This window comes from Crotalus tigris, unplaced genomic scaffold (assembly GCF_016545835.1).
Source record: "Crotalus tigris isolate CLP2741 ecotype Arizona unplaced genomic scaffold, ASM1654583v1 scf7180000019630.4133010339:1179603, whole genome shotgun sequence".
Classification (NCBI taxonomy): domain Eukaryota; kingdom Metazoa; phylum Chordata; class Lepidosauria; order Squamata; family Viperidae; genus Crotalus; species Crotalus tigris.
In genome coordinates this window covers 430,543-860,607 of record NW_024097627.1, presented here as the reverse complement: position 1 = coordinate 860,607, position 430,065 = coordinate 430,543, and the positions used below count along the sequence as shown (strand labels likewise).

Sequence of the window (430,065 nt, the reverse complement as noted above, 5' to 3'; positions counted from 1 at the left end):
AATTTTTCCTGGCAAGTCTTATTGTATTCAGTGAACACTGTAATACAGGTAGTCCTTATTTATTTATTTATTTATTTGTGAGACTTATATACCGCTTTAAATGCAAGCACTCTCTAAGCAGTGTACACCAGTAAGCAATGTATATATATATTTACATTGCCCCCAACAATCTGGGTCCTCATTTTACCTACCTCGGAAGGATGGAAGGCTGAGTCAACCTTAAGCCGGTGAGATTTGAACCGCTGACCTGCTGAACACAGTCAGCTAAAGTGGCCTGCAGTACTGCACTCTAACTACTGTGCCACCTCGGCTCATAAGTTGTAAGTCCTTGACTTACAACTTAGCAACCAAAGTTACAACCTACCTGAAAAAGGGGACTTACAATCCAGATCTGAAGTTCTGAAAATCGCCCTCTTAATTCATGAGGCCATACTTTGGGAACTTGGCAAGACAGCCATTTTTATATCCATTTGCAGTGTCTGGTAGTCACATGATTGGATTTTTATGACAGTGTTGCTGAAAACCAGTTCTCACTTCCAGTTTTCAGCAAAACTGTGCCATAGTGAACAATGGGTTCACTGCTTAATGACTGCTGAAAGGCAGTAATGTTCATTTAATAACCATCATAAAAATGTAAAATTGGATTGGTCATGTCTTACATGTAGCCTTTGGTAATGATATTCACCAAATGAGCAGAGAATTCTGGTTTTAAATTTGGGAGCTGCAATTTCAGATCAGCACCTCTATCCTGTCTTCCTTCATATGGATTCACACCAACATACAGAAGAGTCAAGATGGACTGTCATGACCAGATGTGGACCAGAAACAGAACAGCCTAACATCAGCAAAGATTCTACTGCATATCTTCAAAATATGCCTTGGAATTAACGCACAAACTTAATTATATGATTTAGTAAAACTGCTTAGTTTCTCTTGTTTTTCTTGAATTATGGCATGAAAATGGACACTTTATCTTAAGGAAAAGAGGACATGTTCCTTTAAAAAAAAATCCCAAAAATTGAGCCAACTTTATCATGAAATAGTGATTTGTATTGCAGACCCAAACCACTCTTTAATTTTCAAATATCAAAGGAGAGCTAATGCGGGTATCTCATGTTTTCATTCACATTCACCCCAATATTTGGGAATGATAAGAGGTGTAGTCTAGGGGGTATAAGAACACAGGCAAGCCACATCTTCTAAAATAGTTCCCACTGCTGGACCTATGAGCATCAACCAAAAAATCCTTGATTCTGAGGTGCTCCTTTATTTTGATAGAATTAATTACCACAAATTCAGCAAATATCTTACTGGCTGATATTTATCCCCTATTAAAAATATTCAGTTTGTACTACATTGCAGCAAAAACCTGGAGCATCATGGCACTTTAAAGACTAATAAATGTTTGACTTCCAGTTCCGGTTCACGGTGTCACTAGTTGCACGGGGAGACTTCTCTCCTTGTCGGCTAGATTTCCCTCCGTCGGTGGACCCTTAGACGTGTCCAAAGTCGCCCTGAAGGTGCGACTTCCGTTGAGGAGGCTGCTGTCTGGCTGAGGAGGAGGAGCGGCTCCTCCAGCTGTCCGGATGATCTCCGAGGGCCGACGGAGAAGAAAGATCGGCCAGTAAAATGGCCGATTGCCCTGCCGCTTCAGACCATAAGTCAGACAACATCTAAACTCTGAGTGCCCCCGTGGTGAATCTGGGTGAAAATTTTTCTTGTAACACTCTCTTTTCTACTTTTTTATGTTTGTGTATCTGTAAGAGCTTTTGGAATTATTTCCCTGGCTTGGAAAGGTGGCTTTTGCTTTTTTGTGGGGAAGAAAGGCGTTTTATAAATACTAAAAGACTATTTTTTACTTTTATTTGGATACTAAAAAGGAAAAAAGACGGATGATGAGGCACGACCACAAATCAGAAGCCAGACCACAGTTGCATCATTAGCCACTTTAAACCCCTCCAATCCATACATGAAGCAAACTGACACCCACCATGAAGATGAGGCACAACCACGAACGCGAAGTCAAAAAAATAGCAAGGCAGCCCACCATCTTAAATCCCCCTGCAACTCAGACTAACCTGAGCACAACAAAGCCCCCACCCAAACAGAACACTCCCCCATCCAATCAGAGCACAGCCAACCCCCCATCCAATCAGAGCACAGCCAAACCCCTAACCAATCAGAACACACCTCCACCCAATCAGAACACAGCTAAGCTCCTACCCAATCAGTTCATACCCCCACTGGCAGTTAAAAGGAAGAAACAGCTAAGACCACACATTGCTCCTCGAAGCACGAAGCTGAAAATATCAGCCTGAAGATGACGAATGGGACTTCATCGAAACATCACCAAGACACTTCCAATTTTACGCGGGAGAAAACCCGAATAACCATATATCTGGAATTGAAAAAATGCTTAGTTATGAGAATGGATTTTTGAAGTGCATAAATTGATTGGGTGATTTTTGTGTATAATAATATGATCTGATAAGGTATGATAATTAATTGGATGGAATTTGAAGTTTGTGTAATGAATTGAAAGGAATTAAGGTTTAACATTATTATTATTTTTAAATTAAGATAGTTATCATCGGAAGAAGAAATGAATGAGATTGGTGATAAAAAGAGGGTTGAGAGAGATTAAGATCTTCAATATATCTGGTAGAGATATTTGAAGTAATAATTTGTTGATGTAAAACAATATTTGATTAGGGCAGTGGTTCTAATTTGGGGTCGAACGACCATTTCCCGGGGGTCGCCAAACAACGCTGTCCGCCATTTTTCCCTCCTTTTCCTTAGCTGTGCTACTCCCTTTTATTCTATTGGCTTTTGAAAACCAATAGAATAGAGTCTAATTTTATTGGCTTTCAAAAGCCAATAGGAATTGTCCAGGCTGTCTCTGCCCTGCTGAGCCCACCAAAAGTCCCATTCTGCAAACGGTGCTGCACCAGTTGAGTAGTCCTCGATTTACGACCAGTTGGGGGTCACGGCATTAAAAAGGTTGAGAACAACTGGATTAGGGTAATTCTAAATTAATAAAGTTTTAAAACAGGTTGAATAGTAATAGAAATTTAAGCTAGAAATGGAATATATTAAATTTATTATGTTATCTGTGAGAAATAGAGAGAGGATAGTAAATGTATTAAGTTGAGCTGTTTATGTATGTTTTTTTACTTTGGAATGTTTGTGTACCCAAATACCACGGTGTGTCTTAAGTACTTTTTGTTAAAATTAAAAAATATATTTTAAAAAAAACTAATAAATGTTTTATATGAATTCCTGGATTACAGTAGTCTCTTTTATCATGTTTATATATTCCATGAAATCTTATATGGTTAAATGCCATTCTCCAGCAACTAATGTGTATCTCTAGATCAGTGGTTCTCAACCTATGGGTCACGACCCCATTTGGGGTCAATCGCCCATTTTTCGGGGGTCGCCAAAGGGGGTGATCTGCCATTTTCTCCCCTGGGGGGGCAGCGCCACGCATGCTACTGTGTGTGGGGCCGCCCCCATGCGTGCCACGCATGCGCATGTTTGTGTGACGGGGTCGCCGTCACACAAACGTTGAGAACCGCTGCTCTAGATAGCCATCTCTTAGTGAAAGTACGCATAGAATCGTGGTTTGGCTGTTTCTCCTTACTCGAAAGTGTATTCCCCCATTTGACTCTTGTGAGCGTGTCCGCCTTTGTTCCATTTGATATGAGACAGCACGCAAAAACACCAACTTTTAGCTGTTTCTAAAGAGAGCGAGAGAGGCAGAAAAGAGGAATCTTAGCTGACTCCTGTTTCAAAACTAGTTTCAAAACTACAAACGACCGCTACACGTAAGCGAAGACTCAGTATCCCTTTATTTCCGTCCAACAGTCGTCCAAATTTTTGCAGCGTTGCTCCAATAATCCTAAATTGAGCCTTTTCGGCTTCCGTAGTAGCTCCTCTCGGTCTGATAGAGAATTGGGGCGGAGCCATCTCGGCTTCCGTACTGGCGTAAGTGGACGTGGCCGCCCCTTGCCGGGAAACACCTGAGAAAAACGTTCTTCTGTTAGTTACTTCGGAGCGTTTGCTGTGATTTTCGCCATGAGCCGAAACTACAACGATGAATTGCAATATTTGGATAAACTGGATAAGAACTGCTGGCGCATCAAGAAAGGATTTGTGCCCAACATGAACGTGAGTTGATTAGAGGCGAAGGGGCGAGCAATGAATTCTTGCTGTTTTCATCGCTAGACTTCGTTCTGGAGCATGATAATAGCTAAAAGCTCCCCCGAGTGCCTTTCATTCCTTTGGGCGATCATTCTGTCAGTGCGACGAAGAGAAAATGTCGAGGGTTCACTTGCTTGGTTCTGCTCAGTTTTTAACCTACTGCAGTGCCTACGATTGCATTTTATCATTTTGTATAATTGTCAAATGATATTGGCTCAAATGATGAAAAGTTAGTTATAAATAATGCATCTAAAATTGGCAGTTTCTTGGTGGGGAAAAATTTGATCTGTAAGTGTAGCTAATCAGAGTACCAATTGTGATATTGATAATTCATCTTACAAGTGGACTATTTATTTCGTTCAAACTATTGGTTATTTAGGAAGCTACCTCTAAGCCAGAGGTCTCTAACCTCTTTGGCAACAGGGACAGGTTTTGTGGAAGACAGTTTTTCCACAGACTTGGAGGGGGGGGGGAATGGTTCACGTGGAACATAGATCCCATACATGAGCAGACAAAGCTTTGCTTGCTTGCCTGCTGCTTGTGTGGCCCGGTTCCCAACAGGCCATGGACAAATACTGCTCCACGGCCCAGAGTTTGGGGACTCCTGCTTTAAACTATTTACAACAAATCTACATCTTTACTGGAAGAATATATTTTTAAAATAACTCTAATTATGGAAGCATTCTAGTTTTCATGATACAGTTACTTAAAATTATTTGTTTGAATGGTGCATCCTACCTTTGAATATGTGGTCCTTTTTTCTAATTTTCTTCTTTTTGTCTCTAGGTGGAGGGTGTGTTTTATGTGAATGATTCATTGGAGAAGTTGATGTTTGAAGAACTAAGAAATGCATGCCGAGGTGGAGGTATGTATGAGCTTTCAATTGTCTGTTTGAATCTCCTTGTTTCCTAATGCCTCCAATATTTTTCTCCTTTAAATCTGTCACATATTCAACAAATATATCTAGAAGTCCAATACAGCTTCTTCTATGTTTAGTTATCATAAATATGTTGTGGTTAATAGGCTGCTTGGATAAAGACATTTTTAAAAAGGTCTTGATTTATGAAGATTTGTTGGTTGGGCATGAGAAAATAACCATTTGCTCTTTAGTTCTGCTTGCTTAAATGTAAAGACATGTACCCTTTAAATTCCAATTTTGAATATATATGTTTTATACCCAATTTATCTCATGTTTCACAATATTTTCATTTTCTATAGGCCTAGCACAGGGGTATCAAACTCGCAACATCACATGACGTGTTGCAATGTATCGTGACTTTTTTGCCATTGCCAATAATGGAGTGGGTGCGGTTTCACTATGATGCATTCGGCCTGCAGGCCTAGCATATGAAATATGCAAGTGGTTATAGTTATAGTCCTCTACATGCTTATCTAGGAATAAGCCTTATTTAATTCCATCATTTGTTCTTCTGAGTAAATGTTAAGAGAATAGCACTGTTCTTTATCCTTAAAATGTTAATTCTGAGTTACATGTTCATAGGAAATAGGAAATTAATTTCTACCTTTTTTTAAGGTGCTGGTGGCTTTCTTCCAGCCATGAAACAAATTGGAAATGTAGCTGCATTACCTGGTATTGTTCATGTGAGTCCTTGTTATTTTAAATCCAGAATAAAATCATTATAGGAGGACTTTGGTATGGATTCTTCTATGTAGTAAAGTGTTAGAAGAGTAGTAGAACTATTGCGTAAAATAGAAATAAGAATGCTTTCCAATAGAAAAGAATATGTATAGCTCAGAGTTGAACTGTAAAGCCCTTAGAGCAGCGGTTCTCAACCTGTGGGTCGCGACCCCATTTGGGGTCGAACGACCATTTCACGGGAGTCGCCAAACAACGCGATCCACCATTTTTTTCGTCAGCTGGCGCTGGGGGCGGCGGCGTGCATGCGCAGCGTGCAGGGGCGGCACATGGGGGCAGCGCCGCGCATGCGCGCCACACGGGGGTGCCGCCGCGCATGCGTGCCACGCGGGGGCCCACCGCGCATGCGCGCCATGCAGGGCCGCCGCCGCGCATGCGTGCCATGCAGGGGGCGCCGCCACGCATGCGTGCCACCTGCTTATGACCGTGGTCGCCGTATAAAAAGGTTGAGAACAACTGCCTTAGAGCTTCTGAAATTTGTGATTTGCTTGCAGATATTTTCTTACTCAAGTAGGTACCATTATCAGTGCAAGGATGGATGATGCTACCTAGTTGGTTAGTGAAACATCTACAAACAAACAACCAAGTTCAGAATTACAAGAACTTCGCAATAAGAATACTGTCAGACTTTCTTATCCTAACAATTTCTTAAAGTAAATTCAGATATTCATGGATATGATGGAAGTAGAGTATTTGCCGTTAATTTTTGAAATGAAATGATTTCTTTATTTTCAGTTGTCATTTTGAGTATGGTACACCCCTTGATATAAATGTTGCAATCTCTGCTTTTGGATGCTTTGCAATGGGAATATGACTGGGCTAGGATTACTTCATAGCATAGGAATATCATTCATAATTGTTATATTGATTGCCTTTCTTTTCTTTACAAAAATTGTATTTCAGCGATCTATTGGACTTCCTGATGTTCATTCAGGGTATGGCTTTGCTATTGGCAATATGGCAGCCTTTGATATGAATGACCCAGAAGCAGTAGTTTCACCAGGTATAGACAGCTATAGTTATTATTTGTGTGGAAAGAGAACTCTTAGGTACCTCTAAATACGTTTTAAATGTGTCAGGCTCCAATTCAGACAATTGTACAGAGATATTGTTAACCATTCTATGTAAGTAACAGTTGACTGGTGATATGTTCTGTAGTATGTTATATTTTCGACTGTAAGGAGGTTTTTAGTTCTAAGGCCAAAAAGACTTAATTATCCAAAGAATTTATAGTACTGATGCCATAGTTTTAATCTGGACTGATTTGAAGAAACAGGTGGATATTTTTCCAGTATATGTATGCTGGCCAAAGCAAAATGCTCTCATTGACCTTTTGAGGACAGTGTCTATATTAGATTTATCTTAAAGTAACAAGTGCTTGTACTGCAAAATTCAATGTTAAGCTGAAATAACTTTAACGAAGTGTGATGGAGGATAAATAAATGGATGATCTATGATAAAGTATAACATTTCACTATGTTTACCCTTGAACTAGTGCAGAATAGTTCTGTTCTTTCCATATAATACAAATATATTTCTTTATCAGAATATCTAGCTATATAAGGTTTACTGAATATAATTATAGCTGCGACAAAAATTGATTGCAGTGATGATTGCAGTGATGAGTTCTGAGTTTTTAAGTTCATATTCTGATAATTGAGTATTTTGAGTTCATAATATTAGCAATTGCATAAAATGACTTGTTGAGCTGAATTTTAAAAGGTATGTTCTGATTACTCATACAGGAGGTGTAGGGTTTGACATTAACTGTGGTGTTAGATTATTGCGGACCAACCTTGATGAGTGTGATGTCCAGCCAGTGAAGGAGCAGCTTGCACAATCCATGTTTGACCACATTCCTGTAGGGGTGGGATCCAAGGGTGTCATCCCCATGAATGCCAAGTAAGAACTAATTTTTTATTTTCTCAAATGTCTGTATTTTTGCTTCATTTCTGAAGAAGGCAGAAAGAAAATGAAATGTAACATCACATGCATTGCAAATCTGTTGAGTTGCAAACAAGTAAAAATGTCAGAATATTGTACAATTTTTGATACAGAGCTGTTTGAAAGCTTTGCATAGGTTAGTCATCGTATATCTAGAGGACTTTTATTTCCAGAATTCCATTCTGATTGGGAATTGTGGCAGTTTATGTCCATGCATCTGGAGGGCATCCAGATAGGTAAAAGTTATCTTAGTGTAAACTCACTTGTAATTTGGTAGTAATAGTTGCTAAGAGGCTCTATGTTTTAACCAACCACTCATACTGACAATTGTACTTATTTAAGAACCATGTTTCTTAGTCCTCAAATATTTTGGGGTATCAAGAAAAGATTTGGGATTATCACAATTGCCACAATATATTTATCTGTCTTCTTAATTGTCAGAGTAACTCCGTAGTATGCATGCAATGGTCAGCTGGTTCAGACATCTCTGAACGAACTCTCATAGGATGTCAGATCTACCATCTTCAGCTTCTACACTTTGCTGGCATCCTGCCATAAAATGCAAGGAGGGAGGGAGAGAAAAGACATGGGAATGTGGAGACAAACGATGGGAGGGGGAGACAGCCTTGATAGAAACCAGAGGTGCCAAGCCAAAGTAAACCAGTCACCAAGAACACCTGGTCTGGGAACAGAATGTGCAACTGCATCAAGTGTCGCCAAACAACCAAGTGGTTCCCAAAATATCTAAACGGCATGCTATTGGACACTGATAGACTGGTCAAAGGGGAGAGGGCCATGCAAAGAGAAAAAGTAACCTTTGCATGGGACTATTCAGATCTACCCTTACTTTCGCTACAACCACTTAACTTTAGTAAAAGAATCTATCACTTCAACCAAATGGAGTCGAGGGTCTTTCTTTCCTAAAGATCTGTGTTTGGGCAGACCTGACATAGGTAAACATCAGGGAAACTTTTTTATAGGTGGGGATTGGAACCAATTAGAACAGCCTAGTCTAATGCCACCAAAACATGCCATCATGTTTAAATTGAGACATCCCTGTTGTTTTATCTTGATGTATCATCAGTACGCGGATGATACCCAATTATATATCTCCACCCCTTGTCCTTTCAGTGAAGCAGTCGATGTGATGTGCCGGTGCCTGGAAGATGTGAGGGTCTGGATGGGGGTGAACAGGCTTAGACTCAACCCTGACAAGACCGAGTGGCTCTGGGTCTTGCCTCCCAAAGGCCAACTGGATGGTCCATCTTTAGTCCTGGGGGGGGCAAATTTACCTCCCTCAGTGCAGGCACGCAACTTGGGTGTCCTCCTGGACTCACAGCTAAATTTGGAACAACATCTATCTGCTGTGGCCAGGGGGACCTTTGCACAGGTTCGCCTAGTGCACCAGTTGCGGCCTTATTTGGACCGGGAGGCTTTACTCACAGTCACTCATGCCCTTGTCACCTCAAGACTGGATTACTGTAACGCGCTCTACATGGGGCTACCCTTGAAGGGCGTTCGGAGGCTGCAGTTGGTTCAGAACGCAGCCGCGAGAGCGATTGTGGGCGCGCCAAGGTACGCCCACGTGTCACCTATCCTCCGCGAGCTGCACTGGCTTCCTGTGGGTCTCCGGACGCAATTCAAGGTGTTGGTTATCACCTTTAAAGCCCTTCATGGCATAGGGCCAGGTTACTTACAGGACCGCATTCTGCCGCACAGTTCCCAGAGACCGGTGAGGTCCCATAGATTGGGCCTCCTTCAGGTCCCGTCGGCCAGACAATGTCGGCTGGCGGGCCCTCTGGGAAGGGCCTTTTCTGTGGTGGCTCCGACCTGGTGGAATCAACTTCCCCCCGAGGTTCGAACTACTCCCACCCTGCCGGCCTTTAAGAAAGCCATTAAAACTCTCCTGTTCCGGCAGGCCTGGGGCTGATGTCCCCGGGGGGGGCAGGATATGATCGGACTCGCGGTATGACTGTATTATTTTATTGTTTTATGATTGTTTTAACTCTGTACGCCGCCCTGAGTCCTTTGGGATTGGGCGGCATATAAATAAAATTAAGTACAAATACAATACAAATGTTCATTATTTTCTCCTATGCTGGCCAAATCTTTAAACATTTGCTGCATTGAAGTTCTTTTGCCTCTATAAGGTGAGGAGAAAGGAAACTTTCCAACCTATCTAGCTTTATTTTATTTTGTTTGCAGTGTGAGAACAATAACTGGGTTTAATCACTGTTTTCTTTATAGAGGAAAAGGAAAATGAACCTCACTTATTTGAAAGAGCATTTTATATAGTTGTCTATGTTCTAAGTGCAAATATTTGCTAATGAATGCTTGATTTAAAAGATTTGCATGGGCACCCACCTTACAGAACACAATTCTGGGTGGGTCACAATGATAAAACAAAAACAAAAAACAGAACATTAAGCACTTAATCCATCATATCAGTGCTTCAAACTATGCATCCTCAGGCTCCAACTTTACCCCATCCCAGAGTCTGGGAGAAAACTCAGCCCTTTTCAACTTTCAGGAAAGTTAAAAGTTGGGGATGGGGAGCTGCCAGATCCCAAGGGAAAGGTTCTTCCACAGGGCAGGATTTTCTATGGAAAAGGGACACTTTCTACTTCCCACTAGATGACAACACTTGAGCAATGCAGCAACGGAACTTGGAAAGTATTTATACTCGGAATGATCTGATAATTGTGAACTAAGATGTAGGAATGAATCTGTGCTAACTTTCATTCTGTAATTGTCTGTGGTCTCCTAATTGGAGTGTCTTTCATACCCAGGGACCTGGAGGAAGCTTTAGAGATGGGAGTAGACTGGTCCTTACGAGAGGGCTATGCCTGGGCTGAGGATAAAGAGCATTGTGAAGAATATGGGAGGATGTTGCAGGCAGATCCAAATAAAGTGTCAGCAAGAGCTAAGAAAAGAGGTTTACCTCAGGTAATCAGACTGTAGATATAATTTTGGATGGTCATTTAATGCTGATTTTAATTTAATGAATTTTAATTTAATTTTAATTTAATCAGGTTGATTTTAATAGCATTATAGGACATCAGAACAATGATCAGAGATTTGATTAGCTGATGTCATGGTTACAAAAGGTTACCCATTCACTTTTGGTTTTCATGTGTCATACTCTGGGTGACTCACTCAATAAGTTTCCATGGCTGAGTGTGGAATTAGACTTGGCTCTCTGCGGCTGTAGTCTAGCAGTCTGTAACTATAGCACCACACTGGTTCTTGCATTGATTAATGAGGACTTCACTTTGTTGTAATGAAATTTCACCTTTTGATTGATTAGCCTTAAATATTATCTTTTATATATGTTTGATTTGGTGATTCAGTATTATTGATTTTTCAATTTACATCTTATCTAATGTTTTGATTTTAGTCTAATATTTTTTAGGAAACATACAGTTTAAAAGAAGCTTAACAGTTCAGAAAATAAAGAGAATCTTTTCCCTTAACATCTGGAATGTGGAAAAACTCAGTGTCCATCAGTAAGACTAATGGATGTTAAATTGCATTAATTTTCCAGGGTTTCTAGTAAAAATCACAAATATTTCATTTTTCATGTTGGGAAAAGCTAAGTTCTCCTCTTCGGTTTAACAGCTGGGGACTTTGGGAGCAGGAAACCACTATGCTGAGATACAAGTTGTGGATGACATTTATAATGAATATGCAGCCCGAAAGATGGGTATAGACCATAAGGGACAAATATGTGTGATGATCCACAGTGGAAGCAGAGGCCTTGGCCACCAAGTAGCTACAGGTATTTGGCTAATGTTCTTTTTTGTTCTGGAAATGAAATGTGACTATCTAATATAATATTAGAGCTAGTTTCTACGGCACAATCTTTATGTGGGAAAAATATACCATCTTTATGCAATTAGCTTATATGTATGGAATCTAAAACTATATTTTAAATTCTAAGCCTGCTGGTCCAGATCACAATTTCTGAATTTATTTGGTCCTATTTTTCAGATGCCTTAGTAGCTATGGAAAAAGCAATGAAACGGGACAAGATTATAGTGAATGACCGCCAGTTGGCATGTGCTAGGATAGCTTCTCAGGAGGGCCAAGATTATTTGAAAGGGATGGCAGCAGCTGGAAACTATGCATGGGTCAATCGTTCCTCCATGACTTTTCTTACTAGACAGGTAAGAGGGGACAGCAATAGCTCATCGCTTCTCACTCTTTAAAAATAATCAGGTGTAACTGGCTAAGATGGGGAAATTGAGCTCTAGCTAAGATATTCTTCCCAATCTGGTGTTCTCCAGATGTGTTTTGATGGTGAATGACATGGACTTCAGTCCCAGAATAACTGGAAAGTGTGGATTCGTGAAGTTGGTCTGTGATATATCTATCTTGAAAGAAGTACAGGTAGTCCTTACTGACTGCCTTGTTTAGTGACCATTCAAAGTTATAATGGTGCCAAAAATAGCTTTGCAATCAATTCTTGCATTCACAACAATTATAGCATTTGGTGCTTTGCAACTGGTGCACATTTACAACTGTTGTGGCATCCTGCACTCACGTTATTGCCATTTGTGTGCTTCTTAACTGGCTTGTTCCAAGCAGAATACAGAAGGTAGAAGTAAAATCATAACCCACAGTTAGTTGATTCATTGCTTAGCAAACCATGTTGCTAATCCCAATTGGGACTGGTGCTACTTGTATATCATTGTATACAAACTCAGTTGTATGAATACATTTGGCTTTCTTTTCTAAACATGAAGTGTCAACTGAGTTTTTATTTAATTATAGCCCTTTTCTCCAAAACTGACTTGCCCTAAATTTGGGTCATATTGTCTAGATATTTAGGGTTGAAAGCCAATTCACTTTAGTTCATTAAGATTTTAGATATAGATTGTGCCTATTTTGTGCATGGATAGAGCAATACTTCAAATGTTTGCTCACAGTGTATATGAATAGTTTTGCATAAATAATGGCCATTTTCTGTCTTGAAGAAAGCAGACTTGGCCTGTTTTTCAAATTGAAGGAATTTACAATTTGAGCAGCAGGGCAGCGTTCAGAAAAGGTTTTGTTAATGATTCCGCTGAACTATATGTTCCATTCCAGCCATAGTCTGAAGTACATTTTACCAATAAAATTATAATTGTCTTTTCACATTCACTATCAGTCAGTTTAGAGAATGTCTCCCAAGTACGTTTACTCAAGAATTGCTGTTAAAATCTGTAGTTAGAATGTAGGAAGCTTGAGATAAACTGATCGTTGGAGGAAGAATTTAAGATAATTATAACTAAAATGCCAGTTTCTGTATATACCAATCCCCCAAAACATATTAGAATTATCTTGTGTACCTGTATTGTTTTCTAGGCATTTGCTAAAGTCTTCAACACCACTCCTGATGATCTGGACATGCATGTAATCTACGATGTGTCTCACAACATTGCAAAAGTAGAACAGCACGTGGTAGATGGCAAAGAACGGACCCTGTTGGTGCATAGGAAAGGATCAACCAGAGCATTCCCTCCTCACCACCCTCTTATAGCTGTCGATTACCAAGTAGGAACTTCTGAGATTTCTCTCTTGTTAGCATTCATGAGCTTTCATTTCCCTTTGCATCCTTGGTGGAGTTTTTCACTTAATTGGCTGCACAACCTAGTCTAATTTCTTCACAGATATATTGCATCCTCTTTTGCAAGTTAGTTTAGAGTAGACAGTGTAAATTAGCTGATTCTAATAAAAAATATATATCAACTGTATTTCATCAACATTTTTTTTATTGGTTGATAATAATTTGCAGCCATTCCAGCATAACTCTAACACTCATTGTATGTGTGTCTCCAGCTGACCGGCCAGCCAGTATTGATTGGTGGAACAATGGGAACGTGCAGTTACGTCCTTACTGGTACTAATCAAGGCATGACTGAAACCTTTGGAACCACCTGCCATGGAGCAGTGAGTAGGAGGCCACTTGCTTTATTCTAAATCATGGTGTTTTGCTTCATATTTCTGTACATCTGGATAACATACCAGCCAAAATAAAGCTTCAGTTATTCTGGCAAGAGGAATGGGGTCAGCAATCCATGATTGCTGTGGGATCAAATGAAGATGCGGAGAGATTATAGTAACTTAGAAATGTAGGCAATATAGTATTAGAATGTCCAGGATGATTTAGATAGTGTATGTATTTAACTTATTCAGTCCCAACTCTAAACTGACTCTGGATAATGTACAATAAAACCAAAGGGAGGAACAGTCTAACTACATCCACACTCTGCATAAAATCTGGCAGGGACCCCTGCTAACCTAACCAAAGGCCTGGAAGAACAGCCAGATGTACAAGTGTTTCGGAATACTATCAAGGTGTGACCCACACAAATAGCAGAGGAGATTTCATGCCAGAAGGCAGGGGAAGGTATGCTTCCTGGATCCTGATAAATGACATCATTTAATAAAGGAACCCTGAGCATGCTAATCCTCTTAGATCAAGCAAGCCAGTCTGATATCATAGAAAATAGCTGGTCCTTCATATAACCAGGCTCTGTGCCCTATTAACATTTTATAGGTCAGAGCTACTATCTTCAGTTGCACCCAGAAAAATACTGGTAACAAATACTTACAAGTATTAAATAGGCACACCAAGGCGTGCCCATAACTGCCCGGACTGCTACATTTTTGACCAGTTAAATTCCAAGTGATCTTCAAAGTCAGCCCAATGTAGAGCACATTGCAGTATTGATCCACAAAGTAACTAGAGCATGAGTGACTCAATTACAAATTGATTTCCTGGCTGTTTTAATTAGAATTCAACAATGAGGTGGCTGAAAGTAACTGCATTGAGAACCTGCCCACTTTCTCAAGATTTACTGACTCAAACTCATAATGCAACACAAGACTGAGTCCTTTCACCTTGGTTGGACCTGGCCAGTCAAAGTCCAAGATGGAACATATCTAAGGAACTGTCCTTATATGTGTGTATATTAGAAACCCTTAAGAAATTTAGGAATCTTAAACAGTCTGTTCTGTTTATTTTAATATATGGCCAAGGCCACATATAACTGCTTTCTTCATTCATGTTATTAATGTTTGCTTCAATTTGAAGACTGGTACTTAAAGAAATATATTATCCTACAGGGCCGTGCATTGTCCCGTGCCAAATCACGACGTAACTTGGATTTCCAGGATGTGTTGGACAAGTTGGCAGATATGGGGATTGCAATCCGTGTTGCATCTCCCAAACTAGTCATGGAAGAAGTGAGAGTTCTTTAATCTTTCTTTGGACAATTTTATTTCTGGGGTGGATTTCTTTTCACAGCAAAGTATTAGCATCTATTATCAGAAGAAAAAATAGAGTTGATGAGAATCTACCAAATTAAATGCTCTAATTTCTGCCTGAAAAGGGCTCCCTTTTCCTTCTCTAATTTGGGATAAATTGTTTCTCTTAACACCTCAAAGCATATCATTTCCTTTTTTAATCTCTTTTTTTCCTAGGCACCTGAATCTTATAAGAATGTGACAGATGTGGTTAACACCTGCCATGCAGCTGGCATCAGCAAGAAAGCGATTAAACTGAGGCCCATTGCAGTAATCAAAGGGTAAAGAAGCCATTCACAGAATTTGACAGAACCTCTTCTTACTCAGATTACTCATTAATTATGTTTCCATTCAGATGGAAACTCTGACAAACTGTTTGTTAGAACTCTTGGACTTAAAAAATGTGGTACAAGAAAGGATAAATCAAGATGTGTTGCTGTTTTGATTTGATGGTAAGTTGTGTGAAGCTGACAGTTTCTTTGAGAGAAAGGAGTGAAACAGTTTTTCAGACGATTATTTGATCCTAATAAACAGTCTGTTCTGACCAGTGCTAATTTAATAGCCACCTTTTTTTTCAAGAACATTGTTTTTGAAGGGGGTTTTCCCCCCTAACTTCAGTTGTTTCTGTCTAATAAACATGTAGACTCTTGAGTAATAATATATAACATGGCAAACAGGTTTTTGTTTTGACCAATACATTAAGACTGACTAAGATAGCAATCTGTAGGATGTAGGAAAATTTGGAAATATTTTTACTAGAGAAGTCCATGACTCAGCAGTTTCTGTTGCATCCCCACTACATGACAGTGGGTACTTTGGGAGCAGATGATTCTGTGTACCTCACATGCCAGTAGTATCCCTGATCTGAAGCTTTACTTGAACTTTAGTAGAGGAACAATACTACTTTCTTGAAAAGAAACCAGCTTTCCATTCAAGATCTATATAGCTTTCAGTAATGCTTTAAGCCATTCATGTCTAGAACAGACATAATAGCTATATTGATAAAGAGCCATGGTAGCACAGTGGTTAGAATGCAGTATTGCAGACTAACTGCACACTGCCAGGAGTTCAGTTCTCACCGGCTCGAGGTTGACTCAGTTTTCCATCCTTCCGAGATCAGTAAAATTGCCTCCAGATTGTTGGGGACAATATGCTGACTCCGTAAACCTCTTAGACAGAGCTGAGAAGCAGTATATAAGTCTAAGTGCTATTGCTGTTGCTATCCTCCAAACTGTCATTAAAAATACAAAAAACATGGTGTTTTGTTGCATCTTCTTACTCCCACTGGCTAAACAGAACGTGTAGAGAGAGTTTACTTCTTAAAATGGCAAACTGGAAATTATATACATTTAAATGGCTGCTTATTTACACTTTTTTGAAATTCTCCAAATCTTTTTCTTCAAGATCTTCCAGATCTTGAAACTTTCTAAATATTTAAAACTGCAAGGAAGTAATTGCAAAAGTTACCTTTCATTTAAAGATAATCAGATTTATTTGTAATTTAGGAGTAAAACAGATGTTCTGAAATACTGTGATAAGATGATATTGCTGCTACTCTGTAGTATAAGTAATTTAATTTGAACTTTACAAATAATCACTAGTTGTTTGGTGCTGCAATTCTGAATTCTGTTTGTTTGGACTAATCTTTGTTGATTTTACAGAACTCATCATGAGTTCTTCTTCTTCAGTGTAAAATGTGTACAGTGTATATCAGAGTGCCATCAGTAGAGGGCAGCTTAATAAAGATAAACTGAAAAAAATGCCACTACTAGAGAAATTTTGAAAGAAACCCTGGATAAAGAATGCAGCCTGGCCTTTATGTATTTTTTTGAAAAAGATTGGTAAATTCATACTCACTGATGTCACTAGTAGTTTGGAATTAACTTAACAAGCCTAATAAAATAAAGCTTAAACCTGGGATAAAAAAGAAAGAAAATAGTTTGTAAAAGCTACATAAAATCTACCCTTCAGTCTAATAGCATGACTTATGTCTGTTGAATCACTGTGTGTCTTTATATTGTTTTGGCACTATTGCAAACAAGATCACATGGTCATTAGTACAAAAACAGAAAGCTAATAAACGTGACATTCTAATTACTAACAAAAAAAAGTGCTCTCTTACATTTTTGTGAACTCGTTTATGTGTGCCATCAGGTATATCTAAAGACAAAATATTGATTTAGCCATCCAGTTTGCTTACCTAATACTGCATCAGAAAAGATGAATTACAGTATATGGCTTACAGTATATTAGGGGTATTTGTACCACTGAAGGAGAACTGAGTATGAATAAAGTGGGTTTTGTTAGTGAATTCACTTGGTTGTGTGTGTGTTTTACTAAAGACTATATATTCTTTCATCCCATGTTGAGACTTCATACATACTATATTCTTTTTTAAAAAAAATTTCTAACTGGAATAATGTATGATTCTGGTTCCCACATCAAAGAAAACAAAATATCATTAGCTAGTTAATACAGTTAGATAAGATAATCTTTATTGTCATTTTTTACTGGCACACATTAAATGAAATTCTGTTGCCTGCTCTCAAAAATACATACACACACAAACACATTCGGTAACAAGTCATCTGGAGAAACCTGGAAGTTATGTCAGGATGCTTTTCATTGATTATAGTTCGGCTTTTAATACTATTCTGCCAGCTATTCTTATTGAAAAGCTGACTGACTTGAAGTTTCATCCCTCTATCTGTGATTGGATTAATGACTTTCTGAGGGACCAGCTACAAACAGTGAGGGTTGGGTCTGTCTTATCCACCCCCTGAAGCTTGCACTGGCTCGCCACAGGCCTGTGTGCTTAGCCCCTACCTGTACTCATTGTACACATATGATTGTGTATCATCTGACCCATCCACTGCGATCATCAAGTTCGCAGATGACACCACTGTGGTGGGTCTCATTACAGGTGGAGATGAGACAGCGTACAGGGGTGAGGTACAAAAACTATCCTCATGGTGCCTAGAGAACAACCTGCACCTGAACATTGGCAAGATGAAGGAGATGGTGCTAGACTTCCGGAGGAAAAGAAAGGAACCTGCCCCACTTTACATCAGAAGGGACTGTGTGGAGAGAGTTTCCTCCTTCAAATTCCTGGGAGTCTACCTCTGAAGATCTTACCTGGAAAACTAATACAGCCCAGGTGGCCAGAAAGGCCCAACAGAGACTCCACTTCCTCAGGGTTTTGTGGAAGAACAGGGTAGAACGATGACCCATGACCTTCTTCTACCGGTCTACTATTGAAAGCGTTCTCACGTATTGTGGTTTGATATGTTGGCCTGACAGCCACGGACAGAAAGGTATTGCAGAGGGTGATGAACACGGCACAAGACATTGTGGGCTGTTCCCTGACCACTGGATGACATCACCAGGGCTCGTTGCCTTGGCAGAGTGAGGAAAATTCTCAGGGATGACTCACACCCTGGTTGGTACCTTTTTACTCTTCTACCATCAGGTAGGAGATACAGAAACATAGCCAGCCGTACCAACAGGCTGAAGAACAGCTTTTATCCATGGGCTGTCAGGCTTCTGAATGGGACATAACTTTATAACTTTATGCATGACACACTTGTGAGGCCGGCGCGATGTGCAATTAATTTACAGGGTGAAATAAGTTGGGGGTTTGTAGTCACCACGAGTTTGTGGTGGTGGGAGGGCACAGAGGGAGGCTCAGCCAATTTCATTGTATACACGTTATACTTTGATAATAAAGAGTTTATTATTATTTTTACACATAAATAACACACATACACATGCTACATACATATATATCTGTTCTGCTTCAGATACCACAAAGATACCACAAAGCCTCCTTCCAGAAGGCAACAAGGAAAACAGGTCGTGAAGAGGATGTGTAGTATCCCAGACAACATTGTAGACCCTGCTCAAGCATCACTTATATGCTATGTCCTGAATAGAAGGGAGTGCACTGCTGATAATCTCTGCCATCCTCACCTCTCTGCACCTCCTTCATATCTGAAGCAGTAATGCTTTCAGACCAGACTGTAATGCAATATGACAGGATGCTCTCGATCGGCCTTCTGTAGAAAGTGGTAAGGATGGGAAGGAAGATTATTTTTCTCATGCGATGCAGAAAATGCAGGTGCTGCTGTTTCTGCTTCACTAGTGTCTCACTGTTGAGTGATCAAGCTAGCCTATTCATTAGCTGCACACTCAGAAACCTGACGTTAACCACCTTGACAGGTGAATCATTAATATATAGGTGTGTGGCATTATCTCTCATTTTTCCAACATTTAAAACAAGGTTGTTTTAATTATACCAATTCACCAAACCTCTGCCTTCTTGAGGTAATCATCCTCATTGTCATTCTGAATAAGGACCACTATTGTTGTATCATCTGCATACTTCAGAATATGGTTGATGGCAAACCTAGCACAACAGTCATGGGTCAATGGTGAACAACAGCAGACTTAGGACACAGCCCTGAAGAGAACCTGTGCTCAAGAAAATGGTATTAGAAATATTAGTCCCAACTCGCACATACTGGGGCCTATCAATAAGAAAATCAAGCATCCAGTTGCACAAAGGTGTATTTAAAGCCTGAAAGGCCCAGTATGAGCTTGATGCAAATATCATGGTAACCCTTGGGGAGACGTGCTGCCTGACCCCAAAAGCAGTAAGATCATCTGGGGCATGGACGTTAACAAGAAAGAGGTCCACGGATGCTGTGTTGAGGATCCCAGAGTAAGTTTGCTAACTTCCCTTTTTGCAATAAACTCAGATCATGAATAATGGGGAAAATGGAACAACTGAGTAATGAAGTACTGAAGCTAATACTGTAATTCTAAAATTATTAATTAACATAGAGCTGGAAATCATTACTAATCTATGTGCAAACCCTCAAGCAAATCCAATGTAATGGGTTAACACAAGAAATTTCAGAAATTTGAGTTTTGTAGTATTCTCTGTATGCCTGCTACTTCTTGTTTTACCATAACTTTTGCTTGGAGAACTAAGAACTAGAATTAGTTCAAGAACGATACAGTCTCTCATAATATGGTATCTTCTAAGTCAGGGGTCTTCAAACATAGCCCTTTTATGACTTGTGGACTTCAACTCCCAGAATTCCTCAGCCAGCGTACCTGGCTGAGGAATTCTGGAAGTCCACAAGTCATAAAAGAACCAAGTTTGAAGACCCCTGTTCTAAGTGTTTCTTAACTGTAGTCCTCATAAATTCTACCGACTATACCCAACGCGCATTTAGGCCATAACAGGCAAGAATGTCCGAATCCTATATTTTTATTTTCTATTCCTATATGACCTATCCCACAACTGGTGGTTTTGTTGTTCACTTGAGTGGCAATGTATAGTCTCATACTCCATCTTGGCAAAGACAGCTGAGCTATTACCTTTGTTCTTTCTCATATAAACATGCATAACAAGCTCCCTGTTCTCTTCAAAGCAATACTCTTCGTCAAGCATGTACTGGCATGTGCATTAAACTTCAGATGGGAGCCTTCTGCTGCAGAGAGAAAAAAAGAGACCAGTTTGTAGCTGGTACTTTGCTTTGTCTCTTTCCGGTAGGGGATTATTACATGGCATGAGCCCAAAGTTGCTGACATTATTTGAAGAAACCAAAAAGTGTATGAAACAGTGCTGATCAAAATTCAGCTTCAGCATCAGTGCAGTATTAGACGATATGAATATGTATTGAAGACAAACATTAAAAAATGTTGAGTAATTGATTTAGAGGATAAATTAATTTAGAGAATAAACTCTTGAAAACTTTAAAATAAAGGTGCACACTTTATTTTAAAATAAATACACTATTTTAATCTTACATGTTACTTCTAATATGTTTGTTATTTAAAAAAGTTTGTGTGTGTGTAAAATATATAAATTGATTGTAATATAATCATGTCTGAAACATAAAAAAGGATGGAAAGCATTATTGCATTAAATGATAGTAAAAATAGTAATTGTTGTGGATAATAAGCAAACCTTGTAAAGAAATATGCAAAAGTAACATTTAAACAATCCCATGAACAAAAAAAAACTGTTTATCTCTTCCTACTGAATCCATAAAACAGTTCTACAAATTACATTCTGTAATATAATCCAAAGGGATAAGAAAATTTATTATTGGGATGATTGACCTACCTATTTTTTTTATATCTGTCTATCTGTCTACCTCATGGGTTGAGTCTGAATTCATGCCCTTCACAGTAATCTCTTCAAGAGAGTTGTGATTTTATATCCTCTTAAAATTGTGTGTTTAATGAAATGCTTTTAAGATTCTGAAGGCTTAGGAAAATCAGAATCTCAAAATTATATTGCAGACTTAAAATGGGACATTATATGCTTTTTTCCTAGTACTATGTTGTCTACTCTCTGAAACAATTTCCTACTTTGTTGGAGAAAAATGATGGATTGGAAAATTAATAGTAAAATAGATTTGCACAAATTCACACATCAAGCATGTGTCTGTTTCTTATTGAAATATAAATCCTATTCATCTTTTCAGCTGGCTTTCATCTCTGCTTTTTCCAATGAATTAAGACCAAACTTCAACTGGCCACAGTTTTCTCTTATATATAAATTTGTTGTAAGCATCAAAAGGGTCCTACATTTCAATCATACATTACCAAGAAGTATCTTGATCTATGTACATAGAAATAAAAGAGTGCCATTATTTTTTCTCCCTTTGTTCCCCTGCAAAATAAAGTCAAATATAAGTTGCCTATATTTTTATTACAAGGTTTTGCCACCCACAAACAGTACATTTTGTCTCTTCCTTGAGAGGAACATAAAAGTAATAATTTTGAATGTTATAATTGTCATTTTGAAAGCAGCATGTTACCTGCCACTGATTATTATGAAGGATTAGTTAAAGCAGCCAAACAGTTGCTTTTGGTTTTTATTGTGCAGAAAAAATGGTTTGTGCTTTCCTAAAACTGAGACGCTATAATAACATTCACAGAGAAGTCTTTTCATCCTAAAGAAATCCCTTTTCAGAAACAGGAACAGAAGGAACTTGGCTACCTTGTAATCAGTTGATCCAAAGACCCATTCAGCACATTATGTGTCATTGCTGCTTATGATTCTTCCTACTCCAGACATGGCCCTGTTCCAACTTTCTTCCTAGGGTAGTCATTGCTAGAGCCCTCTGAGCTTATATTAGATTGTATTAGTTTCCAAGTCCAAATATCAGCATCTTCCAAGATAGTGACCTCCCATATACTGGATTAAAATTTTCAGTCACATATGTCAAGGATGTTGGGATACTCAGTTCATATCTGGAATGAATACATTTGGGAAGAACTTGTCAAGATGCATATTTTTTTTAAAAAAGTAAAGGTTTCTCCTGTCCACTTCTTTCTGTCACAGTGAAAGTGGTACCTATTTATCTACTCACATTTGTATGCTTTTCCACTGCTAGGTGGGGAGGAGCTGGGGTGAGTAATGGGAGCTCATCCCGTCATGCAGCACTCAGGTCTCAAACTAGATATCTTTAACTGTTGAGCCATCACACTCCTATTTTTAAAATATTTTAAAATAACTACTGAGATACAACTAACTTTTTAAAATGACTAAGTTGTTGACCAGGTACTAGATTTTTTTTTATATCCCTGATCTTTAAACCAGATTTAGATTTGAAATTCTAGGAGCTGCGGTCCTAATGCATTTGGAAATAGTTTGGAGAAATTCTATAAACTATATGCTACCCTCAATACTGTATAATCCATTGGGTGCATCACTCTTAGTCCTGCTCTATGACTATCATACACAATCTGGAGACTATTTATAAAATTCAGTATATGCTAAAAGTAGCTGACTAATTTTAATTCTTACACCAGTAAAGCAGTAGAAAGGGAGGGGGAATACAATTATTGATGATAAACAAAGGTAGATCAGGACCATAATGTTCACTGCAACTTGAGATTCAGATAAGTAAGTGTAGATCAAGGAAGTTGGAAGATTGAAGAGCTGAAAAGCCCTTGATCAGAGATCAGAGCAAAAATGACTCTGATCCCATTACAGCCTGAACTGGATTAGAATTATTTTCAATTGTTTTCTGGTTTCAGAAAACATCAAATAAAGTTAAGGCAGAAGTCAAAGCATTCATGTTTTGAAAACATACATCATTTTGTGAATCCTCAGGCTGGAGCCAAAGCTCTTCCACTAATGTTACCAGAGAAGAAAAAAGTCAGATCTTTATCAACAAGCACATGGCCTGTCTTCTCTGGAAAAAAACAACATAATATATACACGATCATCTAAGGCAAGCAAAGGACTATCTGATAACTCAACAGTAACAAAAGTTGTAAAAAAAAAACTCTTTCTAGAAAAAAATTTTTTTGATAGGAAAGCCTTATTAGTCCAGAGCTTAAATAAGTTTATTAAAAAACTTATTCTGAAAACATGTAACCAAAGCAGAAGGACTAAATGGGAAGCTGATTTCAGTGAAGTAAAACACATGGCTGGCCCATCCTAGCTTTAAATGCTTAAAAGTTCATTTATTTTCAACCAAGGCCTAAACTGGCATTGATTTTCAAATAAGATGAAGAGTCTATCATCTTAACTGCTAATGGCTGAAATTAGAGTAGCCTCACAACAATGAATCAGTAATCTATTGACTGCAGCCTGGCACAACATGCCCATGGAAACGAATTTCATCTTTTTACTAAATTAGTCTTGTCACTCGGTTTTTTATTTTGTTATTTTTTCCAGAGGAACTTTCTATTTGAATTTGAAAACTTCTGTTTTCTGAGTATAGTATTGTGCTGGGCAAGTAAACTGTCTTTCCAATTTTAATCAGAGGAAAATTGATCTTTGCTGATTACAGATACAATTTATAGGGAAAAAGCATATGAGGCATAGACATAGATCCCATTTAATTTTTTAAAAAAATTTAATTTGGAAGTGAGGAACAGTTAATGAAACTATACAGTTACTACAATAGTCCTCAATTTACAACCATTTGTTTAACAATCATTCAAAGTTAAAATGGCACTTTTAAAAATGACTTCTGACCGATCCTCACCCTTACAATGTCACAGCATCCCCACAGTTACATAATCAAAATTTGGGCATTCAGCAACTGGAATGTATTTATGAAAGTTGCCACACTTAAATTAGAGTCAGATCTTGTTCGTAATAAGGATGGAAAACTTGCGTCCTTAGCAGGAGTCCTGTCCTTCTAGTCAGATTTCCAAATCAACAACCAGTCAGACTTTAACAATAAGCTTATACTTAAGAAACATCAAGATGCACTTCCTGGATTCCAGAAAATCACTCTTGTCCTCTTGAATAAAATTAATTTTTCATGTAAGAAGATGAAATTGTGAGGCCTTAGTAATTGCACACAAGATCTGGCATGATTTCAAGTGAGACTTGGAAAATTCCCAATTCTGCTGTAGGCAAGAGTTTCTTTCCAATCTGCAGTAGTGTGCACAAACTGATTCCAGCAAACTGTATATATTTCAGTAAACCAGCACTCAGTAAAAGCATCTATCTACTTTTGAATTTGCAATTCTGTCAAAATTATTTGCCCGCTTGCAGATTTTCTAAATGTTACCATATCTATGCCACATAAATTTGCCATGAACCAATTTGCACAAAGATTCTACTGATACATAAAGGAATTCTGAGTGCATCAATCTGAAAAAGTTTGAGGCTGATTGTGTTTATTTTATAAATAAATAACCCTTCTCATTGTGCTTGTGTGAAAAAAGTAATCAATCCCCTAATTCAGTGAATTCAATTGAAAGATAACTAAGACCAGTTATGTAAGCATTTCTTTAAACAATCAGGGCTGATTTGGCTCAGCTCTGTTTGAGGCTCATAAACTTTAGCTTCTCAGATTCTAGAAGATACCGCATTCAAAATTAATTTCTAAAGATCTCTGTAGAAAAGTAATTGATCCTAGGCAAGTTCAAAAAGGTCTGTAAACCTTTGGGGCCTCACAGATCTGGAGATACAGTTTTGAAGTGAAGATTTTGGACAAGGCTGAATTTTCTCTAATGGGCTACTATAAAATTCAATCCACCAACACAGCATAAAATCATTCATGAAGTTACAAAGAACTGCAGAACCATCCCAGGAACCTTCAGACTTCTCTTGCTTTGGCTGAAGTCAATATTCATGATCCCACCATTAGGAAAGCACTGGAGAAAATGTGTTTCATGGGAGAATAGCAAGGCAGAAGCCATGGCTTACTAAGAAATATGTCAACATTTATCTCAAGTTTGCCAAAAAGCACCTGGATGACTCTCCAGCTTCTCATGCCATATTCTGTGACAATGAGTCAAAAGTTTGTTTTTTTGAAGCTATCTGCAAGTTGTTATGACTGGCTGAAATCAAACACTGCATTCCACAAGAAAACCTCTTAACAACTGTCAAGCACCAAGGTTGAAATACACAATTGGAGTTTGCTTTGGTGTTTTAGGATTAAGAGAATTGCAATCAAAGGAAGCCTGACTTCTGTTTCGTATCAATAAACTATGCAGGTTACTTGTCTGTCGCCTAAAACTAAAGTGTGTCTGCATGGTGTAACAAGGCAATGATGTCTACAAGAGACTGAATGATGAAGAAGAAATCCAATGTTTTGAATCAATCAAGTCAAGATCCAGATATCTAAAAATGTGGCAGGACCTGAAATCAGCAGTTTGTGCAAGAAATTGCTCCAACCTTATTGAGCTGAAGCAGTTCACCATGGAGGAATTGGCCAGAATTTCTCCACTGCAATATAAGAGACTGAGAAATAATTACAAGAAGTCTTTAGCGGTATTAAAAGGCAATTGCATTTATACTATGGCATATTACATGTTAATGACTTTATATAATAAACTAGGCAATCATCATACTTGGTGATATTTGTTCACTCAGTAGGATTCACTTGATGCGCTTACAATAATCAGTGTTAGCAATCAGCAAAAATTCAAGGAATACAAAAACAGACAAATATTTTATAAAATTCATATGTTTGGTCATCTCCTTCCTATTCAATAATACAAAATGGAGCACACTATAAACTCAGCTCCTGAAACCTACTCCAGCCATGATGGTTGAAATCAGTGATGTGGTTTCTCAGTTTTTCAAGTCAAGAAATACTGTGATAAACATCCTAAAGAAGCCATGTCCATTCTGAACTGTGGCAGGATATAAATAAAATAGTAAAGCAAACCTATCATTGTTTAAATATAGGAACAGGTAGTTTTCAGTAACCTATAGAAATACAGGTGATGGAGCAATAAAAACCCTAGCCCAGCTATGTTTGTAACATGGGTCCATCATTTTGTATCATCACCCCATCCTGGGGTTTATTTTTGGTTCCCTTTTTGGCTGGTATCCATTGGTCCACAGCCCCAGGATAAATGTGACTCTTGGCCTACTAAGGTATGCCCTGGTTTACTTTCTCATTACAAACATTGTTTTTAACCATCTGAGGATTAGTTTTGTATAGTGGATAAGGCCCCAGGTGAGAAAGCAGGAAACTGTCAGTTCGAATACCACCTTACAAAGTGACCTTTAGTTAATCATTCTCTCTCAGCCCTAGAAAGCAAGCAAGGACAAGCTGCTTCTGAAAATCTTGCCCAAAAAGGTCCAATTCTTTTTTTTTTCTTAACAATTTTCCTTCATCACTTATGATTATAGATAAATACATTATACTACCAATGCAGTGGCTTTTATTATCTGAAAGCCAAAAATATGAAAACTCAGGGGGGTGGGGGGGATGATTTGATGTGCTTTGGGAGAAAGACCTGCTGCTGAGTAGATACTTCACCTTTGCTTTGAGTTCTCAATAGATCAAATGGAAATTTTCTTTTTTGAAGTGAATTTTCTTTTTATCTTCCCTTCAGAAAGAAGGGGGGGGGGAAATCCCAAGAACTAAGTTCACTTTCATTTGTGTGTAAATGATCTGTTACTGTTTACTGTCTGGAGTTGGCAGAGGTTGTTCTCCACTTCTTCAAATGGTATGTTTGTGGTAGGCCACCACTGTTTTTGAACTTTTACAATGTTCTCATGATAGTTTCTAATCCAATTTAAATGCTATTTGCCTATGTTGGACTTTGCTCTTTCCCTTGCTCTCTCCTCATCATTAGTGTTTAAATTCTGTCAATGTACGCAGTCATTGGAAAAGTCCCTGATGTTGAGAAAGATTGAAGGCAAAAGGAGAAGGGGATAGTAGAGGATGAGATGATTAGATAGTGTCATTGACGCAATGGACATGAGTTTCGGCAATAGAGGACAGGGAGGCCTGATGTGCTATGGTCCTTGGGGTTGCAAAGAATCAGACACAACTTAGCAAGTGAACAACAACAATAACACAGAATGCATATGTGTCTGTGTTAGCATCAGTTTTCAGATGGTTTTAATAAATTATGACAATATGCAAATTATCTCTATTATATTGTCATTTGTTCAACAGTTTGGACACGTTGTAGGTTAGAAAAGTGCAAAATACACCATTTCAAGGATAAACTTTTTATCTGGGAAATTCTAGAATAATCTTTTTTGGAGTGTATCAATCTGGCTGTTCCATAATGGTTCCATAGTTATACGGAGATAATTTTCCCAGTATAGTAAATGGCTGTATTCCAAATGTATCTAAAGATGAGGTTGGGGGACCAAAGGACATAAGGGAAGTCTTTACAAGTAGATGCACCAAGGGTCCAGACTGGCCCAGACTGTCTTCGCTGATCATGTGTGTAAATCCCATATCATAATATTTGAGAATTCTGGTAGTTGCAAAGCCAAGAGATTTGGAGAGTGCTTCATTAGAAATAGCTGATATAAAATTAAGAGAAATAAGGAATAGTCTTCACCATGCTCCCTGACACTGTGGAAAACCAATCCTGGTTCTGAGAAGACCATATTAAGGATCACCTTTTCTTTCTCCTTTTCCAGTTTAATGCTGCTTTAGTTCAGCAACCAGAAAGCTAAAAGATTGCTAAGTTTTTGTCTGAAAATATGAAAGATAGTTAATTTGTTTGAAAACAGGGAGGCAGCAGACAAGATAAGATCCTAAAATGGAGGGACTAGTAGCTATGTTTTAGCTTTTATTCTTGTTGATCATGAGATTGAAATGAACTTTAGATAGAAATGGTTTAATAGATTTTGAAAAATACTAATTTGCTGAAACAGAAAATGCAATGATTGAGCTGCTGTGGTGATCAATGCATCAGAATTCTTGTACTATTACCAGTTGTGTACATAAGGGAATTCTCAAAATGTTTTTTTGACCCGTGAGATGATCCTTTTCAAGAAATACAGAGAAGCCTCCCTTTCAATAAATGTAATATAAGAACTTTAATTGCTTTTGCATGGTTCCAGCAACCAATGCTAAGCAGATATTTTCTCTGAATCCTCAGCTCACACTGAAGAACTCAGGTCAGTCATCTCATGGTGTGTCCAGTGAGGAATGGCTGGCTGTTTGGAGCAGCTCTATATTTGCCAAAGGCATGTTGCTAAAGCATGTGGTATACAGGAACCTTTGTTGAATAGCTGAAGGCTAGTTCCCAGTTTATGGAATTTCAAACGGATGTAATTATGACTTGGATGAGGTTCAGGTCTTAAGAGGAATTGCCAACTCTTTCATGAGGGAATAAATCCCTCCCAATGAGAAACCGTAGACAATGGGTTTGATTTTTCTCTTGTGGGCGTTGCCTCAAAATTCTCATGAGTAACACATCTCATAATGCATTATTTAACATACATCGAACAACCATCTTATCTATTTTGTTGTCATTAATAATTTGGCTAAATCAGCATTCCATCCTTCTAAAACTTTCATTCCTCCGTATATCCTAGACTATATACCTATTATTTCTGCCCATTGGCCTTATCGATTAGGATTAATGTAAGTTATAATTCAAAACAACTAGAAAGATGTATTGGAAAAGCTCACGGTAAACAGAGAAGAACAGACTGTTACAAAAAATAACATTGTGGGATAATTCTAGGCAAGTTTCAAAGGTAATAATGGACCTGATCTGGCCAAATGAAAAAAGATTTAAACTCACGTTCCAGTGTTCTTGTTATACTATCTCACTTCAATCATTGTTCCTAGCTGTTCCTACTTTAGTTTTGAAGTTTATATTGGAAATACTTTTTAAACGTTGGTTTGAGTTTGTGGTAAGCATATGAATGTATGAGAATAATGTTATTATATAATATAGTGTCTAAGTAGAGCTGGACTTGGTTATATCTGAATGAAGTTAGGGATTTCTTGATGCTATTCTGTTTTGCTTATGAAAGACAACATTTTTATTTTCTCTTGATTGTTGTGTATTCCATGTCACCATAGATATATTCTCTAAATTCCAATATAATCTCAACAAACATTTTGGTTTCATTTCTTAAAAATAGGGAAGTCCTGGTCACCATGACACAAAAAAGATGCTGAGACCCTAAAAAGAGTGTAGAGAAAAGCAACAAAGATGAGAAGGGGTGCAATGAATGGTTGAGAGAACCAGGTATGTCTTGTCTAACTAAGAAAAAGACTAGGGGTGACATGATACTAGTCTTCCAGTACTTGAGGAGCTCTCAGAAAGAAGAGTGGACCAACCTATTCTCCAAAGCACCTGAGGGCAGGACAAGAAGTAATGGGGTGAAAGATCATTAAATGTGATCCAACCTAGAACTAAGGAGAAATTTCCTGACAACGAGAACAATTAAAGAGTGAAAGGGCTTGCCTCCAGAAATTGTGAGTACTCCATCACTGGAGGTTTTCAAGAAGAGATTGGACAACCAGAATGCTATAAGGTATCATGCTTCATTAGGGGGCTAGACTAAAAGACCTCCAAGGTCCTGTCCAGCCTTGTTATTCTATGTTCTATGTTCTAAATTGAATAAATTATATCATTTCTGTTTTCTAATAGTATTTTACTTTTTATGGCTATCAAGCATACTATTGAGCATTGTGATGTTTTGTTTAATACATGATTTTTTTAAGATGGATGTTGGTTCTAAATGTTTTGTAGTACAAAATTTTCTGTAAATTGTGGCATTTGACAGTCTATGTTATACCTGCCCATTGCCCATGGCTGTTGGTTGTTTTGGCTGCATAGGAGCCATATTTAGAAAACTGATTGTTCTCTGTATAAGTAAGAGGATACCATAATCTTTCCCCTAGGGAAGTATTAATGTACAGTATATATTATTAATCTGTTCTGGTTAAGGTAATACATTTATTCTTTTTCTTGCTCTCTTGCTCAGAGTTCTGATTTAATCCTTAAATGTAAATATGTACATTTTCTTTATACCTGGGAATTTGAAGTAGTTTGTTTTTATAATTAGCCACATATTTTAAATAGCATGTTCTCAGCTATAACCTGTTATCTTTTTGATGGAAAATTGTTGTTGGGAGAAAGTTGCTCTCATGAAATTCCTGAATTACAGGAATTATGATACTTCAGATATAATATTGTGACACATTATTCGAATTGTGATGCTTCAGGACTTGTAGTTATTCAGAGACAGATGTTCCTTCCATTTTCTTGTTCCAGCCCTGGTTCCTTAATTCTAAGGAGATATCAAGTTGTGTGCAGTGGTGGGATTCAGCCAGTTTGCACCAGTTCGGCAGAACCGGTAGCTAATTTTTTGTTGCCCAGCCCCAGAACGGACTTCTGGAAGCGGCATCCACACAGAGAACCGGTTGTTCACATATTTGAATCCAACCACTGGTTTTGTGTATTTTATTATGGCTCCTTCTGTTTTTCTTTGGCCATTTATTCACATGGATTACTTTAACTTGAAAGGAACATAGTGAAGCTATTACTGGAAGGCTGGGGAAAATCAACTAAATAAGCTATTTGGAATTTCCAAACAATCATATGACTTGGATTATATATTTTAAGAGTAGTGATAGTATCAAAGTGCTTATAGATTTGTAATTTAATGGAAATTTTTCTTTGCCAATGTTTGATAAGATTAAAGCATGCAGCAAACTGATAAAATTGTTGAGCATGTATGAAAAGATATCTGTGAAGTATTTTTATGGCAATCAGTAATCATGTCTTATGGGGAGACATCTCCTAGTCTTGTATTTATTCAAACATTAATTAAAAATATGTAAGGTTGGATCATTATCTTCGCCAAAGTTTAATAATAATATACTTCACACTAAGTTGAAATAAACATTTGTCTAGACAAAAGAGAATATAGGCAAAGACTCAGAAATATATTGCTTTATTTGAAACTTGCTAACTTTGTCACCAAACAGTCACATGGTCTCGGTATCTTCCGTCATTGAAATTTTAAGTTTTTATTCAGGTTTAGTATTTCAAATAACAAAAAATAGACATATCACACAAATTAGCAATAACTAGTCAACAAACATCTGTTTGAAAATAATAGGATGGGATTTTGCCATGATTAAGTTGTAGCTGTGTTCAGTAGGTTTAAGTGATGACTCCCAATGCTATAGCAGATTCCCAAATTAGATGTGCTCCACATGTGTGGAATTCCCAGAATTTCCTAGCCAGGTTGGACCTAGCAGATAATTCTGGCATCCAGATAGAAGGGAGATAGCAATGTTTGGAAAATTTGTAACATTGTATGTGAAATTTTAGTTCCAGAAAATATTAAAATGAATCCAGAATCTTAGAATCCAGAACAAAACTTGTCCATCTTATCTTACCTTACCCATTTAAAAATTTCATTCATCTTGCCTGAATTATATAGTTTTCCATTAAGTAAGCTACGGAAGATATATTTGGGAAACATACACATTTGCCTGATATCTGTATTGGTTCTATTGTTGTCTTCTTGCTAGATGTAAATGCCTAAAAGAAAACTGAATTTCATCAGCCGCGGCACGACAGGTTTGACACCCATGTGTGAGAGGTTTCATGGTGATGGAAAAAGCACTGTGAGAGACTACAACCAAAAGTGGGTAATAATTCCATTTTTTTCATATCTTCTCTCTTTCTACCACCCTCTTTCTCTTCCAAGCGGTGGGCTGGAGGAAAATAACTAATAATTGGAGGGGGGAGATTGAAAGTATCCCTAAGGCAAAGTGCTGGTTCCACCAAACTTTAATTATTGTGTTTTAAGTTTATAGAAGGGCCAAAGAGTTAGCTTCATATGTTCAAGTACAAGTAATATAGACTGAACTCTGTGTGATATCTCCTCTTAAACTGATTTTAAAGAACATTCACAGCCATTAAAATGGATTCAGTATAAACAAGTTATATATTCTCATGGTAGCTTCACTCTGCCTCCACCTCTCCAGAGAATATGCCAAAGAGTCAGAGGTTCTGCAAATGGACTACATTATTAAATGTAAGCAAAGGGAGATCCCAGTAATTAGGTGGCTACATTATTCATTTAGCAAAGCTCTGGACCAAACAAATGCCTACACTTGTTTCAGAAGAATTCAGCTTCTGCCAAAACGATAGTCCATTCTTAATAGAATCTTTAAAATACAATGTTGGGGGGAAAGATCAAAGTAATCTGCTCTAGCTTGCTCAGTTTCACATACATAAATCTGGATCCATCTAATTATATTTAGCAGTTTGCTCTAGTCTCTTTTACTGTTAATAGTAATATATATTATAATTATACTTGTTTAAAGCTTTTTATCTTCATGGTACTTTACTACCAATTTCATTTCACAGCACTCCTGTTATGTTTCTGTATTTATATACATTAGTCAAAGATAATACTTTTTTGAACACTGCTTTTAAATGAAAAAGCAACTCATATTACACACACAAGCTTCCTGCCATGTAGACCATATTACTCTTAATAGCAACTATATAATCATGAACATAAGTAAGAATCCATCTTTGAGACATAACACATGTGGATAATGATCAACATTTATTCTAGGGTTGCTAATTAATTACTGATAAAATTAAGCATGTATCTAAGGGTATCTGTGAAGTATTTTTGTGGCAAACGGTAATCACATCATATAGGGAGACATCTTCTGCTCTTGTTTTTAATTCAAACATTAATTCAAAGAGTGTAAATTTGGATTATTATCTGTTTTCTGTAACAAGAACCCTAGTCACTTGCTACTTATTATAAGGATTAAAAATAAATCCAGCATGAAGCCTGCTGGAAATGAAGTTGGGGATTTTGCTGCAATCATTTTATGGCCGGACATTAGCCAAAATAATATTCAGTTAGCTTTCATCCTTACATGTAAAGAATCTGTGGTGGGGGTGACTGGGGGTGAAGGTGTTTTCAAAACTACTACTACTACATATGTGTCAGAAACACCTACCAAGGCAAAACATTACAATGTTACTGAAATCTACGTTTTTTTAAACTAAAAATAAAAGAGCATTTTTGCTACCACGTGGAGCTCTTTCAAAGATACTAACTATTCCAGGACTGGACAAATCACTGGAAAATATTACACAACCAGCTTAAAATGTATCAAGAATGTAAAAGCATTTTGTTCTCTTCCAAAAGCCCAAGATCAATATAAGTCGAGTTTCTGAAAATTTGAAAACCCACACATATCATAGAATGTATACTCTGTATACAAAGAACAAACTTCCAAACCACTTCACAAAATTTAGAAGGTAAATGCAACCACTTGATTTGATTTAATTTGGCACTCTTTTCTCAAAATTCCACATCACTGGAGTTAAAATTTGTTGGATCAGAATATTTTCCCTGAAAGCAAATCCATCCCTTTGAGTCATGGGTAGACAAGGAGCTGTAGCTTCATGCTCTTGGCTCCATCCCTTAGACCACACCCCTTGATAAGTCCTATTTTCAGCATGCATATAGAATGCAAGGATTTCAAAAGTTATACCTATGTGCAAGGTCTATGGAGATTCTCAGTCATCAGGTCATGGTTGTCCCAAAGGTGCTTTTTCCAAAGTCCAGTTGCTTTTTGAAAAGCACATTTTGGTAGATTTGTGTGCAAGAGACTGTTGTTCTCATGTTCATGTTTTCTTTACCAGCAGTTTGGTGGAGTATGATCCGTCCAAAGATGTGATATTAGGGCTACTCTTCCTTTAGTGTCACATAGTGTTCTATAAGCAAAGTAAGACATGAATGGGGATGGGGGAATTATCATGATAAATACAAAGACTTGATAGACTAATAATTTGGCTTATTTTAAATTAGCTTCCTTTGTTATGATGCCATTTGGCTAGGTTTGCAAAATAATTAATTCACAGTAACGGGAATCCTCCCTCCCTTTTTAAGACACACTCAGATTCTTCTCACTTAGTAAGTACAACTAAGTTTTCTGCCTGTTCACCAAATCAAATCAAACATGCTGTTTGAAATCTGGGCATAAGTGTAAACATTACCATCCAAATCTTGGTTTTTAGATTTCATTCCCTTCCTCATCACACTGAAACCATGTATCAGTAGCTTTTTTTATCCATATTTTTCATCATTTTGGCATTTTGAAGATTATCCATTATTATGTGCCTGTATTCATTTTGCTCCCTCCATTTTGACACATTAGTATGTATACACATGAAACCTACATATATACAGGTCATCACCCAAATGCCATAGTAATTGAGTTTATATGCACATATAAGTTGGTTATTAATACGCAAGAAAAAATGTATTTCATTCTTATATTAGCGCTATCTAAAATGAAATTACAGCTAAACACATTTTATTAATTTTAATTATTATCTGACACATTAAAATCACATATTGACAAAAAAAAGTTTTGTTCACATTTTTAATCCTAGCACATCCTAAATGCAAACCTTAAAATATGAAGACAGTAATCCCATTGTAAGCAGTTAAACAATTTCAGCACAATTTAGTTTAAACCCCATTAAAGTCAATATAATGGTGACTTAATCCCGTTTCAAAACTTTCCCTGGGGTGTAAATATAATTCACTTTATTTAGAGATAATCCTCTGCTAATTATTATTCATAATTACAGCATTATTGTCCAGTGTCCACTAAACCTGAGCAGAGTGTCTTAATAAGCAGAGTGTTATTACAAGAGAGGTGGAAAAACACATCTGGCTTTATTGTTGTCTTTAACTAAACCAAAACAAAACAAAGATCACAAATCAATAATGTTTCCAATTTTAGAAAAGATAGTTCAGTCATAAAATATTCAATAATATAAATAAGGAAATATTAGGAACAATGTTATATTTTTCTTACATAAACACCTGAAGATTGCCAAGAATGAATTATACTGGAAACAGTCTTCTCAATATCTTTTTCCACCCTTTTGCTAGAGATGAATTTTTGTCCTCTAGGTGATCCACCCAAAATTGGAAATTCTTTGGCTTTTTTTTTTTTTTTTTGAAAGAGATTGATGGTCTTGAGGTTGTTTCTTTCTATAGACTGTTTTCCTAACTACAAACTTCCTCAAATTCACTGTAAGGGGATGAAGCTAATGAAGTTTTAGATTCTCCATCACTGTTGCATTCTCTTCTTAAACTAGGACCAGAAACTCCTGGTGCATCTGTAGCTGGAATGGCTACCTTATTATTTGTTCCTAGAGGATGATATTCCAGCAAATTCTGAAGGTGTTTGATGTAAGTGATGGCAGCTCTCAAAGTCTCCACTTTGCTGAGACGCTTCTCAGCAAGCTCTTTGGGAAGATGGTCTCTGAGGCGTGCATAGCCTTCATTTACACAACGAACCCTCTGCCTTTCCCTCTCATTCCTTTTCCGAATGAAAGCAGGCTCAAACGAGTAGTCATAAACTCCCACATACCCAGAAAAGGGTAAATAAGAGAATCTTCCTGAATACGCATTGTAAGGTTGATGGTCCCAATATGTTTGTCCAAAAGGAAGAGGGATGCCAAATGGTTCTCTAAGTGGTAAATCATGAGAACCGGTAACATGGCTGCTTCCAAAGGATGCCTGTCCTGAACATGAGATCCTGTTCAAGAGCCCATCATCTTTCTTACTTCCCATCTTGAAGCAATTCAGAGGTCAAATTCCAGAATAGGCTTTTTGGAATTTATCCATTGAAGGAAAGGTTAAATACACCAGATGTTTTGCTCCACAATTTGTGATCAGAGAAGTAGGCATTGGCTTAAGGTCCATGGCAGTAAAAATGACCCTGAAATTCTGCTCTTCTATTCAAGTATCAGTTCTGTTCCTTAGTCTGTTATTAGTGAATCGGGATGCCTTCTAATTTATATGCAGGCTTCTAGGAGCATCACTCCACACTCTAAACCCAGGTTTTCCTCTGATCTTCATATTTCAAAAGATAATGAGAGGGTTCCTGTGTTTCTTTTCTTCAAGCTTGGATGTGTGACTATAGAGATAAAACCAAACATAAATAATCTTCTAGGCTGTAAACACTCCTCACATATTGTAATCCACAGTGCCCTTTGATATTACCTGCCTCTAAAAGGATGGATAACTTGAAAAGTTTCCAGGCATTTGCCAAGAGTTGCCAAAGCTCCACCTCTTTTTCCTCAAGAATCGAGGATCTCCTGTCAGTTGAAAAAATTAGCCAAGGGCTTTCTTTGTTGAAATCCAAAACACAGGGGCAGATTTGCATCTTCCGCTGTTTTAAAATAATGGCATCAGAAGTTTGCAGATTTAAACTGCATCTGACAAGTTGTGATGTGATGTGTATGTCCCTATGTGTGTGAATGTGTGCAGAAATGTGATATATAGAGTATTAAGGGAAAGAGTGCTCCCTTGTGGTTGAGAGTTTGACACATGAGGCATATTTGCAAACATGATTGGTAGGAATTGTCTAGCATTCTTTAAAATGCAGCAAAAGAAGGTATTTGCTAAATTCAATATATACAACTGCAATAAGGGCATCTGATTCTTCTTCCATTTACCCATTTTGCAACCCTTTTTCCCTTGTTCTCTCTGATGAATTGTAGATGTAATGAGTTTTGGAGCAATCATCTGTACTTCAAAATCTACTATATAAATTATGTGCATCATTGTCACTATTAAATCAATCATTTTGGTTCCACTATAATTATTCCTTGTTTTATATGCATCTCTTAATGCAGAGTTCTAGCCCACACTTAAAAATACATTTTTCCTATTTTTTTAAGCGATTTCATTTTTTTCAGGAAAAGAAATGAATTGTTTGAAAATGTTGTAATCTGGGAGACTTTAAAAATGGTATTGTTCATGAAACAAAAGGAAATATAAACATTTTCCACTTCAAAACAAATGTATATCACAGAATAACATATCCTATTGAGCATGTCCTGTCTTGCTTATCAAAAAGGGATAGGAATTGTTCTTCAAACTGTAATATAAAAAATATGATAAAGGTAATTGGGTTAGATACTAATCTAAGCAAGTTGACTCAGTTTCTAGGTAAGTAATTTTTCCTTTTTAAAGATATCCTTAGCTCTTTAGGTTCCCCACAAGCCATTCCTATTTTCCTTTTCTCCACATGGAAATAATATAGAACTGCAAGAAGAAATTTTTTATTTCCTTGTTTCAATGCAGCCAACACTGACTCTTGGCTCGTCACTCAGTTTTTTTAATAGATCATTCTATTTTTTTTTCTTTTTTGATGAAATTCTTGTAGTGTTTAACAAAAAAAAAAAGAGTGTCTTTTTATGAACCAAAGTGAAATTTCTGCTACTTGGATCTACAGAAGAGGCATGGTGGCCACAGAAGGTAATGGTTAAATTATCATGAAAACAGGATCTGAATAAAACATCACTGTATATGCCATCATTTTGGTGTCATCATTTTATGCAGATGTCGCTAACTACAAAGTTAATAATACTGAGTATATTTAATGTACCTTGTGGTTTCTTCTTCTCCATGTAGATTATCACTTGTCCTTTGGAATATTTGGGGTACAGCTTTATTTGCCCCAAGAAAACATTTAAAAAGTTCTTTACAATAGCATTGTGTTTCTCATTTTTATGCTCATGGATACCTTTATATTATTTACCCATTTTTCATAGTGTTTAGATATTGTCCTTTATATAAGAAGGAAACGGTAGAGCTGACCATGTTTGAAATTTGTAAACAGGTGTTGATTTCCTGAACCATCTGCTATTCAGCAGTACAGTAAAAAAAAAAATACAGTTCTACACTGGGCAGTTTACCATGAAGAACTCATGTACTTCAAAAGAAACTGATCATTTAGGAATGAAAAAAACATTGAATTTTTAAGATGAATCTCTTTGAAGGAATTGGTACCAGAATTGGTACCAGAAGTCAATGCTTGCTAGTCTCTTCCTGCAAAAACATTTTTTTCTGGCATTTGCCTTTGAAACTTCAACGACAAGCAGGACCAGATTACAATATGACAAAACCACGTTTAGGGAGAAACTGCTGTTTGATTCTGAATGAAATGTGCAGATTTTTTAAAATAAAGCATACAGCTTGTATGCATGTGAGATAATTGATCATAATACATACAAACTTAACTCCAGGAAGGCTGGCTGCCTAGTTATACATTGCTATGAGAAATCCATTATTCTTTCAGCTGTCAGAGGAGAGAGATACAGCTGTTATGTTTTATCATGCCCTCTTGTAGTGGGTTTTCTGAAACCACACTCTTCTTGAAGGAAGAAGGGAACTGTTTTTCCTTTCCTATGTGGTGATTTCAGTTCAGTGATCAAGGTAGGTAAATATACTATTGTAATCTTTGGAAAATATTTCTGCAAGAAACCATTGGGTCATGGCTTTCTGATCTGACCTTTTAGTTTGGCTGCATTCTGGATCTAAAAAGCACATTCAGCACCTGATTTTCCCAGTTCTATGTCAGAACACGGTAGCATAATAATACATATCCAATATGAATATTTTTCTGAAATGCATTACGAATGCATTTGCCTAAATGTCTTGTAAAATGCAAAAAATGGTTTTATAAAAAAATTCAATTCGTTTTAAGTTGAAGCCATCCTTTGTTATTATAATTAAAAATGGTAGAAAAACAGCAAAATTTTAAAAAGGACTCTTTTTAATTGCAATCAGCCTTTGCTCTAACAACCAACATAGCATGTAAATAAACTAAACGAAATTTAGCTAAGGTGTCTTGAGGTTTTATGTCAGAAAAATTATTCTCATTACATTATCTGTCATATAGCTAAGCCTTTCTTGTCTTAAAGTACACACCAGACTGCCGCTTTAAATCCCAGTAAACTTCAGTGGAATTTAAACCATAGTACTACATTGCGCAAATTGCATCAGAAAACGTTTTTTCTATTCTAGAAAGCGCGGAGCACGTTGAACGAAGGAGAAAACCCTGCAGAAAGTAGCCGGTCAGACGTTTACACAGAGTTCGCGCGCGCGGCGGCCGGAACGTAATGTCTGCGTTTAGACTACCAAAGGGAGGATAGGCTACTGGCGGAAAGAGCGGGAGGGGGGCTTTTTCAGGGTATGGCACAAACCGGAAGTAATCTCCGCACCGTTTTTAGCCCTGCCCCCTTCCTCTCAGAGGAGGAGCTCGTCCACTGCTGCAAAACCGCCCTTTCCAGAGGGGGGCGCCCTGCACGATTGGTGCGCCAATTCTTTCTGCTCCCCCCGCTCTCCTTTTTCCGAGGGCCGACGGGTAGTTCGTAAGGCGGTTCTGGTTGCGGCGATGGGCGGTGGCGTGTCCGGGGCCTGGGCTCAGGTGCTGCGGGAGGTGCCTGGGTCCGCCTTAGACTGATGCTGGCTTTCTTGGAGCGCGGCGGTGGAAGGTGCTGGAGGACAAAAGCTGGAAAAGGAGAACCAGATGTGGAGGACAAGACGGCTGTCGCCACTGGGGCCCTCGTAGGTCCGGCCTCGACGGCAGATGCATCCCAGGTGGGATCATTGCATGTGTGTATGGCTTCTTATAAATGATGAAATAATTCTGGGGCTTAACCCAGGAATCTCGTTCTGATGCCTGAGTTTTGGTGAGTGTCTCTGAACATATCTAGAGTTCTGTCAGGAATGACTACAGTTTAAGGGGAAACGGGAATTTATGCAGATCACAAATTATTCTGTATAGCAGAAGTTTTAAAGATAACATTGGGTAATGAAGATTAATCATGTCATTGTGGCATATGTTTTGATGAACCAGTTTTCTTCAAAGATTAAGCAGCTGCTGTTATTTTGTGAATAAATCAGAAATACTTCTGTTAAATTTTAGTAAAGTGAAAGAAGATTCCCAAATGACGTGTTATTTCAGGCTGTGGGACTTAACACTATGGGTGTTAGCATCTACTTAATTGCAAGTCAAAGTATATATATAAGCCAAAGTATATGTAAATTGAAAAGATCTGAAGTCAGTAGAAATACAGTCAGGTTTTATTGAACTGCATACAAAATGTGATTGATTAATCCTTTTTTATTATTGATATTAATGTATAAATATCTCATGAGGATATTGATAAAGACAGTGTAGTGATCCTATTCAGCGTATTAACTCTTTAAATTAACTTATTCCTATACTAGCAATGCTAAAAATGTTGTAAAAACGCATAGTTGAGATTGAGAAATATAAAATCTTAATATTCTATCTGCAAGTATTACTTTTGCACATTTACATTTAAAGCTGTAGTTGAAAGAATTAGTCACAAGCTCAGATCTAAGTGAGTTGATAAATTGGCATCTTTTCCTCAATTACATTTCTTATAGCAAAGAACATCCTTCATGTGTGGGTGGACCAAGATAGTGCCTAGTTGTCATGTCTCTTTATGACTGTGATATGGTTGCCACAAACTCTAGTTGACTGAATTTTGACATGAAGTAAGGCCATCAAGTTCTTCCCTGGTAGGAAAGGGCCTGGGATAATTGGGATTTCTCTATCATTATGGTACACAATAAGGGGCTCTTATTCACATCCGATACACAAGTAATGGCAATATTTCACAGTAATGGTCCATTTCACAGCTTAGGCCTGGGCAGAGGCTTTTTTTCTAAACTGTACCTCTTGGGGCCTATGCTTCTCTGAAAGGACAGGTCCTTTTTCAGAAAAAGAAAGGAAGGAAAGAGGAAGGGATGGATGGAGGGAAGGAAGAAGGAAAGAGGGAAGGAAGAAGGAGAGAAAGAAAAAGAAAGAAAATAATCTGTCCTGAGAGATGTGATTAATCTCGGGAACATTACGAGTGGGATCCTGCTTCTGAGAAGTTTTTTGAGTACATCTCTATTGGCTTATTGTTTGTGAGCTTTGACTGGATGAATCTACATTGCTGTATCTAATGTGGTCAAATTATACTGATTCACATTTGTTGCACAGAATTATCTGTCTTTGGAAGACATTGTTAGGAATAAAATTTTAGAATAAAAAGTAAAGGTGTTGGATAGCAGGTGTTGAATAAAGCCGTAACACGTGAAGTAATCCAAACACTCCATGAGGGTTTTAGAAGACGTGTTTCTGAAAGGTATGACTACAGGAGAGTTTTCACTGTTGGGAAACAGATAACGGCCGGATGTCTCATTTTGCAAGAAAGTTAATAGGCAAGCTCTAAGAGCAAAGGAAATTGGGAGAGGAAAGGAGCTCATTGGCTTTTGAACAGTTCCTTAAAATTACAATAATAGTTATTTGTTTGCCAGGAGAAAGTGTGAAATGAAATATCTGTATGTGAAAGTGTTTATACAAGCAGTTTGAATGGAAGTGAATGTGTGGATATGCTGATCCTGTGTGTGTGTGTGTGTGTGTGTGTGTGTGTGAATTTCTCCCCCATCCCAGACTGTGAAAGAAACAGTAAACTGAAGATTTTTTTTGTTACTGTAAAAGTGAAATGGAAAATGCATGTGAAGAGAAAACTATTTTGTTAGTGGTGAAATTGTTGCATAATTTCTTCTTTTCCTGTCTCTTTCCCCCCACCCCCAGCCGGCTGTGTTGCTTTAAGAGCGAGAAAGACAGAAAAGAAAAGGGGGGGTCTGATCTTTTTAACTTTTTTTTCTGCTTAGAATTTTGGTTTGAGGAAGGTGAGCTGGATGTGAAATTTAATATCCATTCTTGCAGTAAGAAATAAGGTTATTTTTTAAAAAAATAAATGAAATATGAGAAGAACTGGAATACACCTATATAACCATTAACCAATAGAAATGACTTTGAATTGATTTGTTTAGATTTGTAAATGATTTAACATATTTAATGGAAATTTGTTTTCATCTGAATGGAATCTGATTAAATTGGAATTTGACTAACTTTATATTAAAATCAAAGAGTTGATACTAGAGTTTGATACAAAACTATTTCAGTAACTCAGAATATTTTATTAAGCTTGTTTATTTATTTATTTTGTGGAGTTGCTTTTTGTTGTTGTTTTATTTTTTTTTATGTTTTTATCTCTGTGCAGGACACACTGATAAAAAAATAAATAATAATACCTAAGAGAATTGAAGGAATTATAATTCAACCCTTGTTTAAAATGAAGGAGTTGAGGAAAAAAAAATTTTGGGATTATAAATGAGCTATGTTGTTTTGAATAAAGATTTGTATGCAAACAAACTCAAGCAGAGTTTGGTGAGCGCTCCTTTGTTGGCTCTTTACTAAGTAATCTGTTTGTAAATACATACGGACAAAGGAATGGCTAGAGAGCGATAATTGATACTTTTCTATGATTAATATATGGTTGGTTATACAATAAGTATGATATGTAGACAAATATATAAAATGTTCTATAACATCTAATGGTGAGGTTATTTCAATGCATTCAAGTTGATTTTAAATTACCTCAAGTGGGAAATTCCACAATATGAAACTCAAATGACTTGGATAAAATGTTTACCTTTAGTATTGTTGCGAATAAGAACACAACCACAGAAAGATTTAGGATTGTCTCCTTATGAGTTGTATGGTGTGTCATTTATGCCTGGAAACATTTCCATGGACTCTTTAGTAACAAGGGATAAAGTAATAAGACATTATGTGCATAAACTGTCGCAGTATCTTGATCATTGCAGGAAACAAGGCTTGCTGATCCAAACACCCCCTTTGGAATTTCCTGTCCACAAGTTTGAGGTGGGACAGTGGATCCTGATCCGAATGTGGAAGGAGGAGAAATTGCAACCTAAGTGGGAAGAACTATTCCATGTGTTGCTGACCTCTGAAACTGCAGTTCGGATGAAAGAAAAAGGGTGGGCTCATTATACACGAGTGAAGGAACCAGTAGCTGAACCAAAAGGACAGTGGACCTGTGTTCCGGGTGACAACTCGTTTAAATTGATACTTTGAAAAATTCCTGTTTAAATATGTTGGTACTGTGCTGTAAATGCCATGTTGATTGTTGTTGTTTCCATTGTATTGACTGTGTAAGATGTACTGGATGTGAAGAATATTTTGGACCATACGATATAGTACTCATTGAAAAGAAATTGAAACCTTTTGAGGAATATACTGAGACATTGACTGGAGTGGTAAGATATACTCTAAAAGATACTCCTTCAATCCAATTAGTCCAGGAAGAACAACGAGAAGCCTTCATAAAATATCACAGTTTAGAAGAAGATTAATATAAAATATAATTAATATAAATTAATATAAAATGCGAATCCCTAGTGCTGTATATTTGTCCCTGGCTGTATACCTCTCCCTCTCTAGGGAGTGATATAGAAGAGCAACAGAAGCAGAAGGATGTGAAGCCTGCATTACCAATGCCACCAAAGGGGTGTATATTTCAATCTATATGTCAATTAAATAAAACACAATATTCAGTTTGTAAGGGAAGAGACAAAAAGATACAATGCTATGATCCATCAATGCCAACATATTTGAATTTCAGTATATATGTGGGTTTAGCTGAAGTAGGAGTGAGACTGAGACCTGAAGGTGAAGAAAGATTAATACACGTTAATTCTACTAAAATATTAGAAAAAGGGGACAGAAAAAGCTTTGATACAATTTGATGCATGCACAGTATTAAGTTTATCTTATCTCGCCACAAAGTGTGGAGACTCTAGTTGGATCTCAGCCTATAAACAAAATCATAAATATATTTGTTCCACTAATTTGAACTTTGCACATGGAAACCCCAATCAATGGTTACTTTGTGGGGGATCTATTAAATGTTCAGGGTGGAGTTGTGTGTGTGATTACACTGGAGGAGGTTATCCAGGATGTAATGGTATTACCAAATTTAAAAGAATATATGGAACTAATATGATGAAGTTGGAAATCACTAAGAACCATTTTGATATAGTAAGTTATGGATTTGGGATAGACGGAACAGGAACAGATCCATTAACTTATATCACTATAAAGAAAGAAAAGATATATTAGCTAAGGAAGGAGGGGTATGTGGGAAGTTTAATTTAACGAATTTTTGCTTACAAATAGATGAAACAGGTGCAGAAGTGAAGCAATTAAGCACTGAAATGAGACAACTTGTACATGTTCCAGTCCAGACTTGGACTGGTCTTTTAGATGAAGGCGGATTTTTGGGAGGAATCTTTCGCAATTGGAAACAAGCATTATTCATGGTGGGCATAATATTATTAGGACTAATGTGTTTGACCTGCCTAATTCCTATGATTAAAAATTTAGTCCATACAACTATAACAAATATAATGAATGGCATCAAACGGGAGGAAAAGATACAGACACTGTTAGCCTTTAAGGAAATCAACGACAACGCAGACATAATAGAGAATAAACACAAAGAAGAAATTGAAATGAATTTAAAAAGATTCTAAAATTTTATTAAGTATGAAAAGAAAAAGGGTGGATCTGTTAGGAATAAAATTTTAGAATAAAAAGTAAAGTTAAGTGACACGTACTCTGTAAAATTTCTAAACGCAGACAGAAAGATTTCTACATAAAATTTCTACACGTAGACTGCAAGATTTCTACACAATTTCTACATGTACACGTACCTTGTAAGAGTTCTGCACGTAGGCTATAGGATTTCCACACTGAGCTATAGGATTTCATGATAAAGTACATATAAGGGAATAGGTGAAGCAAAATAGTAAGGGGCAGGGATAATGTATTTTGTTTAGGCGATCCTGATAAGATTGTAACCTCAGAGGAGGGGCCAAGGCGTCGGGATAGAATGTATATAATGTGTGTTTTAGCTGTGACTAGGTGTGGCTCAAATATTTATTTGGAGTCCACCACGCTTTGCAAACCGTTGTAGCCAATAAATCTCTGTCTAATTTCAACTTGCTGTTTGGTGTTATTCAGTGGGCTAGAATTTCTACCCTAAACATTGGCCGTTTTGCCTCTGGGAATCATTGCTGTTAATTTGCTTTCTTTCAAATAGGAGGTATGCTCAAAAAAGGGACTGATTCAGAGCCTAGTTCACAGGTCGGCAACCTGCGGCTCCGGAGCCGCATGCGGCTCTTTGAGCCTTGCCCTGTGGCTCCCAGCCTCCTCTGCCTTTGCAGAGAGAGAGAGACAGAGAGAGGCAATTGCGCTTCCCTGCTTCAATCTCTCTCTGTGTGTGTGTGTGTTTGTGTTTTTTTGTGTGTGTGTGTGTATGTGTAAAAGAGAGTGCACTCACATGTTCTCGGAGGAGCTGAAAAGCTTACTGGGCAGAGCTCCTCCCTTTGCTGCGTCTCTGCAGGAAGCAGGAAGGGCAGGAGAGAGCTAGCTAGCCCAGCTAGGCTGACTCAGGAATTCTGGGAGTTGAAGTCCATGAGTCATAAAAGAGACGAGGTTGTTTACTCCTGAGCTTGTTGGACAACAGCTTGAAGCTTGCCAGGTGAGCAGCAGATAGGAGAGGGGGGGGGAGAAAGAGAGAGAGAGAAAGAGAGGGAGGGAGAGAGGAGAGAGAGAGAGAGAAAGAAAGAGAGGGGGGGAAGAGGAGTGGTAGACCAAGGGCAGATAGAGAGGGAGAGAGAGAGAGAGAGACCCTCTTGACATCTAAAATGAAGATAACACTGCATATATCCTTTTTTTAACCTGTGTGTGTATGTGTGTGTGTGTGTTGTGTGTGTGTGTGTGTGTGTATATATATATACACATACATACATACATACATACATATACATACACACACACATACACACACACAAATACCCCCCCCACACACAAACACGCACACCTATAATAAAGGTAAAAAAGGATATATGCAGTGTTATCTTCATTTTAGATATCAAAAGGGTTTTGCGGCTCCCAGTGTTTTGTTTTTGGTGGGAAACAGGTCCAAGTGGCTCTTTAAGTGTTTTGGGTTGCCTACCCCTGGCCTAGTTCTTGTGTTTCTGTTGTGTGAATCCAGGCAATGTTGATCAGAGTAAGTGTCAATTACAAAGCCTAAATGAATTAAATATTCATTAAATGAACAAAGGCAGGGAGGAAGAAACATATTCTGTATGTTTAACTCTGATTAGATAATTATCAGGGTTACAAATGTTTTGCTGACAACTAATTTGCAGTGGGTTTTAAAGCAGTGATCCTCAACCTTTCTAATGCTGTGACCCCATAATACAGTTCCCCATGTTGTGGTGACCCCCAAGTGGGTGTGGCCACCAATAAGAGGGAGTAGGACAGCTAGGAAAAAAGGAAAAAAATGGCGGACAGCATGGTTTGGCGACCCCCGTGAAATGGTCATTCGACCCCAAATGGTGTCCCGACCCACAGGTTGAGAACCACTGTTCTAAAGTGTGGCAGTAATAAGGATGAAATCCAAGAATATCTTTTCTTTCTAAAACAGTTATAGTTCCAATCAGTCTAAAAGGATTGTGACTTTTATTTGTGCTTAGTAGCTTTTTAAATAATCAAGCAATATTTTAAAGATGGCAGTTAACATGTAAGAATTATAAGCATGAAACTGCTTTTGGAACTGCTATGATCTCAATATACGCCTGCAACATTTTACAAATTGCAGATTTAATAGATCATTCAGAGGTGGAGTGTTAATTCCCAAATATCTGTTTAACTTGAACAATGTCAATCACAGTGATGTACTGTGATTTGTATGATAATATGACATGAATTATGTAAACTGTCACAATGTACGTAATGTAGATTTAAGTATGTGATCTAAACTGCTTGGATTACTGAACTTGTCTATTATGTTGAGGGCTGCCCCGATAGAAATGTCCATTGCATCCAGTGCCCAATAAATGGTTTTTCTTTAAATCGATTTATATTTAATATTGAATTTATTACTGGTACCGCTATTACTGGTACTGAATTTATTACAGTTTAGTTTTGGTAACTTTTAAGAAACACACAGAAGTATGGGAAATTAAAACATTAGCAAACTCTTAAAGATTTTAACTTACAGGAACTTCCATACTTGTCCTGATTTGGAATTCCAGATTGCTTTTATACAGTGTCAGGATATTTTAAAATCTGAGTCAGTTTTATCTTGTCCCATTGCACTTTATTTGAAATTGGAATTAAACTATTTTTTTCTTTGCAGCGTTGTAATGCTATATAGCATTTGTGTGGCAGTCTGGTTTCCCTTTGGCAAACAATCTTGAAATACCCTGCTTCTCAGTTCTTTGACTGTTTCTTTGGAGTCTTTTATTAAATGGCTGGAGGAATAGAAAAGATAAAGGGAGTGGAGGAAGAAAAGCAGAACAGCATGATCTATTTTTCTATAGCAGATGTGCATTCCCTAAAACCTCTCCAGAAATTTCCAGTGAATTTTAATTTTTAATATGATAAAAGAGATATTAAAATCATGAAATTGATATTCATATGTAGTATTGAAATAACTTATTTAAATAAATTTAGTTTTTGCCTTGATTTTCCGTGTTAGAGTGCAGCCCCTTGTCATCATTCAAAAGAAAGTGTAGTTCTCAACCTAAAGCGGTAAAACCCTGTTTGTAAAACCCTATATGTTTGTTAAATGCCAAAGTCATGTATTGTGTACATTTTAAATATCCCTTTTTTATCTAGGATGAATGAAATGAGTCTGAGCCCTGTGGGGATGGAACAGCTGGCAGCTTCTTCTGTGAGCAATGCCCTAGCTGTCGCAGGAAATCACATAGCTTTGACCTCTTCACCCACCCATAATGCTATACCAGCACCAGGTAATGTATCAAGTCAGGATAAAGAGAAATTTTGTTGATGTTTTTTATTTCTGTGCTTTTCAAATTGGGAGATGATGTGACATGTCTAAAACCAGCTTTAGGAAAGTTGATTTTGCTTTAATACTTTTTCTTCAGTATTTTGTTATTGGCTCTTAGATGCAGTTTTCAAGAATTGAGTATCTTTCCATTATTACAAAAAAAGTCAGTGTCAACTTGCAATAGAAATGTGACACAATTAGAATATTGTGAACAAAAGTAAATGTATATTTTAAGTCAAATTTACTCCATTTGAGTTGAAATAAAAATCTCTAATGACCTTTCCAGTCTTAATCTCTGTACATCCAAATGTTCTATCAGTTGTAGACTAATTATTTTGTTTTTTATTAGGGTTACCAGTTGCAATTCCAAATTTGGGGCCCTCATTACCATCTGCTTTGTCTCTGATGCTTCCAATGGGCATTGGAGATCGAGGAGTGATGTGTGGTATACCAGAGAGAAATTATACCCTACCTCCACCACCTTACCCTCATCTAGAAAGCAGCTACTTTAGACACATTCTACCTGGTATGTAGTGTGATACAATAGATTTTGTATAGAATCTTAGCATCAGTTATATGGGGCAATGGTTAACATTTTACTGTAAGTTGAAAGCCTCAATTGAATAGGCAACAGGATATACATTTTACAAGTGAATAGGGATGTGTTGAACATTCTTTTCTGGATTTCTAATTCTGTTTTATTTATTTGACAATTATTAGAATAATAGATATGATCTGGAATTGTGGAAGTGAACTTGTGCGTTTCTTTTTCTCATGCCTTAATAATTCTTTAAATTACATGGACTTTTTATTTGCAAGTCATGAGAGGTGTAAATACTGAACCGTAGGCTTATTGGATGCATTAGTGTAAACTGATTTTCCTTGTGTTCAGCAATTTCAAACTTGACTCGTTAGTATGAAACAATGTGTTTATTTTTGCCTTTCTTTCATTTCTCTTCTTCAGGTCTCATATCTTACTTAGCTGACAGACCTCCACCTCAGTGTATTCACCCCAACAATATCAGTGTTGATAGTAACTCAGCTTTATCTGTCTCCAATAATCCTTCAGACTTAGATCCCTACCAACCCAATGGATCCGTGGGTCTTGAAGCAGGCATTGTCTCCATGGATTCTCGTTCAGTGAATGCACATAACACTCAAAGTTTGCATCCCAGTGATGGCCACGATGTAGCTCTGGATACAACAATCACCATAGAAAGTGTTTCAAGAGTTACCAGTCCAATCTCTAGCGACAGAATGGCTGAAGAACTTAGGATGAGTGATGTAGGTGGAGATCATTCACAGATTGCAAATGGCAGCCGTAATCATGAGCCTTTAGCAGTGGATGGCAGTTTAACCTCAGAAACTGTAGGGCATAATGGTGTCATCCCTATCCATGGTAACAGTTTGGAACTTCCTGTTGTTATGGAGACTGACCACATTTCAGGCCGTGTCAATGGGATGCCTGACCGAACACTTGGGGATTCTATTCATACCGTGGCCATGAGCAGCAATTCTGTCAGTGTTGCGCTTTCTACCTCACATAATCTCACTTCCCTGGAATCTGTCTCATTACACGAAGTGGGTCTCAGCTTGGAGCCTGTAACAGTATCCTCCATTAACCAGGAAGTAGGCCTGGGACAAAATCATGTTGATGTCTCCTCAGACAATCTTGCTTTTGTGCCATCATCATTGCAAATGGAAGATTCCAATTCCAATAAGGAGAATATGGCTACATTGTTTACAATATGTGAGTATGTGTCAGTATGTCTTAAACAGTATTTTCCAGCTACTTCAAAAAAATTAACTTATCCTGCTTTTAAATGTATGTACTTGAGACAAAATCCAATGGAGTTATAGAAAAAGTTTACAGAAGATGCAGAAAACTGGGACTAAACTTTTAACCAATGGTTGAATTTACATAGGACTGTAAGCCATTATTTAACTCTAGTTAACGCATCCCACTTGGCATAGCTCGTTAAGCAAAAAACCAACTAACTATAATTTGGCTTAGTACACAATGAAAATTCATTCTGGACGCAAGGGGAAGGCAATGCTTCTGAATGATGGATGGATACAGATATAAAAAAAACCTAAAGAGACTGTGGATTGTTTTGCAGGGTTTCAGTCACTGAACAGATCAACTTTCACTTCTTTCTCTCCTCTCAGTTCAGAGAAATTGGCATGTGTATAAGCATCTGTTTTCCATATGTCTTGAATGCCTTTACATTTAATGTTTAATTACAATTATTCAAAATACATGAACCAATTTTCATTTGTTTACTTGTAAATCTTCCAGAGAAGGAAGATGACTTTCTCTTCATTTATGCACATCTTTCATTAGTCAATACTGCAAGTAAATGAGAGAAAACTCAACTTCCTAAGTTCTATGGTTGTAATAGATGGACTGCCGTAGTGGATTTTCCTTACTTACTTGCAAGTTGAATGTGAAGAAGAATATATTTAATAACAATACCAATAATTATTAATAATAATAAAGTTGGAAGGGATCTTGGAGGTCATCTAGTCCAACCCCCAACACTATACCATTTCAAACAAATGGCTGTCCAGTCCCTTTTTAAAAATTTCCAGTGTTGGAGCATTCACAGCTTCTGGAGGCAGGTTGTTCCACTGGTTAATTGTTGTAACTGTCAGGAAGTTTCTCCTTAGTTCTAAGTGGCTTCTCTACTTGATTAGTTTCCATCCGTTCTTTCTTGTCCTGCCTTCAGGCGCCTTGGAAAATAGCTTGACTCCCTCTCCTTTGTGGCAGCCCCTGAGATATTCCTCATGAAGGAATCCATATCTCAATTTTGCAAATAAATTTGCTTCCCATGCTCAATATATGGACTAATGGACTATACTCAATATAGTCTATAAAAATATTTAACTGGTATTATACTACGTCTCTAACCCTGTTCCCCATCAAAAGCTAATCTTTGTAAATTTTCTATATCACTTCAAGGCAAGTTTTATTTGACCCTGGCATCAAGGAAAGAAACATTTTATAAGCATAGGTCTAATAATTATTATTGTGTGGGGGGGTTTTGTACCCTCATCTTGCCTGTCTGTTATAGTAGCATTCCCTAAGCTTTCCAGCTTGGTGGACCAGCGGAGATGGTGGTGGCAGGGGAGGAGAGGGGATGGTTTCACGCACATGCATGTGCCACTTTCACAAATGCAGCTGTGCACACGTGCACACTTACCTACCACTTCTGCAGCCCGGTTCCGAATGAGTTAAAGCCAGGCAAAGGGTTGCAGACGGAGGGTTGGGAACCCCTGTGTTACAGTAACTGACAGGAGCCATTCTCTCATTCTGTGTGCTTTTTTCTTATCCACAGGGTGCACCCTGTGTGACAAGGCTTACCCATCAGATTGCCCAGATCATGGGCCAGTGACTTTTGTTTCTGACACTCCAATAGAGAGCAGGGCCAGACTTTCTCTCCCAAAACAGCTAAATATCCGCCATGCTGTCATGGGACCTGAAGATGGTAAGAAGTTGTTTATTGTTTATTGTATATTCTCATTTTGAAACATAATTTGATACAGTAGCTGGACAATAAAAATCACTATTGTACTGGGGAAAGAAATGTGAATCTGGACAGAGCTTTATTATTAAGCATACAGTACAATGCAATCTCTATGTGACAGAAGTTAAACACATATTTTTGCAAATTTGTATGCAATTACTGTTTCTTTGCAATTGTTTACACCAGGGGTTTGCAACCTTAAACACTCAAAGAGCCACTTGGACCGATTTCCCAGAGAAAAGAAAACACTGGGAGCCACAAAACTTGCATACGCACACATGAGGGGGGGGAAAGCTTGATTAAAGAGTTTAAAAAGAAATAGAGGCTGCTGTGCATAAGTTCTCTCTCCCTCTTTCATCTCCCTCTTTCTTTTTCCTCTCTTTTTCCTTTCTCTCTTTCCTCTCTTTCTTTTTCCTCTTTCTCTTTTTCCTCTCTCTCCCTCTTTCCTCTCCCTCTCTTGCCCCTTCTCTTTCTCTTTCCCTTTTTTCTCTCCCTTTCTCTTTCTCTCTCCCTCTCTCTTTCTCTTTCCTCTTCCCCCCCTCTCTTTCTCTCTCCCTCCCTCTCTTTCCTCTCCCCCCCTCTTTCTCTCTCTCTCCCCCCCCCTCCCTGTCTGCGATCTTCTGCTCACCTGGCAAGCTGGCTTCAAGCTGTTCTCCAACAAACTGACACACTTTCTATTCTGGGCTGGGTTTCTCCTGCTCTTCCTGCTTCCTGCAGAGATGCAGCAAAGGAAGAAGCCCCGCCCAATAAGCTTGTCAGCTCGTCGGAGAACACCGTGAGGCCACTCTCTTTTACAGAGAGAGAGAGAGAGAGGGAGGGGAAGGGAAGGGCAAGTGCCTCTCTCTGTCTCTGCCTCTGCAAATGGTAGAGGAGGCTGGGAGCCGCAGGAAAAGGCTCAAAGAGCCACGTGTGACTCCGGAGCCGCAGGTTGCCGACCCGTGGTTTACACATTCAGAATAAAATAGTGAATATTGCAGATGCAGACTTTTTTTTATTATTTGTAATACCTCTTTTGGTGGGAATAACACTTTCCAAACATTTTCTGTAGCCAAGTTTCCAGCTCCAAAATAATTCTTAGGTCTCTTTGCATGCACTTCAGGCTTCAGCTATTTATACAGATTTTAAGTAATATTCAAGCTTGAGGATTGTGGCTATTCCAGAATTGGTACCTTCTCTGTTAAGTACTTCATGATCTGTTTGAATATCCAATCTTTTTACAGTATTAACTCTTGCCTGACTTTAGTTTCTAGATGTGCTGATATGTAGTTAAATGCATTCTTCCTTCCACACAGTATATCTGTGCCACTTACTGCTATACAGCACTAAAGCATAATAGACCTACCTCCTCCTCAACAGTTGGCAGGTGTCTTTTTTTTTTTTTTTTTTCAAAAGTTGCACTCTTGTTTCTCAAATGAATCTTGAATGGCTGTGACCAGAGAGCACAGTTTTTACTTCTTCAGTCCAAAGGGCTGTATTCCAAAACATTCAGGATTTTCTTTTTTAATACTTTAAACAATGACTTTTATGATGAGTTTGGAGAAAAGGGGACTTTCAGATAATTCTCTCATTCAGATGATTATTGTATTACCAATGCTGTACTGTGAGCTGACAGATAACTACTCCACAATCTTTTTAGCAGATTGTAGTGGTTTTCAAGTTCTGTTTTGCAAATCTGATTAGTTTTTAGGCAATTGTAGCTAAAATTTATCTTGGTGTTCCAGATCTTGTTTTGCCTTGATCAGTTCAAACACCCAGACAGTTATTCAGATGATCTCATGGTTGTTGAAAATAGGTATTTGCATACGTGGAATTGTTTTACTCTGATTAATTATAGGGTGCAGAGATTTTACAAATGATTTTATAATAAAAAATAGTACTGAATTAACTGAGAATTCAAAGTTTTTGCCTGTTATACCCACTATTTTCTTATTTTAAGTGGTAAGCAACTGCACATAAATCATAAATATGCATTCAGATTTCCAGAAATATATTGTACTTAACTCTGTACCATGTTGAAGTTGTGGCTTTTGTTCACTTGGGAATTCAAACATAATGCTTTAATAGGAATGTCTAATCTTTGCAGGTAAATGTATATTCTTATGAAAACAGTTATTAGAGGCATAGCAGTTATGTTAAATATCCTCATAAAATTAAAAAGTCTAACTTTCTGAAAAAGATGTTTTGAAGAAGAAGGTTGAACATCTAATACTATATTATATCTCCCAATCTAATAACAAAATTTCATATGTGCAAATTGATGGTAATGAAGAATTATTGCTTTCTTTTAGGTGGGCAGTATTGTCAATTATCAACTTGTCTTGGATCTCCTTCCTTAGGTATGACTATTACCTTTACTTTGGCAATGGATCTCAGGTTAGCAGTGAATGGAAATAGGTATTCATAGAAAATAATATAGTTGTACTTGAGTTTTTATATATGCTTAATATATTATTATTATATATTATTTATATTCTATTACAGTGGTTCTCAACCTTTCTAATGCCGCGACCCCATAATACAGTTCCCCATGTTGTGGTGACCCCCAACCACTTTACATCACCAGGTGCCAGGGGCGTGGCCAAAGAAAAGGGGGAAAAAATGGTGGACAGCCTTGTTTGGCGACCCCCGTGAAATGGTCGTTCGACCCCAAATGGGGTCCCGACCCACAGGTTGAGAACCACTGTTCTATTACATTTTACTTTACTAGTCTGATTTTCAAAAATGCCCTTTCTCTTTAGCTGCTCTTATTTATTTTTTGGCTTTATTTCTATTTTTAGATGAAATTGAAATATAATGTGATTTCATTAATGCTTAATCAAACATTGTTGCTGGAGCAATATTCATGAGAAGTTTGAAACCTTTGTTTTAGTTATATATTAATTTTAAGCACTGCCCATCTCACTGTCATTTATTGAGTTTCTTGGAGCACTATTTTCTGAAGATGGGAATGTTATAACAATATTATGGAGTTCTTATTTAAAACAACTAGTAGAATTACAGACATTCATATATGCTTGCTATATTACAATCTATTTCTACAGCTGAATTATGAATTTTCTGTTTTTGCCGAAAGCAGCATGACATTTTTAATGAGTGCAAGAATTCCAGCTCTCAATATCACAGGTCATTTTAAAGTCACCTCAAATGAATTAATATTAGAATAAAGTGGATCAATGCATTATCATAAGTTTACTCACAAAAATATAATTTCTGTGATTTCCATTTTGTAGAAGCTTTCATAGATTTTTGCTTAACAGTGAAACTTACAGCATTATATTGCTTATTGTTACTAGATTTCACTCAGTGTAATCAGAGGACTATGATTTTTCTCCCAATTACTCATAGGTGTCTGGGCTCGGGAAACTATTCCTGTCCGTACCTGCTTTGGACCACTCATTGGTCAACAGAGTCACTCAGTAGAAGTAGCTGACTGGACAGATAAAGCAGCTAATCACATTTGGAAGGTCAGTTTGCATAATAATCTTTTTAAATCATTCCCAAGCAAAAATACTTGATTGCATTAGGCTCGTCTGCACATACAAAATTGGAACACTGTATTTATTTAATAAGTGATAAAAGTATTTTAATGAATAAAATGATTAATTGCCATATATGGATTTACTCTCCTGTTCCTATATTCCAAAGACACTTATCTGTTTTTTTCCAATAAATAGTGCTTGGGAAAGGAATGTTATCTTAAGCATTGCAGTCCAAAATTGGATTCACCACTATGGTCTTTGCTGTTGGTGTCTTCCTTCCATCAACTCATTATCAAGTACCAGGGTTCAGATGATGCATTTTGGAAATTGGGGCAGAAGAGAATGTATCCTGTTACAAAAGAGATAATCCCATGGCATGGAAGTTCATCCAAACGTCTATATGTATTGCTTTGATTTTTTTTAAGTCATAGTGAGTGGAGACTTGTTATATGTTTTGTGCTTATGATATTTGCCTAAAGGAAGTGATGACTAATCAAAACAACTTGCTGCAGCTGTTAAGGTGCTCTCTTCACTTTGTAGAGAGATTTTTAACCATCTGAGATGGCTCTAATTATCTTCTTTCAGATGTATCACAATAATGTTCTGGAATTCTACATCATCACAACAGATGAAAATGAATGTAATTGGATGATGTTTGTGCGGAAGGCCAGGTGAGAAAAGGATAAAACTACAACAACAAAAACCAACAACAAAGATTTCTAAGTAATTACATGATAATCCTATTATATCTCACTAGATATTTTATAATATAATACTGTCATTTTTCAAAAAAAATATAAGATTAAATATTTATTGCTCAATATTCTGGATTTGGAATAAGTGGTGTGGTGGCCTAGTGGTGAAGATGCTGACCTCCCACGTGGAAGGTTGAGAGTTCAGTCATAGACATTTCTCTTTTAGGGCGCAAAACAAAAATATCTGGTGCAAACTCCATGTAGGCATCAGGAAAGTCATCTGGCCAATAAATACTCAGCTCCATCCAGTCGCCCCCAACTTTACTCTGAATTAAGGAATTACAGGGTCATAAAAAGAAAAAAATCTGGACTTGGAATAGGATTGAGGTTTTTTTGTTTTTTTGATGCGTTCAAGTCAGCATTGACTTCTATTGACTGCCTGGAAAAGTCCCTGCAGTTTTCTAGGCAAGATTTTCAGAAGTGGTTTGGCATCCCCTGCTTCCTAGGGCTGTGAGGAAATAACTGACCCAGCTGGCTTCATGCCTAAGGTGGGAGTAGAATTCATGATCTTTCTAGCCTCATGCCTTTAACCATTACACCAAACTAGTTTTCTGGAATAGTTTAAGAAAAAAACATTTTATATTTCAACAAAATCTACTATTGCAGGATTGGATTAGTGGATCAAATGTTTTATGGGACTGATTCAGCATGTGTTTGCATTACTATTTTGTTAGATCATTAGGTAAATTGAATCTATTATAATTAGAAAAATGCATCTTCCTATGTAGTCTTCACGTATCTTAGTATCTTCATGATATTTTCTTTCTTTAGCTGCTTATCTGGAGCCATTTCAGTAGAATTCTTAGCAGCTTAGATGACTGGCTCATAGACTTATAGAATTGGAGGTCTTTTAGTCCAATGCTCTGCCCAGGATAAGAATTTTCATACTATCTCAGACAAATGGTTGCTTGAAAATCTCCAAAACCCAGAGACAATGTTTAATAACTAACTGAGTCAAGACATTCATCCTTATTTTGAATCTGTATCTGTGCAAAGCTTCAACCTATTGTTTTTCACCCTATCCTTGGGAGCCAAGGAATACAGGCATGTTCTCTTCCTTGTGACAGCCCTTGAAGTATTGGAAGATTTGAGATTTGAGAAGCATTTGAAATCTGTTTAAAGCGAAACTTGAATTTATAGATCGCTTTTTAAAAATTTGTTTAAGGTGATCTTTTAAATTTTGTCATTCTTATCTTTACCTCATATTTTGAGAAATGCTTTAGGTGCCTTTTCTAGAGAGATGGCAGATCATCTATACTGTGAGACAGAATGACTTCATCTGGAACAGGGATGTGCAGCCTTTTTTTTTTTTTTTCAAGACTGCAATTAGCCTTGGAATAGTATGCTTTGGCCTGCACTCTAAAAAGTGGGTGGAGTTAGACAAAAATGTATTTGATTTAGTGAAATAACAGTTAAACAATTTATTTATAGTTGATGTCATTGTTCCACATCCATGTAAAATATTTTCCACTCGGCCACATTAAAATTACAATTGTCAGCAATGTCTGAAGGTATTTTGAAGCTACACATGGCTCTTGGATCTTAGATTAAGATTTAAAATACAGAAAATATTTCAAAGAGCAGAAGATTTTGGTGGATTCTTTCTGTTTCTGTGAATATTTGATACTTCATGTGGAAGACATTTTAATTTTTCCTTGAAATTATGTAAACAATGCAACATGAATGCTTCAGAGAAAGAGCATGACATATATGGCATACCAAACTAAAGCATTGTTTGTTTTAGTAATAGTCTCTGGAACAAGTCTTAATATTCACATATAATACATGTGCACCCAATAAGACTAAATAACCAGTAGAGTACTTTATAAATTTAAGAACAGAGCATTTGAGCATCAGAGCATTCTATTTGGCAAAATAGAAAAAAGTAGGGGAAAAAATGAAATGCATGTCTGGTAGCTGATCAAATACTAAAATCTGCAAATTCATCATGGAGGTAAAATAAGGATGGTCTCTAGGCAGAAATTAAAAAAAAAATACCTATCATTTCAGCTTTTTGTACTTGGAATGTGGTATGATAAAATACTGTTAACTGTCCCTTCAGTTGAAAATAAATTGTTTCTGATAAGTAGATTAGTGAACCTCATTGTTCATTCGTTTAGCCCTTTTTGATTCTTTGCAACATAATGTCAGGATTCTCTTCCAGTTACTGCTGTGAATTCTTACAACCTTGTGCTTGTGTAACCAGGGATAGCCACCTTGTCTTCTTTGGGCTTCTTTTTCAGAGTCTTCTCCAATGACTCTTGCTGTCACATTATATGCCCAGAATATATTTGTTTCCGTGTTATCAGTCTGCAATATGGTTTTACTTCATCTGGTTGGTTCTTCTGGTTCAAATGTTCTCAGCAGTTTTCTCCAGCACCACAGTACATAAGTATCAGTTTAGGTTTGTTCAGTGGTGTTGCTGCAAATTGGCTTCAGTTAAGAATATTAAATAATTGAGGGATTTTTTTTTTAATTGTAAATATTTATTAAGTTTTAAAATTTTACAAAAAAACCAAAACAACTCATCCCCAAACCTCCCCAACCCTCCCATTCCCTCCCCCGACCTTCCCAGAGCTGAACATAGGCTTAATTAAAATTTCTTCAAATAATGTAAAAGAAAATATAAACCATAAATTAATCTAAATACCAAATACATTAATTAAACAAGTTATAAGATAATTAACAATAATATGTATATAAAAAAACATAACTACCAAAAGAATAATACTTGAAAGAAAAAAGAAGAAAGAGAAAAAAATAAAAAAATAAAAGAAAGTATAATAAAAATAAAAAATATTTTAAATTTTAAATATAAGTTATTGAAAAGCTAAATAATATTTTTTAACATCCAACTTGTATTGTATAAAATCTATCCATTTTTCCCATACCGCAAAATACTTCTCCTGCGATTGATCCTTCAAGAAAGCTGAAATCTTTGCCATTTCCGCCAAATAAGAAACTTTAAAAAACCACTCTTGCAAAGTAGGCAGAGATTCCTTCTTCCAACATTGCCCTACTAGCAGCCTTGCGGCTGTAATTAAATTTAACATCAATGTAGTCTCTTTAATATCACAGTCGGTAACAATACCTAATAAAAACAATTGTGGGGTAAATTTTACCCTCCTTCTGAAAATTCTTTGAATATTCCACCATATCTTAATCCAAAAGGCTTTTATATTTTTACACGACCACCAAATATGATAGTAAGTAGCATCCAAACAACCACATCTCCAACATTTAGGCTGTAAGTCAGGATACATACGAGACATTTTTTGTGGATCAAGGTGCCATCTGTAAAACATTTTATAAAAATTCTCCCTTAAATTCTGGGCTTGTGTAAATTTGACATTCCTCACCCAAATAATTTCCCAGGTATCTAGTAGAACTGGTTCACCAAAATTTTGTGCCCATTTGACCATACATTCTTTAATTAATTCTGCCTCTGAATCCAATTCTACTAGCACCCCATAAATTCTCTTAATATGAGTTCGTCTTTGATCTTTTACTTGTTTAAGAAAGTTTTCATCTTCTCTAAGTAAACCCACATTACAATCTAACTTCCATCTATCCACTATTTGTCTATACTGAAACCATGAATATGTAATATTTTCTTGTGCTAGGTTTTCCAAAGATTTTAACTGCCAGTTTTTACCATCCCATCTAAGTAATTGTGCATAAGAAACACCATCCATTTTAACTCCTCTCCTTATCCCCTCTATCGCATGCCAGGGTACAGCCCATAATGGGATTTTAAAATCACTTCTGTAATATTTCCTCCAAACCCGAAATAGGGAAATCCTTATAATATGATATTTAAAAACCCTATCAACTTTTTTATTAAAAATTAAATAGGCATGCCATCCAAAAAGTAAATCCCAACCCTCCAAGAGGAGTATTTCTACATTTGTTAAATTAACCCAATCACTAATTAATGTTAAAACCACTGCATCACAGTACAATTTCAAATTCGGTACCTTAAGTCCACCTCTCTCACGGATGTCTTGTATTATTTTAAGCTTTACTCTTGGTTTTTTCCCCACCCAAATAAACTTATTGATACCTTTCTGCCATTCATTTAAATTAATCTCATTCTTTAAAATAGGTATCATTTGAAACAGAAAAAAAAACTTTGGCAAAACATTCATTTTAATCACCGCAATTCTTCCCAAAAGGGATAATTGCAATTTCTCCCAATTTTTCAAGTCTCTTTGTATCCTGACCCATAATCTTTCATAATTATTTTTGTACAATTTTGCATTAGAAACAGATAAAATAACCCCCAAATATTTTACCTTATCAACAACCTCAAAATCTGTCAACTTAACCAAAGTCTGCTTATCCAAAATGGTCATATTTTTAGATAATATTTTAGTCTTATTGTTATTAATTTTAAAACCCGAAACCCGTCCATATTGGTATATCAATTGTAATAACTCTACTACAGAATAAGTAGGTTGGGACAGGGTGACCACCAAGTCATCTGCAAAAGCTCTTAATTTATATTCTTTTTTATTAACTTCTATTCCTTTTATTTCCTGGGATTCTCGAATTTTAATCAACAATATTTCCAAAGTTAAAACAAATAGCAGTGGTGACAATGGACATCCCTATCTAGTCCCCTTTTCTATTGTAAAGACCTCTGATAAACCCCCATTAACAATAAGTTGTGCCATTTGTTTTTGATAAATAAGACCAAGAGCTTGTAAAAATTTTTCTCCAAAATTCATTTTCTCAATTAAACTTAACATAAATTGCCAATTCAGTTGATCAAAAGCTTTTTTAGCATCTAAAAATATCAATCCTGCAGGAACTTGATTATTTTTGTCTAAGTATTCTAATAAATTAATAATTTGTCTGACATTATTCTTCATGTACCTTCCAGTTATAAAACCCGTTTGATCCTTATGTATAACCTGATGCAAAACCCTCATAAGCCTGTTAGCCAAAATTTTTGCAAAAATCTTATAATCTACATTTAAAAGATATATAGGTCTGTAATTCTTTGGTAAAGTGAGATCTTGATCTTCTTTTGGAATTAAAGATATAAAAGCTCTACCCCATGATGGGGGAATCTCTAAACCCTGTAATATATTATTAAAAAGCTCTCTTAAAGGTTGAATCATCTCTTGTACCAAAGTTTTATAATAAATAGATGTCAAACCATCCGTACCCGGTGCTTTACCTAATTTTAATTCTTTAATCACTGTCTCAATTTCCTCTCTAGTAACTAAACCATTAATTTCTTGTTTCTGATCTTCTGTTAATTTAGGGAAGTTGGCTTCATTTAAATAATTTTCTATGTCTAAAACCTGTATTTTAGTACTCTTATATAATTTTTGATAATAATCTAAAAAAGATTTCTTAATCAAATCCTTATGATATACTAATTTACCATTATAATTTATTTTATCTATAATTCTCTGTCTCTGTTTCTTTCTTAATTGATAAGCCAACCATCTCCCTGGTTTGTTAGCATTGCAAAATGTATTTTGTTTCATATACAGTAAGTTAGTTGCAGTTTGATCAGCCATCAACATATTAAATTGTGTTTTAAGCAATTTTATAGATTCTTTAACCTTTTCATCTGTGGGATTTGAAATCAAAATTTTTTCTTTTGATTTAATCTCATCTTCCAATTCCTTACGTTTCTGAATCTGCTTTTGTCTATGAGCATTATTCATTTGTATCAAAATCCCACGCATAAAAGCTTTACCTGCATCCCATACCATTGACATTGAAGTTCCCTTATACATGTTTAAAACAAAATAATCCTTTAAGTGCTCCTTTAATTTTTGAACATTCTTTTCTTGTCTAAATAAATTTTCATTCATCCTCCACGATCTCCTCTCCTCTCTTTCATCAACCAGCTCCATCCAGACTGGACTATGATCCGTCAATGTCCTAGGAAAAATTTTAACATTCTTTACCCTAAAATATAAATCAGTTGTGATAAAAAAAAGTCAATTCTTGAGAAGGATTGATGTCTATCTGAAAAGAAAGTAAAGTCTCTCTCCTCCTGATTGCGTTCACGCCAGTAGTCTCGTAGTTCCCAGTCCTCTTTCAAATCAAAAAAAGCTTTAGGTAATTTAGCCTGTTTAAAAAAAGTAGAAGATCCTTTTTTGTCTCTTTGTGTATCTAACACACCATTCCAATCACCCATTAATATCACAGATCTATAGTCCAACAAAGTTAATTTCTGATGTAACAATCTATAAAATTGTTCCTGTTGTTGGTTTGGTGCGTACAATCCCACTGTAAGTATTTTCTTACCATATAAACCAACTTCAATCATAACATATCTCCCTTGAGGATCAGATTCTACCAAACAGGCTGATAAGTTTTGCTTGACATAAATAACTACGCCCCTTTTTTCCCAGGAGCAGAAGATACAAAATGAGATCCCAAACGAGCATTGACTAAATATTTTTGATCTTTAGCTATAATATGTGTTTCCTGCAAACAAATAATATCATTATTATGTTGCTTTAAATAATGAAAGATTTTCTTTCTCTTCTGGGGGGAAATAAGGCCGTTAACATTCCAAGTCAGGAGCTTTACCATCTCCCTTAACCAGAAGCCTGGAGAAGACTGCTTGAAGATCTGCCATTGAAGAATGTGCCGCAGAACTCTTAGGTCTTGCTCCTCCCACCGGCAACGAAGCACTTTCTTGAAGAGATTCTTTAGCCTCTTTCCTCTGTTGTTCCTTCTCCTTGCGTCTATGCGCTGCACGGGTCATTCTTTGCTCTTTAATCTCTGCTTGTCGGGACCACTCCAACTGTAACTCTCCAACCGCCATCACACCTGGTCCTTCAGACTGCTGTTCAACCTCTTTACCATCCAGAACTTTCTGCATCATGGATGATGGTGAGCCTGCTCCCAGGACCGAACTGTAAAACTCCTTTGCTTTAGTGACTGTATTAAGTCTATAACGCGTCCCCGCATGGCTCAGAACAATACCCATCAGAATCTCCCATCTGAATGGCATCATTCTTTTTTTAAGTTCATTAGATAAGAAAGCAAAATCTTTTCTCTTTCTTAGAATTTTAGATGGGATCTCCTTTAAAATAATAACATCTTGAGCAGCAATATGGAATCTCTTATTATAGAAGGCTTGTATGATTTCATTGCGCAGAGATCTCTTTCCAAAATAAACCACCACATCTCTTGGTAAATTTCTCTGTTTTGCAATCCAGGAATTAACTCTAAATAATTTTTCAACCTCTCTGCGTATTTCCTCTTTCTCCCTATTCAAAATAACAGCAGTCATTTACCACAATCTCTCTCAAATCTTGCTGCATATCTTCTTTCAGACCCCTAATTCTTAAGGCATATTCCATTTCTCTGTACCGAGACATAACAATGTCATCCTGTGAAATTTCCATCTTTTTTTCCATGCCTTCAAACCTATCTTCCAAGATGTCAACCTTGTCTTCAACCTCTTCAACTCCAGAGTCAAGCTTCTCAACCACAGAAGCAAGTCCTGATAGAGCCATAACTATATCTTGCCTCAAAATAGTGTTATTCTGCTCCAACAGATTCTTCACTTCCCCTCTAATTTCAGTTTTATTCTGATCTAGAAGCTCCTTCATTTCCCCTCTGATTTGAGTTACTGCATTTCCCATTATGTCTTTCATATCTTGTACAGATATTACTGGCAAAGGAGGAGAAGATGGTGGTGTAGCTTTAGGTTGTTGTACCGGTAAGATCGCAGGAGAAGAAGCCACCTTAGGAACTGTAGAAGCTGCTTGCCTTTTTGAAGCCATTTTTTTTTAAAAAAAATTTTTTTTCTTATTTCCACTTTATAAAAAAAATACTCAAAGAATTAAAAAAAATAAAGGAGAGTTTAAAAGATATTTCAAAAACACAAAACCACTTTCAGAAAAAGAGGAAAAAGTTTTAAAAAAAAACTATATAGTCCATAACATTCCGTTTGACTCACTTTCTTTTTCTCCTGAAAAAAACTTTCAAATTGCCATTTTACTTTCACTCTCCACACAAACAAAAAAAAAACAAAAAGAAAAAGATCAACCTAAACTAAAAAGCAAATAAAACTCAATAAGTCAAATCCTTTATCCAGCTCTGTCCGCTTTATATAAAAAAAATCACTCACCCTATCCCTTTAAGCGCGGAAATGGTAGCGGCGTTTCACTTTGTTCCCAGAGGAAACAAAGACAGCTGGGAGGCGGAGGCAACCCGAACTCTGAGGGAGCTCTCTTTCTACCCCCCCAAAAAAATCCCTGGGGGGGTTGAGATGCTCTACCTCTATTTGGGTGGTTCTCTCCCCCCTCCCTTCGCCCGGGAGGGGGATTTCGAGCCGCAGAACAGCTGGTGACTGCTGTATTCCGGGGTTCTCACGCTGACCCAGGAGGACGGCTACAATGTAGCCGCCATCATCGACGCTAACCACCCGATCAATAATTGAGGGATATTTGTGATAAAAGTCATATTTACATTTTAAGATTTTCCTCTGTGAAATAGGAACCGGGAAGAACAGAATCTGGTAGCCTACCCTCATGATGGAAAGATTTACTTCTGCACTTCACGTGACATCCCTCCAGACCATGAGCTCCTTTTTTACTATAGTCGTGACTATGCCCGGCAGATTGGTAAGCAGTTAGTTTCCAAATATGGCATTCTCCAAATGTTTTAGATTTAGACTGTAGCTAAATCTAGGCCTGGAACATTGACCATACTGAAAATTATTTCTGGAAGTATGATCCAAGTGGGGAGCTTAAATATGATATGAATAAAATTTTAGCTTATGATTTATATATTCCTCTATCAGATCTGATTGGATTTAGTAATAAGCTATTCCCTTTCTTCATATTTCAACAAAATATAAGATTGAAGCTTATGCATTTTAAATTCATAATGCCTTTTGTTATATTCCTGTTATTTTGGGGGTTTGTACTTTATGCTGCATCATACACAATTACCTCTCTTAAAGGTGTTCCTGAGCATCCTGATGTGCACACTTGTCACTGCGGAAAAGAATGTGCCTCTTACGCAGAGTTTAAGGTCCATCTGAGTAGTCATCTCCACAGCCACTTCCCCAGTCAAGAACACAGCAGTACCCATGGATCAGGACACAGTAAGGAAAGGAAATGGAAATGCTCTATGTGCCCTCAAGCTTTTATATCACCTTCTAAGCTTCATGTTCACTTCATGGGACATATAGGCATGAAGCCACACAAGTGTGATTTCTGTAGCAAGGCCTTTAGTGACCCTAGCAATTTGCGTACTCATCTTAAAATCCATACAGGTAAGTGAGGAAGAACAAATTTAAAGTTCTTTTTCCAAACAAGTATTTAGAACCTCTATTGAACTATATTGTTACAGTGAAGACTGGTCATTTGTTCTTTCTTAGAATGGAAAATTGTGTTGCCTTGTTTTTAAGATTTGATCATGTGTGACATACTGTATTTCAAAGACCAATTGGATTTTGATTTTGGATGTGACCTCCCAAATTTTTAAGTGACTATCTTTAGGAAACTATTTTTCTTTTGTCCTTTTGCTAGAGATAGAGTTGAAGAAGCATAAAACTAAAAGAACCTAACAAAGAGCAGAATATCTAGAAATTTTAGAAAAGCAACTTGGAAATCTCTGAATAATTGGAGTTATGTGTAGTTTGTTGCCTATAGCACAACATAAGATTCATGCATATTACATGCTGTTAGTTACTTACACACCACTATAATCTATTGTATAGCCCTATTGTAATATTAAGCATGTTGATAACTTGGAATTTCAATTATAGTTACTGTTCTGTGAACTGGATGAAATGATCTTATGTAAAACTTTGTCTCTTCAGGTCAAAAAAACTATCGCTGTGCACTCTGTGAAAAATCTTTTACTCAGAAGGCACACCTAGAAACACATATGGTTATCCACACTGGAGAAAAAAATCTGAAATGTGATTATTGCGATAAACTATTTATGCGGCGTCAAGATCTCAAGCAGCATGTGCTCACCCATACACAGTGAGTCATTCAGGAGACATTCCAAATTATTTGTGTGTGTTTATTTGTGTGTTTAATTTATTGCCTACAAACTAAAGAGGTTCTTTTTAAAAGACTCATGATAGTAATAGGAGTGACAGTTCTCAGAAGAAACCCAGATTTATCAGAAGAAAAAAGTATTATGGTAAATAGTGTCAAAATGAAGGCTGATAAGCTGGTATTTAATTCCCTTATCAAAAAAGCATATGAAAACCCCTGATGAGTGGCAGAGATCAATGATGACCATTGTATATATAAGACTGTTATTTGGAACAGAAGAGGAGTAAATGGTAAAGGGCATGAATTAATTTGTGACACAAAATTAAAGATACATTGCGCACCTGTGAAACTGAGAAATATAAATCTCATTGGAAAATGTAGTCTTGTGGAAATAATTCATGCAAATACTTGAAAGTGTAGGTTTAATTATGAATGAAAACCTAAAACCAAGTGTATTGTAAATGCACATGAAAGTAAGAATTCATGGATTTGAGATTGTTGCATGTTACACTTCATTTAATGGTGAAAATAGAAGAACTAACGATGAGTTTTGTGAAAATTTATGCAATTAGGAAAAATGTATTTTGCTAGATAACACAAATGTGGGAATGAATATAGAAAAATGTTTGGGCTATTCTGACATGAAATGGTGGTTGGATGAGTATCTGTTTAAGTAAAAGTCTATTTTGATTATAAAATTAAGTATAAGGCTATTCATATACACGTTAAAGGAATTAATATAAAAACTATGGTAAGTTTGATTATAAAGAAATGAGAGATCTTACAAGAATGATAAGAGATTCTGAATGTGACACAAACCATTTTTGCTAGTATCAAAAGAGGATTTTGGTTGAAAATGGATATATAAGAAACAGAAACTGACTAATCTATGTCCCATAAGCCTTCAAATTCAAAAGAACTATCAAATATATAAAAAAATGTCTTCATGTTCTCATGACTAAAATGTTGTATCTCTTTTCCATACCCATTCCTGTTTAGAGAGCGTCAAATCAAATGTCCACAATGTGAGAAGCTATTTTTAAGGACAAATCACCTAAAGAAACATTTAAACTCTCACGAAGGAAAAAGGGATTATGTGTGTGAAAAGTGCTCTAAGGCTTACTTAACAAAATACCACCTTACTCGCCATCTAAAAATTTGTAAAGGACCAACCTCTACTCTCTCAGCCCAAGAAGAGGAGGAGGAAGGTTCTTCGGAGGAGGAAGAATTGATAAATTCTACAACAAATGAAAATTGCCAACTCGGAACCACCATGTATGTGACGGCTGATACACTTTCTTGTCACAAATAAAACAATTTCTAAAATTATTGTTTATTTAAACTTCCACTCAGTGGCCATAATTCTCATCTATAATGAAAACGGCTTATCTGTTTTCAGAGTGATTGCCAAGAACATTAAAATAATATAATTACCATGTTCATCTATTAAAATGGTATCAGTGGTGACTTGGATGCATGATGGATACAGCTGAAACAGCATCAGCTGTCTCTGCTAAAGATATCTTTAATGTGAAAATATGCACAAACCAAACTTTTTTCATTAAAGTGCTTTTTTATTGAAAAAAAGCTCGTAGTTTAACTTAGTTCATTAAATTGATATTTGTTGTATAACAGTGAATTTTTTGCTCATTTGTTGACAACTGAGCATTCACAGAGAATTAGAAAACAAAAATACAGTATGGGAAACAGAGTAAGGCATGCTAATGCTTGTGTTTGAAATGCAAGCTTAGTTTTAGCATGAATTTTACATACAAAGGTTATTCATATTGCTTTGTCTATACTGCATCTGATAACCACTTATTTTAAAAGGGAAATTATGCTGCTATTATATTTATGGAATGAAGCTATCGTTAAGATTTGTTTTCTTATAGAAAATTAAAATACTGCTTTTTAATGTGTGTACTCGTTATTTTTTTCCCTCCTTTCAATTTTTTCCAGTATATTAGAAATTGTTTTTTCATCATAGCATTTTTGCTTTATTAAACCATTTATTTATCTATACGTGATGAACTTCAGTCAATGTTAAGTATACTGACATTGATGGTTTTCCTAGAAGTATGTTTAAATTAATGGTCTGAATCAAAGAGATGAGAGCCATGGTATAGTAATTAAGGCATCAGATACTGGAAGACCATGAATTCTAGTCCCACTTTGGATACAAAGCCAGATGGGTGACCTTGAGCCAGTCACTTTCTCTGAGCCCTAGGAAGGAAGCAATGGCAAACTACCTCTGAAAAAACAAACAATCTCCAAGAATTGAATACAAATGGAAAGGAGGGGGGGAGAGAAAATCTCAATATTGTTAATCTTAGCCATTTTTTATGTCAGACTGGATGTTATTAATTAGCATATGCCTATACTATAAATATAATATATTTATATAAGATCAGAGAATCATGCTCTCACAAGGTATCCAGTCCTGGTTAATAATAATGCATTTAAAATCTTCCACAATGTAGAGAGCGTCCTTTAAATTCTCAGAAAACTGGCCTTTAAATAATAGCTTTTAAACCACAAACAGTGTCAAAGGAATTAAGTAGCTGTTACATACATCAGAATGCCTAAGTATATCTTAATACAAATGAATATGTTCAGAAAATTAATTTATTTTATTATATTATTGCTAGTGTTTTTGTGTTTTACATATTCCAATTTCTAGCTGGTTAACACGTCAGAAATGTTTTAAGTAACATGACCTTAAAAGCAGGTAAAAAAGTGGTTTACTTATATCTTCATAAAAAAATTATGCTTATTTCATGATTCCATTGTAGCTTCCCCATAGCTGCTACTACTATTAGCAGACTTACTTCCTTCAGAACCTGATGTGGTAACTGTTAGCCTCTGTCGAGTTCCAAAAACATCATTCACTATAATGCCAAAAAGAGAGAGAGAGAAAGGTTAAAAATTCTAATTTTAAAGAAGAAATTGACCTATTTTTTAGGATTACAAAACTAGAAAATGAGCCAGAACAGTCACCTGTAGAAATAGTACTTATGTCCCAGAGCTGTAGTCCCTGCCTTTCTCCTCCAAATGCATAGACAAATGGTAGATCTGGACAGCAAGCTGCACAAAACAGAGCACCCTGTGGGAGAAGACACATTCTCTTCTGATTTTCTGCTAACTCAACATATAGCTATCTTTTAACAAACACATTTCTAATTCAAATCAGTGAACTAAAATCAAAATTAGCAGAGGTTGCACATATCCAACGTCTTTAGACTGTATTAGAACGGGTGTCAAACTGCCGGCCCGCGGGCCTGTTGCATTATACAAAGGCCGCTCCCACTTTATTTCACGTAAATATTATACACAATATTAAGTTAGTAAATTACAATATTAATAGACCAGATCTCACCACTTTGATTCTTCACTCACTTCAAAAATTAAGGCTTTATAGGTATAACTGCAGAAAAACTGAAATTACCATTTTCATATCTCTGGAATAGACTAAAGATGGCTTATTTCCTAGGATGTCCCAAATTTTCACACATTTATCAGATGATGTTGTTACAAGACATCCTTTGATTTGGCTACTTAAGTGTAGTCCTGGAAAACATAAGCAGGTGCTTTTAGTATTAAGTCAGGAAGAAAACAGAACACTCTTGTCTATAGGCATTCTTTTAAGTTAAGGGATCTATGATTTAAAGGCACCCCACATTTATGGTGCAGCAATACCAACTGAAACGCAACTTGTTCTATTGCCATTAGAAAAGACAAAGGTACTTAAAAATTTGACAAATATATCAAAATCTAGAATAATTCATTTCATTTAAGTTATTACTGGTAGATATATATATAGCCACCCAGCTCATGAAATATAATTCTGGATACCAACATATTAAGAATTAAAACCATATAACACACACACCCCCAAAAAATTCCAAAACAAAGAATGTGGAAGAAAACAATCAGTTGACATTACATAACCATCTTGCAGGCTCATTATGGGATCCCAAAGTGAATGGAAAATTTTAAGGGCCTTCTAGAAAGTAGACAGGGATGGGGCCAATCTCATCTCAGGGAGAATGATGTTCCAGAGCAGGGGCCACAGTAGAAAAGGCACACCATCTGGGTCTTGCCAGATGGAATTTCTTAGTGATAACACTCAACGCATACCCCTCCTGCCTAACATGATGGGATTGGTGGCTATAATCAAAGAGAGGCGGTCCATCAAATAACATGATCCCGTGCAATGTAGGGCTTTAAAGATCAAAAGCAACACCTAGAATTGGACACCAAACAAACTGGCAAGCAGTGCATCTTGCAGAATAAAGATATAATGTTCATCTTGCTGGGGGGGGGGAGGAGAGTCAAGAGAGCAAGGACAGATGTACTTCTCCTGTCCTGCTGTCACTTAGAATTCAAAAGTGTGGCTAATGCCAAATCTAGGCAATGGCCAAAATCTGAATCCTGACTGTAAAGGGTCAGATAATCAGCTTTATCCAGCTGATAGAAGCTGCTGCACAACCTAGAAAAAGGAAGTTAAATACTGGATGAAAATAGTCCAGTATGGTGGGCTCCAGGAATGGCTTTGTGATGACCCAGGGCACAGCACAGAGGCAACATAGTCAGCTGGCAGTTCAAACCGCCCTTTAATTGCTCCAAATTTCCCCCAAATGCTCCCACGTTTTTGGCAAGCCCCAGAACACAGTAAGACACATACACTTTCAGCAGCTCTGGCTGCAAGTAGTTTCACAAGTTTTTAACTCTTCAGGCAGTTCCCTCCTTCTCTCCATTCTGTGCTCTAGGATCAGGAGGGGGTGGCCTTTGCTCATCACCTGAGCTCTGTCTCTCATGTTCATCCTGTCCCAATCCTGAAAGGCCCTGGCCTGCCTCAGCCTGCTCTTCCCCACATTCCTCTGAAGCCACAGAAACCTCTCTCTTGACTTCCATAGGGTCCTGTTCCAGCTCATTTTCCTCAGCAGATTCAGGCGCTGACGGGCAAGACAATGTCTCCTTAAAGGGCAGCAGAACAACCAATCTCTCAAAGAGTTAATTATTACTAGGATCCAACCAAATATCGCATGTTCTTTAGGCACTGTAAAATGGCAAATACAAATTTGCCTCAAAAATATGATATAACTATATATCTGACTAGAATGGGGTTTCCTTAGGAAATGGGGAAAATAAAGGCTTACCAGATACTTCTTCATCATGAGCTTTCATTGTGAAGACTGGTTTATGGGAACGAGCATCAAGACAATACACAAATCCATCTTCTGTGCTAGCCTACAACAAATCATTTCCAGAGATTTTAAAAATAAAATCAACAGGCAAGCCACCTTTCTCAATCTGCATGATCTTTTGGAGGTATGGACTTGAAATCCCAGAACCGAACCATCCAGCTTGAATGGCCATTGTAGAGAATTCTGGAAGCTGAAAGGGCAGTGTTGAAGTTGGGAAACACTACATAGAATAAACAGCTGGATGTTTGATGGCCAACTCTAACCATGCAGGTACTGTTATTCTTGATTTGATAACAAACCTATGGCAGAATAACTTGATATATTTGAGTAGATTTTACACTTCACTGTCAGGAACCTCTACATTACCAAAGCATCTCTTAATGAAATAAAGGTAATATAGCATTATCAAATCCCAAGCAGCAAGATTTCCATTTATTAGTGTTTTTACTATAATATACATTATTTTATGTCTTAAAATATGCTGGTTGCCTTGAAAATCTTGGATGATAGATATAATAGGACTGTGCAACACTTCAGATTCTAAAGAAAACAGATGCTTCCAAGAGTACACAGGGACACCTGTTGCTAGGGTCACTAACCTGAAACCCTTTAATCAACTTTTTCCAAAGATTGCCCTGCACTTATAGTAATAGCAATAGCACTTAGACTTATGTACCACTTCATAGTTCTTTACAGCCCTCTCTACACGATTTTCAGAGTCAGCATATTGCCTCCAACAATCTGGGTCCTCATTGTACCAACAGAAGGCTGAGTCAACCTTGAGCCAGTCAGGATCAAATTGCTAACTACGGGCAGAGTTAGCCTGCAATACTGCATTCTAACCACTGTGCCACTACAGCTCATCAGAACTTATATGATGCAGTTAGGAAAGGATGCAAATGCAATGCACCCACGCCTGATCCTGTGAAGCACTTTCTTTTTATCTTAATTACTTATTTAATAGGTTTTAGGGCTGCCTAACTTAAACAATATGACTCTGGATGGCGTACGACGAATTGAATTGAAATGCTACATAGCCTGCATAAATGCATACAATAGAATGGACAACACAAAACACAAAGAACCATCAGGTATTGTATTTACTAAGAAGTGGTGAGGTGAAAAATGATTCCAAGTCACTCTTTCAACTTGTCCACTAAATCTCCAGATTCTATGGTTGTCCTGTGGACTTCTGCAGTCATATAGAATGGCTGATCTGAAAAGTACCAATAAATATTTATTCAAATTTGGCACAAGATTTTTTTAAACATTATAAACTAAAATTAATTTACCTATGAGACACAGAAAGGTCATTTTTTCTAACAATAAAATACTTCTATTCTAGCTGAGTCATTAGTAAAAGATACAGCAATCTCACTGATTATAAAAGTAATAAACAGTGAAGGCAAACCTATTAAGTGAAATTACTGACTTCAAATGGTCTTGTTTCTAATTAAGTATGCAGAGAATGCTAATGCAACCTGATGCTAAAATCAGGGTGACCATTCCCATTAAGAATACACTTCCATAAATCATACCAAAATTCTAGTACGTGCTTTAAAAAGTCAATGTTAACAAAATATTCTGTGTCAAATAGCTTATGAAGGAAATACAGGTGGTCCTTGACTTACAACTGTAATGGAATCTACTTATTATGGTTGTAAGTCCTGATAGTTATAAAATGGGTTACTCATATAACCAATCCCATATTATATATATATATATATATATATATATATATATATATATATATATATATATATATATATATATATATATATGTGGCAGTTAAACAACAATGGAGACTGTAAACCAAACCCATTGTTTGGTATGGGACCTGAAAATGAAACGAACACCAGGTTTTGGCAAAAATGTTGTAAATTGTGGTCATGTGACTACAGGACACTGCAAATAGGCATAATACAGGTCAAGTGCTTGAAATGCTGTCACATGACCATGGGTGGGCTTGCCATCGAATGTCATAAAGTACCTTTTTCAGGTGTTGTCATAACTTCAAATGATTAGTAAGTGACCAGTTGCACGTCAAGGACTATTTATATTACATTTTATTATTAATCTCTGCCACTGTATGGTTTATATATTACCTGTACTTTTATATGTGTGATAGACGCAATAGAACAAGCTTGTTCTTACTTGTCATAAGAGCCAGAAATGAGAGTCTGTGTTTCAAATGGATGAAATTGCAATGTTTGCACCTAAAAATAACAAATATATTTGTATCAAAATGTAGTTTTACAGTGTACATGATTTTAAATAATTCTCACTATATTTTTTTCACAAACGGAGAGGAGTGTTCAATGATCTGTTTAACTGCTAATTTAAAACAGAGTAGTATACAACCATCAGCATGTAAAATTTATATTTGCTAAAACTTCATTATGTAGAACAAAAAGTGTGGAATTTTTAATTGGTTGGAACATTTATAATTAAATGTTATTTCTACAGAGCTCATTTCACTAGAATGCAAACATCTAAAGTAATAGCCATGGAAAACGAAGATCAAATTTTGTTTGAATAATGAATAATTATGTTAACTAGGAGTTGATATTAATTTCTCCCACTGGGCTGTGATTGCATAACTTCTCACAAAATTAGCCAGTTACATCTAAAATTTGAGAGTTTTTCTCTATAGATTTACTTGGCTCATCAAACTGGGAATATAATACTGCTAAACCTGTACTTAATAGGGCCAATGAATGTTAAAATACATGAGTTTTTCATAGGAAAATAAGAGCAGATGCAGTTTTCATCCCTAAAGCTGCCTATCATAATTTTTTTAATAGAATGGATAAAAAGTTCCATCCTTCTTAGCACTTGATCATTTGATCTTAGAATTCAAAAGCAATTAATATTGAGCTTTTGAACCTAGTTTTGCTTTGACTTTTTCATTATTTTCTTTTTAATGTTTAAATCCAAAATCAAATTTCCCAATTCTGTTTTAATTCTTTATTCATTTATAAATATCAAATTTAAAGACTGCATATCTCACTCATAAAGCAAATCTTTTCATAGATGCAGCAGTTAGGCTTAAACATCAGTTAAGGTGAAGTTTATTTAACTATGAAATATACAATATACAAAGCCACATTTAATAAATCTCAATAGTTAAACATTCATTAAATTAATATTTAAACACTTATAATTAAATATTATTATATTAATATTAAATATTTAAATAAAAATATTTATTATAGCAATCCCAGTGCCGTTCAATCTGTTTTTGCTTGCATTTTATCAAGTGCTGTCCAAGATCTGAAGAAGGGATTATATTTCAGGTATCCATTGGACAAGCTCGAACACATAGATGACATATGGTCATTCAAGAAACTCTTTTTGCTGATGACTGTGTGATCCTGGCACACAATGACAATGATGATCCATAGTTGATACTGAACAAATTTTCAGACACTGCTATGTTCTTCAGCCTGATTATCAGCCTGAAGAAAACTAAAGTACTTATCATCCCATTCCAAATATAAACTCTGCAGAACCAAGTATCACTGGTGATAACACCCAGCTGACAAATGTAAACAGTTTCAATACACGGGAAACATAATTTTGAATGATGGGTCTTTGGACAAAGAAATATCAGGATAAGCAAGGCCAACTGGGGTCTGGCTTGGCCGCATATTAGAGTGCTCAATCAATACAATGTCTGTATCTCTACAAACCTAAAAGTCTACAAAGCTGTGGTTATCCCTTCGCTCCTATATGGTTATGAATACTGGACTCTGATGACACACCAAACAAGAAGAAATTTCACATACATGCTGTCTGCTGCATTCTTGGCATTCGTTGGCAAGACCATGTCTCCAGACTGGAGGTTCACAAAGTCCACCAGCATTGAATTTCTGATTATCAGAGCCCAGATGTGGTGGTAGGATACATCATCAGAATGGACAAGTTACCATATGCCTCACCAATTGCTAGAGACTGAGAAGAGACATTGAGGTTGTCTACACAAGCACTACAAAGTCACTGTGAGGGAAACCCTACACTATTGTGCTAAACTTTGTACTTCCAGATTGGGATTGCACAGCTAGCTCTATGTTCACAGATGAATTGCACAACAGCATGGCAACAATTTGTTGGTTCATAAATCCTCATTTAGTAAGGCTCTAAGATACCCCACTCCTCTCTTTTTCCTAGCTTTTTAAAGAATAATGGCCATCTGAGGGGAATATAAATGTTTCTTCAAAAACTACACATACAAATAAAAAAAAACCTTAAAATAGTTTTACTTATATTGCTTACACATGGAATAGGAAGATGCTGTTCCCGAAATTAACCATGAAGTACAGAAGCTCTTCCAGGAAAAGGGTAAGAAAAATGAGAAGCTAATTTTCTAGTGGCAACTAGAATAGATACAAACTCTCTGAATGAAATTGGTTTTTCTTTTGTATTTTACCAAAAAAAAAAAACAGTATTAGAGAAAAAAAAATTGCATTTGTTGCAATACATCTGTATGATATCCTATTGTGCCAGATTTCCTTGTTATTTTGCTGCAATAGATTAATTCGGCTCTGCTTTTAGAATCAACATACCTTGTCTGTGTGAAGCGAAAGAGTTGCTGCTGTTTTGCCCTTGGACATGTCCCAAAGAATTACAGAATGGTCAGCTGAGGCACTTGCCAAGACAGATCTAAAAGAAACAAACATATTGCAAACAGTGTCAATGGCAGGTCTTAGATCAACTCATGTTTTACCTTTCTTGTCCAAATACCTATTCAGGTATTATAGACTGCTCAGTCATTTTTGTTTTAATTGAGTGGCAGATAAATTGCCCAATGAATTAAATGTATGAATAAATGTAAGGTAAATAACCAAACAGTTTCTGAAAAAGTATTTGCTCTTTTGAATTTTCTGACATTTTGCATGTTCTTGCTAGGGATTGGACCTTTAAACAGTCCTACTGAATGAAAACCTAGGTTTGATGCCTGTTTCATTCATGTCACAGATAAAATAATCCTATGGGGTATGCCGGTGTAATCCCACTGTCCCTTTCGATTCCATAATTGGTTACATGATTTTTAGCTGCAAGAACTGCAGCCAAACATTCCTGATTATCAGTATCTCAGATTGCTGTATAGGAATTTTTGCCCGATCCTTCAACTTAGTCTCCTGCTGGTTTTAGCCCCTGCCACATTTTTGTGGGATTTAGGTTTGGACTTAATTTGCAACATTTATTCTTCTGAATAATATATTCTTCATTATCCATTCTCTTGATTGTATATTTGGATTATCTTGCAATATGATCTGCTTGATTTCAACTGATACACTGATGACATGATATTGTCCTATAGAAGTCTCTCATCCAGAGCTGAATTCTCACTTGCTTCAATAATGTAACAACTTGCCTGTAGCTTGAAAAGTTTCCTTTTTGATTCATCTGCCTATAGTATATTGCTTAAGAAGCCTATAAAATCAGGTGGTTTTTTTTGTAAACTTGAGGCAAGTATCAAACTTCTTGTGAGCCACTGTTTCCATAGCTGTTCTTGAGTCAATGCTTTCACTTTGCTACACTCATTTCTATGAATCTGGATTTTCCCAAAGTACTTTCCTGGAATCATTTCCTTCAACCAAGGCAAGGAAAGCCTATAGATAAGGGCTCCCCAAGTGCAGCCTGGTACCTCTTGGGAAAATTAACTATTGCTCAAAATCTTTACTTCAAGAATATGTCTCTGACTGGCCCAACGTTTACAGCCTTTTTTTTTTTTTGCCTCAAAAGTCTCAATTATTTTTCTGTAGAGGTCTTCAAAAATTTATTTTGAGTTTGAGGCACACAATATGCTTCAAGATTCTGTGTGGCAAATATGTCACTGTGATGAGGAAAGCCAAAGTTTATGAGACTCAAAGAGCTGCGCTATCCCAAATCAACCCCGTTTAATTCCTTACATAACTGCCTGGCGATTACGCTTCACATTGGCACATCTATTATTATTATTATTATTCATTAAATAAATAAAACAAGTACCACACTTATTTCAAATCTGTACACTTGGATACTATACAATATGTGTGTTTGTGTTTGCACATGAAGTCTTGGTAACATTCAGTAGCAAAGATACTGTATGTAAGACTTTAGAAAATCCAAAAAGTAACAAGTACTTAGCAGAATTGTATTTTTGGAATATGCAATTACTGCCTTTAAGCCAAGATTGAGAAATATATAATGTATTCTATGTAAGACCAATTTTGTGGCTTCATACTGAGTAAATTAAGCCAAACAAATTAATAAACCTGCATAAGTCAAAAGCATATTTCAAAAATACATCTTCAGGAAGATGAATAAAATGATGAAATAAAGACACAATTGCAGCATCCATGGCAATTGTTCTAAAGATATCTTTAATTATGACTTACTTTGATGTAGTGGAAGTCAACTGCGCATTACTTCAATGTGTATGTGAGCTATAGAAATATTTTTACAAGCTTCCAGTTTTACGCAGTAGTGCAAGCAGCCAAGGGATTGCAGGGCTCCACACCCTACGAGCCAATTTTCTTCCTGTTAGGGGACCCTAAATGGGCCTAAAGTCGCCCCAGAGAGGCAACAAAGGAGGGGAGCCCCATCAACTGCGGAGAGACGGCGATCAATCCAGTCATTCATGGAAAGCCCTCCAGAAACCAGCAGAGTCTAGCCCAAGCTACAAGCAGCCGAAACCAAAAAGCACTAATTTAAGCTTGATCGTAAACAACATGTTTGGAACTGGGTAAGAATATTGATTCTCTCTCTTCTATTTGATAACTGATTTCCTGGGTGAAAAAACCCCCAAGAAGCAAAACTCCTCTGAAAGTGAGAAGGATGGGGACTTTTGCCCCACCTTCCCACAGAAGGAAGCAGCGAATTAAACTTTTATGGGGAACAGAATTATATTGAAATGAAATGAATATAAGACTTAAATCTGGATAAGTTTGAAATTGGTGGAATTTATTAAAATTTTCTTTTCAAAAGATTATTGATAAAAATAGAAGAAAGCAATTGCTTGTTTTAAAAACTGAAAAAATGAACTGGTGCTGACATCTAGTGGTGGATAAAAATATACAACTGTAGTTGCTCTAATACAGGAATTGGCAGAAAGCCCAGAAAAAGATAAGTTGTTTTAGTGACCTTCAATGTTTTAACTAAACAGAGAACAGCTGCAACAAAGAAAAGAAAACATTTTGGGCTACCTACAAGGCGAGAACTATAAACCTTAGAAAAAAATTGACCTTCCTGGATTATAAATACTTATTGAACTGTGACTCTAAAGCTGTTTGCAGAGAAAGGAAAACTTTGATTTTTGGCTATCATGGAACATCACAGATCTGCAGAAAGAACATATCAAGAAAAAACAAATATTTTCCAGGAGGAAATGTATGCTATGTTGCAACTAATTCAAATGATAATGATTTCAAACCACGAGGAAATTAAAAACAACTTTGAAAATATAAATGAACACATCTTCAATTTAACCTTACAACAAAACAAACTCTCAGAAAATAAAAATAGAAAGCAATCAAATAAATCAGACAACGGAACATAAATCAGAGGAAAGAAATTTACAGATGGAACCCAACAATAGAAGGAATTATGACTTAACCCAGGTGGAGAAAAACTTGCAGGAAGTATCGGACATGAAAAAGATAACCTACACTTCAAGATTGCAAAATAAGTCTGAGGACAAGAAAAAAGATTCGACAAAATGGATTATAGATCTGTCAGGAGAACTATGAGAACTTGAGAAACAAAAAAAAACGATAAGAGAAATTAAGAGAGAAAGAAAAAGATTTTCAATGAATACAAAGAGGCGAAACCCTCCCACAAAACATCTTACTGGATTTGTCTCTTGTACCTACAACAATATCTACAAACTATGGGAAGACTTTTTGGTCCAGCAGAGCATACTGATTGGGAAATATGTTTTGCAAAAAAAAAAAAAAAAAAAAAGACTAAAGTTAGAAGTAAGAAATTAGATGATGGGATTTATCAGATGGACTATCTAAAGATTGTTTGAATATGGTTAAAAAATAGAAAAATTTTGGATATAAATGTATTTTAGTTTAAGAGGGATGGGCCCCTCAAGTAACATAGTATTTTTTTATGATATGAGAAATATAAAAATGTTGGAATGGTTTATATGAGGAAAATGCTTTAGATACTTAAGTGTAATTGATCTTGAGAAAATCTCAATTGATAAACATGTTTTGAATAGATTCAAAAGATTAGATGATTGGATTTATTAGATAGAATATTTAAAGATTAAACATTTGTTTGAATACAGTTAAAAAGAATAGAAACATTCTGGATATAAATGTATCTTAGCTTAAAAGGGACATGTTTCTTAAGTAGTATACTATTTCCTTCCCTTTTTTTCTTCTCTTCTTTTTTTTTAAGATATGAGAAATCTAAAATTGTTGGGATGGCTTGTATGAGGAAAAAGACTTAAATATTTAAATATAATTAACTTTGAGAAAATCTTAACTGGTAAGAATGTTTTGAACACTGGGGAAAACAAATCTAAATAAGAACTTTGAAAACAGGATCTATGATGAGGTAATTAAGATGACCAATTAGAAAAGAAACTTTATATTGATGTGGTTTTTAAACATTAGAAAAATGTTTATATTCAATTGTTATCTATCAAAATACTAAGAAATGTACTAATTTAAGGTTGATAAAAGAGAATATTATTGGAAGAAGAGAAAATCAAAAAAAGCTGCTATATGGATTATGGAATTATAGAAATTGTTATTGTTTTTAAATATAAACCCAGTCAACATGCTATTTATCAAACATTAAGGTAACTATGTTAAAAAAATCAATAAAATATATTTTTTAAAAAAGAAATATTTTTACAAAACATCATTTATACTAATTTATCTTTAAATATATATATTTTTACCTTAGATGTTTATTCCACGAAAGATCAAGCACTGCATCAGTATGTCCCTGATGGTCTTCTTTGGATAAATTCTTTATGTAAAAAGATTAAGAACTTTTTAGAGTTTCTAAATATAATAACAAAGGATATTAATTCTATAACTCTTGCACAAGTTTCAAAACTTGAGAACCAATCCTTGCCTTTGTTCCTATAGCCTACTGATGATGATTGTTGTAAATAGTCTCAAATATATAAGATTATTCTAATTCAATATTTTCTATGATAGCTGGCAGCAACTATTCTGAGACCCAGACAAGAATCTTTACCCACGGTTTTTTAACAATTAAAATATTTCTAAATATTAAACAGAAAATGAATTTGAAAGTGTGCTATGTAAATAAAATAGGCAGTCTTTCTATCTCAGGAACCACATTGCAATGTCCAGATCCAGATTGGAGCATGCACAGGCACATGTATAGAGAAGCTTTCCTGTGCACACTTATAGTTATCACGAGAAAATTTTCATCAGTGAATGACTGTACTAGGAAAGACAGCAGGGTGGGATAAATCTCACCAACTGTTTTTCTCCAGGAAGTCTGAAACTTGGTGACCAGCAGCAGGCAACATAAAAAGTTTCCAAGAGTAACATTTGTAGCTCATGTATATATGACAAAGACTGAAAAGGCAAGCAACTTTCTTACTGAAAAAGTTTAAACTTTATTAATATGAGGTTTGTTCATACCAACCTTCTTTTGTTTCTTTTTCTTTGTTTTTGCCTTATTTCCTAGTGAAAAGATTGGCTCTAAAGAGTCCACTATGTCAAGATCCCAAATTTCAATAACAGGATTCATTGTGCCAACAGCAATATAATTTCCTAAAGAAATATCCATGTTAATAATGTATAAGTAGGTAAGGGAACTTTGGATCAGGCATGGGCACCCTTACTGTACCTGCTATTCTTAGAAGTAAATGTTAGTTTTTCATTGCTGTCATAACCATGAATGATCATTAAATGAGGCAGTTACTAAATGAAGATTACATGTATTGAGTTAAGGAGGCAGTTCAAGCATATATTTTCTCAGGCCCATGATGTTAGCATACAGGCCCAGGAAAAAATTGCTTATGCCATATCCAAAGCACTGCATACATCTACCAATGTAAATTTCTACTAGTAAATTTATCATCTGATGTCTCTTTAAAGAATGAATTTTATTTTTGTTACTTTAAGCTTTTTTTGAAATTATAGAAAAGATTTCTGTTTATTGCAAGGTTTGAGGTTGAACACATAGAAGCAAATGAATCTTGAAGGGGAGCTCATTCAGATCCATACCTGTTTAAGCTTCACTTTGGTCATTAATTTAATTATCAAAATCTGTCACAGTTTTGGAACTTGATCAGTTTTCCTTGGATTTAGATGGAAAGGAGATGAGTGCTTAAACACTGAAGCTACACATAATTTCTCCCAATAGTCTTATTATGTTACATAATATGGGACACAGTGATATCCTGAAAGACTTTACTTCCTCAGGAAAGATAAAAGACATCAGAAAACAGTGCCTGAAACCTATTTAGCCACTTGATAGGTTATCACAGCCATTGGAAAAACAATATGATCATTATCATTAATACTGGATAATAAGATTCCCTTGTCTACTGTAACATTTAATCTCTTTCCTACAATCCTAAAGGGCAATGCCTGGGAAAATCTACTTCTAAGTTACACAGTTTTAGAAGAGAAACAATCCAGAATGAAAACAGGAAACTGAGGAAAATGATTACTGAGGTAAAAATATAAATGCTCAGTGAAAAAAAAATGAAAATGAAAATATGTGATAGATAACAAGAAAAAAAACACATAAAAACAAAAAATATTTGTTCCCAACTGTCTCTCTCTGCACTTTCATATAGATGTCCCCTGCTAATTTGGGTATTATTAGAAATAAAATGGTACAACTTACCTGCAGAATCATTGGGATTAGGATCAAAGTTCATCCATTCCACACTTAAGGGGTATGCAGATAAAATAAGATCATGATGGACATAAAAGGAATCTTCTTCATGATTATAAACTGAAAGAATTAAGTAACTTCCTTTAAGTAAATAAAAAAATCATACTCCCATTATACAAATGTATAAAACAAATAATACGCTTGTTATTGAGAAAAGAATAAGATTAACATTATCATTATATAACAAATCAAAAATGAAATATGGGAAGATATTTCTGAGTTCCTTTATAGAAACTATATTTTTCATCACAAAAAGATTGTCAAGCATATGTTGTAATCTTTCCTCTCTCCTACCATTTGCAGATTTCTAGACAAACAGAACTCAAAAGGAATGCACTTTGAATAAGTCTTCCACAGGTTGACAATATCAGTACTAATCATATTAGATTTACTTATTTACACCTCTGCATTTATTAGTCTTATGCTATCCAAGAGATGATCCAATAAGCAATACAAGAAACAGCTGAGCTCAAGGACAGTAATAAAACATGCTAAGACTCCAAGGAACTGCTGGTCAAAACAAACACAATTGGACCAAATGGATAAGTAGCCTGATCTAATATAAGCAATATTTCAATGTTATGTTTCAATATTATGAAAGATATATAAATTATTCCAAAATATGGAAAAGAAACTGTGAGAAAGTGCAAGACTATAAAATTATTTTCCCACCAAATGCATTAAGAGAATATGGGGAAGCGATTTACAAGAAACAACATGATTCTATGAAATAGATTATAAACAAATACGTATAGTTTTACACAATACCAACTGATCAATCTGTAATATAAAAATATTATTCAAATTATTTGTGTTCTCATTTTTGAGAAACGGTATGAACCACCTGATCAGAATCTGTCAAAAAATCTGACAGTAACACATAATACATCAAACTCAAAATATAGGACCTCAAAACAAATAGCAATTGTGGTCTTACAGCAATCCATGTCCTGTATATAAAATCCTTTTTTGGGAGAAAGAGGGAAGAATTTAAGCATAGAGTTCACTGTTACGAATAAAGAAAATATAGGGAATCAACTTAAGTTAATGAATAAACCATCCATACCTTCCATAGTTCTTTGTTAAAAAGCCGCAACAGTTTAATACCTACCATGAACTTCTAGACTGCAGTGGTCCTTATCTACTCTGCCGCATACCACAAGATTGTCATTTGACTTGATCACAAAGTCTTCTTTTTCATATTGGTCCTAAAAGAGTGCAAGTTGAATATGATTTATTTTTAGTCCAATTTTCAAAACCTTATTTTATCATTGTACTTAACAGATGTCAAGAAACAATTTTAGGTGCATACAAATATTTGGGAATGCTTATTAGTCTTTTAAAGACTAACTGAAATCAGTTGTGTTTTGAAAGATAATTTATGTCACCTAATAAAATACTAAGAAAAACCATTTGTGCACTTCTTCCAATCCCAGACTAAGCTTTCACAAATTTGAAAATAAAAGGTATTCAAAAACAGCAAATGAAAATAACTGTATGTGAGGATACAACTAAAATAATTACAATGGAAAGATAATTGGGAACAGTACAAAATTATGACTTGAGGCATTCTTGTGCTTAAAACAGAATATTCAACATTAATATAGCCCAAATAAACATATATTAGAAAAGCAGTTTATATCAAGTATGTTGTTGAAAAAGAAACCCAGAAATACTACAGTATAAAAAAGACAGATGTTCTTTTCAAGTTGATTAATCTGAAAAATTTCTTCAAATAATGATATGCCTACCACTCCTAATATTGAATGTTATCTTTAGCCAGTATTAAAACTATGTTATTAAACAGTCTCCAGTGTTATTAAGCCATGCTTTAATACTCACAGTATCTTTAATAGTGATATATGGATCATTTTCATTAGTTCCATATACTGCAAGCCCTGCAAAAATCTCTCCAATGCCCTCTGTACCTATTATATGACAAACAGATTGTTCTTGATCAGACTCGTAATTGTGAAACAAGTAGCATCTTTTGTAAAGAGACTCGATTGCACATTCTTGAATAGAGAACCTGTTTGTGTACAGCAGGAAGGAGAGATAAATACCTGCATTTTCTTCATCATAGTTATCCAAGTCATATTCTGCCAATTCATCATTATCTAGCTTATCATTGTCTTCATCTTTGGGAGCAGAGCTAGCTTCCTCACCATCAGCAACATCCATGGCACCTGAGGTTTCTTCTTGTCCACCTCCATCATCATCATCACCATCACCATCTTCTGTCCTTCATGTAAAAAAGGAAGTTAACAATATTTTCACTAATCTTGCATAACTTAACATTAAAATGTCACTGTCTAATCTTTAGTTGTTTGTACAATTCCAAATTGTTTCTGTGCCAATAACTTTGCAGGTTCCACCTATCTCACTTTATAGCATCCCAGGTAAATATGAAGCACAGGATTGAGTTGTAAATCTGATGTTATGCACTTGGAGATAAATTTAGATCAATGACACAGTTGCAATCCCATAGAGACTTAACAATCAATTTCCTTTAACCGGAAAATGCTTATTTGTGTCAAAAACAATCACATTCCACAGCAGTCTCTTCCTCACAAAAAACAGGGTTTCAATATATTGAATGTATGTTCAATATATGTTAATACATTTATAAAACCTTATTAGACATCACTTCTAATCATATGTAATGATCTGGGGGTTTTTTCATTCCAAAATTCTATTATAGAGTATCCCTGTTTTTATTCTTTTTCTTCAAACCTGAACTGATGGTTTACTTTTGGCAGTTTGCGTCAATAGTATATTCAATCACAAAGATTTTTTCCATTACTTCTACGCTAAAAATTTCATATATTATTTTCATATATCGCTACCACAATTCCATGCTACTGGACTTATGCTATAGATCACTCAGTCTAGTTTATATATTTACATTGGACAAATGTAATTAGACACAAACTAGATTTTAACTTGACTATTATTAAATTGAAGAAATACAGATGTTTTGCTGTAAATTGACTTTTTACTGCAGACATGTCAAACACAAGGCCCGGGGGCCGGATGCGGCCCGCGAAGTAGTTTCATGTGGCCTGCGAAGCTATCCTGGAAACAGTGAGGGAACGGCCCCCACTGCCTTGGCCCTGGCCCAGGCCGGCCAGGAGCCAATGTACAATTTTGTGGTGGCCATCTATGCTGAAATGCATTCAGTCTTAGCTCCACAAGGCCGTCTGGAAAGAGCAAGGAACCTGTCGGCCCTGCCCCCTGGGTGCATGCTGGGGAGGTGTCACCCTTTGTGAGGAATGAAGAAATGCACCATCGCTTGGAAGTGGCCAGCAAATGGCCCTCGGCTACTTCATATATCCAACTTGATAGGCTCCAGCGGAGGGGTTTCAGCAGGCAGTGAGGCTCCTCCAGTGGACTATGCCTTAGCACTTGCCCCAGTCCCACCCCTTCTACCAGAGACCCAGATCTGTCCCACTCCTGCCCAGGTCTCCACAGGCACCCTTGACGCGAATGACGTAGAGCTGGCCATGCCCACCCAATAGGTCACACCCACTCTGTCCACAACCATCCAGTAGGCCAAACTCACCCGGTCTCCCCGAGGGCAACCGCAATGCTAATGCGGCCCTCAATGAAATTGAGTTTGACACCCCTGTTTTACTGAATATCAGCTTTCTCAAGCTATTGTTCAAATGCAACCCAAACATACTGCAATCTGTCTTTAGCTTCAGTAATCAAGCGCTTCAGTTCTTCCTTGTCAAGTTGTACCTGCAACATAAACATGAAAAATAAAGCCTCCTATAGTTAAATCAAGCTTGACACTTGAAAAACAAGCCATTTCTGAAATGCGTTTCATCTAACATATTTTAATTAAGATTATTATATCTATTATATCTATTTAAAATGAAATCGCAGATCTATAGTTTTTTATATTGCTTTATTACTGTCTCCTGGTTGCCCATATTCTTGGTCCTCAGGTATGACAGCTCTGTTTCAACCACAGTCCATTTCTGACAGCTTGCTTTAAAAAAATCCAGTCTGAAAAAATAAGCTGTAAAACTCTCTAGAAAGTCAAGTATTATATACAAAAAAATGTGCCCAGGAAATGTAAATGAAGACATTTAGGTGCAAGAATGACTATAGAAACAAACCAAAATGAAATAGTTAAAGTATTATGTGATAATCTCTGATACACTATAAATTAAGGGAAGGCCTTTCAACGATGATAAACTAAACAATTCTATATGAGGGACAACTATAAATGCAGAGAATTACATGTAAGTATTAGGTTAAAACCTGGGGAATTATGGATACTATGTAATACAAACAAGAACAATGGAAACAGCAATAGTTGTATTCCATGAAAACCCAAATCCAAAGTTATTGCTGTTCTATACTGTTACATTACTGAATTCGAAATTGTTTTGGTAGATTACTCTGTTCGCTACACATAATTGTAAGATATTATGAACTGGCTTCATAAACGGGGACAAAATATTATGCCTGTGGAAAATACAAGAGCTGTGTGTACTCTACCTTGCAAAGTTCAATAGTACCAGAAACTAATACCATGCAGTTTTTTGGGTTTCTGATTTTCAAAGGAAAAAGCAAAAATACAACCCCTTTTCTTAATTTAGAAGCCTTAAATTTAAATTAGCCTTAATTAAAACAAATATATACGAAATACATGCTCTTGAACTTGGTTGACTTCATTTCAGAGATCAGACACGGTGGAAATGTATACAATCATCTTCTCTTCTTTCGCTTTCCACATTGCCGTCCCTGCTGTTTTTGCATAGCAACTAATTTAGCCTAAAGCATTCACTGCTTTGCTGCCCGAAATGTCTGTAGGAGCTCTGAAATGAGGGGAGGTGGGGCTCTCTTCCGTCCTCACCTTGTCGGGCGTCTCCTTGGTAACACCTTGGGACACCCAGGCAACACAAGTTACGGGACGACTCATGGCTCTAACCGACCAGGAACCGAGCAGCTAAAAAAGGCTTCCCCGTATGCCGACACGTGCGTTGCCGACTTCCTATTCGGCCCACTGAATCTTCCTGCTGACGTCCCCATGAAGCCGAAACACCCACCGTCGCCGGTCAAGAGCGCTACAAAATACTATAGGCCTCAGGGAGTGAGGTCATCAAGAAACGACACGTGAGTCTCCGCCCCTTCACTATCAAGAAAGAGATCTCAGCAACGCCCCTCCCACCCTGCAACGTCACTGGTACACATTTGAGTGGCGGGAGGGACATCCTTTTAAGTCCAACCTGGACTGAGCGACCTTCTGCAGAGCGATTCGCGTCTTTCTCTTTGTATTATGCAAGTTTCGGCTTCTTACCAGATTGAATGTTACCCCCCCTTCTTACCCCAACCCCCAAAAGGGAATGAATTAAATAAAATTCATGGGAAATATCATGTCTAAGTTACCATTGTACTTTGGACGGATTTCCATTTTGCTTTCTGATCCATATAGAATTAGGAAAACTGTTTTTACGCTTACTTATTTTCTTATTTTAAAGTATTTAAATGGCCGCCCAACTCGAATATGACCTTCTGACAGGTGCAAACACATAACAACAGAAAATACCGTATAATGCCAACCAAAAACAGTTGCGAGAATTGATCGCTGATTAGGGACTCGGCGATCTTTGGGTATGTTTAATTTAATTTGAAGTTGCTGTTGACTCGATTCTTGATTATACGTGTACGGTACTGTAATTTTCTTGGCATGTTACATAAGAAAGTTTTGTCCCCACCGTTTCGCTAAGCTGTTTGTTTCTAATAAAGGCACTGCAGAATCTTGAATGCTGACATCTGATCTGACTTCCCTGGAGACTCCCTGTAAATGCCTTGCAACTACTGTATGTAATTCAGAAACCGAAGTGGTACAATATAGTTTATATGCAGATCATTGTTATGACAAAAACAGCAAAGGGTCTAATTTTGCAGAATGGTAGCCATGTAAATCTGTTGCAGCAAAGATGATAAATTTATGGTTAGTTAGAAATTGTGGTGAACAAGATTTCAGCTTACCACAGCATGTCTCATAGTAATATATATTGTGGTGCGAACAGATGTATAAAGTGGTTTCTAGCTTAAACTGGTATTTAGTTTAGAGTGTTCTGCAAGCTCAGCCAATTATGACACCACAAACCAAGGCTTTAAAAATGGCTATGCCTGTTCTCCTGCTTCTCTTTCTTACTTTTTCCTTATTCCTTGTGCTTTGCCATCTTTCTTATGTCTCCTTTAGTGACTTCTCATAAAAGAGTTCTGACTCACCAGAATGGGTTCCAATGACCTTGATTCATTGGGTTAGTTTATCTTTTGTTAAACTATAATTTAACCATGATATCGGGATTGACATGACACACTAAACTGAACTTATACCAGTCACAAGCCCATATAAAATGTGTTTGTAGACCCAATGAAAATGAAAGGATTTCCTGTCTTTTGTCAAACTGTAAAGTCAATAGCTAATGAATATAAGATTTTTGCCATCTGATCACACAAGACAAGTTTATCCATAAAAACATATTTTAATTCTAACAATTAATTAAAGATCATATACCATTGTTGCTCACAACAGTAATATACAATTCACACAAAACATGGCTGATCTGACAAGAATGTTTTGCAGGCTGACTATATATATGTGTGTATAGACAGATAATATGGTTAGAGATAGATATCTTTCTTAAGGAATTTAATATACCAGAAGTCATGCAAATAATTTTACAGCAGTAAACACAATAGGAGCAATCACTTGTTGACACACCCAAAATCATTCAAATACAGAAACAGTCATTTGATAAATATATACATACACTGTATTTTTGTTATTCTTTTTGTGGTCCCTTCTAAATATATATATTAAAGCATTGCTCCCGCCCTGCCAGGTCCTTATTAAAGACAAATCCAAAAATAGGATTTGGAGTATTTTCTACCAATATTGACCACCAGTATAAATTCTTGAGATATCTAACCTTAAATCCCTATTATATTTGAGGCACTTAACCATTGGTTGAGAATTGGGACAGGAAAAGCCAATACAAGTATTCATCTCCAAACAAATATTAATTCTGATCTATAATTCTGGATCATTTGAAGTCAGAAGTTGTCTTCGCCACATAAAATCTTCTCTTGGCCTGATTGCATTCATATTCAAATATGAGTTTTAATCTGTATTACAGAAAATGCCAACATTGCAGAGGAGCATGAGATACATTCTAGGGGGGCACACTCAGTTCTTGTGCAGTGTTTCACCCTCTATAAGCACGAGGCTGCTCTGTAGCTTTTGCGCTCTCTTAGAATCGTTTGCAAAGGATAAGAATTCAGAGTAAACCATCGGGTCTTGTGCAGTAAAGAAACTGATTAGAAAAGGCTCTCATCACTACAAAAGTTGAAAACCACCAACTGAGAAGCATAACTTCAAGAATCTGGATCTCCTTCAGTAGTGCACAGCACCAACAATCAGTTGAGCAGGATAGAGAATGCATATTAATACAAGCATTTTTTAAAAAATATCAAGATGCAACATATTTTACTTCTTTTATTACCCTGGTGTGTTCCTAACAAATTTTGTTCTCTTCTATCTTTTATTGCAAAATCAATATATTTAAGATCTATACAGCAATTAAGCCATCATGCTGAAACTTGAAGCCGACAAAAATTAACACTTTGAGTACAGCTATAAAAGCTTAACTCTTTTGTGCCACAAGACCATTGACATAAAACAAACAGCCAACTACTGACCTAGATATCAGTGCAATCCTTGGCAACAAACTCCATAGTTACAACTAATACATTTTTTTTACATGGGAGATTGCATTGACAGAACAACAGGTGTCACTAAAGCTATTCATTTTATGTTAACTAAAATGAAAGGAAACAAAAGTATTTGTTGTAGAAGGAAATGGATTTTCATGCTACTCTGCTACAAATAAGGTTTGAAAAAGAAACAAGTTTATATAATTCTTACATATCAATTTAAAAATTCAGTCAAGAGGTGGATCACATTCTATTATATGCCTTATCAGTGATACAATTTAGAATTTATGTTCTCTTTCATTTTCACTCACAAGTTGCATGTATTTTACATTGTTAGCTGGTCTGAATTCATTAAAAATAATTCAGGAAAAAATACCAGCTTATTCTGAATCAAGAACTATGTATATGGAGATTCTCAGTCACAAGTCACCCAGGTCATGATTGTCCCAAGGGTGCTTTGTTCACGAGGCAACTGGACTTTTCTTGTTTTCTTTGAAACGTCTTCAAAGAAAAACAAAGTCCAGTTGCCTCGTGAAAAAAACACCTTTGGGACAATCAAGCACTATATTTCTTTTAAAATCCATTATTTTAACATTCATTCCCCTCCTACAACATCTCTCTAATCTTCCACAATTGCCATTGCCCCCGTTTCGCTTTTAATAAGTAGAATGTTGATTTCTCTAAGTCAGTATTTCTCAATCTCAACAACTTTAAGATTTGTGGACTTAAATTTTCCAATTCTGATTGGGATATTCTGGGCATTAAAGTCTGGACATCCTAAAAGTTACTGTGGTTGAGAAACACTGCTCTAAGCTGTTAAAACATGCCTAAGTCTGCACTTTTACCCATCCCCAAAAAGCAATGAATAGGCTGAATGCATTAAACTGCAGGTTCTCTTAAAAGTTCTAGAAGCTTAAAACACAGTTACAGGTTAAGAAATAGAGCCCTATTTAATCTGTAACATTTATTCAGCTTCAAACCTCATTACTAATACCATGGATTTTTTTTTAATAAGTCTATTTATAGACAGAAAATGAATACAAAGTCAGAGCTTTGTGTCACCGTGATTTGCTGGACTGACTTGGCAACTCAATTTTATCTTGCTATTTCCATACCATAGTACCTAACAGAACAAAAGTCCATAAAAAATTGAGGAGAATCAGGACAATGAATCGTTCTGGGCTGTTCTGCCAAAGGAAAGGACATATTTTGCTATCTATTGCTGGTGAAGAAAAATTGTCTGGCATTATATAGCTTTAATCTATCAGTTTAAATAAAGACTATATATACTATAACAATATTTCTAAACCATCTTTTGATCATATAAATTTAGGGCAGGAGTGAATAAATTATTTTCAAGTAGTTTTTGTTGTGCTTTCTAGAGTGCAAAGGGTATGGTGATGCAAGATTTCAGCACTGGAAGTAGTGGGGAGAATATGACACATTTAGAGTTGAGGGAATTTTAATTGAAATGCATTAAATTGAGGTTTAGCATGCCTATATTATTCTTTTTGGTGTAAAAAATATAGAAAATACCAAGCAATCCCCCATCACATTTTCATAACTGCTGGAATATAATTTTATTGGTTTGGCACCATATTAATGGCCAACTGCCTAGTTTAGAACAAGGGCAATAAGACAGATGAAATATTCGCAGGATGAAAGGATAGGGTTTTTTTTCCAGAAAAGAGCAAAGTATCTCTGATAAAGGTTTTCACTGAGAGCATAATCTTGTAAATAAGTCAAATATACTTTCCAGCTCCTATTCTATTTGTTTAGTTATTTATTTGTTGGTATTGTAAACAGATTTATCTTGGAAATACACTGTAGCAATTTTAGGAGAGTCTCCCCAATCACTCAACGCATCAGAATAATGCTGTAGATCCTAAATCATATTATATATGCTTATTAATAAGGAGTTTGGATAAACATTTGCTAGATCTCAGGGGAATATAATCCTAGTTTTACTGGTTTGTTGTTTCAAGGAGCTATTTTAAAAGTTGCAAGATCCAATTTTAAAATTGGATTTTAAAATATATATTTTAAAAAAATCTATTAAAACACTATTTTAAAAGTGTTCACATTTTAGAAAAAGAAACATTCCATATTTGCTTTCAGCTTTTAACTTTAGATCAGTGGTTCTCAACCTGTGGGTAGGGACCCCATTTGGGGTCAAATGACCCTTTCACAGGGGTCACCAAATAAGGCTGTCTGCCATTTTTTCCCCTTTTCTTTGGCCACGCCCCTGGCACCCGGTGATGTATAAGTGGTTGGGGGTCACCACAACACGGGGAACTGTATTATGGGGTCGTGGCATTAGAAAGATTGAGAACCACTGCTTTAGATCATTCATTAGAATTATGCATTCCTTTTGCAGGATATTGCATGACTCATGAGTTTATTGGAATACTGGATGAGCCAACCCACTTTTATATCTTTAACATCCCAGTCTGCCTGCAAAGCAGGACAACATGCTTCCTAGTTTAAAGGGGGAAGCATTTTAGACTCATTTGAGAAAACACTGTGTTTAATGTTTCCCTTCTTCACAGATAACAAACTTTTTTTAAAAAGAGAAAGGTCATCATCTCCCGCTTGGCCTCTATCACAACATTTGAGTTTCATATGACTGCCTTATATTAATTTCATTAGCACATTATACTAAACTGTAATCTAATGTTGATTATATCAATTCAGCCAATGGTTTAGTCAAAAAAATCTTAAACAATATCTCAACAAGGTGTGTACAGCAAATTGGTAAAACAACAGACTACAGGTCCATCTATTTGGCAATCTCTATTTTAATCTCCCCAACCTGTTGCCTCTCAATGTTGAACCTGCTTCCATTAACCCCAGTCAGCATGGCCTGGGCAATACAGGAATTAGAGGGTAACATAAAGCAAGTAGTTCTCCAAAGTTTTAGTTAGGCAACTCTTTTTTACTTAGCCTCAGGAGACATTGGCAACTTCAAAGAAGAGAGCCAAGATGGCCTGCTTGACTATTCAGAATGCAAGGGTGATAGTATGTTTAACTGAACCACATCTGCTTAAGATGGACCTCTAGGTCCTTCCTTTTTTATAGAAATTCTTCAATGTCAGATCTTATTCCTTTATTTTTGCTCTACTCTAAATTTTATGGTTTGAGTTGACATTTGAATCCTAGATTAATACAGACCACTTTTGTTTCTCTGCCCTATTTTTCCAAATTTGCAGATATTCTAGGCCTGCTTCTAGTTTCTAATGGCTATGGCTGAGCTCTATGGACCTTGGGCTCAGGATCTCTGAACAATTGGCTTCAACCTCTAACACCACCCTAGCAAGATCTCACCTTCCCTTTACTTTTCCCGATCATTTGACAATTCTAACTGCCTTCTTAATTGTTTTAATTTTAACTGGTTCAAAAAATTTAAGAAAAAAACCTTACAAAACTTGCTGTGTCATTGCTCAGTCTAGGATAGGACAGAAACATAGGTGATAGTAGCCCTTTTGTTTGAATGTCAGTGAAGTTATAATGACATTCTAGAGAAATATGCTGGGTTTTTTTTTAATCCAACCAAATATAATGCTATCAGCCTGGTGCTATTTCTGCACTACTGACACATTTGGTTTTTCTATTAATGTGAAAATAAGCAAAAACAAAAATATTTTTCTCTGAATTTTTCTCTCACCCAAAAGTAAATGTGGCTTTCTAAAGGCAATCACAAAGTGTTTCTACTACAAAAAATAGAGCATTGCATAACTGTTTTCATCTTTTCCTCCATAATAGATTTTATTGATAACAGAGGATGGATGTCTTGGTAGAAAACTTTGAGGCACCTTAATAAAGGATGACATCATCAGAATCCTGTACACAGTTCAATGAGTAAGACAAGAAAATTATAGTTTTTCTGTTTCTGTCATGAATATAATTTCCATGAACTTTCAAGGGGGGGAGGGAATAACATTTCTGATATGTGTTCACAGTTTATATTCTGGAATTACATTCTAGAGCAGGCATGTCAAACTCACAACGTCACATGACGTCGCACAATGTATTGGGCCGATTTTGCCACTGCTGGCAATGGGGTGGGTGCGGCTTCCACGTGACGTGTCTGGCCCACAGGCCGGCAGTTTGACACCCCTGTTCTAGAGGACAGGTATCACAACAGAAAAAGCACACTTCCTGGTTCTGGATAAATGACACTGTTCAATTAAAGGAACCCAAAGCGTGGATCTTCTCTTCATCTCATTGGCCAGAGGCTAAACTACATCAACACATCAGTAGTTTGGGACATACCAGGTTACAATTATTGTTTGTTTCTTGTGGCACTTCTTTAATATGGTTGACTTGTGCACACTTATCAGAAAGATTGGTCCCAAATGCATTAAGTCTATCACAATTTTAATTTGAGGAAAAGGTTGTCCAGGAGAATGCAATGTACCATTATTGATAGTGGCAAAAATGGCAGAATATGTAATGCTCAATTTCATTTTGCCATAACAATTTGCAATCAGAAATTCATTTATTTGTGATTGGCCTCATTATTACAGAGCTAAGCAGAGAAAATCCCATCTAGGTCATACAAATTCCAGGATCCTAGTGCTCTCTGAGTTTGGTTGTTTTCTTCTAGACCAGTGTTTCCCAAACTTGACAATTTTAAGGCATGAGGCCTTCAACTCCTAGAATTCCACAGCCAGCAACGCTGGCTGTGGAATTCTGGGAGTTGAAGTCCACATGCCTTAAAATTGTCAAGTTTGGGAAACACTGGTCTAGACATTTCATTACCCAATTAGATAATATTATCAGTGCACTCTGTGCTCTGCAGGAAAGCAACATAGAACTAAGGAGAAATTTCCTGACAGTGAGAACAATTAACCAATGGAATGGCTTGCCTTCAGAAGTTGGAGTGCTCCATCATTGGAGGCTTTTAAGCAAAGACTGGATAGCAACTTGTCTGAAATTGAAATTCAGCAGAGGGTTGGATTGGGTCCCTTCCAATCTGTTATTCTGATCTATGTATTGTACATATAGTACATAGAATTGTACAAGTCTTATATGATAGTTTAATATTTTAGATTGCAATGTATTGGAGAAAATCTCAGCTTATTCAAAAAATATCCAAGTATCCATAGAAGAGATCTTTAGGATACTTCCTGAGCTATTGCTATAGTATATTTTTTGGAGCTTTAAGACTAGACTGTGTGTAATTTCAGAGAACAGGGACAGAAAAAATTAGGAGCAAGATCAGTTCAGTCAGCAGTTTTTAAGTATCATTATGATATTTCAAACTGTTTATTCTATTTTACTGCCAGGAAAAGGGAAAGCTTTGGATAACACAGACCTTTACCAAATTACTTCACTCTCAAAACTGTATTTTGAATGTAGCCAAAATTATATTTTGAATACAGCCACACTGAGGTTTTGAATATTCTACAGCATCATACTAAAATGTGAGACAGGAAATAGATAGAATCTTTAGTGCAGTATGATAGCTATGGCTGGAATTTGGTCTTATTTTGATTATTTTATTCTAGTCAGTTCTTTAACGATAATGAATCTTTGAAATGTGTGTCATCTCCAGTCATCTCTATTCTAACTCAGCAAAAACGGTATCTGAGAAATGTGTATGTACATGTATACAAAATATGTATGCGCATAACTGTAAATGTGTATATTGTCTGCAACGGCTGGCTAACATCAGCTTGTTAAGAAAAGAAACCAGATTATGGGGTATCCCACCATTACACATCACTTTTATTGTGAAGAAATGTCATGGGTCTTTTAAACTGCAGACATTGGTGCCATTGAAAAATCTGAATGCTGAATTTTAAAGTCTATTTATTTTGACGTGGCAGAATTTGGAGACCTATAGCCACACCAAACAGGAGTTGCATAAAATATGAAACATCCACTTCATTGTCTATCAAAAGGCAGCTCATTGGAAATAGATAAAATTAATTTAATTACATGCGGATTAAATTCCCCACCTGGAAATTAAATTTTGAAGGAAAGTGGCAGAATGAATAAATATTGTTATGACTAAAAATGGCAGTTGATAAATTTTAGGAGCTTGAACACTTAGGAAGAATTCACATGTTACTCAAAGGCAAATATAGCTTTGCTACTCAAATGTAGATACAGCTGCAAGCTTCAATTTATCCTGATACATGTGTTAAATGTTGCATGAAGAGGCACTGGGTATCAAAACTGTCCAAATGGTGGCTATGATTGTAGAAAGAAAGCTTTAGCTTTTTTTACTTGTGTCACGTGGTACAAATAATTTGATCGCACCCTTGAGGTTGTCTTGACTTTATAGGTGTATTTCATATTTTATGTGCATAGTTCAGATAGATTTAGAATGTTCCTAAATATCTGACCTTGTGAACTGGGGTTTAACTTACCAGAGGTGTTCATCACCAACTATTCATTGCTTAAGCTTTTCTTTACTTGACTGTGACTTCTGCTTTCATTTTTAAAAAATAAGTATATGCCTTTCTCCCCCCCCCAGCGCAAACTCTTTCTCAATGTGCCATATTTCTTGAAGTCCCATCTTACCCAAAAAACAGCCAAAGTGATTATTTCAGAACACAAAGGAAAGAAGCTGAATAAATGAAGCTATTTATTAGGCGTTCAGACAAACTCACTTTTTCAGTGAAAATGAGTTGATAAACTGAGTTTTCATTTGATACTGAAGTTTGTGTGCGGGAATAAAAATATATTTATGTGACTGCAAAAAGCAGCCACAGTTCTTTGTACGGGGATTCCTGTCCATTTAAGTTCTACAGTTAATTTCAAAGAAATCTGTTGCTGTTGATTGTCCCAACTCTCTATCAGATCTATTACAGATAGTGTTTGGGTTATAACCATAATTGAGCCTAAAAATTATGATTGTAAGTCATGTCATAAAACAGATAACTACTTGACCATCCCAATTTTATGACCTTTTTCACAGAGGTCGTTAAGCTAACATGATGGTTGCTAAGCAAATCATTGTCCACTATGTGCTAGCTTTTGCCAGAAACCAGAAGTAAAGCTGGTTTCTAGCAAAACTTTTGTAAATCAGAGTTAGATGTGGGCTGATTGCCAAGTGACCATGGGGGGAGGCTACATCAGAACTTGGAAGCCTGGTCGTAAGTAGATTTTGTGAGGGTCCATCATAACTTTGAATGGTCATTATATGATCAACAGTTAAGTCAAGGACTACCTGTTCTATATCAAAATATGACTATTATCCTCTCCAACTACTCTTTTATCTTGTAGTTTTGTCCCATCTCTATAGGTATGAACTTACATTTACCTCTACTTGCATTCTTAGAATAAGATGATTAATGGTAACATAAAACTGATGACTGAAAATTCAATATTGGGAATTCTTTTCTTTAGAAGGCAGTCAGAAACAAAGACAAGGTATCATGTATGGCTGGTTTGTTTGATTAATACATAATACATATCTTTTTAAAAGATACTGTACAAATGGCTTCTGTTGGAACTGTATAGCAAAAGCCTATACAACAAGAGTAACAGCAGATGTTAAATCACTATTAGTTATATAATCTAGGTTTTCTTTTTACTTATCTGGTTATTTATTTAATAATATTTATGTTGCATTGTTAGCATACTGATGGTACCAAAAGCTTGTTATTCAACACTTGAGCCTTTGCAGAATGATAGGAAGTAAAAACTTGGATGAAAACAATCTTTCAGTTAGGAGATTGCAGACACAGGAAAAGAAATGGACCAGCCACATGGTCCATTAAGATCTTATTAAATCTTGTGGTAGACCATGAGGAAGCTAACATTTGGCACAATATTATCTTAACACTAAACCAATACTATCTTTATTTTAAATCCTTCAATCAGTTTGTAACTTCAATAAAAGGTAAGTATAATCTCAATTTCAAAGAAATGTAAATATGTAAAATAGAAATTTGACACTGAAACATGACATCAGTTCTGGAACAATAACCAAAATAGTTATTATTATTAATTTGCCTTGAAAAAGAAAGAAAGATAAAAGATCACCTTCTTTCTCTCTCCTGTAGATAACCAGGAGTCCCAGATCCTAAGAATTTATGTGATAAGACAATGGCACAACTTGGAAAAGCCACAGCAGTATAAATGGACAAACCCTCAGCTAATTGTAGCTAAGCAATTTTAACTTGCGTTGTCTTATAGCATGCTCTTCCTGTCAGAAAAGGATGAAAGAATGCAATTGCTGGCATCCATGTCCGAGTAGCCCAGAAAGGATCTCAGTTGGCCCTCTTTAAACATGGCAGTGAGCCTCGGTAAATAAGAGGGGAGAGGCCATTGGCAGCCACACTGAAAAAGTAGAGAAGTACAGGTAATCCTCAACTTATGACCACAATTGATCTCACAATTTCTACTGCTAAGTGAGACAGTTTTTTTAATAAGTTTTGCCCCATTTTATGACCTTACTTGCCACAGTTGTTAAGTGAATTACTGCAGCTGTTAAGTTACAATACAGTTGTTAAATGACTCTGTATCTAATTGACCACTGACTTTGTCACAAGTTCGCAAAAAGTGATCACATCACCCTGGAACACTGCAGCTGTCATAAATGTAAGTCAGTTGCCAAGCATCTGAATGTTGGTCATGTGACCATGGGAATGCTACAACGGTGGTAAGTGTGAAAAATGGTCATAAGTCACTTTTCCAGTGTTGTTGTAATTTTGAGCAGTCACTAAATGAATTGTTGTAAGTTGAGGACTACCTGTAGCTTTCTTCCATTATATGAGAATTCAAAGATTTGTGCAACAGTCTATGTATTTCTGGATTTTTAAACTTCTTATCAAGAGGATCCATCTACAAGCTTTTTTTCTTCCCTGCCCCACTTCCTTTGGTATTTATAGGCCAGTACCGCTAAGATGGACATATGTCTTAACTGTTTTCACGAATGCCATTCCTTCTTCCTTTTAAAACAGAACAAGCCCTCAGGGTTGAACAGGCTATGCACACAGTTTAAAAACCATTTGTTTTGTTTCTTATATTCACAAATGTTACATCACAATAATTGTTTAGATTAAATTAGATTCTCGTTCCAAGATTACCTCTAAATCTGACTTCACAAAATAAATGGCAGGGTTCTTGTAACGTGCTATGCCCAAACAAACCATATTGTGGCTCATTGTGTTGGCCTGGTTCTACCATGTTGTGAGAATTGGCCTTAGAATGCATTCTTAGTTTATAAAATAATAATAATAATTATACACTTTGAGTGCTGTTATGATCCTACATCCTGAACCAAAGTTTGGCAACTTGGCAATTCATGCATACAAGGCTTTCAGATTGATGTTACAACAGCCCATCTGCTGTCTTACTTTCTAGGAAGCACAGCCATAAGGGAAAGATTTCAAGGAGGCAGCCACAAGAGTGGTCAGCTTCTTACCTCTTTAGCACTGCAACATTCAGAGAAAGAAAGAGGGTAATTACAGAACACATAGCAAAGTTGGGCAAGACTATTCAGTCACCGAACTGTGCCTCTGGAACATTAAGGTAGTTTAGGCACCTTTGCAAGTGCTGTTGCTTACAATGGTTTAAGTAGCAACTAAGGAGGATTGTCCAGAGCTTTCTTTTCTTACCTTCTATTACAAAAATTGGATTCCTGTATATATTTTTTTAAAAAATCTTTAAATGAGAAGTAGCACCTTTATAAAAGAATATAATTGTTCTTTTGCGCCATCATCATCACAAATATTTCAAAGCTTATGAACCAGCCATAATTCATTTTTTCTCAAAGGAAAGTTAGCATGATAAAAGATTCTGATGGAATCTAGTGCACCTGCAGTCCACAAAATAACAACTGATCCAATCAACATTGTCGAGTTTGTGTGACACTTATTAAGTCGTCTTAAAAATATTTGTCACTGAATAATCCAAGGCCTGGTACAGGCCTCTATAAGCATATAGTTGACTCGTTCTGAATTTATGGCAAGAAATCACTCTATAGCATATATTTAATATATAATTAAAATAAATCATCTTGATCACAACTTCTCCCTAATAACAAAATACCATCTTTTCCCTTAATATAGACCCAGGATTGACTTTTCGTATATAATTAGAAATCTTCATCTTTAAATCTCTGCTCTGTGGGAACTGTATGCATCTAGAAAATAAACCCTGAAATACAACTTCACAAATGGAATTGACAGTGAACGAACATTGCATTGTCATTTTGCTTGGAAAAATTAAGCACAAACATAACATTTCACGAGTACCATTACCATGCAAAATGCATGTTGAATTTCATTGCTGTTTTAAGTCCCAAACCACAACTAGCATGCAGATTTTCTCCCTATCCCAAATATTAAATTCTTGGTAATTGCACCTCTTTGGTGTAATCAGAACATTTGGGCAAGATTATATCAGTTTTAAAGAAAGCCAATGAACCGATCCATTTTCATATATATGTTTACACAGTGCATGTTTCACCATTAAAAACAAAAGAATAACCAAACTTAACATATTACATTCAATTTTAAATATATCTTTTGGGGAAAACAATTCAGAGCCATCCCATTTATTTAGGAAACATCTAAAAAAAAATCCCATCACTAACAAATTGTGAAAATATGTTTTCACATTTTTAACAGTTTTATCATTGTTTTTATTTTTGCTAATATGCAAGTAATCCAGTCCTATATTTCTTAAATGTGTAATACAATGGATTTTGAAAGTGGGAACTATTACAGGACTTAGCCTTTCCTCCCAAACAAGAAAATAAGAAACAAAACAGACCGTTGTGTAATAAAAACCTGATATGTTGGTTTTGTCAAAGAATTGTTCCATGGCATTCTTGTTCTTTCAGGGCTTCTGCTCTTTATCAGCACTTAGCCCATCTTCTGCTGGCATTAGCTACACAACAACACTTCTGCACCCAGAATGTGAATAACAGTTATTCACAGGACACCAATGCACCCTTGTAGTTCCAAAAATGCCCGGGAGTCACTTGTACCACAACATCTTGCCCAAAAGAAGATTCAAGTAAGTGGCAGCACCTTTGGCCCATAACTGCAATGTAATATTCCAATAGGAAAAGAATTATATATTTGCTTAAGATAATACAACAGCAACATTTCACGTGCAGCGTCTCTGATGAAACTTCAAAAACTTCCAGAACTTTATACAATGGAGCCTTTCGAGGATGATAAATGAATCGACTGGATCCGTGTTGCCAACGTCCTCTGTAAATCTTGTAGAACATTTTGGCCAGGTGAATCTCCATTTTTGTCATACAGCAACTGCTTGAAAGCTTCGTTTTCAATTAAGACCATCATATTTTTTAGAAAGTAACCCTCACAAAAAGAAGCTAGTTCTGTGACTCCAAGAAACTGAAGATGGATAATGAAGGGTAGGAAGAGAAAAAGAAACACAAATAAATATACAAACTGTAATTGCTCACTGAAGTTAATTCTTCAGCTCATGGTGCTTTAGGCTTATTCAACAGTATACAATATCTCTTGGCAATCTAAGGTACAACTACATGGGTATTACAATCTATGTGACAAATGTCTCACTTAGAACAAACAACATTGAATTTAATCTGGCCTCCTGATACTAATTTACCAGAAAAAAAAATATTTTATCTTTCCTTCTGGGTATTAAATACTTCTGGCAAGGGAGAAATTATTTTGAGGATTTAAGAAGTCCCAATACAGTAATGATAATTTGAATTAAGTTTGTGTTCAATAGATTTTGCCTGTTAAACCCAAAATCTGCTACATTAGGGTTTACAGTAGTTGTATTAACAATATTTAATGTTATATGGAATGTTAAAGGATTGGGTTTTCTTCCTAAAATTAAATAGAGCTGAATAAAAAATAGACTTAATGAAAGAAAATCTGGAAATGGCTTTGAACAGAGTGAAAAAAAATTGTATTATGGACTGACTCACAAATGTATGGAACTATCTAATGGGAAATATGAAAAAGGATTGTTTTTGGAAGTATGAAGTGAAAGAAAAAATGGATAAGAAAAATATATAAGACAATGATTGCTCAAAAAGTGAAGCTGTAAGATACTGTACTGATGGATAAATGGACATGGAATACTTGTGACATTAGCAATGTGTCCTTTGAGGGGGGGGTGCATGCATGCATACTATTATATGAAAACATTGTCATGCTGTAGGCTTAGAACCAAATGACCTATGAACACTATTAAGAAGATTGTATGAGTCAGTCTGATGTAATGGTTAAAGCAGCAGACTAGAAAGCAGGAGACTGTGAGTTCTAGTACTGCCTTAGCCACAAACCCAGCTGGGTGACTTGGGCAGGTCACTCTCTCTTAGCCCTATAAAGCAGGTAACTGCAAACATTTCTGAAATGTTGCCAAGAAAACTGCAAGGGCTAGTCCAACATTGACTCAAAGCACTAAATAATATTAATAATGCATTGAAGCTAATATACCAGGAAGGCTTACCAAGTACTGAAGATACCAAATTGGCCTACAAGAAAGACCAAATGAAGAACCTAAAAGAGGCATGGGAAGGCAAAGCATTACACGGCTAGTACATTAAAAAAATAACAGGGAAAAGAAATAATAACAAGACCTGGCAATGGCTAAGAGCAGGAAAGTTGAAGAAAGAGATAGGCAAGCTAATTCTAGCTGCACAAGACCAAGCCTTAAGAACAAATGCATACAAAGCCAGAATTGAGAAGACAGCAACAGACAGCAAGTGCCACCTTTGCAAAGAAGCTGAAGAAACAGTGGACTGTCTGTTGCAGACAGCTACTGCAAGATCAGACAGACTAACTGCAGACAATGGCACGACTAAGTAGCACCACTGGGAATTGGAAGATCTGCAAGAAATACCATTCGCCTGCAAGCAAGAACTGGTGGGATTGTAAAATAGCAATCATCATAGAAAATGAACAAGCTGTCAGACAAATTATTAATTTATTAGAATATTTAGATAAAAATAATCAAGTTTCTGCAGGATTGATATTTTTAGATGCTGAAAAAGCTTTTGACCAATTGAATTGGCAATTTATGTTAAGACTAATTGAGAAAATGAATTTTGGAGAAAAAATTTTACAAGCTCTTGGTATTATTTACCAAAAACAAACGGCACAACTTATAGTTAATGGGGGTTTATCAGAGGTGTTTACAATAGAGAAGGGGACTAGACAGGGTTGTCCACTGTCACCGTTGCTGTTTGTTTTAACTTTGGAAATATTGCTGATTAAAATTCGAGAATCACAGCAAATAAAAGGGATAGAAGTTAATAAAAAAGAATATAAATTAAGGGCCTTCGCGGATGACTTGGTGGTTACCTTATCCCAACCTATTTATTCTGTAATAGAACTACTACAATTGATACATCAATACGGACGGGTTTCGGGTTTTAAAATTAATAATAATAAGACTAAAATATTGCCCAGAAATATGACTAATCTGGATAAGCAGATTTTGGTTAACCTGACAGATTTTGAGGTTGTTAATAAGGTGAGATACTTGGGGGTTATTTTATCTGTTTCTAATGCAAAATTGTATAAAAATAATTATGAAAGGTTGTAGGTCAATATACAAAGAGATTTGAAAAATTGGGAGAAGTTGCAATTATCTCTTTTGGGAAGAATTGAGGCGATTAAAATGAATGTTTTGCCAAAGTTTCTTTTTTTATTTCAAATGATACCTATTTTAAAGAATGAGGTTAATTTAGATGAATGGCAGAAAGGTATTAATAAATTTATCTGGGCGGGGAAAAAACCAAGAGTAAAACTTAAAATTATACAAGATATTCGCGAGAGAGGTGGACTCAAGGTACCGAATTTGAAATTGTATTATGAGGCTGTGGTTTTAACATTAATAAGTGATTGGGTTAATTTAACAAATGTAGAAATACTCCTCTTGGAGGGTTGGGATTTACTTTTTGGATGGCATGCCTATTTAATTTTTAATAAAAAGGTCGATAGGGTTTTTAAATCTCATATTATAAGGATTTCTTTACTTCGGGTTTGGAGGAAATATTATAGAAGTGATTTTAAAATTCCATTATGGGCTATACCATGGCATGCGATAGAAGGGATAAGGAGAGGAGTTAAGATGGATAGTGTTTCTTACGCACAATTACTTAGATGGGATGGTAAAAATTGGCAGTTAAAATCTTTGGAAGATTTAACACAAGAAAATATTATTTACTCATGGTTTCAGTATAGACAAATAGTGGATAGGTGGAAGATAGATCGTAATGTGGGCTTGCTTAGAGAAGATGAAAACTTGTTAAAACAAATAAAAGATCAAAGACGAACTCACATTAAGAGAATTTATGGGGTGTTAGTAGAATTGGATTCAGAAGCAGAATTAGTCAAAGAATGTATGATTAAATGGGCATAAAATTTTGGTGAACCAGTTCTACTAGATACCTGGGAAATTATTTGGGTGAGGAATGTCAAATTTACACAAGCCCAAAACTTAAGGGAGAATTTTTACAAAATGTTTTATAGATGGCACCTTGATCCACAAAAAATGTCTCGCATGTACCATGACTTACAGCCTAAATGTTGGAGATGCGGATGTTTGGATGCTACTTATTATCATATCTGGTGGTCGTATAAAAATATAAAAGCTTTTTGGATTAAGATATGGTGGAATATTCAAAGAATTTTTAGAAGGAGGGTAAAATTTACCCCACAATTGTTCTTGTTAGGTATTATTATTGATTGTGATACTAAAGAGACCATGTTGATGTTAAATTTAATTACAGCCGCAAGGTTGTTAGTAGAGCAATGTTGGAAGAAGGAATCTTTGCCTACTTTGCAAGAGTGGTTTTTTAAAGTTTCTTATTTGGAGGAAATGGCAAAGATTTCGGCTTTTTTGAAGGATCAATCGCAAGAGAAGTACCTTTTGGTATGGAAAAGATGGATAAATTTTATACAATATAAGTTGGATATAAAAAAATATTATTTAGTTTTTCAATAACTTATATTTAAAATTTAAAATATTTTATAGACTTTATTCTTTTTTATTTTTATTTTTTATTTTTATTATATTTTCTTTTATATTTTTCTTTTTTCTTTTTTTATTAAAAGCATTTTTCTTTTGGTATTTATGTTTTTCTATATATATATATATTATTGTTAATTATTTTATAATTTGTTCAATTAATGTATTTAGATTTATTTATGGTTTATATCTTTTTAAAGATTTTTTGAAGAAATTTCAATTAAGCCTGTATTCAGCTCTGGGAAGGTCGGGGGAGGGACTGGGAGGGTTGGGGAAGGTTTGTTTTGTTTTTGTAAAATTCTAAAAAAATTTCAATAAAAAAAAATAAAATAAATAAATAAATAAAAAAAGAAAATGAACAAGCTAAAGTGTTCCGGGACTTTAGAATTCAAACAGATAGGCACCTGCCATATAACATCGCATACTTAATTGTCAAAAAAGTATTTGTTGCATCATTTGGATAGGGGACTGGCAGAACCTGAAGCCAGAATAGAAGAGAAAGAACTGGAGAAGATAACAAAATACAAAGCCTGAAAATAAAAATAATACAATTGTGGCAAAAGAAAGCAAAGATAGTACTAATAGTGATAGCATCTTGGGTGCAATCGCAAAACAAGTAGAGCACTATTTGAACATCATTGGCATTGACAATTAGTTGCAAAAGTCAACTTTGTTTGGAACAGCTTACATCCTGGGACAATACCGCTAACACAGGGGTGTTAAACTGCCAGCCCATGGGCCGGTTTCATCATACCAAAGCTGCGCCCACCACATTGCCGGCAATGCAAAAAGAGTCACGATATGTCGCAACTCATCACGTGATGTGGCGAGTTTGACACCCGTGCTCTAACATTATCAAGTATCAACATTTGCATATCCCAGGTCTTTGGAAACAACTCAATAGATAGATTAAAAACAGCAGATCCAGTCTGAACATCTAGTTGATTGTGTAACAACTACAATAATAATGATGAAAATGATGCAACAAAAAGCACAAACCTTGTTTAGCAGAGAAAATGGACAATTGCCACATATAGATACAGTAAATAATGTTTTATCAAAAATCTGTATAGTTTTCAATTGGCATACCTTGACAGAAACTTTACTAAAGCAGGGAAAATGGAAAAACATTAAGATGAACATTGCTAGAAAAATAGTGGGTAGTATCTAGTCTGTTTGATCGAAGCAACAATATCTCTGTAGAGGAGCATGTTACTGTCAAACTGTCTTATATGAAAATGAAAATAAGAGTGTCCTGGGGAAAAGAAAATAGCAATAGCGCTTAGATTTATATACCGCTTCACAGTGATTTACAGCAAGGATCCCCAACCCCTGGTGCTGGTGGCATGCCAGAAACCGGGCCACGCAAACAAGCAAAGCCCCATCCACAGGATGCAGGTAGCACAGGAAACCATGCTCCCGCCGGTCCACAAAAAAACCTCTCTCCACAGAACCAGTCACTGGTGCCCAAAAGGTTGGGGGCTGCTGTTTTACAGCCCTCTCTAAGTAAGTACAAATGGATTACTGAAGAAGAGATATGGAATTAAGAACAAATGAAACCAAATTGATAGACTAGTATGAAAATAGTACCCTAAGGTTGTTTGATCATGTGAAGAAAATGAATGAGGACAGAACCGTAAAATAAATATATAAGGGTTGAGAGAAAGGGGAAGACTGAATTAGTTGATGAGATGCTTAAAAAGGGGAAGATGAGTAGTTTAAAGAAAAGGCAATATATGACCAGGTGTATCAATATGGTGAAAACACAATCGTTTGCTTCCTATCAGAATGTGAGTGGTGGTGTTCTATACTTGATTTAACAATATTTCTTTTTTTAAAAAAAATCATGTATTTTATTTCTTTGGTTTAATAAGTGTTAACACTTGTAGAGGTGTTCTGGAGTTTGTTTGTTAGAGGGATAGGAGTCAGCTAGTTGAGATACTAAGTTTTAATTTTTTTGTTCTATATGTGTTCAAGGGTTATGGGTAATCTGATCATTAGTGTCACTACACAAGTTCAATCCTTATATCACTGATCAAAATGGGCAGTTCTTTCCATTAGAAATACTGCCATTGTATTAGTGGATCAATGCTATCTTGTTATCTGTCTAGAATCTTATCCCTTTTGCTCTCTTTTTTTGTGGGAAAGTGTATAAAACGCTGTTTGTAATTTTAGCATCACTGTGTTTTTATTTTTCCTGATGCCGATTGTCTCTGCATATAAATGCCTAAAGTTATGAATGTTTTATGTTTCTTTTTTCCTTATGTTTAATTGATTTTTGACTTGTGAAATTATTTAATTCTTCAAAGAAGCAGGGACTGTTTTTTCTAGTCACAAACTTGAAAACTAAAACAGATAGGAAGTGGCCCTATAGAATTCCTTTTTATCATCTTTTGTTCCTGCTCTTTGCTTGAAGGCAAGATATCTGTTTTACAGATTGGGATTAGGAGGGCACCAGATAAAGGCATTCCCCAAGGGAGACAGGTGGTGGCAGTGGTAAACTACAACAGGCTGGTAGAAGGTGGGCCACACACAGTGTATAAATCCAAGGTTTTCTGGGAGATGGGCTTTGAAGTTACACCCTTTCACTCTATAGATTCAACCCTGCCACTCACTACTATACCTCAAAAAGAATAGTGCAATGGACATGCAGTTTGATAGTTACATTGTTTGTTTCCCAATTTTAGTGTTACTTTTCAAAGAGCAATCACAACTGCATAAAGTCAGCAGCAAGCTTATCTGTACAGAATACTAATCCTAACTGTAATCGTAGCCCTGTATTTCTTCAGGATTAAACAGGCTAAATTCCTATGCATTATGATATACACAATATTAATAGCCATGTCATATATAGCTAGAGTGAGTCTTGTCCTACTGCTATTTTTTTCCAATAATTCCCCATCTGTGTAAGCCCCACTATCATTATCAATTGTCCAGGAGAACACCTTTGGGAAGGATGGGAAGAATTTTTACAACTGGACCTGCCAATGCAATTTCTCACTGTAATGGCACAGGAAGATGCAACAAAGCAGCGGCAAAAATTAGGCCAGGATTGCAACAATTAGATTTTGACATCTGTCCAAGGATATTTTCTGCTGAGGCTGAGCGTGGATACTTGCACCAATGAATATATATGAGCAATAATATTGGGTTACCTTGGCATGATTATAAATATCCACACAATTTTCTGTGTTGATACTTTTTGCACAGATGATCTCACAGTGACGTTGCAATGCTTCAAGCTGGAAAAATTTAGCAGCAGATAGGAGCTGAAAAATGAGAAAAAGATTATTACAGGTTTGGGGAGGGTAACCATTTTTGTGGGCACCGAAAGGAATATTTCTTTTTCATCTTCTTGGTCTGTCTTTGTACATATTGTAGTATTTCAAATAGTATCTAATGAAACTGAAAACTATGGGTGCTATTTTATTCATTTTTTTCTTTTCTCCAGGGAATGTAATTGCATGCTTTTACAGCACTTTACAAATAAAAAAAATCTATGGGTCAAAAAAATTCCACATGCAGGAAAGATTTTTATTAATTTATTGATCACATTTACACGGATGCCCACTTCATCAAACTCCAGGCAGCTAAATCAATTCAATTAATTTATCATTGATGTCAGTTCCAAATATTTTCATTCAGCCAAATCTAGTAATTTAGCATATGCAATAATAATAGCAGTTTTTAATATAAGATGCCCCTTACCTCCATCACTTCATTGTTTTTAATGAGAAGAGACTCTGAACCTCCACAATAGAGATACTGCATAATAAGCTGAAACCACAAAAAAAAATCCATAAATTACAAAAATACATTTGTTTTTGACGTTGTTGAACACTAAGAGAAAAATGATAAAGCAATGTTATTCCAAAATGGAAAACAGAAAAGAATGAAATAGTATTAATACATTCTAGGATATATTGAAAAGACAGCCCTTATCTCTTTATGCCTGGTGAGTAGTTCTTGTTTCTGTTATTTTCACTCAGGGATTCTTGATAAAGAAAACTACTGGCTGCAACTATGGAATTAACAACTAATTTTCCTCTTAAGAGAGCTCATATTCTCTATTTAGCAGCAGTTTTGTGGGAAGAAATTTGATATGTAAAAGCAGGGCAAGAAAAAAATTCACTATAGTATGCAAATGCAACACAAGGGAAGCCTTCACCTGGTAAATCTCTGCCAGTCATGCTCCTACCAAAGGCAAGCTAAACCTGGCAACTTTTCTTTAAGACACCTCTTTCAAAATAATTAAGGAACACTTAATTATTCATACTGCTGAAACCTCAATATAAGAAATTAAAAAAGAAATGTGTAATATCAGTAATTGAAGGAGCTCACTTCTGACATAAAATGTTCATTTGATTGATTTATTACTGCTAAAGGCAGCCAAACAAATTTAAAAAGCAAAATATAAAAACTAAAAACATAAATTGAAATAAACACTAGAAGTGGCATAAAATCAATCAAGAATTAAACGTCTGTGAAAGAGTTGTATCTTTATATGGTTTTGAACTACTGGCTGAGTGAGAACCAAATGCAGCTTATGAGAGAAGGCCTGAAAGCAATAGGGAAAAAGGTAGAAGATATGTTCAAAAGAGCCTTTCTTGGGTTTCTTAACATTCAGATATATTCCTGATGGGATAGATGGACCCCCAGATACTTAAGAAATTCTTTAGAAGCATTTATGGTGGACAGCAGTTTGGTGTAGAGTTTAAGCTGTTGGTGTAGAAACTAGGAGAGTGTCAGTTCTAGTCTTGCCTTAGGCATGAAACAATGGCTGGATGACTTTGGGTTAGTCACTCTCTCTTAGCCTAACCCACCTCACAAGATTGTTTTTGTGGGGGAAATAGGAGGACAATGAAGAGGTGTTGTGTAAGTTCCCTGCCTTGAGCTATTTGCAAAATAATTAAGGTCTGATAAAAGTCAAACAATCAAAGAAACAAAATTTATCTAACTGACCTCAGATTTCAAACTTTGCTAATAATCTCACCGGCTCAAGGTTGACTCAGCCTTCCATCCTTCCGGGGTAGGTAAAATGAGGACCCAGATTGTTGGGAGCAATGTAAATATATATATACATTGCTTACTGGTGTACACCGCTTAGAGAGTGCTTGCACTTAAAGTGGTATATAAGTCTCATAAATAAATAAATTTCACTTTTTAAACCTGATTACCATTCTATATAAATGTTAAAATATTTAATTCTATGACCAGGCCATAAAGTAGATCAATGTCATTCGTATGTAGTTTGGTTCCAATTAATAACAAAGCTGAAAACAGTAATTAGAGTCCATATTTCAGGAAATTTCTCTTGTTCTATTATTTATATTGAGATTTCTTCACATTACCTGGAAAATGGGATACTTCACATAGCTGATCTCAATGAAAGTGCTATCAGATGCGGGTTTGCTGGACAACAAGGCTTTAAACCTACACAGAAACATCCAAATATATTTGCTATTTCAAGAGAATTTGTAAATTTGTAAAAAAATATACCAACCCAAAGAAAAGGAAAAAAAAAGTTTTGAGGTAAAAACTAGCCTTTGCAATCGCATGGTATAAAGTTCACATACAAGGACAATACTTCTATTGAAGACTCATTTACTCTACATTTTTTAATGTAGAAAAGACATGCTCCAGGGTCTGTCAGTAGCAGCCAAAGCTATGAACTGCTGAATTTCGGAATGCCAGATCACCAGTTCTACTAGCCAACCTTGTTCAAATAGTCAGTTTTTGTGCTAAGTAGTAATTCTGGCATCTCATTTTGAAGGCAGAAGACTCAGAAAGGCTAAATTAGATATTAAAGAAATATCTAATTTCTTCACTTCCACCACCCTTTTTAAGAAGAAGAACTGAAGTGTTTCAGAGAAGGGTAAGAGAACAGTAATTAGCAATAGCTTCTTGAGGTCATCTCAAGTGTCTTCAGCAACAGCCAACCCACCTTTCCACTTTAGAGAAGAAAAGGCCTTGGCAAAGAGGAAACATTATGTTTGGCTCCCAATACCTTATATAATTGTAAAAAAAATGATATTATTCTTCCAGTTGTGATGGGGATTGCTGGAGTACTGTCCAGGAAGGTCTACCTTTATTCAGCTTCAAAGCTAGTAGGAAAACTAGTGTCTAATCATACATACCACAATGACTCTACATTCATAATGGCAAACATATTTCTCCAACTTTAATCTGGAGATGTATTGTTAATAGTGACTTTTAGAGTAAGACTTTAGCATTAGAGCAGAAATATATTTTTGACTGATGAATACAGTCCTGATTGAGTTTGTATTCTTTCTCCTTATGCTTTTCATGTCTCTTTCTGGATTCTACCACACTTTTCAGCCAGCAATTTCTTCAGCGAATGAAGAAATATAAACTTAATTGCAAATTCCTCTTGGGTAACTCATAAATCTGCCTGCCTTTTGTAATCCAAAATGCTAAAACCAAATTTATGCCATATTCATCTATAATATGTATAATTATTTATACCATATTCATCTATAATATGTATAAATACCTAGGGGATGCAGTAAATAGTAATACTCTGTGTGCATAAAATGGTCTTCCTTCCACAAGGAATGTAACATCTGACATCTCTTTATTGTTGAGAAAATGAGGATCTGAAATGACAAAAAAACACAGATTAATTTAAAAAAAAAACCCACTCCAAAGAAAAAAGCAAACAAAAAACAAGAGAAAGACATTTTAATTGGAGTAAATTAAAACACCAATATATTTGGTCCTCATTATAAAAGAGTGTAATTTAAGATGAGTACACTCTTGAAGTTATTTTGAAGAACATAGAACATAAAATAATAGGGTCGGAAGGGACTTGGAGGTTTTCTAGTCCAACCCCCTGCTCAAGCAGGAAGTTTTTCATAGGGCATATACTGAAATATTGTCATCCAAAATGCATCCCCAGCCACTGAGAGAGATTCTAAAACTATTTTTAAAGGTAACAGACATGCTTCAGAGCAATCTAAGATACTTGTGCTGCCTAAGACAGAAGGAGAAATGATGCCCCATTTCCAAGTCCATCTGTAGCACCCCAATTAATCAAATTATTGTACTATCTTGGGAAGACAATCCCACAAGCATCTTTCCTAGGAAATAAAAATATAAAAATAATTGTTTGCTATCTTTATAGGACATCCAAGGCCAGTATTAAGAAAACAATTTCTTGCTTCCGGTTAGGCATCATGGTGTGACGGTGCAGGAAAACGGGGCTCCCATGTTCGATTTCGCCCCGCTGGGGACCCTAAAAAGGGTCAAAGTCGCCCCAGAGAGACAGCAAAGAAAGAGGGGACCCTCGTCGATCACGTGGGGGGGGCGGCCCTTTTGCTGGATCTGAGGAAGCCCTCCAAACTGGGGGGAGAAAGACTGGTTACATTTATGTGGCCAGTCAGAAGCTGCTGACAACCAAAGATAAGCACTAACTAGCAATTTTTGAGCAATGTGGATGGAACTGGGTGAGTTTTTATGACCTTAATACTACTCTCCTGGAAAAAAGAATGCCCAAAGCAAAGAATCCTCCCCAATGAGAGTGAGAAGGGAAGTTTTTGCCCCGCTCCCTCAGGAAAAGAAAAGCAGCAAATTAATTGTTTTGGGGGGAAATAGAGAAAACTATCAATTTGGAATTAATACAGATATATGGCTTTTAAATTTGGGGACTAAAAATACCTTTGAGACTTTTTTTAAAAAGATATTTGAAAGTCTGTAAAATAGGCTTGAATTTGGAAAGCTGGAAGACAGTGTCAATGACATCTAGTGGTGAATCATGGTACTACAATTTATTATGCTTAAAGGAAACTTGGCTGGAAGCCCAGACTTAGATAAGACTCTTTGTTGTTCCTGGAAACTTTCACTTTTGCAGACTGCAGCTGGGAAAAGGAAAAAAAAAACCTTTTGGGCTGCTTATCTGTATTGGGGACCCTAGTGGACTATAAAGACTACATACAAAAACAAAATGGGTATTTCATACTTAGCCTCAAATGGTAAAAAAACTTTAATACTTGTCTCCAAAGCCCCCAGCTTGATATACCAACTAGAAAATGTTAATGAGTCTCATAAAGACATTCTTTTTATGTTGAAATCAATCCAAGAGACAATTGTTTTATTTCATGATGAGACTAAAAATAATGCAAATGAGATAAAAGAACAATTTCCTAACCTAAACTTACAAATCCAGACAATGACTACAAAGAAGGAACTAGTAACCCAGAAAACAGAAGGAAAATTAGAAAAAACGGATCCAATGATGGAGAACCTAAAGGAATGAATTAACAGACAGATATAGACAAATGAAAAATTAGAAGGTGCAGTGATAACACCAGAAATGGAAAAGATATCTTACTTGTCAAGATATTTGAGGATAAGGAAGAAAATCTGATTTGAATGGATGATAAAGCTGTTAGGAGAAATGCTGAATATCGACAAACAAGAAATGAAAAGAAAAGCTGAAGGAGAAGGACAGAGGCTATTTAATGAATATAAATGGGTTGAGCGTTCTTCCAAAAATACTTCAATCAAATTTTCTTCCTCATTCCAAACAATATATACAAAAACAGAGGAAGAATTACTTGATGATTCAAATGCACTGACTTTGAAAATTAATTGGCAAAGGAAGAAAGCTAGAGTAAGACTGAAGAAAATAGAGGTTTTGACCCATTAGATGGGATATTATACTATTAAACAGATGTTTGAATATGGTTAAGAAAATAGATAACTTTTAGAAATAAAAGTATTATTATAATTAGAAGGATAGGATTTGTAATTAGAATATTATATTTTGTTATGAGATGGGAAATATGAAAATGCTAAAAGGGTTTGAATAAGGGAATCTTTTGGTTACCCAAATATAATTTATTATGAGAAAATTATAAGCGATAGAGATATTTTGAACATTGATGGAAAATTAAAATTTTTAAAAAGTGGGAAAAACAGGATATTGATTGAACAAATGGATTTTAAGTGCAAATGCAATTGAGATATGTTCTGGCTAGAAAAGATATAATAAACTGACACTATCGATATGTATAATACCAGGAAAATGTAATGAAGATGTCTATATTTAATTGTATACGTATTAACAATAACAAGAATTATATTTGCCCAGTGTGGAAAAATACATACCACTGGAAAAAGAAAGGACCAAGGAAGCACTGGATGGTGTAGTATTGGAACTAGACTGAAAAAGTTAGTATGTACCACTGAATTACTAATAAACCCAGACAACACATTAGCTGGTGCGTGACATCCGCTGCCTCGTCGGTCTGCTAGTGAGCAGCCAAGGCAGCTCTAAACCCCCAGCTGCCCCTCCACCTCCTGCTTCCTAGACAACACATTGTTTATTAAGTACTTATGATTGTAAAATTAGAAAATTAATAAAATATGTATTTTAAAAAATAAAACAATTTATTTGCTTTGTCTAAAGGCTCAAATGGACAGTTGCACTTTGCAACATTTTTGAGTACAGTGATAAATTTTGGAGTACTGTATTTTTATATTCAAGGTTGCCATATGCTAAATAATAAAATTGAATGTTATATATTATTTTATTTTTCTTGCAAGAAGGATTATGAACTGCCAAAGTCTGGGGAAAGGAGTTGGGTGGGGTTATATATTTTACATCAATATATAAGCCACGGTTTATTTTTTTATTTGTCAGTATTCTTGTTTATATCTAAACACCAGATCTCTTTTAATACAATTTGTTTCCAGCTTCAATAACAGTGATCATGCTGGTCTTGGCTTATAGAAGATACAAAGTTAGAGAAATTAATAATAATAAAACAATAAATCTGGAAAATGCAGATAGTCCTTGATTTATGAACACAATTGAGCCTAAAACTTCTGTTGCCAAGTGAGATAGTTTTTAAATGAGTTTTTGCCCCATTTTACAGAAGTGAATCATGCAGTCTTTAACGAATCTGGTTTCCCCATTGACTTTACTTGTCAGAAGGTCCCAAAAGTTGATCACATGACCATGGGACACTTCAACCATCATAAATATGAGCCAGTTGCCAAGAGTCCAATTCTGATCATGTGACCATGGGGATGCTACAACAGTCATAAGTGTGAAAAACAATCATAAGTTACTTTTTTCAGTGCTGTTGTAGCTTCAAACAATCGCTAAACAAATGGTGCTCAGTCAAGGACTACCTGTATATTGCAGAAATTTAAAATAATATAGATGAAGTTTCCAAACTGCTTCACATGCCTTCCATTTGGGCTACCTAATATACCAACTGCTTCAGATGCCTTCTATTTTCATATGTCCAAATTGTTTGTTACATATTAAACTACCCTAAAGAAAAAGGAAGCTGCTAAACCCAAACAGAACTGTCAGCATATCACTGTTGTGAATGTAAGTTCTGCTAAACAGCGTAAATGATGTGTGGTCTCTTAGTTTGATCTCTAGGAAAAAAATCATCATAAAATCATTATTAAAGTCTACCCATATTCCAAAGTAGAAAATTGGTGAAATAAATGACTGGGATTTGATTGGGAAATGGAAAGGGAGGAAGGAAAAATAGTGATGTTGAGCTTTCCAGTGGTTATATTGAATAGTATATTGCTTGTTTTCATCTGCTGACTTTCTTTCTTTCTTTTTTTGTAAAACCAAAGATCCCAGGCAGCACACTTACCTAAACGAGATGTCTGCTTGCGTTTGATTTCAGTAAGCTTGGGAATAGGGTAAGGTCCATAGCAATGAGTGAAAATGACAGCCAGTTGTTGACTAATCACTTCATTCTGAAACAAAAATGCAGTAAAATAAACACAAATGTTTTATGGTTTACTCACAGGAAATGATGAATATTATACATTGCTGAGGATCTAAAAATGTGAGCAGATATTGACTTACTAAGGTTCTTAACCTTTTCTTCACAACAGACCCCCTTTAAATATCTTCCATGGCCACAGACCATGGCCACGGACCACCAAGACTTAACTCAAGATTAAATCATAACATTTCCTCAATCTTTTGTGACCTCCCTGTGATGACATTGTGTTCTCCCCAGGGGTGGACCACAGGTTGAGAACCACTGCTATAGGTAATTATGCCTCTCATCAGGCAGAATGATACTCCGATAAAACCACATAATGCAAATCTGTTTTTATGCCTTTCAGCTGAGAATTCAGAGGAAATTAACCCAACTTCACAGCTCAATAGAACTGTAAATATATGTGTTCATTTTCTGGCAACTCTAGTAAAAAGGGGATTAACAGCATATATCCATGCATCAGGCACTGAAGGATGGCTGCATAGGAGAGACACAAAAGTGCTATGCCATACTTCAAATTGCTAGGAAAAACTGTACTGTGAAGCATATGAGGACATTCGTGTATCACAGCTGTGTCTTCTCCCAGGATTCTGTCTCTCTCCTCCACTGCTGCAGCATAACCCCAGGAAAATATGCATTTGGTTAAGAAACTGGTACCAGTTCATCTGGTAGCCTGTTTCACTAGTTCACAGGTCGTACAGTCAAGAGATTTTCCTTGATAATATAGCTTAATCTATTCCTCATCAGTTTTAACCCACTGGTACCGATTTTAACCTCTGGGACAATACATAAGTTTGTTCCTGCTTCTAATGGACAATTCTTCAGATATTTGAAAGCTTTCATATCTCTTCTTATCATCTGTTCTCTAGGTTAAATATACCCAGTTCTTTTAACCATTCTTCATAAGAATTGCTTTCCTGATTCCTTCCCATCATGATGACGCTCCTCTGAAATCTCCCTCCCTCCCTCCCTCCCTCTCTCCCTCCCTCTCACTGTATTCCAAGTGGGGTATAATCAGGACAGAGAGTATTATTTCTCATGATCTGGAATGTATGTTCCTTGCACACCATGATAGCATTTGACTCCCCCCCCCCCAATAGCTGCATCATACCCTGGACTCATGACTAACTTATAGTTAACAAAGACATCTGTCTTTTTTACATGTTAAATTGCCAAGCTAAGTTTCTCTTATCCTTTTCTCCTCCTACCTTTAATGCTTTCTACTCGCAGACCTTTACATTTCTCTGTGATAAATTTCATCCTATTCATTTCAATTTATCACTCAAGCCTGTCTACATCTTTTTTCATTTTTCCCTCTCTTCTTTCTTCATCCTTGCCAGCTTTGCATCGTCTGCAAACTTGAAAAGCATTCTCTCAAACTTCCTCAATAAAATTACTAAATAGCACAAGGCCTCAAACAGAACTCTACAACACTCCGTACAATACTGCTGTCCGAGTTGAAATTGAGCAATTAACAAGCAGTCTTTCAGTGAGGTCATGTGGTCTATTGCGAGCTCATCTAATAGTAGTATAGTGCATGTTTTACCATCTTATTAAAGAGAATATAATGAGTGACACTGTCAAAAGACTAGGTAGATGTTCTTCTGATATACTAAGCTATTAAATGCATTTTAGGTATATGTTATTGTAGCCAGTGATTTCAAATAATCAACTGGATTAGTAGAGGAAGGAACAACGGCTGCAGCAAGATGGATGAAAATAACTCTATAATGCTGAATAGTCCATTGAAGTTATGAACTTGGAAGCTTCTGGTCTATAAATCAGGCATTTTTACTGCAAGGCTAGAATCCAGATGCAATAACCAACCCAAATAATCAAATTATAGTTTTCATTCTACTTTTGTCCTATCTAACAATATAGACAGCCACTGTCATTCAAAGCAAATTGCTTTTCAGTTTTTTTTAAGTTTTGGTGACCATAAATTGATGAGATAAAAATATATTTTATTTTTGTCAAGACTAAATTAATTTCTTCAAAAATGGGCAGAAAGACAGGTTGTAAACTAATATGAGCCATCTAATATTAAAATGAATGGATGAAAGAATGATGATGAAGATGGTGATGATATCAGTAGAACCTTTTTAAATATTGTTCAGATGAACATGCTTTCAATCTTTGAGCAATTGCTGAGTTTTTATAAGACAACTGCATTATGTATTGTAATGAGACATGCATTTTTTTTTTCTTCCTGTCTCTGAGAAATCCATCCATATGTGAATTAAAAACAAACTGGGAAAGGGAGATTACTGATTAAAAGATAACTATATTCTAGGAGTTTCAGTTTGTCATAAGCCACACAAATGTGATTATCATCTTCTTCCAGCCGCATCCAGAGGAGTATGAAGGTGGCCTTGAAGAAAGATTTCAACAGCTTTTACAAAAATATAAGTTTAGAACATGGAAGTGAGGGGGGATTAAGCCAGAAATTCAAGTTTGCCCTACCTTGACTCTCATTGGTATAAGATGAAGAAAAAGAATCTCTGTCAGGCTTTCAAGATTCTGTTATTATGCCATAAAATTAATAAGTTAGATTTCCAGTAGATATTATTCAGACTGTTCTGTCTCAAAGGACTGAACTTATGGTATTGTTAACACAAAAAGGAGGACTGCCACAAACTTGTTAAACTGTCTTTGGGGAAAATCTCCAGTATCAGTGTTTCATGATTAAATAATGCTTTGAGAGACCTCTATCAGAAGATTTTAAATTCAATACATCATTAATACCAGTCAATATATGTAAAGCAGGGAATCTAAGATGTTGAAGAGAACAGCCAGAGGCAATGTCAACTTTGAGGAAATAGGTTTTTATTTTGACAAAACTAAATTATACCCTGCCAAAGAGAATACCATTAATCAAATGAGATAGATAAAATGTTTTTCAGTTACTGGGAATAATGCCAAGACTTCAGTTTAAAAAGTTTTTTTTTAATTGGTGCCTCAAAAATTCAGGCCCAGGAAAATGTTTATGGGTCTCAGATCAAAAGAGGGCATACAAGATACAGAATCAATACTTCTTGGTTCTTTGGGAAATTTCAGTGAATATTTCCTTTTCGTAAAAAACAAAACAAAACAGAAGGGTCATTGATGAACTATGTTTTAGGAGGAATCATTTGTAAGGATTTAAATGCAAATCCATCAAATCCAAGGTTAGTTTCTAGACAACACCATGCTAATCAATCATTTTATGTGACACTGGTTAATTATGAATATATTGCCATGCCACACTAGTGTACCTGATGTTTGTCTCTCATATGGAGAATGCAAGATGCACATTTATGAAGATTGTAGCTCCTGGATTTTCTGAACTGTTTAGATACAGAAGTACTGACATTGATGACAAGTAATATATAAGTTACAATAGTCACTAGACCATAAAAAATCTGTCTGGATGAGAGAGATGGAGACAGAATAATCTAGATAAAAGTTTATTTAATTTCAAATTATAACAAATCTCCACCACGGTACTTTCTAAAATAGATGGGATATTTCCTTGAAACAGCATTTGTGTATTAACAACCAAAATCTTTTATTCCTCTAAATAATGCATGTTTCATTATCATACTGTTTTATATTTCAAAGGGCATATTTTATCAAAATAATACTAGGAAACCAAATATGCATTTCAGTTATTATTATTTTCCTTTTAAGGAATTAAACCACAGTGATATAGACTGCTATATCTTCCAGGTCTGATGTAATACTCCAGTCTGGAAGTTAAAAGTTTTTAAAATAATTAAAAGTTGTACAAATTATTTAGAATTTGATTTGTAGTCAAATTATTAATATTAATTGCTTTTACTGTACACAGTTCATTTTTAACCAGCAGAACATTGCTTGGGGGCTGGTTGTTTTCCATGAAAAGAGAAATTGAATTCTTATAAATAAATGTTTTAAGAAATCTATTTAACGATCTGTGATATTCAATACAACATGCAGTCCTTGCTGCACTGCGATGAATGGATCTACTCCAAGAACTAAGAACTTCTGACTTATCAGATTAATCCATCTGCAACGTCTTCACTTTAAATACATCCCTTTCTTTTTCTAAGGAATTCTAACACGAGATTTATTTATTTTTATTTATTTAGAAAACATATATGGCTGCCTATCTTATACATAATACTCCTAGGTACCTCACATCGTTCCATTAAATCAGAATAAATATAACCCACAATAGCATCACATATCACTTCACAGTCCCACAATAGCCTAAAAATTGTACATTTACATTTCCAGGGCTCATTTCTATTGTAGATGGAGATCATCAGCTCAGTTTTTTTTAAACTGCCAATTTTATCCATACATCCTTTTACTTTACTTATCTGCCATATTTATTTTGTAGAACTCCAGGTAGCATACATAATATTCCCTCCTTCTACAGTGCATTTGGGAGGGTGGTGTCTTCAGAAGGAGGACCCTAGTCAAAAATCCTGCAGCTGTTATGTCTTCTCTTTCTTATCATTCTTAATGTGAAGATAGTAGGCACAAAAGGTTGGAATAAAGAAAAAACAAAGGTTCCCAAACAGAAATGCCAGTTGCATCCCACATAATGGTTGAAATTTTGACAAGTTATTGCATGATAAAAGGCTTATCTGGTTACACCCACTAAATGTCATACATGCTGGATTAATTTTCAGGGGTTTGGTTGATCCCAATCAATAGTCGTTTGTTCAATAATCCATTGTTCAATAATCCATTGTTATATTCAAATAGGATGGCATTCAATGTGAATCCATTCATGGAGCAGTGTTTCTATGAATCCCCTAACTTTTCTTCTTGTACGATCCTCTTCATTATTCATTTTTTTTGCTATCACAAATTGTTTCCCATTACATTCAAACTGGCAACCAATTGGGTTTGCTTTCCCTCTACACCAATATTGCAGATCACAGTTTGAAACTAATTTGCAATTTCAGTTTGAAAGTGTATTTACACAAAGTAACTAACAAAATAAGTGTTACTTAATAAGGGGAGAGGAAGAGAGAGGATAACCAGATAGGGCAGTGTAATCTGAAACACAAAAGCATGACAGAGTGTTTTGAATACATTGTCTAATCTGCTTCTGATGAAAATATTTTCCCTGGATTGTAGAACTTGATGGTTTGCTGCTATAAAGATTGCCTTAAATGGCAATATTTTGGTGAAAGTTTTATTGTTACACTTAATTGCATCTTTGCAGTTGTAAAAAGCTTCTGTTTTGCTGTACAAGCTATTTGCTTTATAAGCAGAAAAGCCCATTACAAATAGTTATTATTATCTGAGCTGCAAAATGACAAGTCTGTAGTGTCACCTACCTTACTTGCTTTCAAGATTTCAATCATCAAAGGCAATCCTTGTGTGACGAGTTCTTCAGTGTATTCTTCCTCCTGGATAGATTTAAATTCTTTTAGCAAGCACTGGATGAGGGGCCTTCTATGTTGCTGAAAAGCAGTTCGCAAAGATTCTAACCACGTATGGAGAGTCCATGGAACACCTATTTAAAACAAAAAGTATTCCAAGAATTTCCATTGATTATTTTTAAAAAAATCAGAATCAGTATTATAACATGCAGGCCTTTAACTTATGAATGTGATTCTACATCTATTTTCTTTCCTGAGAATCATTATCAGGCCTAATAGCATTGATTCTGGGCCAATAACACAAATGGAGAATCCAATTTCTATGGCTTTGTGTGCTTTTCCTTTTAAGTACAATTACCAGGTTAAACAAGCAGCCTGTGAAAAGAACAAGGAGGAGGAGTAACAATGGCTTCATGGTAGACACTGAAATCCAAAAATCTAGTCAGATGGACAGACAGAGCAACAGTGGTGAAGAGAAAATGGTTTGGAGAGAGTGAATGCCCAGCTGAAAGTACCTTGCCTGAAGGACTAAAACTGAAAGCTGGAACCATCATGACCAATAAATTATGAGCTACTGTTCATTTTTGTAAACCCACCAGAAGTATAGCAATAGCAATTAGACTTATATACCTCTTCATAGTGCTTTACAGCCCTCTCTAAGAAGTTTACAGTCAGCATATTGTCCCCAACAATCTAGGTCCTCATTTTACTGACCTCGGAAGGATGGAAGGCTGAGTCAACCTTCAGAGTTGAACTCTTGGCATTGGGCAGAGTTAGCCTGCCATACTCCATTCTAACTTCTATGCCACTATAATTATCTCTTAATAGCAGTCTTTTCCAATCTCATCCTCCACGTATGTAGACTTGTAACTCCCAGAATTCTCTGGTTGAGGCATTAATGGAACTGAAAACCTCATATCTGGAAGGAGCCTAATGTGGGAAAATCTGCTCTACACAATCGAGATACTGCAAATTTCAAGTTTATGTTTTTCTACAGTGCTGTTAACTGGTAAAACTCTATTTACCTGAGCAGCCATTTGAAAAAATAATCTCAGTTTGTTAAATGTTTATTAATTAAATTTAATTCTCCATAGAATGTCAAACAGGTAACTTGCATTTTAGAGCTGATTACAAAATAGCTAGTTTAGTTAGAAAAAACACATTGCAGTGACAATGATAAAACAGCATCATTTTATTATTATTTCAGTGTTCTGAAGACATGTACCCAGAAAGTTTTGCTGATTAGGAAAAGTGTTTTAGTCCTAACTAAAGGGACAATTAAAAGAAATGACAGGATTGTAAAATGGTACCCTATGATGTTTACCTGCCTGAAGTATAATTGCGCCATATCAGAATTGCACTTCTCAAAAAGAAATGGGAGAATAATTGTAAGTTGCAGAAACTGAACAACACTTCCATACATTTTTTTTTAAAGTGAGAATTTCTGCAGTAAAAAAAAAACTGCAGGAAGAAAAACTGGGTAACCATGGGAGAATTAAGAATGGAAATATGGTCTTTCCCAAATAAACAAGACAGGACAAATTCCACATGGAACCCCTGGTGCTGTGGCTTTATGTAAATAAAACACCTGGTGTTGAAATTTTATATATTTCTTTTGTAGTAGTAAGAACTATCTGCCAGGATAATTTTTCACACAAAGTGGTTTGCATTGCTTGGGGCCACACTTCTCACCTCTATCTTTGCTTCTGCCACGTTGTCTCTGTTGTTGCCAAGAAAAGCAAGGTCACTCCTATATTGGTGGGACGTCACAGTTTGGAATCCCAAATGATCAGGGTTCCAAAGAGCCTCATAATCCTCCCCATTTTAAGAATGGGGAGGACTAAATGTGCAGCTCTGTTTTCCTTTCTGCTACCAATTTCCTGTTTACCAAAATAACTCATGAATTCAACTATCTAATAGAAATTCTGAGATGCTGATTTTAGAGCAGCATCAGCAGCATGTTCTTTGATGATAATAAGAGAAGATGTTTATTGTTGATCTTCTTTTGGCCTATTCAGTATCTTAAATTCAGGGCAAAAATAACTATAATTTCTGATAGGCATGCAATTTAGGGTACTTATTGATGCTGTTGGATAATGTATGTATTTAACAAATACTATATATGGATATTTCTTAATTGCTCATATGTCGTATCCTTTGAAAAAGCATTGCTCTGAAAATGGGCATATACTATTTTTCTTCCTCCCAGCTGTCTTCTTTGTATTTCTTAGACATATGCAGCATCTGTTTTTGTCCAAACATCCAGCCTGCCCATTCAAGTTTTTTTGTTTTTTCATAAGCAGTTCCTAGTCAATTTCATTTCCCGAGTTAAAATCAGCTTCTTTGCTCTTCAAAGAAGAACTGGATTGAACCAGAATTGCTACTTGTGGAAAAATTCTACATTGTAAAGTCAAACTACCCTCCTCCCAGAAGTTTACTATCTACTAAGCACCCCAGTTTGTCATCTGTTAGGACAGACTAGGGCATTTGCTTAAAAGCAGGATGTTATGTGGTACCGCTGAAATCACATGATCTTTTTCAAAAACATGCACACCTGTTTATTTTAAAATACTTTTAATTAGGAAAGAGTTGAGTAGCCAGAAGCCCTTCATATGCTGCTGAGCTGCTATCTACAGGAGCCACAACCAAAATGGTAAAGAAAGCTGGGAGGTGTAGTTCAGCAACATATTGAGGACCACAATTCTTTACTCAGTTTATTAAATTCGTTTGCTTTCTGTCTTTTCAGAAAATGAATGTCAAGGCAAGCTAAAACCTGTTGTGATTATCTCCAGATGTACACATTTCAAACCAGAGAACCAGAAGCCCTAGTTGAGCTGAAAGGTTTTTTTTTGGGGGGGGGGGCAAAGGAAAAAAATTAGCAGTCTATATCAACTCCTTTATTGGGTGGCACCTAACACCTTCCCCCTTGCTGTGGTCATGATTGTAAAAATGTTCCCAGCTACTCTTGATTTCTTGGCCAAGAGCAAAATATATTTCACTTTGGCTCCAGAAGGTCACAACAATATAAATACAGTATTTATAAATTTACGGAGTGGGAACTGTACTTTTTCTCATATAATAAATCTGTAATTATTAAAAAAAATAGTTGTTTTAACACTTGATTTCCGGTATTCCTAAGTATCTTTATTAGTTGCATGTTTTCTGGTTTGACAAGAACTTGGGAGCAGTCAAAAATTCTCAATTCAACAGACAAGGGTCTCTTACATCAAACCATTTTTCTGACCAGTCATTTCTCATGAGAGAGGAAACCCAAACTGACCTATACTCCTGATGTCAATGGTTACATCCACATATCCATGTTCAGCGCTGTGATACATTGCCTCTTTCAGAGCTTTGAGTCTGGCTTTGCTGTTGCGGCTTGCACATAAAGGAGCAGGCGTGCTATCTGCCAAGTCAGTGCCTTCAGCCAATATCTCCTCCAGGGATAAGATATCACTCTTCTCCTTCTCTGGTTGAGCAAGAAGCTTACGAAACACATTCCTGTCAATCACAAACCAAAAGACAGAAAAGGGAAGGGCAGAGGCCACCATATGGGAATTGTTAACAGTGAAACAGAAGACAACTAGCCATCTGGCTAATATGAATTCTGTTTAATTCATCCAACAAGATCTAGTAAACAAAGTATTTTCTTTTCTTTTCTGTATAGTACATGAGGCTATAGTAGCAAGTCAGAAATTCAAAAACCCCATATCCTGTCCATCAACAGGGTTATATCCAAATGTCATTAATGTTCAATGGAGTTGCTCCCAATGAACAAATAATTAGAAACAAGCAACAGGACCCAGTGTGTTTCCTCTCCCTTACCTCCCACCTACCTGATATGCTTACATCTTGCTAGCTGCGCATGTTCAGTCCTGTGGGGGATAGAATAAGCAATGTATCCAAAGCAAGCGGGCTAAGCGTATGTATCTCTGTGTTTAAACAGGGAGAAGGGTGTTTATTTTGCTATCTGTAATAATGTGTCTATTGTGCTATGCAATAAGAGGAGAAAACATTTGATACCTCTGATAATTGCAATCCAGAATTCTCCAGGTGAAGACAAGCATAGCTAAATGTGTAATAGCTCATAGTAGCTCATAGCTAAAAAGTTCTACAATGAGTTCTTTATTCAACATCTGGCTGATTTGATTTATGACAGATGCATCAAGTTGAAGACTGAATGTGCCCAGATCTAACTTTTCCTGCATCCAAACTTCAGATGAGATGTTATTTCCCAATTTGAACAGAATCCATCCAACCATCCTTATTTTTATAATGGAAATATAAAGCCATTTGTAAAAGAGTTCTGGGGTTGTTGAAATTATGAGAACTGTGATTCCTCTTATCTGGATGGCATCAATTAGTGGAAGATAATGCTAAGCTACAGTATCTATATCCCAAAGGGGTAAGTGTCCAAGTGCATCCCATTCACAGGGACATCAATCTCTATAATTGTATTTCTATAAATTTCTATATAAATCTCTATAGTGATATCACTATAACTAATGGCATTTTAGCTAAGAGTCAGTTGAAATCAGCTCCTGGATCTTTAAAACTAAAGGATATAATGGCATAATGGAAGAAAACCTTGGTAAATGAAAAACATTAGAAGTTGCAAAGACAACTATTCAATCCTTTGTTAACACAAATCATAGACAGTTTCCTTTCAATGGACTTATTTTTTGCATCTTCAGTTCATGTATTTTCTTGGCCCTAATACAGAAATACTAACCTTTCCTCTCTAATTCTACCCACGATTATTTATCAACCAATGATTGCATCATCAAGGGATGATTTATAAGTGTAAATAAGATGTCTGGGTTTAGCAGCACAGACCGAAATTCTGTATGATTTAATGGCATTTTTAGACACCTCATTCACTAAGTGCTTAGTAACAAGATGATTTACAATCATGTGTTACCTGGTTTGTGCCTTTCTGATTCGTATGTATGTATGTATGTATGTATGTATGTATGTATGTATGTGCATGCTTACTCTCCTGCCTTAAACTTGTCGTCTGAAGAACATCTGGACTATTTCCTGATCAAACCTAGTACCTCATATTTCTTTCCTATGGCTTTATATAAGTTGTACATCTATGAACTAGGACTATATTTGAGACTTCTCTCTACTTCAATGGTTCTAACTCCATAAATACTTCTGTCTTTGTCTTTCATTGGAATCTCATTGAAAGGTGCTCCTGCAAGGCTATTTCAGGTGATAGAGCAGCCGAGTTATAAAGCTGAAACAAATATCAAGTGACAGAAAATTATGTTACTCAAGATTTTTTTGTCTCCTCACCCATCAGCCCTAGATACCATAGACCATAGCATGGGATGATACAAGTTGCAGTCTATTAAAATCAGGAGAGTTAAAAGTTCTATCCTGTCCTAGATAGATCCTTGTTTGAGTTGGCCTACTGGTCAATTCTTTGTCTTTTTCCCCAGTCTGGTGGCCTCAGAACTGATATCATAATAAAATATCAGAAGAGAGTGCAGCCAATTTTTTGGGCTATATTTGTTTTGTAGATAATTTAAGGAGCAAAATGAGTACTAATTTAAGGAGCAAAATAAGTACCTTACACTTAAAAAACTGATCTAGCCCCGCAAATATCCCCTAAATGGGACATTTAATCTGATCTGGCAGGAAGTTTAAAGAGTAAAATAGATATGTTAAGCATTTAAAGTAAGAGTTTGCCTGGACAATAATATTTTCCTGACTCTTGGCTATCCTGATTTTTGACTTGTTTTAATATTAATGTCCAACTTGTAACTCATTGCCACTCAACTGCATCTCAATGGGATCTGTTCCTGCCTTATTACTGTTATACATACTACTTCTTTACTTTTGTTTAGTTTTCATGGACAATAGCCATTCCCAGAATGTATACTTTATCTATTTTTTAAAACTAATGTTTAAGAAAAAATTGAATGTAAATTTATATATGTGAATCTTAATGTACAAGAATTGCATGTCATATGCTTTAAACATCCCATTCGAGCATTGTTTAACACTTAACTAAAAGCATACCAATTATACCTGTGTCCATGTGCAGCAGCCTGGCTAAAGGAGTTCATATCACCTTGTGGAGTCATGGAAATTCCATTCCTGTACATTGTTCCAATCATAGGATCAGCACCTCGCTCCAAAAGCAGACTAACCAATTCAAAATTTCCTACAAATCAGTAACAATGAAAGCCTTTTTAAAAAGCCTGCTTCTTGTTCTCTTCAATCAAACAATATTAAGTAAGATATTATGATAAGATAATCCTTACCAGCAGCTGCTGCCAGTTGCAAGGGTGTTTCTGAATAGTTTTCCTCACCATGTTCCAAAGAACCTTCTACTTTGGCTCCTGCATCCAGTAGTAGCTATAAAAGAAATCCATTGTTTTTTCTTAAAAAAAAAAATCTACACAAGAACTAAAATGATCATCCAGCACAGAAGGGCAATCTTCTTCAACGCAGTGCTGAGATCCATTTTACTGCAAGTCCCATAATTCTTATCCAGAATCCGCAGTCTTAAAATTTCTGGAAATGCAAATTAAAGCAGCTGCATTCTGCAAAATACATAAATTCTGGCTATTGCATACAGGTTGAAAAATGACCAACAGATAACTAACAAAGTGATGCAGAAAGTCTAGTTCTTTGGTACAGCCCAAATTTGGTAACAGAAAATAAATAAGTAGAGAAGAGTTAAAGGCCATCAAATTAGGGGCCAGTTCACAAAACAGGATGCTTGTCATTTTTGGTTGCTACCAAGAAAGCATTAAATATCAAGAGAAAAGGTGATAAGAACAGCCAAATTTTAATGCTCTGTGTCAAATGAACCATAGAGTCACACAGGAACATGCAGTTATTCAACTTGTTTGTAGGTTTTTTTCCCTAACACCTCTTTTTTGTTTATACCATTGCTGAGACAGGAATAGTGCACAACAGTAAATGTGTAATATTTTGGTGAAGAGTAAGGACACTGTAGCTACTGTGATATGCTCACAGTCATTACTCCAAATAACGGTCTGTAAAGGATCAGCCCTTCTCTTTTTTCTCCAAAAATGTCCCAAACACTGAATGGTCAACTCTCTGCTTTCTCTTATGACTTCTTTGTTAATCTATCAACTTGATTTATATTTGCTTCAACAAGCTTATGCTTGGTGTCCCAAAAGATTTCTATTGTGTTTTCCCAATGACGGTAAAGTGGATGGGCAACTGCCTTCTTGACAGTTCTTAGGAACTGCAGCCCAGCCATAAATCTTCTCTTTTAACATAATCTAATATTCCATTTTCTCACAATAAATGGAATTTTATGTTATGGGAAACCTAAAGGATTTCAGAGTGATTCTTCAGAGACTGGGGATGTTTGGAATGGACAATACATTAAAACAAATACCAAAGCTGAGAAGTTCAAGAATTTCAGAAATAGAACATCTTTATGTCCCTATATCTCAGGTGGAGCAGACACATGAGGATTCTATCATGAAAATAAACAGTAATTTATGATACAACCACAAATTACCCTAAAGTAGTTTGAGAAGGCAACATACCACATGGTAGCAACTGAACATTTTTTTCACCACCACAGAAACGTCAGTTGAGATTATTATGATACTGGAAAGATTGAGGGAACTAAATATGTTTAAGCTTGAGGGAGAAAAAAACAGCTGAAGAATGTGACAGCACCAGTGATGGGATTCAGCCGGGTCACACCACTTTGGCAGAACCAGTAGCTAATTTTTTGTTGCCCAGTCCCAGAATGGACTTCTGGAAGTGGCATCCACACAGAGAATTGGTTGTTCACATATTTGAATCCCACCACTGGACAACACTCTTCAAGACACCGTATATCCTCTACCACTGCAACTTTTAATCCATTAAAAAAAATCCAAAGATTCAGAAATATAACTATTCAATCTAAGACCAATCTTCCACTTATGTTCTTATTGTTATTGGGTGGATGCCAAAGGAATTATTCACCCATTCCATGTTGTTTGTTGTTGCCAAAGGAACTGTCCCCATCTGATCCATCCCAACAACTCTGATATAATAGAAGAAACTATTTGCAGCTCAGGGTTGAACTGTGGGGTCCTTGGTGCTCTCTGAACTTGGTTGTTTTCTTGCAGATGTTTCATTATCCAACTAGGTAACACCATCAGTGCTAGGAGAGGAAAAGGTTTGCTCCTTATTTATAAAACCCTTAACTCAAATCAGAGTTTTTCCCCAGTCTTTCCAATACAAGCTTCACAAAGACTGGGCAGCCATTTGTCTGAAATGGTATAGAGTTTCCTGCCTGAGCAGGGGTTTGGACTAGATGACCTCCAAGGTCCCTTCCAACATCATCATCATCATCATCATTATTATTATTATTCTGTAACATTTCAAGAAGGATTCAACAAAGGCAACATTTCAACAAACAGTTGGTTTAGTTTGTTCTAGACTAAGCTATGCTAAACTATTACCATTAACTCATACATACATTGATGTACATTATCTATCACTAGTAAAGCGCTCAATCTATCTGATTTTAAATAGATATTGTCCATTTCTTTATTTTAGAAGCCTTCTGCTGGATTAAAATCACTTGACTAGGAGCCATGAAACTACAATGTGCTTGACACTGTTAAATCCTGTTATTGAAAGAGAGAGCAGTAATAAATAGCACTGATGATTGCATCAGCTATAAGCATCTCATGGTGGTCTTGCAGTTGACCTTCCTTATCAGTTCCATCAAAAACAAAACTGCCACTAGGCAATGTGAGACAACAGATGCTGAAAAGTAGCAATCAGCCTTCCAGATATCCTGCTTGAACTTGAAATCCATTCTCTCCTATTATAAGCTACAATTATTTTGTATTCAGATGCAGTTGAGGGCACTAGACTGCTGTCCTCCAGTGAGATGGAAGGCACTATTCTGTCAACAACATTGAAGTAATGTCAGTTGCTAGTTCAATTCACTTCTATATATGCGAAAGGGCTGGGTAGGTGAAAAGCATAACTGTCCACTACTTCAGACACCAAAATGTTTGTGGTGTTCTAAATTACAAAGAAATACAGGAAAACCAGAAAGGCAGAAAAACATCTACCTAGAATGCAGACCACTGGCCACACTGATATTTAACCTACGAATAATGTAAGAACTTTCTTCCTGGATCTTGCTAATAGAGAATGAACAATAACATACTATTTTCAGTTTCACAAGCAGGATATCATAGAGAAGTCATATTTTGCTTCTCTCCAAATATTGGTAATTAGAGATACAGCAAACTTTCTTTCCAGTTTTTCTAATAACCACTGATAAACGTATCCTCTATGAAACTGCCATCATCATTCATCATCTTATGAACTTGGAGCTAGAATTGATAGCCATGAATCCATTATTCTGTTCTATATAGCATAAAGAAATTATAAAGTTTTAGTCAATGAAACTCATTGAATGAGGGTTTTTAGAAACCCAGAACAACTCTATGTGGTCCCTAAACTCCTACAGTATTATCTTTTCTATTCCTTATGTCTATTCTTCTTTTTTAAAACAAGGTTGAACAAAAGGAGGAAAAGAAAGGTAGCTTTCTTTTATAATATATTATAATGTGTCATGATAATATATTATTAAACAATAAATAAATAGGTACATAAAACACATGGTCAAAAATTATCAAAAAGTGCCCATAGGATATTATTGGTATAATTTCATTTTTAATTGCTGTATTTACACTTTGCAGTGATTTAGTCCTTAATTGCATGCAGATTTCTCAGAGTTAATTCTAGCTATCAGATGAGGATTACTTCCTAATAGGTATACTTAAGATTGCAGTCTTATACTTGTAGTTGTATATAATAGAGTTATTATATATCTACAGAGCAAAAAAAGAAGTAGCAAAAGAAACCAATATGAAAATGTCTGCCAAGTATGGGATGATTGCCAATTAAAAACTAACCATGAGAAATAAACTATGAGATGGAGCAAAAGGGAAATACAGTAATACCTGGACTACAGGAATATGTCCATGCAATACAGCAAATGTCAGGGCGGTCCAATGACGGGTCTCAGGATGGACGGATGGATATTTATGAGGAGTATTGACAACCTATAAACAGATAAAGCAGGTTTCTTTTATATATGACTCTTCAGCAAAAGCCATTGTATGTGTAATCAAAACAAACTTGCCAGAATGCTTGACACATTAAGATACAGAGAAAAGAAAAAAAAGCATGCAAAAGAAATTTAAAAAAAAAATTTTTTTATGTTTAATCTAATCAAAATTTTTCTGGGCAAGAAAATAGACTTCCTTAACCATTTCCCTTACATCCTTTTAACCCACCTAGATATGATTCCTACAATCAATTAGTATTCATCTGATGATCACATGAGTACAGCAGTAGCTTCAAACTATATTCCAACGAACAGAAAGATAAAGGGAGATGCTACTCTCCATCTCATTCCTAAAGTATCACAATCACACTCATATAATGTTGGGCAACCTTTCTACCGAACCTAGTGGACCTGAAGGCTATGAGTTCCTCAGAAATCAGTGCTCTGACTTAGACACAACATTATAAGAAAAGGTTTTTGAGAGCCCTGGTCTCAAACACACCCTTTCCCTCCTACTAAATAGACAGAAATAAACAGTAGAATCCCACTTTAAATTTAGAAGAAGTGTGGTTCAATGGGCTGTCTAAACTAGACATGGTTCATGGCACCATCACCAGCTTAAGCAGAGCAGAGACAGGGAAATACTCTATTCTCTGCTGCCTATTCTACTCTGCTATGGCAGCAGATAGAGTGCTGAAAGCTCTATGGCGGGGGTCCCCAACCCCCGGTCCATGGACCTGTACAGGGCCGCAGCATGCCAGCAATCGGTCTGCACAAACAAGCAAATCCCCATCCTTAGGATGCAGGCAGCACACAAAACCACACACTGTCCGGTCTGTGGAAAGACCTTTCTCCATGGAACCGGTCCCTGGTGCCCAAAAGGCTGGGGACCTCTGCTCTATAGTTCTTTTCCCATTTTCCCCAGCTCTTTGCCATACACCATTCTTTAGTCTGAACCTTAAGCTATAGTTAATTTTAACTATATAATAAGCTAACTTTAACTTAAAGTCAGGATTATGAATTATATTAACATTAAAGATAGTTTACTATGATGCCTGAAATAATTCCCTAAAAAGATATTGTTGGCTTGGGGGGGAGGTAGTTCCATGATCTATACAATGTATATATTTTTCTTGTTCTGGCCATCCTAAACAGCAGAAGATTGACTTCAGCAGATTTCAATTAAGTTTAGAATCTTGAACTAACCATCTCAATTTTTTCTTTGTAATCTTCATTATTCCATTGCTGGCAGGAAAACACTCTGATAGCTTCTACTATCTAGTCAATCATCAGTTGTAAACTGATGTACTAGCTGTAATTGATTATTTGTTGGAACATGTAAAAAAAGATGCCTACAAATGTCAGCTTCACACAGGAATGGCCTCATGCTAAGCTATTTGGGAGTTTTTAAAGGTTAGACCGGGAATTTAAAAAGACACCGACATATTTAGTGTCTATATATTGGAAATTAGTTCTCAAATGAAATTCTCATCAGCTCAATGTGAAAATATTTTGATAATAGCATAATTTCTATTATCTGCAGTTCAGCTTATTTCAAGACAACAAGTAACATCATAATGCAGAGGTATCTGAAACTCTGAATAGACAAATCCCGGCATAAACTCTTAAAAAAGATATAAATTGCTGCATATCATTTTTTTTAAAAAAAAATCCTAATCCATAACCAAATGAACAAAACATAAAAACTATTATCCTAATGCATAGCTCAGGTTTTAAACATAGCATGAAACCTTGACTACATGAGATAATATTAATTAAACTTTCCTGCATATCAATAAAGAGCTAATCCAATATAAAAAACTAGGTAGTATTATCTTCTTTAACAAAAAATATTTTTGGCTGCACCCCAGATTTACTTTTTCAAATTCTGATTTTGCCAGCTTGTAACTTTATACCATGTGAACAAAAGTTAAAAGCATACATCTATTCAATCACTTTCCAAAGTCCCACAATTCGTTCCACAATGACCCTGAGAGAGAATGACTGGCCCAAAGGTATCCAGCTGGCTAAGGTAGGACCAGAACTCACAGTTCCTGGTGTCTAGCTTGGTGCCTTAACTATTAGACCAGTGGTGGCGAACCTATGGCATGAGTGCCAGAGGGGGCACTCAGAGCCCTCTCTGTGGGCACGGGCGCCATTGCCCCAGTCCTAGGCCTTCAGCTGGGTTTTATAAAACCTTTTCGCTTTAGGCCTCCGCTGCCATGTGCAAAAAAAAAAAAAAAAAAAGGTTCAATCAATCAATCAATTTAAACTTCTCCCAGAAAAAAAAAAGCTCTGCAAAGTTGGAATTGATTGATTGAACTTTTTAGTCCCACCCAGTCTGCCATTACCACCGCAGCCACGCCCACCCAATGGGCCACACCTACCCAATGGGTCACATCCACCCGGGACCCGACGATGCATAAGTGGGTTTTGGGTTGCAGTTTGGGCACTCGGTCTCTAAAAGGTTCGCCATCCCTATATTAGACCAAACTGGCTCTTTTTCCCTCTGTCAGAATCTACTGCCTCTTTTTTGGTACAAATGAATAAGACTTTATAACTAGTACTTAGTATCACCCAGCTATAGGATTTCTGTCCCTTCTTTTATAACTAGCCCTAAAGAAATACAAATGGCTCTTCAATCCCTTCTATAACATGGTTTGGTAATAAGCTTTTGTTGGCTTGAAGGTTAAAAATGAAAGTTGTCTCATTACAGATATCCCATCGCAGCTAATGACAAGGTTCTTTGATATCAACATGCTGCTTCAGCATTGCAATGCAATACTAACGTTTAAAAGGTGATGGTTTTTCATATTGGTATAGCAATTTCTCACACCAGGGAAATATTTTCTATTTTTAAAAATTCCTATCCCAATCTGACTACATTTTCCAATGAAGCATTCCACCAGAGCCTCTGTTGTGCAAACATCATGAAAAACCAATTTTAAATATTTGAACAAATGGCAAACCAGATTGCATCAATTTTCAATTGCTAAAAGACATTTAGCAGAGCAACAGAAAAGTCCAGCACTGGGTCCTATTTTAGCATTTTGTAACTATATTTACCTTATCTTAATCTACCCCATTTCTCCTTCAAAATTTCTGCAAGTAGCAAAGCATGATTTACCCCAAAGCATGAATAAATCAACTTCAACCACTCTTTCCTCTATTCTCATTTTCTTTCGGTATGCTCTTGTATGATGAAAATTATGTTTGCACCCTATGTAATTATCTTCAATTACCCTTCAAAATATATTAGTTTAATATGTAGATTGTCATTTATCTACAATGGTCACAGCCTATTAGATAAAGTTTGAGAAGCTATCAAAGATTAATAAATCTCCCATTATTAAGTCTTGCTGTTTTCACTGCACTGTCAGCAATAGAAAGCATAATTTTTCTCTGAAACAAGCTACTATTCATTCATTGTATTGTGGGTAGCCTTGGGCAAGCTAAAAAGTAAACAAAAAAAATGCTGCATCATCTTTTTTATCCCAGCCCAATGATTCTGGCTCTTTTAGACTCGAAGAGCCTGTCATACATTTATGAAGTGGTTGGCACAACATAGGAGAACAAACCCATCAGGGCAAGATTCAGCAGTCCATCTGTATTTAAAAGACAAAGGCCACTCTTTCGAAGACAGCAAAGTTCACATTTTGGACAAAGAAGACCGCTGGTTTGAAAGAAGGGTCAAAGAGGCCATCTATGTCAAAACTGAATAGTCCTCTCTCATCAGAGAGGGAGGGATACGACATCATCTATCTTCAGTCTACAACACAGTCCCTTCAACAGTTCCAAGAAGGCTCCACACCCATTTGCACTACTCAGGTGACCCTGACAACACAGATAAGCCTCCAGGTAGCATCAATGACTCTCTAAAAGAATGTAAATGACCAGCTGTCTGCAAGAAGTATAAATTCTTCCATTCCCCACCATCCAATCAGAGCTGATGAAGCTTCTTGGATGAAAAGCAATACGTCTTTAAAGAGAAAAAAGAAAGTCCAGTTGCCTCATGAAAAAGCACCTTTGGAACAACCGTGACCTGGATGACTGAAAATCTCCATAAACATTGAACTGAAATTATGTATCATTCACCCTCAGATGGTTCTTTTTTTTATATTGCCAAAGAGCTTTGTAAACAAGGACACAAAAATAGATTGTAAAAAAAAAAGTCACTGTTCTACAGGACGCAGCAGAAGAGAGACAGAAATAATGACTGCAAAAGAAAGAGCAACTCATTTCAGCTGGATGTTGAAAAGAGGCTGAATTTTTTACTGCTTTTCCATAGATCCACCCTCCTCCTCCTCCCCTTCTTCTTCACGTCCTCTTTTACCGCTTTGGGTGTTGAGGAAATAAAAAGTACTGGTTCTTGCTCTTCTGGTGGCCTCAACCATTATTAATTGATGTCGTGATAGTGTGTCTTTGATGTTGTCTCTCCATTTTCTTTTTGGTTTGCCTCGTATTCTTTGACCTTCTCTTTTTGTGTATGCCTTGTATGGTAGGGAATCCCGTGACATCCTTTCCAAGTGAGCAAACCACTTTATCGGCTCTTTTTCTATTTGTAGTTTAAGATTGGTTCTATGCCTATTTTTCTTCTTCTGGTCACTGCAGCAGTTTCCCTCAAACATCTCCCTTTGTGATGACTAACTTTCATTTATGTTACCATGTTTGGCACTGGTAACAAAGTGGGGATGAATGTGCTTTTTATGAGATGCTTCTTTATTGTTTATTCTTCTTTATTCTTTATTGATTGACTGCCTGGTTAGCTTAGTTCACTCTCTGTATGCATATAATGTCATAGTTTCATTGACTGATTCACTGATATTTAAGTCACCTTTTGTTCAGGAGCTTAAAGTGAAGTCCTAGTGACCAAACCAGGGTTTAAATACAATTATATGAAAGAAGCATGTATACCAGACCATGTACATACCAGTCCATAAAAATACTGATGCAGACAAATTCTGTAGCTTGTTTCCACAGTTCCACCAGTAAGATTTTCATTGGCTTACTTCTTAGTGAACTGATCAAGCTGCATCTGGACTTAAAATTTAAATGAAGCTCCCAATGAAAGAGAAGGCTAGTCTAAAGGTTGGATTGATTTGTATATCATGCTAAGATGTAAGATGGCTTGTTTGGTTTTGGCTTACTATAAACCATCAAAAGATCTTGGTAGATGATAGTGCAGTAAATTTAAAAAATTAAATTAAAATGGATGAAATAATAATAATAATAATAATAATAATAATAATAATAATAATAATAATAATAATAATAATATTTCCCTCCATGTAGATGCAGTTCCATTGAGGACCACACGCTGAGTACAGCTGGTCAGCCAGCTACAAATCCATCTGGTGGTGATGCTGTCTAACCCACATTTTTCTACCTTATCAAGTAGTAGGTTGTGGTCTACTTTATCAAATCCCTTACTGAAGTCCAAGTAAATTATATCCACAGCATTCCTCTGGTGCACTAATTTTGTCACCTGGTCAAAGAATGCAATAAGATTTCTCTGGCCATGTTTAACAAATTAGGAACTAAAATGTTTTGATCATTAAATAATACTGCTGATAATATGAAGTGATGCATTTGAAAGATACCATAGGGCAGTGGTTGTCAGCCTTTTCTTCACTACTGACCCCCTTTAAATTCCTTTTGTGGCCACAGACCATGGCCAAGAACCCCCAAGACTTCACTCAAGATTTAAACCATAACATTTCTTAACGCTTTTGCGGACCCCCTATGATGACAGGCCCTCCCAGGGGTCCATAGATCACAGGTGGAGAACCCCTGCCATAAGAGTCCTGGGTTTACTATCAGTAGATATTAGGTCTTGATATCATTGCTGGATAAGCATTGCTGCTTTGCTCAATAACTTTTGGCTTTCAAGGATTCTATTTTTCATCCCTGTATGAAAGAATCATTATTAAAGAGAGGGAGTGTTACATGCATCAGAGGATAAAAATGTTCCTGACGATGGTTCAGAAAAAGAAACCTGGATTTTACATTTTAGCTGTTCTAACAAAGACACACAGCATTTTAAAATATGAGTGCCCTTATCTTTGGCTTCCTGCGTTTTTAACCTGTCTTCCCAGAACAGATGCAATCATAAAAATAGTCTCACCTCAGCATTTAGATCTGCTCCAGCATCCAGTAACATCTGGACCATAGCCTCATCACCCCGCACACAAGCATACATCAATGGAGTCATACCCTGTGTGGATAGCAGTATTCATAATCATTGATTTATAACCTATCTTTTATTCAGGATCACAAGGTGAGGCCCTAATGACCAGACCAGGGCTCAAATACAAGAAGCATGACACTAGACCATGTGCAAACAGCTATCAGTCCACAAATATATTGTTTGATTTAGACAAGTTTTATTGGATATGATTTAATTCAGATAAATTTTGTTTGATATTATTTAATTCAGACAAGTTTTATTTGGTATTATTTGATTCAGACAAGTTTTATTTGATATTATTTAATTCAGACAAGTTTTATTTGATATTATTTGATTCAGACAAGTTTTATTTGGTATTATTTGATTCAGACAAGTTTTATTTGATATTATTTGATTCAGACAAGTTTTATTTGATATTATTTGATATGTGAGGAAAAACTGAAAGGAGATAACTATATAGCTAACCTAATCACTAGCATGATAGGCAGAAACCCCCCCCCCACAAGAAATACTCATGAGTGTCCATGAGTCTCTATGTCAAATGATAACCTTATGAAATATGAAGTTGATCTGTGTGTCTGGGTTTGCCCATTTATTTCATCAAACTTTTTTTTCAAATTTCATTTAGAAAAACAGATGTGTGATGTTCAAAATGTGGATGAGTTCAGGTAGTCCTCAACATACAGCCAGCAAGGCGGGTAGTTAGGCAAGTCACAACTGCTTTTACAAACCTTTTTTGGCATGGTTATTAAAAGAATCATGTGGTCGTTAAGTGAATCCTGGTTCCCCCATTGACTTTACTTGTCAGAAGCCAGCTGTGAAGTCACAAATGGCGACCATAGCAAACACTGTAAACACATGGCAGTTGCCAAGTGCCTGAATTTTGCTCCTGTGAACATGGAGATGCTGCGATAGTTATGCCTGAGTTACCTTTTCACTAACATTGTAACTTTAAATGGTCACTAAATGAGTAGCTGTAAATCAAGGACTACCAGTAAAGCATTCTTTTTAAAAAGCTGTTTATTAACTTTTGATTAACTTCTTTGCCAAGATGAAGGTTTTGATCTCAAGACCTTTATGGAGTCTGGACTCCACTCTAGTGTTAGGCATTTATTTTGTAGCGTAGTCCTTCATCATTTTTATGTGGTTATTTTAACAGGTTAGACTGGAGCTTTATATTAATTGCCAAAACTACTAACTGCAATTGGAGGAGTAGAAGCTTTGATATGCATGCCTTTAATATATACTGATTTAATTTGAAATGAAATGCCAGGCAGCTCTGTTGAGAGTTCCTAGCTCTAGGGCAGTGTTTCCCAAACTTGACAATTTTAAGGCATGTGGACTTCAACTCCCAGAATTCCACAGCCAGCAGCGCTGGCTGTGGCATTCTGGGAGTTGAAGTCCACATGCCTTAAAATTGTCAAGTTTGGGAAACACTGCTCTAGGGAAATGCTGCCCTGTTTGGAGGAAAACTAGATTAACTGGCTCTTCACTACAGAGTCTCTAGCTGAAAAATTATATTAATCTGAAATACTCTGTGCAGCTGATCAAGATATCCTTTGTGATTAATATTTCTTTGACAACATTAGGCACAAATGTAGTCAGAAAGGGAGAGTTAATCATTACCCAAAAATATGAACGAAAAAAGAAAAATAACTCAATTTTTGTTTGTTTGAATTAAAGAGAGGTGCATGCACCAAAAAGAGAACAAATGGATGGAGCAAGAAAAAGTAATTTGCTTCCATTCTGCAAAGAGACCTCTCTTTTATGGTAGGGCTAAGTTTTCCTAAATGTTTCAGGATTTTTACAGTTTTTGTTTTGTTTCTTTAGAGATTTTAAAAGCAAATATGAATGATGTACGTATACAATCTTATTATTTCTTTATTGGTGAAAACAGAACAGGGAAACTTGCCCTTATTATTGGGCTGTGAGATTCCTGGAGTTTCAGTGGTTACAAAGGAGGGATGTACAGTTGTTCCCAAGAATTATTTTAAGTAGGCATTCCATCTATGTTACCAATGACTGATCATGAATATGTCTGTAATAAACTTCCCACATAAGCAACCCATCCGCGTAAAGGGAACTCACTGTCCCCTAAGCACTTCGTTTTGAGCTGTTCAGAAAATTGATATTTAATTTCAAACTTTCTTTTTAAGCTAAGTCTCCTTTTTTCTACATGGGTTATAATTCTTTATACCTGTTCACTCATGCTGTTAATTCCATCTGGCCCCAGTAAAGATATGGCCTGCTTGACCAAGTCTGTTCGGCCACAGGTCAACATCCGGAACCCTAGATCTTGCTTGAACTTTGCTTCTGTGGCTACTGCGTCCAGTTTCCGAGAAGCACAGAAGCAGTCATCAATTCTGCGAATCGAAGAAAAGAGTTAGAAAATTCTTTCAAAAGAGATTTTGGCCATTCATTTTTCCACTGCCACATTCTGCCTTTGAATGACATACACTGTCATTGCAACAAACAACCTGAATAATGTACTGTCAAGGAGGATTTACATAGAGAAAACCTCACCCCAAAACCACAACTATTCCTACCAGGTTCTTCTAGACTGGTGTGGCACAGTTTTGCCCTGAGTTTCTTTCCCTTAATATAGAATTGCAGTTATGACATTTGATTGTTATTTTAAATTTTAAAGGAGCCCAGTAATTGTCAGGAAAAAGCAGGAGCTCAGACAGATAAGAGCTAATAGACAGAGACTACGATCAAATAGATTTGGGCTAAAGGCGAGGCTTTTGGACATAAATACTGGTTCCCGGAGCTGGAAGGAGTCTCACCCCCCCTTTTTTTTGTCTGATGAGAAAAATGTAGACTGTAGGATGGAGGCACTTAAAGGACAGACAGTCATCAGGAGAGGAAAAACTCTGTCTTGCATTCAGCCAAGTACTGTAGCATCTTCAACCTGTGACACTCTAGAGATGTACATCTGCTATTGCCTTTAATTTCTAATGACTGTTCTAGATCTGGCCTCTATTAACAATTCTTTCCTAGTAAATATAAGAAATTACATCAAGTCTTTTAACATAAAGTCAGCCTGGTTGCTGTCAGTTTTGTTTTCTATCTCTTACGGAAGGAAAGAAAGAAACAGGATGAAACCAGCTAAGTGTTAACAGCTAAGTTTTACTATACCAAACATGGGATCCAGCAAATGTCTATCGAGATTGTCAGTCATCCAGGTCATAGTTATCCCAAAGGTGCTTTTTCATGAGGCAACTGGACTTTCTTGTTTTCTTTTGAAGACATTTCACTTCTCATCCAAGAAGCTTCTTCAGCTCTGAAGCTTCTTGGATGAGAAACGAAACATTTTCAAAGAAAAACAAGTAAGTCCAGTTGCCTCGTGAAAAAGCACCTTTGGGGATGGGATCCAGCAATCATTTTATTGTTCTCTCTTCTTTACAGCAAGACTTTGGAAAAGTCATCTTAATATTACTTTTGCACTTAATGGGGCCCTCTTGCAGTTCTGCAGGCTTCCTACAGTTTATCAAGGACTGTAATTTAGGGCCATTTTTTCTTTCCTTTTTAGATGTTGTAAAATCATTTTGACTGTTCATGTAAAACTGTAACTGTGCAAATAGTTGCATAAGCACTTAATTGGTCTAATTAAATCATTGTCTTTAGAGTGATCTTTGTCTCCTTTTCTAAATAGCTACTTTAGCATCTTATCCCTGATCATTTTCAAAATTAGACAATTTCTAATATCAGGATTTAGCAGTTCTTTCTACCTTAATCTGAATTCCTAGAGCCTATGTTTTGTGATTATATCATGCTAAATATAAATAGTTCTGTACTGCCTTGACATTTCACAGTCATTGGACATTTCCATACTATGAACAATTTTATCTTGTGAATCCTCACAAAGCTCTTTGAAACAGAATTGCAATTATTGTCAGTGTAAATTTCAGCCATCCTTGAAACGCAGATCATTTCTATATATGAAGGTTAGCTATGTTAGGGAAGGTGGATCGCAAAAATGTAAATAGAAGTGCTGAAGTCTAAAAACGGTTTCTTGGTTGCTCTCTGCCTTTAAAAAGTCTCTGTGACTTCCAAAGATGAAATAAGAGCATATAGGTTATTTTTTTAATAATTAAAACCACAATTGTGTGTATAGTATAGTACAGGGGTTCCCAACCCCTGGTCCATGGACCAGTACCAGGCCACGGAATGCCAGCAACCGGTCCACATAAACAAGCAAAGTCCCATCTGTGGGATGCAGGCAGCATACAAAACCACGCACCCTCTGGTCCATGGAAAAACCTCTCTCCACAGAACCGGTCCCTGGTGACCAAAAGGTTGGGGACATCTGAAACTAGGGAGAAGAAATATAATTTCTGAACAATCCATGCACATTGGGCACTCCAGCAATAAGATATTAATCTTCTACTGAGGCAAAGAGATAATACAGTGGAAGAGGCTGGTTTGAATCCAGATGTTGGGAGACAAGGTGAAACAACACTTCAACTAACAGGAAAAAGAATCACTTACAAAGGCCACAGAATCACACCTATGCAATGCAAAGGATAACCAAATTTCAATATTGGCTTTGCCAGAGCAGAATGAACTGTGATAATGAAGAATTCCAAAACATTGTTATGAAAATATACACTGCCTCCAAAACGCCTATCCTATGAATTCCTATCATACACAAAATAATTGATGCTTATATTAACAACCTCTGATACTGAAAAGATACCTTATTGTGTCAAACACAGGAAACACTGATTTACAAATTTTAGGAAATTATCGACCTCCGAGATAAAATGTGTTAATTCTTACATATTTTTATAGATGAATTAAAAAACAGGTGGTAAAGGTGCTGGTTGGCTAAAGTTTTCAAGATATTTCACAATAAAGAATTATATACAGGTGAGTATATTTTCCTATAAGGGAGGGAGGCGTCTAATGATCATGATGCCTCGTAACTTTTCGACAAAATATGGTAGAACAATAAAAATGGTACCACATGGAAGTGTATAAATTTATCTTCACTTTAAGACTAATGATTATTACCCAACAGTAATTTATTGTTCTTTTATTGCAAGGTACGTTTGTCTTGGTCAGACCTACTCATCATATAGTTACATCTGGTAGCTTGTGAAAGTGTCATTGCCTAACATTTCCAAGAACAGTTGTGTGATATTTTCCTTCAGAAGCCAAGATGCCTCAAAACTGTTATAAACAATGCAGAAATCTTCTGCTACAGTTGTGGTGAGGTTACATTTGCATCTCAAAAGTGCAGTATGACACTTCCAGATGCATTGAACATAATTTCTAATAAGCTAATACAGCTGATACAGACCACTGCATAAAAGTGAAGGAAATATATTGGTATCTTATTTCCTCTGGCAGGGCAAAACTGTTTGGGGAAGCAAATTATATTTGGGAAATGGGGTCTACGGAAGGGGCCTCAGTTCACCGTTCTTCTGCTATACTGATTCAATTCAGGAAGTCTTAAAACTGCATTTCAGGCTGGGCAATGAAACATAAAAATATCTAGACAAATTTCCTATCAAGTAAGTTTTCAAATCCTATTCATTCTCTGGAATCATCATCAGCAGAAGACTGCTGGATTGTGAAGGAGTTTGTTTACAGCCACACGCTGGGGTGATATTTTTGTCCCTAATTATTGCAGCTCTCACGGCTGAAATTAGAGAATTAGTCAAAATTCAAGATGCGGACAAGGACACTCAAGGAGAAAAGCATATGAAGGGGATATTGAAACTAATTTGGAGAAAACTATATTGTTTTATTCTATTTTTTGGCTCTATATTATTTTACTTTATTGCTCTTCCTTGTTTATTTAAATATGGTAAGGTTATTAATGCTTTCCCTAAGTCACTTTCAGCTTGCTCATTATACTGTATCTACCCAAACTATACTCTCAGGAAGTAAGTTGTGGAAGGCATAAAAGAATTGTGCACATATATGCTTTTTCATAAATATGTAACAATTATAGTCTACTCTCTTTCCATTCTTGAGTCATCCAACTACATGTCATTCTTAGAATCTAAACACTGATCTATCACCTTCAGATCCTACTAAATCACTGTGCTATCTGGGGCTTATGATAGCATCATGATAACTCCTCTACAGACTATTAAACCACTCAAGATTTGGTCTTCTTGGTCAATTCCCAAGCATAGACAACTGCCAGGCAATCAGTAATTAGCCACCAGTGACAACTGTTTTGACTTAACTGTTTGTGTCTAAATATAAACTTCTGTTCACCCAGTTAAGAGAAAAAAAGATGAAAAAGAGAGGATATGCCCAAGCATGGTGGCAATTGTGTATTATTTTAAAACTGCTGGCAGTCAAGTATCACAACATTTGGACTTCTTTATCAAACCAGCATGCTTAAATAGGATAACAGCTGGGATGGAAAGGGCAAGAAACACAGACTGTCTCTTTAAAGCAAGGCAATGTTACATTCTTGATTGAGGAGTGGCAAATCTCCCTTGAAACAGTTTCCTTTCATTTGTCAGAAGGAACAAAGAAACTTGGAATTTATTGCAATGGTCAATCTCTAGCTACAACATCATCTGATCAGTGGGAGAAAAGTTCATCTCATTCTAGTAAAAGAGCTAAATATGAATAAGGGATTTCTAGAATATGAACATGACACCAAGCTCTCATAAGTAATTGCATATATTAGGAATAAGCAAAAATCTGGCAAATTTCTGTTTATTCTACAGTAACTGTGACTGCCCAACAAACAATAGTTTCAACTTTTTAATTGAAATATAAATAAAATCTGAGGTTGGCTATTTACTTAGCTTCAGAGTTCATCACTTATAAGATATGATGAACAACACAATAACACCCCTAATCCAAACACCCACTTTTGGCATATATTAACTCTTATGCTTAGTAACACCATTAGAAGTTCTTTTTTTTTTTTGCATTGATACAAAAAATGTTGAAATCTGCTAACATATTCACAGTAGATGATTCTTTTCTCATACAGCGATAGGAGATAATTGACTGTGACGATCTTGACAAAAATATTCATGTTTGTTTGGGGTTGAAATCATTGGTCTTCAAAGAAGACCTCCAAATTGACATTTCTATTTTGCTCTGAAGATATTCAGCAACCACATGATAACCACATGATAATTCCTGCCTTGACAGGTTCTTAATGCCAAACACCAAGTCATCTTGTGTAAGGGTGGGGTGGGTGAAATCTCTCAGAATGCAAAATACATCAACTTTTATGTTTTTTTTTAAACTTCCACATATGTGAGAACCATGGCAACAGCCTTCTTTATAAAAGCCAACACATAAAATATATAGTGGCATTATGAAATTACTAGATGAAATGGTGCCTTTTATTTATTATATTAAAAATAAGCCAAACTAATAGCAACACTGCATCTTTTCAGAAAGAGACAGCACCATGAAAAGCAAAATCTTACAGCAGAAGCTAAGTGGAAAAGGGCCCAGCTACAGCAAGGAAGAGGAAGAAGGCAATTTTACAGCCTTTGAAGCAGCAGCTCCAAATTTTGCAAACGGGCACAGCAAGACTGAACTAAATCAGATGAACATTTCAGTCCCTCGGAAGAATAGCATCTGATAACAAAGGAGAAAAACAAACAAGAATTCAAAAGGAAGGGCTTAAGGCTTGATCCAGGTAAACATGCAAGCATATCAGCCTTATAGATTCAGTTGCTGGATGGAAAGAAATGCCTTTTATGAAATAGCTAAAAAATGTAAAGCGATTCAGATCTGCAAATGCAATTGACCTCATGTTCTATGTTGTTACACAGCATACCAATTTCTTTATCATATAATGTCACTGCTTTGCACAGACTTACTTTAACTGCCGAGGTTCACAGTCAACTCCTGGAAACAACAGCCGGGCTGCTTGTCGTACATCATCACTATCCACAGAGAAGCTGCGACGGTGCCCTGCGTGAGCCAGAGCGACTCTTATCCATTCCATCAGAGGGGGCAGCACTATAAACGGCCTGCAAAGCAAAACAAAGAAGCTGGTTTCCCTGGGCAAATCACGATCTGTCCATGATTCTCAGACATGCTGAAAGCTCTGAACAACACAGTGAAGCAAACAGTGCAATAATAGCAATGATAATGTATTGTTACATTACAATTATTATTACTATGGTCAGTTGCATGGTCAGCCAGATGTTTAGACTGGATTTTTATCTACCTATCAAATCTTTCCCAAGGACCTGGGATTATTATAATTATTATTATACAGTGGAATAATACCAATAATTTATTCAACTTGTATGCCACCCAACTCTCAATGATTCTGGTTATTATAAAATAAAATATAATTAAATTATTTAAAAAGTATCCTTCTTCATCTACGGAAATTGGTTTCCTTTCCCTGTAATAACATTTCCCAAATGTTTGCACATGTTTTATTTTCCAATCCATATGTATTTCCTTTGGGATTTGCACACTTTTACTCCATATTAAGAAAAACTTAAATCCCACTCACAGTCAAAACAGCTACTCATTTTCTTTAAAGTCAGAGAGGTAGTATTTATCAAAGCTTCTTTTTCAGATATAAACAAAGAACCAGAGTAATAGGATAGCCCACTCCTTCCTCTCAACCAATCTGATAGAAAGAATGATGAACTATTTACTTTGAAAGGTGTGTGATGTTAACATAAATCTTATTATTCAATGTCCTGAACACAACATGTCTGCCTGATACTAAAAATGCAATGACCTTGAGAATTTAATAGTTCTTTCATGAATAACTAATATTTTGCTTTTAAAGTTGCAATCCACAGCAAGTACTTTGGAATAAAATAAATTTCAGAATGATAGCCATCAGTTTCCTTTGTCGAAATTCAGCAGTCTAATTTTAATTCCAACACTGCAACCTGTCCTGCCTCTGGCAAAAGGTCAAGACTTGCACTCTCTCATTACAAATACAGGATTTGAGAGCAAGACAGAAAATACTAGAATTCAAAAGAAAGGCTTAGGGCTTGGTTTAGCTACTTAAAAGGGAGGCACACATACATATCTTGCAGACTCCAAAGAGGCAGTTTATTAAACTCTGCCTATTCAGCCTGTGTAAAAAACATCTGGTGATATGGCATGAGAGTAATATATGATACACTCTGGGGATCACAATAAATATGTGATGACAAACGATGCAAAGAAAAGCAGCTGAATAGTTAGCAGCATAATCTGCAGTTAGAAATGTCCAGACTAATTATGAGCTGAGTCAATACCTCTTATTAGCTCACTCTCTAATTAATCATGCTTTAATTTCCTGCTGAAACTTAGCTACTGAAGGCAAAGGCAATGACAGGCGCAATAGGATTCACTGGTAAGAGCTGTATTGTAGGAGTTAAATACTGTAGATACTACAGTATGCATTACTCAGAAAGGATTCCCTTATCAGAAATTTCTTAGCTGCATCACAATCTGCAAAACCCTTGGGAAATTTTGCTTTCCTGGACTTTCAAAATTTGGGGGAAAAAATGGACCAACGTACCAGTTTGTTTTTCGTCACTCAGAAGTAATTGATATATTATTCTAACACCAAGATGGGTCTGTTTGTTTGGTTAAAGTGTGTGTGTGTGTGTGTGTGTGAGAGAGAGAGAGAGAGAGAGAGAGAGAGAGAGAGAGAGAGAGAGAGAGTTGCCTGTGTGTGACTGTGTGTGTGCGTTTTCTCTCTATAGCTGTGTCTATGTGTGCATGTCTATCTATTTTCTTTCATATTAGTTACAGTGCATTTCTGTGACAAAGGCCTCTATGAGATAAGTAGTGAAGAAACTTTGTTTAAATTATTTTATATCAAACTTGACTATTTCCAAGATACCAGGAAAGAAAGAATAATAGAAATGGCAAAATCCATATAGGCCAGTGTTTTTCAGCCTCAACAACTTTAAGATATGTGTACTTCAATTCTTAGAAATGCTGAGTATTGAAGTCCGCACATCTTAAAATTAATGAGGTTGAGAAACACTTCAACAGGCACAAATATATATGCATATCACCTGAAAGATTTGGACAAAAGGCAGGAAATAAGTCCAAGAAAGAAACACAATGGGGAAAGTTAGCCAGTGCTACTTTGCCAGTTTAATTAATTTAATTAGTTATGCTTTATTTTCTAAGGCTACTGTGAAGTTAAAATGAAAGGTGGTAAATAAATAGCACATCTTATCATAAAGACAAAAATATTTTAATTTGCTTTATGGTAATTAAATACTTCTGTTTCCCAAGCTTATTTTAATAGCTTTCTTAAATCTTTTTAACCAGTTAAAAGTAAAATTACAGCAAGAAACTGGGAAACAAAAATAAAGAAATACAATAGTGAAAAGATAGATAACAAAGCTATTGGATTCTGTTTGCAACTTTTTAAAGAACAATGAGTCCAAACTGTTGCTTTTAATTTGTGCTTGTTGCAACTAAATTGAGTTGCAGAGGTTGGTGAAGACTGGATTTACAAAAGGGCTGCCATGAAAGAATTGTTTATTCACAAAAAGACTGCTATATAGTTGTAGGAATGGCACCAAAATCTCCTTCATCAGGAGAACTAACTCAAAGATGCTATCTACAAATCTAGAGAAAATTTAAGAGGCTCCAAGACATTCCTGCAAATTTGTGAGATGCTAGAGGCAGATGTGGCAAGTCATCTCCCTATGTGATTTAATTAATTAAAATAATCTTTAAAAAAGTTCAGTGCAACAAGGAATCTAGTGGGCACAAAGGAAGTTCCCTAGGCCACATGCGACATGGGCTAGATCAAGTTTCCCCAGAGTGGTCAATATTAACCCCCAAGGTTTGATTGGTCTATCCCACAGGTCGGCAACCTGCGACTCTGGAGCCGCATGTGGCTCTTTGAGCCTTCCCCTGTGGCTCCCAGCCTCCTCTGCCATTTACAAAGACAGAGACAGAGAGAGGCACTTGTGCTTCCCTTCTCTCTCTCTCTCTCTCTCTCTCTCTCTCTCTCTCTCTCTCTCTCTCTCTCTCTCTCTCTCTCTCTCTCTCTCTCTCTCTCTCTCTCTCTCTCTCTCTCTCTCTCTCTCTCTCTGTGTTTGTGTGTGTGTGTAAAAAAAAGAGAGTGGAGTCACAGTGTTCTCCAAGAGCTGAAAAGCTTTTTGGGAGGAGCTCCTCCCTTTGCTGCGTCTCTGCAGGAAGCAGGAAGGGCAGGAGAGAGCTAGCTAGCCCAACTATGCTGACTCAGGAATTCTGGGAGTTGAAATCCATGAGTCATAAAAGAGCCAGGGTTGCCTACCCCTGAGCTTGTTGGAGAACAGTTTGAAGCCAGCTTGCCAGGTGAGCAGAAGATTGGAGAGAGGGAGAGAGGGGGAGAGGAAGAGAGAGGGAGGAGAAAGAGATAGAGAGAGAAAAAGAGAGAGAGAGGGAAAGAAAGAAAGAGAGAGAGAGAGAAAGAAAGAGAGTGGGGGAAGAGGACTGGCAGACCAAGGGCAGAAAGAGAGAGGGGGAGGAGGAAAGAGAGAGAGAAAGAGAGAGAGGGAGAGAGGGAGGGGAAAGAGAGAAATAAGGAGAAAGAGAGAGAGGGGGAGAGAGAGGGAGGGAGAGGGGGGAGAGACAGAGAGAGACCCTTTTGACATCTAAAATGAAGATAACACTGCATATACCCTTGTTTTCTGAGGTTTTTGCGGGTGTTTGTATGTAGATCTTTGGTTATTCGGGTTTTCTCCTGCGTCAAATTGGAAGTGTCTTGGCGACGTTTCGACGAAGTCTCATTCGTCATCTTTAGGCTGGTGTTTTCGGCTTCGTGCTTCTAGGAGCAATGTGTGATCGTAGCTGTTTTTTCCTTTTAACTGCCAGTGAGGGTATGAACTGATTGGATGAGAGCTTGGCTGTGTTCTGATTGGATGGAGGTGTGTTCTGATTCATTAGGAGCTTGGCTGTACTCTGATTGGATGGGGGGTTGGCTGTGCTCTGATTGGTTGGAGGAGTGTTCTGTTTGGGTGGGGGCTTTGTTGTGCTCACGTTAGTCTGAGTTGCAGGGGGATGTGAGATGGTGAGCTGCATTGCTATTGTTGGCTTCGCGTTCGTGGTCGTGCCTCATCTTCATGGTGGGTGTCAGTTTGCTTCATGTGTGGATTGGAGGGGTTTAAAGTGGCTAATGATGCAGCTGTGGTCTGGCTTCTGGTTGTGCCTCATCATCGGTGTGGGTTTGCGTTTGCTTTTTGTGTGGACGTGCAGTGGTGACATCCTGTGTGGCTTTTGTGAGTGTGGGTCTGGTGTCATTCTTTGTGTTAGGGGCTCGTTTGTCAATAAGGATGGGTTTCCAAATGGCTGGTAAGTGGGAAGTATCATCTCGTTTGTTCATGCTGTGTGGGCGTTTTTCTATCTCGATGGCTTCTCTGATTATTCTGTTATTAAAGTGTTCAGTTTTGGCGATAGTTCTGGTCTTTTTAAAGTCAATTTCATGTCCTGTGATTTTAAAGTGTTGGACCAGGGAAGAAGTTGGTTCCTCTTTTTTGACTGAGTTCTTATGTTTTTGGATTTTAGTGGGGGTTTCTTTTTGGATTAGTTTGGTAATCTTATTTCTTTGGAATCCATTGGATGTAAGTACATTAGTGAGAGTGTGTAGTTCGGTTTTTAGGTGTTGTTCATCAGCTAAGCGTTTTGTTCTAGAGATGAGTGTCTTGGCTACGGAGTTGATCTGTGCTGGGTGGTGGTGTGAGAGAGTGTGCAGATAGCGGTTTGTGTGTGTTTTCTTCTGGTAGATGGTGTGTCCTAGGGAGCCATTGGATTTCTTGTAGACTAAGACATCCAGGAAGGGAAGTTGGTTATTAGCTTCTGTTTCCATGGTGAACTGTATTTTGGGGTGTAGGCTGTTGAGGTGTGTGAGGAAGAAGCCTTGACAGCTATCCAAAACAAATATAACCCCCCAAACACATCCTAGATCTGACCAACCACTGCCTATCCAACACATACTTCATCTATAATGGACAAAAATACAAACAAATAGAAGGAACACCCATGGGATCACTCCTCTCACCTGTCATTGCAAACCTCTACATGGAACACTTTGAAACCCAAGCTCTAGAAAAATCTGATCACAAACCCAAACTCTGCCTCAGATATGTAGATGACACCTTCATAATCTGGTCACATGGGAAAGAAAAACTGGACAACTTCCTCACACACCTCAGCCTACACCCCAAAATACAGTTCACCATGGAAACAGAAGCTAATAACCAACTTCTCTTCTTGGATGTCTTAGTCTACAAGAAATCCAATCCAACTACACACTCTCACTAATGTACTTACATCCAATGGATTCCAAAGAAATAAGATTACCAAACTAATCCAAAAAGAAACCCCCACTAAAATCCAAGAACATAAGAACTCAGTCAAAAAAGAGGAACCAGCTTCTTCCCTGGTCCAACACCTTAAAATCACAGGACATGAAATTGACTTTAAAAAGACCAGAACTATCGCCAAAACTGAACACTTTAATAACAGAATAATCAGAGAAGCAATTGAGATAGAAAAACGCCCACACAGCATGAACAAACGAAATGATACTTCCCGCCTACCAGCCATTTGGAAACCCGCCCTTATTGACAAACAAGTCCCTAACACAAAGAATGACACCAGACCCACACTCACGAAAGCCACACAGGATGTCACCACCACACGTCCACGCAAAAAGCAAACCCAAACCCACACCGATGATGAGGCCCGAGCACAAACCAGAAGCCAGACCACAGCTGCATCATTAGCCACTTTAAACCCCTCCAATCCACACATGAAGCAAACTGACACCCACCATGAAGATGAGGCACGACCACGAACGCGAAGCCAAACAATAGCAATGCAGCTCACCATCTCACATCCCCCTGCAACTCAGACTAATGTGAGCACAACAAAGCCCCCACCCAAACAGAACACTCCTCCAACCAATCAGAGCACAGCCAACCCCCCATCCAATCACAGCACAGCCAAGCTCTTAACGAATCAGAACACACCTCCATCCAATCAGAACACAACCAAGCTCCTATCCAATCAGTTCATACCCCCATTGGCAGTTAAAAGGAAGAAACAGCTACGATCACACATTGCTCCTAGAAGCACAAAGCCGAAAACACCAGCCTGAAGATGACGAATGAGAATTCGTCGAAACGTCGCCAAGACACTTCCAATTTGACGCGGGAGAAAACCCGAATAACCAAAGACCTATATGTGTGTGTGTGTATGTATATGTGTGTATATGTATGTATATGTATATATGTATGTGTATGTATGTATGTATGTATGTATGTATGTATGTGTGATGGTAAAAAAGGATATATGCAGTGTTATCTTCATTTTAGATATCAAAAGGGTTTTGCGGCTCCCAGTGTTTTGTTTTCGGTGGGAAACGGGTCCAAGTGGCTCTTTGAGTGTTTTGGGTTGCCTATCCCTGGTCTATCCAAAGTGTGGGTGATTGTTATCATTCTTGTTATTCATAGTATTATTAATTAAAATTATTTCCATGTAATGTTTGGTGTCATGAATAATCTGAAACTTCATGAAGGGGGTCAATGAGCTGAAGAATTTGGACACCTCCTGAGCTAGTCTCACTCTTCTCCTTTGAAGCACCTGCCTCGTTCTCACTAATCCATGTAAATAGGTTCTCTTTTCTGTCATTATTCTAAATGACTATACAGGTAGTCTTCAATTTACGATGACAACTGAGCCCAAAATGTCCATTACTTAAGCAAGATGGTTGTGAGTTTTGCCCCATTTTACAATCTTTCTTGCCACAGTTGTTAAGTGACTCAGTGCAGTTGTTAAGTAAGTAACATGGTTGCTAAGTGAATCTGGCTTCCCCATTGACTTTGCTTGTCAATAGGTTACAAAAGGGGATCACATGACCCAGTCATAAATAGGCCAGTTTCCAAGTGTCAGAATTTTTATCTTGTGCTTAAGATGATGCTGAAATGGTGAAAAATGTCCATAAGTCCCTTTTTTTCAGTTTCACTGTAACTTTGAATAGTCATTAAACAATTGTTGTAGGTTGACAACTACCTGCCCTGCATATTTTGTCCCTGTTTTTTCCTGGTCTTGCCTACAGCACAATTAGCAAGAGATCCCTAATTTTTCAGTCTCTTCATATTGCACCTCTCACAGTGGCATTGCTGAGTCCTATGTCTGAGCTCTGAGCCCATTTAAAATAAATTATACCATTTCTCAGTATGTGAGCCAACCACTCCCTCTTCCCCATTCAAATCCTTTCACCGTTTCCTCCATCTTGGACATAATTGTTCATATACTGTATTACAAGATACTGTGGTTACTTTGGATTTAGTGTGCTATGAATCACATCTATAAATCAGGGTTTGGCATGCAACCTGACAAAATCATTAAAGTAAGGCTATGATTGATTGCTGTGTTCTATCACGATTAACATTAGTTAATACTCTTCTAGACTTTCCCACTACGGACTGTCATATTCAACTTCTCATAATTATTCCTGTTTTCCACCAGCTTCTACAACCTTTAAATTAGCTAAACTACATCTAGAGTGCTGCAGATCACTTCCTATTCCAGAAGATTTCACTTCCAGAAATGGTGAGTCATTCCCAGATCATTCAGAGGTGCCTATTGGAAGGAAGGAAGGAAGGAAGGAAGGAAGGAAGGAAGGAAGGAAGGAAGGAAGGAAGGAAGGAAGGAATGTTGGTTTCAGGTAATATCAGCAAGCGAGTCAAACATCATACAATGAAGTCCACATTTCAGTATTCAGAAACAGAAATTTTCTATTTGGGCAAACACTGAATAGCAATTCAGTGTGATACACAGTGTATATCTATTTACTATTTCCTGACATCATTAAGAGATTTGAAATTTTATTTTAAAACTGCTTGGCTAATAATAATTCTATAAATTTATAGGGAAGTAAAGGGGAAAAAAGAAATATGAGAATGCTAAAGAGTCAAAAATGTAACTCATATGTCTAATACGTTGGAGAGGCTGGTTGAATCTGGGCTACATCTGTTATTTACTTAGCAAGACTGAAGCAACAAGATTAAATCAAGTTTTTATTTTTATTTATAGTTTTAAGCTGCAAGGTTCATAACATATATGGTTATCTTTCTTCAAAAAGTTTGGCTCATATAATCTGTAATCCATGTAATCTATTTGCAGATCTCAAACTACCTTTAAAACCAACATAAATTTTCCCCACCTTGTTCTCACCATTTGGAGATCCTAGAGTTAGGACACAGAGTTAAACTTCTACAGAGCATCCTTTCTCCCACTAAGAGGGATGTTTACAAAGTATGATCAAAGAAATCAAGATGGTGGCCTCAACAATGCAACTAAGTTTTATCCATTTTTATGTACACTGCACTTGGCCATTGTATCTTAACTTTTGTTTTGCCATATCCTGCGGCTACCTCTGATTACTAAGTCTGTTTTTATTCAACTATTCAATCAATGCTGCTAGATGCGGCGTTCACACCCTCCCACAATCACACTTTAGTGCTTTGTGAACAACAATTGACTCTCTTCTTGTCCTTCACAAAGACAGAAGCAGCATAGCAAAAACAAAAACAAAAAAAACAATGTTCGTTTCAGGTAAGTTTTAAAATGTCTTAGACTAATAAATATTTCAAGGGAATAAATGTGCCTTTTTTCTCTTTCAATTCAGTGTAACCATGATGGATATTAACTTGGTCAGGTAGGCAGTTTGTCCAATGAAAAAGCCCTCGGCTATAAGAACAGGATGACTTTGCTTTGGTATGTCTCTAGGGAAGGAGAAACATGAGTTTCAAAGGGTGATATGCAGCTAGTTTGGGAGGATTTTTAAAGTTTGTGACTGCTGTAAGAACAATGAGAACATTGTGCAGTAAAGCTCAGCCATCAAATGAATTGGCCAATTGAAAACCTTTTAAGATTATTCAGAAATACATATATTTTTATACAAATTTGCAAAGTAATTTGCTTGTCTACTAAAGTAAAGCAAGAAGAGAATATGTTTAAAGAGATAATAATAAAACTTCAACTCCTCAACTTCTTGGCAATAATACAAAAGTGGTTTGTTACTCCCTTTCTCCAGAATCCAAGTTTTTGGCCTAAAACTGTGGGATTTCCTGATATTCTCTTATCCAAGAACTACCTTGCTTAGGTACTTTGAGATTAAGCAAGAATATTTAAATCAGGGGTCTTCAAATTTGGCCCTTTTATGGGACTTCAACTCCCAGAATTCCTCAGCCAGGCACGCTGCTTTCTAGCTGGGTTAGAAGCCTACTGTACAAAGCAAATCAGAGGCATCCTGAAGAGAAAATTTAAAAAATTGAGGAACCACCTGCCTATATCAGATCACAGCAGGAGGAAATGTATCTCCATTCAGTCTCCAACATCTTAGGTATATTTGAGAAGGTTTTCTGTTTGACTGAGGGAGAATTTGCTACTAGTCAATGTAGACAACACTGAAACAGATTTATCAATCATGTGTCTTGGTATAAAGCAGCGGTTCTCAACCTGTGGGTCGCGACCCCATTTGGGGTCGAACAACCATTTCATGGGGGTGGCCAAACAACGCAGTCCGCCATTTTTTCTGCCATTTTCCCCCTTTTCCTTAGCTGTGCTACTCCCTCTTATTCTATTGGCTTTCGAAAGCCAATAGGAATTGTCCAGGCTGTCTCTGCCCTGCTGAGCCCGCCAAAAGCCCCAGTCTGCAAACGGTGCTGCAAGGCGAACATTCTGCAAAGCTTCTCTCCCTGCTGAGCAACTAAAAAATAAGTAAAAGAGGGCCGGGGATGGGAGGTGGGAGGCCAGTGGGCGCAGGGAGGGTTGCTGGTGCGCGTGGGGCCCGGCAGGTGCTTTACCTGCCTTGGGCTGGGCCAGCTGGTGGCCCAGCCAGTGGTCGCCCTGCGCCGTCGCTGCCGGGGCTGCCCAGGAGCGCCTGGGCCTGCCTGCCGCCGCCCCAAATGGGTGGTGGCCAAGGTAAGTCTAGCGGGGCAGCGGCGGGTGCAGGGAGGGTTGCTGGCGTGCATGGGGCCCGGCGGGTGCCTTACCTGCCTTGGGCTGGGCCAGCTGGTGGCCCAGCCGGTGGTCGCCCTGCACTGTTGCTGCCGCGGCCGCCCGCAAGGGCCTAGCCCTGCCTGCCTCCGACCCTTGCCAGCTATGCCTTGGCCGTGCAGGGGGCGGCACCACGCATGCGCGGCGCTCCCAGGCAGGGAAATACAGGTAGTCCTTGACTTACGACCAGGGTCGCAGCTATAAAAAGGTTGAGAATCACTGGTATGAAGTATAAAGAGATATATCACCCAGGTGTCTTTAAGACTTATGGACTTCGACCCTGGGATTTGGACACCCTGGTATACGCCCACGTGTCACCTATCCTCCGCGAGCTGCACTGGCTTCCTGTGGGTCTCTGGACGCAATTCAAGGTGTTGGTTATCACCTTTAAAGCCCTTCATGGCATAGGGCCAGGTTACTTACAGGACCGCATTCTGCCGCACAGCTCCCAGAGACCGGTGAGGTCCCATAGATTGGGCCTCCTTCGGGTCCCATCGGCCAGACAATGTCGTCTGGCGGGCCCTTGGGGAAGGGCCTTTTCTGTGGTGGCTCCGACCTGGTGGAATCAACTTCCCCCCGAGGTTCGAACTACTCCCACCCTGCCGGCCTTTAAGAAGGCCGTTAAAACTCTCCTGTTCCGGCAGGCCTGGGGCTGATGTCCCCGGGGGGCCAGGATATGATCGGACTCGCGGTATGATTGTTTTATTTTATTGTTTTATCATTGTTTTAACTTTGTACGCCGCCCTGAGTCCTTTGAGATTGGGCGGCATATAAATATTTGAAAATAAATAAATAAATAAATAAATAAATAAATAAATAAAGCACTTTCTAAGTGTATTTTGTCATGTTCTCATTTGCTTTCTAGATATCTCTTTCTTTGCTATCCCTGTGATCCCTTTTCTATTTCATCTCTCCAAACCTTGTTTTAGTTTTCTTCTGCTCTTTTTCATTCTTTTTTCTTTCTCCAAGAAGTTATTTAGAAATAGATGATTGTGGTAGTTAAGTATAGATGTGTTTGAAAGGCATAAGGACAGCGTCTCCTCTCCCTATTGTATATTTGTTTGTATTCATTAAAATGTCTAAGAAGTAGTTAGCCATTGCCAATATATTCACAGCATAAAAGTATTATATTTGTATGCATTATGTATAAATCAGCTTCCCCCAACAGGTGCCTGCCAGATGTCTCAGATTTTGGCCATGCAGCCCTAATACATCTGAAGAGAAAGCTGGCATGCCTGTGGCTGTCTGTTTATCTCACTCTGTGTCTCTCACTATCTTTATCTTTAGAACTCTCTCACCATGATTTGTTGATAATTAAATTTTCTCCCAACATTATTGCCCTTAAACTTCTGAACTCTCAACATCTTGTTCCCATATTTTACAGTGCATATTGTACTAGAGACTAATCAACACAATAAATATACTTGCAATATATGTTAAGGCTTTATATCAGTGGTTCTCAACCTGTGGGTCGGGACCCCATTTGGGGTCGAACGACCATTTCTCTTGAATAGAGTCTATTTAGAGTCTAATTCTATTGGCTTTCAAAAGCCAATAGGAATTGTCCAGGCTGTCTCTGCCCTGCTGACCCATTCTGCAAACGGTGCTGCACCAGTTGAGTAGTCCTCGACTTACGACCGGTTGAGTAGTCCTCGACTTATGACTGGTTGGGGGGTCATGGCATTAAAAAGGTTGAGAACCACTGCTTTACATGGAGTTGATCAATATTCAGCATGCTGCACACACTCCCATAAATTCCCTACACATTAACCCTTGGACGGAAAATTAAAAGTCAGGGGAAAATTGAAGGGCAAGGAAATTAAACCTCGAGCAGCAAACTCAAAGCCTGCAGAACAATAGGATTTTTTTGCACAAGGACTTTGGGGTTAGTTTCTAGAGAGAAAGTACTGTAGCTGCCTTGTAAAATTAACCCTGATACAGAAACTATTAAAATACATTTTCATTGAGACATTAATAGAAAAAGAATTCTATAGAATGAGTTACATGATAAAAGATTTTGTTGGTACAGTTATCTCTGTGGATAGACAAAGACACCTAAAATCTACATACCCCACCCAAACTCTAAGACAGGACATAATAGGATTAATCCACAGATGCCAAAAGGGCACACTCAGACTCAGGTCAAAGTACATGACACAGGAAATACAAAGCCTCAAACAGGAACAGGAAACAACCTTAAGAGCCCCAGAGGGTATAAAAACCCACTCCCTACATGTGCTCTCTCTCTCTCTTTTCTTCCAGAGCCATCTTTCTGTCTGGCTCTCTTCTTCAATAAACTATAACCTTCTTTCTAAAGCAGTCGCCATGTTATTTATTCTCAGCTTGCACTGGGCCCTGATGAAGACTTTTCCCTCAATATCTCATAAAAGGTGGCTGAGGGATTTCAGAAGAACATTGAATAAGCAAAGAGATATATATACTAGGCTTCAGAGCTCTTTAAAGAACCTCTATCTTCTTTTCAGGGATCTTTGCTATATTATCATGTTGGAGTCATAATAAAAATACACCGTTTGATTTTAGTCATATTGACAAAAATAATCAATATATTACTAAAATTCTCCTGTGTGGTTATCTATTTGTAACCTTTAATTGGCCAAAACAATGCATCATAGGGAATAGTTCTTGAATCAAAATACCTCAAATATGCTAACTTAAAGAATGTGTACAAAACCCAGATCCCATTACTCCTGTGGAATTGAAATTTCAGGGACCTTCAAATCTATTGTATTTGCAAACTTTTGACTGCTGCAGTGCTGTGACAATAAGCTACAGTCACATGATTGGGATTTCTAATGCTCCCTACAGACAAAGTCAATGGGGAAGCTGGCAGGAAGTTAGAAGTCACTTCCACTCCCACTTTTTTTCCCCATTGTCATTTTGTTTATCTCTTTAGCAATAGCACTTAGATTTACATACCTCTTCACAGTGCTTTATAGCCCTCTCTAAGCAGTTTACAGAGTCAGCATATTGCCCCCAACAATCTGGGTCCTCATTTTAGTGATCTCAGAAGTCAACCTTAAGCCGGTGAGGATCGAACTGTTGGCAATTGGCAGAATACTGCATTCTAACCACTGCGCTACTACAGCTCTCCACTGTGCTGCCATGGCTCTAGGTAATTAAATAGTTTAGGTAATTAAATATTAATAAAGGATAACCCAATAGTCATAACTTGTCTAGTTTTAGTTCAAAGTGAGTACTAAAGTTCCTAAGAATGAATGCTCACAACTATTAATATTTGACTTTAAAAGAACCTCTGTTCCACTGAACAAATGTTATAAAACAGGTTTTCAGTGAGCAGATTAAGATTGAATTCATTTATCTTTCAAAAGAATCTATTTGGTGATCTGGGGTGCCTGGTTGCCCAGAGGAAATGATTAGACTCCTTGGTTGAAAGTTTATAATAAGATCAACTGTAATAAAAGTTCAATTTTGGGGCAAAGATTTGAACTTTTCTATGAGGATCAGAAGTGGAAAAAGTGAAAGTAATGAATTAACTGAATGATAAAAATGTTTCAGACTGCATTTCTAACCATCACTGTTTTTGCTTACATATTAGGAAAAATTATTTTAAAATTACATGATTTTTATCAATTTGTATTAAAGCTCTGCAAATCCTCTCTGCTTGAATGCATTTTTTTGTCTTTCCATTATTAATTGAATGGAAACGAGAAACATGCACAAGGCTGGAAGAAAGTAAGAGATTAAATATCCTGAGACTAGTTAATCCATATAAAGTAAACTGTAAGTGAAATCACAGAGAACAGGAAATTTCCACACTAGCATTTTGCCGCAGCACCTTTCAAAAAGAAAGAATGTGTACCAAGCATTGATTGTTCACTAAGATTACACTGTTCTACTTTTAACTTTTCATGGGGCTAATAATAGATTGATAACAAATTGCAGAATTAAGAATCAAACTGAGAACACTAATTGTGGGGAAACATCACACAAGATTCTAGATCAGGTGTGTCCAACATAAAGCTCAGGGCCCAAATAACACTATAATGTGATTTATATACATTAACTATATTAGATATTTTATATGCACCCCAAGACAATTCCTCTTCCCTCAATGCAGCCCAAACAATCCAAAAGATTGGACACCCATGTTCTAGATGCTTTTATGAAGGATTCAGCATTAATTATCAAGGGTTGTATATAGGAGAAGAGTGGTTGGGCTTCAGACTGTACACCATGGGCATGCAAACCAAGTCCAAGCATTTCCCTATAAGAACTTCAGGACACTCAACCACTGGACATAGAAAAGAATGGAATAGTGTACAAACCAATCAATTACCAGGCAAAGGAGCAACAGAATCATTAACAGTTTTGTGGGAAATGTCTATGGAGATTATCAGTCATCCAGGTCATTATTGTCCCAAAGATGCTTTTTCAAAAGGCAATTGGACTTTGTTTTTCCTGGGAAGATGTTTTGCTTATCATCCAAGAAGCTTCTTAAGGACCATTGGAATTGGGGAAAAGGAAACCCAGACAAGGAACATTTTACATGAACTTGTTTTATCCCTCAGAGGTTATTGGCATCACCAACCAGGAGATGCAGATATGCATCTTTCACATTCAATCTTCAGAACTTAAATATAGGAGTAACTCAAGATATTCTTCTATAGGATGAAACAGAAAAGCAATCCACATATGGAAAGCAACCAGACTAGCAGCTGTACTGAACTTTGATGCTGGTGATGAGACATTGCCCTGTCTTCTTCCCCTTCCTTCCTTCCTTCCTTCCTTCCTTCCTTCCTTCCTTCCTTCCTAATATAAAAGTAATATAAAACTAAAAACAATTCCTTCTTGTAAACATCCCTCCCCCCAAAAAAAAACAAAAAGAAAGAAATGAACTGTTCAGAAAGGAAAGTGCTAGCAGTAAATCATATCCTAGAAATAATGATATCTTTTTGGAGAAACTAAAACACAAAAGGAACTTTTGAAAGTACTAATAGAAACCACTTTAACCAATCATATTTGCTGCATGAGAACTGAAGCTAAAAAGGAAAGCATTAAAAAGAGATCTGGGCCACTCCAGATTTTCGTTGTTGAAGACCAAGGCACATCTGATTAAGTGGCAGAAGGAATCTTTGCTTTTTCCAAATCAACCACAAGTTCCTGGCAACCATACAGAAAGCTGATTCTGGCTTTAACCGCATTACCACAGTTCCTAAAGTGGTTTTCCAGGGAAAGGGAATTTGTCAAATAGGTTTTAAAAGGAACAGACCCTTCCTCTGGTTTTAATATAGTTCCAATTTACTTCATAACTGCTAAAATTGTAATAATGTGCAGTGAAATATAACTAGATTATGGAATAAGGTTGCTCTCTGTCTTTTTTTTTTTAACTTACCTGGCCAGAATTTTTTTTTTGGGGGGGGGGAATAAAATTGGTATAAAAATAGAGATGGCAATTTGAAAATAAAATATGTGTAGAGTAAATGTTCCTACAAGTCTACTCTGGTCTTTTCACACCATTCCTGTGTCCTATACATTACTTAGTATACTTTACTATCACTAAATATATATAGTAGTAGATAGTAACAGTATATTGATGTTCAATGTACTATGTTAATATTATCTTTTCTTATCTTGAATATTATTCTGAGATTGTTGGGATGACCACTTTTCATAAAAGGTACTATTCAATACTATGTATTACTACAGTGTATTTACTGAGGTCTAATTGCTATCTTCTGTTTTGGGAGTAGCAGGAGGCAGCAAAGAAGAAGGGCAAGTAATTTAATTTCTGGAATACAACTATACATCGATGAAAAGAAGAAACAAAAAGAGTGCCTGGTGTCATGGATTCACAAAAGTGCAAGGGTGAGTAAGAAACCAATTGTAGCTGGTTTAAATTTACTAAGCAGAGGAAGCAAGCAAGTAGGAACCCACCAATTTGATGGTCCCATATACAACCCAGGAAGAAGTGACATCAGGGCATTGTAGAGAACCTCAAGAAGGAGGCCATCATTTTGATATTCTCACATGTTAAAATAGGAAAAAAAAACTAATACTAAGAAAAACATACTAAGAAATAACAGGGAAAGAGGCAAAATTACTAAGTAATTAGGAAAGTTTCACTGGATGGTTTTCAATAGAACCTTTAAAGGCACAATAATAGATTTTTTTAAGTGAAAAAAAAAAGAAATCCCAGCAGAAAACATATATTTGGAACAGTTCTGCTGAATGAACAAATTTGGCTATGGGCATCATAGATTTGGATCTAGAGATATAATCAGGGGAAAAAATTATGAATGATGAACTTGTTCAATGTCACTTCTGTATTTCAACAGACTTTATTAGCTATCTGCTGCTCTCTACTTATTCTTTTGATGATGGCTCTTATTCAGGTGCTACTCCCAAATTACAGATGCAGAAGTCCATTAAATTTGTAAAAAAAAATATACATTTCAGACCAAACCTGTTAAACCTATTAAATTGCAAACAGAACTAATACGTTTCCTTTCCAATACAGAGACTCAGCCAAGCAACCAAATATATATAGAAAAGATCACTCCAAAAGAGACATCTGGAACCAATCAGCAGCCTGTAGCCACTTGGTGTCATTTTTGATATATTCTGTATCAGCCACAGAGGACTTTATGGCAAACAAAATGTATTCCAGTAAGAAGAAGCAACTCCAACCAAAATAGTTGGAGTCAAGAAACCTACAGTACATAGCAGCATTTGGTAACTACTATATTTACTTAAAAAACTAGATTTTCTTTCTAAATAATGTACCCTCAAAATGAAAGGATTGTGGTAGAGTTACTAAGAGTATATTATTTAATTAATCTTTTAAAAAATAACCTTAAGACAAGTGTGTTTGGGTAAATACAGTAATTAAAAAATTATGGGTCCATTCAATAGAAACATTACCTTTCTGTCTGTAATGTGACTTTGGAAGGCTCCACATTGGGGTTCTCCCACTCCATTTGTGGGCAGTGCATAAAATAACACAGAGTGTACAAGGCCTCCGGTTCCCAGTAGAGCGACCCCTGCCTGTGATGTAAGGGTGTCGTGTTGCCATGTTGCTTTGCACTGAGTGGCTGGAGGTGGTGCATTGCCCGAGACACCAGGTCACCTGAAAAGGAGAAAACAAGTCACTAAGTGGCTTTTCTTATTCTATTTCAAGTATAGCCTTCTTTCTTGGTAATCACTGGTCATGACATATAGAAGCAGAGAGTGCATGAACTTCATGAAAGCTATAGCTTGAGATTTATTAAGAAGCAGAAATACTATCCTATTATTGTGGTTGGTCACATAGTCAGCCAGATGTCTAGATTGGATTTAGCATTATTGTCCACCTGTTGAGTTCTCCCTAAGGACCTAAGATAAGCAATTTTTGTTTGTAGTATGAAAGGTATTATGGCAGGATGTAGCTGTTCTAAGTAAAGTCGCCTTATGCAATTGACTGATGATGATTTTGTCAATGCCAATGGTGTTCAAGATTCTTATTTAAATTTCTAGGCCACCAATTCCCAACAACTCTGGGTGGCTCAAAAGTAAAAAAAAAAAAATTAAATAAGAAAATAATACACTAAAAGACAAAAATAAGAAAATAAGAGATAGCAAAGGTGACAAGAGCTGGATAGAAACAATAAACAAACACATATAATGCAAGGGGGTGTCACTCAACCTTGCCAAAGTCCTGGGCAAAAGCCAAGTTTTCAAGGTCTTTCAAAACAACAGTAGGATATCTCTCACTTCACCACAAATATAAAAAAGACATTTGTTGTTCTGCCCCAGCCCTTGATTGCATCACTCAGAACATGGAAAGGTACTCCAGAAGCATCTCAGCAGGTAACGGCATTAGCTGAATTTATTTGAACATACAAACAATCTTGTATCTCCCAGAGATGAGACATATGTGGTGGGGTTCTCCTGTGGTTCCAGAAGTCCCTTAAGACCCGATTCTGTACACAGGCAATGTCAAATGTTAAGAGAGGTTGAGGTTAGGGTGTTAGTGGACACTCTGTTGTGTGTTTTCTTTACATTTTCAATGTTTTCTTGTTCAGATTATTATATTTTGGTATTATATTTTTAATTCATTTAATTGTACATTCAAATAAGTTGCAAATTACTCAGAGTCTTTTGGAGTGGTGACTATAATAAATCTAAATAACAACATTTCAATAGAAGAAAGCAATGACAGTGGCAGAAAGCCTCTGCACTGTTGCTGGAAAAACATGTACAATTGTGTTGGGATAGTCACTAAGGGTGCCTCAACTCAAAAAAGAGTTTTTTTAGTGTTTTTTTTGTTTTCCATTTAGGAAACAATCCTTTTCTCTACAATGGATTAACCCAAACCTTTCCCAACTTGATGTTCTTCTGGCTATGTAATCCTAAAAGGTTTGGACTAGGACATTCTGGGAAATTGTAGAGTGGACTCTATCTAGATAACGTATCATTTATTGCTGCAGAATTATGCTTTATAACAGCCATCTTAAATTAGGGCTCTTAGAAAACATTGGATTTTAATTTCTAGTATTCTCTAGCTTGCATTGAAAGATGAGAAATTGCTTTAATACACATAGATTATTTATAATGATTATAGTAATTATGATTTGATTATCTATGATGCTAAATATAATTCAATGATACTTTTAAAATGGAAACATAGTTACCCCTAAATAGAGCTTCTGTTGATTCTAAATACCATCATCTATCTATTGCCAAGAACTACTTAAAAATATATTATTCTGGAATTAATTAAATGGCATTATTCTTAATCAATCTGTGATCAGTTAGTTTTCGGATCCAATTGAAAATGTTGTTTTTGCCTTGAAATCCAAATCTCCTTAGATCTAGATAGATAGCTATTTTAGGTTAACCTGTGTGTCATCTCCTCTGTGTTATAAATACCTCACTGCCTTGATCTCTGTTCCTCTCCAGCGTGAAGTAAAAGAAATGAGATCTTTTCAGTTGTGATCAATACTATGGACAATGCCTTCAACAAATAACTATGTCTAGTTATTGTTGAAGATGGTGGAGGACAGGAAGACCTGGAGGAACATTGTCCATGGGGTCGCGGTGGGTCAGACACGACTTCGCAATTAACAACAACAAGTCGTTGTTAATGTTGTTGTTTTTCACTCCTGGCCAAGTCCCTGCTCTTTTTTGAGAGGCTTTTGAGGCAGAAAAACCTTTATGCTGCTGTTTATTGGGTTATGCTTTATTGGAGGATCTTAAAATTGATGCACTGATCAAATTTGTTATTTATTGCCAACTGGGTCTTTTTTTTCTGTTTTTCTCACAGTCCTTGATCATTTTCTTACTTCTTACATTAGATGATTACCTTGAGGAAATTGGTTTATTTGTAAGAGAAAGAATGGAATAAAATAGCAAATAAAATACAGAATGAGAATACGTATAGTATATGGCATTAAGCAAATATGTGGATAAATCTACCAAATGAACATACTCCTCTACAACATACATTCTAAATCAGGGATGGGGGAATGATGGCCCCATTTACAACCTATGGATTTTGACTCCCAGAATTCTTGAGCCAGCTCAAGAATTCTGGGAATCGAAGTCCACAGGTCATAAAGGAATCATCATTCCCTATCCCTGTTCTAAATAGTCTTGCCAACTGAAAAAAAACCCACCGTTTTTAAAAATAGAAAATAATGGTATTATTCATAAAACACATTTTCAGAGGCAGATGATTTTCTTTAGCAAAAGGAGCCAGACACATTCCAACATGCTGCGCCTGGCAAGAAATTCATTGCAGCACATATTTGTTTTGCTTGTGACAGAAAGCATGTGGCCAAGTTCCCCCCTTTATTTTAAGAGAGTCTCCTCTTTGTTTCTGTGTCTGCTAACTGTCGAAAATTAGAATTGCATAACTGAGATTTCTGGGGATTCCTGAAATCTTTAACAGGCACTATATTCCACGCAACATGGCATGGGCTTTAGAATAATAGCAATGCTAACACAAATAATTGCAAGTGAAAGAGTTGTGAGGGACAACAATTTAAGCACTACTGGCTATCATACAATATCAAGGATTTGATTCTCAATCCTATGTTGGGTTTGAATCTTAGGCCTGTATCTTCTAATCAGTCTAATAAATGGTAAAAAAAAAAATGTTCAGGTCCACACCTCCCTCCATGTTTTCTTTTTTTTTTCTTTTTTTTTTCTGTGTGTGTCACAGCACACTCCTGAACAAACATGGACTACAGCCACTCATCTATTTTATTTTTCAAATATCTCTGGGATTTTTTAATGCAGATCAACAGAAATCTTCCCATCCCTATGACCTCTGGATTGGTTGGTACTGCAGCTCACAGGAATTTGAGCAAGAATGTCAAATTCTATTCTGAACTTGCTAGCTGCCAGAATAGGGAAGGTCAGTCTAATGAACAATAGTCTATACGTAGCTATAGAACAGATAATGTATAGACAGATTGCTACTGCTTGCTCCTAGTGAAATACGTAGCAAGGCTATGAAAAGGGAGGAAACACTGGAGGGAAAAAGCAAACAGAGGCTGCGATTCCAGTGTACTGCAATTTCTGCTTACTCCATTATATCTTGTGACTCAAACCTTTCATTTTAAAGAATTCATTTTTCTTTTCCTACTGGTAGGAAATTACTATGCTCAGAATTAATCCTATATTTCTTAGAAGTCTGTAATTCTCAGTGGCTTGATGAGCAAGAAGTCGATCCTATATGCAGCCAACCTGCAAAATTAACTCCAAATGGATGTGTTCCTCAGTGCATAACAATTCCCTGAAAATCAATAGCATTTTAGCAAAGTTATATCAGAACTTTCAGAAAAATACAGGGCAACCTAGGGTTAATGGTTCTTCCACCAGGACTTAAGTCCAGGTGGTTAAATTCTCAGGTACCTTGGTTTCCTGCTGCTGGTGAACAACAGATCTGTGCATGATAGGCTTGCATCCATATATGATATCATGACAGGCAAATGTGTAGATCTGGCATGTGTTAGAAAGAAGGATGTTGCCCTATTAGAAACATGCCCAATTTATATTTCAGGTCCTAAGTGCAACAGTCACCTAGTCAAGGACAAGTAGGAGAGTTTTGCAAGACCTTGTAATGATGAGGAGCTCTGCACCAGACATGAATGAATGCAAGTGCTAGTCAGGGAATTGGGCTGCATATCAACCAATTGCCTGCCCAGTAGTTGCCTTTCTTGAGCCTTTGGAACTCAGTTCTGAGTTGGCGCTGAAGTTCACAAGTCCACCAGTCTTCATTTCTTCAACCTCTATACTGCGAGGAAATAATGTAGTGCTGTTCATGGATTTCACAATGACCTTGTGCTTACTACAAATGCAGCCACAACTTATACTGGAAGGTACCCACTGAACCTGTTCCTTACTCTATTGCAGAGGAATCACGATCTGAAAATTAAGGATATCAACAACTGTTCTTTTCACAATGAATTGCTTTTATTACCTCTTCCTTATCAAATTGCACATCACAGAGGCTCCAAAGCGCCTCAACGTGAACCTATTAAAATGATCCACTCCAGCATCAAATGAGTAAAGAGGCTTTCCAGAGGGTGCTTCTAAAACCTTCTCCATATACTTGGTAGACAGTTCCATCCTGTGCCTAATTAATGGACTATGGGGAAAAGCAGAGCACAGGATGATATTGCACCCATGAAACTTCGTCCCACTTGCCAACCCTAAGTGACTCTTAGGCTTACTAAGAACCAGAGGGAAGTGACTGAAAAGAAATCTACAGCAGTTTTTCTACAGTGCAAAAATCAGGTTTAGAAGTGAATAGCTATAGGTAAGAGCTCATGTTTGAGCCTACAGAGTTGTGATAACATCATTAAAGTATCAATTCTTTTCCTTGCTTATTGCTTCAAGAGGTTACCACCCAGTGATGCTGTTCAGAGCAACCTGAACCTTTTAATGAAAGATGGGACAAGGTTCCTACAAGCACCAGGGATTAATTTCTCAGAAGACAGTTGCACTCTTGGTTGGACGCTAGCTGGAGGGAATCCACTATGGTGAGATAAAGTTGCCTCATGCTTCTCCTGGCTACTTCAGGTGGCTAGGTGAGAAGCAGGTGAGTGAATCTGAGATATAGCCAATATTTTCTGAGGGAAGACATAATGTACCTTGCCATGAGGTCCTTCCTGACGATGTTTGATCATTTTTGTCTGATTTCTCTTTTTAGGGAAGTAGTGGTAGCAAATCATATACCATGGATCCAAGACCATACATCCAAGATATATGATCCAAATTCTTTTTAATCAAGAACCAGTCTTGTAATGGGACAGAAATGCTATTGGTCAGCTGGTGGATAATCTATCGAATTGGGGAATGATCCCTCTCAGTCCAATTAAACCTCTCAGCAATGTTCAGTACTATTAACTATGGAATCATTATGGACTGTCTATAAAGATTGGGAGTTAGAAGCTCTGTGTTGTAGTAGTTTCACTCCTACCTGATTGAGTGGTTCCAGTTAGAGTTCAGGGAAGAGAAGAACAGCTGTCAATGAGTCAAAGGTTTGTGCATTTTGCTAATAAATAAATTAGTATTGTTTCAGCCCTAAGTAACTATGGGTACCATACCACAAACATTTTGTTATTGTCATTGTTTACAGTCTACATTGTTTCTTACAGTTTTAATTTGTTTTGTATTTTGCTTCTATACAACTATAAATAAATGCTTCAGGATCATTGAATGAAAGTTAATTATTCTTCAAAATCCACTAACCAATCTGCTATATTCATAGTGAGATTGGTTAAAAAATATATGTATAAGAGCAAAATCTAGATCAAATATTTATTTAGTACTTTTGGAAACTTAGATTTGGGATGGAATGAATGTGTGGTGCTAATTAACTAAACCAACTAATTAATTTAATTAACTAATTAACTGATTCAGATAAAGTAAGTGATTTTCTTTTTCTTCTTCTTGTGCTATATCCGTTATCGGATGTTGGCGATCATGTTGGCGATCCTGTTTTTATCAGCAGCTGCATGAAAAAGTGCTGCTGAGTTTTGTCCAAACCAGTCCTTTAGATTTTGAAGCCAGGATGTTCTTCTTCTGCCTGGACCTTGTTTGCCTTCAATCTTTCCCTGGAGAATTAAATGGAGTATGCCGTATTTTTCTGGGTATCGCATCACATGTCCGAAATATTCTAATTTTTGATTTTTAATTGTTTTGATGATTTCCCTTGGCTTTCCCAGGCAGCTTAGCACCTCCTCTGTTCTGATCTTGTCAACCAGGCTTATACATAACAGTGGCCTGTAAATCCACATTTCAAATGCTTCTAGTTTCTTCAGATGGCCTTCTGTCAGAGACCAACTCTCTACTCCATAGAGCAGGATAGAAAAAATATAGCATTTGACAAGCCTGATTTTCAATCTTAGGCTTATGTCGTGACTGCATGTTTATAAACATGTTTATAAACATTTCTACATGTTTATAAACTGAGAAAAAGAGGTGAGTTCATTAAAATTATGCACAGCATCCAAACGCTGAAAGAGATGGTATTTTGTCTCCCTTTGAACAACTCTAGAACTTGGTTCACTTCTACATATAACTTCTAATTAACCTGACAGATTTGGTTTCACACGTCATGCTAAACCATAATATATGTTGGTTTCAAATGCTATATAAACCCAGTCATTAACATTAAAATGGTTTCATATGCTGTATAAATCCAGTCATTACTATTCATTAAACATGTTTATGGTTTAACATGTTGAATGAATTCAGTTAATAAACCACAGTTAAGGAAAACAATATTTAGCATTTTTATCTAAACTGAAGAATCTATACTGAAAATAGAGCTGTGTCCACTTCATAACTAGTTTATGAGTTAGTTTATCAGATTCTTTTTCTTATGATGAAATCCAACAATATGTACATTTCATAAAATCAGCTAGATCTTTTGCAAATTGCTGACTGATAAAACAATTAACTTGTAAACTTCCTTGTGATTTTTCCATATAGATTTAGCAATGATCTGGTTCCCATGACAGATAAACGCAATCCCAATGCTTCCTCTTTTCAAACAAACACCAATTTTGAAAACAGGTTAACAGAAACTGATACAAATCAGTATTGTAACCATTTTAGGAGTTAAATTTCTTTTTCTTATCTTTATAACATTAGGCTCTTGACAATGCTTTGTCTGAAGCCCTAAGAGTTCTGACCCCTATTCTTTTGTTATCCATATCATATGTCTTTGTTCCCCTTTCTATCTTGTCTTGCTTTTCTTTTTAACCCCAAAGCAATCTCAACAAGGGACCATTTCCTACTATGGGTTGCCTAGCAACAACAAGTCCTCAATCAAGCATTTACAGAACAAAATTCTAAAGTAGGGAAAGCAAATTATTATTGCTGTGTATCTTTTTAAATGTATATCAGTTACTCTGATTACTATTTCCAATGACAGCACTAACACGAGAGGGTTAAGCATGTACAGTCAATCTTTGTAATACAGTAGCTAAAATGGGGGTGCGGCTGGAATTAAATGTAAAGTTGTTGAAATAAGGAAAATTTAGGAAAAAATGGCCCAAATCAAAATACTAAGCATTTGTAACCTGCAGAGAACTGACACTGAGCTGGCAGATAAGATGAAAAAAGAAGTCTATACTCCAAATTAGAAGCTGCTGTATCCAATAAAATCTGCAGATCCCAAGATGATATCTAGAGAAGAGTATGGACCAGAAGGCAGACCATTTTAGAAGTTACCCCTTTACTCCTGAACATACATTAGTTCTTGATGTCAGTTTTTATTCATTTATTGACGCAGTAGTTAGAATGCAGTAGTATAGGCTGACTGTGCTCACTGCCAAGTGTTCAGTCCTGACCAGCTCAAGGTTCACTCAGTCTTCCATTTTTCTAAGATTAGTAAAATGCCCCCAGATTGTTGTGGGTAATATGCTGGCATTTGTAAACTGTAAGTGCTGTAAGTACTATGAATGGTATATAAGTCTAAGTGCTATTGCTACTGCTATTGCTTTAAAGTTAGCTGTCCACCCAGATTTGTCCTGCAGGATGGGCATTTATGTGGGTATTTGTATTCTGGAAAGAAAAGTCTTCATCCTGGTTCATTCAAGCCGGGATAAATAAACAACATGGCAACTGTTTTAGAAAGAAGAGCCAGACAGAAAGATGGTTCTAGCAGGACAGAGGAGAGAAAAGGGGGCTGAGCACATGTGGGGAGTAGGTTTTTATACCCTCTGAAAGACTTTTGTTTGGAGTAGTTTCCTGCTCCTGTTTTAGGCTTTGTATTTCCTGTGTCACGTAGTCTGACCTGGGTGTGTCTTTCTGGTATTCTGATGGTGATGGGTTAGTCCTATTATGACCAAAGGTCATATCCTGCTTCCCTAGTGCTGGGGCTAGTGATTCTTAGAACTTAGGTGGGGTATGCAGATTTTACATGTCTTTGTTTTCTTGATCTCCTAGCTGGGGCCTTTCTGATGGTTCACATCTGCATTTGTACAGAGCTGGCTTCTGCTTGGGACAGAGATACTTAGGATCAGGGTTGGTTTCTGCTTTTAAAACCCTTTTGAGGAAATATATTTTTCTGCCCTTTTAATATTTCCTTCTCGGGGGGGGGGGCTGACTTCCCACAGTATGCTCAATGGTGCTTAAAAGTTTGTGAGCCCTTTTGAATTTTCTATCTTTCCGCATAAGCACGATCTAAAAATGACTCCAGGATGGGGATGGTCTTTCTTGCACAAACAGCCTGTTTCAGGTCCTTTCACAACATTTCTATTGAATTAAGTAAAACTCTGACTTGGCCATTATTCTGCTTTAATAAATCTTTGTTCACAATACTTGGGATTGTTGTCTTGCTGCATGACCCACTTTCTCTTGAGCTTTAGTTCATAGACATTTTGTCATTTTCCTATAGAATTTGCTAGTACAATTCAAAATCTATAGTTCCATCAATGATAACAAGCCATCCTGGTCCAGAAGCAGCAAAACAGGCCCAAGCCAATCAGTCTGTCAGGCAGAACCATCTGATTATCTTCTGGGGTATAGGACTGTGTAAACAAAGGCATAAGGCTCATGCCTTTAAGACCCAGTTGGTCACACAGCCAGAGGATGTAAAATGAAGGTAAGGGGCGCTCTTAAATCCTATTGCTTGTTTCCTGCCTCACCCAGGTCTCAATCCATCTGAGCTGAACATTACAGAGCACAGTAGTAGCTTCCAATAAAACATGAGTTTATTTGTCTCTTTGAAGAAATGTGGAATCAGCCAGTCAGTGAGGCTTAGTATTGGAGGGAGCCCAGAAAAGGCTGTCAGTGACGGTTTGAAAGAACAGCACTTTGCTGGGTGAAGGGCTAGCCCACGGGTCAGCAACCTGTGGCTCCGGAGCTGCATGCAGCTCTTTCAGCCGTGTCCTGCGGCTCCCAGCCACGTGCAGTGCCCCCCCCAAAAAATAGGACTAAAAAGTTGAACCAATCAATTCAAACTTCTCACGAAAGAAGTTTGAATTGATTGGTTCAACTTCTTTGGTTTGTGGGACGCTGTTTGCCATGGGCTCGACATAGACAGGAAGGTGGGGGAGAAAGACAGCTCCGGAGGGAGACAGCCCTTTAGCAAGAAGCCAACAGTCCGAGTGGAGCGGCACGGAAGACTTACTGGTTGGTGTGGGAGGTTCCAGCGTTGCAGGTGAACAAGGCCTGGCATCCGTAGCCCAGTTCCACACCCCGACGACCAGCTGGAACAGCTTTCACTGCTTCTTTGCAAACAAACGCAAAAGGTTTCGGGGTTTTGATCACCGCTTAGTTCGTGCTGCCCAGTGTCTGCCTGCCTGCCTGCCTACTTCCTTGCAGGCCTCCATGCTCCTTCCCCGAAGCATGCAATTGCTCAGAGCCCGTCCCAAAAGGTGCTGCTTCCCTGGCAGGAGCCGAGTTTGCAAGCCTCGTTGGCAAGGCGGGAAAACAAGGTCCGGAGGATTCCCTCCTGATGCGGAGCTGCAGTGCCTGGTCCTGGGCTGATAGGGGAGGGGGGTATCCGGGGACTAAAAAGTCCTCCAGGACAGGCTTGGGGCTGGCCCTCTTTCCCCGGCCGCAGGAGAAGGGGAGGCGCAGGCTCTCCACCCGGGCGAGCAGGCAAGAAAAAACCCGAAAGCAGGAGGGAACCTTCCAGACCTTCGGTTTTCTTGGCTGGCCAACAAGGCTTGCAAACTCGGCTCCTGCCAGGGAAGCAGCACCTTTTGGGATGGGCTCTGAGCAATTTCATGCTTCGGGGAAGGAGCTTCCCTGGCAGGAGCCAAGTTTGCAAGCCTTGTTGGCAAGCCGGGAAAACCGAAAATCTGGAGGATTCCCTCCTGCTTTTGGGGTTTTTCTCGCCTGCCCGCCCGGGTGGAAAGCCTGCGCCTCCCCTTCTCCTGTGGCTGGGGAAAGAGGGCTGGTCCTGAGCCTGTCCTGCAAGACTTTTTAAGCCCCGTATACCCCCCACCCCCTCCCCCGTCAGCCCAGGACCAGGCACTGCAGCTCCGCATCAGGAGGAAACCCTCCAGACCTTCAGTTTTCCCAGCTTGCAAACTGGGCTCCTGCCAGGGAAGCTCCTGCCAGGGAAGCTCCTTCCCCGAAGCATGCAATTGCTCAGAGCCCGTCCCAAAAGGTGCTGCTTCCTTGGCAGGAGCCGAGTTTGCAAGCATCTGTTGAGGCAGAATTCAAATCACAGGCATTGAGGAGTTTTAAATATTCACACCAAGAAATCAGATTCCGTGAAATCAGCGAGACTTCCCCCGTGTGGTATGCATAACATTGCACCTCAACCCTGACTGAAGCCACTGAGCAAATGAGGGATTCCGTCGTTGGCAACATTACAAGCTGATGCTGGGGCTTCAAGTCAGTTGCGCCCGTTTAACCCACACATAACTGCCGCCCAGGATCAGCTCCTTAAGAAGCTGAGAATTCCCCTAAAAGTCGGCTAAATTTAAAATGTTTAAAACCGTTAACGAAGCCCCCTAAGCATTCTAGGGGTGGGAAGATCCCTCGCACTTGGCTGTTAACCGGCTCTTTTATGGGAGGGGTCATGCAGGGACCGTTGATTGGGTGAAGCGGGCGGGGGTGATTCCATGGGAGAGAAGAGGTGGGGCATTATCTCCATGGTTACGGGGGAACACAAATCACAGCGGAGCTTTCATCTTGTGCTGTTGCCAAAGTGAAGCGGCGAAACCCTGCTTGGCCTCATCCTGCAGTAAGTCTTCCCTGGGCAGGCCTTTATCCGTGTTCTGCGCTGGCAATACCCATGAAAATGATTTCATCGAAATCATTTGTGTCGCCCCTCAGGTCTTAGTCAAGATTGTCAAGAGGGGATGAAGTACCACTCTGTGATTGTTAGGGAGGGAAGTGTCATTCATTTACCATATTTTTACCTCGCTTTTTGGTCAGTGCACCCAATTCAGAATCAAGCCCCGTTACGTGTGTGCGCATGCGCGCGCATGCACACATTCTGCGGCTCCCACTCTCTCTACAACCTTCCCCAAAAAGGGGAGATTGGAGACTGGACGGAAGTTATTTAAGTCAGCTGGGTCCAGGGTAGGCTTCTTGAGAAGGGGCCTCACAACCGCTTCCTTCAAGGATTGTGGGAAAGACCCCTCCCTCAACGAAGCGTTGATCAACACCTGGAGCCAGCCTTGTGTCACCTCCTTGGCGGCCGAGACCCACCAGGAAGGACACGGGTCCAATAAACAAGTGGTGGCGCTCATCGCTCCCACTGCTCTGTCAACATCCTCAGCGGTCACAGACTCAAATTCATCCCATAAAACTGGGCTAAGACCTGCCCCGATCATCTCAGAAGGACCTGCCCAATTGGAGTCTAGGTCTGTCCAAATCCGAGCGATTTTGTCTGATAGGAACTGCACAAATTCTTCCGCCCTACCCTGTAAGGGCTCCCCAGCTTCCCGAATGTTAAGTAGGGAATGGGTCACCCTAAACAGGGCGGCGGGGCGAGATTGTGCAAACGCAATAAGTGCGGAAAAATGCAAACACTTTGCCGCTCGTATCGCCACTAAATAAGTCCTAATATAGGCTCTTAGAAGTGTCTGGTCGGATTCGGAGTTACTAGCCCTCCAGCGTCACTCTAGACATCTCTTCTGACGCTTCATCTCCCGTAGCTCCTCGGTAAATTAAGGTGCCCTCTGGGATCCACAATCACGGAGAGTCGCAAAGGCACGATCTGGTCTAATGCCCCTGATGCTGCCTTATTCCAAGCAGCAACCAAGGACTCAGCCAGTTTGTGGAGGACGGAATCAGGAAAACCCCCAAGCGCTATTTGGAACCCCTCCGGGTCCATTAAATGCCTGGGGCGGAACCACCTAATCAGTTCTGCCTCCCTGTGGTGGGGCAGTAGGACCGAGAAATCTAACCTCAACAGGAAGTGATCTGACCATGACAAGGGAAAAGTAATTATACCCCTTAAATCGAAATCACGTCTCCACTGCCCCGAGAGGAATACCAAGTCGAGCGTGTGTCCTCCCCTATGGGTCGGACCCTGAATTATCTGGGTCAGGTCCATGGTTGTCATGGAAGCCATGAACTCCTGAGCCACACCGGAGGATTCGCCGAGTGACGGCAGATTGAAATCCCCCAGGACCATAAGCCTGGGGAATTCCACCGCTAACCCGGCTACTCCCTCCAGCAGCTCGGGCAGGGCTGTTGTCACATAGCTGGGAGGCAGGTATGTCAACAACAAGCCCAATTGAACCCTTGAATCCAACCTCAAGAGAAGGGACTCACACCCAACAACCTCTGGGGCAGGGATCCTGCGAGGTCTCAAGGATTCTCGGACAAGAATCGCCACTCCCCCACCCCTTCCCTGGAATCGTGGTTGGTGCATTATCTGAAACCCGTCTGGGCACATCTCTGAGAGAGGAACACCTCCCTCTTGGCCCAGCCAGGTCTCAGTAATACATGCCAGGTCGGCCTCCTCATCTAGTATCAAGTCCCAGATGAAGGGAGCTTTATTAATAACTGACCTGGCATTAAGAAGCAGCAACCTGAGGCCAGGGTCCTGAACACCCCCCTCTCCAGGTATTGGAGAAGAGTCCAAGGGGCCAGAACAAGTAATCGCTTTAATGCAGCGAGTCCTTGTTCCCCAAAGATGGCCCGCCCCTTGGCTCCCGCCATATCTACCTCTCCCTATGATAATCGGGATGTTCCGGCCCACCTCCACCCCTGAAAACTCCCCACCCACCCCGCAGGTCTCCCTCCCACCATCCCCCCCTCCCGGCAGTCCACATCTCACATTCATATCGAGCCGGGAAGTACATCCGCCCCCCCACTTCTATTTACACACTCAGCAGAGAGGGCACCAGTTCTCATTCCCAGCTCCATCACTCACACCCATACACACTCTAATACAATAAAACTAAAAAGAAAATTAAAAACAGTCAATCATACTGTCAACATACACTGGCTGAGAGATTCTGGGAGTCGAAGTCCAAAAGTCACAAAGGGCCACATCTGAAGACCCCTATATTCTTTCGACTGTGCTCCTCTCCCCTCTGCAGCCGCTGGAGGCCATCCAGGAATCAAAGGCCTGGGCAGCAGGGAAAGAAACAAGCGCCCGGGACCGCCACAAAGAAGGTGGAAGAGCTCATACGACGCCCTTCGAGGTCTACAACTTCTGGCTGCTGCCAGCCGCCGCAAGTGGCGTCCGCTCTGGCGCAGCTCCTGGACGACGTGGTGGGCACGGCGGAAGCAGTGGTCCCCCCTGGCGGTGGCGGCGACGACAACAGGATGGCGCCGGCCAGGCCCCCTGTGGTGCGCGGCAGCCCCGCTGGTCTCGCAGGGCCGAGCCGACGAGCATGACCACACAAAGGAGAAAAGAGTTACAATACATTATGCACACTTACTAAGTTCTGCAATACTTCCCACGCGTGTAGCAAGCAGCGACTGTTCGATGGTTCGCAATTCTGATTGGCTAAATATCTGGACATCTCCTGGCTTATTTGACCTTTGCTGTTCTTTGTGAAGATTCAGACTCTCTGGCAGACAAGGAACACCTGTTGTTAAAGCAGAAAGAAGAGAGGACAAAACGTTCAATGTGGTTACAAAATCAGGACAACTGCCAGGTTTTCAGTTTAACAGACTCAAATCTAAAATGCTATCCTACAATAAGAGAAAGAGCATTATTGAATCAAGCCTAATATTATGTATTTTGATTGCCAGTGGGATTTTAAGAAGTTTTATTTTTATTCTTTAAGATCTTCAGCTCAATTTCAGCCCTGCTATACAGACATTGTTTCAAACTAGAGATGACAAGAGATCAAATCAGGCACCTAATATGGGGAAAGCATGTGCTCTGACACCAAACCATGACTCCCTCCCAGTCATAGCTACTTGTTCCTAACCAGGATAACATTTAAGTGATGAAATGTGTGTCATAAAAAACAGAAAAGAAACACAAGTTAAGATAGGCAAGTGAGCACTTGTCCAGCCTAGACAAGTTCAAATCACCAGGACCAGATGGATTACTCCCCAAGGTTCTCAAGGAACTGGCAGATGTGATCTCAGAACCACTGAATTATATTTTTCAAAGATCCTGGAGCACTGGGGAACTACCAGAGGACTGGAAAAGAGCTGATGTAGTTCCCATCTTCAAAAAATGGGGGAAAAAATGGATCCAGGAAATTACAGACTTATCAGCCTGACCTCAATACCTGGGAAGATTCTGGAAAAGATAACCAAACAACAAATCATCGAAGGCCAGTGGTTCTCAACCTGTGGGTCGGGACCCCATTTGGGGTCGAACGACCATTTCACGGGGGTCGCCAAATAACGCAGTCCGCCATTTTTCCCCCCTTTTCCTTAGCTGTGCTACTCCCTTTTATTCAATTGGCTTTGGAAAGCCAATAGAATAGACTCTCTTGAATAGAGTCTAATTCTATTGGCTTTCAAAAGCCAATAGGAATTGTCCAGGCTGTCTCTGCCCTGCTGAGCCCGCCAAAAGCCCCATTCTGCAAACGGTGCTGCGCCAGTTGAGTAGTCCTTGACTTACGATTGGTTGAGTAGTCCTCGACTTACGACCGGTTGCGGCATTAAAAAGGCATTAAAAAGGTTGAGAACCACTGATCTAGGCAAACAAAGTCATTACTAAAAGCCAACATGGGTTTGTCAAAAACAGATCATGCCAGACAAATCTTATTGCATTCTTTGACCAAGTGACAAAATTAGTGGATCAGAGGAATGCTATGCATATAATTTATTTGGACTTCAGTAAGGCATTTGATAAACTAGATCACAACCTACTACTTGATAAGATAGAAAAATGTGGGTTAGTCAGCATCACCACCAGATGGATTCATAGCTGGCTGACCAGCCATACTCAATGTGTGATCCTCAATGGAACTGCATCTACATGGAGGGAAGGGTGTAGTGGGGTGCCCTATAGTTCTGTTCTGGGTCCAGTGCTCTTCAACATCTTCATCAATGATTTGGACGAGGAGATAGATGGGGAACTCATCAAATTTGCAGATGACACCAAGCTGGCAGGAATAGCCAACAGTCTAGATGATAGGAAGTCAAGCTATTCTCCAAAACGCCTGAAGGCAGGACAAGAAGCAACGGATGGAAACTAATCAAGGAGAGAAGCAACCTAGAACTAAGGAGAAACTTCCTGACAGTTAGAACAATTAACCAGTGGAACAACCTGCCTCCAGAAGCGGTGAATGCTCCAACACTGGAAGTTTTTAAGAAGAGACTGGACAGCCATTTGTCTGAAATGGTATAGGGTTTTCTGCCTGAGCAAGGGGTTGAACTAGATGACCTCTAAGGTCCCTTGCAACTTGATGATGATGATGATGGCATCACAATGCAAGCTTCTCACTTTTGTACATACATGTGATGTCAGGTACAAGTACCTAAGCGGCATAGTTTATATCAGGGCACATATTTGTCACTTGTCCTCCTTGATTCTCCCTGTGGACCTCAATGCTCCCAGTATATCTCATTGTTCCTCATTGTATGTGCTTGACTAAACAATAGTTCAAAAGACCATCTATCTTCCAAATCAAAAAGTGACTGTTCCATCCTGAAATATCTGTTTCAATGTAAGTATACAAACATGACTGAGAAATGTTTGAGTGACCTTATTTTTCATAGCTGCAAAGCAAAGCCTAACAGAGCTATAACAGAAACACCTGCAAAATCAATTCTACACAAGGTAATTCACCTCTTTTTTCCTTAAAATATTCTTGTTCTGGGTCAACAGAAGAACAACACATTTTCTTCTAATTCTTTGATGAAAGTGCAAACACTATTGCCTGTGAAAAGCACCCTGCACTTATAGCAATTATCCAGGTTAATCTCTGAAAATAAAGTAACTGCCAATTCTCTTCCATAGTAGATAATAGATAAGCATGTGGAGACTATCCTAGCATTGGAAGCAGTTATCAGGAGCTAAATATACTAAGCCAGCACCATCACGACATGTCCTAATGCTGACAGGTTGGTGCAAGCAGAATTGCACATCAGAAAACTGATTCTAATCTTTATGTCCAATCTTTATGTCAACCCCGTCTTCAATAAATCTTTATATTAAGAATGAATCCCTGTCCATCCATCAATCATATATTCTGAAGGATACAAGTAAACTTTGTATAGAGAAGCATACTAAAAAGAATTCTGAGAAATATTCAAAAATGAACATAATGCTTATAGTATAAGCTTTTATAGATGCCTCTGGAGAATTAATAGGAAAGCTTTTAAGGGGAGATGAAACTTTTCATTGTTTTTGCTACAATGGGCCACCTAAGGTCTCTGATAATTGTTTTTGAAATGTTCAGCCAATAAGCAAGAGATTCATAGAAAGAGTGATAATGTGCATATTTTATTACTACTAAAACTGGTTTTTTTAATGTGTCCAAGAAATGTTGCAGGAAAGTTACAACTAAATACGATTTAATCACAGGACTCCTTAATTAATACATTTAAAAATATATAAATATAGAACCCTGGGGTCTTAGCCCATTGTGCAGCATAAAATTATACATTTGAAACAGTTCATTCATTCAATCCATAGTGAGTTCCTAAAACACTTATTTCCAGCCTAGTTTCTATGGTACTTCAATCCGGCAAGTGTTTTAGTCCCTTGGTCATTAATTTCCTCACACAATCCCATAAAAAAAAAAATACAGCAAAATACTGATTCTGTATGACAGCTCTCTATTATCCTGCTCTAACTAGCTGCCACTAACCAACTTCATGAGCCATGCACATTATGAGCTCATCATATGCACCAGCTGTTTTGAGTGCAAAAATTATAACTTGCACGTTATGAATTATATGGCATGTAGGTTAGTGGTTTATGATTCCAGAGGCTGTTCCAAAGGGTTAGTTTTTGCTCTTTATAATTAGAAATTGGTCAGGGCACAGCTTTTACACAAACAAACTAATTTTCAATCTGTCGAATAAATAGAAAAACTCAAAATACATATGCACACTAAAAAGCACAATCAGGAAAAAAAAACAGAAGTTTGGCAAAGGCCACATATGACAATGGTTTAATAGACTGTCCCAACTTAGGTGACTCACTAAAATTCAGTCCATTTGAGAAAAAGGAATAGTTGCTTAAACTGAAATAAGGTCAGAACAATTGTGTAAGCAACACATTCAGTTCCATTTCACTGACAGATGACAGCAAGGATATATGAGATACTGTAAACCCATACATTCACTCTGAGATTGCACAAGTACAGTATCTACATGAGTTCTTTCCAGAAAATACTGACTAAAGATGACCTGTTCAAACTGAAAATTAAGTAACCCTGGGGTAAGTGATTACTGACTATGTCTGCTCTCTACTCCAAGGTTTTATTTCAGCATAATCTTAATAAGCTGTATATTTTTTTTCTTCTTCAGCCACACAGATTAATCTGACAAACATGCAGACATTCAAGGCTTCCAAACTTGAATTATTTATTTATTCCATTGATATGGTCACCCATCTGAAATGTATTACACTAGGTGGCCAACAATGTAAAACCAAACAAACAAAATACAAGAAACAGCAGTCTGGGTTAAAACAGACTCATCAGTCACAAATCAATATACTCAATGCACAGGCTCAGCCCTACTTTCTGATCCCTAAGCCTGGGGACAAAGCCAATCTTTAAGGCCCTACAAAAGGCTGGCAGAGTTAGGGCCAATTTGATCTCTGGGGAAATCATATTTCAAAGGCTCTCTTCCTGGTCTCAATAGGTGGCCTGATGGAACCTGAAGCAAGCTTTGTCTGCTAGACCTAATGGGATGGGCAGAGATAATTATAGAAAAGTGGTCCCTCAAATAACCTGACCCCATGCCACAAATGCTTTTTTATCTTATACCTTGCACCTTGAATTGAACCCGGGAGGATACCGGCAATTGATGCAGCTGCAGAACAAAAAAATTATTTTGTTTCCCTAGCAATTACTGGTTTGTTTTTATCTGTCTTTCTAAATCAAAGATTCTGACACATCTTTATAAACTTTAATAATAGAACCTGGTGTCATTTGTCATTGGAAACTTATGTAATTGAATGATAACTTTATTACTTATAACTGCATTTGCTGATCAGTGTCATTCAGGATTACATTACATGCTTGAGCATCATACTTCGGCTCATGACTTATTCATCATCCATTAATTCTTGACCTTACCTTGTTTTATCACAGATATTTCTCAGAACCATATTCCCACTATATCCACCTTCAGGTTTCTTCTGATATATCCAACTCTCACATCTATGTAACAAATTAGGCAAAAGTATGCTAAAAAGTATACATAGATATTTCCATTTCTTTTGACAAACATTAGTTCTTCACAACAGACCATATTCTGTCCATTGCCTTTTTCTCAGAATTTGCATACTTTAAAATTTCTCCACATTTCACAATTTTTTCTTTCTGTTCTTATTTTTTACCATTCACAATTAGCTTTTAATTATTCATTCTAATATCTCTCACAAACACAACTATTAATCTTTGTTACATTAATTTTGAGATTAATAGTTACTGTCTAAGTACGCCAAATATGCTCATACAGTATGTGGTTTATTTACATTACATACTATTCTTATCAATGCAGAGACCATATTCTTCATAGGCATGAAAAATATTCCATAATTCAAACTTATTCTTACCATATATATTTTTCTAAGTCTACTTTCTTACATTCATACATTTCTCAATGACCAGTTGAATAGCAAAAAATAATAATAATAATAATAATCCCATGCCAAGCATACAATCACACACTTGTATGGCAAGATGCAGTATGTTACAATTGATGTACAAGATTTTGTACAAAGACTTAGCCACAGCTTCTACCTGCTTTCTGAGTAAGAGCTATGAGGCCAAAAAGATCATTAAGCGTGGAGAACGAAAAAAAACACCCTCAAGATTGTCTTGCTTTGATTCTCTTTAGTATAAAAGAGAGAACCTGTTGGGCTTTCAAGGTTCTATTATTACAGCTTATATCAATCAAATAAGTTTCTGTCTGTGTTTTCTGCTATGTGGTTTGTTCTGCCCTTGAAAGAATGACAATCCCACTGACTTTGGATATACACAGATGTGTTTTTTTCTAACTATCCAGGTCATAGTGAATAGATCAATGAATATGTCAACTCTGTACATGGTGATTATGAAAAAGCCAAGTTGCCATGCTAGGGATTATTGAGAAAGGGATTGAAAAGTGCCAACACCGGAATGCCCCTATAGAAATATATGCTGCATCTGCACCAGGAATACTACATACAGTTCTTACTACCACATTTGGAAAAAGATATAGCAGACTGAAAGAAATTTGGAAGAGACTAAGCAAGATGATCAGGGCCCACCAAAAATATTGGAATCCATTAGCTTGGAAAAAAGTGGTAACAGTTGTATAAAATTATGCAAGGCACAAGGAAAATGAACAAGGAAAAATGACCCTGATGCTAACTGGAAGGTGAATTAGTGAAATAGTCCTTCACAGTGCATGATGATTGCCAGAAGAATTGGTTGTCTACTCTGTTATTATTAGAAATATAAATGTTGAATTAAAATGGGTCTTGACTTGCTACAAAAGTCTTTTGTTTTCATATTTGACATGACACAGTTTGAAGTATCTGTTCTCTGCTTTGTGATAAAGCTTCCTACCTTGCTAACCCAGAAGCTGTGGTACTATAGACTATTTCCTGCCTACTAGCTGCCAGTTATGACAATGAAGCATGATGTTGGTTGCATACCAAACAATAAAGACAGGTCTTTCCAATAAGGAAGTGACTAATCGTGAGTGGGATTTAGAAATATTAGTGTGATAATACTAGTGAACTACTGACCTCTACATTTGGGAAATAATTTCCGTGAAGTCATCAGACCACTTTTGTCTTCCTTTACAATATACAATATTTCAGAATTCTCACGATTAACAACTCTTTAGCAAAAGAAGTGGGCTGGTTCCTCTTTCAGTTATTCTATTAACAGTAGGCAAAATATTTTTAGGTCGTTTATATGTAAATGTGTTTAGGCTGTAGAATTTCAGAAAATATTCTGCTATTCTATGTATGTTTTTAATAGTTAAGAATATATACCTGTCATGCCTGAAAATTCCAGAGGTGGAATTTAAATACTTATACTTTTACTTATATTTCTAATTATACCACTTTTATTTTTGTTAGTTGTACTGAGTGTCATTTGTTGCCAGAAAGATAGGATATACATCCTTTAAATAAATGAAGCATTTAATTTTAGTGAAATCTCCCTGTAGAAACATTTTTCTATGAAACACTTCAATGGATCACTGATGAACTTTGCTTAACGATTTAATAATGCCTTAGTAGTAAGATAAGTTTGTAAATCATAAGATGCTAAAGTGTATCTAGACATGTTGCTTTGATTTACAATAAGCAAATGTTGTAAAAATAAAGTTGAAATTGTCTCAAATTGACTCCAATGTTCCTATTCAGAAATGATGCTCTATGCACGTGTTAATAAATAAGAGTCCTCTACTTGTTTTGAATTCTGCATTTCTTTTTCTTTCAGTGCTATATTGTTGCTATGTGTGTTTCTTTGTAGACATCACCTCTCTTCAAATAATGTGAGGTAGGAGGTGATAAAAGTTCCTCACACCAGAGGGTATTAGATTAAAGCAAAAATCCAATTTTACCAGACCATGACAGCAAATGAACTCTAAGAACACTATGTTTCTGCAGTAAAAACTTTTCAGTAAAAATAATTCTTCATAAACACCTAAAGAATAGCTTTATAAAAACTATAAAGAACAGCTGATCTAAAATAAACAGTTCTCCTCAAAATATAAAAGAAGAATTTGAAGAGAGGGGAGGATATTTTCTCAATAAAATTTAACAAGTTTTTTTTATTTTTCAGTAAAAAAATGTATGGTAGATTAATGACAAAAATGTAATCCAGTATTCTGCATAAAAGTTAATTCTATTGCAGAAGTAACAACCCAGGAAGAAGAAATGTTGAAAGAAGTAAGATATCAGTTGTGGCACTGCAACTAAAGTCACACCTACTTGTTGGTATGTTAAAATGCACAGATACAATATGACAGGGCTTCAATTGCCATCTTGCCTTTTTTGACCCACACAACCCTAGAACTGCTGCTGCTGTACCAGAGATAAAAGTAGGCATTTCGGAATTAAGCACTTTTGCCTGACAGAGTATATGGCCTCTTGAAGAAAGATGATAAAAGCATGAACAATCTCAGTATGTTGTAACTGGCTAATTGAGTGATGGATAAAGCAGGCAATCAAAAAATCAGGGAGTGTAGTGTGGTTTAGTGGCTAAAGAATTGTCTAGGAGTTTAATAAAAAATAGGCCTTGAATCCATCCTCAGGCACAGAAATTCACTGGGTGAACCTGGGCCAGGTGCTCTCAGTTCAACAGGCTGCCTATTTTGGAGCAAATCTGAAGGGCAAAATGCATCTTTGAACTACTAGAGGAAAATCAAGATATAAATATAACAAATTAATAAAAATAAAGTAGGTAAAAAGGTAAGATCCCTGTACTACCATGGGATAGCCATGTTCTCCGACTTTATGGAAGAGATCGCAGTGCTCATGTGTTACAGTATTTATTGAGATTATTGTTATGCTGTCAGTTGAAGAAGGCGTTAATTGGCTGGGCATTCTGGTGTTCCAACACCTTGGCCACTGATTTTTGCAAAGATAGGTGCCTAGAACAAGACAAAAGCTGACACCAACAAAAACTCATTTAATCTATATTCCTGTCGGGATTATGGTATAGTAATTCAAATACAGCACTTGTTCATTGGAGCAAATGAAAAAGGAATTATTAATCTATTATTTAACAATGCATTACGATGCATGCTCCTATAAGTTTTAGCATCCACACAAAAAGAGTACATTAATTCATTGCAAACACACATTTCTACTTATGGGCCTATGCTACTCAGACATTCCTTTACATTAAATCTAAATAAACCATTGAGTTGCATGGAGGCATCTGATTGGCAGCTTTTTGCAATTCTGCATAGGATAAGGAAGTCTGTCACAATAAACATTTGTATGATTAATAATCCAACAAATCAGGCACCTCTTATTTCAAATCTTGTTTATTCTAACTAAGAAGCAATTAGAGGAAAAAGACAGATTGCTCCTTGTTAGCATGAAAGCAATATAAATCCATTCTTATGTCACTGAAATAAACAGCAGTGAATTTGTTGGAACTACATTTGCTCAGTTGAAATACTAACTCACACACACACACACACACACATACACACACACCTGTTTTTCATGAGTGACTGAGTGCAAAAGAAAAAAAAAACCCTGTAATGCAATATATCAGTGGAACAAATGTTAGTTTGCATATTCAAGACACAATTTTCCATGTCAAATTTAGACATCATTCTGCTTATCCAGTCTCTTTTTGTATGAAGGGATATCAGGCGAAGACATCATAATCTGAGTAACAAAACAGTATAAATGCTTAGGTCATACTGGCTCCCTTAAAGGAATTATCACTTTGAATTCCAAAGAGAAGAGTAATATGTAGTCAAAGGCCAGCCTAATTCTGAGTTTTAGAGGTATTATTAGACTTGAGACTTTGTATGTGGCTATCATATCGATCATTCCATTTTAATTTTTTCTGCCAAATAATTCCCTTCTAGTTATTTCCATCCTTTTCTGGAAATACCATTTATGTCAGGGGTCCCCAATCCCCAGTCCATGGACCAGTACCGGGCCGCGGCATGCCAGCAACCAGGCCGCACAAACTAGCAAAGCCCCATCTGTGAGATGCAGACAGCACACAAAACCATGCACCCTCCAGTCCGTGGAAAAAACCCACTCCATGGAACCAGTCCCTGGTGCCCAAAAGGTTGAGGACCTCTGATTTATGTAACTGAAGTTATTTTTAGAACTATCCAAAACACATTGAGGTCTCTCAACATACATTTTTTAATTTTTGTTATGTATCATCTTTTGCAGAATTTCAGAAATGTGTAATGAAAAGATTCTGAACTTCAACTGCTTTCCTAATTCATCAAAGATGCTTCACTAATTCTCCAACAGAAAGCCTCTGTCTTTGATGTTGACCCAGGGCAGTGACCACATGTGTTTCTTGGAGGGGTCTGCTCTTCTGGGGACAGCAGGCCTTCATTTTTTAACTAGAAATTTAGAGAAGGCATCTTTTGTAATCTCATCTGCTATAAATAAAGATAGATTTTGGAAATGTCCTGCCAACAGAAAACATGGGCCTAGTCTTCCCATTGCTCCTGAGAAAAATCTGTTTCCATTTTTATGCTGTCTGTCTCTCCCATCCCCCTCCACCCCCTCCTATTCCATTACTTCCATCACCACCATCATCAGTATCCTGCCTTTTCTCTAGGAAGTATGAAATAAGAGATTTAAGTCATGTAACTATAGGCAGTCCTTGACTTATGACCACAATTGAGCTCAGAATTTATGTTGTTAAGTGAGAAATTTGTTAACTGAGTTTTGTCCCATTTTACAATTTTTATTGCCACATTTGTTAAGTGTCATAAATATGAACCAGTTGTCAAGCATCTGAGTGTAAATCAGGTGACCGTGGGGATGCTTCAACCGCCATAAGTGTGAAAAATGCTTATAAGTCACTTTTTTCAGTGCCACTGAATCTTTGAACGGTCACTAAACAAATGGTGGTCAGTCAAGAACTACCTGTATATTGTAGAAATTTGAAATAATGCAGATGAAGCTTCCAAATTGCACTGTGGGCTACTGTTTCAGATTCCTTCCATTTTCATATGTTCAAATTGCTTGTTACATATTAAACTACTCTAAACACAGATAGTAAACACAGTTTAGTAACTCTCAGTTACTAAACTGAATTGTTGTAAGTCGAGCACTACTTGTAATAGCAAAATTGATCCAGTTTTAGAATTACTCAGGAAATTTCAGTTGTCAAAGAAGATTGTTGAAGGATCCTTGGAACTTTCTCAGCTTGGTTGTTTTCTTGCAGATATTTCACTATCCAACATCATCAGGTAACATCGGTGCTAGTAAGGAGTGGGGTTTGCTTTCAATTTATGTTCTAGTAGCTTGCCCTATCAGTGTTAATGGAGTGGTCTTGGTGGTTCTTGGGCTGTTTGCTGTTAGCTTGTTATCTTACTACCTTTTCTATAGTCATGTATCTCCTTTAATGCTAAATATACATTAAGCATTGCATGTTTTCAAAGCAATTAATGACACAACAGGAAATAAGTAAATCATATCATTTGGAATTCCATCTCTCCCCATTTTTCTTTTCATGAATTTGCAAAACAGATGCCCAACTCCCTGCCTAAAACAGGAGGCCTTATACCATCCCAGAAAAATGGTTGTCCAATCTTTTCTTGAAATCTCCACTGATGAAGCATCCACAACTCTGGGAGGCAAGCTGTTCCACTGATTAATTGTTCTCACTGTCAGGAAATTTCTCCTTAGTTACAGATGGAATCTCTCTTTAATGCATTGTTTCTTCTCCTACCCTCAGGTGCTTTGCAGAATAAGTCAACCCCCTCTTCTCTGTGAGAGCCCCATAAGTACCAAAAGACAGCTATCATATTACCCCTAATCCTTGTTTTCATTAGACTAGACCAGGGGTGTCAAACTGCCAGCCCACAGGCCGGACGCATCACCAGGAAACCGCACCCACCCCGTTGCCGGCAATGGAGAAAAAGCTCTGATACGTTGTGCGATGTCACATAACATCGCGAGTTTGACATGTCTGGACTAGACCCCTAGTTCCCCTAACTGTTCATCATATAATGTAGCCTCCATACCCTTTATCATCTTTATTGCTTTTTTCAGCATCATTTTTGTATTTTGGTGACCAGAACTGGACACGGTATTCCAAACATGGCCTCACTAGTGCAGTATAAAGTGGTACTATCACTTCTCCAATCTTTTGGTCCTAAAGAGAGGGGTTTATGCTGGGGATTAGGTCCTAAAAATATTAATGACGCTCCCATTGATACCAACTGCAGTCTCATTGTGATAGCATCTAATAGAGAAATTTTTGTTAGACATTGTATTTGTTAGATACTGTATGTTTGTCTGTGTGTTGTCTATACATCCTTGTGTTGGGAGAACAGCTGACCCTACTTCTCCACTGCAAGTATTATTTAGCTATGTGGAACACAGCCACATTTAATTAATCATATGTTTCTTCTATATTTTAACAGCAGGGTTTTAGAAATAATGATTCTTGATATTGAAAATATAAGCACTGGAGAGAAACAAGATTATCAGAATATGGCAGCAATCAAGCTTGCACCATTTTCAATAATTTTTTATCTGTTTCCTTCCTTCCTTGTATGCAAATCTCTAGAATGACTGTGAAAAATAGGATATTTCTATGTTTGTTTTTGCAAATCTATGTGACAACACACTGTTGTATTTGATTATGGATGGGGAAATATCAGGGGAAAAAAATGCAAACCAAAATGCAATCAAATCTATGCAAACTTCAAACAAAAATGAAAGGGAGAAAAAGAAATTTGACTAGGCAGAAGAGAAAATATATATTTTATATTTAATACTTGGCTGCTAGGCTTAGATATAATAAATGATCGCTAGATTTCCAAAGGCAGATGTCAAGAAAAAAAATATTTATTTCTGACTGATATCATCCCAGGTGGACAAATGAAGAAATATGCTTTCTTTTGACTTGGTTCTTTTCTCTCTAATATTCTCTCAGTATAACTAAAGGAAGGAAGGAAAATATCTAATTTTAGCTTGGTGAATTTCAGCATGCCCTCCTATCTGAATTTATCCCTAATCCATGCTCAGTGTCTCAGCAACGCGACCTGCAGTGTAAAATAACTATGTGGCATGAAACTGAAGCAAATATTTTAAACAACTTTAAGATACCACTTACTAGCAAGATATGAATTGCTCATCTATAGATGTAAAACACAATCAAACCAGGTTGCATTTTCCAAGGATGATTTATTTATTTTTATCCCACTTTTACTAATTTTAGAAATTTGTCAAAGCAGTGAAAATACCTAATATTCCTTCCTCCTCTTATTTGCCCCACAATACCCAATGAAGTGCATTGAGAAACAGTGACTGGCTTAATATTACTCAGCTTTCATGGCTTAGTCAGGATTAGAACTCACAGTCTCCAATTTTCTAGTCTGGTGCCTTAACCACTAGACCATACTGACTATAATATTATTTCTGTTTTCAATGATACTGACCACTAGAAGTGATAAGCTTATCCTTGTAGTAGAGAAGTTAAGGGGAAAAGCCCTATTTAATTGAGTAGATTGTATGTGGTTTGGGGATTTATTGTAGGGAGAAACACAAAAAGCCATTTGTGGATAATGGTTGAGCTTTTTGTGAGACATGCTAAGACGGAACTGCTCGGATGTCAAGAGCATGTGCAGGGCTTCACTGTCCTAATGAAAGATACAATATTGTACATTACAATTTCTCCAAGATTAATAATGCAATGAAATTGATTTCCTAACAAAAATAGTGTTTGCTGAAGCAATATTACAATTGAGGGTTCAGTAACCAATTTAGACCAAGGAAACAGTAGTGTCAGTGACCAAGTAATATGATGATAATAACAAAAGGAACGAAACAGAAAACTTTTTAAGCAAACAATGAACTTGAAGTGATTTACAGGTAGGCCTCAGCTTACGGCCACAATTGAGCCCAGAATTTATGTTGCTAAGTGAGTAATTTGTTAATTACTAATGTTCCCCCATTTTACGAATTTTCTTGCCACATTTGTTAAATTGCAGTTGTTAAATTAGTAACATGGTTGTTAAGTAAATCTGGCTTCCCCATTGACTTTGCTTTGTCAGAAGGTCGCAGAAGGTGATTACATGACCTCGGGACACTGCAACCGTCATAAATATGAACCAGTTGCCAAGCATTCAAATGTAAATCACATGACCAGGGGGAAGCTGAAATGATCATGTGTGAAAAATGGTCATGACTCACTTTTTTCAGTGCTAACTTTGAACGATCACTAAATGAATTGTTGTAAGTTGAGGACTATCTGTATTTATCTTAAAAAATGGTTTCAGTCATATCGGTATAATTACTATTCTACTCCTTAGTGTCTCCTAGCCCTTGGGGGGGGGGGGGAAGCGTAGTAGCCCTTCTTTTTATTTGTTGCCAGAAAATTTATCATCACCATCAGTGTTTGTTTCAGTTCTGACACACCTTTTGCACATTTGGCAATTAAATGAAAATTCATTTAGTCCTCCTAACGGCAACTTAAAATAAAATATACAGAACAAAAAGATGGCTATAATTCACTACATAAACTATAGGGAAATAATGATGATCTGAATTAAATGTTTCTTGAAGTATTACAAAAATAATGAAATGGATGCAGTCAGGAGTAACAAATCCAAAGTATTATCTGCTGCAAAACAAATAAGGTTCCTGAGAAATAGTCTTAATTTCTTCTTGGCTCACTATTTTATTTCCCCCCCCACTTAGAACGAAAGTATGGGATGGAATGCATAGAGGTAGGCACAGAACCTAAGCATAATTTCCTGCTTAGACAGGAAATTGATCAATTGATCAATTTCTCAAATGTTTAGGTTCTCCATTTCCCTGCCAACCTGGTGAAATACAGTCTGTTACAGTCCTGGCATATGGATTAACTACGCCACTGGAATGGGAATGGCTGACAGAGATACAACTTGCATGTAGGACCATTCTGTGGAAGCTTCTATTCTGGCTCCATGTCATCTCCCTCTAGAGCAGTGTTTCTCAACCTTGACAATTTTAAGGCATGTGGATTTCAACTCCCAGAATTCCACAGCCAGCACTGCTGGCTGTGGAATTCTGGGAGTTGAAATCCACATGCCTTAAAATTGTCAAGGTTGAGAAACACTGCTCTAGAGGAAATAGAATATCAAAAAAACCAACCCAAAATCAATGCAGTTTCAAAAGGAAGAGGAACGCTTTTATTATCTTCAACATGGAATGTTCAAAAGTAAGCAGCATATACTGTTTTCTGTCTAAGCCAAGATATCCATTTGAGAAAAAGCAAAAAGGAGCCCCCACATTATTTTAATACTTCCAAGACTTATGTAGGAAGTAGACCAATAGTTTGTCTAGAAGTAATCACATTGTTAGCTTCAGCCCTGCAGTGCTGTAAGCTCTGAAAGTCTGGCTCATCCAAACAGGTGTTAACAAAAGATGCAAGCCATTTTTCACCCATAAGGTAGGCATAAACCTTCAGCTTTACATACAACGTCACCGCTCACCAAGTAGATTTGACTGCAAATTTTTTGAATGGTGTACCTACTATGTCTACTCTTTCCTGCTGTATTTCTATGACTCATAGAAATTGATCTACACTCTATGAAATTGATCTATTTCTACGGCTCATGAGAAACTGATCAATATATACAACATGTCTAGGCAGAAAATTATGCTTATATGTTTTGTGCCTACCTCCATGCATTCCATTCCATATTTTTATTGTTAGGCAAAAAAAGGAAAGTAGTGAGCCAGAAAGAAATTAAATTATTTCTCATGAACCCTGTTTGTTTTGAGGCAGATAATAGTTTGGATTTGTTACCCTTGACTGCATCCATTTCATTATTTTTGTAATGCTTTCCTGCTGTATTTCTATGACCCTAACATCTGTGGAGCTTTGGTTCAAAAGAGCAATCTGTTGACAAAAAATAATGTATATTTCTATAGTACAGCACTGAATAAGTTTGGAAAGAAGGGGTGTAAATAGGAATAGGATGAATTTAGTCCCCTCTTTCGATCACTGTGGTCCTTGATATTTTTTTTAAAGTAGCCCTTAGTATTCCTGGGAATTCCAAGCTGTCCCTCCATCCCCATGTAGAATATTGTTATAAGATTCTTTGTGATTCCAGGAAGATTCTAGGTTGGTTCTCTCTTGATAAGTTTCCATCCATTGCTTCGTGTCCTGCCTTCAAGTGCTTTGGAGAATAGCTTGGTTCTTCTTTGTGGCAACCCCTGAGATATTGGAACACTGCTATCATGTCACTCCTAGTCCTTCTTTTCATTAAACTAGACATATCCAATTCCAGCAATGGTTCTTTATATGCTTCCAGTCTCCTAATCATCTTTGTTGCTCTTCTCTGCAACCTTTCTAAAGTCTCAACATCTTTTTGAAGAGTACTGGGCCTAAAAAAGAGCCTTGGGGTACCCCACTACATACTTCCCTCCATGTAGATGCAGTTCCATTGAGGATTAGCTTGTCAAAGTATAATATAGTAGCTATGGAATTCCTACTGTCTTCTGCTCCATGGCCAGAAATATTCAGAATATTGAATAATATTTTTAGACTTTCATTTCTTCACCCTTCATACATGCTTACAGAGTTTTCCCATATCCATCACTGTATATACATGAAGGCTGGATTATTTTTGTATTATTATATATTTATCTATGGTCTTCATAATTCTGTTGTAGGAACAGAATTTTTTTAAAGCTCTTGACAGTTTGCTTTGAATTTTATCCTTCTGGACAACAGGACATAATCCATAAATTCATTACATTAGTTGACATCCTAGTTGATATGAACAATTTAAATAAAACAGTCTTATTTCTTTGGTGAAAAACAATGCAGTACTCACATAACCATATAGTTGTTTTTGTCCAACCTTCCAGCTTAATTAGCTACCACCCATAAAATAATTTTTGACAATCATTCTATCAATGTTCAGCAACATATACAAGAAGGTTTCAAAGCCTGCTTTAAAAAAGGAAAAGAGGCATAGGCAGCCTATGGCTACAGATTGCCATCCATATGCTTTCATGACTGACAAGTTTGCTTACTGGACAATTTTATTCACGTCAAAATTCTATTGCATTCAATGGTTCTCAGTGCTGTTATGTACATACAACAGCAACTTTTACAGACCTTATCAAAAATGTTTTGAAAATATATTTTAGCCTATTATATTTCTATACACAAAGAAATCTGAAAGTATAACTTTTCAATGTACAGTATACGTAAAGCTAATTGTTCATATAGTCTTCATATACTCTTGTCTAGTTCTGAGCTGGCAAGATCTCAGACATATTTCCCAGATGTTCAGCTCAGCACAGCATGACTATTATCTAAGCTCACACTTGGCTGAAGGTCTTCAGACAAGATAAGAATCTTTATTGTATACTACAAAGAATTTATTGAAACATTTCACTGCCCTTTACAATGTATTTTTTATATTCTCTTATGCTTTTTCCTCCCATTCTTCCCATTGTTTAATGGACTTTTTGCTTTGTGCTTTTTGGACTTGAAATTGGGCAACCATTGGTGGTTTGCATAACTAAAATCTTTATTTTGAGAAACTCTGTCTCTTAATTCTAACAGCTGTACTTTTCAGAAAACAGTTTAAAATTGAAGAATTGTTGAGGGCAAAGTTTATTGAAAATATTCTTTATTCTGAAAGACCATCAGTGATTGATTAGCACATGGACAGCAGGCTTAGCATGCACATATAGATAATTTGGTCATAGCTTCTCCTACTATACCAAAATATATCTTATTTCTATTTAAATTACAGGAACCTTTCTAAAATTGATCTCATCTATAACATAAATAAACACACACTAATGTCTTCTTTTTCCTCCTTTTAATAATCATCTTTTCTGGAGATCCACAATTGGACAGCTTACTTTCTCTGTTGCCCTCAGTGAACAGCCTTCTCAATATTTTAATTTGTAGCTTAGCTTTACAGCTTCAAATTTTATTGAAAGTTTATATAGGCCAGTGGTTCTCAACTTTTTAATGCCACGACCCACCCCAACCGGTCGTAAGTTGAGGACTACTCAACTGGTCATAAGTCAAGGACTACTCAACTGGTGCAGCACCGTTTGCAGAATGGGACTTTTGGCGGGCTCAGCAGGGCAGAGACAGCCTGGACAATTCCTATTGGCTTTTGAAAGCCAATAGAATTAGACTCTATTCAAGAGAGTCTATTCTATTGGCTTTCAAAAGCCAATAGAATAAAAGGGAGTAGCACAGCTAAGGAAAAGGGGGAAAAAATGGTGGACTGCATTGTTTGGCGACCCCCGTGAAATGGTCGTTCGACCCCAAATGGGGTCCCGACCCACAGGTTGAGAACCACTGATATAGGCTCCTATATATTTTACTAAATACATTATGGATTATTTTCTATATCCACTTCAATATTTTTAGAGTATTCCCCTCCTCCCACTTTTGATCACTTCTCAGCTTTCTTTCTGGAACTCACCAGATATATTTGTGGTAGACTGTGTGGGATGGTTGTTGGCTTTCCATGCAAACCATACCTGCAACACAATTCTGTGCATGAAAATACAAAAGGAAGTTTTCATTCAATGGCACTTGTTTCCAAGTTTTTATGTACTGTATCGCTGTTGTTTCAATTATACTGATAATAATATTTGTTAGGAAGACTGAATACAAATGCTTGTTTCAGTGTTCTCAACTAAGGCATTAAAAAGCATTCTTTTTCAATCATGAATGTAGTTATGGCATACACCATGGTTGTCCCACCTTTTGGCTTGCCTAGGTCATTCTGAGTGAAGAGGAATTGTCTTGGGCCACATATAAAATATGTACCGTAAATGCCGGCGTATAAGGCGACTTCCGCGAGCGCTGAAATCAGCGCCAAAGACGGGGGTCGTCTTATATGCCGAGTCGTCTTATACGCCGGAAATACTGGTAGTTTCCGGTGTATAAGACGACGTTCTAGGAATGCGGCCCGGCTATAAAGACGGGGGTCGTCTTATACGCCGGGTCGCCTTGTACGCCGGCATTTACGGTAATATAGTTAATATATATAAATAACAAACTCCCTTATTTTTTATATTTTTATTAAAATCTTAGAGGGCCACATTACTAGCTGTCCAGGGCCACATGCAAACCATGGGCTGCAGGCTGGACACATCTGACTTACACAATACCAGTCCAAATAATGAAACTTCATTAACTCAGTAATTCACAGAACAAGCTCTAACAAGGTGCAAATATCACAATATAGTATACAATTCACAAAATGAGAGAAAAAATCAATTGTTAAGGCAAATAGACAGGATATTCCCACATATCCCTATCCCTTCTTCTGTTCCTATAATATAACAGAAAAGGTATGGCTGCAATCTAATCCATATTTAAGGCTTGATGTTATGCCTACAGTGCTACTTTCCCTAATTTACTGTATTTCAGAAGTTTCCATAAATTGTTGTTGTTAATTGCGAAGTCGTGTCCGACCCATCGCAACCCCATGGACAACGTTCCTCCAGGTCTTCCTGTCCTCTACCATCTTCTGGAGTCCATTTAAATTCACACCTACTGCTTCAGTGACTCCATCCAGCCATCTCATTCTCTGTCGTCCCCTTCTTCTATTGCCCTCAATCTTTCCCAGCATTAGGCTCTTCTCCAGTGAATCCTTCCTTCTCATTAGGTGGCCAAAGTACTTGAGTTTCAACTTCAGGATCTGGCCTTCTAAGGAGCAGTCAGGGTTGATCTCTTCTAGGACTGACCGGTTTGAACGCCTTGCAGTCCAAGGGACTCGCAGGAGTCTTCTCCATAAATAGGAGAAGAGAAATACAACCTATTCTGAACTAAAAAAAAAATACTGCAGTATACCTTCGTCTCTTAAAAAATGTATCCCTATTCAGGATTTCAGTCAATCAGCCATGCCCTTTTCTAGAATACCAATTATACCACTGCTTGGTTTCCTTTTTTGTTAACACTTGCTACCTGGTTTTATTCTCACTCCACCCCACCCCATTTTTTTCCATCCTGTTGAACCACTGCACCACTACAAGAATCTCTTGAGAATAATGATAGATCCCACTTCTTTTTCAGTAGCTCCATTTTTGGTCCTATGTTTTTAACATTCACTCCTGAATTTGATACCAGAACTAGTGGTTACTAAAAACAAAAGACAGTCAGAGACCTGGGAATGGTTTCAATATTTTGTATACCCTTTCTGATGTTTTAAGACCCCTAGGCAGTGGTCCTGGGCTCTTCCAGGCACAGACAAAGCTGCCATAATATTCCTACAACTAACAGCTCTTAGTTTTCTTTTGAAGGTGTTTCTCTTTTGGGGAATCTGCTTTTAATTTATTTCTGTTTTATTTTTGAGCATGAACAAGTGAGCAAAATTGGGAAACATTTTCAATTCTGAGGAAATAAGGTCTGTATTACAAGGTGTAAGAATTATAAAATATTCACACAGAATAGAATAGGGCTTTCTGTGGGCTACAATACTGAGTAAATCAAGACAACATATTTCTCTGCCTTAAGTAGGACAATTGATTAGCTGCTAAAAACGGAAAAATATTCTGAAACAGCAATCTTCCCCTCCCATTCTAGGAGTTTAAAATGAATTCTTCTAAAGATGCTTAAAAATGAAATTATTGCAATGACAAAGCCACTTCATTGTATCACATGGTTTAAGCACAATTTAAGGTTCATTACTATAATAAGTAGCAGAAATATTCTATGAATGCTACATAATAATGTCCAGAATTATGCATAGTGGTTTGTCTGAAATTTATGAGGATGCTGACTCTGTGACATTTATAAAACATCATTAATTAATTTTCAAAATAGGAAAACTTTGCCTTTTATTATCATTTCTCTTTCTCTGCTCAATCTTTCTTTTAGAGAGAATTTCTCTAAATCATTTTTCAACATTTTTTTAATATATTTTATTAATTTTTAACATAATCACCTTAATATTTGGTAAACTGTGTGTTGTCTGGGTTTATATTTAAAAACAATCAATAACAATTAATTTCTATAATTCCATAATCCACATAGTAGCTTTCCTTGATTTTCTCTTTTTCCAGTAATATTCCCTTTTATCAACTTTAAATTAGTACATTTTTTAATATTTTGATAGATAACAATTGAATATAAACATTTTTCTAGCATTTCTACAAATAGCAACCAAATCAATATAAAGCTTCTTTTCTAATCGATCATCTTAATTACCTTGTCATAAATCCTTTCAAAGTTCTTATTTAGATTTGTATTCCCCGCAATGTCCAAAACATTCTTACCAGTTAAGATTTTCTCAGAGTTAATTACATTTAAATATTTAAAACTTTTTCCTCATACAAGCAATCCCAACAATTTTACATTTTTCATCTTAAAACAAAAAGAAAAGAAAAAAGAAAAGAAAATATACTACTTGAAAAACATGTCCCCCTAAAGCTAAAATACTTGTATATCCAATTTTTTCTGTTCTTTTTAATCATATTGAAACAAATATTTAATCTTTAAATATTCCATCTAGTAAATCCAATCATCTAATCTTTTAAATCTATTCAAAACATTTTTATCAATTGAAATTTTCTCAAAGTCAATTACATTTAATTATCTAAAACATTTCCCTCATATAAACCATTCCAACATTTTTATATTACTCATATCATAAAAAAAATACTATGTTACTTGAGGGGCCACACAAACACACACACACAGAGAGAGAGAGAGACAGAGAGAGACAGAGAGAGAAGCAGGGAAGCACAATTGCCTCTCTCTGTCTCTGCAAATGGCAGAGGAGGCTGGGAGCCACAGGGGAAGGCTCAAAGAGCCGCAGGTTGCCAACCTGTGCACTAGGTAAACTCTATAAGGACTCATTTCTATTGCAGCCTATGATTTGGGACTCAGGTTTTGTCTTAGTTTTTACAAGTCTGGAACATGTGCTTTACAAAGCTCTTATGTTTTATAGTAGAAATAATCAACAACTGAAGCCACACCAGCCATCATGATTGATTATTTTCATATCAAAGAATCTTCAAGATTTGTTTAGAAAACACTGTATAAAAAAAAAAGACGGGCTGACTGACACATAGAATGAAAAGCACTCTGCAAATACACTGTTTCAAGTAATGGGAAGAAGGATGTTTTGTTTTGTTTTGTTTTCCATATAGTTTTTCTTGGGGGGTTTTTTTTGTTTTTTTTTTTGGTTACCAATTTATCAAGATGTACATCTTCTTATAGAAAAAGTGCATTTCAATTACTGTAGAAAGGAAATCATATTTTCATGCTTTCTTTTAAAAATTCAATTATGTTTCTTATTTGTTTAGTCTAAAATATTTTCTTCATTAATTTTAGGGTTAATATCTTTAGGAAGCCTTAAGGGACATCTGGATTCCATGTGGTTTGCAGGGCTATTATTCGTTACTAGATAAATTTCACATGTCACTGGTTATCTCCTTCAGTTCTATAAAGTAAGATGATCTTATTTTAATCAATCAGACTTTTTTTTACTTTTTATATATTTGTACAGTTATTTAATATTGTATGTTTGCTGGAAATAAAAGAGATAATAGATGGCATATTAAACAGATAACCATTGCTTGATTTTTTTCCCCTCTAAAAGGAAGTTTCTAAGTAACAAAGACAATTATATAAACTACATTTACCACTGCATCAAATAACATCATATCAGTTCTGAACTACCTCACTTGGTCCATATTCTGGCCAAAGAGTGGGAGTCTGAACTTTGTTCAAATTGTTCAAACAGGTAGAAAAAGTGGTCTGGTGTACACAGCTTCAAAAACTATCCGTTTATGATGTATACCGAAAAAAAGCCTTTGTATAATCAACAAAGCAAAAAATACACATTTTGGAAAATCCCTTACTTTTTTTTCCTTATCGTCCTTAAAGGATAAGCCTTTGAGAGAAAAATAAATGTGAATAAATGAATACCTTCCTCTAGTCTAGACTCAAGATGTATAATTAGAGAAACCTAAGTATTGTTCTAATATCAAAGAGAAAACAATATTGCTACTATAAGCAAATGCATTAGATTGAACTTTGCAAGTCTATGTGTTTTCAAAAAGCATGTAACAAGATTAAATCATATTACATCTAAGGTTTTATTTTCTCTCAAATTCATATGGAAGTCAAATAAAGCTTTATTTCTACATGCTTTCCAAAAATTCTACTACAGGTAGTCCTCAACTTATTACAATTTAGCCCAACATTTTGTTGTTAAGTGAGTTTTCCCCCTTTTATGATCTTTCTTGCCACAGTTGTTAAGTGAATCATTGTTGTGGTTAAGTTAGTAACATGGTTGTTAAGGGAATTTGGCTTCCCCATTGACTCTGCTTGTTAGAAGACTGCAAAAGGTGTTCACATGATTTTGGGACACTACAACTGTCATAAATACATGCCAGTTGCCAAGCATCTGAATTCTGACCACACAACCATGGAGCTGCTGCAATGGTCATAAGTGTGAAAAACAATCATAAGTCATTTTTTTCAGTGCCTTTGTAATTTTGAACAATCACTAAACAAACTGTTGTAAGTCAAAGACTACTTGTACTATGTGTTGGAGTGACATAGATTTATATACTATCTACATAAAGTCTCAAAATTAACACTAAGGAAACACTTAAAGAAACAATTACACATTTCCAGTATATTAATTTCTAAATCTGTCTCAAATAGTTTAAGATAAATTATATATTTTTTCTTTTTGCCATGTATAATGCACTCAGCACCAAGGAATAAATCCTAGGCACAATTCTAATCAAATGTTTAAGGTCCATTGCAATGCTACCACTTAAATGCTCAAAGTAGTTTTTTGTGTTTTAAAAATATATGCAGGTATGAAAAGATGATTTGAATGCACATCTTTTAAACATATAAATAACCCATACTTAGCTTCTCATGATCTGAACAGAAATTTGCAATAGTGACACTATTAATTATGTCTGTGTAATTGAGTGAAACAACTGCAAAATGTAAACTTGAACAGACATATGCACAGTTGAATAAAACTTACATACCCACGCTATGGATTTTTATGCCAAACTTCAATTAAATTAGTCTGAACTATAATCTGCTGATATAATATTTCTTTTATACTCATATGCTAAACTTTTCTAGCCAAAGAAAAAAGAAAAAAAACACCAGATCATGCAGTTGTATCACTGCATCAGTCAGTTGCCAAAATTACCTCATCAATCTGATTTTTTTTCCAGCTGGAAAAATAATTGTATATTTAAAAATTTAGTTCAGCCATGCTGAATACTAATATTTTCCAATTTTTTATAGAACAAAAGCATCAGAAACAGTGAATTAAAAAAAAAACACAGAGAGAAAATTTAATGCCTCACTCCTTGAAGCATTGTTGTTTCACCCACTTAGAAATAACCTATAGTGGTGTCAGCCCTTCAAGGAAATCTAGGTTAGAAATTGAAAACTGTCAAATACTGATATGATCTTTATTGTCAGGTTACGCTAACAAAATCTTACAAGTTCAAAAGCATTCCCCACCCCCGGTCTTTAGATTCCAGAGAACTAGGGAGGGTCTCTTATGAGATGCTTTTCCAACCCTATTCCCCCTTTGGGCTCAGATTTCTTTGATCAGACTGTTTTCTACGCTGTGGCTCTTCTTCCTATCTCCCAAGGGTTATTACACAGCCCCATTACAAGTGGAATGCAGAGATCACCTTGAAATATACAACTATCAAATGCTTCTAGTTAAAATGGCTATAGAGGACAACTGATGTTCCCCAGTTGCTGGAAAACAAACTGAATAATATTGATGTGCTCCTGTCCTGTTTTTGATACTAGTTGATCATTAAGAGAAGAAAAGATTTTGGTCCAGCCTCTTTCTGTATTTTTATTTTCAATCATTTAACATAGTTTAAATCTGAAAGAAGATAGAAACTTTATTTTGGCATTGAGCGGTGATTTAAATCTGTGTTCTTAATTTCTCTTGTGAATTTGATAAATTCTTATATATGTTTTTTTCCTATTTCCAGGGTTCTGCCTTTACCTAAGAATAATACAAAACGCCATTGACCAGTATGAATGAATGAATGAATGAATCTTTATTATCAAAGTACAACATGTATACCATGAGATTGGCTGAGCCTCCCTCCGTGCCCCCCCACCACAACTCACAGTGACAACAAACCCACCAACTTATTACACCATGTGAGCTAATTGCACAATGTGCCATGAGTCTATCATACATAAAGTTATTTCCCATTCAAGAGCCTGACAGCCCATGGACAGAAGCTGTTCTTCAGTCTGTTGGTACGGCTGGCTATACTTGTATATCTCCTACCAGATGGTAGGAGAGTAAAGAGGTACCAACCAGGGCATGAGTCATCCCTGAGAATTCACAAATCCATTTATTAGTTGCCCTTTTGACCAGGTAGATAAAAACAGAATTCACAGAAACACAAGTTTTTTTAATGGTTTGATTGTCAGCTTAAAAACACAATATTTGTTTTAAAAAAATATTCATAGAGGAATAATAGAAACATTTCATTGTGTCTCATAAAAATGTCACAATTATAAATTATGCTCTTAAAGTAGTAACATTGTTTTTTTGTTTTGCTTAAGCAGAAATTCCATATGTAATGCATTTTTAGAAGAGTAAGCAACTATAAATAAAAAAATGAGCACATCTTATTTTCCTGGGAGAGCAAGGGAACCAAAAAACACTTCTGAATTTGTATTTTTTAGGTGTGTGTGGGAGAAGCCTTGATTTAATTCTCCATTCCCATTTCCCTCCAGGAAAGTTTAGGGCATTGTATTAAACTTCCTTGGCTGTTGTATAAATCTTGCTCTTGTATACATTTTTATTAAAAGTTTTAAAAAGAACATAAATACTAACACAAACTAATATGGAATAAAGAAAACTAAGAAAGAAGAAAGAAATGATAAAAGTATTGGGGGAAAAGAATAGAAAGAAAAAGAAAGACATTTCCAATTTCCTTTGCAGAAAATACAAGTTCGGTCACAAAGTTACCTCTTACTCTATGACTGCAATAGAAAGCTCATATTTATTACTCTTTTTTTTTCTAATCATCAAAACCACAAGTCACAAGTGCATTTTTCCTGTTTCATGCAAAAAGTCTTTAAACAATTTCCAGTCAGCTATAAATGTAGTTATTATCATTCCTCTAATCAAAGAAGTTATTTAACCATCTCTACATGTTCCTTCATCTTTATCAATCCTTCCTCCATGGGAAAAAAAATGGGTAGTGCTGAACCATTCCACTTTTGAGCATATAATAATCTCACTGTATGGAAACATAGTTACATGAAGTTTTTTTTCTAGTTCCCTGTCCATCAGTCCCAAAAGATAAGCTCTGGTTTCAAATGTACTCCAGTCTTTAAAATCTTCTGAATTAATACACGTATTTGTATCCAAAATGTTTTAGCTTTTCTATATGTCAGATCTTGGCCTTTGGGCTAAGATCAAATGTAGTATTTTCATTCAGTGCCATTGACCAGGATCAGAGAAAGTAGCTACCTGTATCATCCAGTGAGCTTTTCTGGTTATGTAGGAATTGCCTATTCTAGGGCAACACCTCAACCACATTATTACCCTGAGTTTTTTTCCTTTGGGGTATTATCTGATTATAAGTTATATGCTGATATTTATTGTTGGCATCGGCCTTATGATTTCAGTATTGTGTCTGTTTGTAACAAACAGAAAGAGAAGATAGCAAAAGGCGAATTGCACTCTATTTTTACAGTCTCAAAGTATGTTTGACTATTAAACTAATTTTAAACTAAAAATTTCTGATTCTGTGCATTTCTTCGAGTGAGAGAGAGGAAAAATGACATAGTATTCTGTCAAGATGGAATAAAACACTTAAACTGCAGATTCCTTTGGCAGGAATTTCATTTCTGTCCAGCTGGTCCATTCTCTTCCTATGGCAGTGACAGTAATGACACTGGAGATAAGAAATACATCACAGAGATGCTGCAACTGAAGTGATTGAGTGCAAAACAAGAAACAAAATCTACCAGGACATTCTAATGGCTGAATCCCACTGGCTGAAAGAGAACTGTACTGGATCAGATAGTGATATCAGCCGTCTTTTTACTCACAGTGGACTAAGGAAAGAGCATTTCCACAAATCTGCTCTTTTGTTATAATGTGTATGCTGGGCATTTGTAAGTGTTATTTTAAAAAGGCACTATGGACCTTACAGCTTCATGAAAAAGTTCCTTTCAATCAGTGATATACATCTTGAACTTGGGTGAAAAATAGCAGAAACATCATAGGGGACTTTGAAAACACAACTGAAAAGAAAAGCATTTTTCAGCTGTAATGAAAAAGTAGTATCACAGAATGATACAATTTGACTTAGTAGTGGCAAAAATTGTGCTCAGGTGCAGCACTTACTCATTATAGCTGTTTCTGGTTCATTAATCCACATTCAAAATTTATGTAGATTCCATCATCATGCTTTCAAGTGGTACATCCAGATTTCAAGGTACATGCAGATTTACGTTAATCGTGTGTTTAGAAGAGTTGGGGCCTCAGGGCCTACTTCTGATGGGGGAGTGGGCTGTGTGAATAACATATGAGAGGTAGATAGCTTAAAGAGAAAATAGATATCTACTATCTGGACTACACAGCATATTAAGATACAATTTGCTTAAATATAGTTCTGTGACTTACATGTAGCTATAAGAAGCAAATTGATAAACATGAAAACGTATGTTGTGCCTTACAAAACATTGGCTAGGAACACTCAATATACTAAGCCATAATGTGGGTTTTGAATTAGCATGTTGAATGACCCCAGCCTGCTCTTACTCTTGTTCTCAAAACTACAAATATTTTCCTAGCGAGTATCTGCTAAATAACACTGAACATACTGAACATATTGAATGTCCCAGGCCAAGGCATAAGCCAACACATCTAGGAACATTGAACTGGAAAAGGCTAGACTAATCATCAAATTTCTGCATTCTTTATGCAACTTTGTGTTGTGTGCCAATTGCACCCTTACTTAGATCATGAGGCCCTGGGCACAGTTACTCATGCCTTAGTCATATTTCAGTTGGATTACTGCAAAACACTCTACATGGGGCTACCCTTGAAGAGTATTCGGAAGCTACAACTTGCAGTGGTGTGCACCGTTCTGGGCACCCTAGGGGAGCACATGTAACACAGCTATTGCGTGAGCTGCTTTGGCTATCAGTTTGCTTCTGGATCCCATGTTGGTTATTACCTTTAAAGCCTATATGGCATGGGTTCAGGGTATCTGACCCAATGGGACTAGCCTGGCCTCTCACATCAGTAGAAGAGGCCTGCTACAGACTTCATATCCCAAAGAATTCCAATGGGAGGAGAGAAGGAGATAAGCCTTTTTCATTGTGGCCATGGCCCTATGGGTCACTCTAACTAAGGACAGAAGAACTGCACCCACCCTTTTGGGCTTCCAGAAGGGTATTAAAACTTGGCTTTGCTGCTTGGTTTGGGGCCCTGAGGGGTGCTCACCACTGGAGGTGGTTGACAGGGTAGGAAGACCTCATCCCTGTACTGTCCATCCCTTGGTTCCTGATTTCTTGCATAGTTTTAAAAAAAAAAATTTGCATAATTTAATTTTTTTCTATTTATCTATAAGTCACCCAAAGTTACCTGCTTGAGGAAATGGGCAACATATAAATTTAATAAACAAACAAAATATTCTGGGTTTTTTAAAAAGAAACTTAAAACTGAACTGTTCAAGAGGTACTATCATCAGTGCATCTATTATTAGGTGTACTACTGTTTATAGTAATTTCTGGAAGGATTTGACTATGGATTGTGTCTGTCACAATCCTGCTTTATTGTTAGAATTACAATATTATGTGTACTTCTATAATCCCTTATGTGTTGGGGAGTACTGTCAGGCACATTACACCAGGTGCTCCTTTGAAGGTTCAATTAAACATATTTATTGCTACAGCTTTTGCACAAGAATCTTTTCAGCTAATGGTCAGCACTTGGTTAGAGTTAGATAAGGGTCAATGGCACTCAAGGAGGATTGGCTTTAGTTCGTTTGTGGCTACATAAGGATTCTAGACTGATCCCTCCCAGGACTCCTTTTCCCACAGTATATAAAGTAAATTGATAAATAAAACACTGTAGATACACTTCTCAGCAACGTTTAGCATAATTTAGCTTCTTTTCCAATTAATATTTTGCAATAAGCCAAGAATTGTTATATCACTGTTGTGATATTTCATTAAGCATGTCTTTAATTAAAGGAATATTAAATATATTTTAAATTATTGCTCCTTTTTCTGCTACACTCCCCTGGGTTTGGTCGATAATATTGAAAGAACATGTATCAAGGGATTCTTTTAAAGTTTTTATCAATACTGAGAAATATCGACTGAGATGCCTTGTCTGTGCTTTAACACTGTCACATAACCAAACAAAATGTTGCTGACCAAACTTTAAACCTGAAGTTTGGCAATTTTGGTAATAATAATAAAAATATAAAGATCTGCAAATAGAAGTAGAACAATTGTGGCAAAAGAAAGGAAAGATAATACCAATACTAATAGGCATCATGGGTGCAATCCCAAAACATCTGGAGCATCACTTGAATACTATTGGCCTTGACAAAATTGCTATCAGTCAATTCCAAAGACAGCTTTGCTTGGAATATCTTATATCCTGCAACAATACTTGTAGCACCATCAAGCAACAACATTTGCCTACCCCAGGTTCTTGGAAAAGACTTGATAGGTGGATAAAAATGTCAAATCCAGTCTAAACATCTGGCTGACTGTGAAATGAACATCAACAACAACAATAATAATCAACAGCTGTAGTGTACTAGAGGAAAATACTTTAGAATAGAATATTTAGAACGGAATACTTTATTATTTGGCCAAGTGAGATTAGACACACAAGGGATTTGTCTCCAGTGCAGAATCTCTCAATGTTATTACTCCGTCTTAATTCTGTTCTTTATCTTCAATTCTTTCATTGATGAATACTGCAGACCAGCTAAGCTATTTTCAATAGAGGCACTGCATATTTCCTGCAGAAGAAATGTATCGTCAACCAACAACTTCCAATAATATTTTAATTCCTGCACTGCATTGCCCATTAAACTTTGCATGATCATTTTTCTAATATGAGAGCAAGAATTAGACAAAATGACTGTGTAGTTGCCAATTGTTCAACATTTACCAGAAGGAATCATATAAGACAATATTTTGGGGAGCAACTGTTATACCAGCCAGTGTTTATATCTGGCACCTAAGCAGAGCCCTCTCTCTCTCTCTCTCTCTCCCTCCCTCCCTCCCTCTCTCTCTCTCTCTATTAATACCTAAGAATTTCTGACACATATAAAGAAGCTGTCCTTTCTACAGTATGGATTGTGCCTTCAAGTCAGTTTTTGACTCCCGGCAGCTGCTTAGACCAGTCCCTGCAGTTTTCTTGGCAACATTTTTCAGAAGTGGTTTGTCATTGGCTGCTTCTTTTTAGGACTGAGAGAAAGTGACTGGCCCAAAGTTGCCCAGCTGACTTCATGCCTAAGTCAGAACGAGTACAGATAGTCCTTGACTTACAACAGTTTGTTTAATGACAGTTTAAAGTTACAACAGTACTGAAAAAAGGGACTTATGACCATTTTTCATACTTATGACTGTTGCAGCCTCTCCATGGTCACATGATCAAAATTCAGAGGCTTGGCAACTGTCTCATATTTATGACGATTGCAGTGTCCCAAGGTCATGTGATCACCTTTCGTGACCTTCTGACAAGCAAAGTCAATTGGGATGCCAAATTCACTTAACAATTGTATTATTAACTTAACATCGGCAGTGATTTACTTAACAACTGTGGCAAGCAAGGTCATAAAATGTGGGAAAAGCCATTTAACAAATGTCTCACTGAGCAACAGAAATTTTGGGCTCAATTGTGGTCGTACGTTGAGGATTACCTGAACTCTCTGTCTCCCAGTTTCCAGCCTAATGCCTTAACTACTATACCAACTGGTTTCTTCTTTTTCTATAGCATTACCCCAATAGCAATAGCATTTAGATTTATATACCACTTCACAGTGCTTTACAGCACTCTCTAAGCAGTTTACAGAATCTGCATATTGCCCCCAACAATCCTGCTCCTGATTTTACCAATCTCGGAAGGATGGAAAGCTGAATCAACCTTAAGCCGGTGAAAATCGAACTGCTGGCAATCGGCAGAATTAGCCTGCAATACTGCATTCTAACCACTCTGCCATCATGGTGCCAATTACCGAATGCCCTTCCCATGTGGTTAAGGTGAACAACATGTTGCTGTCTCTCCACATTACTGGAGTATTGGTTACTGATTATACTTATTGAAGCTGATAAGAGATATGAATCCAACATTAACTGTGACTACTACAGATGTAGTCTTTTTCTTGCTGGCAAATTTAAACTTCTTCTTGATGTATGTTATTAATCTTTCCACTGTTTCAGCTGTGCAGCTGTTTATTATGTTGAATTGACTATATATACTTTTTTTTTCCTTATTAGCTTGTCTTATGATATGTCTTTCATCCTTACTCATAAGAATAAAAACTAATCTAACCACATTTTAACAAGGAATATATTTTAACTTAGACTCAGTGATCTTTTTGCAGAATCTGCTACATCAATTCTTGGCCAGGACATAAGTTTTCAATTTACTTAAATATTGAAATGAATACTTCTTATTTCTTTCATCTCTTCCGACCTTTCGTCACTCAGTACTAGATAATATGTACCACATTGCTTCACTCAATTAATGTCGTATTTCTTTTGCTATAACACTGCCGAAAAATAGAGGGCAAAGTTGCTGGATTTAGATTCTTTGCAACTTTTCTGTCAGGATTTACTGTGGTTCAGTTCCAATATGACACTGCTTTTTATCTGATAATGATTTGCTTCATTTTGGTCGTCAAACTGAAAGAACTGGAAAGGATTTTGAAGAAAGCAAAGAAAAAGACTAGGAAGCCTCTTAGTTAAAGACAAAAAATAAGAATGGGGAGCCTAATTAATTTTAAACAAATGCTCTCTTTGACCAGGTGGTCCAAATAACAACATACATCAATGTAAATGGAGCAGCTGGAGAGATGGGTGTGTATTAAATTATTATAATAATCTTATTCATATAAACCCAAAAAGCAGTTTAGCTAGCACTTCAAATTAAAGGCCAGTTTATAGCTTTAGGAAGTTTTTCCCCCCCTTAGGGAAGGTTGCATAGTATTTTTGTACTGTGCTCGTGGCTTCTAGAAGCACAAAAAGGCATGAAACTACAAGCATCCATGAGTATTTATCTTTGTTATCATTCAGTCTAATATTTCAGCATTTCATAAAATGTAACTTTGGAGCCAAAACATATAGAATAGATTAAGGAAGATGTTTGTAAATGAACCAGAATAAACCAATGCTGAATATTCGAATGCAGCAAGGTTCTCTGGCATCCCTGGATGGGTTCATACGTTATGGTAACTAGTAGATTGGTAATTAGTTATAATAATTAGATGCAAACTCATTTTTCCAAATTTTAATTCTCTTTTAAACTCTGATCCCTCACCAAACTTCAGTTCCTTTTCTCAAGGACATGTGATGTTAAACAGATCATCCCTAAGAAAATATGGCCCTTACCAGAAAGATTTATTTTCCTTTCTATAAACAATACTGGGCAGATGAAACAATGGTTTCATTCTGTATAAGACAGCTTCTTATGCTATGAAAGTGTATGTGTCTAGCTCAGCCTTCCACAAACTGATGGCTTGCATAAGTATAGATCTAAATTTATCAGGCTCCGCAAACATCATGGCCATTGGCCATGCCATCTGAAAATTCTAGCACCTGAAGTCCAACACATCTGGAAGACACTAACCTGTGAAAGGTTAGTCCAGCCAATAGGAATTTTCTCTCTCCAAATTAAGAATAATCAATTGTGAAATAAAATTGCTTGACAAGGGTTAGCACACAATATGGCAACAATAAGAACAAATATAAATACTGAGAAAAGAATCATGAATCAAAATAGAGAATTATATTTTCAACTGATTATACTCTTCTCCTTCCTTGTTTTTTGCAACCAAATTATTCAGAATTCTATTTTAAAATATTGCAACTTCCACAAGAACGAATAAGAATAAAGTGACACAGTTAACAGAGGGCAGAAAGAAATGCTGCTTGCAATCATAGTATCTAAAACAGTGGTTCTCAACCTTTTTAATGCCGCGACCCCCAACCGGTCATAAGTCAAGGACTACCCAACTGGTCATAAGTCGAGGACTACCCAACTGGTCGTAAGTCGAGGACTTTCCCTGCCCGGGAGCACGACGCATGTGTGGTGCCTCCCCCTGCGCTGGCCAAGGCGTAGCTGGCAAGCGGCAGAGACGGCGCAGGACAACCACTGGCTGGGCCACCAGCTGGCCCAGCCCAAGGGAGGTAAGGCACCCGCCAGGCCCCATGCGTGCCAGCAACCCTCCCTGCGCCCGCCAGCCTCCCACCTCCCACCCCGGCCCTCTTTTACTTACATTTTTAGTAGTTGCTCAGCAGAGAGGGATGGAAACTTCCAGACAGCTCACCTTCGCTGCAGACAACTTGCAGCACCGTTTGCAGAATGGGACTTTTGGCGGGCTCAGCAGGGCAGAGACAGCCTGGACAATTCCTATTGGCTTTTGAAAGCCAATAGAATTAGACTCTATTCAAGAGAGTCTATTCTATTGGCTTTCAAAAGCCAATAGAATAAAGGAGTGGCACAGCTAAGGAAAAGGGGGAAAAGATGGCGGACTGCGTTGTTTGGCGACCCCCGTGAAATGGTTGTTTGACCCCAAATGGGGTTCCGACCCACAGGTTGAGAACCACTGATCTAAAAGGTTGATTTGTATCCATTAAAGTATATTCTTCCTCACTTCTGCACTTATATAAAGCATACAAGGCAGACATTTTTTAAATAGATTGATAGTACAGCGACAACCACCTTACGTCTTAACACAATTTCTGCTTATACATAGAATATTTTTAGATTTGGCAGGCACATTAAATATGAATCTTCTTATGATTCATGGAACAAGTGCAGGAACAAGCCCTGGTAGCAATTCTTCAAATGCTCATTCAGTGCTTTTGGGGAAAACCAAAACAGGGAAGGACAGTAAAGAGGATATATTGAGGAAGCAGATTTTTTTTCTCTGTGTGTAGGCTAACAATGGCTACATACTCTCAGAATTTGTAGCAATTCCAGCACCATCGCCCCAGAGTATATATAGAGAAGATCAGTTCAGCCTGAAGACTTTAGATTAGAACCACATGAAAATGAAAGTGAAGTTTTCATTTGCCTTCTTCCAATCATCTCCACATGAGGTGAAGCAGAAAGTCCATCACTGGCAAATACCATTCTAACTCATGATTCTTTGCTGTTAGGTGTTTTCTTTCTATCTCACCCAATTATTTATGTTCAAGACAATGTGACGATACCACCACTCAGCTATCTGGACCATTGCTCTGCTTCAGCCACCATCTGATTCTGAACTATTACCACTTAAGTCTATTTTTCTAACTTCTCTTTTTTTAGTGAAACAAGGATAGAAAGGAAACAATAACAACAACAGATACAAAATAATAAGAAAAGGAGAAAACATACAAATAAAAACTGTACTGTTTGGAGTCCTTAAATTGTTAGGTAAGGTCTGCATATCCCACCTTTACAAAGATAGACAAATTACCTGCAGCATCAGAATAACAGAGTTGGAAGGGACTTTGGAGGTCTTATAGTTCAACCCCCTGCTCAGGTAGGAAAGTCTACACCATTTCAGACAAATGATTGTCCAATCCCTTCATAAAAACCCCCTTGCCTTCTGAAGGCAAGTCGTTCCACTGATTAATTGTTCTAAACTGTCAGGAAATGTCTCCTTAGTTCTAGATTGCTTCTCTCCTTGATTAATTTCCATCCATTGCTTCTTGCCCTGCCTTCAGGTGCTTTGGAGAATAGCTTGGTCCCCCCTTCTTTGGAACACTGCTATCATGTTGCCCACAGCCACAGTTGGAGGAAGGAAATCTAATAGTGTGGAGATTCCAAAATCCAGCCCAATGAGAGCAATTCTCATGGAATAGTTATCGAAAATATCTACAAGTCAATCTGCATGTTTATCAAGAAGGCCATGACCATGAAATCTAAGCTTCCCTCCCATATGCATCCACAACCATCATCTTCACCTTTTTTAGCTCCCTTCCATTCATCCTTGATAATGATAATTAATTGGAAGGAGTGGAATTAAGATTAATGACATGGCTAGTTGGAAATATGAATTCAAGTATTCTGTATCGAAATATTTTATTACAATTTCCATTTGGTTCTCTTCTGTTTTGTGTTTCCATCCCGCTTTTCCCCAAACATGAGGAGGTTTACAAGAGCATCAGATGCCTGAAGCAACACTTTGTAGGAGTGGGCACTTAAGCTTCAAAAGCAGCAACAGATGAAAGGGATATTCTCTTATCTAATATCACCCTGGTCCACAAACTCCTGTCATTTTGAGACTTTGTGGAATAAAAAAAATTCAAAAAACCTGATACTGCAGGAAGACAGAGAAGCTCCAAGCAACAGATAAAGAGGTTTGCTGGAAGTCAGAAGGTGCAGACAAAGAATGTAGCAGATTTATTAGAACCGAGAGGAGGTCTGGGAAGGCACTGTAGGGGAGAAAACTATCAGTACAGCAGAATTTACTGAGGAATGCAGGGAAACTTGACTAGCAGAAGGGAGCAATGGATCAGTTCAAGAAAAATGAAGTACTATCATATCTAAGTTCAAAACATGTGTGTGTGTATGCGCATAAGAGAGACAAGAATGGGGGTGAGAGAATATGAGATAAATTCCTATTTCAAATAGTCCCTCATGTCCTAGTCACTTCACATTTGGATTATTGCAATGCACTCTACAGGGAGCTACCTGTAAAGACCACCTGGAAGTTCAGCTGGTTCAATCTGTGCTCACATGTTCAACACTGCTATATTGATTGCCAATTGGCCTCCAAGTGTAATTCAAGATGCTAGTTATTATCTATACAGCCCTTTAGGGCCTTGGTGCCTGAGAGACTGCGTAATTCAATCATTTCTGCCCCTACCAGTGTGTTCCAGCAGCCTTTCCATTAAATATTGTTATATTGTGAAATTTAGGAAATATGCCTTCTTTCTTGCAGTCCCCACCCTATGGAACAAGATCTCTGCAAAGATAAGGATGGTGCCCTCTCTCCTGGGGTTCTGGAAATCCTTGAAAACCTGGCTTTGGTCCCAGGACTGAGATTGATATTTGTCATTGCTTAATGGTCTCTTTTTTGTTAGCTGAGCATTTCAGTCTAGGCTGCCAGTTGGATTTATTGTTTCTAGTTATTTTTGTGTTTGTTTGTTTGACAGTTACTTTTCCCCAATCAACTCTACCTCAAAGATGTGCTGTGAAGATAATGTAATGTGGACCTATGCCATCCTGAACATTTGAGAGAAGATGGAGAGAAGGCACTGCAATAAATACCAGCACTCCAAAAATGAGACTATGTTGAGTCTAGAATCGGTTGTTCTTAATCCTTTTTTCCCCAATTGCCTCACATATTCAGTCACGATCAACATCTGTGGAAACTACCCCAGAAGCTGAGAAATTAAATTTCGGCAGCACTGGTATTATTGTATAATCTCAGTTATCTAAAAATGTCTGGAGTTGAGCTACTATATTTATTTTGGCCAAGAAGATGCAAGGGCATTTGAATCCAGAAAAAAAATCAATAAATATTTAATTCAATTAAATATTGAATTAAATAAACTTAAGTAAATGAGACTGATATTAACAAAAGCAATATTGACACAAATAACACCTACCCAAACTACTATTTAACATGAATCAGAGATATTCCTAAGAATCTTAGGACGCTACTGATTGCATACAAAAATGTTCATGGCAGGAATTTCTGCAGTATCTCCCATATTTTCAATAAAACTTCTTAGGATGGTACTGATTGAATGCAAAAATGTTCAGGGCAGGGATTTCTGCAATATCTTCCATATTCTCAACAAAGCACAAGCATTATTCTGTCAAAATGTACTAGTAAACAGGGTAGGATGTGAAATAAAATTATCCACTCTATCACCAGCCAAGCTAAAAGTAAAATGTAGACTAATTAACTTTCATTTAAATATCACTTCTATTCCATTTTTATGTTTTTAAAAAATGAGATGAAATGTTAGTTAAGGTAGCATTGAGATTAGCTAGCCAGGCAATCGGCTTGAACATTTCTCCCTGTAGGCTTTGCTTGATAAATTCCTGTCCTTTTCCCCTTCTATACTAGTGCCTCAAACCACCCTTTCCCTGAGAGAGAGAGGCTGTTGAGCACATTGCATTGTAAACAATGAAATGAAATGACTCCATGCAGTTAAGCAATGAGGAATAGCAAGAAGCTATCAAATGCATATCATTCCTTCTCCATCTCTGATTTCAGAGGTGAAATTTTCTGCTTGATTAATGGCACTCTGCTCTTTTAGCATCACAGGAAAAGCTTTATTCTTGAGAGTAGATCATAATAGCCCCAAGTTTAAAATATTCTAAGGTGACCCATGTCTTCACACATTGGAGGTGAGTTTTCTCCTAATATAAGTCCAGCCACTATGGTCTATTAATCTTGGGAGTATGTATGTTGTACAAACCCAGTTATTATAGTTCAATAAACCACAAGTCAACAGTCAATAACCTTTTCAAGTTCTAGGCACTATCATCCAATTTACAAATATAAGTGTTCCTTTTTTAGCTACTACAGTTGGGACCAGCAACCACCACTAAACAAAGCAGTCACTAAGTTAAACCATTACTGTGCTTATGATTTTACCTCAGATTTTTTTTGCTTTACAGATTTGCGAAGGTTGTAAATGTGAGGATTGGCCATAAAGTTACTTTTTCATCACTGTTAAATAAGGCAGTCGCTAAGCGAGGCCTAGCTCTATCTTATTTATTTATAGAAATGGACAACACCTTATAAGATTTCTTATAAGTCTCACTGCTGAGATACCCTATCATCTTTTCATATAAGAACACTGAAATCGTGTCAGAATCTTGCAAGATTTGAAGACCTCATAAGATGTCAAGCAAATATATAAAGGATGACTCATGGGGTTTCTTTGTGGTCCAGATTCACTATGAACCTAGACTACAAACTGTGATTGAACAATTTTGTGGCTTTTAGTGTAAAATGCAAATCAACCATTTTTAAAAATTATTTGACATTAATTGCTATGTCACTCCAAAGCCTCAACATTTCTTTCTAGCTTTAGTCTAAAACCAATCTAATTTTCTTCCAGTTAAGCAAATCTTTACTGTTCTAACAATACTAAATGCACCAACATTTATAGACAGAATCAAACCATTAGCTGATTAAAAGCTATATATCATACTGCCTTTGACACACTCAGGACATTATGAGTACACTGTGTCAAGAAAGATTCCAACATAACCAGTGTCTCTGAAATTGCTATAGCTACAGTTAATAAAACTTCATGTTAAATAGTTTTTGAAGTTTGAAATGCCAACAGGCAAAAAATTTATGGCAGCCTTGAAAACTGTCCCTTTTTTTTTTTTTTTTTTTTTTGCAAATGAGCTATTGGCACCAATATTCACAAAGAAAACCAAAGCAGAAGAAAGGACACACAGACTCTAATATATTAACATAATCAGAACATTTTAGCATAAACTTTCCTAAGGGTAATGTCTCCTTCACATCAAGTTCAACTCCTAGTGACTTTATGGATGCATCTGGTTAAAAGGCTTGCTTTATTGCAGATGTGATAAAAATCCTAAGTAACTTAAGAAAACCAGTTACCTCAAAACTGCATTTATATCTAGGGTTGGATCCCTAGATATAAATCCTATATCTGTATCTTCCTTCTCGTGTCATAATGGACTGAAAGCCATTTGTTTCTCAGAGGACAAGTAATTGGTACCTATACATTATTATTGTAACAGACCAATCTGATTGCTTGTTATGCATCTCTTAAACTGATTGATGATTATGTTCAGTCAAATCAGTATTAACTCTTACTGATCACAGATGGATTTTCTCCAGGAGGATCTGTCTCCAACCTAGTGCTTCAGATCTTCCAGATCTCATCAGAACTGATTAGTTTGATGATCCATGTGTTTGTTTTCTTGCCTATACAAAGTATTCTCAGGTCTTCTCTAAGATCAAAGTTCAAAAGGTCTTCCTATCTAGTTACTTCAAAGTCCAACTTTCACTTCCTCGGAGCATCATAGGAAAAACCACTGCCTGCACCATTCTGTCTTTTATATATCCTGGCATCTGAATATTCTTTCCAAGTCCTTCATGGCTAATCTACCAAACGTTTGTGTTGCACCACTCAGACTTTTATCTATCTGGACAACTACTATATTATCTATTATAGTTTTTCCTACCCATTGTTTTCCAAATCTTTAGATTCAGCCCTTCCTAATTCCCACACTTTCATGGAATATAGTTGGACTATATTCTCTTTCCACAAAATACCAGATGAAATGCTTTCTGATTCAGTGCTTTCTACCTGACAACTTTATTAGAAAATGTCAGGCTTCTGTTTTATGTGCCCTTGTTTATGGCAATCTTCCCCAACTTAGTGGCCTACAAATGTATTGAGATGACTAGCTCTGGGAATTTGAGATGTTTTCATTCCAACCTAAAAATGTAAAATGATGTCGCAGTTGGCGACTGCTGCTTGTGGATGGCTCTAGATTGAGCTGATACAGGCAAAAGAAAAGAAAAGAAAGAAGATTTCTTTCTCCCATATTTGGGCTGATAGGGTGCACATTCAAGGTAAAAATCTTCTCCCCCTGTCTCTCTCCTGATACAGCTGACAAAGCGAGAGAGAGCCTGTGGCTTAGAGGTTATAACAACTGCCTAACATGCAGATAGCCCAGGTTCGAATCTCAGAAGAGTTGGTTGTTCAGGTTTTCTCCCACGTAAAATTGGAAGTGTCTTGGCGACGTTTTGTCGAAGTCCCATTCGTCATTTTCAGGCTGGTGCTTTCAGCTTCGTGCTTCGAGGAGCAATGTGTGGTCTTAGCTGTTTCTTCCTTTTAACTGCCAGTGGGGGTATGAACTGATTGGGTGGGAGCTTGGCTGTGTTCTGATTGGGTGGAGGTGTGTTCTGATTGGTTAGGGGCGTGGCTGTGCTCTGATTGGCTGGGGGGTTGGCTGTGCTCTGATTGGCCGGGGGGTTGGCTGTGCTCTGATTGGCTGGGGGAGTGTTCTGTTTGGTTGTGCTCAGGTTAGTCTGAGTTGCAGGGGGGTTTAAGATTTTGGGCTGCCTTGTTATTTTTTGGCTTCACGTTCATGGTTGTGCCTCATCTTCATGAAGGGTGTCAGTTTGCTTGTATGAATTGGAGGGGTTTAAAGTGGCTAATGATGCAGCTGTGGTCTGGCTTCTGGTTTGTGGTCGTGCCTCATCATCGGTGTGGCTTTGGGTTTGCTTTTTGCGTGGATGTGTGGTGGTGACATCCTGTGTGGTTTTTGTGAGTGTGGGTCTGGTATCATTTTTTGTGTTAGGGAGTCGTTTGTCAATAAGGGCGGGTTTCCAAATGGCTGGTAGGCGAGAGGTATCATCTCGCTTGTTCATGCTGTGTGAGTGTTTTTCTATCTCGATGGCTTCTCTGATTATTCTGTTATTAAAATGTTCACTTTTGGCAATGGTTCTGGTATTTTTAAAGTCAATTTCATGTCCTGTGACTTTAAAGTGTTGGACCAGGGAAGATGTTGGTTCCTCTTTTTTGACTGAGTTCTTATGTTCTTCAATGCGTGCACTTATTCTTCTGTTGGTTTGTATGTAGGTCTTTGGTTATTCGGGTTTTCTCCCACGTAAAATTGGACGAAGTCTCATTCGTCATCTTCAGGCTGGTGCTTTCGGCTTCGTGCTTCTAGGAGCAATGTGTGATTGTAGCTGTTTCCTCCTTTTAACTGCCAGTGGGGGTATGAACTGATTGGATGAGAGCTTGGCTGTGTTCTGATTGGATGGAGGTGTGTTCTGATTGGTTAGGAGCTTGGCTGTGCTCTGATTGGCTGGGGGGTTGGCTGTGCTCTGATTGGCTGGGGGGTTGGCTGTGCTCTGATTGGCTGGGGGAGTGTTCTGTTTGGGTGGGGGCTTTGTTGTGCTCAGGTTAGTCTGAGTTGCAGGGGGGTTTAAATGAGGCACGACCACGAACGCAAAGCCAAAAAATAGCAATGCACTCACCATTTTAAACCCCCCTGCAACTCAGACTAACCTGAGCACAACAAAGCCCCCACCCAACAGAACACTCCCCCAGCCAATCAGAGCACAGCCAACCCCCCAGCCAATCAGAGCACAGCCAAGCTCCTAACCAATCAGAACACACCTCCATCCAATCAGAACACAGCCAAGCTCTCATCCAATCAGTTCATACCCCCACTGGCAGTTAAAAGGAGGAAACAGCTACAATCACACATTGCTCCTAGAAGCACGAAGCCGAAAGCACCAGCCTGAAGATGACGAATGAGACTTCGTCGAAATGTCGCCAAGACACTTCCAATTTTACGTGGGAGAAAACCCGAATAACTAAAGACCTACATAGATAGATAGATAGATAGATAGATAGATAGATAGATAGATAGATAGATAGATAGATATGTTTTCTTTTCTATAAATGGGAGAAAGGTAGCAAGATTTTAAAAATATTTTATCATAGCCTGTTTCTAGGGACACGTATCTTCTGCAAGAGATCAAACAAGAGGATGGAAGGCAGAGAAATTCAGAAAGAAATGTAATCGGATATGTGAATGTAATCGATCTCTTTGGCTGAGTGATTAGGGCCAATTCTACCTTGAATTTTCTCTTGTTATTGAGAAAGTCAAACACAGAAATGCACATTTGTTTAAGGATTCATTGTGCTTGATCAATTAGTTTCACATATTTTACTATTCTCTAGTCCTGTTGTAGAATATGCTGCCTCCTTTTTAAAATGGAAAATTAATGCAGCAAAAACGTATCTTATAAGGGTGGTGTTGTCAAAATTTTATGTATAAGCTTTTAACAATAAGCTAGGGCAATCATATCTGGGTTATAAAACCCTGGATAGCTACTAGATGCAGCACACAGTTTTTCTGTATAACTGCGAGATAATGTGGCTGATTATAGTTTTACAACTTAGCTGTGTTATCTCTCAAGGTAGAATTTTCAAGATGTTGTTCAGGTTATACTCACCAGAATGAGACTTCCTATTATTTATTGGAACATTTATTATTCAGCAAAGACTCTTTGTACCAACTAGGAGATGAATAGCAGGTCTTCAACATGCACGGTTAGAAATAGATTATTTTGGGCTTCTTACTTGGATATTCCTTGTTTATTTTCATCAGCTTTCCACAAGACAGAGGAGAATAAGCTAACATTTCTTAAGAGGTTGGGCTGACTGTAGCTTTGCCAAGATTAATGCTACATCTCTGTATCAAAAGATCACAAATTCCTTAATGGCTAAGCTTAGCCATTCCTAAAGTCCTCTGGTGAATGATAGTGGCACAGTTCAGTTTTCACAAGTTGTGCCATTGTATAAATAGAATTACATGGATGATATTTGGGGATAATTAAAAACTGAATTCTATTTATTTAAGTTTCTCTGCATGGAATCAATTTATGATTCTATAATAACACCGCCCTGCAAGGATTTGTCGTATTTTTGGTCACATATATAATTTTTTCTGTGCCCAATAATTTAATCTTATTTTTATTTTTTTTTTAAGGCAAGGGATTACAATCAACTTATAAATTAACTCTGTAAATCAGCCAAATCCTCTCTACTGAAATCCTTTGAGCATAAACTGAAACCTTATAAATTTAAAGCTGAAAAAAAAACTACTAAGCAATTCACCTTGCTGCAGAAATCTGCTCATACATATTTAGTTGGACAATTTTCTAAAATAAATCACACAAGTTTTCAAGTTAATCAAAGAATCAATACAAATTTGATGGGGACAACTTGTCAGAAAGCATAACACTATATATAATTAGGTATATAAATTACATGCAGTTGTAATTGTTATCAAAATCAACCAACAAAACAACAAAATCTGTGCCAATGTTAGGTAAATTTGGACATCAGATTTACATCTAATACAAAGTTCCTTTGCTGGGTCATTCTTCATAAACAATTTAAACAACTATTCTCTGCAAGATCAAATTGGCCAGGCAGATGTTATGGGAGATAGATGGTCCCTCCAATAATCAGGCCCTGTGCCATTTAGGGCTTTATAGATAAAAACCAGCACTTTTATCACACCTGAAAGCAAATTAAAGCATTGTGCAAAGCAGATGTATTACACAGGCAAACTGAAGCACGCCTATTACTGCTCATGCCATTGCATTCTGAATCAGTTGAAGCTTTTTGTGGTCTAGTTTTGCCTCACTATAAGTATGCTAGTCTAAACAAGTTAAAACATCTACTGTGGAAACCAGTTTGTAACTCAATATCCTGTTGCCCAAATCTCTCCAAATAGGAGGTTCATGTAATCTACTAAAACACTATTGTTGGTGTTGCCATATGCTATCCAAATTCTGGCTTTTAATTGGTGCTCAGGATGTTCAGAAGGGGCGTTGTCTTACCTGAACGCCTTTTCTCAGCAGGATGATGTAGAGTCCAAATGGATGGGTTCTATGACGGCCTTCCTGCCTGGCAGACTGGGTAAAAACTTCGGCCACACCCCTTCCTTTGGGCGTGACCCCAGTTTTGACTTAGGCGAGAAACTTTGTTGGAATTAACCTTGCAGCTCTTTATTATATCTTTATTATATCCCTGCCTAGACCTATCCTCTGGGTGGGCTTGGACTCTACATCATCCTGCTGAGAAAAGGCGTTCAGGTAAGACAACGCCCCTTCTCCAGCAGGATGACTGTAGAGTCCAAATGGATGGGACATACCAAAGCCCTCATGTCCCCCTGGGAGGGAATGTCTAGGCTACCGAACTCTGAGCAGATACGACCTGTTGAAGAACTCTTCTGCCAAAAGCCGCGTCTGCTGCTGCTAGGGAGTCTAAACGGTAATGTCGAATGAAAACCGAAGGTGAGGACCAGGTTGCGGCCCTGCAAATCTCCTCCACCGGAGCTTGCGTTAGCCACGCCGCAGATGTGGCTGCGCTCCGAGTTGAGTGGGCAGTCACCTGATTGGGTGCTGGCAAATCCTGTGAGACGTAGGCCTGCGCTATGCAGGCTCTGATCCACCTGCCTATGGTGGAAGAAGATACCTTCTTTCCCATAGTTGATGGTTGAAAGGACACAAATAATGCTTCAGTCTTTCGGAAAGCCGAGGTGCGTTTCACGTAGAAACACAGTGCTCTCCGTACGTCTAGCTTGTGCCATCTGTGTTCTAGCTTATGTTTGGGTCTTGGACAGAAATCAGGAAGCGTAAGTTCCTGAGATCTGTGAAAGGTGCTATTTACCTTCGGGATGAAGGTCGGGTCTGGTCTAAGAACGACCCTGTCTTTGAAAAAGGTACACAGATCCTTCCTTACTGACAGTGCTGCTAGTTCTGAAATTCTCCTTGCCGAAGTAATTGCCACAAGGAAAGCTACCTTCAGTGATAGGTGATGGAGTGAGCATGTTTCAAGAGGTTCGAAGGGTGCAGATGTCAAGGCTAGAAGGACCCTAGGCAGGTTCCAGGACGGGTACCTGTGTATGACTGGGGGCTTTGTGTTAGACGCCCCTTTTAAAAAGGCATTAATCGCTGGATGTTGTGCTAGGGAAGTTAAGTTGTCGCAGGAGAGTACGGTTGAGAGGGCCGATATCTGTCTGCGGATGGTATTGACTGATAGGCCCCTATTAAGACCCTCCAATAGGTAGTCTAGGATATTGGGGATAGATACTGCGGTCGGGTCTAGGTGAAGCGAAGCGCACCACCTACAGAATCCCTTCCATGTAGCGTCGTAAATCCTATTGGTGGACGCCCTTCGTGATGCCTGTATGATCGATATCACCCCTGCAGAATAAGATTGTTTAGTTAAGCTTTGCCGCTCAAATGCCAAGCGGCTAGTTGTAGCCACTGGGGATCTGGGTGTACAAGCTTGCCCTGACTGAGTTTTACCCTGTCCGGGGGAATCCTCCACGGAGGTGATATCGAAAGGTCCACGAGGTCGGCAAACCACGGGCGCCGTGGCCAGTGAGGGGCAATGCAGACCATTTCTGCGCCCTCCAGGATCATCTTGCGTATGGTTGCCGGTATTAGTGGCAGCGGTGGGAAGGCGTACAGGAGTTGCGCCGGCCACCGGCACCTGAGAGCATCCGTTCCCTCCGATCCCGGGGACGGGAATCTGGAGAAGAACCTGGGGAGTTGTGTATTCTTGTGGTTGGCAAATAGATCTAGGTGCGGTTGTCCGAACCTCCGGGAGATCTCCTCGAAGAGAGCCGGGTCCAGACGCCATTCCGACTGGTCCACCTTGGCTCTGCTCAGGGAGTCTGCCTGGGTGTTTGTTTCCCCTGAGATGTGTTCCGCTCTGATGGAACTCACATTGGCTTCTGCCCACCGAGCCAGAGCCAATGCTTCTTTCATTAGTTCCACTGATCTCGTTCCTCCCTCCTTGTTTACATGTGCCTTGGCTGCTACATTGTCTGTAAGCACGAGGACGTGCCTCCTCGTTACTAGGTGTGAGAAATGACGGAGGGCCAGGTGTATGGCCCGGAGCTCTAGCCAGTTGATGCTGTGTGACAGGTCCTTCTGACCCCACTGGCCCTGTGCTATCTGGGTCCCCAGATGGGCTCCCCATCCGAACAGGCTCGCATCTGTCGTGAGCGTGACCCTGTTCGGTTCCCTGAATATGCTCCCCTTGAGTGTCATGGGGGATAGCCACCATTTTAGTGATTTCATCACCTGTGCTGGTACCAGCACACTCCTGTTGGAGGTGCTGAGGTTCCTCCTCTGGTAGGGTAGGAGGAACCACTGCAACTCCCTCGAGTGGAGCCTTGCCCATGGGATGATGCCCATGCAAGATATCATCTTTCCCAGGAGCTTCGAGAGTTGTAGCAAGGGCACTCTCCTGATCTCTTGAATTTGGTGGATTAGCTTGGATATGTTGATCAGTCGCTCCTGGGAAAGGAATACCCTGCACTGTGACGTGTCTATCACCGCGCCCAGGTGTTGCAGTCTCCTTGAGGGAATGAGGTGGCTCTTGCATAGATTGACCGAGAATCCGTGCCCCTGTAGGGTTCGGATTGTGGTCTTGAGGTCTGTCCTTGCTTGTTCCCGAGATCTGGACTGAATCAAGATGTCGTCCAGATAAAACTGGACGCGAACCGGAATCAACCTGAGATGGGCCGCTAGTACAGCTAAGATCTTTGTGAATACCCTTGGTGCTGACGACAGTCCGAAGGGTAATGCCCTGTATTGGTAATGTCGCCCCGCGTAGGTAAATCTGAGGAATTTCCGGTAGCTGGGGTGGATGGGGATGTGTAGGTACGCCTCTGTGAGATCTATTGAGGATAGTAGATCGTCTTCCCTGACGCTGGCTAGTATGGACTTTAAGGAGTGCATCTTGAACCTCCTGTACTTTATGAAATAGTTCAGGCCCTTCAGGTCCAAGATTGCTCTCCACCCTCCTGATGTCTTTGGGATAACGAAGAGGATAGAATAAAATCCTCTTCCTTCCTCTTCCTTTGGTACCTTCTCTATTGCTTGAATTGACAGGAGGTGATCTATGGCCGAAGTTATCAGCCTTGTCTTGTGTGCTCTTCTGGAGATGGGACATCTGATGAACCGGTTTGGAGGGGGAGAACAGAAGTCTAAGGTCAGGCCATGCCTGATCGTTTCCAGGACCCAGGCGTCGGTAGTGGTCTGTTCCCAGACCTCGGTGAAATTTCCTAACCGACCCCCGATGGGTGTATCCTGTTTGGCGTCACTTGGTACGCTTAAAGGATCTGCCTCCCGCTCCTCTATATGGGCGTCTGGACTGGAACTGGCCCCTGGCTCCCGGGCTTTGGCGATCCTGGGTTCGATCCTGTCTCGGGTAGAAGGATCGTGAGCCTCTGGGCCAGTCCCAGGATTGCCCTGATCGAAAGGGCTGCCTCCATTCCCAGGGGCTTCCTGGGCGGGAGCCCTGCCTCCGGAAGTCCTGACTGCCTCTCCTGTCTAACTTCTTTGATGGATGTACTAGGATTTTTTTCTTGTCTCTGCCTTCGCTGACATGTGGATCCAGAATGGAACCAAATAGGGCCTCTCCACTGTATTTGGACGTCGAGAGACGCCATTTGGACCTCAGGTCTGTCTTCCAGTTTTTGAGCCACAGTAGCCTACGCGAGGCCACTGTGGCCGCAATGGATCTTGCCGCATACTTTGTTGCGTACAGTGAAGCGTCAGACATGAACTGAGAGGCCGCGAGGAGTTTGGCCAATGTCTGGTGTACTCTGACCTGGTCTGGAGGCACCGTGCCCTGCAGTTCCCTCAGCCACATGATGCAGGCCCTCGCGAAGAATGATGATGAGGTGGCTGCTCTGGCCGCCCAGGCTGCAGCCATGTGGGAACGCCGGAAGGAGTGTTCAAATTTCTTCTCCTCAGGTTTCAAGACCTCCGCCATGTCTCCTGGAATCGCGGAGGTAGAGAATAATGAGATCAAGGGGTTATCTACAGTGGGAACCTCTAACATGTTAGAGAAGGAGGGAGATAGGTTGAAAAGCTTTCTTTCCGCGCTGTTAGGTGCCGGTGGGCTTGCAAGTGAGGACCATTGTTCCTCCAGCGTGGTCATGAAGACCTCCGCACATGGAATGTACTTGTCCTGTGGGACCTTTTTGGCAAACAGAGGGTTGGCCTCCTTGCTAGTCGATGGCCTCTCATCCTGTACTGATGTTAGGCTGACTGTGGAAACTGCCTTAATCAGGAGTGATTTTAGGAGCGCTGGGTTAAAGAGGCCAGAGCTCGTCTCCTGCTCAGGTGCGGTTTCCTCGTCCTCCGATAGGGGCATGTCTGACATGTCAAGATCTACTGAGTCACCCTCTCCTAGTTGAGAGGAGATTCAGAGATGTTGGTAGGGGGTGGCCTAGCTCGTCCCTTACGGGGTGTGTGAAAGGCCACTTGCCCTTTGGAGGCCATGAATTGGGAGAATGCATCCTGCATGAATGCCTGAAATCGTGCCGACCATATGTTCTCCTGCGCTTTGTCGCTGGGGTGAGGCGCTGGAGTGTGGTCGGGTGAGGGAGAAGAAGCTGGTGAGGAGGGATTGGAGGAATCTAACTGTTCAGTTTCCCCAGGAGGAGACCAAGTCTTGAGCACTTCCTCGGCAGTAGGTTCTGTGCTGGTCGCCACTGGGACAGGGGAAACCAAATTTGTCCCATTGGCATTGGATCTCTGTGCCCTGCTAATTTGTCTTTCTAAAGCCAAATGTCTCCTCAGAGCCTCTCGCTCAGCCGTTTTAGACTGTCCCTTCTGAGTAAGGTGCTTTGTTTTAGCTTTCTTCTTCCCCCCCACCTCTGATTCAGAGGATCTGCGTTTTCGCTGCTGTTGTGGGGGGGACAATTGAGGGACCTGTGTGACTGAATACGAGACATTGTCTGCCATTGTGCCAGACACCCCGAGTAGGAAATGCCTGGGATGGGGGAATGAGGTACGCAGATCAGAGGCAGATGCTTGGGACTGTGCCCTCCTCTGCCTATACAAACAATGGCCGGACAGACAGGATTCTTTGGACCGAAGATCCTGCAAGGCAGTGACTAAAGGCCACTATGGGAACAGTTAGGGAAGAATGTTCCTCCTCACCTCCTCACCTAGTCCAGACAAGGTGCAGTTCATATGTCTCTCTCTCTCCCCCAGTCTGTGGCTGTGGCAACAGACCACGATAGGAAACGGTTATTTTACTTTCCCTCTTCCTTCCTCTGTCTCAGTTTCCTTGGGTAACCTCAGATCCTTGCAAGGGAAAAAGCCCTTTGTTTGCCGGAAAATGGAGTCCGGGTGAAGGCCCCGCCCCCAAGGGGAAACGGCGGGAAGATCAAGTTCCAAAATGGTGAATGGGGAAGAAGCCACGCCTCCCAATGGAAGCCCGGGAATCCACGAGGTTCAAGAGTAATGGCGGATCCTGATTTTTGCAATCAGGAAGACTCCTCTAGTCATGAGGGGCTGCGCCTTTCCTCTGGGTATAGGGGAATTCAGCGCCGGCTTTGCTCTTGCCGCGCTGTTAATCGCGCCGCTCAGCTGATCGCAGCCGAGCGGCGACCTGGTTTGCCGCTTCCCGCGCGGCTCAGCTGTTTCGCGCCGTGGCGCTCAGCTCCCTCGGCCAGGCTGCTCAGCTGTTGGGAGGGCCCGGAGGGCTACGCGCAACCCGGTGAAAACCCCCCCCCGCGCCGAACAGCTGCTCGGCGGGCCGGAAGAAAGCGAGCGATCCGGCCCGTTCCGAGCCTCCCCGGCTAGCCCCACTCACGAGTCCGCCGATCCTGTTCTAATCGCTGCCGGGAAGTTTCTCTTGTCAAGGGAAGAAGAGGGGATTCCTTTTTTTTTTTTTTTTTTGAGTTTAAATTCGTTTGTTTCTGAGAGCTGCCTCTCGCACTTGTACCAGGCTTCGAGACTGAGTCAAAACTGGGGTCACGCCCAAAGGAAGGGGTGTGGCCGAAGTTTTTACCCAGTCTGCCAGGCAGGAAGGCCGTCATAGAACCCATCCATTTGGACTCTACAGTCATCCTGCTGGAGAATTTAGTATGTTCATTTTTAGGATTTTGGTCTTAGAATAACTTTTATTAAAGCAACACTAACTCATGTTTAGTACAGGAAGAACAGTCTTCTATTCCCCTTGGTAAGGTGGGTCTTGACAGCTGCTGATTTTGACTAGGACATAGGTATAATGAAACAAGAGGACCCAGAACACAGAATCAGAGGGTTGAAAGGGACCTCGGAGGTCATCTAGTCCAATCCCCTGCTCAAGGCAGGGGAGGTTATACCATCCCAGTCAAAGAAGAATATGAGAAGAAGAGTATGAGAAGAATATGATAAAATCAACAGAGCTTCTTACTTGGGCAAAGTTCGAGAGTTGGTGGAATATTTTTTTCTGGTTCTATGTCGTCTGTCCAATGTCTCAATCTGTGCTAAAGAATTAGAAGACTTTAAAGCAGAATGGCAACATGGCTGCAGTTAAGGCTTTTGGATGAGAACTATAGATACAAATTGGGTAGCACTCTGAAATGTCTGATAGTTGGCATATCTAAACGTTAATGGAAATTCATGCACATATTCACCTTAAGTAACTATTAAATTTTGAGAGATTATAAATGATTAGATATTGCCTTTAAAATTACTACATATTACTATGATTTTTTGTTGTTGTTGCTGCTCCTAGGACAAAGAATTGGAATTTCTCTGTAGCAGATTCTTATCGAGATCCAGAAAGCCCCCATTCTACTCTTGTTTAGAAGAGTAACCTATGTTTCATTGATTTTATTATTTCTTTGTTTGATTGTTGTGAGCTACACAGAGGGTGAGGGTTGGGTGGCATATACATTTAATAAATTATATTGGTCACACAGTCAGCCTCGTGTTTAGACTGGATTTGGCAATTTTGTCCAAATAATTGAGTCCTTCCCAAAAACCTGGGATAGGCAGATGCTGTTTGATGATGTTAATGGTATTGTCACAGGATAGCTGCTATTATTATTATTATTATTATTATTATCATTATCATTATCATTATTATTATTATTTCATTATTATTATTTATTTATATATATACTTTTATTGCTTTTACAAATAACTCAAGGTGGCAAGCATATCCAACACCCTTTCCTCCTCTATTTTCCCTACAACAACTCTGTGAGGTGGATTGGACTGACAGACAGCAACTGGCCCAAAGTCACCCAGCTGAATTCACTGCCTCGCACTTTCTAGCGTGGTGCTTAGGCATTAGATGAAACTGGTTGCTCCAAGTAAAGCTGCCTTTTGCAATTGACTGCAAGTGATTTTGTCAATCACAATGGTGTTCAAATGGTTGTTGGGATGAAGGTGGAAAATGATTTCTTTATATATTTCTTTCCCCTTTCTTTACTATATTATTGTTTGTTCTTTTCTATTTCTTTATTTTTTCTTTTTTTCCTTTTCTTTTCTACAGCTTCTATTCTTTATTTTTCCATTCTTCAGTTTGCATCAGTCTTTACTTTTTTTTTTTTTTAATTGAAAATTTTTAAATTTTTACAAAAACAAATCCCCTTCCCATACCCCCCCCCAACCCTACCTCACCCCCCTCCTCCCCAACCTCCCAAGCCCTCCCCTGAACTTCCCAGAGCTAAGTACAGGCTTAATTAAGAAAAAAACTTAAAACACTTTTAAAACCTAAACAAATTTAAATACAATCATCATTCTATATAAACTCCCTCCAAAAACGCAAATTTAAACATTACTTTCTTTGAATATCTATGCCTATAATATAAAATCTAATTTCTCCCTCTTTCTTTATCCTAATACAAAAAAATAAACATATAAACCTTTGTTATACCATTAAAACTAAATACTCTTAGAAAACTTAAAATAAATACATATTTCCTTCAATCTTCATAATCTTCTCACCTATCCAAAAAAAAAAAACTTAAAAATCCTAAACAAATCTAAGCAAATTATTTTCTCTTAAAAATATTAATAATAATATTTAAAAACTTGAAACACTTTTAAATCCTAAACAAGTCTAAATACAATCATCATTCTATATAGACTTCCTCCAAAAACACAGATTTAAACATTACTTTCTTTCCTAAACAAATCTAGACATTTAATTAAACAAATTATTTTCTCTTAGAAATATTAATAATAATATTTAAAAACCAAATTTAAGCATTACTTGAAACTTAAACAAGTTATACTCCCTTCGAAACACAAATTTATTAGAATCCCCTCACTGAAATAAACAAATTATAATCCCTTCAAAACACAAGTTTAAACAATATTATCATTAAAGGTTTAAAACTTAAAGCTGAAATATATTATTATCCCAAAACACATGTTTAGACATTACATAAGACATTTTCCAAAAACGATATAAGTTTTACTTCTCCGACAATCTCAATAGTAAACTTCTTGTCTAAAGTTCTCATTCAATGTCCATAATTTTCTGTCCACTAACCAGTTACATCCACTATAAACACAAACTTCTTATCTAAAATTTTCATTCAATATCCATAATCTTCTGTCTGATAGCCAGTTGCATCTACTATAAGCACAATCCATATCAGTCTCTCTTGCCCGCAAGCATCGAAAAGAATGCGTGGAATTCTGCCCTTGAAGATCGCTCCAAAGAGTTTGTAAGTCCTGGTTGACCCCCAAGCTCAGGAATCAGTACCTGTGAAACTTCCTCAACCTCCTTCTTCTGTTGGTCTTTCTCTTTACATTTATATGTTACTTTTTCTTTACATTTATATGTTGCACCAGTCTCAAGGACCGATACCTGTAAAACTTCCTCAGTGAATTCCTCCTTGTGTTGATCTTCACAATTATAAGTTGTACAAGTTATCCTCTGCCCGTTCCTCTCTTGTCGGTGCCCCTCAAGCTGAAATTTCCCAATTTCCATTTCTGAAGATTGCTCCAAAGACTTTGTAGGTCTAACTTCCGAAGCCAATACAGGTAAGGATTCCTTAAATTCCTCCTTGTGTTGATCTTTACAATTGTAAGTTATACAAGTTATCCTCTGCCCGTTCCTCTCTTGTTGATACCCCTCAAACTGAGATTTCCCAATTTCCATTTCAGGCAGCAATTCCACCCTTGAAGATTGCTCCAAAGACTTTGTAGGTCCAACATCTCCCAGAGATTCAGAGACCACTGAATATGAAACTTCCTTAACCTTCTTCTGTTGCTGCTTTTCTTTGGAATTATGTGCTACACAAGTTGTCTTCTGCTCCTCAATCTGGACTTGTTGAGACCTAATAGATGGCGATGCACATACCCCCAGGACCGAAGTATAAAAATCTTTTGCTTGAGAAACAGTATTAAGTCTATGACATGTCCCCAGGTAGTTCACCACCATTCCAGTCGGAACATCCCATCTGAATAGAATTTTTCTCTTTTTAAGTTCATTTGCTAGAAAAGCAAACTCCTTTCTTCTTCTTAAAATTTTAGATGGGATCTCCTTAAAAATTATGACATCTTGTGAAGCAATTTGAAATCTCTTCTTATAATAGGCTTGCACAATTTCATTGCGTAAAGATCTTTTACCAAAGTAAATTACCACATCTCTTGGCAGATTCTTCTGTGCTGCCACCACAGAGTTAACCCTAAATAATTTTTCAATTTCACTAAGTATTCCCTCTTTTTCTTTATTCAAAATCAATGCAAAGTCCTTTGCAACCATCTCTTTCAAATCTCCTTGCAAAGACTCTTCCAGGCCTCTGATTCTTAAGGCATATTCCATTTGTCCATATTGAAGCATAAGAATCTCATTTTCCATTTCTTTTTCCATACTTTCAATTTTCCCCTCCATTATGTCCACTTTTTCAGCTACCTCTACCACATGGGAGTTCACCTTTTCAAGAACAGAAGCAACTCCTTCTAAAGCCAAAACAAAATCTTGTCTCAAGATCTTATTATTTTCCTCTAAAATCTTTTTCATTTCTGCCCTAATTTGAATTATAACATCTCCCATCATGTTTTGCAAATCCTTCATAGTTATTAGCTGACCCCCAGAAGAGGGTGAAACTGTTGATTTAGAAGCTGTAGAAATCCCTGGACGCTTTGGAGCCATCTTAAAGAAAAACCTTTAGCCCTTCTTAAAAAATTATAAAAATTCCTTCAAAAATCATAACTCCCTCCAAAGAAGGTCATTATAATAAAAAGAAAAAAGGGGGAAAAAAAGGAAGAGAAAAAGAATTAAAAAAAAGCTTTACTCCTTCTTAAAAATTGCAAGAAATTAAACAGAAAAAAGTCCTTCAAAAAAGGGTCATTACCATAAAAAGAAGGGAGAAAAAAAAAATTAATTAAATAGAAAAAGTCCGTTCCAAAAAAAATACTTAGAGATACCAAAAACAACCATTCCAATCATAAGAAAATAAAAAGGGAAAGAGAAAGGAAAGAAAGAGAAACACCAAAAAGCCTGCCGGTCAGCATTCTAACTTCAGAAAAAAAAACACCGAGAGATTTGCCGATCGCCATTTTACTTTCCCTTTCAACAAAGAAAAAAAAATAAAAAGAGAGAATAAAAATAGAAGCAAGTCTTAAAACTTAAAATCCAAATAAATCAAAGAAAGCAAAAACTAAATCCTCTACTCAGCTCTGTCCGTTTATAAAAAAAAACACTCACCAGTTCTCTTTAAGCACGGAGGTGTTTGCAGCGGCTCGTTTTGTCCCTGAGGACAAAAACAGCTGGGAAGCGGAGACAAGTCTGAACTCCGTGGGAGCACTCCTTTCACCCCCCCCCAAAAAAACTTGGGGGGTGCAAAAGAGGCTCTACCACTATTCAGACACTCTCTACCCCCCCCCTTTGCCCGGGAGGGGGATTTTGAACCGCTGAACAGCTGGTGTCTGCTGTTCATAGCGGTTCTTACACTTACCCAGGAGAGACGGCTACAAAGTAGCCGCCATCGCGCGCGCAAAATCCACCGGAAATCCACATCAGTCTTTACTTTTGTAATTATAATTTTTATAAAAGAACAAACAAGAATTATATTACAGAATGAAAGAGAAGTATGTGGACTTAGACTAATGCAAAATATGAAAAGAATGTTTGATGGAATGAAATAAAAAGGCTGTGACTAGGAAATATAATATATAAGAAAATATAAGAGGATACTACACAATGATGGAGGAAACATATTATTTAATGTGTACAAAAAGAAAAAAAAATACTTGCAGAGAATGTTGATAAAGACTAAAAGTTGCAATCCAAAGAAGCAGAATAAACGTAGAGCATTTTTGATGGAAATAACACATTATTTTGGAATTGGGTGAAGAGGGATAAACAAGGAGCCTCTAGCAGAATGAATGGCATTCAGAATAAAAGTGATAAAGTAACCTGAGATGAAACCAAAGGGATGAAATGCTGGAAGGGGTAACAGTAATTTCTGGCTGAATGATATCAAAGACTGGAACTGAAATGAGTGCTATAATTTTAGTGCCCAAACTGGTGAAAAGGAAGTCATTACTTCTGCGAAAATGTTGAAAAATTGTAATGTTGAAAGTGTGGATGATAGAATTAAACTATTGTTAAAATTTAGATATGCTTTGCTTATGGAGGGGCTGGGTGTCAACCTGGTAGACCAGATACAAAACAACTGGATTCAGGCTACATTAACAGAATCTTGCAAGTCTGAAAGTACACATCTCCTGCTGTCTCTTTCAAGAGCTTGATAAACTGGGAAAAATCCTTTCTAAGTTTCTTTCTCTGCCTGTTATGCAGCTGCAGGCTTTCCCACTTACATCGTGTGACTTTTTTACCCAAGTATGAAAATTGTATCTATGACTGACAATTAAAAGCTTGTCATGATTGTTCCCCTACAGAAAAGAAAAAGTAACAAAAGTGAATACAAAAACTATAGGAGGCTGAGATTACGGACTGTTTTATATTAGTAGAGAGTTGAAAGTTAGGTGCTGAATTAGATAAGAGTAAGAATGGAAATGATTTGCAAATGGTTCAATGTGTATGCATTAGGTAAGAATGTCTGATGCCCCCTTAGTTATTTAATATAATTATCCATAAGGAATGCTTGTAATTATATCAAAGGTGTGTCACTTATAGATATGAACATATGCATATTTTTGTTTGCAGACTATGTTATATTGTTGGCTGAGAGCCTGAATTATTTGTAACAAATTTCAGATAGAATGCATTGATGATGTGAGAAGAATTTAATGCATTCCATGTATTAAGTTTATGTCTACTTTTGTTGTGTTTGGCAGGGAAAAGGGATAAAGAATCGCAAGTTCTACTCTATATAAATGATACAAAACTGGGGAAAATAAATGAATTTATGTGTAATAGTAGATAGTTTATGGTATTCTATTTGTGAGACTGCTTTTCTCCCAACATTTCTTCTCAACCAACTGATCTAACAGATCTTTTCTATTAAATAATATCAACTTGTTGGTTTCAGCATGCTTCCAGATGAACCCAGCCCTGCTATTATTTCACAGAGCATTAAAGACCTGGCTGTTCTCCCAGGTGTTGCACCTAGAAGGGAAAATTCATTCTGCCAGCTAATGTTATTTTATTATGAGTGGAACTGCTGTTTGTAAACTCAGCTATTTATGATTTGGATTGTTTAAATTGTTTTTAAACACTGCACGCTGCTCAGATTCACTGCCATGAGATGAGTGGCAATATAAATGGTAAAAAGTTCATAACAGTGCAGAAAATGGGAATACAAAAGTTGGACTTTGAAAAAGCAAGATGGAAAGAGTACTGACACTTTTTAAATTTGGTGTTAGAGAAAATACAAGGGTCAGCCAAGAAAACAAACAAATGGATCATCAAACTAATCAACCCTCCCATCCAAGGCATAAATGACCAAGCTCAAATTATCCTATTTCTGACACATTATATAAAGACATAGTTCTCTGGAAAAGGCCCTAATTCTGGGAAAAGTGGAATGAAAGAGAAGAGGATATACAGCAGCAAGGTGGATGGACTCAGTTACACTGGTGATGAGAACACTGTTGGAAGACCTGAAGGACCAGATTAGAGACCAATCATAATGAAGAAAAACTATGTTGTCACCAACAGCTGACACTAGCTTGATAGTATATAATCAATTAATATATGGATGTGCAAATATTAGTGGAGAGAATATGGTCTGCTGCAAGGAAAGGATGTTTGTGAAAAGAAGCAAAAATGACTTATACTTTGCTTCTAATCACTTTGTTGTATGGAAATTGGGTTGCATTTGTCAGGAGAAATGAAAACATGAGCTGGATGCAATGGGAAGTGTGTGTGATAAAACAAGAAGAAATAGAGTCAAGAATGAATGGTTGCTGAATGAACGAATGTTGATGAAATATGAGACACCCTTCCTGCAGAGAGCTGACAGACCCCTCTCCTCCTGTCCTTCATGGCCTTGAATTTCTCACAAACATTGAGTGAGTGTGAAGCTGGAGCCCAGAAAAGTTCTTTGTGCTTGTGTGGAGATATTGTAGTTGCGGATACCAGGAATGTCTATGCTGTTTCTTAAATTTTTATATATTTTTAATTTACTTACTATTGTTTGTGGGCCTTCTGTGGTTATGTTGCATAAGGCTGGCAGCTCTGATAGATAGATAGATAGATAGATAGATAGATAGATAGATAGATAGATAGATAGATAGGTAGGTAGGTAGGTAGGTAGGTAGGTAGGTAGGTAGGTAGGTAGGTAGGTAGGTAGGGAGAGAGAGAGAGAGAGAGAGAGAGAGAGAGAGAGAGAGAGAGAGAGAGAGAGAGAGAGAGATATGGATGGACGGACAGATAGGTACCCAATATGAAAGAAATACACTGATTTGGTCATTCAGAGACAATGAAGGAAGATTGAAATGCAAAACAAATAAATGAAGAATGAGTGAAGGGGTTATGAGCAAGGGGAAGACCAAGAACGTTGGTGTTGGATGGGATTGTTGAGATCCTGTAAAAGAGAGATGTGAGAAGCTAAATGAGCAAAGGAATGTGTGAAATATGTTTGGATGCAGTAGAAATAAGGATAGCTTGTAAGGATACAAACATATGGAAATGTTGTGTGAATGATCTTGGTGTAAGATATATTAGCTATATATTGTTTTTTTCCTTTCATACCTTTAATTTTTTTGGTGCACTATTTCTTATTCTTTTTCTATACTCCATCTTACCCCTCCCCCTGCAAAAAAAAAAGAATTACACAATGGCTGAATGTGTATCCATATATGTGTGTGCATTCATAACCTCAAAACACCCACTGAATCATAATTAGTGCCTCTAAAAGTTGAAAATTAAATAAAATCTAAAATCTTAGGATACCAAACTTTCAAAAGATTGTAGTCTTGCAAGATTTTATTTCTGACATGTTCCATGGGCCATCGTATAAGACCGCATCATGATAACCTTGGTGAAAAAGTGACTTCTGTGATATTTCAGTGTGAATGACAACACCACTTAGCATAATACATAAGACCGAAGAGAGGTCTTCTGAGGTTAGAGCAGAGGTTGTACTATAAAATGTATGCCTGACAAATGACATTATAACATTCTGCAAGCATAGCTTTAATAGAGAAAGAAAGATGGCTTCTATTGAGCTATGTTATCAGGCCTCCAACTTACTCCCTTAAATCTAATACTGCAATAATGTGTCATCAAATTTTTCAGCAATGAATGACTCACTGAAATACTCCCTCGGTATACTCTTCCCCAAACTGCTAAGTTTCTCAAAATTCTTTCTCTACAGTTACTTCAGCACTGTGCTTGAAAAGCAATCTGCAAAGCAGTTGTTGGTTAAAAGAAATAAAAGCAGAAGTCAAATGCCTCTTATTATGTCTTCAAGAAAACTGGCTTTTTTATATTATATCTGTCCTTTTTCAGTGCAAAACTGAATATCCATTTCCTTCCCTAAACCGAATTATCATTACTACTGACCATTAAGGAGAACATTTATGTGTGGCTAAAAATAGTATTATTACTGAAAAATCTTTAAAAAGTTTCTTTTTAATTGAATCATATCAGAACATTATTCTGACTACCAGTGCTACATATGCCCTTTTTGCCATAAAGGATTGAAGAGCAGGATCAACCCAGCACAAGTATTGGATCAGGTGGGTGTATCAAATTGGGATTCAACCATGAGATTGAAAACCTCCTCCTTTTTTATGTGTGTTGATGCCATCTTGCCTTTTTTTAACCCCTTTCCCAGACACTCTAGATTTTATGAATAATGAAGAGAAAGAGTTGATAAGTATCAATGCAAAATCTAAAACATCTTGAAGAACCTTGTTTGTTGAAGATAATGAGAATTATAGTCTTACATAGTATGGCCAGCTTAGGGAAACCTGATCTAAAGTCTTTATATTTTCACAATGAATTCTTCTGTAAGTCAGTTTAACTTCCAAGAATTCATGATATTATTTTCTTTGAATTCTTAGGCATTTTCCTTTTTCAGGGATAAAGGATTAAATTCAGTTGTCCCACTGATTCCTCACAAACTTCCTAAGACCTGAATAAAATATAAAATCTTATTTATAAAGTATCTAACTTATTAAATAACTGATCTTATTGGTTCCCAGTGCAGAGAAGACTTTTACAAGGGTTTCAGTATTGTCTCTTATAATTATATAAAAAGTGTGTTTGCTAACAATTCTTTATCAATTCTTCATCAAAATTAAAAAATATATCCTTCTATCAATAAAAAAAATGTATTATCAACATACAAAAAAACCAGTTGATGCAGTCGTTAAAGCATCAGGCTAGAAATTGGAAGACTGATTTGTTATCCCACCTTAGTTATGAAAGCCATCTGGATAACATTGGGCCACTCACTCACTCTCAAGCCTAGGAAGGAGGCAATGGCAAACCACTGGTCAAAACCTTGCCAATCAAATTGCAGGGACTTCTCCAGGTGATTGCCTGGAGTTAATAAAGCATAGGTATACTGTACGTACATACATGCAAACATACATTGTCCTGTAAAACCTACATGGGGTCATTAATGCCACATCTATATCTCTATGCTGTGAGAGCTTACAAGTAGGTAGACTGCATTCACCATTTAAAAGAGCTTCTGGATCCCTTACTGCAACTATTGAGTGCCAAACCTTGAACAGCTCCAAAAAGCTAATGCACTGTATATACTGATTTAAAATGCAAAGATCTGTGAGTTTAATTCCTGATAGTTATTTTTAACCTCATAGAATACCATGTCCAGTAAGTTCCAACAAGGACCAACCTGGTGATGTGGTGCCTTCTGGTGAGCAATATCTGGTGCGCTTCGAACTGTGAGATAGGTGACAAATAAATTTAATATTCCCTGGTCTTGTTAATCAAAAACAGTTGTTTGAGTTTGTTCTTGATAGGTAAAATGTTTGATCTTTTTCAGAATAATATTACTGGCATTTTATAAAATGATTGTTTACTTACAAATATGCACACTAAGCATAAATTGACAATTTAATAAGACTCAGCATGCTTCAAAATGATTCAGAAGAATGGCTTTAGATCCTATTGAAACTGAAGTACTTTTGTGCCGTTCATTAAATTGCCTTTTTTAAAGGCTTCCATGCATTCTTTAATAATCTTATTAACATTTATAAATGAATTCCTTTAAGCAATGGCATTTCCTTTTCAAGCTCATATGGAAACTTGAAAAAAGTCGAGCTATTTTCAACTCCATGTTTTTTTCTGCAGATAGGTAATTGAGTTTGCTGTTAGAACGAATTATAAAAATGATGGTTGTTCTGCTCTCATCGAAAATGTATATACCTTTTCAATATTGGGATTGTGATGTATGAAGTTATCCATCCTAAACCTGAAGAAGATTCTAATGTATTTAAAGAAATCCATAGAAGCCCATTTTCCTCCCTTCTAAGCCTTTCTGGATCCATCTCCCAATGGTAGAAAACAAAGACACAATTATGAATCTATTTCATCTAAAAGAAATCCTCTAAAGAAAGATATGCAAGCTCTGTATATTTTTTTTACATATATCCATTTCAATTGCCATTTCCCCAAGGAATTTAATCTTCCAGCTAGCAGCTTACTTCCTAAGGGAATTCTCCAAGGCAGACCTATCTTATTTGCCAGTGGCCTCCCTCCAGTCATTTACTGCTGGGGAGGAGAGAGGAAGCTGTAAAATGTAGGGGGAACTGCTATAATAATGAGTTCTACATTAGAATCAAGAATCTAATAGCTAATGCGACAAATACTGAGCCAAGGATTTTCGGATTGCTGAAAATCACATTTTCAGGTGGTTTCTTCTGAGGAGAAGGAGACAGAGGCTCACTTTCCTTGTTTATAGCTCACCACATTTTCTAATTTTAAGATGTCTCATACATGGATGTAGAACTGCAGTTTGAAGGTACTAAGGACAGTTAAAAAAAACTATCAAGTAGAACTGCAATGTATAATCAGTTAGATAGTAACATTCAAAGGTTCACCAATTACTAAAGCAGATTTTAAATTAGGTATTACTAAAAGTAAGGAGTTGGCAAAACATACACCTATGCTGGCTACAATATTCCCTGATGTTACTTCCATAAGATATCATTTTATGTATGCAAATGCAACCAATAGTTTATGAATGATCAACTATTTTAGCTCAACTTGGGAAATGCTGAACAATGATCAACCAGGAATTATAGGAATAAACACAAAAGTATCAGAGCATACTATTGTCGCGTATTTTATGATAATTTAATGAGATGCTTTTTCTGCATCTCATTAAATTTAAATTCTATTTAAAGTGACTCCTGCAAATCCTTGAAATCAGACTATTTAATAAATCTGTAACTGAAACACAAGTAAAGACAAATGTTGTCATTCAGAGCCATCACTCCATTAAATATTGCCAGTCTTCCTACTATTCAGCATTGCCAAACTTCCTACTTCACCCACTCTACAGAACAGAAGAGTCAAAATATCTGCAGAAGAACTTGCCAAGATCTGCTGTGTACTATGGTACATCTTATTGGGAGTATTTGAAATAGAGACCTTTATAAGGACAACTTTTAATGAGATCAGTCAAAAGACATATTGCATTTTTCCTGTTATTTTTATTATGAAGACAAAGGGAATGGGAATATTCAAAAGGATCACAACTAAAATAGGTCATAATTTCAACTCCCTATTAACTTTCTGTTTGAGGCAGGTTGATTGCACAACCAGCATGATGAAAGGACCTAATCAACTGCACAAGTCCCTTCTTTCAATAGAATAAGTTAACTGCCCAGGAAAAGCTTATTTCGAGTACCAGAAAGACCTCTGCTGATAAATAATGTGTTTGAAGAGTATTTTTCTTCAAACATTCATAATATGGCACAGCAGTCAATTTTGCTAAAAATGTTGACCACATAATCCCGATTTTCTTTCATATCACTTTCCTAGTATTAAACAAACCAGAAAGAGGCATTAAATTTTACACAAGATTTGTTTCCACAAAATGACTCGGGAGCATTGTTCATGATGAAGTTTAATATCATTTTTTTTTTGTTAAGAATGACAAGCTAAATATTCTGCCAGGAAAAAGGACTTTAAAGAAAAGTGAATTTGTATTGTGTTGTATTCTGTACAATAATTCTCAATTTCCAAGGATGTCACCAAACACTTCCTAGCCATTCTGTAAATTTCCCCAAGAAAAATGTAGCTACTATCCTTGGCTTCTGACTCCAACTGGGAGAAATGAATAACATTCATATAACCATATCTTTGTATACATAAAATATCTACATCACTGGGAAGAAATGCAACTGAAATCAAGAGTGCTTCAATCTTGAATAAATACACAAAGAACTGCATAATAATGTTCTTGTATCAATCAAAATAGAATAACAGAATAACCCAGTTGGAAGGAGCATACCCATTTTTTAAAATGTTATTTGATAAGTAATAAATTATAGGAATACTTGAAGAACTGCTTTCTCATTGGTAAATACAAAGTCATCTCTTCATTTTCCCACATAAGGGTAATGTACTTGGGATATGCAGAGCTCAATTCAGAATTTTCTAGAGCTCATAAAATTGTTTAGTGGGAAATTGCACTCTTTGTATACCAAATGACTAAGTGTGTTTCTACAGAACCCCTTCAGTTTCTAAGATATAGTAGATCAGAAGAATTTGTTAGATCACCTGAAACCAAGCAGAATAAGAGAGCAGATTGTATGAATCCACAGATCCTCTTGGACAGCTGCAGTTATAGGTAAGTAAACCTTTGTTTGATTCATATATAGTTCACAAATGGGTGAATAAGTGTTTTCTGAAGGCAGAGCTACTTACGAAGGATGCATTTCTGTCAGCCTGGAGATCCAGTCAATAATGCTGAATGAAGGTGGAGTGAAACCATATAGAAGCCCAGCAGAAAGTAGTACCATAAAGGGAAACTGCTGAAGCTTCCATTACACTTATACAGTGAATGAGAATCAGTGCAATACAATTATTTGAGCAGCTTGCAACAAGGCTTAAAGTTGCCATTCATTTGGAAAAATCTGGGGTTTTTGGAAGGCGTAGAATGAATGCTAGTCATGGTTAAATGGACCTGTAAGATTTCGGTAAAACACAACAGTGCAATGGAAAACCGTATTTTCCAATAATGTTGAGGGATTGCAGGGGAAGCAGTGTAATCTCTTGATTTAGACTGAATTTGGGAGAAGTAAATATCTGTCGGGCCGTAGTAGAGGCCATCCAGCTTACTTACCTCCACGAAGCCTCTGCTGCATGAAACGGCGTCCGACCGGCCCGACATCCGGCTGAGCAGCGCGCATGCGCAGGAGCTGCTCCAACGCTCAGACCGGCCCGACATCCAGCTGGCCGGTGCGCATGCGCAGAAGCCGTTCCGACGCTCAGCTGGAGATGCCGGAGCCGCACATGCGTACAGAATACCCTGGACGGCATACTGCATGCGCAGTCGGTAACCCTGACTGCGAGAACATTAAACGGAAGCTGCTTTTATTAATGGAGGCTGGTAGGCTGCAGAAGCATCGGGAAGCGGCCGAAGTGTCGGGAAGCGGCCGCGGCGTCGGGATGCGTTAGGGGGCAGCTGCTACAGGTCATGGTAATCGGATGTATTGCCATATAGGGGCGTTGGGCGGTCCGGATTAGGGTGGTGGCGCATGGGCGGTAGACTGGGTGTGGGTTAGGCAGGGTCTTTTGTTAACTGTATAAAGAGACCATGAGTGCAATGGTTGTCAGTGCTGTCTTTAATTCATTACTTTACTAAACAAACTTGAAAGTCCTTCGTTCCTGACGTGGTGAGTTTGATTCAGTTGATTGTGTGTCAAGACGAGGCAACAGTAAGACAGCACTGACAACCATTGCACTCATGGTCTCTTTATACAGATTACGGGTGGTTAGGGAGGTCTTGCACAAGCTCCTCCAGGCCCAATTGTTCGTGAAACTCTCAAAATGTGAGTTTCACAAGACCCGTATTGAATATTTAGGGTACAGAATCTCCGCCTGAGGGGTAGAAATGGATCCGGCAAAGGTGAAAGCAATACTTGAGTGGCAGGCTCCCAGGACGGGACGACAATTGCAGAGCTTTCTGGGGTTCGCAAATTTTTACAGGCAGTTCGTTCCTGATTTTGCACAGGTGGCCTTGCCACTTGTAACAACGGCGAGTTACAACCCTGTGCGTATACCTCGCGCAAATTAACCGAGACGGAGAGGAGATGGGCGATATGGGAGAAGGAGGCCTTTGCTATCAAATGGGCCTTGGTAACGTGGCGACATCTTTTGGAAGGGGCTAAACGGGAGATAGAAATATGGACGGACCATAAAAATTTAGCGGTACTGCAATCGCCCTGACGTTTAGCCCCGAAACATGTGAGATGGGCGCAATACTTTAAACGATTTACATTCCAGCTTAAATACGTCCCTGGGGGTCGTAATTTCTTAGCGGACGCTTTATCTAGATTGCCCCAGTACGAGGGCCAACGGGAGGAGCTGATACAGGCTATATTACCACCATATACACAGGGAGTAGGTAGGGTAAGCACCCGTTCGGATATAGGAAATATTGAAGTAGAGTTAAGGGTGGCAGTACCGCGGGACCCGTGGTACAAGGAGCATAGTAATTTGTTGACTCATAGAGACGGGATGGCGTGGTACGGAGTAAAATTATATGTACCACTAGAGTTGAGGTCCAAGGTTCTTCGGCGATGTCATGATGCAACACTGGCGGGACATTTCGGATTTGTTAAAACGTTACACTTGATCAGGCGCCAATTTTGGTGGCCTACTTTACGAAACGATGTAGAACACCATGTGAAATCATGTCCTGTATGTGCTACGTGCAAATCTAGGCCAGGAAAGCCAGTGGGATATCTGCAGTCAGTAGCTGATCCGGAACATCCATGGCAGGATATTGCCATGGATTTCATTGTGGAACTTCGGCGGAGTAAGGGATATACGGTAATTTGGACGGTAATCGATTTGTTCTCAAAACAAGCACATTTCGTTCCGTGTAGGAAGTTGCCAACTGCACAAAAATTGGCCCACATGTTCCTGACACATGTATACCGCATTCATGGGGCTCCCCGGCGGATAATATCAGATCGGGGGGTTCAGTTTACCGCGCGGTTCTGGAAAGGCTTCACCGCCTTGTTAGGGTCGTCGCAGGGGCTTAGCACTGCGTACCACCCTGCTACCAATGGAGCCGCGGAACGGGCTAACGCAGCAGTAGAGCGGTATTTGAGAAGCTATGCGTCCTACCAGCAAACTAATTGGGCAGACCTGTTGGTGTTCGCCGAAGTGGCATATAACAACGCGATGCACGCTAGTACAAGTTATACACCATTTAAGATAGTGTCCGGGAAAGATTTTGTTCCCATACCGGAGTGTCAGAATATGGAGACGCAGCAATATATTCCACAAGAATGGGTCCAAAGGGTTTCCGGAGCATGGACGGCTATAAAAACAGCGCTGGTAGAATATGGGCGAAAAATGAAAGAGCAGGCAGACAAAAAACGGCAGCCCTGCAAACCGTTTGTTGCGGGTCAATTTGTTTATTTGTCCACCAAATATCTGAAGCTGAAAGTTCCATGCAGAAAATTAGGACCTAAATACATTGGCCCGTTTAAGATTGTTAAGATCGTTAATCCAGTCACTGTACAATTGCAGCTACCCCGGATGTTGGGGAAAGTACATCCGGTATTTCATTGCAGCCTGATAAAGCCAGTTTATATGTATCAAAAAGAAACTGAACCAGGCCCTGTTGGTGATGGTGACTATGAGGTACAGGAAATACTCGACTCCTGTATTAAGAGAAATAAATTGTATTATCTGGTTAGGTGGAAGGGTTACCCTTTATCTGATGCTACGTGGGTACGGGTAGATGACGTAAGGGCCCCTCGATTAGTTAAACAAGTCCATGTCCACAATCCTGAGAAACCGAAGCCAGGTAGGACAGAGGAGGTTGGAAGAGTGGGGGCGAAAGAAACGATATAACATATCTTCTCTCTTTCCTAGGGGGAGCCCTGGTGAAAGGGGGGCAGTATGTTGGGCCGTAGTAGAGGCCATCTGGCTTACTTACCTCCGCGAAGCCTCTGCTGCATGAAACGGCGTCCGACCGGCCCGACATCCGGCTGAGCAGCGCGCATGCGCAGGAGCTGCTCCAACGCTCAGACCGGCCCGACATCCAGCTGGCCGGTGCGCATGCGCAGAAGCCGTTCCGACGCTCAGCTGGAGATGCCAGAGCCGCACATGCGTACAGAATACTCTGGACAGCATACCGCATGCGCAGTTGGTAACCGTGACTGCGAGAACATTAAACGGAAGCTGCTTTTATTAATGGAGGCTGGTAGGCTGCAGAAGCATCGGGAAGCGGCCGAAGTGTCGGGACGCGGCCGCAGCGTCGGGATGCGTTAGGGGGCAGCTGCTACAGGTCATGGTAATTGGATGTATTGCCATATAGGGGCGTTGGGCGGTCCGGATGAGGGTGGTGGCGCATGGGCGGTAGACTGGGTGTGGGTTAGGCGGGGTCTTTTGTTAACTGTATAAAGAGACCATGAGTGCAATGGTTGTCAGTGCTGTCTTTAATTCATTACTTTACTAAATAAACTTGAAAGTTCTTCGTTCCTGACGTGGTGAGTTTGATTCAGTTGATTGTGTGTCAAGACGAGGCAACAATATCTAGGTGAAGCATTAGTCTGTCCATTTGAAAAAGAAAGATAATAGAATCATTTGTAAGGCACATAATATTTCAGCTTCACAAGCTGACTTACTGATCTACCAAAAAAGCAACCTTCTCTGAGAGGTGATGAATCAAGGCATTAGCCTTCGATTCAAAGGGTTTTGGGATTAATATAAGGAGAAGAAGGAAAAGGCTCCAAGCTGGCAGCCCAAATACAAAGGAAGGAAGGAAGGAAGGAAGGAAGGAAGGAAGGAAGGAAGGAAGGAAGGAAGGAAGGAAGGAAGGAAGGAAGGAAGGAGGGAATCCTAGTAAAATAATAGAAGAGGAGATGATCTAAAGCAGAGGTCCCCAATCTTTTGGGCACCAGGAACCGGTTCCATGGAGAAAAGTTCTTCCGCGGACCGGAGAGTGCGTGTTTTTGTGTGCTGCCTGCATTCCATGGATGAGGCTGTGCTTGTTTGTGCGAACTGGTTGCTGGCATGCTGTGGCCCGGTACCAGTCCACGGACCAGGGGTTGGGGACCCCTGATCTAAAGAGATATCTTTAAATAAAGAGAGCCCAAGTCTCACTATTTCAAATGAAAGAGAAAGGCTACAGTGTGATGGGTCTGATATTTCAAGGGCTTAACCTGCATGTGGATGCAGAGTTCTGAGGGAAGGTGTCATGAAAGGAACACCTCTAGTGGTATTATCTGAATTCAGCCACCAGTACAGAGATTCCTTGAGTCTTATATCTGCACCTGGAAATAGAGTGACTAGTCCTACAAGATTGGTTGCCTATAGAGGGGACATCCAAAAATGGTTGAACTTGTAGGCAATAGTTAAATGAACTCTAGCCTTCTTATCAAGAAACATTTTTGTACCAGTATGAAGTAACAGCAATGACAGGAAAACAGCTCCTCTAATACCATCTAATACCATTGGACAATCTGGAAGAGAAGAAAGGAAGAATTTAACATAACTGACCCAAAGGCAGCATTCTTGGAGGACCTGATCAGATGGACTTGAGATATGTGGAGAGAAAACTAAGCACAGCAGTGTGCAATTAGGAACTAGTAATCTAAAAAAGGGGAACAGAATGATAACTAGGAGATGGAAGGATGCAGTTATAGGTCCCATTCATTTACAGATAAAGGATAAAATACAAAATTGACAAATAAATTCATTTATTATAATATGAAGGAAAAGGTGATTCTTGGGTATTAGGGATATGTAAAACTAAATTTGTATGCCTGAGCCATACCTCCTTCTGTAAGACAGAAAGAATGGAATTCACCAGATCATTCTGAAGTCAGGACACCTCAACAATAATTGATACGGGTTGAAGGTTGAGTATAACTCCAAGCTTGCCATCCTCCTCAAGAACAATACACTGCTTAGAAAAGAGGCAGAAACAGTTTCAAAAATAACTAAGGACTTTTTTGTGTGGAAGGAAGGAAACTCCCTGAAGATGACAGAAAATTAACAGAACGGTCTGGTGCCATGTTAGCTTAAAACTCAGTGTGGTATCTCTATCCTATGAAATTATCAATCGAATCTGAAGCTCATTAGTTCCAGAAGACGCATATATATCCCCATTTGGATATTGTCCATGAACGCTGTTCAAGGTTACCTTTATTCACCCCATCTGGAGGGAAGGTCTTCAGTTCTAGATTTAGCTCCATTATGTCAGTCCAACACAACGGAGCCAGTCATGGTGATACAAGGCAATGGAAAATGCTATAACCTTAGCTGCCAAGTCACTTGCATAATGAATTGTACTTAATTCCTGCTGGCAAAATATACTTTCTGTCTGAAGAGCATGGACTATTTCTTCTTCTTCTCTAGCAAATGAAATGGGAGTAGGAATATTTTTTTCCCAACAAAAATTGTTGTGCTATACATGCCAGATAACAGGGAATAGGAAAGAAGAACCTAACTGTCAATACCATCTCCAGTAGTTTCCAAATATGACTCTGTGCAGTGGTATAACCCATGGATATAAATCACAGTGAAAAATAAATAATTTATTAAGCCATCTTTGATGCCTTACATTTTCTACTTGTCTCAGCCAGGAATGCGAGATTTATTTGCTTGGAACGTGAGAGCTCTATCTTTCATCTATCAATCTATTTAATATTTATGTAAAGCCAACAGAAAAGTTCATCTTTTGGCACAGGGGAAACTATCATCACTATGCTGATAATACACAGTTACACATCTCCAGCCACAGCTTGAAATGTTCTCTCCATGCTTGGAGACTGTTAGGCTCTGGATAGCAAAACCGACTCTTGGACTTAATCCATTCTTAGCCTGAGATTATTGCACCTTGCCCTACATGAGACTACTTTTGAAGACATGGAAAGATACTGCTGGTCCACAGTGCAGTGGCCTACACAGTAAGGGACTTGAGTATGCCCAAATTACACACTTATTTCAGGAACTGCACTGGTTACAATAGACTTACAGGTGTGATCAAAGAGTAGGTTTTTATCTTTATGACTCAGGATCTTTTAAGACTTCCTTCTCCAAGTGGAAACTGCTGCTCAAGTTAGATCTAGTGGTGGATCTCAGTTCCTAAGAAACATTATCACTAGAGACACCAAGGGCAAACTTTCTCTGTAATGTCCTTTCACTTCTGAAACAGTGTATGCCCAGAGATAGGGCCATCCTTTCTCTGATAATTATTCTAGCAGGCAATTGGGACTTTGAGAATGGTTTGGAGAAATAAATGGCATCCAGAGATGTGAAACCTGATATATGTGGAGGAATTTGAAGTTTGTCAAATAGGTGATTATGACACAGTATTGCTTTTTTCTGGATTTATTTCCTGGCAATGTATTTTAATCTGATTATTATAATAGGGTTAGTAGCTTAGAGTTATCTTTTGATTGGAGCAGCAAATAAGCTATAATAAGTAAGTAAGCAGGCATAAATAAATAAATATTTTAGAAGTGTTCAAAGCAGCTCTGTTTCGTTGTGATCATCCCTTGAGATCTCTCAGCCATAGGCTTTCTGCATTATAGACAGATACAGCATAAGATCTTTCCTTAGACTGCATCTTGCCGATAAAGCAGCTAAAACTTTCTCCCATAATTTTAAAGGAACAAATTAAGATTATGTCAGTGACTCCCCAGAGAGGGAATTGAACATGTATCTCCCAGCAGATACCCTTTTAGGCGATTCTGTCAAAATTGCCTTTCACTAATATGTCTGAGCCAGCTTATATATCACTCAACCATCCAGCTAGAAAGTTAGAAATTCAGATTTCTGGCTTCTCAGTGCAAGTAAAATGGAGAACCACTCCATTTTCATCAGCAAAATGAAATAGTCCAGCAGCTCATTTTCAATAGCCATTTCCATTTATTCTGGAGACACCATAGCTCTGTGCAGATATTCTACTGGCATTAATCCATGAATGTCTTTATATATAACACTTAATATAGGATTTTAATAAACACTATTCAAGTTCATGATGTTTTAAACCAGCCACGATGGCCTGATGCTCATATTACCCTAAGCCATGATGGAATATTTTATAAATTGTTTTAAATACATCTTAAGCCAAAAACAAAACTCATTCTGGCTAAATTTAATGGGCGGATGAGATCAGTCCCTGAGCTCCACACATTTATTACTGGTGCCACACTATGTAGACAAATAATTTGATGCAATTCATTTGCACAAAATACATCACTAATGTGCTAATTTTTATGCTAATTCATTAGCACAAAAATACATTGTGGGGCTGACACAAAGAAGAAGGGGTCAACTTACTTTCCAGGGCAGCAGAAGGCAAGACAAGAAATAAAGGATGGAAACTAGTCAAGGAGAGAATTAAGGAGAAACTTCCTAACAGTGAGGACAATCAACCAGAGGAACAGCTTTGCTTCAGAAGTTGCGGGTGCTTCATCACTGGAGGTTTTTAAGAAGAGACTGAACAGCCACCTATCTGAAATGGTATAGGATCTCATTCATGAGCAGGGGGTTGAACTAGAAGATCTCCAAGGTCCCTTCTATTCTGATTGATTGATTGACATCTTACAAAAAAAATGCACTAAAATTGCCTGTGCCATAATTTGGAGGATGTGTATTTCAGGAAACTTAATAAATACTCGTGCATTATAAAATTTCATTTGCAAGTAGTTAATATATCAATTATTTTTTTGGTATTTTTACTATGTACGGTAATAAAAATGGAAGTAACTGCAAATGATGTAATAAACTGGAAGATAATTAAACAATACCATAAAAAGAAGGAAAAGATGATATGGTTGGTAAAAATGGAAAAGGCAATAATTGGGGTGGGCAAAAAATAGAAAACTCGTATTAGAAAAACTATGAAATGTTTGCAAATTTTCTTATCTAGCCTCTGCATAAAATAAAGGTGCAGTAATCTTTGTTCTGAACATTGTTCATGTTCAGTGTAAAAAATCTGTGACATCCAGACATTAATGAACTTTCATCACTTTTCATTGCTAGCTTATCCTTGGTACACTAGGAATTTTAGCCATCATCTGGAATGTGCCAGGTTTCCTTTCTTTAATATGTCATATAAGAAAGATGATAAAAGGTATCTTGCTAATAATAAAGAACTGTAACACTGGATTACGATAAATATAAGCACCACAGGATTGGATAGTAATAGTTGAAGATATGTCTAGGATCACAGAAACCATAAACAAGTATTGTTTTAAGATAATATTCAAAGCAATAAAGTAGTGTTTCTCAACCATGGCAATTTTAAGATGAGTGGGCTTTTCCTCCCAATATTTCCCAAGCCAGCATGGAATACTTTGGAAAAGAAGATAAAACATTTTAATGCAAAATGTGAAAGATACCAATTGCTGACTTCCTTCCTAAAAGCTGCAAACAATTATTGAAACTTTTAATCTAACTGAACTGGAAATATTTAAATTGTAAGCATAGGAATATATACTTTTTTATATGAGTTTTTTGTTTAATCTCATAACATTTCATATCAGGTATAAGAGGCAGATTAGGAAATTTTGTTAGAGATCACACATATTTTATACTTGAAATGGAGAGATATCATAGGGCATCCAAACAAAGGATTTCTAGATCTTTCAGAAATTTAACTATTTTTCTAAGACTGCATATTTTAAAAAGGTTCAGCAGAAAGGCTCTGGAGAACATAAGATCAGGACTTTTTTCTATTCATTAAAGTAACCCAAGTTTTTTTCAAGATCTTGCACAAAACCAAAACTGATTGAAGGAATCCATTAATTTGAGTTAATTTTAAAGAAGTGGCTTTTTTTAAGCTCATATGGAAGACTGAAATAATTGATTACTTTAATAAAATACCAAGAGGTGCTGTGGTTTTACAAAACGTGCAACACTTCCAAATCATCTTGAAGTGCATCACAACTGTAATATTTTCTTCTGGATGCTCCATTTTATATAACAATTTTAGATTCAACTACAATTTTTCTTAGTAATTATTTCTGCAATTTTTATTGTTTCTATTATTTTAACTTTTTCCATGTCAAGAAGTTATTCATTGGAGAAGAAAAGAATTGGGTTACAGTACATCTGCTTTGGCAAATGGAAAATGGTGGATTTTACAATTTGTCATTTGTTCCTTTCAGAGCAAAACCAAATATATACAAGGTAACCGTCCTTGATAACTTAGATCAGGGGTTCTCAACCTTGGCAACTTTAAGACTTGTGGACTTCAATTCCCAGAATTCCTCAGCCAGCAAAGCTGGCTGAGGAATTCTGGAAGTTGAAGTCCACAAGTCTTAAAATTGCCAAGGTTGAGAACCCCTGACTTAGATGGGTGATAGCTTGTTACCTTCTGGGAGGAGGCTTTGTGCTATTCGTAGCAGAACATCCAGATTCAGCCATAGTTTCATTCCATACAGCATTAACCATGTGAACTCTCAAGCTTCCTCCTTCTGTTATATATTCAAGATGGACAGTATTCAATATTTATTTGTTATGTATATGTAGGGGTCTATACATATGTTGTATATAGCATGTTTAGGTGTGTGTCATGTATGTGTTTCACTTTAAGAGCGGGCAACTAAATTTCATTTTTGATGTGTGTCGTTGTGCCCACAGTAAAAAAATGACAATAAAGGTTATCTTATCTTATCCTATGCATTCTGCAAAATGTAAGATTTTACCGTAGCTAAAACTGTACTAAATCTGCAGACATCCATAGAAGAATATATTTTTTGTTTTAGAACTTAAATTTAACAGTATTGTACAATGAACGGTCGAGAGAACTAGGTATGTCTAGTCTAACAAAGAGAAGGACTAGGGCAACATGATAGCAGTCTTCCAATAGATCGGTCAATCTATTCTCCAAAGCACCTGAGGGCAGAACAAGAAGTAAAGATAGAAACTTATCAAACAGAGTTCCAAACTATAAATAAGGAGAAATATCCTGAAAGAACAATCAGTCAGTGGAACAGCTTTCCTCCAGAAGTTGTGGGTACTCTATCACTGGAAGTTTTCAATAAAAGATTGGACAGGCATTTGTCTTAAATGGTATAGGATTTCCTATTTAAGCAAGAGATTGGACTAGAAGACTTCCAAGGCCCCTTCCAACTCTAATTGGGTAATTCTATTTAATCTTCTGATTTCTTTTTATTATTTTAATGCATAAAATGAAAGATGATTAAAATAATTGCCTATGGATAAATCAGTAGTTCTCAACTCCAAAAATTTCTTTTTTAGATGTCCATTGTATAAGTTTTTGAAGTTGAGAAAGAAGCTCTCAAACTATAAATATATATATAATCTTCCACTATATAGATGAGAAAAGTTTAAGAGAGGTAGAACAGGTTCAGTCCCTATACAGTTCTGTTCCCCAACATTTCCCTATCTCTTGTATTTGCTACCTATGGAAATCACCTTACTTCAATCCATACTATATAAGGTTGGTTCCAACTCATTCTATAACAGAATAACAAAGTAACAGAAGAGTTGGAAGGGACCTTGGAGGTCTTCTAGTTCAACCCACATCTTTATCCTTAACTCTTAACTCTAATTCTGATTTCTTTAATCTTCACACAGAAACTTTCTAACTCTGCCTTTATAAAGGGATCACACGAGCAAGAAAGAGGGCTGTGAAAATATCTACAAACCCCTCATATTCTGGACATAAGCTGTTTCAACTTCTTCCATCAAGACGACACTATAGGCATTGCACACCAGAATAACTAGACATAAGGACAGTTTTTTCCCTCACGCTGTCATTCTGCTTAACAACTAATTCCTATATTACTGTCAAACTACTTAGTAAAGGTGTATTATTATTATTATTCTCCTCATCTTTCCTATTGGCTATCCTTATTTTCTTATGACTATAACTTTGTTGCTTCTATCTTACAATTTATATTGTTTCATTTAGTATCCTAGTATGATTTATGTTGTTGCTTAGCTAGTATCCTATGAGTATCACTAAGTGTTGCATCTTATGATTTATGATTAAATGTTGTATTTTATGATTTATGGTGAATGTATTTTTATGTTGTTTATGATCATGATCTATCACTATTACTTGTATGTACATTGAGAGCTTACGCACCAGAGACAAATTCTTTGGGTGTCCAACCACACTTGGCCAATAAAGAATTCTATCTATCTATCTATCTATCTATCTATCTATCTATCTATCTATCTATCTATCTATCCATCCATCCATCCATCCATCCATCCATCCATTGATCGAAAGGAAACTTGATGAGGATAACAAGTCCAGAACTGACAGTGACAAATCCTTAATCGCACAGATAATATATTTCTTAAATGCTGAAATTACGGCAATATCTACCTTTCAAATCAACACTACAGACTGCAATCATATCATTCAAGAAGTATTTGTAGAAGTTCATTTATGCCTAAAACCAACCTTCTGCTTCAGGAAGCCTTTAATGCTTGAGCACATAAGCTTATGTGCATAAAAGAAACAATTGCACTTGTGATTGCTATATGAAATAGGCAATCAAGAAGGATACGTCATTAGGAATTCAGCCACAGATTTGTCCTACAATTAATTTCTGTTCCATTGCCATTATCTGAACTAAGAGGCAGTTCATAATTACAAACATAATCTCTGTGAGCTGATGTAAACTCTAGTCTCTGTATCCCATTCCTCTCAATATGAGCAAAAGGAGAAAGATTGTGGCAATGCACACACCCAACTTCAGCATTCTTGAAGCATAATCAAAGATCTCCTTCATACCATCCCTCTTCTCAGTGTTTACAGTAGTAAAGATCAATCAAGAGTTCCCCCTCAGAGACCGCAGCTGCTCAATACTATTTCAAGGGTTTTGGTTCACATGCAGGACTGAACAGCTGAATTGCACCAAAGGAGTATTTTCAACAGAGCTTGTGTTAGTGTGTGTGTGTACACATACATACATACATACATACATACTGTATGTAAGTCTTTGGTTATTCGGGTTTTCTCCCGCGTAAAATTGGAAGTGTCTTGGCGACGTTTCGATGAAGTCCCATTCGTCATCTTCAGGCTGGTGTTTTCAGCTTCGTGCTTCGAGGAGCAATGTGTGGTCTTAGCTGTTTCTTCCTTTTAACTGCCAGTGGGGGTATGAACTGATTGGGTGGGAGCCTGGCTGTGCTCTGATTGGGTGGAGGTGTGTTCCGATTGGCTAGGGGCCCGGCTGTGCTCTGATTGGCTGGGGAGCCGGCTGTGCTCTGATTGGTTGGGGGGGTTGGCTGTGCTCTGATTGGCTGAGGGAGTGTTCTGTTTGGGTGGGGGCTTTGTTGTGCTCAGGTTAGTCTGAGTTGCAGGGGGATTTAAGATGGTGGGCTGCCTTGCTATTTTTTGGCTTCGTGTTCGTGGTCGTGCCTCATCTTCCAATTTTACGCGGGAGAAAACCCGAATAACCAAAGACCTACATACAAACACCCGCGAAAACCTCAGAAAACATATATACTGTACATATATATATATATTTTACCTTGAACGTACACCCTGTCAGCCCAAATATGGAAGAAATCTTCTTTCTTTTTTTTTCTTTTTCTTTTGCCTGTATCAGCTCAATCTAGAGCCATCCACAAGCAGCAGTCGCCAACTGCGACATCATTTTACATTTTTAGGTTGCTAACAAAGAATAAAGAGAGAACTGGTATAGCTATTTCGAGTTCCATTAACTCTCTTCAGCCAGACTTACTCTTCTGAGATTCGAACCTGGGCTTATCTGCATGTTAGGCAGTTGTTATAACCTCTAAGCCACAGGCTCTCTCCCACTCTGTTAGCTGTCAGGAGAGATACAGGGGGAGTACCTGAAAGTGCACCAGGATCTTCAGTTTACTTTTCTAGAAAAAAAAATGTCTTTCAACATATCAAAAAATGTCTTTCAACTGGAGAAAAAAAACATTCTTATTTCTTTGGTATTTTTCATTTAATTTCAAATTATGCAAAGTTAATCTTAGAAAGCCTCCTCCCCTCCCCACAAAACAGGAAAAGCAATAGCAGTCCAGCACAAGCATATATGAGTGGACAGACCAACTTTTAAAGAAAAAGATCTGATGCTAATGAAGTATAGTTTGAGCAAAGCATAAGAGTTGAGTCAAGTCCAAGATATATAGTTCATCTTAGTAACGTGTGATTTCAGGTTCTATTCCTTTTCAGATATGGTCATTTGCTTAATTCCTGCTAGGTTCTTCCTGTAATATCTTAAATTCTTTGCAGTTCATTTGCACACATAGTACATTTCTATTCTGCATTGTTTCTTGTAGGTTTTTATGCCCCCTCACTATCTTCCTTCTATGTATTTTAAAAATCCCATTCTTAACATTTTTGTCTACTTTCTGTTTCCCAAGCATTACATTTGCAGTTTATATTATTTAATATAAAGACTCTGATATGCCTATGCAGATGTCTCAAAAATTTATAATATTTTGTCATTTTATAGTATCAGAGCTGAAATTATAGTTACTGACAAGAAATATTGTTCTAAACTCTAAGGTGTCCATCCTTGCCAGCTAAATTCAAAATATTTTAAAGTGAATATTTAAACAAGATGTAAAAAGTGCAGAGGTCTAAAAATCCTAGTTTAATGTGTTTCAATATCAGAATGAAATGCTGCTGTTTGATAGTTGATAAGGGCAGTGATAGGATTCAAATACCTAAACGGCTGGTTCTCTGCATGGACATCACTTCCAGAAGTCTATTCTGAGCCTGGAAGGTTTCCTGGCTCAGAATGGACTTCTGGAAGTGACATCCGTGCATTTCCATTGGGCCATTCTGGGCCTGGGAGGCCTCCCCAGCTCAGAATGGACTTCTGGAAGTGGTGTCTATGCTCTTCCAGCAGTCAGTTCTGGGCCTTGTGAAAAAAGGCTAGGATATCAGCCGGTTCGCCAAAGTCAACAAACATTTAGCTACTAGTTCTACCAAACTGGTGCGAACCGACTGAATCCCACCACTGGATAAAGGGATATTTTAAGTGATGTAATGAAAAGATTAAATATGATGGTATATCACCAATGAGAACAGAAGCTTAGTTTCCAGGCACTGATTACTGACAACCTAAGGTCATTAGTAACTAGTTATAAGTACGGCAATATTTTACTACCATCCATTGCACGCAAGCTCTTTGCTCGTAAGTATAAATTCTGCACAAAAGTCATTTGTGTCCTGTCAACATTGATAATAATCAGTGTGAAAGTACTGGGGGAAAAATAACAGCATGTATAGATTTCCAATAAAGCAAGGGAGTTGATTAATCAAATAGGCATCTCAAGATCATTATAGTGATGAATCACAATTGCCTTTGATGGGCTTGTATTTTTCATGCCATTCTTTATATATTATAAAAATGTCTAATTGCCACATAATGCAGAAAATGAGGCTAACTTTTCCCTCTTATGTGTACTAGTTTTGTGCAAGCTTCTGCTTTGGTGTGAGAGAAGAAATATTTTTAAAATGTGATGGTGGTACTGAATTCTGAAGTCCATTCTGCCCAAAAAATATATAGAAACCAAAGTCCAACATACCTGGAGGCCACCAAATGTAAAAGGTTGTTAAAGTGGGATCTCTAAAGTATGATTTCACTGCTTTCATACATAGAAATTGCCAATGGTCATTTAGTTATCTCATTTTCTGCTTGAATCCTAGGAGGGGAAGATTGTAGGGTCTGGCAATTTAACAAGGACAATCCTGAATCTCGGAACAAAATGTTTGAACATCATTGTTCTTGGCATATATTCAGAACTAAATATATTATTGTTTTCAGTGATAAATGACTTGGCACACATGACAAAAAAATCCCATTTACTGGGTGCTTATTTAATGTTGGCATATCTGTCCTATTAATTATAAAAACAAAGCATAAGCATCCTCAGTAGGTTTAAGAAACTGTGTAGTCTAAACATACTTGTGTTCCCCGTTCTGAAAAGCCAAATCTATGTATTTGAAGATGCACTTAAACTTTCCTGAAACTGTTAACTAATTAGCAAAGTGCAACTTACACCATTAAAAATGGATATTTGAATCGCAAAGGTGCCTCCCTGGGGGTGGGAGAAGAGTCTTTGTTTGGGAGATGGCTGCAATTCATGCTTTATGGTAGCTCTTTACAGAATAACAGAGTTGGAAGGGGGTTTGGAGGTCTTCTAGAGTCTAGACCAACCCCCTGCTCAGGCAGGAAATCCTATACTATTTCAGACAAATGGATGAAGTGATCTCCTCCTCCTCTTCCTCCCCCTTCCTCCATGATTCTTTCAAAAATATATTCAATTCAATTCACATATAATGTGTTTTATCACATGAGGTCACTTTCAGACTAACATTTGGGTGACACAACCACTGATTATGAAAACTTGGCCAGAAATCCTATAGTGGCCTCCAGATGTTCTAATCCAACATATCTGGAGATCAGTAGCAGCTTGAGGAAGATTTTTTTTTTACTCTATTCATTTGTATAATTTTGATTACTCTAATAAGGCTCATAAGGGAAATTGGCTTGATGTAAAATTCTTATAGAATTTCAATGCAGAGGTGGTCTTTGAAGGTTGTGTATTTCCTCTCAATGACTGGCAGCTATGATCACATCCAAAGATCTGATAACATTTCAGACATAATTTTAATGGGTATTCAATATTACATTGGCTAAAGCCCAAATACTGACTTTAGATGCCTCAGACTTGTATTCTCATAACATCCACATTATCTGTTCTTCCCATATCGCATTCTCAGAATCTTTCTGTACGATCTCAGGATAACTGTATATAAAAAACACATACTAGCTTTGGCAAAAATGCCATTGCTTTATAAACCTAAAACATCCAAATCCAAGTCATGCACAATGACCTTGATTTTACCATAATACCCTTGGTTAACTGAGGGACAAGTAGTATTTGTTATACTGATACGTACCCATATAGATTTTCTTTAACACAAGTTTAAAAAAATAATAATAATGTGCCTATTACCAACTTATTTGAAAGTGTCTAGAGATTCCATAACTTTCATAATAGCTATTTGGAGAAAAAAGCTATATAGTATTTCTAGTAACAGAAGCTGTGCACTTTCAAATTCCAACTGTAGAAATTATGAGCAGAAGGATGCTGACATCTCACAATCAACTGTGGACTTCTTACTGCATCTGGCTGCCAAGTGGTGAACAGAATGCTGAAACAGATGGGTCCCTGGTGTGATCCCACTTCTCACATTCATCTCCTCTTGGACTCTGGCTTTTGTTTGCTATTGCCCCCTAAGAGATAATACACTTTCTCATTTTGAAAAGTTGATTTTAGCTCCACAGATTCCCAAATTCTAAGTATTTGAATACTCCAGTGTTAAAACTTAAAGCAAGGACAGAATTTCCATATTCTATTTGCTGAAGAATGCTAGAGGAAAAATGATGTAGAATCTGCTTTTCCTTTTAGCTCTCTTGAGTATCTAAGCCAGTGGTTCTCAACCTCTGGGTCGGGACCCCATTTGGGGTCGAACGACCATTTCACGGGGGTCGCCAAACAAGGCTGTCCGCCATTTTTTCCCCTTTTCTTTGGCCACGCCCCTGGCACCTGGTGATGTATAAGTGGTTGGGGGTCACCACAACATGGGGAACTGTATTATGGGGTCACGGCATTAGAAAGGTTGAGAACCACTGATCTAAGCCCTCCAGAATGAATTGACTGCAAGATTATTTTACCTTTTGATCAAGGCACAATAAGGGTTTCAATCTGCATAACAGAGAAATTCTTGTCCTAAAAACAATAATCCATTTTCATTACGGAAATTTTGTGCAGTTTTTGACTGCCTTCCTAAAATGCTATTGCTGGTCCAAATTAATTATATTAGTAAATAGCTTGGAAATGTGGTGACCATTTTATTTGATTGACAAATCACAAATACCATAACTGTCATTGATTCTGTCATTGACCTCAATAATGCAGTTGTGCATTCAATAGTGCTCAGACAGATCTCTTGGAGACATTTAAGGGCTACTTTTTTCTTCTTCTTCTGTTTTCTGTCCTTAAAACCAGAATATAGCAACAGCCAACTATTTATGCCCTATTATCAAAAAGAACCTGCATGACTGTTTTGGTGTAATCACCAGAAATTGAGCTCATCTGGAGAGTATGTTGAAATTTTTTAAGACAAGACAATAACATAATATAACCTTTCCTAATCAGATTTTGTCTGTATGGATTGAACTTCAACTCCCAGTAACTCCAGGAGTATGGCTCAAGATTATAATAATGGGTGATTATCAGATGGGATAGGCAGATACACGAACAGAATGCTTTAAAATCTTATTCGTATTGATTTTCCCATTGTAAGTATTTGCTAGATTCAAATAAGGACAAATGTTCATATTTTCTCTGTGTGCTGCTACCTATCATTTAGAAAAGTGCAAATGTCAAGCAGAATATCTTGCCTAGTTCCATTATATTCATCTGCATAATATGACATTCATTCATATGACACTGGCAGCATCAGTGGGACCGTACTGCTAAAAATGGATATGACTGAATAATGGGAAATACCAAACAGAAGAAAACAAGCCCATATGTCTATGTGTGCATCTGTTCATTTCTTGAAAGAAAACTTTTTTCTTTCTAAGAAAGATGCATCTTACATTTTTTATTTACAATCTTTCCTGGTTAAATATGAAACAAAAGACTTCATTACATTTTTACATAATTGGACTAAATTCCTATTCTCAGAATCATAGTCATGCAGATCACGGATACCAGGACATGTGGTTTACCACATCCATTTCCATTTCTTTCAAGACTTCCATTTGTTCCTTGGTTTGCTTTTCTTTTAGAACAGGCTGTCAAGCGCAAATAAGAAGAAGCTATTCATTGTGTTCAAAACTCAAAATACAATACAAGAATCTAATACAAGAATCTAGTCAATTAATGGTCAAAGGTAAATTGGCCCTAGATAAGGGTCAATGGAATTCAAGGGGGGCTGGACTTAGATCTTTTGTGTCAATGCAATGATTCTAAACTGATGACACATTTAACCCTGCCTTCCAGTTCAGCCTCTTCGTCTACATGTGTAGTTATAAAACTGCTTTTTGTTTAAAGATAGAGCAATTCTGTACAGAAACCCGTCTTACTCACTGCAGGATTTTAAAGCTCCTTCATGAGTGTTCCAAGGCTTCTAAGAACTGGTTCCCAGACTGATAAGAATTCAAAAGACCATTATTAAACAGCCAGCTGCAAGCCTCTCCTTTAAAGGTGAGAGACTCATCTCCACAACAGTTCATAGGCAGATGGAAATAAAGTGAGGCAATCTCTGCCCTGATGTACTCAGGAATGAACTGATTGAACAACGGAATGTATTTTAGTCTCTTGTAGCTCCATCCTCTGATCTCAATAAATCTATAACAAAGAACTCAGTGAATATCATGCTTGCAGTTTCAGACAGCTGTCAAAGAGCCTGACATTGCTGCTGTTTGGGTAAGAAGGGAGAGAGCAGGAAGGCTACCTAGTTCATCAACCAAGGAGCAGAACAATCAGCACTTCAGACAATTCCTTACCCCCAACCCACATCCTCATTTCGTCACTGTGTTTGCTTTTGCCAAAAGGAGGGAATGATCATGGAGGGAAAGCACCAATGCTGCTCTTTTGATTACTCCTAGACACTAGGGAGTGATGGCCATTCCTTTTTTTAATTTATTTTTTAATTTATTTATTTTTTATTTATTTTTTTAAAACAAGTTTTATTAATTTTCCTATTTTACAAAGCTCCAGGTATTAAGGAAGCAACATGGTGATTGGGTAATCCATAATCCCATAACAAGCTCTTTCATATACTGTATGCAGGGCTTTTTTTGTCATAGAACGCCCAGAACGGAGTTCCGGCACCTTTTTGGGATGGAACCTTGTAGGGTAGGCAAGGTGGGTTGTATGACGTGTGTGAGTTCCGGCACCTTTTTTTTTTTTTTTACAAAAAAAGCACTGTATATATGTCAGGTTACATCATCAAAAATTCCCTCTCTGTTTCCCTTGGTTATTATATCACATTCAAATTAATACATTGCTAGTTATAATTCAATTGGTTAAAACATTTATCAATATCTTTTGACTTATACGCCTCCATGTCCTGTTTTTAACTTTTATCTAATTTCAGTTACAGTATTCCAGTTAGCTTAGTGTCCATAGTATTTAGGTTTCGGATAACCCATGGTTCCCTTAGTTCAGTGGTGGCGAACCTATGGCATGGATGCCAGAGGCGGCACTCAGAGCCCTCTCTGTAGGAACGCGTTCCATCACCCCAGTCCTAGGCCTTCAGCTGGGTTTTATAAAACCTTTTCGCTTTAGGCCTCCGCCACCGTGTGCAAAAAAAAAAACAACCGGTTCAATCAGTCAATTTCAACTTCTCGCGGGGAAAAAAAAGATCTTGCAAAGTTGAAATTGATTGAACTTTTTAGTCCACCCAGTCTGCCATTACCACTGCAGCCATGCCCACCCAATGGGCCACGCTCACCCAATGGGCCACACCCACCCAATGGGCCACACCCACCCAGCACTCGACGATGCATAAGTGGGTTTTGGGTTGCAGTTTGGGCATTCAGTCTCTAAAAGGTTCGCCATCACTGCCTTAGTTCATTACAAAATAGTTATCATATCTAAGATACACTTATTATTTACTCAAATAAATTCTTAGTTTATTTCACAATCATATTCTATTTCTCATCCTAATATCATCACTTACTTATAAAATAACCTTTATCATCTCAATCCATCTTCTATATTATAATTCAAAACTATTATTCTAATAACTAGTTTTTAGTTCCCTTATAAGTCTAAATCTTAAGTTAATGTCTTTTGAAATCACCTTAGCCCATTAAATAAGATTTTAGGCTTTTCCATTAAAAGTTACGTAAAGAAATCCCATTTTTTTAAGTCTGACTCTGGCTTTTCTTTTGTGCCAAACAGGCTTCCGTAACAGAGCCTTTAAATCCTCAGGTGGATCTCCCTTCATTCCTTCACATGTCATTTGAATCAAGGGAGGCCATCCAGTTGCCAATTTTTCAAGGAAGCAGGTCCTTCATAGTCATTAGATTATTGGCCTAATAATTTGAATTTCCATGTTTGGCTTAGTATATTTATTGTCAGTTCAGACTGGTGTTCTTCTTCTTCCAGTTTTAGCTGATTTAAATAAAAAGTCATGTTCAATGTTGTGGTTGTTGTTTGGTTGTCTGGGTTATTTAAATTCTCAATGTGCTGTGTAAGCAGATCTTCAGCTCCTTCCGTCTTAAGGTAACTTTGTTCAGTTTCTGTTGCTGTTAGAATTGCAGATTTTTTAGTTGAAATCAAGGTTTGATCATCAGGGTTCTGAGTAGGTTATAGCTGGTATTTGTTAACGTCTACTTTAGTGTCAATTCCTTCTTCTTCTGTTGCCTTTTGAGTTGTAAATTCATCAGTTGAGATATGGGCTGGATTTTGTAGCTTTAAGGTGGTGCCTTTATCTTTCAGCCTGGAATTCATTAGCTCAATAGTCTCTAGGATTTTTTCAAGTATAAGTTTGTAGTTAAGTTGTGGGTAGTATTCCTCCATTTCTGTGGTGTTTAGAGATAATCCTTTAGTGGATGCTATTTTAATAAAAATCAATAAATGTCCACCTCCATTATAGAGAGTTGTTTTCACCACCCAGCTGTTTCAAGTTCTTATCTTTTTTGATAGTGTCAAGGACAAATCTTAGTCTGGCAGGTCTCCCAGTCAGAAGAAAAAATGCACTTGCTGTACCAAATTTCACCACAAGATGTCCCCAGTAACGTGTAAAATCTTTTCCTAAACTCAAGTTAGGCTTTTATCGGGTTGAAAAAAGAAAAAGAATATTCTTTTTTTCCAGCTTAACAGATAAGTAAGATAATAAGTCTCTATGGGAATAGAAACCTTTTGGGACCCCAGGTATCCAAAAATTACAAGTCCAATTATTTGGTCATTTAGTTTAGTTGTTCTTTTTTTTGTTTTCCATAGCTTTGTATTTCCAGAGTAGGCAGAAGCCGTCAAGTTAAGAAGGGAGGAAAAAGAATTTCCAAAGGCTTTTACAGGAAAGTAGTTGGGAAGCAGGAAAGCTAAGGTAAGGTCTCACCCAATTCCTCCGCGTTGCTTTCATTGTGCTTGGTAGTGCTTTTGGCTTTCGGCTGAAGCGGCTTAATGATCGGCCAAGTTGATGGCAGATTTTTTCTTCATCGGTCCAAAGGAGCTACCTCAGATCAAACAGAAGGGCTGCCGCCCTTCCACTATCTATTGAGGGTCCTCCTCAGCGGTGATCGCCCCTCCAGGGCGACTTTTGACCCTTTCCAGGGTCTCCCGACGGAGCGAAAACAGACGGTGGAGAAAGCGCTCTCCGCGTACGTCCGTTGGTGCCACGATCCAGAACCAGAAGCTGGCCATTCCTTTTAATACCATTGCTAGGAGTTAGGATAGGCATGATGTTCCACTAATGGGAAAGTGCAGCTGCAGCTACAAAGGAAAGTCTGCAAATTTTCCATCATTTGCCTTTTCTCTACCACTCATCCAGCAACTGTTCAAAGTCATGATGGCACTGAACAAGTGGTAGTTTTGAACAGTCCTTGAAGTTTCAGGACCATGTGTCACATGCTCATTTAGTGACCGTTCAAAGTTACAACAGCACTGAAAAGTGACTTATGACCATTTTTTACACTTACAACCATAGCAGCATCCCAATACATCATGTGATCAAAATTCAGATGCTTGGCAACTGACTCATATTTATGGCGGTTGTAATATCCCAGAGTCATGTGATCACATTTTCCGATCTTCTGACAAGCAAAATCAATGGAGAAGCCAGATTCACTTACCTGTGTTACTAACTTAATAACTGCAGTGATTCACTTAACAACTGTGGTAAGAAAGGTCATAAAATGGGGCAAAATTCATTTAACAAATGTCTCACTTAGCAACAGAAATTTTGGGCTCAATTGTGGTTGTAAGTTGAGGACTATCTGTAGTCTCATTGTAATTCTCCTCTTTTCTACACAGGAGAAATAATAGTGTTAACAAGTATATCTATAGAAACTCAAAACAGGGAAAAGCAACAGCTAGGGTAATAGTATAAGTACTGTATTTTCCGGTGTATAAAATGACTTTCTAAAGCATGCAAATTGGCTCCGAAGTCAGGGGTCGTCTTATATGCCGAGTCATCTTATATGCCGGAAATTACGGTAGTTTCCGGCATATAAGATGACTTTCTAAGCATGCAAATTGGCTCTGAAGTTGGGGGTCGTCTTATACGCCGAGTCGTCTTATATGCCGGAAAATATGGTACTTAATATTTCTGTACTGCTTTTCAAATGTTCAAAACATTCCACCATCATTATAAAATTTCAATCTCCATAAGACCCTGGTTAATGTTATTATTCACTATATTTCATAGAGTATAATTGCAGGAAAAATTCCTGACAGGGGCTTGCTCTTTGGATTCAACATTTGAGCACTAAACCCAAAGAAAAGTAGAATGTTATGGCATGGTCCATATCAGTCTTGAGATGAAGTACCTGGATAGGGTAACCCGAACAAAACCTTGCTTTCAGGTATCTTAAATGGATCAGCTGACTTGTAAAAGTGTTTGTTCCCCTGAAAAAGATGGAGCTGCCACTCAACCACCACTTTCATTTCAGCAAACCTGGAGGCAAGGTTTTCACCCAAATATTTCTGGAGATAATTACATTACATAGTAGACTTGGTAGAAAGCAATTCACTATGTCATTTAATTATTTATAGGCATATACTTAAAGTTTACAGAGCTGGGCTATCATAAATCCTAGTTTACTACAATGTATCTTAGGAGCATGTACGAAACCTACTGTGAATTCATATGAATTCAACCAACAGGATGTTGCAATGTGCAGAGAATTTTTCCATTAACAGAGGATATTTCCCCACACTAGCACAGCAGATGAAGAAAACAGCACTCAGAAAAGGCATGGAGCCATTCTGTAAAACTGCATCAGCCTGAGCTGAATGTAAATAATATCAAAACAAAATACAGGTATACAGTACCTGAATCACATAGAAAAGAAACCTTGGAATTTCAGAGAAAAGGGGATCTTTAACACTGGGAACAATCCTCAACACTGGAACCTAGAAAAATTGTAACATAAGAGCCTAAACAATGAAAGGCAGAACCAATAATCAGGGTGAAATATTGGTCAAAATTTTCCCATTTGGATATATTCAGCTGCTAGACATGCTGAATTCATTTTCATTCATATTGATTTATGACATATCATGATGGTTGCATGCTATTAGTCTTGGCCATTAATTTAAACTTAGTATACTCATTGTTTTTTTTTATTATTCTACTTGCAAATGCATCATCGTATACAGAGCACTTTAATATTGGATGTTGCTAGATGCAGCAAATGGTAAATATACAAAGTAACATAGTAAAGAAATAATAATATTCAGCTTTCTAATATAACTGCTGATGCAAGGAGACAAGGAAAGAATTTCCATCCGATATTATTCATCATCCAGTTTCAATGTCTGTTATTTTATAAAGTTGCACTCAGAAGTCATTCTTGTTTTTATCTTTAAAACTACTTTAAATTGATGAGGTTCTGGATGAAAATAACTAGACTTCTCTCTCTCTCTCTCTCTCTCTCTCTCTCTCTCTCTCTCTCTCTCTCTCTCTCTCTCTCTGTGTGTGTGTGTGTGTGTGTGTGTGTGTGTGTGAGAGAGAGAGAGAGAGAGAGAGAGAGAGAGAGAGAGAGAGAGAGAGAGAGAGAGAGAGAGAGAGAGAGAGAGGTGTAATCTTTGAAAAAGATCTGTAGATACAGGAAACAAAGGTTAAAACCAGGACAGGAAAGAATTGTTTGTCCATATCCATGTTTTATTTAAAAAAAAAATTTTCATAGACAATAAATTCCTAATATTTGCTTTACTTTCATAATCTCTACCTATGTTTCCAGTATGATCTACATAGAACAGGCCTCTAAATTAACAATATTGGTAAGAGATAATGAGAGAAATACATGTTGAAGACTCCAAAAAACATGTCTGGTTTTGACCTGAGGACCTTGTTTTCAAATTCTGACTAAATTATTTAGTATTTAAGATGGCTGTGGTAAATCTTTATCATCTCACTTACAACTCTTCATGCATAAAATGCAAATACAAACAGATGCATTAATTGGAAAATAGACAAGTAGCTCAGAAAACTGTGTTGGTTTAGGTGCTGCACTACTTATCTTGTGGATAATTGCCCTGCCCTGCCCTGCCCTGCCCTGCCCTGCCCTGCCTTATGTGTTTGTGCTATATTAAACTGAGATAAAGATGTTTTCAAGTTAGGTTGTGAAGTAGCAGAAACAAAATCTGATAGTACCTTATCACATCTATTTATCTGCACATACACTTGTATAGGCTACCATGATTTCTTGTTTATAATCAGGAAAAATCAAAGTTCAAAACTTCATACAATCATAAATGCCTCTTTGATAGAGCTTTTCATAAAATAGTTGTTAGTGGTGACACAGACATTCTTACACAAATAAGCTGATTGGTGATAGAGACAGATAAAACACTCTCTATAAATCATAAGAATCAAGATTTCATAAAACAATACAATTTATATATTAGTTACTTGTTATATTAATTTTTTGAAATTAGTATTAAAAGTTACTCAAAAGCCCAGCTTTGTCATGAAGATTTGCAGCAGGTTGATGCTATGCAATGCTACAATAATTGCATGAAAAATAATATCTTCACCTTTATGACTTTAGTTTAAATAGAGATGTTTCAATGAATGAAACAAAACTAATCTATGAGATGAGTTGTTTTGTTACCTGATTTTGCTTCTTTGCACAATCACCTCCATTCACTGCACACTTCTGACAACAATGGACAACTACCGGTACTTGAACACATCACAAATGAACTCCATGCTTTGCCTGTTCCACTAGGTCCTGACAGTCCTTTCCATTTCTTGATTTGAGTCAAACCAATACCTTCAATTTTGGGAAAAGGTAGAAGTCACATAGGATCAAGTCTGGACTATATAGTGGATGAGGAGAAAATGTGAAATCCAACTTTGTAATTATCTTTTGATTAGTTCATAAGAGGCAATTTTGATGTTATTGTTTCGCAGCAAATTTTCTTCTTGTGCTTCTGAATTCTGCTTAATTATTGTTTCAAAGTACTGAATCAGGCAATGTGGTATTCTGAATTGGTACCATTGCAAAGTCCAAAAGAATCCATGTAAATAACACCATCTGCATCCCTGGAAACACTAACTATGAGTTTTTTCTACAAATCCTCAATTTGGATTCCGTATACACATACAGATGAAAGTTTGTGATGATATTCTGTGGTCTAATATTTGGTTTCTGGGTTGTAATTATGTGTCCATATTATATTGGTTATCATGATGCTGTGAAGAAATTCTTCACTTTTATTCTTGTAGCATGGCAAATTTTGGCTTCTGAAGCTTTCGTCTCTGCTTTCCGAATGCAAAGCTTTCAGCTTGCACAAATCTTTGGATATTGAAGAACATTAATAATGTGATCCACATGTTCCTGTGAAATGCCATTAACTTCCCTTTGAGTGATCCACCGATTGTCTTTAATCAGTTCAATTTAATCGGTTTAATCAACCCTTCTAATGTAAAACGCATCAGTTGCTGTCACAGCTTATTTACTTTGTTCTTAGACATTCTCAGATATTTTCTTCTGTTGGAACTTTGTTTTTAATCACATAAATAAGCACTTCCCATTTTACCATCTTGACATTTTTTGTCACAGCAATGCACAGTATTCACTGTTAATACTGCCACACCCATAAACAAGGGGCTTTTGATAGTGAATTTCAATTAAAGGGACTCCTTCGGCAGCTAAAGGCTCAATCATGGGGCTTTACTTAAACAGCATTGATGAGCATCATCAAAGGCTTATTTTTCATGAATAGCAACACAACATTTTTTCACAGAAACTTCCTACCAACTGAACATATTTTCCAAAGCACCAGAAGGCAAAACAAGAAACAATGGATGAAAATTAATCAAGGAGAGAAGCAACCTAGATAGAACTAAGGAGAAATTTCCTAACAGTGAGGACAATTAACCAGTGGACCAGCTTGCCTTCACAAATTGTGGGTGCTTCATCACTGGAGGTTTTTAGGAAAAGAATGGACAGCCATCTATCTGAAAGGGTATAGGATCTCCTGCTTGAGCAGGGGGTTGAACTAGAAGACCTGCAAGATTTCTTCCAACTCTATCCTGATTATTTGAACTTAAAGAACTGATACTGAAGAACATGTTAGTGCTTTCAACACTTCGCTACTAACATTTGTAATGACATTATATAACTTTGGAGGTATTACTCCATTATAATATTGGAGGCATTACTTGTATTCAATTATCATGTATTCTGGGCTAGATATTATGGCATACTTTATTTGTAAGGGATGCCATATAAGTAGGGGCTGCAAAAGTCCAAACAAGACAGAATAAAACTTAACCTAAAATTATAGCCCTAATATTGGTATTGATACAGGTTTTTTTAAAAAAAGTAAGTTACCATTTGGCCCTATGGCTTCGTTCTTTGCAACTGCACAAAAAAAAATCTTCATTACACATTCCATAAGTCTGGTTGAAATAAAATCTGAATGTAAAGACACTGAGGTTTAATCTTGGTAAATGGAATTTGTGTCCATTTATTTGTTTATTAATCCAATTTATATAGATATATAGCTCATCCCAGCAAATGTGACTCTGGACAGTGCATAACAATCTGTTAAACCAGGGGTCCCCAACCCCTGGTCCGTGGACCAATACCGGGCCATGGCATGCCAGCAACCAGTCCACACAAACAAGGAAAGCCCCATCCACAGGATGCAGGCAGCACACAAAACCGTGCCCCTCTGTCCGCGGAAAAATCTCTCTCCAAGTAACCAGTCCCTGATGTCCAAAAGATTGGGGACCTCTGTGTTAAAGAAAAACAGAAATGCAGATATAAAATATAAAAGTCCATATTAATAAATATAATAAAACCAATTAAAGCCAACTACTGTTTCTTTTGTATAAAGTCTTTAAAAACGTGACTGTACTCTCTGAAATACTAGCTATGAAGCCAGAAGTACTGTGAATCCTACACTGATTCTGAATGACTGTAGTAGTCATCAGAAATGTATTTGCTTAGCATAAGCTGGAGGACTGGCTCCTTCACTTCCTGGGGAAAAGAAATCTATCCACAACAATCCATTGAGTAATTATTGCATTTTAAAATTAGTTTCATGATTTAGATGTTCCTGATTTTTTTTCCAAAATTTCTGGAATTCTCATCTTTTATAAATCATAACAATTTTAAATGAACAACACTGGCTTCCAGGCTAATCAAAACACTGTTTCTTATGTGCAAAGTCTTAAACAGTCTGTAGCCAGATAATTTGAAAGATAATTTATCCTTATATGAGTCTACTCAAAAGTTGCATTAATCAATTTAGAACGTGCAGACTCCAGTTCCTCAAAGCCTGGTGTCCAGCCCTCCAAAGTCCTTTCCAAATGTAATCTTCAGTATTATGAAAATTAATAGACAGAAAGTAAATTCTATTAGCAGTAATTAATTAATATCATTTACATTCCATTTCAATTAAATTAAACCAGAATTAGATTTTGTCCTTCATTAACCCTAACACAGAGGTGCCCAACCTTTTAGGCACCAGGGACCCAGTCCGTGGAGAGAGGTTTTTCTGTGGACCACAGGGGGCGTGGTTTCATGTACTGCTTGCATCCTGTGGATGGGGCTTTGCTTGTTTGCATGGCCCAGTTTCTGGCATGCTGCGGCCCAGTGCCGGTCCATGGACCAGGGGTTGGGGACCCCTGACCTAACATATTGTTCAAAATTCAAGAATAGCTATCAACACAACAAAGTAGCTCATCACAATCTTAAATAAGAGTTGGTTGTTTTGTACTCAAGAGAGGGTCTTTCGCATTTAACTCCAAGGGGATTTGGCTAATATGCTATGCATCATTTTGCATAGCTTTGCAGAATTAATAACACTTTCTAATTTTTACAATGCATTCCTCCTTATTATGCAAGAAATTATTCAACTTATTATACTTTATGCATTTTCATTATTTGTACTTTGCCTAGAGTAATCATTGACTGGAAGAGCAATGTCAAATTATTTTAAATGAATGAATTCATTCCTTTGTGCTAAAAATGTGCAGATAATAAACAGTTGTAAATGTAGGGAGAGAGAAGTTACCTTGAGATAATTAAAAATACACTTATTAATCCTTCAAATCTTCCGTGAGGCAAACATACATCCCTTCTACTGATTCTGTGCTCTGAATCTGAAAGTGAACATCAATTACTTTAAATCAGCTTTGTTTTGTATTGATTTTTAGAAAGACGTTGAACATTTCAATTACTGACTGATGTATGAGTTGATTTAATAAAATTACATCTTGGTCTTCAGCATAAAAGATTTTCTGGATGAATTATAAATCAACAATAAAATTAAATTTGTGGAATAATGAAAATAATATCAGAGTAACTCCAACCTAATTAAAAGCATGTTCATAGTCTGATGCCATCAAAGTGGACTTGTAAAGGAATTTAGAACTGACTTTGAGAAGGTAAGGAACAGCCATTATGATGGGAAAGAAAAAGTAAATTGTTAAGAGAGGACTTGCTGAAAAATAAGGCACCAAGCTAGAAAGTGGGAGACTATGAGTTCAAATTCTGCCTTAGTCATGAAAGCCAGCAGGGTGACTTTAGGCTAGTCACTCTCTCTCAGTCCAGCCCATCTCACAGGATTATTGTTGTGGGCAAAATAGCAAGAGGAGGTGGGTTGGATATATTCACCATGTTTATAAAAATAATAATGGCAGGAAATAGACAGACAGACAGATTTTGTGTGTTTGTGTGTTAGAAGCATTGAAGCGGCAAAAGGATTTGCTGATGATATCATCATGGTTTTTTTTCCTTGAAAACATTTTGCTTTGCATCCAAGAAGTTTATTCAGTTCTAACTGAATGGTAGGGAATGGGAGGATTTATATTCTTTGCAGTCATCTGGTCATTAAGATTCTAAAGGTCAGCTGAGGCCACTTGGGGACTTAGCTATATCCTCAGAACCACATGAATCAGGGTGCAAAAGGGTGTGGAACCTTCTTGGGACTGCTGAAAGCACTGCGTTATAAACAGAAGATAGGTGGCATCCCTCCCCCTCTGTTGAGAGAGGGCTATTCAATTTTAGCATAGATGCTGTTTGACCCCTCTTTTCAAACCAATGGTCCTCTCTGTCCAGAATTTGAATGTTGCTGTCTTTAAAAGAGTTTGAACTCTCAGAGATCTAACTACCCACCCACAGAGCGCTAACGACCAGATGGCTGCAAAGAATATAATCCAAGATAGTCCTATTACCTTTTAGAGAAGCACTTTTGGGACCACCTTGATTTTGTTTACTATAATGTGGAACAGAAAGACAGTTGGATATGTTTCCAAGATTCTGTTATTGCACCATTTTACAATAAAGAACGTTCCTGGAATTTCTGACATTCCAATTTCTTGACCTGATCTACCCGGAAAGACTGATAAGGCAACAAGCAAGTTTTCCTTGCTGGAGATTAGTGTAACATGCAGAAATGTGAGTTGTGTGTTTTCCTATAAAGAACAGACAGTAGTATGACAGCAAATATAAGATTAATTTATTTTACTCTGAATAAACTCAGCTGGAATATATACTGCAATCTGTAGAATACAGATGCATGGCAACATATATGAGATTAATTTATCAATAAAAGAGAATATTTGTAGCTCAGGGTTGAAATGAGGGGTCCTTGGTGCTCTCTGCGCTTGGTTGTTTTCTTGCAGATGTTTCATTATCCAAACCCCTTGGATTAATTTCTTTTACTCTGAATGAACTCAGCTGGAATATATGCTACAATCTGCAGAATATAGATGCAGAAATATTAAGAATTCTATTCTCTATAAGCATGTAGTAAAAAAAAGTAGGAAATTAAATGCAATTATATTTCAATTCCCTACGTTAAAAATGGTTCAAGTGTTTTATGAGATAACTGACCCATTTAAGACTTCAGAGAATCCCAAGAAAGGAAATAAATTTTAAAATAGGGATAAAGCAGATGAATGTACAGTTTTGCTATACTCAGCACCTACACATTATAAAGAAGATAAATATACTTCTTGCTTGTGTAGGAGGAGTCCCTCGTCAGTTTATCATGGCAAAAAAACAGGTCACTGGTATTACTTTTAAACTTTTGTGAGTGTAACTCATTTCATCAACTGCATGGAATGGCCAGGTTAATGAAAAATTGAAACTAGGGTGGAGGGAAAGAAGGGGAAAGAGAGAAAAAGGCAGGTTGGCAGTACAGATGCAGTTATATGTGAGATTGGTTGCAAGAATCTTATCAATTAACAACTCTAATATGTTAAAAACCCACTGTGTTGAGACTTTGAGATTGCCTGAAACTTTTTGATGTGTATGATTTGGACAGCCTCTCACTCAATGGTGCTGTTAAAGTCCTGTTTTTCTAAAATAGTCACTCTGAGGTTTGTTATGGAGTGTCCCGGAGGTTGAAATGCTCAGATAATACTATGCCTTTGCTTTGAGTCCTGATATCAATCTTGTGTCAAAGTTTGTCCTACGTAGAATCTACAGAGGCACTGGTAGCAGTTGATATGGCATATATCACATTGGATGAATAGCTTGTACGCACGTTAGAGATGTCGGAGCAAAGTAGAGATCTGAAGTTCTTGCAATAACTGGTTCCCATGTTGGCATCATTGTCCTATTGTTTCTTGTTGCTTGTGAGAATCTACTTGAGATTGGGGTGGTTGTTTGTACACAAATATGGACCTGCTATCTAGTGCCTGATGCCATTATTTAGTATGGGTTTAAGCTTATTAATAATGCATTTGAGTGGCTGGAGCAGTGTGTTGATGGAATGCAGTAAACAGGTGGATGTCCAGGAGGGAAGGGGCATGTTCCAGAGGAATAAGGGACAACTCAGCCCAGATATGGTGTGTGAGAGAAAAAAGGTAGGAGTTCACAGAGTATAATGTAGATGCAGATAGTGCAGGTTCTCAACTTACAACCATTTATTTAGCAGCCGTTCGAATTACAATGGCACTTATGACTGGTCCTTGCACTTACGACCATTGCAGCATCCCCATGGTCACATGATCAAAATTCAGGTGCTTGGCAACAGGCATGTATTTATAACGGTTACAGCATCCTGCGACCTTCCCAACTGGCTTCTGACAAGCAAAGTCAATGGGGGAAGCTGACTTTATGATTCGTTTAACAACTGTAATGATTCATTTCTGCAGTGATTCACCTAATAATCATAGCAAAATAATAATTATTATTATTATGCGACCCCCGAGCTATGAATTACTATGGGCAAAAGTGCAAAAGGATTTAAATGACTGGAAAAAACTGCAATTGTCACTGTTGGGGAGAATTTCAGCTGTAAAAATAAATGTTCTACCAAAGTTTCTTTTCTTGTTTCAGATGATACCTATTTTAAAAAAAGATGTAAATTTGGAGGAATGGCAGAAGGGTATCAATAAATTCATTTGGGCTGGGAAAAAAACAAGGGTTAAGTTTAAGATTTTGCAAGATGCCCGAGAAAGAGGAGGACTTAAAGCATCTAACTTGAAATTATATTATGATGCAGCCGTCTTAACTTGGATAAGTGATTGGCTTAATTTAACAAATAAGGATATTCTTGCTCTTGAAGGGTGGGATTTAATGTATGGTTGGCATGCATATTTAATTTTTAATAAGAAAGTGGACCAGGCTTTCAAATCACATATTTTGAGGAGTGCCTTACTTCGAGTTTGGAAAAAGTATTATTATAGGTTAAACTATAAAATACCCATCTGAGGGATTTCTAGACATGCAATTGAGGGGATTTCTAAGGGGATGAACTTTGATAAAATTTCGTATAAAGAATTATTAACTTGGTCACGTTCGGATTGGCATTTAAAATCTCTAGATGTATTAAGGCAAGAAAATATTCTACAGTCATGGTTTCAATATTTACAAATAGTGGACAGGTGGACTGTAGATAAGAAAGAAGGAATAACATTAGAAGATGGAAATCTGGTTATTCAGATTAAAGATCAGAGTCAGGCCCATATAAAAAGAATTTACAATGCTTTAATAGAATTAGACTCTGAAACAGAATTGGTTAAAGACTGTATGATTAAATGGGCTCAGAATATCCAAGATCCGATCCCATTGGACTTATGGGAGACAATTTGGATTAGAAATGTTAAATTTACACAAGCTCAAAAATTGAGGGAAAATTTTTATAAAATGTTTTACAGATGGCATTTAGATCCTAAAAAATTATCTTGTATGTATCCAAATTTACAACCCAAATGTTGGAGATGTGGTAATATGGATGCGACATATTTTCATGTTTGGTGGAATTGTAAAAAGATAAAGGCTTTTTGGATTATGATTTGGTGGAACATTTAAAAGATTTTTAAAAGGAAGATAAAGCTCCTATTGGGTGTCTTTGTGGATTTAAATGACAAAGAAACTACTTTAATGTTGAATTTATTAACTGCAGCAAGGTTACTAGTAGGCTCATATTGGAAGAAGGATTCATTGCCTACTTTAGAAGAATGGATATTTAAAGTTTCTAACTTTGCAGAAATGGCAAAAATTTCTGCTTATTTGAAGGATCATACACAAGAAAGATATATTATTGTATGGAGAAGATGGATAGATTATATTCAGAAAAAATATGGGACTATAAAGTTTCATTTACTTTATGAGTAAATTTTATAGTAACTGTTGTAGAGATTTGTTTATATTATTTAATTTAAGGGGAGTTAAAGGTTAAGTATGATGTTTTTTTGTTGTTTTTTTGTTTTTTCTTTCTTCTTTTCCTTTTTTTATTATTGTTAACGTTCTTATTAATAACCCTGTACTCTGCTCTGGGAAGCGGGGGGGGGGGTTGAGGGTAGGTGGGTGGGTGAGTGGGTGGGTAATGATAATATAGTCATGGTAGTTTATAGAGAGGTGCCGCTTGGGCATTTCCCCTATGCTGCGTTCATGTGTGTGAGAGGGATGAGAGGGGAGGAAGGAGCAGGGAGGAAGTAGGATGGTTAGAGGAGAAGGGGAGGGGAAGAGAGTAGGAGGGGAGGAGAGAAAGGGGAGGGAAGTAGGGAAGGATTAGAGAGGGTGGACGCGGCCTGGGGGGAATGGGCAGGCGGTACCAATGGTTAGGAATTTATTTTAATTGAATTGTATTTTGTATGAATAAATGGAAAATAAAAAACTTTTTATTAAATAATAACAACAACAACAACAACTCCTAAAATTGTGCACAACTCACAACCACTGCCTTGATTAGTACCAGAAATTCTGGTCCCAATTGTGGTTGTAAGTTGAGGATTGCTCAGTCTGGCAAGGTTTTGTCTATAGATGGGAAACAATAAAGGACTCAGCTTGGAAGAATTGCCCCGTGTCTTTCTTGATCTGGAGCCTGACAAGCAGTGAGCTGCAGGTGACAATCAGTAATTGTTCAGTATCTGTCTTTTAATAGGTCCTTGCTGGGAACTTATCTGGCTCTACTGATTTGTCTATTGATCTTTTGGGGTAAATAGTTCAGCATCTCGAACGCCTAGTTTAATTCCATCAGTTGAGCATTCTTGTCAAATGGGTTAGAACAAGTGTAACATGTAGACTGGGCTATAGATTATAAATTTGGTGGTGCATTCTGGGTAGAAGCTGGAAGTATATAAGTATACACGACAATCCATACATTTCCTGTATAAATATGATGTTTATCTATCCATTGTGAAATTTTATTGTGACTTCAAAGAAGTGAACTTGTTCTATGAATAGGACTAGGCTAAGTAAGGCTGATGAGAAGGAGGAAGTTGTTTAAGTCATGATGAAATTTGGCTAGAGATTCATTTCCATAAAGTTGATGATTTTGGAACAACAGGTCAAGAACATCACATTAGTACTGGAATAATGAATTCAGGAAAAGAAGAGCCAAGCTAAAATATATGGATAAGAAGTATAGCAAAAGATAAGTAGCCTGGCCAGCATAACAGGCAAAAATGCCTTTATATAGCAAATTCAAGTGGCTTTCTTATTGCTGTTTGACGTGCAAGATGTACTGCTTAAATTGCATTTGCTGCTTTTATCATATCCCACATGTTTCTGCATGATTGACTCATTTATGGAAGTAAAAATCTGTGCCTAAAAACAGCTTCTTAAGGTCACCTTGACTTTAAAAAGAAATTACTAAACTGCAAGCTACAATCATTGAAACTGGAGAGATTAAATCAGCACTAAATACAGCAATGCAATGGCATCTGCCCTGATACCTTTGATTTTTTTGGTTCCAAATAGTACCAAAGAGTCACTTGGCTGACATAAGTGAGTCTGGGACTGAGTAGATTTCTAGGTAGGAATTGTATTGATAGTACTGTGCGTTCGATGATAGGAAACAAAACAGGATAGAAGTTATATGAAATTATTTTTGGCTAAGTGTTTCATATCAAAGTCCTATATTTGTTGGTGACTCCATTCCTATCAAAAGAAGGCAGCCTGTATGTCCCAGTTACTTTTATTTTCTAGCCCCTATCCTACCAATACCCAATTTTGAGAATACTTTTGGTGTCAGTCATTGAGAGAATAGCTGGGTGGGTGGGGGAAGAAGGTTCTTGAATCTGCTGCTGATCATGCCTGAACACTTTGAGCTGAATTATGGAGAAATATAGCAGAGATCACCTGAGCTGCTCATGTTTTATATCAGTCTTCCCCAACTTGAAATCCTTCAGATGCATTGGGACCACAATTTTCAACATTTCCTGAAGTCAAGAGTTTCAATGTATTTGGAAGATTTGTGACTGTTGTCATAAAAATTATTCTTTTTTCTCAGGGATTCTTCATTCCAACAATTCTTGTACTGGGGTATACAACTAACATTTTTTTTCTAAGGCTGCTCCCTGCTGCATCAAATTAAAAGAACTTTCTTTGACAATCAGCATCATTTATAATAGCGCCTTATTTTTCTACAAAAGTGGAGATACACAAGTAAAGTTTATTTTTACATTATATTTTGTTTAATAATTAAGGCTCAATCAGTAAGATGGCAATATTTCTATTGTTTTCCATGATCAACCCCTCCCATCTCCTATCCCAATAAAAAGGCCCTTGATTAGCAAATTAGTTCTTTAGTTAATGCAGTTATATTTGGATGCTTCCTGAAAAATAAAATCTCTAATGAGAAAAACATGAGCTACGAGTTATGGTTTACAAATCTACATTTTGACAGTTCTTTCCTCACATTAATTACTCTGAAACTTCTTCCAACAGTTCAGTGCATATTTAATAGTATCAGGAGTTTTTCCTGTGTACACTATTTTGTGTGACAATCATCAGCTGAAACAGAAAAGTATTGATCTGATCAAAAAAATCTTCTGTGGAATACATTCATGAGGCTGAAGATCGTAATTTGTTTGGGGGGGTGTCTCCCTCTTTCCCATTGAAGAGGCTTTTCTCTATTGCTATTTTTTTCTTTTTATGACCCTCTTAGCATTCTGCCTGAATTTCCTACAGTGCTGTGCTACCAAGAGATCGCTGCTCTGTTTGAGATGAAGCCTCAAGAGAGGATATGATTGCTTTACATCACCCTGTAAGAGCCTTAGATTAAACTGTATCTGATGCTGTTCTCAGGGTCAGAATGGTTTCTCCAGTGTCATGTTTAATTTCATAGTTAATCATGTCTTGTTCTCCTTCTTCTCCTCCTCCTCCTAGGATAGAACAAATCTCGTAAGGTACTAAATGACTTTTCTTCTAAAAGTCCATGTTAGACCATATTACTAATATGACTCAGATACACACTTTCTAATGATTATTCAACTATCTCTGCTTTGCTGTGCTACCTGGGGAATTCTGGGATTTAAAGTCTGCAGGTCCTAAAATTGCCAAGGTTGGACACTTCAGTTTAGATTTTCAACCCATATGTTCTACTCTATAGAACAGGGGTTCTCAACCTTGGCAACTTTAAGACTTGTGGACTTCAACTCCCAGAATTCCTCAGCCAGCACTGGCTGAGGAATTCTGGGAGTTGAAGTCCACAAGTCTTAAAGTTGCCAAGGTTGAGAACCCTTGCTATAGAAGATTCATTCGCTTCTTATTGCCCAGGTCAATAACAAGCAACAACAGGTAGAATATTTATTAGTTGTTCTGAAAGGGTATTTTCCTGTAGTTTTCTTTGGCATTCCTCGTCTTTCACAATCAGAATCTATTCTGTGATTTTTCAAGTGCCAAAACCAGCTCATGTGCTCCACACTGCTCCCTTCTGCTGATGACAGAGGAATACAAAAATTAGTCAATACTCAACACTCTAACTCTGCATTGCATTTCTTTCATAGTGATGAAAAGTGTAACATAGTTCTTTAACCCCAACAGGAAGGAAAGAAAACTGAAGAACCAGAGGGTGGGGTGATGTAGAAAGTACATTGTAGTGGAGAACTACCTTCCAGTATGTTCTAGCAGTTCGGTTGCAAAACTGCATTTGCTGTCAGAACTTCATCTAGAACAGTGGTTCTCAACCTTTTTAATGCCGCGACCCTCAACCGGTCGTAAGTCGAGGACTACTCAACCGGTCGTAAGTCGAGGACTACTCAACTGGTGCAGCACCATTTGCAGAATGGGACTTTCGGCGGGCTCAGCAGGGCAGAGACAGCCTGGACAATTCCTATTGGCTTTTGAAAGCCAATAGAATTAGACTCTATTCAAGAGAGTCTATTCTATTGGCTTTCCAAAGCCAATAGAATAAAAGGGAGTAGCACAGCTAAGGAAAAGGGGGAAAAATGGCGGACTGCGTTGTTTGGCGACCCCCGTGAAATTGTCGTGGAACCCCAAATGGGGTCCCGACCCACAGGTTGAGAACCACTGATCTAGAACAAAGCATTTATATTCTAAAAATGCATTCCATTCTCAAGAGCCAACAGCAGAAGAGACATACTGCTTCTACTGCAGATATCCAAACCCCAATGATAACAAAGATGAGCTACTATAAAATCAATCAATCAAACTTTTTATTTAAAACTGTTCCAGGGTTGAAACTTTAGGTCTTTTCCCCCCACTCTTATGAAATAATGGACTTCTTGCCTCTCATTTCTCAACCTGTAATATGAAAGGCACAACTTTACACAGACCTTTAATCCATTTATAACTTTCTTAGATAAAAATCTTATTTAGCTTCTCTGATTATTTCAAATTCTTTAAGCTTGTAATTAATTTTTCTTTTGTTCAGAGTCAAAAGATTTTTCAAATTTTTCCAATAGCTTTAGAATAGTTAATGGGCAATTTTCAAAAGTGATTAGAAAGTGTGGTTTGCAAATTTGGTACACCTTAAAAGTCTGCTGCAGAGGTGAGCAAGATGGCTAATCCCTTCTTCAAACCTGCAGAAAACCACTATCCCGCAATCTCTTTGTGAGAAGCAACTATTCATGTGGGCAATCTCCTGTCCTCTCCTTATCTAGAGAGGTTCCAAGGAACCAATTTACTCACCAGTTCCTTAGTCTATGTCATGGATGTTGGCTACATATAACATCCTGTTTTTGTGCTACATGTAAGCCAAAATTAACTGGTCCACCTGACAAAGAGCATCAACCATATGTGATCATGTGAACACTGAGCCAATCTGGATGTAGATAACCCCTATGTTTAACAGCAGTTGCTATTACCAACTTTTCACTACTGCTACTTTACTATATAAAACATCTGGACAAATGAAATCCAGATGCTATCTTTAAGGAAAGTTCCTGAGCTGAGAGCAAAATCTCTCAAAGATTCTGTTTGACTTGCATCCATTCCACAATTTGATCTTCTCATTAACCTTGACCAAGGAATGATCTATATGATGGTCAATACTAGTGTGGATATACTATGATCAATTTCTTCCCACAATACTCCCATTAATTTCCATAACTAGAAATGATAAGGTAAGGTCAAATATGAAATATTTCATCACATGTTCTCTTTTCTTTGCAGTGGAAAACACTGGTAAGGAATAGCATGATCGGTTCCTGGATGTTGAAGAAGAAAACCCAGAGAAGTTGCCCCATGAAATTTATTTCATCTTATTTAATTTCTTTGTCATGGTTTAAACAAGATGTACCTCTGAAAGGCTTTCAAGAGTGAAAGAATGCAATTAAAATCTCAGGCAATAATAAAGTGCAGTATATAACAAATAAATTAAAATATTTATTCAAACAGAAGGGCAAGAAAAACCTTTCTGCCAGCTTTCTAGTACTACATATTTTACATTCCTACTTGCAGCACATTCTATTATATTTAGTGTGATTTCTGAGTAACGATGTCTGTTACTCCATTATAGCCTTCCTAGAAAGAAACAGACCAACAAGATTCAGGTGCCTGCTTAATGGAAAATCACAGAAAATAACAGTATAACATAAATGTAAATACCAGCAGTAATATACAGTATGTCAACAGTGAAGGTCTGAATTTAAATATTGTCTCAGTAATTGCTGATACCCTGGAGCAAATTGTTCTCTTTTAGCCTAACCTGCTTTACAACTTCTTGTGAACCATGCATTATAAAATATTCTGAATGCTGAAATGTACTTGATACAAGTGTAACAGAGATACAAAAGTTTGCTAATGCCCAAATTAACTATCACACTAAAAATAGAAAACAGAAAAACAGCAATATGGTAATTTGACCTTCCCCAATTTCACATCATTCAAATGTTCATACTTAGTCAACAGGACCAATAATCCAGACAGCAGGTATATGAACCACCAGCCCGCATATCTGGAAGATATACCAGTAGTTTATTTATTTGCAATGTTTATAACCTACTTTCCACTGAAAAAACAAAGCCAATAATTTTCACATTTTTTCAATTCATTTCTAATAAATTTCCACCTCAGATCTCAGGTTTATAGCTCCAAGGTTAAGAAGTATGAGATATAAATAAATTTTAACCATTTTAAGAAGATGTAATATTTTGATATCTGTTTTTATGACTGCACCCTCTTTTGCTTTTATTTCTTTCTTTATTATATTATTTATAGGCTGCCTGATGGTAATGAATTCCAACTTACTCTCTCAAAGCAAATCCCTCCTCATCTAAACAATGATTAATTATGTAATATTACAAATAAATCCTTTTAAAAAACCAAGACAGCCTCTACTAACATAAATCAAAACCTTTAATTCTTGCATGACACAAAACAAAGAATTCCAGTTTGTTTGTTGCTCAGCTCATTGTATGTTTGATGGGAATCTCCAGTAATCCAATAATTTTAATCCAAAAGATAACAACCCTGTTCTTTACATGATCACTTTCTTCTGAGAGGAAAGAAAGAGGAATTAGTATTTTCTGGTTTTATCAGGTTTCTCTTTTTTTCTTTTTCAGTTTAGCCTCTTATTCAGTTTAGCTTTCCTATTGGTATAAAAGCAAAAATAAAGTTTAGGGAATGTTTGAGACAGTAAATTTACCTAGAAAATCTTCAGGACTGAATTTTTTTTTGCTGGAGTTAGCCCAGCACTTTGATCATGCCAAGCTGGTTATCCACCATTTATGGGGGAGTTTGGGGGGGGGGGCTGAAGCTAATAAACATTGTTTTTCTATAATCAAGCCAGAACTATGAAATGGCTTCCTATTAGAAGTCCAATGGATCCAATTTTAGTTATCTTCTGAAAGTAGCTAAATTGGTGCTTTTCTGGCAGGTATTTGGGATCAATCCCAGATTCTGTTTGGGCTGTAAATTTTTGTACTCTCATTTTTCATTATTATACATTGTTCTGTTGTATGCTGTGAGCCACAGAGAGCCGATTCATGTTTCTGGTGGGATACAAATGTGATAAATGAGGAAATAAAAAAATACTTTCAGAAAATGCTGCCAGCTTTAAGCTAACTTCTCATTGTTTCACAAATTAATATGGTAGTATCTCATTTCAGATAAAATATATTTAATGCTCTTCAGCAGTGCTTTTTTTTTATTAAAAAAAAAAAAGGTGCCAGAACTCACACACATCATACAACCCGCCTTGCCTACCCTACAAGGTTCCATCTAAAAAAGGTGCCGGAACTCTGTTCTGGGCATTCTATGAGAAAAAAAGCTCTGCTCTTCAGTATCATTTTTTGAAAGCTATAGCCATTCTTTACAAGTTCATTAGCATTTTGTAACACACAGAGGGAAGAGAGAGAGAGAGAGAGAGAGAGAGAGAGAGGGAGGGAGGGAGGGAGGGAGGGAGAGAAAGAAAGAAAGAAAGAAAGAAAGAAAGAAAGAAAGAAAGAAAGAAAGAAAGAAAGAAAGAAAGAAAGAAAGAAAGAAAGAAAGAAAACTTTCTTGTTTATGTGCTTCTCTGATTGAGAAGATAACCAATTCAAGTAGATGGTACTGGGCTACACAGACGAATAAATTGAGTCATTAAAAGCAAGTTCTTATGTTTTATGAAAGGAAGATCAAATCTGCAGGACAATTAACCATTCAGCTCTTCAAAAGAGCCCATAACAGTCAAATCCTTTCCCCTATTTTATCACCACTCATTTTGTGCAGCATTTAAAAATTTTATTATAATATTCTTCCTCTAGGATTGTGCACATCTCTGCATATACAGTTAATCTGTTATAAGCCATTCAAATATTTATGTTATCTATACTACATGAAGAAATATTTTAATAACTGATGATCTGCCTCTGGTATTTAGTGTTTTCTTTACACAAAGTTTCCATTATTTTCAAAACTATTTATTGAGCTTTGGGAAGACATGCATTTGGAGATAATAAGCAGCCCTTCCTTGCACTGACATTTAGAATGTTTATTTCTTCAAATGTTTTGAACTCTCTAAAGGTTTAGAACCACGGTCAAGCCACTGATTTAGATTTGTACTTGAATGTAATTAATTTCTACATTTTTGTAGTCTGAATTTAGTTCTAAAACAGTCTCCTCCAACTTGGTGGTGTGCGTGCTGTGAGCAGTGTGGAATACGTACACACACATACACACATATATACATTACTGCAGTAACATATAGAAGTTATACAACTTTTTCAAAGTTGCCTTTGTCCCCATCTCTAATGACCGGTAAATTTTATGGATGAACTAGACTGATACATCCACTTCTGTGAAGAACTTGGGTGACCACCACATTTTCTTCCAATTCCCTGAAATAGGGTTAGAAAGAATCTTAAGGTTGGCGAAAGAAGTGCTGCAGTTCCCCAGATTTGGCATTGTTTTCATTCAATATAATGTCTAACCTGTTGAAGTCCGCTATCAAGAAGCCTCACTGGGAAGCCATTTGGAACCCCTCAAATTGGTTACATCTCAGGGGTTCCGGGTGCTCTCTGAGCCTAGTTGTTTTCTTACAGAAGTTTCATTACCCAAACTAAGTTACATCACCAGCACTGGGAAATGGGGAAAAAATGCCTGTTGGCACACTTTCACCAAGAAACCATTTTTCTTCCTGAATGAATACCTATGCCAATATGCCCTACCTACCAGTGTCAGATACAAACTTCCAATAGACTATCCCAAGAAAGTGGGTGAAAAATGATGTAGATCATGATCGCAGATGCACACCTTAGATTAAACAAATATTAGCAAACCTTGGCAAACCTCAAGGAACAGCTGGAAGAGACCATCACTGGCACTGATGATGTTCCCTAGTAATGACACATCTGCAAGAAAACAACTAAGGTCAGAGAGCATCATGGACCCCTCATTTCAACCCTGGGCTATAAATAGTCTCCATTATTGGTGAGTTCCATCTGGTTTATACTACTGGAACCAGACTGCCTTTGCAAGAAAGAGAGAAAGATATGATAAATCAAGAGTAGTAGTATCAGGCAAAAAAAACAAAACAAAACCCACACTATTTTTTCCAGAAAATCCTGTTTCAAAGGAGAAGATAATTTTGAAGACATTCTCATTGCCAGTGTGCCATTATTGCATCTGTTTAACTACTAAGCAGCCAAGAGATGAATGTGAACATCCCTCATTAACCTAACCATCATCTCTATATTCATCTTCAACCTCTCTGGCATCTCATGCTTTTATTAAATCCCAAAGGAAGATCTCAACTGGCAATTGATTTGTCTGGGTTCTTCCCACAAGAAGTTACTATCCTTACTAGGAAGAAAAGCTGCTCTTGAGGTAAATTTCTCCTCTCCTGAGGAAATTTTGAGAAGCTACCCATCCAATTTCTCTGGCTATAATTGGATGAATATGTTTGGAAAGCCATTTGTGCTTTGCTCTTTTTTTAAAAAAAAAGCCTAAACACTTTCATAACTGAGCACAGCCAACCACAGTGGAAGCTCTGCATAAGCTGATTATCTCTGCAGAACCACAACAGTAATCACTGAAAAGATGATTCTGCAATGACAACAGTTGAGCATGGATACAAGCAATTTCCACGGGCAGAATGCTCTTCCTTATCCTTTCTCCCTGCTCCTAACTTCCCTCCCTCTTCCATGCTGAAGTCAAGACACCTTATTACACTTAAACTACTTCTCATTTTTCCAAATGAGCAGAATGGTTTTCACACAGAAATGAACCATTTCCCCCCTGAATATACCAACTGAGGATGAAATAGCTCATGGCATTGGCTGGATGCCAATTTCTGTATTATTCCATCAGTCAACTGAAGTAGTGCATGTCAGATCAGCCACCATTCTTCAGATCTAGAGTAGGGACAACATACTTGTGTTGCTACATGTGAATTGGTTAAGATTTGGGGGTGATCTGAATTCACTAAATTAACAATGTGTTAAAATGACATAAGGGAGAAATTATTTCTCTTAATGGTGGACTTATTTCTAAAATGTTTCCTTCTGCCTATTATGGGGCTGTTGCTTCTCTTAGGAATGCACTGCCAAGAGTTAACTCCCTTGGTGAAAGGAAAAAAAATATCTCCCTAGAAGGGTGTGTGAGGAATATTAGTCAGATAATGCTGATAAAAGATGACTAAGTCACTTAATGAAGAACTATGTTTTGATAGCATACACAGAGAAACTTTCTGCAAATTAAATCTGATATTGGCAACTTCATTTGAAGTAAAACTAAATCTTGTTTTTTTGGATCAATAAAGACCCAGAAATCATTGTAAAATCATAGATATAATCTAAGGAGCTAATATTTCACTTTTTAAAAACTTGAATAATTTTTATTGTACATAAATAAGGAACTAAGTATATAGAACAGCTGGTCTGAATATACATAAACAATAACATATTATATTTAGTTTTGTAAGGAAAATAAGGGTATTCATAGGCTATTGTAAAGTCAAAACATTTCAATTCTGCCAGTTAGGGCTAGAAGAGTATAAGACAACATCCAGAAAATTCCATGAATGTGGAAGCAAGGAAGAGACCTACCATGCCTATGAAAAGACTTCATCCCAATATTTTAAAACAGATTATCTTAGCTATGGACTGTTTTCCCACCTACTATTTTTCCAAGGGATTTTTTGTTGGTGTTGGTGTTGTTCTAGTGGCAATTTTGCAGCTGGGTCACGCAGCAGTTACAAAAGGGAGATTTTTACTAGAACCAGAGCATGTTCAGTCCTCTTTCTACCCTTGCAAGACTCCAAATCTCCTCTCCCAGACAAGGGTGGAGGAGTAAGGAAGCCAAAGCAGCTCAGTAGTTCAAAAAGAATTTTTAAAATCACCCATGAATCATCTGCTTAACATCATGCCTAAGTCTGGCCCCAACTAACTTGAGCAATATGCTCAGACAATTTTTCTGTGACTACAATGTTGTGATGTCAAGATAAAAGATACGTAGGTAGGTAGACAGACAGACATAGATTTCTTTACTAGAGATGCCTTATGGCAAAAATACAAATAACAGCATATTATTAGAGCCAAAACATATTTTAATTTCTGGAACATAATTTTAAAAAATACCAAAATGTATTTGGGACAATGCATATGATAAGAAGAAAATTTTCAACAAACATTGGTGTTTGCCAATTCATTTTTTTTCTTTTTATGACTCTTTAATCCATTTATTCAGGGAGGAATTGAGACAACTGAATGGAGCTGAGCATTTACTGGCCTGACACATATGCAGAGTTCACAACAGGTATTTTCTCTTTGTGCCCTGATAAACAACTTGTTGCCTAGAATTGAACTCTCAACCTTCTGAGTGGAAGGTGTGAATATTCACCTCTAGGCCATCATGCTGCTCTTCCAATGCATTTGACACTGATTTGAAATCAGAATCATGATGTTTATCTGTCAGCACAACAAAAAAACAAAAAAGGAACAGGTTTCAATTTTTCTAAAGTATCTTCTAGCACAGTGATCCTCAACCTTTCTAATGCCGTGACCCCATAATACAGTTGTGGTGACCCCCAAGTGGGTGTGGCCACCAATAAGAGGGAGTAGGACAGCTAGGGAAAAGGGAAAAAAATGGCAGACAGCATGGTTTGGCGATCCCCGTGAAATGGTCATCCGACCCCAAATGGGGTCCCGACCCACAGGTTGAGAACCACTGTTCTAGCACATATGTTATAATATAAATTAATAGAGACTGTATTCAGTTCTGCTTTGGTGAATGCAGGGACATCAGTCACCAAAGGCAACATTTTGTCCATAATGACACTTCATAAATGCACAGGCTCCATCATTTGCAATTCAAAGATCAAAATTTGCTCCTTTCATTAGATAAACATAAACTGAAATGCCATTTAACTTCACCTTTAAAGTATAGGGCATTGGATAAATGTGTCAGGATACTGACTGAACACACAGATGCAGCCCTTAAACAGTGTATCAAGGATTTGGAAGCCCAATCAGATCTGGTTTTCATACTTAAAAATGGGTTCTGGAGGGGGGGGTGTCATTCACTTTTTTCAAGCCAACTAGATTCTGTGCCAAATAGTGATTCTGAAATTAAGAAAAATTCCTGACAAGATTTAATGCCTCCGACAGATGCTCCTAAGCAGAAATTATGGAGTATTTTATTTGAATAACTTTGGCCTTGGCATAAAGGAGTTCCTGAAACATTAACCTACTTTCTAAACAATGTTTCTCAACCTTGGCCACTTGAAAAAAGATGGACTTCAAGTCCCAGAATTCCCCAGCCAGCACAGCTCTTAAGTATATAGAAACTTGCTTACTTTATCGGGGTTTGGTGGACTCTGGAGTCATAGCCAAAATGTTGAGGGAATACATCTGGCCTAGAAGTCCCAGATTATAAATTTTATCAAAGATTTTTAATGATGCACAAATGTTATTAATGGAAAATAGTTATGTCACTGGAGATTTTTCTCTTCCTGGAAAGTTTTTCGAAACTGAAACTAGAATTTAAATGACCACATAAATAAAATATATCTACTTTCAATCCACAGATAGATTACATGTATTCATTTATAAATCAGTTTCATCCCATTTAAATCTCAGTCTGTATATTTAAGGCACAAGTTTGTTTTCTTACAATAACCATTTTGTATGCAATTCCCCCTAAAATAATTTATTTTCAGGGAGTGTTAAACATTTTGTTTACATTTTTGAGTAAGAAATGTACTGCAAAATTTGGAAAAGCAAACAACCTAACAGGTACCTGCATTCCAGCCAGCCTTTTACAGGTGGTCCTCGACTTATGACCACAATTGAGCCCAACATTTCTGTGTTAAGGGAGACAGTTGTTAAGTGAGTTTTGCCCCATTTTATGACCTTTCCTGCAACAATTTTTAAGTGAATCCCTGGAGTTGTTAAGTTAGTAACATGGTTATAAAGCAAATCTGGCTTTCCCATTGACTTTGCTTGTCAGAAGGTCACAAAAGGTGATCACATGATCCCAGGACACTGAAACTGTCATAAATATAAATCAGTTGCCAAGCATCTGAATTTTGATCACATGACCATGGGGATGCTGCAAAGGTCATAACTGTGAAAAATGGTCATAAATCACTTTTTCCAATGTCGTTGTAACTTGGAACGATCACTAAATGAACTGTTGTAAGTCAATGGCTACTTGTAGTGTGGAAAACACAAATTAGAGTTCCTTGCTGAAAACTGCAAAGCAAATGAAATTTGCCATCCCATACACATTTAGCCTGGTATGAATAATACAGTATTAACACCAGTTTATAATTAACTCCCCTGAAAGCAGCTGGTAAATTAACCACAAACATTAACTTTACAGACAGGTTCTATGAGAGTGTGGTATTGGTAACAGAAAAATAAGGTACTGCTCAACAGGAAAAAATAGACTTGTCAGGAAATGTAAAGATTTCTGCTAGTTTACATTTCTAAAGAAATATTTCTTTTCATACCTCTTTCATTTTCCCCGCTTCACAGTAATTACCATTAAATTGTGGTCTGCTTTTTTGTTCACACTGCAAAGGACACCACCCAACAAACAAGTAAGAGGAAACTCTAGTTCCTTGTTATTCAGATAATGGAAGGGCTCCTGATATAATAATATTTTTTTGGAAAATAATTAAGGAAAGCCATACACCTTTGGAAAATCAACACTTCAAAATTAATCTGCTTTTGGCTTTCTACTGAGGACATACTGTGGTAACTTACAGAATTATACAACTTAATTGTTTATTTTCTTTTTTTTCCTCCCTTCAAAATGAATGTTGAAAATTAATAGTGGCAGCCTAGAAATGTCTCACAGTAATACCCAGCAGCTACTTCTAAAGGAGAAGATTGAGGGCACTGACACATACTGTTCAGACTATACTTCCCTCAGTATATTTCTGGCAGGGGAGATGTATATGTTTTTTTAATTAAAATTATCATCCGTGCCTTCCAGAGTTCTGTAAAACTTCTGTGTGGAATCCAACTTTTCCCCTTGTTTATTTGCCTCTTTAATCTCAGCTGATAACAAAGACTATAATGCTTTTGAAATAGGATTATATTTTTCTTTCTATCTGTGGCATCTGCAAATATTGAATTTAGATTTCAAATTAATGCATTGTGGCCTGATGAACTTTAAAAATTCAAAAACCTTCTCAAATATCTTTGTTATTTTTTATTATTGTTGTTGTTCTATAACAGAACACCTCAAAGAGAGGCATTAAAAACATATATTTCATTCTTTTCGGGGGGGTTGGTTGGTTGACAGGATAACCTATAGTTTCATCCTACTGAACTAGAATATCTAATAATGCCAATCATTCAAAATGTTTGCCTTAACAGAATAATAGAGTTTGAAGGGACCTTGAAGGTCTTCTAGTTCAATCCCCAGCTCAGGCAGGAAACCCTACAGCATTTCAGACAAATGGTTGTCAATCTTTTATTTAAAACCTGCACTGTTTGAGCACCCACAGCTTCTGGAGGCAAGATATTTCACTGATTAATTGTTCTAACTCTCAGGAAATTTCTCCTTAGTTCTAGGATGCTTCTCTCTTTGGTTAGTTTCCATCCATTGGTTCTTGTCCTACCTTCAGGTGCTCTGGAGAATAGGTTGACCTCCTATTCTTTGTGGCAGCCCCTTAGATATTGGAACACTGCTATCGTGTCATCCCTAGTCCTTCTTTTAATTAAACTTATAAAGCCTTCTTGAAATCTGCTTTGACAAACAAAGTATTGTCGAGGATGCCGTAGATCACATGGTGAATAGGAGTAGTACTGTAATTTGTACTGGCTAGAATTCCTGAGAAGTGTCCTTTCAAAATATTCTGCTTTTCTCTAAGTTTGCCCCACTTTTTGAGTATTCTATAAACACCCAAAATACAGGCAAGGAAGAGTGGACTATTTTTACTAGGACAGAGAGATTCAGAAACTGCAACCCATTATAAAATGAAGAGGAAAAGAAGGTTATTAACCTGCTGAAAGATATTTTTGATGTAGAGATGAAGCTAGTTCACAGGAATCATGTTCAACCATAGCTGAAAATGAACTAGAGTCTTTGGTTCAAAGAAATCATTTTGGTGCAATTTCAGACATTATTTTCTATACATTCAATCAGAAACACAACTACCGGTACTAATCATATTCCCTCATTTTTCCCCATTCCCAAAATATATGACACAAGAGTCATAGTTGTCTATTTCACATTTACCTACAATATTAAAAATGTTCATTATCAAATGTGGCATTTTGGGGGGAAAATATTTTGGAAAACAATGTGAATACTCCAATTATTTTATTTAATTTACCTACTTCCCAAAAATGGTGTGAGTAATTTTCAGTAATGTGTGGGCATAGTCTTGTTAATTTTAGAGGGCACTGCCAGTGACCATAATAAAAGATGAAACAGCAAATACAGACAAGAACAATTAAAAACTATTTTATTGCAAGTGTGGACATGCAAAAGAAAGTTGTATCAGCAAGATCATTAATTAGTTTTACAATGAAGGTAATATTGTAGAGTTTTAAGCAGAATGCTCAGAAATAGATTCCTCCCTTAGAGTGTTTAAAAATCACAATGACAGTATAATTTGTTAAATAGGATCAATCACAAAGGAAGGGAAGGAAAAGGCTCTAAGAAAATGGCACTGCTGCACAAATAACTATCATATTCTCAATGGCAACATTCATTTTGTACTCCACACATTGCCAAATGAAGTACATTAACAAATCTTTCCAACAGAGTGCTGCATGGCAGATGCAGCAGCTGGAAATAGGTCATGTCACAGGAATAAACTGTTGCCCCTGACAATCAAGTTTTTTTTTATTGGCGCTCCTGGCAACTTTGCTTTAGCAACAATGAAAATTGAGAGACTGTAAAAACCCACTCTCCAAAATGAGCACTTGACTAAGCTTAGAATAGCCAATATTTTGTACAGGCAGTCCTCAACTTATAGCCATTCATTTAGTGACCATTCAAAGTTACAATGGCACTAAAAAAAGTGACTTATGGCTGTTTTTCACACTTACGACCATTGCAGCATTCCTCTGGTCACGTGATCAAAATTCAGACACTTGGCAACAGGCATATATTTATGATGGTTGCAGTGTCCCGTGGTCATGGGAACACCTTTTGCAACTTTGTGATAAGCAAAGTCAATGGGGAAGCCAGATTTCCTTAACACCATGTTACTAACTTAACGACTGCAGTGATTCACTTAAGAACTGTGGCAAGAAAGGTTGCAAAATGGGCCAAAGCTCACTTAACAACTGCCTTGCTGAACAATGGAAATGTTGGGCTCACTTGTGATTGTAAGTCAAGGACTACCTGTATCTGTTCATATAGTACTGAAAATTCATATAGAAGCAAGGAACAAAACTTTCACTGTTCCTCCATGGTTATGCCTAGCATTCCTAAGTAAGGATCACTGATCAAACCCAGATCTACTCAACCTTGGAAAGGATGTTTCAGAAAGCTTCAGACCATGTCTAATAGATTGAGATTCTGTTTCAGCATTCTCTTTTCTGTATCACCAATCTAATAAGTTACTTCAATTGTTTATATCTAACAAAATACTTAAGCTCATCAATGTTCCAGAATTTTTGTGTTGGATTTTTTTTTTTTTTTGCTTTGTCACCATTAATAATTCTAAAATCACCCTGAATTCTGAAAACCACATGACATAAATTAAGCAAGTATCAGTTCATCCAGTTTGGGTCACCACAATGTAAAAAAGATGTTGAGACTCTAGAAAGAATACAGAGAAGAGCAACAAAGATGATTAGGGGACTGGAGGCTAAAACATATAAGGAACGGTTGCTGGAATTGGGTATGTCTAGTTTAACAAAGAGAAGGACGAGGGGGGACATGATAGCAGTGTTCCAATATCTCAGGGGCTGCCAAAAAAAGAAGAGGGAGTCAAGCTATTCTCCAAAGCACCTGAAGGCAGGACAAGAAGCAACGGATGAAAACTAATCAAGGAGAGAAGCAACCTAGAACTAAGGTGAAACTTCCTGACTGTTAGAACAATTAACCAATAGAACAACCTGCCTCCAGAAGCAGTGAATGCTCCAACACTGGAAGTTTTTAAGAAGAGACTGGACAGCCATTTGTCTGAAATTGTGTAGGGCAGTAGTTCTCAACCTTTTTAATGCTGCGACCCCCAACCGCTCGTAAATCAAGGACTACCCAACCGGTTGTAAGTCGTGGACTACCCAACCGGTCATAAGTTGAGGACTTTCCCTGCCCGGGAGCACCGTGCATGCGTGGTGCCGCCCCCTGTGTCGGCCGAGGTGTAACTGGCAAGCTGACCCAGCCCAAGGGAGGTAAGGCACCCGCTGGGCTCCACGCGCGCCAGCAACCCTCCCTGCACCCACCGGCCTCCCACCTCCCACCCCTGACCCTCTTTTACTTACATTTTTAGTAGTTGCTCAGCAGGGAGGGGTGGAAACTTCCAGACAGCTCACCTTCGCTGCAGACAACTTGCAGCACCGTTTGCAGAATGGGACTTTTGGCGGGCTCAGCAGGGCAGAGACAGCCTGGACAATTCCTATTGGCTTTTGAAAGCCAGTAGAATTAGACTCTATTCAAGAGAGTCTATTCTATTGGCTTTCAAAAACCAATAGAATAAAAGGGAGTAGCACAGCTAAGGAAAAGGGGAAAAAATGGCGGACTGCGTTGTTTGGCGACCCCCGTGAAATGGTTGTTCAACCCCAAATGGGGTCCCGACCCACAGGTTGAGAACCACTGGTGTAGGGTTTCCTGCCTGAGCATGGGGTTGGACTAGATGACCTCCAAGGTCCCTTCCAACTTTATTATTAGTAGTAGTAGTAGTAGTAGTAGTAGTAGTAGTAGTAGTAGTAGTAGTAGTAGTAATAGTAGTAGTAGTATGTATGTATAATTTGTTTGAAGGACCTCAAATAAAGCTGAAGGTTGCAAACCTCTGTGAAAAATTGGGAAGGAGATTCTTAAACAAAACAAAATATCCACACATATGCACACCATACTAGGTAACATTTTGAGGAAAGGATTAGAGTAAATAAAGCTGCAATAGAAATATACAATCCTATTAGTTATATAACAAATTATTGTAATAAAGGTATGAGGAAGGCATGTATTTCACAAGTCTAAACAAGAATTTGTGAATAAAATATGTCTTCTCCTTTTGTATGTATTTACTATTGCAAAGACTCAGGTACATCCTTGCCTATAATATATTAAATTACATAAATATGGCAAATACACTAACTGTTCACATGGAAATGTATTATAGGTAAATATAATTGATGGCAGTTTTCAAAAACACCCAAAAGACATTTGATAACCCAAATTGCACATTAAATTTAATGAGCAATCAGATTACAAACCTCTAAAAGGATCTGTGAAACATTGTTCCCATATAACAGTTTTAAAATAACCTTTTATGAGCTGGAAACAATATGTTCAGGAGGAAGCCACAATTTATTAATAAATGTAACAGTGTTTTGGAAGGATATATTATTACAATAAAATTGAATTTTTGGACAAATAATATGTATATATGTATGTATGTATGTGAGCATGTTTGTGTGAAAGAGAGGAGGGGAGGGGAGGGGAGGGGAGGGGAGGAGAGAAGAAAGAAAGAAAGAAAGAAAGAAAGAAAGAAAGAAAGAAAGAAAGAAAGAAAGAAAGAAAGAAAGAAAGAAAGAAAGAAAGATATTTGTTTGACACTCAACATCCATATAAGAAAAATCTTATATATTAATTTTCTATATATGTATTTATAATTTGCCCTGTAATGAATGAATGAAGCCATCAATAAAATTTATCTAGAGAATATCTATGGAGATTCTCAGTCATCCAGGTCATGATTGTCCCAAAAGTTCTTTTTCCAAGAAGCAACTGGACTTCCTTTGCTTTTCCTTGAAGATGTTTCGCTTTTCATCCAAGAAGCATTGAACTGAAGAAGCTTCTTGGATGAGAAGTGAAACATCTTTAAGGGAAAAAAAGGAAGTCCAATTGCCTTTTGAGAAAGCAACTTTGGGATTTTATAGTGAGCATTCTGCAATTTAGTGGGCCACATCTGACTTTATTTGCAGAGTATTCCTGAATTAGTGTAAATACGAACCTTTTGGGGAGGAATCACTTTTGGATAACTTTCAGAAATTACCTATTCCTGCACAAAGCAAACAAAACCCCAGAGGTAGTTCTCAACCCAAACTCTTCTTGCTTTCAAGACTTTCATTATGGACTGTGCTAGCCTTAAGATCGGCTTCAAGGGAAGAAGCTCCCAACTGACCTACTCATGCAGCTGCTAAAGCATTGCCTTGAAGAAATTAAATGTAGACTTGTCCACGGTTGGCGGAAGACATGTTGCCGCTCGGCAAAAGACTATTTTATATACAAAAGATAAAGAGACCTGCAGTTAAATTTTATTTTGAGAAAGTTTTTCAAAACACCCAAGGACAGGAGTTCAGCCTAGCAGCACAGAGCAACTTTTATATTACACACATAATTCTGACCATTTCTTGTCTCCTAGCATCTGCTGCCTGAGATAACAGTCTCATTTTGCATAATAATAGGACTAACCTGGCATGTTGTATTGCTAAACATTGAAAAACATCGGTGGAAAAGAAGGGCCTTTATCCTTTCTTCCTAATTCTGCCCTCTCCCAGTCATCAGTTTTTTACAGCTGCACTTACCACCAATATGAGCAAAAGGTCTTCGCTAGTTCCTTTATAGCAGACATTATTCTGAAGGTTTCTTTGGCGGCACCCTAGAGGCCACAGGTCCAGCTCTGTGTTTGCATTGGAAAGTAACTTCAAGCCCACTGGATCTCCTCTTACAAGCCCTAGAAAATTTTTTCAGCTGCAATCAAAAACTTCAGAGATTATATAAAGTGACCTTAAATGACTTTATATCAGAGAGAAGATACTTCTAAATCTATCCCAGCTTTCCTGACTTAAATGCAACATTTTTTGCCTTTTGTCCCATTGGAGAGGATTACTGAATGGAAAGTGATACAATCTAATTAACAATTAGCTCTCATATATAAATTTTAGTCTAGATGTCAGACTAGCCTTATAATAGCTAACATTCTATGGGTAATAGAGGCTACAAATATACTGTAACCATGACCCCCCCCCTCATGTTGCACCCCTTCTTGGACCAGGTGGCTCTAAATTAAGCTATTTTCCAAAGCACCTGAAGGCAGGACAAGAAGCAACGGGTGGAAACGAACCAAAGAGAGAAGCAACCTAGAACTAAGGAGAAACTTCCTGACAGTGAGAACAATTTATCAGTGGAACAGCTTGCCTCCAGAAGCAGTAAATGCTCCAACACTGGAAGTTTTTAAGAAGAGACTGGACAGCCACTTGTCCGAAATGGTGTAGGGTTTCCTGCCCGAGCAGGGGGTTGGACTAGATGACCTCCAAGGTCCCTTCCAACTTTACTACTACTATTATTATTATTATTATTAAATCACTGATACTCTTGCCCTGCTCACCTGTACCCCACCTCTCAAGATGAGGCTGCACTTCAAGAGCATCCAGAAGCTTCAACTGGTGCAGAATGTGAAAGCAGTTATGTGTGCCTCTAGGATGGCACATGTTATGGATCTGTTCAGCAAGCTACAATGGCTAGGAGTTTGCTTCTGGATGCAATTCAAAGTGCTGTTTTTTATCTTTAAAGCCCTACGTGAAATTGAACGACCTCATTTGAGGGACTTTGTCTTTTCTCACTTACATCTACTCATCCCATCAGATCCAGTAGAAGGGGCGTTGACTTACCTGAACGCCTTTTCTCAGCACGGAGATGGATAATCCACGCAGTGGGTTGAGACTGTATTCCTGGCCAATCAGATCAGTCAGCCAAAGTTGCCACGCCCCGTCTTGGACCATGATCCTCCAGTCTTGACTCGAGCGCAGCCATTGACTGACAGTAAGACGTTTTGGCTCCACTAAATATACCCTATTATTCTAGTCTATAAGGGTGGGTGTGGATTATCCATCTCCGTGCTGAGAAAAGGCGTTCAGGTAAGTCAACGCCCCTTCTCCAGCACTGGAGATGGATAATCCACGCAGTGGGACATACCAAAGCCTATTGTCCCTTGGGTTGGGGAATAGACTGGTCCCGTGTGCAACTTTGGTCTAGCACCTTGTCCCTGTGAAAATGGCACAGGTCCTTCCTCATTGAGAGAGAAGCTAACTCGGATATCCGCCGAGCTGACGTGATGGCTACCAAGAATGCTACCTTATGGGTCAGATAGCGAATGTCACATGTTTTGAGTGGTTCGAAGGGCGCTCTGGTAAGAGCTTGTAGTACTTGTGGTAGTTCCCACGATGGATACCTATGCACGGTTGGCGGTCTGATGTTTGCAGCCCCCTTGAGGAAGGATCGTATTAAGGGATGCTTGCCCAAGGATTCACCGGGGCTGGCAGAAAGTATAGTTGAGAGGGCGGCGATTTGCCTGCGCAGTGTGTTTGGCGAGAGGTCCCTCTCTAGGCCATCTAGTAAAAATTCTAGGATCTTGGGAATTGTGATCCCTTCGAGTAACAATTCCTGTTTAGAGCACCATGATTGGAAGCTTCTCCACGTGGCCTCGTAGATACGGTTCGTGGAGGGGCGCCTTGATGCCTGTATGACCCTAATTACACCCTGTGAGCAAGCCCCCTTGGCTAAAATTGACCGTTCAAGAGCCAGACGGCTAGTTGTAGCCATTGTGGCTCTGGGTGGGAGATCTCCCCCTGCTTGAGGGAGATCCTCTCCGGAGGAATCCGCCATGGATTCGTGCGGGAGAGACTCCTCAAGTCTGCGAACCAAGGTCTCCTTGGCCAATAAGGGGCCACAAGGATTACCTCGGCCCTTTCCCGCAGAATCTTGCGTACTACCGCCGGAAGGAGAGGTAAGGGTGGAAACGCGTACAGGAGCCCCCTTGGCCATGGGCTCCGTAACGCGTCCGTCTGCTCTGCTCCCTTGGATGGGAATCGGGAGAAGAAGCGAGTTAGGTGGGCATTGGAAGGAGAGGCAAAAAGGTCCACCTGGGGAAGCCCGAAGCGGTGACAGACCTCCCTGAAGATCCTCGGGTGTAGTTGCCACTCCGAGTGATCTATTGTTGATCTGCTCAACAGATCTGCTTGGATGTTTGCCTCCCCCGATATGTGGTCGGCCTTTATGGAGGCCAGATTTTGTTCCGCCCAGGCCCCCAGTAGGAGGGCCTCGGCCGAGAGCGAGCGAGAGTGTGTGCCCCCCTGACGGTTTATGTGGGCCTTGGCTGTCACGTTGTCCGTCAGGACCAGTACGTGCCTGCCTTTTATGCTGCTGTGAAAATGCCTTAACGCTAGGTGAATAGCCCGCAGCTCGAGCCAGTTTATGTTGTGTCGGAGATCCACCGCTGACCAGCGGCCCTGTGTCCACTTGGTCCCCAAGTGGCCTCCCCAGCCGAATAAGCTCGCATCTGTTGTGACTACTACTCTGTCTGGTTCCCTGAAGGGGGACCCCCTGAGGAGAGCTGGAGATAGCCACCACCTGAGGGAGTGTCGTACTCTCAGAGGTATGCCTACCCTCTTCCGGGATGCACTGATTTGTTGTCTCTGAAACGGGAGCATGAACCATTGCAGTTCTCTTGAGTGCAGCCTTGCCCAAGGAACTATTGCTATGGTCGATATCATCTTCCCTAGCAGCTGGGAGAGGCAGACCAGCGTCACTGACTGACCGCGGCTTACCTGTTTTACGGCTTTCTTTATGCTGCTGAGGCGTTCCTGTGATAGGTACACCTTGCATTCCTTTGTGTCTATGACCGCTCCCAGGTGGAGTATTCTCGTAGTTGGGGTTAGATGGCTCTTTGGAAAGTTCACCGAGAAGCCGTGGTCCTGCAGCATTTTTATCACTAACTTTAGGTCCGCCCGAGACTGCTGGGCGGACGATGACTGGATTAGAATATCGTCCAGGTAGCACTGGACTCTGACTGGTACGTTTCTTAGTTGTGCTGCCAGAACCGCCAGAATCTTGGTGAACACCCTGGGCGCTGATGACAGGCCGAATGGAAGTGCCCTGTATTGAAAATGGTGCCCCCTGTAGGCAAACCGTAGAAAGCGGCGGTGAGCCAGAGAGATAGGGATGTGCAAGTATGCCTCCGTGAGGTCAATCGATGCCAGAAAATCCCCTTTCCTTACGCTTCCAAGGATGGAGCGTAGTGTCTGCATTTTGAATTTGCGGTATTTTATGTAGAAATTTAGCCTTTTCAAATCCAAAACGGCTCTCTAACCCCCCGAGGGTTTTGGCACCACGAAGAGGATAGAATAAAACCCCTGGTCTCTCTGGTTCATAGGCACCGGCTCTACGGCCCGTATGTTTAGAAGGTGCTGAACGGCCTCGTTCATGAGCCTTCTCTTTGTTGGGTTTGTGGGACAGGGGCACGGGCGGAAGCGGTTCGGGGGCTTTGAGAGAAATTCTAGATATAGACCATGACGTATGGTGTTCCTGACCCATACGTCCGTGGTGGTCTCTTCCCACTGGGGAGCAAACCCTGCTAGTCTGCCCCCTATGGGAAGGTCTGGGCGGGAGTCATCTGGTACGGCGGAAGGGGCGGTTGTTCCCCCGAAAGGGCCGTCTTCCCTGTGTTTGCCTATGTCTTGTGTTCTGTCTGTCCCCCTGTCTTTCCCTATCCTGTCTAGCTTGGAAGGGTTGGGAATTTTGAAAGTAGTTGACCCTGGCTTCCGTACGAAAGGATTGTTTCCTTCCCCAGGAGCCGGGTCTCTTGTCCTGCCTTTTAAGCATGTGTTTAAGGACCTTGCGCTTGTCCTTGTTCTCTGTCAGGTATGGCGTTAGTGCCTCACCAAACAGCTTTGCCCCTTGGTACGGAGCCGAAGCCAATTTCCACTTGGATTTGGTATCCGCCTGCCAGTTCTTTAGCCAGAGGATGCGCCTGCTCGTGTTGTTTGCCGCCATTGCCTTGGCTGAAAACTTGGTCGCTAAAAGTGTTGCGTCCGACGCATATTCCGTGGCCGCTACCATTTTGCTGAGTTCCTGATGAGTGCGTATATCTTCCATGGGAACCCGGCCCTGTAGCTCACGGAGCCAACAAAGTGTGGCTCTGGTGAAAAAGGACGCGGAGGTAGACGCCCTGGTAGCCCAAGCTATTGCCTGGTGCGTTCTCCTGTAGTTGGACTCACTCTTTCGGTCCTCGGCTTTAAGAGCCTCAGCAAAATCTCCTGATATGGCCGTGTCCGATATCAGGGGACCTATGGGTTCGTCCACCACCGGCACCTCCAATGTTCCCTCTAGCTCCTTTGCTACGTTAAATAGCTTCCTCTCCGCATTGCTAGGAAGCGGTAGGGAGGTTGGCGCTGCCCATTGTTTCCTAATTGTGTTTAGGAACATGGTCGGGCATGGTATGCGGTGTTGAGTGGTTACCTTTTCGGCGAACGTCGGCTCAGCCTCCGTGTCAACTGTGACAGGCTCCGCTGGTGTCCCATGCCCCAGATGGGCTGTGGCCTCAGCCTTGCGCAGAATAGTAACAAAAAGAGAAGGGTTAAACAGGCCGCTGAAGGACGGCCCTTGAGGTGAGGTGTCCTCCTCCTCCTCAGACATTTGAATCCCTTGTGACGTACCTGGCTGGTCCAGGTAAGCTTCCTCAGAGACCGACGAGTCTGAGACGGAGGAGAGGTCCTGATGGTCCTCCGTTTCCTCCCGATGCCTCGTTCTAAGTCCTAGAGACTTGGCTTTTGAAGTTTGAGCCCTGGCCTCAAATGCACGGTCCACTGCCTGTGCTATTAGGGTAGCTAGCAGATCCCCCGTCAATGCAGGAGGAGTGACCATTGCCTGGGACCCTGCAGGTGCTGTGGTTAGCATGGTCCTCGGGGTTTCCTGTAACCTCCGTGGGGAGGGGGATCGGGAGAGCGATGAGAATTCGCCTATCCCACCCTCTGTTTGGGACTGTGATGAGCTCCCTAATGACCAAATGGCCCGTGGGGATGAAGGGAGACCCAGTGGTAGATCAGAACCTATTCCCCCATTCTGCCTATTTTCAATTCTGGCCCTTTTCTGGGCTCTGTCGAACTCTTTTTCTAGGGCTTGGTGTCTTCTGATTGCCTGTTTGTCAGCCTTCTTTGATGACTTCCTTGCAGCCTTTCTAGGGGCTGCAGAGGATTCCGAATCCTCTGAAGCAGGTGCTCCAGAGGATGAAGGCGGGGCTCCAGTGGAGGGAATGATTGCTTCCTCCATTCTCCACTAACGCTGGGCCGCGATAGGGGGGACCCAGGTAGTAGGAGAGCTCCAACTTTGAGTAAGGACAGGCGCACTACTGGGGGCGTCTGGAACTCAGGAGCAGACTCTGCCAAATTGTCAGAGTTAGTCACTGTGCACGGATAAGAACAGGCACGCTAATGGGAATGCCTGGAACCCGGCTTGACTATGGTGGGTAAGGACAGGCACGCGACTGGGGATGCCTGGAACCCACCACTAAATCCAGAGGCGTACGGGCCACTAATGGGGGACCCGAAGTCTGGAAGGAGCCAAAGGCAACTAAACACAGTTAGTTATGAAAGGTTCTTATTTACTTTAGGTAGAAGACACCAAGTCCTGGCATCAGTAGCTATGTGTCTGATTTGAATGTCTCTGAATGACTAATAGATGCTTTAGTACCCCAGTACTGCTTGCCTATTATTCACTCCAGCGGCTGAACCTAGCTTCCTTAAGGAACTTTAACTCCCCTGTTTGGACAAAAAATATGGCCGCCGCTGCCAGGAAACTACTGCGCATGTGTTAACAAGGCTGCCTATGCCACGTGCGGTTGTAACAAAGAGCTGCGCGTGCTTCCAGCTGTGCAGACAATGGCGCCTCGTTTAAAAAATCCTGAGCAGCCTGGAGTGAAAAGACTGCTCCTTCGCACGCCAGCTGTTTCCCTTAATCAATCTCCCTCCCAGCATGCGTCCCCTTTGTCCTCCGCTTCCCTCGCTAACTGCTTGCCTTTCTGTCTTTTTTTTGTTTGTTTGTTTGTTTTAAACGCGAGGGGTTGCCCGAGCCTCCCCCCCGTTTGTTTAAGGCGGCTGCCGGCTGTTGGAAGGTGGCTGGGGTTGGTTAGGGAGGGGAGTTAGGGATTTCCCCCTTTTAAGTGGGGGAGGTTTCCCCTGTAGGAATCTGACTTCCTGAGTTTTACAATTTAGCAAGGAAATTTTGAGTGGTCAATTAAATTGAATTAAATTATCTCTAATTAACTTTTAAACTAAGCAATTTCAGCTACTAGAAAAAATCCCCCCCTAATGGAAAGGAACTATACCTGCCCAGGAGCCAAAAGTTCTAGATGTGTCTTCATGGCGAGATCAGTCAAGACTGGAGGATCATGGTCCAAGACGGGGCGTGGCAACTTTGGCTGACTGATCTGATTGGCCAGGAATACAGTCTCAACCCACTGCGTGGATTATCCATCTCCAGTGCTGGAGAAAAGTATGCTCCAGGTCTTATCTGCTAAGGAGGGACCCAGGAGACACACCTTTTCTCCTGTAAACTCCACCCTCTATATCAGCCATTACCCTGAGGGAAGATTAGCCCCATCTGTTTTAGCCTTCCAAAAATCCTTGAAAATCTCTTCCATCATTTCTGGAGATCACCTGGAAAGCCTGCAAAGTAGATGAATGAGGCTAAATGATGGTTGTCCTCACACTATATTGGGGTTCTGTTACATTTTTATTTTATTTTATTTTTTCATTTTTGTTGTTATTTATGTCTCATGTGTTTTTTATGTTGTAATAAATATGGTTTTAATTGTTATTCTGCTTGTAAGCTGCCCAGAGTAAGTTTTTTGTGTGAGATGGACAGCTATATATATCTATATAGTATTAAATCTATAGACTTTTGTCCTTTTTAATGTACATTTTTAAATGTTTTGTCTATTGTTTTTGGAATTTGTATTTTAACTTTCTGAATAAAATAAAACAAATAGAAAAAGAAGAAAAGAAACAAAATCCAGCAACCTAACATTAATTAATTAATAACATCAATGAGGCAGTTCCCCTCCTTATTCAAAAATACATTTGGGCAACTTGCGCTGGCCTGAGAAAAAGTTCAGTCTCATACAAATGCAAATTATTTATTTAATATTGCCTTGGTGAAGGGGAACAGTTTTAACTTATAGCTGTGCCTCTTTTGTATAAATATTGAACTTACTAGTAAAGTCCAAGAATACTTTAAAAACAGGAGACAACTGTGGTTAGTTTAATAAACTTGGTGGATACATTGATTTTTAGTATAGTTTTGTTTAAATCTGCAAAGACATTAGTCAATGTCTAAAGTACCAATGATCTCTTTCTACTTGTTCATGTTCAGACAGCAGAATTACAAAGAGATTGCTACTTTGCAATAATAGCCAACTTCAACATGCACTGGGATTTTGATATGATTTTAAAGAAAATATTGCAAGATAAAATGAGAAACCATGCTGTACTAATACTATCCTCTCAGGAATGATTCTCATATTATAAACAGACTAGCGATGCTCATATTAATATTGTTAATGTGCACACAACTTGATAAACGGAGGCAAAAGGCTTTTCTAGCTTGGTATGGAAGAGACTAGCATACCCTCATTTCCTTCCATTCTAATCTGATAATGCTGTCTTTGTTAAGTGTAGAACAGGAAAGGAAATGAATTCCTTAAGATAAATAAATCCACAGATTGTAATAGGTGTTCAAAAATAGTAGATCCCATGAATAAGAAGGTGGTAAAAGGTTAAGAGTTCCACAATCGTATGATTCATACAGAACTACTAAAATAACACGGTGTGTGCCATTCAGCAAAAACTTAATTAGTGTTATGGCAGGGAAGTGTGCTGAAAAGGAATGTCACACTTTAAATCTGCAACTTGCGAAGTACTAAGTCAAATGTTGCATAGCAGAGCTGCAACTTGGTTTTCCAAGGTCTTAAATGCAATCACTTCTACAGTCTTGTTTATACAGCAAATAAAGGAATAAAATAACATAACAGCATGTGTGATGAAGACAATTGTGAAAAAGAAAGCTTTGGAAGTCCTGATGGCAAAGCTGTTTTTCCCAGCTGAAAATTCAACTAAATGTGCATACATGTACATGTTTTCAATCTTTCGAATCTCTAGCAATGCTCTAGTCTCAAGAATGCAAGCAAATGCAGATAAAACTCGCCAGGGGAGAGAGAAAGGATATAGAAGTTTTTGGAAAACAGAGAAGTACTGTAAATGGGAGTAAAAGGTGAGATAGACAATGTATCACATAAATGTATTCATACAATGCTTAAGCTTTGATAAAAACATATATTTAATCCATAGTAGCTATAGCTAAATGTATTAAACCAGAGGTCCTCAACTTTTTGGGCATCAGGGACCAGTTCCGTGGAGAGAGGTTTTTCCACAGACCTCAGACTGCGTGGTTTTATGTGCTATCTGCATCCCATGGATGGGGCTTTGCTTGTTTGTGCGGACCAATTGCTGGTATGCCATGGCCCGGTACCGGCCTACGGACTGGGGGTTGGGGACCCCTGTATTAAACAGTCTGAAACAGTATCTATGAACTCTTTTGGTCTTAAGGCAAGAAGTCATCCAGAACAATCCCCAAAATTATTACTTCACACACATAGGCATATATATTGTCTAGCTTTATACAATACATATGCAATGTTTTATGGTGATATACTGCATTTTATTAATAATGCTTTTCTGCACACACTTCTTATGTTTACGGGCTAACAAAATAAATGGCAAACCTTTTCAAAGCAATGCTACTTTCTAATAGGCTCCCAGAGAGCATGATTATTTAAGAACTTTTGTTATGCATTGCTATCATTTGAGTAGCTCATTGGCACACAATAGTTTGCACTGGGAAGTAGAAGAAGGCAGAGATGCTGAGCCCTGCAAGAAACTGATAATCATGCCAACATGCCAAGGCTCATCTGAAAACCTACCACCTTTTTCTGAAATTGCGTATTTTTTATTTTTAAGGAGATGGGTCACGTATAAAAGAGGTGAGGAGGAATATCTACTAGTCTATCATCAACACCATCATTATCTTGTCCTCATTTGGAAACTACAACCTTAATTCTGAAACGTCTTTCCATATGTGGCTTTCTGAAGTCAGTTCACAAAATATGTAGCTTTATCCCAGCATTCTGACAAAGTTGCAATTACAGACTGCAGAAACTGGAACATGGCACAATACAACAAAGTACAGCCCTTCATAGTGCTGGCTCAAGGGAATTATCTAGCCCAGTGTTTTTCATCCTCAGCAACTTTAAGAGACTGGCTGGGGAATTCTGGGAGTTGAAGTCCACACATCTTTAAGTTGACAAGGTTGAGAAACATTGATTTAGCCCATTCAGTTCATCAGGACCGGTTCTTAATTTTTATCATTTCTCTTCTTCTTAAAGAACATCTTGTGTTGTACATCCCGGAGTAATGGAGCTTTTATTATCTTGCGAAAGAGCTTTCAGCCATTAAATATGGAAAGGGATAGGGAAAGATAGAGTAAGCACTGTTGCAAATCTTTGCTGCTTTGGGGTGGAGGGAAGAGAGAGAATGAGAGCAGATTGACTTGTTTAGGAAGGATTGTGGTATATGTAGTGACTTAGAAATAGAAGTAGCATTTAGGCTTATATGCCACTCCATAGTGCTTTACAGCACTCTTGGGGCAGGTTTACAATGAAGAAGCATTATTTACATATTGCCCCCAACAATTTGGGTCTTCATTTTACCAACCTTGGAAGGATGGAAGGCTGAGCCAGCCTTGAGCCCCATCAGGATTAAACTCCAGACTGTGGGCAGAGTTTGCCTGCAATGCTGCATTTAACCACTGAGGCACCAGGGCTCTTACTTAGGTGGTTGCAATTCCACTGTGGAAGGAAAAGGGGGGGAAAGGTGCAGCCATGCTGCCTGCTTTGTTCTATTATTGCTCTTAAAAATTAAGACCAATTCAGGACGTGTCCCTGTGATATTCTGCTAAAGAAAAATCTATAACTGCTGTACCAATCAGTTCTTCCTTTTGAGGGAACAGAGCACTGTAGTTACATATAGCAGTCACATCCAAAGCTACCATGTTGCAAATCTTCTAGAATTACCCAAAAGAGTGAGAAATGGACAAGACAGCATTTGCAAATAGAAACAGGATCTCTTCATCTTTCTCCTGACCTTGAAGAGCCAGTAATCACAAGATTCAGGGGTTAATATGCAATTCATCATCTTCATAAGAGTAAGGAAAATAATTGGTAACAGATAACTGACAGAATGACTGTTTGAAGATAATGAGCCAGTGAATCTCAGATAAAATAAATGATATACCTACATGGTACAATGAATGAACTGACCCAGATACAATTAGCTAGTTGCCATTTTGACATTTCTTATAGCTTTATGACATCCATTTGATTCATATTAATACATTTAGTTTACCATTCTCCATCTGATATCTTCAAGGCTTATTTCCATTTATTTTATTTTAAAAAATAAATAAAAGGACCCACTGAAGCAGGTACAATTCCCAAATAGGGCTGGGAAAACCTGGAATGTAGCGGTCAATCAGTAACAACACTGGGCAAAAAGTAAATATAATTGAACTCAATATTGGTAATTTCCTGGTTGCTGGGGAGTTTTGGGGGGGACACAGGAAAGGGTATGGTATTTTCTCAGACCATCAGCTATCATTCCAGAATTCCACAGAGAAAAGACAACATTCCCACAAGAGCTTCCGTAGAGAATAAATATAATACACCAAGTACACTAAATACAATACACTGATTTTTTTATTTAAAAAGTACACATTCAGAAAAATGATGTAACTTCATGTTAGGGGGAAAAACATACAGTATCAGAGCAAAAGGAAGAATGAGCAAGGAATTACTGTATCTGATCTGAAAAAAGCAAGGAAGGATGGCAGAATATTAAGATCCTGTTGAGATTCTAATAATGCTTTAGACATTGCATCTGGTGTGCTTTGTTCAGTTCTTCTGTCACTGAACTAAATTCCATTGAACTAAATGAGATTTACTTTTCATATACAGCATATAAAGAATTATCCTACTGTGTCAGAATCCTATACCCACTTAATAGGAAGTGAAGCAACTATATGCAGTGGGATTTATTTCTGAATAAACCTGTTTAGAATTTCATTATAAAATACCTACTTAGCTCGATGGTGCAATTCTATACAGGTTTACTCAGAAACCTTGCTCAAATCAAGAGAATATGTTCCCAGCCCCTCAAGGCATCTATATATCTATATCAATGTTTCTCAACCTTAACAACTTTAAAATGTGTGAACTTCAACTCCCAGAATAGTGATGATGCAATTCTATTCCTCCAGGAATACCCAATTCAAGCCTGATTGCTATTCCCCATCATAGGCAATAGGTGAAAACCTTATAACGCACGCACACCAGACTTGCTAGGCTAAAAACAACAACAACACTACTCTCCTTTGCAAAACAACCAGAACTACCTGGCAGGATTTTGACTGGGTCAGTAAATATATCTGATCATTTTCTACCCAACCCTGATAACCATATTTAAGATTATTCCAAATGTTTCTCTTGCAACTAGATTGCTCATTCTGAATTTACTAGGTCAACCACCTCTATTCACCTCACCTACATACTTAGACAGATATATCCAGAGAAAGGCATCTACAAAGGATATTAGGATGTGGCAGATACACACAGGTGAGCACAATATATCGACTGGATTCACAGATAGTAAATTAGGTTTAAATATTATTAAATATTTAATAATACTTAACCAAAACTGAACAAATACGGATGAACTGCATACTATGCAAACCCAATCTGGAGTCAACATATTTAGATGTTTACATAAAATGAAGAAAGGTGTAGTTGTCAAAGAGTTTGAAGTTCAGCTCACCAAATACCATGCAATTATGGCAAGTATAGCAACCTCCAGCTGAGCCTGAACTTAGAATTATGAAAATAAATTCCTCAGTATCCTAGACATTGTCTGGTTAATATCCCTCGCAGATCTTACCTATATAGCTTCACAGCACAAGAAGATAAGAATTAGAGGGAGTTGCTTGCTTGGTAGAGTTTTTACTCAGTGCCTTCATTAACAGCCAAGAGGATAAAGTAGACTGTTCTTTGATCAGGTTTACAGATCAGGTTTACAAATAAAGCTACGGGGATCCATCTGATGTAGTGGCACAGAAACTAAAAAGACAAACTGGCCTGAGAATCTAAGGGAATTGGGCAAATTCAAATAGCGTCCGATTTCATTAGAGAAATGTACAATACAAAAGAGATCATAACACAAGGGTAACACAAGATCATAAACACAAATGTAAGGCATTTGCTTAGACAACTGAGCTGAAAGGGATGATTGGAGAGGGTAGCAAATGAAAAACAAACTGGAATGGAACTGCAGCAGTGAAGCAAAAGCTTCTCTGGAATGTATACAATCAGGCACTTGCAGGACGGGTGAGCGTAGAATGCAGCTTCAGGTTAGAGTGCAGTGCATTAGGCATGCATACAAGTGCAATTCTGCTGCTTAAAGTGCAGGGTATGATGATGCCCCTTTACTTCACTGTTGAAAATGCCATGTGAAAGAAGATGGCTAGTTTAAGGGAAGCAAGCAAGCCAAAGACATAAACAGGACTGTCTTCTAGCACACAGTACTGCTCACCCATTGCTTCATTTGTTCTGCTGCAATGCAGTCATAATGGCACCAGCATGCATCACATGAAACAAAGCAATTCATGCCCATGCTATATGTCATGTTGCTGGAGTACATTACACAAGCTGCCTGCCTCTCTGTCAACTTGCTCGGTATGGATGGGTTTTTTTGTAAATATTTTATTAATTTCAAGTTTTACAATCATAAGTACTTAATAAACAACTCAGTTTCTGGGTTCCTTTATCATTCAGTGGTATATATTAACTTTCACTCATACCCAATATAACACATCCAGTATTTCCATGATCCTCTCTTCTTCCAATAATAAACATTTTTCCCCACTATGCTAGTATAATTCTTACTGCTATTAATACCTATACAATTAAATATAAACATCTTCATCACATGTTTCTAATGTTATACAGTGTCAATAATATCTTCTCTAGCCAAAACATATCTCAAATTTATTTGCAATCAGAGTTCCCTTATTCAATCCGTATCCTGTTTTCTTTTTTTTTCAATTTTAATTTCCCATCAATATTCAAAATAACTTTATCAATTATCATTTTTCTCATAATTAATTACATTTGGGTAACTAAAAGCTTCCCTTATACTGACCCTCTTAGTATTTTCATATTTCCCATCTTATAGAAAATTGTGTTATCCTAGTTACAAATCACATCCTTCTATTTTATAATGGTCTCTTTATTTCTAACAATTGTCTATTCTTTTAATCATATTCAAACATCCATTAGATCAGTGGTTCTCAACCTGTGGGTCGAACGACCATTTCACGGGGGTCGCCAAACAAGGCTGTCCGCCATTTTTTCCCCCTTTTCTTTGGCCATGCCCCTGGCACCCGGTGATATATAAGTGGTTGGGGGTCACCACAACATGGGGAACTGTATTATGGGGTCGCGGCATTAGAAAGGTTGAGAACCACTGCATTAGATGGTATAATACCTCATCTAATTAGTCAGGACCTCTATTTTCTTCAGTCTTACTCTAGCTTTCTTCCTTTGCCAAATGACTTTGCAAATCAGTACATTTAAGTCACCAAGTATTTCTTCCTCTGTTTCTGTATATATTATTTGGAATAAAAAAGATAATTTAATTAAAATGTTTTTGTAAAAACGCTTAATCCATTTATATTTGTTAAACAGCCTCCATTTTCTTTCTCCTTTAGTTTCTCTTTTAGTTTCTTGTTCCCATTTGCAACATTTTTTCCTAACAGCTCTTTCATCCATTCTATCAATTGTTCTTCTTTGTCCTCAAATATGATCTGAAGTCTTGAAAAGTAAAATGTCTTTCCCATTTCTGATGTTATATCTTTGTCTTCCAAATTTTTATTTATCTGCACCTGTCGGTTTCTTCATTCGAATCCTCTATCTTTATGCTAGTTTCCTCTATTTTTTCCTCTGGTTTCTCAATTTCTAGTTCATTCTTTATAGCCATTTTCTGAATGTTTTTTGCTTGTAAGTTTAAGTTGGAGAGTTGCTCTTTTATGTTATTTAAATTATTTTTAGTCTCTTCATAATTTAAAACAATTATTTCTTGAATTGATTACAACATGAAAAGAATTTCCTTCTGTAGTCCATTTACATTTTCTTGTTGATTATCCATATTTCTTCCAAAGAGAAATAGCCCAGAAGCAACTTTCCCACTGTTTCTTAATATTTCTTGATAATTCTTGAAACTAAAAGTCAGTCAATATTTGTAATCCAGGCCGGCCAATTTAGAATGGTTTATTGTCTCCTTCATACAGATAAAACAGACCAAGGTTCCCCCCCACCCCTTTTCCCAGTTGCACTCTGCAAAAGTGAAAGTTTCCAGGAACAACAAAGAGCCTTATCTATGTCTGGGTTTTGTGCCAAATTTTCTTTAAGCATAATAAATTGTAATGTCAAGGTTCACCACTACATGTCGTTAATATCCATCTTCCACTTTTTAAATCCAAACATATTTCACCAACTTTGCAAATATCTTTTCGAATATAAAGTCTTAAAAATACTTTTAGTCCCCAAATTTGTCAAAGCTATGTCTCTATATTAAATTCAAATTAATCTTGTAGTTTTCTCTAATTTCCCCCCCAAAGCAAATTATTTGCTGTTTCTCTTTTTCTGAGAGAACAGGGTGGAAATTCTCCTTCTCTCTATCATCTGGGGGATTCTTTGCTTTGGGAGTTCTTTTTTCCAGGAAAAGGTTTTAAAGTTATAAACAACCCAGTTCCATCTGTGTTGTTCAGAAGTTGCTAGTTAGTGCTTATCTTGATTTGTTGGTGGCTTCTGGCTGGCCACATAAATGTGGCCAATCTTTCTTCTACCAGTTTGAAGGGCGTCCTCGAATCAAACAGAAGGGCTGCTGCCCCTCCACGATCAACGAGGGTCCCCTTCTTCTTTGTCACCTCTCCAGGGCAACTTTAGACCCTTTTTAGAGTTCCCAGCAGAGCAAAATTGGACATGGAAAATTGAGCCCTGTTTTCCTGTGCCCATTACGCCACGATGTCTAACTCAGAAGTGGTATGGATGTTCTTTCAATGGTACATTTGTGGTATGTAAAACAGAAGTGACTCAATCAAAGGGATGGGCTGCTTAGAGCTGCAGCCAACAAACTGACTGGAAGATTGGAATAGTTAAGAGACAGGTCAGGAAGGGGCTGAAGTGTCTACCTTATATTGCCCAACAGTATAGCAGGCCCACATGTTGCCTCTTTAAAAGAACAGGCATACAGAACAAAATATTTTAGTACAAAATATTTAAAATATTCCTACTTCCTTTAGATAGACATATTGTATTGTTAGTCCCAGAATGTACCTGTTTGTATTTAAAAAATGTTTTAATACTCAAGAAACACCCTATGATCAGTCAGAAAGTTACAAGAAATAATATATTTAGAAATCACAGCAATGATTACAACAAACATGCACTCTATCCACCCTGTTACAGCCAACTGCTAATCTAGGTAGTTAGAGTCTGTATTCACATATCATTCCTCTGTTTACCATGGATAGATGATAACAGAAATATTGATTGCACTGCCAAAGCATGACATTAGAAATTATAACCCCAGGATCCATTTCTGCAACTCTGATAACTTAGGACATAAAATTATTCTATACAACAGCCAGACTTTTCTTGATATAACAAGTAAGTCAAAACAATATATGATATTTATTGGAAAAACAATTAAATATACCGAAGTAGGCTACCTATGTAGTCATTTATTTTCTTTCTTTTGTACTGATTCCTTGTCCTTTGTCAAAACTCACAGTGATGAAAGAGGCCATTTAGAACAAGTCTGAAACCCTATAGTACTCCCTCTATGCAGTCAAAGAAAAGCATGTGTTCCCCACTGATTTCTGTCCAACTGTATTTCAACACCTCCAGGGAAAGGAAGCCCACCATCTTTCTAGCTAGTTGGTTCCATAGACAAACTCCTTTAACTGTTATGAATTTTTTCCTAATATTTAACTGGAATATTTTGCCAAGTCTTTCTCTTCCATTGGTACTTTGCCAAATCTTTTACAAAACTCAAAATATGTCTAGTCATTTAAGATAAGGTTTGTCTGAAAAAAAACCTTGTCCTTGGGAAATTTAGGCTTAGGGTTTTTCAAGGTACTTACATATTGCTTTACTCAAGAATCTTCCCAGGCATGCTTCCCCCACGCACACACATTCACTTTTATTTAATCTGCTTCAGTTTTCTCGTATTTAATTTAAGAATAAAGAATTTCACATAAAAATTCCAGGAATTCTTAAAGAGCTTAATAAAATTTCAACCAAATTATCAGATCCTTAGAGAGTAAATCCATATTTCTGTCAATTCTTAGCTTCCAATTCTGATCTTCACAAATGCATTCTTGCTGCAACAGAGCTATGATAGAACTTGAGCATCTCTTCCCTTTCCTGGTTATCTGTTAGCATTGATATCTTCAATGAGCAAGTACAGGTAGTCCTCAACATACGACCACAAATGAGCCCCAAATTTATGTTGTCAAGTGAAAAACTTGTTAAGTGAATTTTGCCCTATTTTACGACCTTTCTTGTCACCTTTGTTAAGTGCATCACTGCAGTTGTTAAGTTGGGAACACGGTTGTTAAGTGAATCTGGCTTCCCCATTGACTTTGCTTGTCAGGAGGCTACAAAAAGGGATCACATGATCTTGGGACACTGCAGCCATTATAAATGTGATTTAGTTGTCAAGCATCCAAATATAAATCAGGTGACTGTGGGGAGGCTGCAACAGTCACAAGTGTGAAAAATGATCATAAGTCACTTTTTTCAGTGCTGTTGTAACTTTAAATGGTCACTGAGTGAACTGTTGTAAATAAGGGAGTATCTGTATTACATTGATTCTTTTCTTTTTATTTCGCATCATTCTAAGAGAAGGGCTTTTTATCATTGTTCTTAGCATCATCTGCCAATCAAAGCTCATTCTAAGCTTTTAATATCATAAAACAATTCCATACTTTTTCTGTGCACTCGTTATTATTCTGTTCCTCTTTCCACAAAGCTATGTTGACTTACAAGATCTCAACATGGAAAAATCCTTGTTTCTTATAGTGTTTCCCAAATTCTTTTTTTTTTTTGTAAAAGATTTTTTATTTTCAATTTTTCATTACATTCATAAAAAATACTTCAGACAAAGAATAAAGTAAATTTATACACACAACTTTCGGTATTGCTCACCCATTTCCCCCCAAACCGCATCCACTCTCTAACCTCTTCTCTCACTTCCCTCTTTCCCTCTTCTTCCTCACTCTCCCCCTCTCCTCCTTCTCCTCAACCTTCCTACTTACTTCTCCCCTTCCTCCTATCTTCTCACTCCAGATGCAGTCCAGAGGAAATGCCCGAGCAATTCCTCTCTCCAAGTTAAAAACATCAATATTATATACAAAAAAAAACAACTATTTCTACTTATCTGACCTATTTAATCTCCAACCCATCCTCCCCCCACCCCCTTCCCCCCTCCCCCCACCTTCCCATAGCCAAGTACAGGGTTATACAAACATATTAAACATAATCTACTTAAGTTTACTAATTATACAACAGCCAAAATCATACTAACCCTTAACTCTCTTCAAACTTTAACATCATAATTTTATAAACAAATCCATTACTCATAAAATAAATGAAATTTTGTAGTTCCATATTTCTTCTGAACATATTCTATCCATCTTCTCCATACAATAACCTATCTCTCTTGTGAATGATCCTTTAAATAAGCAGAAATTTTAGCCATTTCTGCTAAATTAGAAACCTTAAATACCCATTCTTCTAAAGAAGGCAGAGAGTCTTTCTTCCAATTGTTTCCCAAAATCTTGAACAAATCACTTTATCACTTTCACAATCAAACCACTGAAAATCACACAGATTAAAGCAGATCTTCTAGTAATGAATTATTGGAACATAACTGGATTCTTTCAGAAGGGTCTCCACCCACATACTCTGCATCCTGGATGCATATGGCAAGTTTTGAACTATGCAAAACAAATAATGGTTCAATATGTTATGCGAAAATCAAAAATTGCCCTAGCACATTAGATGCATGTTAGATAAGCCACCATACATTTTGTTTGGATATAACAATGTTATGTGAATACAACAACTGTGTTTTTTAGCCAAGGGTAAGCATGTTGGGTGAATATATCCAATAATTCTCAGTGAGTTAGGTAAGGCACCATAAAAGTTGTAATTCAAAACATTTAAAGGGCACTTCTTCTTTCTAGATGTTCTTCGAAAGTCTAGTATAAATGGTTGATCATGTATGCAAATTCACTCAGAATATAATTGAATGTTTTTCTTCTACTTATTTAGAGTCAATACATATTTAATAAAAGTTTGAGAAATTTTGTTCTTCCATCATTAATCATTCACTATTAATCTGCTGTAGAGGATGAAATAGCAAAAATTGCTAACTTTATTTTAGATTGTTGCAGTATAGTTTGTACTTTCTCTTCATTGTCTTTAATAATTCCCATATTATGACAGAAAACTAGATGCAAGGAAGAACTCTTGTAATCTTTTAATAAACACTGCATTAGAAGTAAGAAAAAACTAAAAAATCCTAAAACAAGTGACAAAATGTAACTTTTCAGTTTAAAAAAAAGACCTATCAGACTGACCTCTCTAAGATGACTTAATCAGCTGTCATATTACTTAACAAGTGCTTTCCTTCAATCAAGAACTTCCTGTGTTGGTTGATCCTACTGTCATTGGGGCACAGGTACAGTTAATAAACTCACCACATTACCATAGTTTAACTGATAACTTTTTGTGTTGCTCTTTGACAATTGTTCACAAAAGATTTTGCAGAAGAAAACCTAACTCACTGGCAAATCAGCCAAGAAACTCAATAAAATAAATCGAGTAGCAATACAACAGAGACTCACGGTTTTCTTTGCACATTTACTTCTAGATTGATTGAATACAGTATAACATTTTGTTAAGACCAGGATTTCACACCTTTACAAAATTAGAAATAATGCTTTTTTCTATCTTTGTATTGACCAGCCAAACTTCCCTTCTCCTCACAGTTATAACCATCTTCCTACCTTTTCATTTGAAAAGAAGTCATCACACTTGTAATGCAATAATTCTAAGATTAAATGGAGAAATTCCCAGATTCAACAGGTGATAACTTGATAAACTGTAAGTACTACAAGGGGACACATAAAATTGAAGGGTCACCAGGAATTAAAAAGTATCTTCTAGACTCATCTGACTTCCGAGATTTCCCTAGCCATCATATGGGAGGCCTATCATCCAACAGAAAGAAAGCCATAAAAAAATAAAAATACATATGACTGATTGGTTTGAAACAAATAGAAATAATTCATTCCTTGTTCCTTTTTCCCCTTTTTTATTTCTAACGCTAGAACCATTGGCAATTCAACAAAATAGAATTTGAGGAGTTAAATCAATTATACAAGAACATTAACTGAAATTACTTGCTGATGATATTGTATTCCCAAATACTCAGCCCAGAGAACCTTTAACATTGTTGATGGAATGCAGACAGTAGGATTCAGGGTCAGGCTACCAAATTAATAAAAAGAAAGCTCAAACAGGATAAAAAAACACAATATGTCTATCAAGCAATAAATGCAACATGACTGCTAAGAAGGCAAAATAAGAATGTTTTAAACCAAAAATAATACAGATATAAGAATAATTCTTACCAACCTGGAGGAAAAAATCAGCAGACATTTCTACATTTCTACATGGAGAAAATTGCATCTAATTGGTCTACTCACACCAACACCAAACAGCACTAGTTTGATTGGAGCAACACAAAAATCATTGGCCACCCTACTACCCGCCACACTCGTGAGTTCATCGAAGCCTGGCACTCCACAAGCAATTCCATCAAGAAACACACTGACCTATAAGCAGCCTACAAACCCCTCACAGTCCAAATCAACCGCACAGCTAATCAGAGACAGTACTGACCCTCAACCAGCCCACAGAAGTTCCCCCATGCCACCAGTTCACGTCCCAATGACCCTGGCCTGATGTAACCTCCCCATTACAAGACCCATCACAAGACTCACTGATGACTCAGACCTGACCCTTCACAAGACCCATTACAGACCCTCACGACACACCCACACCTGAAGCCCTTATAAACAGAAGAACACTGACATCCCCTAAACTTTGCTGAGGATGTTACCTAGCCTGTAATGAAACATTTAGAAACCAACCCACTAGCTCGGAGAACAAACCTTCACCTTCATCCTACATTCGAGCTACAGATATTCACCACTATTGCAAACTAAGGTTTCTTTTTTAAATGATTCCAGTATTTAGAATAAGTTATTACACATCTGACACAGAAAACAAATAATTATATTGATTCCAACGAAAGGCCAAGAATTAAATTCAAAAATTTGCAGGACTCAAGAGAATGAGATGGCTTGACAACTTCAAACTGTAAACTGTTTGAAACGGATTTCTAGTTGTTTTACATAGATTTCAGAACAGATTTTCCTGTGGAGCTGCTGTCTGATTTAGTCTATCTAATAGGGCTGACATCAGTACTCCTCTACATTTAAATGGTTTCATTAACTTCAGATACCCAGGAAAAGAATTTCAGAAATTCAATCAGAGGTTTAACTGAATTTGATAATCTCAAAAGATGTAGCACAGTACCAATAATTTGTTAGGCATGATATATAAATTATTAATCAAGTATGATTAGAATTTGAACAAGCTAGATTGTATGATAAAATACACGCAGAACAGAAATGTAGTTCTGTTGATGCAACAGTGGGAATTTCATGGAAGAATATCAGGTTTATCTTGAAGATTATACTCAAAGAGAATAGATATAGTATATATGAGCTTTTATCATTGGTATATCATTCCAGTCATGACTGCGAAATGAATAATCATTTTCCCCAAACAAAGTTTCATTTGGTGGCAACGCTGTAAAGCAAAGGTCTCCAATCTTTCTCGGTTAGCAGACCAGAGGGAAAGGGAGGAGGAAGCATTTTACGCACGTGCACGTGCACACACGAAAATGGGGCCAGGAGCACATGTGACGCAAAAGGTGTGGTGCTAGTGCCCATATGACACTTGCTAGCACGGCCCCATTTTTGCCACGCTGTGCCCCATTTTTGCCACAGCAGTGGCTCTAGCGCAAGTGGGGATGAGTGTGCACACACACGTGTGCACCCTGGCCAGCCTGTTCCATGGCCCGCAGGTTGGGGGGGGGGGGCTGCTGTAAAGTCCAACAATATTGAAAATGATACCCTTATGTAAAATGAAGCAAATTTTGAAACATGCAATCCCACTACAACCAGATATATTTTTATTAAATTTTACCAACCATACATCCCTTTAAAATGTACTGAATTTGAATTGTATGTTAATAGCTGCAAAGATTTCTAAGACTTTCATTGGAAAAAATCTTTTGATTCCTTCTTTGGAATAATAGCTAATTAAATTATGGAAGTATACTTCAATGTCCAAAAAACATTGTGTTTTAATAAATCTGCAGGATTTAATTCTTATTGGAAGTATTTTTGGATTACAATATCTTACATGGAGTTGTGCTACATTCAAATTTTGATTTTAGAGATATTTTAATTTTTGTATAATTTATAGTATTAGTGGGATGCATTTTACTATAGTTTTCTTTTAATAAGTTGAAGGATGTTAACCAAGTGATTTTTCAGTTTAAAGCTAAAGAGAAATATGTGGATTCTGAATAAAAAATAATATATTTCATAATATTGCCATAATATAATGATGTATTGGAATATATTAGTTTTATGATATTTCATATATTAGTTTTATTATATTTCAGACGTATTTATTAGCCTATATTTTGATATCTATTTTTTTCTTTGAGCTACTTCTTTTCTTTTAAAATATATAATAAAGGATTGGGGAGGAAATGCACTGCTATTTGTCAAAGGTATAATGCAGCTGAAATATCTTTTTAAAAAGAAAAGACATATAGACAGGTTCTCCTGAGAAATTATAATATATGTAAGTTTAGGCAGCCCCACCAAACTGTATGCTTCAATGAAGTCCTAATTAAACAGAAGCTGGCCCATCTGCTGGCATCTGAATGCCTACTTACTATTTATGAGCAGTTGTTTACTGAATACGGTGGAAAGGTTTGTACATGTATCCATCAATATTTTATAAGCACCATTTTGCAGAAATAAACATTTCCATTTTCTGTAGCCAAGTAAGAGTCTTTCTAGTCTTTCTTTTTTCTTACTCTTTCTTTCGGAATGCTTCTGGCTCAGAAATATTCTTAGCCTACCTTGTAGGAACTGGTTATTTGAATTCTCCACCAAATTTATTTACGTCTGGGAATCATAAAAATCATTCCAAAATCTTTTTTGTTTAAATCTGTAAATACTTCTTATATGGTTTGGAAATATGTTTCTGATCATTATCTTCCCAAAATCTCCAAAAACTTTGAAAGTTTCCAATGGCCCATTTCTTCCTCCTACTTGGCCATAGCATGCACTGCAGCAAAAGTAATTTTTTCAAGATTGTACTGCACGAATTACTATTTACTTGCTTCCAAACTGACCACTGCTAAATTGCAGAGAAACCAGCTCCCACAATTTAATATGTAGGTTTCAATATATATCAGAGGGCGGTCTTTCTTTGCCAATGGAAGTTTTCAATAACATCAACAAATTAAATGAGGAAAAAGTAGAAAAATGAGTCATGGCAAAGTCCCTATATCTCTTAGAAAATGGATATTTCAGATGGTACATCTTGTCTTTTAAACTTGGATTATTTTATTATTATTACTATTACTATTATTACTGTTGTTGTTATGTTGGTGAAACAAGGTCTGGGAAATAAGCCTTTCCTCTGTTACATCCTGGGCAGTTGAAACATTGCCCTTCTGCAAAGATTTTGGAGAATGAATGTTAATATTACTTCTGAATTACTGTGTTCTCCAGTGAGTTTTATGAGAGATTCTGTGTTGTAATTGTTTTGCTGCCAGTATTGATTATTAATCTATTGGTTTAATAATCACTGAATAGTACTCAGGCGGTGGTTTAAAAAACCAAGATGGCGGCTTTGCACGCCACTTGATATGCATGTCAATATTGTGATGTAAGTAAAAAGAAAGTAGGATTTCTATGTGAAATCCTGCTTCCTTTTTCCTTACATCACAATATTGACATGCATATGAAAATGGAATGAAATTGCAGCCGCCATCTTGACTTTTTTCACACACACCCCTTAAAAACGTCTACTATTGCCAAAACTGACTTCAAGTATTTTTTTTATTTTTCAAATGGGATACTGCAATGGTCAACTCTGTAAACATTGGATGTTCCCGCTCTGACAACTGATGAAAATTGCAGCCATTTCCGCTTTGCTTTTAACATGTTTTTTCTTCTATTTAGAAAGCAGATGCAGAAGGGGGGTTGGGATGATTGCTTGAGCTCAGCTAGCCATAATAATAATGCTGCTCTGTGGGAAATCAAGGATGAACTGATAAGAGTTTGGTGGGATGAGGGTGTTTCAGGCTAATTGGAGAATGTGATTTATGACTGCTTATTGAGAGTGGGAATTGCAATTTGTTACTTTGTATCTGGGGGAAGGGATTTTAGTTTTGGGTTCAGCTATGTAGTGCCGATACTTTGTTTCCTGAATAAAATGTTCTTTAAGGAAGAATTCTTGCCTTGAAGTTCTTTTGATGGTTTTCATCTATCGGAACCATGACAGCAATGTAACCTAAGAATATCTTTGCAAAACAATCCTTTAACTGCCAGGCTAGCACTCTTTGCCTCAACCAGGTTTTCCCCTGGAAGTTTCTAAACACAAAATGCAAAATTCACTCTGCAAAATTTATCCAAAACAAATCACATCACAGATATTGCAAACAAAACTTTCAATCACCTCCAGTGTTGGCATATCTTCTATCTTTTACTCATCTAAGAAAGAAGCCATAATTATATTTGTATCATACTGTGAGAGAGCAGACCACTCTCAAATAATTGCCAGCACCTGGGCTGCTTTTGGCCCTTCTCTTTAAGCCCTCTCCCCAATGTTAGCATAGCAAAGTTGCCTATAAAAGCTTTTCCTGAAACAGCTGAGTTTGTATGAGTAAACAGCCAGAAAATGATATTTTCTCTAGAGCAGGGGTGTCAAACTGCCGGCCCGAGGACCGGATGCGTCATGCCAAAACTGCACCTACCCCATTGCCGGCAATGGGGAAAAAGTCGCGATACGCATGACATCGCGAGTTTGACACCCATGCTCTAGAGAGACAGACCTAACAAGACAACAGGAGTCGGAACAGGGTTTGGAATTGGGAGGCAGTTTGTAGATCTCAGGTAAGGAGTGGCAGAGTCCTTATTTTGCTTGTGAAGAGTCCAGGCTCCACTTTGTGACATTACTCATGAGGAGTAAATAGTGAGTGTGTGAGTGCTTGTGAATATTGTCTCGAGACCTGTGCTGCTGTTGGCTCTTTTGTGTTGAGCCCACCAAATTGGATATAGTTAAAAGAATCCAGTTGGAATCTTTTATAAACGGTGTTAAAAAAACAAATCCATCTATCTATCCATCCTCCTTCTCTCTTGCCTATGATCAAAGTTGTGAACTGCCATAATAAAAAATGTGTACTTTCACAGCACATTCAACAACAGAAAACTAGACTATGGTATATAGTAAGGACAACAGTTATTACTAAAATCTGCAGGCTAAACTGACGAGAAATACAGAGGAACAAGGTTTAAAAAAGAGGGGGAGGGAAGCAACTCTTCCTGTGATAAGACTTAGCTTTTGTGCAGAAGTGCCAGAACCGTCTTGGGATCAAGTTGATGAATCACAGGTTAGATATTAGTAATTTTCCACACTCAAGTCTGGATATTGTTCAAAGGGACAAAAAGAGTGAGCAGGGTTAGGTGGTAGATAAAGACAAAAGGTTTACATTTCACGTTAATGCTTCTTCTAAGGAAGTCATCCTGAAAGTAAATTTTATGGCTTTTTCACAATCTGGTTTTGGCAAGGAGACTAACTTGAAAGACCGATTATATAGAATGGTTAGGGAGTAGGTGTCCGTGAGTCAGTCTTGATTCCTTGTGACTATTTGAATAAGTCCATCCAGTTTTATTGGGAAGATTTGGGAAATGGTTTGTCATTGCCTCCTTTCTAGGGCTGAGAGAGAATGACCAGCCCAATGTCACCCAGTTAGCTTCATGCCTAAAGCAGGATTAGAATTTAGTCTCCTAATTTTGATTAGAATTCTAGCCTGAGCTTTAGCCACTACATGAAACTGGTTCTTAGAAACTGGCATTACTTGTTGGCACATACATGTTTTTGACAATGCCACAAACAAGCACTAAAATGATTCTGTGTACACTGTCTTTAGAAAATTTCAGCGAAGATGAAACCAATCACAATGGTGGTTTAGAACAGGGGTCCCCAACCCCCAGTTCGTGGGCCAGTACCGGGCCACAGCATGCCAGCAACCGGTCCACACAAACAAGCAAAGCCCCATCCATGGGATGCAGGCAGCACATAAAACCACGCACTTTCCGGTCCATGGAAAAACCTCTCTCCATGGAACTGTCCCCTGGTGCCCAAAAGGTTGGGAACCTCTGGTTTAGAATACAAAATTGTTCTATATATAAATAAAGCAGAAGTACAGATATAAGCAGATAATGTTGAAATTGTCTTCAAGAATGGATAAGATCCTTTACTTATAGTAGAAAAAATGTTTAACATGAAAGAGTCAGAGAAATTAATTAATTATGATTGAAAGAAACCTGGGCCATTCACTTTCCTTGCCAGATTTCTCTAGAAATCTGGTTAAGCCAGGTTAAAACTGAAAAAGTTATCTACTTAACATCTGCAAAACTTCCATTAAGTAGAAAAATTTGGATTAGAATGCTACAAAATATTTTTTCACTCCAGTGTCTATATCAATCCTTCAATTTTACAGACATTAGTTGTATAGTATCTTGATTGAAATTCTGCATTCCCATATTTAGGGGTCCTAGAAGTTAGTTAGTAGTCTGGCAACCTTCTGGTATCATTTTGGAAAGAATTACAGATGAAGATTTTAATTTTGTTTAATTTAATTTCAGAATATCTTTTTGCCACCCATCTCGCGGTTCAAGGTGGAGAATAACTGTAAGAAGCAGCTATACAGATGGGAAAGAGGAGGCTTTCAAAACGCCTCAGCTCCAACTTCATTCAGGGAATTGTCCAGCAGTTTCCCAAGGCTAGAAGAGAATATTTCTTCCTCCTGCAGTTTTTTCTTGCATAAAACAACTGAAGCAAACAGTGTTTAATTTCCATTTGGTTTCCATTACCCTTTCTGCTCCAGCACTTGGGAATCTGGTTTTTCTCTTAGTGCAAAACAGTACGATAAATTGCCACAATAAAGTAAATTGCTCCAAGGTTTCCCAGTATCAAGAGAGTAGTGGCATATTACCATGCTTTTCATTTATTGCTCAGATAGCCTAATTTTACATTTAAGTAATTATTTAGCAGAGGCATCATTACATTGGTACTGCATACAATCATCTGAATCGGCTACATTCAGGTTCACTTGTCTTGCCCATATGCTGATAAGGTCAGGGACTGCATCAGACCAAGTGCCCAAAGATTTGTTTAATGGATAACATGCAAAAACAAAGTAGGGAAACACTGTTTTTAAGGAGAAACAGGGCTGGCAAAGTCTGGGAGCTCAAATCTGAACGGTCATTCCTATTTATGAATGACATTTTACCAAAGGAACCAGGTTTGGATCGAATTTGAAAAGTCACAACAGCAAAAAATATGTTTTGATTATTTTAATATATTTTATATTCTCTCAATCAACATCACACTGTTGGCTGATAACAAAAAACATAGTGAACATATTATCCACCTAACTTTGTATCCAAGGGAGGCCTACAACCAAAGAGTCTTCCAATTTGTAGCCTAATACCTTAACAACTACACCAAACTGGCTTTCATAATAATAGTGATTAAGAACAACTAAAAACAAAAACACAGCAATAACTGTCATAGCAAAATGGATTTGACCAAATCCTGGATCCAGGGCATGGTGGATTAGTAGAAGGAACAAACATACACAGCTATTTATAAAAACCAAGTTCAGACATACATTGTCAGGCTCTTCAGTGGCCCTTCAAAAACCTTTCCTGATTCAGTTTAACACATATAACCATAATTAAACACTGATGCTTTCCGCCTTTTAAATATAGATACCACCTACCATAAACATGGTTGCTGACCTACATTGACTTATGACTATCTCCTGATTCATTTCTGCTATGATAAGTAACTGTTTGGCAGTTAGTGAGTTCATACACTCCACAGATCATAGGTTAACTGCTTGGATTTTGTCAAAGCATAAAATGGGATTTTAGCACTGTTTTTTTCTCAACCAAGTTTTATGGCTTAAAATATTGTCACATGTAAACCACAACTCCCTAGTACAGGGGTCTTCAAATTTGACCCTTTTATGACTTGTGGACTTCAACTTCCAGAATTCCTCAGCCAGGCATGCTAGCTCAAGAATTCTGGGAGTTGAAGTCCACAGGTCATAAAAGAGCCATAGTTCGCCACCCCTGGTCTAAGTGCTGGGCCTCCTTTGTCAGCCCAGTAAGGTAGATTAGACTAAGAAATCAATGCATTATAGGTCTAGAACTATTTTTATTGGAAAATAAGATAGTTACAGAATTTTGTAAGCTGAATATGCTTTCCCCTTCCACATTTTAACTTCAAAGGAGAGGCTTGTCTGAAATGTTTTCTCAAATTAGTTACTTAAATGGGCTGAAGCCCTGCTTGTCTGCTGCAGCCTTCATAGCAGCACTTCTTTTTGTCCTTCAAGACCATTCTGTATGTAATCTACATCTACTCTTGCAGGAGAAACCCCATGATGGGAGGTTAGTGTGCTTGAAATGGCAACAGAGACTTAGCACCAGGAAAAAGCCTGGAAAGAGCGACTCTTGGTGAAAGCCACCCATATCCAGTCAGAGTGGAAGTGAATGCAATTCCCCCTTACATTTTCTCATTACCCCCAAAGGGACTACTAGCCATTATTTGAGAATCCTCATATTAAGGTTAGCTACACTTTCTCATGCTCAAATATTAATGTGCTATACATGACCATGATCATGAAACTGGGAAAGGAATCAGAAAAGACAGCTAGACCACACTTGTGATTAAATTGTATTGTATGAAGAAAACTGGTGAAAATGCCCTCCCCACAACTACTCTCATGAAGTGTAAAATGTTGTGGTTCACTTTGCACAACATATTTAACTGTGAATTAGGGTTAAAGAGGTCTGGAAATGCCAAAGATGGCTTAACTGACCTAGATAAACTTTAGATGGTTCAATTTAACTCAGCATATTCAGTCATACAGAGTTAAACTAACTCATTTCTGTTGAAACAATACCTTACCCAATCATTTTACTCTAGTCCTCCAAGAGGAACTGCAGAAAAACAGCAACTGAAAAAGCAAGACTCTCCATTACAGAATTCGCTGCCAAGGCTTAGCAGCACAGAAATATCTCCAAAATACTAATGGATTGCATGATTTGCCAAGGCTGCCTAAGGCTGCCTGCCTAAACCAGTGAATCTCAACCTCAGCAACTTATCTATACACTGTTTGTCAAGCTCAGCAAATTTGGCATGTGGACTTCAACTTCTAGAATTCTTAAATCTTAATTTTACTAAGTTAATTACTAAATTTAGGAAAGATTTAATAAATCTTAAATTGGCTAAATTTCATTGGTCTATTCTAGACAATGGAATGGTAAAATTATTGATATGAAGCCTTGTCAATGCTTTTCTTGAAGCCAAGTCTCATTGGATATAAACACTTCCTGGAGAAAATGGGTAGGAACTGTGTTTTCCAAATGGTGATAGCTGTCCCAGTTAATGTGACTGGGAGCTGCCTCATCAGTTGTAAAGAGAGCTGGCTGGATCGGTGGTTGAGAAGTTAAAGTGTTCTAGAAAAAAAGCTCATAAGAATACAGTAAAAAGAAAGATTCCTGTGAATAGACTACAAAAAGAAAGTTATTGAAAAAGGTAATAGAGGTAAGAATTTGAAGCATGGAGCACCGGAATCTTGGACACAGATTAACAGGCTTCTCTAGTCAAATAATTCAGCCCAAGGAACTCTCCTCTAACTACATTATTATTGTGTTGTCTCTGGGACTTGCTATTAAAAAAATCAGCAATGGATAGCAATGTTAAGTACAAGAAATGCACATAAGGTTCCATATTTTATTATGCTTTGCTAACATAAAAGAAGACTATATACCCTCTTTGCTTTCTTATGCAAGGAATATTGCTAAATTCAGACTAATAGAATTCACTGATAATTAATTTTGCTTTCAAATAATCCCAACTCTTCTCCTTATTGACAAATAGGCTGAAAATATTGACCTCATCCTTGTGGTGACACAATCTGTGCCCAGCCATGCTCTTTTGGCCCTCGGAAACTACCAACTAAGGGACCTCTAGGTGAAGAAAACTGTGAACCAAAAAAGCATGGCATTACTTCAATTATCAAAATTAAAACAGTGTTTGTTTTTATTCTAAGATCCAGCTGCTTAGGTGATTAGAGAATGTCCCTGGGTCAACAGTTTTTTTTTTAGGTGCCAACGCATACATAGAATATTCCTATCTGTTCCAATGGAGAAAGAAGATCTGACTATAAAAAAAAATTTTTTTTTCAATTATCTCCCACACACACAACTCTAGGTAGTAGTTAAAATTCCAGACTAGAACTGGGGAGAGCATAGTTTGAAGCCCCACTTAATCAAGTCACTCACTCCATGAAACTAAGTAGTCTTCTTCTCTGTTAAGTAATTCAGGACTGAACTAAATAGAATAAATAAACTATATTGAGTGGACACTATGCATGACAGTTCTTTTGTTTCCTTGTTAGTTTGCTAAGTGGCACAGCCCAATAAGATAGCAACATCAGTGGAAACTACACAGGGATTGAGAAGAAAGGCACGTAAGCAGCTGAGTTTCATACCTGACTTGCACATCAGAGACCAAATATGGTATGAGTCAGATCAGCAGACTAGTAGAGATTGGCACAACTTCAGAAAGACTACATCCTTTGGAACTAAAGCAGAGGTCATGAAGATATAACAACAGATAAACAAATAGTCTAATATTAGACCAATTCCTTATTCCAATATGGAAAATCCAGTTCCATTTATAATCTGATGTGATTTATTCCATATGCTGTAATTTCTTGCATACAGTATGTGTTCTGCATGTCAAATGCAAGGAGGTACATTTAATTCTTTTTTAGGCTGTACAAAGCAACTATTCTTTGCTTTTGGAAGCTTTCTCTGTCACTGGACCAACATAATTCTACTTATAGAGATAAGGAGATAATGTGATTCTCCTCCTGAAGACACTGCGCTTCCTGTCTAACAATTCCAAAAGCCCCCCCCCCCGAAAAAAAGAGTATTTTGGACATACCCAGTTTTTGCCCAGAAACCTCTTCTGATGCTTTCGGAAGCTGGCTAGAATAGGAAGAAGATGTTTTGTCCATGCACAATACAGTACAGTACAGAAGTCTCTTTTGGCTACTAAAATTCCAGGATGTGAGGCAAGTAAAGCACTGCAGTAATATCTATGGAGATTCTCAGTCATCCACGTCATGGTGGTAAGAAGAAGAAGAAGAAGAAGAAGAAGAAGAAGAAGAAGAAGAAGAAGAAGAAGAAGAAGAAGAAGAAGAAGAAGAAGAAGAAGAAGAAGAAGAAGAAGAAGAAGAAGAAGAAGAAGAAGAAGAAGAAGGGGCGTTGTCTTACCTGAACGCCTTTTCTCAGCAGGATGATGTAGAGTCCAAATGGATGGGTTCTATGACGGCCTTCCTGCCTGGCAGACTGGGTAAAAACTTCGGCCACACCCCTTCCTTTGGGCGTGACCCCAGTTTTGACTTAGGCGAGAAACTTTGTTGGAATTAACCTTGCAGCTCTTTATTATATCTTTATTATATCCCTGCCTAGACCTATCCTCTGGGTGGGCTTGGACTCTACATCATCCTGCTGAGAAAAGGCGTTCAGGTAAGACCACGCCCCTTCTCCAGCAGGATGACTGTAGAGTCCAAATGGATGGGACATACCAAAGCCCTCAGGTCCCCCTGGGAGGGAATGTCTAGGCTACCGAACTCTGAGCAGATACGACCTGTTGAAGAACTCTTCTGCCAAAAGCCGCGTCTGCTGCTGCTAGGGAGTCTAAACGGTAATGTCGAATGAAAACCGAAGGTGAGGACCAGATTGCGGCCCTGCAAATCTCCTCCACCGGAGCTTGCGTTAGCCACGCCGCAGATGTGGCTGCGCTCCGAGTTGAGTGGGCAGTCACCTGATTGGGTGCTGGCAAATCCTGTGAGACGTAGGCCTGCGCTATGCAGGCTCTGATCCACCTGCCTATGGTGGAAGAAGATACCTTCTTTCCCATAGTTGATGGTTGAAAGGACACAAATACTGCTTCAGTCTTTCGGAAAGCCGAGGTGCGTTTCACGTAGAAACACAGTGCTCTCCGTACGTCTAGCTTGTGCCATCTGTGTTCTAGCTTAGGTTTGGGTCTTGGACAGAAATCAGGAAGCGTAAGTTCCTGAGATCTGTGAAAGGTGCTATTTACCTTCGGGATGAAGGTCGGGTCTGGTCTAAGAACGACCCTGTCTTGAAAAAGGTACACAGATCCTTCCTTACTGACAGAGCTGCTAGTTCTGAAATTCTCCTTGCCGAAGTAATTGCCACAAGGAAAGCTACCTTCAGTGAGAGGTGATGGAGTGAGCATGTTTCAAGAGGTTCGAAGGGTGCAGATGTCAAGGCTAGAAGGACCCTAGGCAGGTTCCAGGACGGGTACCTGTGTATGACTGGGGGCTTTGTGTTAGACGCCCCTTTTAAGAAGGCATTAATCGCTGGATGTTGTGCTAGGGAAGTTAAGTTGTCGCAGGAGAGTACGGTTGAGAGGGCCGATATCTGTCTGCGGATGGTATTGACTGATAGGCCCCTATTAAGACCCTCCAATAGGTAGTCTAGGATATTGGGGATAGATACTGCGGTCGGGTCTAGGTGAAGCGAAGCGCACCACCTACAGAATCCCTTCCATGTAGCGTCGTAAATCCTATTGGTGGACGCCCTTCGTGATGCCTGTATGATCGATATCACCCCTGCAGAATAAGATTGTTTAGTTAAGCTTTGCCGCTCAAATGCCAAGCGGCTAGTGGTAGCCACTGGGGATCTGGGTGTACAAGCTTGCCCTGACTGAGTTTTACCCTGTCCGGGGGAATCCTCCACGGAGGTGATATCGAAAGGTCCACGAGGTCGGCAAACCACGGGCGCCGTGGCCAGTGAGGGGCAATGCAGACCATTTCTGCGCCCTCCAGGATCATCTTGCGTATGGTTGCCGGTATTAGTGGCAGCGGTGGGAAGGCGTACAGGAGTTGCGCCGGCCACCGGCACCTGAGAGCATCCGTTCCCTCCGATCCCGGGGACGGGAATCTGGAGAAGAACCTGGGGAGTTGTGTATTCGTGTGGTTGGCAAATAGATCTAGGTGCGGTTGTCCGAACCTCCGGGAGATCTCCTCGAAGAGAGCCGGGTCCAGACGCCATTCCGACTGGTCCACCTTGGCTCTGCTCAGGGAGTCTGCCTGGGGGTTTGTTTCCCCTGAGATGTGTTCCGCTCTGATGGAACTCACATTGGCTTCTGCCCACCGAGCCAGAGCCAATGCTTCTTTCATTAGTTCCACTGATCTCGTTCCTCCCTCCTTGTTTACATGTGCCTTGGCTGCTACATTGTCTGTAAGCACGAGGACGTGCCTCCTCGTTACTAGGTGTGAGAAATGACGGAGGGCCAGGTGTATGGCCCGGAGCTCTAGCCAGTTGATGCTGTGTGACAGGTCCTTCTGACCCCACTGGCCCTGTGCTATCTGGGTCCCCAGATGGGCTCCCCATCCGAACAGGCTCGCATCTGTCGTGAGCGGGACCCTGTTCGGTTCCCTGAATATGCTCCCCTTGAGTGTCATGGGGGATAGCCACCATTTTAGTGATTTCATCACCTGTGCTGGTACCAGCACACTCCTGTTGGAGGTGCTGAGGTTCCTCCTCTGGTAGGGTAGGAGGAACCACTGCAACTCCCTCGAGTGGAGCCTTGCCCATGGGATGATGCCCATGCAAGATATCATCTTTCCCAGGAGCTTCGAGAGTTGTAGCAAGGGCACTCTCCTGATCTCTTGAATTGGTGGATTAGCTTGGATATGTTGATCAGTCGCTCCTGGGAAAGGAATACCCTGCACTGTGACGTGTCTATCACCGCGCCCAGGTGTTGCAGTCTCCTTGAGGGAATGAGGTGGCTCTTGTTTAGATTGACCGAGAATCCGTGCCCCTGTAGGGTTCGGATTGTGGTCCTGAGGTCTGTCCTTGCTTGTTCCCGAGATCTGGACTGAATCAAGATGTCGTCCAGATAAAACTGGACGCGAACCGGAATCAACCTGAGATGGGCCGCTAGTACAGCTAAGATCTTTGTGAATACCCTTGGTGCTGACGACAGTCCGAAGGGTAATGCCCTGTATTGGTAATGTCGCCCCGCGTAGGTAAATCTGAGGAATTTCCGGTAGCTGGAGTGGATGGGGATGTGTAGGTACGCCTCGGTGAGGTCTATTGAGGATAGTAGATCGTCTTCCCTGACGCTGGCTAGTATGGACTTTAAGGAGTGCATCTTGAACCTCCTGTACTTTATGAAATAGTTCAGGCCCTTCAGGTCCAAGATTGCTCTCCACCCTCCTGATGTCTTTGGGATAACGAAGAGGATAGAATAAAATCCTCTTCCTTCCTCTTCCTTTGGTACCTTCTCTATTGCTTGAATTGACAGGAGGTGATCTATGGCCGAAGTTATCAGCCTTGTCTTGTGTGCTCTTCTGGAGATGGGACATCTGATGAACCGGTTTGGAGGGGGAGAACAGAAGTCTAAGGTCAGGCCATGCCTGATCGTTTCCAGGACCCAGGCGTCGGTAGTGGTCTGTTCCCAGACCTCGGTGAAATTTCCTAACCGACCCCCGATGGGTGTATCCTGTTTGGCGTCACTTGGTACGCTTAAAGGATCTGCCTCCCGCTCCTCTATATGGGCGTCTGGACTGGAACTGGCCCCTGGCTCCCTGGCTTTGGCGATCCTGGGTTCGATCCTGTCTCGGGTAGAAGGATCGTGAGCCTCTGGGCCAGTCCCAGGATTGCCCTGATCGAAAGGGCTGCCTCCATTCCCAGGGGCTTCCTGGGCGGGAGCCCTGCCTCCGGAAGTCCTGACTGCCTCTCCTGTCTAACTTCTTTGATGGATGTACTAGGATTTTTTTCTTGTCTCTGCCTTCGCTGACATGTGGATCCAGAATGGAACCAAATAGGGCCTCTCCACTGTATTTGGACGTCGAGAGACGCCATTTGGACCTCAGGTCTGTCTTCCAGTTTTTGAGCCACAGTAGCCTACGCGAGGCCACTGTGGCCGCAATGGATCTTGCCGCATACTTTGTTGCGTACAGTGAAGCGTCAGACATGAACTGAGAGGCCGCGAGGAGTTTGGCCAATGTCTGGTGTACTCTGACCTGGTCTGGAGGGACCGTGCCCTGCAGTTCCCTCAGCCACATGATGCAGGCCCTCGCGAAGAATGATGATGAGGTGGCTGCTCTGGCCGCCCAGGCTGCAGCCATGTGGGAACGCCGGAAGGAGTGTTCAAATTTCTTCTCCTCAGGTTTCAAGACCTCCGCCATGTCTCCTGGAATCGCGGAGGTAGAGAATAATGAGATCAAGGGGTTATCTACAGTGGGAACCTCTAACATGTTAGAGAAGGAGGGAGATAGGTTGAAAAGCTTTCTTTCCGCGCTGTTAGGAGCCGGTGGGCTTGCAAGTGAGGACCATTGTTCCTCCAGCGTGGTCATGAAGACCTCCGCACATGGAATGTACTTGTCCTGTGGGACCTTTTTGGCAAACAGAGGGTGGGCCTCCTTGCTAGTCGATGGCCTCTCATCCTGTACTGATGTTAGGCTGACTGTGGAAACTGCCTTAATCAGGAGTGATTTTAGGAGCGCTGGGTTAAAGAGGCCAGAGCTCGTCTCCTGCTCAGGTGCGGTTTCCTCGTCCTCCGATAGGGGCATGTCTGACATGTCAAGATCTACTGAGTCACCCTCTCCTAGTTGAGAGGAAGATTCAGAGATGTTGGTAGGGGGTGGCCTAGCTCGTCCCTTACGGGGTGTGTGAAAGGCCACTTGCCCTTTGGAGGCCATGAATTGGGAGAATGCATCCTGCATGAATGCCTGAAATCGTGCCGACCATATGTTCTCCTGCGCTTTGTCGCTGGGGTGAGGCGCTGGAGTGTGGTCGGGTGAGGGAGAAGAAGCTGGTGAGGAGGGATTGGAGGAATCTAACTGTTCAGTTTCCCAGGAGGAGACCAAGTCTTGAGCACTTCCTCGGCAGTAGGTTCTGTGCTGGTCGCCACTGGGACAGGGGAAACCAAATTTGTCCCATTGGCATTGGATCTCTGTGCCCTGCTAATTTGTCTTTCTAAAGCCAAATGTCTCCTCAGAGCCTCTCGCTCAGCCGTTTTAGACTGTCCCTTCTGAGTAAGGTGCTTTGTTTTAGCTTTCTTCTTCCCCCCCACCTCTGATTCAGAGGATCTGCGTTTTCGCTGCTGTTGTGGGGGGGACAATTGAGGGACCTGTGTGACTGAATACGAGACATTGTCTGCCATTGTGCCAGACACCCCGAGTAGGAAATGCCTGGGATGGGGGAATGAGGTACGCAGATCAGAGGCAGATGCTTGGGACTGTGCCCTCCTCTGCCTATACAAACAATGGCCGGACAGACAGGATTCTTTGGACCGAAGATCCTGCAAGGCAGTGACTAAAGGCTGCAGGGAAGAAGAATGTGGAGTCCACACAAGGCAGTTCATATATGTCTCTCTCTCCCCCAGTCTGTGGCTGTGGCAGACCACGATAGGAAAACGGTTTTACTTTCCACTCTTTCCTCTGTCTCAGTTTTCCTTGGGTAACCAGATCCTTGCAAGGGGAAAAAGCCCTTTTTTGCCGAAAATGGAGTCCGGTGAAGGCCCCGCCCCCAAGGGGAAACGGGGAATCCAAGTTCCAAAATGGTGAATGGGGAAAGCCACGCCCCAAATGGAAGCCCGGGAATCCACGAGGTTCAAGAGTAATGGCGGATCCTGATTTTTGCAATCAGGAACTCCTCTAGTCATGAGGGGCTGCGCCTTTCCTGGGTATAGGGGAATTCAGCCGGCTTTGCTTGCCGCGCTGTTATCGCCGCTCAGCTGATCGCAGCCGAGCGGCGACCTGGTTTGCCTTTCCCGCGGCTCAGCTGTTTCGCGCCGTGGCGCTCAGCTCCCTCGGCCAGGCTGCTCAGCTGTTGGAGGGCCGGAGGGCTACGCGCAACCCGGTGAAACCCCCCCCCCGCGCCGAACAGCTGCCCGGGCGGAAGAAAGCGAGCGATCCGGCCCGTTGCCCCGGCTAGCCAGCCACGAGTCCGTCGATCCTGTTCTAATCGCTCCGGGAAGTTTCTCTTGTCAAGGGAAGAAGAGGGGATTCCTTTTTTTTTTTTTTTTTTTTTTTGAGTTTAAATTCGTTTGTTTCTGAGAGCTGCCTCTCGCACTTGTACCAGGCTTCGAGACTGAGTCAAAACTGGGGTCACGCCCAAAGGAAGGGGTGTGGCCGAAGTTTTTACCCAGTCTGCCAGGCAGGAAGGCCGTCATAGAACCCATCCATTTGGACTCTACAGTCATCCTGCTGGAGAAGAAGAAGAAGAAGAAGAAGAAGAAGAAGAAGAAGAAGAAGAAGAAGAAGAAGAGGAAGAGGAAGAGGAAGAGGAAGAGGAAGAGGAAGAGGAAGAGGAAGAGGAAGAGGAAGAAGAAGAGGAAGAGTGGCTTTGGAAGAATATCTGAAGAACAATGATGAAGATGCACTGAAATTAGTATATCAGGAAGGCTTACTGACTACTGGAAAGACCACACTGGCCTACAAGAAAGACCAAATGAAGAACAGAATAGAGGCAGGGAAGACAAAGCACTATATGGCCAATACATTAAAAAATAGATGGGAAAACAGATAATAACAAGACCTGGCAATGGTTAAGAGCAGGAAAATTGAAGAAAGAGACCGAGGGATTAATTCTGGCTGCACAAGACCAAGCCTTAAGGACAAATGCATATAAAGTCAAAATTGAGAAGACAGCAACAGACAGTAAGTGCCGCCTATGCAAAGAAGCTGAAGAAACAGTGGACCACTTGGTAAGCTGTTGCAAGAAGATTGCACAGACTGATTACAAGCAGCGGCATGACAAAGTAGCAACAATGGTGCATTGGAAGATCTGCAAAAAATATCATTTGCCTGTAAGCAAAAACTGGTGGGATCATAAAATAGAGAAAGTCATAGAAAATGATAAAATTAAACTGCTCTGGGACTTCAGAATTCAAACAGACAAGCACCTGCAACATAACACCCCAGACTTAACAATTGTCGATAAGAAAGACAAAAAAGTCTGGATAGTGGACGTGGCAGTGCCTGGAGACAGCAAAATAGAAGAGAAAGAACTGGAGAAGATAACAAAATATAAAGACCTACAAATAGAAATAGAAAGACTGTGGCAAAAGCAAGCAAGGGTAGTACCAATAGTCATAGGCTCCTTAGGTGCAATCCCAAAACAACTGGAGCACCACTTGAACACCATTGGCATTGACAAATTCGCTATTAGTCAATTGCAAAAGGCGGCCTTACTAGGAACTGCTTCCATCCTGCGCCGATATCTGTAATACCATCAAACATCCACATCTGCCTATCCCAGGTCCTGAGTAAGGACTCGATAGGTAGACAAAATGCCAAATCCAGTCTGAACATCTGGCTGACTGTGCGATGATCCAAAATAATAATAATAATAATAATAATAATAATAATAATAATGATAATAATAATAATAATAAAGTTGGAAGGGACCTTGGAGGTCATCTGGTCCAACCCCCTTCTCAGGCAGGAAACCCTATACTATTTCAGACAAATGGCCGTCCAGTCTCTTCTTAAAAACCTCCAGTGTTGGAGCATTCACCACTTCTGGAGGCAGGTTGTTCCACTGGTTAATTGTTCTCACTGTCAGGAAATTTCTCCTTAGTTCTAGGTTGCTTCTCTCCTTGTTTAGTTTTCATCCATTTCTTCTTGTCCTGCCTTCAAAAGCCTTGGAAAACAGCTTGACTCCCTCTTCTTTGTGGCAGCCCCTGAGAGGCAACTGGACTGTCTTTGTTTTTCCTTGAAGACATTTTGCATGAGTCAGAACTGAAGAAACTTCTTGGATGAGAAGCGAAACGTCTTCAATGAAAAACAAAGAAAGTCCAATTGTCTCTCGAAAAAGCACCTTTGGGACAAGCACTGCAGTAATTTCAATTCACTTTTAGAAGAGGAAAGGAAGGGTTGCATTGTTTTACTACCTTTGAAGGGGTGCCTTGCACAAACCATCAAAGGAAAACACCTTTTCAGAGATTTCCACCATCCTACTATTCATTCCTGTATTATTTTTATGACCAGTCTTACTTCCTTTCCTTTTTTTTTATGGTTAGAAGAAGAAACTTAAGTCAGGAAATAAGCATCTGATCCGAAGAAAGCCCTTGAGTTTTATGTTAAAAGGTTGTTGTCTACCAAACAGAGGAGGGGAAAAAAACCTCTATCCTACATAATGTAATTAATGTGTGTCACCCTTGCTTTCAAAATAAATTAAAAAACTAAAAATCAGCTATTTCAGCAACAAAGGAAGAAAAAAAAACTTTTTCCCTCCAAGAGATTTGTGACACTTGGATTCTCTTTGAAAGTGACTGATCTGTTTTCAAAGTGCAATTTTAAAAAGGGTCATTACAAACTATTCTGTTACAAAAGTATTCAAAGTCATTTTTTTTTTATTCAAGCTAGGAATGAAAAATATATCTTAGGGCAATCAGCATGGGTTTTGCCCAGTTAAATTTAAAAATCTAATTCTTGATGCCACCCTGAGGTATCAATATCACATTAAGAGATTTCACAGTTAAGTCTGTGCAAGGCAGACCGAATGAATTAGTGAGATATAAAACATGTGCCCATATCATTCCTGATCAAAGCTAAGAGGCACATATAGCTTAACTGTGCCTAATTGTTTAGCAAATGAGAACATGAGGCCCAAAGTCAGAAAGAAAGCACTGATCATCTTCTACAGCCTGCAGTTGTTTCTGCTTCCAGTCACACAGTATCCAAGAGGGGGATAAAATTCTGATGCTATGCCATAGTCAAACAACCCCAACTTCTCTCTCTCAAACTGCTACAAATTTCTGCTACTTATCCCAACTTTGATTGGAATGCTACAACTGCAAGCAAGACTGAAAGTTCTAACAGGTTTTAATCATTGTCTCCCTGGGAATCTGACACTTAGCCCTTGTTTTCTCTCCACATTGTTTTGTCTTTCTTTTCCTTTCCAATGGCTAGAAAAAATGAAGCAAAAATAAGTTGATTTTTTTACAAACTTTTCTGATGCCTCAGAGGCCTGCTGCAACAGTGTTCCCTAACTAATTTGGGGGGAAATTTTCAACCTGGAAAAGAGACTCAGGACAATTCTTTCTCTCCCCCATCTTTTAATGTAAAGGGATTTTTGTACTATTGGGATATGGGAAATTGATTCAAAATGAATTATATGATAGACACTGTGCAGGCATATGTCTCTCAGTGATATTCAGTCATACCAACCATAGATGCTATCCTTAACCCTAATAGGGTACACAATATTATTGTGTCCACAAATTGTAACTTTGGACTGTAATTGTGATGATCGTTATTTCGTAAAACAATTTTAACTTTATTAAATACCCATGGATATCTTCCTTAGCATCCAACAGACTTTGAACCATAAGAAGAAGAAATAGTGGGAGATAACGTAGTTCTGGATTGCATTAAATGAAGCATTTTATTGAAATCCTTCCATCTAGACCAGGGGTAGGCAACCTTGGCTCTTTTATGACTCATGGACTTCCACGAGTCATAAAAGAGCCAAGGTTGCCTACCCCTAATCTAGACTATATCTAGAATACAATGTACAGTTCTGGGCACCGTATTTCTAAAAGGGTATTGATCTGTTAGAACAGGTTCGGGAAGGCAACAAAGAAGATACAGAGACATGCCCTAGCTAGGCCTAGGAAAACAGGATAAAGTAATTTGAAGTCTTGAATCCAGAAAAAAGAAAACGGAAAGGAGACATGATATTATATCATGTTTCATTTTTACTTCACAAACATCCATTTTATACCTTTTAGCTTTATGATGCCACAGAAAAGTTTGGCAAGTTTTCAGCAAAAGAAGAGTTGCCCAATGACACCCAGCTTATTTTCCAGCCCCCTCTGCCTTGCACTGCAAGTGGCTCAGCAGGTTTTTATTTTAATTGCTAATTATCCACCTTTTTCTTTCTTAGGTCTGTTAAAAACAGAGAAGTAACATTATGCTACCTTTAAACAAAGCCAGATATGGTTGAATAGGGATTTAAACTTATTGTTATTGCTACCATTATTACTATTTACTTCTCCATCTGCTATCAGCATGGTTTAATATAAAAAGGGTTTAGAAATAACTTTTTCACTTTCTTTCTAAGTCACACAAGGAATTATCCAAGAATGTCTTTGTAAATCCCCTCATAGTAAACTTGTCCAGGATTCATTATCTACTTATTTCCTTTGAACTATCAAATCGGGTTACAAAAAAAATAAACAAATACAACTTTATCCCTATTGGATCTTGAAAAAGCAGGACAGGAGGAGTATTGAACTTTGGTGTTGGAGAAGACTCCTGAGAACTTTGGTGTTGGAGAAGACTCCTGAGAATACTGTGTCCAGCCAAGAAAACAAACAAATGTACAGTATGATCAAACAGATAAACCCAGAGTTCTCACTCAAGGCACAAATGACAAAGCTCAAATTATCTGACTTCTGACACATTATGCCAGTGTTTCAAAACCTCAGCAATTTTAAGATGTGTAGACTTCAGCTCCCAGACTTCCCCAGCCAGAAAAGCAAAGATGATGATAACTAGCAGCAAGGTCACTAGATTTATTTACAGCAGTGATGAGTACACAATTGGAAGACTTGAAAGACCTTTGAGAAACATACTGTAAATAGGGGTCCCCAACCCCCGGTCCATGGACCAGTACCATGCCGCGGCATGCCAGCAACCAGTCTGCACAAACAAGCAAAACCCCGGGATGTAGGCAGCATACAAAACCTGCCCCCTCCAGTCTGCAGAAAAACCTCTCTCCATGTAACCGGTCCCTGGTGCCCAAAAGGTTGGAGACCTTTGCTGTAAAATGACAGTAACATTCCTTTCTTTTCATCTTCGGTTTATTTCAATCCAATCTTCCTCAACCTGATGTCCTCCTGTTGTGTTGGGACTGCAATGTCTAGAAATCCTACTTAGCATGGTTAATACGAATTCTGGGAGTTGTAGTTCCAGAATGTTTGGAGGTTATTAAGTTAGAAAAAGTTGCAACCGCCAAAATGGTAAATGTTACTGAATGTGTCTGAGATCCTAGTTTCCTACTATACATACAATAATGTTTGTGATGTTGTTATGCATTCTACTGAAGAATTACAAAAAAAGACTTTTTACATCTTCATTTTCAGATAGGCGGCTTCAGAAGACTGTCCAGCTTGAGTTATTGAACTATAATGCTTCAGGTATTTTAGTGATTCTGGTCTCCTATCTATCCTCATATTTTAAAGTATCTATGGTATACTGATTCTGTCCACATACAGATTAGTCTATCTGTTCAGCTGAAACAGATTTTTTTTTTGGGATGGCACCACCTTTTGTCATATTATCTCCAAAAATAGGCAGGAACTGTCACCCTTGACTGTTGTCTCTTGCTGATTAAAACAAAGACATCAACAGATGGACAATAAAGAGCTCTATTGCTAAATACACTGGCAAGTAGATTTACACTTCCCTCTTGGCCATATGAAGTTTTAAATTTAGAATTTAGTGCCACTAATATATGTTTTCCAAGATTCTAATTTTTAACCTTTGGTTAGGGTCACAGTTTTGGTTTCAGATAATATGATTATAGCTTTAGGATTACAGCTTTAGTTTTAATATTATTCCTTCAAACTATTATGTATTCATATCTGGGATATTGTAGAAAAAGGACCGGCAGAGCCGGGGGAAGGAGTAAAAAGAAGCATCAGCCTAGAATTGTTATGTAACAATAAATAAGTTAAATTGAACCTTCATGTGTGGACCTGGTCCTTCATGTCTGACAGATATCACCTGAGATGGTTGTAAAATTACTGTAAAGCAGTATTAAGCAAACACCATGGTCCTGAAGTGAACCCAGCAGTTGCAGTGGGTATGTTTTTGTCAGAGGTAAATGCCAGTTTATGGCAAAAGAAGTTGTAAATTGTGGTCATGTGACTGCAGGACCCTGCAAACAAACATAAAAGTGGGTTGGTTGCTGAGCGCCCAAAATGCAATCACGTGACTGGGAGGGAAGCCATTGGAACTTTGAATATGGGACATAAATAGCCTGGGGAAAGTTCACCTTAACTAAGAAACTGATTGTAAATTGAGGACTACCTATAACAAGCAAAGAAAGAAAGTTAGAAAGGATTTGCCCTAATTTATAAGGAAGTAAAAAGAGATAGCGGGAGATGTGAACTTTCAGACTTGCAAGGTTCTGATAATGTAGCCTTACAATAAGGTAGAATTAGCTCACCTTATCATGTTTTCTGTCTGGTCTACTTGGGAGGTTAACACTCTTCTTGCATAGACTCATTGGCCTTTTCCTCTCATAGTCCTTGTTCTCATGCAGTGGTTTTGTAGAAAACTGAACAGATGGAAAACATTTAAGCTTATTGGGTATACTAATGATTTGAACTTCTTTCAGGTCAGCCATGATTCCAGTGAGAATAGCTTCGTAGGCAGAGCTGTTTTGCTCCAATCCATCATCCCCCCAGTTTATTCAATGATGACAGCAACTGCATTCTTCCTTCTTGCTTATGTTACGTGGAAGCAGAGATTTTAAAATTTAGAACAGATTTTTCTTATTTTCTATCCCATGGTTTGTATGGAAAAAAGCTAAAGCAACTTAAATACTTTTCCTTCTTCAACCATCAATATTTTAAAAATAAAAAAGTCCCACCATCCTGAATGTCAATAAACTAATCTTACATTTTCTTTTGAGATGACCTATCCTAAGCTCCTTCTTGAACTATGTTCATGGCACCAGGAAGAACCCTGTTTTCTCCTAACCTAATATAAACACATAATTTTTCACAATTCCCAATGCAGTAGAAGCAGACCATTTTTGCCAAGCAATAGATGGTCTATTAGGGGCCCTTACAGCTTTTGGACTGACTGATGCTGTGGCTTCTACTCTTATATTCCAAACAAAGTAGATAATTTCTTTAAACAAACCCTCATGTCTGTACTCCTTGTCTCTGAAAAATCAGTTTGGTTCTATCAAGTTGAAGCCATGTTTTGGGTAACTGTTTTATTTATGTTGAGGTAATTAAAGAGAGTTGTTGAAAGGGGGAATAATTAATCAGATAAGGGCAGCATGAGTGGGATTTTCCTCTCCACTTCAGACAGGATCTGGGGGCAGTCCTGATCATAGTTAAATCACTGATAATTGGTAGTTTTCTTTCAAATATACTGTATCACAGTTCAAACCCTTATTTTTTTGCTTTTGTAAACTATCACAATCACATAATATTTTTGGCACATAATGACAACCACAGAGTGCAATCATACAGTACGGGTAATTCTCAACTTACAGCAGTTTCAATGACAATGAAAAAAGTGACATATGACTTTTTTTCACACAACTATTACAGCATCCCCATGATCACATGATAAAAATTCAGATGCTTGGCAACTTCTATTTATGACGGTTGCTCTGTCCCAAGGTCATGCGATCACCATTTGCAAACTTCCAACAAGCAAAGTCAATGGGGAAGCCAGATGCCCTTAACAACTATGTTACTAACTTAGCAAGAAAGGTCGTAAAATGGGCCAAAACTCAATTAACAACTGTCTTGCTTAACATTAGAAAATTTGGGTTCAGTTGTGGTCATAAGTCGAGGAATACCTGTAAAATGCACACTGTAATACAGTTAAAACTAAATAACACGCCAATAATATAATTCTAACAATAAAGATGTAACTTACAGATTGTAATAACTATAACATTGATAGCATCTATCAAATTCCAAATAGTCTCCAGAAGAGTTCCTTTTTTAAAAGGTTCCAGAAGGATGGTAATATGGATGCCCAAAATAATATTTGAGAGAGCTGTTCCATAAGGTGGACACTCCTACCAAAAAACCGTCTGCTTATAAGTTCCTCATTTCAGAAAAGTAGAGGTGCAACAGCAGCTTCTTCTGAATATACAAGATAGGTCAATTCTGGTTGAAGAATGTGATCCTGAGAAGACCTCTGTGCCAAGATACAATATATTGGCTTAAAGTAGGCTACCCAGTCACTACTCTGACTTCTTAAAGAGAAGCTATTCATTCCTTTCATTTGATTATCAAATGTTTTCTCATAGCTATTTTAAGTAATTAAGTATGAAAAATATTATGCAATGTGCATAATAAATACAATTTGTTTGCTCCTCCCTGTACCTTGAATGCAATCTGGCCACCACAAGCTCTTTTACTATAATCCTTGATCAACCAGAGTAAAATAAAAGTACTTCTTGCACATAAACCTTAGCATTTCAGTGAGGAATTGTGCAAGATAATTCATCCATGAATTTTACCCACTGTCTTTGCTTTTGGACTAAGTCTCATGAATGAATAGATGTGATAACCAATGTAGACCAGGCACAAGACAAACAACAAGAACTAGCTCTTCCACAACGCTGAAATTGCAATCTTACTTCACTACAGATTGCCTCAATCCAAATAAGGTTTTTTAAGTTCAACGGCATCTCAAGAAAATTGCTCCTTTGCTAGCTGTTCCTTGGGGCTCCAGTAGCAGCAGAATGAAACTGTCTATTACGATCACTCTATTAATGTCAGAAGATTAAAGAATGGAAAATATGAACAAAGAACAGAACAGATAAAAGTCAATCATCCCCCAGAAATGAAAAATGTAATTGCAAGATCTTCCACTATTGGACGGAGTAAGAACAGTAATCACCACTATTCAAAATTTTTATTTTCCTATATTTGCAATAGGAGTGTACTATTTACAAAATACTATGCATATTACTTCAGAGTAAACTCAACAGAACAATCTCAACTTAACTCTCATGTGTAGGAAACATCAAAAGAAAGTCTTAGGCAGAAAACACTTGCAAAAATCTGTTGGAATCTAGTACACTCAGTTTTCTGAGACAGAGATCCTAGGAAACAATGAAAAATGTCACCAAAGTCTTTATTTCTACCAAATGAAATATGATAGCCATCTAGTTAATACCTAACTAATTTGTATCTAAATACAAATTAACCATTGGCTAATTAGCAGCACAGTTCTGATGCTGTTCACCATGCAGAAACCACATTAACAGCAACTGATTAAAAATAAAATCAGACAAATTCCAAGGATTTATAAACTCTGCCAAAATAAAAATTCATGTCTGTCTGGCCAATAAACTCTTCTATGTTGGCTGAAGAAAGCTGATGAACTTAAAGAGAGCTTGTGCACAAACCATTGTGTATCTAATTCTGGACATGAGTAAGAACATTCTTTAGGGACTTCACAATTAAGCAGTTTCTTCTGTAGTTCATCATGAGTGAAAATAGAACAATTTTACATATGTTTAGTCAGAAATAAATTCCACTGATCTTAACAGGAATTTTTCATACTGTAAGCTAATGTGTAATAGACTGGTGTATTAAAGTACTTTCCAGTGTTAAGTTTCTCCAAATTACTCTAGTTGCGTACTTATAATGAATAGCAGCTATACAAAATTTACACAAAAAGAAAGCCCCTTACACATGTTAAACAATCGTGCAAAATCACTGCCTACTGGAAGATCCCATTTTAAGGGTAAATTATTGGGGTACAAACCTAGAATTAGCTTCACCGTTTTATTTTCTTTTCACTTTTACAAATTGTTCACGTTCAAGCTTAGTTTAGTAACCACCTACAGTAATACAGCCTCAAATCATAGTCTTGGTTCCCAAACACCTTGAGCTAAATAATCCTAATTTCCAGAAAAAAATACAAACCTGAAAAAAAAAATTTTTCCGATCGCACTATGAAATACATCTTTTTTTTATTAAGTTATTTTTAACTATTCATGACCACGTAAACTTAAAAGGTATTAAGAAAAGTAATATAATGCCTACAAGTCTTGATAATATCTTGAAGCCTTGCAGTAATATCGGGGCTGGAATGGGGCAGTTATAAGCACATATGGCAAGCAGTGATGAAATTTTATGTAGTGTCAGTGACTTGTGCAGTGATTTAACTCTCCCTTCTAAAGTGGAGCTTGCCTAGAATTAAATATCTATTAAAGAACTATGCCAACACTATGTAATTAGATTTGGAAGTTAAGCTTTTTGCAGATCCAGTTAAAGAATTAAATAAATTTCTTTTTTAGCCTAGGGCTGATTTCCTGCCAGCCTCGTTTTCGCTGTATCCACATTGCATTCCTTAGATTCCAATTTAGTGCCCCTCAAATTCTTGGGAATTTGTGGAGTTAACATGCAACCAACCCATCAGAAAGATGCTAGGCTGGGGAAGACTTTAGATTCACAGGATGGGTCCCCACATTATATTAAGCCATAATGTGAATTGTTTGTTTTTGGCTTGTAACAATTGCCAATTATAAGATACAGCTCTCTGTGGCATGAACTTTACTACCCCACTTCTTTCATTCCTGCAGCTGGAAGTAGCATATGGACTGAACTTGGGAGATTATTCATCCTTCAGTAAGTGCTAGCGATCCAGTAAAGTGCTAGCAATCCTGTAGTGCTAGTGATCCTGAAGAAGGTGGTGGTGTACAACCTTCTGAAGAAGCATAACTTGACTGAGCCATTTTCTAAGTTGCTGTTTCTATCCTATGCACTTGCCTGAACCATGTCTGCAAGAGATCCCGGTTTCCTCTAGATTCCTCTTTAGCTGGTCTGCACTGCTTTGCTAGGGCAGGATTTTAAGTAGATAGTGAAAATTAGATAATATACTTGGTACAGGATAAAAATTGTTTTGGTAATACTGTGGATGATCTCTGTGAGCTCCTGAATAAAAGGGAATGTGTCCCTCCTGGTCCTTTCAGGCCTCTTATTAGCCATCATTCCATCAACAATGATCTCTTCCAGGAGAGCCTTGAAGCTTGCAGCTATTCCATTCTTTCCTAAATGGAAAATCCTAGTCAACATGCATGGGGGAAGAACATTACACCTGTTGTTGTTTATGAAGGTATGGTTTTGTCCTCTCCCCGATACTTAATTCTAACCTAGAACTTTGTCATATTTAAGAACTCTCCATCTCCCTCACAAAGGAACTTGGGTGGTGTACAATAAAATATTAAAAGTGTAAAAAAATAAATAAAATTTAAAAGAGGCAAGAAGATGCTAAGAATTAATTAAAAGGCGAGAGAGGGCTTTGAGGGCACCAACCAACCTCATGGCTGCATACTCATCTTTGCATGATAAGCAGGGATTCAAGAGTCATATTTTATGGCTTTACAGAAGGCCAGGAAAGTGGGGGCCCATCTCACCTCCAGGCAAGCATGTTCCATAGGGTGGGGGCCACTGCAGAAAAGGCTCTCTTCCTGGACCTCACCAGTTGGAATTCTTTGGCTGTCAGGCTCCACAACATACCTTCCCTGCCTGACCGGATGGGACAGGCTGATGTACTAGGATGAAGATGATTCTGTAGTAATTTGGCTCTATGCCCTATAGCCATGGTGGCGAATCTATGGCACACATGCCACAGGCGGCACGCAGAGCCATCTCTGGTGGCACGTGAGCCGTTGCTGGGCCAAGCTGTTCCCTCCTCCTCTCCACGCATGCGCAGCTCTCCGCACATGCGCAGTCTGGAAATAGGCGAGAGACTATAAAAGGAGTAACTTTCGGCGGAAGCAGCATTTGCTACAGACAGCGAGAGAGCGAACACGAGTTGGAGTGGACAGCAAATGAGCGAGCGAGTGAGCACGAGCTAATAGCTCCGTGGCCCTGCCCACTCAGTGGCCACGCCCACCCGGCACCCGGTGATGCATAAATGGGTTTTGGGTTGCAGTTTGGGCACTCGGTCTCCAAAAGGTTCGCCACCACTGCTCTATAGAGCTTTCAAGGTCATACCAACACCATGAATTGGACCTGGAAGCAATCCAATATCCAATGCAGGACACGGAACAGAGGTGTTACATGCACCATTCTTTGGGTGCTCAAGATTGCCCACACAACCACTCTTTGTACCAGCTGAAGCTTCCAGATATTTTTCAAGAATAGCCCCATGTATAGTGCATTGCCAAAGACCAGGGCATGACTGACTGAGCAGAGAGCATCCCTATCCAGGAATAAGTGTAACCCAATGCAAAGTTGAGCAAAGGCCATCCAAGCTATGACTGCCACCTGCTCTTTGAGGAGGAGCCATAATTCCACGAGGACTCCCAGATTATGACCGGGTCCATCTGGGTAGCTCAACTCCATCCAAAACTAAATGATAATTGATGATAAATTCCTGGATGTAAAGGGGGCCCGTACCCATAGCCACTCCTTACCAGGGTTCAGTTGAAGTCTGTTGTGCTTACAGCCTCCAGGCACCACAAAAGAATACCCATAGTAACAGGAATGGAGATGTATAGCTGGGTATCATCAGCCTATTGGTGATACCTCATCCCATGGTAATAGATGATCTCACCAGGTGCTTTCATGTAGATGTTGAACAAGAGCAGAGAAAGCACCAAGCTGTACCTATCACTCCCTAACAACACCAATTGGGAGTGACTTTGGAGGAAGGAAGTGAACCATAATAGAACTGTGCCACTCATCGCCAGCTTCCTAAATTGGCCCAGAAGAATACTATGGTTGATGGTATTGAAAACCACCAAGTGGTCAAGAAGAACAAAGATGGATGCACCACCTCCATCCCGCTCCCACCAGAGATCATCAGTGACCATAGAGATCATGATTCTTCAAACCTGAATTCTTCATTGTTCCCCACCTATAAACAGAATCCTGCCAGATTAAGCTCTGGACTATCTGCATCTACCATATACTCTGAGCGCTATGTGGGAGAGGTTGTCTTCATCTTCTTTCTCTCACACATAATATCTGGGTTGAATTGTCTCTTATTCCTCTGGGATGTACTCTCTCTACCTTGAAATCCAGCCTACTATATTCCATCACAGCTGGTTAGACAGTTCAACTGTGCACCAAACATAATCCCTCACTGAAATATACCCAAATATTGCAGAACACAAAGAAACCAAAATAACCAAATGCAAAAGCAAGTGTTGAATATAAACGTGGTTCAAACAACAATTCTCTGTTCTTGACAAGTATTCTGATAGGTAATATGATATGCTCTTTAGGCTATCACCAAAAGATTCTAGTCAATGGCTTTGGCTCCATAAAATCCAGGTTTTCTCCTATTCAGCTTGCTTTGATTCTGGTTTTATCTCTGTGGTTGCAAGAGAGCATGGATTTCCCAGAGAATGAGACACACATAAAAATATCCAGTTGAATGTCCTTGAACATTAACAAGATACTGCAGCTCTGCTCCATTTTTATCTATGCTGTGCATGCATCTGAACAATGCTGGGCATTGCAGATTGAAGATTTCCAGACTTGACAGTGGGGAGAGGGAGATACTGTCATGTTTTTGATACCTTGCTGCTTTAAAAGAAAAAAAGAAACTATCCAAGGAAAGCTGGTGAACTTGGATGCACCTTCCGCCTCCAGCTTTTGGTAAACAAGCAGAGACATGAACACAGCTACCCCAGCAAAAGACTGCATCTCAGAGGTCTGATCAGGCAAGCTCTAGCTGGCCAAACCACTGCATATAACAAAGTTTTATTTCTTCTCTCTCTCTCTCTCTCTCTCTCTCTCTCTCTCTCTCCCAGAGCTTCAGTTACATTTCTTCCATTTCCTGTGGAAAAATGAAAGCTTTTGAAGCCTGCATGCCTATAATATAGGCAGCTCAAACATACACAAAGCTGACACAAAAAGAATTGAAAAGAGAAAGAAAGATAAAGCAGAACAACTCTGCCAAAAAGTCACTTAGGAGATTCAGGGCAGGGGTTATGGGGAATATATCCCCTAATCCATTTTCAAGGCCTTAAAAAAAATCCCCTCTTGCCATTATTGGGGTTTGTTGTCTTTATTCCCAGATATGCAGATCAAAAGCAAACCTCAGAAATATATTTAAAAAAAACTCTTTCCTCATCAGTTTCTTCAATCTTTCAAATGCACACTTTAATATATGCATGAAAGCCAGTTCAGTGTAGTGGTTAAGGCACCAGACTAGAAAACAGTAGACTGATTTTGGAATCCACCAAGGGCTACATTTATATTTCATATACCATATGTATTCTGTGTCAAGAGAAGCATTTTGCCTGAAATATAGTATTTGCTCTTCATCTGTCACTGTAATAACAAGAGCTGCACATTTGTAAGATTAGGCAAGTCTAGGAGTGTTACCTTTCAAACCAGTTAGTCTAGGAATATGGCCAGCATTATAGGAGGACCAAAAAAAAAGTAGTCCAAAAATGTCAAACAGCACTCTGGGGCAATAGTTCAGGAATCTGTTCAGGAAAATTAGTAGGAAAGCTCTCAAATAGAGGACTGCTGGTTTGCCACCTAATGTTTAGAACAGTGGTTCTCAACCTTTTTATACGGCGACCCCGGTATTAAGCAGGCGGCGCACATGCGCGGGGGCGCTCCCTGCGTGGCATGCATGCGCGGGCTGCCCTGCATGGCACGCATGCGTGGCGGCACCTCTGCATGGCGCGCATGCGCGACGACACCCCCTGTGCGGCATGCATGTGCGGCGACACCCCCTGTGCGGCACGCATGCGTGGCGACCCCCCCATGCGCCGCCCCAGAAAAAAAATGGCGGATCGCATTGTTTGGCGACCCCCGTGAAATGGTCGTTTGACCCCAAATGGGGTCGCGACCCACAGGTTGAGAACCGCTGGTTTAGAATCTAAGCATCCCTTTTAATAGAAGCAAACAAGTCCACAATTCAAAACCAAGCAGTGAATAGACTGTGTGGAAGTATATGTGTCCCAAAATAATGTTGCAAGATCCAATTTGGGTCGGTCGCCAGAGGTTTACTCTTCCCAGCTTTTAGACTAATGTTGGAAGCCATTTTCAGGGAACTTCTCTCTACTGGTGATTGGCTGTTGTTTCCTTGTGCTGCCAAGCCCTCGGCTCCTAAGTATCTTATAAGCTGGTAGTAAATCAGCATTCCTGTTGAGTGACAAGGAACCTGTTAGCAGCACAAGGAAACAACAGCCAATCGCTGGCCATCAACAGACCAATCAACCAATAGGAAGGCACCACGTAAATCCGACTCATAGAATAGCCCACAGCACATATTCCAGTAGAGAGAAGTTGCCTGAAGATGGGCTCCAGCAGAGTCCAAAAGCTCAGAAGAGTAAACCTCTTGTCCTGGTGACTGACCCAGATTGGATCTAGCAGAATGTGTGGACTTCAAATCCCATAATTCCCCAGCCACCTGGAATAGAAGGATCATAAATATACTGTGCTTGCAAAAGAGTGAATCAACTTGTAATAAGGAGGCACCTATGATAGTTAATACTGTTTTTTTAACTGCTTATACAAAGGCACCAATAAACTGAAGTTAAGACCTTACTGTGCTAAGGAGTCCTATTCTTTTATAATGTGCAAAACCTGATCAACTCCTCACTTAGTTATGGCACATTTGGAAGACATGCAAATTTCATGGGCTACTCTGCTCATCCCCACAACTGTTGCTTCTAATGTCTACATGTTACATGTAGACAAAGGTTGATTCGTCCTTATGCACAGATTTGAGGATGAATGGGCTTTAGCAATGCAAGTAAAATGATCCAAGGAATATAGGAAGAAGGAGTTAGGTAGATGAAACAAGTGCTGCCCTCAGAAATAGGTAAGTGAGCAGCAGTACAGTCAGTTGCAGAGATTCCCAGAAATAATCTGCACGTTTCAAGAAAAATACTACATTTGTTCCATTGGAGAAAAGTACTGCTTTTTCCCCCCACAAAGAAAATATCTACCCAAAATCTCTGCAAAGAGGTTCAGATAGATTGGGATGCAATTGTTCTCAATACTTCAAGAGTACAATGTTTCTCAGTATAGGCTAAAATGTGATCAATTAGTTAGCAGTTCTGGATGCCAAGCATCTCAATTTGTGTCTTTTTGTAATACAGTGTGTTGATCCAAGCCAAACAACAGATTCAGTTAATCATGGGCTAACATAGTGCATAAATATGTTCATTATTTAGCTGTCACTCAGAAGACAAAATAACCTTACAGGGCTGATAGATGTGTAGTTCTTACTACTATAGGATACTGCAAGATAAATTCTTTGTCCCCAAAGCTATCCAGTCACATTCAGCATGGGAAGGTTGAAAGGCAACAGATACACCCTTCATAGTGACAGATCTGTAAACACAACATATACTCTTCAGTCCCTCCCAAACCCAAATCATGGGAGGAAGCGGAATTCAGCCTCCCTAGGATCCTGTGGCTTAGCATAGTAACATTTCTCTAGAACGGACAGACTTCTCCAAATTAACCACTTTAAACAGCATTCTGATAAAAATCCAAAGTACAGCTGTCACCAACATTTCTAGGAACATCAAACAAAAGCTGCAGCCTTCTCAAACACCACATAGGGGACAGGCTACCATTCTGTAATTTGACAGAATCAGGAGTACAAATTCAACAAGTGAGGCCCAATTATTAGTACGCAACCTTTGGAATACAATTCACCTTACAAGTTAGAATAAATTAATGATGGCCAGTTTGTTATATCAATAAGGATATGAGGCCATCAGAAGCAACAATGAAAAGTAACATCGCAACAACTCCACACTCCAAACATAGAAGTTCAACACAATGAATGACACCAAAACAGCCAAGCTGATTTGGAAGTCAACCCTGATTTGATTAGTAACAAAACTCAAGCACAATTAACATAAATGTCCCACGTTAACATTCTTAGCTAAAAGTTTCCATAGACAGATGTCCATCTCATTGAATACATCAAACCCAACAGCCTTCTGATGGCCAACACATCTAACAAGCTACTACTGCCATCATCCCTTGCTGTGCTAGCTAAGGATCATGAGGTTTGCAGTCTAACAGATCAGGCCACTAATTAGGTCTTAGGCTAATCAATTATTCTGGGAAACTTATCACATTCCTGCTGGTTTCACTGCCACAGGCCCAAGTGGATATTAGTATAGTAGTAATAGTAATTACTCCAGAGTAAGTCTGCATAGAGCAATCAGCTGCATTCAACAGGGACAAGGTATTCTGATTATCTTGCCTTTAACCCCTTCCATCCAGATCCACCTAAATGTTCCCAATAAAACAGACACCCCCTTCTTTGCAGAGCCCAGGCACCCTTTCCCTCTCTCGACGCGCGCGGGTGCAGGGAGCAGGTTCAGCTCTGTGGGGCGGCCGGGCGCGCCAAGTCTGCAGACTTCCCCTTCTCCCCTCCCGCCACAACAGGTGGGCAGGGTCCCTGAGCAGCGCCCGCCTGACTCACCGCTGGCGTTTTTCCCGCAGATGAGGTGCTGGTAGGGCTGCAGCAGGCCCCACAGCTCCGAATCGTTATTGACCGTCTGCTCCAGGGACTCGAGCGTAAACTTTGGCGCTTCGCTAGCGGTCAGGCTGCAGCCGCCGCCGCCGTTGTTCGTCTCTCGCTCCTTGCTGGCGGTGGCGGCGGCGGCGGCAGCAGCAGCAGGGGGCAGACTGGCGGCGGAGGCGGCGCAGGTCCCGCCAGAGCCGGCGCTTGAGCAGGGGCCCCTGTGGTGCAGCTGAGCCTGTTGCGGCTGCGGCGGGGGATTGTTTTGGTGGGGCTGCGTCTGGGGCTGGTGATGCGGCGCCGAGGCGGCGAGCTGCAGGACTCTGGCGTAAACCTCTCGGAAGAGGTTCTCCATGCAGGCGGTCAAGTAGATGGCGGCGTGCTCGTGGATGCGCACGGCCACCCGGCTGTCCACCATCCAGCGGTAGAACTTGCCCACCGAAAAGGTGAGGCCGCAGCGGGTCGACTTGCCCCGGCTGAAGCGGTCGCCGCCGCTGCTGCTCATGTTGTAGAGGGACAAGGCGCTGAGGGCGGCCGCCGTGCAGCTGGCAGCCAGGCTCCAACCCAGGACGATCTCCATGGCGCTCTGGATCTCGTACTTGGTGCATTTGGCGAAGCGCAGGCTCAGCCGCTGAGCCTCCCTGGCCAGCCGGATGAGCGCCCGGCTGATCAAGATGGAAAGTCTGGCCAAGGCGTCTCTGCAAGGGGGGCCGCCGCCATCGCCGCCGCCGCCGCTGCTGCTGACGGTGGTGGAGCTGGCTGCGCTGCTGGAGCTGGCGGCGTGGGCCACCCCCAGCCCTCTGGCCTCTTTGCGCTGCGGGAGGAGGACCGCTTCCACTTCGTCGAGGCTCCAAGGAACCTCCTCAAGGTCAGGCAACAGCCTGGAGCAGTGCTGCCCGGAGCAGTCCAGCACTTCGGAGTCTTCCACCAGGACAGTGTTGACGGTGTCGAAGCTATTGTGCCGACTGTGCATGGAGTCAGTTAGAGGCTGCTGCCAGCTGTTTCCTCCATAGGGGTAAGCCGAGTGAGGGGAATCGGAGCAGCAGAGGGACAAGTTGGAGGACCTGACGGAGTCTGCAGCACCACCATACCCCGAGTCCAGCGTCAGATCTTCCAGCGTCCTCACCACCGTCTTACCTCTCCTTGCCATCACTGCACTTCATGCTGCACCAGCCGGAAACTTTAAAAAGAGAAAGTCGTCGGCGTCGCCCCGAAAGCCTCCGCTCCTCTCTCGCGGGCTTGAACTTCGCAGCACCCACGTCTGGCCTGACTTTCGACCAGGTCCGCCCGGCAAATGCGGTCCCCCTACGCGCTCCGCATGGGCAGAAGAACGCACGGCGAAGAAAAACCACGAAACGCCCCTCCCTTGCTTCCCAGTTCGCCGTCCGCTCTTCCCCGACTCCGACACTGCACTACCCCGCACGCTCAAGCCAGCCGAAGGAGGCAGGGGAGGTGGGGAAAGACGGGAGGCGTGGTCATGCAAATTACTTCAAAAGGGAACCAATGGGAACGCTCTTCATTTCTAGCTTCTGGAACTTGCCCCCTCCCCTGGCAGCTACGACGCCGGAGCAGTGTCACTTTCTCTCTTTCCCCCTCTTAAAAGAATATGTATTTAGTATTTAGATTTAGTTATGGTTTATATTTTCTTTTAGATTATTTGAAGAAATTTTAATTAAGCCTATGTTCAGCTCTGGGAAGGTCGGGGGAGGGAATGGGAGGGTTGGGGAGGTTTGGGGATGGGTTGTTTTGTTTTTGTAAAATTTTAAAAACTTAATATTTACAATAAAAAAAAAGAAAAAGAATATCCATATTTCTCCAACAGGCTCCGTCTCTGCGCTCCCAAATTCGCTGTTTTCGGGAGTGGGGAAGGGGCTTTGATCTCGCCTTCCCGGCCCGATGATTTGTTTTGAATTACTCTACCACTGAGGTCGGGCCGGCGAGCTGAGGAAATCGAAAACCCGCAAGATCTCGTAGTAATCCAAAACAGATCGAGGGGTTGATTCAATGCCCCGGGAAGCAGCGGTGGCGATTTTTTTTTTTTTTTTTTAATGCCAAGCTTCGGATATATGTTTACGCAGCAAGCGGTGGGAGAAAACATCCATTCGAAACATCATTTAAGATTCAGATAGAAAAAAAGCAGTAGCAGTGACTCCGGTTAAGTTGCTGTCAGTTACTGGTTCTTCACTTGGTTTCACATGGAGGTGTTACGTTGTTGCCAACCGTCGGATCCTGGGATTTGCGGGAGGGCGGAGCGGGGGGAGCTTCTCTGCAGGTGCGGAGCCGCAATCTCCCTCGAGTACTTTGCCTCCCCTTTAATTGTACTTACCTCGCTTGAGGGCAGGGAGGAACGACAGTGGCAGATTGGAGCATCTGCTCTTCAGTGCGATCAAGCAAGTCCAGGTGGTTGTAACAGCATCTGTCGGAAAATTTACCGAGGAACGGGCTTATGCGAGACGGTCGCTAGCTCAGAATAAACGGAGGATCGATCTCTTTGGAAGGCACTGCTTGCAAGTGGAGAGGTCAAAGGGAATCACCTCCGACCTTTCTGGGTGCCTAATATGATCCCAAACCCCCTTATTTCAACCTGCAGCACCACCGAACTTTTGAAGGTTCGAGGATGCACTAAAACAAAACCTCTCCTGGTAATAGAATCTCCCGCAGCCACAGAAAGAGATTGGGAATAATTATGAAGACGAGGGTGCAAATCAAACCTGTATTCCTCAACCTGGTGATTGGCAGGACTTCAGTTCTTCTAAACCTCAGCTAAACTTGGCCACCATTGGCCAGGGATAATAGTAGTCCCCCGTTGGAAAAGGGTATTCAACTAAGAGCTTGCAATTCCAGAGGAACCAACAAATCTACACTATCAGCTTTCTCCAAAACAGCACCCTCCAGATATGTTCTGTTACAGGGGTCTTCAGACTTGGCCCTTTTCTGACTTGTGGACTTCAACTCCCAGAATTCCTCAGCCAATTCTGGGAGTTGAAGTCCACAAGTCAGAAAAGGGCCAAGTCTGAAGACCCCTGTTCTATTATAACATCCACTGACTTTTTCAACAGAGCTTTGTTGGCTGAAATGAAATCAATTGTAGTCCAACACATCTAGAAGATGGTTTGGGAAAGATTGCTATTAATTTATAAATTCCTTGAAGAAAGGATCTGAATTCTTGTGTTCTATAGTCTTCGCATTATTCATGTTTATTTGTTTAAATGATTTATGAGGTACCCGTCTCTCAGCAGCTATTCCAGATGGCATAAAAGATTAAAACAACAATTTCATAATTCATATCAAACTTGCTTGCTTAATCTTTTCATCCAAATGCCTGCTTATGTATGAGCCAATTAGGTCATATTCATATTCTCAAGAAATTCATAGCTCAAGAAATCTGGGACCTTGCAGAACTACTAGCAGTAAATTAGACTGACTAAAAAAAAAGACATGGAATAAAAAAGTATTGTGTCTCACTGAGCATTCGGTATTTTTCTTGTTGTACTTTTAACAGTCAACTGTAGTTTTCTAAAATCCACAAAAGGTTTAAGAATTTTTTAATCTTACAAACTCTTCTATAGATTGATTGTGCAAGAGTAATTAATCAGCCAAAACTAAACAAAGATATGAAGTCTGTACCATATTCTTTCCACATGCAACACCTCCATCTCAATCTTGTATAAAAATAGTAATTATTTAAATGTACTTTTCATGCAACTTCATCCTGTTCCATGCGGTAGGTAAGAGGAACATGCTGATCTGGGAACCACCTCTCAGATTTCTTTAGCAAGTGTAACCATTGCTGAAACATTGGATAATAAATTTACAGAGCTGGAAATCACCTCTGAGCTCCTGCTTAGTCCAGGAATCCAAATGAGGGCATTCCAGATAGTTAGCTATCTCATCTTTGTTTGAGCACATTCAGTAAAAAAAAGGTCCACTACTCCCTTGGGTAACTGCTTCCATTGTGAAACTTATTGTTAGGAATATGCCATCCTGTGGCTTAAATCCATATAATGAAATCTTGAACAGAAGTTTTACTTCCTTTGATGTAACATTCTTTCAGATATTTGAAGAGTGCTGTTTTTTCCACTTTCCAATTAGTCTATTCTGTTCAAGGTTAAATATACATAGCTCTTTCCAATACCTTTCATAAGGTTGGGTTTCTCTTAATTTTTCATTATTAATATTCAGCCAGAAGCCCTAAAATTATTAGAAGAAAAAATAGGTTACAGAAGATTAATGATACTATGACACCGTCTATTTAAAAATAGAACAAAATAAAGTAAAATAGAATAAAAATACAAATAAAAGTGATGGGGATGGATATAGAGATGAGAAATAAGTATGTAGGTCCAAACCTTAATCAAAGTAAGAGTCAAACCTATAATCTTCTAATACCAATTACAATCAAGCAAAACTTCATTACGTTCCTGGAAAATTCAGTGGAGAAGTTAACCAGTAAAAAGATAACTTCAATTTCAGAATAGCCTGCATAATGGGAAGAAGTGGAGTTATAAGCTCTTTGCTCCAATAACAGTAGAGAGGGTCTTCTGATTCATTTGGGGAATTGAAACAGATACACAAACCTTCTGCTTAAGAAATGTTACTATTATAGGACTACCATGTCAGTACTGAGGATTATGTATTAAATCTTGCTAATGTAAATGCTGTTCTATGTACTGTATAGCAGAATTCTATAGGGTAAGTAGGAAGTATGAGAGAACTATAGAAAAGGTCTTTCATACAGTAAAGTGGAATTTTAGAGCTCTAGAAATCTTTATCCTGATCAAAAACTGGCTTAGATTCTAATCTTCTGGTATATCCTTCTCTGAAGTTGTTTTAGTTTCTTTGAATTCTTAATAGGGTTCCAAAAACCGGATGCAATGCTCAATGTGGGATTACCAAAGCAGAATAAAATGCAATTTCCTGTGATTTGGAAATCATATTTCTGTTGATTGCATTCGTCTTCCTTTGAAATATACTGTACTATACTGCTGACTCATATTGAATTTGTAATCAACCACTATCCCGTCATCTTTTTCACAACCCATTACCAAACTAATAGCCATATCTTGTCAATCCTTATTTTCAGTCCATTTTTTTAACCTATCAAAATCATTATGGATTTTAGTTCTCTCTCCCATGGCTATTAGCTGTGTGTGGATGGATGGAAGCTGTAGAATAGCATCAATACAGCATGCAGAGGGGACTAAGTTAGGAAAGATTAATTTAGAACTAAAAATAGTGTGCTTGGCTATACTACCATTGACACTGTTCTGCAGAGTGGCTCAGCATGATGCAGCTTTTCATTGCTATTTATTTATTTATTATTATAAATGCCAGCATACATTTATATCTTTAGCACACCAGATTAACAATAACCTCTTCAATTTACATAGCAGTATGAATCCAATACACCCACCTTAAACCATAATGACAAATTTAAAAGAAAGGCTTGTCTATGAAAGTGAATTTTCAGATTTCAGATATTCAAAATTCCATAAACTTCCAAAGCCTCGAAGTCTCCATTCCCCTACAGAAGAAAGACAGAGCTATCAACTACTCCCCTAACCTCAGAACATCATCCTTGATCAGGTCTACTAGGTGTCCTACTTGGTGAGTGAAAGCAAGTGTCAATTGCCACAAACCTATGGAAGTCCTAATAATTATGAATCCTTGAGCTACCCTTGAGAGATTGGTCTCAGCATGTTGCTATATCCCTTAAATATTAGTATTCCAGGGATATTCCACACCAAATCCGAGAGTACCTCTGTCAGGTAGATATTATTAGACACATTTGTTATTCCAACCAGACTTTCAACCTCTCACATTTATCCATCTCCTGGCATAGTGACTCAGAAAGCAGTTTAAACTATGGCTCCTAAGTTGCTTAATCCTTTCCTAATATTGTCTTCCAAGTATGATTGAAGATACCACAATTCAGTGAAATAATTTGAAAGGACATCATGTTTGATGAGGTCAAAAATTGCTACTCCAAACAACACAAAGTACAATATCTTTCCTATAATGAGACATTTAGCACAATTGACACTTGTAATGTAATCCCAGCTGTAGCCAGTTTCAAAAGCCAAGATGGGCAAGTATCCCAGAAGCAGGTGTAGCTAGCAGCTTGCTTAGAAACTTGCACAAGCTGAAAGATATCCATAAGAACAGGATCAGGCAGTAATTTGGCACCTTTGAGTCTATTCAAATCAAAACATTGGCATGAGAGCAAATGGAGGTGACATTTTTCTATAGACAATGAGACCAGTAATCATAGTTTGTTACAGTAGACTGAAATGATTCCACTTTACAGATCCCCAACAATAAAAAAAATCACTTGGCTGACATTGATCAGGTGCCAGTGAGGCAGAGAAATAAGCTTTTTCATTAGCATCACTCTAGAGAGGAAATTGAGTGGGGGTAACCATTTGTCAGTGGGAGGAAAATGGTTCTTAATAAAACAGGGACTGGTAAATGATGGGTGAGAATTCCCTATTATGTATTTTATTTATTTGTTTGTTTAAATTGTATCTCTCTTTTCTGTCTGTATGACATTCAGGAAGGCTTACAGCAGTCAATAGTAAAAACTGCAAAAAAAAATAGAAATAGTGCTAATAAAATTAGAAGTAAAATTAAAACTGCTATTTATTAAAATAAGTGCAATTTTATTTTTACTGAATGCTAGCAGAGTGCGACGCAACTGAATACTGTAGAAGTAATAAAGTACAGAAGCTTTAGAGTAGAAGCATAAGTGTAGAACTGAAACAAGTCTTAAATGCTGCCTTATACAGAGTCAGTCCATTGTACCAATCTTTTTAGTGTTCATCTATCTTCACTGGGGGCTGTCTTGGCCTAGCTCAAAGGTACTAAATATTAAAACTAGATGATGCTAAAACGTGAGACAGGAGACAAAGCAAGAGTTTGTCTTCTAAGGCAAGATTCTTTCTTGTAAGCAAGGAAATTTAACCCCCTGCTTGATTCAGGAAACCAGAATAAAGGGCTAGGAGATTACCTGAAGGAGATCAATACCTTAATAGATAATTAATAAAGTTCTTATTAGCAAGAAACTCCTCCTAGTTGTCAAATTAAAAAACCCTCCATGTTCTGTAAATAATAAAGAATAATTGTTCTCTTTCATGTAACAGCTTAAAACAGATACAGGTAATCTTCAAATCACATAACTGGTCCAAAATTTCCATTGCTAAGCAAGACAATTGTTAAGTGAGTTTTTCCCATTTTACAACCTTTCTTGCCACAGTTGTTAAATGAATTAGTGCAGTTGTTAAATGAATTATTTGGTCATTAAGCAAATCTGGTTTCCCCCATTGACTTTACTTGTTGGAAGCTGGCTGGGAAGGTTACTAATGGTGATCATATGACCCAGGAGAGTGCAACTGTCATAAATATGATTTAGTTGCCAAGCACCTGAATTTTGATCACAAGACCACGGGGGTGCTACAATGGTAGTAAATAGGAAAAACTATCATAAGTTACTTTTTGCCAGTGTAACTTCAGTCACTAAATGAATGGTTTAGACTACCTGTATTCTGAGAGAATTATCACATTTGTCTTCCCTCCTTACTATCCACACCAATTTCATAAACTTTTATTGAAATGCTAGTTTTCAGTGCAACTGTTCTGTATTCTTGATTAGGATGATATAGGTATGGTGAACCTTATAGTCACTTTAACAAAGCCACTTTAACAAATTATTCCAGAAACAATTATTGTTTCAAATACATTTGGGGCTTTAATAACAGTTTTAATAACAGTTTTTGCTATTTACTTCTGAACCACAGAAGTGCTGTGGGTTGAGACTATGAAGAAATGAGAAGTAATAACCTAACTTGTCACGCTAACTTTAGCAATAAAAATATGAACAGACTCCATACTGTCATATTTTTGCTGATCGCTAATGTATATTGGGCAAGTGGAAAAAAATATCAGTTCTGGGACTGGTTGACTGACCAATATTGATTTAACAAAACTCCCAAATAGAAAAATGTTCTACTGAAATCAGTCTAGTATAGTGCTTCCAGAATTATAACACAAAAATGCTATGTTTTTATGTTCACATAAAGTAATATCTTGGTACTCAACTGCTTTGAAAATCATCAAACTTGGTACTTAAGACATTTTGATATGAAAATTTTGCCGTGGTACTCATCGTTTAATATTCAACACACAAACTAGAACTTGTCGCTGTTGGCTGCCTTGAGACTCACTATATTATTCCTTATGGGAAAAATATGTATGGTACTCATCATTTTTGATACTCATCGTGCCTCCTGGAACCAATTAATGATGAGTACCGAGATACTACTGGTGCATTCCTTTCTTTAATGTTGAGCCATTATGTTCGATATTCTGTTTTACTCTTGGCCATCATACGACAGTTATCTAGTCATCTATTTGCTATCTAGCTGGTGATAGTATTGATCTTTTTTTCAATTGCACTCATTTTTTTCCAAGCATCAGGCATACAAGTTTAATAAGGTAATAGTATTATCTCCAATAATTCTTCTCTTTATATTTTGTGTTTTAGCTTCACTGAACAGTCTGGTTGTAGTTCATCTAGTACTGAATTGTTTGTTCTTCTTCCGATCTAAAGGCATTCTAAACAATTTTCTATAGTACTACAATTCAAAGGCATCAATTTTGCTTTCTTTAGCCGTTATGGTGGTTCAGCTTTCACAGGCATATGTTGCCCTTGGCAATATATATCTTTGCTATCAATGTAATGTCTCTGCATTTTAATATTTTGCCCAGATTTGTCAAAGCCTTTCTCCCAATTAGCAGTCATCACTTTCTTTCATCACTCCAGTCACTATTCTTGTGATTTTTTTTGAGCCTAGAAATATCATCCCTATTATTACAGTACTACAAATTCTTCTCTGCCTGGTTCTTTTAGTCTGCCCTTACCTTTCGACATACATTTCCTTTTTAAAGGAAGTTTGAGCAACAGATTGGCTTTTGCACTTCCTTCTTTTACCTTCAATAAAAGATCATTAAATCAGTGTTTCTGAACCTTGGCCACTTGAAGATGTGTGACTTCAACTCCCAGAATTCCCCAGCCAGCTTTGAAATCTGGGAAGTCCACACATCTTCAAGCAACCAAATTGAGAAACCCTGCCTTAAAACTCCCTCACTTCCAGCCATTAAATGGAGCTGGTATGAGGTTATTGATGTTTTTCTCAGTAATTTTAATTCCAGTTACTATTTCTTCTGCTCCAAAATTTCTTAGGATATATTCTGATAAGTGAAGTAAATAATGTGACGATATGAAGCCTTGGTGCATTCCTTTCTTTAATGTTGAGCCATTATGTTTGATATTCTGTTTTACTCTTGGCCATCATACGCACCCTTCTAGGCAAATGGGGTGGCCTGATTCACTCATGTTTTAAGTGCTATCCAGCATTTGTTGTGGTCTACATAGTTAAAAGTTGTTGTGCAATCAATAAAGCAATGAAGCTTTTTTCTTTTAAACACTGCACGTGATCAAACTGCCTCTTCTGAATCCAGTTGTATGTCTTGCATTGCTAATTCCATGCAATATTGGGCTGTAAAATCTTGAGGATGTGAGATAAATGCAATTGTTCAGGAGTAGGTGAATCTTTTGCTGTCGCTTGGTCACTCCCATGCTTTTCATATAACATATTTTTTAATTTTTGAATATATAAGCAAAAAGTACTACTTATTTTGTAATGCAAAACTTCCCTAGATGCTGCAAAAGGATTTCTTTCTTAGGAAAGAAATTTTATCCAGAAAAGTGGGCAAAAATGCACATATTAAAATGCACAAGTGCGTGCACACACTCACAGACACACGGAGACAGAGAGAGAAAAACAACCTTATGAAAGTTGGTATACCTTTTGGGCTACTGATGGATCATACAAGAATGTATCAAATAATGTTGATTTTGCATGAAAAGTTTTATTTTAAAAATTCTCAACTGCACACTGATTTTCCTGGCTTAGATACTACTTGATGTGTAATTAATTTGGGACTGGATTAAGCATGGTAATTAAAATAAATCAGTGTGGCAATCTGTTTTAAATACTGAGAAATTACAATGAAACTTCAGTGTATTCTTCCATATATTTTTAAGATATCTCAATGTCAATGCTTTAAAATATTTTAATTTCAGTCTTTGACTAAGGTAAAATGTTGGAACAATAAGATTAACAATTATGAAAGAAATAAGTAGACAATGTATGAATACTGTAAGGCTGATCATTTTTAAAAAATGGAAGACAAAATGAAATGAAAATGTATATCTAAAAAACATAAAAAATAATCTGTTGCAAGAAAAATTATAAATTTGGGTAACTGGAGACTAATACCATATTTTTCCATGTATAAGATACTATTTTTTCCTGCAAACACTCTGTTCAAAAATCAGGTGTGTCCTATACAAGTGCAGCGTCTTATGGAAAAATAATGGTAACCGCTGCCATCCAGGGCAGGCCTGTGTGGGTTGCCATGCCTCCTGGTGCAGGTGTCAAGCCCCTGTGGGCTTGCCACTAATGGGAGGGGGAGGGGGCAAGATCGTCGGCCAGCCGAACTTCTGGATTTGCCAGCTCAGCTGTTCGGTGCTCCGCCGAACAGCTGATCGGCGTGGAGAAACTCGCATGCCAGAGCGTCTTATACAAGGATGAGTCTTATAGATGGAAAAATACAGTAATAGGTATGATTTGTGTTGATCTTGATTGGGCCTAGGTGGCCATCAATACTCAGTAGATTTTGGGTGCTACTGTAAAGAATTAGCAACAATATACAGTATGCTATTAGAGGCTGGAATCAAAGAGTGGTATGGATGTAAAGTTGGTCTTTTTAGTTGGTGCGACCTTGGCCGCTTGAAGATGGGTGGACTTCAACTTCCAGAATTCACCTATTCACACTATTACTAATTACTAGCTGTGTTAGCTGGGGAATTCTGAGAGTTGAAGTCCACCCATCTTCAAGCGGCCAAGTTGAGAAACACTGGTCTAGTAGGCTGGTATACAGTAGGAGAATAAGGGAACTGGGATGTCTCTGTAAAATGAGAAGAGGTAGATGGGCCTGGTTTGCTGATTTGCCCATTATTGCAGAGGCACAGACAGAGTGAAACTCTATGCCTTTGATGAAAAGAGATATTCTGTACTTCTCACACAGCTAAGGGGAGGAGCATTGCAGTGAGTCAGAGAGAAGGCTGCTCTGTGGTTAGCAGATTCTAGCAGCATAAAACACACAGCTGGGGATACCATGTACCATCAGCTTTCAGAGTGGGAATATGTGGGCCCTGGCTTCAATCTGAGTATTTATGCACTATTTAATGAATGGAATGGCCATCTCAATATTTGTCACTAAGATCTTATCTAAATGCATGATCAGTTCTGCAGATTTTACCATTTTTTTGCCATTTTCCATCTTTGTTGCCTAAGTGTAGTTAACTATTCGTTAATCTGAGACTTATTCCTCTCTTGCAGCATGGCATGAACATGCCCCAGCAACATTCCCTTCCCCCCAGCTGGGTCCTAATGACATTCCTAGCATCTTGTCCCCAGTTCATATCTAAGGCAGTTTAAAGTCATCCTTGGTAATTTCATTTTTAAAGTACTAGTACCACCCCTTTTCAGGACACATTTTTTGCTATAGAGATGAGCTGGTATCTTTCATCAACCGTTGGTTACACAAACAGTAGCTGGGATTTGCCTGGTTAGTTCCTAATAGCCACTAGAGAGTTTTGGAGACAGCTGGCTCCCTAGAGACATCTCCCAATGTTGTGCATAGTTTGTCAGGTGTTTCGATTTCTCATAAACACAGTTTAGTTAGTGATCTTTTGAGAAACCACTATTGTGCTGCAGAGAAGGTTAATTTAATCTGGGAAAGAAAGTTCGGTTCTGTCAGCTATGTGTTGCTTATTTTGTCACTATTGGATATTTATTAAGGGGCTTTCTAATGGTTTTGCCAGAAAGAGTTTTCACATGGTTGTGCTTTTCACCATTTTATTAATTTTATTATTTTTGAGATTTGCACAAGAGTGCCACAACAGAGTAGACATCAATCTTGGGGCTTGTCTCTATAGTTTCTATGATTGCCTGGACAATGCTTTATGGTTACTTATAGCCTTCTTGAAGGAGACTAGGGCTATTTTGCTCACTCCCTGATAGGTTTGATGACAGTACATGCCATGGCAAAGACTGTGTTAGACTGGGCAAGTCAATCACAGTTCTGATGTTGGTAGTCTGTTCTAGAACGTGTGTTCTCCATTATTATTCATGGATGACTTTGGTACACTACCAGCCACAAGGTCAGGATTTGAATCCTTGATCACTTGTTGCCAGCTCTGTCCTTTCAGTCAGCCAACTACAATAAGCTACGTCAAGAATAGGCAGGGGAGAGATTCCAGAAATGCTCTTTTTTATTGTAGAGCACAATAACAGAAACCTAAAAGCCTATCAGAGTTTATTTCTGCCCCGTCTTATACAAGAGCAAAGTAAAGTTATTTTGAAGGGGTTTTTTTTTCATCATTTCCTCTTTCTCATGACCATGTAACCTTTCCTTGAAAGTCCCCTTTAATAGTTCATTCATTCTTTCCTGTCCCAATATCAGGTCTACATTCCTTCATACTCCCATTGCATGACCAGTCAGTGATGGAACTAGTTTATCTTTGATTGTTCTCTCCCAATTCACTGCACATCTCATCAGTGCTTCCTGCGTGTCACCCAAGCTAATTTTGGACATAGGTTTACTATTTCTTCAAAGGACCATTATATCTGTGTTTTGAAAAAGTCCAACTAGCAAATTACAGAGGGAAGTTGTATTTCTTCCTCTCTCCTTGTCCCAAGTGTACCTAATACCTACTACCTGTTCCTCTGGTGGAAGAGATTTCAAGAACCTTAGTTGGTGTCAGAACAGGCAGCACAGCCTAAATGAAGGTCAAGGGGAAATTATATTTAAAAGGGACTCTCCCTTAATTTTCTTTAAAGCTGCTGGGAACTTTTATAGTTTTAAAGATCATTTTTTACTGCAATGAGTATTAATGCTGTTCTGAATTTTGTGTGGTTCCCACTACTTGACTTTGCCAACTGCGAGTGACTTTAACAATAGGCAACTTGACAAGGGGTTAAACTCACAATAGCCATCTAAAATTGTCCCATCCCATGTTGGGAAGACTGATTAATAATTGTTTTTCTGCCAATAGGTGAAGCATGATGGAAGGGAAATAAAGCTTGATGATCAAATTGGCCTTAACTTGAACCATAGTAATAAGGTCAGCATGATTCAGTTGGCTTGTTACAATGGCAGAATAGGGGTATGGCAATATGGATTGCACAGTTCTTATCAGCATAATTTTCTGCCAATTCAAAGAATTGTGGGTAGCATTTTAACTCAGCTGCAAAGGACTCTGACCTTTCTTCTGACCAGCACAAAAATAGCTAAGCAAAAACAAATTTGTTGAAGGATAGCATTCCCCTTTTCTACTTGGTGATGAGGATTTGGTGGAATATTGTTCCATGTTAATATCCATAATGATGTATTTGGGGTGGGAAAAAGGTTTTCATCAATTCATATTTAACCTTTGAGGTATGCAAGGAATAGAATAGCAACTTTTTTTCCTGAATACTGAATCGGGTTATTTCAGCCTGTAACAGTTAAGCTTGATTTTTGATGACCATATGGACATATCCATGAAGGATATAATATCATAATTCAAAATGCCTGATCCACATACCTTTATAGCAAATAAATAAAATCTTTTCTATCTGTTATCTGCTCCATTTAACTGAAGATTTCAGGGACTGATTATTTTGCATGCAGAGCAAGTGCTCTACTTCCATACCATGTCCCTCTCCTAGGGCTGTTGCCTAGAAACAGCACATCCATTTCTTGTTCTGCTACCTTGTCTTTCTTTCCATAATTACCAAAATCAGTCCTCACACCTGGCCAGGGTCAGAAACTCCAGCTGGATTTCAGGTGCCCTGTGTGACCTTTATGCACTCTCAGCAAGATAAGGAGCAGAAGAAGAGATTCTAAGGGAGTTTGGGAGAAGACCTGAGGAATAACAATGGGGGGAAAATACTGACTGAGGAAAATGGTGCCAGCAAAGGTTTTGGGTGCAATGCTAAAGCAAATCACTCTTTTCTGGATCAAAGGAACCAAGAGGCTTAGAATCAATCTTAGTTCATTATAGACTATCTGGCATTTTCATTTCATAATAAAATGAAGAGATTTGATAAAGACCCAACAATCTAAAAAGCCAATAGTTTGACTCCGTAAATGTCAGGGTCAATCATTTAATTTTACCTATCCATATTGTTAAGGTGACCAACTTTTTTACAATGAAAAGGAGGACACAAATAAATTGAAGAAAAAAATATCATAAACAAAAGAAACATTTTATTCATTGCAACAATAATACAGACAACTTGCATGTGCAAAGTTTGCTAGCCGGGTGTTTTGGCGTACTCAGCAGCAATTCCTATTGGCTTTTGAAAGCCAATAGCGGGAGTAGCACAGCTCATGCAAAAGTTGAAAAAAAAAACATCAAAAAAAGGTGCCGGAATGCCGTTCTGAGCATTCTATGAGAAAAAAAAGCCCTGTAGATTAGTCTTCAAATATTGAAAAGGAGGACATGTAGGAGGACACTTTTTGAGGGAGGACAGAACTTACAAAAGGAGGACTGTCCTCCCTAAAGGAGGACGGTTGGTCACCTTAATGTTGTAATGTATAGCAGACGAATCTTAACACTGAAGGCCAATCCAACTTTATAGCCCACTGCAATGGGTCTCGTAATGGCCATACATACCCAGGCCTGCACTGATGTCTCACTAGTTCATGTGAATATATATAGACGTTATTTCTAGTCGTTTCCACCAGTCAGATCTAAATTAGATCTATAGTTTCCCAAAATTCATAAACTGCTAGTTAACAAGAAGGAATGTACTAGGAAATACAGAAAATATAGCAACAAGGACTACTGAAATGAAATCCTCATTTAATTTCTGCTTCTTTCCTCAGTTTTTCTTGCAATAAAATATGTGTGTAAAAAAATTCTTTTTTTAGGGACTCTTTTCCCCCAATATATCAGCTATGAAAATCCTTTTGTGTCAGAATATTTGAAGGTTTATTCCCGATATACAGACAGATCATACAGGCCATCTTAGACCTCCATATATGAATTAGAAAGTCATCCCTATATCTTTGGGGAAGACATACAAAAACATGTCGACTATTCTTTTGATAAAGGTATATGTCACATTTGTGCTTTGACTGAGAAACTCCTGGGTCCTTCATAACATAGTATGGAAAACACCAAAGTAAAAGAACAATTGGTTTAACTGTCTCTCTGGGCTTTCTCTGAAAGGTCATTATGAAAGTTTCTACAAATTGTTCGTATGCCTAAGGACAGCAGGAACGACTGAGGGGAATAGGGAAGTAGAGTCAGAATATTTCTATTGCTTTTATATTTCCAGCTGCCCGGGAAGTTCCCAGAAGCTATGGACAATCAGACACAAGCAGGTGCAACATAAACAATCCTTTAATTTATATTAGAGAGTGAAAAGCCCTCCAGAGAACTGTCACATTCCAGTATTTCCATGTGTAGGGTTTTTTTTTCATTTTGCTCATCTTTGAACAGCACTTAAGGTAACTCAGTATTAAAATGACAGCAGCTGAAACTATAGACTCTCACTCCTTTTCATTTTAGCAGTACTACAACTGTCTCTTTAATCATAATGCACATACTGGTCTTTCTGTGTTGCAATGACAAACAGATAATGTTCAAGATTCATTCCACATTTTACAGTATGTATAAGCCTAAAAATGTGGATTTAACAACAAAGAACAAAATAAACTACTGGTGATTAACCAGGGAGCTAAGATCGGCCTTTCTAGGGCAGTGTTTCCCAAACTTGACAATTTTAAGGCATGTGGACTTCAACTCCCAGAATTCCACAGCCAGCGTTGCTGGCTGTGGAATTCTGGGAGTTGAAGTCCTCATGCCTTAAAATTGTCAAGTTTGGGAAACACTGTTCTAGGACATACGTAATAGCAAACCCAACTTCATTTCACTCTCACAATAGTTTTTCATTAGAGGGAGGAGAGAAGAACATCTTTTCCACAGAAGGCTGAAACTAACAAAGACTCTATACCAGTGGTGCCCAACCTTTTTGGCACCAGGGCCCGGTTTTGTAGAAGACCATTTTTCCATGGACTGGGGATTGTGGTTTCTGTTAAGTCCTCGAGTTAATGGCGAAAGAAGAGCACACATTCTGTAGTCAACAATCCTTTATTCTTCTTCTGCTCACTCCAACACAACTCAGAGGCTCGCAGGCCTCTCTCTGATTATATAGATTCCTGGGCAAAAAGGTTACAATGAGAAAATGGGGCGCTTTAGCGCCTTGCGCATGCGCGCAGGCTGGCGCCACTTAGTCTGATCCCAGGCAGCTTGCAACAGCCCAGGACCATAGCAACATCCCGAGCCTGCTTTTGCAGGCTCAGGACACAACACCTCTTCCCCCCAGATAAAGCTTACTCTATCTATATATGCAGCCTCCCTGAAGGGACGTGGTATTCTCATTCAGCATTGAAATGCATGGACTATGGATGTTATTCCAGGATCACACTTTTATGGTACCGTGCTATCATTTCAGAATTATGTTGCCTTACACTCACAATTCCAATTCCATTCAATTATAGTATAACTGCTTTGTCTTTTCCTTAACTTGACAGCAACGTCACAAACTCCCTAAGATATTTGGGTGGATGTTTAGCCCTTTGCAACCTCCTCGGACCTTGGGAACCCCCTTGGTTTCCCTGTGCCATTACAGGGGTTGAGTTGCCCCCTCTTTGCTACCCTGGTGGTCCCCGTGACCTGGGTTCCATTGCCTGGTCTGCTTGCTTGCCCACAGGGTTGGCAGACCAGGACTTTGCTCCTCCCCGAACCTGGTTGATCTGCCTGAGTGTAGGCTGCCTGGACCCTCTGAGTCCCACCCAGTATTTTGGGGGCTTGTGGTATTCTCCAGGTCCACAATAGACCCATGTTGGCAACACAGTCCCTCACTCCCAAGCCCAGTAGAAGGGTTGTCCGGGGTCTCTGCGGTGCCCCAATACCCTATTTCCCCCCATTCTGTGCCGGAGGTACTAGAATCAGGATTCGCCTCTCTGATTACCCCCTTTTTTACTGATTTCCTTCTGGGAGCAATTGCAGCATTTGGCCAGTTTCTTTGAGTGGATGCCAGTTCTCTTGTAGGGTTTGGATTGTTTGGATACTCCCGGTTATTCTCCCTGTCTGGAGTGCTGTATTGAGTTTGTGAATAGTGCGGGTACCCCCTGGGTGACTCCCTGGCTGGAGTAAGTAGTGGTGTGTGCATTGTTCCTTGTCCCCATGAATTCCTGTTGGGCACACTTGCGGAACCTTGGGAGGGGCCTTCCCCTGCCTCTTCATTTGCCTTGACTGCTGACAGCGACCTTCCCTCTGCACACTATAACCCTCCTCCCCCCCCCAGAGAAAAAGCAGGAGCGGAAGAAGAAGAGTCCAGTCGTGAACGCAGCTGGTCAATGTGCTGCTGTAGAATGCGGCCGTCATCCAAGGATACCTTGTAGGACAACGGACCAGTGACCTTGCAGACTGCAGCTGGAATCCAAAAATGACCGGGCCCGTAGTTCCGGGTCCAAACCAGAGCACCCACTTGCAAACACCTTGGTGCCCTTGGCTGTGAACCCAGAGGTGCCACCCTGTCAGGGTGCAACCTGTCAAGTTTAGTTATCAGTCTGTGACCCCAGCGGAGTTCTGCTGGGCTCTTCCCAGTGGAAGTACAAGATGTGGTGCAGTGTGCAAGAAGAAAATCTGCCAACCTGTGATGCCAGTCACTGTACGTCAGTTTCTTGAGGGCGTCCTTGGTGATGCGCACCATTTGTTCAGCCATACCATTGGTGGAAGGGTGGAAAGGGGCCGAAGTCGCATGACGGATCATGTTGGCCTGCAGGAAAACCTGGAACTCAGAAGAAGTGAATTGAGGACTGTTATCTGAAACCAGAACATCCGGAAGTCCGTGTGCTGCAAAAATTCCTCTCAACATCTGGATGGTCCTGGCAATAGTAGTAGAGGAAACAGGAACAACCTCTAGCCACTTTGAATGGCTATCAACAAGGACCAAGAAGAATTGCCCCTGAAAGTGCCCAGCATAATCTATATGCACTCTGGACCGTGGTGATTGTGTTTCCTCCCACCTATGCACAGGGGCCTGAGGCATTTCTGGCCGTGAGTGCTGGCACAAGTGATACCCATGCACCTGGGCCTCTATAGCCTTGTCTAGCCCAGGCCACCATAGATGGCTGCGCGCAAGCGCTTTCATCCTGACAATGCCAGGATGACCCTCATGGAGAGAGACCAAGATTCTCGGTCTCAATGAGGCAGGAATAACTACCCTGCTGCCCCACAACAGGCAACCCTTAAAAGTGGATAACTCATTCTTCTTGAGCCAGAAGCTTTGGAACTCAGTACCTGGACTTCTGTCAGGCCATCCAGACAAAACCCATGAAAGCACACATGTAAGTGTGAGATCTGTGGCTGTTTCTGCAGCCACATCCCTGGCATTGAGGGGAGATTCAGGCAACTCCTGAATGGAGAGAATATTGATGGCAGGAGCAGGGTCTGCTTTTACCAGCTTCAGAGATAGTCTGCTTAGGCCATCAGCGTGGCCCATTTCCTTTCCAGGTTTGTGAATTAGTGAATACTCATATGCTGACAAAAAAATAGACCACCTCAGCATTCTAGGGGAAATAATATGAGGTGTTTGTTTGTTGGTTGTAAACAACCCCAGCAGAGGCTTATGGTCTGTGTAGACCGTGAAATGCCAGCCATATAAAAACTCATGGAATTTCGTAACTCCCGCTACTATGGCCAATGCTTCCCTGTCTATTTGAGCGTAATTACGCTCAGCAGAAGATAGAGTCCTGGAGTAATATGCTACAGGAACCTGAGTTCCATCAGCCCTCAAGTGGCTAAGTACAGCTCCCATCCCATAAGGGGATGCATCACAGGCGATGCAGACAAATAATTTTTCATTGAAATGAGCAAGCACATCATTGGACATTAGCAAGGCCTTGACCTCATTGAAGCTCTTTTCGTGGACTTTGATCCACTGCCAAACTGCCTGCTTGTCTAAAAGCCTATGAAGTGGTTCTGCTACAGCAGCCTTGTGAGGTAGGAAAACGTTGTAAAAATTCAAGAGATCTAAGAAAGCCTGCAGTTCACTTTTAGACTTAGGGCTAGGAGCCTGCTGTATAGCCTTCAATTTAGATTCAGCAGGGTGAATACCTTGGGCATCTATTCTGAATCCCAAGAAATCTGTAGAATGACTCCTATCTTACACTTGTCTTTTTTTAGTTTTAGGCCTGCTCTTCGGAAATGAAGCAAAACAGCCCTCAATCTCTCTGCTAAGTTCTGAGTAGATTCTCCAGCAATAAGGACATCATCAAAATAGGGGCAAACTCCAGGGATACCCCTCAGTGTACTCTCCATGACACTTTGGAATATGCCAGGGGGTACATTTACCCCAAATTGCAGTCTCTTGACCTTGAATGCACCCCTATGCATTACAATGGTCTGTGCTTCAGCAGTGATTCATCAACAGGTAACTGTTGATATGCCTGTGCCAGATCGAGCTTTGCAAAAACTTGCCCCCCTTTGAGGAAGGCCAAAATATGGCTGACTACTGATACGGGGTACGTGTGCTGTTGCAGTGCCTTGTTTATTGTGCACTTGTAGTCTGCACATATGCGTATGTCCCTATTAGCCTTGAGAGGCGTGACTATGGGGGTTTACCATGGACTTGAATCTACAGGCTCTAAAATACCTTGCTGGATCAATTTATCCAGCTCAGCATCAATTTTACCTTTTAGTGCAAAAGGTACTCTCCTAGCTTTAACCCTAATGGGTGTGATGGTAGGGTCAAGCCTTAATGAGACTGGAGGCCCCTTATAGGACCCAAGCTGTGGACTAAACACATCTTCAAACTCCTTGCAAACTTCTGTTAGGCCCAGCATTTGCAAATATTGCAGCCCAGTAACCTGGATTCCCAATGCCTCAAACCAATCGAGTCCTATAAGACTCGTTCGTTTACCCCCCAACAACCAACACATCCAATGGACCTTCAAAATCCTTGTGCTGCACTGTAAGGGTGGCCTCCCCCTTTACACACACCTTGGAATTTTGAAAGTCTATTAAGATTATGTTGGATGGCCTAAGTTTGGCCTGGAACCCACTGCTGTTGCAAATCTTCCTAAATGTATGAATGGAAATGATTGACAGAGCGGACCCAGTGTCCAGCTCCATAACCAAAGGGACTCCTTGCAACCTCACCTTAAGTGACAGCTTCTTTTTAAGTGGTTTGTGTGTGCCTGTTCTGCAAATACTTCTGCGCGACGCACAGAAACCCACCCTGTTTTGGCTGGGGACTTTGGTACCTTTCAGACGCAATTCTTCTCAAGGTTGTACCTTCTGGCGACCCAGACAGACAGATGCTGTGTGGCCTTGCCTGCCACACACTCTGCAGATGGTGGAACAGAATCTGCAGTCAGCTCTTTTATGGAGACCTCCACACCCAAAGCATTTGGATGCAGCTGGAGCTTTTTCTTTGCTTTCCTTCTATTTTCTTTCCATAGATGGGTAAAGACGATCCACCTTTTCTTCAGGATCTTCCTCCGAGCCTTCTTGGACTCCCTCATGGTGCACAGAAACTGCTTCTGGGTTGTTCCTGATGGGCCGCATGCTCTTGACCGCCCCACCTACTGCCTCCTCAGCCGTTACCTCTCTCAAAGCATCTTGGAAAGAAATATCTTCTTTTGCAAAGAGTCTCTGTTGCAAGTCTCTGTTCCTTAAACCGCATACAAAACGGTCTCTCAGCCTCTTTTCTAAGTCTTTAAATTTGCAGGGTTTGGCTGCTTTTCTCAAGGCTGCAATGAATTCCTTGGCTGATTCACCTGCCCTCTGATCCCTCTGTTCAAACGTGTGTCTCCACGCGATGATGGACATCTTGGGCTGGAAATGTTCTTTTAATAGCTTCTTTAAGTCTGTGTATGTTACAGACTCTAGAGGCCGCCAAATTTTCCGCAATTTCAAATGCATCCTGACCACAGACACACAACAGAGTTGCAGCCTTCAAGCCATCTTCTCTAACTTGATTCACTCTAAAGTAATTTTCTACTCTAGCAACATAGGACTCCCATCTTTCTGGGTGAGCAACGTTGAATTCGGACAAACGCCCTATCTTCACCATCCTTGCTTCTCTGTCTAGGAAGGGGTCTGTCAGCCAAGCTTCCTCCAGCGACACTGTACTGGCAGGCCAGACGCTGAATTTAACGTCGTCTTCCTTTTCCTCAAGGACTCCTTGGGTAAGTCTTACAACTTTTCTTCTTTCAGTTTGCAAGCCATCCCATCCTTGTCACCAGTGTTAAGTCCTCGAGTTAATGGCGAAAGAAGAGCACGCATTCTGTAGTCAATAATCCTTTATTCTTCTTCTGCTCACTCCAACACAACTCAGAGGCTCGCAGGCCTCTTTCTGATTATATAGATTCCCAGGCAAAAAGGTTACAATGAGAAAATGGTGCGCTTTAGTGCCTTGCGCATGTGCGCAGGCTGGCACCACTTAGTCTGGTCCCGGGCAGCTTGCAACAGCCCGGGACCATAGCAACGTCCCTAGCCTGCTTTTGCAGGCTCAGGACACAACAGTTTCATTTTCACTTGCTCGCCCACCGCTCACTCTCGGCTGTGCAGCCCAGTTCCTAACAGGCCACAGACCAGTACCAGTTTGTGATCTCAGAGTTGGGGACCCCTGCTCTATACATTTAACCTAAACATTAGTCTCCCCCTGCCTCATGTTGAATAGGTCTGCATGCTTGCTGTGGTCAGCTTCTTGTAATTATCTCAGATATATCTTTATGAATGATTGTCTCATATCTACATCTGTTGGATATGTTAATCTAGCCACCTAATTAAAACTGGGTGATGAGGATAAACCAGAATTTTCTGGTAATTATGCTCTTGGAAAGTGCACTCTTGGCTTTGCCTGGAAACATTTCAAAAAAAAATTCAGAGAAACTTAACCAGTGATTGACTGCTCATAATTTGAGTTATTGTTGTAGGGTTTTCATCACGCCATGCTTTGTGGTTTCTCTCACAAATGAGCATATTTACAACAGTTATTTTATCATTATGTAAGTGCACAAATTAACTTCTTTGGTGGATTTATTTCTTATTTACCTTAATAAGAAGGCTGTGAAACAGTAATTCAGCATTCTGTGTGTGGGAAAGGGAGTTTGTTACTTTTAGTTGAGTCCAGTTGATAGGATGATATAGTCAGTTGATAAATAAACACCATGACAACAGTATGAAGCCTCCTCATAGCTGAATTAAAATATTCTCCACTAGACTGAACCAGCTGAGAATTGTAACAGCATAAAATTTGCTGTCCCACTGATAATCCTTATCCTGCCACAGACATGCTGCTGCGGTGACATAACGCTGTCCTCTATTATGTACAAAGTTGTTAGGGTTAGGCAGTGCTTTTTTTCTAAAAAAAAAAAAAAAGTGCTGGAAATCACACACGTCATACAACCCACCTTGCCTACCCTACAAGGTTCCATCCCAAAAAGGTGCAGGAACTCCTTTCTGGCCGTTCTATGAGAAAAAAAGCCCTGGGGTTAGGATTGGTGGATTCGCCCAGCCCCTTTTCCTTTCCCTTCCAACAGATGCTGCCAAGCTCCAAAAATCACTAGAGCTACACTTACCAATCACTTGCCTTAATGTGATAGGGGGTTGGATTGGTGCAGATAGCATTATATAAGCAAATATTATGAATTTTCTTCTCCTTCAGGTCCCATCGGCCAAGCAGTGCCATTTGGTGGGGCCGCGGAGGAGGGCTTTCTCTGTGATGGTGCCCACGTCTTGGAACCAGCTCCCCCCAGAGATTAGGACCGCTCCCACCCTGTTGGTTTTCCGTAAGTTGCTTAAGACCTGGCTTTTCCGACAGGCCTGGGGTTTATAAAATCTGACCCCTGGATGACTGTTCTTGTACTGTTTGTTTTGTTATGTTTTATGTGTTTTTATTGTTAGCTGCCCAGAGTCCTCCGGGAGTGGGACGGCTTATAAATTTTATAAATAAATAAATAAATATAGTAATATGACATTTTAAATATAGTGAAATACAGATTTTGGACCTACTACTGTTAGAATTCAGAAAGTACTACCAAAGATCTTTTGTGACTTATTTTAGGTGCTTTTATTTGATGACTACAGTCAATCTAATAAAACATAATGCACAATAGCACCATCATTATCTATCTAAGCACGGATTTGGGCTTCATCTTAAGATGTGTAGTTCTATGCCTACCTATCTACATTATTTCCCATGAAACTTTAGGTAACATTCCAAACTGGAACATAAATATGACTACCACATACATTTTTCAAAAGGCTGTTAACATACCTGATTATAAGCTGTAACTGTCTTATAGATCACATGGATCCATATGAATATTAGTATCATTCACAACTGGAAAATATATACAAATCCTGTGATATATCTTTACCTACATAGATCAGAAGAGTGTAAACTATGCTTTTCCTACTCCTTTACAGAAGCTGAACTACAAAAAAGTGGGATATTCGGGAGAGTTTTGACATTTTGTATTTTGTGTTGTATAAAACTGTTGAGAATACTGTCGACTAGGAAAAAAAAACAAGTCCAAACAATTGGGACATTGAACAAACCAACTCAAGAGTTCTCAAAGCACAAATAACTAGGCTCTAATTTGTCCGAAATGGTGTAGGGTTTCCTGCCTGAGCAAGGGGTTGGACTAGATGACCTCCAAGGTCCCTTCCAACTTTACTACTATTATTATTATTAATTATCTTACTTTTAACACATTTTGCAAAGACCTAGCTCCTTGGAAAAGATTCTAATAATGGGTGAGAAAGGAAAGAAATATAAAAAAGGAAAGAAAGAGTAGATGATGACCAGCAACAATGATATATTCAGTTACAGTGATAATAGGTGTGCCATTGGAAAACCTGAAAAACTGAAAGACTAGGTTCGAGACAGATTGTCATCGAGAAAAATCTATGTGGTTGCTTGGAGTTGACAATGACTTGGTGACACATAATAAAATCATTTACATGGAAAATAAAGATTTGCTCGTATTATTGCACTCTCATCTATCTTGCTTGTGTCATACACTTTTAATAATTTTGTACTCCTAAGTGTTGGAAAAGGGACCGTGAGAATGGCCCTATTAACACCAATTGGGACCAGCCCCGGAGGAAGGAGGGAAACCAGCACAAAACTGTGCCACCCACCCCCAATTCCCTAAGTCAACCTAAAAGGATACCCTGTTCAATGGTACCGAAAGCCACTGAGAGGTCAAGAGCAAGAATGAATGCACCACCTCCATCTTGCTCCCATCCGAGATCATCCATGAAATAGTATTTTGGCAGCTCTTTCTTGACTTTGAAGCTCTCTGCCACCTGTCCTGTGTTTATCAAAGAGCTTTCTCTGGAATGAGAATTGGGGCCCTTGCCTCACTGACAGCTTCCCTCCTTACAAGTACAGGGCTCTGCCAAAGAAGTCAGGATAACTATGCATTCTTCAGCTTCTGTCACTGATGCAGATCTCAATCCAGATTTTCTAACTTAGAAATGATCCCCCCTGTAGAATACAGTGAAAATATTAAATGAAATTCTCCTAGCTGGCTTTTTTCAACTATTGCATTTCAGTAACATTTAACTATACTTTTAAGGCTTTAGGCTTTGTTGCCTATCCTTTTTAGCCAGAATATAAACCACATATTTGTTTAAAGATATTTTAGAACCATAATAGTTCAACAAAGAAAAAGTAAGACTGGATATGGATTACAGGAGAGATTTTTATAAGTGTTCCACCAATTTCTTCTAAAATTCATCAAGGTTTGTAAATCTTTGTCTGGATCTTTTCTTCTAAGCTTGTTATTGGCTTGTTTTATTCATGTCTTTGTCTCAAGATCTTAACTTTGGCAATCTATGCACAGGCAAATCCCTCGAGGGTGGGACCCCAGACTTGATTTCCAGGCATTGCATCCCATTCTACAATATGTCTAACTTTTGCATACACAATTTACAGTCCAATATTCAACAACTATACAAGGGATGAACGTTCCATTCAAGACTTTAGCAGCACTAAAAAAAAGTTTCCAAGTAATTTAACCTGAAGAAATGAAATGTACCAGAAATCTAGAAATGCCTTTTCTATTCAGCAGTTTGGACTTTTTCATCATCATTTTGTTCTGTCCTCTTTCTGATTTCTGACATAGAAATGTCCCAGTTTGCCAATCTTTTTCACTAGTAAAGCCTCTTCTTCTAAAGAAGCCCAGGTTTCATTCACTCATTATTTGCTTGAAGATTTTTCTTCTGCTTTTGACCAAAAAAAGTTTTGCAATATGACCTAGATAAGGGAATAATGCAACCATTTCTTAGAAGCTTGTGATATAGGGTTACAAAACAAAATGAAAAAGAAATGGAAAGGAGAAAGAAAAACACCAAAGCTTTATCTCTTGATTATGAAGTTCCTACACAACTCAAATGAAAAGTTCTCCACAGAGTGAAGAATCCAAAGACTGCTGTTCCTTTAGCATAGCCATCAGTAAGTTTTGCTCTCTTTTTCTTTACAATTCAAGGGGTAATGGTATTTCAAACTACAAGTATTTAATTTTGGCAAAGAAATGATCAAACGGTAGCAAGACGGCTTCCTAACCAATAATTTTCAGTCATGAGTTGGCTGCAATTTAATGGTGCCACACTTGCTTTCCATGCAGAAAGCCCCAGGGTGAGTCCTTGAGAACTCTTACGTACCATAAAGACTGGAATACAGAGAAATGGGAAAGAAGGAATCAAGAAGATCCAACGAGGACCTAGAAGACCAAGTCGCCATTCTGTTTTCTCTGTCAAGATGACATTTCTTGCTTCAGGAAGTTAAATCCTTAGTGAAATCCAGTCTGCTTTGATTAAAAATTGATCACTTTTTTTCCTGGGAGAGTGTAAGAGGAAGAATATGTTTCTTATTGATCTGCAAGCCTCAAGTAAATGATACCGATGTCTCTCCCTCTCAAATACACAGCCATTAATTTTCATCTGTCGTTATTTTTCAATCCATGTACCAATTCCACTGCTCAATTATATTTTTATACTTTCAAGAGAATTACTAGAGCTTCGCCATCTTCGAGGAAGTCCTCTAATTAGCAAAATAAAAGGAATACTTTGCTATGGACAAACTGATAAGCAATAAGATCAAAAATTCTATAGTCACAATTGTTTTTACGTATTTGGAGATGAGGTTTTGCATTAAAATTATTGAGGATTCTGTAATTAATGACGCCTGCACTGCTTTCAAGTATGCTCTTAAAGATTTTACTTTGGCCAGAGAGGGCCTATAAAAATTATTCAGTCTCCTTCATCTAAATTACAGAGTAATTTAGCACTTACTACAGATAACGATGGAAGAATAAAGACTAGAAGAAAGATGGCCAGAGATTTCTCTATTGAAGTGCTTATTCACTGGCTCTTTTCTGTGAGTATTAGCCAATAACTATATCTCCAAGGTGATAATGCACATAGGGACATATCAGTGGTTGGTGGTTTCTGTTCATCTTAGGAGCTGCTACTAATAAATATATATGCAAATACATGAAAGATGCCAATATACATTTCTCTACATCTATACACATCTCTTGCCTTTCAGTCAAGAAAAGGCGCTCCTGAAAAGATCTCTCTTTCTTCAGCAGTCCCCTGCTATTAGGGCCTTTTCAGTTTACAAGGTGACTGAGAGTTGGATGTGGGCTGACTGCTAGGACAGTAAGCTTGTGGGGCTGCTCCTCCTTTAGCATGCCAGTACTGTTGAACCCCCTGCTGCATTTTCCTTGTAGTAAATGATGTGCCTGAGTGTCCAGAAGATGCTACAATGAGCCTCATCCATTACAACAGCAACTAATTTATGGAGTACAATCTTCTAGCTGAGGAAGTGGAATTATGTCGTTCAAGGGCCAAATATGTTTAATTTTTGAAAGGCTACTTTCTCGAATCTCTGGCTGAGCTTGCTATGAAACTTTTATTCTCTCTTCCTTTCTCACACACAGGACACCATCACATGATCAAAATAATTGATTTTTCAGGGCTTCAGTGTCCTTGGCATAAGGTCACTGGATATTAATGGTATTTTTATGATAAGCTTTACATAAAGACTACTATACTACTTGGTTTTTATAAGATAGCTACACTCTGATTCCAACTCTGCTCTGAAATCTTAACTTACCTATAGCTTTGCTTCCTTCAAGAACTAGTCTTGTTTTTTTCTTTGCAAAAGAATTTACATATCCTAGGAAGCAGGTGAAAAGTTATAGCAGTTAAGAGAACCCTTCAATATAAGGGAAGGTTAAAACAAAATATCCATTATTTCACACTTGACATCTGCTGGTTTCATGGGACAGTTCTGCAATATAAAAGAGGCTTGACATTATCTTCTTCCAGGATGTACACACACACACACAATCTTCCAATTTAATATACAGCTCTGGCATTTCCCATCCAAGTACTAACCAAATCCAGACTTGCTTAGTACTTTGAAATCAAAGTTGGCTAGCTACTGCCACCTAGCATGATTCATGAGGAAAAGACTTATCTGCTGAATAATCTCTGCAAAAAGGTACCGTAGTTAAATCCAGCAGACTCGACAATCTAAGTAATCCTCCGAGAGAGAGAGAGAGAGAGAGAGAGAGAGAGAGAGAGAGAGAGAGAGAGAGAGAGAGAGAGAGAGAGAGAGAGAGAGAGAGAGAGAGAGAGAGAGAGAGAGAACCTCTTTAAGTACTACGGTAATTGGAAATTAGCACACACTAATTTCTATACTACAGTATACTAGTCTTGAAACCCTATCATACAATAGAGAGCTGTACTATGCTTCAGTTTTAGGAGTATTCCAGATTAAAAGTAGTGACCTAGTACTTTAATCCCTAATTAAAACAGATCTGATTATTAAACAGGAGTTCATTCTGTTGCAGTGACCAAAGTATCTAGCCTCTTTGCCATGTGTATAGTAGGAACCTTAATAAGGTTTTGCAGGATGCCAAAGACTACATAGCATGCTAGTACTATAAAATACATGATATATACAAATTTTGAACTATATATTGAATGTACATATACTGCTATCTGCAGTGTCCTAGATAAACAGAGTGCAGCACCCTCTTGAAGTTTTAAAGCAGCCTCGTTCTCTAGAAAGCTTGCATGCTTCAAAGGCAACTCAACTGCTTTAATGCTTTAAAGGCAGGTTCATTGCACTGTCAAACACTTCTTCCAAATGTAGAGTCCTAATAAACAAGAGCAACAGTGACTCTCCAGAAATTGAATTATGAATTTACATAAATGCCAAGTAACATAGCATACTGTACATAAGCAGTTGCTGAACTCATTTATAGGATTTTAAAAGCATTTTAGTACTCCTTTTTATATATGATTGCTCACTATCACTAAATCCAAATAATTCAATATAATCCAAAATTACAATTAATGATGGAAGTATAAATTCAAGATATAAGCAGGTAAAGTAACAACAAAAGTAACTACTTGATTACATGTCGTAACTGTAAAATTATAAGTCTTCTGTCAGAAGAATGTAGAATTGCAAAAGGATAAATTATTGAATTAATTACCATTTTTCTCCATGTATGCTATTTTCAAATATTTAGGCTTTTTAAGGAAAAGTATGACAGAAAAAAGGAACATTACCTACAGGTGAAATAGTTGTCAGCAAGCTCCTTCTTTTATAATGCTTAGAATAAGTTGAAGTGCTTTACGTTTGAAATACTCCATATCCTTTCCAAAATAACACATCTGCAGTCAATGGGTAATTCAGCATACTTCAAGCTTGAAACAGCTCTGTTCAGAATGCAGAATTCTTTGCACTTAAAAACATTTACAAATGCTTAGAAGTTTTGCACTCCAAAAAACTGTTGTGTTCGAGAAAGATAAAGTTTGAAACACTTAATTCTTAATTGTTTGTGTATTGTGTGGATCAGTTTTTATCAATTCTGTAGATTTACAGAGACAGCAATTAATCTACTCTTAAAGAGTGCTTTCATATAAGCTTTTTTTTTTTTTTTGCAACCAGCATTGGGGGGGGATGGAAAATAGAAACAAACCGGCAACACAGTTCAGTTCCGGTGCTTCCCTTTCTGCCCCCCCCCCCTAAATCTTAAAAGGATGCCTTGTAGCAAGCTTCGTAGCTGTTACTACAACTGTAGCTCCAGATTTTCACACACAGCATGGTGAAGCGCCATCTTTTTGTAGAGCTGTCTATCCATCTCCCAAAACTACTTGCCACACATTTCCTGGTAGCAGTACCACCTTATCCATCCCACCCCATTGCAGCTTTTTAATTTCATAGATCAGCTATTTAAGCACAGATATATAGGTTCCTCCATTACATAGCATAAAGCTGTCCTAGGTTGATATGCCCATAATCTTCAATAAATTCAAATTCTGACTTTTTTTCCCTTGCAATTCAAAGAAAATGTCAATTCTTATATTAAACATATATGTACTTAATAACTACCAGTATTATATTTTTCACATGACTGCTATAGAAGGGACATTGTCCGTTTCAACCATTCCTGTGGAAATAGGTATTATAGGATTGTGATGCAACTGTGGTATTATAACACCATAGTATGTTATTTTGATTAGCACAATTTTTTTGGCATTAGGGGGTCTGTTATGATAGAATAAAGAATGAAGATAGGCATCTAAAAGAAATGTAGAAAATTTCAGCAATAGGTGGAATAAATAAACTTCAGAGCATTTGCTGGGAATTTACCTCTAGAAGTCACACTGTATAATATATAAGGAATATGGCAAAAATATGAAGATAGATGTGTGACAAAAGCAGTATAGATAATTAGCATGGTGTGAAACTTTATTTCAGAAAAACAGTATGGATCCAGGCATTCAACCTACCTAACCAAACAACCTAATAGAAGCAGATTCTCTTTATATCATGGTATAAGAAATGTTACTCACACAAGAAAATAAAAGTGTTGTTAGTTCTGTTGATTAAACCAGAACAATTCTGTTGCAAATGTCTGGAAATCTGTTTCATATGAATGAATACTAGTCCAAGAATGTAGTAGAGAAAATAAATTTAACAAAATGGAGGTGGCATCTTTTTTCCTCCTGTCTTTTGGAAATGATATCAAACTCAGCTCCTCTCTTTATCTAGTCTTATCAGACCCAAATGGACCTTCCCTGTCCCCACAGAAAGCTCCTTGCAATCCCATCTAAACCACAGAAACTTCCTCACTAGCTCACAGTATAGCCAAAGGGAGCTCTAGTAAGAGAATAGCGGCATGGTAACAAGATGAGAATCCATCAGCCTGATTATCTCAACATTGTACTTCCTCAATAGATGAGTTAAACTTCCCCAGCTCTGCTGCTATTTGTGAAAGGGCCACTCTACCTAACAATATAAATAACCCAGGTACAAAGACAAGCACCTTCCCCAAACTGGGCAGCAAATCAGATCCATAGGATTTCTTCCTCGCAGCCTGTATAAATCTTTGCCTTCCCATTGTTCAGTATCCATCTTTCTTGTAAAGCAGGCACCTGTTATTGCAACTGTTGCAATAAACAGTGGTTCTTCTCCTGAGTGTTGTGCTCTGTACTTCTTTTCCATGATGGAAAATTCAAATCATAATCACCGCTTACAATCTTCATCTTTTTTTAAATAACAAAAGCTGTAAAGAAATTCATGGTACAAGGGCTCATTTTATAAAAACAATTAAGACAGTGAATCTACTCTCCAAAATTGGGGTATAGATGAAATAATCTGTGTAGGTCTTCGGTCATTCAGGTTTTCTCCCGCATCAAATTGGAAGTGTTTTGGCGACGTTTCGACGAAGTCTCATTCGTCATCTTCAGGGTGAAGATGACGAGTGAGACTTCGTCAAAACATCGCCAAAACACTTCCAATTTGACACGGGAAAAAACCCGAATGACCAAAGACCTACATACAAACACCCGCGAAAACCTCAGAAAAGAAATAATCTGTATATATACTTTTTTTTATTAATCAGAGCATCCTCACTGATTTCACAAAGGCAGTGGGAAACACAAGGATGGAACACATTTCATGACAATTTTGTACTTTTAACAAAAATATTGGCAGAAAGGGTTTATATACAGATGGTTTTCAAAAAGTAAACTCTTTAGTATATTTTATACACTGGAAAATAAGAAAACATTTGAAAAGTAAGAGCCTGGAGCATGAAGTGGTCAAAAATTCTGTTCCAAGTTTAAAAAAAAAAATGTGAAAAAAAACCAACATCGTAGTTCAGACATGTTCTATTTTCTATCCATCCATAGAATTTATAAAAGCCTTACATGAAATATCAAAAATAGATGAATATCACTATATCATGAATGCTTATATTTACATTGCAACTAAACTCCTTGTCAACTGTTTTATTTACAAATCTCTATTTTTTTCCTTAGTGAAAGTCATTTAAAATTTTAAAAACCATATAAAAGTCAGTTAGAAACCATACAGTCCAAAAATTCATACTAGTTTAGAACCATTCAGAATGTGTGAAAATAAATGTATGAAAATGCATATTTTAATACAAGCACTCTCACAAAAACTGAAACTTAGGGTGTGGATCCTTCCCTTTTATCAATGCTGTAGAGGCAAAAATAAATCAATCCTTAGAAAATAATTCAAGAAATCTTTTAATATATTTTGCTAATTAGTATTGAAACTAGTTGCTATGCTTGTTGAGTCTGAAAGATTATCTAGTAGTTAGCGAAGTGTATATATTTTTAACTAAAAATACAAACTCTCTTTGGAATATCTGACTGGCAGATGGTAAAAGTGGATTGTAAGATGCTATAAGACTCCAAAATATAGTGTCTTTTAACATTGAGAAGTCCAAAGAATGGCTGGGGGCATGGGCGAACTGGAAGACAAAAAGAAGCAGAAAACAGGCATAGAAACTAGATACAGGGATTTCAGTAAGCAGTTAACACTTGTCAACAGAATGTTAAATGGAAACAAAGCAAGAATGAAAAGGAACCCATACACAATCACGTGAATTAAAAAATATCATAGTTTTATGTACATTTACACATAAACCTACAAGTTTAACTGCATTTACATATATGTAAGTGTGTATAAGACTGCAGCTGAATATTTGCTATGAAAGCTGAGCACAGGAAAAAAATTGGGGATAAACTTATCAGTTATAAATAAGAAAAAACTGTTTTTCAAAAGGCTTTAATGTACTTGAAATACATTAAAGTACCTGAAGTATTTGAACTTTCAATTTAAAATTTATTGGTTTCATGCAATGCTGTATCAAATTAATTTCCATAACTAAACTTTAAGATCTATATGTTTGCAGCAACCAAAAAATCAACCTTTAGGGGTTAAAAATGCAAATACTAATATATTTCAAATACAGAAACCAAAGATTAAGCACATCAACAGTAAAGAAAAAACTGAAAGAGCAACAGACAAGTGGATGCTATTGACTGGATAATGGGGAGTAAACAAGGAAACTGAATTTGTAGAAGAAGCAACGATCAGTGAAGTCTGATTCATATTAAGTCACTAATATTTGGTTCATGTTGCATTACAGGTAATCCTCAACTTACAACAATTCATTCAGTGACCACTGAAAGTTATTACAGCACTGAACAAAAGGAGATAAGATCTGTACTGAAATTATGGTTTTTACATAATCAAAATTTAGGTTCACTTGCACTCAACTGCAGGGGCACTTTAACTGTCCCTATCTCCCCCCATCTATGCCCTTCTTACTGCAAAGGCAGTGAAATTTGCAAGGTAGGGGGAATGCCTGCCTGGTCAGCTGCTGTAGGTATGGTAATCAGAAAATATCCATATACCAAAAAGCAACGCATTGTAGCCATCTATTATTTTATTGGTGAAGAATGCCTTTGTATATCAAGCACAGTCAGAAATTATGCCTGAAGTGATATTAACATGTTAGCTTTCCGTCCCACCTTTTAAAAAAATATAGTAGTATGCTTGGTGGGCATCAAGGTATATCTTGCACCTGAACCATGCTGAGGACCTAGAAAATAGGTTACTCCATCATTGTGTGTCAGACGGTAAAAAAACCCCTCAACAATAAATATTTTATTAACTTTTCTTGACATTTATCCAAAATATAAAGATAAAGCTGTTCAATAGTTTAAGGTCTTCATCTTTTCTAAGATACTATTAGTTCAAAATGCTTTAGGAATCACATGCCTTCCCAAGCTTCAAGAAAGAAGGAATAACCTAAGCTTTTTCTGAGCAAAATGTGTTTGGGAATATGCATGGCTAATTATTCTAAACTGATTGGTAAATCTGCTGCTAATGCACCTAAGAAGCAATGCAAGAATTTAAAAGTTCTAAGAGAAAAATATTTCAAGTTACATAGCTAAATCTATGTGCTACATATACATTAGCCTGAATGCATCTAGATAGTCTATCTTAAGAAAAAGGAAAAAATGAATATAAAATGGAAAAATATTAAACTGCTTAGACTAAAAAGCTTAGGGGAAAGTATCATCTGTAGAAAATCACAACAGATGAAATATTTTTTTAAAACTTCCCACTATAAAAATAAATTGGGATACATAAAAATTAACAAATAATTTCAAGAAAAAATAAATACTGTCCATTACCCAAAATGTTACACAACTAGTGGGTTTCAAGTGAACGTTTTTATCTCTCAGCAAATTCAAAGAAAAAACACACACATTAAATTCACAATTTAATGGAAAAATAGAAACTAGGTGTTGTTAAATGACAATACAGGTCACACTCAGAATTAAGATTATATGACAGGAGTTCTTGGCCACTGCCAAATAGGATGCAATGATGTTTGGTCCACTTCTTCCAAGAAAGTTATGCTCCCAAAAATGCAGCAGGCACACTTAGTTTCTCTTTGTGAGACTAGAATGTAGTTTATCAATCATTTCCTTCACAACTCAGTTTTACCCCATTAATTACTGCTCTGTCGCTGGACTTTTGGACCAATACTTTGAATTCCTTCTTCTGGATTTGGCCGCTTCCCAGTACACCCTCCAATGCTAAGTGATGTTCTTCCTAGAAATTGAAGACAAACATGTACTTTAATGTTGTCTTTGACTTTTACTTAACTCAAAATCATAAAATGCACAGAAATCATACCTTGTTGCATTAAGTGTGTTTTTTTACTGTCCCCATGAGCATAATGTAAAATTCCACTGTTCCCTTGACAGTAACCTATTAAAAAAAAGTGCATTACTTTCTGAACAAAGTATTTAGAAAGCAACATTAACTCTTGTGTTAGTTTTAATAAGTATTAATAAGTAATATTTAGTATTACTAATTTTTCTGTCAGTTTGAAATATTGTACTGAATTTATTAGCTCACATTTTCTGTCACAAATACCATTCTCAAATTATATCATCTTTGAATGTGAAATCTAGCCTTACCCCTAATCACAAGTACAAAATAACCCAAAAAGTATCTGAGAGTGCACCCCTAAGATAGTCACTACAATTTCCTGTTTTGGCTTCCTTGCTTAATAATGCCCCATTCTGTATCTTTATTTAAGATTGTTGGAAAGTAAAGGTTCCCACTTTGTATTCTTAAGCTTAGTTTTTACTATCTAAATCCTAGATATAAAAATCACAGTGTCCTAAGCATACTATCTCTGCATCTTAAACCAAGTATTTCTTTGAATGATTCAGTTATCTGGGTAAGCATTACTCTTGGTTACCATAAAACAATGAAGAGCTGTTATTAGAGGTCTTCATAGCAAAGAATATTGTCATGCCTATCTCACTTCCTTTGATATCAGTTGGACTTTACTATTTTAGGTATAATTAGCTGCTTAGTCTATACTAGTAATATAATGGTTTCCCCAGAGCTATTCCTATTTTTATTCACTATCCTTAAACATGCTTATGCAGAAACTACATAGCTGAAATCAGTATATTTTGATTTGACAAATGGATTTGAGCATCACACTTTATTATTTAAGGGTGAAGGAATAGTGAATGTAGTTTTGAGTTATCTCACCTTGCTGGTGAATTCCACTTGTTCCTGTATGAGTTTCTCCAAGGGTACATGCTTGAACATTCCCTGTATGTCCTTCGCTGGTTCCCATTTGAGTGCCTGAAAGAAAGCAAATCTATATTGTTTTCCAAAATAAGAATCACATAAAAGGGATGTATTTAATATCATGCACAATTTATATTTGTATAATATAAATAAATCTAAATGCAAATTTCACATGTGGAAAAAGTAAGTATACCCTTACATTTATCACTACCTCAAAAAGCTAAAATTAAAAACAGGTGTACCAGATCAGATGCAAATGTTTACCATGTTGTTAGAGAGGATCTGGGAGGTACCCATGTTATCACATAGTTAGCTGGCTGGTGGCATCACAATGCCTGGACTGGAAAAGTTCCCTGAGGCCTGCATAAAGATTATTTAAGATGCCTATGAATTTGGGAAGGGATTTTAAAAGATTGCCAATCATTTGGACATCAATCCACTGACCAGAATATTATCTACAAGTGAAGAAGATTTCAAACAACTGCCAGCATGTCTGGCCCAACCCAGCAAGTTCAGCTCTCTGTTTTCCACCCATCCATCTTTTTGTTATCACATTGATGTATTCTTATTGTGTTCTTTTTCATTTTATTTTATTGTTCTATTATTTTATTTCTGTTTACACTCTTTTTATTTCTTCCTTTTTATTGTTGTAAGCCATTTAGAGCAGTCCCATGGCAAGAACAGATGGCAAATACATTGAATGAATGAATTAATGAATGAATATGACAATGTCCCTAAACATTCCAGTAAATTCACCAAGGAAAAAAAGGTGGGTTTTAGAATAGCCAGATCAGAGCCTGAATCTAAATCCTATCAAGATGCTATAGGGTAATCTGAAATGGGCTGTCCATGCATTAAACCCTTCCAACAATGCACAGCTGAAAAAATTCTGTATGGATAAATGCAAAAAAAAAAAAAAATCAGGCAAAACAGAGACCAGTAAACAGTTACAACAAGGCCTACTTGACATTTCTGCCAAAGGGGAAAATATCAGATATTAGAACCAAGGATGAGACTAGTTTTTCTACAGAAGGAAATGGCATATCAGTTAATTTGATGTTAAATACATGATTGCAAAGTCAACTTTTTATAAATGTTTTTGTTCAATTACATTACCTTTATATAGTGTTTGAATGAGAATACCGATATGTTCTCATAGGTTAGAAAATAAAAAACATAGCTGTAAAAAATTCAGTCATTTTGGGATATTGAGTAGAGAAATACTGAGGAAAGGAGACGGGAGTGGAGTGGAAAGGAAAAGGGGAGGAGCTATCTAGAGCACATGACAGGTAGCATTCCAATAAATATTATATCCTTGTGGTAGTTATTACATGGATGGACAAGACTCTTTTTTGCAGCTATTTTGTAAAATTCCAAAGGGCCTACAAGCCAAAATAATAGGGGAACCCTGTATCATTAATGTGATAGATATATACAGTAAAATGTAAACTTTTTTCCAGCTGAGAAAGATTATTAGTTATAATCGACAATATGCATTTTGTAAGATGCAGAATGAAATACAGTAGTCCTCAACTTGCAACAGTTCATTTAGTGACTGTTCAAAGTTGCTAACAGCATTGGAGAAAGTGACATATGACTGGTTTTCACTTACGACCATTGCAGCATCCCCACTGCCACATGATCAAAATGCAGATGTTTCACAACTGATTCACATTTATGATGGTTGCATTGTCCTGGGATCATGTGATCACCTTTTGCAAACTTCTGGCAACAGAGTCAATGGGGAAGCCAGATTTACTTAACAACTGTGTCCCTAACTTAATAACTATAGTGATTCACTTAACAACTATGCAAGAAAGTCATAAAATTGGGGCAAAACTCACTTAACAGATGTCTCAGCAACAGAAATTTTGGGCTCAATTGTGGTTGTAAGTCGAGGGCTACCTGTATACATCTTCACTTTTTTTTTCTTTTTTAAGGATTCATGCTTATATATGCATTACATATTACTTTAGAGATTTATATGTTATATAATATATTCTGGAGGAAGAAACAGGTAGAAAGAATAGCCGAAGTTATCAGAGAAGTTGGGGAATTGTGCCTGAAGCACACCAACTAAATGTTTTGCTAGTTCAATTCAATCTGGTGCCTAAATGTGTACCCAAAGAACAGACCAGCTAGGATTAATATCTGTGTACTAGTTTCCTATAATTAAAGGCCTGGCAACAATGGACATTGTGTCAAGAAAAAAAAGAGGCAATATCATTCTGAATCCCTCACATTCTTTGGTAATTTATCAAGCTAAAGAAATGTGTTGAAACTGCTCTACAATAACTATTCCTCAGCATTTTAATCCAGTACACCTGTGTGTAGATATTCTAATTTGATTAATTTAATGTGCTTAATTATAAATCTTTCCATAATTGAAGTATTATATAATATTAAAACTTCCGAAAATTTGGCTTATTATTATGTTGGTAGGCAGCCAAATAGATTGTTATTTATGCTTCTTAGTTTTTCTAACATAGGAGTAACTTACCATTTGTACCAACACAACCAGGGAGATTTTCACTTGGAGAATATCCCATTAGGCCTCCATTTCCGTTTCCATTTCCATTTCCATTAGAAGGCACTGAAGCAAGGAGGCCTAATCAAAATAAAATGCAGTGGCCTCAAAAGGAAGTACAGGCTCTTGAGGGCTTCTCTGTGTTTTTGGCCCTCTTTTCAAATGCATATCTTTGTATTTCAGCCAAAAAAGGAGTAGATTTTCTCAATAAGAATTAGAGCATTATTTTTAAAGAATCAATCCCATGCAAATACAGACATTATTTTTAATTCAATATCAATAAAATTGGAACTGTCACTCAGAACAATGAAGACAACAATCCTCCAAATAGTAATTAAAAATGTTAATAATAAACTGATCCTTAACATGAAAATACAGAAAATTCTCCCTAAATAACATTTAACTGTGTTTCTAAAATTAAAGGCCACTGCTTTTTTTCTTTTTTGCAATGTTCTGATCCTGAAAGGACCAGAGCTTATGTGATCTTAATATATTAGCCCTTCATTAATGTTAAAAGTTACAACTTTAAAAAAGGTGAAATTAGAGAAAAGTGCAAAAGAAATAACTTCTCATTCTTCAGTCAGCCAATTATAAATATTATACCAGGATTTCAGCAGTTAAGACTTTCAGGCCAAAAATCATGAAAATAAAAAGTAAATTCAAAGCTTTCCATCATACCCAATCCTCTGTATCGGGATAACTGTTGGTAGATTTGTTTCATCCTTTCAATATTCAATCGACTCGCTTCAGCATGATTTACCATTGGTTTTGGATAATTTACTCCTATTATACATTTTGCAGCTTTCTGGACTCCCTCAGGGGCATTCCAAGGATCATATATATACTTTGCAGGAAAACCTCTGAGTATAGGTAGATACCGTCTTAATTAAAAGAAAATAAATTTTATATCATTTTTATGATTTATCATAATAACCCAATGTAATGTTGCATTTTAAACTGATAATGGTTCTTTACCTGATATAGTCTCCGTTAGGATCAGTTCTCCTGCCAAAGCCCACAGGACAGTAACAATGGAAAAATTGCTGGAAAAATGAGCTGCAAGACAGCCACATCCAACTGCCTGCATTCACGCTCCAGTCTGCATCAAGAAGCAATTCTTCAAATACCTATAAAAAAAACAACAATCCCAAACCACTGAATTAATGTAACTCTTGTATTTATTTTTTTCCCCTCTGGGAATACAGTTTCAAGTAGCAATTTGTTGGCATGCTGGTTTTTAAAATGTCCATGTCTAATCATATGAGAAGAAAGCTGAGGAGAAATACATACTCTATACAGTCCACTTTTGAAATGTGCTAAGTCAGCAGACAACTCATTTATCTGCAGAAAAGACTCAAGGTAGCTTACATATTTATAAAAACAGATAATGCAAATACACTGCTGGAAACATAATATTTAAAACCACTAGCATAAGCAATCAGTCACAATACTACAGGACAATCTAATCCTCAAGATCAGCCTGTTTGTATTCTATTGAACACCTATCATACATGTTTTAATGTGTTAAAGAAAGTTGAGTGTGGGACAGATTAGAGAAAACAAGGAAATATTCTGAATGCACATTATAATGCATAAAGTATTGACTCAACACTAGGTGTTGCTACTTAGCTAAATTATTTTATATTACATAACATTTACTGCTGTTGACAACAGTTATATGCATTTACCCCACTAATTCTGCATTAACTACACTTGCAGCAAACTCCAAAACTTTTATTGCCTCACAACTCAGTCTAAGAGTCTTGGTTACAGAACTGCAAATAAAGGATGGTAAGCTTTTTCCCTTTTTGATTAAAGAAGCAAATATGTCAAGACTTTAATAATAAAAGGATTTACATACCTCATGTTCTGCAGAAGAATCAACCACAAACTATGTAATACAACTTTTCTTAACATTATTTAGAAACAAACTTGAATATCAAATCTTAAGGATAATACCAAAATGTGTTAATTAAAAGATTATTGTACCTTCACTCCTTCCTCCCAGCTAATCCACAGATCACCTCGAGTTAAGAAGCATGCTACAGCATGTCTGGCAAGATGATGGATCCAGCCTTCCTGACGCAGCTGGGTCATAATGGCATCAATCCAAGGGAATCCTGTCCGACCCTCTGCCCACTTGGCCAAAGCCTCAGGATTTTTGTCCCATGGAATCTGCACACATATGGGATTGCCTTCCATTTTATCAAATCGTGGATTATTAGTTGCTGCTGTGTAAAAGAATTCACGCCACAACAATTGGCCATAGAGGGAAAGAGGGGGAGAGCTGTTCTTCTTCACCTGTAAATCATAAGATGTGATTAAAAACTCACTTTTTAATACATGTCTTAAATACCTACTGATAAATATAGTCAATTCATACCTTTTTGTACAAATCTGTTAATTTGAAGTAAAATAGACGGCAAGATAAACAGCCAAAACGTAGATAAGGACTAAGTCCTGTTGGACTTGCAAGAAGGGAATTTGCATTCATTCGAGGGCGTTCAAAGTTTGCTACCCAAGCCTTAAAAAGAAAAAAAGAAAGAAAGGGGTATTTATATTTATTATTTGTTGATATGTGTTTCTTAACAGCATTTAAAAAACCAACCTGGCAACAGCTATGTATCAGCATCTCAAAATCTGAGAATTACTTATGCATAACATTTTTAACTCATTTACATACGAAGTCTTACTATTTATGCTATATTGAAGAGGTTTAATAAATTTACATTGCAGCACTTTATTTCTCCAGCATTTGAACACAAGACTAAAAAAACTACTTTACTGAAATAAAATTGTTATAGCAATGTTCATTCTACAGTGTGAAGTAGAGCTTCTGTGTCTTCAAGGGGTCTATGTCCCAAATTTTCTATTTGATACTCTATGCTGATTTAAAAACCCAAGGGCTACAAAGGATAGATAGATGGAATTGCAGGGGCCTATACAGTATAAAATTTTTAACTGTATATTGATAGGTAAAATTACAGCTAATCAAATATTAAAGCATTCAGAATTATTTCTCAATAAAAATTATAGTATTTCAAACTTCACAACAAGCATATAGAAGATAGCACTCTTCAAGTTTGTTTTACTAGCACTCTGGCTCAATTTTTTTCATATCTCTATAAAATAATGAACTACATAGTTCTCGCTTAATGATCATTTGTTCAATGTCTGAAATTATGGCACTGAACAAAAGGAGTTATGACCTATACCCAAAATTATAAACTCTGAAGTACCCCTCTGGTCACATGATAAAAATTTGGGCACTTGGCAGTGTACCTGCCCTTATAACCCCCTACCTGCCTATAACCCCCTGAATTTGGGCCATCCTGAACAGCAGCACTCAGCCACAGTGCTGGCCTGGGTCTGAAGTATAGGCCTGGGGCCTTTAGTAATCTTAGCCAGCGGCCATCACTGCTGCCACTCAGAAATGCTCCTTTGCATTGATTCCTAAGATGTGCAAGCCTTGGAAAACAGCACAATTGCTCCCATCGGCCAGCACTTCCAAGATTCTGTCACATGCCACTTACTTTCAGACAGTTTTTCCTAATGTTGAGAGGCCCACACAGCTTGTCCAATGCAGCTCCTGGTCACACCAAGTGTTTTTTCCTGAAGTCGCCTCGGAGCCTCTATTGTCAGTGATGGTGCTAGGGCTGAAGTCAAGGCCTGGAGCAGTGGCAGCTGGCTGGCAGCTCTACTTCAGGCCTAGGCCTGGCAGTTCTGCTGATGAGCGCCACACTGCAAGGCTGGGCTGGGGTGTCTATGACTTTGTATTGTATTGCAGGACACACATAATCAGCTCACAGCCTCCCCCATCAAGGAACCGTCGTGCTCCGTGACTGCAACTATGAGTGCCAGGATTGTAGTTGTTGAGCAAAGTGGTCATGTGGGCATCTCACTTAACAACCAGAATAATGTATGACTGATATTCTGGTCTCAATTGTGATCATCAGTCAAGATTACCCTTATACTTGGCAAACAACAAAGGTGAATAATGTACCTTTCTTTCCAAATGTCTTTCCAATCTCGTGAGTGCTTCTGTTTCTCCTCCTGGCCAAACGGCAGAAGGCAATCCATCTGTATCAAAACCTATAATACAGAAACCAAAATAAAATATATTAGTCAAATATTATTAGTCAAGCTGCAGTTTATATAAATTATAAAACCTTAGTATGTTAAACTTTTGTTACACATATTATCAAAACACTGAACTGGACCCAATACTTAATTTGCAAGTTTTGATTACTTTGAATAATTTATTCAGGATTTGTTCCTCAGTGCCGTGACACATATACTGAAATCTGTTATATTATAAATCCTTGGTGAGTTATCAACACCCAATTTAGGAGCAAGTCTTCAAAATTTAACAACCAGAAATATGCTCTTTTTTTCCTCAAAATAAAGCAAATATTTTCAATGAACTACACTACATGGTTATTTGGAAACTCTACTCAATTATAAGTTACATAGATATTCTAGAATACTGCCTATGAAGAAGCATGCATTAATAAATTAGACAGAATCAGTTTCTTATAGACAGTTTTAAGCAACATTTTAAATGACAAGATACAGGTAATCCTCAGCTTACAACCATTCATTTAGTGACCATTCAAAGTTACAATGGAACTGTCAAAAGTGAATTATGATCATTTTTCACACTTAGGAATGTTCCAGCATCCTTGTGGTGACATGATCAATATCCAGACACTTGGCAATAGTTGCAATGTCCTAGGATCATGTGATCCCCTTTTGCAACCTTCTGACAAGCAGTCAATTGGGAAGCCAGATTCACTTAACCACATTACTAACAACTGTAGTGATTCACCTAACTGTGGCAAGAAAGGTCATAAAATGGGGCAAATTCACTTAACAACTGTCTTGCTTAGCAACAGAAATTTGGGGCTCAATTGTGGTCGTAAGTTGAGAACTACCTGTACTATCATTCAGATCCTTGTATTAGGCCTTACTATCTTCTATAAGCAAACTAAGCAGAGTCTCCTACTTATGACCACATATTAGAAGACACAATTTTTTAACAATGGTCGAGGAATGAGGATGATATATCTTGGATTACCTAGTTCTTCAAGTGATGGAACACCATATTTCTCATCATGATCGTCAGAAACTGGGGTGGTACATGTTGACATGACTTCTGCAGTGATAGTTTCCACAGGCATCTCCAATGGTTCCATTCTACTTATCAGAGTTTGGAATCTCTTATAAGTAAGAGGTGGCTGGCCTCCATTTAATTCTATAATTCTACATACAAAGAATTCAATGCCAGTTTATACTTCTACAAACATTATAAATTCATTATGCAACTCTACAGTACATTAATTACCTATATTATGTTATGACATTTACTTCATATTGTGAATAGTTAGAAATATAGAAAAGGCTAAAGGGCAGAACTCATATAATAAATCCAATAATCTTAATACAAATAATTAATAAAATGATCAATGATAATTTGGTTATTCAGCAAATGAATGAACAGATCATTAGAAAGGTTACTTAACAATTGGTTACAAAATAATTACTAAAAGAAACAAAATTTCAGACCAGCATTCAAATATTAAAAAAGCAGTTGAGTATAACTTTCTATATTCTCTGTACATAAATACTGTGGTGAATACTATGGTGAATCTATGTCCTGTGAATTACATGTAGCTCATGTCCTTCTCATGACATCGTCAAAATGAAGAGATGCAGTCTATTTCTATTCCATGTTTTTCACACACACACACCCCCAAAAATTAGGGCTTTAAAAAGGTAAATCCAGGTACTAATGGGTTGTTGGCAAATAGGTCCAAGGAAGGAAGGACATACAAGCTGAACCTCTGTCCCAGGAAAATACATTTTTGCTTTAAGATACTGCAAGCATATGCTGCAAGCATATCCAGCTAGATTTATCCAGGACTACATTATCCAGTTAGAATTACCCTAAACAGCAAGATTGTACTGAAAGAAGCTACTGCTGATACCCTAATTTGGTGGCTGTTACGAGGAGGTGTTGCTTTCCTGTTACAGTGCCAGTTCTCTGAAACAGCTTCCCTATTGACTTCAGGCTTGCCAGTCAAGAAATAATTAAAGACAGTTTTTCCATAGAGATTTTCCCTATTGTACAAATATCACCAAATTTTCTGCTTTGGTTTCACATCTCCAACGTTTAAAATATTTTATTTTTAAAGCTATCCTGACCATTTTAATGTTGCGTTTGTCTGAATCCTGTTACCATGGATGATTTATTTCTCTTTATCATGGCTGTTTTATGTTTTTACTGTAAACTGCCATGAGTCAATTTGTTGAAATCAGCAGTATACAAGTTTCATATGTAAATATAAATGTTTCATAGTGCTTAAATTTGATTGGCATCTAAACATCCATTATGCTACTAAATAATTTTAAGAACTGATATATTACAGAAAATATTGTAATAAAAATGTTGACTCAGAATTATTTTATATCCTCTATCAGTATCAGTATGTATTAATACTACATAAAACATTATTTCCCCCTTTTACACTTAAGAAATTGGTAACTTACTTGTCTAAGTCATATAAGGTATGTGATATTCGTACAATGACTTCCAATCCTGCTTCGGTGGCCAATTTCTTAATTGCTGCATCTCTCTCTTTTCCAAATGGTTCAGAGTCATATTCAATAGAAAGTTTTGAAATATTCCATTCCTATAATTTCAAATAATAATGTGATTTTCAAAACTGCAATTGTCCCAGATCAAGGAAAAAGAAGGAATAACAAATACTAAAATAACCGAACGCATAAAAACAAATGGCTGTTTTCAATAGCAAATGCAGAAAAAAAACATTCTCCATATACAAGCCAAGAATTCTGCTGGAGCAGACCTTAGCCTTCCTTTTTCAAATATAACAGAACTGAACCCCATAAAATAAATATTACATTAAAATGTAGAGCAGTGATCCTCAACCTTTCTAATGCCGTGACCCCATAATACAGTTCCCCATGTTGTGGTGACCCCCAAGTGGGTGTGGCCACCAATAAGAGGGAGTAGGACAGCTAAGGAAAAGGGAAAAAAATGGCGGACAGCATGGTTTGGCGACCCCCGTGAAATGGTCATTCGACCCCAAATGGGGTCCCGACCCACAGGTTGAGAACCACTGATGTAGAGTGATTTAATAACCCTTAGAGAGGTTTAGCCTCACTTTCCTAGCATTAAATAGACTTTACCATTCATAATTCAGTATCAATATAGGATGCCCTTGAGATTCCAAACTATATTTTTATTATTTCCCTCTTAAAATGTCCATATTCATAAAACCGGATTGTATGCAATTAAGCATACACATGGTCACATCATTGCAATTTACAGATGGTAAATATTTATATCTAATATATCTAATCACATTATAATATGAAAAAATAAGATAAAAAATTTAAAAGTAAGCAATTTGACTAGGTTTTTATTTTTAATTCCCAATGTTGTAGTGCTAATCTTGGCCAAATTATGCCCAATAAATATTACACAGATTACTTTTTAAGTATAAGTTGAAAACCCAAAATCCTGAAATATTTTTCTATTCACATAATAAACTTTAGTTTGGCAATTATCTCACTGAACATATATTCCAGAATCTTGTGAATACTTTTGCATTTGCTTCAAGTCATCTTCAAATAATCCAAATTTACCTTGAAAAGCCTAGGAAATACATCTGCAGGCTGTCCTCTAATCACAAATAAACGAGAGTTTAATTTTCGTAAGTTGGCATCCAAGTCCTCAAGACATTGAAGGAGAAATCTGTAAGGAAGATGACATGAAGGAAGTATATTTTTTAAAAAAGGTTTGCTGCAAAGGCAAGATTTGTGCAGAAACAATTATAAACAATCATAATCTATTATCTTGGTTCTACAGATTACAGCCATCACACAAAAATATATTGTGGTGTAAGTATATGTATGTAGCTTCCATAGTATATTCAGAAATCCTTAGAGACACTGTCACAGATGATGTAATAATGCTGTGATTATACAAATAGAGGATTACAGCTGATAGTGTGCAAACTTTGATAATGATGTATAGCTATTCCAAGTATTTCAGCTCAATGTACATTACACACAATATAGAATTACAATTCTGTTTCCTCTTAAAAATAAAAAAAATGTTAATTGGAAATTTCTTATTGTATACTGATACTATACCATGCATCTGTATTAGGCTCCAACTATGCATAGAAAGATCCCTTTGTTTTCTCTTCTCTTCTTCATCCTGTCCCTAAAACAATATGCTCCCTATTTGTAGTATGTTGGTGTTTACACTGATTCAACTCATTTTTCAAACATTCTTCAGTTGCACTCATAGAAGTTCCGCTATTTTAAAGTGACTGCCTAGGAAATAGCTATTGTATAAAAATACTGATTCTAAGGGTTACACATAGAAAACACTGGCTGTCATGTAAAAAAAAATTTAAAGAAAAAGGCAACAGCAGTCTCTTAAAATGTTAAATACATGTTAAATACTCCTTGTGTCCTGTGCTGCTGATCTTCTTGAACCACCACCTCTGCCCCATCTCAGCAACAGGTTGTTTACTAGAATTGTACAAAATCAGTAGTATAAAGCACCTTTCTTTAAAACAGTAAAGCAGCTATTCCTTTTTTCCAATTCATGAAGAACTTTGTAAGCTGCTCCTGAGTGTCACATATATGCAGGTGCATGACTGCGTATATGTACACATGGCAAATTCAATTGGAGGGGCTACATAATACACCCCTTTACTGGGGTGATGAAAAAATTTCTGATATGTCAGAAAAATATGGCCCAGTGGCCAGATAAAGTGAACTGACATCTGTGAATAGCTTCCCTTTTGCTATGACTTTACTATTATTTACATGGCTCCGTTCAAGACAATTAAGTAGAATATTAGGTCTTGGAGGCAGCAATGTGATTTGGTGGCATACAAATTTCAGAGACTCTGAAATCCCTACAAGGAATTCCCATCTGATCATGGAGGCATCCTTGGTCAAGCTCCAGGTGAGTTGTGTGATAGAAAAAAAAGTTCTGTTGATTTATCTCCCAGACTAAGTAGTTGGAAGAATAGACTATTTGTCCAGTACCAAGAATACCACCTTAATTTCTCATGAACCAATACTGTAGTATGCATCTGAAAATGAACAAAGGCTGCCACTGCTATTGCTGAAGCGTTGACTTTGAGAATATACTCTGATTATTGGGCATTCATGAATTGCAAGGGATTTAAGCTAGGAATGAAAGTATGCCTGTATAAGAAGATACTGCCAAACTGATCTAAGAAGCTGATTATCTACAATAGGCATCTATAGTAATACATTTGGTAAATTCTGCAGTTGTCTTTAGCCTAAATAGCTCCAATGTTAGTGTAAGGATTAAGAAGAAAAGCTTTACTTTTTTGGAAAACAGCAAAAGGGTGGACTAGAATGTGGATCCTGGAAAATTAAGGGGCTAGATGGGGCTTGAAAAAAATATTACCTGTGAGGTTTATAAAAGAATATATGAGGTCTTTAAAATTAATTGTTAAGAAATCCATTCCCTTCCCCCCTCCCCAAAGTTTTCATGGAAAATGAATAGATGATAAGAAGGAAATTAAAGAAGAGAACAAAAGTTTATTCTTAAAGGATAAAAAAAGCAACACTATTTGGATATAAAAGATATTAAATCTGTTTGGGAACAATATACTCAGAAGTTACTTACAATAAGTTACTTACAAGATAGATACTATGGCAAAGGATATAGAAGAACAACAGATTTCATTGCATAAAACAGAGACTGAAACTGATTTGAATGTGGATTTGGAGATTTAAAAAATGCTGGATTACAAAAGTGAAATGGAAAAAGATGCTATTGTTTTGAAAATGGATTTAAAAATGCCAGACTATAAGAGTGATATGGTAAATGATGCCAAAATGGATTTATAAATGAAACCAACTGAAGTCTTAATAATGAAAGAGGACATACAAATAATAAATCAGAAGAGTGACTTGGAAAGCCTTCTTATCTTGAATTTACAAAAGGAATGCATGAAATCAAGGAAACTCTTTCTAGGAAGAGACAAAAGAGGAATTACAGTACTCAAGCCATTTCTGAAAGGAGACAAAGAGAAAGAAAATGATAAGAAATCAACTTGTGGGACACTACTTGATGTTGATGGGATTAAAGCTCAAACTTTTAAAAATTAAAAAGATTTATAAAGTGAATCTGATCAAGTTAAAATATGTATTTTGTAGTTTCTGGTAGCTGTTAAAAGGATTTCCTTTTTACTAGAACTGAATGAGGAGACTTTAAAGATCTGTTATAAGTGGGGAGATTTTCTTTTCTTTTTTTAGAGTGATGGATAAGTTTGGATTATAAAATTGAAGTTTTTAATTAAGATTAAAATATGTTAATAATTTTGGTAGCTCTTAATAAACTTTTGCTAATCAGAACTAAATGATGTCTGTTTGCCATTTCATTATTGATAAGGGGTGAGATGGCAAGAAGAGAGTTTTTTAACTGAAATAGAGAAGGTATACTGGTTATTTTTTACATACATGTAGTCCTCAACTTACTACAATTGAGCCCCAAATTTCTGTTGCTAAGCAAGACAGTTGTTAAGTGAGTTTTGTCCCATTTCATGACCTTTCTTGCCACAGTTATTAAGTGAATCACTGCAGTTAAGTCTGTAACACAGTTGTTAAGTGAATCTGGCTTCCCCATTGACTGTCCATGTCAGAAGGTTTCAAAAGATGATCAAATGACCCCGGGACACAGCAAAGGTCATAAATATGAGCCAGTTGTCCAAGCATCTGAATTTTAATCACATGACCATGGGGATGCTGCAATAGTCATAAGTGCAAAAAATGGTCATAAGTCATTTTTTTCAGTAATTTCAAATGGTCACTAAATGAATGGTTGTAAATTGAGGACTGCCTGCATCTTTTTCTTTTTTCTTTTTTTCTATTAATTTTCCTTTTCCTTTTATATGTTTTTAAGTTTGTACTTCTTTTAACTTTGTATTTGTAAAATTTAACAAAATTATTCTAAACAAATAGAATCTGTGTGGCAATACCTTCACTATGATGATAGGAAGCAAAACAGCTCTATATAAGATAATAAACAACTGGCCCTAATTATCTCTCTGCCTGAGCTAAGGTGCAATTCAAAAGTTCAGAGGATAGTAAATCTTTTTTCAGTAAACTTTTTTCAGAAAACTACAATATGTCCAACATAAACTGTTGGACACAAAATTTATCTTAACAGCACAAAAGATCTGGAAAATATTGAATGATGCTAATAAGATATTAATCAAAATAAAAGAAATCTCTATGTATTGGAATATAAGATTCTGCTCTAATAACTCACTTTACTCCTAACATAATTTTTATTTTAAGCACTATAAAAAGGTTAATATCCAAACTTGGTTTTCTCTTTATTATTTCAAGATGTTAATAACATCAATCATTTGAAAATATGATGGCCAAAATAGGGAAAAGAGAACATCTACTGTAATAAGATAAATATATATCATTTCATCCCTCAAGTCCCTTAAACTTTCTAGAAAAAGACAGCCAGTTTAATAAATCTTTGCTATTATTACCTTTGGTGTGTCTCTCTTATCCAGTTTTGTTACATGATTTCTAAAAGCTTATTTCAATATGAATCAACAGGAAAGTTTTTTAAATAGGCCATTGCTCTAGCAACCAGCAGGCTGTTTGGACTGCTCCCGTCACAATGACCTACTTTAGAGATCATGCTACAACACACTTTCATAACTTGAATTTCAAGTTCATCACCACAGTGTTTTGAAGAGATCAGGCTGCACTTCTAAACAAAATCAGACATTTGTTAAAAAGGAAATAAAAACTTACTAAACTAGTCTACAGTATTTCATACAACTGCATCTATAAAGCTTAACCAATTTAAGTGCCAAATAATACAGTAAAATGAATTATTGTACTATTGATAGAATGTATTATGAAGCTTTTCCATTCATTATTCCTCCATTCTCACTAACATATAATCAAAATCAACATAGTTCTAATATCTGCAAAGACATAAGATGTCTATGATGCCTATGAAGATACATACTAATGATGGCTAAACCTGGTTAACATCATAACATCCACTCAGGCATCCCTTTAAAAACAAAACCTTCTCAAAGCCCTCAGGACATTTGGGCTTTTGAAAGCCTATCTGGGCTAGAAAAGGTCATGGATCCCTAAATAACTCTTCTCTCACACAATTCTACTCTGACAACCTAACATAGGGCTGGATAATATTTTAGGTCCAAGAGATTTACCATGTGCTAGTACAGACCATTAGAAATACACATATTCGGCCCACTAAAATATATGGTGGAAAGAAAACTCTGGCTCCTTTCACAGAGCAAAAATGGGAACAAAACTGCTAAATTTTCACAATTGTCAATGGTAAATGCAGCTATTTTTACTTCAAAGATCACAAAAAGGACATCAACGGATTAAATGTAGTTTACAGACCTACATTTACTATAATACGCCAAGATGCAATAAAACAAAAATCTTTTTTTTTTTGTTGGAGAAAAGTGCAGGATGTGGGAAGTTTTGTCCCAAGCAAAATTCTTAGGGCTGGTTATGAATTATTAAAGTCTGATTGCTAAAATCAACTAAGTTGCAACATAACTTTCAATTATGAAAATATGGGCAAGAAAAATATATCCCATATATATAACTGACTTTCAAATAATTGAATAAAAGGTTAATTTCCTCCCAGTTTGTATCAATCTTAGCAAGAATAAACCTATTCTGTATAAATAACCTAAATTGAAATCTATTCTACCCAGACTTGTATGGTTCTAATCCTGCTCTTGAAAGGTCATGTTTCACCTGCATAATGTTTTTAAGTCAGCAGCAGAATCATAGCAATATTTTGGTATTTTTACCCTGATATAATAGATATGGATACATACTATAAATATTTTTATTTCAGTAGTAGTGACTTGTTTGTTTATCAGTTTAATACAGTATAAAATTGCTTTTAAATTGAAAATCTGAGTCATGTAAGGAAGTTTGAGCTCCTTATTTTTGTCTAATACATTGTTTCTCAACCGTGGCAACTTCCGGTTATGTGGACTTCAACTCACAAAATTCTAATCAACAGCTATGCTGGCTGTGGATTTCTGGAATTTGAGGTCCAAATATCTGGAATCTATGCAAAAGAAAGTACCTTCACTGGTTTTCTTTTAGCACAGCTTTCCAGAACAAAAACTGACTTATATGTATATACTTACTATGCACAGATGCTATATGACACAGATATATAGTTTGTGACGTGCTTGGGGCTCTGCTTTAGGACATAGATATGTAACTGAATTAAGAACCAGGAGAACTGTGCATCCTAATACTGTCTTGACTTTTTCTGTGTCTAAGCAAGAAGCATTACTATTTCAATCAACTTTTCTTTTTCTCAGTTTATAACAAAATCTAGTATTCAAAGTACACATCTTGTCTATTTAAGTATATTCTATTTTAATCCTCACTAATGAGTCAAAACCCCAATTTTCTTCAGCCTTATTCTAGCTTTCTTTCTTTGCCAACTTGCCTTCCATATCCGTGATTTTAAGTCATCAAATAGTTCTCCCTGTTATTATATATGTTGTTTGAGATAAAAAAGGCCATCCAGTCTCCATTTTTTTGGAAGGACTAACAAATCGTCTCTCTATTTTTTCCATCTCGACATAGTTGTCCTGAAATGTTTATCTTCCCTTTGGTCTGTTCTTCTTCTTGATCCTCAGGTTTCTTTTGGTTTATATAGAAAGTCTTTTCCATTTTCAGTATTGTCAGTCCCTTTTCCAGTTTTTCCGTTAACTGTGTTTGTCGATCAGTTGAATCTTCTATCATAGTATTTAATTGTTCTTCTATTATATTCTGTGTAGTTGGTTCTTTAGTTGTAATCAAAGTTTGGGTGCGTATATCTAGGCCAGTGGTTCTCAACCTTTTTAATGCCGCGACCCCCAACCGGTCGTAAGTCGAGGACTACTCAACTGGTGCAGCACCGTTTGCAGAATGGGACTTTTGGCGGGCTCAGCAGGGCAGAGACAGCCTGGACAATTCCTATTGGCTTTTGAAAGCCAATAGAATTAGACTCTATTCAAGAGAGTCTATTCTATTGGCTTTCAAAAGCCAATAGAATAAAAGGGAGCAGCACAGCTAAGGAAAAGGGGGAAAAAATGGCGGACTGCGTTGTTTGGCGACTCCCGTGAAATGGTCGTTCGACCCCAAATGGGGTGCCGACCCACAGGTTGAGAACCACTGATCTAGGCTGATATCTTGTTCTTTTCTGCAGCTTCTTATTTCATCAGTGGCTATAAGAACAGTTTCATAAATTGCTTTCAATATAAAAAGAATCTGTTCCTGATCTTCTTCCATGTTCTCTTAGTGGTGTGTTAAATTAAAAGCTGAAAATAATTTTGTCCCTGAGTATAAAACACAGCTGGGCTTCTCACAGCTGATATCTGCCAAGGTTGCAAAAGTCTTATCTATAGTTTGGGCTTCAAGCCAAGTTTCTTTTAGACCATAACAAGCTGTAATATCAGTTTTAGCCACAAGATAATAATGATGATGATGATGTTGGAAGGGACCTTGGAGGTCATCTAGTCCAACCCCCTGCTCAGGCAGGAAACCCTATACCATTTCAGGCAATTTACCAGTATATGATTTGCATTCTGACTTTCAATCACAGAGTTCAAGGCAGATGTTGCCCACACCATTTAAGATTTTTGGTTTTTTTTACGTCCAAAATTGTTATAATCCTTTCTCAATTTTACTTTTTTGTAAGTAAAAAATCCAAATCTTCAATAAGAATAAGAAATCTTTTAGTCCTCAAATTTAAAAAAGATAAAAATCCAGTTAGAATCAAGTTATTTTTTCAGTGTTTTAAACACCCCTGGATAGTCAGTCACCACTGCTTTTGGAGGGTGGGATAGAATTTCACTTCCCTCTCTCCACAGGGGGGAAAATACTTTGGGCAGCTTATATAGGTGGAAAAAATAATTATGATTGAAGAGAGGTTCAGATCTCACTCAGTCTCATCCGTGCTGCTTTGTAGGTGCCTGGTGGTAAATTTGACTTCGGCTGTCTGCAGCCTAGTGACGGGACATAATTCTATGGGCAGTCTTTCCTCCGCTGGTTTGGAGGGCTGCCTCGGATTGAGCAGAAGGGCTACCGCCCTCCTGCGATCAAGCGGGGATCCCCTCCTTACTTGTCGCCCCTACAGGGTGACTTTCGACCCTTTCCAGGGTCCTCCAGCGATGCGAAATCGAACGTGGAAGACGGAGCTCACCTTCTAAATGTCCGTGGTGGCTGCATCAGCACACTGGAAGTCCTCAATCAACTTCTTCTAACCTTCAACACATAGCACATCTGCAATCATTCAATTATTGGTTTGTTTCAAACCAATAACGTGACACACTAGGAAAAAGCAAAAGTTCCCTAAATTTCTGCAGATCTGGCTTTGTCCCTGGCATTAGAATTTTAGAGCTCATTGTGATCTTTTGATTTTTATTTGTATGAGTTTGTTTTCTTTTACATTATATATTGTTTTAAAATAGTCAGCTACTCAAGTTATTTTAGAGTTGGGCTCCCTTGAAATAAAGTATAAATAAAATATTCATGAGTGTATTTCTCCATAAGGGTACCTCACCTTGATTTCATTTTACGCTTTTCTAAAACCATTAAGTGTTGAGGAAGAAGCTCTTTTATTGGACATTTAACATTTTACAGGAATAACTCTCAATAAACTGCTAGTTGTGAGGATATTCCTAATTCTATACCAAATATATATATGAATATGCAATAAATCTTAAGAAAAAAGAGCACAATATAGAGATGAAAACAGATATTTATTTATCACTTCTAGGCAAACTGAGGGCACAACCTACCTGCAGTGTTGAACTGTAATTTTGTGCCCCCTGGAGGATTCTATCACAATTGTGAAAACTGATTGCAATTTTCCACTTACATTTTCCTGGTGAATCATACAAATTGCAATTTCAGAACCTCACACAACTATTCCAAGATCACTTAAAAATAACAACACATCTTCTCACTACTTGGGACAAAAATTTTAGTTCAATTCCTAAAATATAATTATTCTTACTTTTGAAAAACCAGTATTTACAAAAAATAGGTAGTTTTCCTTACATGAAATTTCTGCCTTGTATTTAATTTCCTGGGCAATTTGTTTTTGTGACTAGCCAGACTCACATGGCAACAATTTCTTCAAATTCTGAAATATGTAGGACTGATAATTTCTGTTTTATATCAATAAGATAAAATAATTGATATTTTATTGTACCTGAAGAACTATTTTTATATCAAAATAGAACAATAGTTTATAGACTATTTAGTAAATAAAAGACATTTTACATAAGAGTCACATAAACCTTAACAGAACATATAACACAGACTTCAAGAAGGTAACTTGTTGCAAATTTATTTTTCTTAATTTGTTAATGAAGAAATAAGGCCCATTCAGAAAAAAATGAGTTACACAGTAAAATATCTGAATACTGTACTAGGCTTTCACAATATGAATACCATCACCTATGCTAGAGGAAAATAATGAAAAGAGGTCAATGATTGCTATATGTCACAGCAGGCTAGCAATTATGCACAGCATGTCAGTAGGTCAGCTATAATGAAATTCATTCATAAGTTTAATATGAATTTTGCACACATCTTACATCACAATGTTTCCAATATACCTCACTTCATCATGCCCAGAATTTTTCTATACATTCTAAGCATTTCCTCTTCATTTACCTCTTTCTCCAGGATACTTTCAATTGCCAATAGCAGTGTGCAGAGGGAAAATAAGATACAATTCTTACTAACCTGTGAATGACTACTGAATGACCTATGAAAGCAACCCATTGACATGTGTTCAATCTCTTTCTCTTGGTCTCCCTAATAGTGAGAGGTCTCAGGCAATTCCATCCACAATTTATTGTAACTTACAAACCAGGAACACTATCTGCATATAATGCTAATGATGAATGAATGAATCAACTGCTGAGAATCAAATTACAGCAATCAAGCAAAATTTATTAGCATGCATACTTGTTTCTGAAAAATTCAGAATCCTTGGAGGATTTCAAATAAATGACATTTAAGTGCTTAACACTGGATTTATAAAGGCCTGAAAAAAATTCTGGATACTACAACCAGGTAATTACTGTTAGTCACACAAGAGAGCTGCACAATTCATGTTATGGAAAATAGCCTTGTTTTTTATTTTTCTTGCCTACTGGCTACTACTGCTGTTGCCATTATACAAGTCGTATAATACTGATCATTGTTAGGTCAAAACAAAAAGAAAAATGTTTTCAGACTTTAAAAATATGGTATCCTAAAACCACTGAGCCTTAATAAATATCTGAAAATGATTCACACCTTGATCCTTGCTTTAGAATGTTTTAAAATATTCTACTGAAACTACCAGTTATACCCTGATCTGTTACACCTCAAAAGATGCCTTGCATCATTGGCAAAATTGTCTATACTAAGAATGGCTTTCTAAGATAACACTTTCCTGAGATTGGCAAGGATTAAACTTCTGACTGGTACATGCAAAGGAGATGCTCTACTGATGAACAATAGCTATACTTCTGCTATTATTGAATATCTGCTTTCCATACCCCTAAAGGAGTATGTTTACACTCACTGTGCTAAATTAAATCTATAAGACAGCATGTATTTAATAATTTTACATCTTTTTTAAAGTAAAAAAAGAACCAAACAGCTAAAAATAAGTTTAGCAGCATTATTTCCAACTAACAAATGTTGAAAGGCATGGGTGTTTGAAGCTTTTACTTGATCTAATTTTGATGCAGCTCACAAAAGCTTGTATTTTTACTCAATACACTTCTTATTAAACACTACATTCAAACAGGTGCATCCAATGTTCTACTCCAGACATGTCAAACACAAGGCGGGGGGGGGAGGGCGGGGGGGCACAAAGTGGTTTCATGTGGCCCGCAAAGCCATCCTGGAAACAGTGAGGGAACGGCCCTCTGCTGCCTTGGCCCTGGCCCAGGCCACCCGGGAGCCAATGTACAATTTTGTGGTGGCCATCTACGTTGAAACACATTCAGTCTTAGCTCCACAAGGCTGTCTGGAAACAGTGAGGAACCAGCCCTTGCTGTGTCAATCCCACCCCCTGGGTGCATGCTGGGGAGGTGTCACCCTTTGTGAGGAATGAAGAAATGTACCATCACCTGGAAGTGGCCAGCAAATGGCCTTTGTCTACTTCACATATCCGGCTTGAACGATGTAGAGCTGGCCATGCCCACTGAATAGGCCACACCCACTTCATCCACGCCCACCCAGTAGACTGCACCCATTCTGGCCACACACACACACACACACACACCAAACTCAATACTCGTTATGAAACATCCAATTGAAATGCATGTGTGTGCATAGCAACAGGAGGGATTGCATATGTCATTGTTTCTTTGCTGTCAGCATTGAGAAGGGACTGGAAAAGATCCGATTAGGAACATTACAGGGCATGGCAAGCAAAAGTAGAGACAGCAGTGTGACCATATATATATAAAACTAAGCTACAACTAAGTGTCTTTTACAGTCTTTTACAGTGCAAGGAAAATAATGTGGAAATCAAGACACAAAATCATCTCTTATACAATTTTCATCTCATGGGGGCTTGGTAAATGTTACCCAGGTCTATTGTCTCAAGAAATGTGATTATAAACATCCATTTTGGATCAGCGAAAGGATTACAGAGCCATTTGACTCATGCAAAACCTTTTAACATCTCCAACACAAGCTACCTAATACCAATGATTTGATATTAATCTTCTAAGCATTTTCTCATGCCCTAAGGAAAAGCCAGGTTAGCCTTTTGCCGTTTATGTAACCTTTTATGCCTTTCCTAGGAGACAAGGGCTGAATTCAGAGGAAAATAAGCGCACATCAAGCCCGTTTCACCGAAAGCAGGCGGGCGAGAGTCACCATCCCCCTCCCTTCCTACCGAATGCTGAGACGTCAGAAACGATTCCTAAGGAGGCCGCGGAGACCCGAGGTTGTATAATCAGACGCCGGTGCGCATGCGCATTGTCTTCGAACGGGGCTGAGAAGCGAACAGCTCCGTCCAAGGAGCCGCCGCCTCCACCTCCGCCTCGTGCCCACTCACCTCCACCGGTTGATTCCCACGTTGGAGGAGCCCGCAAACCAGGGGTCCAGGATGTACACGCAGCGCACCGTATCGGCCCCCTCGATGACTTCCCTCAGCGCTGGGTTGTCGTGGAGTCGAAGCCCCTTGCGGAACCAGTGCACCGAGTTCACTCCCATCTCTGATAGGCGGCCCAAGTTGTCCAGTGGGTCGGCTCGCCAGGTGGAAGAACGTCGCCGGCTGTTCAGTAATGAGTAAAGTTGGCTTCGCGGCTCATGTCGGGATAGATCCCGCTACTAAGGGCCCGTTCTCCGGTCAACCCGGGGGCGAGGCGAGAGGAGCTGAGGGCGGAAGCCTCCGCTTGAGCGCGTCTCTTAAGACCCGGTGGAGGCAGCGGCTCCGGCGGTGGAAGCAGCGGCTTTGGTGGAGATGGCCGCCAGCGGGAAACACATCACCCACTTTTTCCTCGCCCTCACACGCCCACTCACAGCTGGGGAAGGAGCCCCGCAACGTTCCGTAAACGCGGCGGCAACGAGAGGGAGCGGCTCGGTCGCGAGGCTTCCTCCTCCAGGCTTTTTCCACAAGCGCTGCCTTGCTTCGCCGCAACCCAAACACCGCTCTCTCCTCGCCGATCGCCCTGTGACTCCACGCAGCTCTGCTGAATGACTGGACAGCCGAGCCCCACCCTCTTTTCCTCATTGGCCGCCGGCTCCACGTGATCGCCACCACCTCACGTTTCTCAAATGTGTTTTGTCTGGTGGGAGCGGTGGTGGGTCTCGCCGAGTTCCAACGTTGCCATGGCGTTATGCAAGACCTGGCCCGAAGGAGGAGGCGGGAGCGAAAGTGGGCGCACTTCTGAAGGAAGCGAAGTGCGGTCTCGCGAAAAAGCGAGGACAAAGAACGCGGGGGGCGGCTGAGTGGCTCCTCTAATCACGCCCTCTGTCCCCAGAGGGGGAAAAAAAGTGTGAACACGGGGCTTGCGAGGAGGTTTGTATGCGAGTTGATTAGGGCATTCAGACGAATTCGGCAAGGATCCGTGCATAATACGCACGAGGAACCAATGTATCTACTTAATGCCCCCACCTACAGAGAAAACTGCGGGTCCGCTTTCTTTCCCTCTCCGTCCCCCCCCCCTCCGTGTGTCTGTATGTGTTTGCAGACGATCAGATTAACTGCCCCTCACTTGGAGGCACATGATACCTTAAAGACGACTTTCACCGATTAAAAACAAATAATACAATAACCAAAGTCAATTTAAAGAATCAGACTTGGAAACTCCGTGGACGGGAGGGGTTTGTGTGCAAACATACATAGAGACAATACAATAAATGTCTCATAACTATGAAACGTGATTTAATATAGCAATGGACTTCGTCCTTATGGAGAAGCTAACAAATATCATTACCTAATATTGTGCACAAGGAGTCCATAATCTCAATGTAAATAATGAAGATACCAATATTAGACCTGAATTTGTAGTAACCCTGGGGGTTACAAAACACAAAAACATTTCCCCACCTGGTGTGGAAAAGTTTTTTGAGCCATATAGGAGGTTATTTTAAGTCAGATGCAGCCCTATAATCCACCCCTAGTTTAAAGGATGTAAGACAGGTAATGTAGCATAATCAGCTTTGTTTTCCAGAATGCGTAAGAAGTTCAGGGGAAATGACTAGGAAGGAGGTACTGTAACATGAACTACAGCATCAGCTGCCTGTGGCAGTTGCCTCATACTCCCTAATGGTAGAGATTAATTTAGCTATGGAGGTATTTAGACCAAGAAAAAGGGAAGAGTAAAATGAAACCACTTTAACATTTGTATGATTTAACTCTTAATGTTTTGATAAAAATAGAGAATGTATATCAGGGATTCTTTACTGTTAGAATAAAATCAAGAAAGACATTTTAGAATTGACCACAATAATGCCATTTAAAATGGATGATAAATAACTCCCCTGTTAACTTTCCTTTTGATTGTTTTAGTTGCATAATGGCTTTGATGTTTGGAGAAAAAAACAGATAATAATACTAGGAAGCTAATAAGGATGATATTTTAAATAAGCTTTAAAAAGATGAACAAATCTTAGAACAGTAGATTTCAGATGGATACTATATATATATCATTCTTTGACTATCATAAACTCAGATTAATGTTTGAGCAAAGTATTTTTTCTGCATAGGGTTGCATTTTTACAATAGATTTGGCTTTATGGTGTATAATTTTCAATGTATAATGTTATTCTGTGCACAGAAAATATATTTGAAAATTTAAATACAAAATAAAGACAGTCATGTGGTTTTCTACAATGCACATTTATCCTTGGGGTGGAATGATACATTTTAATTAGTGAACATTTCACAAAAATACTTCTGTTTTTCAATTAAAAACTTATGGATAATTCAAATTAAGCTATATGCCCTGGACATTCCTACAACAGATTAACATCATTTCTTCTCTGCATTCTTCTGTTTCTTTTTTCTGAAGCCCCTTAAGAAGAACAGAGTATTTGGTTCAGCTCCGATAAATAATATTATTTGTGCATTCCATTTTTATATGGCAGCAATTTTCAGGTTGCAGCATGTATTGCAAACTGGATTTGTCCAATAGGCTATATTATAGGCTGCACACAACCCCGTATCCAGCCTGGGGGCCAAATGATTCCAGGATATACTGGTGTCTCTTTCTACTCTCACCCAATCTGCCATATGTGAGGACATAAGGCAACCTAGGGAAAGCTTCAAGCGCTTTCCTTCTGTTATACAAGATGAATGGCAGGTAAATCAGCAAGAATTGTGAGCCTCACTACCTCTGGAACCGGAGAAAGCACGAGGGTTTCCAGCTGATGTTTTGCTTTGTTTACATTGAGCATTTTCCCCTAATAAGGAAAAGGGAGGAACAGGAAAGCATCAGACTTCTTCCAGACTCATACTTAAACTAGAAGGCTTTCTGGCAGGGATTCAGGGCTATAATTCTTAAATCAACTAGCTTTTATTTCAGGTAGTATAAAGGCCCTCTAATACAAAGAACACCAGGAACTGCAAATGGTTATGATTCAAGATAGACAAAACCTAAAGTTTGAAACTTATATTTGTCTCCTTCTCCCATCACATTCTCCCATAAGTAAGAGACCCTAGTTAGGTGGCATAAGGATTGGTTGACAACTTTTCCATTTTTCTGCTAAAGACTAGTCTTAAGTTTCAAATCCTCTGTTTATTATTTTGCTCAATCTAATCTGCTCAGCAAAGTGAGCATCATCTCTACAGGGCGGTGTTGGCTCTTGCTTTACCCTGCTTTTTCCATAGAGGTTGCCATCTCAAAGAAGGCTGAGATTTGAAGAATTTACAGCAATTACGGTAGGTGGTAGATGTGTGGGGGGAATGTCTCTCAACCACCTGTAGGTCAAAATACTTAGCTGAGCAGAGCTACTTCATCTTTCTCACAGTTGATCCATAGCCTACTATTTTTTAAATCTTTGTTTAAACAAACAACCAAATATTCTTCTCATCAGCTGGCAACCTTAACTGTATTTTTCTTTTGTGATCTTACTTTATATCTTAGCCTCATGATAACCTTATGAGGTAGCTCGCAATTGGAAAACAGCAGCGGGATTGCTTTGGATCAATGACTGGATAAACCTAGAAAACAAAAGGATCTTAACAATTGAAGGTCATGATTTACAGGCTGGATGGCATGCTTTTCTATGGGGAAAAGATAAGAAAACTCAAACATATTTCCTCCGACATCAGATAAGGGATGCATTAATTTGGATATGGGAAAAAGTAAAAAAAAAATTATATGAAAATTCCAATTTGGATCTCACCAATGGAGGCGATGATCCATCCAAACACATTAGATAAAGCAAAGATGATAAGGTACAAAGAATTATTAGACAACCAAGGGAAGCTAAGATCAAGAGAGGAATTAAAAGAACAGGGAATAATTATTGATTGGTGGCCATATATACAGATAAAATCAAAATATAATGATATGGAAGAGTATGGGATATGTTGGACATTACAACAATTGGATAAAATATTGACAAATAAGGGAGAAAAATTCTTAACAAAAACTTATAAACTCTTATTAGAAATTGAATTAAAAGAAGAAATAGTAAAGGGCCCGATGATAGCATGGACCTAAAACATAGGTAGAAATATAGGATTAGAGGAATGGGAAAGAACATGGAACATAAAGTACAAATTAACGTTGTCAACTGCATACAAGGAAAACCAATACAAAATGTTCTACAGATGGCATTTAGCACTGGTGAGATTGGCTAAAATATACAAAAATATGAATCCGGATTGTTGGAAATGTAAAAACAAAGAAGGAACATTTTATCATATGTGGTGGCAATGCCCCAAAGCAAAGACCTATTGGGAGCAGGTAAGAAGATGGCTACAGGAAATAAAAAAACAACAAATTGAACTCAAACCTGAAATATTTTTATTAGGCATAATTAACCCAAAAATAGAGAAACGACTCCAATACATCATTGTACATACTACGCATTGCATATGCACAATGTTGGAAAAGGGAGAACATACCAACAAATGCAATGATTGTATGTAAGATATTAGACTGTGCTGAGATGAACAAACTTTCCTTAGAAATAAAAGACAAAGAAGCTACAGAATTTTATGAGGTATGGGACATGTATTATAACTGGCTAGAATTGGGGAATAAAAATGTACGAGAAGTAATGTAAATAAATGTAAATAAACTTAAGAGATATAAGACATAGTATTGTTAAGGGAAAAGAAAAAAAACGTATATTATGTTTGTAAAGAAAAAAAAGGAAAAATTAAAATTAAAAAAAGGAAAACAATCAGAATAAATATAAGATAGTCCTTATATTGTATCTGCAAAACAGTTATTATTTATTTATTAGATTTTTATCCCACCTGTAATACTTTATAAGTAATTTGTGCCCTTTAAAGCACCGGATGAATTTAAAATCTCTCTGCCTTTTCATACCAGCTACTTGTACAGGAAGATCAAGAAGATGCTTCCTGAGCTCTATGCCTTCACTGTCTGTTTATGGCTGAAATCTGGTGCATCCCCTGGAATTGGGACACCCTTCTCTTACGCTGTCCCAGGACAAACCAATGAAGTAGTATTGATCGAGTGGGGGAACAACCCCATTGAACTCCTAATCAATGACAAGGTCACCCAGCTTCCCTCTTTATCAGGGATGAAAAGTGGCATCACATTTGCATTACCTGGACCACCAGGGATGGGATGTGGGAAGCTTTTCTGGATGAAGAGAAATTGGGTACCGGAGAAAATTTATAAGTAACTGAAGGCAGTGAGCCCTCATAATACTCTTTCCTCCTCCTCTTTTCCCCATAACAGCTACCCTGTGAGATGGGTTGGGATTAGAGTGTGTCACTGGCCCAAAGTCAACCAGCCAGCTTTCATGCCTAAGGCGGGACTACAATTCATAGTCTCCTGGTTTCTAGGTCAGCACCTGAACTACTACACCAAGCATATTATAATGTATATACAATATAACATGGTGGCAAACAATCTAATATTCTTTTTGTTGGGTCTTTGTGACATAATTTACATTCTCCTTAAAAAAATATGTTCTTTTTCTCTCTGTTATGATGAAGAAACCCGCAAAAATCTATGTTTTGCAAGTACTGTGTTTGAACCCTTGGTCCAGGAGCTGCCATGCGCATAAAAAGCCACCTGGATGACTACATTGAAAACACATGATAGACTTACATTTAGCAAAAGTGGTGCTTAGTAGTATACTAATAGGCCAGAGGTCCCCAACCTTTTGGGCATCAGGGACTGATTTTTCCATGGAGAAAGATTTTTCCACGGACCGGAGAGTGCATGGTTTTGTGTGCTGCCTGCATCCCTATGTATGTTTGTGCGGCCCAGTTGCTGGCATGCCGCAGTCCGGTACCAATCCATGGACCGGGGGTTGAGGACCCCTGTAATAGGCTACTGAATGTAACATTCCAAGCATCTGTATATTTAAGGAAAAACTGCTTCAGGCTTAGAAAGCCAGATTCTTCCTAAACAAACAAACAAAAATTAGAGACAAAGATGAGAAGAAGACCATATCATTGACTGACAAAGTAGATGTATTCCAAGCCTCTGCAACATAATTAGGGATTATCTGCCTGCTGAGATTTTTATTTGTATGAAATTATGTTTGCAATCACTGATCTTTCTGCTCCTCACCACATGTACTGCATTGTTAAAGTCCCTATGAGAGAATATTTTCATACTTTCAGTACTACTTTCCATAAACTTGGTGTAAATATTTTACATATATTACCAATTATAGATAGTGAAAAGTATTTTTCAGAAATATTTTTCATCTGTAAATATGTATCAGTTTAATCATACAGTTATGTATAGGCCAATGTATATCACTGCAAATACAGGTAGTCCTCTACACACAACGGTTTGCTTAGTAACTATTCAAAGTTACAATAACACTGAAAAAAGTGACTTTTTAGAGTTATGGCCTTTGCAGCATCCCCATGATCATGTGATCAAAATTCAGATACTTGGCCACTGATTTATATTTAAGACCATTGCAGTGTCCTAGGGTCATGTGATCACCTTTTGTGACCTTCTGATAAGTAAAGTCAATGAGGAAGCCAGATTCACTTAACCGGGTTAGTAACTTATCAGCTGCAATGATTCACTTAGCAACTGTAGCAAGAAAGGTCTTAAAGTGGGGCAAAACTCATTTAACAAATGTCTCACTTAACAACACAAATTTTGGATTCAATTGTGGTCATAGTGTAGAATCTTGTAGCAACTAAATTACATTTTATTTATGTTTTCTAAACAGCTAAATCATTCTGGAAAAAAATCCAGGTTGGTTTAAAAGAAATAAATATTTGCAACAAAAATAATTATAATTGAATAAAGTTAGTTGTATATATATCTGCTTTGATTTGCAAGTCTCATCCCATATATACATCTCTTAAGAAGAACAAAACCATAGAGTTAGGAAGAGTTACATATTCTCTCTAAAGTTTAAAATTATTAAGCTATACAGTATCTTTGTTAGATGGAATAAGTGATGGCCTTGATCCTTCTCTCAAGTAAAGGTAGGCAATAACAGGAAGTACTTGATGTGGCAAACATTATTAGATTAGGCAAAGCCAGTCTGCCTTCATTTATTTTCCACAAAAATAAGGCTACACCCAGTAATTCCTGACTACTGCAAACAGTTTGTAGTGGTTTCTTTAAAAAAATTCTGTGTTATGCTTGGGGAGAAAAATGAAAACAAACATTTCTACACATCATTTTAGCATATATTTACATTTAGTATCACCTTATAATAGATGATTTAAAGAATAAATCTGTTGGTTTTATGGCAATTCTGAAGATTAGAGAATTCTTATGTGAAGACAGCTGTCCATGAATTTGTATGATGATGATGTTATCCATTAAGTTGTGTCCAACTCTTGGCAATTCTATGGGCCAGGTCTCTCCATATCTTCCAATCTTGCACTGCTTCTTTGATTTTTTTCTATGTTCTGGCTGTTGTCAGCTTTGACGATGTCCAGCCATCATGTTCTTTGGCAGCTTGGTTTCCTTTTATCCCTACCTCTTCCCAACATAATTGCTTTCTCCAATGAATTCCCCTGCATGACAATAGCCAAAATAAATGGATAGAGTTTTGTGATTTTTCCTTCTGGTGACACGGCTGGTGTTATGCACTCTAGTACTTGTTTGTTGGTCACCTTTGCTGAATGGATTTGTATATTATGACAATATATTTTAGATATGCATATATGGGATCATTTTCCTACTTTTTGGAAATCAGTCCCATTTGGAAAACTGTCCCGATAGCACTGAAAAAGCAGTGTTAAGAGTTGTATTATGCAAAAGAATATGACAGCAAATCTGATATTACCCACATACTTTACTTTGTACTTTGTGGAATTCTGCTTAGCCACTTCATTTGAAATGTAATGAATAATTATAAATCCACCATAAAACCCTAGTACTTTCCACTTTCAAAGGGAAATTGATCCAAGATTAATTTAAGGAAAGGATGCCATGAAATAGCTTCCCCTATTTGCAACTGAGTGCTTTCAGCTGAGTATTTTCAACTATATATTCAACTTGCAGAATCATGCACACTTACCTGAGAGACAAGATAGATACATACATAGGAATGTACAGCTAGGAAACCCTACATTGTATGTCTACTTGTACATAGCTTATAAATATGGGTTTGTTCCATTTTTATTATTTCCAGTTCAGTTGGAACATATGCATATTACCCTGCCCCACTCCCAAATCAGATCAACAATCTCAAACTTCTCTGGGCAGTTATTGGACATGAGTACTCAATCTTTTCAGTTTATGTGGAATTCTTTATTCGAGAACATACAACATCTGAAAACTTCCAATTTTCAAGAAGTCTTCCCTTCTTGAAATCAAATGATACTACCATGACCTCTTTTTGCGCTGCATTTAAGAAAAAAAACTTGGATAAAGAAAAATACTATAAAAATATTTTTATACTATTTATTTGAAATCTCCTGCCAATGTCATTCGGTAACTTTTAAGTTGTAATTTTAATGGTAGGGTCTTTGCTCCCAGCTCAGAAAAGGGGATTTTGGAGAATTAAATTCAGACACTTCTGTGCAAACTGCATAAAATAGATAAAGATTCACTACTAGTCCTGTTGTCTTTAGCACATGAAAACAGGTGGACTCTGTTGGGTTCTATGACTAAGCAAGCAAAATGTCTTGAATGACCCTGGTCAAGGTATAGTAATAATTTCCAATTTCACATAGAATATATAAAATATTAATAAGAATAATTAGGAAGCTTCTTTCTAGTCCATGGATTTCCAATCAAGTTCTAGGAATAAGAGATCGCAATATTTGGCTGTGTAGGTAACAAGTAGCAAGGATTCTATCACTTTTTAATTGAATTTTATATCTATTGGCCAGTGACAGAAATCAAGAAGTGACTAAGCACAATGACACCAAACATCTAACATTATTTAAAGAGCATGAAGGAAGAGATATCTACAGATGAAATTATCTTAAAGTTGGAAGTATAATAAAACCTATAATTTTCTTGTCTTACGGTTGTGTTATGACGTTAGTGCAAGGTGGTGCTAGCATTGTGTGGGTTTTTAATTATGTGCTCTACACCTTTATATGCTTGTTTCTTTTTAAGTTTCTCAATAGTCTAATTCTTTTTTGAATCTCCTATACAATTAAGTTTTACGTTAATTAAAATCTCTACATCTAGTATTGTGACTATTACATTGGTTTAAAATATATTACTTTTAAATTAGGAAGTTATATACGAAGCTGTATGTTTGATGGATTCAGAAAGGAAATTTTCATTTACTTTTGGTGCAAATTAAAAATGAACGTCCAATGAATGTTTTTACAGTATCAATGAAATGAACCAACTGAAGCCACCATCAGTTTTAAGTTGCAGTCTACAGAGCATGTGTTGATTGCCATGAGATGGAGGATATTGCAGAAACCTTGCACCATTGGCATATTGGAGTTCTATCACATACAGTATGGCGTATGGAGAAATACCTGTATGATCACTTGAAAGTTCTTATGGTCCATTATCCCGCCAGTCATGTTCCATTGATGTCAGGCCCAAATTGGGCATTCTTTGATATGTTTGCAATGGAATATTGGTGACTCCATTGGATCATTATGATACAAACACTTTCTCATTTCCCTTGCCAGACAAGGCCATGTGCTACTTTTAAGGCCACAGTTCCCCAAAACTTCAAATAAAGTTTAGCACATTTGGAAAGGTATGGAGGCAAGTAAAACTTCCAGCCATGTGTAGAAAACATCTGTATCCTTCTACAGTAAATTTATTTGAAATTAGAATGCATGTGCAAATATATTAGATGAAAATAAATAAACAAATAAATAAAACTTTAAAGTTGAAGAACTACTGAGGTGGATAGGGTCATTACAGACCTTGGCTTAGTGAATTCCATCCTATTTTTCTGTCCATTATGAGCAAAACGTTAAAATCTGCATTCCTAAATTATAATAAATTGCAGCATTGGCTTATGAAATTTTCCCAAGTGTCCAAACTATGTCAAATAAACCAGCATGGAATTCCTCTATGGAAATTCTAATTAGAACTGATTCTTATTGTGAAATCCTAGCATGCTGCTACTTCTTCAGCCACTGAAAGCCACCCTTGATTTCAAATGGCTTCCTCACCACAGAAAAATAAAGCAAAACAACTTATAATAACCTCATATTCCTTTTTTGTATTATTTTTCTGATTGCATACATTTCGGTAGCAAAGTTCTCTTCACTTTTGCTCCTAAGATATTCCATAAATTGTGTAGATAGATATTGCAATGTAAATAGTAACTAACAACAGGAAATGCGTCTGATTAAATTATTAGCGAATTTTATGTTGCAATCCGAATGTACGTCTGTGAAGTTATTCTTCAGCATAAACAAAGTAACCCACAATACAATCCGGCTGCTTTACACACATCCTAAGGCTTGTTGAAATCATTTTTGTAAAGTATAGACAAGCCTTTGTGGGAGTGACACCACGCTTTGCTAGTTCCGCTTCAACAATACAAAGACGTAAAAATTTGTATTGGCAGCAAGGAATTTGCTGATTCCTTCCTTCCTTCCTGGGAGGAGGCTGGATGGAGATAACGAACGTTCATACAACGCAGAATAAAGGGGTGGGGGTGGGAATTAAGTCATATTTGGTCTGCAGCTCTGCTGTAGAAGCGGGGGAAGATTTCAATGCATCTATACATTTCTGTAAAAAAAACACCTCTTTTTAGATACAAAAACTAATATTAGAATAAATCTTTTAAAAAGTTCAAAAACTCGTCTGAATTTGTAAAATATACGATTTAAAAGCACCTGAATACAGCCACTAAGCTGAATCGGAAATGGTTTGTTCTACCATCCTAACTCCCCCACCTCGGGCATTGGTATGGCTCAGGAACACGGCCTATGACGCCAGTAGCCTAGTTTCTGCAGCTGGTACTCCGGGTAAGGCGTGAGTCGCGGCTAGGAAACCTCTTGGGTTTGTCCGTTTTCGGAGAGGGGAGGAGGGCGGTGCTGGGTCAAAAGAGGAAGGGGGACAAGGCGTGCTAGTTTGCCTGGGGCAGGATCAGGGCCGGCTGCTTCTAGGTAGGACGTGGCGAGCGTATTGCATTTGCATCAGGGGTAGATGCACTCTATTGCATGGATATCGTTTCTGCGGAACCTGTCGCCTCGAAGCTCCGCAGTCTTTTTACCTAGGAAGGCAAGACTCGATCCGGTATCGATACGCTTCATTTCGTTCGCAAAATTAGTGTCGTCGAGCTCCTACTGGTATTTTCGGAGCATTGCAATCACAAACAATCCTGGCTGCCCTCCCCAATTTGAGATCCCTGGCAGCGTGATTTAAACACTTCGGGTCGCCAGCTAGGTTGAATAACGCAGGATTGAGTTAAACATGGTTAGGGGTGCGGTGCACGTGTAGCCGTTGTCACTTGTTTATTATCTGCGGCTGCCGTTTTAAACTGAAATCAACGTTTTTTACGGGAAAAATTGAAATGCTTTAGTTAATAAAAACGGGAAGGAGGAAATCTCAACCGGCTGATATATCTTGATTTAATGCTATTAAATGCTCTTAATATAGGAACATAACACTCAGTGGAATGGGTGGGTTTAGTTAGTTGGTGTTTGAATAGAAAATCCCAGGAACCTCCAGAAATGTAGATATTAAAAATATTTTTTTAAAAACTAATTTTATTAGGAAATTCATATTACCTGTCCGCATAAGCACCGGTATTTGAGTCTGATTTGAGGAAAGTTTTATTTTACATTTTTAAAAATGTAAGTCTTCCAACTTAAAGATGGCATAATGCCACTATGTGAAACAATGGTTAAAAAGTCTGAAAATGCCTTCAAAAATATTGGCAAAAAGAAGAAAGCTGCTAGACATACAATCAGAAAACCTAACCTGGTAACAGTTGCTTCTAGTCTTTTATTTGTTTTCATACTCTTTTCCCTGTTTTCCCTGGCAGGCAGAGCTGTGTGATCAAAGAGGAAATAAGGCAGGAATAAAAGTACAGAGGTGTTATTTTATTCAGATTTGTTTGCTACCTACATACACTATTACAACAAAAGAAATATGTCTGTTTGGACCTTTGCTGCTACTTAATGGGAAGGTCAGGATTTTTATTAAATAGGCAAAAATATTTTAAGAGGAAATTGGGGAGGAATTTATCAATTGTATCACAATCATAGAATTTTATTTGAAGAGAAAGGCAATCCATGCCCCACTGGGTTCTCCTTTCAGAGATATTTCCTTACTTAAGCATAGAAACAGAATGACCTAAGGCAGGACAGAAAGCAGGACTTAAGTCATAAAACAGGACACGAGTCTTAAATGCGTGTATTAGTTAGAAGGAGAACAAAAGAAAATGGAAGAAGTCAAAACCACAAGTTCATTTGTTGGTCGTACAGAGGTGTTAAGTTTGAAGCTCTACTACAGCTAACCACAAGTATGTTACAGGAAATTTGGACACTTAGAAGCTTTAGCAAGGTATTTTAACTTCTTTAGCATAGCAACAGGGGGCTGTAAGGGGGTTGTGATTCGAGTAACCAATCAATGCTAACAAGTTACATTTCCGTGTTTTGCTGTTTCTGACGAGAATATATAAACTTGTGTTTTTTTATATGAAGCTGTTCAGATGTGGCTACAAATATAGTGCTCTGAACCTTTGCGCAAAATAAACCAACTTCTTTTGATTCCGTGGTCTGAGTCCTGTGATTTTCTGCAATAGACCAAGGATGGGCAAAAAAGCAGCTGGAGCAGAAGTTACTTCTGACTTCCTGCCAGCTTCCCCACTGGGTTTCCTTATAGGAATTTGACGGAATATTGAAAACCTCCCCAGGAGGCAGTTAAGTGGCTGCTGTTGGGGGGAAGAGGGAGTGAGGGATTGCCACACTGGCTGGGAAACTGTCATGGAATGTTCAAAATGAAGATCATGTGACCATTTTAGTAGTAACACAGCAGCAGTCAGTAGTAATGAAACAGCCCTAGCATACCCAAATTTCATTCCCTCAGGAATCATTGATCCTGGATTTTGGACACATTCTGTAAATTAGCCCACTTGAGGTGTTTTGGTTAAAAAATTGTAGGTCTATGGATGCACCCTTCCATCCAATTAAAAGTCATGCTGAGATTTAATAGTATATAGTCTTCCAGATAAATCCTGTCTGTTACATTATATTACCATTTTTACTTGAATAAATATCAATTGAGGAAAAATGTTGCATACTCTAGTCATGTATCTGGGATTATTATGATTATTGAGATTTATTTTTCTTGCTTTTTTCCAAGTTTGAATTAATGTCTTATGCTTTGGTTCTTACAGGCCTTTCCTGATGTGGCACTTGACCATAAAATGAAATGGCTTGTATTGTCCCAAATTTCTATATCCAATTTTTGGTTAGATCTCAGCCCTGCCTAATATTGCCAGCTTTATCAGTCTTCTGGTATCAGAGAAAGAATGGACACCTTTTACAGCATTTGAGATATGCAACTGATACTTCTTTAGGAAAGGAGAATAAAGTCACTGTAGAAAATCTGTCCAAGTTATCTGTGGATATAAAGAAAATCCGTAGGCTGAAGCCATGGGTGCTGTCAGAAGAGGTGTCATACATCAAAGAAATAGCTAATATTTTGCAAACAATTGGAGCTGATGGACCTTCAGTAGCACATATTTTTGAATGCTGTCCTGAAGCCATTCTTTGTAGTCCTACCAATATCACTTGTCAGAGAGATTTGTGGTTATCTGTCTGTCAAAATGAAAAGCGGTTAGTGGAGTTAATAAAACGGTTTCCAGATGCTTTTTTTAATGTTGAATATTATGAAAATCAGAAGGCGAACATTAGATTCTTCAAAGCATTGGGGCTGAAGAATGCTATCATCTGCCGGTTTTTAACAAGTGCATCAAATATTTTTTACAATCCTGTTGAGAAGAATAAGCATATGATAGAAACTCTGCAAAGAAACTATTTAAGACTAGGTGGTTCACAGGAAAATTGGAAAAACTGGCTGCTGAAATTATTGAGTCAAAATCCATTTATTTTATTAAATACTTCTACTACTGTCCAAGAAAACCTGGAGTTTCTTCAAAACAATCAATTCACTGATTCCGAAGTTCTAAGCCTATTGTCCAAGCTCAAAGGATTTATTTTTCAACTTAACCCTAGCAATATGCAGAGTAGTCTTTTATTTTCAAAAACCATCTTCAACTGCAATGATCAAGAATTAAAAGAGCTAATATTACAGTGCCCTGCCCTTCTCTATTATTCAGCTCCAGTTCTGAAAGAAAGGCTAGATGAACTATTGAAGGAGGGAATTTCTATAGAACAAATTAAAGAGTCACCCACCGTTTTAGAATTATCAACAGAGATAATTCAATATAGGATTAAAAAATTAGATGCCCTAGGATACAGTCTGAAGAATGGAACTATACAATATCTCAATGGAACAAAAAAAGATTTTGAAACTACTTATGGAAAGATACAAGCAAAAAGTGAGAGACCTATATATAATCCAGTTGCTCCTTTGAATATTGAAGATTAGTTTCCAGAACCTGCTCAATAAAATGACAGGACCAGTTTGTCTTTTACCATTCAAATAAATTGGCTATAACTGCTACTTAGAAAATGAATTTGTATTCAGGCCTTTTTTTTCTGAATCAGTGTTTCTAAACATGCGACAGTCATGGAATTTATAGGATCAAACTAAAAGCCTGTCTGATTTAACATTGTTCCTACAGTTGCCAACCACATTTCTGTGTGAAACCTACAAGTTAGACACTAGTCCAGAAGCAGCGACTGCTCATGTTCTTTAGGAACTAATATTAAAAGGCATTTTTCTGATGTGAAAGTAATCCATAGCAATTGTGCCTAGAAACTACAGGTAGCCCTATATTCCATGGATTCAATTTCTCTTCAAAACAAATATATGTGAGATGGGATTCTGTAGTTTCATGAAATAGTACCTTTATTTGCATCTAAAGGTCTTTCACTTAAGAGGAAATATTTTATTTTCTGCATCCTGTATAAACGTAGATTTTTTTTTAATCATAGAGGTGTTTTTATAAATCTCAACATTTTAACTTTTCATAATAGCAATTATTTATTAAATTTCTATGCCACTCATCTCCTTACAAGATAACTCTGGGTGGCTAGTCCTTTGATAATTACAATTGTCCTTTTTTGCTGCTTAACACTACATTATATTTAACATGTAAGCAACAGAATAGGAAATAGTTTATGTAAGATTATTATAGGATTGTCAACAGAATATATAAATTATCTAGGAAAGGGAAGGACGAGTTTTAAACTTCTGCCCTGATAGACAAGATGCACCTAGCATTGGTTTAAGTTGTAACATGCATGCTTTTTGCAATATTTAAAATAAAATTTAAACATATTGAGAATATATTGTTTTTTGTATAAATAGGTTAGATAATGCTTAAAGTGATATGTAATTTCTGCTAATTAGAAATATCTTCTTGACTATTGTGTGCCATCAAATCAGTGTCGTGTCTTAGTAACCACATAACCTTTTTCTTTCACTGATCTTGAGTATATGCATAATCTATTTTATCAATATTCTTTGTGGCATTTTAAATAATTTGGAATCAACCTGGTACATATGAATTCAATTATTGTAGGAATGAAGACACAAGGAACAGAATGGCACATCTCACAACTACATAGAAAGCCTAGCTTTGAATTTGCATGTAGCACATACTATGTTTATTTAATTATGCTATTTTTCTTTCTAAATATCAAGCATGACTTTAATATTTAGAACTACATGAAAATTCATGCATTTAAAAAGAAATCAATGAATAGAAATGGGATGAGGCCCTGGAGTTTAGTACCGTATTCTTGATTTCATAGGTTCCACTCAATTGTCCCCAAGTAGTTTCTTCAGCTCAATGCTGAATGATAATGCAATCAAGAATCAATACAAAAAATGAGGGTAATATTTCATTATGTCATTTTGTCCATCAGTAAAAAGACATTTTATGGGATCCATGGGTTTATCTGGACAGCATCTCACAAAGTAGTTGGCATGGGAATGTTACAAGGCATCCGTTTATCAGAAAGCACAATGAGATTTGCTTCAATGAAAAATACAATTTTCCAAACATGTTGGATATGCACAGGGAGGGATAAGGAATCTGATGGATGCTAAGAGAGATGCCTGCTGGGGCATATTGACATTGGCAGCTTACCATACCAGATTTCTCTATTCCTTATTCTAAGCACATTAATCCAGATACTGTACCTTAAGATCTTTTATCATTCATTAAAAGTCAACGTCAAAGAAATATCAAATGTCAGTTCTTAATGACATCAATATGTTTGTAATTTTTATGCCTGTGGCTAATCCTTCTATAAATACAATTTCCATATGCAAACCATTCAGGTGTTCAGAACACTAAAACCTTTAGTAAACATTTCTAAAAAGAACGCATACACATTTTATTCTTTTTACATATGCTTTAAGATACACATTTATTAGGGAATGGTTGAGTAGTAAAATGACAAGAGTATCTAAATGCTAGCCAAGGTATCCAATATGAAGATTGTCTGATAAACTCTCTAATCTAGGCATTGTTATTGTAATCCAGTCTCCTAATTAAATACTATTTACAAACTCACTCCTAGTTCATATGGTATTATTATAAAATCTGTTTTATATTTTTTTTTAGTTGAAGCTTTAATAATGCCTTTGGGCCATAAAAATATTCTGTGTTCTGGTGAGCACATGATGTTGCTTGATATTGTCAAGCTAGTGGTTTAGCAAATCCAAGTCAGTTACCAACAGCACAGTATTGATAATTCTTTTCAACTAGAGATGCTAAGAATTAAATATAAATCCATTCCATGAACAATATATGCTCTTATCACTGAGCTATGGATCTTTGGCAGGTAAAATACAAATTGCAACAATATAATAAATTATATCAGATTAATTTAATTTATGAATATGTAATTTTAGACAAGGGAGAGGTTTTGGTCATTACTTTTACAAGACATCATCTGTTAATTTAGTGTTTATAATCACAACTATTCCAACCAGATTTGCATGTTTTCAACATACATTTTAAGAAACATTGCATACAGAATAATCATGTGAACTTCAGTCTTTTTTAAGGACTACCAAAATGCTACAAAGTCAATAGAAACATGCTAAAGAGCTTCTAAATGAAACTGAAAGATATCAATCCAATAAACCCACAATATAGCCCACTGAGTACAAAGGACTACCTATCCTGATTTAATGGATTAGGGATTAGGAACAAGACAGGAAGAGACGTATCTACTGTATGTCTTGCTCAGAAAACTTTGAAATTGTATGCATGAAATACGTTTCTCTGCAAATCACTTGTTTTTATCATTATTGGTCATGGGTGCCATTCAGCAAACCTATCTGCTGAGGTATTATTTGTATAAAGTATTTTTATGCTAATTATCACTGAAAATGTAAAACATAATTCATCAACTTCTACAAAATCTCTAGAGATAATGGGCGATACTCGAGTAAACAGATTATGCACAGCAACTGCTGTATTTGCATTATGTACTCAGGAAATAAGATCGTACACATTTGTACCTTGAGGCTATAAATCACAGAAGTGTTTTTATTTTACAGCGGAAAGTTACTCAATATTGTCTTAATGTAAACTTGGAATTAATTTTCAGTTAAGCAACCTAAAAACATAAAGGGCTTTTCATTTTGCAGGTGAGAACATCAGTAAGCTACACCTGAGATTTAGCAGTCTTTCTTTGTCAGTATCAACTGATTAAAAAAGTGTAAAACTCCTTCTACAGACTGCTTTGAAATGACAAGACATTACAAAAACTTTAAAAGGTTCTCTAAGTAAAAAATAGATTGTTTTTCACCATAAGGCATGAATGATTTGACTCAATATACTATACATGCGTGTGCGCACACACAAACACACCCTTGTGACAGTTGACCTCTAAAGAATTTAGTGTGTATAAAAATAGTTTGAAAAAGCAAAGATACATAAGGACTCTATAGGGAATTTAAGGACTGTTTTCCAAAAAATATAGACATCATAGGCTTGAAGCTAGAACATCAATGTATCTGTGTATGGCAGAGGCAACCAATTAAGGGCATAATCAGGCTAATATTTAAGCACTTTAATGCTAAAATTATTTTAAAGGAAGCTATATCATCAGAACTGTGAAGTGCTTAACTTTTTGCCAAGTCATTCCCTTCACTTCTATTTTCACATTTTTAATTCAAGGTTTTGAAAAGTGAATTAATGTTCAAACATGAGCCACTCCTTCAGATCCATGTACTTGATTCCTTTTTTTAAAATCAAGTGTAACATTTCACCAGACAAGTTCCTGAAGAAATCTAAAGTTTCTGTGATACTGCTTATGTCCCTCGTAGGAGAAAGTAATTCTTTTAGTTCTTTAGATTTTCCTCCATAATGGTGACCTTACAGCAATCCAAATCGTGTAGATCCCATAGCTACACAAGGTTCTCATACAAACAGTACTGAATCTCTTTAATCAGATTTATCCTTTTTCTTCCCAGTTAAAGGCACTTTGCTTGAGATAGCAGATCCTACAGCTGTAACACTTCCTGTCACAACTGAAACACTTCCTTTAACTAATCCCACTCCCAAGGAAGGCACAGCTGTAACTGCTGTTTTGGTCACTTCAAAGCTTTTCCCTCCTATCCATGCTACACCACCAACTGTGGCACCAACAGCTCCCTTGGTTATGCTGAAGAGGCCACCAGTCACCCGGGTAAGCATGCCAGGCTGTTGTTGTGGATGATCTTTTACTGAATCTAAGGAAGAGAAACAATGTCAGTACTCAGAATTAGATTAAATATGGTAGAAAAGCATCACTTGCAAATGAAAGTCCCAGTGAAATTTTGCTCTACAACTCTTTCCTATGATCTATCACCAGCAGAAGAGCATTTGGGGGGGGGGGGGAATAGCAAGAGTCTCCATATTTTCTAACAATACGAAAGAAAGTTCTGAAAGAGTTTTGGTTTTTTAAAATTATTATAATTATTAAGGGATTCAGCATTTTTGTCTACTAATTACAGGATAAAAAATTATTTTGGAGCAGGCTCTTTTGAGTTACCAATACAGAACTGATAACCATTTGCTGGGTTCAAATACGCTAAACTATGGGTTGTTTTAATTATGGCACATTGATCAATAAAATGGCGAATTATAAATCATTATCTATAAGGCACAATGAATATATTCATACATCACCTGAGCCAAAGTCAGGAAATTACATTATAACTCATCATAATTTGTTAATTCCAGTCAGGGACCATTTAGATATCTGACATACCATATTAAAATTTATTCCTAAAAGGTGAACTCAACATTATAGCCATTTATAGCATATTATAGCATATTATGCTTTCTAGCACTAGTAAGAAGCAAGCACCTTTCCAGGAGCAGAAAAAACAGCAACACTTCATTCACTTCTTTCATCACTTCTGTTTCATAACTGAACTTCAATTTATTTCAGAAGTTGGAGGTAAATCTAACTGAAAAATCTGAATTTCGGAATCTTTATAAAACATATTATCATGCAATTAAAAAAAAGGAGACGGCTTTTTCAGAAAAAATCACATCCATTGAATGCTTTCCAACAAAAAATCTTTTTTTTTTAAAAAGCGAAAATAGCTTATGGCTGTTCAGACATAGCTGAGCTACACTGTCCACCACAATCAGCAAAACCAGAAACACACACACACACACACACACACAAACACACACACACACACAGAGAGAGAGTGTGTCTATGTAACCAAAATGAAAGAAAGAAAACATATTTTGTCAAACATACCCGTATATTCCGGCGTATAAGGCGACTGGGCGTATAAGATGACCCCCAACTTTTGAGAAGATTTTCAGGGTTTAGAAAGTCGCCTTATACGCCAGAAAATACAGTATTTTGTCCATCTTATGTGTTAACCTCTCTTAATCAATAGTAAAACCGTTCTCTGAGAGTGGAAAGCAGGTATACAATTACCTTCCATGTGAATGGAAGACCAATGATGACAGAGATTCTGAAAAAAAGCAAGACTGCCCTGGAAGTCTGAATAGGACAGATTTCATTTGTGTAAATAAATTATCTACTTGCAATTACAGGTTAACAAATCATTTGGTTCAAAACCAAGCTGCACAAAGTAGTGCTCCTTTCTCTGCAGCAATATCACATGTAAGTCATAAAAAGCTATTTAAAAAAGGCAATATATTAGGAGAGCAACATATTAATATAACTCAGATTCTGCATAAACATAGGTTATTTTAATTGTATTAGCTTAGGTATTTAATCATGAGAAAGGCAGACTAGTAATTCAATGTTTTGCTTGAATTTGCTTTGAGGGTCTCGTGTGACCAAATTATTCTTAAGCAAGCAAAACACAACAAACATGTCTTTAAAAGTTAAAAAAAAGTTATTCTTTTTGTAATTTATAAAATCAGCTTTGATCATGAAATTAAAGTCTGCTCGTGGAGAATAGAATAACAATTTAAAAAGAACAATTTACTGCACCATATTTGTGTAAACAGTACTGTTATTGTAAAATGTACCTTCTGGGGGTTCACTGTTAAGATATGGAGGAATTTCTTGCTCATTCTTCTCTGTCTGGCTCATTATTGCCTAAAAATTAAGAAATGTATAGAATCCAGGTTATACCAGCTCTTTTCAATGTTCCTTTGAAAAGTTGCTCACTAGCAAGTCAATGAAATCATATTCTGGGACACATTTTCTATGGCAGTCCAATCACCAATACAATACTTTATGGATGTGAAGAACTAATATGTTAAAGCATTGATGGCAGACATAAGGCAGCTCAAAACTGGTATGCCACAATGTTTTGGGTAATATGCCAGTTCTTATACCTACATTTACCAACATCCGACAATTATTCTCAAAGCACGTCTTGCTATCATGTGATTTTCTAAGTTTGGGCAAAAATGGGATATGCTCTTGAGTGGCCACTGGAGCTTTCAAAAATCCTATGAGAAAAGGACATGCTTTCACATAGTTTCCGGAGGCTGCAAGAGGCTGCAGAAGAGCATTCTCCGAAGCCGCTTCAAAAATGAAGACATTGTGAGACCCAGAGAAGCCTTGGATAGGCTGCAGGGACCTATTAACAGAAAGGTAAGCGATGCATGGCAGATCCTGGGGAACGGTGCTAGGGGACCAATGAGGAAGGAGATAGAGAATTATTCCTCTTTTGTTTAGTTTGTATGTGTATGAAATGCCAGCAGAGTCAAGTTATGGATTTTATGAATTTTTGACACACCAAGCCCAAAAGGTTCACCATGACTGTACTAGAGGCACTCAGGCTAAGCAAAAATGTGCAACTTCCAGTGTTTTCTTCAAGTCCTAGGATGTAAGCTTTAATGTGGAAAAGAAAAAGTATTATTTAATTCAGAGTCAGTATAATTTGCATTCTTGTTTTGAACAACTGTTGTCGGTTGAAGAATTTCTTAAAGCCTGCCTTACAAGAGGTAAGGAAATAATAATTCTGTATTTTCAGCTGTGTTGTAATAGTGAAAAGCTGTAAATCAAGCCACAAATATAATTGGTTGAATCAAGATCTTTTACTGTAAATCCTTATATAATAATTTAACAAATTTAGAACTGATTTCTTCTTTTAAATAGGAAAAAGAGAAAGGTTAATCTTCATTCTCAACACCTTCTATAATTTTAATAACTAGACAACAATTGAGCCTATATTATCTCGAATATCAAGTGATTAGTATGTGAAAAAGTTAAGACTGTGGTTATGTCATTTATTAATGTATGACTACAATTAATTGTAATGCACACATTAAGAATACTGAAGTAATGTTGGAGTTGGAATTAGGACTTTGACATATTTGTGTAAAATGTAAAAGCACATAGTAAGTTCAGTCTCAAGGTAAAAATACATTCAGTGAATAATGTATTATTAAAGTTATAATAACCATGTAATATTTTAAAATAACAAAAGGATTTGCATCTAAAGATGACTCAACTATTCAATTTAGAAAATTTCATTTCTGTTTCATTCAAGATAAAGATGTCAGCAATCTGAAATGGCCTATCCTTATACAAATCAGATTGCCACATGAAAGCATTGCACAATCAATACTGTTAAGTAACATCTGATTACAGAGGCAATTCAATAAGGCTGAGGAGAAGTACTACTCTGGAGAAATCTTTCATGAACCTTATTCAGGATTATCAAGTTCATATGGAATTTCGCCAAGTAATGTGGTATTAACCTAACTCTCAACATGGAAAATAGAATTCACTATGAATAACTGTATACTGCCTACAGGTTTAACAGGACATAACAAAAGTTTCCACTTCCTGTCCTTAAATTAGAATACAACAGCATTACCTTGCTTTTTGAGCTATTTTAAAAGGTCACATGATTTACCTGATGCTAACAGGTGAATTAGAATAGAATACTAACTTTATTGTCACTTTGAATGTACACTAATCAGCATACGTTAAAATGAAATTTCATTGCATACAGCTCTTAAAGGATTACCATCTCCAATATATACTACATAAATATGACAAAAATAAATACAGAATTATGCATATACCCACATATATTATATGACACAGAAAACCAACACAGTCTCGTTCGGATTATGTATACATGTGCATGGCGACAAAAACAAATCTTGCGAGTTTATCAGACAGATGGCATAGGGAACAAAGCTATTACAGAATTCGGTAGGATTGTTTTATGTCCTTCCCACTGCTGTCTCAGCATGGTTTTTCTTTAACATACTCTGAAGAATTAAATAGACAGAGCTATACAAGCCTTTTACAGATTTCTTCCTTCTGTAAAAAGACAGCAAGAATTGAAGAATAGACTGTTTTTTTAAGTACTGTTAGTTGTCTAGATTAGAATAACAAGTCAACGGCAAAGTTTATCATTTTAGTATTGCTCAAAATCTATTTTAGCTTTTTAAAACCAATATTCAGGCAAATATTGAATTCTAAAATCTAGTAAGTAGCCAATTATGATTAGAATATTTTTAAAATAATTTCTACAGATTTATACAATATAAATCAAAATTATATTTCATGTAACCTTCATACCTATTGTATATAATGCCTAGTTATATTGTTTCAGAACGACAAGTTCCCTCATCTTATTTTCTTCTAATTAAATGACATCTAAATGACATCAATTTTAAGTTGCACAACCACCCCAAAAGTTTAACCTAAGTCAACAAAAACAATATATATAACAAGATATATCTTCTAGAAAAACTGCTGAACCAATTCAATAACTATAGCTTAGACAATGTAGTATCTGGTAATGTGTTCCTTTAGCAACACAGTTGTTCAGTTGCTATTTTTAGCCTACATGCTTAATGAAGAAGCATCTTTCCCTCTGGGATGTTTTGATGTAACGATAAAAACAGACAGCTGTGCCACACTTTAATATATACCTCATTATTACTATGCAGCCTAATAATGTAATTGCAATTACAAATACCAAATTATAAAAAATGCTAAATACTCCTATTTATTGTAGCAAATAACAATCTCCTGGAGCTAATATTTTTATTTAATAATTTTGCAATAATACACAAATAGGTTAGAGAAGCTTGCAGACACTGGAGCGATTCTGGGAGTTGCAGTCCCAACTCAGTTAAAGAATGTCAAACTGGGAAGGATAAAATGGAATCTAGGACTGTGTAATGCTTCAAGCTGATTTGGGAAAGGTGTTTTGAAACATTTGCAACATTTGTGACCCATTAAAGTAGCCTTGTCTTTTTCTAGGATGCATAATTCTGGAAAAAAGCACAACTGCTTTAATGAGCCATAGACAATGGCTGTATTCAAGCTCTCACAAGGCCTAAAGAGCTTCTCCCAAATGAAATCCAAAGCACTGCTGAGCTCTAGTAGAATATAGTTACACGGTGGAAATTGTACTTGAAAATTAAATATGTGCCTTTCTCTGCTTCTGCACATGGCCTTTACATGCTATAATGACTACATAACATGTAGAAAATTATGTGCAATCCATTTATATGTCCTGGTATATAACAAATAAATTTGACAATGTTGTTTAGGAAAGTCTGCCATCTTTCAGTCATGCAAAGATGATCTTTTATTTTCACTGCTCATTTTAGCACAAATACAACAATCATCTTTACATCCTGTAGATTCTTTCCCATATCTGTTGAAAGTCTAATTATAGTTAACATTCTTCAGCTATGAACTCACACTTGCCTCATCCCTTCTCTCATCCATAAGACAAAAATATTATAGCATAAATAGGAAACAATATGAATTCTTTAGATTGCCCAAGTCCTTTGGTTTTGGATAGCTAATAAATTCAAATAACATATAAAACCCAAAATATTATTTTGTTTCATTTCTCATTTCTAGGAGACGTTTCCTACCCAAACTTCTGCAAAAGAATTCTTCATATTTGTAGATAGGATGAATATTACACTATGCAACAATAAAATATTTGACTAAAGTTTTACCTTGTGTATTTTTGTAAATATTTGTATTTACACTTTATTATTTGTAAATACACTTTATTAATATCCATACTTACCAAATGTTACTGTATTGAAATATCCCAGTGTGATTTTCTATAAAAAAATCAAAGAAAATTATATAAATTTTTTTAAATAAAAAGATTTATCAAAATGTTACAGTAAAAGAAATCCAAATACAACACAGACTCAATTCAAATTATGTGAAGGGTGAACATATCTTCCAGAAAAATATTTGCAAGCAACCATTAACTAGTTTGAGAATGAAGATTTTGGATTTATAAAAAATATTTTCAGTTATTCTAAGAAAAATACTAGAAAATGACCTTTAATTGCTTTAGTGAATATTAATTATATAGTGCTTCAATTATTTTAAAGCAGCATACAAACATTTTAAACGTTTGCTCAGAATTATATGGCTGTTCAGATTCTTCCCAGCAATCCCGTTAGGTTGTAAGAAACAAATTCACAATGTTCAGTTTTCACGAAATCTGAAAAACAGATTCAGGCCTAACTATCATTGTATAGAGATCTGCATGGCTATCATTATTTTAATAATCCTGATTATTGTGTTCATTCTTACTAAAACAGAACTGTAAATCTCATTTCATTCTTTGCACCTAGAAAAGAGTTTGCAGTCATAGCAGCTGATACTTGGGGACAACTAAAGTATTACTGCTACCATACTACCCTTGTTGTAACCAGATGTGTTGAACCTTTATAATTGTTGGCTGGCAATTCCAGAAATTGTAATCCAAGACATTTTAGACATAAAGTTGGAGAAAGCTGCATTATACAATGAAGACCAGTTCAATAAAAATTTTCAATATCAAGAGAAGTTCAATACAATATTTCTTCATTATTTTATCAAGACAACTTATGAGTAAAATTAGAAAAGCCAATTACTAAAATATTAAAATGAAAGCCATTTTGTTTCTCTATAGAAATTTGCCCAACTTAATTCAAAGAACCATTTTAAAATTCCTCATCATTCCCACAAGGGAAAGCAATGTTTCCAAAGAGCTTGGAGAATTTCTTATTTTATTACTGCATCTTTTTGTGGGCTTTACCATGCAACTCCCCAGCTGATAATTTAACTTTATGATATTGGGTGGGTGTTGCCCAACAACGTTTAGCGCCCCAGACTATTTTAAAGAAGAAAATTCTGTCAAACATACATTTCAATGCTTAATAATTGAGGCACTTTACTATCCTGGAAGAGTTCTGAATCCACACACTATCGAGGCAAAGTTGACTTGCATATTAAATAACTTTACAATTTCGGCGTTAAAGTAAAAGCAGGAATATACTTACACCCATATAGTAAACTATCTAATGAAGGTTCATTATTAATTTTCAGAGCATCCAATGAGCTAGTTGACAATCCATGGACATGCATTATACCCAACCCTGTTTTCCACCGTGAGTAATAATAATCTTCCCCACCGGGACCAAACCTGAAAATACATTCAGGAACAGAAGCGTAAACAGCAGCCTCCCCGTTGCAAAGGGCTCCAAATGGGGGCCCAGCAGACACAAAGGGCTGATGGATGGCACGCAGCAGTGACGTGGCAGAGGAGGCAGGCGCAAGACCTGGAGCCATACTGCTGTTGACGTGCCGCCTGGCCTCTTTTCCCCACCTCCTCGCGGACTCTTCCACGTTGAACCCAAAAAAATCTAAATATCCGCGGCCAGAACATACTGGCCACACTTCTGCCTTTTCTCCTGCGTAACCTATTTTTACCTCTCTTTGCACCCGCACTTAGCAGTACTGAGCGGGCCTTGCTCTCTTCCCGGGGGAGAAAACCTCTAGACGCTGCATTAATTCCCCCCCCCCTCCGTTCTCTCTCCTTGCCTTCCAATCAAAGCAGCAGCCAATGCTGCTGAAACTGGCTCTGCAGGGAAGGCTGGTGGATATTTAAACAGTTAAGATCTACCGACAACGCCATTAAGGGGAGCTTCTACATTGATCCGAGCTTTCTCGATTTCCGCTGGAAGGCGGCGATCCGAGGAAATTGCCCTCCGGAGAATATTTCACACCCCCCCCCCCGAACGCTGCAACGCTCCCCTCGGAACCTTGGGAGCGCACGGCTGCTCAGTCAAGATCAGGGAAGAACCACAACTCCCTGCTTGAGGCTTTCCCTTTCCCAACAACTCCAAGAGCGGTCCCCTTGTCCTCAGTGGGCTTCTCACGTTCCCCCTTGCTAGGGATGGCACCTAGCGGGAAACACCTTTCGTCCACATCCAGAACAGTTCTGGGGCCAATTTTGCACGGACAGCGTTTCAGCTCCCTTGTGCCCAAAAGCGGTCCTTTACCTGCGCCCCATCCTGTCTCGCTCCCACTTTCGCGGCCCCAGCCGGCAAGAGACCCCGGCCTCGCCAAGCGGCGGAGGGGGGCAAGCGACAGGCCCCCGTCCCATTCTTCTTCCACCCCGGAAGGAAAGGGGTGGAGAAGATGCCCCAGGCAACTCCACCCCGCATTTTCTGCGCAAAGCCCAGAGGAGGCTGGAGACTAGGAGGCCACTTTCCAAACTCACCTTGCTGGGATGTCCGCGCCGCTAGGTTCAGCACGTCGGAGGACTTGACCAGGCAAACCCGAATCGACTCCGACCCCTTGGCGGCTGCTTCTTCAGCGCTTGCCGACGTGGCGCCCTACGCACCTCGCTCGTCCCCGCCTGCAGAACCCGCCCCAGGCCGGCCCCCCGCGCCCCCCGGCGGGGCTCTAGAGGGGCGCGCAGGCGCTTGAGCCCGACCGGGCCGTCTCAGAACTGAACTGCCTCTCCTCCGCTTCAACTTTCTTGTTCTTCTCTTCCTCCTCTTCTGAGAACGATGCTAAGGAGCCAATGGCAGGAATGAAATTGACAGCAGCGATCAATAATTCCTCTTCCCTCTGCTTCTTGCTTCACCTTGAGCGCCCTGCCGCGGCTGGAAATTACGGCAAGGGTATTGAATAACGACCTGAGCTCGTTGCAAATTATTACCCCTTCTCTCAAGTAGGCTCCTGACAGCTGCGTGTCAGGCTGAAGTTCAATAAGTGCAACTGTGTTCGCTATGGATTATGATCTAGTTTTGCCTGAAGTTGCTAAAGGCAAGGGAGAGACCCGAAGGAAGAAAAGGACGAGGTTATGACATGATCTGGTGTCAAGGAGTTTTTGCCAGCCATATAGCCAGTGCTTGGAAATGGGGATGGCTGCTGTGAAACTGTTACTTAAAGGCCCTGGAAAGTAGGAACAAATACTGGATAATTTTAGATTATATTAGATTCTGCATTTAAGAATACAGGGGGCCTGTAGGCCTTTTGTTGCTTCTTGTTGATACACATTAGTAAATATATATGTAACTAAAGCAAATACATCCAATACCTTCAATTAGTGTTTGTTGATTTGAGTGTAACAGTAACCAGTAGAGTTTATGGGGTGGGATGTCCATCCATCTTTGGGGAGAGGCAATGTTTTTGACCAGTAAGAATTGACAATTTCAGCAGCATTTTTCTTCCAGTCTCCTAGCTGCTTGATTGCAACTTTCTGGACGAATTGGTTTTTCTTTTCTCTCCTCATCCCTTTTTCACTTTTGTTGTGTTCTCCATCCTCTTCTGAAAGTAGGGAATGTCTTTATTGTACTACTATCTTGAGAGCATTTCCAACAAATGGAAAAACCGTTTACCGTAACCATTTAAAAAAGTAATACAGCAAAGATAGAAATAGGATTGACAGCCAGTCATGGGCTGGAGATTAGCATAACTTTGTGTTCAGCAGAGTTCAAAGGTTTAACAATGTTACTGGTT

At 37.9% G+C, this 430,065-nt stretch overlaps 8 protein-coding genes across 15 annotated transcripts; 3 read left to right on the top strand and 5 right to left on the bottom strand.

The window, feature by feature from the left end:
- Positions 1-3,611: 3,611 nt before the first annotated feature.
- Positions 3,612-15,756, top strand: RTCB (RNA 2',3'-cyclic phosphate and 5'-OH ligase). Its single transcript, XM_039363923.1, has 12 exons — positions 3,612-4,170; positions 4,990-5,068; positions 5,738-5,805; positions 6,764-6,863; positions 7,606-7,762; positions 10,594-10,750; positions 11,423-11,582; positions 11,795-11,970; positions 13,151-13,339; positions 13,625-13,735; positions 14,915-15,034; positions 15,272-15,756. Exons 1-12 carry the CDS (start codon positions 4,078-4,080, stop codon positions 15,377-15,379), a joined length of 1,518 nt encoding a protein of 505 aa, XP_039219857.1. The 5' UTR covers positions 3,612-4,077; the 3' UTR covers positions 15,380-15,756.
- Positions 15,757-35,295: 19,539 nt separating this feature from the next.
- On the bottom strand, positions 35,296-35,945 carry ASCL4 (achaete-scute family bHLH transcription factor 4). Its single transcript, XM_039363894.1, has one exon. It carries the CDS (start codon positions 35,943-35,945, stop codon positions 35,376-35,378), a length of 570 nt encoding a protein of 189 aa, XP_039219828.1. The 3' UTR covers positions 35,296-35,375.
- A 3,011-nt stretch (positions 35,946-38,956) lies between these two features.
- Positions 38,957-67,591, top strand: PRDM4 (PR/SET domain 4). Of its 2 annotated transcripts, none has more exons than XM_039363891.1 (12): positions 38,957-39,764; positions 47,743-47,876; positions 48,264-48,440; positions 48,879-49,664; positions 51,253-51,402; positions 53,730-53,777; positions 54,787-54,905; positions 55,506-55,591; positions 64,157-64,284; positions 64,626-64,940; positions 65,490-65,658; positions 66,676-67,591. In XM_039363891.1, exons 1-12 carry the CDS (start codon positions 39,754-39,756, stop codon positions 66,986-66,988), a joined length of 2,436 nt encoding a protein of 811 aa, XP_039219825.1. In that variant the 5' UTR covers positions 38,957-39,753; the 3' UTR covers positions 66,989-67,591. The 2 variants fall into 2 exon arrangements, with proteins under 2 accessions (XP_039219825.1, XP_039219824.1); XM_039363890.1 differs by lacking the exon at positions 38,957-39,764 and adding an exon at positions 42,325-43,031.
- On the bottom strand, positions 67,230-86,841 carry PWP1 (PWP1 homolog, endonuclein). The gene is made up of 15 exons (XM_039363893.1): positions 86,641-86,841; positions 85,456-85,514; positions 83,837-84,015; positions 83,616-83,701; positions 82,885-82,981; positions 81,723-81,833; positions 80,511-80,638; positions 79,786-79,856; positions 75,449-75,545; positions 73,038-73,099; positions 71,988-72,099; positions 70,836-70,926; positions 69,122-69,243; positions 68,674-68,779; positions 67,230-68,564 (listed from the first exon to the last, which is right to left on the bottom strand). Exons 1-15 carry the CDS (start codon positions 86,704-86,706, stop codon positions 68,452-68,454), a joined length of 1,500 nt encoding a protein of 499 aa, XP_039219827.1. The 5' UTR covers positions 86,707-86,841; the 3' UTR covers positions 67,230-68,451.
- Positions 86,842-100,013: 13,172 nt separating this feature from the next.
- Positions 100,014-346,523, bottom strand: BTBD11 (BTB domain containing 11). 2 transcript variants are annotated; one of them, XM_039363928.1, is made up of 18 exons: positions 344,796-346,523; positions 175,685-175,834; positions 161,748-161,952; positions 144,686-144,838; positions 139,066-139,231; positions 136,806-136,895; positions 130,575-130,676; positions 126,873-126,966; positions 126,637-126,772; positions 124,434-124,472; positions 123,878-124,098; positions 120,553-120,731; positions 115,100-115,205; positions 110,971-111,073; positions 109,808-109,889; positions 108,165-108,233; positions 107,612-107,725; positions 100,014-100,840 (listed from the first exon to the last, which is right to left on the bottom strand). In XM_039363928.1, exons 1-18 carry the CDS (start codon positions 345,982-345,984, stop codon positions 100,631-100,633), a joined length of 3,408 nt encoding a protein of 1,135 aa, XP_039219862.1. In that variant the 5' UTR covers positions 345,985-346,523; the 3' UTR covers positions 100,014-100,630. The 2 variants fall into 2 exon arrangements, with proteins under 2 accessions (XP_039219862.1, XP_039219863.1); XM_039363929.1 differs by lacking the exon at positions 124,434-124,472.
- A 29,414-nt stretch (positions 346,524-375,937) lies between these two features.
- On the bottom strand, positions 375,938-402,747 carry CRY1 (cryptochrome circadian regulator 1). Its single transcript, XM_039363904.1, has 13 exons — positions 401,716-402,747; positions 390,204-390,312; positions 389,082-389,224; positions 387,610-387,794; positions 386,536-386,624; positions 384,916-385,056; positions 384,522-384,833; positions 383,508-383,659; positions 383,211-383,413; positions 382,506-382,613; positions 379,964-380,059; positions 379,088-379,162; positions 375,938-379,003 (listed from the first exon to the last, which is right to left on the bottom strand). Exons 1-13 carry the CDS (start codon positions 401,871-401,873, stop codon positions 378,900-378,902), a joined length of 1,875 nt encoding a protein of 624 aa, XP_039219838.1. The 5' UTR covers positions 401,874-402,747; the 3' UTR covers positions 375,938-378,899.
- A 9,897-nt stretch (positions 402,748-412,644) lies between these two features.
- On the top strand, positions 412,645-416,387 carry MTERF2 (mitochondrial transcription termination factor 2). The gene is made up of 2 exons (XM_039363896.1): positions 412,645-412,704; positions 415,083-416,387. The coding sequence occupies exon 2, from the start codon at positions 415,118-415,120 to the stop codon at positions 416,297-416,299; it is 1,182 nt and encodes a 393-aa protein (XP_039219830.1). The 5' UTR covers positions 412,645-412,704; positions 415,083-415,117; the 3' UTR covers positions 416,300-416,387.
- A 2,307-nt stretch (positions 416,388-418,694) lies between these two features.
- On the bottom strand, positions 418,695-429,548 carry TMEM263 (transmembrane protein 263). 6 transcript variants are annotated; one of them, XM_039363897.1, is made up of 5 exons: positions 428,819-429,548; positions 426,341-426,377; positions 422,343-422,412; positions 421,780-421,816; positions 418,695-420,568 (listed from the first exon to the last, which is right to left on the bottom strand). In XM_039363897.1, the coding sequence occupies exons 3-5, from the start codon at positions 422,385-422,387 to the stop codon at positions 420,282-420,284; spliced, it is 369 nt and encodes a 122-aa protein (XP_039219831.1). In that variant the 5' UTR covers positions 422,388-422,412; positions 426,341-426,377; positions 428,819-429,548; the 3' UTR covers positions 418,695-420,281. The 6 variants fall into 6 exon arrangements, with proteins under 6 accessions (XP_039219831.1, XP_039219833.1, XP_039219832.1 ...); XM_039363899.1 differs by lacking the exon at positions 428,819-429,548 and adding an exon at positions 428,598-428,734; XM_039363898.1 differs by lacking the exon at positions 428,819-429,548 and adding an exon at positions 427,596-428,018.
- Between the last annotated feature and the right edge of the window lie 517 nt (positions 429,549-430,065).

What these genes read in the sequence shown, in the direction of transcription:
- RTCB (XM_039363923.1), top strand. Translation starts at nt 4,078, where the DNA reads ATGAGCCGAAACTACAACGATGAATTGCAATATTTGGATAAACTGGAT. An exon ending in GTCATCCCCATGAATGCCAA is followed by an intron (nt 7,763 to 10,593) that starts GTAAGAACTAAT and finishes TTTCATACCCAG; the next exon opens with GGACCTGGAGGAAGCTTTAG. An exon ending in TTATAGCTGTCGATTACCAA is followed by an intron (nt 13,340 to 13,624) that starts GTAGGAACTTCT and finishes GTGTGTCTCCAG; the next exon opens with CTGACCGGCCAGCCAGTATT.
- ASCL4 (XM_039363894.1), bottom strand. Translation starts at nt 35,945, where the DNA reads ATGGGAAGTAAGAAAGATGATGGGCTCTTGAACAGGATCTCATGTTCA.
- PRDM4 (XM_039363890.1), top strand. Translation starts at nt 42,661, where the DNA reads ATGACTTGGATAAAATGTTTACCTTTAGTATTGTTGCGAATAAGAACA. An exon ending in CAGCTAATCACATTTGGAAG is followed by an intron (nt 54,906 to 55,505) that starts GTCAGTTTGCAT and finishes ATCTTCTTTCAG; the next exon opens with ATGTATCACAATAATGTTCT. An exon ending in ATGTTTGTGCGGAAGGCCAG is followed by an intron (nt 55,592 to 64,156) that starts GTGAGAAAAGGA and finishes TCTGTGAAATAG; the next exon opens with GAACCGGGAAGAACAGAATC.
- PWP1 (XM_039363893.1), bottom strand. Translation starts at nt 86,706, where the DNA reads ATGAGTCGTCCCGTAACTTGTGTTGCCTGGGTGTCCCAAGGTGTTACC. An exon ending in AGAAAAAGAAACAAAAGAAG is followed by an intron (nt 79,857 to 80,510) that starts GTTGGTATGAAC and finishes TTTTACATAAAG; the next exon opens with AATTTATCCAAAGAAGACCA. An exon ending in TCATGATGAAGAAGTATCTG is followed by an intron (nt 69,244 to 70,835) that starts GTAAGCCTTTAT and finishes TATGTTTTCCAG; the next exon opens with GACTACACTTAAGTAGCCAA.
- BTBD11 (XM_039363928.1), bottom strand. Translation starts at nt 345,984, where the DNA reads ATGGCAAGGAGAGGTAAGACGGTGGTGAGGACGCTGGAAGATCTGACG. An exon ending in TTAACAGCATGAGTGAACAG is followed by an intron (nt 136,896 to 139,065) that starts GTATAAAGAATT and finishes CTATCCACACAG; the next exon opens with GGTATGACTCCATTGATGTA. An exon ending in TGAAGTATCCCATTTTCCAG is followed by an intron (nt 108,234 to 109,807) that starts GTAATGTGAAGA and finishes TTGTGGTTTCAG; the next exon opens with CTTATTATGCAGTATCTCTA.
- CRY1 (XM_039363904.1), bottom strand. Translation starts at nt 401,873, where the DNA reads ATGGGAGTGAACTCGGTGCACTGGTTCCGCAAGGGGCTTCGACTCCAC. An exon ending in AAAGACATTTGGAAAGAAAG is followed by an intron (nt 385,057 to 386,535) that starts GTACATTATTCA and finishes TTTCTTTTTAAG; the next exon opens with GCTTGGGTAGCAAACTTTGA. An exon ending in AACACACTTAATGCAACAAG is followed by an intron (nt 379,004 to 379,087) that starts GTATGATTTCTG and finishes TTCAATTTCTAG; the next exon opens with GAAGAACATCACTTAGCATT.
- MTERF2 (XM_039363896.1), top strand. Translation starts at nt 415,118, where the DNA reads ATGGCTTGTATTGTCCCAAATTTCTATATCCAATTTTTGGTTAGATCT.
- TMEM263 (XM_039363897.1), bottom strand. Translation starts at nt 422,387, where the DNA reads ATGAGCAAGAAATTCCTCCATATCTTAACAGTGAACCCCCAGAAG. An exon ending in TAACAGTGAACCCCCAGAAG is followed by an intron (nt 421,817 to 422,342) that starts GTACATTTTACA and finishes GCTTTTTTTCAG; the next exon opens with AATCTCTGTCATCATTGGTC. An exon ending in GTCTTCCATTCACATGGAAG is followed by an intron (nt 420,569 to 421,779) that starts GTAATTGTATAC and finishes TCTCTTCCTTAG; the next exon opens with ATTCAGTAAAAGATCATCCA.